The sequence below is a fragment of the Trichoderma virens genome (genome assembly GCF_000170995.1).
Source record: "Trichoderma virens Gv29-8 chromosome Unknown TRIVIscaffold_83, whole genome shotgun sequence".
Lineage (NCBI taxonomy): Eukaryota > Fungi > Ascomycota > Sordariomycetes > Hypocreales > Hypocreaceae > Trichoderma > Trichoderma virens.
Genome location: NW_014013666.1, coordinates 1 through 539,999, shown reverse-complemented (window position 1 = coordinate 539,999; position 539,999 = coordinate 1). Strand labels below are relative to the sequence as shown.

The following is a 539,999-nucleotide window of genomic DNA, read 5'->3' as shown; positions in this document are numbered from 1 at the left end:
CGGCTTCTTGAGATAGACGATGCGTCGCGATGATTGAAACATTTGGAAATGATAACGAAGACTGATACAGCGACCGCTGATAGAAATACACCATTCAGGGTGTTTGCGCGACACGAAGGGATATATGGGGTTCAGTCCCATGACAGATCAGCTGCCGATTAACTCGCCCGACATCGTGACTTCAGCCGTCCGATCTGGCCGCGAAATTTTTGAGGGGTCACTGGCCTTGTTCCAGTTGAGCTGTTTTATGTCCTCCTAGGATTGCTTAGCGGGCGCTGGTACGACCGAAGTTACGTTTTCGCCATGAGCCTGACTTGAATCGCCGTAATAAGTGACGCGTTGTTTGATGCTCTCTGTCTCATGCCTTACCTTGTGCTGTATTTCGCTTGTTGTACACGAGTGTTGCTGTCTTTTTTCTTCCCCCGCTCCCTCGACAGAACTTTCTCCCGCATCAGCTCTATCGAACAGGAGGCTACACGCCGCCAAAGATACCAAGGACGAGGAATAGATGCGACCCAAAGGGGGCCTCAGGTCGACGGCCGCCACGGCGCATATCGCTACCTACCAAGCAGCCACAGCAACACGCAAACACAGGCGAGGGAAAAACTACCACTGTTGTCATCAATATTGACACAAAGGCCAAAGGGGCAGTACATACTCCCAAAAGGACGCCTTAAAGGGAGCCAGGAGTTTACCGACAAGGGTGCTAAGGCAGCCGTCGGCGAAGCACTCATACACTACGGCTATCATACGGCTTGAGCACTTAGGTCACTCTACGATAATCGATGCGGCGATTGTACCTTTGTAGCCATGGTAGAGGAGATCTGCAAGTAGACAGCCGACGCCGAGACAACGGGTGAATTCGCTTAGCTCATGTTGACCATGCTTACTAGGGGCATTGAAGAGCTCAAATTGCTGCTTGCCGCCGCAAACCCAAGACTACATGTAGTCTGTGAATCCATTTAGAGAGAAGTACCGCCGGCTAACAGCACCTCATAGCTACTGAACCGTCCAAGATCCAAGCCTCTCAAGCCGACTTGTCCTTGTTGGTTACAAATACGAACATGGCCTTAATTTTTCGATAGCGGCAGAGCGACATGTCACAATACACCCGAGTTTGGAGAATAATGACTCGTTTAACCAATGTCATAGGCTGATAAAGGCCAGCCTGTTCGTTCGAATCAGCTAGATTGATGGAAGTTACCTAAATGGATTGGGTCATCCAGTTCGCAGGAGCATCTAATTAAATCGTGTTCAGCTGGTTTGTGCAAAGTCATTTCATTGATCGTGTTCGATCGCAGTCCACCAGTTACTATGAGCTCAGCTAAATTGATTACGCAAAACACAACTACCTAGGCCAAGGTGACCATATCCACTGGCCGTCAGCCAGATTGATCAAGGTCAATGGTTACGGCTGTCGTGAATCTGGTGGTAATGGTACACCAGCGCCGTCGGAAAGTCGAGTGTGGCTGACGCTCAAGAGTGTGTGTGGTCGCTTGATCAACGTCTACTCAGAGCACGATTGCACCTTGAGCTTTCTATATCAAACTTCTAATTTTCAACTTGATATTTCCAAAGAAGATCTAGAGGACAGATGGGGGCCCAGAATTATAGAGCCAGCAGCCTTCTTCCATGCTCTCCATATCGCAGCACATACGCCTTCATCCCCATTACGGATATCAACAGCCTGCAGTTTGGTTGGCCGAGCTACATCATTGAGGATACAGTGATGTTGCTACCCCTGCAGATAGTACATGGCAGTCTGTACACTGCTTCTCTGGTTTTCCCAGCCGCCCCTCCATCCAAGCTGTTTCCTCTAGCAGAAACCTTGTGCGTTCAACTGCAGTCATCGCACGCGTTTTTCAACATGTGTTCTTCCTCTTTCCAGTTGGATCCCTGATCGTGACGGGTAATCTCATAATAAGTTTGCCCTTTGATAATAAGTACTTTGTTCTGCCTAATATCTCCTCTCGCCACATTATATCTCTTTCTCGGCGCAGTTTGTAGTGATATTTCCTCGTATGCCTTCGCCGCCTCGCTAGTTGGGCCTGCCGTGCCGCTGATGATATGGTGTTGCTGATGCTGTTGGACCAGACAAATGACGAGGTGGGGGTTGATTCCATCCACCTCTTCCACCACGAGAACTAAATGAAGAGCTTCTGGCTAGTGGAACATAGCCTCGAGGTCCTGATTGTGGGTTTGTTGGACTCGTGGTATCTGGTCTGTGTGGTGCAGTACTTGGTGTCTGGGGATTTTTCTGAGTTTGCGGAGCTGGCACCGTTGTGGCTGAGGATACTGGAGTAGCGGCAGGACCAATAGGCGGTGCTCGTAATGCTACAGGGCTTCGTGGTGGTGATTTAGATGGAGCGGATGTATTCGTTGTCTTGGGTCGCTGTGTGTCTTTTACAGCAATAGATGGTATTGCGGCAGCGACGTGGAGAGGAGAACCATCTAATGTGAGAAGTGAGCGAGTCTTTGCAGATTGTAATTATAATTAGGAATCCGCCCTCCCTAAAGCAGGTCGAGATAGTATTGTGGATGATGGCCCAAGTTCTTGCAGTGGCGAATGTCCACTTAAAGGGTTGAAATCTGTCGTCTCGTCAGTTTGGTGATCGAGAGCGTGGCCTGGATGGTGCGCCCCGTGTAGCGAGGAGTCTTTTTTACCAATCTAGGGGTTCTGTCTCTGATGTTGGGGATCTGACAATGCCATGGTGGCGACGCGACGAAATGACTTTGGTTAGGAGAATGAAGTTCCTTCTCTGCAAATGTCAGAGGTATTGGCATTTTTTTTGGCTGTATCATACGCCTCGTCTCCAATGGTGCAGCACATGTGTGCGGAAATGTTGGGATTCGACAGACAAAAGCAACACCACTGACTGGAAAGAGACCAGGCTCTTCGCGAATAGAAAGAACAGCTGCTGACACTCAAGCGAGATGCAGCAGAAAGCCCACCTAGAGAGAGAAGAAAGGGAAATGGAACAGCTGCAGATACTCAAGCGAGAATTGCAGCAGAAATCCCGCCAAGAGAGAGAGGAAAGGGAAATGGAACAGCCGCAGATAATAGACGAGAAATATAGGCTAAGAGAGAAGGAAAAGAAGCGCAAGGAAGAAGAGCAATCAAAACACAAGAAGCGGGCCCGGCACGATGTTTGTGTCAGCCATGACCGTGATGGGATGGCCAAATCTGCTGTAATCTTCGTCTTGTCTTTCGCGCTTGCAATGACGAAGCACCGTCAGCGTTATGATTTCCAAGCTTTGTATAGCTCTTGACTTGTTTTCCGCGCTTTATAATTCCTCTGAATGCGAATAGTAAGGTACTGGCGCCAGGAGAACAGCCTTATCTGATGCGTTGAATGCTCTGGCGTGTGGCTCGATGATTTCGTTGAACACGACGTGAAACTAACAGATGGATCCCCCAAGCCGCCTAGCTACTCAGCTACTAGTTAGCAGTCCCTCCTCTCCTAATCTATATGGAGCTGGTGCAGCTTGTCCATCAATTTCTCCCATATTCTCCTGCTTCCCTGTCCAATGCACGAATTCATAGGTCTGTCGGTATGGCCTCAGGCCAAATGATGAGTCCTCTAGTCATGTATTCCCGTTCAAGGTCTGGATCGAGATCGTAATTCATGGTTTCTCTTTGATCCTACCGGTGGGTTTCCGATATACCAGTAGCGCTTGGATGCGTGGGATTTTCAGTTATGCAAGCTGGAGCGTTGCTGGCACTTCGGTCTGATCTGGGCTTGAATGTCCAGTGATTACGGTGATGCCTTCGTGAATTTTCTCTTGCTTCGAGAAGGAATAAGTCTCTGATTTGACAGGGTCAATTCATGTTAAAGAAAGGACTGATTCTTGTTATAATCTGAGCTTGACTAGTCTTTGCATGCGGACCGAGTCATCGCCATGGCTTGTCGGAAACGAGCAACCACCAGTGGGTATGTGGTTGGGATGTAGCAATCAAGAGCTTCCGTAGTGATACTACTGCGGCCAAAGAGGACAGACGAGAGCAAAGTGTAATTGCGTGATGTATGCCAGTTTGTTGGCATAAACAAAAGCGCCGTGCCGCTCATTCTGGACATCATTTTCAGCATGGACGTAGATGGATCCAGTAGAACTGGTGAAAAGTTCCTCCTGGCCTTGGCTCGGGCTGTCATGACTGTCAGTCGCCCAGTTGCTGTAAGGAAGCCTAGTTCTCAGATCGAACCGTATCGTGGAAGGCGATCCCAGCTTCGTGATTTAGTGAGTCGCCCTCGCCTATCTGTGCCCGAAGCTGGACGACTCCCTCGAAGCTCTTCCACCCGCATCTTCAGCACACTCATGGTGTATTCGTTCGTTGGTATGGGGCTTGCGGGGCTCGTCGTGGGACTGGGTTCCTGTCTCAGAAGAGCTTGGAGCGGCGAGAACGAAGAAGGCGTCGGGGATGGCGGGTATCCAGTCGGTCACGGACATGATGAAATAGTAGTAAAGTATGCGCATAGTTATGTCGTAACTAATACGCGCAAGTGAGCGGCATCTCTACTATGCTAGCTGGCCCATAGTAGGGTGGCTCTCGGGTCTGCGCATGTCGTGAATGCGTACTGCCATAGAATATTCACCTTGGGCCTCTGGAGACCCACCGTACAGAGGGCCAAAGGCGAGCGTTCTTCCACGTTCCTGTCCGTCCCATGGGTAAGCAACCTAGAGAATGAAGTCAAGTCGTATGTTGGCCTCGGCTCTCTGAAGTAGATTGCCCTTTTCTAGTATTGATAATCCAGTAGACGTAGTAGATGGACATTGGATGCGAGTCATCAGTTAGGGATTTCTAGTCATTGAGAAATCTGTCTCTAAATAGAAACGGCAGATGTTGGGGATAACTTCACGAGGAGCTGCATTTTTCATCACTGTAAGGTTCCCCACGGCTTTATTGATTGGTACTCGACAGAAAAACCCTCTCGTTCAAATGTTCCAGGTGATGTATTAGTTCGTCTAGAGCTGACAAGTAGGCTAATGTTCGTTTGTTTTTGGTGAAGGTATCGAGGTGCTGGGATTGGCCCAGCTGTTTACGTTCTTGCGATTGTTCCGGCGCTTTGACCAGCGCAAGAGGACGAGCGCGGCTTCTAAGAGAATGAGGCTTTTGAAAGAGTAATTACTGTCAGACTTTGAATACGTAGAACACCAAGATCAGCAACTTCACATAATATTGGAGAAATTATTCAGACTTCGTAAGGCTTACAGAGCCATTAGAAAGCGCTGCTGGGGCTTAGGCCGCACTGCCTGAGCAGGACGGATGCGTAATCCAGCTCGCCAAGAGGTTGTCTTGGTGCAATTACGAAATCAAGTATTGTGATCAGTAAGCACAGATGTTACCGAGCGCGATACATGTATTGTCTCTAATTGTCTACTTGTATGGTATATTAAACTGTTCCTTCTGCAACTTTTACCAACTCGTCAACAAATCCTTTCGCTTTCTATCATACACCACAACGTCAAACACATAAATCGGCCGTCTCATCAACTGCATCATTATGGCAGCCAACAATGTAAATTCAGTGTCTTTGACCAAGATCGAACAGTACCGAGCGCTATACGACACATATCTTCAGCACTGCAACTCACACAATTTTGAAGCAATGGAATCATTTTATACGTCGCCTCTTAACGTCAATGATGAGCCTTGGGATCCAAAGACAGTTACAGCGCAATTCAAGCCGCTGGTGACTGCATTTCCCGACTGGCACTGGGAGGTAAAGCATCTCACCATTGAAGGTGATTACCTTGCTTTGCATTTCAAGATTACAGGCACACATCAAGGCAGCTTCCAGGGAATTGAAGCGACAGACCGTCAGATTACGACGTCGCAATTTACGTTGTATCATGTGGTGGACGGGAACAAATTCAGTGATGTGTGGGATCTTGTCGATATAGAGTCTGTGGTGAAGCAGATCTCATAACGTACATACAGGTACCAAGGGTAGGATAGATGAATGGAGGTGTTATCATGAAACTACTGCTACACTAAAAGGCCCAGTGTTGGAACATAATGTAACCGGCATAATGGATACTATGTATGTTCCCAAATAAGCACCGACGGATGATGCCGAGCTGAAGTAGCCGTTACAGGGCAGATGCATGAGATAAGATGCTGATGCCGGATTCTCAGACAAACTCCAGCAGAAAGCTGACACAGTGCCTCTCGCACCGTGACGTGACATCCCCACGTGGACTTGGCAACACAAGCCCCATTAGTCAAAGCAGGTCTTGGCCTTCAAAAAGTCCCTTCAAGGGAGGCAGGTAAGAAAAAAGCGTCGAACCTGCAATCCTCGGTGAACGAAACGACGCGGTGGGTGAGTGTTGAGCGCATATAAGAAACCAAGAGTCCGCTGTCCAGCGACTTTATTGATACTGTAGCTTCAACCTCTTCTGCCGCTGATTGATCGCGACTCTCCGGCTAGGCTTCACTAGGCCGCTGCTATACGAAGAATCCAGGCGGTGGGGCTTATCGAGAGGTGGAAAGACGCCATGAGGGCCTCAGTCGTGCTGTCGGCTCTCGTGGGCTGTGCGCTGGCCGACGATGTGCTCTACAGCAGGCGGCTGCTCAAGCGAGGCATTGACGATGAAGGGCACTATAATATGTGTAAGGCTTTACCACAAATCTGGAACTACTGCTCTGGCTGACTCGTACATGCGCTAAACAGCCTTCTTCCACGTCAACGACGTCCACGCTCATCTTGACCAGTACGTCAAGGCCGGCACAGACTGCGTCGATCCCGCAAAGGGCTGCTTCGGCGGCTATGCCCGCATCAAGACAAAGGTCACCGAGCTGCGCGCCCAGTATCCGGACCATCTGTGGTTGAACGCCGGCGATGAGTTCCAGGGCACTCTCTTCTACTCCTTCTACGGTGGAGAGAAGATTGCCGAGACGATGAACGACCTCCAGTTCAACGCCATGACGCTGGGCAACCATGAGTGGGATGGCGGCGACGAGAAGCTGGGCGCCTTTTTGAAGAACTTGACGTTTCCCGTTGTGTCGTGCAATGTCAAAAGCGAGTATGCGGATCTCAAGTCGACAATCAAGAATTATCACATCTTTGAGGAGCATGGGCTTGCCGTTATCGGAGCGACGACGCCGACGACACCCACGATTTCCCACGTTGGCGAGCTAACCACCTTTCTCGATCCGGTGGATGAGGTCCAAAAGGCCATCTGGGAGATTCGCAACACAACCGATATCAAGCGCATCGTGGCCTTGACGCACATTGGCTACGACGTTGACCAGCAGCTCGCCGCTGGTACCGAGGGCCTGTCTCTCATCATTGGTGGCCACAGTCACACGCTGCTTGGAGACATGGACGGCGCTCAGGGCAAGTACCCCACGATTGTGAACGATCTGGCCGGAAATGAGGTCTTTATCGTGACGTCGTATCGCTGGGGCGAGTATCTAGGCTCCATCGATGTGACGTTTGACGATGACGGCAAAGCGCTTGCGTATCACGGCGCTCCAATCCATATGGATAACACGACCAAACTGGAGCCTGACCTCCAGGCCAAGATCACCGCGTGGAGAGGTCCATTCGAAGACTTTGCAAACGAAGTCGTCGGCACAACGGAGAATACTCTCGACCAGACTGCGTGCCAGAGCGGCGACTGTCTCCTCGGCCAGGTCATGGCTGATGCCGCATTCGAGTACCTTTACAACCTTACCACGGACACTCCTGAAGACCAGAGACCGAGCTTTGCCTTGATCAACGCAGGCGGCGTTCGGGCAACCATCGACGCCGGTAACATCACGAGAGGCCAAGTCATCACGTCGTTCCCCTTTGGCAATGCCGTGACCAAGTTGACCTACTCGGGCGAGGACCTGCTCAAGATCCTCGAGGGATGCGTATCGCGCGTAAATCAATTCAACAACCAGAAACTGTCATCATGGTTCCAAATCTCGCACAACCTCAACGTCAGGTATAACCCGTCAAATCCTGCCGGATTCATGCTCGTGGATGCAAGGATTTCAGGAGAGAGAATCGACCCGGAGAAGGAGTACGTGATGGTCACTGTGGATTTCGTTGCTGGGGGCGGAGACAATATCCTGCCTAAGAGGAGTGATTTCGTCGTCCTTGACACGCTGGATGAGGTGCTGGTGGATTACATCCAAGCGAAGACGCCGTTGAAGAATGCGTTAGAGAAGAGGGCTGTAAAGGTTGGAAAATGCACCGGCAAGGTACAAAAGGTCTTTTCAGCTTAAACAGGGGGTATATTACAGAAATTATAAAATAGAATTTGAGATTTTATACCTGTCCTTGGTAGCTAGTACTGAGGAGTTAATTCTGGATACCTATGTACGCAAGGTTTAATCTTACAATATGCTTGCTGTGAGACAGTAATATCTAACATTCCGCCTTCTTATTGCGGTCTCAGCCAACTTGCATGAAGGCATTTCTTACTCGCCGGGGAATAATCCCAAAAGTTGTCGAGAGGATTCGCAGCGCTTCATTTAAGCGGTCTCGCCCCTGCAATCTTAAACTTGGGCGAATTCTACTAGGTAACAGTACGTCGATATCTTCACTCTCTCAGAAGCCGAGTGCTCACTGGAAGCTCAATGGATGGCCTCATCGACTGCGACATCGATCCGACCGAAGAGCACACCCACGGCGCATGGCCATCTCACTAGAATGAGTAGACCTTGAGCGCGCCAGATCATGCACAGTCAACCGAAGAATATTTGGGCACAGAATCTAAAAAAAAAAAAAAAAAAAAAAAAAAAAAAAAAAAAAAAAAAAAAAAAAACCCGAAAGCAAACGCGACGAACACTTCTGAGATTGGGAGACAGATTACACTCGGACGGCATAATGTCTAACAACAACCAAAAATAGCCATTGATGTACATGAAAACATTTCTCTGGCGGCGGAATAATTAGAAAATATCACCGTCTCTGAAACTGAACACGTGGTAGATGAGATTAATTACGAAGAAGACAATGTTACGGCAACACAAGAGTCACTCTGTGACCAGACGGCAATTGGAGCACCAGCCTCTTCCATGTTAATAGACGCAAGTTACCATACAATCAGCCAAACAAATAAATCCGTTTGACACGAAATGCCGCATGCCGGCAGCGCATCGTGTCTGCCTTATCTCCTGCCCGTTTGCCCAAGTGTTTCAGGATTTCAGTAGAGCTGAAAGAGCCACGGTCTCGTTCAAACGTTCAAACGCCCAGTTTCATAGGTACTCAATAACAAAGTTCCAATTTTCACTAATATACCTAAGCAAGCATGCAAAGGTAGCTTTGCGAAGTAATATCTGCCAGGTGCGGCTCTCTGGCGTACCCCAACCAGGTGAGCCTTGCGCCATTTCCCTTTCCTCTCTCTCTTGGCGGGCTTTTGGCTGTATTTCTCACTTAAGTATCTGCGAGTATTAATTTTCTCTCGCGAAAGCTTGGCCTCTTTCTATCTCTTCCGCTCACCAGATAAGCTCTCTTCTCTTTATCATTCGTCATCCTCTGAGCCATAGTTCTTCCATCTGACCAAATATTCAACCATAGGTGATGAGCTTTTCGATCTCCTAATGCCCACTTCCCTCACGAGATGGTGCGCGGACACTTCATCGTGTATGCACAATCTAGCGCCTGGGCAGTGCGATGCTGAACGCCAGCGAGCCAATCTTCTCTGGCACCTCGAATATGCCTGCGTGAACGTCTGCGAGGCAGCTCACCCGCAGCATATAACCGTCGTGTATTTTGAAGCATACAATCCATTTACATGGTTGTCGCACTCGTGTTTTGCTGTCATTGCCGCCCTCTCAGTCATATATACCGAATGTGTCTTCATAAAGTTGACTAGGGAATCTGGGCGTATTAAACTGCCTATCCGACTTCAAGACGTCCAACAGTCCGGATGGTTCAAAGTCCGAGGTCTTTCGGGTGGAATTTGATTCGACGGAGTGCTAAATGAATTGTTCAGATGGAATTGCAAGCTGGTCTGACTGATTAATTCACCCTGTTAATATTTTATGAGAGATGATCTTTACAGTATCTTGCATTCCATTACTTCTCCTATCTGAGATAAATAATGCACCCTGCACATCACGCAGCAGATCTCTTCATACACTGTAGCAATTTTTCATCGCAAAAAATCTCAATTCATTTCCTTCCAAAATCTCCCCATCCGCCTGATTTCATTCTTCCTGTTGGATAGACACCGCTTGGTATTTCTATAGATGTGTTAGCCCAAGCTGTGATTGGAATGGTTGGCGTAGCGTACCTGAATAACGAAATCTTTGAACTCCTTGGTTCCGGACTTGTTATACCAGAATAGACATATAGCATAGTGGTAGCCATCTACATCCATACCGTTTGCATTGTTTGACGCCTCTGGTCCATTATAGGGTACACCATATGGATTTTTGTCCTTGTGGTACCATATTGCATACTTGGCAAGAAATCTTCGTTGCACTCTTATGGACTCTTCCCAGAATGATTCGGGTGACTCGCGATATTTCTTGAAAGCTTGGTAACTCTCCTTGAGGCGTCTTGAATATCCGGATGTTCGTTTTGACTGAAAATCCTTCCAGCGGTTTGACCATCCGAACAAATTAGCGAAATGATCGTGAATATCGCCTACCTGCTGGCGATCATAGGATTCTATATCATGGCTCAATAGGTAATCAGCTTCCTTGCTATACAGCAGTCTTTTGAACTTGTTGTTCCTTAGAGCAAAGCCTTTTGCGCGGTTAGTATCTGCTCCCTTCTTCAAGGCTGGAAATCCTGCTGCGCGCTGAATTTCGCGTGCCTTCTTCAAGGCTGGAAATCCTGCTGCGCGCTGAGTCTCGCGTCCCCTCTTCAAGGCTAGAAATCCTCCTGCGCGCTGGTTTTCTAGAATTTTTTTCAATTCCAGAAAGCCGCGCGCGCGCTGAATTTCACGCCCCTTTTTCAAATTTGGAAACCCATTTTTGCGATTAACTTCAAGACCTTTCTTCACTCCAGGATAGCCTTTTGCGCGATTGATTGCCCAAGCTTTCTGTAAGCTTGGATAGCCATTTTTGCGCTGAGTTTCGCGACCTTGCTTCAAATTTGGGAACCCCAATTTGCGTTGGAGTTGTTGACCTTTATTGTTCTTCAAGCAACGATAACCATCCTTGCGCATGATTTCTCGAGCTTTCTTCAAATTTGGATACCCATTGTTACGATTGGTTTCAAGACCCTTCTTCAAGGCTAGATAGCCATTTTTGCGCTGGGTTTCTCGACCCTTCTTCAAGGCTGGATAGCCATTTTTGCGCTGGATTTCCCGAGATTTCTTCAAATTTGGATAGCCATTTTTGCGATGAATTTCCCGCCATTCCTTCAAGTGTGCATAACCATCTGCCTCCAATGTATCTCTGGCTCTCTTCAGGGCTGGGTAGCCATCTTCACGCGAGGTAAATAAAGTATCGCGGGATGCTTTCATGAAATGGTGTGTGTTCTTTATCGGGATGCGGGCCATCGACGCTGCAACGTTCCAAATATAATCCGAGTGTATTCCACTTTGTATTGAAGCGCCTTGTGCAAAGTGAGAGCCGTGGTACGTGTAAAAGATCAAGTGTTCGATTCGTAAAGTCATCTTATTGTATGCAATATACATTGATGCGCGTCCCTGGAAAATCGTAAGGTGAAGACCAAGATCGACCATTTTGAGTTTGAGCGTTGGGTCGTTGTTGAATTTATATATGTATGCCTTAAACGCATGCTTCCCGATCAGAATGATGATAGGAGCGGCCGTCATTATCTTATAGCTGAAGTCAACGCAGCGGCGGAAAATCTTCGACCAATCCGATCCAAAATCCTTTTCCTAAGAGGGTTTTCTGGCCGTATTGCGAAATGGGATCATATCCGATGTGGATATATTCATTGAACGTCCCACTTTCTTGACTTGATGGAGAAGGCTCTGGTTGCTCGAGTCCACTACGTGCCCGAAGGAAATGTTTGTTTTCTTGGTATTGTTGGTTGGGTAATGCCACTGGATGTGCATAACTGCGCCGAAGGGTCCCGATGGCTTTGCCATGGTGTTGTAGGGGTATGACCCTCCAAGAATTTCTCGTAGTTCTTTCAGGTATTCCTGCCAATGCTCATCCATCTTGAGACAATGAGTGTGCCAAATGGATCGGCCTACATCATTTTGGAACGCAGTGGGGTCGATTAACGAGGTCGGGTAAGTCCGTGTGCGAATCCTGTTATTTAAGGTATCAGTAAAGAGTCAATAGACGTGATAAAGGGAACTTACTCCTCGACAAACTGAATGATTTCTGCTTTCGTTTCGGATGTAGCGCGAGAAACGAGTAGGAAGATCTTGATCCAATCAACATTCTCGCTGTCAATGATATCCTCGGGTAAGCCCATAGATGTCAAGCGTGACCTCCAAGCTTTATCCCTGCTCGTGCTTTTATTGTCGTCTTGGATGCCACTCTCAGGGGATGGAGAAAGAAAGGTGTCGCTGTCATCTTGGATGCCACTCTCAGGGGATGGAGAAAGAAAGGTGTCGCTGTCATCTTGCATATCACTCTCAGGGGAAGGAGAGGGAAAGGTGTCGCTGTCATCTTGCATATCACTCTCAAGGAATAGAGAGGGAAAGGTATCGCTGTCGTCTTGCATCTCATCTTCAGGGGATGGAGAGAAAACGATGACACTGCCATCTTGGACGCTATTCTCAATTGGCGGAGAGAGAACAATGCCGCTATCGTCTTGCATCTCATCTTCAGGGGATGGAGAGAAAACGATGACACCGCCATCTTGGACGCTATTCTCAATTGGCGGAGAGAGAACAATGCCGCTGTCGTCTTGCATATCATCTTCAGGAAGGCTGGGATTGAGTCGCTTGCTTCGCCGACGCTTTGGAGGCGGAGAGGTAGTAATGCCGCCGTCATCGTGGACATCATCTTCAGGAGGGCTGGGATTGAGCCGCTGGCTTTGCCGACGCTTTGGAGCCATCTTCTTGATCAGTGACGAAGCGCGATATTTGTCAATTGATCAATTGATCACATTGAAGTCTCCCCATGATAGATTGCCGTAGACTCCCTCGCATTGAGAAAAATTTTCCTACCCCTCGCCTCCAGGAGGAAGGCACGATCGCGGACGGCCGGTCATGACGTATCTGTCAACGAGTTCATGGTACCTGCCAATAGCTGAGAGAACAGTTAGCAATGTTGTACTCGTTACTTTGTGGGTTTGACTTGCCTTTCCATGAGCATCAAATCGTCGCTGGCGCTTGCCGAAGGTGTTCAAAATGATAGCAAGAGCAAGGTGTAATGGCGTGTGTGCCAAGTTTGTTGGCATGAATGGTGGGTGGGCTGAAAGGGTAGGTGGACCAGAGATAGATGAACGAGTGTATTTTATTGAGCAAATCACTCGACGGCTAAAGGTGATCTTAGTTGGCTGGCTGTATTTGACTTGCGTCAGGTTCCCAAGCATTGGCCATGATGTCTTGGATAAGGTGCGTCCTTCCTTTTGAGAAATGAGACTCGCTCAAAAGTAAGGCCACGGATTCGTTAGGGCAAAAGCGCTTCACGATGAAAAGATTCAGGAATATTTTAGGCTGCTACACTAGGTTGCTGCCAGGTCCCCAAGTCCATATGGACAAGCTAGACCTTTGTTGAGATGGTTGGAAATCGCGTAAGAGGGAAAATAGAATAAAAGAGATGAATTCTGGAGAACTGCGGGTGTGACTCATACAATAACCCTCAAACAAAAGAGCATAGTGTCCTTATCGCGGAAAGAAAAGAAAGATGACGCAAATAACAAACAGAAATATCAAGTCCTTATGAGCTGACTCTCAGGTCATCACTCGCCATATCGCCCATTGGCTGCAAGATATAGTCCTCGGTGACCATTGATTGATGTGGCCCCTCTTCGTCCTTTGATTGCTAAGCAAACCCTTATAAAACCAACAAACAAACTAGAAAAAAAAAAGGAAAAAGAGAAAAAAAGAAAGAAAAGACCTCATCCATTCGTCTGTTAACTCGCCATTTTGTCAAGGCATCTACCAGGCAGAATCAATTCTTTCATTTTCCTTGCGTTGATTCTCTGGGTCTGGGTAGCCGCCGGTCATTCCTGGTATGTCTGCGTGTGAATCCCAACTTCCAGCGGGCGCGTAATCGAATGATTCGTCATCCACGACACTGTTGTATCCCGAGGGTCCAGCAATTGAGGTCGGTTCGTGATTGTCAGAGTCCAATTCAATCTGAGGAATAGAGTCATCATCAAAATTAATATCCATCTTCATGTGGTAGCCGTAAAATTGTTGTGCGAGTTTGCGAGCCTCTTGCACGTGATAGTTGGACGTTGACTCTTTTTTAGCTTGCGCCCGTCGATTCTTGACCTTTTTGACAGACTGTCCCTTCTCTGCCTTGCCGCTTGAGAAGATCGGTCGAAACATATCATCAATTGCAGGTACGTTGACAAAGGTAGCTTTCCTGAATGGCTGAGCCCTGTTGCAGTTGCGCCCTGCATGGTCTTGTCGACAGAAACTACAGACGAGTACGTTGTTGCAATCTTCTTTGCGATGCCCAGGTAGCAAGCAGTGAGAACAAACAATCTTCCAGCCGGAGACTCTGACGACGCTGTCCCGTGTTTTGAGGTAATTAAACAACTCCGAGATACCCGAACTTTTCGTTGAAAACATAGCTTCTTGGCCGACGAGGATGGTCATTCCTTGGGCCCGAGTCGTCATTACAGCAAGCCGCTTATGATCATTGAGGAACCCAACGCCATCTGATCGAGCCAAATCGCAAATGACTACCTCTGCCTGATGGCTGGGTGAATCATCTATCGTACGAACAGACACAAGATCGCGTGGGATCTCTGCGGGCGACAGTTGCGAAAGCTTCTCTTCCAGCAAGATTTTCTGCTGTTTGTATCCGGTGATGACGAGAATTTTGCCCCATGCGTAGGTAGAGGGGTCCGCGTTCGGATTCTGCATGAATGACTGCACAGAGTACACGGGGGCGGACGCTGCTAGACGCGAGACCAAGGCCATGATGAAGTTCGCGTTTGTGGGGTTGGTAAAGGAATGTCCAACCTTCTCTTCTGTGCCCTCTTGTACATCGATCAAAATCATGTTCGATCCAGGAACCGCTTTCTGGCCGTAGCTCCTACCGCATTCATCCGTTATCCACTGATGTATCTGCTCGGAGTATGCATCGCGACGGTAAACGGTCTTCATATCAGACATGTATAAATATCCTCGCGCCCACTCATGGACGTCGCCATGTGCTCGATGATTTGCCGATAACACAAAGTCAATCAGGCCGGCTCCCTCTACCCGCTGTAGGAGGCTATGCTTGCGCTGCTCTTTGAAGAGTACCTTGTATGTCCTATCTTGCTCTGCAACAGCCATAGGGCCAAATTGCTTCGTGTCTCCAATGTGAATCGTCGGCGTATCAGGATGTCGAGCTGTTGCTACAAATGTCATGGCTTCCGTCATTCGACCAACCTCATCAACGACGAAAAATGACGGGGTAACTGGCTCGATATGGTTGAACATGGTCATCAAAGCAACCGGAGTACCAGCAACGACGTCGGCGTCGGCAATAAACTTGTCCATCAGTCTCCGGGCCTCGGCCGCGTAGTCTTTCTTGTTGACGCGGAACGCTGTTGGATCTTCCTGCCGAGTTCTCCAGCACTCTATCATGATGTGATATTCCTTCGGAGAGGCTTCTACTTTGGCACGAAGTTGCGAAGACCATGAGTGGGGATCGGCTGCTGGATTTCCTTCTTGAAACTGGCTCATTCTGGACAAATTGATCAATCTGAACAGCCGTTTGTGCGCTCCGGGTGTCTCCTCCGTAATAGGAATACACTCTGGTGCCTCGGGCTTGGCCGTCATGAATGATCGAAGCTCGAGCGCGTATGAGTGGACTCGGATAATTTTCTTATTCGGCATCGCTAGCTTCAAACGTTCCACAGCGTCATTGATCTGCGTATTCTGGGGCGCTGTCCAGACCACCATGGATGGGGGTTTTTGCGCTGGGGCTGCATCAAGCTGCTTCAATGGCTTTGCGAAGTCGGAGCCAATAATGGGTTCATCATCATCACCAGAGCCCCATTCTGCCTCATCGGCTTCGGTCGCAACAGCTTTGCCTTTGTCCTGCTCAGTAGGCGCATCTTCATCTTCATCATCTTCGGCATCTTCAGCATCTTCAGCATCTTCGGCATCTTCAGCATCTTCGGCATCTTCGGCATCTTCGGCATCTTCGGCATCTTCAGTCACTGGGACGACAACATCACTGAGGATTGCCTCCACAACAGTTGCAGCGAATGTTGACTTTCCAGAGCCCGGTCCGCCAGCGATAAAAACCTTGCCTGCTTTAGTTTGCGAAAGTGCCTGGGCTGCTGACTTGTGTTGACCTCGGAATCTGCCAGAGTCAATGAACTTCGCGATGCCAGGGAACATCTTGGTCAGATCGAGAGTAGTGGGAGTGAGTGATTTCTCAAAGGCACAAATGTATCTCCAATATTGCGAGGCTGACGTGTTCTCTCCGAGATTGTTCATAGTATTAACCGCCCAGCACTCTGCTTTATTAGACTTGTCGTCAACCTCGTATTCAATGTATAAGCTGTAACTCTTCATCTTGTGCACATTTTGAAAGTATACATTCAGATTTGTCGGAAACGCCCTCTTTGGAAGATCAAGCTTAAACGGCGGCTGGGTAAATCCGTGTGGCCAATTTGTCTGCAGCGGGACGCGAACGTGAAACAAGGCGACGTCGGCCACAACTCCTTCGGGGAGGTTGACACGATAGCCAGTAAAAGGTTCACCTCGCTTGGTGTTCGTCGGAGCTCTGCACAAAACTTTCTGGCTTCTGAGCCATGCAATAATGCGGTCACGATGGGCAAGTTCATCTTCTCCTTCCTTGTTGCGAAGTTGCAGTGCGTACTTTCGAGCGTCCCAGAAGCGCTTCAGATCCTTGTCGGCATCAGGCATGGCGGCGGCAGCCTCCTTGGAAAAATCTTCAATGTACGACAATATTTTTGGGATCGCGACCTCGAGGTACTTTTCGTAGTTGACCTTTTCAACCACTTCATACTGTCTGCCGATGGCTTCATCTGAGGAATTTTCATTGCCAAGCAGCTTTTGTAACTTCTGCTCGGCTGCACGGAGGACGTTGCGTGCTTTGCTCTCTGCTTCATCCAAAGCATTCTGCAAAGCTGTAGCAAGGGTTTCGACCTGTGCGTTCGTAAGCGCCTTCTGTGGGCGATCGTGTTTACGCAGAGGAACGTTGGCAAAGATGCGCACTTTGGACTGGACTTCTGGAAGTAGTTCGCGTTTCATATCCTTATCCAATGGTATAGCAACCATACAAACTGTCGGAACTCCTGTGGCTTCAATACCGTACACTGCCACGTCTGTTGGCGAAGACTTCTAATCTGAGCCTGGCAAGGGTAAAAAGTCACCAGAGAACATGACATCAGCGCATTCTATCGCAAGCTCTGTTTGCCACCTCGCTTCATCTGCTGCTCCGGCGATGAGTGCCACCGTGCGTTCGTCGTATGACACAAAGGCGTTCGTTGCGTCATCTTGGGTGTTCTCGCGGTCAATGTTCTCCAGCGTGATATTGCCGTAGTCCAAGTCATTGATATCTCCTCTGCGCACATCCTGGGCAAGAGGTCGGAACGGATTGCGTCGGAGATCCTTGGACACAAAGAACTCCCATCGGGTGCGCCAGTTTGTTGTTTCTGGGAACACTATCCACCATGACGAGGCAGCGTCGCCGTCAATTCCATCTAGAACTTTCTTGACTCGACGCGCAATGTCCTGCAGGGGCTCAGGTTGCTTCTCGAGATTCTTCCAAAACATGTCTGGGTAGAACAGATTGAACTGCGACTTCTTGACCGTGAGATCAGCACGAATGAAATTCGGGGAGATCGCTGAAATGAACGCGCTCAAATGTGCATCTGCTTCGACGCCATCAAATTTAGCGTTGTACTCTTTGCCGCGATGGATTGCAAACTCGACTCCTTCAAGATCTTGGATTCCCTCGGAGAAGAGTTGCTCAACAATGTCTTGAGTCTTCGACGAAATCACCTCCAACTGCAAAGGGTCGTCCAAGGATGACATTCTAATGTTGCAAGATGCAATCGTCACGGCCAGTTCTCCATTCTGTAATCGAAAGCGAATGTTCAGCACTGACTCTGTGTTCGGACCCCAACGAGGCTTAACGTCCACCAAGAGACCAGGAGCCACGCTGCCACCGACGCGTTTGAGCCGCTCGTCGTGAAATCCAAACAGACGTTCTCCATCAACATAGAAGAGGACACTTTGACGGCCGTAATTCAACGTGGAGACACTGCGTGTAGTGACTGCTGACTCTTTTTCGTCTTCTTCACCCTGACTGAAAGTATTTTCTTCATTGTCTACTGTCGACGAGCTCTCCACCTGATTATCAGCGGGTGTAGTTTGCTCAGCGGGGAAGGTATCGCCGTGAGTCTGCTCAGTGGGTGAAGTCTGCTCAGTGGGTGAAGTCTGCTCAGTGGGTGAAGTCTGCTCAGTGGGAGTGGTCTGCTCAGCGGGTGCATCTTGCTCAGCGGGAGTGAAGGCATCGCCGTGAGTCTGTTCAGAGGGTGCATCTTGCTCAGCGGGAGTGGTTTGCTCAGCGGGTGCATCTTGCTCAGCGGGAGTGGTTTGCTCAGCGGGAGTGGTCTGCTCAGCGGGTGCATCTTGCTCAGCGGGTGCATCTTGCTCAGCGGGAGTGAAGGCATCGCCGTGAGTCTGTTCAGAGAGTGCATCTTGCTCAGCGGGAGTGGTTTGCTCAGCGGGTGCATCTTGCTCAGCGGGAGTGGTTTGCTCAGCGGGTGCATCTTGCTCAGCGGGAGTGGTTTGCTCAGCGGGAGTGGTCTGCTCAGCGGGAGTGGTCTGCTCAGCGGGAGTGGTCTGCTCAGCGGGTGTAGTTTGCTCGGCGGGTGCAGCTTGCTCAGAGGCTATGAAGCTATCATCTTGAGCCTGTGCAGCGGTTGAGCCACTGTCTCTCTCAATTTCTTCGGTGACCGGCTCGATCGAAAATGCTTCCAGAGCTGGCTCTGGCGAGTCTTGGTAAGGTGTGTCCACAGTATCAGAAGAAATGGCAATGTCGGTTGCTTCATCTTCTCTAACAGTGATTGTCTGGTCCACTTTGACGTCACTTGACGGCTGGAGGTGATCCCAGTTGGCTGGCTCGTCCCAGTTGACGGTTTGGTGGTTGTCCCACGCACCAGCCATGACGTCTCTGGTAAGATGCGTCCTGATTCAGAAGGCGGTTCGTCAAGCGTAGAGATTATCGCGAAAGAGGAATAGGCGTTGCCAAGAGGGTCGGAGGTTAAGACAAAAGCGGTTGGTGATATGTGAGGAAATGGAAGGTGGTGCGGTGAGAAAAAGTAAACAACAAGGTTTGTGCGGCGGGGGAATTTATTTGTGTGTGCAAAGTGGGGCAAATCACTTTTGAGAAATGAAACTCGCTCAAAAAGTGGGTATTGCGGGTCGTTAGGGCAAAAAGCGCTTCACGAAAATGAGAAATTCAGGAGTATTTTAGGCGGCTGTGTAGGCAGCTGCCGGGTCCCCAAGTCGATAAAGACAAGCTAGACCGTGATTGACGACTGGACTTGCGTGCCAAGGGAGTTCAGGGCTTCGCAAAGTGTTCGAAATTGTCTGGTAAATTGGTGCAAGCTGACTCTTGAGAAATAAGGCTCGCTCAAAGAGTAACTGTTGCAAATTCGATAGAACGAATGAAAAGAAGATTCAGGAATATTTTAGGCGGCTGTGTAGGCAGCTGCCGGGTCCCCAAGTCGATAAAGACAAGCTAGACCGTGATTGACGACTGGACTTGCGTGCCAAGGGAGTTCAGGGCTTCGCAAAGTGTTCGAAATTGTCTGGTAAATTGGTGCAAGCTGACTCTTGAGAAATAAGGCTCGCTCAAAGAGTAACTGTTGCAAATTCGATAGAACGAATGAAAAGAAGATTCAGGAATATTTTAGGCGGCTGTGTAGGCAGCTGCCAGGTCCCCAAGTCGATAAAGACAAGCTAGACCTTGATTGACGACTGGACTTGCGTGCCAAGGGAATTCGGGGCTCGCAAAGTGTTCGGCATATTGTGCTGATAAAAAATGGTGCAAAATGACTCTTGAGAAATGAAACTCGCTCAAAAAGTGATTATTGCGGGTTCGTTAGGGCAAAAAGCGCTTCACGAGGGAAAAAGGATTCAGGAATATTTTAGGCGGCTGAGTAGGCAGCTGTCAGGTCCCCAAGTCCAGATGGACAAGCCAGACCTTTGGTTGATGATCTTGAACTTGAGTACAAGGAGTGATCGTGGCTCGTATGTTGTGCCATGGTATTGAACTTCGTATTCGCCTTTGTCATGCTTTGCTCGTTTGTCGATAGTTCTCCCAACGATGCGTTCTTCCCCGTCGGTCCCCAAGGCTACTGGTGGTCTGAGTGGTGCTCTGCTGTATCGCTTGTTTGTGGCGGAAGCTGCATTCGGTATCCCAATAGCTAACGACCCCAAAGGAAATGAGATGTCTAATACAGCGGTATAACAATTCGCTCTGCCTTTGCTCCCTTTGGCGAGTTTAACGCAGACGAGATCTCGTTTCTCCATGTCACAGCGGCAAGCATGTTTCGGATCGCGCTATTGCTTCTTTTGGCCGCTGAAAGATGGGCATCCCACGCGTTCTGGTACGTGCCATGACAGTAGCAGGGCGGAGGCATGATGACCTCTTCCGCGACAGTAGAACAAGCAAGTGCGAGGCTTTTCATCCAGTAGCTCAGATGGTGAGTAAGATGTCGTGCAGTGGAGCGCTGAGTTCGTCAAATAGCTTGATTAACAGCCATGATCGTACGAAGTACTTGGCGCCCATCAGAATGCGTAGACTGTGGATAACTATATTGTTTGTTTTGCAACGTTATCCTGAAAGAGTTGACTGGCTAGTTTGCCTAAGTTGCGAGCGGAACATCATTGGCGATGCCTTTATGAGTGATGGTTGGGCCTTCATCATAAGGAACGATGTGTGCCATCGCTGTGAGGTGAAGTTGGCTGTAGATACTGTTGGCATCTTTCGGGGTCCCCTCTTTGGAGCCGAGCTTCGAACTTACGGTCACCGTAAGCCTTACTGTACTCCTATTTCACAAAGGAAGTCACAACGAAGCGGTCAAAGGCAAGGCCTTTGAAGTAGCTGGTTGAGCTGCTGGCCTTGGCCGTGGTGGCAGCAGTAGCAATAGCAGCAGTAGTACCCGTGTCGGTGTGCTTAGACCCCCATATAGTAGTGATAGAGGAAAGCTTGAGAGACCTGCAGTGGCTCTTCTCAATGGCGGCGGCCAGGCCGGCCGCAGCTAGCAGAGAGACAACCGTGGACAACATCTTGGAAGAGCTTTTCGTTTTCCTTGGATTCTGGTGAAGATGAGCCTTGCTGGAGAGGGTGGGTGGAAGAAGAGAAGGCAAGCGACCGGATTTAAAGCAACAGCACGCCTTGTTCCAAACCCAGACAGTGATCGGCTAGCCAGCTGGGGTCTGGCTGCTGCGATGTCACTCGATGTGGGATACTTATGTTACTACGCACTCCGTATAGTAGGCAGAGATGCAGAGGCTTGTCGGGATACTGGCTCATCTTCAGGCTTGGCGAAACGCTCGTAAGTTGAGTGGTCTGATCTCAAGAGAGTGTTCTGCGTCTCACTCGTGCTCTCATGATGATAACTCCACGTGTTTTAGCTACGCAGCCTGGTGCTCTGTCGGTCGCTCCTCATCATTTCGCAAGGGGCGGCGTGCGTCATCGTTCAAACCCTTCTTCCAGCTCGGTGGAGCATAGCGGTAATTTATCCCTTCCTTAGGATTGCCGCGAGTAAATGAGGCGATATTTTTCCTTCGCCTTGCCTAACCACAGCGCTGAAAGGGATCTGCAATAGCCATCTAATCTGTGGTCAGGTTAGTATGTGCAGGATTGGGTATTTGCAGGATCCTTACGTGAGTTACCGTTTCTATTTCAGTGGAACGGTAATCCGTTCTCCATTGGATAGTGCCTTTGAGTGAACCCATCGATAGGGCTGAAGCTGATGGAGCCGCCTAAAGTCTCATGCATGTCTGCACGGAACCGGGAAACGCTAGCCTCGCACAGTTTGGTTTTTGCCATCTCTCAGGCTACTTTGGCGTCTTCTCGGACTTGTTGCGGATACTTGTTGGATTTGTCGACGTGAATACTTTTCTTTATTTTGTGCTTCGCAGGATTGTTCTTCGTCGCTATCCCCAAGAGGAGGAGAGGCGCATTGGTAGCGTAAATTTTGCTCTGAGATAGGGCTTTGGGAGAGTGTGAAGAAATCCAGAGTGTGGAAAAAAAAATCCACTAGGCGTTCATAGGGCTCCATAAAATCTGCTCCACAAAATTCCAATAGCATCCAATCTCGCCTAGCCCACATTCAACCAAATGTGTCTGTCTTGATGTTTTCTCAACGGATATTTCCAATATGCTTAGGGACAAGAAAGCAAAATGTCGAGCGAACCTGCCAAGTCCCAGCTTGGAGACGTAGTGCCGTAGGGTTTTCAGACGAGCTTGTGTAAAATGACACTAAGCAAGTGGCAGTATAATGAATGCAGCCCGAGTTATCAGAATTGTGAGCCATGGATCCAACTCCTTGACATGGTATTGTCAACGGAGTAAGCCGTGAGAAGATAAGAGTATCAGAGTATCATCGACTTCAAGCAAAAGAATGAAGGGTATTGCCGCACGAATGCTTAGGTGCAAATTGGAAGAGTGCGAAGCTTTGTGCTCAGCTGTGCATTTCCGCGATGGGAGAGAACGAACGCGAAGCAAAAACTCCGGTTCAAGTGAGCCGCAGCGAAGTAGAGTACCTGAGGTAACTTTGGTCATGAAGCAGACACGCAATATAACAGCAGTAATTGCTTCGCCGCTACTTCCTCCATCAAACTCCGGACAGTACGCGACGCTGTTGCTGATGTTTGAAGCGTCGAAGTAGGTGTTGATTTCCTTAATCTCTTGCTCAGCAGCGTACAAGTGCGTGGTAAGCTCCGGAAATCAATGGTAATTCCTGAACATCGACGCTTGCATCAGTAGCCAAGGATAAAGTTACTATTCGCGCATGCCAGTATCTCTGTTTGATATCTATTGGCTGTCACCATGGTGGCAAATGTTATGCGCGTCTGTTGACGGACTTTGGTATGGTGGCCACAGGAGGAGATTATTGGTTGGGAGCAGCACAGATACCAAAGAATCATTGTTGGCATGCTCTTGGGGCCAGTAGGTGTCTAGGGCCATTCGCTATGCAGATTTGTGTGGGCATAGGTGTACCGGGCTCGGCATTGACTTATATTCAGGGGTCGGAGTTGTAATGCCTGACACTCGATGCAATGGAGGCTTTGTTCAAAGCTTCAGTCGGAATGTCCATATTTTCTTGAAGTTTCTAAGGGAGAGTGTCCGCTGATGTAGCTGAGATATGCCTCGAAGAAATCAAGGCGGGTTTCAATATATCCATGGTAAATGGAAGAAGAGATGGTGTCAACCAGTGCTTCGTCACATACGATGGGGTTCAGTGTCTCGTTCTGAAATCAGAAGATAAATTTCCACACACTGCAGCCAGCTGGTGGTCTTGTTCTTCGCGTTCGTGTCAGGGAGTATACTTGGGGGGGTTCTGTTGGAGCGATGCGCGGCAAGCAGGAATGACTGATATTTCGTCTCGAGCCTATATATCAGCGTTAGCAATAGGTTCGTGTAGCGTGAGAAAATACTGGTGAGTAGACAGGTTCAATTTGCGGAATATCACTGACTGCTTCTCTCTTACCATTTCAAAGAAAATACCTTGACATTCCTCAGGGCCATTAGGTTCTTGTTGGGTAGGTTGTTATAGATGCATAGTGATAATCTGTGGCAGCAGGTTGTGACGGCTGAGTCAGAATGTGATCTCTGAAGAACATGCATTCTATAATCTCCTTGCTACACATGACGACAGCATCAACAGCTTGCAATTAGATGGCTCGCAACTTGTCAGCGGAGGAGTCGACAACAGGCTAGAGATTTACAGCCTCGAGAGACCTCAATGTGTGAACTGATTTATGGAAGCGGGACTGTTTGGATGGTTGTCTTCGAGGAGGGAAGGAAGGTAGATCCAAAGTTGACCAGTTTGTGCAAATATGATTAATGCTCTCCATCGACGAGGCATTCCTAGTTTGCTGTTGCGAAACTGATCTGCCAGGCTACTGAGGTAGAAGATTGCTCGCAAGTCCGCAATAGCCATCGTTCTGACACTAGTCGCATGCCCTTCAGCCAGTCACCCAAGTTTATAACTGCTTTTAATAGAGGAGACCACCTCGTGTTGAGCGGTTCAACCGCCGTTGGCCCGATTAACAGTGGCCCTTTCCAAGTCAAATCTCAGTAAGCGTCCACAGGGCTGGGATGAGTGGAGCAGCGATTGTCTTTAAAGAAATGTGAAGGGCTTCGGGTGTGCATTCACAGCCTGTGCTGAATATTTCTTTGAGGAGAGCGCATAACTCTGTTTGATTGCGAAGACGAGATTGAACTCGTGCCAGCGGTCTTGACGGCAACGACGGTGGGGCCGCGGAATGCACGAAAGGTTCAACGAGATTACCGTGCTGAACTGAAGCTAGGTCATCCAGCATGCTCATGACGGCCTACTTCATGACTGTCTTTCCCCCCGGCTCGTTGGCCGCGGCCTTACCAATCGTTGGCGTAAGTCGGGAGAGGTCCATACGTGGGCCTTGACAGAGGAGTTTCTCGGCAGCAAGTGATGTGATGCCGGCCCTGCCATGAACTTGGCAGCGCTCGATCCTCAAGCACTACTCTGTCTTCTCCTCTTGCGACTGAGCGGCATCTGAGACTATTCCAGGCTCATATTAAGCACGAGTTGGCATCCCGCAGTGGGATATGTCCGTAGTCTTGGTAATATCGGGCTGCTGGTTGACGTGCTTTCCAGCATGATGTTTCCCCGTCAGTAGTAATCAGTCATTCCATTTGACCGATGTACGCTGTCATAGGAATCTTGGCATCAACTGCTCAATGAAAGCGGCGTCCATGATTTCTGGAAATGTAGTATTTAGCCGGCTGAATCTGTGCTTTGTTTTCTTTGCCTTTTGCGAGTTTGAACTGAAGAATCGTTATCATAGCTCTTTGAGTCTCTTTAGACACCGTTGCTATGTCCCATGGATGAGAGGCTTGAACATCTTTGCCACATCACGTCTTTCCCTTAGGTGAGAGCGCCGTGATTCCAGCAGCAACGCCATCTGTGGTTTTGACAATTATCGCGGTCGCGAGGTAGATCTTGCTCGGCGGAGTTAGGTTCAGCCAAAAAGCAGCTTGAAGCACAGATCAAGCGGCGTCGATCACGCCGTCGTGGAAGGCCAACCGCCAAGAAATTTGGTGTCCGATTTCATTTGCCTTCGTATTAGATCTAATCAGGGCAGTATCTTCAGCGTAGAGAGCCTATATGTGTGCAGCCTCCTGAGGTGGCTGATGTCTCTGAGACCCTCCTATCAGGCCAGCTCTGTAACCTTGCAACTCGAGAAACTTGGAACAATGATCTGTGGACTTTTTTTGTGTCTTGACTAATGGCGGGAAGACGGAGAGAAGCAGGCCATTCTCACTTGGGGTGTCGGATGACGGTGTCTTTGACTTGCTCAACACTGCGCGCTCATTAGCGTGGCCTTATTGTTGAAATACTCCCCATCGTTCTCATGGACAATAGGCCTTGCTTGATCTCTCATGTAGAATCAACCGCTTCTCGGGTAAGTGCGAACTCCTGTAGCACTGATTTTGCAACCGCCATCTGGCTTTTCCATAATGCAGCGTGGGTAATCATCTTGTCGTGTACCAATAGTGCAAAGATAAGCCCTCTTTGGAGCGCTGCAGCGATGCCATCCTCTACAATTGCCGGCATTTGGTGGCTTGTAGGAGGCCTGTGGCTTGTATGGCAGGGCTGTGATTGGGAGGTTGCGAATATTCTCATGATGATTATCAGTTCCATCAGAGGTTCTAAGAAGCCGCGAGCCCACAGTGTCTGATAAATGCATTTTTTTCAGCTGGGGAATGTGTCTTCTGAGTAGTCTTCTGTCGACGCAAGCGCTTGCTAGAGTTGCGCTGGTGTTTGAAGAGGTAATTCGTGTGAGGTGTTGTTAGAGAAGAGCTCTACATTCAGCTTCGCGAGAAAAGATGTTGGCGAGAAAATTGAGGTGTGCCCCAGAGGACCCGTAGGAACACACGGTTGAAGACTGCGCTCAAGGTGAGAGTCGGATGTCGTCGTCTGTGATAGAGATGCCGATCAGGCTGCTCAGCCCTGAGAGGTGACGTTTTGCTCACGCATTTCTCACGCATTCAGAGCGGCGACTATTTAGGCGTAACAAATTCGAAAGTTGGCGAAGATGGTGGGGCTGAAAGGCGGTTATTAGCTTTGCAACATTTTCTCAACAAATATCAAGTAGTACTCACGCGAAACCTGCCATATAAGGGATCAATGAAGAACAGGAGGAATGAGAGGGGCATACAACGTGAGCTCTGCTCCCACTTCATCATCGAAAGCCTGACTACGTAGCCAGAAAAATCATTGAACTATTAGATAACGAGCAAAAACAACGAAAAAAAGGACCACCCTGGGTGGAGGAAATGTTCCAAAGGTGGGTCACATTGGGCACACGTGATACGTACGGCCGCTTTGTCATACCTCTAGTTACACACTGGGTGTTCAAATGATCACAGCAAGGTTGTCAAGCACCTACAAGTAAGTGCAAAGCAGCTGGAGGTTTTTAAGTTGGGGTGGAAACGGCCAGCTTCTAAACGCCGAAGTCATTTAGGGCCTAATGTTCATGCCGCGATTTTGGTCAGTGAGCTGCATTCAAGCGTAACAAGCCAACATCAGCAATTACCCCATGAGGTAACATACCTACCTATGTGCCATACGTACTATTACAGCGCTCCAGCTGGTTGACCCATTCCTAAACCGGTACTCGTAACGAAGTACGGAGTTAGCTCGATGCCATCAAGCGGGCATTGTTGAACTAGTACCTGGTAGTGGTAGATCTGATCCACCAGCGAATCGAGCCTTGTATGTATTCGGAATAAATCGTGTGACATTGACAGCTTTTTCCTTCAGTACTTGTACTAGTACAAAGGTACCTACTTTACCGCTCAGATGGCCTAATGCCGGATGTAAAGTCCAATATTACCTTATTCGACGATCAAACAGACACGCCAATGAATATTGGATGATGGTTTCATCATCATAGAAACCAACTCTACCAACCTTGCCAAGGCTGGGCTGTCGCATCGTCGTCGAGCCTTTAGTACTCGTCCAAACCGTCAGAACGACCCATATTGGATACAGTATATACACGTAGATGTCTCTTTTTTTCACAGGGCAGATGTGGACATGATCGCGATAAGCCATCCGTCAAAATTGTGGGACCCCCGATGACGCGCGATCTTCAATCTTATCTCCAGGATCGCAAAAATGTGCAACCACTTGGTAAATGAGTGAAATTTTGTATCGTTTCCTTCACCTATCAGAAATTTGAACACGGCAGTTTATAGAATGTGCCGATCGTAGGCAGTCGAGACTAAGGCAAGATAATGTAATGACGCCAAGGTGACGACTGCAAGCCTTCCCACCCTTGCCACCTCGGCACTACAGTAGGGCAAGTAGGGGTACTCGTTGTCTGCTGTCAAAATGGTTCCTGGAAGGACATCAAGCACGGGCATCCATCTTCAACACAAGATCAAAAAGTTGCGGAGAGAAAGGGACGGCGATTTCGATATCTTCCTTGTGTTAAGTAGTGTCATATAAGGAAATGCTCTCGAAACTGGATATTGGGAAGCTGTGCACGCAGGGTAGATTTGTCTAGCCCATGCGAAAAGCAGCCCTCTAGGTTAGGTAAATGGCTGAAGTGACCTGATGGAATCGCCGGCTTGCATTAGGTAGTAATATTCACGATCCTGCGCCTGATTTCCCTGTTATGTGAATGAACAACAAACATTTAGAAGCAATATAGATTTTTTTTCTTCATTTTTTCGACAATAAAGCAGCCGCCACAATCTCTAATGCATCAACCATACAGCGATATCTGCATTCACCGAGACCCGGCATGAATGTTTCCCAATCACCTGTGCATTATAATCTTCTTTCTTTGTCATAATGTCACCGCCATCAGCCTTCGCACATGTCACTCCGAGAAGCAGGTCTATTGGGCGCTAGAAGTACCAAGAGAGTTTCTCGCTCAGACCATGTTCGAACGTACTAGGTACTAAGGTAGCTAGTGACGAAACTACCTAGGTATCTAATCTATAGGTTAGGTAACATACCTAGTAGTGACGAATATAGTGTACCTAGGTAGGGACAAAAGCCGTACGACCATTTTGACATAGTCGCGTCACGCTCATTTCTCGGCCTTCTACGATTCCTTCAAATAACGTCAGAAAATAGAACCTTTGATACCTTTATATCCGGAAATCGTCAAAGAAACATGAATCTACTAAGACAGCTATCGAAGCAACGTTTGCGATGCTAACTTCTGAGAAGCCTGCGCGTTGTCAGGCGCTAGTTTTCTACTCGACCTTCCTCCGCACCAAACTCGAATTCTCCATCCGTCCCAGCGACTCTATGCTCCGCAAAAACACCGCGTCTGCAACCCCGAACCCAGGAGAATTCCAGCACGTCGATACCCTCACTCTTTCAGAAGCCGCACTCGTCCTCAATGCGCTGGTCAAGTCTATACCCATCTTGCCGGGAACGGCCTTGACAGCTTTCGAGAGGGATTAGCGACGCTTCGTTAAGGGGTCTCCCTCCCGCCACAGCCTCGAACACGGACCTCGTGCCCAGCTGCGGCCCCTTCTGGGTCAAGTTTCTGGCAGACAAGCAGCTCGGCGTCCGCCAGATCCGCCAGTTTGCAAATGCGCAATCTCCAACAACCGCAAGACGGGCATCATGGTCACCTAAATGCCGCTATCTAGCGACAGCGTCGAGAACGTCGCCAAGATTGAGTGCTTCCTCGAGGACGATCTGCTCGCCAAAACTATCCACCACGAGCTCGTGGCACGGCACGTGCTTCTCTCTCGTGATGTATTGGCAAACGCAGTTGCTCGCTTAGTAGGCACCTCCTAGAGCGGGCCATAACTTGATGGCCCAGCTGTTGCGCTATACAATACAGTTCCAAGGCTGCTACTACTGTAGCTGCCACAACGCCGGAAAGCCGCTGCTGCCAATTTCTGGCTGGCTATGTAGGTAGATTGTAGACCTGCTTTCCCCATACCTAGGTAGGTAGGTAGTTAGATGATAGATTAGAGGTTTTCTGCCTGGTATTTTCCCATTCCCCACCGAGAGATAATCTAGTGGATTATGAATACTTCCCGCGCTCTGTTGACACCATGAGGCATGCGTATAAGATTCCAGCGCCAAGGCTGTATCCAAACAATGAAAGTTTTGGCCCAATTGAAAATACTTTTAGAGATAGAATATAGGTCCTGGGGAGATGCTAGCGCAGAGCTTGGTTGAGCGAAGACGGCGGTATGCATATTGCATTGGCATTGCGAGGTGCAAGTGCTCAAAACGCGCTGAGAGTTATTATGCAAATCAGCATGAGGAGCAACTGGGATCAGTGACAACTATTGACGATGTTGAGAAGAGAACCATGGTTCGTATTGGAATCTCCATGTTTCCATCTAAGTTACAAAAGTTTGCGAACGCCGAGGAAAGAAATGCACCAAGTTCAAGAGGCGGTAATTTATTCCAGCTTTGGTCCATAAATACTACCGTCACTGTACAATGAAGCCGGGGAAATAGATGAGGGCGCAAAGGCCCTCCGACATTGTGAAAGTGGATGCACCTAGCCGAACTAATTGGATACGTTAATCGTCATCAGATCGCCATAGATGTGGTGAAGGCCCAGCCCACGCCGAGAGAATGTGCGGCCAAGCGAGATTGGAAGATGCGACGGGACGACGTGGCTCAGAACCAAACCCAACTGCAAAGAGTTAAGAACGCCCTCGGAGAATTGCAAGTGGGGTCATATAACGGTAGAAGGTAGACCCAGACGTACTGAGAGAACCGCTACAGCGACGGAGACCGCGAGGAGGGAAAGCCCTGGAACGACCGCAGAGAACGGAGGACCTGGGGGCCTGGATGGGAGCTTCGTAACACGGACCACGTCGACCGTAGCGCGCTTATTTAGCGAATGTAGGAGGACGACTGCGACCACCAGAGAGGGCTGGACGGCGACCGTCTTGGAAGATATGTCACGAAGGATGCCAGCTCTACGCTACCTTAGGTACATCCATATTTACCAGCGTAAGAACAATATTAGAGTGTGAATTGAATTTTTTTTTATTTCTAGATATAATCGTTTAACAGACCACTGCAAGGATAGATGCGCTTCTTCTGTCCAACTCATTCCCAACCACAGAATGGCTTGTGGTGATACACTTCTCTCCCAACAAAACCACCCAATGGTGAGTGCATCATATTTGGCTACATAAGGCCCTTTGGGATGCCCCGACCACATATGCTCATGGCTTGTTAAGACCAAGACCTTGAATTTGTACTGATACAGGTTGTCGTATTGCTCAAGTATATTGTCCGTCATGGTCGTCTGACAACTTTTCTTCGAACAAGACCACCGGATCTGAAGGTCTTCTGTTGGCCGTCTTCATTATGAGGGACTTCGCGGCGATGATACGGGAGATATCGCCGCCGTTTGCTTGTATGATTGGGGTCCCGGTCAAGATACGTGGTTTTTCACCTAGAGCGCATGGATTAGTGCAAAGTTTCAAGCACGATGATCTGGCCACATTCTTACCTCTTCCTATATTGATTTGCACCATGATATTCTCACCAGAGGCAGGATCGATAATTGATCATGCATCGTTACTTTAGCCTGTACGCATCGATATGTTGATATTAATCTCGAGTGTGTGACCGATCTGGATCTTCTTCCACGTGATGTTAATTGACATGGCTGACGTTGTGATTCTTCTCAGAAACCAGGCTGCCCTTCTTGCATCGTATAGGGAACCAATTTTTGCAAGCCGTCTGAGGGATGGAACAAGTTCATCATCCATGATATAGCGACAGCTCGTGGCACTCGATTTCAGAAAGCTCTCTATCGAGAGGCTGATGGTCATCTCGTGCAGCTTGTCATTGGTCAAATTGGTCTGCGGGCCTTATTTCTCAAGAGTGATCCGTTTCCAAGTCCCTGACCCGACTTTAGTTGGTGGAAGATGAATTCATGGTGAAGGATGCTCTTCCGCAACAGAAGTTGTGTCACCAAAAGAAGAGGAGTTGAAACGCCGAAGAATGGGAGAAGGCAATGTAGGGCAGAATTGGCGAGTTTATTCTGAAGAGGAAGAGCCCGTTTGCTCTCCGTTTGTTTTGTATCCACTTCGATATTTCTTGCGTGTTGCACCGGGCCATTGCAAGTTATGCAAATCTTGCAGTCACACTTCTCACATGTTCTAGTTTCTCTGTGAATGAGTGGTGGGAGGATAAACGCTGAGCAGTTGGGTAGATAACAGTAGGTTCGGTTCTTTGTGTTGGAAAACTGCTTCGGTGGCTTCGTCCTCTGGGCATTCGTCTTCGTGAGATGGGCCTTGCAAATTATGCAAGTCTTGCGCTCGCACTTCTCACATGTTCCAGCATCTCCGTGGATGAGCGAGGGGGATAAACGCTGAGAAGTCGGGCAGATAACCGTAGGTTCGGTTCTTTGTGTTGTACTCTGGCGTCTTTGTTTCATACTTGCTGATTTGTTCGGTAGAGAGAATATCTTGACAAAGGCTGAGGGGAATGGTCTGGCCACAACATCGAGGAGGAAAAGTATATTCGTTGAACATGGCTAATTCAAAAAATTCCTCAAAGCATCCGTGGCAGTAAATATGAGAGCATAGTCCCATCAGAGCCTGAATGAGAAGAGTTTCTTCCATGCGGGCAACACAGTTTCGTTCGTTGGTTTCACTTGGTTCGTCGACGATTATGGCTTGCTGGTTTCACTGCTTTCTGTTTCTAGATTGTATTCATTGAGTTGGCTGACTTCATTGTCCTGGTTCATATCCTTCTCTTTACTGGTGTGAGCGGCTTCTTCCGCAGGATTGGCTTCGGTAGCTACTGTTAATTCGTTGATTTGCTTTTCTTGTTTGGATGAAGATTCGGCCGCGGCTCGAGACTTGTAATCGTATGCTAGGCCGATACAAACTGCTCGCACACGTTGCGATATAAGTATAGCTTTGCCAGGTTGCGTAGCTCGCGCTGGTAGATCATTGCTGCTGCTTTACGGTCGGGAGGCGTGTCACCCAGACGATTCTTTCCTTTGATGAGCAACTCGACATCTTGGATCTGCAAATTGACGATCAGCTGCCGCGTTTATTGGTCGGTCCTGTCATCCATCTTTGCAGGTTTGGATAGGTTGTGGGAGAGAGAAGAACGGAAAGGTGCGAGGCGTACCTACGTGAAGGAGGGTATTGTGATTTTCTTGCTAGTGGTCCATGCACAAGCAACTGAGGATGATTCAATGTGCAATTCACTTTTGAGAAATGAGACTCGCTTAGAAAGTGACTGTGGTAGGTTCGATGGCGCGGGTGGGAAAAAGAAGATTCAGGTGTATTTTGGGCTGCTGGGTTGCTGCCAAGTCGAAATAGAAAAGCTAGACCTTAATTAATGATTGAACTTGCGTACCAAAGGTATTCGGGGCTCGCAAAGTGTTCGAAGTTGTCTAGTAAAATTGGTGCAAGATGACTTTTGAGAAATGAGGCTCGCTCAAAAGTAACTGTTGCAGATTGGATATAACGAAAGGGAAGAAGATTCAGATAGTGCTGAGTTGCTGCCAAGTCGAAATTCAGAAGCTAGACCTTAGTTGATGATTAGGTATCTCAACCACTGACTGAAGTCCGAATTCGTCGTGCTGATAGTGAGGCTTGCGGGTTCGCCAGAGCAAAAGGTGCGTGTGTTTCCGGTAGAAGTTGGGCAATTCGTTCCTGAGTAAAGAGGCTCAAGTAGAAAGTAAGTTTTGCGGGGTGGATAGAAAGAAAGAAAAATGGCGAGTCTCTTGGCCCGTCTGATCGTCCATCTTTGTAGAGCTCGATGGGCTATGGGCGAGAGAGGAACGGAGAGGTGAGAGCCGGAGGCGAAGCCATTGTGATTGTCATGTGGGTGGTTCGAGCACAACCAACTGATGATGATTTAATGGGCAATTCACTCTTGAGTAAAGAGGCTCGCTCAAACAGTGAATGTTGCAGTTTCGTTAGGACGAAAGAAAAATGGCGAGTCTCTTGGCCCGTCTGATCGTTCATCTTTGTGAGTTCGATGGGCCGTAGGAGAGAGAGAGACGAACGGAGAGGTGAGATGCATAGGTGAAGGCATCATTAATCCCTTGTGGGTGGTTTATGCGCAAGCAACTGATGATATATTCATCCATCTCCATGCTTCCCATGTGATTACGCCTGGTAGTGATGCGAGGTATTGGTACATGGCGTGCATCGTTCTGTAAGGCAGATTGATTCCATGACAGTTGTTGTTGGTAATGGAAGAAACGGAAGGAAAAAAAAAAAGAAGGTACAAGAAGGAACAGAAGAAGAAAAAGAGTAGTTGGCTAGTACAACGGGTAGCCAGTCTCCCGTTTAATATTGTGTCTGTAGAGTTGTGATTCATATCGGGAGGGAAACCAACAGTGAAAAACTGACAAAGGTTCCGGTGCCCAATGATCAACAGAAGGTGTCGCTAATCAACGAGAGGCGGAGGTAGGGGTCGGTGTGGATTCGTAGAAGCCGAACAGCGTATCATCCGTTCTGGGTTGAGGCGAGTCTCGAGTCAGTCGTGTCAACGAAAGTGCACTGTTCGTCATCCTCATTAAATGGATCCTTACAAATAATTTAAGTGTTGTAATAACACTATCGATGTCTTGTAGTGTCCGTTTGTTGGTTGACGAAGGAGAGCACGTCGTCCAGGGTGCTTTGTACTCTCTGATTTGTTCTGTAGAGAGAAAACTTTGCCATCGCGTTGAATGGGGGAGAGATTCATCGTTTCTTGCCGCATTGAATAACTATACCATATATCTATAGCAGTATCTGTCAGAACATGATTGCGCAGTTTTGATGGATGGAGCGTCTCTCACACAGGCCACGCAGCGTCGTCGTGCATTGGGTTTCATTCAATTCGTTCACCTCATCAGGTGTGATCAAGCCAGCTGGATTGGCTGATTGCATAGTCGTTGCATGGTCAAATGCTAGTACGCTCTGTAAACAAGGTTAAAACCCCTTATGAGAGGATGCGACTGAGTAAAACTTACCCATGCAGAATGTCAACACAATGGCATGATCTGATGATCAAACAGATAGCTCTGAAGGAGCTCCCTTTTTGGGGGGAAGGGGGGCACACCGAATCATACTGGCGATCGTGATCGGGTGTGGATAAACGTCAGGCTTGCCCAAGCTGACATGTAATCCGTGTGTGTTGAAGGCGAGGCGGCGAAAGAGGCTGCCTAAAGAGGCGTTGATGCGCACTGCGACGATCTGATTAGCGATTCCCGTTCTGGAGTTTGTAAGGATGAATCGAGCAGTTGGAGGGGAAATAACCTCCTTGGGCAGCACTTCTGGCGTCGATGAGGCAGTCTCTACATGGTATGAATGGTGAGTGGTAAGAGTGGTAGGATGGAATGGATATTCAAGTTCAAGGGTTCCTTTCGCTGGTGGGATCTGTGCTGATTAAATACAGCACGGTAGGTAGACAAATTACCGTGCTGTATGACATCCATCGTCAAGTGAATTTTTCAGGGCACTTGATTCACTTGGGCGACGGCAAAGTACCAGACATCTGTAGGTAGCCTTGTGCGCTGGCATAATTGGGCGGGGTCGATTAGGTACCTAGGTACATACTATAGGTGCATGCCACATATAGATAGGTACCTCCACTGTAATATTGAACGGGCAGGCCATGATGAGGCTAATACTGGGCGTGCCCGCTATTCACCGCCTTGATGTAGGCACCCTGTGTGCTATAATCCGCAGCCTGTGCCCGCCCCTACATGCATTCACCGGGCGCTGTTATGTACCTAGCCCTACAGCATCTCGTGTGCTACATACTTGTCCACGGTAGAATCCGCAACCTGTGCCCGCTATTCACCGCTGTTATGTACGCGCCTGGCGTGCTACATGCCACAAGACCTACGTGTCCTAAGGCAAAACACAGACCTGTGCTCTGTACGAGCATAGGGAGATGCGAAAGTAGACTCATTTCCGTAGGAAGGTGGCGCTTGTAAAACAGCCGTTAGCCATGTAGCCTTCTTTGTCTCTTTTCTCGCCGTATTCGGGGGTTCTAAGCTGCGCGAGTTCGAACTTCGCCAGATCCTTGTGCGCACTGAGAAGGCGTTTAACGACCTCAACGTTGTCGTTCTGCTTGAAGCGCGCAAAGTGATTAAAAGAGTCCAAAGTTTACGAGGGAACTCCATGGTCAACCATCTATCGAGAAAACTCCCTGTCATAGAGCTCCAGGGACTGTCTTTTTCATATTCCGTCCCGTTTACATTCTTGCTATGATCCGGCGCTTTGCGACCAGCCCGATGAGGACGAGCCTTCAAAGCCTTTAAGCCGATAATGGTCTTGTAAAACATTCGTAGCAGCATTGTGGGAAGATCCAAGGTGAGTATTAGCCCAAAATGAATGCCTCACATTTTCCTCGGGGCCGGGGATCGACCAAGAACATCTCGACCTCTCTCGTGCAGTTAGAGTTGAAGAGCGTGTGGTTCAGCTAATAGGGCGAAACGTACCAATTTTGACACAATCGAGTGCAAATGTATTCCGCAACAACGCATTTGTCAAATCCACTTCCGACTGGCCCCCTTTTGTCCATATAGCAATTCCGCAATCGAAGTTTGGCATCTGCTCGATACGCGTACGCAGCCCTGTTGGCCAATTTAATCCCGCTGTTCTGAATTACATAGGTACCTGTAGATTGCGACCCCGCCCCACCTGTTGTTATGTTCTCATTCATTCCAACTTACCTGTCCATGGTACTTTTGAGCCCAGGTACTTACTCGCTCGTTCTCTGATCCTCAGTTCTGCTAGCATTGCCAAAAACCCGTCTCTGTTTGCCAAAAAGTCACATCGCCAAAGCGACGGCGATTACCATCGGACGACACTCGCGTTCCCCATCGCCTCCTCCACTCTACTGCCCTCGCGGTGTTCACTCAGATCGACGAAACCTACCCGAACATTGCTCCAGTGGCTACGACCTTGGTCGTGATGATGACCACAATGAGGGGCTCACGAATGACGAGAGATGCTCGCGTACCCTCTTTGACAACTGCTATGCTGCGCGGACTGGTGAGCTGAAAGAGTTCTTCGAAATGGGTTTGTGATAATCGCCTCTATTTGAGAAGACATTGAAAAGCACATGAAGAAGAACATCAAAAGCATCGTATTCACTCCAAATTCTGTGGGCACAATCTCTACCCTTGAGGAAGACATGAGACAATTATGGAAGCATTAGCTTGTCTGCACAGCCATGGCATTTGAGGTTTGTCCCACTCGACCCATCCCTTGATGTTAACATGCCCCCTGGCCGCTGACCTATCTACCTCGATATTCCTTTGTTCATCTTCCGTTCGCCTCTATTGCCACTCCCTGATAGTTCTACAATTCTTTATCTCAGCTTGTTGTTTTGCCGCGTACTACTGCAACCGGTGAGCTTTGTCCTCTCCTTTTATTCTCTTCTGAAGCACCAGTTGGCAGGACCGCATATTTTTGCTCACTCCTTTTTACGCCTTGTTAGTTATTCACCACCTACCTCTCGAATCAAGAGCTCTCCTATCCAGTTGGCCACGTTACGTCAGGTCTCGAGGCGTGAGAGGTGTATTTGAAGTCCACCGAGAGATGTTTATGCGGATACGAAGTGCCGGGATACCCGATCTGTCAGAAGGTAGTGTGCTCCATGAAGCTTGTCCAAACAGAGGGAGTTCCTGTTCTGTTGACTATTCAAGCTACCAGCTGTATCATCATCGCTAAATTCTTGAATACACAGGAGCCAAAGTGTAAATCTCACCGCTTGCCGTTGACTAGATCACAGATGACCGCCTTGGTTGCATTCTCGATGGCGAGATCGGGCTTGGTGAGCACACCTAAGGTGCGTGTTCCCTGGGGATCAGCCTCGGCGGCAAGTCGAGGGATCTTTTGGTTGGCAATGTCGCCGTTGCAAGGAACATCTGTATCCTATCCCCGAGAAATCTTCGTTGATTAGGTAGTCTATTGTAAGAAAAGTGTTGGGGGATACAAGGAACATCAGGTATGTGAGACATGAACGTTTTGTAGCTTCTCCTTTTTTGAACTTTGTCTACCTTATTTTCAAAATGATTTTTAAGAGGTTGATCTAAAGTAGGTATATAAAGCTGACGTCGCCTCCGCAGGTGCTCAGGTATGATATAGTCGTCCTTGCATCAATCACCTATTGATTCTCTTCTAGCAAACTGACCAGCTACTGTTCCTCCAGGTATGTTTACCAGGATTCCAAAGCTCACATGTCCTGGTAAGCCATAGCGTCAACAGAAAACGACCATCACGATGACGACGACAATAATAAATAATTCAAGTATTCATATAAACAGCTCCAGATGCAGTCACCGAACAAGTTCTCGACCCGCATCTACCAGTTTGGCCTTATGGTAGCCGATCCATCTGGCTACTCACCGTCGTCAGAAGAAGCACTCCCAAGGTTGAAGAACCCAAACCTGCTGCTAGCGCTTGGCCCGCGAATCCCATTACACGCGAATCGCCGCCTGCTGCGCGAAGTAGGCGCAACGGCTGACTTAAGCAAATACCATGTCATCACTCTGGTCCATATCCAAACGGCTATATGGGATAGCGATGGGTTTACCCCTGCGGTACCCCAAGGAAGAAAGCAAAAGGGAACATGACGCTCGCCACGACCGCGAACATGCCTAACGTGGGACAGGACAATAGCAGCCAAGCAATATACTCCCTCATGAATGCATCTCACGGGCCATGCAACCGCACAAGGCTCCAGAACAGCGAAGAACACCAATAGATGGTGGTAGAACATTTAACAGCTCAAATCCAGACGCAACAAGGCCGTAAGCATCTCAAGCTCTGCGAGCGAGTCTAGTAAAGATAAATAGTTGTTTTCATGTCCAAGAAGATATCGATCCTTGTTTCAAGACGGGTCGCTGGTAACCCTTACGCTAGCGACGTTGCAGATACGCAGTCCTCCGTCGACCGTTCATGTCTGAGACGTTTATGTGAGAGAACGAGGACTCTGGTGTATCACAATACGTCTACATAAAGTGACACTCTCAACGCCCCAAAAGACGAGAGCGAATGCTGGACTTAGAAATACGCCATAAATCCCTCCAATAAGCGACTGAGATCAATCTCTATCTCTGCCGCGGCTGCTGTTGTATAATGGCGCTACACAGACCCATATCTGTTTCCTTAGATTATGTCCAGCTGCAGGATTGCTCTCAGCAACCATTGTTGCAAACTTCTTGAACAATCGACTGCGGATGGATCAAGAGGTAAATGAAGGTAGACTACAAGCGACTTAATCCAAATTATCCGGGACAATGATTGCAATTGTATATCGACGACACTCACATAGGAAAGCCCCGAAACATATTATTTAGGATACACTCCGTAGGTGCAACTGGAAATTTGACCACCACAAACAAGGCTAAGAGCTAACAAGAGACGCCAGCATATGCAGGACCAGCCAAGGAGGTAATCTTGCAGCGCCTTGAATTGCGAAACCGTTATGGTCAGATTGCGGCACAATCTATCGTAATTCCTTGAAACTTGGGTGCATTGTGTGGAGAAGAAAATGGAAAAGGTTTTGGAATACAAGGACAAGATCGAGGGGTCCTTTGGACTTAATAACTAATATAGAGTAGATTACACAGACTATATAATTCTTAGCATTGCTATCATACTCTCTTTCTCAGATTGACATGTTGAATAAGAAATCATCTCTCCCCGTGCGTTTATGATTCTCCTTTGCCTCGTTCCTTTTGCTCCTCTCTCTCACTGGTGCGTGCGCAACCAAACTCGACGCGACAGATGTTATATCATCTCCATAATCTCCTCCTTGGCTCCCCGCTACCGAAAGCGTTCTCGGGGTAAAACTCCCATGTTCTGGAACGCCCTCGGCGTGCAAAGTACCACCATGCTGCGTATTGAACATAGCTCTTCGCGCTGGCGTCCTTAAAGGTTTCGACGCTCGTCTCCTATGATCGTGGGAACTTCCAGCAGGTTGGTTGTGGCGAGAGTCTCTTCTCGTGCTTGTAGCCGGAACATTGCCCCTTTGTTTTAGGAATTTCTGCGGAATGCCAAACATTCCAGCGGCCCTCCTCGGTACATCATCTTCAAATGCCCCGTTGACAGATCCTTCAAAGGTGTAATATCTTTCAGCGGGAGAATCCTCTCGAGTGGAGTTACGGCGGTCTAGGATGATGCTGAAGACTGTAAATGTGAGACAAGCGAGGATGGCGATGGATATGAGGAGACAGACAAAGAAGAGGATTGGCCAGAGGTGATTGGGAAGCATTTTGGAGATTTTTAACAATTACTAGGAGGGAGTTGGGCTTCTTCGTGACATTTGAGAGGGTAGAGATGTGGTGGATAATATATTGTAGAGTTTCATTCATAGTCACTGTTGTGTTCTTGATGATGAACAAATGTTTGCAACATCACAAATACTTTGTTACTTTCGTATACACGTAGACATTGATTCACCTATAATCCTCCAGTTTCAACATAAACTACACCCCAAATCATCTTCAGTATCCTCTTATGTGCCATTACAAGTTCGTTGACATCTCACTCATCAGAGGGGTGAATCACCTACATCGTAAGCCTCAAGTAACACGAGCGAATCAATGATCTTCACGGCCATCAGTCCGCGATATCTTAAAGGTCACAACTGTGTACCACGTTGCTCTATCTTATCCTATAATATAAGTTTCTAAAGATGTCTCTTATACACAGAAATGGCATGGAGATGTTGATTCTCACTGAGCGACTGATAGATGGGACAATGAGGCTGATGGATCAACTGAAATGTACTATAACTAACAGGTCCTTAAGGACGACTGACTAAGAGAGGCTCATAAATGAGATCTATACGTCATACTAACTACTACTCAACTCACCTAGTTGATGGTGCAATCACTGCCACCTTACAGGGAAAAAAACACAAACTTTTCATCGGCCCGATTGCCGTCCCGTCATAACTATCCATGCCTTAAACCAAACCTCATAGAGATTCCCATCTCGCAAATCCATACTAACGAACCCATGACATGGGACAAAATATCGTCGGCTTACTATACTAGTCCTCCATGTCCTCGTCCATGGCATCTGGTACCTTTGCTTCCGCATTGTTGTCATTCGCCTGTGCCTCTGCATCGTCCACCATGTTGCTGACGTGAGAGTAGCCTCTCTTCCGGTGACGTCGATCCTTGTTTTCTTCTAGTAAGCGACGGATGGAACTTAATTCGGTCTGGATGGCTATTTGCCCATCATATAGTTCCTTGTGGACATCGGCGTACGCCCTTGCCTTCCACTTCTCCTCCATTCTTAAAATATAACGGCGGATCATGGCTGTTCCGTCACGAAGCTTGCGATGCACCTCGCTACCCTTGACGTTTTCATTATGTTGCATTTCTTCGAGTTCGTCGATGATCATGAAGATTGGCTCTCTGGCCGACAACTGAGGCTGTCTCTGTACCAGTTGCGGCTCGTCCCATTCGTACGTCTCCAGGTCTTCGGTAGCCTCTTTCACCCACAGCTCGATTTCTGGTTTCCCTGCTTGCCTACTCCATGTTTTCAGCCATTTCTTGTACGTGTTGGGCAATACTATGACTATCTCCCTGCTGAGAACTGCTGCAAACTCATCGTTGACCGCTGATGACCAAATCTCCTTCTGTATCTTGCTGCAATAGGGTGTGATCACTTGCATTGCCTGCGCCCTGGTAATATTCTTACTTGCCGTGATTGCCGTCGGCCATGGTGTAGCTTCCCGGGGCCTGTAGAAAGGCGTCTCGGACGGCTCGCTCTCAAGCATAATACCAGCCTGTTTCTTGGTGCCATCCACCTCAACGGATGTACGCGAGATTGATTGGGTAATAGCCATCTCATTGTAGTCATCAGGGATTCCAGCCTTGTCCTTGTCCGCTATTTGGCTCTTATCTTTGGGCTTCCAGTTCGGCAAAGCGTGCTTGGTCGGCATAATCATGTTTCCACCCTCTTTGAAGTACTTGACTGATGCGTGCGCAAACTCGAAGACCTTGTATTTGATCATTTGCTGTGTAAGAGCATCCGTGCCATCCGTGTCAATCATTCGAAGACACTTGACAACAATCGAGGCCACGACGCTTGTAGCCGGCAAAATATGATACTTGCCCTGTTGCTCGGATGCATCCACGATGCCCTTTATCTTGACATACACATCCTTGTAACCACCCCAGTAACTCCATTTATGTGCTTTGAGGGCACGCGTATCTATGCATTTGGAGACGCACGCTTTGAAACAGTCTGGGTAGTCCGCGGGTTGGAGACGAAGAAGCTGAAACGCGCCGTCGACCAGGGTCTGGCAATATTTTTGTTCTTCATCCGAGTTCAGGTTCATGGTGTCTATAGCGTCAGCACCTTTGTATCCTTTTTGCAAAGTCCTGTACTTCAGCTGTATTCTCTCCAAATCTCTCTCAGTCCATCCCTCGGGAGGGTCCGAAACCTCGACCGTTGAGATATCATAGCGTTTTTTGCCCATGATCGTCTCGCAATACCATTCGTTTTGAGGGATATGACGTGCGTATTGATGCTGTAGAATCGCGTTCGTCAAGGACTATAAAGTCGTGTTGAAGTGCATGAGACGGGGAGAAGGCGAGCAAGAGAATAGAGAGGATGCTCAGACGTTAGTGAATCGGATGCCATTTAATAAAAAAAGAAACGAAAAAAATAAATCAAGAACTGCGCACCTGGCTAATATTCCATGCGTTTGTTGGCAGCCGTCCCGCCCAGACCAGGGGGTTCATCAGCCTTACACCTTTCCCAGGAATCACCATGTCAATCCGTTTGACGCGAACGTCACTTTCAGCATGCAGACATTGACTATCGAGAGTCGTAGACTAGGAGAGCGAGTATAACAATGTTAAGAACCTCAAATTTCGTTTTAACACTCGAGCAGTCTATTCCGTGTTTGAGCCGAAAAGACCTTTTGCGCCTTGTCTGTACATTTCTAACCTTTCCCACCCTTTACGTAAAGTGAATGCAGAGAGGGTGTATGCATAATCTTAGCTTTGTTGTGGGGGGTTTTCCAATAGTTAGATACAATACACTTCTTTTTACATGATGCAGCATTCCGCTTCAATTGTGACTTCATGATCTTGTAGTTGAAGTCGATGCGGTGGCACAAAATGTTTGGCCAAACTAGTCCAACGTCCATTTCTAAGAAGGATTCTTCGACTGGTTGCGGAATAAGATCATATCCGCTGTGTATATGTTGATTGAACATCCGAGTTGCTTAATTTGTAAGCGATGGCTTAGGTTATTTGTTCCCTGTTAGATATTCCACGATGGTGTATAGCGGTGTATACAGTGAGTATACATGCATATACTAGCACCTACCCAAAATGAATGTTGGTTTTCTAAGTTCTCCAGGCTGGGTAGCTAGATGTGCATAACTGGGCCAAAGGGTGCTGATGGCATTGCCATGGCGTTGTAGCAACATGATAATTTAAGAATGCTCGTACCTCTTCCAGGTTCTTGCCGATGGCCATCCATCTTAAGATAATGATTTTGCCAGCTGGATCGGTGTATATCATTTTGGAGCGTGATAGGGTCAATCAACGATGTTGGGTAACTCCGTTTGCGAATCCTTTTGTTATTAGTAAATGCTGATGTGTATTGCCATGGAAACTTGCTCCGTAGATGTCCACTTCTGCCTTGGATGTAGTGCGAGAGACGTATAGAAAGACTTTGATCTAATCGGTGGTCTTGCTGTTAATAATATCCTTGGATGAGCCTATAGATGGTAAGCACGACCTCCAAGCTTTATCCTTACACTTCGCTATTACATGGGGTTAACTCTAGTCTGGGCTGAGGCTTGAGGGAAGGATATGCTAAAACAGCGATGCAACCTTGTATGTCACTATGAGGGGATGGAGGGAAAATAACACTGCCATCATCTCGGACGCTGTCCTTAACTGGCGGAGAGAGAAAAGTGCCGCTGTCATCTTGGCTGTCATTTTCAGAGATAGGATTGAGTAGCCGGCCTCTTTGACGCTTTGGAAACGGAGAGGAAGCAATACGTTTGTCTCCTTCGACCCCGTCTTCCGCAGGGTACCTAGGTATGTACATGTAGGATTGAGTCACTGGCTTCGCCGACGGTTTGGAGCCGCTTCCCGATCAATAACGAAGAATCCCTCGCACTGAGAGAAATATTTCCTACCACTCACCTCCTGGAGGAAATGAAAATAGCGTACGGCTAGCTATGACGTATTTGCCAACGAGTCCATGGCACCTGCAAATACCCAGCAGAACACTTAGCAATAGAGTACTCGTTACTATCTTAGTTTGACTTGCCTTTGCATGAGCATCGAATCATCGCCATTGCTTGTCTGAGTCTCCTTGTGTGGAATTATGGTGCCTCTGGCGATAGGTCTGATCGTGGTATGTACATCGTCTGTGAGCATCTCTTTGTTCACTGTCGCTTTAATGCGCTGGTTTTCACGCTGTTGGTCTGAAGCTATCTGATAGTGCTTGATTCTATGGCGGGATGTTGGGAGAAGTAGTGAGAAGGGTTGAAAATAAGTGAAATAATGCAACAGGCACAACACATAGAAACCGAGTAAATCTAAAGCAATCTTTGACAGCTGTATGGGCATCTCGAGAGTCCATATGCCTACTGTTGCCAGCTGTCTGACAGTTGAGTCCGTTCGAGAAGCCTCACTGGATATCTCAAACCTTCCCTCAGCCTTGCGTGTTCTACCAGGAGTCATCAAGATATTGTTCTTTGGAACATCCTTCACTTCTGCCACCTCAAGCTGCAGCGCATACAACGATGCCGTCCGTTTACTTGCCTCATACCGTCGCACTAACCTTTTCTCACCGTTCTTGTTTTCCATTTCTTGGCATCTCTAATTCTCACTTCATATATACGACTCCGTTGCTCGCGAAGGGATACTCTCTTTCCAGCTCTTCTTGCGTTTTGACCAGTTCTTCTTCCTTTCGCGCCTTGCTTGCTTCCTGCTTGGCCAAGTTTACCCGTTTTTGTTTTCTAGCCTGGGCATCAGACTGACAGATCTTTTGGGCGAGGAGAGTTTCTTTCGTTCTTCTCTTTGTGGCGCTACTGGCGCCATTTCCCCTCTCCTGCGCATGATGCCAGCATAGACATAGGGTGAGGTGAACTAGCAGGAATTACAGTATTTTTTATTGGTCTCAATGTGTCCCACTTGTTCATAAGTGAGTATTGGCTTTTACACTACTCTGATAATAACTATATATACACAGAGATCTCTATACACCTAAATCCTTCAGATTGATCAATATGTGTATCGGAAATCGGGTCCAGCATCCTCCTAAGCTCAAGTCAGTTATTTATTCTGAGATATGAGGAAAACAAACAGCCGAGCTGCTTGTCTCTCCTCAGTTGGCTGAACTTACATCATGATCTTCAAGCAAAATGCCTTCTCTGTCTGCTTTGGTGTTTGCTTTCCAAAAGCCAAAATCGAGGAGAAGAACCAGAATAATAATTAATAGAGAGGATCCTATTGAGGCATAGAGGCCGGGCTTATAACCGGATTGGGCATCTTGCTCACGAAAGACAAGACTTCCCGCAATGCCTCCAATGCCTCCAAACCCAACGAGAGTAGCACTGCAAAACGCTCGCTTCCACTGCCCGCGCACGTTGTTCGCCTGTAGTGACATGGTAGCGGGGATATTGGCGTTGGCACCAGCCGTGACAAGAAAGACGCCGAAATAACGAACACCGGGATGAGGAGCCCAGCCCATAATGGGCAATCCGATGAGGCAGAGTACCATGTTGAAGATGATGATGGGGCCTCTCATTTTTAGCTTATCACCAACCCAGGCGCCAAGAAGCATCACAATACCAGCCAGGGCGTACGGTGGAGCAACAAGACATTGCGATGCCCCAACGGAAAACTTGAGGCTTCGGGTTAAAATCAGGGGGAGGGTGAAAGCCAGCGAATAAGTGATTGTGGTCGAAAATCCGAAAATCCTGTTTCCTTTTTAGCCTCCTGGCTATGACATGTGATGGTGAGAAGACTTACAATGCGTAAACCCAAATTTTCCAGTCAGTACCAGCGCCAAGGAACTTGCGGAGGTTGAACGGAGGTATCTTTGAATCGCCGCGATCGCGCTGAATACGGTGGACGACCCAGTCAAGCTCGCGTTGACCGAGGAAATTCCATGTCAGACGTTTTGAATCGGGAAAGTCGACAAGGAGCCAGTAACCGATGACGGCGAGGGCGCATGTGAGGGTGCCTTCGATGATAAAGATCCAGCGCCAGCCGGTGAGGCCTTCACGACCATTGAGTTGCATGAGCTATTGATGTTATAAGTTTCTATTAATACTCCATGAACACATAACATTAAATGACTTACACCATAGGCAAGGATACCGGCAAAGGCCGAGGCGACGCAGCCCAAGAGATAAAACATGGAATATCGCCTTCCAACCTCGTAACGTGTATACCAGGTCGAAAGAAGGTAGACACAGCTCGGGAAAAATCCCGCTTCGAGGACACCAAGAATTACTCTCATCGCCGCAAGTTGCTCGAAATTCTTGACAAAGCCCATGCCAATCATGACGGCGCCCCAGAGCAGCGTGATGACAGCCAGGTGGGTGCGAGGCCCAATCTTACGGATAAGAACAGTTGAAGGAGGCTGGAAGACAATGTATGTAGTAAAAAAGACGAGATTGGCAATATTCTAATACGTGCTATATGAGCATTTTGTTCTGTGAGATGTGGTGTTGAGGGAAGTCTTACATAGCGGTTGTTGATGAGGACGAGCTCCTTGGACATTCCCGCGATGTTTGCGGAGCCGAGATTTGTCCTGTCCATCAAACTCACTGTATACATGAAGCCTAAAATGACGACAAGTCTTCTATCAATCCTCTTGATAATATTCTTTTGCTCCTCGGGAGTGAAGCCGAAATCCGACTCTTGAAGGGAGATTCCCTGCGCATTGCTCTCAGAGTCACGGGACTTATCAAGCGCCGCTTCCTCGAAGCCGGGCTTCTCTGATTCAGCCATTGTGTCTGATTCCTCGCGCTTTGCGAATAATAGCAAGAGGCAGCGACGTAGTGATGATGAGGGAAACTAATGAGAAAAATAAAAAAGTAGTTGAAAAGGAACTCGTGTTGCCACGCCCGAGAGACACGGAGAGACACACGAAATGGATCGGCAGGGAGAATCACGTACACGTATATATACCTATACGTACGAGTCTATGCGTTGCCAAGATCAACCCCCCCAGCAGCTCGGCGCATATTCCGCATCTCACTGCCCATGGCATTAATAGTATATCCCACGCGGACGAGTCATATCAAGCCTACAGCTGCCAACCCTAGTTCCTCCGAGTCCTGTGCTAGCGGCCATGCTCAGCCCAGCTATCCCATGTGGCGAGCCAACGAAGAGAGCCCGTTTTGCTTCCCCTCACCCTCAGAGACAACAGCTAGGAGTAACTATAGAGCCCGTCCTCGCAAGCCATCCCTCATCCCGGTCCTCGCCAAGAAAAACAAAAAAGAGCCGGGCCTCCTCCCCCAGACTTTTCCAAGTGGGGTCCAGATTCTGGGCCGCTCTGGGCCTACCAGGTATGTACCTAGTAATAGCCTATTTTATGCTTAGACAAGGGTACAACCAGCATCGGGGGAAAGTACACCCATGTTTCCGCTAGCAAAAAGGCGGGCAAATTTGGCTATGATGCAGAGTGAGCAAGAGGTGAGATTTTGTCTTGGTTGAGATATGCATTGCCGGCCGGGTATGGATGACGGGGATTTCGAATAGGGGAGCTACAGGGGTTACGAGGCCCAAGTCTGGCAGCGTGAGACATCAGCACTCGGCAATACTGTAGATACGATATCTCGCATTCAGATAAGTGAGCAGTACCTGAGCATATACGATCCACAGAAGCATAGACTGCAAGATTACGGTAAGCATTATCTCGTTGACAACTGTCTATCAACATACAGTAGCATTATAGTCGTAAACCACGAAACAAAATCTTGTGTGTCACAATAACCTCAACCCGGCCATCATCTCCGTATTTGGAAGTTTGCCCATCCGCGGGGAAGCAAGCTAGACAAGACTCTAAGGACCCTAGCCGCGTAGCTTAAACAGCTAGTCTCGTGCATATCCCAACGTTAGAAAGGCAACAAAAGAGGCGATGCTTTATTTAGGGTCTTGGGCTTCTGTCCAGGTTGGGTCAGATTTGGCGATGCATGCGTGGCGCTTCATGCTGGGGTGCAGGGGAATGGGTAGGATTCCGTGTAGCACCAGGAAGCGAAGGAGTCGGTTGATGGATCGTCGGATGAGAGATGCTATGTAGTACTGGCATCTGCATTTTGCATGTTGCAACACAAAACTGCGCCATCCATCTTGATCCCATCTTGATACTATCACCACATCCATCATCACATCCATCCTATGAGAAACAACAAGAGTCAGTGCACACCCACAATCTCAGACCCCTTCATTCCACACCCGAAAACCAAAACAACATCCCCAGACTCTCTCCGCACTTCTTAAAAACGCCACCTTCTTCTTCCCCTCTTTTCTTCCCCCAATCCAATGAGATGCGAGTAAAGCACTGAAGATGCCGAGGCTCGCCTTCTCCCCCCTGTTCTTCTGTCCGCCCTTTACTAGAGCTAAGCCAACTTCAACAAACAAACTTCAGCTCAAGCAAGACTTACTCCAAACTGTTGCATGAAAATAACTGGAACCCAGCGCCAACATCAGTAAGAGACTTGCTAGAAAATCCCCGATTTGCTGCTCTCTTGCTGATATTCCTTCTCCGCAAGGATCTTGTCCTTCCGGTTAGTCCAAGCTGCGACTATTTATCCTTGGCATTCAGTCACCAGCCCTTCTTAACCAATTCCATCCGCGATTCAGTCAACCTGGCGTTTCGAGGCTTGGTGACGCGGCGACTCATCGCTCGACTTGGTCCTTCCGTCTCCCGTTGTCCCCTCATCCTGGCTTCATCCTCCTCGGGCATCAACAGATTGAGCAACAGACTGTCCAATGATGAATGCTTCATTATCTACTATTGCCACTTAGAAGCGGTACTAAATCCAATAGACTCCAATCAATCGAAGTCAAACAAGCCAAGCCCAGTCAAACCCGATTCCTTCCGTTCACCATGGTATACGATGCCTCGGCAACTCATGGCTCGCCCAAGGAAATGCCCTTTCTCAAAACTCCACACCAACAGAAGACACCCAAAGCTTGCATTGATCTTCTGTATTATTCGCCGGCTTGATTACCACCCCGTTGACTGTCCAAGAAAAGAAAAGACGAAACCCGTGCCAAACTGAAAGCATGCCATGATAACGCTAATGAAAACCTCATACTGTCGAGAAAATACTTAGGAAAAAGTTGAAGGCGGAGATGCTGAATAACCGGGCCACGGTCCATTCGATAACGGCACCATCTCTACACGAAGAAGCCGAATCTTCCAGCAACCGCACCACCAAATCGCTGCACATTACGCCAAACGAGACCAGCAATGCCAACAGCGGAGAAAATCTGCAGAATCTCCAAAGGACTCTTCGTCTGGACCTTGGTTTCAATAAAGTCGACCTTGGATCCAGCCATGGCGGGGAATCGTCCTGTTGTCAGGTACTGTTCCATGAGCGCGTCCTTTTTATACCACTCTGCACGCAGCCAGGCGTCGAATTCGTCTGCGTCGTCGAGAGGTATGTCTGAGAGCTTGAATCGTCGCCAGTAGAAGTTGACAGACTTGGGCGGTCGACCTTGGAGGTAGGTACTAGATAGAGTGAAGATGTTCTCGCCGTATTTGCCTCGTCTACGACATTACCAGTTAGCCATCTTTGGCATATCACGGTTTCCTTGATTGAATCAAACCATCTCAGGAGACTTACCCGACACCCTCATACGCCACTGTGCAGTCGTAGACATATTCCACCGTTCCTCTGAGTTCGTTGAGACAAAAGAAGCTGCCAGTGCTACGCGGGAGCAGCACGTGCTCAGGATCTTTCCACCCCTTCTTTTCTGCCCAACTGGCAGACTTTCGTCGACCGTTTCCGGAAATATTGGTGCCTTCGGGGAACAACAGCAACCACATGGGTATGCGGTATTGCTTCCCGCTGGGATCCGTCCTGGTCTGCTTCAGCTTCCCCAGTCGATAGGCAAGCCGAGGCTGATCCGTTGCCATCTTTCGAGACATGAAGATGAAGCTGTAAAACGTCATGCCCCAGCCAATGATGGGGATGTACTGCAGCGACTGCTTCAGGATAATGAAGATGTGGCCATGTGCCGAAGCTCGGTTGACGTAGCCAACCCACCAGAGGTACAACCAGTCGGTATAAATCTGTTGAGGCTGGTCAGCTCACTCTTGAAACATTTTCGAAGAAAACCAAAAGGTCAAAACCAAGTGTGCTCGTATAAATGAGATTGCAGGTGGGAATGGCGAATTGACAGGTGTCGATGTCACCGCATTCCAAGGCTTCTTACCTGGTGGTTCGCTATCATCACCAAACGCTCAGGAAAGTTGAATTGGACTCCACCACCTTCCATAGGACGGATTTCTCCCGCTACCGACTCATCGCCGCTGATTCGGATCGTTGTCGGGCCCCAAATCTGCGTCATCCAAGTTACGACGATGGCAAACCACCGCTTGGTCATGGACATATAGTCGTAGTATATCTCGCGGTTCACGAAATATAGCCAACACCCAAGTAGTTGCGAAACGACAATACTGCATCTCAGTAAGCATTGATTCTACTCAAGCTCATAACGCGGGCCACAGCGCAAACGTACGTCACACAGCAGGTAAGGAAGTAAACCGCGAGAGCTAGTCCTCGAAGGATCTGCACCGCTCGACCATGGGGTCTCTTGCCCGATGGATGAACATCCTGGGAATTTGCAGAGCCCTTTCCGGGGGCTTCGTTGAGTCCCATGGCAGCTGCGGGAGCGGGAATGTTGATCGCGGACCCCTCGGTATCCTTGTCAACCGCCATAAGCGTAATGTCAGAGAATACTTGTATATATAGACGGTCTGTCCACGGAGTAGCGATGAATCAAGATGCGCAATAAAGCCAAGCCTAGCAGTCTGGCATGAGCCTCAAGGCAGATCAAGGGCACTCCAGAAGAGAGGCGGTGATGTGGCTTCCTGGTGGTGAAGCTCGCCTCGCAGCAGCTATTGGGCCAGGTCAGGCAGGCAGCTCAGCCCGCCAGGCAACGCCTTTCCTGATAGGATATGCCACGGGTGTGGAGAGCCGACAGCCTCGATCGACTTGGCTAGGGCAAACGGCCAGTCAGGGCAGCTGAGCGACTCGGCCTTCAGTCAGGTGCCAGACAGAGCAGCAGGCCAACGGAGAGAGATTCGAGAGCCGTCAGAGCAGCCGTCTGCTGTTCGCTTTTCCGCTTTGAGTCAGTCGAGGTCAGACGGTGTAAGGTGAAGGTTTGGCCAGCTCGACGCAGCACATGATGACGCAGGTGTTGCAGCTGCTTATTCGCTCCCTGCTTCTGCCTAGCTCCAAGCTGTCTGTCATGGTGTTAGCGCTATTGGCCCAACCGCGGCGATTTGTTCAGCCCTGGGACTAGCCAAAGCCAAGTTGCTGGGAGGCTTAGCGGGAGCCTCGGGGTTTTCCAGAGCCCGTGAGTCGCTGGCAGCGCAAGTTGGTGCGACGGTAAAGTGGTCGTCGTGGCAATAAAGTGGCTACAGAATGGAGATGATGTCTGGCATTTGGCTGGAGTTGGCGCATTAGTCATTTGGGCGGTGACTGAAAACGGCGGCGGATGGCCGGACATATGACGGGACTTGTTCCGCAGGTACTGATTCAACAAGTGGCCATACTTTTCTCTACTCAAAAAAGATCATCTCTACACGTACTCTTGTGACGACGATGTTCTCACTATCAAGGCCCTCTGTCATACATGTGCCTCTGCAGCTGTGAGACCTGCTGGGAAGTGACTTGATCACATGCCTCTCTCTGCGCGGGTCATGCAATTCTTCCCAATATCGCAAAGCTCGTATTTGCGGTGGCTCGCCGATGCAGTACCCCGCCTGCTATTTCCGGCAGGCGGTGACAAGGAGCCTTTATGTTCACTGAGATGGAGATGTGCCCGTGAATCGGGTAGCACAAATAAATACGGGCACTTGGAAGGCGGTTGGAGTCACGGTACATGGCAAAATGATGAAACACAGGTTTAATTCTGGAATCAAATGGTCGATAAGCATTGGCTATTCGTAGGAGTGGTCAGCCCACATTCACATGCCACTAAAGTTGGATACATGTAGGTACGTCCACACCAGTGCGGAGCATGAATGCCACCAGAGGACATAGTATGAGAAGTTAATGAGAGTGATGATTGACAGCTGAAAGCTTTTGCGGTAATAGAAACAGACTAGTGATAAAAGATGCCAGTAGTAGCAGAAGAAAGCGACGGGAGAAGAGAACATATGTGTCTAATACATGCAAGTAGAGCTAAGAATTGAGGTTGCTTTGTTTTAGTGAAACCACAAGCTGAGCAACTCCTACCAAAAAGCTGAGCAGCCCAAATAGCGCCGTAAGAAACAGACCGAGGATTGCAACCGTGATTGCATTCCTCTCCGACGTGTGTCTCTCAAACCACGACACAATATTGTTCGACGGCGGCGGGTGCTTCAAAATCGCTTGTAGAACCCTCAACCTCTTTGCCCAGTATATAAACTTGAGAGCACCCAGCCCCTGACGAATCATGCCATCATTCGCAAGGAGATTAGGATCAAAAGTAGAATATATATCGTTATTCGCTCGTGTAAGCTTTTTTGCCAATTTAAGCGACTTGTTGCAATTTGACAGCGGGATGAGTATATAGTAGATCGAATAGAGAGTCTCAAGTAGGAGCTGTGGAGGCAAAGTCCCACTGTATGCACAATTAGCTATTGGCTACATATTCATGACAGGGTGGTCTAACTTGGCAAAACTAGTCTCTGCACTCTCATCTAGGCTTCTATGCTTCGTGAGCCCAATTTGAGCCTTGAGGTACTCTACTTGATGGAACACAGCCAAAGTTTTCATCGTAGGATTGTACACCAGATGTTGAGCCAGGTCGTTGGTGGGAAATATTTGAATCCCTACTCTTCGTTTGAGCTTCCACGCGGTCAAGCTGCGGTTTTTTATCGCAGAGTGCCACAAGCCTAGCGGATCAGTGGGAAAGGCGGTATTGAAAAACTGAATAAAAGTCTGGTCTGGGAGCCATTTAACTGGGAAAACATCGTTCTCCATTCCGTAGGCCATGGGGAAGCCATCTTTTGAAAAAGGGTCGATCATAAATGCCAGCTGAACGGTAGTTTTTACCGCTTTTTCTCTCTCCTTAGGCAAACGATCCGGAAACGCATCTTTCTGAAACTCATCCAATGTTATTTTGTATTGGGATTTTAACCTGGAAACTGCCTGAAGGACATCGGCATGAGATGTCAGCCCCGGTTTATTGATAGAGATCGAAATGTCGCCAATTTGATCAAAATGTGTTATCTCTTGATAAAATCGGCGAAAGGCCACAAACTGAGGCTCGGCGGGCTCGGCTACTTTGCAAAGAGCTTTAACAGCATCGTCGATGGATGTAGCTTGGGAAGAGCTCAGAGTGTCAAGTTTCATATTGATCGCGAATGTCCAAATAACCAAGAATGTAAAAAAAGATACCCTGTAATTCTAATAAGCCTCTCGAGAGTAGCGAAGTCAGATATAGAGATGCAAGTAAGTACAGGAAGGTCCAGGTAGATTTATATATATAAAAAGGAGACATAGATATAGTTCCCTATATTATTCTTTTCATTTTAATTATTATTCCTCTTACGCTTTTGCTTGGCTAGTTGAAGACTCGATCATGTACCCGCTTCGTATGTGACTTATGAGGGGGAGATGAAATATATAACTGGATGTTTAGACCAAATATATACATATCTTGACGATAACTAGATCGAGATGCAACGGCTTGAAGAAGATAAGGCGTTTTGTTGTAGGCCGCGCCCACCGCCAATCCCACCGCCAATCCCACCGCCAATCCCACCGATATTTGATCGCGCACAGCCGCTGAAGGATTCGATGCAACTGCATGTTGGTTGACTGCAAGCATGTAAATGTTGCATCTGCAATCTCATTGGCTCATGGATTCAATATTACCGCGACATGCATAGCTCTTCTGCAACCAAGCCACAAGGACCATATTTGGACCAATCGTTTAGATACAGATCATCCATACTAATGCCAGTCATCACAGAGCCTCGTGAGGAGAACCGTAGTTCTCCACCGCCTCTTTTTTGATTGCCTTTGAAAGTTTGCTTCCCCGCCTTCAGATACATTTAGTAGACGGAGTGTCCGTAGTTAATAATATCAGATATTGCTTAATCTAGCTGTCACTCAATATTGCACATATTACGATAATTCAGGCTGTTTTATCCGAAGATGAACTGGCAAATAAGACCATATTTTCAAAAATTCGATTATATATTCTTCAAATTACATTGGGGCGCCAAATCTGTACCATCTCATACACCGGTGGAAGTGGTGGCTCTGGACTCTTCTGAAAAGAAGAGACCACGAAGTGAAAGCCTCGACCGACCTGCCAAAAGGTTCAAGAGCCGGCCATTCAGAGATGGCTCTAGTTCGCAAGCCACATTGACGTCAGCGCAGCCTTCTATCACGGGATCAACAACATCTGCTGTCAAAGTACAATCGAACGTATCCCCTGAGGGCGTTAACTCAGATGCGGGAATAACGGTTTCGAATTCGACAACGGAAGTCAATTCAATAGGCCAGCAATTGGAGCATCAGTACCGTGATCCCGTGAGAATCCCTGGTGAGGATAAAAATAAAAGTGGCAGTTATGTCTATGCTTTTCCGCATGCAGATGAATGCCTCAGCATAGGTCACCAAATTCGATTCCCAGTTATCATGGATATATTCAAACAAAATCTTCATGAGTACAGACCCATGGCTCTTAAGCACCCAGCTATGACGGAATATAAGTTAAAAATGTGCGGCAGTAGTATTAATAACGCTAAGCCTTCAATCCTGATATATCACCCCGAGACGGATGAGAAGACAGGCCGGGAGATCATACACCTTCTAAGTTGCCCGCGGATTCGGCGGCAATACCGCTCAAATCCATGTTTCGACATCTACTGGTTTAGTGGGCCTGAATTCAGTTATTTTGGACGTCCAATGGATAGTCTCAGCATTCGAATCCAGGATTCGTATATTCCTGGAGCATTGCTATCGGATGATGCTGGTGATAGGATTTGTACCATTACCTGCGGCATCAGATTTCCAAATGTGGATGACACAATTTTTGTTTTAACGACCGCTCATGCTTTTGAAGAGGATGACGAAAACAGTGAGAGAGATACTGAGCATGAGGGGACTGTTGCTGGCACGTCACATGCTCTAAACGAAGATGAAGATGAAGAACGGAATCGGGATATACTCAGGTTTGGAGCTGTAGAGTACGACTTATCTGAACTTAGGAAATATGATAACATGGATAAACAAGACGAATTACCTCAAGTGATCAGACAATACACGGGTCTCCCAGGAAATGCACATGACCAATCCGAAGGCTTTATGGATACTTCTGAAGCCAAAGTTGTTATCAACCCTAATCGGGTCTGGGGCCGATCTCAAGGACCGGAGTGGAACAACGATCCCAATCTGGATTGGGCGTTGATAGAGATTGGGAAGAGCGAACAGTGGGAGGCGGATAAAATCGATCTAGCAATGCACGATGTCCCTGGTCTGGGATATCAAAGCCGAGATGTGCAGGTCGTCACATCTCGGGGCCCGCTCTATGGCACTATTTCCAGCATACCCTCGTTTATCGCCAATTCCAACAATCTTGGCTCCCTGTGCAAGGTTTGGGCCGTTTCTCTTGTAGATTCAAGTATTAATTTCCAACTCACTTACTAATGCCGCTGCTAATCGCATGTGTATAGGTCAAATGTCTGTGGGGGACAGTGGGGCCCTCGTAATAGATTCAATTACGAAGAAGCCATACGGATATGTCATTGGAATCAATTACTTTCAAGAACTATACGTCATTCCATTGGAGCCGGTTTTGGAGCAGATTTCGCAGATGATGCCCGCTTCCAATGGAAACCCGGAAATATTCATGGGGCTCGTCTCATCTCCTGTACCCGGCCCTTTGACCAGAGATCGCAAATATTCCAGGCTTACCAGACGCTTATCCCGATATTGGCCAAGGACACAAGCGCACAACGTAAAGTACGGAAAAGGAAACTCCTCAGTGTCATTGAAGTAACATTGGAACACTGACGAGTTTCTCAGTGCATCGTTTTATGAGACTCCTTGGCTGGAGGATGATTTGTTTGATACCACAAAGTAAGAAGATATTATCGGCTGTTATGCGCATGGAACATTGAGAGTAACACATGATTCCTCAGCAGCACAAACATTTCCGGTGATTGTCCAACTGGCCCCATACCAAACCATCCCAGTGAAGGCACACAGGATTCTTTAATTTCTTTACATTCTTTAGCAACTAGTTATGCTTCACGCCTCGAAAGAACCCAGTCGCCTCCCACACAATTAACAACAACAAGTTATCAACTATTGGATGAATCTATAGATTGGAAGACTCAGAATCTGAATTTTTCCAGTCAGCTTTCTGAAGATGTTCCCTCTTCATACGACACTGCAGAAATCGGCGCCAGCGTGGCAAAGAACAATGCCGATCAAAATCACAAACTACGGACAACAAATCAAGCCCAGCACAGTTAGCCCAAAATGAATGAAATGGCTGAAATCCGTTATCTATCTGATCACATCATTTATACTTTTTACATTATATAGAGGCATATAGAGAAAAATAGAGGAGAGTTCGACGGTGGTATAGAGAAATGGAGTTGATACAAAAGGGGTCATGAAGCAAATATGATGAAGACTGAGGGACTACAAAGGAAAATCACACCATATAAACTTAACTCTTAAAAATTAGACACTACAAAATTACACTGCGAAATTGATAATAAAGAATTCTTTATAATTAAAAACACCATTAGCAACCGAAGCTATTCGCGGACTTTTGGTCGCTAACCCTGCGTGCTCATGTGGGCCAATTCCGATCACTCACGGCTCATCGGCAACCACGCTTCGTATTTATGCTTGCCTTCATAAGGGCAATAAAAAGCAGTCTTCATAGCCATGGATATACAATTGTATTATTTCAACCCTTCTATCACTTTTTTTCCCAGATTCTAACAAAGTGAGCTAACGTAGTGGCACCACATAATTCGGATAATCGGCCGGCAATCAGGCGGGAGTGTCCCCCATTCGAGCTAGAACGTGTATTTATGCACGGATCAACATCTCATTTGCAGGCTCAGAGCGAATGAGCGGTGGGCAATCGGAGTTTTGTTGCCGGGAGGGATAAAAAAGATCCTTTAGCAATCTGTACAGTATGTTAAAAGTCTTATGCCCTCCTCCCTCTTCAGGAAATATTTCTGGAACCGGCAACGCGGGGTTCGATAAGCTGTTGGAACTTTTGCCATCTCACTACACTCTGCTATGTGAAACGTAAACCCAATTATGATATCTACCATTGGTTAAAACATCTGTGTAATATATAAGATTTCCTTTCTAGAAGCAAAATTATGCGGCTTGTTTCTGTCTTTTCAATGAAAGATTGGCAGGGAACAAATTATCAACACAATGGCTGGCCAACAGGACATCATCTCTCCTCTTGGCAACGACAGTCGGCCGCAGCAAGAGATACCTGTTGAAACTTCATTATCAGATGAAAAAATTGAGATAAGCAAGAATGAAAAGCATCACGAGAGCTCTCTGGGAGATTCAGGACCCAAGCATAAAACCAACACAGGCAAGCCTGACATGGGTGCGGAAGTTGAAAGAGCTATCAGCTATGCCGATGATGAAAACGATGACAATTACGACGTCAGGAAAGAAGATCGTTTCGGCGAGGTTACTGTAATCGACAACGCAAAAGATCTTATCACACACGTTCTACATGTGGACGATAATCCAGCTGACTCTCCGTGGACATTTCGCGCGATGCTTATTGGTAAGCTTGGGCAGGTTGTTATGGCCCATACTTCCACTAACACTCTGTCCCTCTCTCAGGTCTCATCCTATGCATCTTCGCATCTGTACTGCAGGAGATTTTCTATTTCAAGCCCCAAGTCATCTATGTGTCGGTTGTCTTTCTTACAGTGATTGCATACATCCTTGCTTTGCCATTCCAACTCATCCCACGCCCGGATGGAGATGGCATTGTAGCTCGAGTATGCCGCTTCCTAAACCCAGCCGATTTCAACTCTAAGGAGCATGCATTCATGGTGATTATGGGTTCAGCGGGCTCAACATCTGCTGTGGCGACACAGATTCTTGCCGCCCAGCGCCTATACTATGGATCGAATCCAAACCAGGGTGCTGCTATTTTTCTCGTTATTTCTTCGCAGTTCCTGGCATATGGCATCGCCGGTCTACTTCGAAGTGTCTTGGTGCAGCCAACCAAGATGCTATGGCCCGTCAACATCCCCGTCAACACGTTACTGGAGACATTGCACCGCGATAAAGCTGAGACACGGAAGCGCCTCCGATCTTTCTATACATTCTTTGGTGGCGCCTTTATTTGGGAAATTATACCATTGTGGATTGCACCCATCTTTCAGGGTATCTCGATTCCTTGTTTAGCCCGGCAAGACAGTTTGGTCTTTACCAACCTGTTTGGAGGCGCGCAGAATAACGAAGGTCTTGGTTTTCTCGGCCTTTGCTTTGATTGGAATTATATCGCCGGGTTGAACTCCCCCCTGTGGTATCCACTGTACACTCTCGTTAACAGCCTGGTGGGATATTTGATATGTATTGTGCTATTCATGGGAGTTTACTATGGTAACGTGTGGCAGTCCATGAACTTCCCATTCCTATCGCAGCTACTCTACGATGGTTCATCCAACGCAACCAACTTTGTCGAGTATAACCTCACGGTTATTCTCAATCCAGACAACACGATCAACAATACCCTTGTTGCCGAACAAGGATACCCTTACCTCTCTGGATCGTACGTGCTCTATCTCATCACTACGAACATTGGTATTACTGCGGCTATTGTTCACATGTTGCTATGGAATTATGACGATATTAAGGAAGGCTGGTCGTTCTTGCGGCCATCCAAGTTGCGAAGGCTTGGAAACGCCTCAACATGGATCAATAACACCGAGAATGAAGAGACTCGACGGCAACTAGCTCTTGCGAACGACGAGGTGGACCCTCATTACAAGTTGATGATGCAAAACGGGTACACCGAGGTGCCCAACTGGTGGTATGGGATCGTTCTTGTACTGTCATTTGTCATCGGTATGATAACCCTGTATTCGATCAAGTCGACCTTACCTTGGTGGGCTTTCATTGTATCGAATCTTTTTGCTGCACTCTTCATCCTATTCTTTGGAGCTCAGATGGGCCTCACTGGTTTCCAGTTCAATCAACAGCCTGTCATCCAGATGTTAGGCGGCTATTTGTTGCCGGGAAAGCCGTTGGCCAACATGTACTTTACTGTATTTGGGTTCAACGGCATCCAACAGGGACAGTGGCTGTTGCGCGATCTCAAGTTGGCTCAACTGGCGCACTTACCGCCAAAAGCGACCTTTACAGCCCAAATGCTGGGTACAATCATCGGAGCCATCATGGACTACGTGATGATGGTCAGTATTGTGGACAACCAGACAGAGACCCTATTGTCGATAGATGGTACCAACATCTGGTCCGGGCAGAACGTGCAGTCGTATAATACTCTGGCCGTGGCATGGACGCTGGCCAAGAATATGTTCTCAGTGGGCAGCCGATACCAATGGGTCACATTATCATACTTGCTCGGATTCGCGGCCCCCATCCCATTCTGGCTGGCTTGGAAACTAACCAAGCACGAGTTCTTCCGCGACGTGAATACATCCATCATTATCTGGTATAGCGGTGTGCTCTGCGTCGGCGTCAACTCGTCACTGCTCATGTTTTTCGGTCTTGGAATATTCGCCCAGTTCTATCTCCGCAGGTTTCATCCCGCTCTTTTCATCAAGTACAACTACCTGATCTCTGCCGCCCTGGACGGTGGTACGCAGGTGATGGTCTTCATCCTCAGTTTTGCAGTCCTAGGTGCAAGTGGGAAACAGTACAACTTCCCGACTTACGCTTTGAATAATGGCGGAACAAACAATAATAAGAATATCGATTACTGCATGTATAATATCGCCGATGGCGCTTAAAGAAGTACACGCAGATGGACAGATATTATTACCGCATATGATGATACCCATTAAATCAACGGAGGAATAAATTCAAATGTTACAAGAACAAATGGATATACTCAGTACCTGTGTCTACTATATACATACATGTATCTAACCTCCAGATTGAATACAGCCATTATCTAGCCTAATAAAATTTCCTTCCATGTGTCTTCGTCATGAGTAAATGCCGTTTTGAATACCTTTCCCAGAGCAACTCTTTTCCAAACACCTTCTTGGGCATGATATTCGATGAGCAAAACAAAATAGACATCCCATTCCGACTCAACCCTCTCTTTGGGAATGTAATACGTCCACTCAGGCATTTCCTCTGTCGTAAATGACTTGGCCTCTGAAATGGCAATGAATCGGCATTGGCGTGGCAGAGGTTCTTTGGCAAGCCATTTCGAGTCAACGACAATGGAGCCACACCGGTCACCTCGCCGGTCCATGATATAGCAGTGACGAAGAGGTCCCTTGATGGAATCGCCTTGTGGGCCCGTTGAAGGCGTAATGCCATTGATAAGTTGTTCTGCTTTCATCTCAGGAGTGACTTCTGCCTCTTTGAGAGCAATGCGCAACTTGTTTGACCAAGTAAAGAATTGCAAAATGGGCAGATCTGGAAATTCCCTGTGGTCTCCGGTCCGACATTTTGATTCAGCCGTCGGGACGTGGAAAGGGTATTCCGGTAACGTAAGCTTGAAGGAATGTTTTGCTGAATTCTTGATGTGGTCTTTAGCCGATGAATTTAGTGGACGGCCGAAAGCGTCAATATCCGGGCTTCGTGATCGTGGACGGATCACCACAATATGCTTATTGTCCCTACCACGGTCTGGGTGGAGGTATTCGGGGCGGCGCTCGTGTGTATCATATCCCGGATACTCTCGTGGACCATGGGGGGTTGGAATCCTATTGAGTAGTGCTCTGTTCGCACGACTTGTCGTTGGCTCCCGGAGTGCCCACATGTCAGGGCGCGAAATATCGCTACCATTCCTGCTACTTCTGCTCCGGCTCCGGTTCCTGCTCCCGCTTCTGCTCCGGCTCCTGCTTCTACTCATACTTCTGCGTCTGAGGATCCTAACTCTGCTTCTTCCGTTGCTGCTCCGGCTCCGGCTGCGGCTCCGGTATGGACTACCGCGTCTGTATCTTTCGTAGACGTTATTGTCATTGTTGTTGTTGTTAATGTCTCTGCCACGGTATCCTCTCCACCTTTCCTCGGTGCTCCGGTCCTCCTTTGCCCAAGTGTGATCCCAAATTCGTTGTGGTGTTCCATAACCGTCTCTAATGTGCCAATCAATCCAAGTGTGGTCTCTGAGCCAGGTACGCACATCTGACACGCATCCCTCAACCATTTGGCGGTTATATGTTACGCCTTTGCTCTTCCAGCCGCACCATGACCAGCTTGGGAACTTCATACTCTTATACTTTTCGTCACTCGAACGAGGTTTCTCAAGTAGAGACGATTTGCCGACGGGTTGCCATAGTAGAGCAAAGTCGAAATGTGAAGTTGGCAATCCAAAGGTGAAAGGCGACCTCAGTGTCCCCTCTATGAGCTTGCACATTCCATTGAACGCTGCAAGGATATCAAATGGCTCATGAAGGTCCCTTTTGGTATACAAGCCGACACAGTTGATATAAAACCACAGAGCTCTCTGTCTTAGCTGCGTCAGTGTCTGCAAGGGTGCTCCGGTGAGATCCAAAGACCATCCCTGGCCGGTTTTGTCGACAAAGATGTCCTCTGACATTCCAGTACTTCTGCACTGGAAATAGACTTGGCCCTTGGTGAATATGAGGCATCTCCTAGAGAGAAGACGCTCTTGAAATGTCCAAGCACGTTGATTCCACTATTCACAGTAAGCAATTGTCATATTTTGGCTGATTCCAAAGTGCTTACCACAGAATCTTCTATGTTGGATTCTGGCGACTGATGCAGCACGAGAAAAACGTCAGAGGCAACCTGTGCAATGTTCTGCTCTACGGAATGGTTCTTGTCAATGGCCATCAAGCCCACTTCAGCACTAGCACCATCAGCGGCGCAAATGGTAAGTGTAGAGTTGCCATAAACTGCAGATTGTCAGAATGTGGCTTTGAGGATGGATGGTGAAGCTGTACTTAGATGCATTGTGCGAGAGTTCAAGTTCCAGGAATGGCTACTGTCCTGAATGATGCAGAGGGAATCAATCCAGATGTACCGTATCCCCAAATCATTGATCAGATTGATGCTCTGCTTCAGCGCAATGGGCAGTTCGTCTATGGTTTGTGCTAAACCACCAGATTTGAGTCGGTCTTGTATATTGCTCAAAGTTGTTCTATGATCTCGGATTTTGCCCCATACATAGCTAACTGTAGCGTAAGGTTGGAACGAAAGGTAATCTTTGTTGTTCGTGTATGGTAGTGGAACCAAGTTCTGGTTCTGGATGTCGATAACTCCAAAAAATGATTGCTTGAGTGTCTCAGCAAAGGGATCCTCAATACCAAGTTTTCCGGTGCAGCGCTTATCATGATTGGTCTCGCATAGCCTAAGGAACTCTCTAATCAGGTTTCTTTTATTGACCACCGGTCCAATACGTCGACCAAGGAATTGTGTTTCCTCATTCAAAAGAAGGGGGTAATCTAAGTTGGATTCATCGTAGGAAGCAGGGGCAGCAAGCACGAGATATGCTTCATAAGCTTTGAGACGGTCGTGGCTCCAGCGAATCCTCAACCGCCGCGTTCGTTTCCTGCTTGAGGGATCGAGGGAATCACGACCATCCAATTCCCATACCAGGCGACAAATTGTGCTACTGTTGATCTTCGAGCGAATCTCTGGAGGGATAGCAGAAGCGATGACTTTGCAAAGCGAGCACTCGGGTGCTCTCGACTCGATTAATTCTAGGGTAGCAACAAATGGACTTCCATTGCTTGGTCGCAGAGACTGCGACGACGAGGGGTTGCAGCTGCTACCGCCGCCAATCTTGAACTTGTCAACACTCAATTCAAGGCTTTGGCATTGCTCGCACAACTGGTAGCTCGTGGCGGGTGATGACAATGTGAGATCTGGCATTATGACGGCCAAGGAAATGAAATGGGAAGAAGTATTATTACGCGATGTGTAAGTGACTGGAGGTGGCTGGCGTTGTTGGGATTATATACATGTTCATGCACCTGTAGGAGGATCTACTACTTGTAAGGTGTGACAGCCCTATGCGACTATGATTCAAATAGGTAGGTAGAGCTTGATCGACAATCCATGTAAAGTCATGCAAGGATCAACTGCCAAGTCTCGTAGTTGAACATTGCCTGGCAAAGACTCAACAACACATGCATATCAACCGCGCTAAATTCATTGCAATAATGCTCTTGTTGTTCTCATCTACTCCGTATGCACGTATTCATTTTGCAACTCGCTTGACAGGCTCAAGCTGATATTCAGCCTAGCATTCAGCCCAGGATGCGGCAGGATTCTCAGCCTCCCTTAGTTTGCATCACGATGAGACCCAGTATTCAGCCTAACTGTGTAAACGACATGCAGCCTGACGTACATCCCAAATCCATCACTAGAGCAAATCCGACGACAGGTGAGAGCGAACATTTGCCTTGTACATGTATTAATAGGCAAGAATTGGGGAAATGCCGTCATACGCTGCAATGTACAGCTACCAAATGGGAGCACTGAAACGGATAGTTGGGTAAATCACGCTATGGCAATACATCTCCTCTAGATGAATAAAATTGTCTTTTGCTAAACAACAGCTCGCTGCAACGCTAAGAAAGGAAATCCATCCACAGCAGCTCCATGATCATGGCAAGCTACCTCAACTCTACTGCAAAAGAGCCCGGCTCACGATCCTAAGATCACCAAAGCTGGCCCTTTCCCTCTTGTTGCCAACATGATACACACCTCTTGATCCCAAGCAATGTCTACATACTTTCGAGCATTCCGAGGACCATGGCGCCAAATTGCTCAAGCTCGGCCAGCTCGGCTGCCGACGATGGCCTCTGACCGACGATGCCTGTCCACCACGCATTCTTCGAGACTCGCACAGTCGCGCAGCGTCGCAGAGCTTCCAGAACGGACGCATCCTCGATATCTCCAAATCTCCAAGCCCGGATCGTCGCTGCTGTCGCTCAACTGGCCGCGGCCACCCCGCAATCTGCTGCTGGTGCAGAAGCTCTACTCTCCCGAGGTGACCGAGTCTGTCGTCCAGTTTGCAAAGCACATCCGAAGCGACTATCCCGAAGTCAACATTGTTATCGAAGCCCGTGTCGCCGTTCCGATCCAACAAGAGCTCGACTTCCCCATCTTCGTCGTCGACAACGGTACCAGCATTGCCGACAAAATCGATGCTATTGCAACTTTCGGCGGCGATGGCACCGTTTTGCGAGCCGCAAGCTTATTCAAGCTCCACGGGTCCGTCCCTCCAATCTTATCCTTCAGCATGGGGACATTGGGATTCCTCGGGGAATGGAATTTTGCAGAGCACAAGAAAGCGTGGAGGGAGATGTACATGAGCGGGAGCGACGTGAGTGCGGGGCGCAATGCTGCCGTCCCGAGAGGAAAGGATGATGGCGTGGATACAACCAGGACCTCTGGTGAAGGCTGGGACCGAGTCAGGGGCAAGAGTATGGGAATGAACAGAGCATCCCGAGTCTTGCTGCGGCATCGGATCAAGGCCGACATCTTCGACAGGGCTGGAAACAACATCAACCATCAAGTCTCCAACACATTGGCGAGCCAGCCAAAGTCGGGGATTGCCAGTCCAACGGAGGTATCGCCACCTCTGCGTGCCATTAACGAAATCTCGGTCCACCGTGGCTCGCACCCTCACCTGGCCATCATTGACATCTACCAAAACGGCCATTTTCTGACAGAAACGACAGCCGACGGCATCCTCATCAGCACGCCAACAGGCTCAACAGCTTATAGTCTAAGCGCTGGAGGACCTATTGTGCATCCATTGGTAAAGTCGTTGCTCATTACCCCCATCAGTCCTTGCAGTCTCAGCTTCCGGTCCCTAGTTCTGCCGCTGGACACAAAGGTGACACTCCGGATGAGCCCCAAGAACAGAGGCCGCGAGCTGGACCTCAGCATCGATGGCAGACGGTGTGCTGGCGTCTTGCCTGGGTCAGAGATCCATGTCGAAGGCGAATTCGTCGGGCGAGCAGGGCCTGGCGAGGAGTGGCATGGCGGAGTTCCGTGCGTGATACGGACAGAGGATGATGATCCATGGGTTGGTGGACTCAATGGACTTCTTAAGTTTAATCACCCCTTTGGCAGAGAACCTCCCAACGAGGACTTTTCTGACTAGTGGTACAGGCCCAGGGCCTCGTGTAAAACTACATTGGATACCGCGAAATCCACGAAATGATACCCTCTTCTGCTGCTCATTGAAGTAGTAGGCCATGATGCAAGATGCTGTATAGGTACATACGATCACCAGTAAATGGTGGAGTGTGAGCAATCGCATCATGCACAAGTGGAACAACCGGGTAACGGATTATCATTGGGCAAATCAATCACTATTTGAAGTCAATTGTAACGTGTAGATGCCGGTTTAAGAGAAAATTCAACTCAGTGAGGGTATCAATTCGATTACAGTATCTTTTATCCATGGAGCTTCTTCATAAATCTCCAGACACCAAATGTCACTCGGCTAGCGCAAAAAGCTGAGGTGATGGTCCAAGTTGACGTCAGCTACCCCATCCATCAGAGGAGCTGACAGCTATCCATGGCCCCCGTCAAGCTGCTATGGGGAGCTCCAGCGGGCTATAGCGGGACTTTTGTCGCTGCCGCAGCGCTCTCACTGGCCACAGTTATAGCGCTGCTGCACTGGAGCTGCACATGACACCCCACACTCGCGGTACCTTGCCTTATCATATCCAAGACGGGACGCATGTGCATCCTGCATCCTGCATCTTGCTTCACCGGCCGGCCTTTGTCTTTTTTCTTCTTCCTTTTTTGTTCTCCCGATTCCAAAGCTGAGCGTCTCGAGAGGCGCTGGCCAAGGGATGACGCATGCGACCCTAATCACTACTATTCTTATCCCCTAAGCTCTTCAACCACAGCTCTGCCATCGTCGAATTCCATTGCCTGCGCCGCTAGGCCTCATCCAGTCGCCGAGCCGCAGCTCCTTGCGCTCGTCTTGCGTCGCCCCATAACTGGAGCGGTACTCGACAGTTTACGTCGTTATCTCTCGATCGCAAAGTCATGATGAAATTCCTCAATCCGTTCAGCTTCAGTCCGGGGCCCGTCACCTTCTGGACAACGGCAGTCTACCTCGCTGTCACCATACCGCTGATTTACGTCCACGAAACGGTGCCGCCTGTTCCATCCGAGCATTCCCTCAAGCAAGGGTTGAATCTGAGCGAAGCGTGGTTCGATCTTCAAACCATCACGAAACAGTACCATCCGTACAACAGTCGGGCAAACGCCGATGTCCGCGAGTACTTGATTAAGCGCTCCCAGAATATCCTGGATCGGAATGGCGTTCCTTACAAAACTGAGACGACCGGGGGAGTGATCTGGGATGACAGGTTTGTCCACTATAGCGACACCTGGGAATCGATTTCTTCAGACGGCTGACAGGTATCACAGGTTCGAACAATCTACTGCTAGAGATACCCTTGACGCGCCGAGAGCCAAGCGAGCACCAGGTGCCACAATCTTCGATGACCGCATTTCGAACGTGACTTGGACCGTCGACTCGCTGTTGCAAAGCACCAAGGGCGGCTCAAAGACGTGGCAAGGCTATTACTTCGAGGGTGACAACTTTTATGTCTATATTCATGGCAAAGAAGACCCCGAGGGCAACTGGTGGGCCTCTCAAGCCGGCGCTGCAAAGTACAGCAAATCCGGCGGTGTTCTCGTCAATTGCCATTTTGACTCGTTAGTCCATATCCTGATCTCCCTGGTCACTTGAGATTATGATGGAACTACCGATATGCTAACATTTTCAGTGTCTCAACCGGATATGGTGCCACTGACGACGGCATGTCGTGCGTAAGCATGCTGCAGATATTGAGCTACTTCACCACCGAGGGACACCAGCCGAAACATGGTGTTGTACTTCTCTTCAACAATGCAGAAGAAGATGGTCTCCTGGGAGCTCGTGCATTTGGCTACAGCCCGCTTCTCAAGTTTTGCCACACATTTGTCAACCTGGAGGGAGCTGGAGCCGGAGGCCGTGCTATGCTTTTCAGAACCACCGATCTTGAAGCTGCCGAGGTCTATTCCAAGAGCCCTCATCCCTTTGGATCCGTCGTTGCGGCAAACGCGTTCGAGAGAGGAGTTATCAAGAGTGGAACGGATTTTGAAGTGTTTGCACCAAACTTTGGCCAGCGAGGTATGGATATTGCCTTTTATCATCCTCGTTCACGCTATCATACCGAAGACGATGATGCGCGTCACACTTCTGTCCGCAGCATTTGGCACATGTTGTCTGCCGCTCTGGCATCGGCAGAGAGATTCTCTGAGATTACTGGAACAGTCTTCAGCGGCGACCGTCCAGACGGTGATAAAAGCTTGGCTCAGACGGGCAAGCCCACCGAGGGTGTCTATTTTGATTGGTATGGCAGTGGATGGTCGGCCTTCCCGCTTAGGGGGTTGTTTGCGTGGTCGCTCACGCTGCTCATTGTGACACCCCTGGTTCTGTCCATTGTTACACTTTTGCTGGTTCGTTCTGATAGGTATTACTTTTGGGCAAAGGACATACAGCTGGAGCACTCTGAGATGCATGATGACCCGATTGCTCTTAGTGGCTGGCGTGGCTTCTTCCGATATCCTTTGGCCCTCATCTTCGCCGCGGGTCTGACAATCGGCGCGGTCTTGCTCGTTGCCAAGGTCAATCCGCTCATCATCTACAGCAGCGGATATGCAGTGTAAGCTTTTCCTCCTTGCCTATATCCTCATCATGATTGTTCTTTTAACTAATAAACTGGTAGCTGGGCTCAACTCCTGTCTCTATTCTACTGCAGCTTCTGGCTCATCATGAGAGGCGCCAACTTTGTCAGGCCAACCGCTCTCCATCGCGGATTTGCCCTAATTTGGCTGTTTATCCTCTCTTGGATTGTTCAAGTAATTGCTGCTCTAGCCGAAGATCGCATACACGTCGGTGGTCTCTATTTTACGGCATTCTTCCACACGGCCATCTTTGTGGCGCTCTTCATTTCGCTGGTTGAGCAATTTGCACTTCCTGGAAAGGAAGAATTCGCCAACCAGTATCAAGACGACGCTGCCCCAGAACATACCAGGATTGCCAGTTCCGAGAACACAATCACGGGCCACGAAGACGATCAAGACGATCAGGGCTATGCGGCAGCAGAGAGTGCTACCGAGACAACACCACTGAGAGCTGGAGAGCAAGGCTATGGATCGAACGACCAACAACCGACATTTGCCAGTACTTACCGCCGGTCAGCTCAGGCATATGGCCAACCTGCTCCCTCGCCTTTGCGCAGCTATCCTCCGTACGAACACGAACAGGCGTGGTCTGGACGACTGCCAACTTGGACTTGGATTATTCAGTTCCTCCTACTCGCTCCTATCCACGTCATCCTTGTGGGAAATCTGGGATTGGTGCAGACTTCTGCGATGGCCATGAACGGTGCCGATGGCGGCAGTCTTTTGCCTCCCATCATGGGAGTCGGAATCATGTCAATTCTCCTTCTGCTCCCTCTGACGCCGTTTATGCACCGCATCTCTCGCCACGTACCGCTATTCCTTTTCGTGGTTTTTGTTGCCACATTCATCTACAACCTTGCTGCTTTCCCCTTTTCGAACAACGCTCGATACAAACTCTACTTCCAAGAGGTCATCGATGTAGATGCTGGAACAAACGTAGCTTCTCTATCGGGCATCTCGGAATATGTTCACGCAGTTGTCGCATCTGTCCCGTCGGCTACCGGCCAAGATATTGAGTGCAAACCCTCGACACGTTCAGGCCTCACTGCTTGCGAATACGATGCGTCATCTCTCCCACCTTATCTTGCGAATGGCACAGAACCGAAAGACTTGATCACCGTGACAAGTTCAAAGTCATTCGACGGCAAGACTGCCAATGTCAATGTAGATGCTTTGGACACCAAGATGTGCATTTTGATGCTTTCTCAGCCGGTATTTGGATTTGAGGTGAAGGGCGCAGCTCCTGCGGATCGCCGATTTGGCACAATCCCGCGTGATGGATTGCGGGTGATTACTCTCTTCAGACGAGAGTGGGAGGGGCCATGGGACATTACGCTACAGCTGACGGACGGCGACCGTGTCTTGGATGAGGATAAATTGGAGGTGACCGTGAAGTGTGCCTACAGCGACATGAACGACGACAAGACAATACCCGTCCTGCGTGAGCTGTATCAATACATGCCCAAGTGGGCAGTCATCAGCAAGACGGCAGTTGGTCTGGTTGAAGTCAGGAAGAAATTTACTGTATCATGATGAAGCGTGGCTTTGGTTTAGCAGCCATCGAACTTGTATCATTATTGTTGGCGACATTGCGGATATCCAAACAGAACTGAATATTATGGATTGATTGCCAGCTGTCCTTTGGCTACATGATTATGTGTACATACTTGAAGCTGAACTCCGCTGGCATCTGCCTTGGGGCGAATTGCAATATGATTCCATTCACATGTCAAGTCCTATCATTCCCCTCACCGCCAGGACCCAGCAATTTCTCTCGTATAAAACCGCACTCATCTGCTTTGGTGAACAGTGGGGAGCCCATGAAAAAATTCACCCAGCCACCGAGAAGAAAGCAATGTAACCCCTTCAGCAGTGGAGATCCGCCGTGATGTTGATGGCATTGCCAATACGAAAAAAATAGAGAAAATCAGGTGGCTTGTTGGCAATCGGAAAGTTTAGAGAAATAAAATCCCATTAATTCTTTTGCTTCATTTCCCCGCCAGTGATGACGAGAATGCGTCCCAGGTCGTGAGTTGGGATGCCGCCGTCAAGAGCTCGCTGTTTATGTATAGATAGCTGCACATTCTTTCCGATATTTGCGGCCAATCTCCAGATTAGACAGAGAATCCGCTACCTTGCCAAATTTGATCGATGAAAAGGCGTTATTGAGTTTGAAGTGCCGATGATGTATCTGGATACTGCCATCTTGGTTCTCTAAAGAAAACATATTGGTATGAATGTGACCAAGGAGCACCGTCTTCCGCCGTGGTTGCTAATGTACAAGTTGTAAATGAGTTTCGCCTTGCATTATTTCTAGCCATGGCCTGTGAGCAAGCAGAGGTTGCAAAAAATCATTCGTCCGCCCATTTTAATAATTATATTATCCTCAATGTTTGCCCTTGTTTCGACAGCGGGGGATCGGCTCTTGTCCCTCAAGGACCGTGAGTCCTTGAGCTCTCGTCGTCATGACTGCCAGACGTTTGTTGACAAAAAAGCCTGACGTTTCAAATCTCACGAGATCACAAATGGCCGCTTCGGCCTAGTGTCTGGGAGAGTCGTCAATTGTTCGGACAGAGACAAGCCCGAATCTTGCGTTCCATTTATTCGGTCATTATCCGGCAAGATCTGTGTATTTCTTTGTTTCTTGATCGGCCAAGGTCGATATTCCCTATGTCGGATTTTCATCACGGCTAGTTCATAGGCTCCCGTCGCCAACTGAACAAGATCGAAAAACAGGATTTCTGCTTGATGACTTGGGGAATTCTCAACTGTGTGTACGAAGAAGATATTGGGTTCTCTTTTGTCGAATGTATTCGTAGTAATGCTTGCGTTGCGGGAGAGAATTCGAGTCTTTCTTTTTATGCGTGAGAGATATGGCCTCGTCCAGCACATAGGTAACTCTGTCCTAAGCTATAGTTCTCTTCCTCTACAGTGCGTTAGGTATAGTACTGGGAGTTTCCACCTGTATACCCGGTTAGTATTAGTGTCTCAGATTGAGAAGTCAATAGAATACTCTGCATACTAACTCTTGAACTAAATGTGCTGTATATAGCAGTTGTATATGGTGTATAAATCCAGGGAGCTGGGCCGTACACACATGATAGACATGTCCGTTTCTCGAAATCTCTTCTGATGAGTCGGTATTTCTAGGTCCATTTAGCTTGTTTTCTCTGTTTTCCAGCGATTCCTCGTTTAGGTTTCAGCTTACCCATGGCCGCCTAGGAGGAAACCGGAAGGTACTTCATGTTCTTCATCACTGTTCTCGTCATCAGGAATGTCAATGTCGATGGCAGCTTTCTCATCTTCATTGACGACAGCAGATCCGATAGTGTCAGCGGTTCTAGGCTCGTAAAAGCTGATGTAACTCAATGGCACCAGTGTTCTGAAGCCAGTTAGAATCTACAGAAAGTTCTGGAGACCCCGGGGCTACTTACGTTTAGATAGGTCGTGAAACGCCCTGCGATGACAGACAGAGAATCGGCGATACTGACGCCACCTCCAAGAACAACCGTACGAGGTTTTCAACACAGTGCTCTGCAGAATTCGGATCAAACTTATCGCTAAGATGAGTTTTCAGAAGCTGTCACTAGAGCCAAAAATAGGTGGCATCTTAGTATACAAGTCTTGGTTATAATTCGAGGTCTAGGGGGGGTGCTACGCACGAAACTGTCTGGTTCGTTGGCGCCTAGCGGTCTTAGGCAAATGTCACAGGAGACTAGTACCTACATTCACGTCTGCGGAACGCATGAAAGACTCAAACAGTTCTCGAGCTTCCCTTTTGTAATCGGCGAGGTTGACTCTGTGGGTTATGGGGTCGTTTGTCTTCATATCCCATGCAGTGTTAGCCAGGTCTCCGTTGGCAGGCCCTGGACTAGCACCTACTATCTTCAAGCTCACCCGAAAGCTGGGGCTGGTAGGGTATTGTTTGGGGTACAGGGCGCATGGAACTAGGGACATTGCTTCGGTAAGTCCTCGTGTCCCATCAAGAGCAAATGATGGCTGAATTGGGTGCGGTCGATCCGAGCGTGATCCATAATAGTCATTATTGCAACTGGGGTATCCGCGACTGCGTCGTTGGTACCAATGAATTCTTCCATGAGGCTTGAAGAGTCTCTTGTTTGTATTCTCTGAAGTTAATGCTGTATGTTGCAGGTTTTCCAGATATATATTCCACGAGCTGAGGGTATCGTTTGGGAGAAGCCATACTAAACTTGATGTGATCAGAATGCTTCCACATCCGAAGTTTTGTTGTGACTGTCATCCTTTGTATGATAGACGGGGATGTGATCCTCCTGGTTCCAAGTGGCGAAACGTTCGGCGGTTTGTAGAGAAGGAAGTTGCCAGGAGGCGGTGATTTGTCATTGTTGGGTACTTATATGAGTCTATGCGGAGGTTCTTAAGCCAATCTAGGCCCTATAGATGTGATTAAATGTCCTCTTTCAGGGTTTGTCTTTTGTTGTAATTGGGCATGTATTATTGATCGGCAATTTGACGGCACATTCCGTGGATGCTCTTTTCAGTCGCCATCTGGTGTCGAGCCTGCTCGTTTGTTAGGGACGGGCAGTTGCATCCGAGGCAAACGAATGTGTGTTCTTGGACTTTGTAGAATTGGTTTCGGTGACTAGTTCAAGGCTATTTCGGTCGAGCTGTCGCACGAGTTTGTTTGCGGCGGTAATTCTGTCTTGATAAAATGGCATTCGTCCGCGATAACCAGATTCCATATGTCATTCTTGATCGTGTTGGTCGGCATTTTGTGGTATGCGGCAATGTGCCTTTTGCCATAGGGACGTCACCATCGTCAAGAGCTGATTCTGCTTGTTCATCATCGATAATGCTGAAATCCTCAACACCCGGTGCGTAAGCGACGGCGTCGCCTTGGGATGAGAACTGTGTCAGCTGCTCTTTCGAGAGCGACCGACTGGCATTATTAGCATCCTCTTCGTAGCGTGAGTGTGCTGTGAAAATAATGCCCCTCGCAGTTCTTTGTTCAGGACATTGCGGTATGTCGATTACTCGTAGTCTTCCATTTGGCACAAGGGTCGGCGATTTATAAATTAACCTAAACACACAAGACACTTATTAGGAAGGACCACGAGAGATAGTAATAGCGACAGTATCCCTGGGAAAGTTTGTACAAACTTACTGTATAAATTGCCATAACTGGCCAGTTCAAGTCCGTTGCGCTGGGTGAAGGGCCTGTTGCTTTGTTCTCTGCTATCGAGACACTTCTTCAGCTGGGCTATGGCTTGATTGGCGGTTCATGTGACTCACATCAACCATTGAAGTGGCCTCGAATTGCTGTTTTGTCTTCGTCATCAGTGACTGTGTTTTCTTTTTGAGGCAGTCGGGTAGATTAGTGTGTAGTCTGTATTTGTCGGGTAAATATAGCAACACAGATTTGGGGGCCTGCATTAAAATGAATTCGGGTCAGATGTTTCGAGTCTGGAGTTACTCGGTAATACTGATGCTGTGACCTACAATCCGTGACGATCCCTCGGGTCCTTTTCTGTAAAAGAGAGTCTGTCAATTCTATTCGCGGGTGCTTCCAATTGTTCTCCACCATCTTCACCATGAACGATTCTAGAGTTGATTTCTGCAATTGTACCCTTCTGGGGGTTGAAACCCCATGGGGGACGAAGTTCTGCCAGCTGAAGATGCCAGATCAACTCGGGGGAGGAGAGATGGATACTTATAACATTTGCCACCTTCATGAACACCCTACAGTGAATTAACAGGCCACTTACCAATCTCCTGACAAGTTAATTCACTCGAGCTTAGGGGGTTACTAACATTAGTAGACGGATAGCTGTCATCGAGGATGGATGCCAACATGAGTCACACCGCAAAGTTTTTGACACATAATACTTTCAGTCTCGGGTAACTGCAGTGTCGCACAAACAGAACTTTTATTACTGGATATATGTATTGCAAGTCCTTTTTGGTGTGGAAGCAAATAGAAATGTTCTATCCACTGAAACCCCATTTGATCTAAATCCCGATTCTCGCTGGTGGAATGTCGTCATTGCAATTTTCCTCTGTGCCGCGACACCTGCCACTCCATCTAGGCTTTACCACTCTTTTCGGTCCATTTCAAATATTCGATTTGGCCTTCGATGACACGGTTGTGCCGCAAAAACACTGATATACGATCAAGAAATTTGTCGGCGAGCTGCATCGCGTCCGTTAGGTCAGGTTCAGGATCCAAACGTTGCGATGGCCGTAGCCCAAGCTCCTCCCTCATCATATCATTGACCAGTCGACTAATCTCATAATTGATCTCTTCAAGGTTCTGGAAAGTATTATGATCTATATCTTGAACCTTGTAGCCAATACTTCGACACACGCTTTGCGGCAACCATGTAAACAAAGGCACATCGTTCCAGGTTCTTTGCTTGAGTAAGCTCTGGATTTTTATCTCATCTCCTTGAGCTAGCTCAAGGCTTGTAGTTAGGACTCGAATGATTTGCTGTATTGAACATTGCTTGAGACGCCTGAGTTCCTTCGCTGCTTCTGCCCAGGCACAGTGCTTCTGGGGATCTTCAAGAAACTCTAGCAAGAATTTGTAAACTGACTTCTTGAGATCGGCATTTCTCAAAGGATCTAGAGCCATGGAGACAGAGCGACAGTCATTGTACGTCATCGATATTTTATTGTCAAAGTCCATGTCTGTTTCCTGGTCGCAGTATTCATCCAAGATTGTGCTGTCGGGAGTCGCCGCTGGGTTCATAGTAAATTGGATTCTACTACATGTTAGATCTAGCAGCTGAAGCTGATGAAGCATTCTCACCTGTTGGTAATTGAAAGCAGCCCCTTTGAACACGGTCTGTGAAGCAATCAGAAAGCAGGCCAAAGAGAAGGCAAACTGAGGATGCTTCTGATGGTAGTGATGAGATGAAGTCTGAAGTAAATGAAGAAGAGACTAGAGAAGAGAGGAAGAAAACGAAAGTAAGAGAGAAGATGCAAAAAGTTGAAGAGGGAGAGGGAGAGGGAGAGGGAAGAGGTTGAATAAATAGGTGTAAGAATGTTGAGCAGTGCAGCTGTCTGGCAGCTGATGCGTTTGCACTCCTTGATGCAGAGGGCTGCTACGCTGCAGCAGCTGAAAGAGGAGGTAGAAAGGAAACTCTAGACACTGCTACAAAAAGAAAAGAAAATAGAAAAAGTAAAAAATAGAGACAAGATAAATAGATCAATTTCTTATGACAGACAAGAGAGTCAATTTTGTAATATCTTGATGCAAGGTAATGTAATATGCATAGGTATTGTTACAAATTGGAGAGCCCCTTCAACGGAAATCTGGTGTCAGCAGCGTCGCGCATACAAATGGTCCAGTCTATATGTGGGAATGAATCGCTCAACATCAGTATTTTGATCAAGAATGTACTTTAATAGTGAGCAATAGTGACTTTGATGGTGATAGCATCTATCAGTAAGACGAGAATACGAGGCTAAGTATGGCGATAGATGCTAGAGCCTCGGCATTGACCCACTCCAGTTAGCAGTCGTCATTCATTCATTCCAATGCCTCAATAGGCGAAGCAAATCTCCTCATCATCATCACCAACTCCAAAACCCCACAATCCACCAGCAGAGCTCATGCGGATATCAAGGTTCCATCACTAATCCCAACAACCGCCAGCTACAATGGCCCCCATCATTTCTCTCCTCGCAAAGCCGCGGCCAAGAGGCGTCCGCCCCTACCAGAGACACGGCCTCATCTACTTCATCTGCGGCAACCCAGGACTTGTCAATTACTATGCCGTCTTCCTAGACTGCTTGCGCGGGATGCTCGATGCAGCAGATGAAGGCTCTGGAGGCACGGCGTTTGACATTTACGGGAGGAATCTCCTCGGCTTCAGCGACGACGACCATGAGCCGTTCAGCAACACCAACGAGCCCTGGGATCTCGACGGCCAGATTGACGGCATGTATCGCGATGTTGCGGCCAGGAGCGTCATTCCCGATAACGCCGGAGCTGAGGGTGAAGACGGACAGGCAGCGCGGCCATACGACTTTGTCATCCTCATGGGCCACTCTGTAGGCGCGTACATCTCAGTAGAAATATTCCATCGGCACATGCAGGATCCATCTCAAGCGCCGCATCTCAATCTTCGGCACGGCTTCTTGTTATTTCCGACCCTCACGCACATTGCCAATTCACCCAGCGGGAGGAGGCTTGGTCTGCTAAGAAGCATCCCTAGCGTGGAAGACAATGCGCACCATCTAGCGAAATTTATCCTCAACTGTATTCCGTTCGCCTGTGTCCTATGGATCATCAAAAACATCATGGGTTTCACACCTCAAACAGCAGAGGTGACGGCCCGGTGGCTCAAGAGTCGAGATGGTGTATGGCAGGCTATTCACCTAGGGCTCTCAGAACTGCGCACCATTTGCGAAGAAAAGTGGGAAGAGGAGCTATGGGAGACGACAATCGAAGACGACGACATCAACAACTACAACTACTACCACGGCAAAGGCAAGACTGCTGCGAATGGAGAGTCTCAAGATGGCGCTGAGACACCACAGCAGCAAATTCCAAAGTTCTTCATCTTTTATGGCAAACACGACCACTGGGTCGCAAACCATCTGCGGGATGCGTTTATCGAGAGGAGGAGTGAAAAGGGACACACAAAGATTCAGATTGACGAGGGAGATATTCCCCATGCGTTTTGCGTCAAGGAGCGTGAGTTTTGTCTTATAACGTGCCTTCAAGAGAGATACTAATTTGGGGTGACTAGATACGAGCTGGGTAATAGCGAAAAAGGTGTATGAGTGGGTAAAAGAGATTGAATAGGGACCATAGACACATATACTAGACGCTGCTGGGTTATGGAGGATGATACAAGGGCGTTGCGCAGCTCTTTATCAGCCCAGATTCTTATAAATTCACCACGATTGGTCGTCAGGCATAAGTAAGCCTGCATAATACTTACTAGATAAAGCGGAGCATCCTTCAATGCCCAACTACAGCCCAATATTCTTTGTGACAATGTCTTAATCCTATTGAATTCTCCTTCATTGACTCCGACTGTGTAATCATCATAAGCACTCGGACTATGAACCCTTACGCACGATACCGAACCCGGGCGACTCGTATAAGAGCACCCACTACGAATCTCAATGGCTCTAATGTCGGGGACCATGCCCGCATACACCAAGGAGACAAAAACATATTCGTTAAGTATTGGAAAAGTCAAGGCAAGGCTTGAGGCTTTTTCTTCTTCCATAACTCAAGCTAATAATAAGACGTAGCTTCCTCGCGCGGTAATAAGCCTTCCAGCGCGGTTCAAGGTCAATTAGACGAGAAAGAGAAGATTGGTTAGTTTTTCCAGTTTCAAGACAGTCTAAAACTAACCTCAAATAGAATGCCGAAGCTCTCTCAGCTTCCGTGATATCGGCGCCCGTCTGCAGAATATATCCCCGACACATCCAGGTACCTGCGACTGGTTTTTTGAAACATCTGTGTTTCAAAAATGGTATGATCACATCGAACACAATAACAGATTGCTATGGATCAAAGGAAACCCTGGTACTGGTAAATCGACATTGATGAAACATATTTTGGAATACTGCCAAAATGAAAATGACTATGCCATCGTGTCATATTTCTTCAACGCTCGAGGAGCCGAACTCGAAAAGACACCTCTCGGCATGCTGCGCTCGCTACTATTTCAACTCCTCGAGCATGAGCCTTCTCTTTATGATCAGTTTCTCCTAATATTTCGCAAAAAGAATCAAGATAGTCCTCCAGGAGGGTGGGAGTGGGGTGAGCCAGAGCTCATAAGATTCTTCCTCTCAGAAGTACCAAAGTGCCAGTCAAGGCCACTCCTTTTGATTATAGATGCGTTGGACGAGTGCAGCGACGGCGATGTGAAAAAAGTCGCAGAATTTCTTCAGCATTTGAGCACCGATGCCACAAATGCAGGAACTACGCTCAAAATATGTCTATCAAGCCGTCACTACCCCTTCATCCGCTTTAGAAGATACCAAGAACTGGTTTTAGAGAAGGAAAAACAGCATGACGAAGATATTAATAATTACATCTCTTCCAACCTAATTAAAAGAGATGAAGCGATTGAAAAAGCCCTCAGAAACAAATCGTCTGGTATTTTTATGTGGGTTGTGCTCGTCATCACTATGTTGAATAAAGCATATGACGAAGGCAAAATGGAAGCTATGAAGCAAAAGCTAACCGAAACGCCCGCCGAATTGGAAGAGGTGTTTGAGATGCTGCTTAATAGAAACAACCCTGATAAGGATGAGACTATCTTGATTTTGCAGTGGGTCTTGTTCGCCAAACGACTATTGACACCAGAGGAGATATACTTTGGTCTTATAGCCGGCACAAATCGCCAGGCATTAGGCAAATGGGATCCCTTGCAGATAACGCCTGATATCATTCGACGACGCATCATCAGTACTTCTAGAGGGCTTATCGAAATACGCAAAGACAGAAAGGAAACGGTCCAATTTATTCACGAATCCGTCAACGACTTCCTAGTTCGAAACGGCAGGTTACAAAAACTAGACCCGGGGCTTATGCAAGATCCGATTGCGAAGAGCCAAGATCGTCTGAAGAACTGCTGTATGTCATATTTAATGATGGAATCACTGGAGCTATCAAACAATGGAGAAATTGAATCTTTTTTTTCTTCCCTCGAATTCGTGTCCAGGTTTTCTTCCATTGAATCCGCATCCGGTGTTTCTTCCTTCGATTCCCCATCTAAGGTTTCTTCCCTGGAATTCGCACCAAGGGGTTATTCCCTCGAATACACATCGGGGTTTCCTTTCCTCAACTACGCATCCACATATGTGTTTGATCATGCAGAAGAGGCGACATTGGTAAGCCAAACCGAACTATTACGGAGTTTAAAAGACGATAGCGTTCTCAAGCGATTAGAACGCCTCCATAGTTACTTCGTGAACTACGGTCGAGATTTCGCACCTCTTAGTCTATTGCACATTCTGGCAGCCCGTGGGCTCTCTACATTGGTAGAGACACTGCTTGACCATGGAATTGACATTAATGCCAATGGTAGACCTCATGGAACAGCGCTTAATGCGGCTATATACTATGGACGCGAAAAAACCGTAAAAACACTACTTACCAGGGGAGCTCATACTCGCGGAAGCCTCACCCGCTGGACCCCTCTAAAGATGGCATTCCATAAACCTAACAGAGAGATACTGGCAATGTTGATTGAAAATGGCGCTAAACTTGGTGTCAGGGAAAGACTCACCGAAGGCAACGTGCTTCACCAGGCAGCTCAGACTGGTGATAAAGATGTCATAGCAACGGTGCTTGAAAAGGGGGCAAAGATTAATGCTCGAGGACCTATGGGCACCGCTCTTTCTGATGCAGCATATCGAGGAGAAATAGAGATTTTAGAGATGTTTCTTGAGAAGGGAGCAGATATTAATGCTCGAGGGATTCGTGGCACTGCGCTTATGGCAGCAGCTGAAAGTGGGCATAAAGAGATTGTGAAGATGCTCCTTGAGAAGGGAGCAAAGATCCATACTCGATCGCCTATGGGCACCGCGCTTATGGCAGCAGCTGAAAGTGGACATAAAGAGATTGTGGAGATGCTTCTTCGAAAAGGAGCAAAGATTAACGCCCGATCCCTTATGGGCACCGCTCTTGTGGCAGCAGCTTCTGGAGGGGAAATAGAGATTGTGGAGATGCTTCTTGAGAAGGGAGCGAAGATTAATGCTCGGGGAATTCGGGGCACCGCACTTGTGGCAGCAGCTTCTGGAAGAAAAATAGAGATTGTGGAGATGCTCCTTGAAAAGGGAGCAAAGATTAATGCTCGAGGAATTTGGGGCACTGCGCTTGCGGCGGCAGCTGATAACGGAAGAATCAAGATTGCGGAGATGCTTCTTGAGAAAGGTGCCAAGATCAATGCCCGAGGATTTCGGGGCAGTCCGCTTCAGAGAGCAGCATTTCGAGGAAACAAAGAGATGGTAGAGATGCTGCTTAATAAAGGAGCAAAAATTAATGTTTGGGGTGGGCTTTATGGTAATGCGCTTCACGCGGCTGCTTATAAAGGAGAAATGGATATTGCAAACCTGCTTCTTGAGAAGGGAGCAAATATTAATGCTCGAGGACTTAAGGGTAACCCGCTTCAGGGAGCAGCAATAAGAGGGAAGAAAGAAATGGTGGAGATGCTCCTCGATAAAGGAGCAAAGGTGAATGCTCGGGGAGGCTTTTACGGCAATGCACTTCAGGGCGCAGTGGCTGTAGGGGACAGAGAAATTGTGAGGATGCTTCTTGACAAGGGAGCAAATATTAACGCTCGACTTATTGGCCCTACAGTTCGAAATTATCCTATACCACCGACTATTGCGGGTATGATGATTCTTGCAAGGCAACCGAGTATCGATGCTCAAGAACGAGAATTTATTAGAGAGGTTCTGCGGATGCTTTCTGAGACGAGATTCAAGGTTAATACCTGGGGCAACATCTATGGAACGGCACTTCAGAAAGCAGTGTATTTAGAACAGTGGGAGATTGTGAAGATACTGCTTGATAAAGGAGCAAAGGCTTAATATTTGGGGGTCTACAATAAACATGAAGACAGTTGAGTCTCTTGACGTTAAAACTAGTTTCTCCATTATTGAAAACCCACTCGACTATTTATTTGCTCAGTTTTCCTAGCCTCAGTCACCGGCGGAGTCATCGTGTCAGCCGCGGGTGGCTACATGTATGAAGGGCGTGCACTTTTGTTATGCCCCGCATTCGACTCCAAGCACATGCCACTCGCAGGATCAAAAGTCTCAAAAAGAAAACTCCAACATCTCAAATCAACTGGTCAAGCTGAGCAAAATGGGAGACCTCCAACCAGAAATCCGTCTTGGGTAAGTCATCCATCCAAGTCTGTTAGAGAGGCAATATTGACTCCATCTCAGCAACTCATCAGGATCGTCGTTGCCTAGCCTCCTCGATGCAACGCTTGACCAACTTGCCGAGGGGCTGAAGAGTCGTCAGTTCACCAGTGTTGAGCTGACCAAAGTATGTGAACGCGATTTCACTTCATCAAAGGGCATATTACTCATCACCACAAGGCATATCTGGCACGCATCGAGCAAGTAAACGAAGCAGTCCACGCCGTCGTCGAAACAAACCCCGACGCGCTCAACATCGCCAAGAGTCTCGATGAAGAGAGAGCTTCCGGCTCAATTCGAGGGTAAAGCCACCCAAATTACCATATCTTGCCAAACTCAGGCTCACAGATGACAGCCCGCTTCATGGAATCCCAGTTCTGATCAAGAACAACATCGCCACCCATGACAAGATGGACACGACAGGTTCGCCCTCCCAACTTCACATCAACATATTCGTAACTATTTCTCACCGTTTATACAGCCGGGTCACAGCTCCTCATCGGCGCAACTGTCCCCCGAGACGCCTTGGTCGCGCAGAAACTTCGTGAAGCCGGAGCCATCATCCTGGGCAAGACCAACATGTCCCAATGGGCCAACTACCGCGCTCGCGACTATAGTATGAACGGCTGGTCATCCCACGGAGGCCAAACACTCGCTGCATATCACATCAACCAATGTCCCTCTGGAAGTTCCAGCGGTAGCGGAGTAGCAGCTGACTTGGGTCTTGCGTGGGCGGCGCTGGGAACTGAGACGGATGGATCGATTGTCTGTCCGGCAGAGAGGAGTGGCATCGTGGGGATCAAGCCTACGGTCGGTCTAACATCCAGAGCTCTCGTCATCCCAATCTCAGAGCACCAAGACTCCGTCGGGCCCATGGCAAGGACAGTCAAGGACGCAGCGTATCTGCTACAGGCCATCGTCGGAAAGGATCCTCACGACAAGTACACGGCTGAAATACCTCACATACCAGATTACGTCGCCGCATGCAAAGACACCCTGTCAGGAGCCCGAATAGGCGTCCCCTGGAAAGCCATCGAGCAAAGCCTAGAAAAGGACGCGCACCTTGATTCAGAAGTCCAAGTCTTTAGAGAGACGCTCGCCATCCTAGAAGCCGCCGGCGCAACCATTGTCGAGGCCAACTACGATTCATCGATAAAGGACATCCGTGATGCCGAAAAGGTGATTATGAGGGCGGACTTCTTCGCCAATGTGGCGTCGTATCTGGCGCAATTGACATCAAACCCAAGTGACATCCACACTCTCGCCGACATACGCGAGCAGACGCAGAAACACCCCCTGGAGACGTATCCTCAGCGTGACACGGGCATCTGGGACGACATCCTGTTTGAGCAGAAGTGGGACAATACCGACCCTCAGTTCCAGCAGGTGTATGAGCGTCTTCAGGAGCTCGGTGGTCCTGGCGGTCTTCCGGGGGTCCTGGAACGGCATAATCTTTCCGCAGTAGTGATGCCCACGAGCATGGCTCCGATGTGGGCTGCCGTGATCGGTGCCCCGGCCATAACGGTGCCGATGGGCCATCACTCGGAGACGGAACCGGTGCACGAGGACGGCGAGTTGGTGGAGACGGGGCCGGGAGTGCCTTTTGGGCTGAGCTTCCTAGGGGCCAAGTGGTCTGAGGAGACCCTGATTGGATTGGCCTTTGGGTTTGAAGAGAGAACCAAGGTGCGAGGCCGTCCGGTGAAGAGAGTGGTTGTGCCGACGGCAGAGATATGACTAGGCATATAAAAGAAGTGATTTATAGAATTCGGACAGTTGTTTACGAGGAAGGCCCCTAGAGGTTCCACGGGAGTTAAGAGGAAATGATCGACATCTTCAGAGTTGTCGTGTCCTTGCAATTGGGACGTTGGCCATCAACACTGCGATATTCTAAACAAATCTGAATCCCACTGTCAATTGCAGATCTCTCAGAAAGTTAGGTGCAGATTAAAGCGTAAAATCACCTTGTGTGGGCAACATAAAATGATGTATCGTTGATTGTGAATCCAGGGGCTATCTAATTTTGAGTTTGACGGGTCGTTCTCAAGCTTATCTTGTAGACGTTGGAACCCATGTTTTTTCAACCAGGAGAATGTGACTCTTAACCAATTGCTTGTACGTCCGAATTCACTTGCTGAATGGCATCGATTGAGGGACAAAGAGAACACTATACAATCGACTTTGTGGGCCGTCGCGACAATCCGATGGGCTACCAACGCAGATACGGAGCCGGGGGAGGATGACGGCGGACTTACGGAGACGAGGCCGGGGGCTTCTTACCGGGATGACCTTGCTTTGCTTTGGGTTTTTGCTCCTGGGCAGACAATCAAGATGCGAATGAGGAGGGCGACGATACCGGCGGCGGAGAGGAGAGGTGAAACAGATGAAGTCATTGTTATCAGCCATATTTCACGAGAAGCTTTGTGGTTTCAAGCTTCATGGCTTGAAGCCTCTTTTCGAGATCCCGCGCAAGCCGAGACGAGCTGCAAGACTTTTAGAGCCAATGGCATGCTCATGAACGACTTTTTTCTCTCGCAAGGCTTGAGATGAAGAGTCATCTTGGAGGTATTGAGCCAGTCCAGATGCAGCTGGGCAAGCAGCATGTCAATCTTGGCTGGTGATGGTTTCTGACGTCACTGTAGCTTGTCGTTTCCTTGTTTTTGCGCCTTTTTCTCTTTTCCATGTGATGACTTGGGAGTTTTGTGAGTGTCATCGTGGAGACGATACTGGGGGAGCATATTCGGACACACACCCTACGCACATGGAGCATCAGCGAGCGTATGTACATACCTCGACCGGCAAATCCGAGACGCCCAGCTATAAAAACACCCCCGCGAACCGCCTCGTTCGCAGAAAGGATACTTGACAGGAGTTCGGCCCCTGCAGACAAGCGTCGTCGATCACCCTCTTGACACTACCATATGCCGTGCCAAGAATCAACCAAGAGCTGCAAAGTCCCACACTCTCGGAAGAATAAAAAGTGAAGGAGAAAATAAAAAAGGATAAAAAAGAAACTGCCTTGCTGCTAGTGAATTCCCCGGTCTGACGTTGGTCTTCCGTGTATTCCTCCCCCCCCCTCCCAAGCTCCAAAGTCCTGTAACGGGCGACTTCTCCGCCGTGATTGGCCGAGGGGCGATATCTTTAGACTGCGCCTCGACGTCATTGTCGACGGGGCGCCCCGAGAGAGGGAGCAGGCATAGTTTGATAGTCAAGATGGTATCCGGAATTGGCAGTGGCTCTATTGGATTGGATTGGCATTGTGCAATCTATTTGATTCTTGTCGCCTCAGCCGATGGTCCGCCTGTGACCTTGTTGCCTTTTTGGCTGCGCCTGGCGTTGCACGGGCGTCGGTTGAGGAACGCAATATATCTCGATGGCGGTGGCTTGTCGCTGGAATGCGCCTCGTGCGACCTGGAACAAGAGCCGTCAGCTCAGTAGAAGGCCGAAAGAACAATGAGCCGCTGGATAATTGCAGCAAGGGCGAAAAGGCGCATGTCACTGCGGCGGCGAATTACTCGTTGCGTGCTAGCATCAGCAGGAAAATACACTTTTCGGCCATTCCCCAAGCCAAGTCAAGTCCAAGTCCAAGGCCAAGTCCAAGGCCAAGTCCAAGTTTGAAGTCAAGGTTGGAGTCGCTTCCTGTCACATTGGCCGCCGTCAAGTGACTTATGCATTTATGCCCGCTAATGCAACAATGCACAAATCCCGCACAAGCCGCGTCATAAGGGCCCCACCCCTCCACAAGCCCGGCAAGGTACGAGCGACGTACCGCCTTGTACCTCGTATAACGACTTTGCAGCGAAATGTGCACGCAGCACAGCGCAAAAAACGAAAATTCAGCGCTACCCGGCTTCTCTACAGCGATCCCTGGCAGACGCACGCAAAAAGCGCCAAATTGCGGCCTCGAAGCGCGCGAATTGGACGAAAATCCAGTTCTCTCGCCATGATGAGAACAAACATTCCCCAGCTTTTTTTTTTTTTCCTATTAGGTACCTATTGTATAGTACCCTTCCCGCTCCTCTACTAAATCCTATTTTAAGCAAAGAAACTCAACTAGCCCCTCCGCCGATACGAAGGAATGCCACCCTCCTCGCAGCCACAGCTTCTGTTTTGGCGCCACTAAGTCTGTGATGGCTGTTTGGAGTGTGCAGAGTACGTTATGCAAGTGCGTATAAACGCCCGTCTGTGTGTGTGCACCCTTTAATGCGCCTCCGCCATGGCCTCTGTTTTTTTTTTTTTCTTGTCCTTTGCTGCTGGGGATGGATGACTGCATGACCTCCCCCGGATTTTCTGCGTGATATGGGTGACGAGATCGTCACACAGCGCTCTGTGTACTGTAAATGCCCGGATTGGGTAATTCGCGAGGTAACCACCAAAGGAAGAGCGTGCAAGCACCATGTAAGACGGGTGGGATGATTCACTCCGTCTCTTTTTCCATCCATACTGGCTTCATATTACGTGGACCCCAACAGCTGTACTGTACGAGTACTATACTCTGCCAGCTTGTTTACGTGCCCCAACCCAACCTGTGCCTCAGAATGTCGTCTTAGCGCCCTGCAACGATGCAGCTCCAGCACGGTCATGATCCATCGTCATCTGCAAAAGGTGGTGCTGCCAACCACCGACCTGCAGCCAGCCAGCAAGCCATTATTCCCATTTGTCTCATCTTGCGTGTCGTGCTCCTCTCTCACTTCCCTCTGTCTCTTCCCTCTCTCCCACTCTCTCTCTCTCTTTGCTCACCTTCTCCCCTTCTACCTCATGATTACCTACTTTATTAGGTACATACCAACGCACCGGAATACACGTCCATCTAGCTCAACAACATGGTGCCACGTCAAAAGCCTAATTCCAACTCTTTTTCCCTCCCAGCCGTACTCTATACCTACCACTCACCAGCTTCCGCATACAAGTACATCCTCGGAAAAACAAGCTGTATTCGTCCACCCCCAAAAACCTCATCCATTGGTCACGCAAAATGGCATCCCAGCCTTCTTCTCCTCCCTCTTCCCGCTCTCTCTCTCTGCCCATGTCACTTTTTTTTTTTTTTTTCCTTTCCTTTCCTGTTGCAGCAAGCCGTCTCTTGTTCACTCCCAAGTCTTTTCTCCACCTTCCCAACTCCTCCCATCCCCACAAAAAAAAAAAAGAACCAACCTCGCCTCCATCTAAAAAAGACAGGGAACAGGAAAAAAAAAAAAACCAAAACAAATATGTAAAAGCAACTCCACCAAGAAAAACAGCAAGGAAGAGGGAAAAAAAAACAAGCACAAAAAAAACGTAAAACGCCAAACGTGCCATGTACCATGTATACGCCCCTCAGCCATGAGGGCCAGCCAGCGGAGCCACCGGAACCCGCACAAGCTCCTGCTGTAACGTATACTTCCGTCGGTTTGTGCAATGTACTGCTGAACTGGGAAAAAAAAGCACCGCGGTTGGTAGCTCGGAGGTACATAGTACTCGGACTCCGTAGCTTCACCTGAACGGCAGCATGGAGGTATCCTCACTGGTACGCTTAAGACTGACCAGGGCCATTTTCTCTTAGTCAACAGAGCAAGACATGGCCGCAGAACTTGGCCTGCAGGTTGCTCGCGGAAGCTCGGATACAGCGGGTCTCAGCAGCTGTTGCTTCCTTCAAGTACAAGCAGAAGTAGAGGTACCGGGGTTGAGTACTTCTTGGTACAGCCTGAGGGTGTCTCGGTGACGGCCCGCGCTGTGGTAGGTACGAGTAAGCAGCTCAGCTCAGCTCCAATACTGCTGCTGTCAAAATCAAAGCCATCCATCGTACAGAAGGCATTGATTTCTATTACATTTCAAACACTTGGTAAATGACCAAATAGTACGTAAAACATCACTCTGGAAATCACAATACAAAATGCGTGCAAGTTGGTTTATAATCGTAAAAAAAGGTCGTCCGAAGACATTAGCATTAAAGCCAGTAAATCTGGTATATTTTGTGTATTACACCTCCCTCGAAAGGGCGCATGATCCAAAGCCAACAAAAGTCGTCTGGGGTCCAGCTCGTAGTTCATCACACCGTTATTCCTTTCCACCTCACCAGGTCGTTCCCGAAATCCGATATCCTCCAAACATCGCTACGTCTCCATTCTCGTCGTTGATTGTCAAACCCCTTACAGGGCAAAGGCGCAGAGAGCGGCGACCAGGGCAAGGCCGGGCAGGATGGTAGAGCTGCCGCTGGTAGGGGCGGTGGGAGCACCGGTGGTGGTCTTGTTGCCAGCGGGAGGGGGGACAACGCCAGTGCCGGTGCCAACAGGGCCAGCGGGAGTGGTCTGGGCGGGAGCAGAGCTGACGGGAGTAGAGCTGGGGGGAGCGCTGGCGACGGAGGAGCTCTGGGCAGCGGAGGTCTGAGCAGCAGAAGTCTGGGCAGCAGAGGTCTCCTTGGCAGAGGTGGTCTCCTTGGCGGGAGTGGTGTTGGCGGCAGAAGAGCCAGAGCCAGAGCCAGAGTTGGCGGCGCAGAGAGCCTGAGTGGCGGGCAGGACCTTGTCTATAGCACAATGGTTAGATCAAATCATTTCCTTTTCATCTCTCTCGGACCAGATTCAACATACTGATGGCAACGTCAGTGCCGCACTTCTGGATAACACAGCTGGTAGCCTGGGCCTGGACAACGTCGAAGTCCTTGCAGATGCAGACGTAGTCGGAGGTAGAGCACTTGGTGTTGGCAGTGACGGCGGCGTCGAGGCAGGGCAGAGCGCACGAGGGGATATCGGCGCGAGTCTGAGCCTGGGCCAGAGCGGCGAGGGCAAGGGCAACGAAAGAGTACTTCATCTTGTCGGTATTAAAGGGTTTGGGGGGTATTAGTTGTTTTTTTGTAAGTTTTTGGGTTTAGTGTTCAGGCAACGAATGTAGCTGGACTGTAAAGCGAGCGAGTGGATGGAGAAGAAGAAGAAGAAAAGAGAAAAAGGCTTCGGAGATGGAGGGAAGCCTCTTTATGTACGTTGTGGACGAGCATCCGTCTTTCTTCGTCTCCCGTCAACCTTGCTGAGCTTCCCTTCCCTTGCCTTAGCCTGCGTACAACCCGTCTGTGGCTCCTGGTCTCAGCTGGGGCCGCACGCCCCTCCCCTTCGATCGTCGGGCCGGGGGTGCAAAATGAAGGAGAAGGCTAGCACGGCCTAGCAGGGCCGAAAGGCGACAAGGCCCTCAAGGTTTAGCTTCTTAGCACTGCTCGTCCATGGGGACTTGGGGGAGTTGAGATGGAGTCAGTCGTGGAGTCGGGTTGGCAAGTACCGCATGGCCCAAGTACCCCGAGCAGTGACCGCGGCCCAAGTACCTGCCGTCGCCGTGGCGGTGCGCTGGCCCGCGTGGCTCGACGCAGCATCTACACGCCGCACAAGTACCGCATGCGCCGGCCTGGACAAAACATACACGCCCGTTGGCGTGTGCGCACTGCGGAGCGCGACTTTCTTCTCTGGGCAGCAGTGGCTGGTGGAGTCGGCGCTGTGCCACGGGCTGGTGCTGTTACAGGGGCTGCCAAGTGCCAGTGACTCGGTCGTTGGCCACTGCTGCTAGCGGCGTGTGGTCACTGCAACCTCTGCGCTACAGCGAGCAGGCAGACGTGTTAGTGAGGACTGGAGCGTGGCAATCCAACTTGCCAACCTCGTCCGGAAACAGGGGGGGCTGGCTGGGATTGGCTTGGGCCTAACCTCATCTGCTACACACGGCCGAGCCGGGCAACCCAGCGATCGACGGGCCTTGGCTTTGTATGGGGATGACTGCAGCAGGTTGCTCAGACAAGTGCTGCAACGGCGAGTATCAGGTACTGCGGGATGTGGTGAGTGCTGCCGGTCGATGCCAGGTTACTGCTACAGTGCTGTGCTATGCTTGTACATGTCTCATGCGAGTCCTGCTGCTGGTTGTTGTGCCGACTTTACGAACACTCCGCGGTTGGTGCAGGTGAGGTTACATGTCCACGCAAAACATGTGAATTCTCACATCGAGCCGCTGCCGCGGGTTGGCCAAGCAAAGAGTCTCTCCTCTCCAGTCCAGTCCAGCTAAATAAACGAGCAACGGGGATGCCGCACGATGACCCGACGGACCCCAGCAGAGCAGCCCAGCGCTCCCCATTGGCCTCGCGCCGGAAATTGCCAGTTGAGCAAATCGACAGAGGCCCAGCCTGGCCAGATCCAATTGTTCTTCTTCGTCTGGCCGCATCACTGCCATTGGCCCAGCCCCCAAAGCAATCCGCACCCTGCTGGCCTGCCTCCTCGACTTTTGCAGTCCGAGATCTGGGGTTTTCATGTGCAAATGTGGTTGGCCAGCTGCAACTGCGGCCGGTTTTGCCTCCGCATCGCGGGTGGTGTGTGTGAGTGGGCGGTCATATACAAGTACATGTAGTCACATCACTGTTGTAAAGCGCACGTAACCTTGCATTCGCGCTGTGGCTGGGGTTGCGACTCTATTTCGCGGCTATGTCATTGATGGCATCACATTGAACAGGTACTATTTTGTGACAATTGACCGCCGAGAGGCCAGTGCTGCTGCTGCTATTCTATTTGCTTTGCTGTACTGGCAAGACAATACACATCAAGAATCGCAACAGAGAATCAGCTACCAAGTACGGAGTACTGCTATGACCATCCATCTTCGGTCTAGGTCCGGCCGAACCGTTGGCCACAACCTGCTGCCAACAGGTGCTGCGGCGCTGTAATTCCTCCTTCCAAGGCGCCCCCTTCAGTGGCCTCAGCGCCCTCGACCGCCCTGTGGCAAACCGCTACAGCGACAGCCAGGCCTGTAACCCCCCCAGGCGGCCCACCAGCCATGTACAGGGCATGTACCTTATGCGCAGAATGCGGATCTCAACCCTCTTGGCCGATCCAAATCATTCATCTTTCCGTCAGCATCATGTCACCACAACGTCCGGAGATATGCTCGGCGGCGTCATCAGGCTACCAGCACAATACCTGCGCCGGGCTATGCCTGGTTGAGTCACCCCAGCCTGCGCTTTGCTCGATTCTGCAGGCACACACACTCGTCTTCAGCCTGTTTTCCTCGAATGGCGCGGGCTACGAACTGGCGGAGACAACTGATGCGCCCTCCTGGCTTGCCTGGGAATCAACTGCAGCGATCGTCGGACCTCATCTGCCCATTCCAAGCACAAGCACAAGCACAAGCCCGACTTTCCGCCAAGGTTCGAGAAGCTACTGTAGCTCAGGCAGAGGGAGCCAAGCAGCCTTCGAAACGAGGCGAACAATAGGCTCAACGGCTTGGAATGGGGTGGCGGCTCCACCAGACGGCGTGTTTGGCTCAGACACGACGGAAATGGGCAAAGGGGATTGGGGGACTTGTGTCGAGGAGTCTACATAGTATGACAAAAGGAAACCAAGTGAGAGGCAAAACCCTGATGCAGGAACAGGACTCGAAAGCGCGCATGAGCTGAGACCATCAGCAATAGTCTGCTAGCCCTGTTACTACTACCGCTACTCTCTACTACTCTCTACCCAGACCGTCGACAGTCCCGAAAGTTGGCCAAGCTCGCCGCCATTCCTCTTCCAAACCCACAGGCCGACCTCAACTGTCGCTTCGCCAAAAGCTCCTCTGGACAAGTCCCCGGCCAATCCTGGTCCTGGTTGCGACGACCTCGCTAAGTCGAGCAGAGCGAATCGGGCTCGAAAAGTCCGGGGAACGGGGAGGCAAAGGAGGGTCAGTGAGCGCTTGGGAGACAGGGCCTGAATCGCTCTTCCATCCATCGCTCTTCGACGCAATTTCCCCCGCAGCTTCACCCCCTGACGCCAGTTGCTTATCCCAGGCGCCTGATCCGATGGGATCTCCATATGGCCCACGGCCCATCGGCTAGTTTGCTCTAGCCCTGGCTTTTTGCAACTGGGCTGGCAGCCAATCTCCAACATGTCAATAATATGCGGGCCAGCATGCAGCGCCAACCAAGTTTTTTTGTCCTTCTCGTTGCTTCTGCTCGTCTCTCCCCTGGTCCGCCATGCTTCGCTCTCACACTCACACTTTGCACACACTCCCCCTCTCGCTCCGCTAGCCATGTTGGTACATACAGCTTCACCTTCTCGAGCGCGCCGTGCCGAGGCCAATAGCGGTGCGCATGTAAATCCTTTCACCATGTGATTTTGGGGGCAGAGCAGGAGTCGCTTTACAAAGCATGGCAACATGGCATTCTTCGTCGACTTTCCGATAATAGGGGCGGCACGACGCCACCAATCTCTACGCCGTTTGACGGTAGGCTCCAAGGGATGAGTCGGACACCGATCGCAATCTGATCAAAATTATGCTCTCCTACCGCGTGCATACAGACCCAGAACGAGAGATGATTTCATGCGGGCCCTGTCCAGCGAGTCCACTGCTACGAGTACATACAAGTAGTACTCGGTACATTCAGGTAGTCAGATCTCGTGGTACAGTACGGAGGACTTCCGTCGACGAGAATTGGCTCTCCTCCTTCTTAGACCTGCCACGGAGGAAAGCCCCAGTCTGGCATGAGGCCATGACACAGGGCCCAGTGGGTAGTAGTCGTCGTGACTTGCTTGAATCCTTGCTATGCCATGCCATCCATCGAATTGGCGAGTGCCGCAGATCAGAGAAAACAGCCGATGAGTGCTTGTTCTTGTCACTTTTTGCTTCAGAGATGCCGCCGTGCCCAACGCCCCTCTGTCTTGCCGAGATGCTACTCCGTTTAATGCCTCCCTGTCCGAACGAGTCTCAGTGTTGGCAAAGTCAGGCCACTCGCGTGCGGCCGGAGTCGGATAATACTCCGAATCAGCCAACTGACTCTTGACTCTAGATCCAGAGATGCATTCTTGGAAGCTGCAGGGTTGGTTTTTGTGGGCAAATCCACGGCGCGGCATCATTTCCGGAGCTTGTCCAAGCACTGAGCGATGGTATTACTCGTACGGAGTACGGTAGGTGGTATTGCTCGCTCTCACCAACAGCAATCTTACTGGGTACGAGAAGCAAAAGTGCTTCGCGCTACGACTACATGTTGGCTGGCGGCTTGAGCTTGCCCTCGTTTGGACCCGTTCTTGCAGGATCTGCATCATGAGCCATGAGGCACAAGATGCGATGCTACTCCCGCCATGGCAAATGCTCTTCACGTTGCTATTATTACTGCTAGCTCAAGGACATGATCGTCGAAATGCACTGCCGGCAACCATTACAGAGAACCATTTGACTCTCGGAGATTGAACATGCTTTACTTGATGCAGCCCGCTACTGTCACGGTTTCAATTGGACGCTACAAAAATTGGCCCGAGAAGCTATATCCTTGCCAGGCTGGTGGACACGGCACGGCCCCAATGCTCCTTGTGGACGAAAATTCAGTGTGGAGTGCACTAATTGTGCTGAGCCTCGTTTATAGTCTGTACGACTTGCACAAAGGCCGACATTACCATGTATTACATACAGTGGTCTACCTTGCAGGGGGATGGCTTCTGAGACGACCGTTCATCGTTGGTGTTGATGAAAGTAGATGGGATCGGAACCTTGAGCTGCATGGCTCAAACTCTATTATATTCTCTCCCTCTCTTTCTCTATGTTTTGAGGTGTCTAAGCTGACTGTCAGGAAACAAGGGAACTTAGATTCAGATCGTGTCCCTGTGCCGTTATTTCCCGCGGTTGTCCGTGCGAAGTCAGTCGACAAGCGGCATACGAGCAACAGCAATGGCTTTCAAGGTCGAAGCGCCCGGACGGGCACCATATGCAGGACGGCAGCGAAAATACGAGTCAAAACTCATCCTTCCAAGCAGACTACGCCCTTTCTGAGACGAGGGCAAATGAAGAGTACGAGTTGAACTTTTGCCTTGCCGAGGAACGTCTATTCGCGCGTGGAATCCATGCATTTTGCATGCGCGCCATGAGCATCTGTATCGCCCTTTCCCTCCCTTGAATCAGGGTCTTCACAGGGACTAAGCCCGGCGATGAACTGGCTGCGACTATAGTCACAATGTTCCCCCCCTTACAGATGAATGGCGCTGGTGAGCTGGTCGATCCCGTTTTCCCCTGGACGGACGACGCGGCTCGTCTTGCTCGACTCCATCATACTGCAGGTGGCGGGCAAGCCACAGCTGAGATATTACCATGGACGGCCGCCACCACAGTTTCCCTTGGTCATCTGCACCGAGTATTTGCTGCGACAACCGACCCTATTGGCAGGCTGTGTTGTCTCGAGAGCCGAGACAGTTGGTGTGCGTATGCCTCCCAAAGATGCCCTAACGCTTCAGCTGTCTCACCGATGGCTTCCATGACACGTCAAGGTGGTACAATCGGAGCGGAAGTGTCACTTTATCACCTTATTCCTCCGAGGCAGCGGCATGCTGTCTCAGTATGCGAAACACCTGGACCCATATGTAGCGTCTCTGACTCGACTCCCTTGATGTCTCGAACCAGGTCTTGGACGAACTCACGAGGATGAACCGGCACGCATTATTGGTCTGCGAGTGTTCATCTAATGTACGAGGTACTGTATCGGTAGCTATACGATGAGCCCTGGCGATGGCCCGAGGATTCTGTTTGCCCTTTTTTTTTCTCAGCTGTACATACGTAAATACGTAAGCACCATTGCTGCAGCGCTGAAACGCTATAGCCACACGCCCTTGGTGAATCCAAGGGTCTGGATTGGGATTGGGGGACGCAGTGCTATTTTTGTGGTGGCGAATGCGAGAAGGGGCTGGGACATGCGTCTGAGACATGGCATGGAGGATTTTAGTAGCGTTGGGAAAGGTGAGTGGCACGGGATAGGGATATGCAGAGCACAGAGTATATTTGTGCGATTGGTTAGTGGTGCGTGATGTGTGTTTGACGTTGGGACTGCCACGTAAGAGGTATATATGCATGTGCTTCGTATATGTAAGAGGTGTTGTCTTTATTCAGGATTCGTTGGGGGCTTTATGGTGAGTTACCTGGTGGCTGGGAATGATAAGATGGTGAGCCAATGGTGGTGATGGCTGGAGATGCGGCTAAGTGTGTTGTGCATTGGTCTGATGTATCGTTTGTAACTGATACTCGTGGGCTTGTACTCATCGTAGATTGGGCCTTTGATCTGGAGTAATACGTAGATGGCTGTTTCAGCTTGTCTTTATATCTGCGGGTGGTGTGTTGTATGGGACTTCATCTTGTCACATATAACATCGAGACCTAACTCAACAAACCTTTTCTAGATGACGGCTTGATCCAGAGTTGCAGTGGTTATATCTATTATTAGTATGAAAGAGTCAATAAAGCTGCAATAGCTAGTTTCAAGGTATTGTGTCCAAGTCTTCGTCTTACTCCCTAAGGTCTGTCAAGCCTCGACTCGCTGTTTGGCAAGTGGAACTGTTAGGTGATCAATAGATGCGTCGACAAGGTGTTGTCTGGAGTTTGTGGAATGTACGCGTTGGTATGCCTGAGAAGCTGTGACTGTTTGGAAGGCCTTGTTGCGCCAAAGGATCTCAAGGGTAGGTAGGTAGCGGTTTTGATCAACATGGCAAAGTCATAAGATTATGATATCGAATGTTGGGAGAATTAGAGTCAGATTGTTTCCCTGCTTTGCTTCTTCTGTAACCTCTTGAGTTGCTGGTATTGGGACGATAAGACAGATTTCCCACTAGATTCAAGGAAGTGAGTTTAATACGGAATAAACGAGTTGAGAACCCTAGAATGGAAAGCCAACATGCTCAAAAGTCCTTGGATATATCTAAATACAGTCCGAAGCTGAAGTCAGAATTTTGCACTGATATAACATATTGGCTACTATTTCTTATTTGTAGAGCATTCTCTTTCCGGTGGTATATAGGGTAGAAGTTGTGAGGAGAATTTGCTCTATGCAGTCTTGGCGTGCCTGGTCGCAGATTTTTGACCGCGCATTCATTTCATGCAGCTTTACGCTGACAGGTACCATGTTTCAGCAATTCTATTCAATTTCATCTACTAGATCTATCTATATCTGAATATGCAGGATCCATCTATCTTTACTGGATATATCCGCATCTGCGAATTGTACTAGTAGTAGTGATGAGACTACAGAGTATGTACGACTAGGATCCTTCGGCTCCTTCGGACTGTACTATTCTCCACGGTTTATATCGCTCATTTGCCCTCGTCATATGAATAATGCCACAGTGCGATGAATCTTGCAAAATATATACACAGCGCATGTTGAATTAAGCGACAAGATTGATTGCTTGCATTCCCCGATCGCTGCATCGTTTCGACCGATTCCCTATTTGCGATGCTACTAGACTTGATGCAGGCGATGGCGCAAGCATGACTCAGGCTTAGGACATCTAATCTGGTCGCTTATCGGATTGAAATGTGCAAGAGGATTCGCTTCCGCATCGTTCAGCTCTTACTTGGTAAATGTCCAATAAGCGGCAGGATCGTCATAAAGGCTGCCCTCCAGGGTCGCATTTAGGTGGATTTGAAGCAGCGCTGGCCCAATCCGCGGCCAGATCGGTGACAACAATCGCGGTTTAATATAGAGGAAATCGCGATGTAATACAAATCTGGCAAAGGTATCCGTATATTGTTGTTGGGTCAAGGAATAGCACAGAGGATGCCGAGCTAGGGCTTTCTTTTCCTAATGGGTTTCTCATCACCGGCGGTGTACGGATTAGATGCATAAGTCCGCAGTAAGTTGGTCGCAAAAGATCGTATATATAGGGTCTTGCATGCACAACCAGTCCACAACCAGTCCACAACCAGTCCAATCCCAGTCCGATCCGAGGCCCAGGAATGAGATCGAGATTACATTAAGCGCTATATAACAGTAAACATGTTAAAAAATCCGCATCTGTGTAACCACATCAGGTGCGGAGTCACAGCAGCGCCACGCCACAGTATGGATCACGGCGGGAATTCCCCCTCTTCACCGCAAGGGCTGTTCTGGAAGTGAGACATCTGCTTGCTGAGTGCCTTTTTTGTGCTCTCTTGACGAAGCCATGGCTCAACAATTGGAGCTGGAACACCTTGGCGATGCCCTCTTCCCTGCTGTGCCATCGTCGTGGCAGCTCACGGTGGGTCTGTCCATGATTGCCGGCGTTGTTTCCCACCATCTTGTGTTTCGGCCGGTGGAAATCGACAGCTACTTGTGGCGACTATTGTTCATCTACCTCTTCACGCTAGCTACTATTTTTGGAGGCTACATTCGAATCGGAGAGTACCGAGTTGTGGCGGCCTTGCTGCAGACCGTCCTAGTTGCAACTGCATACAATGTTGGAGTTTTGACTAGTATCTTTGTGTATAGAGCATTCTTTCATCCTCTGCGGGAGTTTCCCGGGCCCTTCTGGGCAAGGATCTCTCGGTTTTATGCCATGGGAAAGATGATTCAGAGCCGAAAGGGTTACGAAGATATACAAAAGCTCCATCAAAAGTACGGAGACATTGTGCGAGTCGGTGGGTGACACGACATACCTGTGGTGAAACAAAGTGCCTATACTAAACAACAAATGAAATCAAAGGGCCGCGCGAATTGTCCATTAACCGTCCCTCTGCCATCCGCTCTCTTTACGGAGCCCACTCGCAAACATCGAGACCGCCATGGTATTCGCAGACGTCGAGACACCCATCCAAGTCCTCGTTGATCAACACGCGGGACTCAGCAGCACACAAACTACGGAAGAAGATTTGGGAAAAGGCCCTTGGGTCATCTCGAGGTACGAAGGCGGACAACTCATTTCCTTCTGAATATCTTACAAGCCGTTTGATGAATATGCTGACAGATTTTGAAAAGCATTGGATGTATATGAGTCGCGAGTGCAGGCAAAAGTAGACCTTTTACTGTCCAAAATCGAAGAGGCAAATGGCAACCCAATCGATATGACAAAGTACTTTATGTACTTTAGCTTTGATGTCATGGCAGATGTTGGTAAGTGACCAAAAGAGCAATCCGAGCATTGTGGTCCATGTCTTTCAGTAAACTAAGAGATTTCTCGCAGGGTTTTCCAAAAACTTTAACATGCTCGAGTCGACAAGTATTCACCCAGCTATCAAAGGCGTTCATGACACCATGTGGTTCATCGGGCTCTTGACCACCATACCGTGGATGCTGTACATGGTCGGCTCGACACCGGGTTTGAATAGTCTCAGTCGATTCTCTATCTGGTGCCATGAGCAGCTCAACGAGAAGCGAAAGGTGAGTCCCTACCTTCGTCCCTACTAGACTTTGTGCCGTGATAACCAGCTGATTGTATGTTTAGATCCTGGCTAGTGAGAAGGAAAAGGAACCGCAGGATGTCATGTCGTGGCTGCTAAACGCCATGGACAAGGGGGACCCCGCGGCACCTCCTTCGGAACGTGCCGTTCAAGAAGATTCTCGTCTTCTGATTATAGCTGGAAGGTATGTACTGGTGATCTTCTTATCACCCACATAGGATTGAAACATGCTGATTTTATCTCTCAATAGCGATACGACGGCTGGAGTATTGGCAAATGCGTGAGTCTCCTCTAAAATTCCTCGGAGTCCGTGACCTTCCATCGCGACTAACATTTGGATTTTGCAAGGTTCCATCTCTTGTTAACGAACCCCCATACCTACGAGCATCTTCAAGCCGAACTTCAGAAACAGTTCCCAGGAGGAATCAGCGACTGGACATATGAAAAGGCAAAGGCAATTCCTTATCTCGACTGGATCGTCTACGAGACGCTGCGATTGAGGCCCACAGCCGCAGCAGGAATGCCCCGAGCCCTGCCCTCACAAGGCCTCATGATTGACGGCGAATTCATCCCCGGCGGAACAATCGCCTCGATTCCCCCCTATACGTTACAGCGAGATGCGCGATATTGGGCAGAGCCGCTTGCTTTTCGGCCGGAGAGGTGGGAGGACTGTTCGATGGATAGCGTTCCCTGGATTGCGTTTAATCGGGGGACATGGTCGTGTCCTGGGAAGGGTCTTGTGATGATGGAGCTGAGGATGGTGCTTAGCCGTGTACTTTTGCAGTATGATGTTACTCTGCCTCCGGGGATGGGTGGAGATACGTTTGAGAGGGATACTATTGATAATGTTTCGATGGTGGTGCCTGCATTGTATCTTACATTTACTCCTAGGTAAAAATGTGATTGATTGGCCTTCCAAGTGGGCTTATGAGGATATGGAGAAGCAGAGATAACTTTGCAGTGTAGAAGCTACATGTAGTTGATTTGTCCTACAAGTCCCTCGAGAATTGTGATTATACTGCTGTTATTTGTTTACAGTCATTGATAGAGGAGAAAATTGCATCAACGCGCTTTTTGCAGTTAGTTAGCAAAATGAATAGAACCTCTATTGCATTAACATCTATCTAACAGTTAGCTTTCATATATGCAGTCGAATAACGCCAGAGCGTTATCATTTATCTCCAATTATTTTACCATTTCATTATTGATGGGCCGAGCTAGATGGTATTCTAGTGCCTGTATATGTTCTTCTATGAAGCACTTTTATATAGACACTAGGAAGCATTAAATAACTCAGCCTTCTGCGGATAAACCTAGAGCTACTACATAGATGTGTATACCTTAGGACCAATATCCATACTAATAGCCGGGTAACAATTCGTCAAAATTGACCATACGAAGGCCAGTGGACTGATAAGAATTGTTGGCTATCCGCATCCAGTAGTTGCCTATTAGCACCCCCTTCAAGAAGAACCCTGATTAAACCATGTTGTTTTGATGCAACCGCGTAAGATAGTGGTGTTCGTCCATATACGTCAACCCTGTTGATGTTGGCACCTCTCTGAAGAAGGGATCGGATGTAAGGTCCATAATCCATATTACTTCGCTTAGGAGATCCTCTGGTGATAGACTTATGGAGAGCATGGTCAACTGCAGGGGGGAATGGTTTACCACCATAATCAAACCCTGCAACGATAAGAGAGCCTCTATGACGAAGGAGTTCCAAAATACCACTCTCCCCTCCTAGAACCGCATAGAAGAGTGACGTCCAGCCATGAATATCAGCTGCTTCGATATCAGCACCGTGATCTAGGAGAAATTCAGTAGCTTTGAAATACCCACGCTCGGTGGCATATGACAGCTGCGTCCGTCCATTTGTATCCATCGCTTCGATAGGAGCTCCTCGATCCAATAATAATTGAACAACCTCTGAGTGTCCCCTCTCTACAGCTAGTAAAAGTGGCGTGCAGCCATTTTCATCTCTTGAATCAATAATCATGGTGCCTCGATCTAGAAGAATCTGAACCAGGTCTAGGTGTCCCCCTTTCATGACCATGATTTGCAGTTGTGCGGCGTCGTAGTCATCTTTTGCCCCAGTGATAGCCCCCCCACATAAAAGAGCTCGAATAAAGGCCATATTTTTATTAAACACAGCGTAATGAAGTGGTGTATGATTTCGATTGGATATTGCCTCAACATTGGCTCCATGACCTAACAAAAGCTTGGTAGTAGTCAGATCTCGATTCTTCACAGCTATTAGAAGTGGTGTATCTCCTATTTTAGAAGTTGTCTCAGTATTGGCTCCGCGATCTAACAAAAGCTTGATAGTATCCTGATCTCGATTTCTCACGACCATTAGAAGTGGTGTATCTCCTGTGTCAGAAGTTGTCTCAATATTGGCTCCGCGATCTAACAAAAGCTTGATAGTATCCCGATCTCGATTTCTCACGGCCATTAGAAGTGGTGTATCTCCTGTTTTAGAAGTTGTCTCAATATTGGCTGCGTGATCCAACAGCAGCCGCACAGCTTCTAGATTTTTGTATCTCACAGCAGTTGAAAGAGGTGCGTCGAAGTTGCCCTCTGGTTCAACGTTGGCACCGTGCTTGAAAAGCAGCTGGATCATATTCAAATTCCTTTTTTCCACAGCTACTGAAAGTGGTGTCCTATCATGTTCTCTTGCCTCAATATGGATGCCTGAGTCAAGGAATAATTGAACAGCTTGCACATCCCCCTTTTTCAAGGCTGAGAAAAATAGGGTCGTGGCCATCTTATTTTCGGATATGGGAGTCGCTCCGTTTTCGAGTAATAATTTGACGATGGCCTCTCGTCTGTAGGACATGGCATAGAACAACGGTGTACCACCAATATCATCCGTTAAATTGACTTGAGCTCCAGCCTTAAGAAGTGCCTTGACAACAGCCACGTTTCTGTTCCAAATAGCGTACACTAGCGGTGTACGGCCTGACTCATCCATAGAGTTGATTTCAACGTTATTTCCAAATAACAGTCCAGTGATCTTTCTATACCACCTGCGGTGGCCTCGGGCTAACAATCTGACAACAGCATCAAAGCCATTTCCCGCAGCCCATGAGAGTGCCGAGCGCCCATACGTTAGATCTCGAGCTCTGAGTTCAATATTATCAGTCATTGTTGATATTATCATCTGCACTGCCTCATACAGTCCAAAATAAGATACTATCATGAGGGTTGTGAGTTGCTCAGGGAAAGGTGTAGATGTTTTCTCCCAAAATGTCCTGAGCCAAGCGTCGCAATTTGGACCGGTATCGCATATCCTCAATATCGACTGCATCATTGATTTTCTAACTTCGATTTGAGATGCTCGGATATGTGTGGCCCAATAGTTAGCAGAATAGTCCCAAAGAATACGAGTCTCATCATACCTAGAGAGCTCGGACAAAGGCTTGTTATCCTGATGCTCCAAGATAAGGTAGCAAACGCAAATTTTTGCCAATACATTGTGAGACTCCTGCGGCATCAAACGGTGTTTCCATTGTAGATCCTGAGTAATGGAATTGGTTGATTGCGACTCGGCATTGCGAACTAGGAATTCTCTTGCGGTTTGGTGGAGAAGATAAACCTTGGAGTTGATAATGGTTACAAAGAGTCCACAACTATCTCTTATATTCTCACGCAAACGGTTTTCCGCTTGAATATCGATTTCATCGTAAGACTGGTGGTAGCTCTGGATCGCCAATGCAAAACCTAGTTCTGCCAATGTCAGGGCTCGTTCAGCTGCCATGACAATGTGCAAAATCTTCTCGGACTTTTTAAAATCAGAGCTTCTAGATAAAATCCTGTTGTACGCTTCATCGACCGTCCTTGGAATATGAGTAGTAGCTCGGAGTATTCCTGTCCTATCAATGTTTATATCACTCTCAACCAGATCGAGAATGAGGTAAACCCAAAGATATGTCCTATTAGGCACCCGTAAAAGCTCTTGTAATAACGTTCGTCGCTCTTTTTGTCCAAGTTGTAATCGCTCGGCAATATCTTGTACCCTGGCCTTAATATATGTATCAATCTCTGCGGAGATCTTTTTCAATTCTTCTTCACTCTCCCCGCTTAGATGTATTATAGGCAGATTGGGGATTTGTAGAGGTTGGAAACCTTGCCGAATTTTGCCAAATGGCCGGCTTGTAACGAGAAACTTCAAGTTCAAGGTTAAGCGGCTGTCAGCACCATATAACTTGCATAGTTCTTTGGCAAGTCGAGATCGTCCATGATCCTCGCATTCGTCAATCGCGTCTAGAACGCAAATTATCTCTCCGGCACGCACATCTTGGGCGGTGGAAAGAAGGATGTGCCACAGTTCACTGAATGAAGCCAGGAACCGCTCCCCTCCAGCTTCAAATTGATTCGTAATGGACTCCGAGAGCAAAGCAGGATTCTGCTGGAACAGCTGATACAAGATACAGCAAAGAGCACTGACAATGCTTTTCTGGTCCTCAAAATCGTCCTTGAAGAAAAAATAGCACACCGTCCTCGATGTCTCGCTTAAAAGGATATGGTCGACGAGATATTTGACCAGAACTGACTTGCCACATCCTGGGTCAGCAGATACCCAAAGTAGTCTTGAAAAAGTGCTCTTCTTCCAGTCTAGAAACAGCTGGTGCTGCGTAAACCATTCGCAAGTTCCAGCTACCCGATCTGGGTTTCGTTCCTTGCGATCTCGATAAGGCGAGGTATAGAGTCTTTTCATTATCTCCAACTGTCTCGTGTCAAGTTGTGTTGTGTTTTGATACCCAGGGGGGCCATTTCCTAAATTCTGAGGGAAAATCGAGGGCATTGGCAGCGCTGTAACAGAAATATTAGAACGGGAGTATATCAGATTCGACCCAAGAATAGTACTTACTAGTATCCCAATGTTTCAAGAAGGCTTTTGCAGTTGCTGCTGCTGTAGCCGCTGCATAAGATTGCCATATTTTATTCTTATGGCTATCCGCATAGTCACAAACACCTTTGATGACAAGAGCGGCAGGAAATGTCTCCCACACTCCTGCACCCTCCATTTCGAATGCGATCACTTTATCGCGAGCAACAAGTTTATCTCGATCTTTTCCAGATCTCATGACGGTATCTCCGGTAGCCACAAGCCCAAAATGGATAGCAGGTGGAGATTCATTTGATGTTTGTGCCAACCTTGAGCGAGGTCTTAGGTCCAGCTCTGTACATCCAAGCTCCTCACAACTTGCTTCGATGGCTGAAGAACATAAATCATCTTCATCGAGGTTGGCACATATCGCACATTCTGCCGGCGGACGGTGCCTGTGGAGATACTTCGGCTTGAATAACTGGTCGTTCATTGGCCCCGGATATGGTATCGTAAGATCAGGTTGCTGACGCAATAGTCGAAGATTATCCAACATTTGTTTCTGCAACTGAGATTGGCCTTGAGTAGTTTTCAACTTGGCCAGAATCGCGCAAACTTCAGGTCTAGGCCTTGGCAGGTTATCTCTAGGCGTATCCTTTCGCGCAAATGTATTAGGCAATCGCCTCCCGAGATCGTATTGAACCAGCCCTTCACTGATGACGACGTCGCCAAGGAGGAGTTCAGATGGCCCAAAAGGTGCGCCACCACAGATGCCGACGACCAGAGCCAGTTGGATCCCAGGAAAACTAGTACGAAGATGTGCAGCGGCGGTTGCAGCAGCAACCTTTCCCATGTTTGGCATGTGTACCAGAACAACATTGTGAGACCCAAGCGCACCCATAGAGTAGGCGTTTGTGTCTGATTGTTCTTTACCATATTTTTCACCGTCATATCTGGCATCAAATAATGCGCTGACGAAGCTTGCCTCTAGCGGCAGGGCGCATATAAGTGCGATATTGAATTCAAGTCGACTTCTCGGCGGTGTGCGATTGTTTGACATTGGTCTCGCCCACATGTAATTGAAGAATCTTGATCCACAATGCTGATAGAGTGTTGATATTTGTGATGAAAAGTAGCAGTCTATTGTGGAGCGCGTCTAGATAATTGGGTTTGAGTTGGGTATCAAGGAGATTTCGGGGAAGAGGCTCTCAAGATAGCACAGCCTTTCTGCCTTGTGCTCTCTTCCAATCAGGCATAGGTGGGGGCTACAGGAAGCAACAGGTAACATTATGTCCAACCATGAAGTCATCACGATATGATAGGTTGCACGAACTCCTTCAATGCCCACTTTTCCGATGCAGCCTCAATCAATTTGCTTATATACGTATTCATAAGCCGGCCTGCGAGGCAGGAGAGGGCGAGGTAGAAACGATGTCTGCTCTTAGTTATCCTTGTTGTTCAGTGGGTAGTAACTTGGCACGATATCATCAATTATTAGGAGCTATAAGGGTAAGAACTAGAACAATTCTGGGCTATTGGAGAACTCTCTATATTTCCATCTAATGAATCAGTCTTCAAGCGTTTTTGTAAATTTCTATAGCTTCAGCGCAGATAGCTGCCGCGTGCTTTGACAGTTTCTCGTAGTCTACTTTGTGTTTCTTATTAATCATTCCAGCCTTTAACTCAGCAATAATGTTGTCACGAAGCTTCTTCTCAATCTGCCGCATTGAAATGATTGCTTTACATTTCACCTCTTATCAGCATCCGACGCAAGGTTGAACAGCGCAACAAGACACTGAAACACTAACCATTAGGCAAACTGTTCAGACCAATATCCGTCCTAGCAGCTAAATCGTTCAACTTGGTTATCACGTCAGAAAGCGTCTTCTCTAGCTCTTTCGCGCCGTCGCCAAGCTTGGAGCGGTTGCCGGTGAGAGTAGAAAAGAAAGAGCTCCGCGCTCGCGAAATCTCGAAGAGAATGGATCTGCTCTCATTGAAGTCGGCCTTGATCTGCGCGAGAATGTCCACGGCACCAATGGACTCTGTAGATCCGCTCACATGAATTGGAGAAAACTTGCTCCGTGCAGGCATTGAAAGTAGCAATGGAGGAATATTGGCCGAATGCGCAAAGGTTGTAAAATTGGAGGATACACGTATTTGGTCAACTGTAAAATTGAATACTAAGACTAAATGCTGCCTGCTTCATAGTTGAAGTACTGGCTACAGGTACTTAACGCTGGATTTGAATGGTTGTACACGATTATTCGGCTTAGCCGCTGACATTGTGTGATGGATTGTGATTGGGCTCAAGTCGGGCACCCTTGCATACAGGTCGCATAGCCTCGTTTCAAATGTGGCTGAGCCTGGCAATTGACTATGCATTGCCGCTTGATCGGATGGTGTTGTGGACTTGGTATAAATAGTCCAAAAGAGTGAAGATTAGCCTATTCGTCATTCCGTAGTTGATAACAAGTTTTAAATACCATTTCTTCATTTGTATGTCTGTTTCTGTAATCATTTCTAGAAGTATTGCTGAGTCTATTTTAACATATTCGCACAAATGGAAATGGCGACTCTTAAAACTGACGGGATGATTACCGGCGATATGAAGTTTGAGCAGCGGCTGTTCCAGTATACGTTTAGTACAGGAGCCGAAGAGCCTCACTTTATCATGTTTAGAGGTCTACAAAGACTCAACATTATCCGGTTACAAATTGAACTCGCGCAAATAAAGAGGATTGCCTCAGAAACTAAGCAGTTGCCAAGAGACAAAAGTGAAGAACTAACTAAGCTTCTTCACGACTATAGTAAGAGAATATGCAGCCGCACTTTGTATCAGTAATCGAACAAAGACTAAAATATACGGTAGCCAACGTTATTCGTGACTATGAACATCTCAACAAACTAATCCCCGTCACCGGATCTCAGGCCCGAAACCAGCGGCTCGACATCGAGCAAGCTTTTGCCGAAGTCGGAAACCTATCCGAAGACCCAGGAACTTACCGTCGACTGCCGGACACGTCAATGCTAGCCAGCGACCCACTCCGCGATATCCTCAGGGCTGTTCTGCCAAAGTCTCTAACGTACACCAAGCGAGAGATACAGCGGCGGACACCAGAGTTTCTGGAGGGCCAACCGCCTACGGAGGTTTCTGCCTTTGTAGACAAGTTGGCACGGTTTATTGTTGCGATTATTGGTGGTGCGGCGCTTGTGGTGCCGATGCTGATTATGAGATTGCCGGAGGTAACATTAACAAAGAGCTTGGTTACGGTGTCGGTGGCGGTGTTGCTCTTTGCTTTGGTGCTGTCGAGTTTGTTGAGGGCGAATAACATGGAGACGATGGTGTCTACGGCTACGTATGCGGCGGTTTTGGTAGTCTTCGTGGGAACAACTTCATAACTATGATTAGATTTATATAGTATCTGTATAGTATACCTGTTTGTTTTGTTTAAGTAGTTGATGACTCGATAGTATTAGTATCAAGTGTAGTAACCAGCTAGAAGGCAGTTAGAAGTTTTCTTGCCTCTTCCACACCAACCATCTCCACCACCAACACTCTTAGTTCCCGCCAAAGTGCCACAAACCAAGTTTCTTCGCCATCTGCTAAATATAATTACTCCGATGAATCCCCTTTAATTCTCCATTTCCCAGATGAACATGCCCAATAACCTCTGCACTATGCTTATTACGCAGAGCCCCCACTAAGCCTACCCTGGATCAATCCCCATTTTTCGGCCCAGAAACAAACAGACGTCATCTGCTAGCGATTCATGCAAAGTGGGCAGGTGGGGAAGGAGGGGTTCACTCAGAGGGGTCACGGATGGACTTGCCTGCGCAGGGCCAAAAGCCTCAGTGCGGCAAGAGTTGCCATTCTTTGGCAAATGGCCTCACCGTTGCTTCTGTTTTTGTTTGTATTCGCTGCGTATGATAATTGGTGATTCCATGACTAGTAATGGCAGGCAGCTTTAATAATTTCTGGATGGCGAATTTGATGAATCTGCATTAATAATGAATGCCAATTGGGTGGGGATATTGTTTATATGGTTATGTAGAGCTGCAAGTTGACAGAATATAAATATCCCCTGCTGCTTTGCATCTTTCCGAGCTTCAATTCCATCTATACCCATCTACTGCTCTCAACTTATATCTAACCTCTTCTTAACAACACCACAACCAAAACAATGGCCAGCAAGACCTTCAACGTCGGCGTCGTAGGCTATGGGTAAGTCACACAATCCCAATTGTTCAACCAAACAAACAACAATAACAAGCTAACAATCATCCTCTCCAGCCTCTCCGCCAAAGTCTTCCACATCCCCTTCATCACCACAACCCCCGGCCTCAAGCTGCACGCCATCGTCCAGCGCTCCCCCAAGCCCTCCGACTCTGCTCCCGCCGACTACCCCGACCTCAAACACTACACCTCTTCTGACGACCTGATTGCCGACGCCGACGTCGATGTCATCGTCGTCACCACCCCTCCCGACAACCACTTCGACCTCACCAAGAAGGCCCTCGAGTCCGGCAAGCACGTCCTGACCGAGAAGCCCTTCGTGCCCACCTCCGCCGAGGCCCAGAAGCTCGCCGACATCGCAAAGGCCGCCGGCAAGCTCATCTGCGTCTACCAGAACCGCCGCTGGGACGCCGACTTCCTGCTGGCCAAGCACCTGATCCAGACGGGCGCCCTGGGCCGCGTCGTCGAGTTCAACACCCACTTCGACCGCTACCGCGCCGACGCCCCGACAAACTGGAAGGGCCAGCTCGGCATCTCCAAGGGCGGCAGCGCCCTGTTTGACCTCGGCACCCACCTCATCGACCAGGCCTACGTGCTCTTCGGCCTGCCCCAGTCCGTCCACGGCCGCCTCCTCAACCAGCGCGAGGGCCGCCCCGAGTTCGAGACCCCCGACGCCGTCGCCGCCCGCCTGACGTACCCCAACGGCCTGCTGGTCAACGTCAACATCAGCGCCCTCAGCGCAGAGGTCGACCAGCTGCGCTACTGGATCCGCGGCACAAAGGGCAGCTTCCGCAAGTTCCACCTCGACCCCCAGGAGGACTACCTGCGTGCCGGCGGAAAGCCCACCGACGCCGCCTACGGCATCGAGAGCACCGACCGGAGCTCCCTGACTGCCGTCGACGAGGCCACCGGCAAGTCCAGCCAGGTGCCCGTGCCCGAGCTCGCCCCCGAGACGTACCGCACCTTCTTCAGCGAGTTTGCCAAGGCCCTGCAGAGCGGCAATGCTGAGGACATTCCCGTCAAGGCTGAGCAGGCCAGGGATGTGCTGAGGATCATTGAGGGCGTTTTGGAGAGCGCAAAGACTGGAAAGGACGTTGTTCTCGCTTAAGCGGGAGGCTAGGTGCAAAAAAAGGAGAGTTTTGAGTGCATAAGTTGTATAGAAGATTTTTTGTATATACCAGCTGTACATAAGAGCAGCAAAATGTCAATGAAGTTTACGTCAAAAGGTGTCTGAACGTCTCTCTCTATCCAGTATGTCAAGTGTGATTGTCATACTGAAATATGGCTTCAAGTTCGTTAGCTAAAGCTGGGCTCTATGGGGGGGGAAAGTCACCATTGGTAAAGCACAGCAGAGGAATATTCAATTCGTCATTAAATATGAAAACGCTAACCACAAAAGTAATATTGAGATCCCAAAGGAAGATGAAAAAGTCGTCAAGAGAAAAAAATAGTCATGATTCTATGCACGCTGTTGTCGCTATAGCGAGCTATGTCCTGGTACTACCCATCCAACCAATAAAGAAAACAAAAAATTATCCTTAAATGTAGAGCCCAGCTTTACATGAGCAACACAGCACACACCACCGCCGCTATCGCCGTCATCACCGTCGCACTACCGGCCGATCTTGTGCCCATGCTCTCAATCTTGATGGGTGTGCCGAAAAAGGCCGGGTTGTAATCGCCCGGTGCCTGCTCCGCGAGCGTGCCATTCCAGCAGTACTGCTGGAAGCACTTGTTGCAGGCATCTGGCACGGGGGTTCTTGTGCGCTCGAAGCTGCGGGAGAGCATGGCGCAGCCGACACACACAGGCCAGTTGGAGTCGCGTGTCGAGTTGCCCTGGGTGACGACGTCCCAGCCGTTGGTGACGATGGCGTTGCGCTCGTCCAGCTCAGTTGTCATTTGGAAGGTGGAAATGTTGGACTGGAACTGGTAGGGGAAGTTGGGCAGGTAGACGATCAAGGGGGACTCGCTCGTCACGTTGGTTGAGTTGCAACCGAAGAAGACGGGCTTGGTGTTGAGGCCGAGATTGAGGAAGGTGTTCTTGCCGGGGACGTAGGGGAATCCAGTACCGTTGGAAATCTTGTCAATGGCACGCTCATACGTGGCAATGGGAGAGGCACCATCGGGCCAGCCATTGTCGGTATCGGCCGACGAGTCGACGGAGAAAACAACGTCGACCTTGCGCTCCTGGAGGAGGTGAGGGTGGTAGGGGATGTTCTGCAGATCCTCACCACCGTCAACCAGCGTCAGTCGGTTATTGCCAGCACCGGGGTTCCGCTCCGGGTTCCAGCCCTTAAAGGGGTTGGGCGTCCAGTCTGCAATGTCGTTGTTGTCGTTACCAAGCACGGTCAGGATGCCGGCCAGGATCTTGACGACGAAATCAGGGACTCCCTTGGGCACATAGCGGCTCTTGTCATCCTTGAGATACAGCACAATCTGGTTGAAGAGGGTGCTGGAAGTGCCCATGATGTAGCCGGCGTTGTCGAAGCCAACCATGCAGCTCTCGTTCTTGGGCAGCGAGCCATTGCTGAACTTGGAGCCGACGTACTTGAGCGGCACGTAGCCATTAAGGGTCGGGTCAGATGAGCCCAGCTCCCAGGGGTTGATGTCGAAAACGGTAGAGTTGTTGGAGATGATGACCTGGCCTGGTGCGCGGCCATCTGCAACAAGGAACGGGAGAGGAGCTTGTGCGTTTTTGAAGTCAGGGTCGTCGGCAATAGAAGAGAATGTGAAGCCGGGACCGCCATAGGTAGCATCGACCAACTGATAAGACAGCATGCGGCCCCAGTAATCGGTGATGGAGCGGTCATAGCCGGCATCGTCCTTGGCATCAACGTCGTCGAAGATTTCATTGTAATAGCTTACCAAGCTATACTGATCGGGACCTAGAATCTCATGTCAAATTCCGTCACTCAATGCTGCTGCGGGATGTTTTAGACGCGAATCGAACCTACCTTCGAGAATTGAGTTTTGTGTCTGCCAGAGAGTGTCTGAGCTGAGAGCAGCCTGGATGGTGGTGAAGTTGTTGGTGTAGATGCTGCCAACCAACCAGCCACCTCCAGACAGACCAGAGAGGTAGGTTGCACTCTGTAGCAGACCACCCATGGCGCCCGTGGCGTTACTACCCGGTGACCGAGAATCCCAGGCGGCAATGGCTCCGGCTCCGTTCAACATGGCACGGTAGCCGCCTCCAGAAACAGCCAGGCCGATGTTGGGCAACGCTGTGCTGTCCTTCTCGACATTGGACAGGTACCTATCACTGTTGAAGCCGGGGATGGAGACTCTCTTTAGAAAGTCGCGGATGGGCGCAATAGTCGCATTGCGTCTCCGGGGTAGCCATTCCTTCTCCTGGGGGCTCAGCTGGGAGCCAAGGCGAATCGTGGGACGATCGCTAGGGCAATCTACTGGCGAAGGGGCATAGCCCTTGGGTGACTGATCGGTAGCTCGGCCCTCGAGAGACCGGGGGAACTCTTGGAAATCGCGATAGCGAATGTCATTGGGAGGCACTGAGAGAAGAGTGTATGTTAGTTTCGTTTCTTGTATAGCTCATTTGCGATTTGTTCATTTCGGTCGTCCTGTGACCAGGGAGGATGAAATAACAAGACAGCAAGTATCTATTGGTCCAATCTCTAGCAATGAACGCCCATTACGGCGGAGATGCTCACGCAGAGCCCATAAAGGCGTTCTCTTGCTTTTCCCTCCCAAATTCAATGGCATTGTGATGGTGGTTCTAACTGGATCCGTACCTGCAGAAGCCCCGGCCGGCGCCAGGACAGACGCCGCAGCGAGCAGAACCGCCAAACGGCTCATGGTAAAAGTTGAGTGTGGTATTTGAGAAAGCCAAGACGCGATCTAGCTGAAGTTTAAATAGAAATAGAGGAGTAATAGGCTGAGAATATCCCAAAAGAAAAGAGGACGGAGAAGAGCAAGCGGGTTGCTCGGCGAAGAGGGAATGTGAGCAAACAGACAAAGAAGAATAATTACTATGGCCAAGATGAAAATCAGCCCAGACCGTCAAGTGGCATGAACGCCGAGAACAAAGCAACACCCGATGACGGATCAAAGAGGGACCCGCGGAGATTTATTGCTTCTGTGAATCGACCAAGTTCGAAAAGGGTATTATTAGTACTTTCTTACCAGCCCTTTCAACGAACCCGATGCGGTGGCTTAGTCGATGTTCGTGGCCCTCCACAGCATACTAGTCGCCCTCCGCTAGATCATCTCACTTTTGGCAGCACCCTCCGTGCATCGTGCGGATCCGAATAAAGTATCCAAGTAGATCCACGCCAGGGTCCATCGCGCTGCGTCAGGCCAAGAAGCGGTAGGTTCGCGTGGCCGTCTTCGCACTGCCTGCTTGGTGGCTAGCAGCACCATCAGGCCAAGTACTCCATGGAGACTGTGTCCGAATATGGGCGTCAAAGAGTCCGAATGGCGCTTGTTTCCTCTCCGGCGCCATCATGTCATTGTCCGTCTTTGTCCAGCTCCCATGTCCAACAAAAGCTTTGGCAGGGGAAATTAGGTTCCGGGCGGCCGCCGCCAATGGCACGCATGTGAAATTTGAGTCGCCTCCAGCCGCCAATGGAACCGCCATACCAAGGGCATGCCAAGGGACCAGCCGCTTCACAACGTTCTTGGCGCCTTTACACTGTGACGCTGTGACAAAACTGAGACCCGTGAGGGAGATGGCATGTGGTCCCGTCGAAGGAGCGAGGCGGTGCCGGGGGAGCAGAAGGGCGAGGCAGCATTCGCCGGGCCGCTGAGTCTGAGCTAAAACATCATTGTGCGTTTCCTTGCCTCCTTTTGCCCATCTTGGATAATTCCTCACAGTAGCAACAGCAACAGCGTCCGGCGCCTTGCCCGAAATGATGGGGCTTGCTTCAAGGCTGCTTATTCGAGGCCTTGCGCAGTAGATTTTAACTATCTGACCAGTGGTTTAGCGTCCAGCTCCGGTGCTCCTTGGTTCGTGCCTGAACTTTGTTGTTGTGCGAGGACAGGTACGGGAGCTTGGTGATTTCATCGCGTCCGGCAGCCAACCGCACGGCACTCTGAAGCCACGCTGTGTGGCTATCTGCATCAAGGAGAAACAAAAGCCACTGTTGGACAGCACCTAACGCAACGACGCTGCACTGTGCTGGGGGCGCACCGATCCACGGGTCAGCAGCAGACAGAAAGCCCAGCATGAAACCCTGTGAGCAGATTGGCGTTTCACCCCATCGGCCCGTGCCCATTGCCTGAAAGGGCATCAAAATCCCTGCAGGGCACCGCACAGGCGTGTGGAATCTCGTGGGCTGAGGGTGCCCACTTTGGCCCCAGAAGCTATCGCGCGTTTGCTGCCCAAGAGGGTCGCCGATTCGAGGGTCCGACATGGGCAATTCGAGATTTCGAGATTTGGGGGTTCTGACAAGTCGAGACAGTCGGAAATCGATGTCATGACATGTACATGTCCGGCTTGCACAGATTTGAAGCAGAGATGTGTCAGTACGAGATGCTGCGAGGCAGAAAAGGCTGGGGGAGCAGAGACGCTCTACCGCCCTCGGCATATCTGTTTCTCCCTCCCTGAAACCTCTCGACCTTCCACTTTGTGCCTCCCAACACAACACACGAGACAATTTCTCTTTCAAGTCAAAGCGCCTTTGTTTTCCTCTCCAATCCTCTGCTCTCCTTCCGTCAGCCAAGAAGATCCCACCAACGGCATGCCCACCCGAGGCTGAGCTAGCAAATAAGAAATAAGGACAACCACACCGCCCAACCAAGGCTCAGGCTCGGCTGACCACATGGCTGTGCTTCTTCCCAAGCTTTTGCGCTACTGTATTGTGCTGCTAGGCGCTCCGTCCATACGAGTAGCAGCAGTACGCGGGGGACAGTGAGTTTGCTTCCTGTTGATATCATCACGGCTCCGATCTGCTCTGCTCTGCTCTGCTCCTTGCTCTGCTCTTCTTCCAAACCCCAGCGGATGTCCCGGGACCGCAGCTTCAGCTCGACCAAAAAAGCGATGGATCGTCATTGTCCGCGGCCACCGTCAGAACCACAAAGACCGCTCCTCCATCGCGGATCCCGCCATCGAGGTTCTACTAATACTGAGTCGCAGCGCTAACAAGCCCCCCCAAGCTAATGCCAGTCGGCCTGGCGCCCTGCCGAGCTTGCCGAGCCCAGCCCAGCCAAGCCCTGTCCCTTGTCGCTGACCAACCAGAAGCTCGACGTCAAACGGTCTCGGAATGTTGCTGTAGCCCTAGGTCGGGCATATCGGAGTGTTGCCGAAGCGGCGGCGATGCCCTTGGCTTTACTGGAAGAAGAACAAAAGGATTGCAGCATTGCGTAATAAAGAGTGATTGTCAGTGCTAATTCGTTGATCTTGATGTTGTTGGAAAGACAGGAGTCGAGTCCATGCAAAGGTACCACACGCAACGAAACCGGAGGTTGTACGAAGAAATGACCAGCCACCCGTAGATGCGGATTGCCTCTGTCTAATTTCCCGTCGTTGGTAGGGGATGTAGTTGTTTGAGGCCTCCAAGGATATTAGAACAACGTAGCTTGACTGTGTTACATTCAGCATTTGGCTCCCGAGTGGCTTTGGAACAGGCCAGCAGAATACCTGTGATCACTCGTGGTCGATTCGTCCGCTGAGATTAGGGGGAGAAAAGGCTGTGCTCCTCCCCAACTCGTTAGACGAAATGCTACGTGACAGGCACTACTCCGTAAAGACTCTCGTAGTACTCCGTATAGGTTAGCAGTATGTTCCCCTTTAAGGAGAAGAAGAAGAGGAGAGGAGCACGATTCCATCAGTCTCATCAGGGGCATGTTGAAGTACCTAAGAAGTGGTTGCTCAGCTCCCCAACTTGGCTATCCAGTAGCTACAGAATTAAGTGCCATAGCGAGATGCAGAGGAAGCACTTTAATGTGCCTTGGTCTAGTGCCTATTGCTATCACTGCATCCTCGCGAAATATACCTTAATTGGTTTCAAGACCGTAGACAAAGACTAATCTACACTCCCCTGTTAAACACTGGCATTCACTATTCTCAGATATCGTGCCTTCTACACTGTTGAACAGCTCCAAACAACGCGGGCATACCCACCCATAGTCCAGTTCTGGCTGGCGATGACAACTGAATCCATATTGTTCTCCACGAAACTTTCCCCCAGATGTGATGGCCACTCTGCTCGAATCTCCTCATCTTTCTCTTGCTAACATCTTCTTCCAGTGATAGTATATCCGAATCAGCGTGAATTACCTCTTCCATCATATATCGTCTCGAACGGCATTCTCGACATACCTGTGCGACAACTGTATATCGCCACTATCCAGCCCCCCTCTCTTATTTGACCATCTCAGACGTCTCGATTTTCTTGTGTCCTCGCTTCATGGTCGTCCAGTAGGCAGTGAACGGGGATGCTTGTGGCAGAGATCTTGATTTATGACGCTAGATGCTCCTCTCCTCGACCGCTATTCAATACAATGAGTATACTGCTCTGGACTGTTTAGAAAGCGTGGAGCTAGTTCAATGATACGGCTAGCGTACATATAATTCAAATCGTAGAGATGCGAGAAGATGTTTTGTTTCAGGCATTGGAGTAGGAACTATTCCTATTAATTTCCCTGAAAGAAAGTTTTCTCCAAGCATGAAGCAACGAAGTGGGCGTAACAGCGTGTCCCAAGCTATACACGTTCCTTTTCAAGGCCACGTCAGTCTAGAATGTGCTCATATATCATCGCATCATGTACATTTCTACCCATGATACAAGTCATTCATTACTCTGGGCGTCAATACAATACGAAAAGTCTCAACGGGCCCTATCAATACTAAAACAGGACATTATTCCATACAGCTACACTTGATACATTTATAGAGTAAAGTTGCAGAAAACAAAGATAAAGAGCCTGTGCGATTAGTCTGCTTCCCCAAACGGACAAACATGCAAAGAGGCCTACTACGAAGCCATAACAGCCTAGAGGTGAGGTGATGTAAAAAATCCCATGATTCGGACCAAGAGCAATTGGGCTGTCTTTCTTTCTTTCTTTCTTTCTTTGAGCCCCGAATTGAACACTATCCGTCGAATAAATCCTGTGAGTACGGTCTCATGTTACTTTGATCCCTATTACAGTCTGTTGAGTATATTTGAGTAAAGGCAGTTGGCCCAAGTTACGTGGCCAATGATTACGCGCCAGGGGGCGGAGGCGGCGGGGGCTGATCGCTCGGGGGTGGAGGAGGAGCATCTCCAGAAGGAGGAGGAGGAGGCGGTGCGGAGCCTGCGTACTGCTGGATGAGAGCATTGAGGGGACCCAGACCTGGAGGAGCAGATAGACCGGCAGCACCAGCTTGAGGGAGGCCAGGAGGAGCGCCCATACCAGGTGCAGCGCCATAGCCACCATACGCAGCGTAGTTGGGATACCCACCCATTCCAGGAGCCTGGTGTTGAGGTGCCTGGTGAGCCTGTTGGTGCCACGGGGCTGCTCCTCCAGACGAAGAGCCATAGTTCTGTCCATAGTAGTTGTTTTCGCCGCCATGGCCGTTGCCGTTGCTGTTCTCGTGGCCGCGATTGCGATCGCGAGCCCAAGGAGCCGCAGAGCTTCCTCCATTGCCCCCATCGTTAGAGTCTTGGTTGCGGGATCTCCATGGTGCAGGTCCACCGGTAGGTCCTCGCTGCCATGGCTTCGCATCGCTGTTCCCGTTGTAGTTGCTGTTGCTACTTGGGCCAGCCTCAATCTGCGCCGGGGCAGCTCCGGAGCCGCCGCCAAGTTCTTGCATGAGTTGCTGCAAAGGGGCGTTAATACGAGATGACAATATGGGGATGAGGAATGACTACGTACCTCCATTTCACGATCAACGGCATCACCACCCCCGATCCTACCTGCAGGTCGGCCACCCGCGTCGTTGCGCCAATTGGCACCCCTCTGGCGATCCGGACAATCTCTAGCCATATGGCCTGCATTGCCACAAACTCGGCAGATGATGCTGGCGGTGTAGTTCTGTCGCTCAGGACAATCATATTTGCGATGTCCAATCTTACCACAGTTCTGACAGGCTTGGTTCTCGTCGTCTCGAAGAGTTCCGTTGAGCGCTGCAAGTTCTCGAAGCTGGTTACGCTTGAGCTCGTTTTGGCCTTCGGGAATCGAAGCCGCCTGCAAAGGTATCAGTATCGACAAGTATCAACAAGATGAATGCAAGGGGATTACCAGGGGGGACTTACGGTTTCAATGACGTTGTGGATCAGCTGCTTCGCCTTGTTGACCTTTTCTTCGGTATCTGCCATGATCAAACAGTGAAGATCTTCCTCCTGGTTACTGGAGTGAGCTGCGTCAGAACGACCCTTGCCCTCTTTCACGGAGCCCTTGCCACGAATGGCAATCTTGGCTCCAGAGTCATTCTCCATCTTCTTTAGTGTATTACCACGAGGTCCGATAAGTAAACCAACTTTGGGGGAGAGCTATGTGTTAGTAACTGGACTTGATAAAAAAGAAACATCGGAAGACTTTAGGATTAGACAGGCACAATCAATCGACGGAAGAAACCAGAACCCCTTACAACGCCGCATATCGGCATAGTAACGAGGGTCTGATCATAGTCCAAGTTGAAGGAAAGAAAGGGGGAGTTAGTGGTTAGGGTTAAAGGGTTAGCAATCATACTGAAGTTAATCTCCGGGTAGTCGTTAACAGGCACGTAGACTTTCTCCTGGGTCTTTGTTGGCCTGCGGTAATCCTGGGGCGGGTGGTAGTTAGGAATGGTCTTCATGGCCTTTTCGACCAGCTTGTGGCGTTCGTCCTCGAGGCGCTTTCGATAACGATATTCTCGGGTGTTGATACGTCGACCATGGTTGTCGTACTGGGGGGGCGGTGATGGGGATCTGCGGTGTAACAGCGTTAGTGTCTGTCCGTCTGCTGGCAACGAGGCCATGATGAGCGGGGGCACATACCGGTCACCATCTGCGGGGACGACGTCGTCGATGCGAAGCTTCTGGCTGATTTCCTCAATACGAAGATGCAGAGTGTAGGCTTCGAGCTGCTCGCTCGTCATGGACGAGAGAATGGCGGTCGGGAGCCCCATAAGACCGGCAGCCTTGTTCTCGGACGCGTCGCCCCATCGATTGCGCTTCTTGCGACGACGAGGGCCATCGGCTTCGCTTCGTGGTTCAGGATCGCGGCCCCGTTTGAGATCGCGTTCTTCGATGCCATTCTCTTCCTCTTCGCCGCCGAAGCGTCGCGATTTCCCAAGCGGGATGTTGTTGGAGCCCGTGATGCCTTGACTTCTCCAGGACATGTTGGCGGCTGATGCGGGGGTTGTTCTGCGACAAAGAAGCGCAAAGATGAACGCGTGGAGTGGCTTTGGCCTGATGAAGTGGTAGCTGTGGCCAAATTGCGCTGCATCGCCTCTGAAGTTTCGAGCTTTCCTTTGATATCGGAAAAGGGTTTCTCCGGAGTGCGCAATCTCGCCGCTGGTGCTTCTAGAACGACTTGGGAGAGGTACAGAGGTACCTTGCCAATGTACTCCGTACTTGGCGCTACGAACGAGGCCCCTAATTTGAACCGCTAGAATACCTCTGGTTCCATAGAGGCGGAGCCCGAGAAACAGGTAGCTGGTACTCCGATTTAGGCGATCGGAACTCGTTGCTGTTGCTTGTGATGCGTACCAGGTACTAGGAACTCGCTACGCACCCAAGATGCCCTACTGTACATTTCGTGTCCAGAGTGGCGACAGCCTTCTTTTTGCCTGCAACATGGAGACGGATGGAATGGAAAGGGGACAGTCTGCCTGTTTATTGGCAAGAGTCTTCCGGCTTGGCTCCCACTAACACGAGGCTACATACTCTTGCGAAAAACTAAACACCATGACGTGCGCTTCGAGATAGACTTTGCCGGCTCTCCGGAGCACCTCATGGAGACTTACCTGGTGCTAATTTGGTGTTGATTACATTCACGTGCTGTGGAATCTTCAAGTCCAGGAGCCTCAGTGAAGCATCTTCTCATTTTGACGGCGAGACGGATGTCATCTTTACTGACCGGCGAACTAAAGTAGTCTGAACAGGTAGTCGCTGATGGAACCTTTCGGTGTGGGACGCTCTACTGCTTACTGAACCTGTGTGAAGATCCAAGGCATGGACCGGTAAAGCGGACTTCCGAAATGCGCAAATTTCCGTCTCTTCCCCATCGACCAGCTTGGACATCTGGTCAATAGGTACTCGTAGCTTACGGGTACTATTACTTGTGTAAACGAGATAAAACCACAGAGCAAACCTCTCCCACACGCGGTCTAATTATCATCGCCGAGCTCGATTAGCTGCTCCCAACAGGTACCTACACGTTGGCTGTGGATCGCTTACAGCGCCACTGACTCGGCGTTCGATACTCACTCCCGATTTCCGTCATTTAAATCTCAAAGACTAAAACGGCGGCTTCTGCAAGGAATCATCGAGATTGGAAAGGCGTGCAGCCTGTTTCGTCCACCTGCAGGAGCTTTGCCTAGCCTCCCGGTAAAATAGTCGCGAAGCTCATGTTGGCGACTAGACAAGCGGCTGTCTGAGTCAAGGCAACAAACGGACTGCCAGAATCGTATGTTAAATTGTGGCCTTTCCGGCACTACCAAGGCGGACAGGGCCTCTCTGCGATCAAGTGCTTTGCTAGCTCGCGAGTTGATGGCATCTCCAAGTCGGCAGTCCCAGATGTGGCGTGTCAGCAGCGTTGAAGCAAGCCGTCGGCCAAACCCACGCCGTTGACGCAGTGAATCCTTGCAGGACGAATGGGGATACTGCAACTAGCTCGGATGGCCTGTGGCGCCATCTAAATCCGTGCGGTAAGTGATTTTGTCTGAGATCCTTCCGCTGCTGACCCCTCTCGAGCTTCGGGTGAATACATGCAAAGGAGCCGTCGCGTCGCCAAGTCCTCGTATTGGATGGCTGTTGGGAAGGATGGATGACATCTTGCGGGATCCCGAGTTTCAAGGTTGAGTCGAGACTTGGCTTTGCCCCAGCCGAAAGCCGGCATCGAAACGATGCTACGGCACGGTAATGTAGTATCCCCGCGTTGATGAATGAACCTGGACCTGCGATTCTGATGCGTGGCTTGCAGAGACCGAGCCCACTAATGCATCGACGGTAGTAGTCCTGGTGTGCAGAGGCCTCTTTTTGCTCTTTTTGGGGGCCTTGAAATAACCGTGCCGGTACTCCAGATCCCTGTACTTGTACGGCGGCATGCCATCGGAGGCGGACGATATGAGCAGCAGCACTGATTGGCCCCCGAACCTGGTGACTGACACCTTTGCGCACCCATTTGCCTGTCCTCATGCTTATGTGCTAGCATGACCCGGCATAACCCTGCTCGGCCGTAGTCTAAAGCTTGGGGTCCACAAGAGCTCGACTATGTAGTATCAGTTACTGTATATCTATCTGGACCATCTCCAGCAGGGTTCGGAGAACCAGTTGGGGGACAGACCGATTGCCTCCATCCCGAAACCTGCGGCGCCCGTGACAACCGTAGCCAAACTGCAGAGCTGCTGGTCGTGGCTGGATATTCTGACCCGAGTAAGCGAGGCGATCCCGCTAGACACCACCTTGAATCCAACAGAGACAAGACCAAAGATTATCCGAGATCATCGATCGGGTTTGTTCACCGGCGATCTAGAGAGAGGCGACTTGATGAGGGGCCAACCTACAGCGGGGGAAGCAATTGAGCATTCATGTCCACGTTGCCTCGACAAGATCACCAACCAGGACATCTTCCTGCGACAACGTTTGGAAACTGACACTCGACTTTGGAATTTGTGCTTGGTGGCGCAGGAGCCGACTGGTGTTTGTTATACACCTACACCATTTGACTAGTGGCTGGGAAACGCACAGTCTGCCGAGTGCTCCCCTGAACTTGCATACACAAGCCCGGATCATCAGAGCGCATTTACACTGTTGTTGCGGCATCTAAAAGGAGACTCATTCAAGTTCCTGTCGGAGGTGCCGGATCTGTCTGCCCCAACAACAAGCGACGAGTTGCGCCTACTTCTTATTGTAGTGGCCACGCACCCCAAGATCGTTTAGCGAAAATCGAGGTGGAACGGGCCGAGCCTCTTCGGCGCGAGACATAAATTACTTACCGTGGATTCTCATTTACTGGGCGGCTTCGTCAACTGGACCGGAAGGCGACAAGATGGTGGGAGTCCCTGGAAGATCCAAGGGCTGCGTCACTTGTCGGCGGCGAAAGAAGGGTGTAAGTCAACTGGTTGATCTATTTCCGTGAACATCCACAACCATGACCATCGCCCTCAAGGAGAGAGAGTCCGCGCATATTATATGGTCGTGTTTGATTTCGTGAGTAGGCTAGATTCTTGTTGCTGACCTCTTCAACAGTGCGATAAAAACGTCCCGTCGTGCCATCAATGTATACGGTCCGGCTTGAGATGTGAAGGTTATGGGCGAGACCTCGTCTGGGTCAACACCACGCCAGATGGAGATGAAAGCAAGGTTAAGCCGCAGCCATCTCTAGGAAAAGCCTCATCTGGCCAACAGAGACCATGGAGTGTGATTTATACCACCAAGTCTAACAAAGGCAACGACAACAACAACAACAATAACAACAGCACCGCTGTTGCCCTCCACGATTCGCTCGCTCGCTCGGCCAGAGAGGAGCTCTTTTTCGGCATACTCATCGCCACATCCCTTCCTTATGGCCACCTGCTGTCCCCCAAGGCTTCAGCCATCTCGACCAACGGGTGGGTAGCAGCGGTTGACGAATATTACAACAGAGAACCGGCTATTAGATATGCAGCTCTGGCAATGAGTGCAGGGTTCATGGGTGTTCAGGATCGGAATAACCAAGTCACCCAACATAGCCAACTCACACTTCAGGGTCTCGAGGCTTACAACCGTGCTATCCGCGAAATGGTCCGAGGATTGAAAGACCCGAAGCGATCTAAAAACGATGGCGTCCTTGTGGCTGCGAGGATATTACAATCTTACGAGGTATGGATTCTACGCGAAGCGATAGCATCATGGAAACTGACCACACTATCTACAGTTATTTTTCGGAAGTGCACCCGACTGGCGTGCCCATATTGAAGGCCAACTGTCTCTCTTTTTGGCTAGAGGACCGGAATCCTTCATGTCTGGACAAGCGCATCAGCTGTACGTGGATGGACGAGTTCTCGTGGTATGGCCTCAAACCTCTTCTCTCTTCTAGTAGGAGCCGCAATTAACCTTGTAGTAGGTCATGTTAGCAATTGGAAGGCGAGCCAAATCACCACTTCACTCACCCGAATGGCGCACCGTTCCATGGCGTATTATACCCAAGTCGATCAAAGACAAGTTGATGGACATCATGGAAGACATCCCTTTCATGCTGGTCAGCTACGACAACCTTCGCGCGTGCCAGGATCCTGATCGTGCCGACGAGCTCCGCCAGATTGCCATGTTGAACTGTGAACATATTTCAAACAGCCTGGACATATGGGAGGAGGAAATGGGGCCTATTCTTCACCAGTTTGATTATACGCTTGCCGGCTCTCCTCTCCCCGAGCCCAAGGACGACACGGAGATTTCGCTCGTCTATCTTTCAAGCTTGTACTGGGGTGCTCGTCTGATGCTGTATAGCACCCTTGGGATGATGAACATGGCCTATGCAGCGGCATCAGTGAGCCCTAGCGCTGACTCTGTCCCGTCTCTCAGCGCCTCTCCCGCTTCGACTGCTCCCGTGTCGACACCAGCCACCTCTCCAGAAGATGCAGCTACGACACCAGGCTTTTGCGAAGAACTCCCTCGGGTAAGGATGGTCAACCCAGGAATCTTTGCTCGCAAAATTGCACACGCAGTCCCTCTGTTGTATGGGCCTACTGCCGGTGCCATGCAGGGCGCTTCAGGTCTCCTCCCCATGGCCCTTGCGCTGCGTTTCTTTGCAACGACCGAGCCGCCCGGACAAAGGAGCGTAGAGTCTCAAATGATTTACAATCTATATGCTAAGCCGTTCGTGGGCAGCTTTGTTGGACGCTTCCTCCAAGATCTCCAGGGACCGCAGCTTTCCGAGAAGGCGAAGCGTGATAGTGAGGTCAAGGCACAGCGGAATATCTTCTGGTATGCGGTATTGGGCAGTGAGAATATTGTGCGTAATGAAGCTTCATGAGGGGTAAAAAACAAACACGTTGTCGTTGTGGAAGGGCGCGTTGGGTTCGCCAAGATGCTGCTAGGAATGCGGGTGTTGTGATGCGCTGCAGAATGTGCGCTACACAACGTGGACTTTGGGTTGAGATTCAGTGTCTACCATAGGATGCTTTCATCCTGGGAGTAATATGTAGTATTTTTTCTCAGATTGCGGTTATGCCAGACGCACTGGGCGATGGGCAACGAATCACTGACACTGGCTGGCCAGGTCACGGAATGCCGCTTGGACGGTCCGCCTTTGTCCAACTGCCCTTTTTTTTTTGTAGATAGTTTAGTCTAGAACAATCCAGTGGCTTTGCCAAATATTTGTTATTAGCTGCTGAATGTATGCCAAGAATAAGCGACTTGGTTTGACTCACAGATGTACTAGATCTATATATTTGTATGCATGTCCGCAGCGATTATTGGAGCTCAGAAGTCTCAACACCAACAACACCACGTGCTCTTTCAAAAACAAAACGATCAGAGTTGACGCTCTTTGTAAACACAAAATTCCATCACCACTTGAATCCTTTCGATCCGCAACACATCAAAATGCATGTGTGCGTGTGCATCTGCGGCTGCCCTCGGGTGGTTGAATTTGGCGACAATGACAGGTGCCGATTCTGCGAAGAATATCACAACTAAGGCTCCTTGGAGTGAATAATATCATTTACCCCTCTTTGGAAGACGAGAGCTCCAGTCACCTTTACCGTCTGCCTTGCAGAGTTGCTGGGGAGGATCCATTGCATGATGGGAGGCAGGAAAGCAGGAAGGACTGGCGTACGGGGATTAGCGAAAATGGATATGAGTGCTTTTCTTATTGATACAGCTTTGGTAATTTAATATTGCAATTGGTTGAAGTGGTTGCCCTTTTGATACGTGAGCCTGTATAGGTACGTTGCTTGACCAACACTTACCATTCATTCTCTTATAGGTATGACCAACATATATACAGTGATCATTCTTCTCTTGTAAGAACGTCTAATCATAGTAAGCTGCTATATATAAATTAAGTCAAATATATTTACTCAGTAGATACAGGACTTGAATACGTCCATGAACCCTCTAGCAAGGGCTGATACTCGCCGCACTGCCTGCATCCTTAGGAATCACACCCTCGTTAACTGCGGATTGATAACACCATCTCCATTCGTTGAATCCCGAAATCCAGTTGCATTTCCACGTCCAAAAGACCCAGCCGGCAGATTTCTCAAAGGTCTGTACCTGGGCGGCCCAGAACTGCTGGTACCAGCCGGCTTGGTCGGAGCGGTCGCGGATGCCGAGCTCGGAATTATCCTGAACGGAATCGGCGACAGAGATGGACCACTCGCCGATAATAGCGTTGGCTGAGCGCTGTCCATTGCAGGCGGCGTTGATATAGCCGTCCTTCGTGGTGGCGACGCTGGTGTCCCATTTGAGGTAGCGATGATCGTCGAAGGCGGCGAAGTCGGTGCTGGGGAGGGCGCTGGTGGGGTCTCCAGAGCCCCAAGAGGCGTCCTGTTTGTCATGTCAGTTTGTTGATGTATTATAGAAGAGTTGATAGACGATTGGAAAGTTGGTGTCAATGAGAAGAGAGACGAACCATGAATTGGATGTGTAGGCGCTTGTCGTCAGAGACTCCCAGGCGGTTCTCGGTGTCTCGGATACGGTTCCAAGCAAGTGGATAGTAGGTGTTAACCATGTCGGCCGCCTGACTGGGGAAGTCGCCAGAGTGAACAGGTTCGTTGATGACTTGAAGCATACCGACAGAACCGTAGGTTGCGTTGGTATGGATGCGCTCCGTCATCCACTCCAGGAAGTCGGCTGCTCGCTCGTAGTTGTCTTGGGTGTAGAAGCCTGGCTGGGAGACTCCCTGACGGCAACCCTTGTTAGCTAGCGAGGACAGGTCACTCTATCAAGGCTGGGACTTTCACTTACATGGCCGGTATATTGCTGGTTTGGGAACTGCGCTCCAGGACCACCATGAAGATCCATAATGACATAGATGCCGGCGTCGTTGCACCATCCTACAAGGCGGTCCAGATATTGGATGCCTCCACGGGGAAAGAACTCGCCCTCCTGAACCAGATCTTCGCGAATCCAGAATCCCACAGGAATTCGGACCGTGTTAAGACCCAGACTCTTGATTTCGCTGATGTCGTCCTGCGTAATCCAGGTGTCCCAGTGCTTCTGAAAAGCGGCGTCAGCAGCGTTCTGGCCGAGTTTTTGAACACAAGACCACTCGTCGTTGAGCCCGCCACAGCCCATGCTGGCAAATTCATCAGAGGCCATCCATGGTTCGATGATGAACTGGGAGCCTAGATTGACACCACGGAATTTGTCGCTGCCGGGAAGCCACCTCATAACATTTTTTGTGTCTCGGCTGAAGACTGTGTTTAATATTATGTGAGCTGGTGTTTGGCGGGTCTGTTTGAGAGTTTACTGACCCTTTGCATTGGACTGGGGAGTCCAAGCATTGGCAGAAGCCAAAAGCATTGATAAGGCAATTGCGGACAGCATATTGATGAAGAGCAGTTGTAGCAAGTGTCTTAAAGAGATAAGAGACGATCTGAAGAGCCCTCAAATCCGTATAACTCCTACATGTTCTTATACTACTCGCAAGACAACCAACAAGTTGCCAAGATGTTTCCTTGAATGCCGATCATCAATCGGCGATCTTCTTCAAAGGGGCTCTAGTCAATATAGAAACCCCATCAACAGCTTTCCCATATACAGTGATGCTGGAAAGGCCCGAAGCGGCCGCGGGTGTTGGCTTGAACTGTCGATCGCATTGTATATTTGACACAACGAGCAATCATGTTATGGACCATGCATATGCGTTATGTTCCCTCTATTGACAGTATGTATCAACGTGTTGCGAAATCACATAATTGTATTAAGCCTTTGTTGAAGCCAATCTGTCCCTCAAAAGCATACAATCCGTTTTAAACTGTCACGCAACCGCTTTCTGTTTGCCCATTTGGCATCGTTCTTAGACAAGCAAGTCATTCGGACCGAATGCCGATCTTTAAAAACAAGCTTCTCTTTATGGTAACGCCAAGAAACTGACCCCATGCTGACGGCCCCTGAGTTCCATGTTGATCATTGACACGTTTCCGCAGCACGTTTGCCTTGTCTTTTAAGCTCCTAAAAAGACGGCACTTGTCATTCCCATATTACGTCCTGACGGAGAAACATGTCGACTGGGTGTCGGCTTTAACCACCTAGTTTAGCATGTAGATGATGGACGTTGGGTTTATACAAGGGCGATGGTTCTCCACTTCCTAAGTCCTTATTGACATGAACATGTCAGATACAGATGAGGGTGGGCCAATAGGTGTCTTCATCGGACGAGTGCAAAGACTGGGGGTTCCAGTTTTCTTTATACGAAGCGCCAGTATGTGTGAATAGCACCATGCTGAATCATTGTTTCGTCTCTATCAAGTTAAGTTTCTTAATCAAGTCTCTTAAGGCTTTGCTGGTGTAAGATATGAGTTGTTTCACTGAGAATATTAACATTAAATTCTTCACCAAACCCCCATTTTAACCTCTTACATCTGACCGTTCTTTCTGTTCAAATACGAAGTGGATGTATCCAAACTTCGAGTTACGAGGTGATTAGTTTTGTTAATCCATGCACCTGAAAACACAACTACCGAATCTAGAACTGCTGCCTACGTTGGCATTAGTCTCATCCCGTACTTTATTCGCAGTTGTCAGCTTACTACCACGAAGTCCGGCACTCAATGGAATATAAGTATGCCATTTTTCTCATCGAAACAACATGTACATCGTTACCGCTTTGGAGACAGCATTGACTAAAACAATCCAATTTTGTTACCAGAGAATACGCCAAACAATGTCTCTAAAAAGTTACGTCCTCTGGCTGGGAGCTTCCGCTGCGGTCATGGCCCAGCATCCCTTATCTCCCAACGGCCGAAAGGCTGGATCAGCTGGCGATACTGCATTGGCTTATTGGAGAGATCATTTGAGTTGGTGGCATGATTGGACACCAGCTCCTTCAAGCAGCAAGGGCGCAGGACTTGTTCCCGTCTCTATGCTTTGGGGTGGTGGCAACAACGGGAAACTCGACGCCCAGAGACTGCAACAGTTTCAACAGTTAAAAACCACGCCTGCCTATGTTATGGGCTTCAATGAACCAGATTGCTCTGGAGCCGACATTTCTGCAAACATCGATGTCAACAGAGGCGTCAGCTTGTGGAACAGCTTGATCGCTCCTATGGGCCAGAAGGGAGCTCTTCTCGGCAGCCCGGCCATGTGTCGCCAGAAGGATGAGTCGTGGCTCAAACAGTTTAATCAACAACCACTTGCAAGGAGCTGGGACTTTACTTCCATCCACATCTTTAAGCCGGACATGGCAGGCGTGCAAGCCGACATCGACTACTACTGGAACACGTATAAGAAGCCACTCTGGGTGACGGAATTTGCATGCGTCTTCGACCAAAACAACTTTACGCCTTGCACGGATCAGAACCAGATCAACCAATGGATCAGCGACATTGTGGATTTGTTTGAAGCCAACGAACATGTACTTGCGTATGCATACACTGATGGTCTCGGCTTGGGATCTGCCTGGCCTCCCGTGAAGAGCGATGGATCTCTCTCTCAGTCAGGCCAAGCGTATTTGAATGCTATCAGCAGGTATTACTAAACAGCTGGACATGGATCGGGAATTGAAAAGAAGAATGAGAGGTTGCGATCGTATTTAGGCCGAGGTGTACATGTGAATGAGATTCAGATTATAGGCTTATATCCCCTCATCATGCTCAATCATTCGATACAGGTACCTAATCACATGTAAGTTCTACAGTATCTGTCCCACTAACAACTAATTTAGGCAGATACTGCCGCCAGAAGACATCTGCCTAAAGCTGGAAGCTTCACAGCATTTTTAACACCACCCGAGGCTGTTGGTAGGTACATGTAGTGGGGTAGGTCGTGAACAAATGAGTACATATGTGGTTTTTCTCAGCAATTTTAGACCCTCTGGTGGCCTTTAGCTGCATGGAAAATGTCATGGAGAACGTAACCAAGAGGCAGCGAATAGTAACACATGGCGTGGACAAAATAATACATGCATATACGAAGTGGCATCGCTGAGGAGAGAGATTTACATATATGTTGTTGCAAAGCAGCATAATAAATTTCAAGGCATTTGTCAGACATTAGTATCGTGGCCATAGATTGAGGAAAAATTGTCATTGAGATCTTGTACTTTATTTAGGCCTGGAGCATTTCAGAGTAAAAATTATTTCACCATATACAAGTATGTATGCATTTAAGGTAGTTCTCTGTCCGAGAGATGCGATGTTACATGTATATACTTAGGCTGATGTGTATATCTGAAAAAAGTTTGGTCATAACTCCATTTCCCACACATATCAATTGCGCAACTTAGCATACATGTCTATCGCTGACGTATTGCCTCATATATTTACAGCATTTTTAATCCTCCCAGGGCTTGCTAGTAGTGTGGTTAAACGACTCAGCGAATAGGAGCACAGATTGTAAACACGGTGCTTTACGGAGTATATGAAGTGGTATTGTTCAGAAAAGATGTATCATATACGCTGCTGAATCCTTGCTGCATGGCACATATACTCCGAGATATGCCTTTGACATAAGGGGCTGGAATGTATCGTGGTATTGATAGAAAGAGAGAATCGTAACTGCAAGGGGGATTACTCTAATCTTTCAACTAGGGAAGAAGTATGGAATTCCATCTAAATTTTCTGTAGTATATAATCTATCTGGAATGTAGATCATGAACAAGTCAATTCTATCGACTTCGGGGCAAGTGGCCATCTAGCCTATTGATCCTTGTCAGTCCCTTGTCTCCATCAAGTAAAAGTGAGGTTGCAAGCTCATCGAACCAAATATAGTGAAGAATTGACAATCAACGAAGCTGTCCAGAGACGACACCCACACCCTTAAATTTGCAATGCCACAATCTTTCCACCCTCAGTATATGTGCCATTGACGGGGCTGAACGTGGCGCCACTAGTGACAACATAAAGAACATTCTTATCCCGAATTGTTCTGCCAAAGGCGGCTGAGGTATCTCCGGCAATAAGACTCGAGTTGAGATTTCCTGCAATAACTTTGTTTTCTCCGTCTAGCTTCACCTCGGTGAGCACGTTGAGTGGGTTGCCAGCGATATATGCTGCTTGAGGTGTGACCGCAAAGTCATCACCGAAGACTCCTGCAACGATTGTCTTGTAGCTTCCGGTGGCGTATCCAGACTTGCTGACAGGCACGCGTCCAAAGATAGGGTTGAACGAGTTTGTGTAGTAAACGTAATGGTTAAGATATCGGATCCCGTTGAGGCCGATGGGTAGCGGAGCCCCTGGGGTAGGCTTAAATGCTTCATTGTCAAGCACCAGTTTGTACACCTTTGTTTGCGTGTTTACAGAATAGATCACTCCTCCAGTTGAATCTGCAGTAAGAATAGTATTGGGCGTAGACTCCAGGGTCGTCATGCCATTCAGGAACTGAGCTTCAGGAATATCGGTAACCTTTGAGACTTTAGCCTGGTCGTTGTGGAAAGCTACCTGCCAGACTGCCCATGATCCTGGAGCGGGGCCGGTTTCAGCTGTAAAGTTGCCTGCATTGAGCGTAAAAACGTCTGGAGACACTTCTGTTATACCCAGAAGGCTAAGATATTCCGAAAAGCGATGAATCAGCTTTGCACTCTTTGGGTTGAATGGATTGACTTCATATAGCTCCGGTCTGTCAGTCAGGGTGACGAGGAGGTTTCCATTAGATCGGACAGCAATGTTTTCGACCGATGTTCCATTACTGAACTGATAGACGAGGCGATGGCCCTTAACTGTTGACCAAGGGCTTCCGTTTCTAGGGTTGATGACGGCACCAGTAACAACTGAAGCAATCAAGGTCGAAAATGTAAGAACGAAGCTAGCGTACATCTTGGCGGTGTTGATTAAAGTGCGAATGATAGAATGGAATATGGAAACAAGGCACAAATGCAATTGTTTCTAACATGACAATATATATATATGTTTGTAGCTACAAGCAGCTCTACGAAGTCCGGCACGGATTTCGGGCTCGAGGTGGGCAAATGCTTTCAAATCCTTGTGCCTGTGCCGCGCGCAATATTGCTCTAACAGGTTGCAATGTGCCCCTCAATCCTACATGTTGACGACATACTGGACCTGCATCGTCTGATTGAAGTCAGAGTAATAACTGAGCCAAGGAAATTGATGATTTCTAAGCATTCTTTGTTGCGTGATAGTAATCAATTGAGATGAATTGGATCAATGAACGCGTTATAGTCGCTATACGAGTTGGCCCGACTCGGACCTCGGACAACCATGTTTTGCAGGTCTAAGCTGATGAAGGTTGGCTTGCATACGTAAATACCTAGGAACAGAATAGGCCAGTCTTTAAATAGACTATTCACAGCTCTGGGGTTGGCGTTTCATCGAGCTGAGATGGCGCTAGATGACATGCTGCATTGAGCGTCGCCGTTATGCCGTTATGTCATCCCAGACCACAATGATTTTTGACATGTGGTTATTATTTAGCATATAACGTTAAGTTATGCTTGGATATCCGGCACTGGATGCACTATAACATCTTTTTGATCACAAACTGCCTCGAGGCTTGAAGGACAATATTTGCTTAGTTGCAGGAATGACAGTCTTCACAAGCTCATCGCTGTCGTCGCTCCAAGGGCCTATACGAGAACACTGGATGAAAATGCTGGGTGGGATACGCCCGTATGGCTCAGACGAGTGCCGAATGATTAATAATCTTGCGGAAGTAGCTGAGCATCATGTCCATAAAGCCGATGTCAAATCTAATGTCAGATCGATCTCCAAGGTCAGCTTACATATCACCTCTGCATTTGCTCCGTTAACTCCGACGACACAAAGCCATATTTACTATGTTTCAATTGTTAATACATTTCTGGACAATTTCTCATCTCACATCCACCTGGTCCAGCTCATCGTAAATCTCCTTCTTCACAGCCTCATCCGCCCAACACATGTCGACCGCATTCCTCGCCAGCTGCACCATCTCTTGCTTCGTCAACTCTCCATAGTGATACGCCTTTTCCATGTTGCCGTCGATCCACACATCATGCATGTACACAGGATCATCGCTGTTGATGCAGAACTTTACGCCTCCGTCCAGAAGCTGTCGCAGTTTTGGGAAGAGGACCTCGGTTGCGGTGCGTCGGTGATAGGCATGTGGACAGAGAGTCAGGCCAACGTTTCTGTTGACTAACCCTTCCACCAGCTCATCTCGATCAAGTGCATCAAGCCCGTGGTCGATCCTTTCTATCTGCACATCGAAAATGGCCTGGCGAATGTGTTCGTGCGTATCCTTTTGTCCAAAGTCACAGTGCGTCGTGATGTGAAGCCCATCTGCTTGAGCTCGCTCAAATGCCTTCTTGAACAACATCGGCGGCCGTTCATAGGCGTTGCTGGCAAGACCAACTGCATGGAATAGACCATGTCCAGATCTAGCCCACGGCAAGGCTGTTTCATATGCGGCCTCCCCGTCTTCGACGGGCTCATCCCGCAAGAAACAGAAGATCCAGTTGGATCTCACGCCATATTTAGATGCGCCTTCACGCTGTGCTCGTAGATAGCCGTTTAGCACGTGCTCTGCAGGGATACCACGGCGTGTATGCGCTTGAATGTCAAAAAAGGGTTCGACGTAGCGAACATTCATCTGACGACATCGCGCCAAATAGTCCATGGCAAGTTCATAAAAGTCATCCTCTTTGAGCAGAACCTCACAGCCCGCAAAATAGGCCTCTAGAAATGTCGGTACATCTTTGCGGCCGCCGAGTTCCGGACGGTGATTATAGGTAACGTTGTACGACTCCAGGAGTTCTTCGTAGGTGTGATATTCCTGGGATTTAAAGCGTAGCGGAATCTTGTTTCGCTGAGCAAGTTTCCATCTCAGCGCTGGCTGAAGCGTGCCTTCGATGTGTATGTGAAGCTCGACCTTGGGAAGAGAGGCAATGAAGGAAGAGATTGTAAGCCCGTTCATGGCGAATTGTCTCAGACCAATGCCTTGTTATCGCACATGAGTAGGGGACAAGAGAAGTCCATACGGAAAACTGCCGCTGAGTCTATGGGCGATGCTTATCGTCTTCATCGGCCAACTTTTTCGGCGTCTCGTCTTAAACTATCCCTGGAGCAGTCAAGCTGTGGATATCATGGTCGTGTCTCGATAATTACCATTAGTGTTGAGAGATGTTCATTGGATATCTCTACTATGATAAATCAGAGCTCCACATGGGCAGTAAGCCGGCTGAAGCTACTCTGGAAATCGCAATCCGACGGCGCAAGCTTCTCGTTCGTACCGCCACCTTTTTATCTGTCGGGCAAGAATTTCAGCCAAAGCTAAGAGATTCTCAGAGCATCACCTCTCTCAGTTTCATTCCCCGATCATTCGAGTTTCTAGCACGAGACCAGAGACACGAGAAGTGGGTGCGTCTAGGCTTTTAACCGGGTATAGTTCCCCCTCACCTCGGCGAATGGCCGATCTCGGGAGACAAAACTCGTGCATACCGTATCTCGTGCTATCTCATCGTCGCATTCCAAGATAAGCGTGAGGGGAAACGCGGTGTAATAGGAGGAGGGCATCTGCCAGAGATCGACAGGCTGCATATACATATATACACGTATATTACACGCATTCGATGAGCGGCCAATATGATTGCCCATCTCGCGAAACCGAGCCGTTACTGGGCAGTCCCATTGAAGTTGACGGCGAGATGAGTTCCCCAGCACAGGAAGCGTCTCGCATGGAGACGGGCCCTGATGCCGCCGTTGCGCGTCGCGTGGTGAAGAAGATTGATCGAGTCATCATCCCCCTGCTGTTTGTTACTTATATGTTCAACTTTATGGACAAAGTCATTTTGTCGAGCGCCGCTGTGTTTGGGTTGCGCGATGATACGGTAAGAGATCAATGCCATGATATCCACCGCAACTAGAGTAAACATCATAACTAACCTCATGTTTGCCATCGCAGCACCTTATAGGACAACAGTACAGCTGGGTTAGCAGCATCTTCTATTTTGGCTATCTCATCTGGGAGTATCCCACCACTCTCCTCATCGCCCGGCTCCCTACCGCCAAGTATCTCACCTTCAACACTCTCGTATGGGGTGCAGTTGTTGCTCTGACAGCAGCATGCACCAACTTTGGTGGCCTTATGGCCGTGCGGTTTCTGCTGGGCATGGCAGAGGCCACAATCACCCCGGCCTTTATGTTCCTGACGTCGACATGGTATACTCGAGATGAGATGCCGACACGCGTGGGCATTTGGTTTGCTGGCAACTCCATTGGAGGCATCATATCCAGCCTGATTGCCTTCGGCCTGGGGCATGTCAAGGATGATGTGCATCCGTGGCGGTGGATGTACATCACCCTCGGCGTCGCGACGTTTCTCTGGAGCATCCCCATGTTCTTCCTTCTCCCAGACAGCATCTCCAAGGCGAAGTTCCTGACGCCTGAGGAGCGCCAGATTGCAGCTGATCGCACGGTCATTGCCGGCACGGGAACTACCGAAAACACACACTGGAAATGGGACCAGATGGTCGAGTGTCTCATCGACCCAAAGACTTGGCTTATCTTTCTCATCGAGCTCGTCGGCCAGATGCCCAACAGCGGCACCCAGAGCTTCTCGAACATCATCATCGCCTCCTTCAACTTCACCTCGTTGCAGTCCACTCTCATCAACATCCCTTACTCGGTGATATCAGCAAGTGTTATTGCGGGCACTGGATGGCTTGCTGGCCGCTATCGTACCCTAAACTGTCTGCTCATCGTCGCTGTCCTCATCCCCTGTGTTGTCGGTTCCGCTGTTATCTATCGCCGCGACAGCGTGCCTCATGGTGTACAGCTATTTGCCTACTTTCTCCTTTCTCCTGGCCCCGCGGCAATGCCCCTAACGATGGCGCTTGTCCAGTCCAACTACCGTGGTGTCACCAAGAAGATGACTGTTACGGCTATGCTATTCCTAGCGTATTGTGCCGGCAACATTTCTGGGCCTCAATTCTTCCGCGCAGCTGAAGCACCAACATATCAGACTGCTTTCAAGACTATCATGATTTGCTACTGCATTGTTATTGCCTTGGCTGTGACCTTAAGGTTCTACCTGCAATGGGTAAATACGAAGCGTACGAGGGAAGAGGGCTTTGTTGGAAATGCCGGTGCGGCTGGCGCAGTGGCCGATGGCAAAGTGTCTGATGTATTGGACGGCAAAGATATTGCCCAGGCGGTCACAGAGATTCAACTGAGGCCGGAGGATTACGAAGATGTGACGGACTGGAAGACAGTCGGTTTTAGGTATCGTCTATAGCTCTCGCCTCAGTATTACGCTGCCATTCCGCGAAATATACGGTCGATGTATTTGCTATTTATCAACAGACTAGAAGGCCTGTAGGTATCTCGTGAAAATGGTTTCCATGTAAATTGATATATCTATTGTTGTTCTAGCTCTTATTTGAGTTTCAGTTCATTGATCTTCTATTCGGTTTTCGATGGCTCAGGCTCCGAACTGTAGTCGATAAGAGGTTCACCGCCAGCAACAATATTATGAAAATGGCCTAGTGTCACTGTTGCCACTTCTTTGCTCTTATCAAGAAAGTTATTCTCGTCCGGTGCAATAACATTGTTATAATAAGGGTCGTTGAAGGCATTGAAAAAATGTTCCAAGCTAGGGATCTCCCAAATCACAGCACCATCAAAGTCCATAACGGCGAGGGGGAGCGGCGTTGCCGTTAAGGGTTGACGCAGGGCACTAGGAGTGTGAATCTATGCAATGTCAGATAGACTATCTGACGGGATATTCTTTTTGTAGAAAGAAATCTCACCTGTGTATATCCGATGATGCCATGCTTTTTGGACCAGTACGCAATCTTGGGCGCATGGACATTCCTCCAGTGGTCATAGAACTGTTCTTCTGTAAGATCAGGCCTACGCCTAATGAAGCAAATTTTATATAACGTGGAACTCATATTGATTGAGTTTTGAAGCCCTAGAATATTGCGATTATGGATCTTGAATTTGGGAGGCTGTTTGAATTTGCCATGATTCATCTGGTATGTTGCTCGATGCTATAACCATATATACATACGTACATGTATGCTTCTACATGATCAAGGCTCATGAAGCGTTTCATCGACCGAGCTTCGGCCGAACATTCAATGTATTAGAAATGGAATTTGAAGCCATCACAGTCAAAGCAGATCCCTTGAGCCGTCAATGGATGAATGCGTGCCTGTTACTAATTAGGTGCTAGTTGCGAGATGAGATACCCCATAGTGGGATGCGATCCTTATTCCGCCGAGCTCGGCCGAATCTCAGTACTAAGAGAATACGGCACAACAGGACTTTGAGTATTATAAGCAGCTAAGAGATAGAGAAGGAAATGATGTATTTGGCATATACGGGACACGTCTAATTGGCCGGTGTATTAATTTGTGGCAAGTATGAGCGAAATCACAAAAGTTATCGTCATTGGAGTATGCTTCCTCGTATCTGCACGCTGCAAACCATTAAAGCACATCTCGTGTGCATTCTAACTGGGCTCTTTGCAGGCTGGAGGGAGCTTAAACCCTGTTGTTATCACGTCGTTGCAATCGCACGGGTTTGTTGTCTCTGTTCTGATTCGCACTGCTTCAACTGCCGAGCCTCCACCCGGTACCAACGTCTTTCGCACCGACTATTCCAGAGCTTCCCTCGTATCGGCGTTCAAAGGCCAAGATGCAGTTGTCAACACCATCACGATGCCGGACTTCGAGGAACAAAAGAACATCATTGACGCTGCCGTCGACGCAGGGGTCAAGCGATTCATCCCGGCCGAGTTCGGGATTGACACATCAAAAGAGAAAACGGTCGAGATCATGACCTTCCTCCGCGTAAAACCGCAGATAATACACTATCTCCGCTCCATTGAGGACAGGATTACTTGGACGGCTATAATTACGGGGCCCTTCTTTGACTGGTAAATTCTTCCGTTGTCCTCCTTCTGTTTCGGATGGGTCAACATCCGTCCGTGCATATGGAAAAATATTAATGCTAGGCTAATGCAACCGTGTTCGAATAGGAGTCTCGGCAATGGGTTCTTCTCTTTTAATCTTCCAGCCCGTGTAGCGTACATCCATCAACCCGGATATCGCAGTCACCGCTTCAGCTGGTCGAATTTGTCCACGGTTGGCGAGGCAGTGGCCCGCGTCCTGCTGGCCCAAAGTTCGCCCATGGTTGTTAATCAATACGTGCGAGTCAGATCTTTCAATGCTAGCCAGGACGAGATCCTGGAATCGCTTATTTCGGTTTCTGCGCGCATAGAAGCGGCAAGGGGCTCGGAGACTGTTGAGTGGAAGCAGATTAGCGTCGATCTAGAGGAAAAAGTTGTCGAAGCACGGAATAAGCTGGCCCAGGGCGACACAAGCGGCTTGGGATACATACTCAGCAAAGCAATCTACAATACGGGAGGCAACTTTGACGAGGAGGGTGCGGTCATGAACGAGAAGCTGCGCATGAAGCCGGACGAAAGCATGGATGATGCCATTGAACGAGAGTTGATCAAGCTTTTCACCTAGTCCACTCCTGACACTCGGTGTCCACATACATGATCAGATTGCCATGGTTGGAGTGGGCCATTCACATTTACAGTATATGTACGGAGTATGGATCTTATACATATTACTCCTAGTCAAGCGTAGCGTATGCGCACATGCTTGTAAGGAGTAGTAAACTTCAAATACCACCCAATTTCAACGCAGGACCAAGTCTTGTTCTGTGCAAAGTACTTGCGCAACATGCGTCCGGTTCCAATTACTGAACCACTTATCAAGCAATGGGTTAGTTTTCCGTAGGCTCATCCTTGCTGACATGCGCCCTAACTGCATACGCTTAGCAACATGATTACTCGACTCCAATTTGCTAGTTATTTATAATACAGTGAACGCATCAGTTGAGCTCGGCTTTCGCCACCTGAATAAGATGGGCGTGGATCGGCGACCGCACGACCAAACTGCGAGCGTCCGAATTCCCGATAATACGGATATCCCGCCTTTCTAGGCCTTATCCGCGGGGAACTCGACTCAACTCTCAGGGTTGTGTAAACGTGTATCTGGCTGTTTTACGCTTACCCCCTTCCCATGGCAGCCAATCATGACTGATGGATGAGACGCCGGGCCGAACTCCGTTTGCAAATCATATACGGAGTACCGGTAGGTTTATCTGCAGGGGTACCACGCTCCATTCTAGGCAGTAGCAGCTGGCCCTTTTCCGACATGATGGTTCTCTCGCGGGGTGCTAGTACTAATAGTATAGGTATGGGGGTCCTGCTTCCTAATTCCTACTTCGTACTTGTAGCGAGTAATATTATTAGTATATCAACCGCCCAGATCGTTGTTTGCACTGCATATATGTTTAGTTTCTGGATCTAGCCATTCACTTATAGTGGTGGGGGCGTGATCGCTGGAGAGTCCTTAGTCTCGCATGGAAACTCCTAGCCTAGTAGGCTCGTCTGTTGGGGGCTTCCTTTATATACTAGGCCTTAGCCTATTTTCAACTGCTGAGCTTTACGTGATAACTAATATATTATAGCGTTTCAAAGCCCGACTAAGTGAAAGCGTGGAGAGGTTCAACTTGCCGGTGTCGATCGACTCACCAACAGCTGTCCCCTATCAACCCATCTACAGACGGCACTCAACAATGATTCGATCAACTAGGCAACAAAATTCAGCTGATGGCATGTCGCCGCTCCAGCTCCGAAAGGTCCGTAAAGGGACTCGCAGCTGCTGGGAATGTACGTCCTGAAATATCAATGCCGGTCCTGCTCTCGCAGTCTTGCAACTTTGTCCGATTTCTAATCGAAAAGGTACTGTTCAGGTAAACGCCGCAAAATCAGATGCACATTCCCTCCTGGGAATACGACCACCTGTATATGGTGCATGTCACATGGCTCCATGTGTGTCAGTCAACGTTACCAAGATGAGACGAGCGATGCATCACGCACCCAGAGCATGGATGCAAGGATGACGCGTATCGAGAGTTTACTGGAGCAAGTTCTTGAGAAATTGGATACTGGAAGCCAACAGAGTCATACCGAAGACTCACCGGGACGTCCAATAACTGTCGACGATGGCATTGGAAACGATGTCGTCAACACTGCTTCCAACATTTCGGCACCTTCGTCAAGCTCCGCGGTAGTTTCTGTCTTCCGGAGTGCATTTGTAGGAACAAGCCTTAATATTCATTCGACTGTGCTAACACGGAAATTTCATACTAATCGGTCTTTCTGGCTTTAGTTTATGTCAGAGATTGGTGGAAAGGAAGCATGTTCGACGGCTGCTTCAACCCTGTCATCGGATACTAGCCTATCCACTGTACAACACGACACAGGAATGTGGCCGAAGCTGAAGAGAGTCTCCCGCCTGCTGTTGGAGATGATGCCGTCTCGTACTGCCATTGAAATTCTTGATAGCCAAAGCTCGCCTTGGATCTGCCAACTTCTTCGCCCTCTTCCGTCTCTCAAGCAATCAAACAAATTTTCGCTACTCAAAACGATGCCACTCGAATCGCCATCCCTTAGCCACCCCACGATTATAGCGAGAGCCTTGATGTGCATTGTTATATGCCTACAACAGCTGCCCATGCATGTCGACATCACGCAGCTCCGGTTACCGTCTCCACGAAGTGAATACATGCAATCTATTACTTCGATTATAATCTCTCTAGTTACTTCAGATGATGAAATTATTGCCACGCCTGAGGGTCTTGAATGCCTTTTGCTTCTTTCCATCTACTTTGTTAACTCGGGTAGGCCTCGACGAGCATGGCTTAACAATCGAAGGGCGCTGGCAGTCGCACAGTTAATGGACCTCCACAGGGCACATCGCGAGGATGTTGACGACAACAGTAGCAGCGTAGAAGCCAACATCGCGGAAGTGTGGCCTCATATAATTCACTTCGACCGACATCTCTCTCAGGTTCTAGGATTTCCATGCGGAGTAGTGGACCAATATGGACCCCTTTTCCCGAGCAATTTCAAGCTTATGCAGCATTTGGATGAACACAAGCAAGATGCCCTCTATCTTTCACAGCTTGATCGCATAGCCGGGCTTCTAATCGAGAGAGAACAGCGATCTCCGAGCCTAGCAATGGCTATGACGCAGTCCATTGACAATGCGCTTGTGAATCTGGCCACGTCCATGCCACAATCATGGTGGCATCCCTTTGACAGGCTTTCAGGGACGCAGGCAGAAGCAATGGACATGCTCTACGCTCGATATAACATTCAATTATGGCATCACCAACTCGAAATGTCCAATCATTTGCCGTTTATGCTGGATGCAGCGGAGGAACGACAGAGCGAATACAGCCGCATTGCGTGCCTCAAAGCCGCGAGACAGCTTATCAAAGTATATCTACCGCTACGAACAACGTTTGGCATGTTCTCGTGCTGCATGACGAATTTCCAGGCATTTACGGCCGCCGTGATTCTCATATTCAACATGTTTCTTCGGACGCCGGCTGTCGAGATGGAGGCCTTATCTGGTCGGAGAGAGAGTGACTGGGATTTGATCGCCAATGTTATCGAAGTTCTAGATGCAGCGGTTGAACAGTTTGAGGACAGAGTCGCTCTACAGGCGCGCGACGTTTTGAAGCTCCTCCGAGCCATCGAAAAGGACCCAAAGACGCTGCAGGGCGACAAGTTCCACTTCACAATACCTTACTTTGGAACCATTTCCATTGCGCGTAAGAACCATGTTGGGGACCAGGGCGACAATCAACCGGCGACCGACGTGTCTGAGAGCACCGGCCAATTAGCGCCTTCGGGGACGGAGTTATACCTGGACTACTCTCCGACCTTCATGACAACGATTGACTTTATGGGGCCGAGCACAGCTGCCGATGTTGATGAGCTGATGCAGCAGTGGTTGGTTGAAGATATGTAATGGTGTCATTCCGCGGTAGGCAAGGGTTCAACTCAATGTGCCATGGGCAACTCTTCGATTAATAGGGTTCAAAATCTGGAGAGTACCATGTGCATTGTTCAACCCCTGAGCGCTATTCTCTTTTTCTCTCTCTCTTTGCTTTCATCTTATGTTAGTCTCCATTATCGTTAGCGGGCGCATTGGGTTTGGGGATGCAGCCAATGAATATCATGTCAAAAGCAAAGGGCGCTGTATCTAATACCATAGGCAAAGTTGTGGAGAGCAAGGAGATATCTAGGAAGAGGGAGACTAGGGTGGTTTGTATTTTTTTTCTTTTTTCAAATAAACACTTAAATTTGCTGCACAAATGATTTTTAGCTAATATAGCATCGGGCCTTTTTAGACTGCAGTATGACGCCAAAGACTGCTTATAGGCATTTGTTTCATAGCTCTGAGAATCGAGCCGGAATTCGGGCAAGCGTAGCTATATCGACCCAGTCTCCCCAGGAATTCTCTAACGAATCCCGCCCGTGATTTCGGTATCTGCTTGAAAAATGACGGCAGTTGGCTTGTAGAAATGCTGCCTATCTTGGAATCTTTCGCCGAGCACCTGCATATATAGGTGTCGCCATCCATGCGAACGCCAATGCTGACTAGCCGTCGCACGCATGATATTTCACATGGGACTATACGTGTGCATAGAGAGGGGGTTTAGTCTATTCTTTTGGTGTCGATTCAAAGAGGGGGAACGGGGGAAGTTCTTCGGCGGTCGACTTGAAAATGACTTTGACTTGAAAATGCATGAGTTTACTACGGCCTCTATTTTAAAGGGCGTCTCACTGTTATCATCTCACGACGTTGCAAAACCCACCAAATAGGCATTAACAAGTCATCATTGACATTGGTGTTGACATATTAACTATCCTATGTGCGAGTACTAGTAAGCACTGTGGCCAAAAGAGTCTTGTTTGGCTCCCGGCGTTAAGTCGTGATGCAAAGCGGGCTGGCATACTTAGCGTTTGAATCCCTTTTGGATTTCCGATGCCGAGATGATCCTTCCATGCTTAGTAGAAAGCTATCCCGAGTTTTCCTTCGCCAAGTCAGTGAGAAAGGCAAAGAAACCCAACTATGACGAATGATGACTTCCCGCTGATCTGAGGCGTAGCGTCGGAATTCCCATTATCCCGAGACTAAATTCAACATTAATGGGATATTACGATGGGATTGAACGTCGCATAAGGCGACCCAATTCAAAGAGGCTGTAGATAAATAGATGCAGAGTGCCATCATATTACTGATCATATCATCCTTACCAGAGATGTTGCAGCAAACAAGATGATCAGCCAGTGCCTAGGGTGTGACGGCATTCAAAGGGATGGCGTGTGCCTAACAAAAAAAACGTGCTGATTCGGTCGCTTATCCAATCTTTCCTGCCGGGGGATTTCTATGTAATCAGGTGGTTATATACAGTAACTATAAGTCAGCGGGAAATTGGGTTGCTTTTCTCGTTTTCGCTCTTCCAAAGCCGCGTGCTGTTGCTGTCAAATAGGCACTTGAGTATGTACATAGGTAGTTTGTCTATAAATTACATGTATACCGAAGCATTTGAAAGCATGGCCAGCCCAGCAGCGATTACGACATTAACTACATTCGAGATGGCATACGATCCATCAACCAACACACGAGCTGACAATGATTTACGGAATATGTACTAATTGTATCCTGAGGAGCTTTTCTGGCATGGATCTCTCCCGGGACGCTTAACTGCGATATCCAGGGCCAGGAACGGGGCTCTCGGGGCGACTCTAACTTCCCGCGTCGCCAAGCTCGCCTACTTCGTGTTTCTCTAGCTTTCAAACAACCAGGCTTGAGCATGCTTATGCATCTGTTAAGAAGCTAAGTGACGCCGGTCGGATGATTTCAGAGCAACAACAAGGTCCGTAAATGAGCAAAGCTTGCGAACTTGTTCTGGCAGCCATGTACAACTAAGCCCATCTAATAACATACTGCCTAAATAGGTAGTTGTACACTCCGCACATCGTGCATTTTTGACACACACTACTGGACGTTCAAGTTAACGTTGTACTCCGTACTCCGTAGTATAATCATATTTACAAGCCCTACCTGTCTCCGCTCAGATGGAATGCTTGCAGACGCATCACTAATAATTGCTGTCTCGAAACGGAAGTAACCGCGTAGCTGCATATTAGACTCAGCCACCACCGCTTATGCCGCCTTGCAACGGCCCATTCCGACTTTACCTTCTTAATTTTATTCTTATAGCTTTCATCTTTATATTCACCTTCATCTTCACTTCTGTTCTACTCTTTTCCTGTTTCCCTGTCCGCGAAGGGAGCAAAGAATACTCACATGTATGGAATTATTAGCGCGAGCCTGCATCTGGCCACCTACCCAACCAAGCTGGTTGGCGCCATCTCCGTCTCAAACGCCCCTATCCGAGAGTTTTTCCGTCTCAACTGTTTCAAGTCGCATGATCTGGCTTACGCGTGGGAAAACGCCGCAGAATGGCAGAAAAGCCGCGGATCAACGGGCACGCCTCATACTCTCAATGGCGAGCGAGATTGAAGCAAACAAAGAGCCAGCATTGCCCAAATCACCCATCCTTTGCCCTACCAAAACCCAGGTTTGGTATTTATACACTTTTGGATCATCCAACATCTATTCGTGGCCCCATGTAGTCACGAGCCCGAGTACGGAGCCGAACCATTCAACCCTCAGCCTCAGTCTTTGCCCCGTGTCAGCAGGCCAAAGACCACTCAAGGGGTAATTCCACGGATTATCACGGCTAGCGCTCGCAGCACTATGTCTGTTACCGGACTGACATTCGGCCAAGCCACCAAATGGCGCCGCTTTTGCCCCTGTGTCATGAAATTAGCATGGGGCTAGCTCTTAGTAGGTCCCTAACAATAGATGCTTAAAGTGGACTTCCGGCTGCCGATCGGCGTCAAACACGGTGGGGAGAGAGAGACGGACGTCTAATCTCCGTCCAATCGATCTGGTTCATCTTTGATGACTAGGACCGCTGGGCGAATGTCACGGTAAGGTAAGGCCGCTGTACCCCCGTTCATCACGGAGGCTGGCCCTCATGGGCGACAGCTGTCAAGTTGGCTGTCAGAGATCGGCGGAGAAGTCCTACCACGATCCGCATATATGCCTTTTGCTCGTCCCATCTAGGCAGGACGTGATGAGCAAACCGGTCTAGAAATGGCGACTAGGACGTCTAATAGTGCCATCGGCCCGATGGGCATGAACCACTGGGCTGAGTATAATGAGTAGGGATCGAGCGGTAAGACGAGCGAGGCTCAATGTTCTTTATATAGATGGTGATATTTTCCTAGTGAGCATCTTTGACGGTTTGGTCACGCGGTCAAGGTGGTCGTAGCCAGCCACCAAGGTCTTGATTGCTCCTTTATTACGGGCAGCGTCTCGCTACCCATTCATTTTCGTATTATTCTTTCTGATACTCTCGTTTCCCTCAGTCATTTCCTCGCCATGTTGAAGTCACTGGCCTTTGTGGCCGCCCTTCTGGGTGCCGTCACGGCCTCGCCAACAATGGCCCGCCACGGAGATCGATCACTCGAGCCACGAGCGAGCACATCCTTCTGGTATGCTGCCATGGACCACACTGGCCAGTACAGGGGCTATGCTCCTCACACGACGAGCCCCAGCTCGTACAACGTCTTTGTTGCTGTAAATGCCGGCGATGGGGGTTCTCTTCAGCGTGCCATCGACTCGGCCTCCAGCGGCAACCGACAGAACGAATGGCTGGCATCTCAGCCTCGAGTTGTGTATATCCCTCCCGGAACTTATACGCTGCAGAGCACCCTCAACATGCGAACCGACACCATCCTCTTTGGTGATGCCACCAACCCTCCCATCATCAAGGCTGCGGCTGGCTTCAGCGGCAACTACCTTATCAATGGCCAGGATCCCTCCACGGGCGTCTCTGGCGAGCTTTCGTTTGCAGTTGGACTGAAGAACCTCATCCTGGACACCACGGCCGTTAGCGGAACCTCTAGCATCTCTGCCCTCTACTGGGGTGTTGCCCAGGCTGCCCAGCTGCAGAACGTCAAGATTGTTCTTGCGCCATCCAGCGGTGGCAAGGGCCACACTGGTATCCAGCTTGGTCGTGGATCTACTCTTGGACTTGCCGATGTGCGAATCGAGAATGGCCAGAACGGTATCTGGCACAACGGCCACCAGCAGGCTCTCTACAAGAGCATCTACTTCTACAAGAACACCATTGGTATGCTGATTAGCGGTGGTAACACCATCACCCTGCTGAACCCGACCTTTGACACTGTCGGCACTGGTGTTTCCAACACCGGTGGCAGCCCCTTCATCGGTATTGTCGATGCCAAGTCGATCAACTCCGGCGTCACCTTCTCGACCACTGTCTACCCCTCGATTGTCATCGATAACCTGACCAAAGACACGACCTCCGATGTCGTCGTTCTCCGCGGCTCAACGGCTGTTGGTTCCTCGAGCCACGTCGTCAACTACAGCTACGGAAACACCGTGGGCCGCAACCCCATCTACGGCGCTGTTACCGGAACCACTGCCCGTCCCAGCACCATTGCCCCCGGCGGCCGCATTCCCGCCATTCCCGCGCCCAACTATGCCCAAAACCCGGTCACGGACTTCATCAACGTCAAGGACCCTAGCCAGAACGGCGGGCAAACGGTCAAGGGCGATGGCAGCACAGATGACTCGGCTGCTCTTAACAAGGTGCTCCAGTTTGCTGCTGCCAACAACAAGATTGCCTATTTCCCCTTCGGAGACTACCGCGTCCTGTCCACCCTTCTGGTTCCCGTCGGCTCTCGCCTTGTTGGTGAGGCTTGGGCGACCATCTCCGGTGGCGGCAGCTTCTTCAAGGACGCCTCCAACCCCAAGCCCGTTGTCAAGATCGGCAACGCTGGCGATGTTGGCGTTGCCCAGCTGCAGGATTTCCGCTTCACCGTCTCTGACGTCCTTCCCGGCGCCATCATCGTGCAGTTCAACGCTGCTGGTGGCAAGGCTGGCGATGTTGCGCTGTTCAACTCGCTCATCACCGTTGGTGGAACTCGCGGTGCCGATGCCCTGACCAACGCTTGCACCAAGGCCAACGCCGAGTGCCAGGCTGCTTTCCTCGGCCTGCACTTCACCGAGAACTCGTCGGCCTACGTCGAGAACACCTGGAACTGGGTTGCCGACCACATCACCGAGGGCTTCAGCGGCGGCTCCAACATTGCTGCCAAGGGCGGTGCCCTGGTCGAGTCTAAAAAGGGAACCTGGTTGCATGGTCTCGGCAGCGAGCATTGGTGGCTGTACCAGCTCAACCTTCGCTCTGCCAGCAACGTGGTTGTCTCTCTCTTGCAGAGCGAGACCAACTACGACCAGGGTGACAACACTCAGCAGGTTCCCCCTGCGCCATGGAAGGTCGATGTCGCCGGCTGGGGTGATCCCGACTTCTCTTGGTGTGACAGCAGTGCTCGTTGCCACATGGGTCTGGCCAACTATGTCCAGGGCGGCTCCAATATTTACTACTTTGGCTCTGCTTCTTGGGCTTTCTTCAGCGGCCCCGGATATCAGGGTTGCGCTTCTGGCGGTTACCAGTGCCAAGGTAAATTGATACATGTTCCTGCTGGAAGTGACCATAGAGGATACGTTGCTAACATTTTTGATAGATTACATGCACGTTGTCAAGACTACCCCCACTAACCTCCAGATGTACGGCATGTGCTCCAAGGACACCAAGGTCGCTATCCGATTGGGCACTGGTGTCGACATCAACGCCCAGGACGGCTTCACTGGAGGCTGGAGCCCTGGTGGTGATGTTGGCCGCTACACAACCTAGATGTTGATATAAGGAAGTACTATCTTCCAACCAAGGAGCCATAGTGTATATATGTTGGGGTTGTATTGCATATAGTTATAAATTTGTCAATATACTAGGGTTAACCCATATATTTCCCCTTCCAAGTTCCAATCTGTGCCGCTGGAATCATGCTTGCATTTGTTTCCAGGCGCGTCTCGTTGCTAATTTTATCTTGACACTCCACACATAAGCTTGGGGCAGTTTATTATGAGCGCACTATAAGCACAGCCATCTTGATTCCAATGATAGAGGGGCAAGACATGCTAATGCATCCACTCCACCGTTCTTCCCTTTGAGTAAGGTGTCCGAAGCTGAATCAATTGTTTAGATAATACAGACCATTAGGGATATTAGTGGGAAAAGTTGACGGTGTATAAATATACGACATCCATGCGTTGCTGTGTAATAAATCGGAGGGTTCCATTGCTCGCTTACTACGCTCACTCAGCATAGCAATAGAGTCCTAGAAGCCATGGTAACAGCTTCAGCTTCGTCCCTCGATGACATCACGAATGATGATCTACGCGATTGGGTGGAACTCATAGGGCAGATACAAATCACGGCTGATGCAAGCATCAAGAAAGAAGAGGCAGGAGGTGTAGTGTTTGATCAACGGGTTTTCGATGAATACCCTTTCATCAAGGCGCCCGCGTCACCAGAAACCATCCACCAGCATGAAGTGACGCTCCAAACGTCGCTGCCCGACGATTACAAGAAGTTCCTCCAGGTTACGAATGGTACAGGATGGACTGGCATCGGCTGGATCCCGTCTCTGTGTGGCGTTGAGCAGTTGCGATGGGAGCAAGCGGACGCTGTAGGGTTTGAATCGCTGCGCTTGGAGACTTTCCCGCCCAGTGTGACATCTCTCGAAGAGACGATATCTTTGACGACTGATGAGTTTGAAGAGGCTCCTCCGCTGGAGCGAGTACTGAGGATCAGCGATGAGGATGAGGATACCATTGTCTTCTTGCTGGAGCCCGAATATGTACGAAAGACATGGGCGTGGTTGGCAGGAAAGAGAGGTATCGAAACGAAAGATGCGCCAGGCCAGTGGCTGTAAGTTCTTGACAACTGTCTCAAAGGCATTCATTTGGCCTATGTCTCTAATTGTTTAACTGACCACCTCCAGCTTATTCGTATTTGTGCCTTGGATGGCAAGCACCAAAGTGCATCCCACTTTTGAAGGATACATGAGAGCCAAGGTCAAAACCATCAAAGCATAAATGAAGCACATTTCAAATACTTCCCCAACAAAACAGCTTGCGCGACAACCAACTGGTAAAACCATCGCTCGTATCAAAAGACCTCTTTCGTTGCTACACTTGTCTAGCTGTGAACAGCTAGCGCCGAGTTGTTGAACTAGCAAATGATACAATCTCATGAGTCTGAACACATCTCATGACTGCAAACTGCTGACAGATGCGCCTTAAGTTTGGCATGTGAATTTGTCAGCCGATGCATTCCGGCAGTTGATGCCAGATAGGTGGTTTCTCATGAAGCACTTGTAAAATATGTATATTTCCTTGGAATGTTCTCAATTTTTATTTTATTTTCTTTTCGCAGGAAGCTAAAGTAGTGCAGCACTTGAGTCTCACATTAACAGCATCTTGACACAATGGAGCGAATGTCTGGAATAATTGAGCGGGGTCTTCCCAACGCCGTTGTCTACGATCTCACAAAGCCGAACCAAGTCACAGTCACGCTTCCATCAAGATCAACCTGGTCAAGCGGTCTTCACTGGCACGAAACTCACACAGAGTATCTCAAGGTCATCAAAGGCAGCATCAAAGTCCGCCTAGGAGACACAGAGCAAGTCGTAACCGCGAGTAAAACGAACCAGCCCGAAATCAAGGTTGAGCGATACGCCTGGCACGAATGGCAGCGAGCGCAACTTGAGGGAGAGGAAGTTGTGGTTATCGAGAGAACAGACCCAGAGGACGGCGACAAGGCCTTGTTTTTCTGGAATCTTAATGGAATCATCCTGAATGCGGGCAGGATTATCAGCACAAATGTGCCGGGGTTTTCCTTCTTCCCTGCCACGATAAAGGATCTTATCATCGACTTTTGGATCACATTCAACCTCTTTATTGTGTTTTATTCTTTGGACAACTTCCCCGTCATTTTGAGCACGACGAGATTTTGGAATGGGAAAGGATCGCGCGCAAAGGCGGGTCTGTCGGCAGATTGGTTTGTATCTCACTTATTGTTGTCACTTGCTTCTTGGGCAGGTCGGATATTTGGACTGCGGGCTGTAAGGCCAGAGTATACACCTGCTCAGCATTACCAGCGTTGGAAATCGCATCATTATCTCGAGAAGTCGAAATAGTCTTGGTGATTGACGTGTGTTCGGGTTGGTAATGCGAGCCTTCAAGTGAAGTACGCGGATTTATATGGAGCTGCCAGACGGGATGAGCGCTGTACTGGGCAGTAGAGCTAATATTCTCTAACATGCTTATTTATAAAAGATTTATCGGTACGGAGTACATAGGTAGTTTTATTTAATACCATCAAGTTTGTGTCTCGATTTGATGCCCCTTTTGTGCCGCTGGAATGCGTAATCATTGGTCTCATGCTCGATTTAAGCTTACCATTGTGCCTGTTGATCAGTTGAAACTGAATGGATGTCTCGTCTCGTACCTGTGTATCTATGAAACACGAGCAGCACAAATGAAGCACGCTCCTACATTGATTTCTCCGCTAATCATTCTCGTCCCATTACAATGTGTGCTCAGCATCTTGTTCTGGGTACTTATGTTTTCAATAGATGGGAGAGTGACATTATTCCCTTCAATTTTTTTTTTTTTTTTTTTTTCAGATTATTAATTGACCGGGAAATTGATCTTTTCCGTCTCGAGTTTTCCGTTCAGATAAACGATCTCGCCCATCGTCTATGGACACTCATGACACAACATGCAAGCACACGAGTATGCACCACATCAGAATTATGGAGCATCTATCGATGTTGCACTCGAGAAAGCTATCCCTGTTCCACTCATCACACCAGTCGGATGCAATTCTTGCCTCCATGCATCCTTCCTCTTGATCCAGTGCAACATGATGACAATTAAAAATACCGGACCTCCACATTCCCGACATTATCTCCAGTTGGAGCGCTTCATTTTCAACCTAACTGTACGGGGGAACTAGTAGTTTCCGCGATGGGGCTCATTTGCATGAGTTTCAAAAATCCCTTGCCCAGGCAGTATCGCGATTGGTGACGCGACGATCGTGGGGAAACCTCTGCCGTGCCGGAGAGTCCCGGCTGAAGCGGCATTTCATGGTTTGGGGGTCATGCCATGATGTTCAAACCAATGAAGTCATTCGCATCTCCTACAGGTAGCTTGCGATGACCATCCCAAATCGCTACAACGGGTGATCGACACGACTATGACTGCATTCGATGTTTTACAGAACGCGAGCTGTACAACAATGGCCGAGCTTTGTTCCGGACCCCTCATTGATGTCTCACTCAAGGCAAGCATGGTTGAGCATTTAGGCATAAAAGTTGCAAGGAATGACGGCAAGAAGGGAGGATTGCGCCTATCATTCGGTGGCCTTTTGAAGACACCTCTCAAGGATTGAGCTTGAGCTCGGCTGACAGACTCTGAAACTTCTACAGTTCAATTACCATCCGAGAGTGCTAAGAGAGATATCCTGCTTTCACAAATAAGAGGAAGCCTCGCATCTCAATCATGAGGTCTCTCCTTGCCGCGCTTGGCATCTTTTCCAGCGCGGTGGTTGCGACTACCGAAACCACTGGCAAAGCGTCCATTCGCGATCTTGGCCTACAGAAATGGACTGTGACGAATGAATACGGTAATATCACCGTGCCGGGCAAGTTTCCTTCACAGGCTCATTTAGATCTCCATGCGGCTGGTGTGATTGGTGAGTTAAGACAATGCGAGACAAGTACTGACTTCGGGCTATACTGATTGGAAAACCATAGATGAGCCGTGAGATCTCCTTCTTGGTGGCAATAGTGCGGTTGATTGAAGAGACGAGGCTGATGTGATGATAATAGATACAATGGCCTAAATGATTTTGATCTACGGTGGATTGCAGCTCAGAACTGGACGTATTCTAGCAAGCCTATTAGCGGATTGTAAGTCTTTACCCCTGTGTTGATGGACGATGAATGAACCAGAACAGTCATGATAACATCGACTCTAGGAGTAAACAGTCGAACACGGCCACGTGGCTAGTGTTTGACGGTCTGGATACATATGCAACTGTCAAATTCTGTGACCACATTGTTGGAACGCCAGATAACCAGTTCAGGCAATGGTTCTACGATGTCTCTTCTGCTCTTGCTAGCTGCAAGAGCGATCCTGTTCTCAGCATCAACTTTGGAAGCGTGCCTCGCATTATCAATGCCATCAACGCAAGCGATGAAGTCCAGCGTAAGCCGCATATCTTTACACTTGAGATAACTTTGCTAACCATGAGACTAGATTGGCCAGCTTCGGTGGTTTATCCATTCGAGTATCCAAACCGTCAATGGGTCCGCAAGGAACAAAATGACTTTGGTTGGGATTGGGGCCCAGCCTTCTCTCCAGTAGGACCTTGGCAACCTGGACGTATTGTCCAGCTTAGCAAAGGCGGCGAGTTGTACTCTCTCAACACCGACATTGACATCTTTCGCAAGGGTCAGTTTAACAATTTTGCTCCCGACCAGACTGCTCCATGGGTAGTAAACGCGAGCCTTGATTTTTTGGGAACTCTGCCAAAGCACGCTTCCATGTCGGTGGTTATTACCGATGCCAATGACAGCCGCTCAGTATTGTACTCCGGCAAACTGGAGGGAGTGACACAGTCTGACATGACAGTCTCTGGCTCTGTGACAATAGATGCCAATAAGCCCAAGTTGTGGTGGCCTCGGGACATGGGTAACCAGCAGCTATACAACATAACAGTCTCTGTGAGCAGCGCAGGGTCCAAGACACCGATTCTTGTGTCCCAGCGGCGCGTTGGCTTCCGCACTATCTTGTTTAGCTCGGGAAATATTACAGATGCACAAATTGCCAGTGGCATCACTCCTGGAAACAACTGGCATTTTGAGATCAACGGCCACGAGTTTTACGCCAAGGGTGCCAATTTGATCCCTCCCGATGCCTTTTGGCCACGAGTCACCTCGGATAGAATGAACCGTCTATTCGACTCAGTTGAGTCGCAGAATTTCAACATGTTGCGCGTATGGTCCTCAGGTACATACCTGCCAGATTGGATCTACGATATTGCTGATGAACGCGGCGTATTACTCTGGAGCGAGTTCCAATTTAGCGATACCTTGTATCCTGACAGCCCGGATTTCAAGGAAAATGTTGTTGGCGAGATCACCTATAATGTCCGTCGGTTAAATCACCATGCCTCTTTGGCATGCTGGATGGGCGGTAATGAGTTTGAGAACTTGATGTTGCCGATAGCTCAGGGCGCCGATCCAGAAACTTACCCATATGTCCTCGGACAGTATGAAAATCTCTTCATTACTACGCTATTCAATGTCTTGGCTGCCAATAGTCATTCCATATCGTACAGCCCTTGCAGTGCAAACAATGGTTGGCTAGAGATTGATCTTGATCTTCCCGTACCTATTGTTGAGCGGTACTACAATACTACCAGCGGGCACATCTACGGCGACACTGACTTTTACAACTACGACACCTCTGTTTCCTTTGATACCTCCGCATATCCTGTTGGTCGCTTCGCCAACGAATTTGGCTTTATCAGCATGCCCAGCATTCAGACATGGCAGCAAGCCGTTGATCCTGAAGACCTCTCCTTCAACTCGACAACGGTCATTCTAAGAAATCATCACTACCCGGCCGGCGGACTGACCAGGAATATTCACAATAGCACTTTGGGCCAAGTTGAAATGACGCTGGCTGTTGAGCGGTACTATCCTACACCCGACAAGACCGATCCAGTGGCCAATTTTAGCTCATGGTGCCATGCTACTCAACTGTTCCAGGCAGACATGTATAAATCCGAGATTCAGTTCTACAGGCGTGGCAGCGGCTTGCCAGAGAGACAACTTGGCTCTCTCTATTGGCAGCTCAACGACATCTGGCAAGCCCCAACCTGGGCAGGCCTTGAGTACGACGGACGGTGGAAGGTGTTACCATATGTCTCTCGCAGGACTTATGAGCATGTTATTGCATCGGCTTTCTGGAACTACACTGCTAATGAGTTGGAGATCTGGGTAACTTCTGATCTCTGGGAGTCTGTTTCTGGTCAAGTCTCGTTGACTTGGGTTGATTTGAAGGGCAACCCGATTGCAAACAACGCGGGCATGCCGAAATCGTCGACATTCCATGTAGGTGCCATCAACACAACACAGATCATCTCAACCAACGTAAAGTCAGATCTCAAGATTCCAGATACTAGTGATGCTGTCTTGATTATCGAACTTACAGCTCACGGCAAGCTCCCCAATGCAGCCAGCGGGAAGACAACTGCCTTTACTCATCACAATCACTTCCTCCCCGTGTGGCCCAATCAAGCCAAGGTGTCAGATCCCAAGCTAAAGTTATCGTATAACAAATCTACAAAGAAATTCACGGTGGAAGCTACGGCTGGCGTATCTCTGTATACCTGGCTGACGCACCCAGCTGGTGTTCTGGGCTTTTTTGACGACAATGCATTTGTTTTGAGACCAGGCGAGAAGAAGGAGGTTGGATTTACACTTCAGCAAGACACCACTGGTGGGAAGTGGACTGAGCAGGTTACGGTGGAGAGCTTATGGGACTTGACCACACCATAGTCTTAACAGTCGGCATAAAGTACAGGATTAGCAGAATAGATGGCTATCATTACGTACAAATCTGGGCAAATGAGTGATTGATGTTGACGATTTAGACAAAAATTAGATGGGCTATTATAGTAACTTTGCTCTATTCAACCTCTTCAAGTATTTATCGTCCAAATGCTTTCCTTGAAGCGTACACGGTCTCAGAATCGCCCGACTGCGATTTAAACGTAATAGTTTCATCCTCGTTGATAATAATCTCAGTTACTTTACCAGCGTCTTCTTCTCTCAAAATGTGCTGCTTAAATCCACTAGTTTCTTCCGACGCATATAATGTATCAGTCGTCGATCTCGCAACAGCCACCGTCGCCATGGTAACTGGAATAGCTAACACAGGACCACCTGTGAACAATGCAATCGGAGCCAAAAGCGTTCCAGCTTTGATGAGGGCTTCGGGCGAGACGCTCTTCTCAACGGCATCAAACGCGCCGCGGAAGTTTTGCGGATTGCTATAGTAGAGCGTCTTCATGTCCTGGCTGTACCAGGAGATGAACCACCAGTCACGGCCGGTGGTGAAGAATCCAGTGTTGTACTCGACTTGGAGGGACTCATCGGAGGAGTCGCCGGCGGGAATGGCGGCCCATTCTTTGCGGTGCTTGTAGACGTCGCTGTATTTGTGGACGAGGGAGACGCTAACCATGGGCTTAGAGGTGTTGTTGCGGATGGAGACCGAGGCGGTGCGTTTGGTGGTCTCCATGATTCTGGTGATGATGAGATGAGATGGATGACTTTCTTTATGAGCGTTGCTTGCTTTGTGATTGGGAAGCAAACAAACAAGAAGCAGTTGGCTTAATTTATAGTCATCATCAAGGCCATCATCCAGGTAGTAATAATCTAGCCGCCGTCCATGACTGCATGTCTCAGTTGGTCAAGCAATCACAATGTGATATCACAAAGCCACACCTGAAGGTCTCACCATAGTGATTGAGAGATCCCCATAGAAGTCCCGTGCTTGGAAGATATTTCCAATGAGCCCTTCCTGGTGGAGACATGAGAGCGCATTTCTCTACGTAAACAATGGTTTATACCCATGCGTTTGAGGAGGCTCTGAGACAACAGCTGAAAACTAACAAGAAAGCTCCACTAACTTAGCTTCATCTGATTAGCAAGATGCCGGGACGGCTGATTAGACCCGGGATCTAATTTTGTAACTAGTAAAAATGATTGGTAGCCAATTGTCGCTCTATAAATGCCGAAGTCACGGATCTCGACCACGTTCTGTCTTGGCGGTGATCCAGTTTCTCGGCCTGGACTAGCGCAATACGGCGCATGCATTTTGGGTGAAGCGTAGACAATGGCTGTCAGCGTTGACAGTCCTTTCGTGAATATAAAGGCCATGTCTCGGCTTGAACGGCATTTTCTCCAAGGCGGGAGACATGCCACTGAACATGGTCATTGTTTCTCTGTCATGTTTATATAGTTCAGAGCACCGACATGCACGGGGTATATCATCACGCAAATGAGTGTTCATGTTAATGGAAGAAATGTACGCTGCTCCGTATAGCTTTTGAGTCATGTGCTAACCTGTAGTCCATTTGTTAGAGGCCTCGAGGGCCTTGTTCACCTTTGTTCCCTTTGATAGTAAATTATTAGAAAGGTACTCTCAAATAGATCATTGTGATTGGCTCTAAGAACACCAAAGAATAGAAACTCTGCTTTCATGCGCATCACGTTCAACTACATCATAGTGAACGCCTTGTCTGTTCCTTCCAGCCCCGTGATGCCATCAAGTTAAAAACCCGCGATGTCGGCCGTAGATAGATCATCAACAAATTGCACATCGATCTCTCAGCCCTCGTTATTGTCGACTCAACTGCAACACATCTCACTTCTTCTTTCCTGCCTACCATGACTCTGCTTCAGCCCGCTTCTTGTCCTCGAGGCGACTCTATCAGCTCTGACACATCTTTACATTCTGCAACCTCTTTTCAACCTGACGCCTCTACTCATTCTGTCACTTCTTCTGAAGCCGTTAGTTCTGCCGGGTTAACTACATCTCCCGCCGTCTCCAGCCCTACGACTCATAATCGACGTGCTTCTACCAGCTCTATCGACTCTGGTGTTTCGATCGACTCTGACGTTTCTATCGACTCTGTTGTTTCCACCGACTCGGGAGTTTCCATTAGCTCTGACGCCGCATTTCGTTTTAATACTTCTACTAGCGCCTCAAACACTGACACTAGCTCTTCCACTCCCTCTGGCAATTCTGCGAGCCATATACTACCGTATCAACATGACGGATCTACCGAACCGACCAACTCTACCAGTTCTGTTAATTCTACCAATTCCGGCATTTCTGCCAGCCCAGACACCACGGATGAAGAATCAGCAGATCAACAGAGCCAAAGTTAAACAGGTCACTCAAATGGGGGACATGCAGGAACTATCGAATAGGGCTGGAAATGATCACAGGCGTAATGATCCGCCAGCTCAAGAAAAGATACGCCCGAATAATGGAAACTCGCTTTGATGTTAACATGAGGCAGGCGGTAGTTTCTGACATATAGTGTTTGCCACAGCAACAAGTATCTCTCCTATGTTATTTTCGATGACTCTTTTAGAGAATGGTCAATGGAGGGTATCTTTCCTGCTATTTAGGGTACATAATACTGAGAGAGTAGATTGTTGAATTAATACATTGATTGATACAGCTCCTGAGCCATTTCATCAACATGTGGTCTATCCTTCCCTTTGAACTGTAAAAACGATTCGATATCCATGATTGTGAGTACATGTTGGCAAAAGTTAAAGGAGTTAGACGGGACCAATGGATCAAGCAAACCCCCGGCCGTGTGGTCAACTACTGCTACCATACCCGAGAACTTGTTTATCTTGATTCGTTTAGCCATTTGCAAATTCTCCATTCAGGTATGATCGGCGTTGCTAACAAGTGATTTTCTGTTAAACGCCACGCAGAACGCCTCGCCCTACCTTTCCATAGGTAAGTAGTGTCCGTAAAACGGGTACAATTAGCAGCAAAACGTCAGCGTGTCCAGCGGTTAAATGCGATGATTGGGTCTTGTAAATCCTACACGCAAGCGACACTAGTATTAGCCGCAACTAATTTTTAGCGACTTTAGTGATGGATGGAGCTGACGAAGGTGCATACGAACATCACGGCTTCGGCTTCGGCCCCGGCTCGAGGAGTTTGAGTATTGTGAACATGGAGTATAAACAAGTATTTATTCCTTGTGAAGTTCTACCCTTGGAACCAGTTTTGAACCAGATATCTTCTTCAAGCATTAAAAATCGCATAATTTTGGTTGTTAGGCAGAAATTCTAATCATTTACCAAATCGCGACATATCCCCATCCACCGTTTCAAAGCGACCTGCACACAAACAGTCAAGACGTAATCCCTAAAACAGTTACAAGTTTAAAAAACATTCCGCCATGCTCGTCAGACCAAACACTTCGACAATTTTCAGTCAACTGGATGAACTGATTCGATCTGGAAATGGAGGCAATACGAGTACAGCCTCCGTTTTGGCTAAACTTGGGACACCTTGCGCTTCAGTCGCCATTATGGAGGATGGCGTCATATCATCTCATTGCTTTTCAACTGGACAAGAGAATACGGAGACCGTTTTTCAGGCCTGTAGCATATCGAAGCCAACATTTGCAGTTGCGTTGCTGAAGCTCGTTGACGAGGGCAAGCTTGAACTCGACAGCCGCATTGGTGATTTACTACCACAAGATGTTTTGGATATCTTGACGAAAGACACCTCTGCTGCTCTGAGCTCTGCGGTCAAAAGTATCACCATTGCTCAACTTCTAAGCCATACCTCTGGCCTCTCTCAAGGCGGTTTCCCTGGCTATTCTGTCTTGGATAACGCACGAATTCCAACACTGCGCGAGGTATTAACAGGAGCGAATCCTGCCAATACTCTGGACGTGCACTTGCAAGGGTTTCCTGGGCAGTCTTATTCTTACTCAGGCGGTGGTTTTGCAGTCCTCCAAATTATCTTTGAGACCATCACAAATAAGGATTTTGCCTCTGCAATGCAGGATATTCTACTAGGACCTTTAAGAATGACGAGATCCTTCTACCATCAGTTGCCGACTCAAGAAAAGAACGCAGCCAAATGCCACTGGAATGGCTACACTCCTTGTGAAGATGCTCAGAGAGTCAATCCTGAACAAGCTGCCGCCAGTTTATGGACTACACCAAGTGACCTCTTGAAGCTCGTCAGGGCTGTGCAACAGTCTCTCCAACGCTCCGACAACACTGGCTTCCTTCGGCAAGAAACAGCCAAGACTATGCTAACAGTTGTGGAACAAGATGTTGCTCTTTCATGGTTTATACCTGGAGACTTGAAGAGTGTCTTTAGCCACGGCGGTAGTAATTGGCCAGGCTTCAGAACTTATGTTGCTGGATATGCAGATCTTCCGGGGGCAGGCAAAGTAAAGATACCAGAAAACTGTGGCATCTCCATCATGACAAATGCCTTTGAGGGAGACATTGTGGTATGGAAACTACTCCAAGCCATTGCGTATCTTAAAAAATGGCCAGAGATCCCTTTGCCACTAGGATATACAAGAGTCCTGCCATTCAGAGCCCCCAAAGAGGAAATTGGCACTCAGTGGAAGCGTTGGTTGGGTAATTGGACATGTGGTAAAAAGAGTTGGAGCATTGAAGCCGATGAAAATGGGCACCCGGCTATTCGATATGACCAATTGCCCCCTTCTCCACTGGTACAAGCAGCAATGTCGGATACTATCAGAGATGGCAAAACCCAGGCTACCAATATGATGGTAGATGGACTGGATGTTCTGATATACTTCTGTGAAGACGACACAATCGAGATAGTAAAAGGGAGAGGCCAGAAAACTACTAAGCTGGTGGGGGCATGATTTTGACTACTTTACGTAGAAAACCGTTTTAGGAGCACATTTCTTTATATCGATTTAATTTATATGGTTGTTATGGTTGAATTCTGCGACAATGTCTTTGCATGACAAGAAGGGATCCATTTAATGGCTTGAGACTGATAATATTAATAAACCAACGCTTGAGTGACATTTTTCGTTTCTTTATGAACCCTTCGCCTCACGGAGAGCAAATGCTAGATGCGTGCAACGAATCAGACATTACTTGAAAGCCAATTTACCAATCCCAAATTCCGTCATTTGCAACACCCATCACGAGAATAGCAATCAGTCTTGAATCAGGCTCTTCATTATTTACAGCCAGGGCTAACTCAGCCTTGAAGCATATGAGGCCAGATTAGACACTTCACCCACAATGGCGGCATCTCGCGTGCTATCTTTTGGCATCTGGCCGAGCTCATAGAAATGCCACATGGTCACGACAGCGCCATGAATAAAAGAACGTAGTTGATCATGGCACCAACTCCTCAAGAATCTTCACAGATCATTGGGCCAACGTTGACTTTCCGATTCAACTTCTTGAATCCTTTTTGAGCCAAGCCTGAGAAGACAACCTTGCAGCCAATTACAATGATCGAAGTAATTCCTGACAAAATCTTGAACGGCAAACTTTTCACTGAGTACATGGGCACAAGGAAATCACCCGCGGCAGTGAGGCCAGCGCAAACGATTCCTAGAACTGCAGAGGGAGTGCCAATGGTGCTGTTGCCACTTTGGTCCTCGGCCTCCAAAGCAGACATAAGATTTCCAACCAGGCCCAAGATGCCGGCGCTCATATGACAGGCCGCAAAGATAGGCATCTTTGCGGAATCCGGCAAAGGGATTAGGCCCTTGTGCTCAGACGCTGAAGGTGACGGCTTGGAAGAAGACGAAAGCAACCCCCTTATGCTCCGTTGGCCAAAAAGCTGAGCCATGTCGTCCCAACTTCCGGCAGAGATAATGGACTTGACGGAGCTATCATTTCCAGGGAAGGGGGCATGGCCTTGGACAATCTTATAGACGACGGTGGATGCTGAGGCGCCAATCCAAGTAACCAGATCGAGGAATGAGAGAGATCAGGGACGCCGATGAAATTGAGAATGCCCGAAATAATAGGGATGTGAATTTTGCAGTCGAGGATGCCAATAGCAGACTGAGCCAGATCATGCAGGACATTAAGAACTGTGTCCACCACTACCTCTATGCTGGACAAGACACCGTCGACAAGTATTGCCATGAGCTTTTTTAGGATCTCTACAACACCCAATTTGGAAAACTGATTCGTGAGATCTTGTAGCTATGTGGAAATGGCGCCGAGAACATGCGCCTTGTTAGACAGCGCAGACACCAAGTCATTGGATAAGCTTCTCAACACCCTCTAACGCTGGAGAGATTCCTGAAATTATCAACTGTCCTGAATGATCTCTATACTTGTCGGTCAATAGTCTCGAGCTAGGCGTGTGGTTTTGAGAGGTATTCGTGATATTACCTGAAGCAGGCTTATTTCCTGCATCACCGAGTGCTGGAGACCAGTAATGTTGGTGATCAAGTCCTGATGCTTGGAGAAGAATGGGTCTTTATACGTAAAGACTTTGGCACTGGGGAAGACGAAGCTGTTTGGCTGGTAGATCTTTAATTCGCGCATCTCATCAAGCAAGAGGCCATCTATCATCTGCTGGAGGGCAATAAAGACCCACTTTCCTCCTTTTTCGTATCGTCGCTATCCATGTCACCCTCGGGGTCCCGGGGGTCAGATCTGTCGATGGGTGTGCTGCTTGTTTTAACGAACTGCAGCTCTCCGTTTTGACTGGTAGACAAAGATCATATTTCAGTCAAATAGTTGTCGTACGGTTTACATGGCGTCTAATCCGATTTATCGTTTGGGAAGCCTGCATTGATCCAACTCCTTTGCGCAACCTCGACTGTTTGATCTTCGAAATAGAAGTCATAGGAATAGCCGGTGTCAATAACTAGATGTGTATCATGATAAAACTTGCCATCGATATACACTTTCATCCCGGGTATATTTCTTCCCATGGCTTAGGTGGTTCAACTGGAAGGACTCCATTTTGGATATGGAGCACATATACGCCAATGGCTTCACTTATGCATTGTTACATATGATTTCGATGAATTTGCCTTTTATTCACACTCATCCTGACCTATGAGACAAGAAGACAAAATGTTAATATATCATGACTTATATATCACTGTTAGGTAGTTGAACCTTGGAATAGATTGTCTTTAAATAGGCCGAGCAATCAATTTGCTACTCTCTTCAGGTAACTTTTGACAAATTCAATGTAGTCTGTTTCCAGAGAACCCCGAATAAAATGCCCTCCATAGAGTTAATTGTATTGTTGCATCATCTATCAACCTCATAGAAAGCCTCATAACCGTTTGGTGCATAGTCATTTCACTTATAGGTGGATGGTCGCACAGTAAGTGCCACCAGTTTGAATACATGTTTTTCCCCCTCTTTTTTCTTCCATTTCTTCTTTTGACTTCCATTAAGTGGCTACAGCAAATTGGATTTAACCTTACGTCCGTGGTATATGAAAAACCCTATTGAGATCCCACTGTGAAATTACCATGTGCACCTGTATTATGAGGCTGCCGGCTGTTGGCGGCCGCCCGCATTTCCAACGCAAGCCTCAGTTCAAATTTACGTGGCACCACTGTTTGTTTACATTGTTTGTTTACATAAGAAAAAGAAGTAAATTGCCGTTCTGTTGGTCCTCTATATGTAGCCCGTGCTGCGCCGCACTGATATTTTCCCTCGCTCCCTTCACGAATAGCGCGCCTGGTGAGACAACACGCACACTCTCTGTACTCTTCTGAATCGAGAAACTCGTTGGCACTGGCGCTGTCTAAATTAACATCTTTTGTTCGGCATCAATCCTATCCGCGGAACTCGATTCCATCTGCCGATTCCAACTTTATTTCCTGACATCCATCCCTTCTACCTAAGCATGGCACCCGCTCGCAGGCCGCAACGCACATCGCAGCGCAAACCGAATAAGTCCAAGAGTTCAGTTAGAGAATCCACAAAGCGACAGGCTTCAGCCCAGCCTGATGATTCGCGCGTGGAAACAGATGTCCTTCTGGCTATTCAGCCTATCCACCTGAGCAATATTGTTCATAGGCACAAAAACCATGAGTACCGGAAATACAGGCTGCGAGATGGAGTGGAGCGGCTGTGGCTGTATGAGACACAGGGATCGCGAGAAGATAAGGGCCGCAGTGCCATAACGTGAGTACATACATGTATTGAGGCTGGCATCAATGTTTGTACTCAATGCTGACTTTCCATCAGTCACATTGCTACCATTCCTTCAATTGTCCGCCACACACCAGGCACCGTGCCGGAAGATCCTTTTGGTATCGGAAATGCTGAATTTAATGCTGGCCAAAAGCAATCCAAGTACGGATACTCAATACTTGAGCTTTACGAGCTTATTCGGCCCATTACACTTGAAGAGATGAAGCAGACGTGGAGAATGGGCGCGCCAATGGGATGGTGCTACTTGAAAGAGGGAATGTGGAATGATAGATGGGGAGACGAGGAGGGAAGATCAGACCGAGTCAAAAGAATTTTTTAATGATTGATGTATTTTCCTATCAGCCCGTCATTAAGTGCTGAGGCTGTGAGAAACCGCATGCATGTTATTACATATCACCAGTTAGAACCGTCTAAGACTGCTCGTAGATATTCAACGGAGAAGGAAGCCCGAAATAAGTTCTTTGGCTCAGTGATCCATCTCTCAACCTCGTCCCAGATGCGTTTTAGTCCTTGAGTTCCATGTTTCGATCTGAGCCGAGCATAGCTCAGTAGGCCATCTGTACCCAAGGCTTCCATAGTCTCATAACCGCCGTTGCATACATATAGGCTCTTTGAGAGCTTAGCTCCGCTCCAATCGACAACAAGGGGCGCGTAATGAATGTGTGGCGTGCGGCCTACACCCTGTCCTGTCAAAGCGGACCATTCCGCGAGAGGGCGATAGAGGAAGGCTTCCTGATAAGTCCCCGCATAATCAGCACCGGTAATTCGAATATGATGGGCATCTTTGTCAAGAAGATGAAGCATGGAACGTATGAGATTTCGAGTTGGCGCATTAGCTTCTAGACGAGCTATTTCCGAAGGCTGAGATAGAGAGATGCTATGCTCTCCATGATACGGACAATAAAACGTGATGGAATTGTGAGTATACTGATTTAATATTCCATGCTTCTCAGTTAGACTGCAGCCTGGGACTGGGCAAGCAGCGCGAAGTGCTATCGTGTTATACTTCGGTGACAACTGCGATGCCAGACGAGCTCGATGGTTCACCACATAGGCAAGAAGTTTCGGAAGTTCTGGATGAGAAAAGAGATCGGACTGATATGTAGGCCGAAAGGAGATGCCAGACCATTTCGACATTTGATCAAGCACTTCTTCGTAGTCGATCATATAAGCCGCCAGTACGGCTGGATCATCTCTATACGCCCGCTGATACTGTATGCCTCCTATCTCGCGAGTTTCATGGCTAATTGGTGCTGTATCAACGATTGCGATTTCAACCGCTACAGATATTGCTGAACCATGAGCTGAAATCTCGTCATGGATGGCTTTTGCCAACAAGAAAGCATAGCTAAATACAATCAGCGTCCCTGCGTGAGGCGAATTATTAGGCTGGAAGCCGGCGTGTATAATGATAGGACGGGTGAGGCCTGGGCTAGATCTGTGAATACAGGTACTCTGTGCAGGACAGCGTTCATGTAGAAGGTCGCCTTCTATGTTGATATTCTCCGGCGATCTAATAACTGTTTTATGATGTCCAGCGATGGGACTGCAATTGTATACTTGACATGGAGGCGCATTCTTTATGCACACCACATCAGGTGTTGCTATAGTGTGTATACCTGTGTTTGAGGATAATGAGCGCCACCATGCTCCAGAAAAACTTCATCGTTCATGAGTGATAGAATTGTAGGGCTAATAAGCCCTTCCTTGAAGGCGTAGGCACCACCTCCAAGTGGGTTATGCACTTGGCCATCATGAAAACCTGCATAAAGGGGTCGATGGGGAGATAAAACAAGCAGGAAGTCTTGGATAGCTGAGAAAATGGCTGTTTCGTGGCTGCCACCTTCATTACTTGAGCCGCCGGTTAAGGTGAGAGTATCAATAATACTAATCAATCTTGAAGCAGCATCTATACGCTGACTTTCATCACTCAAATGGCAAGACATGATGAAATGAGAAGAGAAACTTGGCGAATAGTTCAATCAGCCCCATATGCTATACTTCGTATTTATGACACCTTATGTTACCAGAGCACACCGACCTCCTCCGCAACCCCTCTTTACAATTTAATGGTGTTACCATGTAGTAATACTTGGGATGTGCCACCATGAATAGAATGTATGGCTCAGAGACGGCTTATCCACTGCGAAACGTCTCACGACATAATGGTGTAATGTGAGATGAACACAAGTGAAGACCAGCTGACCTTGTTGAGCACCGAGAGCAGGCAGCGACCTAACATGCGTGAGAATCGGGAATGATGAAGTAAGAGGTTAAATAACTCCCATCTAATATCAAACTAGCATAATATGAGATATGGTAAAGACTCTATTTTTCTCGCTCCGTCTTGTAGTAATTGGGATGCGAAGAACTTCTATATGCAGTTTGTTGGGACCCACCACCACTCTCTGGAAACACAGAGCTATGATACAATTTCCCTTGCCCCTGTACAGGTAGTTTGCCCCGTGAACCTTGATAACAATAGAGTAACAATTTTCTCAAGTTGCTTAGGCATTTACATCAAATGGAACCAGGCATGACTACATGTACATTGAAGTACCTATTCCACTTGCTGCTAACCCATCCTCTAACCCGGCCCTTCTGGCAGACCTGGCTCGGTGCTCCAGAGAAGTTCAAGACCAGGGTATGATGGATGAGGTGATTGCTGGATAGTTATGGCCTCGCCTCCTGCAAAGCGAATGCTCCATGCGTTCATTGGGAACTGCCCACTTGAAAAAAGCCAGCTGAAGAGTGCGTAAGAAGCAGGCTGCAGGTTCAGCTTCCGGCTTGCAGAGAAGTTAATTACAGGAAAACGATCCGACGAATAGAAGCTGAAGCTCTATTTACATGTAACCTGTCCCACAAGATGACTACCATCCACGGCTACCCAAGAGAGAATGGCACGATGATGCGATAGCAAATCTTATTTCTGACGACAGCAGCCCAAACGGTGACGGCAGTATTCGTATTACTCTATGTGACCGTCCAGTAGATTTCGGTCGGTTGCTATTCGCTTGTGGAATCCCATTGATGGAAGGGTGATAATAACTCCATATAGATGATGAGAATATGATCAGTTTATTTAACATTTTGCAATGAGATACTTGTGTTGATGGAACAGAAATGGAAAGGTGACAACGCTCTTGTTTAGAATCTCTCATCCTAGGTCACGATATTCTCTAGCAAGCTGATATGCCTATGAACGATGAGCTTTTAGAGTTACCAATCTTGATTAAAGCGGGCCAGCCATCTAATATGTTATAGATCATCTCATTAGCCTCTTCTGAAGCTATAGCTAAGATGATACGAGGCTTCGCAATCTCGCGCTAGCATACGCTAATCTCCATGCTCACAACCATCTGCAATTCCTAGTAAGCAGTAAGCAGTTAAAAGAAGTTGCATAAGCAAGTTACATCCCCTAGACGATTATTCCACTCACACATAGCCGCTCTCTTATTACCTTTCTTTCACCTTTCGACAATACCATACAGCTACGGCGATAACATCAAAAGAGTATCATCTCATACACGAGTCAATAACCAGATACGATTCCCACTTTTGCCCGCTGTCATTCCACAAGGCTTGCCGAAAAGAGTAAACAGTGAAACAGGAGGCGCACCTAGGCTCTCTTTCGCTCCACAACGCATCGATCCAATAACAGAGCTCAATAGTCTACAACACTACTAACGATGAAGGAGCTCTGGAGATAAAACCCAACCCCAGAATCCTGTTTGCTTGCATTTCCGGAACGGCTTCACCCATATCATAGGCCGGAACTCTAAATGATAGATGGCACTGCGATTGCATTGCCGAACAACCCGCCCGAGACGACCAGTAGAATGCTCAAACACTTTGTGAGATAAGCAGGCAGTGCACTGTAACAATAGAGCAAAAGTTAATAAATTCCAAATCGACAAACACATTCATATGGCATAAGGCAAACATATCGCCACGGGCCGATGAGTTGTCTCTCTTAGCATGAGACTTATTAGTTCAATGTTTGTTCAGCGTTCAAACATCTCCACTTTGCTTGCCTCTGCAATTTCTATATCTCCACCGAGTCTCGATTGTACATACACCATGTTTACTTCTAACCACATCTGTAGAGATTCCACAATAGGAAAGCGAGCGCCTTCGCAATCGAGGATATGAAGGTCTGCACGATGACATCTGAAACAGCAGAGCAGGGGAACTAGGCCGATAACGAGAAGTGCTGACCTCTCTTTAGTATCCTGTAACCGGTAACGTATCAGACGACCAAAATAACGCCCGGAGAACGAGAGACAGAGAAGGCACTCGTAGTTACGCCATCAGCCTTGTTCAGCTGATAGCTTGTGAGACGTATCTGCCTTAAACTTAGTTTTGAATAGACAAACACAATATGCATCAGACTAAACCTCATTGTTGCCCTCCATCTGTATGACTTTTTCAAGCAACTAAAAACCCGCAGCCACTAGCAGTTCCAAGGCAACAGCAAATGCCTCCCACCATGCAGGCCACTCTATCCTAGGATCCGTCTTACCATAGGAAGCTGCTAAATTTGGACACAAATGCAGTAACTCGTCAGTAGCCCACATAGTCTCGCCTTGGCCACCAAAATAGTGCTCGCGGTGGAGCAGCGCGGTCCGGAAATAGTCTCGAGGCATTCCAAAATAACATTGACGACTGGACGAAATGTTCAAAATCCGAATTGCTTACTCCGAATCTCTGTCCATTCATCAACTCTCAAACACTGATTCGTTATCTGTTGAGACTACAAAGAAGGTGACTGTGATGCAGATTACCCATTGTTTCCAGTTTCAACAATCACCATCAAATATCGGTTAATTCTACATATGCAGGGGGCGCACTGCCCTAGCCGTGTAACCAGCCAGGGTCGATACTGCGTGCCGTGTCTTGGTAGCTATTCCACGTGGAGTTGCTGCTGGCCGTTTCGAGTGCTGTAGCATTCATCATTGCAGAATTTTCCACTTATACTGGCAGGGATTGGAGCAGTCTGATGCCACGCTACACCAACGCGTGAGCAGGAGATACAAGAATCGCGAACGGGCAGACTATATGTATTAAAATGTAAAGGTATCAAGTATGTAATGTGTCCAATATGCACTGCACACAAAATCTAAAGTCGTAGAAATCGTAAAAATAAAACCAACTCCCCTCCAATCGCCCGTATCGACTTTTTTTGCCGCTCGTATTCGCCAATCAAGCTGGCAGTTCCATGGGCTCATCCGGGGTATGCTTCGCCTTTGCCGAGTCGAACTCGGTTGAGCCAGGTGCTTCGTGAATGGGTCTAACATCGTCTGGATCGTGTGGATTTAAACCATGGTGCACCAGAGGAGTTGCCGATGATTTGGGCTCAACTGGAGTGTAGTCCATCTCGTGAATTCCCGTGTCTCGGCTGCCTCTCCGTCTCCGGATGAAAAAGAAGGCAAGGACGCCTATGAGAGCTGCACCACCCAAAGAGCCGCCCACAGCGCCGCCGATGACGCCTCCGTTTGAGGATTTGCTGCCGCTTGATGCTGGAGTTGTCTCGGCTGGGGGCGGTGAAGTGGACGTGGCCGTGGATGTTCCTGTTCCTGTTCCAGTAACCGTGTTTGTGTTAGAAGAGGAAGACGATGTTGACGTCGTCATAGTTGTCGGGGTCGATGATGTTGTTGAGCTTGTGCTGGTAGTCTTTTGAGCTACATTGATAGTTGTGATTGCCGTCGGAGTGCCTGTGAATAACTGTCAGTTATGGCAAGATTCGCCCATCATGATTGAAGGCAAAGCACATGAATAAGCGCATCATATGGTCGCATACCTGGAAAGAAAACAACAGCATTTTGATCGGAGCAGGGATCCTCGGTCTGCAGCAGGTCGATATTTTGTTGGTTGATGCACCAATAGATATCCTGCTTGGTGTTTCCGCATTTCTGCATGCCCTCACCACCAGAGACATTGTCCACATTGGGAGTTCCGCAAAACGACGGGCAAGAAGAGCTCCTAAAGCTCTTGTCGGTGCAGCTTCCACGGACAAACTCGCTGGCACCCGGCTTCTGCAGCTCGTCTCCCGTGGCCTGGCAGATGCCATTGGACAAACAGGCGTAGCCAGTACCGCAGCAGACGGAGTTTTCTGTGCTGTCTGTGCAAGGAACATCGCCAGGAGCAGGAGTGCCGTCAGGATAATAGCAGAGGGCGTTGGCTTGGGCAGCCAAGATGACGAGAAGAGCTAGAGACCGCATTTTTTCTGAAAGAAGGCCGTGTTCCCCCACTGCAAAGATCAACAAGTTGGTTATGAAATAACAATGCTCTTATTGACAGTCTCCAATAGCATGCTGAGCCCAGCCCAGACAATGAAAGGCGAGTGGGAACAAGCAACAACAGCGAACAGACTATGCCCAAAGAGAAGAAGAAAAGGAAGATCAGAAGGGGAAAGAAGGGGAAAGCGAGTAGAAGACGGGAGATGAAGCTACTGCATAATATGGGACAGTCATACGAGTGAGATGCCCCGGAAGAAGGAAGAGGGCCGCGCGCCGGAGAGAAAAGTTCAAGGCTACGAGTACATGTAGTCTAGCAGCAGAAGAGTGGAAGCAGCAGCAGCAGCAACAACAGCACTATGCGATAATAAGCTGATGATCCCCATCTCGTCTACTCCGTATCCTGCTAGTACAAGTAATGCCACTTTCCATATTGCACAGCACTCCTGAGGAGCCCAAGAGCCTCATTGGACTCACCCGACGGCATGGGTTCGTCTTACTATAAGTGGACTTGGCCCAGCAGCTGTTACAAGACAAACACCGGCACGGCCAATTGCAGGTTTGTAGGGGTGTCTGGGGGCCACTGGCCGAGTTGACGGGATTGGATGGTTTTGGAGTTGGTTGCCAGGGATCACGAGCCTTGGTGCGGCCCTTTACCTAACAAAGCGCTTTAACCATAGGGCTCTATTTAAAGCACCGCAACCTCGTGATGGGTTGCTGCCAACATACATGGACATACATGGACAGCTGGCTCAGCCCTCTTGGGAGCTCCGTAGGAACTAGGTACATGTAGGGATGGAGAGTCTGGTACGCGCCAGGACTCGGAGATACGGCTGAAGCTGTGCAGGGGGGATGAAGAGATGGAGCTGCGAGACCCTTGAGGTTGCGGCCAAGATGCGGCACAGGCTGAGTACCTATAAATCCGATTGAAGGTAGACGAGTGTACTAAACGGTACCAGCATTTACATGTATTTATACCTACATGTATGCAGCTCGCGATTAAATGCATCCTCGCGGTTCCGTAAATCCGGCGTCAATCCATCGCCAATCCATCGCGCAGTTGCAGGGTGCAGTAGGAGCCCAACACCCAGTTAGCTCTACATACATAAACATAGGTCATCTAATCAACACCGCCACCCCGGCCCAAACAACATTCTCGAGCAAACAATTCTAATCTGCCTGCATGGGCCTGTAATCGAATGAATTGATGATCAAACACATCAAGGCTGCTAATAAGGGGCACAGAGGGGGGCCACAGCACCTGCAATGATTTGATCCTCCACTACTACTCTACAGCCGTCAGCAGGCAACAGGCTATGTGCCAACCAACCAACCAACTAACTAAACCTCAAGGCTTACAGCGCCCATCCCCTCCAAATTCGCCAGCTGATGTACATGTATACTGACGTCAACGCATGTACTCCGTCAGGGGCCTTTCACCTCCAATTCCGTGCACTTCACACATGCTTTGTCTCGTCGCCTTTACCATCATCTGCCCCTCGCCTTGAATTCCGTCCAAGTTCAAGTCCAAGCCTTCAACTGATCAAATCAATCAACCAACCCTCCTCAGTCAGCTAATCAATTGTCGTCTTCTTCCTCTCATCAAATGTCGTAATAACAACCATCCATCATGATGCCCATCATCCGAGTCAGAGGCTATGCCTGGATCGCCTTCGTCGCCACCCTCCTCCTCGTCTACTTCTGGAGCACCTCCAGCGTCTCCTCCTCATCGCCTCCAGACTGGCGCACGCCCAAATACAACTCCTATTTCTGGAAGACGCTCCCCGTAAACTATCCGCCCAAGTCAATCCGCCCGCTGCCAACCACATCCCCAGTCAAGTACCCCAAGGTCCAGACGTCATTCGCCAAGGAGTCGCCAGAGGCCCGCAAGACTCGCCAAGACCGCCAGCTCGCGGTAAAAGACGTCTTTGCCAAATGCTGGGCCTCATACAAGGAGCACGCATGGACCGCCGACGAGCTGGCGCCCGTCTCCGGAGGCAAGAAGAATCCGTTTGGCGGCTGGGCCGCTACGCTGGTTGATTCCCTCGACACCCTCTGGATCATGGGCATGAAGCCCGAGTTTGACGCCGCCGTCGTCGCCGCCCATGCCATTGACTTTACCAAAACAGCCCTCAAAGAGGTCAACGTCTTTGAAACCAATATTCGCTACCTGGGCGGCTTCCTCTCCGCATACGACCTGAGCGGCGACTCCCGCCTGCTGGACAAGGCCATCGAGGTCGGCGAGATGCTCTACAAGGCATTCGACACGCCCAACCGCATGCCCATCACCAGATGGGACATTCACGCCGCCATGGACGGCAAGAAGCAAGAGGCTTCTCCCGGCGTGCTGGTGGCCGAAATCGGCAGCTTGTCAATGGAGTTTACGCGGTTGTCCATGATCACGCGCGACCCCAAGTGGTTCGACGCCGTCCAGCGCATCATGGACGGCATGGCCGCCCAGCAGAAGTCGACGTCGCTGCCGGGGCTCTGGCCGCTCGTCGTCAGCGCGCAGGGCGAAACCTACGACAAGGGCGACGCATTTACCATGGGCGCCATGGCGGATAGCGTCTACGAGTATCTGCCCAAGATGGCCGCCTTGATGGGGGGCCAGCTGCCCATGTACCAGGAAATGTACGAGAATGCGGCCACGACGGCGACCAAGCACAACCTGTTCCGGCCCATGACGCCAAAGAACGACGATATCCTCATCTCAGGCTCCGTAAAGACGGAAAACGGCGCCATCAATCTTGACCCCCAAGGCCAGCACCTGGTGTGCTTCCTCGGTGGCCTGATGGCGCTCGGAGGCAAGATGTTTAACCGCCCCCAGGACTTATCCGCAGCCACCAAGCTGGTCGACGGCTGCGTCTGGACATACAAGGCTCTCCCCCACGGCATCATGCCCGAAACATTCCACATGCTGCCCTGCCCGTCCCCCGAAGCCTGTCAATGGGACGAGGCCGCCTGGAAAAAGGAAGTCGTCCGCCGCGCCGACGACAAAGAATCCTCCACCGCCGACGACATCATCAAGCGAGACCGCCTCCCCCCGGGCTTCACGTCCATCCCCGACCGCCGCTACATCCTCCGGCCCGAGGCCATCGAAAGCGTCTTCGTGCTCTACCGCGCCACGGGCCGCGCCGACCTCATCGAGTCCGCCTGGGCCATGTTCAACGCAATCAACTCCACGACGAGCACCGCGCTCGCAAACTCCGCCGTCTGGGACATCACCGTGCCGCGCGACCAGCTGCCCGACCGCTCGGACTCGATGGAGTCGTTTTGGCTGGGCGAGACGCTCAAGTACTTTTACCTCATCTTTAGCGAGCCCAGCACGATTAGCTTGGATGAATACGTGTTTAATACGGAGGCGCATCCGTTTAAACGCCTCGTGCGATGAAGTAACCGAACTTTACACTTTTTTGTTGCTTGTTTTCTCTCATACATGTACTTAAAACTGGAGCATATCTATCTATACATAGCTTTGAAAGCTTGGGCATCTTTGGGTATCATTTGACATGAAAAGGGTTTTTTCGGATAAATGGAAAAAAGGAGTGGAAGCATATATCAGAGTTATACAGCAGAGAGAAGGGGGGCTTATCATAGTTCTCGTATTGGTTATACATTACAAAGCTGTGGCATCTTTATATTGACGTTGGATGCAACGCCACCCCCTCGCCATCACGAGCTGGAAAATTGACTAAAGAATATTTTTACTTTTCAACTACAGGTGCATTCGCCAGATCTAAATATACTTTGCATAGATCTCACAGATCGATCGGCATCGAGGCGATCTTAACCCATAGTTCAAACTTCTCCTCTTCTTGGCTCGCTCAGCAACAACCCCCTTGTCACAAACACATGCAAATGGAATTGTAACAGCACGCAAGTGACACATACACATATACATACATCACACAAGTTCACTCGCAAACAAGAACAACAAAGTTAATGATCCATAATTTCTCATTTCATCTACCTATAGTATAAAGTAGAGTAGAGCTCTGCAGCCCGCAGTAGCCATTCAAAGATAATTCAGTTAAACATATCTTCAGAAAAAAAAAAAGACAAAAAAGAAAGCCCCCAAAGTGCCATGATCCAAAAATAAAAAAAAGGGGGGGGGGAGTGTTTAAAAAAACAGACTCCACTTGCCATGTCCAAAACGTGCCACCCAAAAATAAAGCAAGAAAAAGCAATGAAAAGATTTAGACGCCGTGTTCCCCACCCAAACTGATACGTGTGCGCTAAAACCATGCGCAAAGAAACATGAAACCCAATAGTTTTTTGTTCAGTAATCATCATCGTATGTTGATCCGTTTCTCAGGAGTCAAGTCTTCGGACAAAGGGAATGGAAGACAAAAAGGAAAACAAAAGAGCCAGAGAGAAAGTAAGTTGTAAGAACAAGATTAATACAAGGGGCAGGTCTAAGCCGAAGGTCAGGGTAGCGATGGTTGAAGAGTATCCAATGACCCAACTATGTGAGCACTGGATACTACCGCAGAGTGTTGAAATTTAGCTCGCCTGTCATCGCAGTCATGTTGTGGAAATGCTGTGGCTGGCTTGGCATTGCGAAGCTGTCCTGGCGCTGTCCCGGCTGCCGCATATTTATCATGTTGCCCATGTGATGCGCCGGCTGCAGCGGCTGCATGTTCTGTGCTGCCATGCCCATGTGCGACTGGCCCATTGGGTCATGCAAATGGTTGGGCGGCGGCTGATTCATATGCTGGTGTTGATGCTGATGTTGGTGCTGGGCCGGGTGTTGATGTTGTTGGGGTGGAGGAGGGTGGTTTCCAATTGGGCTCATCACCATCTCGGACATTGGCGTAACAGCATAGCCGTTGATGCCATGCGGATACTCCATAGTCGGAGACATCATTGGAGGGGAGCCCACAAAGGAGCTGGGCATCTCTGAAGGCTGGCGCGGAACAGGCGGGGTGTTGCCTGGGTTCGAGGTGCCATGGGAATCAGGAGTACCTCCATTCATCTCCATGACGTACTTCTTTTCGTACTCTTCAACGGAGAACTTGCGGTCATAGTCGGTATCCATCATTTGCATCTGCGAGGTCTGAGCCATGCCGGCGTTGCCGAATCCGTCAAAGATGTCGACTTGGGCCATGGCAATCGTCTCGGGGACGTTCTGGAGCATGGGGTTCACCAGACGAGGAAGAACCTCGCTGACTTTGCTCATAAGGAGTGGCAAGAAGCGGTAGTCACCATTTCTTGAGGCGCTAACAATGTTGATAATCTGAGCAAGGTGCTCATGAGGTCCACTGGCAAAGGGGTCGCGAGAAGCAGGCTGCATGGCCAGATACTCTGTCATTGAGTAAGCGCACTCGATGAGCTTCTCGAGAAGCCCGGAGGTGAGGAGCTCCATGCCCTGGCCAGGGAAGTGTGAGGCCATCTTCAGGAGCAGCTCTCTCGACATGGTGCCGGGGAACTGGAAAGAGATGGAGTCCTCAGCGCCACCAGCAACGACTCCGTTGCTTAGCTGCCACACCATGTTCTTGAGCCACTGCTGGTTCGTGTGAACGTCGTTCCATGAAGGATCCTGGCAGAGAGCCCGCTGAACTGTATCGTTTAGAAGCTTCTGAAGGCTGATGATGGATTGAGATGAGAGATGGCTCCGTGCCTTGTTCCACATGCTGGTAAAGGCGTCATCGAATGGTCTGAAGAGATTCACCAGGAGAATGAAGCCGTTGAGCTGGTGGGCGAGGGGATCAGTGGGATCATCTCCGAGAGTCGGGAGATTGATGGTGGCCTGGAGAGTAAGGGGGCGCTGGCGCTGAATAGCATACGCTCTGGTTTCAGGTTGTCAGTATGAAAAGAAAGGCGCAAAAATCCGAAATATGAGAATAGTACACACCTCTCAATAACGAAAAACAGCCAGTAGATTCTTCGGAGGCGAGCGGCCTCGGCAACATCAAGCTGCATGTAGTATTCCTCCTTGTTCATGCCAACCATCTGGATCATGGTGGTGGCCTCGCGGAGGTAGTACCAGGCCTTTTCGTGCATTTCCTGGCCATAGTAGCACCCAAAGAGGAAGAAGTTGGTGGCCAGAGAGTTGATGGTGATCTGCTCCAGGTACTCGTATCCCTTGCGGACTCTCAGTGTCTCCTCCAAAAGAAGCTGGCATGAGACGATGTTGGCGCCGGGGATCACATCGAGGTTGTAAGGGTCTGAAGAAGGAATCGTCATGCCGGGCTGAAGCATGACAAAGGCACACATGGAGGCCATGAGGCAGTAGGCATCGCGGTTCTGCTCCATGTAGAGGATCTGCTGCTCGACTTGCCTCCGGTCCAGGATAGGGGCCTGTGCGTTCATGTGGTCGAAGAAGAACTGGGAGCATTCCTTGACCAGTTCGCTGGTCAACATACCAGGAGTGGGAGCGAGGTTCGAAGTCGGGGGCGCATTTGGCCCGCCATTGATGCGACCGTGGATCTTAGCCGCCAGGCTGGTCTGGCGTTGTGTCTCTCGCAGCTCACTGATGACCTTTGCGCGCGAGCCCTTGGGGCCCTTCTTCTGGGGGATGGCATTGTAGGTGCAGGACAGCTGGGCGGAGGAGCAGTTGCGGCACGGGTTGATGCCGTCGCACTTTACCTTTCGCCTGTGACAGGCGTCACAGGCTCGTTTGACGGCCTGAGTCATGTTGGCGACAGACGAGGCGAGGCCAGGCGAGGCGATTCCGTGGACAGGAACAGGAACAGGAACGGGTTGGGCGGATGGATGGCGCAATCTGGGGAGCGCTCAGACTTATTTGCGGCCGATTTGGGGCCCCGGGTTGTTCGGTGAGCTATCACCTAGATGATGCTCCCTTGTTTTGCGGGGGAAGAGACAGATTCAACTGGTGCTTTGGTTGGGGTGGCTTCTGGTCTGTCCTTGGGCTGGTTGAGGAAAGGATAGTGCAAGCGCAGGAAATCGAGTATGTAGGCGTATGTAGGTTATTCGGCCCTTTCGAATGCGGGCCAGAAAAAAAACGCGGGGAGAGTCGCTTATTAGGCGGAGTCTGGGGTGCCGATACCAGGGAGTCGGGGAGAGGCGTTTTTGCTGGCTCACGAGAGCAACGACGGACGCAAGCGGCGAGGCGGAGAGTGAGGCCGTGGATACGGCGATGGAGGCGGGATTCTGGAGTTTGAAGGCTCGTCGCTCGAGGATACGGCAAAGAGAGAGGTTTGAAGACGAGGAGGAAAAGAAATGGGCCTGGATAGTCAGCAGAGAGAGAGAATATGGGGGGAGGCGGACCCAAAGTACGTAAAAACAACCTGGCTGGAATGAGGTCCAGAGGGCGAGCCCACCGCAGAGAAGTGCAGGGAAGGGCCCTGGTCGCTGCCAGAGAAATTGGGCTGGGGCCAGGGCTGAGGCGCCAGAGGAAGCAAAAGCCTAAGACGGACTGGCGGCCTTTTGGTCTGGGGGTGATGGTGTGGCCGCCTCTTTGCAGTTGCAGGCTCTTTGCAGGCTCTTTGCAGTTTAGGCGGAGGTGATGGGGACGGACAAGAGACGAGAGACGAGCCAGACGAGATGAGGGCGTTGGCTAGCGCCGCGGGTTGGCACTGTGCGCCCCGAAGCAGCAGTGGCGACTGTTTCGTTTTTTCCAGTGGGTTTTCAGTGGGTTTCGCGGGCCTTAGCCCCGTCGACGAGGGCGCGCCACACACTGTGCTGAGCTGCTGCTGGGAGGGGCCGTTGGGGCGTTGGGGCGCTGTTTGGCTGTTTCTTCAGCGCAGGCATCGGGGAGTTGGCAGAAATTTGCCAGAAGCCGGGCTTGGCTGCTAGTGCCGCGCAGCGGTGGAGCCGAAGCCGTACGGGGCGCTGCCCGCCAAATCCGCGGCGCCGATACAGTGCCGACTGTTGCTTCTGCGCACGCCTCTTAACGGCGTCGGGGCTAAAGCAAAAGCAAAAGACAAGAGTGTGCGAAGCCCTCGGCCACGCCGCGCGGGAATCCGTCGATGCGAAGATGCGAAGGGCAGGTCGCACGTACAGTACAGTAAGTACCGGTACTCGTACGCAGTTCGCCCATCATCTTACAAATAGGCAACTCTTACTGTACTGACTGCTGCTGCGGCCTGCCGCTTCCAGAGCCGTGCGTGTCTGACACGCAAGTCCTCAGCACTTACAATCCAAACAAGTACTGTACATCCATGCTAGCAGCCCCGTACTGTACTGTGCATAGTAAGAGCGCGCTGAGTGGCTTTAGCCCCAGGCATCTGTGGTACGACAAGCACCAGGTACATGCACGGATTTGAGTACAAGCCCATCAGTCAATGCCGCCGTTCCGCGATCACTCGGGTACCGCTACCTCTGCGACTCCCGCGCTGCCTTCACTTTGCCCTGGCAGATGCAGGCAGGGTGAGGGTATCACGAGACACTCAGCTCAAGTCAGGTCCTGCACCGGAACGTGACGTGCCTGGATTGCATTGGATTAACTTTTGCCAGCACGGAGGGGGCGCAGCGAATGGAAGCGCTGGCTTGAGACAATGGAAGAACGGGGGAGTTGGAGTGAGCACATTTACGTCTGTGGCGAGTATTTGGAAGTCTCGTGAGAAGTTTCTGGCTTGCTAGAGGCGTTGTTCGAGGCACTGTGTACTGTACAGTACCTTTTGCCTGTACCGGTACTCGCCCTTGTCGAATCTGATGCTGATGCTTCAACTTGAGATTCCATCAACGCATGCTGGTCAGTTCATCGCACATGGCCAGACTCGTTACAGGGGACCCGACAGCCGATAGCCCCGGCGCAATCCAGCTGCGAAGTCGAGCATCGGTTCGAGGAGGCATGTCACTGCTGGGTTTTATCCATGCGCCACGAGGAATGCTGTCAGCTCCCTTTTTAACCGTCGAGTAATAGTGGTTTGAGCATGCCATGCCAGCCAGCGGGAGGACTCATTCTCATTCATCCATGGAGAATTCAATACTAGCAGCTAATACAAACAAGCGCAAAAAAAACACAGCGAGACACGACTCAATACGACAACAACACGACTCGACACGAACGTGGCATGTCTGTCTTGGGCCGCTGCAAAAATAGGCACAGTTTAGTGATACTTGTAGTACCTGGAGGATAGTACGAGGAGTACAAAGGATACGGTGCACCACCAGCTGCAGGCACAGGTACAACAGGTACAACAGGCACAACAGACTAAGGCACGAAGTGAATTGCTCCTCAACTTAGCCAGCATGTCACTGCGGACGAGCAGCAGCAACAACAGCAGCCCAAACCCAGGTGAAACTAGCAGACCAGCCCACGACGGCCTCTTCTCACCATCCAAACATACGAGCTAGAAACGCCATCACGCAACTGGCTCGTACCCCGGATTTTGGCCAGCGCGCAGAGGGTGTCCAGGTTCCGCCAATCACCTGCAGCGCTAGCCAAGTTGGCTCTGGACTTGAAAATCTCGTCGTTTCTTCATCGCCCGCTTTTTGCCAGCCTGGCAACCTGGCTGTGTCTCACTCGCCTCGCTCGTCTCGTCCTGTTCTTCCTTCTAGCCCTTTTGCCCTGTCCTCCGCCAATCACGTCTCCCACCAGGCGGGCACCGGCTCCAGCCATGAGCGCACCGGGGCAAAACAAAAAAAAAGGCGCTGGTTCGTGTTATACCACTGAACTGCGTGCTGCACCAACGACGCGGAAATAGACCATCTGGGCGGCTGTGAGGGCTCGGCATCCGCGGAATCGTCACTTTCCGGATCTCAGTCTGTCTGTGACGATGCGATTGATTTCATATTGACAGCCGCGATCCGTTAATCTCGGGCGCGGATGGCCTGCTTCACATCTTCCAGCCCAGGCCGGCCACTGTGTCCAGAACCGGACAAGGCCATCGGGGAAGAGAGTTTTGCTGCAACACCAACCTCGGCAATGCCACCAGTGACAAGCCCGCCCCCGATCGATTTAGCAGGCTTCTAATTTGCTTCCATGTCCTGGGGGAAGAGAAGCTCGGATCCGGCGCAGAGATCGTGTCGAGACCGGTCGTCGCCTTTCCCACTCAAGCCAAGAGATGCGCAGTGGCGGTTGATTAACATCAGCTCTCTTCTGCTTGCTTCGTCCAACACAGTTAAGCTGCCCAAGTCTCCTCCCAGCTCTGCCCAACAAGCTTCTCTTCTTCTTCCCCGTACCTCTGCTCTCAAGCTCTTCTGTTTTTTTTTTTTCTTGTCCCTGCTAGCGGTAACTGGTACAAATGCGGAGAAGTCGTTTATCGGACCGAAGAGGCCATTCCTCTGCTTGCAAGGCTGAGAGCCAGAGACAACGTTGCATAAAGGGGCGCTGCACAGAAAGGGGGCCGCACGCACTTTGTTGCACCAACCAGAGCGCCGCTCACTGGACTGGGCCTCTCTGCCTGTACTTGTACCTTGTATGCATGGCGATCCAATGCTCGTGCTATTTTTCTTCAGCGTCATGCACGGATCAATTTACAGGCGCAGATGACAAGTAGCGATACAACCTCGACACACTGTAATGCGTAATGCGTAATGCGTGCTGTAATTGATGCGTAATGCGTATTGTAAGTGCGTAATACTGCAATACGACTCCCCGGGATTCTCACTCTCTGCCTGCCCGTGCTGTCGGCCTCTTTGATGTCTCTGTATAGTATCTGCTGTAAGCATTCCTACGATAATATCCAGTATAATATACCCAGACAATTTGGCATTGCTTCTTCCTCTTCTTCCTCCTCTCCGCTCGTCGTTTTTCTGCATGCCAAACCCGACATCATGCCATCACGTGATGGACTCGACTCTCTCTGCCTCGGCCCTCCATCTTCACCAACACAAAACATTGAATTTTCAACTCCATGTCTCGCCTCGCCTGATTCCGACGCCCAGCAGCCCATCAGTCTCCTGGTCTGTGCCCGCAACTGCGTCATGCCTCACCGACTTGGATTCAGTCCCCGTCACACAAGCACTAAACACTAGCAGCTCGCTCTCCCTGCGCTAACAGGCTAACAGAGGGGGGACTCGGGCCACGTCGTGATCCTATTCTTGTTCCAATTCCTATTCCTTTGCCAGGCTACTGTAGCTGGCAGCACATGGCAGCACATGGCAGCGTGGTAGTCATCTCGTCTCAGGGGCCCGAGATCTGTGGCATCACTGGCACTGGCACGGCAACACCCGCCTGCTGCTTCGTCTGCTGGCTGAGGTTGGCCATCTACGAGGTTAATCTTCCATCTTCCATGCACGCACTTACAGGCGCAAGCAGACGAGGATACGAAAGCTGAACGGCTTATCTCGCTTATGTACCTGAAGGATTGTCATCTCAGATCTTGGCGACATCCGCGGATATACTCGTACGCATCGCGGGCAGTATCAAATACTGTACCAATTTCTCCGTGCTTTGTATCCGAAGGCATATATACATGTGCTGCATGTCCTCTAGGTACGGACAAGTATCGGAGAACTGCATGTGCTAAAACAGCCTGTAGCTCTCGACATGACCGTGTCCGTAGCCCTCGACAAAAAACTAACACGTCCATCCCTTTTCTTCAAGACACTTTCAGATTCATGCAGTCATGCCAATCCCGCAAGAATTTCGCTCCGGCACATCCAAATCCTTCCGTCCAAATCCTTCGCGGCTTTCCTCCTGTCGGCATTCGCAGGGCCGTCTGACTTGGCCTGCACTAGCTTCTACGGAGTATTACTCTCACCCTTTACTGCTCATCGCTGCTTCTTCTTTTTTTTTTTTTCCTTTGTGCGTTGCTCGATTCGGCTTTGGGCACAGGAGAGCAGATTTAGCGCCTCGGGAGACGATGGCTTGCCTGTTTTGACCAGCGACAAGTGCTTACTGGCGCGGCATCGCAGGGCAGGGCATCTTGTTGATCCTCTGGGGCCCTGCAAATAGCATCACGGGATGGAGAGGGGGGGACAGGGACAGGCGGCCAGCCAGCGGATCAAGGACCTTGATGGCAACGTTTCAGATGCCGGCATCGCTTTCGCTCTCTTTCTCTCTCTGTTTCTCTAGTCTTCAAGCTCAAGGCACTGCTTCTGCTGCTCGTACTCGGAAACCGGCTCACTTTCCTATTAATATTTTCTTCGTCCCCCGGATATCTCGGGCTTTGGAATTAAATAGTTGTCGAGTTTAGGATGGGCATCATGTCTAGGACCGCTCGGGTCCGAAAGTAGACCAGACACGACGATCCACTGCGCGACAGACACGTAGAGGGCATGATCCATAGTATCTGTATCCATGCATCAGATCTCCCGTTTGCCGCCTAAAAAAAGAGCCGAAGGAGAGGGAGATCAGACTTTTCAAGGACAAGTCACGTACAACACGCCCGTATCTAATACGAGATCCCAAGTTCAATCTCATCTCGTCCTGGCCAATGCCCACACCTGTTGTTGGCTCTAGCAACAACGCACGAAAACTTTCATGTTCGGAGCGGATCACCCTCCGACAGTTACGGGCCAACGTCCGGCGTAAGTGGGTCGAGTCCGTGCCGGCACTGGAGATGGGCTTCACGGCTTGCTGTGACAAGGTCAAGTGCAGCATCGTGTTGTTGTTTTCTTTCGGTTCATTTCCTTGGCATATTTATCCCATCCAAGTGTTTTGATAAGTGACTGTGTAAAAGCTTCTTGGTAGCTCTGATATGTTCCTGAGGGCATCCCGACTGAAGATGAAGCTGCATATCTGGATTATTACATTTTACGGAGTTCCAGTGCATCCACACAAACAGATCACATTCGTACAAGATTCAAGAGATACGTAGTATCATTTATTCATCGTGTTACTCGTAGTCAACGCATAGCTGCCTTCCAATGACCATGATTCCCATCCAACTTTCCAGGGTAGAGCCTCTCCAGCAACATCCCAACCCAAGGCAGATTCATTCCTTGGATACCTTAGGCTTCTGTACGATTGGCTTTTTCAATACAGCATTTATTCATTCATACTCAGAATTGGTTAACTAGTATGTCAACTGATTTATAGAGTAGTATGACTATCCACAACTTAGCAGCCTTTGATATAACAACTTCCAATAAAATATTCCATGCATAATTATTGGAAAACAACAAATATTTTTCATCTCCCTTGATATTACGATAGTGTAACTTAATAGCCCTAGATCATATTACTGCGTAATGCTCCTGCTAGCCGGTATCCTCGGGCTAAATAGGATTTATTTGGAAATAACCAACTGGCTGCGACATCCGGTTCAAAGAAAGGCTGTTTCCACTCCATCGATCAAATCCTAGGACCGAATCCTAGGCCTAATTCCATCTTCAACATCTGATCCAGTTACTCGCGTTACATTTAACGAGAGTGTCAGGTGCTTCAGCTTTGAGCAAAGCGCGTCTCGCTCAAATGAACGTTCCACAAGTCTATTCCGGCCTGCTCAACCGAAGAATGCCACTGATTGGAGAACACAACCGAGATAGCTTGTGTGCTACCTATTTGTCTTTTCCTGCAAACAATCAGTGTCACTATTTGAGAGAAACACAGCAATGGCTTAGCCCAGATGTTGCCAATATGGACGCAAATGTGGGATGAGGAGATCCTCAGCTCAATGGTGACACAGCAAAAAGCCTCTTCTCATCATGACAAGCGTGTTGTGAGGACCCTTTGTCTGGATCTTTTTTGGAACATCATGTGTTGAGATGATGCTGAATTTCGCTTATGGTGGTGTGTTATGTTCCAGATGGTGGTCATGATGTGAAATAGCTGGTCTCTGAAGCGCAGTGGCTTTTCGCGTTAGGGTCCCGATATAGGATAATTTTGAGACAAATTGAACCCTGGGTTGGGATGTAGGGTTTATTGAATGTCTTAAATTGCAACGGTATGTATGAGGTGGAATCAACGAGGGAGCTGGCGCAGAGTTGCCCTGGACGTGACAAGCTGGTGTGTGTACGCTCAGAGACATTTTTCACGCTTCATACCCATAAAGATGACAAAGTGTCTCTTGGGTGTTTTGATTCAATAACTAGAGTCTGCATTACCTCATATGCTTAACGCCTCGCATTTTCAACACCTTAGCACTAGAGAACCACTCACCTGATGCTCTCTGTGCTTGACAAGTTGGAACTATATGTTGTCACACATTTCGAGTACTACACATCAGAAGGCTTATGATATAAATGGATAAGCATATTGAAAGCCGTGACGGTCCTATGACTCACTGTAGTCGCCCATGTGTTATAGGCAATCATATATACCCAAACCAGTTATATAGAGCTGGCTAAAGTAAGTCACTTGGAGCTTGAGAAGTGGTGACACTGGAAATCTCTCGCATCCTTCATTCACAATCGTAAATTTTTATTCATTCTCGCTTGTAATGTACCAATATGTCTACATGAACTTTAAAAATGTATGGCCATCATAACACTGAGTAATAGTAGAGCAGTAATGAGAGTGTATATGCCAGAGAATACAGATCATGCTCCTAGAACTCATTCAGCTAGACACGTCAAATGAGAAAATAACCCACAAGAAATGTTTGCATTCAACCTCGAACTGACATCTAATAAGTACCAACATCCCCTCGTCAGTCAAAGACTTTCGCGTACAGCCATCCCATCACAATCCCAAACATCATCACAGCATTACACCATGCCATGTCGCAAACAGCACCTCACAAGACCAAAACACGCATTCATCACAACCCAAATCATCCAAATCTGCGCAATCTGTATTCCTCAAATGACACTCTTGCCCGTCCACTGCCACGGCCTTTGCAAAGAAGCGGTGCCAACCCGTCACTCAAACAATGCCAACACTTGTGCCAAATTTTCATGTATAAACTACCATCACACAAACCGCACCGTGACATGGGCACAGGCGATACCACGGGAATACGCAAGCAGAGCCAAAAAAGAAAAGAAAGAGAAGACAAAAGGGGGAAACAGTTTGTGTTTGCAGCAGTGATGTTGTGACGTGCCTTGGACTACTTGAAGCTGGGCATGGCCAGCGTGCAATTGCTCTTGGAGTCTGATCGTCTGGAAGTGCTAAAGCCTCTATGTATGCCCTCTTACTATCTTAATTATTCTCTTTTTATACTGCCATCATTGGATATCAGTCTACAGTAAGCTGTAGAATGGAGACGATTGCAAGAATTCTTCTTGGGCTTGCCCTGGCATGCTTCGCCAACGCCCTCAACCATGATCCTGTGGAACGGTATGGAACACTACGACAGCATATCCGTTAGCTTTAAAAAAAAAAAAAAAAAAAAAAGCGACGACGGGATCATCTCCTACAATATCGTCAAGGATATGGAATGCAAAGGAAAAGAATCTGCCTTCTCGTCAAGGGCTAACATGCTGAACCGTCACTTAGATCAAGCCCAACTCCCCCAACACCACCATGGCGAGGCTCCGCCGTCCTCTCCTACGACTCCTCCTACGAAACTCCCACCCCCTCCATCGACGAATACTCCTCTCCAGACCCCTATTCATTCGAAGAGACGTGGTATCCGCCGTCCAGCATCATCGAGCCATCGACGACGCCTCGTCCCCAGTATTCAGCCATTGTAACTGTTCGAACCACGACATGGGTCATCTCTCGCTCGACGACAATCACGAGTGTAATTCTCGAAACATATTATTCGACTCTAACAGACTTCGAAAGCTCGGATGAGGGGGGAATGGCGACGCAGACGGAGATAGAGCCGGATCCATCCGCCTCGGCTCCGTGTGCGGCCGCGTCTGGCAACCCTTCGGGGTACGGGAACGAATGCTCGTCTTCGTCTTCGTCATCGTCGACTTCACCGTCTGTTGGAGCCATGACGACGATAACATGGTCGCCTGAAGTAACCGCCTATCCTCCGCCGTCAGTCTCAAGCGAAGGTGGCGCAAGCCCAGCCTCGACATCAGCAACATCATCAGCGTCATCAACAACAGCAACAGAAGGAGGGTCCGAAACTCCACCAGTGGTAACAGGAGCAGCAGCATCTCCTCTCCGGAACGCAGACACACGCGCCTTGGGTGCCGTAGCCGCACTGCTTGCCATCCTGGCCTAAGCCTCCCACCCAACCAACATCAAAACACCTCCCAACATCTTTGCCAAGAGGGACCGTGATCCTTCGTCCGTTCGTTCCAATAGCATCAACAGAGCCTTACGCAGGGTGGGCAAGTTTGTCCGCCTGTTCCCCCGCTCAAGCTTATCTCCTTTTGTTCTCATTGGCAAACCTTCTCTCTCGCCTATTCAAAGGGAGGGTGGCCTCGCGTAACGCAACCAATCGATCGTCTTCGGCTTGCATCCGCCTCGACAGAAACCAAGTTTTCTCCCATCGTTTACTAGGCCCCGCTCTGGAGAAAAGAAGGAAAACCCAGGGCAAATAATCTCCGGCACGGCCCTTGCCATGTAAGAAAGCTGGTGGGGAGGATCGCAAACGGCCGATCCGTTCGAATGGCTCTCTCTCATGTACTCGCAGGGTGCCAAAACTCGTGTTTGTATGTGTAAACTTGTTTCTTCGTTTTTTTCATACGGCTGTACTCGAGATGGGGGCGTGTTTTCGACTTTTGTCGCTGGGTGTGCATTTTGGAAGGGCGAGGCTACTATGCAGTCGTCGGAAAGGGGGTGAAGGATGGGGGTGAAGGATTGGGGTGATAATATGAGACGCTGCGTCCAGCAAGGATTGAGACTGCGCTGGATATATGTCAGTGACAGGGAGGAGGCGTGTTTTCTCTACGGCAGTGTCTCTCTCTTCTCTCTCTCTTTTGTTACTTGTCTAGGGAATTATTAATGTGTAATTCTTTCTTAGTAGTTAGCTGAGTCAGGCATTGGTACTGTGTAATTGCGCGTACTGTGTTCTATGACCGCGTCTACAACCAAAACACAGACATGGCGTGTCTCGGCTCTCCGGTAAACGTGAGCTGCTTCGTTTCCTCTATCTGTTGGTGGAGCAATTCAACGTGTCCGGGGGGCGTGAGCATGGACATGGACATGGACCCCTATGCTATGCCAGTCTCTCATCTCCTTCATGCTTGCATACGTTTTGATATCCTCTCTCCACAGGTATGGGGGTGTTTTCTAAGGCTACAGCCGCCTGAAATCGTACACCCGGAGAAGAGACAAGAAGTGCAGGTCGATGTCTACCCCATGTTGGGCATGAATAGTCCTAGGATAGCTCTTCTTCTCTTTGCATTGCAGGCGGTAAATGCAAGCCAAGGTGGCAATGCATGTCTGTCTCGTCAAGGATCCCTCAGTGGGATGAGTCCTGCCTTGCTGGACGCCAAGCAGGCTTCTACAAGTATTACAGCTCTTCTACATGGATTAGGCGTGTCCAAGCAAGTAATTTGCTCCATTGCTCGGCCCATGATCGCGGCGAGTCTCTCCGGCTCGCCTTTGGTTTCCGTGTATTGAATTAGATGACGGAGTCTTACATACCACTCTTGAAGACCAACACGTCAGCCAGCTAATGGTCCCAAATCGCATGAATCTCAAGCAACTCCATCCCAGAGTCGTGCTTCAGTATCGACATCCCCATCCCTAGCAGGCCTCTCCCCCGGAACTCCACGCTCCCCTCTAGTCTTTTTTACCCCTCTCTAGATATCCGCAAAATCAAAAAGATGGTTCAAGGATGAGATTCCGGGACTGGAGCATCATGCAGGAAATTAAATCTGTGGATTCGGGGAACTCCGGGTCCTTTTCCGAGCCCCTGGTCCCCTTGGAGGCGCCCACTCGTCACATCGCCGTACGAGCGCTCGCGGGTTAGGGAGGATTCTGGCCTTTTACTACTCCGTACTTGTAGACATCACCAGCCACCTATCAAGGCGTAGAGTGTGGTCTCGAGAAATCAACTCCCCCCCCCCCCCCCCCACCACCACAGAAATTGCATTCATACCTTTCCCATCCCGAATTGCCAAGAGAGCGCAGACAGACGCGAGCTGTCTAGACCTTTCTCGGCTCCAGAGTCGGCAATTGCTTTTTTGTCGGGACCGAAGCAAGCAAAGTGATGCGAGAGTCGCATTTGGTGCGCCATTCTATCTGCCCAACAACGTAGCATTACATCTCGCTCACCACACAGCAGATGAGGGGGAAACACCCGGCGAGGCGAGAACGAACTATTTCATATATATCCATGTCATCTAATGTGCTAAAGGGTGAATCCGATTCGCAGAGGGCGAACACGCCAAGTGGTATATATAAACACCAAGGCCATGGGAAACCGATCTACGGCCCTTCCAGGATGCAGATATCGGCTCACATTTCCTTGCAAAAGGCCCGAGACAACTATGGGGGGCCATGCAGGCAACTGTCATACATGCCGACATCTATCTTCTCTAGATTCAATGGTAAAGGCAATCGCCCGTGTAATTTCCCTCCCTTCGGTAACAACGCAAGCTGTTGACTCGTGTCTATACATGTCTTGGGCTCCCTCCCCCCTGAAAATGTAGCAAAGCGGGCACCTCGGGCTCAAGTGGTGGTCCGCGAGTCCACGACATAGACAACAACGTGGCAACAGTCTGCTGACTGCCGCTCCGGCTAACTACCAGTCATATACGAGTTAATGCCCTCTTCGAGCCCAATAGAAATCAAGGACCTGTTTTTACCGCAGAAAAGTGATTCGACTGGGCCATCTCCCCGGTGAGATTGTCATGGCAAAAGCGGGAATAAACCACGTCACACGCCAGTCCAACACTTTTTTTGTGATGAGAAGCATCCGGCATGTGACAGTTGACAAGAGGCGTACCACTTTCATCTAAATATGCAAATCTTTCCTGCAAGGAAATCTGTTTAGGGAAGCTACATGGTTTATTGTGCGGCCTTGAACGTTGGGCTGGGTCGGTGATGCGCGAAATGCAGGAATGTAGAATCTAGGGGGGCTCCGGACTTGGATCCTCAATCACCAACATGCCTTGAACCACCAGAAGAATGGGGGCAACGTGCCCGGAATAGCTCCCTATTCGAACAGTTGCCTGTCTTAACCGCCGCAATTCTAGGCTAAAAACTTGTTGGCGGCAGTTGTGGATAGTAACCAGATGCGAGCAACGGCGCGAAATCAACCAACGCTGTGTGGGCCCTGAGGACCCTTTTACGCCTGGCCGTGAGACTTGTTTCACTTTGTGGCGCGGCACTCGAGGTCTAGCTCGGTAGAACACCAGGGTAAAGATGGCGAGCATTTGGTTGAGTCAGAAGCAGACACTTTCAATTTTAGGCTTTGAAGAGAAGCAAGTTGCTGTAAATGTAGCGAGTGAATCAAGGATATGAAATTCAAGTGGTGAAAAAGGATCAGTTGGGATAGCATCATCTCCGCCGCCCCCCTAATAATGTATCAAGTTCCTCCATGCAATTCACAGGCTTTGCGCAATGAACTCCTCGTTATCCGAGACATCGCTATCCTCAATCACAAATGCTGCAGAGCCTGCCGAATATTTTGGCACTTTATAGTCGGGCATGGGAATCAAAGGATAGAGCCTGTCCCGGACGCCATTGTCACCGTAAGCCGCAAACCAAGGTGGCAACATAGAATCCGGGACCGTCCAGCCTAGCTTCGAGTTTCGGAGCCAAAGCCTTACCATGTGGCGGGACGTCTCATCACTGTCCGTGTATGAATCGCGTCGGTGGAGCAATGCCCAGTTGTTGAAAAAGAGCATGTCTCCCGTCTTAAGGTGAAGTCGAAGCTCTGTGCGGTACGCGGCCTTTGATATTCTTTCTAGAGCAGACTGCTGTGAGTCAGTCAGAGATGGGATATTGGTTGGTCCACTAGATGGATGAGGTCCAAATCGATTCGGATCCATGCTAGCCATCAATCTGTCATCGTGAATCGCGAGAGCGGGCGCGAAGTAGTATTTTGCTCCACGCCCCGAACTGTAAGGTAATACTGATTTCAGCCAACGGTCAGTGCCATGCAGTAGGGGGTCAGTGCTCTTACATTTGCACAGGCCAATCTGGAGCTAACAAAGTCTTTGCTGCTGATGGGGCTTCGGAAAGCAGTTCATTGAATGCGGTGCTGACCGAACTCAGATACGTGTATCCCCCCTTTTCCGCGCTGTACCGAACTTGTAGCGCTAGGATATCGCACCCCATATCATTGTGATAGGGCTGTTTGAATTAGTACTGATTAATAGGTTGGATGGAGGGAAATGGATATTTACCAAAGCATGATTGGAATGAATGCCATGGCGCATCTCCACGGGGACTTTCCAAAGTTTTGAATTGGTGATGTGTGCTGGTTTGTTTTACATCAGAGGCCGTGTTCGTCCGAGTCACAAGTGGAGAGATGTAACTTACAGAGGATGTTGCCCTTGCGGTCTTGCAACCCCCTCTTGTCAGCAATATAGCTTGCTATGCCCAGATAAACCGTGGTGCTATCTTCAACTGAGTATTTTGATCCTTCAAGACCTCTGAGAACGAAGAAGCCGCGCTGCTCATGAATAATTCTGGCGCATTGGGCTAGCTGAGCCGCAAGATTCGGGAGGGGGAAGTTGTCACGGTCAACTTGGTCTCCATCGAGGCCAAGAGCTACAGTCGAAGTCAGTTGGGTCTATGTATTAGTTTTGATAAAGGGTAATTTCATAGAGCCTCTTACATTTGAAGCTTTGGAGTGCTGCATCAACTTCCTCGACATCCTCTCTGCGAAGGTGCCAGGTGTATGTCTCTTCATTCTTGAAATCAGCCCCTGACCAGGCTAGAGGGCCATTGATAACCGCCGGAAGTTTCGACATCACGTCCTTTGGTATAGCAGTGGCTGCGTCAAGGATGCTCATAGGTCCAGGCGTGCTTGGGGAAATCATTCTTATTGCTGAGGATGTTGTGCTGCAGGCTATGTGATACAACCTGTGGCTCTGGGCTGTCTTATATGCAAAAAGAGAACAGAAAAGTTCCGAGAGTGGTACGATGTTGAAGGCAGGCCAGACGGCGAGCTCGAGGTTTGTCACCCGGTGCAGAAAGACGGCGGACAGCGTATCGGCGTCAGGACAATGCGATGCTTTGATGTTTCCGAGAAAGTGGAGGTGGGCTGTGGGCCACCAGTGTCCGTAACGTATATCGTCGTTTTTGCACCATGACGGATGATCTGTTCGCGCACGACACGACGCACGTCGCTTATCAGGCTTTGAAAGAGCGTATGGGAATCAACCATGTAGATGCAGAGTGCCCAAGGGGGCTGCACGAAGCAAGTGCATTCTGCCTGCTGAGCTGGTGGTGAAAATCTGGCAACGAGGCCCGTAGTCGCACTGTTCGGCCAAAGGGGGTACTTTGGAACTGCAAGAATGCCCTTTGGGACACGTCACGGCAGCAGGCAGCAGAAATATGGTCCAGAAGGGGCTATTGGCAGTCCGTTCGAGAGAAGTAGAAAGAGGAGCCGCTGGGTCGTCGCGCTGCGTTTGAGGTGGGAGAAAAGAGCCTCTCAAACCACACCAAGTTCCCGCGATAGCAACCCAATTACGACACGCCTCTGGACGTCCGACCAGCCATGAGTGGGTAAAGGCTCGACGGGCATTATACAACACATATGGCCGTAGTACCTTTGCTTAGGCATGACGACGGACCAAGGATACTCCGTAGCAGACCAAAGACGGGCGAAATGAGAGCGATCTGATTGGGTAAAGGCAAACTAGAACTCGCTGATGTCGTCTCCCACCAGCAGAGGATGTCCCGTTTTTTTGCTTTTGGTCGGGCGGCCGTCAAAGGGGAGTTTGGCAGAGGAGAGAGGAGAGAACTATCTGGACCCATTTCAAAAGGGAACTAAGTTTCCTCCCGGTTATGATCAAACTCCCGGCTACTAGCACTAATATAAGACGTAAGCTACTGTGACGATGCAAACAAGTAGGGACAAAAAAAAAAAAAACCTGCCTTGAGCGTGACTCGCTTAGCCTCAGCCCTCACTGCCCTCACTGCCCTCACTGCCCTCAATGACTTGGGCTAATGAACGGGGGGAGGATGCAAAGGAAGCAAAGAATCGAGCCATACTGAATCGGTTTGAGCGGTGGAGCTGTCCGATCAACCCCGTCCGCGCGTAGCCTTTGATTGGGATGAGAAAGACTTCCTCACATCCCGGACTATCCACGCGCGCTGTCGGGCTAGTACTGATGCTGGTGAGTTTGACGTTACAAGTACTGAGAGTGTGGATGTGGAGGAAGATGGGGGTGCCATACTGACAGCGTCACTGTTATGGTGCGGAGCCAGATGATCACACATGAGGCGGCACCACTCTTCCCACAAGAGTAGCACTTGGCACAAGTAACAGAACGGAACCCCAGCGGTCTCTCTGGGCACCACCACTCCTCCCTCTGTTTCCGTGCCTCTTTGTATCTTGGCCGTCATGTTGAGCAAGTTGGGAGTCGCAGTTCATCTTGGTCGGGGCGAAGTGCCGCAATTCTAGACTTGAACTGCGAGTCCTTGTCCCCTGTATGTCAATGAGCCGTTTGGTGATATCCTTGTCACGCACACAGCGAAGATCCATACACAGCCCACAAAAATATATATCTCGCCCCATCACCATCCCTTCTCTCTCAGGCAACACAGGTAGGAGCAGTTCTGTAGATGTGCTGTTGACTTGGATTATACACATATATGAGGGCCCATGTGAAATTCGCAGGGCCAGAGGGTGCGAGAGCAGACAGTTTTTTCAATGAGACAGTTGGCTCAGTTGTTCAGGATCCAGCAATCCAGCAATTGGCATATGCTGCGGCTCATGGCTTAACTGTAGTAGATGAAAGCAAACATCTCTCGGGCGAAGAAAAAAAGAAAAGGGAGATATCCTTTTGTCAACCCCCCCCCTTTTCTCTCGCTCTTCTTCTAGTTTTGCTGCTGGACAGACGTACGACATTCACTACGGACGACATTTGTAGCACGTGCAGTGAAGCATGTTGGTAGAGATAGTTGCCCTACTAGTAGCAGCATGTCATGCTTCACCGGGGCGTCATAGTTGACAGCCGCGAGGCATGGGTTGCGCTCGACATACCGTAGCTGTATAGGTACAGGCGGGAGGAGAGCTGAAACCGAGAGTTGAAAAATAATATCCGACATGTCGTTCTAGTTTTCAGCTTTCAAAGCCCCCCAACTTGTAGCGGGCGTAGCGCAAAATACAAGTGATACGAGTACACACTTTTACGTATCTTGGTTTCCTCCCCCCCTGCCGGCTCCAGCCACCCAGAGCTGCATCTGGCGACAGGGACGGGGTTCTGAACGTCAACCGGTGAGGCCTGTCACATCGAGCATTAGCAAGGCTCTGGTCTCGGGCGGGAACGCTAGGGGCTGTGATTGGGTCTGTGGATGTGACGAGAGGGCAAGTGGATAACAAAGTTGAGCTTGCAGCAGCCACCATTGGAAGACGAGCGACTAGGCCAAGGTGTTTTCTGCATGATGGCGCCATTAAGACCGTCTGGAACAGCCAGCCGGGGTGGGCTCTATCACATCTGAGGAATGATAGCCGTGAAAAAGAGGGAGATGCTTGGACGAGGTACTGGTCCAGTACAGTAGCTAGCTGCAGCGAGCGAGTGTGTGCCGCATGGCTGGGTGGTTCCAAGGCTGTCGGTGAGAACGAGAGCCTATAATGTAGTGTAGGATGGATGGATGGGTGGTTGGGTGGGTAGATGGGTGGATGGTCAGAGCCGCGTTTCGTTTGTCGGTACGGCGAGAGGGGCACGCACTTGGCAGTACAGCACTCGTAAGCTGCGGGCTTTGCTGGTTGTTTGTGACTGATCCAATCGCGATGATGAGGTGCTTGCAGGAGAAATTAGATTACGGAGTCGAGAGAGAGACAATGACTGAAGCTATTCTGAGCTACTCTGGATTCCCATATGGAGAGAGGCGTGTGCTCCTGCCCTCGATGCCGCTCTGGGCCGGGCCGGCATTCGTTCCGATATGCTGGCCACCAAGTGCCTGCGTGCATGTCACGACCTTGTGCGGAACCTTGTCAGGCCCTGGTCAATCCTCAATCCTCCACCAACCCGCCAAAGCCCAGAATGGGGAAGACTGCAGCAAAACCCGAGGGGAACTGCAACCACAGCCGGGCTAGCAGCCTCAGTCGGGCCCCCTTGCGTCTGAGGCCTTTTTGGATCGGCAGCGGACCGGCGGTTTGTGGGCACAGCAGCTATGAATCCCGGCCGCTCCTCGAGAGCTGGGAGCAAGTTGACAAGCAAAGCAACGCCAGAGGGCTCAGCTCGGCCGACTAGCTACGATGGCGATACGCTATTTGTAATGTCGTGGCAGGGGATGCCGGGTCTCTGGCGTCTCTGATGCCGCAGCCTGGGTCCCGATACGTTGGACGGCCGGCCATCACGGGCATCGACCGTCATTGCCGTACTCACTTGTACAAGTACGGCGGACCCCCTGCGGTTCACAGCTCCTGGTCATCCCGGTTTCCCACCCTTCTGCTGCTGCTGCTGCTGCTGCTTGGGCTCGACTCAACTGAAAGACTGGACTGGTTCTCCTCCTTGCGCCTCGAGTCTGCTTGCAGGCTCCTTCGTCACTCTCACCCCCGTGGGCACAGCCGTCCCACTGCCCGCTCGTTCGCTTCTGCCCATCGGAAGCGCTCCTGGGGCTCCTCGAGTGGAATCTCATTGTCTCTCCTCTCGTCCAGCGTCTTCTTGAGTGGTCTCGAGCCTCGACGTGTGTAACACACCCTCCTGCGTTACATGTGCAAGCACAGCGTTGCATGTACGAGTACGCTGCCGCAGCCATGGACGCAGCTGTTGTGAGCTTACGCTCTCCTGATATTTCCGCACTGGTAAGTGACGTCTTATTTCCCCCTCTCCGGGCCTACAGCCGCGGGTGGCACACGATGTGAGTGTATCTTACGGGGCCAGCTGCATGGAGTTGCTGAGTCGTTGCTCGCGTTGCTCGCGTTGCTGCCTCCTGTCTTTGTTTTTCTCAATGCTCGTTTATTCTTGCCTCACACACACCCTACCAGCACCCCCGGCTGTATGTATCATCTGTCGACTCGTACGGAGTACTCCGTGCAGTTTATGGCGAATAGGATGAACAGCGCCTCATCTCGTCTCATCACCGCTGCAGATGCCCAGCCCCTCTTCCTGCCGTGCCAGGGTTGGATGTTCAACCGGACAATGCCAGGCCAGACATAGAGACAGCCTGACGAGACTTGATTTTTGACCGTTTCTCTCACAGGCTCCATCCAGAACAAAGCGAAAGTGGGAGGGCGACGGCGATGTTGCGTCTGGTAGAACCACCTCAGCTGCCCGGTCCCGAGCCCGTACCAATGGCTATGAGACAAGAAGAAGTGTTCAGCGGGCATGTTCAGCTCGCACAGAAGTGGCCTATGCGCTGTCTTCGTCTGCTTCTGCAGCCACCGAAACAAAGCCTGTTCTGGTGGCGGCAAACCCCAGGCGAGTACCGGTACCTGAGGAGTCTGTAACCATCCCGCAAACACAACCCCCGACCTATCCAGATCCTCAGCTGCATAGTACAGACAGTCCATCAGGCCACTATTCTGTCGCCCAAGATTGCTGTGCCGGGACTATCTTTTGCCATGACAACGACGCCACGCTGATCGCTTATACTGAAGCTCCGGCATACTACACTCATTACTCCACCATGCAGCCGGAGTCTGCGACTCCCAGCCCACATTTCCAACAAAGCCATTGGCCTGTCCAAGGTCAACCTGGCGATGGCCACAGCCAGTCTCATATTCCTCAAGTACCATTGCGTCCGCGTCCCCAGTCTGTGCCACTGCCGTTGATTCAAGCCAATGGTTCAGTGTATCCGGCGCACCCAGTCTCACCTCACCACGATACCGGTGCCAACCTCGCGGGTTTCCCACCTGGCCATGCGTTTCAGCCACCAGCCTTTGGCCTGACTGTCCAATATAATATCCAGCAGCAATTTTATCCTCCTTCTCATCACTTTCAGCAATTTTCACCGCACCAAGGAACTGAACAACGTCCCACCCCGACGCCACAAGTATATATTTACAACAACGCGTCAATCCCGCCGCACGTCTCGGCAGATACCAGACAAGTTAGCCATTCTAGCATTGGCGTGTCTAGAGGACGCCATATTCCCGAGACACATCAGCAGGCGCGTGTAACTCATTACCTCGCCCAGCAGCCTACGATGAACGAACCCATTTACACTGGGTCTGAAGCGGCGGCAAGCGGAGTTGTTCATGCCCAAGATGACGGCTCGTACGAGCAGCACACGCTTATGGGCGGCAGCGCTGATTGGCAACGGCCAGTGGGTTATGTTACCGCCGAAGCTCCTGGAACCGTTGTTGAAATTGATGACGCCATGTCTGATGCTTCGGGAATTTCTGATACCATAGAGATCCACTGTGATGTACATGACGACAGTGAGGCACAGGATGACTCGGCAGGAACAGGCGACGAACGCCAGGAGCCGGAGCCATCTTCTTCTGTGAAAGAAGAGGATGCTGCAGTCTCCTCGGGTAGAAGGTCGAAGCGAAGTCAACTAAGCCATTCTAGACGAAAGAAAACTGCAGCGACGAGAAGGCACAAGGCTTGTACACGATGCCGGATACAAAAGATGCGGGTGAGTTCTAACCTGCCTGCCTGCCAATTGATGTGCTGGCCGACTAACTCTATGATGCGATAGTGTGCGACAGACCCGACTGATCCAACGGGAGCCTGTGTAGGATGCAAGAGCTTTTCCAAGACGTCGAAGAAGACCATTCACCGAATGCCATGTTATCGTGGAAAGATTACGGATGCAATCCTGTTTCGCAAAGGAGGGCTTGAGCTTACTAAGCGCTGGAAAGACGCAGAGATGAAGGATGTGGGAGACCGAGTCAATCCCAAGGAAGTTCGCACCATCTCCATCACTCTGGGCATATGCAAAGAGGCTATCGAGGTCAAGGTAGTCGCATTCAAGCCCCAAGAGGGGGACGTGACTGCCAGATTCTGGATGGATGGTGAGCAGGGAGTGAAAAAGAAGAAGGAACTGGCAACTTATTGCCTGTCCAGCATTTACGACACAGCGGCCGACTTTGAGGGCTACATCAAGAGGAACGCACTCCAAGTCATGTGGAATGAGAGGGCAGGTGGGAATGACGGGCCTAAAGGCATTCTCGAGGAGACGTACGCTCATGTGCTTGGTCGATTCCAAGATCTTCGGGTATGTCTTTGCCTTGATACTTGGGGATAAGATTGCTAACAGGCCGAGATAGAGAAAACCTGAACTTGTTGGCAAGGAGGAGAGAGAACTCAATGTGTTGGGGAATTTGGTTATCTTGTGGTTCGCTATGCGTAAGTAAAAACGATGATGTCTTTTCCATTCCCTACTTCCTACTTGTCTAGTTCCCCAATCTCTCCTCTTTTTTGGAACTAGCGAGACGGAACTAACAATATTTGTAGGCCATTCGACTGGGTCTTCATGGATCCAGGGCAAGGAAACGTTGGGAATGAAACCCGAGACAAGAGACGATACTTACCCGCTCTTTAAAAGAGTTTCGGTGCCACGCATGATCCTTGCGCAGTTTGACAGCATCAACTACACCCGAATCCTCAGCAAGTATGGAAAGTTTGTCCTCGGCGAGCTCGAGTCTCTCATGTCGCGAAATCAGCCAGAGTTCTTCTTTTTGGTTTACGCTTGCCTGTTTATCCTGCTACGAGAGGCGAGCTGGACGAGCGCAGACCGCTACCGTCACGCGCGAAACAATTACGGCCAGAGTGTAAGTGATTTGCAACATACAAACAGCCCACCACAGGCTACTTTTGGTTGTTTATGCGGGATTCTAATAAATGATTTCCTCGCCTCTAGGTTCGCTATTCAATCCCCCAATTTGTAGAAAGCCTACATAACAGCTGCAATAATCTCCTTCAGCACTGGCACTACTATAATGCCAAGCAGTGGCCTAAGCCCAGCGCCGCGGCCGACAGGTTCAACACTCAACTGGCCCAGGTGGAGGCGGTGGATTATAATATCATGATGAAGGCACTTACAGATCCTGCAGTGCAGGGACAGCTGGATGTCTGGAGGCGTTACAAGGCAGACAATGGCTATGGTGAGTGTCGACGCCATTCTGAATCAGTAGACTGGACAGTGCTGACCCAATTGCCCTCAGTGAATCAACCCGCTCCAAACAATGTTGGAGGGAGGCCCTATGAGGGGCGCCAGGTTTTCTACGACTGGGATCACCCTTTGTATTGGGTTGCACAGCTATTTGAGGAAAATTGGCAGCCGCACGCCACGTACCAGGCGGAACAGATTGATCTAATGAACTTGCCAACTATGCCATGAAGCGTGCTGACGCAAAAGATTTGGGATTGCATCGCATCGTGGATGCAATGATTGGGTATTTTTACGAGGGTTTCAGGGATTGGGTTTGGATTATTTACGGATCATCGCTCGTTTTGGGTCACTCATTTGAATGAAGTGATAATACTCTCTTTCTATACGGGTTAATTAATAGTTGTGGGATTCTACTATGTTGGGTATGCAGGCTGGATATGATGGTTAGGTAGTCTCAGATTGAACAAGATGGAACAAGATCAGGTTGAAGCAAGTTGACGAGAATGATTTGCCCTGCAAACTTCTAACGTACTCATGAACAACCACATGCAACTAAACTACAATAAACAGCCACGGCTCAATCACACACGTGCGTCACAATGGCTCATCACATATCAACTTACACCCAAACTTACACCCCATTGTAACGAGGCATTCGCATTGGCCATTGTGCACCCACGAATCCCTGCATGCAAGTCAGCACAGCCCAGGCTGATACATTATAAGCGAATCCTCCAAGTAGCAGTACCTGATCCTTTTGCCAGATGTCAACACAAGGCAGACCAAGTATCGGTACATTGCAGTTACACGTGTGCCGACTTAGGCGTTTTGCCGCCACAAATGCAACCTGCCCAACCAAGAGGCCCTGCTGTTACTAAGACATTAGCCTATCTTAGTAGTAGTGTAGGGTACAGGTAAATAGGTAGTATTAGGTAGTGAATATAAAAGATTTTAGTACTCCGTAGGTGGTTGTTGGTTGGGGACCCAACAACAAAACGAACCCCTATTTTTTCTTTTTATATATATGACATGTTATTGCTCTTTTCCGCTTTCATCGTCGTAGACACGTCAAGTTAATCTCCTTTTAGTATAGCCAAAGGGGGCCCGGGGAAAGCGTCGTTCCCACCTTTTGCCGCTCCGTTAGCTAGTAGTCTATATACGGCTCGTCCCGTGCGCGTTTTGATCGTGCATTAGCAGGTGAAACTACTGGGAAATAAGGGAGGACCTAAGTACGATAGCCACCAAACGGAAAACGGAAATGGGAAGAGGTGAGGGAAAAAACTAATATGGATATGAGTGAATTTTTACTTTTATTTTCTTCTTCCTTTTTTTTTTTCTTTTGAAATGAAAAACTCCAAGTAGGGTGTATATTAGATAAAGTTGAATGTACGACAGACAGCATTGGATGTGGTACTACCAAATGTGCCTGATGTAAGAGAACACATAAGCTGGCTTTAGTAGTGCAAAGCTAGAATATGGATGGACAAGATGGACGCCGGCGCAACGGAATCCCGAGTAAAAGTGGCGGATCAGTTGCCCAGACAGCAGCCTCGGCAATCAAGGTTTGCATGTGTTGACGCGGGTTTGTTGACGCTGCGCGTCTCAGCGTCGCACGAGCTGGCAATGGTGGAATCGATAAGCCTATGCGATACTTACACGCGTCTATAAGGCCTTTCACAAGAGAGAAATAGCAGAGAGTAGACAATGAACACTGAAAAAGTCTAGATTATACCAGTGACCAAGGGGAGCGGCTGGTTGTCCAATCTTCTCAAGTGCATGTTGACCTGTACTAAAATGTAAATTTGTAAACGAGTGTCTGAAAAACAAAAGCAAAAGCCCCAAATAGGAATCGAGATGGTAAAGACAAAGATTGACTCCAAAGGCAGAAATTGCCCCCCAAAAAGCAGCACGAAAAGCAAAAGAGGTGAACAAGACACCCAAACTCCAGTCCGACCAGTCTGCCAAACTCCTCGCTGAAACCCCCCTCGCTAAAACCCCTTCACCATGGCTCAAAACTCCTCCCATAATCCCATGCAGTTGCTCATCTGGGCTCGCCATAGACACCGATGAGAGTCACTAACGTGTCGCGGTAGTCTTGTTGACCACGAGAACCGGCCGCAACCTCATCTTTGCGATAAATTTCACCATAAAAGGCGCATTCGCATTCGCCTCCTCCAACCCTGCATTGGCCCAGTCGTCCTCGGGCCACTCCTCGTCGACGGAAATGACTTCTCTAAGGCTGCTTCCATAGCCACGGGAACGAAAGAGGTTGAGCCTGCCCATAGCAGATTGACTCCATAAACTTGAGCGGTGATTACTTTCAATCTCGTCTTCTGAAACGGTCCGTAGATAAACCTTCAAGCCATCCTTGAGATCTGAATACTCTTTCTCCATCTTCCACGTTTCATATGCTGTGGGCATGGTGGACAAGATTGAACTTTCGCTTGTCGCGGTTCTCGTATGGTCTCTAGCTTGGATGGCTTCGTTGAACTGGTTTATCTGAAGATGCTTGCGTGGTACCAGTAAGGCATTCATCGTGGCGGAGTCGAGTTGCTGCTCCGATTCAGATTGCTGCTCCGAACCAGATTGCTGTTCCGAACCAGATTGCTGTTCCGATTCAGATTGCTGCTCCGAGTCAGATTGCTGCTCCAATTCGAGTAGCTGATCCAAGTCGAGTAGCTGATCCAAATCGAATAGCTGCTCAGAGTCGGCTTGCTGCTCAGAGTCGGATAGCTGCTCAGAGTCTGATAGCTGCTCAGAGTCGAGTTGCTGCTCAACGCCATTCAGTTAATCAACACGCGATAGCCGCCCACTATTCAGATCGCTTACCCCTTCGCCATTAGGGCTCTCCTCTAATGGTACTGTGATGTCCATGTACTCCCCCAACGGTACTGTGTTGTTCACTTGCTCCCCCAACGACATTGTGCCACCCATTTGTGGAGCGGGTCTCATGCCTACCAGAAATCTCCGGGTCTCAGGCGGTCCAAACTCCTGAATCTCTTCACGATTCAACTTGTACTGATAGAGTTGGTATTCTAATTTGTGGATGTGAAGGGCTCTTTGTAGCCTGCTCTGAGTGGCCGTAGCGTGTTGCCAGCGGGGAGGTCGTTCCAGTGGCTGTCTCCGTGGAAAGGGTGTCACTGTTGGTACTTCTTCCATTGGGGTGTCCACCATCTGCTCTTCTGTCGTCTGTGCCTGTCCCAAAGAAACTTGATACATCTGCTGCCCTGGCGTGAGTGGTTGCAGAAACGTCGATCTCATCATTGCCTCTGTTGTTTGTTCCTCAGTCATTTGTTCTTCTGGAATTGGTATCTCCATGAATGTTTGCCCAAATGGCAATTCGCCCATCTGCGACTCTTCCACAAAGGCTTCTGTCGTCTGTGTCTCTTCCAAAGGGACTTGATTCATCTGTCCCTCTGACATGAGGAAGTCCATCAAGGCATCTGCCATCATCACCTCAGTCATTGGCTCCCCGAACGTCATCGGTTCTTCTGGCATTGGTGTCTCTGGGTACGTTTCCTCAAATAGAAATCCTGCCATCAGTATATCTTCCGCCGGTAGATCTTCCATAGTAATCTCTGGTATCCGATTCGCCTCCATATTTTCGTCTGCCGTATTGGACGGTCTTCCGTTGTACATAGCAAGATGTTATAAAAGTACGGATCGTTGATGATTCGGAGGCAAGCACATAGATTCGAGTCCAAGATGCAGAAGCAAAATTAAAAGCCCAAATCTCTGGGCGAAACAGAGGATTTATAGTCTGGAGAATTGGCTCTCGACAACAACGAAATAGGCTTTTCGGAAGACTCCTTATCCCTAAACCCCATCGTCCAAAGGCGCAAATGCGAAGTCTAGCTGCAAGCCATGTCTCATCAGCCAACTTTCTCGGCGAAAAGTACAAGGATGCCGGAGAGAGATTGCGACTAACTCGGAGGTTATTCAGAGGTGGCTGCAAGAGAAAAAGAAAAGAGAGAGCAGATACCAAACCAAAACAAAGAGACCAACGTAGGTGGAAGAGAAGGTTTGAAGGAGAGCGCAAAATCAAGAATCAGCCTCCCCCCGAGCGGTGCCTGCCAGTTGAAGAGGCTCCAGACCGCCTCCCAGCTGCTCGACATTTTCGCGGTGCCATTTCCGAGTGCTGCCTTGGTTCGGTCATGTGCATATAACAGAGAGGAGATGAAAAGAAACAGAGAGAAAAAGGCGAAGAGAATAATAGAGGAGTCTATACAAGAGCCCGTTTGTAGTCTATACCGCCCGGCAGGAAATCTGCAGCAGCACGTGCTCTTCTCTCTTGGCTTGACATCATATGAAATGGAGTTATTGTGTAGTACCTGTATATGTATATCTCTACTGATACATCTATCTATATTGTATATTTTATATTGTATATTGTATATTGGAGTCGCATTTGACGGAGCATTGGCAGTGGCAATGGCTATTCAATCGTCATCTTGCTGCTGCATTCACCACCCCCCTATAGCACAATTCACAAAACACGCGAGAGAAGCAAGCACTCATCAAAACTCTGGACAAAGTCTTCTCCCACACGCCTCAAATTCACACCCCCAACACAGAGACAGAGATGCCAAAGTATAACAAGGTCGCTGAATCTCAAGAGAAGAAAAAAGTAAATACACACAGTAACAACTACTCGTAACGTCTTTCTATATATACTCCAAGCATGGTATCCATCGCATGAATCACAATCACATCACGCCACAAACCATCATCCAAATAAAGACATACGTTCTATACCCCCTCGCAGTCAACAACTCGACGCCACCGCATCTTCCGCCAAACGGGCCAACCACGCCTCGCCTCTCGGCCGAGCATCTAACTCCGATCGTCCTTCCTCAAGAACATTTCCAAGACGATCCGCTCCCTATCCTTCTTCGCCTTGTCCTTGTCATCGCTCGTTCGGAACAGCAATGGGCTCACAATCTCGGCGTATCTCCTCTCCCTCATCCTCCTCTTCCTAGTAGCTTCCGTCTCTCCAGGGCGGAAACTTAGTCGTCGAGTCAATGCGCCGAGCGCAGGCGATGGCTGTGTGGCGGAAGTCAGCTCGCCAACGACGCGGGATAGTGTGGCTGTCAAGAAGACAAATGCAATGTTATGGCTTGGAGACATTGATAGTGAATCGAGGATGTGATTCTTCACATCCGGCCACGACGCTACCGGCAGTGAACCTAGGTTTGGCAGTTCGATCGAAAGCTTGGCCCAAAGATGCGGTGGAACGAGTCCATCCATGAGGGATGCAAGGAATAGGAGCAAAATGGAAGAGTAAATCTCCAACTTCTGCGTTGACAGCAGTTCCACTGGTAGAGCATCCGCCAGGGGCGAATTTGTGTCCAGTGCAGAGATAAGTGCTGCCTTTAGTTCGTCTTGTTTGGCGACCTCCACAGTCCATGTCGAGGAGTCAAATGGCCAGCCGGGATCCCGTGGCACAGTCAAGTCCTCTAACATCGCCTCGTCGGCTATACATCGCTCGGCCACGGTCTGGATCGCCTCTGTAAGTTTAAAAAGCTCTCGTGGCGCAGAGCAGTGCACATCCCAGTCGTATGTGATGGTCCCTTGGATGTTCTTCTCCTTGACAAACTTTCGGATCCCGTATTCCGGCACTCGAATCAGCTCGTCAATCGACCGGCCGAAGCAGCTCGGGAGCCAGGTCCCGTGTACGGGAACAAAATGGTCCTTGCCACCCTCGACGCGCAATACCAAAACATCGTCCAACTTGCAACTGGCATCGTTCAGCGCGCGGACATGTGGAATCTCAGAGACGCGCGCCTCGACAATGGCCAGTATCGTCTCGCCGGGTTCGAGCGTCACCGATGACCCCAGCTGGCTCTTACTGCCGTCATCGTCAGGCCGGTGGAATGACGTCTTTAACCACTTTGAAGAGCCCAAATCGTCCTCGCTTGTCTGCGTCTCGTGAAGAAACTCAAAGCTAGCAGCAGCACTACTAGTGTTGGCAATGGTTATCGAGCATGAGTGTGTCTCGAAGAAGCCGACTTCGCCAAAGTCAACGACGCCATCCGTCTGGCCGTGGCCACCTTCCACGATGAGGGTGACGCCTGGTCGGCCCTCATTCTCAGCTCGATCCAGCTCAAAAGCAATTTCCGAATGGATTTGAGCCTTCTTTTCCGGGTCAACAGCGTCATAGCGTAGAGTGAATACGGAAATGACTGGCTTGTGGTCTGAAGACGTGATTCGCTGATGTGAGGTGTAAAAATCGAGAGAGATTTGATCTTGATCGCCATCGTCTGCTTCCGCACCAGTGTCATTTATATCATACTCTTCATACTCATCGTATGCCTCACTGGATGCTGCCTTTGGCGGTTGTTCCTCCCCATCGGTGTCGGGGTCATAGCTGAAGAGCACATCGTCATCTTCCTCAATCCCTCTCGCTCTCATCTCTTCATCCTTTAACTTGGCCTCTTTCAATTCCTCCACTTTCTTCTCATACGCCTCCCTGTCCTTGCGTGTCCTGTAGAGGACCCGATCGCACCAGCTAGGCGCCCTCTGCTTCTCGCTTGTATCAAATAAGCCAAACGTACCGACATCGTACTTGAAAGTTGGTAGGAATGAAATGGACCCTTCTCTCCAGCCGTCGTGGAACAGTTTCTGTTGCTTAATTACTCGTCTCAGTTGGTCATGCGGTAGAAGCGAGTCGATAGTTGCCTGTAGAGAAGCCGGATCCTGGCTGGGGTCCTCCGGAAAATCGTCTGGGTCTGGCAGAGAGCTTTCCGAGTCAAAGCTCTGGTCAAAGCTATGGTCTCTGGAATGCATTGATGACATTGTGGTTGTATCGTCGTCGCTTTCTGACGACCTCATGACTATGATGCCATCGTCGCCTTCTATAGGTGGAGGCTTATCGTTGCTCAAATCGTACTCTCCCCGAGCATGCAACGTCAGGAGCCTTCTAATGTCATCTCCCGGTAGCCCATCGAGGCGGAAATTCATGTCTCCAAACCAAAATGCAAAATCTTCGTCTCCAATCCTGTCCCCTTCATCGTCAGACACGCCTCCAATCACGATTGGGTCAAACTGGGTTTTCGACACAATCTGCCCTACATCCCAGCACCGCCTGTTCAGAGAAGCCGAATCTGCGCCGCTAGCGAGATGGCAATTGACAAAGAGGAGCTTTGTAGTTTCGCCCAGCACAAGACGAGTAGCCACGGCACCCTTGTTTCCAAAATATCCGAGCAGTCCTGTCCCAACCTGTTGCGTGGAAACATTGCTTATTGTGGGGGCAATCGCGGGAGAGGCGTAAACCAGGAGCAACAGTCCCGTCATTTGCTCTGAGACGACAAGCTGATACCCTTGGGGTATTGCTGCTTCCAGGGCTGCGGTCCACTTCTCCATGGGCCCGTTATCGACGTAAAGCCGGTTCATGTACTCTCTCGTCTGGTTGAGGTCCACCACTTCTTGCAGTCCCAGCACGTAGAGATCATACCCGCCGTTCTTCCCCGCTCGTCTCGGTTCGGGAGCTTCATTGCCCGACTCAGTCGAACGTCGTGGAGGAGCATCGGAGATGTCGAGGGCCGAGAGGCTTCTGCCAACTTCCGCATCTTCGGTGAACCAGCCGGCAAGGTCTTTGTCGGTCCCCGTGCACGCCGCCACGTTCCAAGTCCCCACCTTGACTCGGATCTCAGCTGGGCGGAGGTATTCGGAGCGGCGAGACAGGACAGCCCTGGCCAGCGACTGAGGGACGCCGATTTCGACCGGATCAGAGGCGATGGACTGGCTTGTCGGGTCTCTGATTGACTCGGCCATTGTGTAGTATGACGAAGACGAAGGCGAAAGAGAAGAAGAAGATCGTTGAATGCGGCGTCGCTACCTCTCAAGCTCGTGGATCTTCTTGCCACAGCCTGGCTGCTAGATCATGATGCGGCGATTGCGATTGCGATTGCGACTGCGACTGCGATTGCGACTGTGACACAGACGGGCGTAAGGCGGCCGCATATATATAGAGGTAGGTGTGTGTGTAGGTAGTTCTTTGTAAGGCTGCGACAATTGGTGGATGTGATACAAAGAAAAGGCTGAAAGAGGAGCAGCAGCTCCAATGGAATGGTGGCAATAGAGAATTGTTAGATGGACAAAGAAATGCAGCAATGAGCAAGGCACATGTAGAGATGGAATATGGGTACGACGAGCTTCCCCGTACTCAGGCTATTAGAGCTCGCGTCAATGCCGGGAATACGCTGCTCAGGTCCCTATCGATAAGCTCCAGCAATATCGAGCGCTATTGAGGCACTACAGCTATCCGCCCCTCTTAGCTCTCGGGCTAGCTCTCAGCTTCGGCCTGGATATCAAACCTCGGACTGTCATCCAACAGATTGCGACAAGACTCTACGCATCCTCGCCATCATCATCGCTGTCGCCGTATCCTTTGCACATATTATCGGCAGTTACCGTACTCGGCTGCTGACGGAACCTTCTTCTCGCCTCATCCTTTCCCCAGCACAGCCTCAACTCCATCATACGACGCTACATCTTCATCCTCTCCCTCTACCCTTGATCGAGGCCTCGTGTGTTGTTATTGCAGCTGCTACTGCTACAGCTACAGCTTGTCACTGCATAGATAGCAAACCTCTTCTAACTCCCCCCAAAACGCCTCAGCCATGAGCCGCGCAACGCCCCGAAAGTCGCGGCACAACCGCCATCCTTCAAACCGCATCCCCGCCATCTCCGACTACGAATCCGATGCCGCAGTCATGACCTCCGCCTACGAGCCCCCGCCGCCGCGAACAAACACCGAGCTCAACCTCTCCGTCCTGCAGCGCTACCTGCCATCCATCAGCAGGATCCTCAGCATCGCCGCCAACGCCGTCGTCTACACCTTCGACAGCACCGCCCAGAGCTGGGAAAAGTCCGGCATAGAAGGCACCATGTTTGTCTGTGCGCAGACGCCGCTCCCCGAAGACGCCCACCATCGGCCTCGAGCATGCGTCTTTGTGCTGAGCCGCCGTGGTCTGGATAATGTGGTTGTCGATCTGGCGAGAGTCGGTCATGTGGAGCTCATGGGTGAGCTCGTCATTCTCAAAGTTGAAGGCGACTGGGAAGCAGACGAGAAGGTGCTTGGTGTATGGATCCACAACGATGAAGAGGGTACAAGGGCAACCAATGGAGCCATCATTGAGGAGAGCTGGAAGATTGCGCGAGCTGCTGGGACGGTGTCAAACGAGGGCCCAGAAGCTGGGCCAGCGATGCAGGCAATAGGACGGCCGCTGACGCTGAACGAGCTGTTTGGAAGACAGAAGGAGGTTACGGGAAGCTGAATGAAGCGATTGTACGGTGCTACAGCTTCAACTTGACACAAACTTGGTCGTTACAATGGTGAGGGGGGTTGAATAGCGTCCGAATATCGAATTCGCTGCGAAGAAGGGAGATTGGCAGGACCTGACTACAAGGCTCATTTGATTCGAAGGGACTGCAGCTCAAAGATGTCGTCAGAACAATTCTGCCCAAGTCCCTGCGTTGTACATGTTGGGAAAGGAATTATAATCTCATTACCCGGAACATATTGCCATACCACAGGCACACTTCCGGAGCGCAAGTGCCAGTCTATCCATAGACTCGTCCTGAGCAACCAATATCTAGATACATTAAACAAACAACCCATACGCCGATAGCTTTGTAATTTGCAACTCCTCGCTTCCTAGTCGCCTCTTCTCTGATCCTTGTTTTAAAACATATTGGTACATACCCACTTACACCGTTCCGCTGATACTCAGCTCCCGAATCTCCTGCAGCACTTGCTCCACTCTTGCATCCAGGTGACCTTCTGCGTACAAATCTCGAGTATCTGCATCCAGGTATTGCTGCACCTGTGCCATGCGCGAGTAGGCTTCTGCGCAGAATCGCAGCTGAATCTTGACCAGAGCCTCAAAGCTGGGATCCAGGTAGGGGACACGCAAGTCAATCAGCTGCGGCAACTCGGTGGTGAGCTGCTCGTTCAGCTGCTCGTACACAGCCTTGGACATTTCCAACTCCTTCTCCGTCCGTGGCAGCTTTGTGGCATCCTTATCGGGCTTCTCGACCAGCTTCTTCACCTTGGCGCGGAGAGCATCGTAGTCGAGAAGTTTGTGGGAGCGCTTCTTGATACATTCGTTGACGTCGGGGAAGTAGGCGCAGAATCGGGCAATTGGGTCGAGCACCGTCATTCGGTAGGGGCCGTCGAGGGCTTTGATGGTTTCGGCGTCGAGGTCTTCAACGGCCTGCTTGTAGCTTCTGCTAACGCCATCCTTGGCGCCCGAGTCACCGTAAAACGCATCTATCGTCTCGGCGATTCTCATCTGTGAAGCTGTCATGGCTGGTTTACTCGACATGTTAGTCTGGCATTCGGAACGTTCGGCCAGGCGTCTGCCTACCTCTCAGAGAGTCAAGGTAGCCCTTTGATTCCTTCTGCAGCCGTAGCGAAGCTGTCTCCATCGTTCTGAACCGCCTACAGTTGGGTCAGCACGTGCCATCCCTCGCCAGCAGCTTGGTTCCCCCTTATCTCACCTCTCTTCGACCTCGTAATCGCGATCGTTTGTCTTTTCCACATGCCCTACACCACAAGATCAGAACGGCGCCCAATACGGACGGCGACCAGCGCTGCTCACCCGTCTTCATCATCACCTGCGTCGTCGCGCGGTTCACATTCTTCTTGAATCCTAGAATCCCGTCAGCCCCTCTCCCTCTCTCAGCGGGGCATCCGCAAGCTCCCTACCCGCCCACGACATCTTGATTGACTTGTTCTCTGGTAAAGAAGACTGGTATTGATTTGCTCTATCGCGGGTATCGAGGATGGCGGGTGTTTTCTTTGCTGGTTAGTGCTTGTTCGATCGGTTGCGACGGATGACGAAAGTCAGGAGTTTTGAAATGCAGAGGCTGAGTTAAGAGCTGGACAAGTGACGACTGAGCTCGGGCCCAGCCACGATGCTCCGCCCAATCGGCTCATCGACGTCAGCGATGGGCAGCTCAGCCACACCTGGAAAATCCATCTTCCGCCACCTCTGCAGCTTGCAAGCCTTGCAGAGAGCGTCTCACGTGAGAATCTGCCAACTTTCTTTGCTTGCTTGTCCATCCAGTCCAGATCCGGTTCATGATTCGCAAGCCAGAGCGGAATCGGCGGGGATTCTCTGAGTTTTTACTCGATGCGGAAAGCATGTTCAACCCGCGATTCCTCATCATCAGCCTCGGGAATCCACTGCCAAAGTACGAGAGCCTACATTCGGCCGGCCATTTCGTCCTCAATGGCCTCACAAAGACGCTTCACTTGCCTGCCTTTCGCGAGGTGACGCTGGGCAGGCAGTCTTGCTTAGTATCTCAGGGTCCGAAATACATTCTTGTGCAGTCCCCGACCTATATGAACGTCTCTGGGCCCTTTGTGGCGAGTGCATGGCAGGAAACCGTTCGGAAATACGGCGCCGAATCACTCAGCCTGGTGATTGTTCACGATGAGCTGGAAAAGGACTTTGGGGTGGTCAAGCTACTTCCATGGGACCGCAGCCCTCGAGGCCACAACGGCGTCAAAAGCGTGAGAGGTTCAGTGTCACAGAAAAAGTATCCAGAATCGCCATTTGCTCGAATCGCCGTTGGCATCGGCCGTCCTGAGGAACGAGATGCCGCTACGGTGAGCCGCTATGTGCTCAATAAAATCTCTCGCGAACACCGAACGGCTTTGGAGGAAGAGACTCCCTGGGACGTTGCAAAGTGCCTCATGGCTCTGGAAGACCAGTGGAGGATGGACGTCCAGGGCGGTTTGGGAGGAACCACGGAGCCATGATACAGCCATTTATTCTCCTTGATCCCCTCCGCATAGATTCCACGTCATTTCAATGGGTACTATTGAGTACCGTCTGAAAGCAGGCCGTTGCGATTAGAGGATGCGGGCGTCCGCTAGGAACCGGGCGGCCACTCATTACCGGCTTGAATTCGATGTCATTTCACAGTAGAGGAACGATTCATAAGATAGATACACCTCCGAAATGGGATCTTGACAGGGATGGGGCACAAATCGCCAAAGGCAGTGCCCTGCCTTTAATTTGCCTTGTCCCACAGCAACTCCAGCAAGTGCGGGAGAGAGTCAAATCTTATTGAGATCTGCCTCACGTTGCACTGCAGCTTAGAAGGACAACACAGCGGAGGCCATATTTTCATAAGACATGCCGCCTCGAGCGATACAATCTTACATCAACAACTGGGAGGCGATTAATAAGGCGTGTCACTGAACGAACCCGCATGAGCCGTGTGTTGTGAGAATGTGCCCGATCGGAGACTCAGTTCAAGGCCTTACACGGCCTGCCAGTCCAAACTTTTGCGAATCTGCCATGTTTTTTTTTTCCTTCTGAATCACCGGCATCGGACTCGATCGTATGCGCTGCTCAGTCGAAAGTCCGAGACTGTCCATACTGTGGATGTTTGATGCGCATGTGAAAGTGAGATTTACTCGAATCATGTCATTCAAACGTCTTATTCATCAACCGTAGCTGCCACCAGCCGTCTGCCTTTCATGGTCGATGTCTCAGACGCCGCCTCTTATCCACGTTCGCCTTTCCCGGAAAGTACGGGGAGCTGGAGATATCCGGGGGAGACGTGGAGGGCATCAAAGCTGAATAAAGCCATCAGGCACAACCTCACGACGCTAAGGCCAGCCCCCCACAAGCGTCGCTTCAAAAGATAAGGAATGCGGCCCAATCAGCGGCGCCGGGGCATGGCTTCTTGGGCATTATCTCGCCAGGGTGCCATGCGTCTAAACGAGGGTCTACACCAGACAAGGGATAGGTTCCGTCGCCCCAAGGATGAGAGGCTTGGAGACAGATGCCACTGATAAGAGCCATGTGGTGTGTAAAGCCTCGGCGGATAAGCACAAATGGCTTCGCGTAAAGCCTTGAGATTGCCTGCTCTGCTACTACGGAGACAAACAATACGCATTCGCTATCGGACAGGGTTGGGCAGACACGCAGGGTCCAAGTCGTTGCTTGGTGTGCCGCTCCAGATCCGGTGCATAATATGGAGTACATACTTACGATGCTACTGTATTCTGCACCCTCCCTTTAGGATCTGGCAAAGGGATACTCGGGTGGGGCGATGTTCTTGACGGAATCAAGACAGAGCTGAAGAAGCTGTGAAATGATGCCACATGGCGCTGCAGGTGGCGCATCTGCAATGCCACGGCAGATTTCTCAAGGGAGAGGGCATTCCAAATACCATGTTGAGGCTGGTGCGACGGCCCCAGAGGGAGGGGATATCTGAGAGATAACAAGGAGACGCACCGCCTTGCTGGAGACTCATACTCGTTTATGAGAAGCCGTTCAACAGAATGATTCAGTCAGCAGCAAAAAAGGGTGTTTCTTCACAGAATGTCATTGTTCACTTTTCTTTCACCGCGGAATCGTTGATTACAGAAAAGCAAATGAATAATGGCTCCTGTCATCAGCTAGCTTTCCTTTACCACGGCTCGGCCATGCTCTTGATATGCACGAGATAAGCCTCCCAGATAAGCATCGACCCAACATGGCACCGCTGGCCTGGAGAGCCTGTGGGAGTCGCATTACTTATCTCTGTGGCTTCATCCCTGGGCACTAAGTGGTGTCCACACCAATGAAGTTGCCATCCATTTCGAGGGCGATAAGCTCATCCAAGAGGCGCATCTGTAGCCCGATTTCACATCGTACCTGTTCGGATATGCGACACTATTGGGGCTAGTGGTTGGCAGCACTTTATGCTACAGCACTGGGCGTGGGATGAGGCAGTTCTCACATGCCCCATTGGCACTATTCATCCAGTGATATAACTTTAATCAATCCGAGCTGAAAAACTATGCGGAATAAGTCGGGGGGGTCTAGGAGGTTTGTGCGGAACTGATGGATTGAGTGCCCTGACTTGATCGGCCTGCCTGTAAGACTCGGAGGTGATATATATCATACCATCTCCCTATCTCACCTCATACCCTGTCCCCTGCCGAATCATTCCCTCTCCCTCCTCTCTCTGTGGTCTGGTGGTTTTTACTTGATATACTCTTCTGGGTTATCATCGATTCGAGTAGCGTGGCTACACAACGAAAACACCAAGGAACGAAGCGATAGTAGACGACTCTTGGGAACATAAGAAGGAGGCCGAAACAGAATCATCATGTCAGCGGTGGTTCCCTACAATGGCACCACGGGGACAGCGGACGATGGTCACTCGACCGGAGTCAGCAACCTCAACATCTTTTACGATGTACGTCCATCTTGTTTGATGACTTGTTGATTCCATGAAGAGGAGCAAGAATAGGAGGGCAACCGAACCAGTCACTAACACACTCTGCCATCTCCAGGCCGGCCAAATGGCATGGATCCTCGTCAGCTCCGCGCTCGTGCTGCTAATGATTCCCGGCGTGGGCTTCTTCTACAGCGGTCTCGCCCGTCGCAAGTCGGCCCTCTCACTCATCCTCCTGTCCATGGTCTCGGTGGGCGTCATCAGCTTCCAGTGGTTCTTCTGGGGCTACTCACTCACCTTTTCACGAACCGGAAATGCTTTCTTCGGCGACCTGACTCAGTTTGGCTTGATGAAGACTCTGGCTCAGCCCAACGGCTCGACTAACATTCCCGATATTCTGTTCTGTCTCTATCAGGGCATGTTTGCTGCCATTACGTGAGTCTCATCTCATTCTCCTCGCTTCACTCAGCGCTCCCTGCGGAGAAAGCAACTCATGAACTGAAAACAAACTAACATGATCCGTCTCATAACAGTCCCGCTCTCGCCATCGGTGCCGTCGCCGATCGTGGCCGCATGCTCCCCGCCATCGTCTTCATGTTCATCTGGTCAACGGTCGTCTACGACCCCATTGCCTACTGGACCTGGAACGCCAATGGCTGGCTCTTCAAGCTCCCCGCCTACGACTTCGCCGGAGGTGGCCCCGTCCACATCTCCTCGGGCACCTGCGCCCTCGCCTACAGCATCATGCTGGGCAAGCGCACCGGATACAACAAGAACAACGGCCTCCCCTACCGCCCCCACAGCGTCACCAACGTCGTCCTCGGAACTGTCTTCCTCTGGGTCGGCTGGTTCGGCTTCAACGGTGGCTCGGCTCTTGGCATGAACATCCGCGCTGTCATGGCCTGCTTCGTCACCAACTTGGCTGCGTCGGTCGGTGGTGTCACTTGGGTCCTGCTCGACTACCGTCTGGAGAAGAAATGGAGCACCATTGGCTTCTGCTCCGGTGCTATTGCTGGTCTTGTTGCCATTACCCCGGCTTCCGGTTTCGTTACTCCCTGGGGTGGCTTCATCATCGGTGTCGTGGGCGCCATTTGCTGCAACTTTGCCACCAAGCTTAAGTTCCTCATTGGCGTTGACGATGCCCTCGACATTTTCGCCGTCCACGGCATCGGCGGTATGGCCGGCAACATCATGACTGGTATCTTCGGAACGTAAGTCTCATCATCATCTCAACCCCTCTCACCATTGTTAAACAAAAAAAAACCTCTCTAACATGTGAATTTCTCCAGCTCCTCCATCGCCGACCTCGACGGCTCTTCCTACCCCCCCATCGGCTGGATCCAGCACCACTGGGTCCAGCTCGGCTACCAGCTCGCCGGCATCTGCGCCGCCTTCGGCTGGTCCTTTGTCCTCTCGTGCATCATCCTCTTCGTCATGAACCTCATCCCGGGCCTGTCCCTGCGCGTCAACGCCGAGGACGAAGAGGTCGGCATCGACGACTGCCAGCTCGGCGAGTTCGCGTACGACTACGTCGAGCTGACCAGGCACGTCACCGACGGCGTGGCGCTCTCCACGCCCGCCGTCTTGAGCAGCAGCAGTTCTACGGCGGAGAAGCATTCCGCTGAGAAGACGCCTGTTGAGACTGTTTAAATTGGGAGAGAATTGAGTTTTGAGGAGTGGTATTGTGTAAAGGCGGCTAATAAGTATTTAAATGAAGTATATAATGTCTTGATTTTTAACGCAAAAGGGTTGGGATGGGGAAGCATGTTTATTGATACCATTTGTTAGAGCATTCTAGTATAGTATTGACACAATACTACATATAACATATACAGCTACATTTAATGACATCTCCTTTGCCGTCAGCAACCATCATGAAAACATCATCAATAACAACCTCCCATCTCTTCCCATCAACTCACCTACAACACACAAATCACACAACAACAAACTCAAAACTCCAAATACGAAAAATAATACTTCAAATCAATTAATGCAACCCTACTATATCAAACCCGTCTAATAAAACCCTTCCATCGCTTCCTAGCCCAGACGTTCCCAACGAACCTGTATTCACAGCTTCATACCATGCATAGAGAGCCCCCCCCCCCCCCCCCCCCCCTTTAAAGTTCCCTTCATTCCCTTCCGAACAAAGAGAGACAAAAAGCAGGAGCGAGTTAAACAATGATGACAGCGTTTCTCATTCCTGATACTCTTCACAGCTTTTTTTTTTGTGTTGCCGCAAACTAATCGCACAATCTCCCTCTCATGCGGCAAAAGCCGAGTTCAGTATCAGTGTCAACCAACCATCCCAGAATAACAATAGCCCTTAATAAAGAAAAATTCCACCCAGTTGTTCCCCCTCCTCAGAACGTATAGTGCGGGTTGCTTCCACCAGAGTGATGATGCAGCTTGCTAGTCTTGCAACACCACTGCATCAGCTGCTGACAGAAAACATCCGTCCTCGTCCTGTGCAGTTCATGCTCCCATCTAGAAGCGTCTCGTAGCTTTGATAAATAAAATCCGAATCATGACCAGTTTTGTACCACGTAACCTTTGCCGTGCACGCCAAACATGTAAACTCCGTGGCTGCGCTATAAATATAGAACCCTATTCCCATGCGTCGCGAAAACAGGGGTGCCGTGAATAGATATGCTTTCAATCCCGGGGAGGATGGAGTGATGAAAACGGTCTTGGTATTAGAAGCCCTTTTCTTCACACCATTCCATCTCCCATCTATCCGATATGCCTGTTAACCAATGACTCTCAAGGCATTGCATATTGCAAGCCTGTACAGACAATATTTCAAAATCTTTAGCTGGCGTCACCTTGCTGCTGCTGCGGTTGCTGCTGCTGCTGCTGCTGCTGCTGGTCCGGCGTCGTGCTCGGCGGCTGATGCATAGTCACCGTGCTGGCACCCGTAGAGGGTCCCGCCGTTGCCGAGTTTCCCTGCCGAGAGACGGAGGGCTGTGATAAGCCGGCGATGCTAGCATGGAAGCTCTGAGCATTCGAAAGCGTGTTGGAGCTGTTCAAGGGAACGACAAAGTTTGGGAATGACCTGGTTCTAATAGTACCTGTGGCTTCGTCAAAGAGCTCTGCTGCTGCAGCCGCCCCGTACTGCTGGGTGAGCATGTTGGTGAGAAAGTTAGACGACGAGTTGATGGTCGGCGGCTCGAGCGGAGGAGGTATGGGAGGCACCTGATCGGCACCACCAGGGGCTTGCTGAGGCTGCAGGTGGAAGGGCAGATTCTGGGCCTGCACATCTACAACCATTTCGCTTGCGTCCAACCCCTCAAAGTCATTATCTTCGTAGGCCATGTCGTCATCAAAACCCTCGCCTTCGGTGGGCGGAATCGCGGGTAATCCGCTGGGTCGGTGTGGAACTGTTCTCATACGACCGGCATGTCGTTGAAAGAAGCCATCTCGGAGATCTGCAAATTGTGGTGCAGTGTTCAAGTATTCGCGGAACTTGGACACCATGTTTCCAGAAAAGACGCAGAAGACGTCCCGCTGATGTTGCGTAAACTCTGTTGTTTTGTCAGTACGTGATGATTAGTCGTATGGGCGTGATATGGGGGAGAGGCAGAACAGAGAAGTAAGCGAGGGGAAAAGAAGGACAAAACTAACCAGGTGGTGCTGTTCTGCAAAAGGGCTGGAATTCGTCTCGTTGAAATGCTGCCACGCCAGTCAAGCTAAGATGGGTGAGACGGGGGCACGAGTTAAGTAGCCTCATGATGCTCTATACTTCACGTTTAGTTCTTGCTCGCACACTCTCCGGGAGAGGGAACCCATACCTTGAGAGTCAGATTGACGCAGTAGCTGAGGTGGACTCGCTCCAAGCTGGGGGCAAAATACTCGCCGCCCAAAAACATGCCATTGGCATCTCTCCTAACCCGCGGACGATATGCAGCCTCGGCAAGCGCAAAGACGGACTCATCCGTAATACTACTACATTTAACCAGGCCAATGCGCTTGAGCTTGGGCAGCCCGGCAAGGCACCTGACGGACGCATCAGTGAGAAGCGTGCAGCATCCCAGGTCAATGTAGCGGATGCGGTTGCAGCTTCGCACCAGGCGACTAACACCCTCGTCGGTGATCTGGCTGCAGTGGCCGAGGTGCACATAGTGGAGGTTCTTGCCGAGCTTGGCAATGGAGTGGATGGCGGCATCCGTGATGTTGCGGCATTTGGACAAAAGCAGGTTTCGCAGGCGAGGCGCAGCATCGATAATCTTGCCAACGGCTGCGTCGGTGAGACGGCTGCAAGAGGTCAAGTCGAGGATCCGTAGGTGCTCGTAGACCTGGGTCGGCGGCAGGGAGAGGAAGGCGTCGTCGTCAATCAGCTCGCAGTTGGCCAATCTGAGCTCGCGGAGACTGTTTCCCTTGGACAGAAGAGATGTGATGGGGCCATTTCCGATCTGGACGCACTGATGGAGATCAATCTCCAGGATATTTGGGCAGTGCTCGGCAAAGGCAAGCACGGCGTTATCGCGCAGTTGGACGCATTCGTTTAGTTTCAGCTGCAAGAGAGGGGACAAGTTAGACATGTGCTCTATATATATAAACAAGGTGGGGAGGGCATCAAGATCAAGAATTGTGCCAAGCTCAGAAAATTTGCAGAATCACTCACTCTCTTGATATATCTGCAGTTTTGGGCCAGGGTAAGCATGCTTTCGTTGGAGATGTTCTCGCAGCCCGAGATGTTGAGGCCCTGCAGACGCTTGCAGTGCGTTGCAATGGCGTTGATGGACCGCTCGGTGATGTGCTTGTCATTGGAAATGTCCAGAGCCAGCAGAGACGAGCTGTTCTCGACGAGGGCAATCAGGCCAGTGTCGCTCAGACCTCGACAGTTGGTCAGCGTCAGGCGCTCCACCCTGGAGCAGACGGCGAGGGGCATGACGCTGCCATCGTTGACCTTGTCGGCCAAGGCAGCGAGGTTGAGGCGCTTGATGAAGTCGCGATAGTGGAAATACGGGTGCTCCAGACCAAGCGTCTGACAAATGCTGTGGTGATTCTTCCAGTTGGAGCATGCGGGCCGATGCCACAGCAGGTCAACGGCGTTTCTAGCCCATCGCTTGGACACGAGCATGCAGTGGTACAGGTCCGAGGTCGAGCTCAGCTTGGAGAAGACGCCGATGAGGATCTCGTTGGGCAGCCGGTTGACGGGCGGCCAGCACGAGTCGTCGACTTGCATGTCTTGGAAGTTTGGGACGCCGAGGGAGGACTGAGAGTCGTTGGCACCGAGGAAGAAGTCGGACTCTTCGTTGTCGGCTGGGGCGGGCGAGTTTGTCGATGAAGAGGACCGAGAGTCCTCTCGCCCAGAGCTTCCAGCACCAGACGTTATTGTAGCCATGGTGTTGGTTTTTGTAGGGGCAGAGCGGGCGGACAGCCGCTACCTGTCGGGCTCAAGGATAGGACAGCTGCAAGGGGGGAGCCCTTCTCGTAGTCGTGCTGGTGACGGCGTTACTGGGCACTCGGGGCTATCGATCGGCCGTCGATTCGGGCGGTTCTCGATGAGAAGCAAAAAACGAAAAGAAAACGAGAAACTGAAGAAAAAGGGCTGCCGTGATGAGAGTCCAAGAGGCAGAGGGCAGACGGTGAAAAGAGGGACGCCTTCTAAAGGGGGGGAGCAGAGGCTGTCCTGTCCCGTCAAGCCCAGGCTTCAGGCCTTGCGGGCTGCGTCTGGTTTGGCACCAGAGACACGACCAGGCACACCGACTGCGTGTGTATGTCTCAGCGGGCGTGCCGAAAAGCTCAGCAGTCGAAGCTGGATGACGTCGGTTTGGTTTTCAGCTCAGGGCCGAGAGCGTCGCGGGACGCTGGCGATGGCAGGCGGTGAAGGGGCCGCTACGAAGCAGAGGCTGAGGCTGAAGCAGAAGAGAAGAAGAGAGAAGCAGACGGACGGCAAGGGCCTGGAATGAAAGGGGCTGCAGGAGTGCGTGGTTGCTGGCCAAGATGGTTGGTCTGCCGTAGGTTGAGGCTGGCGATGGCCTGGTCAGCAGAGAAGACGGCAGAAACCCAAGGCGGAGACCAGCCAGGACGGACGGTCCGCGTGGGGGCTATGAGCACCTGAGATCGGGGGGGCCAAGGGCGCTGTAGCGCTGTAGCGGTGCCGCTAGCGGGCAGAGGCGCTGAGTGCTACAAGCGCTGTGCTATGGATGCTGCGCTGTGCCGTGCTGTGCTGTGCTGTGCCGAACCGTGCAGTAGTGGTAGCCCGTCCACTGCTATTACTAAGTCGGGTCGGTGCCTTAGTATGGTGGCCGTAAGCTCCAGCGCCTGTGCCTGTAAGATTCCAGGTCGAGTAGAGCGTGTGCAGCTCGCAGTCACCAGCGCATTGAGGCGTAATTAGTGAGCTGCAGAGCTGCAAGACGACGGGCGTCAAATGATTGACGGATGAGACACCGAAGCCCCTCGAGTACAAGTGCAAAGTACAAGTAGCTTCGATGCTTCAAGGGTCGTCGTCACATTTGAATCAATCAATCACAACTCCCCCTCACTTCCATTTCCCCCCTCCCTTTCACTTTCGTTCCTCTCAGCTCAGCCCGCAAATCAAAACTACATGTACACTCCTCATGGGAGGATCAAATCCATATTAAATTAAATTGAACTTCCCCCGAAAAAAAGAAACGAAAAGCAACCACAAAATCTGGTTTGCCCGCCAAGCAAAAATACATGTACCCTCCTCCAATCCCCCAGTCCCCCGGCGACTTTTTCCATTTTCCTTCCTTTTCCTCCTCGACTCCCAACAACACACCCAAAATGTCACCCCAAGGTACCGATACCTTTCCCAAGCACAGTCGCATCAATCACCCGCTCCAATGTCACTGCTAGCGGCCGTCCCCGCGCTTGCACCATGTACCCGCTACCTGCCTGCCCAGCTACCCGCCGCCGCAACTCGCTGTCACTGGTTCGCCGTTGCCGCGCATGCACGTGATGCCCGATTTGTGACAGCCGTGCAGCTGATCCATGGCCTGGGACTGGACAAAAGAGGGACATGCACAACACACATGATGGGCTCTCCATCAAGGCGTTCCGCCTGCCCATCGCGATTTGCATAGGTACGCGGCAAAGGGGAGCATCGAGAGAAGAGGGGTTTTTTCTTTTATTCTTCTATTTTTACTTTTTACTTTTTTTTTCCAGCGGGTAAATCGGGGGCGTGGCTGTTACAGTGAAAATCTACTTACGGTTGCGGTTGTGCCAACACACCAATACTTCAGTTGGTACAAAGGGAGGTACCTCATCACATGCTTCAGTCGCTGCCCAAAGCCCAAGTCGAGTCCCCCTTACATCGACGCCTTATCGGTACTCGGTGATGAAAGCAGCCTTCATTCGTGGATTTGATTCCATGTCCATGTCCATGTCCATTGTCCGCATAATGCATAATGCATACTAGTATTTATTACTTGATGCTATTGCTACTGCAAGTTGCTGCTAAAAAAAGAATCATCATAGGTCCATGTCTTGTCTTGCATCATCTCTGTACAGGTATCAAGACGTCTAGCTTCATCGTTCACCTCTGCTTCTCCAAAAACACCACCTTGCTGTCGTAATCCCCGTTGAACTGGTACTGCAGCCCAATGTTCATCAGCGTCGCCCCCGAAAACGTCTGGTTGCCGTCAATCTTGTACTTGGCAGCCGCATCCAGTCCCTGCAGCCGCAGCACCGGCCAGGCGTTGTTGATGTTGGCCTTGATCTGGAAATAGAACAAGACCGCCTGGCTGCCGTCCTCGGAGATGAAGAGCGCCGCCGGCCAGTTGGACTCCTCTGGCAGACTCAGGCGCCACATGTCACCCTTGACCACAATCGGGTTCACCTTTTCTGCCAGCGCAATGATGTCGGGGATCTGCGCCTTGTCGTCGTCCGGCATCTTAGCCGGGTTGAGCTCGAAGCCAAACGACCCTCCCATCATGGCAACGTGTGCGCGGAAGGTGATTGATGTGGTGCGTTGAGTCTGGCCGTTGGGCACGGCGGAGACGTGAGCTCCCATGGCCGAGGGCGGATACACCAGCGACGTGCCAAACTGGATCCTGATGCGCTCGACGGCGTCCGTGTCGTCAGACGTCCAGATGTGTGGGAAATACTGCAGCACACCGGGATCAAAACGACCTCCGCCAGATGCGCATCCTTCCCACCGCACGTCGGGGAACCGCGTCGACAGCGTCTCAAAGACACGGTACAGGCCCAGCATGTAAGCGTAGTCGAGCCCGGGGTAAGGGGCCTCGTGGATGCCGCGGTTGTTGTCCCACTTGACGTAGGAAATGCTGGCGTTGCCGAGAATGTTGGACAGCGACTCAATGATAAAGTTTTGCACCTCGGGAAGAGCCACGTTGAGCACCAGCTGGTTTCTCGTCAAGGTGCGAGGGTACGACCCGGCGTGAATCACCCAGTCGGGATGTTGATGATACAGAGTCGAGTTGGGGTTGACCATTTCTGGCTCAAACCACAGGCCAAACTGCAGGTGATCGGAGGAATTAGCAACCTTAAGCTTTGTCACATTGTCGATGAATTCTGGCAATCCCTGGGGAAACCTCGTAGGGTTGGCCACCCAGTCTCCCAGGCCGGCGTTGTCAGTTATGCGAGGATACTTGACTCCAAACCAGCCATCGTCTAGGACGAATAGCTTGACGCCGAGATCTGCAGACTCCTGAGCCAGATGTAGAATGGTGGTATCATTGTAATCGAAGCCAAGGCCCTCCCAGCTGTTGAGTAAGACGGGGTGCATTTGAGTCGCAAACTTGCTTTTGATGAGATGCTTGCGGTAGAGACTGTGGAACTTTCTTGACATTCCACCAACTCCCGTATTTGAGAAGACTGCAACAGCTTCAGGGGTGGTAAACGTCTCGCCTGGTCCAAGTGGCCAAGATAGCTGATAGGGGTTGACACCAAGAGCGGCACGCGTAAGGCCCTGAGAAGCCTTCTCAACCTCGACAGAGAAGGATCCCGTGTAAACGAGAGAGAAGCCCCAAGCCTCTCCCTGCGATTCAGTCGTCGTAGGCGTGATGAGAGAGAAGAATGGGTTGTGTAGATGGGAGGAATAGCCAGTTGTGCTCCCAAATCTATACATGAGCAGACATCATGTTAGTTAAAACGGGGATGCTGTTAACAAGAGCATTGAGAATACAGTCTTACCCCTGAGTGCCGTAGTCAACCTTACGACGCACCCGCATTCCCTCGCGAGCCCAGTCTCCTTTCAGTTCCAGCATATCTAATTCTTCGTACGGCAGGTCGACGCTCAAACTGGCAAGCTTCTCGATGGTAATGTTGCCCTTGCCCCTGTTGGTAATGTTGACGCTGCGTACAACAGCATCGTACTTGGGGAAGATGGAGTACGTCAAGTCTGCTGCCACGGAGCTGTAGTTGTCATACATGTGCACAACCAGCGTCGACACATCACCCGCATCACCAAACGTCGACGGCAGGCCGTGCAGTGCGGGCTTGCCCTTGACAATGTTGTGTGACTGATATTTGAACTCGCTGACTGTGTAGCCCGCCGATTGCTTGATGTGCACCGCAGGAGTGCGAAAGTCGCCGCGGCCTAGATCTGGAAACTCGCGGCGCTGCCGGCCGATGAGGTCGACCCAGCCTTGGATGGGGCCAATGATGGGAGGGAAGATGCCATCCTCAGTAGCAGGGCCACCAAAGTGGTCGCCAATGAGGTCGCTGGAGTCATCATCGACGTGGAAGCGGTAAGAGACGTTGTCTCCGTTGAGAGCAAACGATTTACCAGAGACGGAGATGGCTATCCACCCATGTCAGTCATTCGCAAATCAAGTCAGGTAAAAGGTAGGTGTACGTACGACTTGTTGCGCCAACTGAGGCCACCAATCCCGCAGTCACTGCGAGAACGGCCGCCAACCGGCTTGGAGAGGGAGAGCCAAGCATCGTAAAGTCCAACCAAATCCCAGAGCTCGAGGCCAACTATGCTGGAACAAGGTCACCACCTTGGATCCGGGACGGGATGAGAGAGGATAGACAGGGCCATCTTATACTCGTCCCGTTGTCGTGAGACCCATTGACTGAGATCCGACCCAGTCCCCCGGTGACTGATCAGCAACACTCCTTCCATTGGGGTCAGTCAATGGCACCATGGATCTGCTTCGTGTCTCCCGCTCTTTCTTCTCGTGTTGGTTCTTGTCGTACTGGTTCGGTTCATCCGCACAGGCAGGCAGCCAGCGGAGTGCCGGCAACAGGGTTCCACCACATGCATCGACCCTCATCCAAGCTTCTTCAAATGCCTACTTTCATGCTTGTCTCTCCACAAGCCAACCAACGGCGGCGGCTCCCTTTTTGCGCACCAATACCGTCGTCTCCAGCTTCTCCGGAACCCGCAAGATCCATCCCTTGCATATGAGGTCATTGGAGCGGCCGAGAAGATGCGGGGATTGGTGTTGAACAGAGCCCCAGAACTGCATTGTGCTTCTCCATAAATGAGGGCCGATGTGACTCTATCTGGGTGTTGATCGACAGTTGTGCCATTGCTAATGCTGGAAGATTATATGGGAGAAGCCGAATAAATACCCGACGGGAAGGTGTGATGAAGATCAGTTGGTATTTTGAATTTTGTTTATGGAATTGAAATAAGGAAAGATTTGCGAGAATGGAGTTGTAGTTTGTTCAAGGTTCGCGAGGTTGGTGAGATGCAGTTGCAGGGATTACATGTCCATAAAGCCGGTGCTTCGTGCGATTAGTACCCGAGGCCCAAATTGCAAGGCATCTGGACATTTATTGTGACAATAATAAAAATGAGGGGGGGGGGGATGATATTGTCAGGGAATTTCTGTCAAAACTGCCCTTTTTTTAACTCAAATAACTATATGTGACGATGTACATGTCGGCAGACTGACGGACTCCCAAGGTCGGCTTGTCGCTCTCCATGATCGTGTAGTTGAGGGAAGCTATTGGGTTGAAATGATATAAATTGTGCGCTCTGTAGAACAATGCATCATCTTCTATAAGGTCCAATTTTATAACAATCCGATTCTTATGTCGTTGCATTATCAATCTACCTATCATCGAGACCGCGTACCTTGACCTTCATGCAAACAAGATGCAATGCGACACAAGATTGGAGGTTCGCGGTGATGACCTACGCTGTTTGCAGTAGTGATCTACTCAAATAGAGTTGTTTGTAATCTCATTGGCTATTAAACATCTTGATTAGACAATATCGAAATCAGCTCATCCATAAATCAAGATGCCCATGCTTGACCCATGAAGATCTAATCCAAGAAATGAACACTACGATGGAATGAGAAGCAACCGGGAGCACCGGCCCCATGATGTCACGAATCACTGCTTCCCATATACAAGAAGTAGCAATCATTCACATGTGAAAATTGCTAACCGCTTTGTCCTTCCAATCCAATCCTCCAATTCTTACCATCTGAAGACCTCAGCTGAGGCTACCGCCACTCAACGTCAATTATCTATCACTTTTCACAGTACTTGTAAGATGTATTTGGTTCGAGTACCAATCAAGTATGCGCAACGTATCGACTGTCACTAAAAATCAGCCTATCAAAGATATATATTCTGTTTGGAATGCAACAAAAAACCTTCCCCGCTTTCAGCCATCCTGCAGCTGTAAAAGTATAACCAAGTGATCAAGTATAACCATAAATAGCAGAAAGATCCTGAGCAATTTTTAGGAGCATTTTCTATTGCTTTTCATCAGATACCCTGATGAGTGACGAATTCAGAGACTGGGACCGTTGTGAGGATACTGACAGTTCCACAGAAGACTTCGCAACGCCTTCAACCATGTCTGGGGACGACGACACCAAAGATCAAAAGGGTGAAGAACCCTGCAAGAAGCCTGCCGAAGATAAAGCCAAAAAAGAAACCCCTGAGGAGCCTGCCAAAAATAAAGATAGCAAAGCAACCCCCGAGGACACAACCAAAGAAAAAGATAAGAAAGAAACCTCTGGGGACACAACCAAAGAAAAAGACAAGAAAGAAACCTCTGGGGACACAACCAAAGAAAAAGACAAGAAAGAAACCTCCGAGGATCATGCCAAAGAAAAAGACAAAAAAGAGACTCCCAAGGACCCCGCCAAAGATAAAGGCAAGGACGAAATCTCCAATGATTGTGCTGAAAAAGAAAAGAATGAAACATCTCAGTACAATCCTACCATTCACACAGAATGTTGTCCTGTTTCGGGAAGCTCATATATAATTCGAACCACAAAAAAGCCACATCGCATCCTCGGTTTAAAAAACGGACAGACAGAAGTCTTAGAGAAACCCATCCCTGGCGGCGGGAACTTGTGGCATTGTCACGACAAGAACAACTGGTACGGCTTTTGCAATTCAGTCTCTGGTACATACCTTAGTCACAATGAAGGAGGCAAAGTTCTAGCCACGAAGAATAGCCTTGAGATTGACGAATGCTTTGTTCCAAGGAGGGAAAAGGGTGGTGGGTATATCTTACTAACTTGCCATGAAAAAGAGCTTTTGCAAGTGGCTATCTCGGACGACGGGAAATCTTTGGTTGAGAAGAAGGAAGGGGGAGAGGCTTGGGAATTCATTGACGCTGAGTACCTTGAAGAGCCTACCTATCTTAACATTCCCGGCAGGCCAAGAGAGCAGTTACGATGAGAAATAGTGGTATGTAGCATTAAAGAGAATGTACCTCAAAAGAACAAACATATGCAAAGAATATCACAATGCAATCTTGAAAGCAAAGTAAGAAGTAAAGAGAATGCGGCCGCGAGATAGTCGTTACTCTGCGGGTATATGTATTGTATGTGTGTATATAAATGATGGTCAATATGTCATGATATGTCATCAGCATGCCTTGTAGAAAGAAAGAAAGAAAAAAACGCCACTCTATATATGCATTTTCGACGTATAACAGGCATCAGGGGTATCTAGCTCTCAGGTTTTCCAGGTAGTTTCGGTATTGTTGCATAAGAGTCTGGATGCTGGAGTCAACAAACTTGGACAGCTCGTCGGGGCTTCTGCCCCTCTCGACTCGCTCCAAATCCACCACCACGACTCTACTCCCAACAACGTGGAAGTTGTCAAGCTTCACGTCGTCTTGTACAAAGCCTCTCGACGCAAGCGCGGTGAGGGACTCGTACAGAAGCTTGCGAATAAGGGTATATGCTTCCTCTGCCGTCTCGGTCGTGTAGGGGATGCACACTCCGCCAACATCTGCCATGAGGTGGCTTCGCACCCCGGCAAATTGCACGACTCCGAAATGCCGCGGGATGACGGTTCCTTGGAGCGATTGCAGGCTGCGGTACGAGGCCAGCTCGTTGTCAAATTCTTCCTCCCAGTCGGGTTTCTGGGACTTGAGGACGATGGCCGACGGGAGGTACCACTCGGGAAACCATCTTCGCATGTAGGCTTGCGCAAATTTGGGGAATAGATAGAGAATGGTTTTGATGACTTGGTCGAAGAGGGTCGGCTGGATTTTTAAGCGGCGGACATTTGGATGGTAGTTGTCGGCTGCTTGGCCAATGGCTGTGATGTGGCGAGTACGAAATCGAAAATGCTGTTGACGAAGAGAACAAGAAAGGAAGAAGTTAGCCAGGTAGTTCCAGCGGGTATATATAGAGAGGAGGGGAAGAGGAAGAGGAACAGAACTCACGACTGTTTCTATCGGCGCATTCCAGGGGATTTTTCTGCTGATATGAAGGCCGGGGAGCAAAGTGGACATTGCAAAATGAACGATTGACAGCTGCGGAGAAAGAAAGCAACAAGAAAGAAAAGGAACGGATGCCCAGCGACCGAGCGATGGCCCAGGGAGAAGATCAGACGGGGGAAAGATCTCTGCCTTGCAAAGGTTGAAGGAGCGGCACAGAGATCAAGGCTGGAGTTGCAGGCCAGAGGGGGGGGATGAAGAAAGTGAGAGAAAGTGAGTGCATTGGAAATGGTGCTATGGCCTGCATCTTGGGATAATTTTGGCGGAGGCAATTGGCGGTAGAGCCGCTGGCCAATCAGCGGGCAAAGATGACCTAGCCAATTAAGTGTCCGCGTTATCGATAAGAGATGCGGCCCGGGCCGTCAAAACCAGCAACAACTGGAATGAATAGTGTAGAAATTTTGCTTGGAGGCGGTTGGATATGATGTTGTTTGTGTCGTCAAAGGAATTGAAAGGATTTTGTTTCTTTCTTTTCGGGTGGTGGTGCAAAGGGAAGGGATGCTCGTTATAAGTGTAAAGCATGCATGCATCAAGGCTGGTATATGATTAGCTATTGGTATAACTCAAAATGCGACACGCGCAAAGGAGTGGATTAACGAAGAGCATAGAAATGAGAGTGATTTTTATTATTACCAATACTACCTATCGAGTAGGTCTATGATAGGCACTATGTTTCTGAGCTGAAATAAGCACTTGGATTGACAGAGTTTATCTGACCAAAGGCTGATCCCAAACTACCTAGTAATTTACCTACAGAAGAGAACAGCCCAGCCAGCGTAACCAGTTGGATCGCCATGCTACTAAATGACCTAGATGAAACGGTACCCTTTGGACATTTAATGTCTTATATATGTCGTTTTCACTGTGGCTGATATTAGTGCCATAATATTTGAGTTGCTTTGCTCTGGAGAGAGAGTAGTCTATGTACTTCAGCTATGTAGAAGGAGAGTATCTTTCAGTCAGTTTGTGCATTGCACTCATCTTCTCACCCATTGCCATTACCAAAACAAATCCTTGCTTTCTCCAAAATCATTCAACCCATTTTACTCCCTCATCTAGATACAAAACTCCCATCCAAGTGGAAAAAGTACCAAAATGTCAGATTCGTAATCGCGCTCTAGGGTAGCCTCGGACGTGACTGTGACCCGAAGGATGTCACATCACGTGGGGCAACGCTTGTTTCTTCTCAACACCAGCATCATGCCACTTGCAGCCCATCTCCGAGGAGCTGTACGGCCTCATTCGCTGCAGTCTCGATGAGTTGAATTGGTTGGATCCCCCTCAATCAATCGACATCGCAACCCAATCCCGCCATGCTCCGTCCAACGACCATCCGGCCGGTGCTCCGGTCCTCGCCCAGGTGCCAGCAGTGCCTCCGCCGAAGCCTCTTCTCCGGCAAAGGCTCCTCGCGGGTCTCCCAGGACTTGGATCTCAACAAGCTCAATTCGCAGCGTCGCGACTACGAGCGCCATCGAACCGTCTTCCTCGCTGCCGGTGCCACTGCCGGTATCATATCGTTTGTCTATACTGCGTGGAAGCTGAAAAAGGCCCTTGCGGAACAGAAAGACAAGCAAAAGGAAAAGATGGCAGTGAAATGCGACGCCCCGCCGATTCCCACAGAAACCTTCAAGACCGAGGCTGGAGAGAAGAGGAAAATTGTGGTGCACGACGAAGATGGAAGAGTCATTGTTCCCACAGGCAATAGCGTTGTCCCTGCGTTTCCCAGGACAATCGACGTCAAGCTGCCATCTACCAAGGAGGAAAACTCGATTGCGGCGAGCATCTCGGACAAGCACGGAAGCGAATACACCCTTGTGGGCTTGGGCGTGCGCACGGTGACGTTTATCGGCATCCAGGTCTACATGGTGGGATTCTACGTGGCCACGCAGGACATTGCGAAGCTGCAGCAGTACCTGATCAAGAAGATCAATCCGAGCGCTACGACACTGATACCCGCTGAAAAGGATGCCTTGCGCAAGGCCCTGAAGGATGTGGTCGAGGGCGAGGAGACATGGGACACTCTTCTGAGGGAATCCGACTGCCGCAGCGTAATGCGCATTATCCCAGTACGCGATACCGATTTCCATCACCTTCGTGACGGATTCGTCCGGTCCATTGCGGCGCGATCCCAGCGTAACAAGGCATACAACGATGAGTCTTTTGGTGTCGCCATGAAGGATTTCAAGGCGCTCTTCAACCGAGGATCGGTGCCCAAGAAGCAGGAGCTGCTGCTGTGCCGAGACGAAAAGGGCGTGCTGTCTGTCATGTTCAACTCGAGCCGAGGCAAGGATCTCAAGAGTGAGGTGCTGGGCACGGTCGAGGACGAGAGGCTCTCACGGCTGCTCTGGCTCAACTATCTTGCCGGTAGCAAGGTCGCCTCGGAGCCGGCGCGGGAGAGCATCATCGAGGGCGTCATGGAGTTTGTGGAGAGGCCGGTGGGAACCGTTGCGACGCAAGTCGTATAGTATAGACAGTCGGTAATTGCCAATACCGCCATTGTAAAAGCATTTATATCTTGTATAACATTAAGCGGCGAAAGACAAATGTCCGCCGCATCCTGATCTAGCAAAAGAAAACAACTCAACAATGCCACATCTATTATGGAAGGATTTTTATTTTATTCTTGATTCTTGAATTTCTTGAAAATGGTAACAATTGGCAGCTCTATTCTAGTCTAGAAAACATCGCGGAACCGTCGCGCCAAACCATGGTCATGCGCATCTTCATGCCGCAGGGCCCGCGCGTCTATTATAACTCCTGCCGTCCTTTCTATTCATCCCCCAAAAAGCAAGCGCAAACAGCCCATCAGCCAAAGTCGTTCTTGTTTTTATTTTCGCCTCATCTTCTTGCCTCTTTTTATAGGAAGTTCGCATCGCCATAAAGAAACTTGCCGGAGCGCTTACGCAAATGCGCCGGCCTCCTCGAGTCGGCCCTTGAGCACGCCGCTCCTGGCGAGCTCCTGCAGGTCAGAGTTTCCGCCGACGTGCTGCTTGCCGAAGAAGATGTTGGGGACGGAGCGCTGGCCGCTGATTTCGAGGAGGGCGTCCTGGAGGTCGTCGCCGTCGTCTGTGAAGCCCGTTGTTAGCATGGCGTTGTTTGGAGAAAGAGAGTGGAAAAGAGTAGAAGAGACTTACGTCGGTTGTCAAGCTCGACGACTTCGTACTGGACCTTGAGGCGGTTCAGGGTCTGCTTGGCAGCACTGGAGTAGGGGCACCAGGTCTTGGAGAAGATCACTATAGATCCGATCGGTTAGGCTCGCAACTCTAAAGTTGAGCAGGTTTTGTCAGACAAACTCACCAACGCTGTTCTGGTCAATGATTCTCTGGACTTCCTTGACTTTGGCCATTCTGGCTTCGGGACTCAGCTTGGCTGCAGATGTGAAGAAGGATCGGATAAAGTTCATGGATGTGGAGAGTTGGAATGCTGGACTAAAATCGGGGGAGGTCTGTTGTGTCTATATACACGATGTAATGCAGTGAGATGGATTGATTATGCGGGCACTTTGTGAGATTTACTAGAACCGGGCAAAATGACGAAGCGCCATAAGCAGCCACTGTATCAGTCAGCCGAATGTCGTATCAAGTACTCCGTACAGTAGTATTTGTCAAAATACTAATCAAGAATCGGCTAGACAAGCCTGTTTCCAAAGCAACTCGTTGCCAGGGCGGGCGTGTGATTGGAGGAGGGCGTGATGGATCCCCCTTTTTTTTCTCTACTTTTCGGAGTACTCGATGCAGTTACCCAGATAGGATATTGCCAGCTGTGGCAATTGGTGGGCTTCCAGATTACATTAGTTTCATGTTTTTTCCCCCCTGCACCCTGATCCAAACCTCGGTCCAATTCGGTCGACCTGTCATAGGACAACAGCGGCATGATGCCATCATCGATTACTTCAACTGAAATCAATTCAATATTCCATATCGTTTTGTTTCATAGTCACTGCATCTCCTGGATGCTGACCAAAGACCATCCGCCAGTCCTCGATAGCATCAACAGTATTCACCAGACATTAAACCGCTGCCAAATTCGTAAACCATGATTACTCATATAAGAGATCCTGATATTTGTCATTGCTTCATCAAAAAATTCAAACCATCATCTCCCCTACTCGAAAATCTTCTTCCACACCCACAAGCTCGTGTGATCCGTAAACTGCTTGAAACCTTCAATTCCCCATTCCCTCCCCAACCCGCTCTCTTTGGTTCCTCCAAACGGAACATTCGGGGCCACGTCAAAATGCGAGTTGACCCAGACGCTGCCGGCACTAAGTTTCCTCGCCATCTTCTCGGCACGCGACAGGTCTTTGCTCCAGACCGATGCGCCGAGGCCGAGATTCAGCGAGTTTGCTCGGTCAATGACTTCGTCGTCTGAAGACCACTTGAGGAGCGGCACAATGGGGCCAAACGGCTCCTCGACGACGATGCGGGAGTCGTCGGGAGGGTTGTCGACGATGGCGGGCTCGGCGAAGTAGCCTGTGGTTGATTCGAGGACTTTTCCGTCGAGAGCTACCTGGTATCCCGACTTCTTGACGTCTTGGTACATGTCCTTGACCAAGTCATATCTTCAAAACGGAAAAAAAGGTGAGCAGTTGGAAATTTTGAATGGGGGAAAGTATTTGCAGACTGCATGTGGGCACTTACTGCATCTTGTTCTGGATAGGTCCAACCAAAACACCCGGCTCAAATCCGCCTCCCGTCTTAATGTTCTCCTTCGTAAACTCGACCATTGCGTCTCTGAACTTGTCGTATATGCCTTCGTGCACATAGATTCGCTTCGCCAACATGCAGATCTGTCCCGAGTTGATAAACGACATGGTGGCAATCTTGGGCAGGCATTTAGGGATATCGACATCTTCGCACACAATGAGGGCATCGTTGCCGCCGAGCTCAAGAACGCATCGCTTCAGCGTCTTGGAGCAGCTTGCGGCAACAAGCTTGCCGGTGCGAACAGAGCCGGTGAATGTGATGAGCTTAATGTCAGGATGCTCCGTCATCCAAGGGCCGAGGGAATCGTCGCCGCTAAGAGCTTGGAAGACGCCCGGCGGGAAGATGGACATGGCGATTTCACATAGCTTCAGGTCCGTGTACGGAGTGTACGGCGACGGCTTCATGATGATGGTGTTTCCAGTCATCAGCGCAGGTCCGACTTTGCCCAGGCCGAGGAGAGCCGGCCAGTTCCAGGGCACGATGGCGCCGCACACGCCCAGCGGACGGTGCGTGCTGTAGACTGTGCGCTCGTCGTTTTCGTCCAGGATCTCGTCCTTGAGCTCCATGGTGGCAAATGTCCGGAGCCATTGTATCGTCAAGTTAAATTCGTTCTTGGAGACGATGGCGGGCTTTCCCGACTCCATCGTGTCCAGCTTCTCGAGCTCTTCACGGTTCTCCTCTATGGCGTCTGCATACTCGAGCATAAGCTTTGCTCTCTCTTCAAAGGTTGTCTGTGACCAAGTTTTGAAGGCATCGCTGGCGTGCTTGACCGCAGCATCGAGATCCTCTCTGGTTGCAAGAGGGGCGGGGAACAATGGCTGTTCGGTAGCAGGGTCTATTGAGTGTCGTGTCTTTGCTGTTGGCACAAATTTGCCATTGATAATGTTGCCTTTGTATGACTACATGTATGGGAGTTGTCAACCAGTTAGCTGGTGAGGCTTTAGATGCGAGATATATTGTTCCACACAGACCTTGATGTCAATTACTGGTCTTGAGATGACTGCCATCTTGGAGAGTGTTGGGCAAAATAGCCAATTGCAAGATAGGTAAGTGATGGCTGAAGCACTCAAGTCTTGCTCAACAGTCACGATACGAGCTGTTTATATAGCCATTCTCTTGGCGGAATGCTACCGAATACCCCCAACTTAACAATAATGGACCCTTTGCCTGCCTGAGGTCCGCTTGCGCGCGAATCTTGTCCTACTCCTCCCTTCCTATCCAATCATCCCTGTCTGCAGGTAGCATCACCTAGTGCAAGTTGCTAGCACCACATCTATTTCGTGCTATAAGTTCTAGTACAGTGCTTGTTTTCAGCCCCAGCACTACTTTTAGTGGAAATCGTAAAGATGGATCAAGCCGATATCTCGTCGAGCCTCAGCCTTTGCATCCTGACGGAAGTAAACGTTCTGGAGCATCTGCGCGGCCCGCTATGGCGTATAATCCTTCATGCTTGACAAGTTTCATCTAGAGTCGGATATGACCCCCAACCATGCATTCTCTGCTGGGTGTATGCAGGCACACGCAGTATCGCTTCGTACAACCCATGAAAGTACAGGTATCTGATCGACACAGTGTCCAACAATCGGCTACCGTCTCATTGCCGACATGATTGTCCGTCGAAGCAGCTACTGGTATATCCCTAGCAGGTACTACTGGAATTATCAGTGAGCCTACGAGCCAATCAGGACCATATAGAGACAAGCGCAGCACTGAATCAAGGGTCACGGAGACAATCGACGGCAGATGTAGCGGCATCTCCCGCAAAAGAACTGGAATTATGCGCACGGGAGGCTTGTCAAGACTTTGGGGGCAACAGGCTAGTTGCCAGCTATTTCGCGGGGAACCTGGGCGTTTTGTCTCTTTTGAGTCTAGATGCCACCGTTAGATAGGCGATGCAACCGAGTTTGATTTGATGACAGGAACCCGACACAAGACAAAGGGCTTAGTCCATGCTATTGGCGGTCCGCCATCAGTGTCGGATGTGATTTTCGGCTGCTGGAGATTGTTGCTCTGGTTGACAAATCCGAGGCCCGCGGCGATAAGCAGTGCTCATGTACTCGTATGTATGTGTCCGTCGATGGCTGAAGCAAGATGCCATTTGAAGTCGGAAGAGCATCTGGGAGGAATCGGACACGGTACAACTTGGCCACATGCACCTATATTTAGTATCACGAGCGCAGCCACTGGGATGGGGTTTGGATGGATGAATGCATTTTCCGTCCCTCAGTCTACATGTATTATTCAGACAGTAGTAGAGGCTTCAAACTGCACAATGAAGAGATTAATGATGGGACTTGGACCAAGTACGTCCACTCATGGCTGTTTCTTGGGCAATGCAAGCACTTTTGTGTCATCAGTTTGATGTCTTGCATCGAGGACGCTTGACGCATCGCCTTCCATGCTTTTGATTCTCCAGCCAATACCACCGTAAAAGAGCATCAGCAGGACTGAACATGTCAGCAACGGGTGATTAGTGGTCTGAACATGCTCACATCCAGTCTGTCTGTCGGCCATTCGCCACAGATTCGATTCTTCAACACTGATCCATTCCAATTTCCTAAATGGATGGATGCCAATATCAAAGAGATACCTAAAATTGTAACACCGGGCAGACTTCATTCAGATCCACGGAAAATGTCAAATGGAGAGTTACAGCGCTCATAGCGCCTCCAGTTAATTTGAGCCCACTAAACGGCCGCTACAGAGGGTCCCCCCAAGGCCCCGCCAGTTCCCCAGTCGCCGCTAAAGCGAAAACCTGGCAAGCCTGCAAAGAAAAACTTGACACATTGTCACCAATCCCAGAGAGCCTCAATCCCCATAATTCTCGTCCATCCTTCTGCAGCCCATCCATCTCGTCCGCATCGCTGGCTCGACACAACAGCCTGGCCTTGTCCGAATCCAGCCGCATCACCAGCCACCTCGCGAAGCCCGTTGCTGCGCTGTGCTGCTCGAATACAGCCAACCAAACCACGCTCACTCACCGCGAACAGCCAACAGCCAGCAGCCAGCAGCCAGCAATCAATCAGCTGAGCCTCGCTCGTTTCCGTCGCCACAGCCATCCAGAGAAGAGAACCGCCCGGCTCGCGCTCCTTCGGCCGCCTCCGTGATCGTCGTTTCCTGTGGGCAATTTCTTTGTTTCTCCATCGATCCAACACGCTAAGCCTCGCCCGAGACAATTCGCCAGCCCCAGTCCAAGCGGTTTTTGCTCAGCCTTGCTGGTCACCCCCCACGACCCCGCGATCTTTTTCCGCAGAACAAAGATTGAACCGCCAAGGAGAGAGAGAATCTCGGACAGGCAGCCGACCCCGTCTTCTTTTTCCTCCTTCTCCCTTCTCCTCTTCTCCTGGTAAGGTGTCCTCAGCCAGGGCCACCTTGATACCCAAGACGCCAAGGTGGATTCCAACCAGCCCATCGTGGCATCGTCCGGTGCCCTACAACAGATCATCACGACCTACCTCAACGGGACCCTCACCAATCTCTCGGCCGCCTTCCAAGAGTCGAGCGAGTACATCTCGGGGACCCTGGGCGTCCCGCCCACGTTTGTCTACAGCGGTCTCGCTGCCCTTGTGGCCCTACCCATCACCATGTCGCGATACGGATGGTCGCTCAGCCGCGAGCAGAGCTTCGGCGCCATGTCGGGCGGTGTTCCAGATGTCACAAACGAAGACTTTAGCTACATCACCGCCCAGGACTTGGACGATCCTCGAGTCGAATATACCGACACCCGCTTCTATCCTCCTCGGCCGCGCTCCCGAGGACCTTCGGAGCCTGAAGACGACATTTTGCTGATCAAGCACAGGGGCGTGACTTATCCAGCTCACTTTCCTGCTTACTCGATCGGTGATGGCAAGCTGTATGTCAAGGACGTGCGGGATCGCATTGGCCTCCTGATGGATCTGTCGTCGCACACAACACGCCGAATCAAACTGCTCTACAAGGGCAAGCAGCTCAAGGAGTCCATGTACCCCGTCCGAGAATATGGAGTCAAGAACAAGAGCGAACTCATGGCTGTCATCCCCGACGCCGAGGACGACAACGGCGGCCGATCGGATGACGACATGATTATTGTGGATGAGCCCTCGCGAAACGATAGCAAGTCCTCCAAGTCCAAGAGCAAGAAGAAGAAGAGCAAGAGAAAGGACAAGAACGAGGCCAGTTCTCCAACCAGCCCCATCGACAGCGGCTCAAACGGCGATGCGGCAAACGCAGTCTCGCCCACGGCCATCAGCGCCGCGATGAAGAAGCTGGACGACATCTCCGACGACTTCCATTCCAACTGGCTGCCGCTGTGCCGGGCCTATATCGAGTCGCCCCCCAAGGATGCCAAGAAGCGAGACGAGGAGCACAGGAAGCTGTCCGAATCCGTCATGCAGCAAATCATTTTGAAGCTAGATGGCGTTGAGACCGAGGGCGTTGATGAGATTCGCCAGAGACGAAAGGACCTTGTCCGACGAGTCCAGGAGGTTCTGAAGCAGCTGGATACTGCCAAAGCATCATAATTGAGCGCACTGCACATTGTTTTTCCTTTTTTTTTTTTCAACTTGTTGCTTTTAATGGGGGTTCCTTTTCTTTCATCTTACTTGGGACGACTCTTGTCATTGACGCTGCATATCACTCCCCTCCTTGCACGTTTCTCTTAAACACACACTTATAAAAAATATTGGGCATTGAGACTTACGGGGTTTATATGGTTTTACAAAAGAAGAGACGGGTGGCAGAAGGAGGGCTGAGTTGGCAATGGCGAAGCAGAAGCAGCTTGATCCATGAGCGATATAGACCTTTTTTCGCATTTGCGCACTTACTACAATACTACTAGAAAAGAGATACAACTCCCATCGCATGGCATGGAACGGAGCTGGGAGATGGCCGTTGGGATGGCACAACACCTACACAGAGTAGAAGGGTGTTTTTGATAGATAGATTGATGATGCGTGGCGATATACAACGTTGCTGTCTGTTAATACGAGCTGAAAGCCAAGTACCGTGTTTTTGAATATCTGAGTCTGAATATCCCTGACCTACTATCTAGGTAGTTCTCTTGGTCCACTGTCTTAGGGCAAAGCAGGCCCAGCACTCACCTCACTTATACCATCTCGCGATCTTCACATGGTGCACCAAGATTACACCCAGTTTCCAGTTTTATTGCCCAAATGGTACGTACCTTATTGTCGTTCATCATTCTGCTCTCTCCCACCTATTAAATCACGTGCATCCTCCGTCGCCCACCTATGACATTATCGCTGACCAAAAAATCAAGACAGAAAAAAAGCGCCCGCCGATAAGCCCGGCAGATTGTCGGCCCAGAGTCTAGGTCTCGCAGCCCTAAGCACCACCAACCTGTGAGCCCTTCTTCGCCTGCCCCGGAACCCACCCTTGCCCAATCAGGCTAGCCCTGCTGTTCCAAAGGCACAACCAGCCCCAAGCGGCACTGCGATTTTCTCGCCGTTCCAATCTGTATCGCGACCACTTCATCAACAACCAGGGACGACTACCCACAGCAGCACAGCAGCAAATTCTCCTGAGGTCGGAGGATTTGTGTGTCTTCGTCGTCTTTCTTCTTCAACTTTTTCTTTCCACCCCCCCGAAAGAACCGGTACGATGTCGTCGTTCGAGTCGGTTGTGAGTATTCACCACAGAATCACACATGCACATGTCTTTCGCCTGGATCCGAATGTTTGTGGAGTGCCAGACAAGGGAGTCGAGAAGAGAGGCGATGGATAGAGGGAGAGCACATGGACGCCAGCGCATATGGCAAAAGCAGTTGAGGCGAGCTTGGGATTGAGTGCTGGGATATGGACAATGTTGCTGTTTCTGTTATATGCGCTGGCGGCAATCGATGCTACTGCTGCTCTTGAGCCTCTTCTCTTCTTTCGCTGGCACACATCCGACACAGAACATTGGTGATGGGGGGGAGACACGGGCTGGGAACACATTGTGCACGATGGATGCTAACCGTGGCCCTTTTCTAGGTTGTCATTGACGGCAAGGGCCACCTTCTTGGTCGTCTCGCCTCCATTGTCGCCAAGCAGCTCCTCAACGGTCAGAAGATCGTTGTCGTCCGCTGCGAGGCCCTCAACATCTCTGGCGAGTTCTTCCGCGCTAAGCGTACGTCATATCCATTGCCATCCGCCGATCTGTCGCGAGCCATCTCTTGCCGAGCTTGAGACAGCAATCGCCACAGTTTAACGAACAAGTGAGAATTGAGAATACTGACACTTGGAACAGTCAAGTACCATGCCTACCTGCGCAAGATGACCCGATACAACCCCACTCGCGGTGGTGAGTTTACGCGATTCCAACGCCTCCTGATTGTCGTGATCTAGGGATATTAACGACGGCTTTCTCCAGGTCCCTTCCACTTCCGCGCTCCCTCCAGAATCTTCTACAAGGCCGTCCGTGGTATGATCCCTCACAAGACCGCCCGCGGTGCCGCCGCTCTGGAGCGCCTCAAGGTCTTCGAGGGTGTCCCTCCCCCCTACGATAAGAAGAAGAAGATGGTCGTTCCCCAGGCTCTCCGTGTCCTGAGACTGCAGCCCGGTCGCAAGTACTGCACCGTTGGCCGTCTGAGCCACGAGGTCGGCTGGAAGTACCAGGATGTTGTTGCCCGGTATGTCATTGCCACACTCGTCTCTTTTTTTTTTCTCCAGATAGCGGAAATGGAAAATGCTAACATTCAATGACAGATTGGAGGAGAGGCGGAAGGCCAAGGGCGCTGCCTACTACGAGCGCAAGAAGGTTGCTGCACGACAACTGACCGACGCGAAGAAGAACGCCTCTGTCAAGGAGGAGACGGCGAAGGCCCTTGCGGCTTATGGCTACTAAGCTGGCCATTCCTCGGCTCCCCGCGGGGGGGCCTTGGTACTTCGCATTGTCTTTTTCTCGTGCGTTTCATTAGATTGGCGCGGCGGTTCACAAAGGAATTATACTTGATTTGCTGAGTGATGGCGAGGGCGGCGGCTTTTTTGGGGGGCGGATGGAAACTCGTTTCTCCAATTATTTCCTTCATGAAAATTCTCTTTGTCAATCGGAACCCAGAATCCATCCCACAGAAAAAATAAAGCACAAGGAAACCCCAACAATCAGCACGAAAGAAAACAAAAGTCTTGGTATCGAATTTTCTTCTTCGTGAGGGTGACAGCGGATGGACTAGCTGCGGACGTTGTAATGTGGTTCTTTTGCGTTTCTGGTCTGTTGCACACAATTGGGATTGGACGGTCGGGAATGCGTTTGGGGAAGGGATGTCTCTTATTTCTGGCCTCGCAATGGCTTCACACTGCTCAAGGACGCTATTCCCGGCTTATTGCAGAGCAAAAGTGAGTCGGCGACAGGAATTGGGGGACGTGGGAGAGGATGGGCAAGTGATGATCATACCCTTCCTCTGAGCAAAAGAGGTGTCTAGCATTGCACAAATACTAGGAGTAGACGGAATGATAAATGCTTTGAACAATTAATGATTTATATAATGTGATTTCTGGCTCCATTTCCCACTTTAGCGTTGTTGTGTGTTTGTGTGTATTTTGTTGATGATGCTGTGCTCTTTTCGAGTTTCCATTTGATACCATACCTGTTGCTAGTTGCATCTTTCGTACATCACATGTATATTTCCATTGTCTACGAGTATGTATTTCAGCCAAGTTGTATTCGTGTAAATATATCTATTCGCCAACTGTGCATTCACAATTCTTGTCCTCCACCACTCCATTCCCTCCCCAGTAATCACCCCACGCCGAGACTGATCCATATGTACATGTACTAACCTTACAGTAGGGTACACTTCATTTGGACGTGTTCTTCCTCGTGTTCCGTCAAACTCTAAAAGCTCGTGGAATTCCGGTTTTGGCAATTCGGTTTAGGGTAAGTAGCTGTAAAGTTCATGGCTACATGATTAGCGCCCGCCCCCCACAGTCATGTGTTGATAAGATAAGCACCTTTTTGGCACAGCGAGAGGTGTCCTCACTGACATTGACATGGGCTTGGACATCTGTGTTAGTGAAGCAACTTGTCTCTCTCTCTCTCTCTCTTTCTTCTCTCTTTGACGCAAGCACCATTTCGCCTCTAATTGGCGCAAGTTGTTCACAGATTTGAATTCTAGTATCTCGCGATACAGTCAATCACTACGCATTACAGATAATCCGAGCATTGTACAACAGGAAGAAGCGGCATCGCATCGAAACCATCTCGAACCATCTTCCACAGCCAAACAGTCGCAACCATGTCGGACCTCGACCACTTCAGCATGCTCCCCATCCACATGGACCCCCAGTCCAAGGCCATCCTCCCCTCCGGCAGCAGACCGTCCCGCGCCCTCGCCGCCGAGCTGGAGAAGCTCAACACGCTGCACCGCGCCATCCTCAACATCGAGGTGCCGCCAGGCGCAATCCCGCTCGTGCCCCCGCCTCCCATCCCCGTCAACCCGAAGCGCACCGCAAACGTCTCCAAGCTGCGCGACAACGGAAACACGGAGTATCGCAAGCAGAAGTACGCCGAGGCGGTCAAGTTTTACTCGCAGGGCATCGAGATGGCGCTGCAGCGGCCGCTGTGGGAGCCCGCGGCGCTCGTCAGGGAGGAGGTGTCCATGCTGTATGCCAACCGCGCGCAGTCGCACATGGCCATGGGTAACTGGCCCGAGGGGGCGGTCGATGCCGAGGCCAGCGTCGAGGCGCGGAGGGTCGGCAATGCCAAGGGCTGGTGGCGTAGGGGCCGGTGCCTGACGGAGATGGGCAGGCTGGACGAGGCGCGCGAGTGGGTGAAGAGGGCGCTGGAGATGGAGGGCGAGGAGGCCGACCTGGTGACGCTGCTCAAGGACATTGAGGAGAGGATTGAGAAGTCGCGGGCGTAGAGTGTCCCGGCTTTGAAGCCTCGGGGCAAGAAGGCGCGGGCGAAGAGGGCGCGCGCTCAACGGGGACGGGGGGCCAAGTAAAATGAAGTGATTTGTTTCTGGGTCATTGTTGAGAAATTGGGTTTGTTGTACAGTACGTTAGATGTGAGGCTTGGAAGCAAGGGATGGGAGTGGATGGCGTTGGGAGCATATTGTATGTAGTACATGATTTGGCACTGCAGTGATTTTAGGTATCCAGTATTTGGAATTTGTTTTACACATTGTTGCTGTTGCTGTTGCTGTTGCTGTTTGTCTGGTTTGTTTGCTGGTAGATGAGTGGTGTTTGGCTTATTGGGCACATGCACCTTCAACCAAGAATAGGTTGTTCTATCCATGAAGCCCTTGTCCTCGACACGAGACCTCACGTTGCCGCTATCGGCCACATATTGAGCAACAACTCCAAAGAAGGAAGAAAAAAAAAAAGTGAGACATGGTCCAACCAAGCGTGCAAAAAGCGCCGACCGAGCGTCCTGTTAGTTCTCCCATGGCGATCCCCGAGTCCAGTCACACAACACGGATCGAGGGAAATCTGTCCATCACATTCCCCCTTGCATTACGGAAACAAACACGTCACATTCTGGGAAACACACGGCAAATTGGCAATCAAAAAAGAGGCACAATGAACCAGTCTTCTTCTAGCGCCATGTTAAAACAAACAAAAACAAAAGCAAAACCCAATAATTTTGACGTTTCTTCCTAGCAGAGAGACCAAAAATGTCGGACGGCAGTTAAAAGAAATCAATATAGTATAGCTCTTCCTCCCAGACTTCCGCAACTGTATATATTGATGGGTTCCCGTTACTCGGTGCGCGCGCCGTCCTTCTCTTTAACTGCTGTTATCCTTTCCGAGAAAAAACAAAAACAAATGTCCCGCTCTTTTCCGCGTAATGTGACCAGGGGAAAAAAAAGGGAGCTATGAGATGAGACCAAAATGGGAAAATTCATGTAGCAATGGGGCGAGTTTATCGTGTGACGCAGGGGGGTATATGTGAAATCAGATTGTCTCATCATCTGAGCGTATCGTGAGTGAATGCCGGTGTTGGACTGGACTCTTTCTTGTCTAATAATTCCGCAAACGTGTAAAAAAAGCGTCCAGCCGAAATGCCCCTTCTCTCCCCGATGATGCAAATTGGAGGCGAGTCGATACAACAGCCAGCGCTGCTGTTTCCGAGTCCGAATCGCAGCCGCGAAAATGATGGACAACTAGAACCTCTCCCTCCTCTGAGACACCGAGGCAGTAGCACAGCACAGCGCCGACAGGTAAAGCATGGACAAGCTAGCCATGTGTTAACTGGCCAGTTGGTTTACTGGGCGGACTTTTCGTTGAAGGTCTTCTCGATGGCAGACGTCGTCTTCCTTCGGGGTCGCATGACGGCATCCTGGCTGCTCATGCGCCTGTCAAGCGCGCGCTCCAGCTTTGCGCCGAGGGCGAGCTTGCTCATCTTCTCGTACTTTTCCTCGGACAGGGTGACGCGCTGCGAGGTGAGGGCCTTGTTCTCCATGCGATCAAGCCCGGTGGCAATCTCGCGGATTTCGGCGTGCTGAGAGTCTGTGGTCTGGACAGACATGGCGACCGAGGGAGCAGCCATGCTGTAGGTGCTGAAGCGGAGAGAAGCGCGAGCCTGCAGATGTTTGGACATATGATTAGTTGGGAGGTCACAAGGGTAAGGGACAGTGGCAAGAGGAGGAAAAGGTGGCATATTGCGAACAGCGGATGCAGTGAAGGGAGGCGCGTTGTGTGTGCCGCAAACGGAAGCTACTTTTGTCCACAAAGCATAGAATGAAGAAGGAAAGCAGGCATTATGGGACGTGGTTAGAGTGAAAGAGACGTCACAAGATATACTTACTGAGGGAGCCATAATTGGGCGGGAGGATTCCATGGAAACAGGCATAGTGGTGGTGTTTGTGTTTGCTGGAGGGCTGATGGCTTTTTAACAAGTTGAGAGCGACCCGCTGGTGGGAGTGAGACGGTTGTTTGCCGCAGGGATTGGTGAATCAACTGGCGGCTACTAGCACGAGGCGGTCCAATCCAGCGAGAAAGTGAAGCTGGGGAGAGAGAGCAAGAACAAGAGGGAGCGAGTAAGTCGAGTGTGATTGGCAAGGGGGCAAGGCGAGATGCTATGCTATGCGATGCTAATGCCTGGGCTGGGCGTTTTGTCGCACGTCTGGTGTCAGGTTTGACCGGGTTTGGCTTGGTTGGGGCCGATCAGGAGCTGGCGATGATTGGAGAGAGGAGGGGAGAAACAAATAATGGAGACGAGAGCTTTTTTTTTCTTGGTTCCTGCTGGCGATGCCGTCGGAGAGTCGACTGGGGGGTGGCAGATTTGAGGTCCGGGTTCAGGGGGGTTTTTGCGGATAGCGACAGATTGCGATTTGCCGTGGATGGGATTTGACGGCTTAAGAGGATGAAACAAACAAGTGGGATTTGTCTACAGTAGTAGTATTTGGAAAAGGCAGAGAGAAAACGAGGCGGCGGGAGGAGAGAGGAAAAAGAGGCGAGGGATGGGGATGGGAGATGATGGGCAAGAAGATGGTGGAGCCGGATGGAGATGCAGTAGTACCAGGTTCGTTAGTAGCACGGAGTAGGAAAGGCACAGCACTATACATGCCGTAGTAGGGCGGCTAGGGGGTGACTTGGACGGCGGGGTACACGAGGGCCAAGTACCGCGCAAACCATGGATGATGCTTGCTGCTACGGGGGTTTAAGATGTGGGAGCCTGGATTATACACGTGTAAAAGTACCTTGATGCTTGTTGTTGTTGTTGTTGATGATGATGATGATGCCATGGGGGCTGTGATTGTCTGTACATAGTATACATGTCATTGCATCATGATGCTGGAGGTCCCTTGCTGTGTACCTAGATAGATACCTAGGCACAAACATGGACAGCTTCCATGGTTCCCTTGATTCAGAGCTACCTTAGTATTGCTATACGAAGCATGGATGGGCATCTACATACATCAATGCCAGCCCTGATGCTGATGGATTGATTGCTGATGCTCCTAGGTAGCTACTGTACATACAGGTATGATAGTACTCGCCCAAGTACTATTATATTGCTGCCCAATGCAACGTCTACAGGTATGTAACCTTGCAAAAACAAACCATGTGCCGTCTGTCCATAAGCTGAATTCATCATATCCGCTAGTACGACTTCTCTCTCCTCTCCCCGTCGCTGCTAACCATAATCTGTCAAAACTCATCCTTCCATGGCCTGATCTTCAGTCTGCAATCGCGCAAAACAAACCACAGATCCAGGCCAAATCGTTTGATCTGCGTCTTCCCATTTGTTCCATGCGCCTCTATTGCATGTATTCAAGTCAACTGGCTTCTGGCGCTCTTCCAGGCCCTGGTTAGCGGGTACATGCCCGCCAGGTCCCCTAAACGAACCCCCCCCCAACGACGCAACGAGAATGCCATGTGCCAGCCGCATGGTCAGACCACCACCTCGATTTCTTTTGTTGCTCTAGAACCAACCTCCTCCACCTTTTGCCACGAATCACTGCCTTGGCCCCTCCAAAGTCTGGTAGATACGAGTACAGTATCTATTTTTTTTTTCTGGATCCATGGCGCAACGATGCTACTACTAATAACATTCTGCTGATGACAGCTACAGCTCCAGCTCCAGCTGCAATACTCGCATACGCACGCAAAACCCATTGCCGCGCATACATTCCCAGCGGTCCGCCCGCCGATATCCCAGCAACCGTCGCATGGCTGCTTCACTTCATGCTCCTTGCAAACGCCCAGCCCAGCCCAGCGCAACACAGCACAGCACAGCAAACAAGAGTCGCAAACTACCTTTTCCCATCCCCCCCGGCCCCGTTTTCCCTGCCCTGTGTCGGGCCTCACTCTTGAGCCGAAGCGCACCGCCGAGCCAATCAGGCCATGGCCGACACGGCCTGACAAACCCCTTCTCACGCAGGGCATTTTTGCATTCCACACCAGCGGCCAAAAGGGAAACGATCCCTGCGCCATTGCACGTGGCTCGCCAGGGGAGCCTTGAAGCTTGGCTCGCGGCCCTGTCGACGCTTTCTCTTGCTTGTTTGCAGCCCGGACATGAGCGTGGCCGTGGCCATGACGATGGTGACATGTCTGGCCCACACAACCACTGCCGGGCAACAGCTGCTGTCGCGTGGGCATCTCTGCTGGCTTGTTTTGTCCCTGCCGTGGTCGAGGAAGCTCTCGTTGAGATCCTCTCGACGCTACTGCTAGCACGCATGAAGCACACCGGCGTCATCACTAGCCAGAACTAGCCGTTTCCAAACCAACCGGCTAGGAAGCTATTAGCTCTTATTCACCACGACGGCCTTGCGACGCGGATTGCTTCTACTTCAGTTGGGCCTGCATCGCGTTTGGGGTTTCTTTTGCTTCTTCTACACCGCGTCTAAAGCAGCTTCTTCATGCTAGAGAGGACAATCTTGCTGGGTTGAAGCTGTGAGACTCGAATCTTGCTATACTGACTTTGTAGTCTGACTGACCACAGCCGCGCGTCTACTGACTCTATTTGCAGGCCCAGTTTTCGTACGCAGCTTACACTCACTTGTGCCACACATTTTGCAGCTAACAAGGAGCATATCCACACTATCCAACCGCTTGTTTCTTCTCACAGTCTCCATATTCTCTTGTAATTCTTCACACATATGCCGGGTGGCAGGTTTTGATGAGCACCGCATCATTTGATGAGACAGTCTCGCCTGCGCTCAAATCATAACATGAACTACTAATTCTTCATTGATATATAAAAGTACACTGGTTACAAATGTTGTGAATCATTAATACAGGCAATACTGTATTTCCCTGGCTCTCTCAGCTCCGAGACTTGGACTTGTGACTCTTCTTGGATGGCTTGGATTTCTTGGAACGATAGTCATATGAACTGCTGGATGACGAAGAGGCAGCTGTGCTCCCAGACTCGGACCCCTTGTCGAGTGATAGTCCTTTCATCATGGCATATGGTGACTCGCATCGATGGGATCTGGATGATGCTGCATACCCATACTTGCGTGATCGTCCCTTGCGAGACTCAACAACCCGCTTTTCTGGGGAAGGACTGCGGCTCGGCCCTATGATACAAACAACAGTTAGTTAGCTCTCATCTACATCAGAGGGAACAAGCGTGGTCAACGTACCGAATCTCTTGCAGTCATCACAACATCCATGGTCACAGGTTCTTTGGTCGTCTTCCGGTTGTAACGAATTCAAGCCATCATGGATGTTGGCCATGGGAGTAGAGCACCAGCCTTGAGTGTTGGGCCCTTGATTGCACTTGCAGCATATCCAGCTGCCACCCTTGTCTACAAACTGACAGTTCTTTAGAGGACATGACAACGGGCTGGACTGGGCTGGCGCAAACGAGACATTGCGGCAAGGCGTTTCAAAGCCCGTTTCCAAGTCAATATGTGCCGAAGGGCAATAATACCAGACGAGTGATGTGTGAGCACACGAGTGATATCGGGGATGTCCGTGACACATCTTGAAGGGATGGCAGTTTGTAGTTGATGAGAAAGGAGCAGGTAAGATGACTGATGAGGATTGTATGATGAAACAGCGAGGCAGATCTGATGCTAGTGTTTACAATCCCTTGCTGAGGCAGAACTGCCTCTTTATATAGAACATCTCGACTGCTTGTCTCCATCGATCAGACTTTCGCCCCATGATCGACGTCTCGGGATCGATAATTTTCCATGGGAAGCGCAAGTGCCAAGTTGCAATCATGTCGGTCCCGGATTCGATCTGACTGTCCTCTCACTCACCTGCTGTGCCATCCTTCATTCATCCTGCCTTGCGAGATTGGAACTATTCATTTCACGACCAATGCAATCTCACCGCTTTGAGTTACGAGCCTCAGAATCTGCGAGTGATGCAGCAAATTTACACTCCACAACCGGTGACACGAACCATGCTGTCATACCAGCGTTCGCAGACATATGCAAGATGAGGGCGTCGAGATCTGGCTCTGAACCCTGGATCCCGGTATTCCGGATCGGCGTGGGCTAATTTTGAGATCCAATGTTTCGGCCGTTGTGGGGAGTTGTGTGTGACATGGCAAAGATGCATGGGCTTGACAATGCACCAAGTGGCGAATTCGTTTGGTTTGCGCATTCGGACAGTCCGATGGTATAAGCTTGCTGATGTTTTTATCAGATGCAAGTAGTTGCAGACTGGATTCGTGTGCGACCCTTCTGACTCGCACATGTGGCATAAGTGAATAAAGAGGGAAACGAAGAACAGCGAGGCTCTGTTTGACTGCTCGGGGCATGTATGCCTCTGTACTACTCTGGAGAGATTGTTCCGGCGTCGTGCGCCTCAGGGAGGAGATTCCCGTCCCGAAGTCCTGGATCTTGGGACACGACACCACCTCTTTCGTTACGGCACCATAAATGAGGGTGTCCAAGTGGATACGATGCTTATGAGCAGAGTTGAACAAGATGGACAAAAACAGAGTTGCGACTATTGCTTTGGACGCCGCGTTGGGGGTTCACAAGTGATGCACACTTCCGAAATATTTGCCCCAGACGCTTCGCATAACATTTTTGACAGGTCGGCAGCCGGCCGATCTTGAAATCTGAGTCTCACTGCATTAGATTATCTAGGCAGCAGGAATTGCTTACGAAAAAAGCAAGGCGTTGCAAATTTCCGGCTGAGCATGGATGTAAAGTGGCTGTGGCTATGAAACAAGCAAATAGCAAAGAACAGCACAGCCCAATATTGGAGTGCTATCCATGCAGAGACTACTGCTTACTTGGATACTAGCAAATATGCTGTGGCGAGTCATTGTGCAAACTACCTATACGAATGCTTCATGACTAATGCAAGATTCGATTCGACTTTACTCGGTAAATCATCAAGGAGAGAATTCGAAAGCCGTATAGGAAGAGAGTTTGCTATTATGTATGGGTAGGCGAGTTAACATTCCTAATTATAGCTTACTATGCCCAAAATTGACAGCTTCAGTTCGCAGCAGACAGAGAGATGTCAGCTTTTGATCTTGATTCCTCCAATATTAATGCTTTATTAATTTGATCTGGATCATGGTCTAGTCTACCCGCATTTCTGGTTCCAAAAAACTATGTCCATCCAAAGACAGAACTTTTTGACAGAATATTCCATCCATACGGACGTCCACCTAGAACCCCTGATCCCCCCTCTTGCAGAACGGACAGCATATATGATCACACGTGGTGTACTCATAATACATCATCCCGCCGCTGCACCGGCCAGTCGTGTTGTGCGTTTTGCCGCACCAGCAGCAGTTCCAGACGCCGTCGAGCCGGTTGAAGTGGCACTCGGAGCGGTGGCAGATGGGGGCCGGCTCGAACTCTGCCGGGGTGGGATAGGAGACGACTTTGAAGGTTTGGTGCTTGCAGGGGATGCGGCCGCTGGTTTGGGATTCGGCGCAGTAGTCCCATTTTTGGGATGAGTGGCAGCAGATGAGGTCGTATATTAGGAGTTGGCACATGTTGGATGGTGGCTCTGAGCGGGAGAAGGGTGAAGGAGTTGGTTGTTTGATGGTGTTTTGGCTATATCGAGGAAATGGTTGAAGTTGCTGATGAGAGGAAATTTGAAGATTGGATCTATAATGACATATGGAAGCAACTTGGCGAAGAAAGTAAGAAGGCAAAAGATGAGAACAATGAGCCTTTGCTTCATGATTCGCAGCTCTCTTCTCCTTCAATTTATAGAAGTTCAATCATGCATCCGCCTCGCCATGACGTTCCCACGAGTTCACCGACGCCGCCTCGCCTAACCCCAAAATATCACATCTCTAATTCTTTTCCCCCAATAATACTACAAGGCCGCGACCCGCTATCCCGTCAAATAATCCAAGATATAGAGGCACCCCTGCTCGTAAATATTGAATATCACTTTCATCTATGTTCTTCTCACCGGTCATTTATTTTTTATTTTTTACTTTTTAATAAATTGTTGGGATACTAGAAAGTGAGGTTTAGCCGAGCCAAGCTGGGAAATGAACAGCCCTTTGGGGGTACGGATACACTAAGAGTTTGACTGCTTTATTTTTGGAGAATTGGTGCTTCACCGTCGCGTGCCGTGGCGAGGACGTAGGTGAATGGGAGGCATTAGGGGCTTTGGGTCTCGCTTAGGAGAGACTGGAGTTGGCATATGAAGAGGCCTATACATCCGATAACCGGATCAAGGAAGGAGAAGGCAAGGGAGAAAAAGTAAAGAGAGAGAGAGAGAGGGAAGGAAAAAAAAGGGGAAAAAAAAAGCATGTGGGCGACCAATGGCCTTACGGAAAAGTACACCGAAAAAAGTCTCAGATTCCGCCTCATGAACGGGGGCATGTGAGATGGGCTGAATATGCTCCCCCGTGATGACATCAAGATTGATGATCAGGGAGATGTGACTGGATGTGCTTCTCACCCCCCCTTTTTGGTTCTCTGCGTCATGTGAGGACTCGATCATTAAGAAAGGCTTTCCGTTTGGCTGCTTGTGTTTTCTGGTGTGGAACATTACACTTATTTTCACTTACATGATCCTCTATTAAAAAGGCTGGGATTGTGGCGTACGGCATTGTGGAGCTGTCAGTTTGGACGAGGGCCGGCAAGGGCCCGGTTCCCGGTTGGTGGATTCATGGAGGGGGAGTATGGATTGCTTTATTGGTGATCGTTTTTGACACGGGCAGACATAGTGAACGGGAGAGTTGAGAATAGTGAGGCGTAGACGTGGATGGATGGGTGGGTATGCTCAGCCGAGGCTTCTTTTCTCTCGGATATGACGAGTACCTGGCTGATTTGATCTGCTTTGTCATGGATGTATCACAAACCATCTGTGCAATGCCATTGGCTCTTGTTGTGGTGTAAATTAGTATAATGACGAACGTGACCAAGAACGGGAAAGCAAAAGATGATCTGAGACAAATCCAATAGACGGGTTGAAAAGGACAAGTGCCCGCCACACCTGAGCACAAACGAACCCCAGTCCATCAACTCTTACTCATACAAAATCCTTTCCAGTAATCTCAAGAAACAAAAGCAGACACCCCCGAAGTTGCAGATCCGCGGCCTGAGACTTTCCCTAAAAATGTTCACAAAGCTGCCTTGGCTAGCCGGCTGACTGGCTGGCCCTTACCCTGTGAAATCATGTGGTACGTCTGGCCGAGACATTGCCGAACCAGGGGTATCGCCCCCGAGGTTTTAGATTCTTCGTGAGCTTTTGCTGCGGTGGTTGCACGCACACCCTGTAAAAGCGCCCCCTTGATTTCCACATGATTTCATTTCTCCTCTTCGTCGTCTGGGACTAAAGTTTGTACAGGCCAGAGAAGGAAGAGAGGATCAAAGACAGGAACAAAAGGATACAATAAAGAAGCAACGAGGTGTTCCCTCTATATATCAGGAGTGCAATTCTCGCAAATGTCATGATAACAAAATGTATCAGGACACCCTTTCTTCCGGTGATGACAAGACCGATAGACATTGCCCCCGCGCTTACACTTGCAACAGACCCATCTCCCATTGAGATCCTGCAGCCGGCACGTCCCCGAGCTGCAGGCCGGCGAGATGAGGCAGTTTCCCCGCGCGCAGGGATTTTCGCCTGTAGCCTCAGGAGATGCAAAGACGGTGGTGGCAGGACAGGGCGAATATTGGTTGGTGGCCGGGTTGATGGCAGCGGCAGGGCAATACGAGTATCGGGGGACAAGGCTGGACGGGTGTGTGCACGGGTGTTGATGGTGGTAGTGTATGAACGAGTACTGGCACATGCTGTGTCCTTTTTGCCTTTATCTGTTTTATTTTTGGCCTCGTCTAGTACGAGTACAACAAAGATCTCAGGTCGGAAAGGAGGGGGGCCGAGACCAACTGAGACAGTTGAGCCCGAAGTTGGCTCGGAATCGAGGTTACACAAGGTGCGGTGGCCGTCTCGGCAGAATGCCTATTTCTACTCCGCAACCCGGATGACCCTTTTAGCAGACGATGATACGGTGACGCGGCCCGAGATGATTGGCGGCCTTGCACGACACAAGGAGATGTGGCTTGCTGAGTCTGTTTTGTGTCTCCGGAAAGTAGTTTGAGGGGGAAGAGGGAGAATATGAGCCGTTCGGCGGCCGAAGAGGCGCTTGCTTTGAGTGTTTGTCAGATGTCTCCGTACGGAGATGCCAAATTGGCACAGACGTTAGAGTTGAATGTTTAGAAGAAGATGACGACGTCGTTGACGACGTCGCTCACGATTTTCTGACTTGTCCTGTCCCTGCTATGCCGAGTATGGGATTTTATCCTGATGTCCTCAGTGGGTTTCTCCCAACGACAAACGCGCCTTGTTGTTTATCCGCAATCGTAAAACTCACCCTCATGAAATATTGAATATTCCACACCGAAATTATTGAAGCGTACGGCAAGATAGCCAAGACCAGAATCTGTATCTCCCACGAAAAGCTGAAACCTGTCTGGAGGTGGCCAAAGAGCACCTTGTGGTATATAGTGACGGTACCCAAGGCTATGGAATCCTGAACCAATATCGAAACTCCGTCTCACTGTTGAACGGTTCAGGTCCAGTGGTAGCAGTGCTGTGCCGAGGACGGTAACAGAAAACTGGGAATTGTGCAGAGCCAAGTTGATACTGCTGAAGCTAATATCAGGCAGGAGGTATAATGAGTGTCCTTGTGTTTGGCTGATATTGACTGAGCTCACGTTGAAGAGAGAAATAGGACCCCATTTATAACTCTCGCCAGCATCCTCGGTATGCCAGTGCCTTTGCTGCTCGATCAACTGTCAACGACTTGCCTTCGGACGTCGCTTACCAGCTGGGACATTTGTCCGTTTCAATAACACCGCAATAATGAAGCCATTGTGGGACTGCTTCCCTCAGAGGCGGGGGAGATTCTTCCATGTGCTTACCGCCGTCCTCATGGAGCCATGTCTCCGAAATGGTTGGTGATGGGAGCAATGCTGACGCAAAAATAGGACCACTTTGCCTCGGCGTAAAAGAGGGAGCACAGAGAATAAGACATATTGCTCTTAAAACAAGGGAAGACATCAACCGTAGCAGTAGCTGATGGAAGAAGGAATGATGGCCTGAGAAGAGCTTTCATGAGCTGGAAACTTGTGTGAGCGTCGTCGAGGGCGTTGCTGAGCGGCGGGATGCCGTGTGGCTTGCTTTGATCCATATCAGACATGTTTAGATATGCCCTGGGATGTTTCGAGCACAAGAGAGTTCCGTCGGAGAGGCAAACATGTGTTTGGGTGAAATATGATAAAAATCTTTCTAGAAGGTCGCTCAAGGCGCTCTGGCGCTCTTTATCAGGGTACAAATGATCGGTGACGCCTGAAGTCTCGTGGGAAGTTGCAGGTGCTACCAAAGTTGTGTGCTCTTGGAGGGGGTAAATTCGACGCCGTCGGACCACATACAAGAGGGACTTGTGAATCATCGTGATACTGTCTGGGTTAATAAGGTTCCATGTGCAATGGATAAAACCACCATAGATATAGAACTCGCATGAATGAATGAGACATTGAGGTTCACTGCTCTATCGATTGCTCCGGTTGTATTGCTGGTTGAATCCAGTGCTCCATGGATTGCTCCATGGGTGCTTCAACGCCTTGTGACAGAGAATTGGAAAAAAGTTGGATAGAGAGGTGAGCCTTCGCAGGAGCATAAACAGCAATAACCTAGTAGGATATCGTGGTTTCCACGTTAGTTAATCCGGGGTCTGATACTTCCGCAGCTCGGTCTCGGAGGAAGCACATGCCACGGGAATGAATTGGTGTAACGCAGGGTGCGGATTGCCTGAGCTGTGTCTAATAACGAGAGCTGGCCCAAGCTCTAATCTTTCGATATAATTTGCCACTCCGAAAGGTGTTCCTTGCTTGTGCGCACAATATTCAGAATTGTTTTCGCCTGAACAAGACGATGGCACTCTGGCGATCTCCATTCACAAACCTTGGTTATGTTTAGAACTTATCACATCATTCAAAGTAAACGCGAAGGGCCAGGAAACAGTCACACAACAACGTTTGGAGCATAAGACAGCACGCGGGTGGCCGATCCAGGACATACCCGTCATACCCATGGTAAAGGCACATTTGTGGCGTCATCTGAGGGTACACGAGAGGACTCGACTCTGTTGGTGAGAGGCTCCATTGATGAAGCCTCGTATTCTCTCATTCTATATCCATTTCCTTCAGAAAATATCCAGAACACGCTGTGAGCTGACCCTGCTGTGGCGAACAATATTCCTTCGGTGGACCCGGAGCTAGCGGTTGTATTCGAGCAGCATCTCCGGTATGATATTGGTGGCTGGAGAAGAGCATAACTGATGCAAGTTCTTCGCCGGGATGCGCTAGTTCGGACCGAATAAGATTATCTGAATCATCCTCAGACGCTGTCAGTAGAACGGTGCCTACCCGAAGGTTCTTTAATTTGGATGTTTTGGGTTCTTGATGTGAAAGCAGAGCAGACATGAACGAGCAAGCTTGCCGAACCCATATTCTGGACCGTAGATGGATAGGGGGGATCTGACACTTTCTGCAGCTATCCGCGGACGGATCCGAGGGGTATGCAACACAAAAGGGGGGCTGTCAAAGTGAATATGTCACAAGCTTTCCGCCCTTGAGACCATCACATTCTCGTAGGATGGATTGCAGCCTCGGTTGTAAGAGGGGGGAGGCGAAGCCATGCCGAGGATGATGAGAAAGGAGATTAAGAAGATGCAATGATATTAAAGCTTTTTGCCCGAGTATCCTTCAACGCCATACATGCCATAAATCCATCATCATACAGTCAAATCACCTCAAAATCTAGAGAAAAAAAAAGATAGAGTTAGCGCCATAGACGGATCTTTGGATTCAAGACGACGTACCTTATCTCGTATGAACCTGCTCTTGTCATGTACCGCACCCACTTGACACTGGAGTAATTGCTCTTCTCAAAGACCTTTAGGTATCGTACCAATAGGCCAGAGCTGGTAAACATGAGCAGGCTAAAGTTCATGCTCAGGGGAGGTCGACTCCATGCTTTCTGGTTTGTCATACTGGTCAGGGCAGCCTCGGCAGTGAGGACGTATTCGCTCTGGCCGGTGAACCTGCCAATCTTCCAGACAATGACGTTCTCGCTGGGCTCGTACTTGGCCTTGCCCTGTGTGCACCGCTCGGTGATCTTGGCGGTGTTGAGGGGGGTCGGGATCTTGATGATGACATTGGTGGCGAAGAGCTTGGATCCGAAGTTGGCCTTGACGCCGATGCTGTACTCGACCTTTGTGCGGCTGACTTCGTTGACGATGGCGTGCACCTTGAAGGGCAGGTTGACATTTTCGGTGGCACGGTAGCGCATGAGCTCGAACTCGCCGTCGGGCGGGACGAAGCTAATGATTCTGTCCGAGTCGAACTTGCCCAGCTTGACGCACTGGTGGAACTGGCAGTCCTCCAGCGTGACGCTTCCCGCCGCTGCCTTGGTGGCCTTGGTGCCCATTTTGTTGCCGCTGGGAAGGCTAAGCAGGCCGTCATTGTCTAGCAGCAGTCGATCGTTGAGCCCAAACTTGCACTCGGGGGTGCCGGAGAGATAGGCGCGCATAACGATTTGGCCCGTGACATCCGCTCGCAGAACTGCGCCGGTGGCAGACATGAGCAGGTTGACGTCCTCGATGACATCGACGAACGCCTCGTTCTTGCGGTACTTGACGTCTGCCTTTCGCCATGACAGCGCGCCGGTGGCCTGCATGGTGATTTTGGACGTGTCTTCGGGTCGCGACTCGGACTTGACGCCTTCGGTGGTGATGTACATCTTGAGCGTGTCGGTCTCGGTGTTTTGGGGATAGCCAAAGTCGATGATTTCTGCAGTGGAAGTTACATTGTTAGTAATTGGAGCAGCTGAGGGCATGGGTAATGTTGGAGCAATTACCATCCAGCAGCTCGTAGACCAGCACAAAGTTGTTCTTGACGGCCTCCTCGTCAAACTTGCCAAAGTACCCCTTTCCCAGCTGAATCAGCCGGTAGAGGAACTCAAAGACCAGCGCGGCATTGGCATTGCTCTTGGTGATGGCCACCAGGTAAATGTTCTCGTGCTTGACATGGCTAAAGGTCGTGCTGCCCAACGTCAAGATGGGCGATCGGACTTGGGCGTTGGAGATGACCTGGATACGGAAGACGTCGGCAAGACGAGGGCGACAGTCGTTGCGAAAGGCGCGGAAGATGAGGTTCTCGCCCTTTTGGTTGAAGATTAGCACGCCGGAGAGCATCGTGGCGTTTGTCGGAGGACAAGGGAAAGGAAAAGGAAAGAAAACGAGGCGCAAAAGGAGAGGCTGTGACTCGAGCAGAGGGCTTGACGTGCTGGAGTTTGTCGAGATGAGGCTGCGATTCGCGGTTCGGCTACCAGCTCGATTGATGAAATCAAGCTGCAGGTGCGGAAGCGTGCTGGAGCCCCGCCGAGGCGCGTGACTATGGCGCCAAGGAGGAGCAGCTACAGGGGGTTTGCTACTGTAGTCTCCTGAAATGATAGCACTGTACCGCTGTAGTCATCTGGTTGTGTAGAACCATACCTACCTAGGTAGTGCTGAAGTAGGTCCATATACATGTATGTTCTGGTTGATCAATAACACCTCCATGTCCAGTCCATGGTCTGCGTTGGAGTTGTGACGACTTAATCTCATAGGTACTATATGATCAACACAAACCTTCAAATTGTATGGATGCAAGTCTACTGGCGGTTATACTGTGAGCCCGGCCTTGTAATTACAGGTAGGATTCGGAGCTTTCTTGTACCTGAACAGCCTAGCGCTTTAATGTACATATGTACTCCGTAGCGAATGCAGAGCAGCTTAGGTAGTACGTAATTTCAGGGCCGATTTGATGCAGGTCGCCTACTGGCAGCTGCATTGCCCGTTACATCGGATACATGTAGGCTATCGTGAACCATTGATGCTATTATGCCTTTGATGAATTGGCAATTGGTCCTCCTTCCAAGTTGTTACAAGGCCTGGCGATGGTAGGCGGCAAGATACCTAGAATTACACTGACAGGACACTAGAATTTACGTGGTGGTAGGCTCTGATATCTCTGATGACAAATGAAAAGGATCTCCCAATTAATATTCGATATAATTGACCACGTGTATTGGTTATTTGCGACAACCACCAGTGCAAGCTACATTGATAGTCGCTTCTTTACCCCTTGTATTTCAATAACAGGTCTTCGTGGCGCAGTTGGCTAGCGCGTCAGTCTCATATTGAATCTAATATGATCCAAACATCAGTTTGGGCCATCTGAAGGTCGTGAGTTCGAGCCTCACCGAGGACAGTTATTTTTTGCCTTTTCACCCATTTTATCGCCCCAAGGTGTTGCATCTTCTTTTTGGCTATTAAACAGCATACGTGTAATTTCTGATCCATCCTTTTGCTCGTGTTTCCACGTGTAACTGAGACACACGGCGTGTTTGCTCCAGACGCTGTTTTGCGCGTGGCTGTGCTGTCGTGAGCTGTGAGACACCGTCATTTAATCTTGGATATCCGATCTCATCCGTCTGCTTCCTACTTCACACACTCTCAATTGCTGAACAGGCTTATCAATCTATCTTTCTCTTGCTTGTGTTTGTTATGTCGCAGCCATTGGAATTCCCGTCTTCATTCGTTACGCCATGGAGAGACCTGCTCCTCTCCCATCAACATGAGCGCTCTAGAGACTCTCCCAACTACCACGACCCTGAAGCCATCGACTCTCTGCTGACGACCACCACGCCAAAGCTGCTCTATGTTGGCACAGGACATTCCATATTCACTCGCGCAATTCTGCCTGCCATTGCATCCGCCAAGCATTCAGTTCATTTCGTCACATGTTACTGGGCCGCCTCTCCCTCTCTCGACGGCATCCGCCAGACCCTCATCCAACTAGCTGAGGCACGCTCAAGGTCAGGAGAGCCACTGCCTACGTTGCATGTAAGCATTGGATTCTCTTCTTGGGGATTGTTCCAGAAACTGTTTCACACGTCTGCGCCGGAGGGATGCATCTATCCGCCGTCAAAATGGGCGAAGCTGGGCTTGCCGAGCGAGAAGACGCTGAGAAAAGGGGGTATTGAGATGACGGTCAAGAGCCTCTTCTTTACACCATTGAGTGTGATGCATCCGAAATATGTTATTATTGATGAAGCTAAAGCGTGGGTTCCGAGCTGCAACGTGAGCTGGGAAAGATGGTTTGAGGGATGCGTCGAGCTGGAGGGCGAAGTTGTGGACAAGCTGTTGACTTTCCACGCTCGAGTCTGGGGCGCGAGAGTTGATAAGGCGAGGTCAGTAAGCAACGATAATATCGAGCTTACAGGGAGACAGAGGACGGCGGCGATTGAGTCCCAGAGCAGGGATATCGATGACGGCGTTGACGAGGACGATGAAACTTCAAGCGCCTCGCCGCTCAACGAGGAGGACAACGACAGCTCAGCGACGCAGTGTATTCATTTCACCGCTGTTGCGCCAACGCCGGCTATCTTTCTCCCATCGCCACATCATCGAAATCCTCGATTCAGATTCTTTCCCTTCTTCTCTCAGTCCAATCCGCCCATGACGCCTCTCAACGCCGCGCTGCTTACTCTGTTTGCAAATGCTCGTCACGATATCCATCTCGTCACACCAAATCTCACATCGTGGCCCGTGATAGAGGCTCTGCTAGAAGCACTTTCTCGCGGAGTAAACGTACAAGTGCGTACCGGCCGCAATATGATGGTCATTGAGCAGCTCATCACCGCTGGGACAACGACATCGTGGTGCATCCGGCGGTTCGTCAAAAAGTACCGGGCTCTGTGTAAGCAATCTCGGGGGAGTGACTTGGAAGCCCAGTCAGCGTCGCCAGGACAGCTGGAGATATTGTACTATAAGCAGCTGAGTGATAGAGCGAGCCTTGAAGACGAACCCGTCTTTAGCCACTTTAAGATGACAATGGTAGACGGCGAGTACTTGGTGCTGGGCTCGGGAAACATGGACAGAGCCAGTTGGTGGACGAGCCAGGAGATTGGCGTGCTGTTTTACATGCCGGGATTTAGGGAAAGGAGGGTGTGGGAGAGTGTGCTTGAGAGAAGAGCGGAGGTGGTGTTCCGCAGTAGAGGCTGATGGTTTGCTACAGTTGGAGTTTTGGGTTGATATAAAGAGATAATGAGTTTTGGGAATACCCTGGTTTTTTATCTTAATAGCAGAGAATCATGTGTCTCCTCTATTTTTATTCTATTATATTCTTCTATTATTCAACAATACGCTTATGCAAAGTTTTGAGCCTTGACTCTCTCAAATACGTTGACAAACTCCATGGCGTCCTGAGCACCGCTCAACTTGAACTTGCCCTGGATGGTATAATCCGGCACACCGCTGATGCCCCTGAACCGCGCAGTTCCAGCAGACATGTCAACCTCCTCACCTCCCTCATCGCTGTCCACAATGGCCTTCTTGAACTCGGCCTCAGTGATACCCGCTCCCGTAGCAACCTCCTTGAGCACATCGTAATCGGTAATGTCCTTTTCATTCTCAAAGTACGCGGCGAAGAGCCCGTCAACCACCTTGAGCTCCGTCTCATCGCCGTGCTTCTTGCCCAGGTGGATTAGGCGGTGCGAGTCTCGCGAGTTGCCGACTCTGCCGCCAAAGCGAAAGTTGATGCCAATGGCTTCGCCCACGCCGCGAAGACGCTCTTGAATCATGGCCGTTCGCTCAGTGCCGAAGCGTTGCACGTAGTAGCCCTGCTTGTCGATGCTCTTGCCAGGGCCCCGAGGAGAATCCGGGTTAAGCTGGAAGGGGGCATATTTGACCGAAAAGGTGTCGGTGGAGGAAGGATAGCGCTGCTGCCAGATTTGCTGGGCTCGCTGGACTTGCTTGCGGCCAACGTAGCACCAGGGGCAGACGGTGTCTGAGACGACGTCGATGCGGAAGTGCGTCATGGTTCGTGTGGCTTTGGACTATCCGTGTAATTGGTTATCAGGGGCTTACTAGAGGCCAAAGTATGTAAGTTTGTTGCAGGGATTTGAGGGTTGTGATTTGTGCTAGTCAAAATCGATGGGACTTGATTCTCTATCCATCGCAGAAACTTGCCATTTATACTAACGCTGCCAATCTCCTGGGCACAACTATCCCCACGGTCTGATTGTTCGACCGATGCTAGTTTTTCCACGGAACAAAGCCAATATTAAGTCCTCAGAGCTTTGGATTTGAAAGCAAACTCCACTGTTTGAGCCGCTGACCTAATCGACACTTTGCCTCGGCGGGTATTTTTCTCCGACGATGTCTGGATAAATTTCCATTGTACGTGTATTTATAATACAAGCGTCAATCCTAGCCCTACATGTTAGTTCAGCCCGGCGCCCGTTAGTGGGCAAGTTATTGCGGTGGTTCTCGTGGGGTGAGTTGTAGATCGGACGATACAGCTGTGTATGTCCTTATGTCTGTTAATATTGAAGCAACCGGTTATAGTACATAGACGTTTCACCGAAACAAATTTGATCAAGGCACAGGCAGTGTGACGCTGTAGAATTCGCGGTAACTACAAGCACAAGCCTGCGATGCCAGTACAGGAACGGCGTATTGGATAGAGACGCGCAGAGACAAAATGCCGATGATACAATTGCTACACCCAAGCCCATCCTGGTCCCCTGCCGAGTCTGCGCCTCGCTGAAGTGGTTAGAGCGACTCTGCTTCCGTCTGCTTTATCGGCATATTCCGTGTAAGTCGTCTCAGACATGTCGCTCCTGGAGGCCACCTGGAGATGAGCAGCGTCAACGGCAACGGATGATACTTTTCTCCTGAGACCGAGGGTGTGAAACTGCTGCATAATTAATAACTGGTGATTGTATAGCCGTCTTCATTTGATCCCTAGAATGACTCGCAGTTTGTTTAGGTAGGTTGTTGCGCCGCTAAGTTGAATTTGACCTATAGCTTTGACCTATCATCGCAAAATCGTAATCGTATTCAAGCCCCAATAGGATTGCCCATCGCTCACGAGTTGTGGGCTAACAACTATGAGAGTGTTGGCTTGCATACGCCATACAACTTTACAGACTCAAGGACCCAATTAGCATTTCCATGCTCACTGGAGAGCAGAGAATTGAAGCGGGCCATAACTTCTCGCATTCGTTTACGTCTGTTATCCACAATAGCGAAAACCCGCCGCAGCATTCCTTCCGGATATCATGACATAATATCTGGAGCTCTTTAAGCATATGAGTAGCCTAACCGGGCAGCAACTATGCAGCCTGTGTGGGATTGTAAGGTTCATGGGTGTATTTAAACGGACAATGGCCGTAACAATAACCGATATGTGTTGATAGATCAGATCAAATATTGCGTAGTTTCGGTAATACGGAGTATGCATTGACATCCTCCTCAAGCTAAAGCCTTCTCCATATGCCGAGCCCTAGCGGACTTTCAGTTGCTAAGCGATTGATAACTTCGAAATGGACCCTTCCTTACAACCTTGGCGCGAGTAATTCCGACAGTCATGCTCCACCCACCATCGACGCTGAGGAGTAATGAAGCTATTTTTTGTACGATTCGTATTGGCAGAGGATGGGCGATCGTCACGAGGAGTCTGTCGTCGGCTTTCACATACCCGCGAGAACTAGGGGGTTGACTAGGGGGTTGCGTTGATGGTTATATCCACTAATATTTGTCTTCGCATCCCGCGTTTTGAGTCGTTGCCTGCCGAGTATAAAAGCATAGCGTTTCCCACCGCAGAATGCGAATGAGAAGCACATAAAAACAGAGTCTTCAATCCAAAGCATTTCGTATATACACTCCGAACAGAAGACACTAAATAAGTGACCATCATGGCAGAAGCTCCTGAAAAGATTGACCCTGCGCCTCTTGGCCAACCCCTTGCCTTCGAGTTCAGTGGCAAGACGGCCAAGAACCGCTTCATGAAGGCTGCCATGTCTGAGCTGCAGTCAAGTTGGGACGACAAGGACTTGACCAAGCGAGGCATCCCACCAAAAGAGCTCGTCAACCTTTACCGGCTATGGGGTGCCGGGGGATACGGAGTCATTCTTCTCGGCAACACCATGATCGAGTATGACCAATTAGAGGGCATCGGAAACCACATCATTCCTTCAGGTGCACCATTTTCCGGCGAGCGGTTTGAGAGATTCAAGGAAATTGCCTCGGCGGCCAAGGCGCACGGCAGCCTCGTTTACACGCAGCTAAGCCATCCAGGCCGACAAGTTCAGGAAATGATTCAGCCACACCCCGTCTCCCCTAGTGATGTGCAGTTGGAGGTTGCTGGTTTCGGAACATTCGCAAAGCCAAGGCCGATGGAAAAGGCGGATTTCGATCATATTATCAACTCCTTTGCTCACGCGGCCGAGTATTGCTACAAGGCTGGCTTTGATGGTGTTGAGCTTCACGCCGCACAGTAAGTCTAAAGACGGAGATATCTTCAATTCAATTTCTCACCTAAAGATTATGCTGGCAATTGGAGAAAAGCGAACAATAGAGTGATACTAAGACATACGGCTTGCAGTGGATATCTCTTGGCTCAATTCCTGGCACCATCAACCAACCTGAGGACAGACGAATACGGCGGCTCACTGGCCAACCGCGCAAGAATCATCTTTGAAATCACAGATGCCATTCGTGCTCGCGTTCCCGACAAATCTTTCAGCATCGGTATCAAGCTCAACAGCGCCGAGTTCCAGAAGGGTGGTTTCACAGTTGAAGACTGCAAAGTCCTTTGCGCGGAGCTCGAGAAGAACAACTTCGACTGGGTTGAGCTTTCGGGTGGCACATATGAGGTTTTGGCGTTTGAGCACAGAAGAGAATCCACCAAGAAGAGAGAAGCTTACTTCATCGAGTTTGCTGAAATGGTCATCCCAAAGCTGAAGAAGACCAAGGCGTACATCACTGGTGGCCTGCGCACGACGGCCGGCATGGTCAAGGCCTTGGATAAGATGCATGGAGTTGGAATTGGCCGTCCAGCTGCTCATGAATACGACCTGCCGCAGAAGATTCTTGACAGCGCTGTAGATGGAGCCATTAAGCAGTTGATTGGCGAGGACAACTTTATGTTGACCAACGTCGCTGCTACGATCCAGTGAGTCGTTTACATTCTATTTGAATATACAGTATACTGACTTGTCATTGCGATGTAGGATGATGATAGCTGCTCTTGGTTATGAACCGCTCGACTTGAGAAGACCGGATCACGACAAGGTCTTACACGTCGCGGTTGAAAAGCACCTGGAGAACAGACAGAAGGGCGAGCTACCAGGCCCACCTTTCATTGAGGGCCTTGATCTTCAGCCTTATGGCACTGCCTACGCAGCAGCCTAATTGACGCCTGAAAGAGCATTGTTTAGATTGGATAGATTAAATAGTGCATTTAGGCAGATTTTTACATTACATCACACAGAGCGTCAATTTAGAAAACCGTCTAGTCTATACATGTCCTCCAATGGTTGCTACACAGAGCATGGGTCATCCCCATATGATACGAAGTTACATGCGCATTGCCATCTTTGCAGCAAAAATTCTAAAGAGTGGCTCAGACATTGCAATCTTAAACTGCATCAGTACGTTGATGCCTCTCTGACGTATTAAAACCATATCTCCGCCGGATGGGTGTGTGATCTGACTTTGATTGGTTCTCTGCTGGTTAGGGCTGGCTAACATGCAAGCAAACGTGGCTGGGCCGCAGTCGAATGGCGATTCAGTTGCACAGGTATTTCTGCCCAAGGCTGAATATTTCATCTTGAACCGTTTGCCGAACTACAGTACGGAGTATATAGTATATATATAGAGGTAGAAATTCTTCTAAGCAACGAACTATGAGTCTTCCAAATATCTTTTTCGAGCTCAGGCTCCATCGTTTACATGCCGACTTTTCTACTTCGTCTCAACGAGCTATTATATGCCCTCATGGAAGAATTCAAATATCCTCCTCTCAATCTGGATAAGCCTGCGATTCGGCTACTCTGCCTGCATCCAGGAAATAGCGGCGTCATATCTTGCCGCCTTATCTTGGCAGAGTTGCATCAGCGAGATACTATGGTTTCTTATGAAGCTCTCTCCTACACCTGGGGCTCCCCCAATCCTACCGCAATCATTTATGTTGATGGTTGCTGTCTGAGGGTTACCTATAATCTCTACCAAGCACTGCTTGACCTTCGCTACCAGGAACAGGAGCGCTTCTTGTGGATTGACGCCGTGTGCATTGACCAAAAAAACAAGAAAGAGAGGGGACATCAAGTTGCACAAATGGGGAACATCTACAAGGAAGCCGATCGTGTGATTTTCCGTTTAGGTCCGGGGTCAAATGTGACAAATGTCTTTATGGAAAGCCTGCAGTGGCTGCAGAGAGAGAGCCTCAAACAAGCTTGTAAAGCCTGGTCACCTCAAGATGGCCGTTGGAAGGATCTTTGGACTTCTTTCCAGACGGTTTGGGAGGAAGTTAATGCTAAACTCGAGGACTTACAACGACAAGGTCTGCAAGAAATTCTGGAGCAACCTTGGTTTCGAAGGGTCTGGATTTTACAAGAGGTGGCATTTGCAAAGGCCGGCATTATATCTTGTGGTACAAAATCTGTGTCGGCCCGCCTTTTCAGTCTTACTCCTCTGCTCTTGAGAGTTACCCCAGACTCTCACTGTCAATCTGTTCTCGACATCATGCCATCTCTCTGGAGGAAATTCACACGGTCGAGCGAGAGCCGAAGCCTTTACAGGCTCCTATTAAATTTTGGGAGAAGTGAAGCTACCGAACCGCGAGATCTCGTTTACGCTTTACGAGGCATGTCTTCTGATTTAGCGGGCAAACTCAACGATGTCCTTTTTCCAGATTACTGGAAGAAAGAAGAAGACCTAATTAATGATGTTATTCGATATATCTACCATATTGATTTGAAAAACTTGACGTGGTGGCCGCGACCATCTTCGATACGAGAGCTATTGAGGGACTTACCCGCGCTCGGAACGAATTTCTGCATGGAAATAGTAAAAAAGTCACTGCCATCCGATATGGAGATGCTTCTCCAAAATCCCGAAATCTTGGTCAGTCAGGAAGTAATCAAGGCTGCAGCACAGTACGACAAAACCGGCGAGGTAGTTGAGGTATTGCTTCGGTGTCGTGGAGGAGAATTCAAAATAGACGAGGAGGTTTTGATATGTGCAGCCACAAACTCAATTGGCGCCAAAAATGTGTTGGAGGCTTTTTGGCGCTACCAAAATCAACTCGTCGTCACTGAACGGATACTCATTGCCGCCGCGGAGAATTTAACATCTGGCGATTCGGCGATGCGCTTTCTTTTACCCCTAAACTGGACCCAAGACTACGACATCACTCCAGTTTTGGAGGCGGTGGCTAGGAATAGATCCGAGTATTTGAAAGCTGAGATAATCAGGATTCTGCTAGGGAAGAAAGACAACAACACCGCTACTATATCAGAACTTCTCGTTGCTGCGGCTGAGATCCAATATTACGGTTCCTACATATTGATGCATTTTGTTCAAAAGCACACTGATTTTGAGATTGCCGAACATGCTATTACAGCTGCCATGAAGAGTTGGCGGGGTGGCGTGGATTGTCTCAAACTACTTCTTCGTTACTGTCCATCTTATATTACAATCACCGAGGGCATAATTCAAGCCGCATGCGATTCCCCCGATCATGGCTTGAATGCAATTAAATTGTTGCTCGGAAACCCGGCTGTGCATTGCCGGCTGTCTCCAGACCAGCGAGCTGCTGCATTGGCTCGGATCAACAACCTGGCTTCAGTCCAACGCCCCAATCCCTGGAAAACTTTGGCACAAAAAATTGTCGATGAATCTTCAGCCTACCGCAGAGAACTAACGCTTGAATTACTTCTTGAAGGAAAAGAAGGTTTATTTGATGAAGACACAGTGTCGCCCATTTTAAAGCGCTATGGAACAAGGGTGGTTGAAGACCTGTTTAAATTGCGGCGCAATCAGGCGATGACCAGTCACACATGTGTGCTTGTTTTTCTAGAAGAAATCAAGGTAGAAGAAGTAGAATGGCGCGATATGGATCGAAAATGTGCGAGCCGAACAAACGCAAGCCGATTTAAATCTGAAGAAGAGGAACGATATTGGGCTCCATGGATACGATCAGATGAAGGTCAGCGTTCAAGGAAGGAGAAGCGACGCATCTGGATGCCACTACTACTGCAAACACTAAGTAGACCTATGATGTATAGCGAGAGGAGCACCTGGAGGCCTTTATTACAAAAATTCTTAGAGCCACCTATGACGGACGAGTCGTTAACAACCTGGAGGTATTTCTTACCACTATTCTTAAAGCAGCCTATAGAGGAGAAAGAGTTAAGCACCTGGAGGCCTTTGTTGCCACAATTCTTAAGGAAGCAGATGACAGATGAGGATCTAAGCATCTGGAGGCCTTTATTACCACGATTCTTAGAGCAGCCTATGACGGACGAGGAACAAAAAATCTGGAAGTCCCTGTTGCCACAACTTTTAAAAAATTATATTGCACGCAAAGAGTTGACGACCTGGATACCTTCGTTCCAACAAATTCTCCAAACTCCGCTAAAAGAAGAAGAGGAGGAGGAGCGCCGCGCCTGGGCACAGTTGTTACAACCAGAATTGGGTCGATATCTATCCAGGGGAGAAAGGCGTATTTGGATGCAACTATGTAAGGCTCTGCGAAGCCATTGGTGCTGAAGAAGATCGGGTTTACTTGAATGATATGTTTACAATTTGGCCACGGTGTTTGAAGAGACAGCCTATTATAGGAGCATCAAGGTTAGAGGTATGAGATACATTGCAATATTGTATATTAGGATTCCTTCAAATCTTGTTCGTCTCAAGATATCTGCGGAAAATGGTCACCAAATTTCCTTCGAAGAGTTGACTGACTGCTGCTCTACAAACAAATACCACCGCAGTCTGCACCACCATTTTCAGGATCACACCCATCCAATGCATCGTAGCAATACAAGCCGTCAGGACAAGCCAATCCTAGAAATCCCCCACAGAAATGAGCATCCTTGGGAACGCATATTCCCGGAATATCACATGCCATGCCGCAGTTCGGCGGCAGCCGAGGATCATCCTGGCACTCGTGTTTTTTATCGCAGTTGTGCGGCCTTGGCGTGAAGCCTCCGCAAGAAGCATACTTGTTCTTGAACTCGCAGTGGCCGGGGCATTTGTTGAGCTCAGGGCAGTACGGGTTGTCGGCGATGCACTTCATGTCGAAGGGGCAGGGGGCAATCTTGAAGCCACAGGGGCGGCCGACTTCGCTTTGCGCCGTGGCGAGGGAGATGGCGAGGGAGAGGAGGACAGATTTGAGAAGCATCGTGAATGTTTGCGAATTGGTGTTTGTAGTAGAGTAGAGTAGAAAGAGTCAGTGGTGTTTATTTGAGTTTGGACTTGTGGAGAAGAAGAGAGCAAAGGTTATTTCACAGTCTTATATCTTAATTCGATAATGCTGTTGTCGGAGCCGATCGTACGCTTCAATGTCCGGAAAGAAACCCACGTCAAGTTGTCCGCGACAAGCCGAGACATCATTCCACGACACCGCCTCAAAAGGGTCACACAGACTCCGTCAGCTCAGCGGAGCTGAATCCTAACACAGCGGCTACACTCTGTCATCGACATCCCCCCGCATGAATAGGCAGCTCGTAAAAGAATCCCAATTGTGAAACATAACGTCCTCCTTGCGTAGCCACGCCGAATGTCTCTGCTGCTTGGGCCTCCTTGCTGTCTGATAGGCAGGGTCATGGACATATCCCAACATGAATGGTTATACAGACTACGTAATATATCTACCGTTGGTTAAGCTTATTTGGTAGAGTGGGAACTATGGTTTAGACCTGCATAGCGTCATGGAATGGGGCTTTTCGGATATCATGCCATTGGAGGGAAGCGATGTTACGAGGATCTTGGCCTGCAGCGGGTGAGGCCTAGTTATGCAAGGGCGTTGGCGCTGTGCTTGCCGTATGCAAGGTGGAGGGGCACTATTGTGTGGATTTGTGAGCTGATCAGAATCTAGATTGTTGAGAGGTATGTTGGTTATGCCGCTTGAAGGCTACGAAGAACCGTTCTCGTTTATATTCGGCTTTTTGAACTCGGCGATTGGCATTATAGGAACGGCGTTTTGCAACTCGACAGAAAGGGAACTGTACGAGAGATAGCACGAGACAGGCGGAACAAGTCTTAGAAGTATAACCCTCTTCTCATTTTCTCTATTATATACTCTATTCTATAATTATAGGACTAAGAATGCCAATTGTGCATCGCAAAGCAAACCACAAGACTTCAGAGTACACGACTTTTCCTCTAGTGGTGCAGCTTCAACAAGCTGTTGACCATGTCCACAATAGTCTCCTGCAGCGGTCTGAACTTGAGGCCCAGCTCAGTAGCAGCCTTGGTGGTGTCAAGTCGGTAGGCAGGGGGGAGAGGTGCGCCAGTGTCACCCTTGGGCGTCAGCTCGCTCTGCTCGGGGAACTTTTCCCTGATGATGTCGCAAATCTGTTGGTAGCTGTAGGCAGAGTTGGCAATCAGGTATCGCTGTCCAGCGGCCTCTGGCTTTTCGAAGGCCAAGACGTGAGCTTCGGCAACTGTAAGATTCATGGTTAGCACTGTGGATGATTTTTAGACGGATGATGGGAAAGCTTACGATCGCGGACATCGGCGAATGCGTGGAAGGAAGTATCAGGAACAGACTTCTCTGAGCCGTCGATGAGTCGGTTGATGTCGCCAGAAGAGGTGTTGAGCGACTTGACATCGGCAACACTGTGAGCAATTGGTCCGTAGACCATGGGAGGGCACAGAGTGGCCACGGTGAAGTTTGGCTTGTTCGCGTCGACATAGTCAAACACAGCTCGCTCAGCGAAGGTCTTTGAGGCGAGATATGCCATGACGGGGTTGCTGTTGGCTTGCTCGACAGTGATGGGGTTCCAGTCGGCCTCCTTGTAAACGTATCCAGGGCGCTGGCCTTGAGTAGGGTCCAGAACAGAGGCAAATGATGAAGTGACGACAATTCTAGAGACGGCAGGGTTGTATTTCTGGGCAGCCTCCAGGATGGAAGTGGTGCCCCTGATAGCAGGCTGCATGAGCTCCTTTTCGAAGTCGGTAGCATTGAGGATAAAAGGCGAGGCAGTGTGGATGATCTATGGGTTGATATTAGCGTATGAATCCTTTGGTGGTAATAATTTGAGTGTCCACTTACACCATCGACTCCCTTGACGGCCTCGTCAAACGCATTGGCAGCAGCCATATCGGGAACAATGGCAACGCTGAGTTGCTCAGCATACTTTGAGTGCGTCTTATGCACTTCCTCCGCAGTCTTTTCTGAGCGCACGGTTCCTCGAACGTTGTAGCCCTTCTTGAGGAAAGCTTTCACAACGTGGGCTGCAATGTAGCCTGAAGCACCGGTGACGAGGACAGTTTGGGCGGCCATTATAATTTATGTGATGTTTTTGTGTTTTTGTTGTAGGAGTTTTGTGATTTAACCTTTGAAGTCTTGGAGGAGTAGGGTGGGTTTTATAATGAAGAGGTGATTGTTTTGTGATGTGTGTCGTTTAGATGTCTTTTGACTTGTGTTGCTTGTGTGGATGAAACATCTTCCTCTGTCGATGATGCTCCCTTTATACCACTCCCAACGCTTCACGATGCCATCGTGCACTCCCATACTAATTCGCAATCTCTTAGTGTTGAAGATTTTTTTGCATCACGATGAAAAATCAGATCTTCCCTAACTGGTGTATCATGTAATCTCGGAGGGTTCATGGCCGTGGCTGATAAATCTGGCCATCTCATCGATGGGGGTCAAATGATGCCATTCAGACTATCCATCTGAGCATTGAAAGAGAAGAATAGGAAAAGAGAGAAGAAAAGAGAGGATTATCAATGATCAGACCATTTGTAAGCCTCCCATGGAGAAGCTCTGATGGTGGTTCCTGAAACAGAGGGCGCTCAGCCGCGGAGATACATCGTTCGTACGAACTCGGCGACGATGCCATCTCAATCAGTATTGGTTTTTGACACCACCGGCAATAAATACGGGGAATAGGAAGTTGTAGGTTGCTAAAAGTGTCGATCAAGCCTCCAAGAGCACAGAAGCGAGGAGAACTTGACTCAGGGCTATGCGAGCCAAGCGATATACGCGAGCGAGGGCCGGGCGAGACCCGTAAGAAGTAAAACGCGCCAACGAATGGACTAGACATCTTCCTTTACTCTACTCTATAGAGCTAATACCATAATTTCGCGATGAGACGAAAGTAAATGAGTTTAGATATTGAGCGGTCCATTTTAGTTACTGTCATACCTTAACACTATAGAAAAGATCGAAACTGGAGAAAACCTCATGATGCCTCTCGAACAAGAGCAACTGAAAATTACTCCAAGTCAGTCATGTAAAACTACGTCATAATCTAGTGTGGCAATGGACTGTTTTACTCAATATGGTCTAGTATACGGCATTGGACTACCGAGATGCATGAGATTGCTACATTCGGAAGACAATACTCGAAAGAGTCAACTTCGAGATGCTATTTCTGAATTAAACTTTTTCTAACAGATGCGCTAGCGATAACTCGCGGGTTATCACCTGACGAGAGCTACAGAATGAAGCTCCCGTTATAATTGCCGTCCCGTCGTAGGTGATCCCCCACAGAGATCTGTGCTTCTACATGGCTTCTTTTCGCATTTGTCATGGGTTGGTAATTGTGTTGATTGAAGCATCTCCGGTTCTCACTTGAACAAGTTCAAGCTGATATGAAGGTCTATGATTATACTCCTATCGTTTGAATCGAATAAATATCCTCCAAAGTGAATTCTCTGCATCCTCATCGACGTTGAACACATCTCATCGGAACAAGCGGGAACATCCCATTGCATCTTCCACATCAACCTATCAACTAAGACACTTATTCAAAATGCCCATTGACGAATATTCTCACTTCTTTTCCAATGGAGATGTCAAGATCCATTACCACCTTTACGGGCAAGGCCCAGCCTTGGTGTTCGTCCACGGCCATCCAGACAACGAAATGACCTTTTCCAAGCAAATCGACGAGTTCTCAAAAGATCACACTGTCATTCTTCCTACCCTTCGAGGATATCCCCCAAGCGATGTACCGCTGGACCCAGATGCCTATGACGGCAATGTTATGGCCGGTGACTTGGTAGCCCTTCTGGATCACTTGAAGATTGAAAAGGCCATCTTTGCTGGAGGAGACGTTGGCGGCATTACTGTACAAAAGCTCGCTTTCCTTCACCCTGAGAGACTCTTGGGGTTGGTTATCTTTAACACACCAATTCTCGGCACCATGATGCACCTCATTCACCACGACAAGGAACAGCAAGAGCTGTCCAAGTATTCACTTAAATACATCAAGCACAACCCCGGCGACGAGTACGACTTGGACCACGTCGTCCACACCATTACAGATCCCGAGTATCGCGCCGAGATCAAAGAGTATCTCAAGAACTCTCCAGAGGGCGGCATGTTCTACTTTTTCCGCAAAAACTTTCCCGCGCCGCCATATGGCCAAAACATCGACACCTCGGGCATGCACTACAAGATGCCCTGCGTCGTTATCTGGGGAATGCAGGAGCCGTATTTCTCGGATAGGATGTTGGATGGATTCTACAAGTGGTTTGATCAGTCGGTCCGCGTGGTGACGCTGCCTCAAGCTGGACATTGGCCTTGGAGAGAAGATGCGACAAAGGTGAACCGGGAGCTGCGGTCGTGGCTGACTGCGTTGGAAAGCGGGCAACTTTAATGGAAGTTTGGGAAGAGGGTGTTGTAAATGAGATGGAATAATTGGGATTCCTCATGAAGAAAATGATTGGTAAGATGGAACATGGAAGCGAACGATGGGATCATTTTGGGAGAAAGCACAATTCTACGAAGACTATACGAGTAAATACTTTGGGCTTATACATATAATTACACTGAATGTCTACAATGCTAATAAACGCTTCTTTTTTATCCCTTATAGTGCAATACCACAGTAATGTACTTGATGGTTTGTGTTTTGCTTAGGTCGCAATTTTGTGATCAAGATATTACTTCATATAAATATTCACGCGAGAGATTGGTGATGAATAAAATCTTGTAAATCAATATGTACCATATGGCTCTAAAATGCTATCCAACACGCTCTGTGCCTTTTCCCATGATATAATCCCTGCTGTGCGCCTAGAGTGCCATGTATGCTTCCCCTTGTATCCCCATCTCTATTTTGCCAACCAAATGCGGCAACTTCTCTTCAGATCTCTTCTAACCCTGAGGTCGATGGTTGATTTCTTTAAGCAGAAGCAGCGGCCTCCTCGATTCGCTTCTGGGCCAATCCTCCAAGCTTCTCGACCGCAGCACCCAGGCTCCTGGGATCGGCGCCCTGGATCATGGCCTTGCCATTGACAGCAACCTGCTGGCCCTCCTTGAAGAACATGAACGTAGGCATGGCGGTGATTCCATACTTTTCAGCGACGGACTGGACGTGATCGACGTTGACCTTTCCAAAGGCGAGATACTTGTCGGCGCTATGCTTGTCGGCGAGAGACTGGTAGACGGGGGCGATGACCTTGCAAGGAGGACACCAGTCGGCGTAGAAGTCGAGGGCGACGTAGGTGTTTGAGGCGAGGAGAGCCTCGAGCTGCTCGGAGGACTCGATGTGGTGGATGTTGTCGGCGCCCATTTTGATGTTGTGTTGTGAGTGTTGTTGAGGTTGTTGTGACGCCCCGAGAGGATTATTCAAAGATTATTGAATAGGTTGATTCTTCAAAGATTGAATGGAGACGACAGAGAGCAAGAAAAGGGACGAGGCGAGTTTAAAAGTAGGTAAGAGTTGGGTTTGTCAGCTGTTACCCGGATGGTGCAACGCTGATGAGGGGGCGCAATTAAATGGTATGGCGGGGTTCAGAATGCGGGCCGCAATTATCCGCAGGATGCCACAAATGGTCTGTGATATTTGGTAGTGATGATTTTGTGTTGTTTGTTTGCTTGGTTACAATTGTTGTTGTTGTGATGTGATGTGTTGTGCTGTTTGTTTGTTTGGATTAACTGAATATGAGAGAAAAAAAAACTAGAAACAGACGAATCGATGCAAATATATAGATGGATGGATTGATGCTGCTGGAGCTAAAAATTGCATCTTGTGATAATAATCATCTTGTAATGCGACCCTCCAATGGATGACAATTCCGTGCGAATACGTGCGAGTATGTGCGAACAGGTGTGGAATACTGGTTGACTGGATTTTACAGCGATGGAATCGGCGTCCCCGTGCCGTAAGCATGTATCTCTGATAGTCTTTTACTATGGGAGAGTACATCAGATCCCTGCAACCACTGTATTACCGCCTGTAAATGCCTCCCGGAAGCCGCTGGAAACATCAGGATTCTTTTTGGCTGATTTGGAATCCACTGGCGACGTCATGTGGCTGGTTTCATGTGGCTGGTGCTGCGTGTGTCGACTACTCCGTACAAGAGGCCCATTGCACAGCCACATCTAATGGCATCTATCCATTATGTCATCAAGCTTTCTCGCAATTAGCTACCGAAATCTTGTGGGATGAAGAAACGAATGACAAGACTCATAACGAGGGAGTGAGCTCACTTAGAGTTTACTTGTATATCACCTGGCATCTGCTGACCAACGCAGAAAACCATGAAAACAAATTGTCATAAATATTGCACATACCGCACACTCGCAAATGCTTAATCTACAACTCCCTATTTCTAATCACATCTTGCCTCGCATTGATTTACCCTGAATCTCACAACACCGAGCGTTACAGCTGCGGAAAGACTCTGCGAACCTGGTTTAGAGCTTAGAGCCTCAACCAACTAGGCTTTTCAACCTTTGCTCAACCAGCAATGACTTGCCGAATCTATCGAACCCTGGTCTTGACCCAGTCTGTTAAGCCAACTGATTCTTCTGACAGCATTACTTTGCGCACACCATTAACATGATACGACTTGATGATTCTTGTTTTCTTTCCCGAGTAGCCAATTGACGTCTGCTCTTCAACACATATGCTTAGAAAGCAGTTCCTCGTGAAGCCATCACTACCGCCAAACTCTCCCGGCTAGCAACACTTTGCGACTCTTCCGAAACACTGCCATCGGATGCTTCTCTCAGTTGCTCCATATCAAACCCCCAGTTGCCCCTTGTCAAAGTCAATGCCGGGCCCTCGGCTCTCGAAACGGGCACCGTGGTGAGTCTCCCGGGCTGTCGCAACCGTCACGGCTGAGAATCGCGGCGTTTTCTTGACACTGTTCGGGTTTCTAATCGTCCCGCTCGATCGCGCACTACTGCACTATTTTGGACAGTAGTGCTCCGTGTCAGTGGCTCTCGACGGACGAGCTTCCCCGCATTGAGGCTGCATGGCGACACCTCGTGGATGGATGGCGACTTTTTTGCTCGATGAAGATAACAGTGCCCTTGTCAAAGTCGTGAGGCGTATATGACGCGTGGGGCACAGCTGAGATGATGCTGAAGATGCGCTTGTTTGGAGCCCGTCATGGGGGCTGCGGCCTGAGTCTGTGTTGGGAGAATACATGTATAAAGAGGCAACCGCTTGCTCCGAGTAAAGTTCTGTTGATCTATAAGCCATACCAAGACAGTTTTCAAGACATTGCAATTCTTTTTCTTCTCATACTTTATTAAAGCAAGCTACCGAAAATGACCGTCGCCAGCGAGTTTGAAGTTGCCAACCAGCAGTATGTTGCTGGCTTCGACAAGGCCGACCTGCCTATGCCTCCTGGGCGGTATGTCCTATCTACATCTAGCATTCACTTTACTTTTCAGCTGTCCATATTTTCGAGGCATCAATTTTCGTAATCTCCATGCATCGCTAACATGAGATTACGCACGCAGAAAAGTCTTTGTTCTGACTTGTATGGATGCTCGTCTGGACCCAGCCAAGTTCCTCGGCCTGGAAGAGGGCCACGCCCACGTCTACCGCAATGCCGGAGGTCGAGCTGCCGAGGCCCTGCGCTCCTTGATTATTTCACAGCAAGCCCTGGGAACCCGGGAAGTCGTCGTTATCCACCACGTATGAATTGCCCTCTTTCCAAGCTTCTCTCGTGATGGACCCCTCCAGCTAACATGTTCAACATAGACCGATTGCGGTATGCTTCTCATCAAGGAGGAAGAATTCCGCGACGCCGTCAAGACGAACACAGGCGAAGATGTCAGCCACGTTTCGTTTTTGCCCATCAAGGATCTGCAGGAGAGCGTCAAGAACGACGTCCAGTTTCTGAGGAAGAATGCCGCGATTTTGGACGTGCCCATTTCGGGCTACATTTTTGATGTCAAGACGGGCAAGATTAACAAGGTTGAGGTTTGAGCGCATGTATGTGTAGATACAAAGGAGGTTGATACCAATGATTTTCACGTTGTTTTTGCATTATTTTCTTGTTGCCTTATTACGGCCATTGGCCAATCCATGCCCTTCGACGACAGAGCCTCGTTTTGACGGCATTTGAGGAGTACATGCATACTCCCATGTACATACATGTACATGTATTGATAAAACGAACACGTGCATGCAACCACGCGTGCACCGCCTAATTGGACGTACATGAAGGCGCAACTCCGCGATTCCTTCAGATCTGCTTGTGAAGTCACCTTCGCTCTCAAACGCCCAGACGCAAGCCAGAACAGACCACAACAAGCCACTCAGCAAAATGTCTTATTATATGTCACATGAATGTACACGTTGCAACAAAGGCTTCAGTTCTGGCAAAGCCAAAATGCAGCACATTTCGGACTCCCCCAACCACCATGTCTGCATCCATTGCCAGACTCTGGTCGACTTTGTCACGGAGCAACAGCTGGACAATCATTTAGAGCAAGTGCACAACTGGTGTTCATCATGCGACCTGGTTTTCGAGTACTGGGACGACCTCGAAGAGCACGATGTGGACGAACACAACAAGTGTTTGGAATGTGGAAATTATTTCTCCTCTCCGTCGAACCTGAAAAACGTTTGTTTCCCCAAGAGACGCAGTGACTCAAACATGGATACACGTATTGATCTCAAATAGCATAAGCTCACCCACGCCGAGAAGAACGTTGAATGCTTCGCGTGCTATCGAAAATTCGTCTCAAAGTCCGCTATGATGCTGCATTTAGAGGTGGGCAACTGCCCATCCGGCGTTGACCGTTCAGACATCGACGATTACGCAAGGCAGTGCAGGCAATGGCCCCAATATATTGATCATGATGACGACTATAAGTGCCCGACTTGCGGAAAGTGGTTTCATCATATGAGCGGTCTTTTGCAACACGTAGAAAGCGACTGCTGTGATGAGGACTTGGAGAGCTGGTGGAGTCCGCTGGCAGTGTTTCTTCGATTCCTACGATCTCACTGGTGTTAGTTGAGCGGCTGTCAACGGCTGCCAACTGCTGTGAATGTACTGAGTTTAGTTGCTAAATTGGCACTGGGAGCTAACATGAACTTACGAAGAGAATGAACCAATATTATTTGGCATTGTGAAGGTACCAAATGTTCCATTGCAATGTACCTACTTATCATTAGTGGCGGAGATTTGAGCAAATGGAGAGAGACGCGAGAAGCAAAACTGCGAAGATTATGAGAAGACTCCTGTTTGATTTCCACTAAATATTAAACTTGGAATCTAAACTTTGTCTTTCAGGTCAGTTGACATACATCTTGCGTGCCTACCCAAGTCATCATACTCTACAGCCATACTTTCTTCATCCGTGATAGCATAAAGGTAGTGCATGCCTCCTCCCAGAGTTTACCGTAGACATGCAGTTCATGCAAGTGCGGTAGGTACCTGTATATATGGCTTTGTGTTCATATTTGTGTCTATATACCGACATTTTGATATTTGCAGGCATCATATTTATCTCTTTACCACTCGTTACATGCACCTAACTGTTCGAGGCTCTACAAATCCACCAGCGTCATATCTCCTTGGTCTGAATAATATACAACTTTGCTTCGAGATGGTCCTCAACAGCACGGGACAAAGTCAGCCACCAAACATGACACAAACACAGCCGTTAAGCCAGGCCAATACTTATTGCGCCCGCTGCCAAAAACAGTTCCTTTCCGAAGCAACACTGGAGCGGCATCTTATGGAGTCGGGTGTGCACTTTGTGTGCAGGCGCTGTTTAGAACTCGGACGTTTTGTCGATTTGCGGTCACCCGATGTGTATGATCGTCATTTATCGGACGCACACAACTTTTGCTTCACCTGCAACAAACTTATGTCTTAGGGGGACGAGCATAACTGCTGTTTTCATTGCAGGGCGTTTTTCCCTGATGAGGGCGCCTTGAAAAAACATAAAGTCAATAAGCACAATAAGTGTTTTGATTGTGGGGAGTGTCTCCCAAGTGCTGAGCGTTTGAACAATGTGCGTTTCATTCCATGATTGTAGTTGCGCGAGCAGCAAACGTTTCGACAGACATGGCTGACTTGATCATATCATGACTTAGCATTGGTGCTCAGAGATTTACGCAGATAAACCTGTCGACTGCTTTGGATGCTCTCAATCATTCACCAAATTCTCCAAGATGATGATACACCTAGAAGTCGGGAGATGTCGATCTGGGGTCCGCAAACGAGTTGTCGAGTACTTTGCAAAGCAATGGACCGGTATAAACTCTGGATTGGGTATCTATCGTACCGCGGACAACAAGTATGCGTGCCCAACTTGCGGAGACAAGGCTTTCCTTGTGAGCGACCTTTTCAAACACGCTGAAAAGGGCATCTGTGCCGAGAGCTTGAACACGCGCGTGGTTTCACTCAACTCATTTCTCGAGTACTTGAAATCCCAGATAAGGTCGTAGCTTTAACTGCTTGATACCTATCGATGTTTAGATTATGCCCAAACAGCGACATACGGCCAAAATTTGGTAGCGAAATTCCATGTAGAAAACAGATCTGTATAATAGCATAACTAATAGCAGCGATCCATTCCGAAACACCGTTTTTACCCGAATCAGGACTTTGACTAACCGCACGTGTACTTTGGCTTTGGCTTTTCTTTTTCTCCAATCAAAGCAATTATCAAGTCCCTTTTGTCTCCCGCTGGCCACTTACCCAAGTGATCCTTCACGGGTCTCCCGCGGAACTTATTAAACGCTTTCTGAAATTTCTCTAGTTTCGTACTGTCGCCCCAGTACAATCGAAGAGCTCGGTATAGATGAGACTCTTGATATTCCTTCGACGCCCTCTGCCACGTCCGCACATCCTCCACGTCCGAAAGCACACTCTCATTCTCGGAAGAGAGGATTGTTGATAGGGCATCTCGAATACCGCCGTTGAGCTTTCTATAAATGTCTCTCATTTCTGTTCCGTGATTCACATGGTAAATCTCGCTCATGGCTTCCAGCTGGAGGACATTGGCACTCGCCAATATGTCGATTATGAGATCGGTGTCGGCACTAGTAGGATGGTGAAGTTCAACGAAGTTTCGGATTATTCTAACATTGTGTTTCAACTCAGAGAATATACCAGGTGATGCATCTTCGGCCCGAGTATCGGAGAGGATAATACTGTAGAGATGGAAGAGATTTTTGTCGACCTTATTTTTGATGAGCTGAAGTAGGTCTTTGCCTGGAGCGCTGTTGAACCTGTTGACGATGGCGCAGATGTCGGCGTTGGAGCGGCAAAGTAGCACATCTTCTATCTTTTCCCGAGCGCTTTCGCTAGAGAGGGCTTTCTCTAGATAATATATATCATGATCGAGTGGGCCCCTAATGAGGGCTAATAAGATGGGTTTAACATCGCCTTCGACAATACTCTCGACATCATCAAATAAGCTTCTCTCGGTTTGAAACTCGTAGTCGATTTTCAGCTGACGAAGAGCTCGCGGATCCCGATATTTGGGATTGGTTAAGACGCTGATAAGGCCACTATTGTCGCGATTACCGCTTCCCAATGCGTCTTGTAGAGTTTTGATGTCATTCGTGACATCGAAATCACACATGGAGTCGTTTGGACTTTCATCATATCCTAGAGAAGCCGATGTTATCTTTGCATAGACTATATATCCTTCTTGGCCCGGCAGTTGTGGCTGCAACTGCCATTGCTGCGGTCAGATTGCATGGGTCAGTACATATACGTGTAGAACCATAAACTGGCGATATTTGGGAGAACATGACCTATCTTACCGGCTCATCACATTGCAGGTCGTCTTGCTGCGAATTTTGTGGTGCATATTGCTCGTTGGGTTGCGTCGTAGCAGTTGATCGGAGATTGTTTCGAAGGTGTATCTTATTATTCCTACGTTCCTGATGTTGGTTTGGCTGAGGGCGAGGAAACTGAGGCGGGCCTGAAGGCGGAGGTGACCCGACGTTGTCGTCGAGGAGATCCTGTCGTGATTGCCGGCCTTGCCGGCCGGTTGAGCGGCCGGCTCTCCGGAAACGAAAACTCATTGCTGAGTGTTGAATGATATTGATTGCTGATGGAGATGTGGTTGCGCTATGCAGTGGAGGAAAAGGGCCTTGTACATGCTATGGTTCTTGCATTACGCTTGACATTGTAGGGCCACATCTGGCCGTTATATATATACCTTAACTGACAAAGAGCAGACAGTGTCAGCCATGGAGTCATCGTTCTGCAGTACAGTCTAAATGATGCCGCGAACTAAGACTGTGACGTGCAGTCTTGGAGATCTGAACAAAGATCTAAACAAAGAGATCAGGCCGTTCCCGTGACGTCCAATAATACCACTGCATTTAGAGATGTGTTATTAAGTGCTAGTCAGCTGATGTTTATCTATATTACATGCATTTATTGCTGGCTTTGTCGAGAGAAATCTGGCGAGCAGAACCAACAAAAGATTCATCTAGGTGCATATTAGGGTGCAAGGATGCTGGCAATCTTGCAGCACCACGGCTTTGACTACGGGAACCAGCTAGTGAAATGAGGCATTCCAGATGATGTGTGGACACACAAACAAAAAGGTTGATTCATCACAGGACCGCCTGTATTATCGCTTGGCTTTAATCACGGTGTTGTGAAAGCGTCAATGTGCGTGTACATGAATGGACAGAGGTACATGCGCTTTGTACATACATGTACCCACAGCCATTTGTGCCACGACAAGAGAATTGGAATTGGCGTGATGGATCATCCACAGCATCCAATCCGAATTAGAACCGCAGTGGCGTTTCCAACCGACCATCTTTGTCATTGATTGACTGAGTAATGCCATCTGTCACAAGGAGGCCGAAACCCTTATCAATCTCTGATTGCTGGGCCGTCCTTTGACTGATGGCTTTTCGGCCGGTCTGGGGCCCGTTTCTGGAGAAACTTGAAACACGCTCTTGTTCTCCTTGTACCCGCATATGGGGGGCACCGCCCCAGTCTGGCGCCAACAGATGGTAAGAAAAATAAGGGTTCAATGGAGGGAAAAAAGTGACAAGAATTCTAGAAGCTGACGACGATTGACTCGTGATGGGGGAGAGCTGTATCTGTGCATGTACATGCGCATTTGGGCGTTGGTTGGTGTGTGTTCCTGCATCGAGACCTGCACAGTTCAATGCTCGAAGTGCATACATACAGACTTCAATGCTTGGTGAAGACACGCAATACTCGCCTGTGAAATATTACTCAAAGATACAATACACACTCTATCCATGACAAGCTTACCGGCCCGGCACGGTTCTGCGGCAGCCTCACAGACTCATACGGGGTTGCAGTCATTTTGCCCGCCACACCTGAAGCACTTGGTATCTGCCCTTTACGCCGGCAGCGAGATTGCGCCGCGCCAGAACACAGGACAGATATGCATGTGCTAGTGCCAGCAGTAGTGAGCATGTACATAGACAAGTAGTAGACTAGGTATTTCGTCTGCAGATCAAGCCGAGATCGCCAAGACGACGAGACGGATTGGCAATTGAGGACGAAAAGGAGAGCCCCAGCAATGCCACGAGGAATGGAGGCAAGCAAGGAAGACAAGAGGGGAAGGTGGAGGAGGAGGGGATGATCGCTGACGATCTGCAATACGAGGGTTTTTGACAGCAGCTGATTCTTTGCATCTCATCTTGTAGTAGTAGTAATAATAGTACAGGTATTAATAGCAATACTAATGGGTTCTTGTCTGTTGGGATAGTACTGTATGGAGTAGGTACATGTATTGTATGATTGGATTGGCTCTGCAAGCATCGAACATGAACAATGAAAAAAGTATGGATAAAATCAATCTCGCCAATCATGTGTCCAGCTTCCATCCAGAGAACCATCGTCCTCGCAATTGCACGCTCTCATTGGTTTCAAAGCCAACCTCACGGACAAATCGAAATCCCTGATTAGAAGCCAGACGTCACGATGCCCGGTTTCATCCATCCACGCCTCGTATTCTTTTTCCGCGACTCGTATCCCGCCTGCAACACAAGCAAACAAGGCAAACGCTGGTTTCAATTTCAATCAATGGCATGGACCACCCATTGCTGGACGCGCAACACTCTGGCCCCCCCCCATTTGGTCCATTCCGTCGCCACCCTCTCCCTCGTGGCTTTTTATAGGTCTGTCTCGCGCTCTTATACTACTATAGTAGCGGCCCAGGTAGGGCAGCCCCAGGCGGCCCAGAAGCCCCAGCAGCCCCAATAGCCCCAACAGCCCCAAGAAGCCCCTGAACAGGCGACGCTCCGGGGCAGCCTCTCCACCGAACCCGGCCAATTGGCAGCGGCGCAAGGGGCGGTGCGACGCCAGAGAACTGGCGACCCCTGGCGAGTTTCGCGCCAAAACGGGCGGCATCACGCCTTCGGGAGGTCACTGCCAAATGCAAAAGTGCTTTTCCCGCCACCTCAACAAAGGTCCAATTTTTTGTTCATCCTTCTCAAAAGGCTTAACATTCTCTCTCCCACCCCCCGACCAGCTTCTGTCGTTTCCCATTGCTCAGCATCTTGTCTGCTGTATTGCTCATCGCTCATCGCTCGTTTTGTGTGCTCTTCAACTGGGCTGGCCCGCTCCAACAGTCTCTCGTTTTTTTTGCGTCGACTTACAGATCCGATCCGTCGAGTTCTAGTTACTCTCAACATCCAATCCATCAATATTCCTCCACATTCAACGCGCTCCGTTTTCGCAACTACTGCAACTAGGACTAGGACTAGGACCAGGACCTAGCAGCTTCGACCATCTACCTTCGGAATAGGTGCTAGCATTTAGCCAGGGGCCGGTCCAATCGATCCCGTTGTGGTTGGCACAAGTCCAGTATAAGCAGCGGATTCAAGCTCACGTGCTGTATTCTTGTCTTTTCATTACCTATTTCACTCATTTCGCCGTTGCTCTCTCTTGTGACTGAGCATTGAACATTGTCACTGCGAATATCCTCATCTTTGGACGCACAGACAAGTTGCCAGATCCGACACCATGAACTTTACGCGCAAAATCGACCGCGCCATGCAGTGGGCTGGCGAGAAGATGGGCGCCGAGGCAAAGGCGACTCACACCGAAGAGTTCAAAGAACTCGAGTCTGAAATGGACATCAGACATGAAGGTTCGTTCTGGCTCGTCCCAAGGCCTCAATTGACTCCCCTAACCAAATCGCAGGCATGGAGCGCCTCCTCAAGTCCATGAACATCTACACCAGGTGGCTGTCGCGCCATTGCGACGCCCTCGAGGACAGAAGCCGCAGCATGCCGCTCGCTCACCTTGGCCGTACCATGTCTGCTCATGCGGCAGAATTGCCGGATACCGAGTACAGTCGCCGTCTCGCATCCATGGGAAATGCCAACGAGCAGCTCGCCGAGCTTCAGACCACATATCTGGACTGTGCCAATGCCACCTGGCAGACGCATGTCGAGCAGAACCTGAGCATGATGAAGGAATATCAGGTAAGCGTTCACACAAGTAACTGGTAATGCCTTGGGGCCAATTGCTCACACTAGCTCTCCAACAGACTGCTCGCAAGAAGCTCGAAAGCCGCCGACTCGCCTACGATGCCACAATGGGCAAGATGCAAAAGGCCAAGAAGGATGACATTCGCCTTGAAGAAGAGCTGCGCGTCAACAAAACCAAGTTTGACGATAGCACCGAAGACGTTTTCCAGCGCATGCAGGACATCAGAGAGGCGGAGCAAGACACGATTAGTGCTCTGACGTCGTTTCTCGATGCCGAACTGGAATATCATGAGCGAGCTGCCAATGAGCTGCGCCGAATTCGAAAGTCCTGGGCAGCGGGCATTTCCGAGCCCAGCTATTCGCCTTCGCAGAGAGGACCGGATCCGGAGCGCATGTACTCCAACATGCCGGTCCGCTCACAGTCCGTCCGACATAGTGTCATCAACGAGGCATACGAGGGCGCTCCCCCACAACCTGTTGCCCGACTCACTCGCACCATGACGACGAGAGAGCCTCCGCCACCTCCGCCTCCCCCAGCGTCAAGCAGACCTCCCATGTTGAGATCGGCAACTTTTGATTCCAGACACCCGCCCGTGATCCGCGCCAGAGCCGCCTCGACTTCGTTTTCCAGAATGCAGACCACCAGCGTTCCCGAGAGCAGAGGAGAAGACATCTTTGACGACAACTCCGTCTACAGCGGGGATAACACCCCCAGCTGGGGAGACGGCAGCGTCAGCCCGGCAACGAGCTATGGCAGTTTCCACGTGAACCAGGTTGCGCCAGAGTCCAAGAAAGCACCGCCTCCTGTTAACCGGGCCAAGAAGCCTCCGCCTCCTCCTATCCCCCGGAAGATGTCCACCCCGGGATATTGAAGCGGGATCAGGACATTAGCGATTTTTTTTTTTTGTTTTATTCTGGGTTTGGTATACGCGGCGTTGTTGTTCTTGCTCTCGAAGCAATCCCTGTAACGAAATGAAATGACGCGAGGGAGAATCTCTTATATTTTCTTTGCTGTATACGGATAGGTTTTATTGGCAGCGTCATTGTTTGGACATGCTCTCAGATGAGCTTGGAAAGTAGGATGAAAAAAAAGTTACCTAGAGTGGGCGGTGATGCATTGCGTTTGGTATATATACATGCATTCATAGCCAGGGAGCGATGCACAGTCCAAGGTGTTTTGTTGAATATGCAGAAATTGACATCAATGGCGTCCGTCTATCGTTGCAATGAAATTGCGTGCTGTCGTGAGATTTTTGTGAAGAGTGGTGGTGCATGAGGCTGAAGCTGAAGCTGAAGCAGATGTCTGGACATACAGTATGAATGAAATTTAGACACGGTATTTCGCACGTGCTGTAGCCTAAGCTTTAGCATCTACTCTGCAGCTTCATGATAGTAAACTTTTTGCGATTTACAATTTACATCCCCGTTTGGATATCGCACGTCCAGATAGGAATTCCTTCTTCTCCATTCTCTTTGATACTCTTGCGCATTCTCTATCTATTCGTCTCATCTCCTACAAAATGGCCACCGAAGACGAGAGATATCGGCAGTCGAGCCAGTTCCGCCTCTGGTCTTTTTCGCCAACCAGCCTGCGAGAGCTTCGCGTCAAGACAAACGACCTCGCCAAGCAGCAGATCTCGCCGCGTTTTGCGCCAGATGCCCAGCCCGAGTTCCTGACGCCCGCCGAGGAGACAATGCTGGTGCAATTCTTCACAACAGAGCTGATCCGCGCCGCCCAGTTCTGCGAGCTCCCGACCGAGATTCGATCCACGGCCGCCGTCTTCTTTCGCAGATTCTACATTACAAACTCAGTCATGACGTATCCGCCCACTGAGCTGTTGAAGACGTCACTGTTTTTCGGGTGCAAGGCAGAAGGATACTACATCAGGCTGGCCAAGCTGGCCGAGATGTTTCCCAACACGACGAGCGAGCAGATCCTGGCGGGCGAGTTCTTGCTCTGCCAGGGCATTCGCTTCGCGTTTGACGTGCGACATCCGTTCAGGGCGTTGGAGGGAGCCGTATTGGAGCTGAGGAAACGTCTACCGGAGGAAGAGGGCAGGGTAGCCAAAGCTCACGCGCTGGCTCGAGACATTCTCAAGTTCAGCCCTCTGCTGACCGACGCCTACTTCCACTACACGCCAAGTCAAATCATGATGGCTGCTCTGCTGATGGTGGACAAGGAATTGGTTGATATGCTGATTCCCGTATCTCCCCCTGGAGACGATGGCCAGCATGAGGCGTCACATGCGGAAATGAGAGAAAAGATTATGAAGACGATTGAGAGCTGTCGCTCCATGCTGGAAAAGGAACCTCCGCAGCGGATGAAGGACCACTGGGAAACGGTACGTGCTGATCTGGTCACCTTTCTTCTATCCGCATTGCATCAAGCTAACAAATAACACAGCCCGACCTCGTCAAGTCCATGAAGCCCCTTCGAAAGAAGCTGCAAAAGTGCAGAGACACCGACAGAGCAGATCTAGTAGCACTCCAGCGAGCGAGACGCGAGCAGGCCACAACAAAGGTCAAGAAGCCGACACCACAGAGCGACGGAGCGGTCTTTGGAGATGCTGTCGAAGCGAGGGACCCGAAACGGAGAAAGTTGGAGGCGGCGAATGATCTGTTTGGCCCGACTCTATGAGCAGCAAGAGACTGGATATCTACGATATGCAATATTTACGACACTGCCAAGAGCGCACATTGCATCAAAACGAGGTTGCTCTCGACAGAAGAAAAGGAAAATGGTGGAGAGCCGCCCAGGGACATAGTCACGCTTGGCAGTGATGGGTAGCATCTCCCCCTACATTGTGATTATGCAGCTCTAATAAGGATGGTGCCCTTGTTAGTGCGCAACGTTCCACTTTGTCGGAGGGTTGAGATGCACCCCAGATGCGTTGTCAACGCTTGAGCTGCACCGCGCAGTGCTGGCAGACTTGACACGGATACTGTATATTGGCGTACTGGTGTACCGCCTATCACTCACGACTTGTTGACTTGTGGCTTGAGTTATCAGATGCGCAACAACCCGCCCGACCTTGCGGACCGTCGATGCAAGCCAACCCGAATCTGGTCTCAGCACCGCAGGGCTGTCTACCATGACGTGTCTTGGTACTGACATCTTGGTATAATATCGTACAAGTATTCAACAAACTCGGTGATTCGGGCCTTTCTTTGGCAAGCTTGAATCTAACCTGAGCTTAATTTCTGGGAGCCTAGGTTACGTCTTGAATCATCACTGCCGTCTGCCCGACCCGTTATACGAGTGATGTGGGTGAGGAAGACGACGGGAGCATTCAAGGTGCAGAGGGTAATATTCCGACACATTCGGAAGATTAATGGCACACACCAGATGCCGTGCTTGTATGAGCGGTATTTCGTTCTTGGCAGGTTTCTCGCTTCATCAGATCATATTGTCGTGACCATATGGAGCGATTCTATACGAGGCGGGCGCTCGGCGGACAAAGCGGCACGGCCTGGATTGCTAATTGTCCGCTTTGTGGATGGAGGAGGATAATATACTTCAAGTAGAGATGCTTACAAAGAGACGGTCAGTTATAGAAACGCTCAATTCAGAGCTTCGGTGCCAGCCGTGATCCTGGGAGGTGGCGTTTGGTTTTGCATTGAGCTATGCGTTTTCACTAGCTGTCTAGCTGCTAATGGTAAGCTTGACCGAGGAATCCGTGGGGAAAAAGGACACTAGACTAGAAGCCAGGGCAAGTGTCGAATAGATTGTTGCGCAAGCAGCTTTGTCCGCCATTTCGCTGACCCTTGGTGATGATGTTTGTGAAGAGAGTATGCTGTAATGTTGTAATCTCGCAGGTTTCCGTACAGTAGGTATGTCAACATGTCAGGTCTTGTAAGTGGCATTGACTCTCGACATGAAGTCTTTCACAACTGTTGACAGGCCCGGCCAAGAATAGATCGTCGTCAGCTAGCATCTCCAAGCTATCACCGAGGTCTCGGACTAGGGGAGTCTCGGCATTCCGCGCCTGGAGAAGGGCGTGTTTCCCTCAGACAAAGTGGATTTGTGGGGAAGGCGCCGAAAAAAGAAGGTGAAGAAGAAGGTGTCTTGATGGGGAACAGGGCTGTGTGTTGCTTTGTATGCTGTTTCGGTGACTGTCGCTTTGAGTGTGCTTTGGACGACGAGCTGCTGTATTTGAATGAGACTTATACGAAGTCTCCATGCTTGATTTGATAGAGTTGCAGGGAGCCCGGAAGGATACGGATAAGTATTGGTGCCTGGGATGGGAAACTTGTTCAAAGGTTGCATTACATTATCGGAACGCTCTAGGGGCAATAAACAATGATTATACTCGTATGCTTGTTGTATGCTTGTTTCGACGCTTAATTCAGCGCTAGACACGGCTAGCTTTAGCTTAGTTAGAGCGAGAGGGCGAGAGTCGTAGCATTGTGTTACGGCTTTGGAGCTTCCGCTCGGCGGATCGCTAGACGGGATTGTCTCATCCGGAACCTGTTTGGGCGCGGCTCTATGGCTCCATTTTTGAAGTTCGACACTGTCGGATGATGCCAGCCGTGTTGGATATCTGGTGGTTGAGCAATGTGCGTGTCATCCTCAGGCATCAGGACACGAACTATGATGAAGCTACGTGGGGAAGAGAGCGGAGGTGGAGATGTTTGAAGCGGGCATGCCCGCCTGTTTCTTTTACTAGTAACTTTCTTGAGTCTTGATCTGGGTCGAGGATGTAACTCTGGGACGAGTAGCGTGGTGTTTTTGGATTACTCTTACTGACCGAGGGAGACAGTAAGGAGAGCCTATCATCCTCGCATATACAAGTCAGCACACCATACCAAATCTCATTTCCAGCATGCCAGAACAAACCCAAAATCAATGCGTACTCTGTACGGAGTAGAAACTGCCCCAAAGATGCCTGTCAGCACCACATGGTGCCATCCAGGCCCTCGAATGGTCTCCGCTTTGGCGCACTCTCTCCACGGCCCAAATAGGCAAGTTGTTTGAAACGGCAGCTCTGAAGACTTCATGGACTCTTGGCAAAGCCGCCCCCGGGGGGTTTGATTCGTGTCTTTCGACCGGCTTTGGGGGTCGCTTATGGGCGTTGTTGAGGATACACGTGATGCCATGAGAGGAGGAGCTTGATTGGTGTTGTCTTACAAGTTGCTACGGCTTCTTTAGGCAAGAGTGGTTTTCCTTGTTTGTGGGAATAACGGAAGTAATTGGTCGAGTTTTAGTGTATTTTTTTTCCTATGATTTGATTTGAGGAAAAAAAGGAAAAGAGACGATGACTACATGTAAACAGTTGACGCGGCAGAGACTCTAAGAATTGGCGGTGTTGAAAGCTTGACGCTTTGCTCCGCCTAATGGCTTCTGGCGATCGTCACGGGCTACCCGGTTACGGTATGGTCAGGCCGGCCTCCAGAGCGGCAACGGGAGCCGGAGCGTTGAGATAGGGCCGATTGACTGCTTGGCCTGTCCTGGTAACTCGTGCTTGTGCCTGGCTGCGGTTCGAGGCCTCATGTCAGGCTCCTCCTGGCACGGCCACAGCTGAGCAGGACTAAGGCTAATGCATCTAAGCTTATTGAGAATGTTAAGCAAGGTGTGATTCTTGTCTTGTTACTGTGGCTTGCCGCCCAAGGGGGGAGGTATCAAGTGATTGAATGGATGAATTGGGAATAATGTGACGGATATTCGTGTTCCATTGAGCGGGTTCCGGCGACGAACTTCCGGAAACCGGTTGAGAGAGAGAGAGAGTCTCAACCCGGGTGAATATAAGGAGACGACGATTCCCGTTGCAATTAGACTTTCTTTCCCAGCTCTCTCCTCAGTGTTTGACAACTCCCTCTCATCAACATGTTGCTGGTCTCCGTTCTCACCACCATTGCGGCCGTTAGCGGCGTCAATGCCGCCTCGTCCTTTTCTTCATCCCAGGACGGCCGCTACCAGTTCACCTCGGTCCAGGCTCCTGTCCTAGGCGCTGGCAACCCCGGTATTCGAGACTGGCAGTTGTTCATCAAGGAGAAGTCCGGTCGCAAGCAAACCGTCAAGGGCTTTGGTGCTGCTGTCACCGATGCTACCGTTGCTGCCTTCAACAAGCTCAATGCCAACTCTCGCACTCAGCTGTTCAACGACCTGATGACCTCTTCGGGTCTCAACTTTAACTTGCTGCGTCACACCGTTGCTAGCTCGGATCTTTCTGCTGATCCCGCTTACACTTATGATGATGCTGGTGGCAAGGTTGACACCGGCATGGTCAACTTCAACCCGGGTGATCGTGGTAAGGCCATGATCAGCATGCTGGCCAACTTCCGTAAACTGCAGCCCAACTTGACTATTCTTGGTTCTCCCTGGTCACCTCCTGGGTGGATGAAGGTCAAGAACTCTCTGATTGGTGGCGGTACTGCCAACAACAAGCTCAACCACGCCTACGAGAACGCCTATGCCCAGTACTTTGTCAAGTACATCCAGGCTTATGAGGCTGGCGGTGCCCACATTGACGCCATCACCCTCCAGAACGAGCCCCTGAACAACAAGGACGACATGCCCACCATGCTTATCCAGCAGGATGAGTCTGGTGCTCTGATCCGCGACAAGGTTGGCCCTGCTCTGCGTGCTGCCGGCCTCAACACCCAGATCTGGGCTTGGGACCACAACCAGGGTGAGTTTGTGATCCATTCATTCCATTTACTCACTGTTTTAAGCCTGACTAACATGTATTAATCTAGACGTCTACTCTTACCCCCAGACTGTTATGAACATGGCTAGCCAGTACGTCCAGGCTGCTGCTTGGCACTGCTATGCCGGTAACTCCCCTGATAACTGGACTCCTCTCACTCAATTCCACAACGAGTTCCCCAACAAGGAACAGTACATGACCGAGTGCTGGACTGCCGTTGGCACCACCGACTGGATCCACAGCTCCAGCTTCGCCCTGTTCCCTCTCCAGAACTGGGCCAACGGTATCATCGCCTGGACCCTTGGTTCCTTCACCGGCGGTGGCCCTGCCCTGTCCGGCGGCGGCAACTGCCACCAGTGCACCGGTCTCGTCACCGTCAGCGCCGATGGTAGCAGCTACAAGAAGGAGATTGACTACTACATGCTCGGTCAGTTCAGTAGGTACATCCCCAAGGGCGCCGTTGTTGTCGACGGCTCTGGCAGCTGGCTGTTCGACCCCAACACCGGAGTCGAGTCTGTTGCCACCATCAACCCCGATGGCACCCGCACGGTCGTCATCCAGAACCGATATGGCGACGATGTCTGGGTCCGCCTTGCCACCGAGTCTGAGAGCCAGACCTGGAACGCTCGTGTTCCCGGTCACTCCGTGACTACCTGGCTGCTGCCCAAGGCTTAAGCGTGGGGAGGGTTGAGAAAATAGCATGTGATGAAATGATTGATGTGAAATGAAGAAGAGATGAGAGTGTGGAAGCACTGTATATATCTAGCTTCGTCTGTATATAGACAACTTGAGTACATGTAACTGCCCAAATGAATACACATATATATATGGTACACCCTGAAAGTCCAAATAGTGCAGGTAACTACCTGATTGAATACTTATATCTTGTAAGCAAACGAAAGGAAGCTGTCGTCTCTATGCGAATGTATCTCTATCTACCTTACATGTAAATACCTGTACCTAGTGTAAGCCACTCGCTACGTCTTGCACGGTGGACATAAATCTGGACGTCTCTTCTGAGCCATGATACATGAACTATGTCTTATTTGTTGTCGAGTATTCTATTTACCTCTAATCACGAACCAGTTCTATCATACATGTATCTAGGCCTTTGGAAAGAACTGATTCTCTGGCCTCGGCAGGCCAAAGTGTTCACGCAGAGTGCTTCCCGTGTAATCCGTCCTGAAGATGCCCCGACGTTGCAGCTCCGGAATCAACTTCTCCACGACATCATCGAGTCCCTGGGGCAAGAAGGGGAAGCAGACGGTGAAACCATCGCAAGCTTCCTCCGTGAGCCACTTCTCCCACTCATCTGCAATGCTCTGTACTGTTCCTACGAAGCCAAAGCCGGAGTATCCTCCGAAACGCTGTGCAAGCTGTCTCACGGTCAACCCTTCTTCTTTTGCGAGCCTCAAGACGCCCTCTCTGCTGGTCTTGCTGGCATTCGTCTCTGGTAAATCGGTGGGCAGAGGGCCATCTGGATCAAACTGCGAAGCGTCTGTTCCAAGACTAATCGACAAGCTCGCAATGGAGCTCTCGTAGTTGACGAGGCTGTCGAGCTTGAGCCGCTTCTCCTTGGCCTCCTGGATGGTGTCGCCAACAATCACCAGAGCTGCTGGGAGGATGTTGATGTGCTCCTTCTTCCTGCCAGCGGCAACAGCTCGTCCCTTGATGTCGGCGTACAGCGCCTTGGCACTGTCGATGTTTCCTGGAGAACAAAAGACTACTTCGGCTGTTTCTCCGGCCAGCTGTCGTCCTGGATCTGATTGTCCGGCCTGCACAATGACGGGCCAGCCCTGGACGGGTCGGGCAATATTCAAGGGACCCTTGACCTTGAGCTCGTCTCCCACGTGGTTGAGCGTGTGAATTTTCTCAGGGTCCAGGAAGATGCCAGTCTCCTGGTTCCGGATAAAGGCATCATCTGCAAAACTATCCCACAATCCCGTCACGACATCGTAAAACTCTCGGGCACGCTTATACCGATCTGAGTGATCCATGTGCTCGTCCCGGCCAAAGTTCTTTGCGCTATCCGGGTTTCCCGTGGTCACAATGTTCCAAGCTGCACGACCACCGCTGAGATGGTCCAGCGAAGCAAAGCGGCGGGCAATGTGATAGGGCTCATCGTAAGTTGTAGAAGCAGTAGCGGCCAGGCCAATCTTCTCTGTTACCTGGGACAGAGCCGAGAGTAGTGTGAAGGGCTCGAATGATGTGACAGTCTGACTGCGTCTGAGGGCTTCTATAGGCATGTTGAGGACAGCCAGGTGGTCGGCCATGAAGAAGGCATCGAACTTGGCAGCCTCGAGCTTTTGGATAAAGGACTTGAGATGAGCTAGATTGAAGTTAGCATCGGCGTATGATCCAGGGTAACGCCAGGCGCCAGTATGAAGACTGACGGGCCGCATAAACGCGGTAAGATGGAGTTGTCTAGGATTCGACATTGTGAGTTACTGAGCTATGGGCAGATTTTACGGTTGATCGCTACTATCCCAAGATTTTTTTTTTTTCTACCTCTCTACTGGAGATTACGGCTATATATGAGGGACATATGATTACTATCGATGATCCGATAGGATTTGTGTGTAAGCAGGTGAGTGTGCTTGGCGCTTGGAATCACGACATCGACGAGATGCGGGGGTGCGGATCAACCGGTTTATCAGCGACTTCTGGCTTTGGCAGAAGCAATCACGTCGTATTCTTGAGTAGATAAATGCGAGTGGCCTGTCATGAGAAAGGCAACAAAATACTTCACGTTCCTCTGCTGTTACGGATGTGAAAGAGGTAAGCAGACCCGTTGGACCCAGCTTGACGTCGATATCTTGCATCGCACGAGAAGACGATGGAGGTTAAAGTTGATCAGGCCTCGATGAATGAATAGTTGATCATATCTGAGCTTCGTAAATGAATGAAACCATATCCATGAAAGAATTGCATGTGCTAGCATCTTCACGGTAAAGTGTCACCCTATCAGGGTCAAAATTGGCCTCGTGGAGTGTGGAGTTATACGGAGATATTTTGGATTGCTAAGCAGGTTACGATTACAACGAACAGCACGGGTTTGAAGATCTGGACTCTTATAGGCTTGCATCAAGTAAGCAAAAGGTATCCCACATATGCGGGCATACTCTGTATCTGCATCTGTATGGTTTGCATGTGATGGATTATATATCCGGGAGGCAGTGTAAGCAGGACTTGGCTCCTCTTTGCAGATAGCTTCGGGAGGATCCGAGTAGGAGCGGCAAAATTGCTCTCTCAACGCCGATATGCTCGGGATTTGACATTTAGCGCCTAGTAAGCAGCTTGATTTTGAGCGAAGGATTCCTGCGAATTTCCTGATCAAGTAATAATGTCTTGGCCATGGTCACGATCGGAACAGTTTCGTAATAGCATTTTCATCTTTTTATAGCAAAGCTGCGATTATTACAGAAACGCATCTCCTATGAAGCTCCTATAGGAAAACTCAAATCTCTTGCAAGCAGTTTTAAGTGTTGACCGGTGCATGAGGCGGGTATCTGCTGCCAGCAGTCTCAAAGCCCGTGACAAGATTGGTGAGAGTGTCCAATTCCTCTTTGGTTAACTCAACCACCTTTGCGTTCTCTTCCACACGTGCGACTGTCGAGGACCCAGGAATTGGGACCACAAGAGGTAGCTCCGGGTCGTTGGTCAGGCTCCTCACCCAGTTGATGGCTACCTGCGCAGGAGTACACGACTTTTGGCTGGCGAATTGCTCCACTTGTTGGACCAGCTTGAGGTTGTGCTCGAGCTGCTCCTGCTGGAAGCGCGGGAATGAGGAGACTGATCCAAGCTTCTTGACGTCTTCCAAGCTTTTGTATTCGCCAGAGAGCAGCTGTAAGACGTTGTCAGCCTCGAACCTGCGTATGAAGAGCCCTCATCTGAGTGATGCTACTTACACCCTTTCCAATCGGCGAATACGCAATGATGGGAATATCATGCTTCTTACAAGCAGCGGCAATTCCGTTGTTAAGAACATCTGGCGAAAACATACTGATCTCGACTTCGGCGCCAGCAATCTTGGCTACCGCGGCGGCTTCATTAATGGTATCGACTCCACACTCGGAGAGCGCGATGGCACCAATCTTGCCGGTGTCGATGTACTCCTTCTGAATGACTCCAAAAGTAACAGATAGAGGATACGCCGGGTCTCGCCTGGCACAGTTGAAGGCGTCCACTTTCTTGGTGCCTCCGAGCTGCTCCAGAATATTGTCGAGCGACCGGCGGATACCTTCGGGTGATCCGTCAGGCTTGAAGAGCTTCATATCAATGCCGCCCTTCATCACTAATACAACTTTTTCAGCGTCTTCGGGATACTTTGTGAAGTAGGCCTTGATGATCGTCATGGAGTTGTACTCGGGAGTTCCATAGAACTCGCCGCCATTCCACATGGTGAGGCCATTGTCGACGGCAGCCTTCATGACGGCGATCGCATCTTCCAAAGCAGGAGGGTCTTTGCGCCATGTCAGGCCTTGAATTTCTGGTCAGCTACTGGAGAATATGATGGTAGCGGCCATTTGATCCATATACCTACCCATGAGGCCAAATCCAATAGGACCTATTTCCTTGCCGAGATACTGAACCATGGTGATGGATTTTGGGTTGATTCGATGGAAGTTAATTGCTATTGTTGTTGTTGTGAGTTCCGAACCGCAGTGAATCCAAAGCGAATTTGCAACGGAATCTCTGTGACTCTTATATCTTTGATTGGCCGCCTGTCTGCTGTTATTATACTTCTCTCTCCTAATTGTCTCTTATCGGAGACGACTTCCGGAGTTTACCTTATACCGGTACGCTAGCTAACCCCGAGGTCCGTGAGATTACTCAATGAAGCTTCGAGAGATGGCTAGGCAAGGAGGAGTTTTGCTAGTATACGATGTTTTGGCAGCTCCTTTTGCTACGAAATCTGCTATCGCCTCGTTAACCCCGCCCGCATTTTCCCCACCATCCACGGCATGTTCATCAACATAGGCTACGACAATCATGTACTTGGGTGTACTTTTCAGGCCGTCGACTCGGAGCTGGAATGCAAAACTCCGTTACAGGGCCATGGAATGTTTCAGATGGCGGGCTTTGTTGGCTGATTTGCTCGGTATTTGCCTCCAAATCCTTGATTATTCGATGCAGTCCGGAACGCTAACCTCATTAAGATTTTGATTAATTTCACCAATTCCGGCTTGACAATGCCGTTTGATGGATACAGACACTTAGGTACAGAAAAGACATCAAGGACGTGGTATTACTCTGTTCACTCTTGTGTATCGAAATACCATTTATAGAATACGGATTGTATCACGTATGCATACATGTTCAGGCAGACCAACTGGCCAGTCAGGCGAGAAAGCGGCTTGCTCGTGGAGTTAAGATCCACTCCCCTTTCACGTATTTTTTCGAGGACGCTCCTCCGTTTGTCTACACAATGAATAGCCTTTCCCACGTCTTTCAATCTTCAAAGAGGGATATTTTTGGCGACAGACATTGGCAAAGATAGATGGATGAGCGCCAGAAGAGGTGAGATGAAAATCTCCTTTGTAACGCTATCTACACGCATTAACCGCCGGTGCCTTGATTGGAGGAGTGAAGAGCTTACAAATTATGGTTCACCAAGAATCTTTGGTTTCGTGGTAAAAACTTCAATACAAATTGACACTTTTAATCGCTGTCGCACATAGCCTTGCAGGATACGCATGACCCACGGATAAACACTGATTGATCAGACAAGTTGCGCCTCGTTGCCTATGAAGCATGGTGTACCATTTAAAACTGTGTAACAAATTCACTTGATCTGACAAAGACTGTGATCATCACGTTTCATTGATCTGTAGGTTTGGTGATACCTGCTCCGCAACCCCCCACTAGAAGAGTACCTGAAACTTCGCCATTTCCTCATCACACGTGGGTTTGAGATGGTGTATCGTACGGAGTGGGGCTCACGGCGATTCGAAAAGCTATAGTATTAAAACACTCAAGCGCACGATACGGAGATGCAATTGTCTGTGTGGCTGTGGCTCTCATGACCATAGAGATACTTCAAATCAGACCGAATAACTTTCCTCGAAACACAAATGTAATATTGCAGTGTGTAGCATTGATACCTCTCACATTGTTATGCCGATGTTAGATGTAACAACACACTATCACCCTCATTGAGCTGCGCAGAGACTTGATCGCCAATAACACCCAAGCTCTTATTGTTCCAGATATCCTGCACGTTGAACTGCCCGGAGATTCCCAAGTCTTGCCACGTTGCGGTTACCGTCTGAACTCCTCTGGTTTGCGTTCCGAATCCGCCTTGGCCATTATCGGGACCGAGATTCACGAGAATAACGACGGCTTCGCCAGAGGGAGATGGGCCTGCAATCCAAGCCTGGAATTGTGTCGCATCTTGGCCTCCTGAGCCGGGATTGCGAGGTTGCATCGGGTACTGAGCCGTAAAAGCAGCGACTTGCAGTGCTTGGGAATTTGTAAGAAGGTTTGTTCCAAGATCATCCAGCGTGGTCATGTCATTGCCGATGATGAGGTTGGCACCAGCTCCAATCCAGTGAGTCATGACAGTAGTACGCTGCCCATCGCTAAGTCCGGAGATGCTCTCCGGGTTACCCACGACCAAGTTATCCATATCTGGGTAGATATTCAACTCGTCAAAGAACTGTAGACCGGCGACAATCCACTGGCGGTAGTTGTCAATCGCGCGCTGTACAGTACCCCAGCTTACCAAAGTACTTGATCCAGAGTTGTTGAGATCCTGGTCAGTTCGCATAGAATCGGCGTTGCTGTTCCAGATGTCAAAGTACTTTTGAGTGCGGTCCAGCTTCCAAGAGATATCCAAGCGCATCTGCCTGCCGCTGTTCTTGATGGCATTATGCCAGGCAATAACTGAACCGCTCTGGTCTGCAGGCAGGCTCTGGCCGTTATCGGGAGATCCTGGCGTGACAAAATCGAGCTTGACAAAGTCAACTCCCCTTTGTGATATAATTAGTGGCCGTTCGTGTTCATGACGTCTTCTTTATGTCGGGGCGAACATACCACGAGGCAAACTGGTCAACAACAGAGTTGTGCCACTCTTGTGTCTCCGGTCTCGTATAGTCGAAGATGCAGCGAAGCAAGCCTTCATTTCCCGTGCAAACTTCGCCTATGGTGGTTTCGGTTCCGAGGATAGTCTTATTCACGTCACTGAGGAAGGCACCTGGAACAACATAAACACCCATATCCAAACCTAGCGCATGAAGAGAGCTGGCGAGTGAAGGGATATCGAAAAGAGTGTCATCATATATCAGTCGACCGTTGTCATCGCCGTGATCACCCACTGACCAGCCAGAGTCCAAGCTACAGGTTTCGTAGTGGCCTTTGAAAGAACCCGACGCCAGCACGCTGCATTGAGTCAAAACATGTGCTTGATCAAACTGGAAGCCAGGGGCCGTGTTGGGATTTGCCTGCAGAGCGAAGGTGTTCCAGCCTCTTGCTGGGCTCCGGAAACCGTTGGGTGTTTGGGCATAGCTAATGACTTTGAGGGGCGTTGAAGCGGAAGCGGTTGGAGCCGCTGTGACACCGGCGATGCCGATTCCAAGACAAAGGAGCTCAAGACGAGGCATGGTTGATCAGATGAGGGAAGAACGACGGGAAAACCACGAGCATTGTGACAGTGCTGGAAGCGAATATATATGTTTACATCTACGGCCGTATACGCCCTCCCTGATGTTCTTCCGTGGGGCTTGTGGTTAGGGAAAATTGTTCCGGCACATTGCCAAGGCGTTCATCTCCTCCTGGCGATCATATGAGATGCTACACAGGTCGAATTTCTTGCTGGTCAATGGCCAGCTGTATGCTTGTGCGGTCCACGCAATGTTGCCCAGCTTTTATAAGCACTGTTACAACACGAATTCAGGCCTCCTCCCCGCAAACAACCCCCGAGAGTGTTCCCGGTCCAATCTAAATAGACGGATCGACATAGTTCTTCCAGTTGCGGCAATACCAATATCCTGGCAACGGGGCGGCTCTTCACCTCGTGGGCGTCTTGTCAATGGCGCTTTGCGCATCTCAGCCTAGCTCTGAATACGGCCCATGTCAATGCGGAGAACTCTATGTTGCAGAAACGGAGAAATGTGATGATACAAAGAGAATTCCATCGTATAGTCTGATGCATGGATTTCTCTTTTCAGTCACTGCTTCATCAAGATGACGCCATTGCTGGGGCATTTTCTCTTTTGGCTCGTATCTTGGCGCAAGAGTTATATCAGCTGCCTGTAACGCTATAGCGGGATCCCCCCCCATTGTTGATTGCTTTTCACAACTAACACTGAGGACACGAAAACTGGCACCCTGGCCAGATGACTTCTATTCTCTCTTTCCGGGTGGATTATCTTGCCAAAAGGGTGCGTATTCACCCGACTACTTACATACACGCACACAAAAAGACAATTTATGCCGCAATATGAACGACTGCGCCACGTCCTCGTAGTTATCTATGTTTTGCTTTCTTCGCTTTATTTGCATTTGATCTGGCGGCAAATATTTGACGCTTGTCATAGTACGACCACCAATGATCAGATTGAGATGGGATCATGACTGACAAATGGGAGAAATTTGACGTTAAGTGGTTGAGATATTTCGAACATACCCGGGAATTACAGGACCATGGAATTTGATGATCTACGCCTGGCAGATTGTGTCGTTGGATAAATATTTACCTTACCGCAACGCAAGCCAGGTGCCAGAATCACGTCGTTTCAGACGCAGTTGTCTAGATAGATGTCAACCTTGGACTGGCACGAACCTTGTAGAAACTTTAGCCCCAATGTGAATTGCGAGAATCAGAAATTTTCCCTTTCCAATATTTTCCCACTTTACACGCTCAATAATTCGCCAAATTTCTCACCCAGACGTCTCAAGATACAACCCGTTTTGAGGACCACGGGAGAATCGCCTATTGAGACACCACGCTGTCTATACGTGCAGGTACCCTCACCACGTTGTGGCATGGATTCTGGCTTCATCTTAGAGGTGCTCAGCCATTACCCAGTAGGTGGTAGCTTCGCGGCAATGCGCAGCCTCCATACCGCGTATGACAATAAACAACCATGGCAGAAAAGCCACTGTCGCGCGAATTGCGGCTCGCAGAGCTGAATCTTGCCAAAGCCGACATGTACTTCTCCGACGGTATGGCATGTATAAAGGCAAACGCTTGGCCAGTCATTTTCATCTTATATGCGATGTATATGTATTTAAGCCAAATCATATATTGCCAAAGTTCCTCTAAAAGGGTTGGCAACTACGATAACGGACACCTCTCGGGTGTTTTCCCGCGCGTTAATTTGACCTTGGCCTTACAATACGGATACACATAGTGGCCGCAAGTACGGTACCAAATATTCCAAGCTACCTATGGATTATGCCTAGTATTTCTCACGAAGGAAGTCAAACTATTTCGAAACGTGCCTGCACAAGCCAGATGTTCGAGGCAAACGACTTCAACGGTTCGCGCTCCGCCGCAAAGCATCCTTGGCTTTGCGGGTACGACCACGCTGAACACGAACCTATTGTGCCTACAACAAAACCCTGGAGAAGTGGTACGCTCTTCGCCATGACGAATCTTACAACGATGAGCATTGCACTAACCTTGACATAGATACATTTTTAGACATCGTTAATATTTGAACATATTCATATGAACAATCTGGCCTCGCGTTTTGACATGGATACAAATAAATGTAGCAGGTCATGATACCGTGAGAATAAGACAACCTGCGGGTAAGGCACAAGTAGAATGCATGAGTTAGATTCTCTTGATAGACGCAGTCAGGTCTCAACAAGTGAAGGGCAAAAAAAGGCAACTAGCTCCTCTTATAGTAATTCAGAGGTTCTCAATGATCTACAGTTAAAGCCGGGATTTTACTTTCCGGGAGATAATATTTATGTTGATCATGCATACACCGGATGCTGAGCGGACCCAAGCGGCTTACACATTGGTAAGCGGAGGTTTCTTCGAGGTGATCGGGTGCTTTGACTTGCAGTAGCTGGATCTCGCACAATTTTAGTTTGATGGCCAATGTAACCGGGAAACTACATTCTCGGCCAAGGGCCGAATAAGGATCAACAACCGATTCAGGAGGGCCCGAGGAGACGTAGAAATGAGTCGAGTTATCACACCAAGAAGGAAACGAAGACCAGATATTTCCGCCATATCCTTGGCGTCTTATTTCCGTCTGAAATTAGACCTCCATCTTTGTGATCGGCTGAGAGACTCTCCTTTCAATTGCATGAAAACAGTGTTACATTTGCGCGGGCCTTGCATGAAGAGCGAGTTTATTAGCGAGTTTATAGCGAGCTGACCTCCTCAGTGGCTTAGCAACTTTTGCCTTGTGTGTTTACGAGTCTTGGATAACCTGTCAAGTATTTATGTAATTCCGATGGCGATATTTCCATAACCAACCGCTTCCAAGCGCACATACATCTGGGCTTGTCATGCCATCCAAACGATCGGGCACCTTCAAAGTCCGAGAGCTTGTCTGCACCACCGCAGCTGACATTGGTTCCACGTGCGAGAATCCGAGGTAAAAAGTTTACCAATAGTGTTCATGAATCTCTCTTTTAGATCTTAGCCGGCCATAATGTTTATCATGCTATCACTTGATGCTGTTTTAAACGAATGGCTAATGTACATATCTTGGCACGATGGGATGATTTTCGATTTCTAGTCCACTCAAACCGGTCAATAAGGGAACACCCGACATTCCGAGGTAGATATCGGACATCGGAGACGGTCAACTATATTTCTCCGTGAGCTCAGCTGCTGAATGCCATTCAAACCGGCTATACTTCCATTTCTCGGTATTATCAATCTACTTTCAAGAGTATTGGATGCAACCACAAGCCTGTAAAGCCTTGTGATTGCCGTAGTTCTCGGGTGTGAAAGGGTTCTTACGCGATGATTAACATATGATGACTGATGCGATGTGATACAGATCCAAGCGTGGTTACCTTGTGAATGGAGGTGACTGGGATTGTGTGTACCCCATCGGATGTACGGGGTATTGACTATTGGCTTAGAACGGCCTTTCGAAACGAGTATGCCCTTTGTGGCGGCAACATCTGTGGAGCGAGAGAAGCGATAGTTACATGAAATTCTATAGCCACTTCGTATCATATGAGCTAGACAGTATATATATAAACTCGTGAATAGGTCTTTCAAAATTAGGGATTGCAACTCACAGACTTTGCTCATATCAGAATTGATCTATATCATTACGCCCCTCAAATCACTTTCGTGGAGTTATTCTTCAGTGTTAAATATGATTAGCAAAACGGCAAGGTTCTACCAAGCATTAAGAAACAAATCTGTACTAACATACAGAATCACCAGGTTATTTATCACGAAACGCCAGTCTTGGTAGTTGGTGGCGGTCCTGCTGGTTTAATTCTGGCCCTCCAACTCGCGCGTTATGGGATTCACTGCATGCTGGTTGAGCGCAACTTGGATACCACAAAATGGCCTAAAATGGATCTCACAAATTGTCGTAGCATGGAACTATTTAGCCGACTTGGAATATCTGAGGGCTTGCGAGAAATTGGTGAGCATTTTAATTTATAAATCTATACTATTGCAAATCCTTACTCCGAACCTAGGTGTCCCGCCACAGTACTCCTTTGATGTTCTTGTTAGTACTGGGTTTTCAGACGGCGGAGAAGAAATATCTAGATGGGTGAGTCATACTGAAGGATTGTTGTCATTTAATAGATGAGATCTGGGCTAATTTTGGCCAATTGTATAGAAGCTCGACTCTGTCAATGCTTGGTGGCAACGTATTAATACGCAAAATGATGGCTCCCTTCCTCGAGAACCCTACCAGCGCTGTTCTCAAGCTGTCCTAGAGGCATGGCTCAAGCCCCGACTTCAAGCTGAGAAACTCATTGATGGCCATTTTGGCCTCAAGTTTGAATCTCTGATAGAGACCGAGGATGGAGTGGAATCTAAACTCACTGATGTAGTCACTGGCGAGCAACACATTGTTCAGAGCAAGTATGTTGTGGGCTGCGATGGAGCTGGTAGTCGTGTCCGGAGAACAGTTGGAATTAATCTTCTCGGTGGGCCTGTGTAAGTTATAAAAGTCACCATCTCTCATCCCCTTGTTCACATTACTGATGTCTTCTACAAATGCACTCAGACCTGGCGCTGTGCTTTTAATTCACTTCAAATCACGAGACCTCGCAAGTTTGCACAAGCAAGGGCAATTTTGGCATATTGGATTCATATCTGGTTCTTTCATCATTGCTCAAGATGAGGTCGACACTTGGACGCTGCACACCATGATTCCAATCGATGCCGATTGGCAGAAAATCGATCCAGAAGAAACTGTCTATAATGCGCTCGGAGGTCCATCAGGGCCATACCCGATTAAAATAGACGAAATTCTTGTTAAAAGCAGCTGGCGGCCCAATATATGCGTCGCAGAAAACTACATGACTCCAGGCGGACGCGTCCTACTCGCAGGCGATTCGGCTCATCAGAACATACCCACGGGAGGCTACGGAATGAACACAGCTGTTGGTGATAGCTTCGATCTCGGCTGGAAACTTGCAGCCACTTTGAGACAATATGGTGGTAAAGATCTCTTGAAATCGTATGAGCTGGAGCGGCTACCCGTTGCGGTGCGGAATATTAACCACTCAGGCACTCTTTGGCAACGATGGGCCAACATCTGGAGCCGTGTTGCCGAAGCAAGGGCGGGAAATCTTCTATCAAAACCCGGAGAGGGAAAAGCCATCAAAGCCGAGATAGCAGAGTCCTTTGTAGCCAACGATGGCGAGAATCAGGACCATGGCATCGAGTTGGGTTACCGTTACAACGAATCCCCGATTATCGTCCCAGACGCTGATGCTGCAGAGCCTGAATGGAATTTCCGTCACTACGTCCCGTCAACTTGGCCAGGAGCTCGAGCACCACACGTCTTCCTTTTGGACGGAGAGACAAGCATCTTTGACTTGTTTGGGGAGGACTACACGATTGTCGACTTTTCCGAAGACGGTAAATGGGCAGATTCTTTTACAAAGGCTGCGAAACGCCTTGGGATTCCCATTAAGGGCGTTCATTTACCGCAAGAAAAGCATGTGCAGAAAATTTGGGAGCGGAATGCGGTTCTCGTCCGACCTGATGACCATGTCGCATGGAGGTTGCCCCTAGTTGAGGAGACATTTGATGGAGATGTAGAAAAAATCTTGAAGATTGCGGTTGGACAGGTGTCAAATACGGAAGCTGGTATTGAGAACAAGGAGCGAGTATTGGCTGAAGTTCGGTGGAAGGGGTTCGCGAGTACAATTGGAAATGTCGACCAAGACAAGGTGGCAATGAAGGCTGCGTTTCAGAGTTGAGAAGGTGGGAATGGCTCTGAAGCGACATTAATGTATTAACTAGAAGTAGGATACTACATGTACCTAGTAAGATGCTCGAAGGTATACGGTGTCACAGGTAGCTCAATGAAAGGCAATACCAATGGTAGAGGCACATAAAGAGTTGCGGGTGAGGGCTGAAGACCAATAGAGCCCACTTGCGCAAAGACCCTGAACTACAGAGTTCAAATACAAAGGATCCATTGGTTTCGAACCATAGAAATAGAATTTGATGATTCAAACAATGCAAAAATGATTAATCTATCGAGTTATGAAAGCCAGCGAAGATGCTCGAAAATTGATTCAGATGCTATACTATACTACATTCATGTAACATTTCGTTCGTAACATATTATTCTGTTGATGCGAGATTATTGCGACGCGGAGAAAGTTGGAGTAAATGAGTCATTCGGTAAGTATTTTACCATACTAGAGGTAGCATTTCAGCTGCGATAAACATCAAGCATGAGTTGCAACTCTCCCTCATACTTCCTCGAAAACTTGTAAAACCCTACCTGTTCTTCGGTATTTCACAATGTCTGTCGACTCCAACTTCGCCACCATCGTCACCCCGTCTCAACTTACCACTTCATTCAAGCATCTCTTTTCTAGCATTTCCTCAACAGATCCAACGATTCTCGTACACTCATCCCTTCGGTCCGTCGGCTTCATTCCTGGATTTGCTCCCTCATTCATCCAGTCTCTTCTCTCTGCCCTTGGTCCCTCTGGCACCATAGTTGTCCCAACTCACACAGGCGACAACTCGGATCCAGCCGCATGGCAGGCTCCCCCAGTACCTGAATCATGGTGGCAACCAATTAGAGACTCTATACCAGCTTTCGACCCAGCTACTACTATCACTAGAGTCGTGGGTATAGTTCCTGAGACGCTGCGAACATGGCCCGGTGCCCTGCGTTCAGCCCATCCACAGACATCCTTTGCGGCATTGGGTCCGCAAGCAAAGCACATAACAGAGGGGCATGCATCAGATTGTCGCTTGGGTGAATCAAGTCCACTAGCCAAACTTGAAGCTGTGGATGCCTGGGTATTGCTTCTAGGGGTTGGGTGGGACAAATGCACAGCTTTCCATCTCGCCGAATATCGATTCCAGAGTCCTCGCTTGGAGGACAACTCGTTTGCCATAAACATAGACGATCAGCGACAGTGGATCACGGTGAAAGACGTGGCTATTACTGATGAAGACTTTGAGCGACTCGGGGCTGATTTCGAGAGAGATTGCAAGGTCGTCCGCGGAACTGTTGGGGCCGCTGAATGCCGGTTATTTCCTTTGCGAGAGGCGGTTGCGTATGCGACATCGTGGATGAATAAGAACAGAGCCAAGACCGAGTGACCCTGTTCCTCACTTTGATGGTGCAGGTGTGCTGGGTTGTTCATACAGTCACGGGGGTTTAGTGGTGGGATCTGGGGAAGAAATGGTGATATTATTTCATTGAATGATAAATGCCTTGATCCTCCATGAGCTAGGCTAGCCGGCTTCGTATCTAATACTGAACCAAATAACTAATGCGTGCCTATCCACGGGGCGAAGCGTCTTGAGAAAATGCACAGCTTTATGTGATCAATGTCCAACTCTGTGCATATACCTCGCCTACTTCCCCCCCCCTCTTGAAGTATCCTTCTTCAAACATTCCCCGTTCTTTGTAACGCCATGCCAAGTCGTAAAGTATCACTGCCACCAACGCCGTTAAACTCCGAGATGTATTGTGATCGACGCCCAGAAAAGGGTCGTATTATTGACCCAGCTTTTCCCAACTCTCAACCAACCCGGCTCCCCTTTAACCAGACTGGAACAGGGTATCTTCGTCACGCAGGTACTCGCCGCAGTCAGCTTGTCGGAAGCAAACAACTCCAGTAGGATCGAGTCTTCTGCTCTCCGCAGTGCTGCGAGCGCTAACTCCGAATCCCAGAGGAACATCGTCCATGGTGTAGACAACCAAGCCCTGGTGCTCCGGGCAGTCCTCTGAGTAACGGCCAACATGAGCCTTTACAACGTTTCCACCGTAGAGGAAGGGCATGACTCCGTTGGGGCGGATCCAGAGCTTGTGTCGTGCGTGCTCGGCGAGAATAGGGAGGGCCGTGATGTGAATTCGGAATTTGCCAGACTTTGTGAATTTGCCTACTCGTGAAATTCTACATTAGCATCTGCCGGGGCGCAGATTGTAGGGAGACCGGTGCATACCCAAGCAAGTTCCTAGAGAGAGGAGGTTGTCACGAGCAATTGAAGTCGCCAGATTGGCCATGGAGAGGCGGACAAGGTAGACTCGGTTCTGCGACAGACGGAAAACGTTTCGATCGCCATCCTCTTGAGGCGCGATGATGTTCTTGAGCGATGCGCCGGTGTACTCTGCGAGCTTTTTGAAGACGGCCTGCGTCTCTTCTTCGGTGAGAGGGCGCATCGTATTTTTCTGTTCTTTTTCTTTTCTTTTCTTCTTTGGTGTGTGGGAGAAAAGTACGGGCGATTCGACAAATGTGAGTGCTGGTCAAAGATTTGATGATGGGATCCAGGAACAAAATATTTGGGTCCAGAAGTTTTTCAGGGCGATAAGAAATTTCCGATAAGAGCTGGTAAGCGCAGCAATTGGTTGCGGGGCCCTGAGAACGTTAAGTCAGCAGGTACTTTTTTGCCGTTTTTACGCGCCAGGGGAACCTCAGCACTAACTACAAAGATTAGCGCTCTGCTCTAGGAGGCAATTCTGCGTTTGTCTTCCTTGGACATGGGCACAGCATCATATGTAAACTAATTCATACACTGCACAAGATGATTTGAGACGCTGATCTCTTATTTTAGTCACTACCTATATTATCTTAAATCTCATTCAGTCTAATTGTAAAGTTGCTCTTCTCAAGCACACGATAATCATGATATCTTGACAGTCCTAAGTACAGTATACATGTATCTAGTATCCGCAACGACTTCTACTTAAATCATCAATGCTGAGAGGCAAAAGCTGCCGCATGTAGATCCATGTCGGCAACATATCCATTGGTGCGTGTCGGTTCCCATCCAAGTAGTTGTTTGGCCCGCGATGAAGATCCGCGCAGAGTCGTGCTCATGGCTTCAGCAAACAAATTGTCGCCAGACCCAACCAGCTTGTATTCCCCCTTGTACCCCCAGGCAGAGGCCATGGCCTTGAAGATCTCAGACATGCTCTCCTGGCTAGTGAGCAGATCAAATACCGGGTAGACAGAGCCGCTATTGATCAAAGACAGATTCTCAATCGCCTTTTGGAAGCCGGTAGATACATCGTCAACATGAATTAGAGCCGGCCTAGCGTCGGCTTGCAGAGGAATGTTCACAGGCTCCGAGGAGCTACTTCGAGCTGCTTGAAGGAGCGGAAGGACAAACGGAGTCCAAATAGTATTTTCATAGCCATAGATCAATGCAGGTCTCAGAACAGCAACATCCAAGACGTCGGAAGAAGCCAGAATAGAGTTCTCAAGGCCGACTCTCCACGCGACAAGAGCTCTTGGAGGAGTGACACCATTGGGGCCGGCAATGTTGAGATCGTTCACTGCCTGGTTGCTGGATCCATGGACCCAAGTGCCTGAACAATATATGAAGCCAAGCTTAGGACCCCTGATGCCGGCGGCGGCATAGCTGTTCAGTCGCTCTTGGCCAATCTCCTTTGCATGGCTGAGGAACTTGGCCGACTCTTGATTGGCGCCGGCGACATCAACGATAACGTCAATGTGGTAATCGCGAACGGCTTTGATATAGGGCGCGGGCTCATTTACTGGATCAGCGCAGATGATGGGCGTGATTTCTGCGAGAGCCAATGTTTTGGCCTTGGCCTCGGATCGAGCAATGCCGAATACATTGTGCTGGCCGCTTCGAACCAGAGTCTCGGCTAGTCGCTTACCGATGTAACCAGTAGCGCCAAGAAGAAGGACTTTGGTCATTGTGGTTGTAAGTTACTTTTATAGGTTTATAAGTGAGGTGAAGGCTATTATCGATGACCCTATTTTTGGTTGTGAGCTGATGTTTTTTGCTTTTGCTTGCTTGTTGAGATGTGGGTGGTTGAAACCATTTTAGAGAGGTGGAATCAACGACGATATATATATTCATGTCTGCGCATATATCTCTATTTTATGATGACATTTGTGAACTCGCCTCTCTATGGCCGCAGTTTGGCGCTTTTCGGAGACAAGACTTCATGAGGCCGAAGCAATGCATTCCCAGATTGCCCAATTCAGTAACCGTCTGTCCGCTTTCTCCGGAACCACCCATCGATTAAGTAGGAAGTGGTGAGAGAGGCTCCGGAGACTCGCGTTGCCGTTCTCGGATTAGCTGGTCCGTCTTCGCCGAGATTCCGAAGAGACACACACAGAACGGATATTGGCTGCAGAACTCGCTCATTAATTCCGCTATATGAGCTGGTCGACAGCTCGAAGGCCGTACTCGTACAAAACCGAGCAAGAATCGACACTGCTTTTGCGCATCCCAAGTCTCCAGGCTGAAGCTGGAGCTGGACTGGAGCTGGAGCTACCCTGCATCCAGTCAAAGAGAGTTTTGCCACTCATGACAGCTTTCATGATGCGGTTTACAACTCAATTATGACATGTCATGATAGGGCGCTTGGTCGATCTGAAGTTGGGTTGACAAATTAATTCTCCAAGCCGTGGAGTATAGAGTGTTAGGTATGTATCATTGCAGACCGTCTTCAGCTGCTTTTGACGAGACTCGGGTGCTTATTCTTTATGCTGTCAGCTTTTGGCTATGCCTCGGCGTGCCCTCTGAGACCCTTGCTCATTGATTGACCTGTATATAAGACGCAATGTGTGATTGAGGTTGGTTACAGCCAAACGACAACAATTGACGAGAAACTCGAGAAAGAACCAGACAATGAAGCATTGCGCGCAGAGAATTGCACGTGACCACAAAGGTGAAATTTCTGAGTCATGGCCTAGAATTCCGGTCGCTTGGCTGGTCTGTTAGGGAAGCTCTGTTTTGGCCCAATGACGTCTCTTGAGTCGCCAGCAAGGGCGTGAGCAAATGCGCCCTCTGACAACTCTGCGATCTAGATCATTGAGGACTCTGAAGAAATAAAAGGTATTTAAACTGCTTCTTTATCAATATTATTTTTCATTTCTCTCTGACTTTCTGCAATCAGTCTTCTCTTGCGTTCGAAACGCCATCTCAAGTCGGCAGCAATTGAAGAACATCTCCACTTTCACTGCTCAACACCACCATGTCTCTCTCTGATCGAGCCACAAGCTCTGAAAAGGCTGGCCAAGAACTGGTGATATGGAAAGTTTTGCTGGACTTGTGGGACCAAGAAACCAATCCCTCTGGAATTGTCAGTCTGGGCGTCGCTGAAAACAGGCTGATGCATGACACTCTCTCAAAGCACATCCATGACAATTTGACGCTGTCCAACCATGCATTTACTTATGGCGATGGTGCGTCAGGGTCGAACCATATAAAGAAGGCCATGTCTAGTTTTCTCAATAAGCACCTCAAGCCTATCACGCCTATTGCTCCCGCTCACATCTCCATCACCAATGGCTGCAGCTCGGTGATTGAGCATCTTTCGTGGGCATTTGCCAACCCCGGTGAAGCATTCTTGCTGGGGCAACCATACTACGGGACATTTATTGAGGATTTGACGGCACGAACTGGCGCAAAAGTTGTCCCAGTTCCCTTTCACGGCGTTGATCCTTTGACTGAGAACGCAGTCGCCAAGTACGAAGAGGCGCTGAAAGAAGCAGAGGCCAAAGGGACAAAAGTGGCTGGATTAGTTCTTTGCAACCCCCACAACCCCCTTGGGCGCTGCTACAGTCGAGATGCTATCGTTGGGCTTTTGAAACTCTGCGAAAAGTACCAGATCCATTTCATCAGCGATGAGATTTATGCCTTGTCTGTTTGGGACAACACAGTTGATACCGACATTGCGCTTGAGCCGTTTACCTCTTGCCTCAGCATCGATACCGCTGGTATTATCGATCCATCTCGGGTCCATGTCATTTGGGGCATGTCAAAGGATTTCGGAGCCAACGGCATTAGAGTGGGCGCCCTCATATCGCAGGCTAACCCGTCGTTGCACGCTGCACTGATTCCCGTTAACCTCTATAGCTCAGCATCATCCATCTCGGATCATGTTACAGCTAACATCCTTGAGGACGATGCTTGGGTGGAGGATTACATCACTGAGAACAGGAGAAGGCTGGCTCAGCAGTATAGAACAGTTACCTTGTGGGCTAAGGAGAACAACATCACCTATCGACCCGGTGTGAACGCCGCTTTCTTCCTGTGGGTGGACTTGGGAAGTGTTTATAAATCACTACATCCCAACGCTGAGACGGGCGATTTGAACAAGACAATAGCCACAGCACTGCTTAAGCACAAGATATTCCTGGCGTCTGGGACAGCGTTTGGCTCAGAGGAACCCGGCTGGTTCCGAATTGTATTTTCACACCCTGAAGACTATCTGCAAGAGGGCCTAAAGAGAGTGCTCACTGCGTTGGCCCAGCTGTGATTGGTATCAGTGATGGAGATAGGCTTAACGAGACTTGCAAGCGGCGGAAGAATTTTTATGAATAGAATAGTGTATGCAATTTCTTTTATCTACGGAATCACCGATCTCGGCATCGTGAACTACCTAGCTAATAAGGCAGTACGATGTAGGATTCGAATTCTGACTTTTGATTATGCTACAGGAAGAGTAATTGTGCCCCATTGTCGGCCGACTCTGGTCATTTTAGTCTGAGCTTGGTAACATTTGGTATCCTTTCTCTTATGAATGCAGGTAATGATACAGACCAGGCTGTTTCGGTATAGCGGATTTGCAAGCGACCTGTTAACTTCAATGTGAGGGGAAAGTGGGGATGTCATATCAAAACCCCGTAACACGCGCCCTCTCTGAGCTCTCAGATGTGGGAAAGAGAGACAAGGGTGTTTGTTAGTTAAGGTGTGGCTTACGGCAGATGAAGACTTGTAGTAGGAGGCTGCGTATATGGCGATACTGACTGATTCTTAGCTTCGCTCTTGGGTTGCAGGGAGCATCCTACGGACGTCAAACAGGTGATGTATATAGGCAGTCTAGCTGGCGACTTGAGCTTTTAAGAAGAAGAGTTTGGCAATCCCCTCGATGCATTTTTGTTAGCAATTGGATTGTAACCCTGTCTAAGCGGGCATTATCTGCCCTAGCTCAGACAGGAAGGCCAAGATAAGAATGCATACGGATGATCCAGACGTCATGATCCGCAACTCCTCTCGACTCGCAGCCTCCATGGACTATAGCCTTCATGGGCCTTTACTTCTCCTCCTTTTGAAGTGCTAGAGATTGCATTTTCTAATCTCGCTAGCATCCTTGCTTCAATTCCCCCACAAAGTCAGCATTCTTTGAGCGCCGTTTCTCGGTGCCCTTGCCAGAATTGATAGGCAACTTTAGTAACGCCTCCACTACTATCCCAAGTGAATCGGTGAGTCGGCCAACAGCGACTCGGCATGGAATCTAAAGGATGCGGAGTGTCGTACTGGAGGGGAGAAAGAAAGGAGGGGGTGAGACGTATCAAAGTATATAAGCTGGCTTGATGGTCTCTTTTGAGAGATTAGAGAGAGTATTATTTGAGAAGTCGAATCTCCAGGTCCTAGAAAAACACGAACTTTAACGCAAAATGACCCAACTCCGTCTAAGATCGGTAGTTAAGCCGCTCACCCTCCTTCTGTCTGTATTACCGTATGGGAAAGCGTCTCCAACACCTCCATGCAGTGCACCGCCCGGTGTTCACATTCCTAAACAAGGAGCTGTAGCTTCTCAAAGCACTGTTTGCAGTGATATCGGCATTCAGCTACTCAAAGATGGAGGAAATGCCGTCGACGCCCTAGTGGGCACGGTCTTTTGCGTCGGCGTCATTGGAATGTATCACAGTGGCATTGGTGGTGGTGGCTTCTTGTTGCTGAGGACGAGTGATGGTACATACGAGTTTGTCGATATGCGTGAGACAGCTCCGGCTGCTGCGTTTCAAGACATGTACAAAGATAACGAGGACCTGAGCATTTACGGCGGCCTTGCAAGGTATGCTCGCAACAAAGCACTGAGTTATCGTAACATGATAGGAATCACCGGCTGACAATTTTGTAGCGGTGTTCCTGGTGAGCTTCGAGGCACCGAATATGTCCACAATAAGTATGGCGCACTGCCATGGGCCCATGTCATCAAGCCTTCAATCGATGTTGCTAGAAATGGGTTCAAGGTGACGGAAGACTTGATCAATACCTTTAAGCAGACAACACCCAACAACTTCCTCACGGAAGATCCAGCATGGGCCATTGACTTTGCTCCCAAGGGACGCCTTGTCAGGCTGGGCGAGACCATGACTCGGAAACGATATGCTGATACACTAGAGGCGATTGCCAACCACGGCGCTGATGCATTTTACACTGGTCCTATCGCTAATGCTACTATCCGCGCTTTAAAAGCAGCTGGAGGAATCATGACTCTGGAAGATCTGAAGAACTACACCGTTGCCATCAGAGAACCCTTACATATCAATTATCGTGGTTACAAGCTCACAAGCACAAGTGCCCCGTCAAGTGGTGCCGTGGCACTCAGCGCTCTCAATACCGTCAGTGGATATTCGGGATTTAACGATCCTGCTCAAGTGAATTTGACCACACATCGACTAGATGAAGCTATTCGGTTCGCATACGGCCAGCGCACCGAACTTGGAGATCCGTCTTTTGTTGACGGCATTGACAAGTACACAAAAGAAATGATTGCCCCCGCAACTGGAGCCGAGATTCGCTCCAAGATCTCAGACTTCAAGGCGCAAAATCTCTCCTACTATGACCCCAAGGGCTTGGAATCCCTTGAAACTCCTGGCACATCTCACATTGTTGCTGCAGATGCCAGTGGAATGGCTGTTTCCATGACCACAACAATCAACTTGCTCTTTGGATCCACACTGATTATTCCGGAGACTGGTGTCATCATGAACAACGAAATGAACGACTTTAGTATTCCAGGAGTTAGCAACAGTTTTGGTTACATTCCCAGCCCGGCAAACTACATTCGACCTGGCAAGCGCCCATTATCTTCTATTTCCCCTATTATTGCGGAGACAGCAGAAAAAAAGTTGTATTTCGCGCTCGGCGCCGCCGGCGGCAGCCGAATTATCACCGCCAACATCCAGAACACGATTCACGTTCTTGACTTCAATATGACTACTTCTGAAGCATTGGCTCAACCAAGACTCCATGATCAACTAGTACCATTGATGACGACCTTTGAGTATACATATGATAACCGAACGGTAGCGTTCATGAAATCACTTGGTCACAATGTCACTTGGGTTGCACCGGGACAAAGCGCCGCGCAAGCCGTAAGAATGCTGCCGAATGGAACTTTTGAGGCAGCTGGAGAACCTAGACAGAAAACATCTGGTGGTTTTGCCATTTAAATGCAAAGCAATAAACCATGTATAATCGCTAGGTTGGTTGAGCGGTGCATCATGCTCTAATTCTCTAGTAGAGAGGGGGCCCTGGCGGAACCACAGTTAGCTCTCTGAATACGTAATAGAATATATTTTATATAAACATTTTATTAAGAAAGATTTACGATTGCCGATTATTTCTTTGTTGGGAATGATTCCTACAAGCCTTTTCAACAAAAACTCCTTGTGGACTCTTCGATTAAACACTCATAGACTCACTACATTCGAGATCTCTCAGGAAAATATTTCATGTTATACTGCATATAGCGAAAGAATCCACGGCAAAGCGCGTATAATTAATATACATGTGCCCCTCATGGTGGCTCCTTTCCCTTATGGTGCTGGGCTATGCAGTGGGTGATAAGTTTTGCGGTATTGGCGAAGTGTCTGTAGACGTCCCTGGCCCCATATTAGCTATCCATCACTTCGGTGACCTTATTTTGAGTGTATTCTAGTGTCGTTGGCAATGAGATGTGGAGAAAACACCTTGTGTTTATCTAGTTCCCATGTATCTGTTACAGTCGCTGCTTTTCTTCCACCATTGACACTTTTCCCCAGTATGGCTACTGTCGCTCCTCTCCTCTGCTATGGTTACTATCGCTACTCTGATCTATTACTGAGCTGCCACTATCTTCTTCTTCTGGTATCTGTATTAAGTGGCCTGAGTATATGCAAAAAGCTAAATTGTCCACAGAGACAAATGCATCTGGTGTTAAATGGCAAAGAAGTTCAGTACCTTTTTTAGATACGACAAGACGTTTTATACTAAAATAAAAGCTGACAATATCTATTTAGGCTTTGTAAACATTTACTGGCGGTCAAAAACATGGAACAATGCGTTGTAGCATAATAACCTGGCTTTCAAAGATGCCTCCAGCATGCCGACTTCACTCTCTACTAGGTATTTAGCACTACACCAATCGGAGAGCTTTCAATGGTTGAACGACTATCTTGTCTTTTGCGCAAGCTTCGCAGTGACTTGTTCCATCAACATAAAAAAGGTGGAATTCGTATCTGAACATACTTATCAGCGTTCTCTAGTCCAGTGGTCTTTAGTCTATCTCATTTATCGGATAATGTAAGGAACGAATCTGGCAAAGTTGTCGACGATAATAAGCACAGCGTCAGAATCGCCTGTAGTTATAGGATGTTTCGATAAATGCTTCGGCTTTAGGAGTCGCTTCTGGGGACGGGATAGAAATCGTGTCATCTTCGTATTGAGAACTGTGTAGCAACAGTTCCGAATCTGTCATTTGAAGTTGGCGCGGCTTCATCGGCGCTCGCCTCTCAAATCTATGCCAGTGAAATTGGCGTGATAGAACAAGTAAGAGGACCCAAGATGGAAAAGAATTATAGCACTTTTTCGCTTTCGTTTTTGTAGTTCCAAGTAATATGCCACGAGATAAAGTTTTTTTTATTTGTTGGCCGATGTGAAAGATGTGCGGTCTGTTGACAGCTGTTACGCACTCAAAGGAATATAGCTTCACCACATTTTCAATTACCCTACTATGAAAGAATTTCTAAACCTTTCGATCCAAAATGTCTTTCTCCCACTCCGTGAGTAAGCCCATAATTGAAACTGAATTGGACCAGCTTGGCGATGGCCTCGGAGCCTCCTTGAGACCCTGGGCGATGCAATCTTCTACACGCTTCACCTGATGTCCGAAAGCATCCATCTGGGCTGGAACAATGATCTCCTCCGTAGCACCACCATAGGTCTTAATCTCGATAATGTTGTCGCCTGCCAGTGGCAGCCAGGGATTTGTCCTAAATCGCAGAACACCCTTGTCGCCTTGAATAGAAAAGGAAAAGTCGTTACCAAAGCTATCGGTTGACTGGACTGTAGCCAAGACGCCATTGCCGAACCGGACATTGAGGGAAGCGTCACGGGCATGCAGACTGCCCTCGTTGGACAAATTGCCCATACCAGTAACCTGTCTCTTTTCAAACGCCTCAGGTCCAAACGCAGTCTCCATGATGAAGTGCACAAGGGAAACTGGGTAGCATCCCAGGTTGTAAATGGTACCCATACCCAAAGGATTGGCCTTCTTCCAGATGTTGGCGGCGTAGTAACCCGACATGCCCTTGATTGAGCCGAGAACACCGGACTGAACAATGGAGGCAACCTTCTCCATCAGAGGGTGACTGAGGTACATGAGTCCCTCAAGAAAGAAAACGTTCGCCTCCTTCACAGCTGCAATCATCGCATGGGAGTCCTCCATGGTTGTTGCGAGAGACTTCTCCGAGAGAATGGCCTTACCCCTCTTGGCGGCAGCAATCACCGCGGAAGAGTGCATATGGCTAGGCAAGCCGACATAGACGACATCGACCTCGGCATCGTCAATCAGAGCTTCCAGGTCCTGATATTTGGCGGCGATGTTGTACTTTGCGGCAAAAGCCTCGAGACGGGCTTCATTGCGTCCGAAGACGGCAGTTATGCGTGAACCGGGGCTAGCGAGAATCGACTTGACCACCGTGTCGGAGATGAAGCTAGTACCAAGAATTCCCCAGCGCAACATTTTGAGCTTCGTATTATTCCTGATTCTTTTTATTAGGTACAAAGAGGTGAGTTGGGGAGAGGAGAGATCAAATGATGTGGAAAGAATATACAATTTTTAACGGTCAGGAATAGCGAGCCGCCCATTGATGCCAATTTTCAAGCTTAAAAGCGGACGCTAATGATGGAGATTTTCGCGGAGCACGGCGGCCGCCGCATTCGCCGATGAGAGCCGATAGACCATTGCGGAGTCTTGGGGCCAAAATGCTCGTTATAAGAGATACAGGTGAAACAAGAATACTATTGGCGCCCAGCAATCGACTCCATTTGTGATGGATTGTGTGGGTGGGGATTAAGAGAGTCATTTCACAAAGTCTGTGGGGGATGATTCGCCGCGCTTGGATAGAAAGAAACATATACTAGATGTTTGCCTTTTATCCAGTGTAAAAGACTTGCGACCTAAAACTACAGATTGATGTGGTAGAAGTATGCTTAAATCGGCAAAAACTAGTAGACATGAAGAGAAAGAAATAGCGTTGATCAATAATTGAATGGATACATGGGAGTTAATATGAATGAGCGATCAGAAAACAAATCACCTTCAAGTCTGCATACCAAGTCCTTAACTACAGGAGACAGCTCTACTGTTTTTTCTTGAGCTCTCCATTGGATTGTTCCCACTTCCTTGCCAGCATAATCAGCTTCATTCCCGCTGCTGCGCTCGCCCCATCTTCCAACTGCTTTGTCCAGAAGCTTTCATTACCAGCGATCAGCAGCGATTTCCTGCGCTCCCGCTCTCTCACTCCAATATGCTCTCCATCACGCCTGTGTTCCTCAATCTCGTCTAGAATAGACAGTCTTCTTGCATACTGCTCGCTTCTCTCTCTGCGCAGCTCCTCAGAGCCAAAACGCTGAAAAATGACGCGAGCTACTGCCGTTAAAGCGAGAAGGATATGCTCGCTGATGAAGATGGTCAACGGCAAAGTCGACCAGCCCCCACTCAACACTCCATCAGTGCTAAACAAATGAACAATCGCAGCGGAAGAAATACTTCCCAGCCATACGAGAATTTCCAGAGAGACGATCCAAGGCCCAATGCCTTCTGCCCGGTATGGCGCAGGCCGCTGGTGCTCGATGCAAATCTTGGCGAAATCGGACCGAAGTTCGACCCAATTGTTGATGAGAAAGCCCAGAGGAATAAGCGGCCATGCAGATGAAAATAGAGCCAGATACCCAAACTGAAGAACCAGTTCTGCAATGTCATCCTGGACATTATAGTGGTCTAGCGTGGCCTCATTGCGGCGCTGCGCCAAGAATTCGGCCTCGTCCGCATCGTCGGTAACCATGGAGATTAGAACCGTGTCCTTTGTATAAGCGCGGCGATACTCTCGATACCAACCGCTCATCTTGTGCTTGATCAAGGGCAAGATATTCTCCTCAAAAAAACTTGACAGCTGTCCTGTAACAGTAAGCGCAATGACTTCGTGGCGCAGACGGTCAGAGTCCAGCCGGAAGGGCATTTCGGTAAGACGGTTGCCAATGCTGGGCGCGAATTGGACAATGTGGCCTTCGAGCCAGGGAAATATTTGATCGCCAAAGGGAACATAGACGAAGGCTGTTAGCAGGATGGGTAAGTAGTTTGTAATGATGCTAAGCACGAAAATCTTTTGCGTGAGAGACATTTCGTGATTATCTGCTGTTCTGTGGTTCTCGAAGTTTGTTAACCACTTGGCCACTGTTTCAAGATAGGAACTGATGTAGGGAATCAGCACTGCCAGCAACACGGTGGGCAGATAGTCCTGCGATCTCGTGTTAGTCAAGTGCCTTTTCTGTTTTGGAGAAGTTGTCTCACAAGATATAAATTACTTGGCCCATCATATGAATCAGATATCAGAATCTCGACTGCAAAGACGGCACTAATCATCAGGCCAAGCGCTACAGTTGCAATGGCCATGAATGGCAACTGGAGAAGCTGTCGTGAAATCTGCTTCCACTTTGGGCTATAGTGAATAGTGCGGCCGTATTGGTCCACAATGACTTGCTCATATTTGTATTGCGGCCGGTTGTTTTTCGTTTTATTTACACCCCGAACTCGCCAACGAATACTCAGGTCGACTTCTCGTACCTTCCAGTACTCTAGAAATACGGTGCACCAGATAACAGTTAGAATTGTATAGACGATGGAGTATTTGGGTAGCCATAGCCAGGAGACTAGGCCCGTGACGGCTGGGAAGATGAGAAAAGCCGAATATGACTGGCCAAATGCAAAGTAGAATGCAACCTGTGACATGGCGACATATAATTAGCCAACATGTTCTAGAAATTGTTTCATCTGCTGTAATAGAGTTACATACTTTTGAACCGAAAAGGTCCCGAATCTTGTCGAGGTCGTCGATGCTGAGGAGCAGCTTCTTGCTAAGACTCCGTAGCAGTGCCTGGTTGACTTTATCATTGTGCATAGGAAAAATAGCCTTCACATTCTTCCATTGACCGATGCCTGGGGTGATGCCCGCTCCTCCCATGGACTGTGGCCAGTTGACCAAATGGTCCATGGATAAGATGTCTTCAGCCTCATACCATGCAGGCACGATGGTATACTTATTTCCCGGCGGCCGCGTTTGAGTGATGCCATAGAGCCAATCTCTCACTCTGCCTCACGCCGTATTAGACGCCTTCCCTTAACGAAACAATGCCTTATAAAAAAGGTTTTTAAAAGAAAGGAAGCTCAAAGATAATACACGAGTAAAGACGCACCTCAATTTGTAAACTCTGTTTCCGAGAAGCGCACTTGGCGCCTTAACAAACAGTAGAATTGTTTGTTCATATCCCGGTCTTACTTCCACGTGGAGACCAGTAGCCTCTAGGTTCTGGAGCAGGGCAGTGAATTCCTTTGTGGCTGTCTCGTAGTCTAATGTCACAGTTAATTGCTGCCCGTTTTTAGATGACGGATCTCATGGTTTGAGAAATACCTATGTCACTAAAGTCATAAACTACAACATATTTGTCGTTATACGTCACAGAAGCAGCCCGTGACGGCGACGGAGGTGGTGAAGGTGACCGGCGAAGCTCCGGATCCTTAACCGGAGGTACTTCCAAATGAAGAGGCATCTCAGAAGGGCGGTGCAGGCATCTGCCAATTGTCGGTCTATTCCTCTACCTGCGTGAGATGGAGGGGCCTCGGACCACTCTCGGCGATAGCTCTGGTGCACCTGTTATTGAAGGCAAGACGATGTCCGAAAATCTGTCCGTGGACGCGATGGTGGGAGGGGCCGAAGCTCCGGGGGGTTGGGATAAAGCCGAAGGCTATTCGAGAGGGCGGTAGAAGGACAATAGGAGCCCTAGTTTGAGCAGTGCGAGGCGACGTTTCTCTCCAGGAAAACTAACCGACGGACAAAGCAGTCACACTAGAGATAGAAACAAACACAAAGGACACAAAGAGAGAAGAAGCTCCCATCCCAAAGATGCAAAGAGCTTTGGCCGCGGGACATGTGTACAGTGGGTAAGGCAGCAAGGAATCAGCCATAATCTAGATAATTCATTGGCTGCACAGCTTGGCTCTCGGCTCTAGGTGCCGGTGCTGAAGGACTGATTCACGCTTAGCTTAGGGGTAAAGTAACAGGGGAAATAAATAAGTGACAGCCTGTCTTATAGCTAGCTACTCCACACGTTACCAAAGTATGCCACAACGAGTGAGATCGTCAGCACAGGAGAGGTCTGTTTTGTGCATCTTGGATATTTCGGATTGGAAACTACGGTGATAGTCAAAATGAGCGATATGATTAAGCATGCGTAGCTGGCCAGAGCGTTGACTCTTTTGCTGGAAGCTATCAAGATGACACCGACATACTCGTAAGAGAACATGTACTCTGCTAAATTCGGCACCTATGGAGCACACAAGCCACATCATGATCCCCCCGCTACGTCAAAGCTGTGTAATGTGGATGCTCACCATATTACGTGGCCGCTATAGCTTGTAGAAAGATCAGCTGGGCTCCTGTCCTGCCGACTCTTTATTCATTACTTTGGTGTGGACGCTGTAGTGAAGCACATGAGATATCGCGACCGAGGCTGGATGAATGGTCCTTTCAGCTAGACAGCCCAGAGCCAATCGTTAGAATCATTGGCAGTGCGCAGTGTGTGTCAGATTAGCGTGTGATGCATATGAAGGCGGGGTAGCTGTTCATTTTTTTCAGTCATTTGCATGATTTTTATTGAGTTATTCAACAGTTCGCTAATCACATAGGCCCCTCAACCGGCCGTTCATCTCACCGTTACTCCGAATTGTTTTCAAAGGGGATGGCATCAGCACACCTCAGTCTCGCTCAGGACTTGAAGAATTGGCATGAGACAATCTCAAAGGAATCTCATTAACCATATTTATACTATGCTACTCACAAACTAATACATACAAAACTAAGGCACCTGATTGTTCTTCCCTCCCCTCTACTTGTGAAGCAAGACCTTGCCGTTCACATCAACAATTTTAACAGACTCCTTGTGGTTATGCAGCGCCACCTTATTCACCAAGCCGTTATTATCCCATGAAAAGTCCACCGATCCACCGCCTCTAATACGCATGCCTTGAACAGAACCGCCCTTCCATGCCGATGGGATAGCCGGGCCCAAGATGACCGTGTGGATGGCATTGGACGCAGATGGCACTGGAAGATCGGTGATCAACATGGCCAACACAGCGGCGCTGTATCCGAAATTGGCGTCGATCTGGAACGGCGCTGCCAGCTCGTACGGCCAACTACCAGAGGTGTATACGGAAAAGCCGTTGTTCGCGTAGTTCATATCGATGGCATATTTCAAGTAGGTGTATCTGCAGCGAAATACAAGTAAGAATGTTGAATCGAAGCGGAAGAGCAACGATAAAAGGGGTGGCAACTTACGCAATATCGGTATTGTTGAGCTGGGCCCAGCATGCGACTCGCCAGACCTTCTCCCAGCCAGTATTCGAATCAGCTGTGCCGTTGCCTCTGGCCGTCAGACTGACATTGACGGCATCGGTGACGGTCTTGTTCCACATGTGCGTGCCGATGCTGTAGCCAGGATACCAGCCCACGAGGTGAGAAAGGTGGCGATGCTCATCGTTGGGCTGATCCCACCCGATCTTCCATTCTGCTTGGTCTTAGCAACAGATTGTGATAAAGTTGTATCGCTATTGGGGATATGCATACCTTGGATTTGACCGAACCAGCCAATAATGATACCCGGAGACAGCTTTGACTGGGTCTCCTTTACGGTCTCGAGGAAGGTGGTGTTGGTATCACCGGAATCTTCCCAACTGTCGATGATATGGTCAAACACTTCCCAAACGAGCTGCTGGTAGTGTGTGCAGCCAAACGTCTAATCAAGTTAGTAAAATGGCATGGACTGTCCAGGTTATCATTATTCATACCGTCCAACCATGCTCAGGCGAGTTGCAAGGAGCGGCAACGAGGGTTCCATCGTTCGAATAGAGATCAGGTACCATCTCATGGATCCAGTATTCGGCAACCGACTTCATAAGCGGATACCCAACAGTCTTCCACCAGTGCGTGTCGCGGCCGTAGTCATATCGGTTCCAAACGTTTTGCACTATCAAAGGGTAAGCGAATAGTAAATAAACATCACCTGGGTGTACTCACTAAGCCAGGCGGCGGATGCTGGGTAGTTGGACCACACAGCAGAGTTCATTTGCCTTCAGAGCGGTCAGTAAGTTCATCAATAGGTATGGTCAGAATTTGGTTTATTGGAGCCTTACCCCGTAAACCCAAATGTGTTCAGGTTGCTGAATCCTACAAATCCAGGAGCATCATATAGCAATTCTGCTGTCTCTGTTCCACGCGGCACCCACGTATCGATGATAAAATCCCACAAAGGCCCCTGGATATCACCGAGACCGGTTTGTTCAGTGTGCCAGTGATTCCTATGGCATTTTGGTTAATTAACGTCGGTCTACGGACGAGTTCAACTTACATCTGCACATTGACGTCAACGTGATAATCTGAACTCCAAGCTGGGAATTGATTTTCTGTCCAGATGCCCTGCAAATTGGGTGGTAAAGATCCATCCCTGCATGAACCAATGAAAAGGTATCTGCCGTAATCAAAGAGTAGGTTCTCCACGAATGGATCACCAACGTTATAGTCGTAGTTCTCCATTAGTGTCGCTGTGGGCACAGAAACTGAGTGCTCAGAATCTGGCAGATTCAGTGTGAACTGGCTGAACAACGTGTTGTGATCCTTGACATGGGCGTTGTACATGCTGCTGAAGCTTTTCTTCTCAACGGCCTGAATGGTGGAGACCACAGCCGGTGCCGGATCGACGCCCTTGAAGGAGTAGTTACTGGCCTTGGTTCCCTTCTTTTGGTCATAATTTGTTCCGGCTGCGTATACCACCGTTACAGAGGCGGTTTTGCCATCTGAAGGAACAAGGAGTTCGTGGGACGATGTGCATGTAGCTTTCCTAGGCCGATTAAGCACTTGGGCACGAGCGTCAAATATCATGCCAATGTCCTGTTGAGTCTGTCCTCTCAGGCGAACTCCATTGGCGTCGCATGAAGAGTTGGACGATGGGCTACTTCGTTGGTTGTCCTGCAATCCAATGGTCACGGCTGGCAGCGGTTTGTTGGACTGGACGTTGTAAGCGCAAACTTGGTCAGGAAAGGTGCAGAAAGTAGTTCTACATGGTTTGTCAGTTTCTATAACAATTGCTTCTTGACAAAAAGATGCTGCGGCTTCGGGCTCGGGTAGTACTGTGTCGAGAAATGCTTACATGGTAAACTTGGCACCGTTCGATGTAAAGGCGGTTTGATGAATACCAGTTTCGAGATCCAGAGCGCGATTGTAAGAGCTGTATCTGCTAACTCCCGCAATCTTGACAGTGAGATTTCCCAGAGTCTCGTAGTTGCCATAATGGTAGTATGTTGGGTCGCCATACAAGGCACTAATATCTATTTAGGAGGTAAATCCGTCAGTGAATAATGACACCAACAATTCGTTCAATAGCCACAAACCATTGTTGATTTGAGTGTTCCAAATCGTCTCCCTAATCCCTGGAAGGGCAGTGTAGACTGGAGCTGGCGGGTTGCCACCAATGTAATCCTGCGTCGAAGTCAGTCGGGATATACGAGTCAAAGGTGATGGAAGAAACAAATGTTGAATCGCTTACGGGGCTTTCAAATGGCCCTCCAGACCAAAGACTATGTTCGTTTAGAACCACGATGTCCTCTCCAACTAATCCAAGGGGCATTGCTAAATTTGTTCAGTATCAGTCGTCTTGTCTTCTAGCGAAAGTCCTTGATCACCAACCTCCAAGCTTTCCATTCCCCAATGGATACGCAGTCATAATAATGTTGGCTGGATCCGCTGGTTCGGTGGCCCATAGCTTCCTTGCTGATGCCCGTTGGGCGCAAGTAGCGAGAGCAATGAGCCCGGTGAGCAACATTGTCGGCCAATGTTACTTTGCATGCAAAGGTGTTGAGATTGAAGCAACTATTGGGTCGTAGAATAACTCGTTGGGTCATCTCGCCTTCTTAAATAGTTGTGAATGAGTAACCCCATCATCATCGTCAATCGCTGTGATCCATAACAATTCCAAGATAATGCGGGGTTGGAAGCCTAAACGTCTACCAGCGATCCCCATAGTAGAATAGTTTACTAGATGAACACGATGACACTGGAGAAGTTGAACTCTTCATCTGTCGTATCGTGGAGGGGAATTAACCGTCCCGTAGGGTGATGTCTTATTAGACCCGACGGGTACGAGTGATGGAAACACCATGCCATTCATGGCATCGATTGTACGGCTTTAGGAGTCTTGCAAACCATATGCTAATTGAAATGCAGAAAGTAGGTCAGGTTGCACTGATCTCGGCGCGCCGGTCATCGACAGGGGTTGATCGTGGAGAAATGCTACTTACCGACGGCAGTAGTGCTAGTCTCGGACTGTTGGTAGAATTACGGAGTAGTTAGACTCTGTTTATGAGAAACGGAGAAACCGTCATATTGCGGATAATAAATTTGGCTTCAGGTTCGTAATTGAACGGGAGAGCTGTTAGCTGAGTACCATGGCAAGTCCATTAGGAGAACCCGTTTCTTTTGGTGGCTACTCCATTGTGATAACTACAGTCGCATTGCCTCCCTACATATATATTCGTAGCAGTTGTTTTGTAGCATTTAAGTAACTCCAGTGTGACTTTAGTGGCATATGACCGTAATTGTGCGAAACGATTCGTTTCGAAGATTCATTACAATGCAGTAACCTTTTCTGGATAAAGGGCATGCAATGCTGACCAAGCGTGAACATCTCTTTTCATAGACAGTACTCTAAACAAAAGATCGTCTTCAACGCTATCGGATACAGCAATTACGCCTAATTATTGTTTCTCCAAATTGCAAGAGATGCGAAGCGGGATACGGTGCGGATACGGTGCGGATAAATATTTATTTACTCTTGCATTCTCTTTTTCATGGCCTTCAATCATCCGATAGATGATTTTGCCCATAAGAATTATTATTTTCACAGTTGAACAGCGAAACTGCTCAACTCCCGTCGGTTAGGGTTGGAATACCTATCCAGTTTTAGCGACACAGTGAATAACCTGTGAAGCGGTATCTTGGCACACACCGCTTTGCCGGTAAACAAAATTAGCTTTACGATGCTTCTGCTGTGTAATAGAAAAGGGGGATGTGAAAGGGTCAGTCTATCATGTAACAAAGAACTGCCTTATAATGGCTAACTATTTAGAGACTGTATCTAAAATGATAGAGCAATTGCAATTGGATTTTTTTAGGTAAGGTATACCGCTAAGATACTCTGATACGGAAGAATATTGTTTTTAAGACCAGTGTAAATTATATAATTATATATGCATATTGGCATAGTATTTTAGTATTCTTAACAATGGATTACAGTCAGTGATTAGGTATGGATGCATGTTTAATAAAATATACGGGCTGTGAACTACGCTATAAAAACCTCCATAATGCTACCTACACCTTATAAAAGGCGCTGTAAAAAGCGTCTAGCTGCAAAAAGCGCTATAAAGAGTGCTGCAAAAAGTGCCTCGGCTGTAAAAAGCTCTCCAGCGCTGTAAAATTATAGCCCGTCTATAGTTATGATAGGATGGAAGGGCTATTTAGCGCTCCAACTTGGCTATCCAGTAACTCAGCGATTAAAAAAGTTCTGAATACCATTTAAGATCTTTATTACTCGGTTCCTGCAAAATTTACTATTTTCGCTACTTTCTGCTGCTATCGCTACTTTCAGCTACTATTGCTACTCTCTGCTACTATCGCTACTCTCTGCTACTACCCTGGCTGCTTTAGATTTAAGAATGGGCTGCTGAATAGCGAACGTGGGGTGCTGAATATTCACTCCCATAATTATATATGGAGTACTTAAGTTTACATATGTTTTTAATGTAGATTGATGTGCTATAGATATTTTACTTAAATAGGGTAGATACATTCGTTCTATCATTTTGAATACGGTATATCCAAATAGTTGGCCCTTATAATAGGAGAAGAGTTTCAATCTGTACCTCGGATTCAATCAACTCGGAGACTCCCGGCCTCTACAAGAACAGCCGACATCGGCTGATACAGTTCTTACATACTTTACTAAGAACGCTAGACTTTTATAAGCGCTAGTCTTTGTCAACCAAGAACAGGCATATGATTTGTCGAGCAAACTCCGGCTGTCGGTGGATCTTATCAATCAGATAAGGAATCAGTTGATCATGGGTCGGAGCGAATTAATATGTTCCGTAGGGAGCGCAGCGGTGTCGAATCAGCTGATGTTTGGAAATTTCGGCTCGTGATCTACGAACTAAAATATCGCAGCCTCACGACCAGTTTGGAGACACATTTCAGATTACAACAGTATCGCCGACTGGCACCGATATGCCGCATCGAAAGCCACGCGATGAGACTATTCGCACAAGCAACCTTATATCTATCACTGCTTCCTCATATCTCCAAGGCTCAACCTGCCGATCCGAAGAACTCCCCTGAATTGTGTGTGAAGAGCTGTGAAAATTCTCTTAAGTCGGTGAGGTATAGCGATGTCGATCCAGCTGCATCAGCTCTTCGACGGGCGTGTCAAAGCCGCCTCGCTTTATCATCCAAGTATCTCTGCCTTGATCTGAACTGTGGAGCGGAGACGCGCAACTGGGCGCTGCAACATCACAATGCTACCTGTTATGACGCGTTTGGGAGCCCTCTTCCCGCGTTCAAAACGGACTACACCGAGGAGGAAATGACTGGATTAAGGAAAGTCGGTAAGGATGATTCGTTTGACGCAGGAAACGAATCGAGCGAGGCTGTTATCCCGTCACTTGAGTGGTTCAGTGCTTGGTTCGATACCTTGGTATATAAACCTTCCCTTTCAGTACTCGTGCTTTAAATTGATGTTAACTCTTTTAGGACGCTGTTGAATATGCTAGTAGACATCATTATCTCTATGGGTAATTATTATTACAACTTGATACCAATGAAATCCGGCTGACACCATCCTAGCATTAGTGTGATGATCTTCTGGGGTGCGGTGGTATTTATTGGCGTGGCGTATAAGATCTATCTAGCCATCTCTCAGTTACTCCTCAGCCGGTCCAGCTTTGACTCTGTCGGTATATGGACAGAAACTGGATCATGGTTCAAGCGCAATGTCGCAATTCCCGCGACATTTGGATACAGATGTGCCCAAAATGTTTGGTGGGCCACCATTCCGCCACGCATCCAGACACTAACGATCGCACTGTTCCTTTTAATGAACATTGTATTCAATATACACGGTTATAGAATTATCGATGAAAATCTCTAGTATGCTGATTCCCCCTCATCAACGTCTCTACGCGTCCATACTGACCGGTGCATGTTAGCTTTTCCACACCGCCTAGACAAGTGCTGCGTTACGTGTCAGACCGTACAGGAATAATATCATTTGCTAATTTCCCTCTCATTTGGCTATTCGGAATGAGAAATAATGTAGCCATGTGGCTTACTGGCTGGGACTTTGGAACGTACAACAACTTCCACCGATGGTGCGCCCGAATCTCGACCCTTGAAGCCGTTGTTCATTCCGTTCTTTATACTATTCTTATCTTTATGAGTAAGTCCTTGAGATATTCATGAGCCAATGAGAAAAAAAATCCACTATGGATTATCGCGTTACTAACATCACCCTACCTAGATGGGGGCTGGAATTATTATTCATCATGGTTCACCATGTGGTTTTGGAACGCTGGTCAAATGGTATGAAGCGCCAGCTGCTCATGTTTGGAGGATGACTCACTGAATCTATAAACAGGCGACTATTTTCATGTGCTCACTGCTAATACTTTCTGTCTACTGGATACGGCGTCGTTTTTACGAGGCATTCCTCGTCATACATATCGGGCTGTCCATTCTTATCCTCCTAACAATGCTTGGGTAAGGCTACCATCTTCATTATCAGAAAATGTTCTCATTAAATCTAACACAATCACAGACACGTTTCAGTATTTAATGGAGAATATGACGCCTTGTTTTGGATACCTGCATTTATTTGGGTCTTTGATCGACTAATGAGACTACTGCGAATCATCATCTACAACCCCGGGCATTGGTCAACTACTGCATTGGGAAGCTACAGCGATTCAGCCAACATCATACGTTTAACTATCCCTATCGATAATGCGCTCTACAAGATTCGATCGGGTAGTTACTTCTACTTGACTGTCTTGAATGACACGCGTTTTTGGGAAAGCCATCCGTTTACTGTTGCATCGACGTCGGGGGAGCTTCCACAAAAGGCAGAATTCTGGGATGGAGAAGAAGAGCCACTTTTGACTTCAACGACGATTACTACAGAGATTGAACTGGAGTGCATAACCACCTTACCAAAGAAACGATACATGACATTCCTCATCAGGCCATACGATGGCTTCACCAAACGCCTTAGAGATATGTTGGTTGACGAACAATCGATTCCGAAGCCTCTTAGGGTTCTTGTTGACGGACCCTACGGCCACACGCAACGATTGCATCAGTACCGACAAGTCGTCTTCATCGCTGGTGGATCTGGAGTTGTCGTTGCCCTCTCGTACTTGAGCTCTCTATGCGATGAGATGAAGGCGCTCACCACAATAGAGTTACACTGGGCTGTCCGAGAACCTGCATTTGTACGAGATGTTTTATCCAATGAGGCCAAAAGGGCTCTTGACACGGGCAAATTAACCCTGCATCTCTATGTGTCCTCACAGACGAATGACTTCGCTGCGGAAGACCTACCAAGCCAGATTGAGCAACATGTTGGCCGGCCGAATATTCATTCAGTCGTCATGTCGGCAGCGCATAGTGCTCAAGGCAGTGAATTGGCCGTCGTCGCATGTGGACCTGCTAGAATGGCAGATGACTCACGGCTGGCAGTGGTTGATGCATTAAGAAATGGAAATCATCATATAGATTATTATGAGGAGAGTTTTACATGGTAGATAATATTATAGAATGGATTATAGAATGGATAATTATCGCAAGCTTGGACGGAATGTTGCTGCGCAAATGCTTGGCGAGCTTTACATGGCGGCAAAACTCATCCAACTTCCATATTTCAGAATAAGTACTGGAACGCAAGATGGGTGGATCGTTAGAATTCGGTTCATAGTTATATTAACAGACCATTGCAAGTTTAAATGAACTTTCAAAATGATTACTTTACAAATAAATTAACATACAAAGGCCTCTGTAACCGTGACCCATTTCCACGGACCGAATTGCCACGGAGAGAGTTGCTTGTATAGAACTGCTCAGTCAAATAATGCGTAAATAAGAAACCCCGCTATTTCATATTAGAGAACCAATCATATTCTCATTCTTTTCTCTAAACGGTGTTTCCGGAAGGAGTTGCCTCCAACCGGACATTTCACAGATCAGTATCGCCGAAACTATCAACATGTTCACTAATCCGTCCATACGTTGAAATGTGCGGTGCGGCAGTGTTGCGATGAGCGACAACCAAAAGTTGTGAATAATAATCTTTGAGTGAATCAGTGAACGTATGATGTGGCCCGTACAGCCATTGACGCAGAATCCGGACTTTCTTGCCAGTTCAAGGACGATTGTCATCCGGGATTTGCGAGAAATAAGTGGGAAATGATGATATCGAGTTATATAAGGCTTTTGCACTCCATAGAGTCAATAAAAGCGTCGAATATAAAAGCATCATCTATTCTTGTTGCTGGACCCGCGATTAAACCGCATCTTCTTCACGCACATCTAGCATTGTCAGTATACAACCTCAACGACTTAATCGCACTTCAAAATGTCTGAGAGCCTGGTTTTTATTACCGGAGCCACTGGATACATTGGAACTCACCTTATTGGTGATGTCCTTAAAGCCGGCCACCGTGTTCGCGTGGCTGTGAGAAGCCAGGAGAAGTTCCAATCGATCAAGGAGTTGTATCCTTCCGCTGCGGACAAGATAGGATTTGCTGTTGTGCCGGATATGTCACAACCATCAGCTTACCAAGACGCCCTTAAGGACGTCAACTATGTTTTCCACCTTGCTGGAGCAATGGTTGACAAAGGAACAGAGCTTGAAAGAGACTTTGTCGATCCTGCGGTCAATGGAAGTTTGTCAATTCTTGAGTCTGCCAAGAGGGAACCCAGCATTCGAAAAGTTTCCATTGTCTCGTCCTTTTTGTCTCTAATGCCTATGGATGGTGTTATGCAGAATCCTTTCCATATCAAGGGTATGTTTCTCCGAGATCCAGATTGTGAATTGCCAAAGAAGCTGACTTCATGGTAGCAAATACTGGCAAAAAATTCCCTGTCGACTTCAAAATTGCTTTCCCTGAAGGCTTACCTGGCCAACTTCTCAAGTATCAAACAGGCAAAATTGTTGGCCACCAAGCTTATCGCGACTGGATTAAGAAGGAGAACCCCAAGTTTACCGTTGTCAGCGTTCATCCCTCACAGGTCTTTGGACCTAGCCTGGTCCAAAAGTCAGCGAGTGAGCTCAGTGGAGTGAATTTCCTTATGTGGATGACTCTCCAATCGGACGGGCCTCCGATGACGCCTTACCTGATGGTCGATGTTCGCGATGTTTCACTGGCTCTGGCACGAATTATTGATGCTGACGTTCCTTCTGGAACAGAGCTGCCGATTACTGGTCCTCTTTACACTTGGAAGCAGTATGCGAGCTTTATCAAGTCAAAGTATCGTACTTTGGCTATCAAATTTGCTCCTCAGGAGGAACCAACAATGATTATGGATAGGGATATTACGGATAAATATCTCAAGGTGGATTGGACTCCAATGGAGGATACCATCAGTGCATTTGTTGATCAACAGATTGCACTATCGTGAAAGGAGGGGGGGTGTCTTTAGGATTGACGGTCATAATATTGTACATTAATAGTAACAACTTCATGGTAGATCTATTACATGTTGAATATAGCGGATGACGGTGAATTATCACGTTAACCTCTCTCGTACGGTACAGGATGCATAGTAAGAGATTCTGGGAGCGACTAACGCACTAAAGGAAAAGATAATACTGAGGGTTGCAGTATAAATGATGAATTTCTATGCTAAAACAAGTAACTACTTTCGCTATTTGTCTATACGGTGATTTGTCTAATTTTTCTTCTCATCGTCATGGACCAATTTTACCTCAGCTGTTGGCTCGCCGAAAATCCCCGTTTTTAATGCAGAGGGATATTTTTCGGTTGAGTAGCCGACGGAACGCATCCACTGCTCAATGGTCTTGATGCGGTTGGGATGAATCCTGTCCAAGCGAGCATAATCCTTGGTCCAAAGACCTTTGTTGCCGCCGCTCTCCTGCCAGATTGTGAACCAAGGGACAAACATGCCAGCCATTGTCTTGAGAGTGGGGTCTTCATAACCAGGAGATCCAGCAAGACCAATCTTGGTATCTGGCCACGTCTTGGCCACCTCGGAGAGCGGCAGAGGCTCGAACCGAGCAGGCTCTCCAGTCACAGCGGTAAAGGCTGCGGCAATGGTATTGCCGTCTACGTGGTCAATACCAACGCTGAGCAAGTCTGCTACGAATTCCTTGGGGTGCTCAAACATGTAGCGAGTAAACCAAGCAAAGTCGGTCAATCCCACCATTGCCATGGCACCGTCAGCCTCGATGGGCATGCGGAAGACATAGACCCCATCGTCACCCTTGGAGGGAGACCATGTAGCCAGATGGGACTCGGGATAGGGACCGCTTTCTATGGCGCTCCAGATCATCTTGTCAGTTGGCTGAGCCTTGAGGAAATCTGGAATGGCGGGAAATGTTAGTAGTTCTCCTTGGAATGTTCAAATGATGGGTTTCTTACCGACAACCTTTGCCTTGCCATCGGCGAAAGGGACACGATACTTGGGGTTGAACCCAGACTTTTTGGACACAAACGGCAGAGAGCTGTAGATGAAGTGCTTGACACCAGACCAGTAGGCAATCTCATACATGCGAATGCCCCAGAAGATTTCAGCCTTCTCGCCGACGGCGAAACCATTGGTATTGACGAAAACAGCGTCAACTCCCTCAAAGGCGGAAACGAGAGTGTCTTCGTCATAACAGTCTCCTTCAACCACCGTTATGCGAGGGGTAGCCGCAAGAGACACACTTTCCTCCGACTTGGCATTTCGAGACAAAATCTTGACCGAAAAGGACTCGTTTTTGGCGAGCTCGCGGGCCACGGCAGAGTTCTGAGCACCTGCTCCGCCCAAGATGAGGATGACTTTGGCCATGGTGAATTATCTTGATGTTGTATTTGTTGTGAGATGTGTGTTAAACCAAGTGACTGATTGATTGAATGAATTGCTTTGGAATGATGGAATAATTCAAAAGAGAGACTTGATCCACTCCTTATATATTCTGTTGTATTGCATATTCTCTCGATCTCCTTAACCCTGTTCACTAATCATGTGTCCTATATGGCTTCTCATGAGGTCAGAAGTCCGACAGGCAGACCATGTTGCCAGCGCAATGATGTTCTGTAACCGTGATTACTGATATCAAAATAGTTTGAGCAAAGCAGATACTGAATTTGTAAGGCCAGCCCAAAGGCGAGCGATGCAATTGGACGCCTCTAGGCTGCCTGTCATCCTGCTTGGGGAATAGTGAAGCCCGCGGACTTTGTAAGTTTTCGGCGGCAAGGAGATGATGCCACATGCATGTAATTACCAAGAATCGGATTCATCCAGCTGGCGAATCAAAAGACGGAATATGCTCTTGGTCAGAAATGTAACGCAACAAGACGCATGCAGCATTGAATCATCACCTATGTAGCGCTTCAGATATGTAAGCAAAATCTCTATTATAGGACTTTGAAGCTTTAGCCGTCAGAAACGCGTCGCTGGCTGTGATGGGTAACCGATTAGATTACAAATGTGGGGTTCTAGAATGAACTTCAGAGTAGAGCTACCTATTGGCCACGATAGAGACCGCGAATATGCAGGTATCTCTACTTACACTATCGGAGGCGCCCCAATTTAAAACCAGGGTACGTACTACCATTTCTGGAAAAGCCTCATTTAGTCATCTTACTAATGCGCAGAGCGGAGACTCCTCGCATTGATGGCCAATCAACTGAAGTTTGCGGCTTTCCTTGGGTCAGAAACCGGTCCTCGCCTCGGAGATTTTTGGCGCCTCTCCCATCATTAGTCGGAGGCTTTATATAAGAGCTGCTTCGCCATCAGATATGCGTAGCGAGAATTACGATTCATCCGTCTCTGCCGCTCTTATGATGGCGTGTGTATACATATCTTGGTCACTCAATTTCTTGGATTTCAACGCTGAAATCAAGCATTTTCTTGAAAATCTCTACGCCTTCACAGATGACGGATCGAGCAACTGAGCCAATCCCAATGTTCAATATTGTTAATATGTCAAGCCAACTGACTCACATCAACTAGATATTCATAGATTTTGCTTCTCTTGTAAAGGCCTACTACGTTGGCCGATGGTAGCAGGACAACTATAGAACGACATCGAAGATCATAGGACACTGCATCACCTAACCGAGCACCTTGGAGAATTTTCCTTATATGAGGCTTCAAATGGTGTAACCAAGAGTAAACCGAAAGTGTGATATGATCATCACATACAAAGCTATAATGATTAATATTGCAAATGAGAGGGAATTATTGATACAAGCAAAAAACTCGTGTCAAGCTGACCACCTTTACCTCTGCACTTGCGTCGGATCAACATATGGACAATGTAGAATAAAGGATCCATTTGCTGATTAAACTATACCTGATTGGAGGCGAATAGTTGCTACAAGAGATGAGATAAATAAATGTACTATCAAGATCTCGTTCGCAAATGATCACACCTTAGTCAACACACAGGTAGGGACAGACTCAGAGTGGCTCCAACGAGCCTCCTCCCCCATATCCCACGTCTGCAAGTAGGTCGTCGATCTTCATCAGAATTCCGGTCATCCGAAGACGCCTTCAAGAAATCAGTTGTCGGTATAGATATCCGAACCCGTTGGAATCTAGCCTTGGAATCCCTGCATAGTCAAGTGGGCACGACGCTGTAGGCCGAGTGGAGAGCAATACGAATCAGCTGATCAGATAACTAAGATCAGAATACTACTCACATGAGACGCCGCACCTTTTTCAAGCCTGCATACCAAATAAACGCAATGTAGGTAAGTTGAATGCATTAATACACTATAAGTAGATGTACCTTTCCATGAGCAAGAGGCTCCAGGGTACGGAGCAATCCCCATATTACAGTAGTGGATGCTTGAACGGAGAGACAACAAGAGGATGTAGTAACCAGTCTTGCTCCATCACCAAAGACATCGAACAACTAGCATAATATTAAGGATCAAAACAATTTACGCTTGCAGTTACTGAGTAAGAGCAAAGAAAGTGACCACTTGTCTCAAGTCTGCGGCACTCTTCTTTCCTCAGGCCCACGGCAGCCTTGTCCCAGCCCTTAGTTGACAGCTCACGAGAGATGTGTCCTTCCGACACACATGCCCTTTGCTCTGAACAAACACGAGTCCCATTTCCATCAACTATTACAGATCTCATTGTACTACAGGTGCTCGGTTGCACCAATGCCTGGTGGGTAATACTGCCAGAGAGTGAAGATGTAGGTATTGACGATTAAACGCTTTGAGAGCATCAAAACCCCACCGGTTCCATCCTTGTAACGCATGCGCTGCAGGTACAGCACATCTCCGCAGGCTATCAAGCTAGGCTGTCCTTTCCACCTGTGATGGCAATAAAAAAGGCTTAGCTCAGGAGCGGTAACAGATGTGGTATTTTTACCCTTGAAGGCTGATGAGCGCTAAGCGGAAGGATCTCATTTATGCCCGTCGAAAATGATATGTCGTGTAATAGGTGAAGCATCTCACGCAAGTTTTGATAGTTCAGGCTGTATAGTGCCGCTTGGTCACGGGATGATTAAATCACAAACGCTCAGGTCTTTATCTATTTATTTATCTATCTATTTATTTATCCAACTTGTGTAAATATATCGCCTTAGTCATTTGAGAAGTATGTATCGTGATTTGTGTAGAGATATAGATGTGAGATAGCTGAATCTCATCGGTACTTACCTACATATTTCGAGTAGTATAGGGTAGGTAAAGTAAACTTTCGATGAAGCGGTCAGTCAATACCTAGGTACTGGCCGATCTCTTCAACGGCATAATAAACAGCCGATTATCGAAATGTGACACTGATATTATTCTGTTACTTCTCGTAGGGGTTTCTCTATTTTTTTTTATTTTTATTTTTTTTTTTTTTTTGTAATTATTCTTTTGCCCATCGCGCTGGCTTTGGGAGATTGCGGCAATCTGACGACACGAGCTAATTGAAAAATGTTTTACTAGGGCCATCATGATTCGTGTTTTACAAGCTCATCGTATCAAGTTGTGTCAGCACACAACTAGACCGTCGAACGTAGATCTAGACGCAATAATCTGGCCAGGCGATGCGGTGGCAAATCAGTATGTGAGGCATGCAATTGAAGATTTGCGGCCATGTGCGCAATAAAGTGAAGAGATAGCCTTTCGGCTACCACCACAAATTGCAGATCCACAACTTCGTTATGAGACACGTGCAAGAGGGGAGCACTGCGATAAGCTTACATGAACAAAATGCATGGTCACTAGTAGGAATGGTTACAATACATGGAGTGGGTCGATCATTGGCTTGAGCGTCAAGAGCGTATCCGTCTAGTGATGGTGGCTAATTGAGTTGGATGCCTCTTTTTCTTGCAACTTTTTTTTTCTTTGTCCCCAATTCTTTTTTGCCTCTTACTCTCAGCTATGAGTTGCCAAGCCAGCACATCAACCGAAGTCAGGTCAGGGACACCGAGGCAGCGGGCGAATGAGGCGTGAAATGTGTAAAATTTGGAACTGGCCGTCTTGGCCACAGCCACTATGGAGCAATGAATCGAGCTTGGCTGCGCCGTTGATCGCTTTCCGGACACCGAAGCGCCGCACGTGTGCCAGGGTGGTGAGGAAATCTGGCCATGACTGGCCATGACTGGCCATGAGTCTGAGATGTACATAGTATTGGATGGGAGCAGATGTTATGCCGAGCCTAATTTGACGGCATGGGCGGGCTTGAATCGTCTGCTGAAAGTCCATGTCTTCTTGGCACCACCATTGTCACCCCGTGGGAAGTGACACACCCCTGTACGGGCCCCCAAAGAGCTAGCGTTGGATTTGATGCCAAGCTTAAGTGATAACTCTATCCACAGTGAATGCAAGTGGTCAACCTTATTGCGGTTTAACTTGGGTCGTTGCCAGTCTTGGCAAGGCCGCAGACGAAGGCTTGTTCCTTCGAGCCCGAGGCACGTGCTCTGTCGTGATCGAGGGACTGCGCTGGTTTTGGGATAGCCTGCCTGGTTTTGACCCTGGTTGGTGTTTCGTGGCCTCCTTCTTTCCGAAGAGCAGGTAGAGAGGCAGATAGAGACAGGCAGGCTGAGAGAAAGACAAAGAGTCTCGACCATCGCTGGAATCCGGCAGCATAATGGTTGTTCATCTGTTTGTCCGCTCCCCGGCCGTATTATTTGCATTTTCAGGGCGTTCACGCGACACTCGGTCCAGCTTTGAGAAAATGGCGGGCTACTGGCCGGTTCGGGAATCTCTTGGCCGCAGCAGCATCCTCAGCCAGTGGATCCATCTCGACGAAACAAAGTCTGGGGGCCGTATCGATCTACCGCTGAGAGCCGTCGACGAACCCACGTGTATTTTCCTGGAGACGTGATAGGGAGACGGGCCGCGCGAGGCTTATGCTGCCACCAACGACGTCGTGCCTGATGCTGTCTGCGTAAGAGCTTGGAACTTTGCAAGGTTCCACGACACTTTCCATCAGACGGCTGTTGCTTCAGGCCTAGGCGATTTCCGTTGCCACACGTTGATCTATTCTTTGCCCAAAAGTGTGCATTGACAACTTCGGTGTCCCAAGGGGGAAAGGACAACCATGTTCTACTCCATCCTGCCCTTTTCCTTCCTTCTTGTCGTGCGTGGGACTCACAATACGATGGGTAGAGTGGCTATGGAGCATGCGGATAACGATGGAACCTGGGCCGAGGAGAATATGCACCGTGGTTGGAAGCAGGGGACCTGGTGTTGGTGCTGGACTGGTTACAACGTAGTACACGTACGAGTAGACCTGGGAATATAATATTTAAGAAGCGTCCTGTGCGACTGCCCTTGGGATTCTGTTCCGGCTGTCTCTTTACCATCCCCATTCCAATCTTTGCAGGATCACCCTTCCTACAGCTTGGGGTTGCTGAAACGCACATCCGTCAAAATGGTGCTCCATCAATATGACTACATCTTTGCCATTGGCACTTTGTTTGCCATGCTGGATGCTTACAACAACGGCGCCAGTAAGTTTCTGTCTACGACTTCAATCAATCGCAAAGATGGCTAACGCATCTGCTCTCCTTACAGACGATGTTGCCAACTCTTGGGCCACCAGTGTCTCATCAAGGTCCATCTCCTACCGACAGGCCATGATCTTCGGTACCGTCTTCGAAATGCTCGGTGCCATCACTGTCGGTGCTCGAACGGCCGATACCATCAAGAACGGCATCATCCCCAACTCTGCCTTCCAGGGCAACGCTGGTGTCCAGATGCTCGCCTTTACCTGTGCCCTCGCCGCCGCTTCCTCTTGGGTCATGTGGTGCACTCGTCACTCCGCTCACGTCTCATCCACCTACTCTCTCATCTCTGCTGTCGCTGGTGTTGGTGTTGCCACTGTCGGTGCTTCCAAGGTTCAATGGGGATGGAATGATGGCAAGGGTCTTGGTGCCATCTTCGCTGGTCTGGGCATGGCTCCCGCCATCTCTGGTGGCTTCGCTGCTGCCATCTTCCTCCTGATCCGCTTCGTCGTTCACGTCAGGAAGAACCCTGCCCCCTGGGCCGTCTACTCTTCTCCCTTCTTCTTCCTGGTTGCCGCCACTATTTGCACTCTGTCCATTGTCTACAAGGGCTCTCCCAGTCTGGGTCTCGGCAAGAAGCCTGCGTGGTACATTGCCGCTGTCACCATGGGCACTGGCGGTGGTGTTGCTCTTCTGTCTGTCATCTTCTTTGTTCCCTTCGCTCGCGCCAAGATCCTGAAGAAGGACTACACCGTCAAGTGGTGGATGTTCATCCTCGGCCCTCTTCTGTGGAACCGTCCTGCTCCCGCTGATGCTGAGACTGCTGCCGTCCCCGACTACGCCGTCGTCCAGCACGACAAAGAGGAGGAACACTCTTCCGGCAACTCTGTTGATGAGTCCCTCGACGGTGAGGGTGTCAAGAAATCCGATGTTGACGCAACAACTACCCCTACCGATGCCGAGAAGAACCTCTCCGTTGTTGAAGCCAACAAGCCCACCTACGCTGAGCTCCAGGCTGAGAGCCAGAGACGCCTCAACGCAAGATTGTGTAAGTGTTCTATTCTTTTTCAGTGCCTTACCTCCATTTCATGATGTTGTCTCTACTGAAGGGGAGAAACTTAAACCTTGGAAGATGCGCCTGAGATGAAAGCGTACTAACTCAGAACTAGACAAGAAGCGCGGACCTATCGGATGGGCCATGCGCACTCTCCGTGATAACCCCATGGGCCCTGGTGAAATCTATGAATGGAAGAACATTAAGATCCTTGCTATTCGCATCCCCGCCATGATCACCGCCGGTCTTATGTATGGTCTCTACTACGATATCCACGCTGCCCAGACCGGTACTGAGGGTACCCCCGATGGTGAGCGTATGAAGCGTGTCTACGCCGCCGCCGAGAAGTTCCCCAACGAAGTCGAGCACACCTACTCTTTCATCCAAGTCTTGACTGCCTGCACTGCCTCTTTCGCTCACGGCGCCAACGATATCGGTAACTCTGTCGGTCCCTGGGCTGTCATCTACACTGCTTGGAGCACTGAAAGCGCCGCCGCCGCCAAGGCCCCCGTCAAGGTTTGGCAGTTGGCTGTTCTGTCTGCCATGATCTCCATCGGTCTCTGCACCTACGGTTACAACATCATGAAGGGTGAGCTTCAATTCTAAACTCTATGTCCTATTTTAATTTTGATTACTAACTCCATGTATAGTCATGGGTAACAAGATCACCTACCACTCTCCTTCTCGTGGATGCTCCATGGAGATGGGTGCTGCCATCACCGTTCTCGTCTTCTCTCAGTACTCTCTGCCCGTCTCCACCTCCATGTGCATCACTGGTGCTACTGTTGGTGTTGGTCTCTGCAACGGAACCCTCAAGGCTGTCAACTTCCAGCGAGTTGGACTTCTGTTGTTCTCCTGGATCATGACCATCCCCATCGCCGGTACCCTCGGTGGTGTCCTGATGGGTATTATCCTCAACGCTCCCCACTTCCTCACTGCTTCTGCTTAAGCAGCTAATCTGAGCATACGAAAAAAATCTCCGGAGATGTGGTTGAGGTTGTTGATAGAATTGCATTTACTACAAAATGATTGATATCCTGCATACATATTTATGGCTGCTCTGTACTTAGTTTAATTTCAGCGATGAAGGAGACAATACCTACTTTCAAAAAAAATAGTCGGCGCGTCTCGCGTTACGAAGAAATATCATATTGATGATGATGATGAACTATTACTTGCTTGGAAGTGATGAATGCAGTGCCAAATATCAAGAAATGTATACCAATTTTTTTTTTTAAACAATATGACTTATTGTCATGAGCTGTTGAGACATTCCAGAGTATGTGTATCAAAATTCGTCCTGAGGATACAGATGCAAGCATGTTACCAATGCCTCAGGCGTGGTGGCGCCGTTAGTCGGCCTAGGACATGAATACCTTGGACAGGTACCTTAGCTATAGTAGAAGCAGGTACCTTGATAGTAGAATATCAAATTTAGTGACGGTTGCATATTAAATACGTGCATCCGCTCTTGTACCGCTCAAGATAAGATACAAGAAGAAGAGCATAGCAGAAATCAGAGGCGGCCGGAGACAATAATCTGATAGAGAGACAATAGATACATCGCTCCGTTGACCTTCCCAATCCCCCCTGGTCATTCGCTGGACCTGAGGTTTTCGTTGGAGGTGATTCTCGTACACAACTACCATGCGGCAGTCAGTAATCACTTGGCCCCTTTATCCTTATAATTAGACCATTAAAACATGAACCTTGGAGTCATGTAATGTCAAAGTACTCTCTGCAGTGCGCCCACTTTCACCAACTCAAAAGGTGTCAGAAAAAGCTCATTTCACCATCCTAATCTTGCCAATTATATGGTAGCTACCTCGCGATGCGTTGGTGGGTAATGAATGGATATTTGGAACTCTTAAGTCCACTACTATGGATGCATGCAATTTCTCTATTCGCCGCTGCCTATGAATTATAAAAAAGATACCGGGAATTGTAACTCTGGGTTGTTGACACGCTGAATAGCTGCTTTGGGGTACGTGCAGCTGCCCACGCGACAATACAAGCGAGCGCTTGTTAACTAATATGCTTTCTCATCATTAGCAGATCAGGAGTTTTGAATTGATTCCATAGTCTCGGTGGAAACCATCTAATAATTGCTCCAATCAAATTCCGATTTCACGAGGCTGAATGTATAGTGCTGCCCGTGTCGATTACAAATCCGAAAATAACGCCATGGTCGGAATTACACAAACTGAGACGTTGCTAAACACAGCGACTTCAAGTTTATTATTGAACGCCAGCTGTACATCTCCGGCTTCTAATATACTTGAGTAATAAATGACAAATAAAATTAAGCAGATTGGGATGCATAGGCATGATGATGTATGAGTATGAGTTGAAAGATATAATAGTCAAGTTTCACTGCGCATCAAATATAGTTCATTGTCTTTCAGAATCTCCAACCTCTTTCAACTCTTTGAACCCATTCTTCTAGCAAAGAAATATTATACAGTATGGCGAATGAGGCGTTATGGTTAACTGGGGTTGGCGAACAGCCAAATCTTGGACCGGCAGACATGTATGAGCCTGGTGAAGGTGAAATGTTGATAAAGGTTCGTTTGATCTACGACATCTTTCACCAAATAGACCTACACAAGTATACTAATTCAAATGAAAAGGTTAAAGCTATAGCGACTCAACCAGGAGAATGGAAAATGCAAGAGGGCCTCATTCCTATTCGGCTTAAATATCCAACTGTTATTGGTCGTAGGTGTCTATCTGAACCTCCACTATTGTGTCGTTCCTAACAAGGATAATAGTTTCTGCCTCTGGCATTGTTGAAAAGATTGGCCCTGGCGTGACTCGTTTCCAGCCAGGAGACCACATTTTGACCAATACCACCGGGGTTCTTCGAAATGACTCTCGCTTTGGCGCCTATCAGAGATATTGCCTTGTACCTGAGCGACTGGTTTCAAAGGTAAGCGTTTCTTTATATACCAAGGCTGCAACAGTTTCTCATTGCCATGACATATAGATAAGCGATGTACCATTTGATGAAGCAGCCAATATTGCTACATCCTACACGGCAATGAGTGCTCTAGTCCTCCATCTTGGTTTGAACAGGCCACAGATACCTAGTGCACCTGCCACTGGCGAAAGGATTCTCATCTGGGGCGTATCATCATCACTTGGCGTCTTCGCAACTCAACTGGCCAGACAAGCTGGGTACGAAGTTGTCGGCATCGCGTCTGGTCGCCACGAACAGCTTGCAGCACGATTTGGTGTTACACATTTCGTGGACCGCACTTCGGAAGATATTGTCTCCGCGGCGTCCGCACTGGGCCCATTCAAGGCTGTTTTGGCTGCTGCAGATTCTGCAGAGGATCAAGTCAAAATTGGAGCCATATTGGCAGCTCTAGGCGGTGGCTCATTTTTATCCACAATGGGCGTTCGAGCTGGAGTGAAACTGCCGGCGAATGTAACCGGGCACTTTGCCCAGTATATCGATGATTACCTGGATGAGAAAAATAGCGAGTTTACAGAGTGGTTCTGGTGGAACTATTTAGAGAATGCTTTAGCCAAGAAGCAGCTCACGTCACTCCCTCTCACTACTCTAGGGGGACTTGACAAAGCAGAGGAGGCGTGGAGGATCCTGAAGCATGGGGAAAATCACGGCACAAGACTGGTTATCGTGCCAGAACAAGAGGCATGAGCTCATTTCCTCCTGTGCCATACATGGCGTAGTAGGAAAAAAAAAGGCCCCAATATTTGGATGGAACAGTATCTGAGAGGGCATAGACTTATTAGTGAAGGATACTAGTATATGATACTTCGGAATATCATTCAGCATTACGCTGGCCTAGTTGTGGTTTTGCGACTTGATCATTCCATTGGCTAGAAGTACTACGCCCTCCAGACATGTGGGTCTATTTACTCAAGATAATAACTAGCCTCTGTCAAAACTTTTCATCCAGCTGCTCCTTGACGTTGCATTGACTTACTCGCAGCAAGGCATCAACAACATCACGTCCCTTCCTCTTGCATTAGTTCCACAGAATGACAATACCCACTCATAATAATAGTTATGTCATCATCGACAGGAACGGTATTGTCGAAAACAGGCACTTGGTCCATGCTGCCGTTGTGGATTCTACCGGGCAGCTTCTGCTTTCCCTTGGCAACCCCTCGCGTATAACCTTGATTCGCTCGGCAGCCAAGCCCGCTCAAGCGTTGGCAGTTGTGGAAACTGGCGCCCTTGAACAGTTTGGCTTTGATGAAGTTGATTTGGCACTTATGTGTGCGTCCCATAGCAGCGAAGAACGGCATGTTGCACGGGCTCAACAAATGCTCGAAAAATCACAACACACTGAAGACCAGCTGCGGTGTGGTGGCCATCCTTCAATCAACTCAACCATCAACCGAGAATGGATAAAGCGTGGTTTTGAGCCGACCGGGATTTATAATAACTGCTCTGGAAAACACGCGGGTATGCTAGCCGGAGCTAAAGCCATTGCCTCCTCCTCAGAAGATTATCATCTTCTGACACATCCGATTCAAACCAGAGTCAAGCGGGTGGTAGAGGAATTGGCTGGCTTGAATGAACAAGATGTTCTGTGGGGCCTTGACGGTTGTAATATGCCAGCTCCTGCACTTCCCCTCTTTCATCTCGCCAAGGTTTATGCTTCGTTTGCTCAAGCATCAGATGCATTGGCAAGTGGCGATTCAACCACCCCAAGAGTGCGGCATATGGGGCGGATATTTAATGCAATGTCTCGTGTGCCCGAGATGGTTGGTGGCGAGGGCCGATTTGACACTCTCCTTATGCGTGCTTTTAGTGGCGCTATCATCGGAAAGGTCGGTGCGGATGGTTGTTATGGGGTCGGATTGCGTGAGTCCGAGCGGACCAAGAGCCTTGGGGCAGTTGGTGCAATTGGCATCGCGGTGAAGGTTGAAGATGGTAATTTAGATATACTTTATGCTGCTGTGGCCGAAATCTTAGAGCAGCTGAAAATTTCTGGTCGGGAAAACATACAAAGCCTGGAGACTTATCATCACCCTAAAATCCATAACAGCATGGGCATCGTTACAGGGACAACGAGTTTCGAGTTCAATTTTCAGTCAACAAGAGGGATGCTGGTCTTGTAAGAATAGTTTGAAAGCACATATGTAGGCAACAATTTAATTTTATTGTCTCCATCTTGAGATACAACTCACAGATCCCAAGACAGGAGATTCACATTTCGAATTCTTGCTCACATCGCTAGGTGTGTTTGGACAGCAAGGAACTCCTGAGTCATTGCTTGCGCTATAAAGAATATACGAGCTATTATGTTGCCGGTGGGTAATCCGGAACTTGTGAGTGCCATTAACAGTTTGGAAAGACAGATCGGGAGATTTGTCATTCGCAACTCATGGATATAGTGGTCTTCTTATCAGCCTATGGCTTTGACACGAAGGGAATGTCCTTTTTAACATCTAGTTAGTTGTGACTACTTTTAAAAGAATGCGATGAGAGCGTCGACAAAAGTCACTAGGTGTTATCGCCGATATTTTTTCGCCCGAGATAAAAAGTGCTAGGTAAATAATAACCCATTGTAGCCATATTATTGGACAACTGTTCGGAGATAAACCTGCGCTTATCCACCGCTTCACCTCGGGAGGGTTTATTCTTCTTGACGATTCGATTAGCCGAATTATCCCTAGCAACCGAACTACCCCGGAACGCTACTCTCTGAAGTACCGATCCCTCGGCATATACGGATTCCGTATTCTGTGACCCACGACGTGACGAAGTATAAGTTAGTAATAATGGCTGAAATTGAACTAAGAATGCGCGCGTGAAATATAAAAGTTTTCTTTGAGATTCTCGATGTCTAGTCCGAACAGCACGATCTTAAACATGCAATCTTATAGCGGCACTTGCAATTGTGGCTCTGTCACCGTCACGCTTAATGCAGCCCCCTCTGTAACTTGGGCATGCCATTGGTAAGTGGTTAATTGATGAATACCATGAGGCATGCTGATATGATGAGTCTGTTAGCTTGAACTGCCGTCGCGCAGGTGGACGTATGTTCAAGCTTACACTAAACTTTATACCACTTCTCTGAAAATGGAACAGCTTTCTCGATCAATTATTTACTCGAGGATAAAGAGTTCATAGTTAATGATCCCAAGAACTCAGCCAAACAATACCTCGATTCCAACACTAAATCGCAAGCTTTAGTAACGGTGTGTCCCAGAAGCATCAATATCACGATGGCTAATGCTAACCTAATTATTCGTTACCCAGCGCACATTTTGTCAAACATGTGGAAGGTCTGCTAAGCCCCTTCCCTGACCATGATACCATTAATGAGACAACACAGGCTCACATACTCTTTCACAGTCCTCTGTTTAGCCAGCCCTCACGTATGCCAGGTAAATATTTCGTTAAAGCATCGCTATTTGACGAGATACACTCGACCAGGACGGATGTTTTCCTCGAACGACAGATTCATTGGGAGTAAAATGCTGGTATAAGCCTTGGATAAGCTATTTGATATGTCTGAGCTCCTACCATACTGTACATGTGTGAGGAAATACAACTCGGATATTATTGATAATCTCCTAATCTTCTCTAAATGGGGCATTAGGTCAGATCTGATTGGCTTTAGGAAATGAAACCGAATCTTTAAGATAAGACTATTATAAATGTCTTACCCTTAAATATATAGTGACTATTCAGCACCCCACGTTCGCATTAAGCATCCCATTCTGAAATTTAAGACAGCCTAAGTAATAACTGTAGCAGATACTATAGGAATATATAAATAGTAGCAGAGAGTAGCAGAGAGTAGCAGAGAGTAGCAGAGAGTAGCAGAGAGTAGCAGAAAATAATGATATTAGCAGATACTCCAGGAACTGTATATATACTTAAGTAATAATAATAAATGATCTTCAATATATGTTATTATGGTGTTTAGAACTCTTCTTAGTTGCTGGGGTGCTGGATAGCCAGCTTGGGGTGCTGAATGGCCCTTTCCTTCAATATAAGTAAAAATCTACACTTATCCCTTAAGGCTGCTCTCAAAAATGCGATGGTGTGTAGTAATAAAAGTATTAGACATTTAGTGATGCTATCGATCTGCTATATAAACGACATCCTAACTCTCTAGCTTGTGTAGGAACGAGTTCTTTGACCGGCCCCGGAAGTATTTACCACAGTACCAGAATAAAATACTGAAACTGCAAAAGAACGTGATCAAGGCCATGAGTGTCATGAGCGGTGTAAGATACCCAATCTCGAGTGTCCAGGGCGTGATGAACTTGCCAAAACCATAACCCCACAAATTCTTATTGCTGTGTTGATAGTTAGCTATGAGTTCATGGGTACGAGATGAGAAGTAATACTCACATGGTAATTGCAACAAAAATGGCGCCTGTGACTGGCTTATAGCTGTCAATAGCGTAAGTTGATGCAATACTCGGCAGACTTGTCACTTGCATTCCGAGTAAAGTGTAGCCGATAATGACAATTACTTTCCACGACCACAGCTGACTGTAGCCCACACCAACCACAACAAGTCCGACGATCATGATTAAAGTGTAAGGCAACATTGCAATCAACCGCATTTCCGGCTCTCGGATACCCCTGTTGCGCCTGGTGAAGTAATTTGCAACCCAGTCTGATAATGGACCTGATGTTAGCAACCCAATCATGCTACCCGCAAATATGGCAAAATTGGTAAAGCCCACTGCCTGTGTCGAAAAGTTGTAAGGCGGTGCTCCGAAAAACTGCTGTTGAGTCAAATTTGCCACCAGGAAACCGGATGCCGAGAAGGAAACTACAAAGGCAGCGAATTCAACGATTGGAAAGGCATGGAGATACCATGGAAGCCACAATTCTTGCAAAATACTCCCCTGATATGCTCCCCAGAGACTGAACTGCTTTAGAGATGGATGTCCGCGTGATAGCCATTGATCTTGAGGCTGTTGCCCGGAGGCATCCTCCGAGTGATCAACAATGGACCCACCCTTAATTTCGGGTTCATCAACGGGAGAAATGGGTTCTGACACAGTCTCTTCTGTTTTCCGCGCAAAACGCGTTTCGGGAAGTAGCGCAATGTTGAGAATCAGAGTGAAGATAAGGAGTCCAGAATTCATCCACCAGAATGACCTCCATCCGAACCGCTCGGCCATGCTGCCAGCAATGATGGGACCAATCTGAAGGAACGCATTAGCGGAAGCAAGTTGTACCTTTTCATGGTTACCCACTGAGAGAGACCCAAAGTAAATTGCAAAATATAATGTCTGGTATTTGCCGCGATCGTGAAGGAAAATAATGTCGGCAATTATTTGTGGCATTAAACTCTCGCAAGGACCGGCGCCGAAACCATTAAGACTTGATAGAGTTAGTTTTGGCTCTATCGTTGAGTTGGTAGATATAGTAGGAATAATAATAAGGGTATCTCTTACGCAGATGCTCCAAGAAAGGACTTGTAGCTTGTTGATCGAACTCTCCAGATCGAAGAAACTGTGCATATCAAAGTGCTGAAGATGAGGGCTGGCCGTCGACCGAAACATGTTGAAATTGGGATCCATATCAAATTGCTAAAACCGAGAACAAGGATTGCTACGGCTAAGGTCTGTACTTAGCACCAAGAATTTCGTAATTAGTATGACCCATGATTGATACTTACCTGTCGTTTGAACGGCGTCTGCTAGGCTAATGTTCCATTCTTCCATGTATAAGCCTATTTAAAGCAACATTAGATTCTAGAGAAACTACATGTGATCGCCCCTTTTGGGAGTCAAACCGAATAGAGGTGCGTTTGCGAGAGGGCCAAGATTTTGACTTATGGAGACAAAGCTGGCGCAAATGATCGTAATGAGCTTCCACGTGTAAGTCCAGTTCAAGGGATCAAGAGGATCATTAGAAGGCTGAGGAACAAGGACACGCGCCCCTTCGCTACCATTTCCGGACTTGATAAAGTGATGTGACCCGACATCCACCATCACCTCTGTCCCAGGGTATATCGTGATATCGAGCTCATTCTCGATGTCCTGGAGAGTGCGCCTTTGCGACAGCTGGTTCATGATGGCGACCTCAAGTGATAATTAAAACCTATGGTGAGAAAACAAAAAGTTGGGCGTCGCATCAAAAGAGACTGCAAGGGACCGGACCCTTTCCTTATATAATTAAAACGGAGACATATAGTAATAACGCACGTCTTTTGCTAGAAAGTGCCATGGTCCAATAGTGAGCTAGCCAATGGAAGTAAGAATACTCCGTAGCAAATTATGATTATCAACTTCGTAGATTTGCAAGTACTATTGGTCCAATCAGACATCCGGGACACTGGTAGGGGGGTTGCATCTATCCATGGATAACGGCACAGCGGCATGGCTATCTGAGGTAGGACGCCATCTCCCACCTACTTCCCCGAAATTACTACTCGTCAATCGGCAACAAGGCATCATATCTTAGCTCCATAAGGAACGTTTCGAACTTGCTCCGCAGATAGTCCAGATAGTCCCATGCACCATCGGTTACGCGTCACTTCAGGCCCGTTCTTGATCCGCCCCCAGACTTTCTAATAATTAGCGCGGATTGTTGCTGGTCTCTTTGCTTGATGGAGTCTTCATGTCTACGGTCGCTGTGTGACAAATCTTGTTGTAAGGCCTTCTCCCCGCATTATAGGATCCATCTGCCGGAATTTCTGCCGCCACTAAATAATGACATTCTTCGTTAGCAAATTCCGGGGTGTCAACATCTTTATTGGCTACTGATAAAATAATGTTTGACTAACTGGGCGAACAAAGAGCGTAGTAAGTGAGTCAAACAATGAATGACCAAGCGTCGGTTAACGGGTCGCATTGTCATATTTTAATAACATGTTACCCAGTCGGTTGTGAGTAGTCCTCTGGTGCAGCAACTATAACCTTGCGACAGCGCAACCTAACCCCAGGCCCACCCGAAAGATCTACAGATACATACGTATGGTAAATTTGGAAAGCCAGTTAAATTGAAGCGAGCAGTGTATGGCCCATATCTCTCTGCAGGATAGCGAGGATGGTAGCCTGACATCGGGTCGGCAACGGGGCATTTTTAAAACGGAACAGAATCCCCCAGTCTAATTCGTATATGCTTTATGCTACCTCTTCGGGTTCTTGGAGATTTACGAAGCTCTTCTAAGTTTTCTATATGATTCAAGTTGAGACTCATTGGCTGTTCACATATCTCATCTTGGATGAACACTACTATTTCGGGTGTCGGAATATCTTGCCCATCGGATGCGGGTTAATGATGCGGGGCAGACCTGGGCCATCGGAATGGTATCCGATGGCTCTGAGCCAGATTCCGAAGCATTTAGATGCCCAAGTACAGGCTATATCGTTTCATATTGAAGCTCGGGTATCCAAATTTCCAAGTTAGGATTTGGTTTACGATGGATAGTATCAAAAGAAATGAATGCTGAGCTACGAGACGGGTTGCGACGGCTGAGTTTGGCTTTCGGGTCGGGCCAGTAAACGGCGATGACACGGGAGGGAGACACAAGAGGTGGTGTTATTGATGCCGATCAACCTTTATTAATAGCCTCGACTTTCCCTGTTCACAAATCATTTCTCACCATCATAACAAAGTTTAATTAATATCCTCACCTCAAAGTAAACACAATGGGCGCTATTCCAGAAAGCAACGTGGATGTTCTCATTGTTGGAGCTGGGCCTGCGGGCCTGATGATGGCGACATGGATGGCCAAATGCGGCATCAACGCGCGCATAATCGACAAAAGAGGAACAAAAATCTTCAACGGACAGGCAGATGGCCTCCAATGCCGCACTCTTGAGATTCTTGATTCGCTAGGATTTGGGCATAGGGCATGGCGCGAAGCAAACCATATGCTCGAGATCTGTCTTTGGAACCCGGATGAGAATGGAGTTATCAGACGAAGTGATCGCATTCCAGACACGATACCTGGCATCAGTCGCTTCCAGCAAGTTGTCTTACACCAAGGCCGGATCGAGAGGTTTTTCCTCGATGCAATCGCAGAGGCAAGCGACATTCGCGTTGAGCGAGGGGTGATGCCGTCCAGTCTCAAAATCGACGAATCTGTGGTAGAAGACGACGCCGCCTATCCTATTACTGTGACTTTGAGGCATCTTACGGAGGAAGAAGCCACCCCGAAGCAATCTTCAACATCCGCCAATGGCCAAGGTGTACAAGACGGAATTTTTCGCAGTAACCTTGCCAAAGACGACACTCAGGATCTGCTTGATACATCAAAAATTAATGCAAAGGCAAATAGCGAGGAAGTAGTTCACGCAAAGTACATGGTTGGTGCTGATGGTGCACACTCGTGGACGCGCAACCAGATTGGCCTCAAACTTGAGGGTGATTCGACCGACTATATCTGGGGAGTTTTGGACATTGTACCAATTACGGACTTTCCGGATATCAGAATGAGATGCGCAATTCATTCCGCGAACTGCGGGAGCATTATGGTTATACCAAGAGAAAATAAGCTTGTTCGGCTTTATATCCAGCTAACCACCACCGAAAAGACTGGAGACAACTCGAGTAGAGCAGATCGATCTAAGATCAATCCTCAGGTGATTCTAGAATCTGCGCAAAAGATTCTGGCACCTTACAAGATTACCTACCGTAAGCTTGATTGGTGGACCGCATATCAAATTGGTCAGCGGGTTGGAACATCGTTTTCCGTGCATGAACGCGTCTTTTTGGCCGGTGATGCAGTGCACACTCACAGGTATGATTGATGAAACAAGCATTGTAGCTAGACGAAAGCTCAACGAACTGACAACCCACTCACAGCCCCAAAGCAGGACAGGGAATGAATGTTAGCATGCAAGACAGTATGTGGCTCAGAGGGGGAAATGGGAGACACCGGCTGGAGAATGAAGTACTGACATCACCTACCTAGGTTTCAATCTCGGTTGGAAGATTGCCAGCGTTGTCAAAGGTCACGCCCACCGATCAATTTTAAAAACATACCAGTCAGAAAGACGTCGCATTGCGCAAGATCTCATCGCGTTCGACCACAAGTTCTCCAGACTCTTTTCCGGTCGGCCTGCCAAAGATGTCATGGATGCGGAGGGTATCAGTATGGAGGAGTTCAAAGCGGCATTTGAGAAGGGCAACATGTTTGCTAGTGGTACTGGTAGGTAATCTCCATTGCTTTGATGCTCGGAGCTGTGCTAACCTGCTCCCTATTATAGCTGTAAACTATGGTGCGAGCACTATTGTTGCAAAAGAAGGCAGTAGCACGGAGCAAGGTGATGGTACAGATGTATCTGTCGCGAATGCAAAGCATCAGGTCATTTCTGACCAGTCTCTGTGCAGCGGGATAACAGTGGGAATGCGTATTCCAAGTCACAAAGTTCTCAACCAAGCCGATGCCCGGCCCTGGCATCTCCATGAAGTGCTTCCTAGCAATGGGCGCTGGCGAGTAGTGGTTTTTCCTGGAAATACCAACGATAACCGTCAGCGGGACAAACTTTGGAAGCTTTCGGAGGCTTTCAGTGCCCGCAATTCTTTCTTGAGCCTCTACAATCCTAAGGGAGCCAGATACGACGAAGTATTTGAAGTTCTTCTTATCCACAATGCTCCACGTACGAGCGTCAATGTCCTCGACTTCCCTGAAGTGTTCCGCCCCTATGACGAAGTTGATGGCTGGGACTACAACAAAATATTTGTGGATGATGTTTCTTACCACGAAGGGTTTGGAAACATTTATGGGGCCTTGAATATCTCACAGAGTGGATGCATTGTGATAATTCGACCGGACCAGTACGTGTCGTACGTTGGGCCAATGGAGGAGCCAGCCGCAGTCAATAGCTTTTTTGCAGGGTTTATGAAGGAACAAAATGCATCGGATGAGGGATAGGCGAATGGTTCAGGTTCTGAAAACCCCTAATGATTGTAATGTGCTTGATGAATACATGTAGCTGGTATATATGCTGCTTAGTTACAATTAGTCTATAGTTAGTATCGTCAAATTACAAACCGAATGGAAGACTTGTACAATTCAGCAATGCGTAATGCTTACATCAAGTATTGATAGGCCTTTCTGCAAAACAAACCCGAAATAATCTCTATTGGTGTCAATTTCGTATCGTAAGTCTATCATTAATAATACAGGCTCGAGGAATCTATTGCCATAAAGAAGGAGAGCAACAATCGCCGATAGCCGCTATAGACTCTAAAGTGAATGGCTTGATTTCGGCCACTCCGTCTGTCAGTCTTCTGCTTCATGACAGGATTCGCAATATACTCACCCAACTTAGTGTCAAATTGGATACCCGCGTTGGATTGCCGTGAGGCCCCCCGCGTTATTTCCCCGCAGTGGCTTCCCCCGCGTCTCCTCTCGCTCACTCCTCAAACCAATAACAGAATCGTGTTACCGGCTAAGGGCTCGGCTGTGAGACCCGGTATCCGATGCTCGGACACCTGTGTGTACTCGTCGCCCTTGGCGTACTCCTAATTCGGTGGCTTGTGGCCTTGTCAGCTTAGTGTAAGCCCCTCTGTGGCCAACAGCCCAAGCAGTTGGTAATTGCTGTGTGATCATTACCCGCGCGGTATCCCAGCGGAAGAAAATGCCGGGTTGAGCCTCCTATTTTTCATGGTTCTGTATCGTCACCAGGCGAGAAATTAGACAATCGCGTGGGTCATTGCCTAAGAGTAAGCTCTTTCTATGTAACATTCATCTTCTAAATAATAATAGTTCTGTCAGCGAGGGAGATACAGATGTAATCTTGGATTACGCGCCAAACCGGGTATCTTTCCGACCCTTCCACCTGCAGCTTGATTTGGCGTCGGTAATCGACCGTCGCTTATCACCCATTGTCGGCTTCATCACTGTACATACCCGACAGGTCCTTCATATACACGCGACGTTATGCCCACGAAAAAGGTCAAAGATGGTGACCGGAGGCGATGTGCTAGAGCATGCACAAACTGCAAGCGGCGCAAAGAGCGCTGTGATGGACGACAACCATGCCGACGCTGTGTAGAGAGGGGAGTGCTCTCAGAGTGTAGCCTTTGTCTTCCACGCCAATCTCCTTTCATGGCTTCAACGCTGCCAAGTCCCCTGTCTGAGTTATCGGATCCGCGATGTACAACTATAGAAACTAGGAGCAGTGCACCGCCAGACTATAGCAATGTGCAGCCCCACGGGCTTCAGCATGAGATGGCACTGCGGTTCCCTCATCTTTCAAGATTGATTAAAGATGATAGAGGCACCTTCATGTTCATCGGCGACTCTGCCAACCATAGCTTTCTCCAGAATATCCGGCGCATTGTTCGCGAGCGTGTAGGGGATTGCATCTTTGTTGACGATCCACTGCGCCATTATATGGTTGAGGCCTGTCCAAGCAAAGGTCACAATTCGATTCTCCATCATGGGACGGAGCCACCCCCCAAGCCGACTGTGGACGAGGCGAGATCGTTTGTATACTGGTATCGGCAAGCTACGCACTCCATTCTCCAACTTTTTGACGAAAACAAGATATGCGACGACATCCTAGACTGGCTACGTCTACCTCAAGAGCCCCTTGATGCTATCAGTGCCACATATTCATTGATACTGGCCATTGGCGCCCAGGCGTGTCCAGAGGGCTATGACGAGAGAGCCGAGAGACATTTTAATTATGGAAGATATGTGACGTTGGCTACTCTAATGGATGATCCTAGCATTGCCACTACCCAATGCCATGTTCTCATAGCCATGTATCTTCTGGCCCAATCACGCAGGAACGCCGCCTTCATGTACTTGGGTATAGCCGTACGAGGAGCTTATGCACTGGGACTTCACAGAGAGGATGTTTCTGCATTATACGATTCAACCGAGTACATGACGAGAGAACGTCTATGGAAAGGTATCAGGACTCTGGATCTGTTTATGAGTGCATCACTGGGTAGACCTCCAGCCACCCTGGAAACTCGCGATACTGCATCGAAGGAGCACTATTCGGCCATGAATGACTTATCCTACATATTCGAGAACATATTAACTGAAGTGTATGCAAAACGGATGATCACAACAGAATGTCTGAAGAAAATTAGCGAGCTTCATCGTGGGTGGGCGACCAGATTCGGCGGAGGCTTGGGAGTGGACAACATACCACCCATTGAAGAGGTACAAACAGAGGCAGGACCTGGGCCAAATATCGGCCTAATTCATTTGAAAGAGGCATATTATTGGACTATCATGTTATTGTCCCGACCATTTTTAATCGACTATATTTCTTCATCGCCACCAGAGGAGAGGAATTCACCATCCGACTCAACACAACCCACACCTGCCTCATCTCCCTCACGCAACATTCTCGCTCAAGCATGCGTCGACTCAGCCGTTCGCACTATCGATCTTTTTCAGCCGCTATTGACCAACAAGTTAACACCGAAGAGGCTGCCGTTTGTCGTGAATTCAGCGTTTGCGGCATCGCTGATCATTGGGGTTGCTCTCTTCAGCGACCTGGATGGATCCATGCCGTTAAGAAGGAAACGATTGGGAGATGGTTGTAAGGTGTTGGAAAAATTCAGCACACATGACCCTGTGACGAAACGCTATCTTGGGATTGTGGAAAAATTGATTGGTGCCTGTGATACGTTCCTGGAACTACAGCAACAGAAAAGGATGGAGTACAATAATGATCTAATCGGAAGGCTCTTTGGCCGCTTAGATGGAGAGGCGTCCATAAAAGAAGCAAGGGACACCAACGCAAACTCTGGAGATGTGGCCCAGTGGCAGAGAATCTGGGAATCAGATCCTGTGACACTCAATCAACCAGATCCACTGACAAGGGGAAGCAGCACCATGGTCAATAGCAACGCGGAAAATGAGGATATGGGACAATTGGGATATGAAGTTGTTCAGAGTAAAAGCGCGATGATGCAAGAAGATGGCTGTGACAATTCGTCACTTCAAAGTCAGAGCATGGTCAACGATATCGGAAACTTCTTATCCCCAAGAACGCTTTGGTTTGATGCGTATGACAATGGCACGCTTTTCCCTACAGTTGGAGTTAATATGTTGGAATTTGCATGTCTAGAAGGAGATCATCAAAACGTGTAGTGCTGGCAAAGAATACAATCAAGTATTGTCGTCATACTAATATTTTGTATTGGATGAACGACATAACTATGCTTGGCCATATCTTGAATCTATGGGGAAAAAAACTTTCGTCTATTCTATTGAGCTAATGTCTTCGATTGTAATTGCTATTACAACTTGCTAGCACGCAATGCCATTGCATTCTCTAACAGACTGTCTGATCTTGAAGTCTCCGGCGGTTCTTCTGCGGTTGCAGTATCTTTCTCAGAGCTCTTAACCACTTGTGCGAAGGCCTTTTCTACATCATGTTCAGATAGCCATTGAAGATCTGGTCGGCTTTTCATTCTGGCTCGAAGAGCCTCATCTTCTTCCTCGGGTGTTGCATATGATGGCGCTTTACGACTTATCAAGCCGTGGACGATGCTCAGCAGGCGAGCTGTATGAGGTCTTCTTGTTTGATCATATAAGCTGAAAGCTCGGCGAATGTTTTCTTGAGAAAATGGAAGATTTGATGAATGGGATGAAAAGATGTGCTTGAAAGCCAATCCAAGTGCGAGGGAATCGTCAAGAGCTAGCGAACCACCCGCGGCGAATGAACCTCCATGAGTGTGAGCCGCATCACCCACGAGTGTAACGCGTGAAAATGGTATCCAGGAGGGAAGCGCATCGCCCGCGTAGTTGGGATAAAGACGAGCATGTGGCGTCAGCTCAGTCAGAGCTTTAATGACGGGGTGCCAATCCTGTTGAAGGCGTTAGCTTTCCACAACACAAACTGTGCGACTTCTTCCAAACTCGAACCTTGTATTTCTCTCTCAAAAATTGGACATTACCGGCTTGGTCCCACGTAATAGACTTTTCCAATTCTTCGGCACTTCGCCCATCATCGTAAGCACCGACGACGGTGTATAAACCCTTGCCTTGCAAAGAGTTAGTCATCACCTCTATTAGATGAAAAGAGTTGAGTCAATATGATTACCAAGCCTTGAAGAAAAGAATGTATCTTTGGTTCCCCACTGGTTGATAGTCAGCGAAATTTTCCATAGTCAATAGGGAAATATCATAGCCCACCCAATGAGCAGCGTCAGCCGGCAAATCAGGCACCTTGCCCTCGACCAGAGCTACGTCAAACGTAGATCTCATGAATACTTTCCCGCTGAACCTTAATTTGTAATCAGGATAGAACGACGCTCTAACATTCTGTTGGAATCATCGGCATAAAGAAACGAATACACATGATTAAATTAGAGCTCACAGATCGGATTCCATCCGCTCCTATCAAAATGTCACCGTGGGCATTGGTGCCGTCGTCGAAAAAAAGAACGACGCCGTCATCATTAGCTTCAGCGCGAGTTATCTTCTTATTCAGATGAATCCATTCCTTTGGTACGTGCTCCAGCAGGGCAGCATGAATATGTCCTCTGTGGAATCGTGTCGTTTGATGGCGTCGATCAGAGACATTGGCGAATGTATCAACTGATACCACTTCATTTGTTTTCCAATGCCTTTAATAATCACATGATTAGAGAACCTTGCCAAAATTATACAGCTACGTGAAAAAAAATTATACCTATAGATGTGTGGTATCCCGCTCGGGCCGCGGAAACCAATTTCGTCACTCAGAGCAGAATCTACTCCCAGCTTTTCGAGTGTTCGTAAACCCTGCAATTTGCCGGTTAGCAGTTGGCAACGTATGAAAGACTCATCAAACTTGGTAAGCCTTTTTTGCAGATCTTACATTGGGGCTGAGTGCAATACTAGCTCCGATCTCTCGGAGCTCCGGGGCCTGCTCATACAGCTGAATATCTAGATCTGCTATGCCAGAGATTCGTGTAAGTGAGATTGCAGTTGCCAAGCCTGCAATTCCCGCGCCAGCAATGATAACTCGAAGTGGCTTTGAGCTGCCAGCCATCCTTGCAGATGTGCGTTGTCTTTTCTGAACGGTGAAGATTCCTGATTGGCGGTGTCACAGTCAGCGAGGTGCAAACTGCAACATTCTTTTATATCCGCTTGAAAGTTCGCCGAATCTAAACTCCCATGGCGCTAGTTGATGGGAATTTCTAATCTTGGGATTAAGAAACGTTCAGATAGGTTGGATTTTGAAGTGAACTATGGGTGTAATGGCAGAAAGATATGTAAGAATTTAACCGGATGCGGGCTGATATGCTGATACTGAGACATATGATAGGCCTATAAAAAAGCACGTCAACTCCACGACCATGACGCAAGATCACTACGCCGGATAACTCAAAACCGGGAATATTCACCCAACATCGGCTTCATTCCCGCGGAAATCTCTCTTATTTTGTCTCTTACTTGATAACAAAGACTTATAAATTTGCTCCCTAGCACATTGGCTCCGCACGTTCTGCACTATTGCCTATCTATGCTCATTGAGGAAACGTAACAAGATGGTATTTACCGATGACGATTAATAGAAGATTAATGGCGCCATATTGAATATTTGTAGAGCTTCATATTTGGATAAATGAGCAGACATAGAACAAAATATGTATCATGGAGAAGACTGATACAGATCGTCCTTTATTTTTGATCAATAATTCGTCAGGCCATGTCGACAAAGATTGCGTACGAGGAAACGACACACTCGCAACCAGATTCCCAAGAGGAGAATGATTCTGCGAGGACCACACTCAGATTATCCGACCGCTCGGCCGACGAGAGCTACAAACTCTTCTCTAAGGTGCAGGTATCTGACCCGACACCAGAAGAAGCTCGAAGAATCCGCAACAAATGTCTCTGGAGAATCCTTCCTTTCCTATGTATCGGATATCATCTGATGTATGTGGATAAGCAGACAGTACGTTGGATGCCTTTAGTCATCGCTCGGTGAATTCAGGTTTTGTGTTGCTGCTGTTAACCAGTAGTCTGTTGTTTTGAGTATAGCTCGGGAGCTCAGCAATCCTTGGGATCCTGGAAGATGCAAAATTGAATTCAAACCAATACAACTGGCTTTCCTCTATATTTTACTTCGGTTACATGGTAGCCGAGTGGCCGCAAAACTGGGCATTACAACGATTTCCCGTTGGGAAATGGCTAGCCGGCAATCTGATCGTTTGGTGCGTATTTTTAGATTAACGTTATTAAACACCCATAGTCATTGGTGTTGACCCGATTGGCTAATTATCTGCGGTATTCACAGGGGTGGTATAACGCTACTACACATTCCGTGCAACATTTTCGCGTCTCTGTTTGTTGTCCGATTCCTCCTCGGGCTAAGCGAAGCCTGTATTGTACCCGCATTTCTTCTTTCCATGTCTATGTTCTTCACATATCAGGAGCAAGCTGTAATGATGTCAGTCATGTGGTCAATTGGCAACTCAAGTCCCATTACTTCTGGTTTCCTATCATACGGTGTTCTGTGGATTAAGACAGGGTCATTTCACCCTTGGAAATGGTTGATGGGCATGTACATTTCTCGTCTCGACGAAAAATGTTCCAGCCGCTAATCTGTCCTTCATAGTCATCACCGGTGTAATCACCATCATATTCGGTGGTTTAGTATACTTGTTTTATCCTGACAGCCCACTGCACGCCAATTTTTTGACCTACGAGGAACGAGCGCAAGCAATCTTGAGGATAAAAGACAACAATTCTGGCATCGAGCAGAAGCAGTTCAAGAAACATCAGTATGAGAAATACAATCTTGCATTAAAACTTCACGATATCTAATATTGATGCTACAGATTTGTTGAAGCCATGAAAGATCCGAAAACATGGTTGTTTGCCCTACATGCTTGGTCTCAAGAGATGGGCAATGGAATTAACAATCAGACTTCGTTAATCATCAATTCATTTGGCTTCACAGTTTTCCAAACTACATTGCTTAGTACTGTGAGCGGAGTCATAGCGTTCTTTACGCTCTCCGCAGCCGCAATTGCGCTGCACAAGACCCGAGTAAGTCCTTGACATTAATTTCCTGCCTACCCATCTTAATCAGATCTCCAGAACTCTCGAGCATGGATATCCCTCATTGCATATGTCCCTGCTGTTATATCTAGTATATTATTATTAGGTATTTTCCGAGGCTTCTTCTATTAATGGTCTATGTGCATCTAACTCTCATGATAAATAGCTCTCCCCTGGTCTAATCGGTGGGGCCTCATCGTGGGTGTTTGGCTACGATACACCACGGGTGTGCCGTACGCTATTGTAATGATATGGGCAGCTAATGCCTCTGCTGGGCACACCAAAAAGACGACAGTTATTGCTCTCTACCATATCGGATATGGACTGGGAAATATTATTTCCCCCCAACTTTTTGAGCCTCGATGGAAGCCTCGATACAAGCCAACATGGATCATTTTGTTGATTGTAAGTAGGAATGTCAATTTCTTTAATTTAGAGTGGCTAACAAGCCGTAGGTCGCTGCTATCCTCCCTTCCATTATCATCATTATCCTTCGAATTTATCTAAGCCGCGAGAATAAGCGGCGCGATAAACTCGAGGCGGATAATATTGTAACCAGCAATGGCCTTGTGGAAACGACAAACGCCGATGGAACTAAAGAGGTCCGTGTAGTGGACACTAATCAGCTTGACTTGACTGACAGAGAAAATCTGAAATTGTGAGTGAATAATTAACCGCCCTTCGTATTTTGGCCATATTAGAAGCTAACTTGATTTAGTCGATATGTGTTATAAAACGCAATAAGGTTCACTTAGTTGCTCCATACTCATCAGAAGTATATGTTGATAATAATTTATATATTAGACCTTTTGGACTATTAAGTAGATGTTTTTTGGAGAATGCCAATAGAGTGCTCTGCCAATTCCGCTCGTTTTATACACAATAGATCGCCACACCAACGCAGTACTCGTTGTCATAAAAGACGATATGATTAGCTACCATTAAAATAGTAGAAGTCATACAACACTACCCAACTGAATAATGATCTCACATTCATATAAGCTTCAGCACTCCGATACCTTGAGATGGAACAATGGCACTACAATTTGCATTTAAATGGTAGTGATCAAGCCCCTTGTATTTCACAGAAGAATGGTTATGTCTCTTAATTCATAAGTTGAATGGGTGTAAATACACAATATAGTCCTGGTCGATGTCCGTCCTTCCTTACATGCTGTTTCATTTTGTAAAGTTCTCCACTGCCCTCACAATAAACTCGGCAGTTTCCTTTGGCTTACTGAGCATCGGCGAGTGGCTCGTATGGATCTGCTCGACAACAACATCACCTCCCTGTTTCTTGGCACCCTCGGCAATGCCCAACTGAACCTCTGTTGGGAAAGTTCTATCGTCAGTCGTGATCAAGTATCGAGTTGGCACATCTTTCCAGCCTGAATAGACTTGATCCCCGCTGTCTGTAAGGGACTTTAATGAATGATTCAGCAGTCGGCTAACCCAGTAGTTGCCTTCTTCTTCTGGGAGGTCATGGTAGAACAACTCTCTCGTATCAACAATAAGCCTGGCATATCCCTTTTCGGTATCCGCCTTCCAAAACGGGGGCGGATTACCGCCAATTCCTTCAAGGAAACCAACGCCCGTAACACAATAGCCGGTCGCCATCATGGCGATGCCGATGACACATCCAGGTCGCTCGATTGTAGCTTCGGTCAGGCCTTTGATAGCACTCGGGCCCACCATCCCACCATATGAGTGAACCACGACCACAACATCTCGGCCTTGGATAACTTCGGCGAAAATGGCCTTTCTAACCTCTTCAATATCATCGGATATACCCTTCGTCGGATCAGACAAAGTTGAAGGATGAGTGGTACAAATTGTTTTATAGTCCTGAGGCTCCAACTCAGCAGTAACTTTGTTCCATGTATCAGCGCTGTGCCAGGCCCCAGGCACAAAAACAAGAGTAGGCCTGGTAGTCATGGTTGGTGCCAAAAGTCGAAATCAATGTAGTATTTTCTGTTTCCAAGTTTCTGTTTTCAAAGTTGAGCATGGGAAACAAATACTGTTCAATGATCCAGTGGACTTCTGAGTCTTTCTACAAGCACCGTGACTCGCTCTTTATAACATAGTCTAGTGCCGAGTAATACTCGTCTAAGTTTAAAGTCCGAATTTTTTTCGTATTGGTGATGACTTTCAACATACCACCTCCTAAACTGGATCCAATCTGATAAATTTGTCACGGCTTTACTTGATCCATATTTTAAGATATTCCCGAGGAGATAATACCGCATTGCTGTTAGTATAAATGGAAATATTCAAGGCGTACACTCGCGTTATCGCCGATTGATTCGCTTCATTTTAGAATTGCTCATGAAATGCATAGCATACAAGACGTAGCATTTGAAACCACGATATAATTTCATTCGAAGCCAACAAAATCTCGACAGAGCATCAGCACTTCGTATAGAAATGTAACTATCATCCAGAGTCGCAATAATTTCCTGATCAACGCAGTCATACGGCTTCAGAATGACAAGCGAGGTAGATGAGATGTTATACCGTAAGCAGTTCTTAAATCAGGGATCCTATTTTATGGACTATCGGAATCCTGAGCACTCCGGAGCGAGCGCATCATAGCTGCTTTTAGTATGTAGCTTGTCGCATTTTGAGTTTTTGAGTTCGCACTTCGGACCTCATACTTGGCCGTAGCGTCGGCTGGGCTTTGAGTCATGTAAGTCAGCCAGCCAGTGAAAATCTTTCATCACATATCAGGATGCGCCTGAATAGGAAATCAAGCATGTCTTCTTTGCCTATTTTTTCCGAGCTATCTATCAATGGGGTCCTGATAAACACTGCCGTATTAAGGACCCGATGACTGATTTTTTTTTTTTTTTTTTTTTTTTGACTGTTGATTCTACATGTTGGTCTTGCTAGTGAAACCGCCCTCATCATCGTTATGTTAATTGCTTCAAGGATGACGTAGACTTTTGATATTTCACTCCTTTGACTGTTTCATCAATACGATGAGTGCATAGGCTTCTTTTCGTCTTCCTGCCATTCTATACCATTTCTGATGTTTGCCTGTCTCATTTTGTATTACAAACATTCTCGTAATTGTGTGCGTATTCCAGCGCTTTCTATCCATATAATCATTCTATGCATGTTTGTTGCTGTAATTTGTATAATTAGTAGTTATTTGTTCCATTTGCACTGTTGATCCGTGTTGCTGCACAACATGGTTACCCACCTTATGTATAAAGATTACTGCTGGAGCATGGCAGCATCTGAACAGAAAATTAGAACCTTACCAAGTCCCAATTCTACGCCATAACACCAAAAGTGATAAAATTATTCAATTTTAAAGAAAACCAATTTAATTTTCCCATGCTCATTGAGACCTTTTTATCCCCTTTTGATGAGATTAGCTTATTTGTTGGGATAAGTCTTGAAAGGCACTTTTTTTTTTAAATAGAACGGATAAACATACGATACACACAAGAGGGAATAACAATATTAATGATGATAATGAAATAGAGTCACCTGATTTTGCGTAAAATTACTGCAAGCTTGACGTGCGACGTATTAGAGTTAACAAAGGGCTTATTTTTTTCTTAAAAAAAAGAAAACTCTTTATGTGGTCACCTATCGAGATCTAGGGTATATATTCTCCGACGACTCAATCCCCGTGAGCACTTCGGCTGACGAACACTACAAGATGGGTGAAAAATACCGGAAGCACAAGTGCTATGCCACACAGTCGTAATCACATGGAGCGGACGAATTAATACTTAGCACCCATGAATCGCACGAAGATTATCGTATACTTTTCATGGCAGATGCACGGCGACTGAGTTGTATGAAGTTCGTTGACTTCTCCTCAATAGAAAATACGAGACTCTGCCTCAAGCTAAGATAAGCAAGAACCGATATTCATTGCTTCTTTTATCCAAATTGAAGCGCATGCTGTACTCGTATGTCTCCTTGTAATAGTGGAAACGGCCATTTTAGTGTCCATTAGGAGGAAGACCTGAGACGTCCAATGGAGAGGCTATGCTTTTATTAACTCTAGATAGAGCACAGCCTTTACTTCATTCATTTTCACGCGCCAAACAGTATGTCACTAGGTCTTACCATCGCTTTGGCACTATTTTACTGCGCGAGCTCAAAAATGCGCTGTAGCCATCTCATTACAAGTGCCTTTCAGATAGTTTAGACTTTTGCACTTCTAAGCCATTTGAACCATTGTGTGTTGGAACTCTGATCAAATAGATAGCTGCGTTAATTGCATAGATATATACTTGAATACTTGCCATTCGTGTATCGTAATATTGGGTCTATGCACACATCAACCAACTGCCTTAAACGGATCAATGCTCATGAAGCTTTCACCCTTTGGGCCACCTGGAGAACCACATCATTCGTTGTAGGCCTATTTCTCAAGCACGTTCAGCCTATTGAAGTTTGTGGGGTGATTTCAATCCATTGGCAATTGGCGCGCCGAGGTATACGCCGAGCAATCGTCCGCGGCGTCTCTCCACAACTTCAACATTTCCCCAGATTCCGTTCAAGGCATATTGATGATTTTTGCGGAGAAACTCCACATCACATCAAACCCCGGAAACGACTTGAGACCCGTGACGAAATATGCTGGACTCAGATACTCTATACATCCATCGGGTTAGGAAATTGACTATTGAAGAGGTAATTAACCCTCGGATAAAAACCAGTGTTTAAGGACAGCTGACGACAGAACAACTCTAAGATCTAGACTCCGGAAATTTCACCGCAAGACCGGCAAGTTCTGCCGAGCTGCCGAACGTGAATCTCGAATATCGGCAGAAGCTAGCTCAAAGAGCGAAAATGAATGCATATAAATAGGCCCTTGGCGCCGCCATGATGGCAAGAAGGCTTCTTTTGAGTAGCAGAAAAGCAACAGCTCAAAGTGTTCAGTCTTCATCTTAGCACAATGGCGCCGCCGACTGCTGCAGTTCTCGTCTCCCTCGCAGGGATATTCCTGCTCCGCCCCGTCGCTGCGCAAACTCAGTGCGGCGGCAATCTCTATACTCCTGGAACTCTCAACTTCACTACGGAGTGCTATAATGCATTTATGGACTGTGCTGCCCGCTTTGAAGCCAATGCAAGCCTGGTCGACTGCAACGATGGCAATGGAAATTTGTTCATGCAACAACAAGCCAACTTGGGAGCTTCGCCAGGAAGTCAAAACAACGACGCCGTCATTGCCTTCCAAGATATTCGCGATCTCTGCCTCCTCAGCGGTTCTACAACTGCAACCTGGGGCTACAGCGACAACCAGTGGTACTGGGCAGCTGCTGAGGATGCGTGCTACACCAACGATCCCACTAGAACGGACGTCGTCAAAACTCACCCAGCACCATACTGCATCCAGAATCGCGATTCAGGACTCCCTGAATGTTATCCACAGCCAGATGCCACTCCTGGCGGCCCTCTGAAGGTTCTTAAGACCGCCAAGACGCGAAATGGATTCAAGTCCTCTGCTCGAGGTTGGAATACCTACGGTGTTCAGGCTTTACAGAACGGTTCCCAAGTCGTTCCATCCTTCGCTGGACAATCCGGTCTGTACTATACCCAAAAGTTTGTTGAGACTCAGTGTGGTGTGCTTGCGCGACCCGAGTTTAAGGCTGCTGGCTATGATCTCTGCAGTCTTGATTCTGGCTGGCAAGCTTTTAGCGAAGTTGATGAGCACGGCCGTATCATCTACAACACCACGCGCTTTAACCTCCCCCAACTTGCTTCTTGGTTGCACAGCAGAGACCTGAAGCTGGGAGTCTACATCACACCCGGTGTTCCCTGTGTCGCGCACAACCAGACCATTGTTGGTACCAAGATTAAAGTTGGTGATATCCTGAACGGCAACAACGATCAGATCAACTGCGACTTTGACTTCAGCAAGGATGGTGTTCAACAGTGGCATGATTCGGTTGTCGCGCAGTGGGCTTCTTGGGGCGTGGATATGCTTAAGCTGGACTTTGTGACTCCCGGCAGCCCCTCAAACGGTGCCAATCTCGCGTGTGACAGCTCAGCTGCTGTAAAGGCCTACCAGAAGGCCATTGAGAAGTCGGGTAGGAAGATTCGACTTGATATTTCATGGAAGCTTTGCCGCAATGAGACCTGGTTGCCTGTTTGGAGCGACCTTGCTGAATCGATGAGAACTGACCAAGACTTGGATAATTATGGCACCAACACATTGATGGCTTGGCAGGTCGGCCAGCGTGCGATTGAGAACTACCGCCAGTACATCGGTCTACAGGCGCAGCGCAATGTCCCCATTACGATTTACCCTGATATGGATGCTCTATTCACTGTCAACCCAGAGCACCTTGCTGGCGTCAACGACTCTATTAGAACTACTGTGCAGAACCACTGGCTTGGAGCTGCGGCCAACTTAGTTATTGGTGGTGACATGCAGCAGATTGACGCACTGGGTCTTAAGCTGACCACCAGCAAGCAATCTATTGCTGCCGCAGACTTCTTTGCACAGTATCCCATGCAACCCCGCAACCCTGGAACTGGAAGCAACGCTGCCAAGCAGCTGCAGGCATGGATTGGCGGCCCTTCAAACAACCACGAGGCTTACGTTCTTCTCGTCAATTATGGACCGGACCTAGGAAACGGAGGCTTTGGAACGAAGCTGTACGGCTCACAGAAGGTGACCGTGTCGTTGAAGGATCTTGGTATCTCAGGCTCAACATGGACCTTTACTGACATTTGGACGGGCAAGTCGACTAGAGTTACCGGATCTTACTCTGTTTCTCTCACGGAGGGTGCTTCACAACTGCTACGCGTGACAAAGAGTCACTAGAATGAATGGGTAGATAAATAGTTCTACCAATTAGTTTTTAAAGAATACATATGCTGAAATAGAATACTATTAAAAAAAAGAAGGCTGATGAGTATTTTATTGCTTCGAAAATACTGAGGCGTAATGCCGCGCTTTTCTTAGGAAGTTTAGATAAGCCTATGGAATGCTGTGATCTGTGCTTTCAATGTGCAACAAGATGTGTCGCTTTAATTACGCAGTCAATACAAGATACCAGAAAGGTACTTCGAGTAGTAGATAGGTAGCAATATCCATAGAATTGCGGTTGGAATATGCTAGATATGCAAGAACATCTAGAGCACATATCTAAACATTGGCCCATAATTCTCTACCGCCACAGCCTGGATGGTTTCTTCGCCTCGCTCCTGCCCCTCGGCGAGCCTCGCCTTCTGTTCCTCAACAGTCCCGTATTTTTCATCCAACTTCTTATTTTCCCAAGCCAGCAGGATCCGCAAACCAATCACCAGTAGCGTGGTAAAGAACATAAAAGCCGCGCAAACCGACTGACCCTTTACATAGAAGGGACCTTCCTTTGAGGGATATAGTCGGGTGCCCAACAAAGGGCCACATTGTCCGATGACGTTAAGGAGGACAATTCCAGCTCCTCGGCGAGTATCGCTTCCTTGGTTATCTAACAAGATGAGCGGGTTAGATGTGCGTATACTATGATATCTTATATGACACTTACTCAGTACCCAAGGCAGAATATTGGCAATAGAAGGGAAAATTCCTCCCGCTGCCATGAAAACACCAAAATAGCGGGCTCCAACAGACTTGGCAGATGCTAGGATAACATAGCCCACACCGCCGATGATGGTTAGAATAATGAGCATGAAAGCACGTTGCTGAGTTCGATCTGCAATGTAAGGCGTGATCAGAGTAATGAGAAAAGATAGGAAGAATGGAGGGGCGGTCAAGCCTTGAGCTGTTACATTAGAAAATCCCATCTCTGAAAGAATCGTGGGCAGAAAAACTGGGAGGGAAGCGAAGCTGACATTGCAGCTGAAATACATGAGCTGTAAGAACTGTCAGCATCAGTCTCGATGGAATGAAAATGTATCCTCTTACGCCTGTGAACCAAGCTTTGATGTCGGTTAGGCCTCTCCAAAAATCCACCCAGTCAACGTTGCCAACTCTAGTGGAGGAACCTGCTTGGCGGACACTTCTTGCAATGGCTACTCTTCTCTCGTCTTCATCGAAGAACTTGGCCTTTTCGGGAGAGTCTGGGAGATAGAAATAGGCAACAGCCGCCATAACAATCGTAGGCAATCCTTCCACGAGAAACAATACTCTCCACTTCGCAATGGATGGATGACCTGATGTGATACCATATGCAAGGGCTCCTGCAAACGTGTTCGCTAGCGGAGCAGCAGACAAAAAGACTCCACAACGGAACCCTACTTCGTGCCGGAGATAGAAAAAAGAGAGTAGGAATGGAATTCCAGGTCCGTAGCCCGCTTCGGCGGCTCCCATGAGGAATCTAAGGGCCATTTCGGCTCCCCAAGAATGGGTGACTGCTTGGAGCGTTGATACCAGTCCCCTGTAATGCTTTCTGTTAGTTCTCAGAACTTAAACGTGTTTGGGTAAGGGCCATACCAGATGAAGACGACGATTGTTGCCCAGATGTGTGGTGGCACGACCTTCCACATAATACCGAGGAACTCAAATACGATGTAAGGAATATAAAATATTGTGAGCAGCCAATCGTAACGATCTCCAATAAGATTGAGATCATTGCTCATGCCGGCAATACGCGCATTCCTGCAATTGGTTTTTATGTTAGGAAATAGCGTCGCAGTTCTTGCGACAGGATGCATACATACCCAACATTTGACCGATCAAGGAAAGCAAGAAGGTCTACAAAATCATTAGTTGCAGGTTGTGGAACAGGCATGATTCAACGTACATAGAGCCATAACTAACGGGACGAGATTCATATCCGTTTTTCTGACGACTCGCTTCTCCAGTTCAGCATCGATAGAGGGCTGCTGCACGACGGCATTTTCGTTCTGAACAGGCACAGGCTCCTTTTCAATATTCGCTGTTTGCATGGCCAAATCCATGTTTGGCTGCTGGGCCGCCGTTGTCTTCGACTGGAAATACTGCATTGCCTCTTGTTTCCGAACAGTGTTGAATGGGACAACGCGTCGCCAAGAGCTTCACGGAACCCCAGATTTATGGGAAATATTCTTTTGCGGGGTTACGTCTAGGACATGACTAGGGGACCACATTGACTTTCTTGTCTTGAACTGGTGACTCCATTCTAACTCCGGGATGTGAGTGCCGATCCCTGCGACCTACAGCCGGTGATGCCCATTATAGAGGCTTCAGCAGTTAAAGCCGGCACTTGAGTTCCGAGGAGGAGCATTTCCGCACCCGGCCACCTATGACGACAGCGTTCCGCTTTCGTTTTCCTGCGTCACGCCAACAAATAGTATCCGCAAAATCTATATTATGTATGGAGTACCTAGGCTAAAGACAGAGAGGGGTCATGATCTTTTGCCCAGTTTCTTCCGCATGCTGGGGTATAATAATGGACGGTTATATCGCCATAAGTGATACAGAGTCTGTAACATGGCTAGGCACATAGCTCATGTTGCTCAACGCACCAACAGAGCGACTAATGTAAGAATTACGGCACGCATACTTTTTTGAACCCCATGTTATCCCCATTTCGCGCCACAAATAGGTCGACCGTCCAACATGACAATGCTTTGGTGCTCTATATATGTTTATTGATCTTGCCGAGCCCACCCATCATGGATGTACTTCGCAAATGCATGTGCTTATTAAACCGATATATGAAAGAATCTTGAATGAAGATAGAGTTCTCATATGCTCTCTCTTGGAGATTTTTTTTTCTCAAAAATTAAAAACAGGACTGTCACCAGTCCAGCTCGCTCCAGATCCCCAACTGTCTGTTTAACAATAAAGCATGCATGGGGGGGATGAAATTGTTCGCTCATGGGCTTGTGAAAAGAATTGGGTCAGCAGAGTGGGCCTGAATTTTTCGTTGACCGGAAAATTCAGGTGCAATATGATTTAAATATCACATCTTCTTGTAACGGCACTTTTAGAATATGGTACTTAAATTAATTCGGCCTACGCTATTTGTGTTAGAGATTACGACCACTACGGCTTCAACCTTACTGTTTCCCCCACCTTTTCAACTGCAACTAAAACTGTGAAAGGACGCGAAGTAAAAGGTTAGCACCTCCCATCGAGGCTGCTAGGTAAACCCGACATGGAAAGTTGAAGACTATAACACTTTTCGCCAAAAATCCCGAAGAAATAATAACCTAGCTTTATACACAACACAGCAGCTAACTTCTACGTTGAGATAGAACTGGAAAGCTCACCACGAACGGCACCATTCCATGTGATACTACAATGCGCTAGGTAAACAGGCGTAGATGGTGAAAGAAGAAAAGTCAAAATATAAGCTTAAATACAACAAGAAGGGAAAAAAAAAAAAATCCAGGTTCTTCTTAAAACTCCTCTCCACAAAACGGAAAACTTAAGGTGCTACCCGGCTTTTATTTTCTCGTCTCGGAGATGGCTCCTATTCCATAGCCGTTGTGGAATGTTCAAGGCCAGATATTACTCTATCAATGAGCGATGCTTAAGGCTAGTCAAGTATCCTCAAATGATGACTCTTCTGCCCCCAATTGTTTGTTACACACCTGGCCTCTATCGTGGCCACATCACCTATGTTAACAAGTGTTCACAGCCGTACGCACAGTGCCTGTAAGCCACGTAATAGCCGTATCCGTGCCTTCGCACTTCGTATTCTTGTCAACTGATTTATTGAGTCGACAGTGGCTGCGCCTCTCTAAAAGCGGAAATTATCTTCTAAAATGGGACTTCTTTCCACCGGCAGACCCCACCCCCTACTCCGTAAGCCTTTCAAAGTCGCGAATTTAAACAAGTAATCACGCACGAGACATCCGGCAGTCTTGTCGTGTCAATCTCAAATCTTACAAACTATCCACCCTCTTCCCTCTCCCACATTGTTCCTTCAATGATTCACTGACAAGCGCGTCTTTACAATGTCTGCCTCAGCACATACACAGCCGCTGCAATGGCCTCTGTATCACGACAATGACGTCCATTTTGTTTATGAAGCGCCCTGGTGGTCGCGTGTCGTTTTGCTGGTTGATTTAGCCATCCTCCTGCCTCTCTTCATTATTGTGCGTGCTTGTACTGCCCTGAGTTAATTTGGCACTCGATCATCTCTTGCCCTGCATCGCCCACTTTTTCTGATCGCAGCTAATTGATGTTTATCGGTATAATAGTTTAACTACACTTTGCCTCGCGTTTATCCGGTGTTTGCTATTGTGCAAGACAAGAAACGAGGAGTGCACGACCCCATTGGTCTCGGCAATGTTGCCGACGAGCGAGGACATGGCTCCAACTCTATCGACAATCCTAATCGGATAAATTCATCCTCTCCCACAGCCATTTATCGCCTCTTGGTGGATACCGATGGCTTTTTGGCCAACTTCCGGGGATTTTCTTGCGCTCTACTCCAGGGTGTCGTTACTGCATACCCAGTTGTCATTGCCGCCCGTTACGTGCCCTGGCCATTTAGTTGGCTGGCGAGACTTCTCCCTGCGCTTGCGATGGTTCAATTCAGCACCCTTTGGCTACATCTCATCATCTCCAAGCCAAGCCACCGATCATTTTGGAGGCGCGTTCCTTCATTTGGGCGCACCTTCCATGCAACATGGAGAGCTGTCGTCGTTCACTGGGCCTCTGTTGAGATAACGAGGTGGCTGCCCTACTGGATAGCCTCCTCCATGGGAGTTGACTGGCCTTGTTTCAACCTTCTCATGCCTGACAATACTTACAAATTTAGAATTGACATGGCGACGGGAGACATGGCCTTGTACTCCAAATGCGCCCTCGTCATACTCGTAACCATTATCGGATCCATATGTTTTGTTGTTCCTAGTCAAGTCGTTTTAATGCGAATCCAAGCGTCTCTTCTTCCTATCGAAGATGATGCCATCATTCCATTTGACAGGTCTTTTGATGGCAAGGTAGTGCCGTCAGTTGTGGGCGGTCGAGGTTACGCCACGATGTCCGACGCGTTTTATACTTTTACATGGGCGAGTTGGAAAAACTTGGCTATTCTTTCCATAAAGATTATCCTTTTGTCTTTGTCTTTGATTGGGTTTGTTGCTTTCTTCTTGATTGCTCAATGGTCTATCATTGTTAAAAGAACCGTGGAGCCTAACCAGTTCAACTACTGAGCTGCATGAGATCATGGCTTTCCACTATTGGGCTTTTGTTTTCTTTCGTCTCTTATCGGTACACGGTGCAATTATGTAACGAATGATTTAGTTGGAATAAGATCAAGAAAACTTCAATTCACAATTCTTCGCTAAACTAACCAAACGCAACAAAGTTCAGAGAATGTATACCGGTATTCGACTGTCGTATGCATCACGCTTGCTTACTTGAATGTCCTTTTTATGAAAGTCGTGTAGTTGAAGCCAGTGAAGCATTCGGAATATGAGAGTACACCATATCTCGTTAATATCGCGCTTCATTGTAGCTTCAGAATCCACCATGTCGTTTGCAATGGTCACCTGTGTGTTTGTTTTCTGGCTGTATTGTGACCGCTGCTTATGCACAGTTTCTATGACATTATGCCGTACGGATGTACAGTACAGCCGTGCTAGAAGATGATGTTTTTCGTCAACAGTTGCCGAATCAAATTCGTTTATAATATTGGAATCCTGATTCTCATCCTCAAGCCCGTCGCCCGGTTTCTCATTTAGCATCCCCAGAACTTCCTGAATGTGGACACGAACGACTTGGTAAATCATCACCATGTCAACCTCTTTCAAGTAGTGATCACAGAGCTCTATACCCCCACGTAAGTGCGCAATCTTGTTGGCTGCTGTTGTGCCGCTGATATCAGTATGAAGTGATCCATTGGGCGGCTTTTCAATTTGTTCTGTACTCTCGTCACACCAATCTAATAGCTGTGAAATCTGGTCATTCTCCTCCATATTTGTAGTCTCTGTTTGAGTCTCCCTCAATATAGCAACAATGTTACTTGTAAGAGTGGGAAGAGAGAATGTGTTGGGCTCCCAGAAATAAACTGTGGGATTCGGAAGCATTCGAAAAGCAGTATCCTCGATGTGAAGTATTTGGCCGACCATGCCTAGTATTTCGAAAGGAACTGTAATTTTGTTAGTCTGTATACGGATTTCTTGTACTACGAGACCACTCTAGAGATCTTGCAGTGTTTTGGACAGAGTGGTAGGTATTTGAACATGACGTACCAGGGTAAAGATGGGCATGGCGGGCCTCCTCAGGGTTTTTTCTAAAGTAGCCAATCGTGTTGTTATCACAGCCGAACTCTGCGAGAGTATCAGCAATCTCTGCAAAGCTGCCAAGTTGCAAAGTTACATGAGTCCCATGGCCATCGACATTGATGAGCATTTCCCGATGGAGAATTGTCGGCGCCAAACCAAAGCACAATTGCTTTATGTCGTGATTTGGAATTATACGATTTTGTCCAAACACCGTTGGCCCTTGTTTTTGAAAGGTGAAGGATATACCCAAATTGTCGATGTAAGAGCCGTACAGGACAAAGCCATTACCTTGAGCTCGATAACGATCGTTGTCTAAATCGAAATTCTTCCAGTGAATGCCAAGCATGGCAGCAATCTCTATCAGATGCGATATAGTTGTTGTAGCATAAGGTTTACTGAGACCTTGGGGAATGCTATCCCAGACTCGTTTCTTTCTCTGCATGCAGACAACCAATGAGTGAGGGGGTGAGGGATCGCAAGGAGGCTGATACCCTAGCGATTCTTTCTGCCAAGAACGGGACTCTTTCTCCATTTGATAGATAGCCATCAACATGTGACACCAGGTTGCGTTTTCGTTGTCCGCTGTACGGACAGCTTGTTGCTTATTTTTCTTTTGCTGCTCATTAAACTCTTCAGTGCTTGGCGTGTACTTGAGATTTGCGTGGCTGCCGTCCAGGCGTATAATTTTCCTATCCTCTTGACGAAAATCTTCATCATTCCCGAGTGGCCCTCTCGTATTTTCGGGCCTCGCGACAAATAGCACGGGTGTTTCAAAATGTACCTCGATGCGGAACTCGGACCAAAGCATCTGGCGTCTGGAGAAGCGCGACCATTTTCCTATTACAGCTTCACTGCAAGAAGAATATCCCGTGGCCGATGCAAAATACTGTTGGAGAGCCTGTAGGATGGCTATAACAAAAGCTAGAATAGAGATGATCAGAGCCACAACGGCAAGAATCAGCTCAGTATTATCCGTAGAAGACATGGTTTAATGTGAGCGCCTGCTGAAGATTCCTTCTTGTCGCGTGGCTCCAGCTCTTTGCTCCTTCTCTTTGCTCCTTGCCTCAGCATAAAACCAGAAGACGGTTTGGATGAGAACTGGCCAAGGAGGACGAAGTCTGTGAATCAAGTCACCGATAAATCGCTTGGCAGGCACAATGAGCTCTAGCCGCCAGGCTCTCTCAGCCTTAGCCTCCAAATTTCACAGACTGTCACGACCAATCGCTGCTGCAGCCGTACCCACCGGACACGTCAATTTTGATAATGTTGTCACCCCGCCTTCTCTTGCAATCCCTGCCAAGAACTGCTCGGCGGCAAATATGCCGATGATCAAGGTTGCAATGATCTGGAGGGGGAATAAGTTGAACTCTTTACAGTGTTGCAATTCCTGTTGTCACGGGCATGTGGCCATTTACCTAGCACGAACTTGAACAATCTCATGGACAAAGGACGCTGGTTTTGGCCTTGCAGCTCTATGTTGTAGATCCAAACTAAGAGGAATAATCTTTCCGTATGAAAGTTATCTTCACCGACTCCGATTACCATCATCCTTTCTCGCTGTGCCTCAGTTGATGCCAATCGAAGATCCTTCATGTATCCCGCAAGCCTTTTGCCTATTCCATCCATCATTTGCGCCACAATAATGAGGCAGATAACATTCAGCACGTTTCATCCCATTTGAAGCATGTTCAAACTACGAGAGTGTGAAATTAGGCCAGTCGTTAAGTCAATTAGGAGGCGCTAGCTATGCAGGCATTACTGCAATGCTACCAAATGGTTTTCATTTTTGGTTAGTTCGGTTAAAATGAATGAAGCTGAGTGAGGCCGGTGCCACCCCCCGTAGGTGACTCTGAGCTATGGCAACCGCCAAAGATGGAAGCAAACGGGTAGCCGAAGACACATAATTCATTGGTTGGTTGACGAGGAAGTGAACCAGAGACCAAGGCATTTCACCAGGCTAAGTGATTGGTTAGCGAAATGTGATAGAGCGCGAGTTCGTGACCAACGCGAGAGTGTTAGTGAAGGTGTGACATGCAACTTTGTATGACGACATGAAGAAAGAAGGATGACAGCATCGAGACACAAATATTGATGGAGTGGAAGAAGTGGGATAGCCCATTTACATCGTTTTAAATCGATGTATATTGAATGTCTAGCAATGAATAACGAGCTAAGCTACGTGTGTTACGATCCTATTATTGCTCAGCGACCTCATTGTCTGTCAGCCTCCAGTGCGACATTTTTGGAGTTCCTTGCTCCTATTAGAGCATCAAGATATTTTGATGTGACATCTTCCATTGTAGATCCACCAATGGTCTTTCCAATGATTTGACCGATGAGCTCGGCTTGTGTGATTATTCCCAGACGAACGGCATCGTGCATGAGATCGAAGAGGTCATGCTGACTGACCCCTCTGCGAATCCTCGCTTATAATCTGTTCATTAAATGTTCCCATAATATCGCAGGATTTGAACAACACTTACGTTTCATTATAGAATCTCTACCTTTGCGAATTTTGATGACGTACTTTTTTAAAGTGGTTGCGTCGTATTCCGTTTTGACCCCCACCTCATGACCGAGGCTTGTAATTGTGTAGTCAAGGCCTCCTTTGACTGTCTGAAAGTCGAAATACTTTTTTAATACTGTACCTTGAGAAGTGAGTCTTCGCGAACTTTGACCAATCAACAACGTAAACGATGCCACGTACCTTTCCTTTCACCTTCTGCTGCTTTGACCTCTTTTTCATTCATGAGCTGTAGGCCGAGACCCTCTCCGGTCACACCTGCACTTTCCATTAACTTTTGGATAATCTCGTCATCCTCTGTGATGATCGTTAGCCGAGTTATGTATTTCTTGGGAACGCAATATGTCATCAGCCGGATCTGACTTACTGTAGATAATAATGCCCTTCTCGAAGCGAGATTCTCCTGAGTAACATATAAGGAAAAAGACATCGACATAGCCGATGAGTCGAATCTTCCCATTCCACCGCGAGCCATTTATCAACACATCCCACGGGTGGATATCACTGCCAAGAAAGAAGGCTTTGTTAAAATACATGTTGGTATGAATCCGAAAGGGATACTCACTAATTGCACTCGACACTTTTTTGGGTCACCGACCTATCAAAGGTCATCAAAACCCTATGATAAGATGCCATGGATAAAGCTTCGCAAAAAGTTGCGGATAGTAGCGTTATGGAATTTTCTTAAAGAACAAACCGCAGATTCCTACGGGATTGTATTTGGAGAGTTGTGAATTTTTTAAGAAGCTGAGAGTTGAGTAGAGATTCCCGTAAAAAGAGTAATGCCGGTGATTCGGCCGTTCCTATTCTGAATCACACACCAGAAGCGATATTGTTGGCTAGCTTGGGCACCATCGTTCAGTTGATCCATCCAACCGACCCACCAGTTGGCTGTCATCGATGCATGTACGAGCATTTCCGGGCTCTACAAGAGCTATTTCCGAATAAAGATAGCATACCGATGCAAGCTATTTGAGCTTCTGTAATGGCGCCAATGAAATTGCAGCTACAAGGCATCTTTGGCTGTGGGAGCCCAAAAGACCCAGTAAATTACAACCAGCTGAAATGTAGCGCACAAGACCAACGTGGCGGACAGCAATAGGCTACAGCTTTGCTGCTCTTCAAACAAGGGGCTGCTTTATCATCAGTGTAGAGAGGTTAATTGCGGCTAATCAAATCAGAGTCTTGGCGCATCATCTGCAAGCTCTTTCACCACGCCCAATTGACGGGACATCCTCCTAACATAGAGTTGCATGTACCCAAGAGCTCTGAGAAGTACTATAATTACCGTCGGCCCATGCTGAAATTTCTCTAGGAATAAAAACAGAAACAGATCATCAATTTATTTCCTGGATATTTGCACACTAAGAGCTGCTAGTCATCCAACTTTACCATGACGACCACGATGACCAGTATATCGGATAAAATTGCAAGGGTAGCTGACCTGAGCAACTACACAGATATTACACCTGAAAAAATTAAGAAGATTTTTGACGATATTGGCAGCAGCCCAGAGAAGCTTCGCGCAGCCTTGAACCTGTGGTTTGTCCCTGATTTCAAGCCAACTTTTACACACTCGAAGGACAATGCTCTCAGCACGCTACAAGACATTGAATTTCTGGAGTCACCAGATACGGAGCGACCTCAACGGCCATTACGTATGATAGACATTGAGACGGGCAACATAGTCGATGCGTGGAATATTTCACATCTTGACTCATACTGCATCCTATCTCATCGTTGGAAGGGAGATGAGATCACTCTGGCTCATATTATGCGTGCCAGAGAGAAGCACATGGAGCGCATAAGAGCCGGATCTGGGGAAGTTAGAGCAGCTATCCCCAATATCGAGACTCCAATGGGTCGGAGCGATGACATCCATTTGGTTCTTGAGCAGTGTAAGCGTGATATACTCGACCAAGAGCAAATAATTGAGACCATATTGAAGCAACAATCAGAGAACTTGAGTGTGGAAGAACTTGTTAGGAGAAAGGTGGAAGCCAACGAAATGAAATGGAAGATGAACTCGGCTCGTCAGGCACGAGATTCCAAAAAGTCATTGGTCGATCTGAGTAAGATCGAGAAGAAGATGTTTGACACAATAATCCACCGCGCTGGAAAAATTATCGACAGCAATACAGAAGATTTACAAAACGCAGATATTGCAGAAGGGATTGCCAGTGGTGCCTCTGCTATGGTACAGCAAGATACCTCAGAATATACTACCACATCCACAGTTGTTACCAAGGCAGAGGAAGCATACGCTCAAGCAGAGAAAGAACTCGAAGATTTGCTTAAAATGCAAGACAGTGTTGGGGAATACACTCAAATCTTTCAAAAGAGCAACCGTCTCGGTGATGAAGTGGACGAATTGATTCGTCGCCTACAAAGGTGGAAGTCAGCTATCAAGTTGGATAGCTCGATAAAAGAAGCCCGAAGAATATTCCAAACAAACCACTTTCAGAGCCATGGGGCACGGTATATCTGGTCTGACACATGCTGCATCGACAAGAAGAATTACGGAGAATTATCCCAGTCCTTGTCGCTAATGGGAGACTGGTATTCAAATGCCGAGTTTTGCCTTGTTCATTTGGATACAAATTGGCGAGAAGCCGACGCCATTGCTGATTGGCTTAAATTTGGACGGGATGTGAAGAATAATGAAGTCATGCCGAATACCGCTACGACCTCGAATATTCGAAGTTTCCCAGAGATAAAATCCACAATCGAATGGGCAAGTCGGGCTTGGACACTTCAGGAATTAGTCATGAGCAAAATGACTTTTTTTGTCAACTCAGAATGGAAGCCTCTTAGTCGACCCATTGAAAATCTTGGCGATATTTATCCTCTGATTCCATTCATTGAACTTCATACTCGGGGAATAACATCGAACATCTACGCAAACGCGCCAGAAGACCCCAATCACACAAAGCTTTCTCGTTGGAAAATGGAAGATTTTAACACCCTCATTCCATATTTACGGGAAACCGACATTGAACTTGTTAATAAGAGCAAATGCAGCGGCCCTTGGGACACAGTTTACCAGATCGAAGTAAAGCAGGTCAGAGAGTCGATACAGCTCATTGCTATTCTCAATGCTCTAGGGTTTCGCTTCCCAGCCAATATGTCAGTGGAGACTGCTACATCGGAGATATCGCGCGCTGTCTACCTCGCCGCCTCGGATTTAGATGGAAGCAAGCGATATGGATTAGACGAAAATGGAATACATCTTTTGGCAAAGCTCAAAGCAAACCACCTACCTAAGCCATCTATAGAAGCAAGTTCTATTGGCATAGATGGAACTGAAGAAGTCATCAAATTTCTCTTGCTCTGTCTTGTGGCGAAAGTGGGAGGTCTCATTGTCTCTGATAGACGCTTTATTGCCGAGTTTGGTGGTGTCGGACCACTCAAAACGTGGAAAAGCGGAATCGCTCGCAGTGGATTTCCTGCCCAGCTAGTCCTACAGCTGTCGTGCAGTAGAGTCGCCACTGTTCCAGTTGACCATGTCTATTCTCTCATGGGTATTCTCGGCGTGCGATTTCCATCATTCCATGCTGAAGGTTACGCAAAAGCTCTTGCCCGCCTTCTGGACGAGGTTATCACCACCCATAATGATGTTTCTGTGTTCAATTGGGCAGGAGCAGAGATGGGAAGCCCTGTTCGTGGCCGTTCCATGTATCCCGCGTCCCACAAGGCATACGGGACTGATGAAGATCGCGGTCGACGATACAATATGATGATCTCTGCAAAGGTGAGACAGGACCGGAAACAAACTATGGTAACTTATCACGGTATTATCCAAATGCTCCGCGATGCAATCGACTGTGTGAAAGACAAAAAACGCGAGAGTATACCCTTGCATTGGGTCCGGGAAGTAACGTCATTCATAAGCAACTCTACCTTCGAGAATCTCCAGCCGCAGCTAGGGAATATTGGCAAAATTCTTCTCTACATCAAAAAAAACTGCGCGCAGCTTAAGAAGTCGGCCTCCGACCATAGTGCTCCGCCTGATGACTGGAAGGATGCCAAAGGCGCTGACAAAAAGTCTTCGTGGTCGCTCGATTTAACCCCGTCACTTCCAAATCTGAAGTCCTCCTCTGGGAAGGTCACCTCAAATCTCCCAGGATTTGGGCTAGGCAAAAATATCAAATCATCATTAGGCAGACTCTCTTCAAATCATTCGGAGAAAGCTTCAGCGCAGGAAGCAACATCCAAACCTCTCACTGCGCCGTCAGCGCCGGCGGAGCCTGAGTGGAAACGGCTTGATTCAGGTGTGACTGAGTATCTGAAGGCTATTTATGATGCCGACAAGTCTCAAGATGAAAAGGAATCTATTTTACCACAGAAAGTAAAAGAGATCACCTTTAAAGTCGTTGAACCTGAAGGAGTGCTGGGCCAAGCTGGAGACGGCGAAGAAAGGATAACGGCAGAAAACCTAACGTGTCCAAATCCGATTATAGTAAACAGCTCCGGAATTGAAGGTATATTCGACATACAACGAATTGTTGTGACAATGATTGACAGAGAGAAACTGGTGCGACAAGTGGCAAAGGCAGCAAGTCCGAAACAAAAAATCTCTGGATGGTGCACCATCAGCACCGGATTTGCGAATGTAGCTGTGCATTTTGCATGTGAGCAGCGGATTCTGCGAACGCAGCTAGATGTGGAAAAGGCGACTGAAGACAAGATCATAAAAGAAGATACCAGAGCCAAAAAGCTTCATGGAAGCATTGAACTTCAAAGTATGGACAAAGTTGTAGAAGATGGAATGAACTTGGTGGCAAAAACTACTATTGGTGAAAGTAGCCGAGACAGCCAGGCAGAGGAACAGAACACGACGGACTACATACGCGCCACCAAGGAGGAAAAAACAGTAGTCAGGATGCTTGACTATATTCAAGAGCCACAGCTGCAGCTTGTTGCTGGAGAGTGGGTACTGGCACGATTCTCTGGAGTTCCTGGTGCAAAATGGTTTCTCTGTTTCCTCGAATTAGGCTCTACGCACCAATTCTATGGCCAACGCATAGCCGCTACCGAAATCGATTTTACCAATTCTGCAGTAGAACCGGGACTCATGAGTGCTTGGCAGATATATATGGACCGAAAGAAGAGGAAAATGTGCAAGATCTTGGAGACATACATCAAGAGCTCTGAGAATGCCAAGCAAAGTGAAGAGAAACTGTCCAAAGCTGCAAATCTGGCAAATGACAGCTATGGAAAGATCACCGATGCGGGACTTCAGAGACTTGAGACAGCCAAGAGCTTTTCTTCTATGTCACCTCTCACGATGAGGTTCCCATTCTCGACAAGCAATGAGGCAGTTAACGATTCAAAAGGTAGCGGATCTGACGCCGAGGCTGAAGAAGACAATTTCTTAGACGACCTCCTCGAGCATGCAAAAGAGGCGGCAATATCACTTGGCCATTACACTGTTTTGGCAGCTTATGAGAAGTTCTTTGAGATGCAAGCTCAGCATATGGACAAGTATCTTGCAGTTTCAGTCCTTAAGAAGACTCCGAAGATCCTCCAGAGTGCTGTCGAGAATCTTGATGAGAACAAAGGATTCCTTCCAGCCATGTTCCATTCTGGAAAGAGAGTACACATGTTTTGAAGGCCTTAGATTATGATGCAAAAACCTTCTTGGTGGGCTCAGTTGTTTGGTCAGATGCGATATCTGCGAGGTCAGTTACTTGCCAAGTTGTAACATATCGGCCAAAGTAGAAATTACAGCCACGGATGTACTCAACCTTTCTCTAGGTTGATTATCTGATAATATATGGCGCATGTTCTGATCTCTCTGTTTCCAACACTTTGAAAATCCTTGGGGTAGTATCTTCGTCCAAAAGGCTTAAATAACGGCCTAAACATTAATTAACACTTGTCTGCCAATATGGTAGCAACGCTTCTTTACCAGCAGCAAGCCATCGTGCTTGTAGAAGATTCAAGAAATCTCGTAGCGACTTCAGAATTTGTGCATTTGTTTCGAAATTGGTTTGATCTCGCATACTATTCGTCAAAATGCTTGCAGCTTTGTACATTAAGAAGTGGACAAATGGTGGGATCCTGCCTAGCGCGTTGTCGTCGAAAGCATTCAGCGGTCGAATAATGTTGCAGATGTCTTCAATAATATTTTTCAACGGAAGGGTGGCTGAAATCCAATGGTCTTTCATATTATAATTGAATGACCGTTCTCTGTTGCATTTATCATATATTAGGAGAAGACCACTGCCAAGCTGTAAGCATTTCTGACTTCAAAAGTTGAGGTAAAACTCACGTATCGCAAATGAGAAGACCACTGGTGTATATTGCTGATTCATTTGGCACCTCTCCAAGTATTACCGTTCGCAATGAAAGCAATGTATTCACCAAAAGAGCTCCCTCCTCAAGATTAAACGAGATTCGCGGCGTCGGCTCATAGATGGTTATATGAACTTTATCTAGAAGACTTGTTGCCTCGTATAATCGTAAGAACTGTCGCTGAGAAGAGAAAGGAGTAGACACGGCGAATGGAAGCTCCGAATAAGGTAAATCGACCTCGTTTGTATGAATGCGTCTTGTCACCGGAGGATATTCACCGCTTTCAATGGCAATATACCTAGCATGTGCTATTAGAAAGACATTTTTCACTGTGTTGATAAATGGTATCAAGATATATAGTATATCACTCCTTGTAACTCACCTATCCAAAATCTTAACTGCCGCCCATGTCATGCAGCTCTCTACCTTTTCTTCGTCTGTATAGGGATTATACGAGGCCGTTTCTAAGCCGCCAGCCTTCTTTAGCATCTCTGCTGCTCTAGCTGCCGCACTTATAGATATGTAAGCCGCAGGATACAAGCCATGCGCGACTTCGAACACTGTAACGAATAGCCTGGATTGTACAATCTCCGTTGAGTTGGCGCCAATCCCCTCGATTAATGCGATCCATCTCTTGGCAGAAAGATAGAGATCTTTCAATACAGAAATATTGGTATCCGCCAATGATTTGGAGTCCGGAATGGTGCAAAGCAACATAATGGTCAAGCATAGCAAGGTGAAATCGATACTCGCATCATTCCAGGTGTCAGGGAGTTGGTCGCCGACGCGAGACTCTGCAATGATAGGAAACCAGGGGTGTATGGTGCGAGAATATGCAGACACGATGTCTTTTGGCTCGATGTCTGATATTTTTTCAATGATTGCAGTCTTAATTCGTTGCGGAGAGAAAAGTTCATCCGGAGAGCTTGTCGGATTAGTGCCAGGAGATCGAACAGATCCTGAACATGACAGGGTTATTGTTTCATACTGGCAGTCTTCTTGCCTGCTAGAAAGATCATGTGATAGTCAATAGACGAGATCCAAGTAAATATTTAAAATTGATAGCGTAATACTAACCGCCTACAAAGAAGACACTTTGGGAGTGCTCTGTCACATTTCCTCTTAGACCGGCGGCACCGTAGACACGCCTTCCTGGCATTGGTGGGTTTTTGCCGCTTGTCCATTGATCTCATCTGTGAATTTCTTAGAGGGACTGAGATTGATAACCCGACGTCCCCATTCTTCGGTTTGGCGTTCAGCGGATATCAAGAGTCCAGAACGCAATCAGCGGAAACATGCGGACGCGAAAGGATATATAAGGTCGTATTAGTCATGCGAATTGCGGATGATTGCCGACTTGTGGGGATGGTTGCGGACAATTACCGCAAGGAGCGTCGGACTTGTACGAGTAGCTAAAGGTGTCAGCGGATGGGTGGCAGGGTTCATCAAGCCTCGTCTCTTGTAATTGCGATTCTCCATTGACAGAACATGATTCTAAAAAATGTAGCAAGCCAAATATATAAAGCCCAATTGAACCCCAAACGTTCGACACTTTCTACTCAGCTCAACTTCTTATTACACGATACCACCTCAGGTTTTCCAAACAGGCTACGACAAATTTGCCATCCACCATGGCGGCGATTCGAAATGTCGCGGTTGCTGGTGTGAGTAACGAATGGCCCTTGGTTCAATATATCTTGGAAGTTAATTTATATACAGGCTTCCGGTAACCTTGGATCACATGTCTTGAAGGCGCTTCTTCAAGCTAACTTTAACGTTACCGTTCTGACTCGTTCTCAGAAGCCTGGGAGTTACGATGCCAAAATCACGGTAGCAGAGGTAGATTTTACCTCTACGAACTCTTTGACATCGGCTCTTCAAAATCAAGATGCTGTTGTATCGACCGTTGGGATAGCAGGGTTGGAAGGGCAAAAGATTTTAATCGATGCAGCCATAGCCGCCGGCGTTCAAAGATTTATTCCTTCAGACTTTGGAGTATGCACCACTAGCCCCAAGGTTTTGGGGTTTCCATTTTATTCTACATTGGCAACTGTTCGGCAGTATCTCGCAGACAAGGCAGCTACAAGCACTTTGTCCTACACTGTGGTCGCACCTGGAAGCTTCTTGGAGTACTTACTGATGGCACCATCCGTTGTCGATTTTAAAAACCATTCAGTTGCTTTAATTGATGACGGCAATAATAGGTTCAGCACTACAACTTTAGCCAACGTTGGGACTGCGATTGCTGGTATATTCAACAATCCAGAAAAGACTAGAAATCGTGTTGTCTATGTTTCAGAGGCAATTCTGACACAGAGACAAGTACTTGACATTGCCAAAGAAATCAAGTCAAAGATAACATGGACCATTAGCAATATCAAGTCATCAGACGTCCTGAGAGAAGGTCTTGATGCAGTCGCCTCTGGGGATAATAGCTTGCAAGCTGTAGGGAAGATATTGCTTGGCACTGCCTTTGGAGGTGAAGAATATGGTTCTGCGTACGACAGCAACGACAACATACTTGTTGGCATTGAAGCCATCTCCCAGCAGAAGCTAAAGGATTTAATCGCCGAGCGCTTCAACTAATACGATTCGACGAGTGATGACACTGGGATAGGTATATACAATGCATATGCTCTCATAGTTTACTAGGAGAAATAGAGAGTATGATATAGCAATGGATTGTACATGTCCATTATGCTCGTGGTGTCAATTAAAGGAGAATTCCTGGGTATTTGATCTAAGAAATACACGCAGTGTAAGCTCCATCCGGCCATAGTAGATATTAGCGGGCTATTTTTCACACCTCATGCTATTCCAGCTTCGTCCCTATACTTCCGAGTACGGAGCTGGAGGATGTGGAGACAGCTCGGCGAAAAAACACCGGGCCCACTCAGCTCGGCGTTCATGAGCATCTATCACTCCCAGACATTGCTTGAATTTGGATTCTTTTCATCGGATTTCTTGCCGATGGCTAGCCTTTTGTGTGTTTGCCTATTGTAAGGTACTACGCAGAACATATTATCAGCTGCCCTGCCCACTTACAACCAATCTTCTATCTCCACATATGGCGACTACTAAAGCATGTGTCCGCTGTCACAGTAAAAAGATTCGGGTAGGGAAAAGAAAACTGAAAGCTGGGGGGAAACAGTGGAAGGAAGAGGACATCTCAACTTACAGATGGGTAGTGCTCTGGTTATCCAAGCTGCCACACTTGCGCCAAGGTAGGGGCGAACTGTGAGCCCTATACAAGGCATAGAAAAGGGGATGGCCTGGTGTATGTGAAATAGCTCCCAGTTTCCAGCTCACCAACAGAGAATCTGAAGATTAACTGATCCAGTGAACTCAAATACTACCGACAGAGAACTCTTTGGCTTGAAGACGAAGTTTCCAGAAACTTTCACATCCAATGTAAACATGTGCCGACCGGGACCCCTCTGCAACCTGTCCTTGAAGGGTTGGTTCTTAGCAATGAGCAAGATCTTCCGGGACAATCAGACCCAGGTCTTTCTCCTTCGAACACGCGCCACAACACACGAAATTCTTCGGGCCCAACCGATCATGCTGCGGATATTGGTATGCTAGCTCTAAATGCAACTGGAGAGATGAGATACCTCGGTCCTTCCAGCGGTGCTTTTTTCGCTGCTTATACTAGTGCACTTATACGGTCGTGTATCTCAACATCAAGCTTGCCGAATACAACATTTAGCACTCAGCACGCAAATCCTGGTCATAAGACGGATGCCGTCTCAGTCAATAGCCTCGTTCAAATCTCTTCTAACGATGTCAGCCTTTTTTTAGAGTCGTACAAGATGTGGATACTGCCTCTATACCCGATTCTTAACTGTGATGATCTAGATTTGCTAGTCTCGGGGTATAATGAAGGATCTGAAGCTGACAACCTAGACCTTGGCTGTCAACCCGAAAGAGCTACTGAAATGATGCTTTTTTATTTGGTGATGGCTCTTGGGGCTATCAATGCTGCAAATACCCTCAAACAAATGCGCAGGCAAACTGAACCAGAGAGAATGTCAGACATGCCAACTCCTCGGCCATCGCCAATGTCACTCTGTATGAGAGCCTTGAATTTGATGGACATTAGTTTTCAAAAGTTACATCCAAGTATAGGATTCATACAAGCCATCGTCTTGATTTCAATCTACAGCTCTTATGGACCTATTGGCTCGAGTCAGTGGCAGCTGGCTGGCCTTGCGATGAGGGTATGTATGATATCCTGCCATAAATTTTTTTAACCTCTGTCGCGCTCCTTATTTTCATACTTGGAGCCGTATATTTCCAACATTTGAATAATTTTGGTTGGAAACTCTGTATCGCTAATGTGTACACCTAGATGGCTGTCGAAACGGGCTTACATTGTACACCCAGAACAAATAACCAGCCAGATGCCGTGAAAGATAAAAGCAATCGCCTTTTCTGGACTATCTACGGCGTGGAAATCAGCCTCGCCTATAACCTTGGACGGCCCCCATCGATCAGTGAAGAACATATTCTTGCCGAACTACCAAAGCCTTCGAACGAAAACCTTCTTAGCCTACATCACATCAGACATCGGCAGATTCAAAGCAGGGTCGTGGCTCAAATCTATAGCCTTAATAGCCGAAATCGAAACATGTCGGCTGAACAAACGCAAAGACTAATCTCAAATGCGCAAAAAGAACTTGATGAGTGGCGAGCTAGCATTCCACTCAATCCTCATTCGGAAGGACTGCATCCGTATCCATATAGGTAGGAATGAATGATCTTTCCATAGGCTTTCTTGACTAATCTCTTCAAAGCTACTGGGACCGTCTTTACCATGGCACGACTTTTGTCCTACATAGACCAAGTCCACTTTGTCCAAACCCTCCTGCCCAATCCCTAGAACGATGCATTAGATCAGCTGGAAGCTATATCGACAGCATACTACAAGTACTTCGAGCCAGCAACGTACCGCTTTCATGGATGCTCGTCCAAGGAGTTTTGTTTGCAGGATTGACAATGTTGGTAACTGCCAGAACGGGGCTTCTACGGCTTTTGTCTCATATCGAGGCGCCATTTCTGCTTGTCGATCTCCACTCCTGGACCAGAAATTGTTCTATCTGCCTCGCTATAATGAACGAAAGACTACAGGAAGATTTGCTATCGAAATTAGATTCCCAGTTTGATTTACTCGCAAATGATACGTTGAGAACCATATCTGCCAATATGACACACCAGACGACAACCGCTACTTCTCTCAGCTCAGCGTTTTCGACAAATACTAATGCCTCAGGGAATACCTTGAGAGCAGATGAGATTTTCACAACCGATACATCATATATCAGCATGAATTTGGAAGGAGACTTGGACTATTTGGACATTTTCAGAGAGTTCATGGGCCAAGATTCTACGCAAACTTTTTGGGATATGTTTCCTCATGGGCTCAGTATTGATTCTTCATTAAGTCAGTCAGCAACACAAGAGGGGTTACCGTCCATTAATTCTATAGAATCGCTCACAACTGAGCGTTACAAGTAGAAGTTGATATCTTAAGAACATTTCTAATCATCTAATAGTCTAATTAGATGTGATACCTATTCAACTATCGATTTATACCGCTGCGCGGAGCTTTCCTACAGCATTCTGTATCGCCAAAATCGCTTCATCGAGTAACGGCAAGGCTAAAGCGATACTAGAATCGGAAGCCAAATTCAGAGTTTCATATCCACGCTCATATCTTTCAGCATGACTTTGAAAGTATAGATAACTTGTGGCCATTCGCAGGCGATATCGGCCACCCACCAGTCCAGAATCTTCTTCACCAAAAACGGAGCCTGGGAGAGCCGCAATGCCGCACTCTTCAATAAGCCAGCATGATAGCTGTTGGCTGGTCTTAATTCCGAGAGCCTCGAGCTCTTGTGTATAAGGGTGGAAAGATGGATACACATAGAATGCACCTTTTGGTTCCGCAACTGCGAGACCGCACTCATATAAGGCATGGTACAAGGCCAACGTGCATCGCTTGTGCAATGCGACAACCTGGCTACGATACAAGTCCATTTCTGGGCTGGTATCAAATGCGACAGCCGCAGCTTCTTGTGCGGGAGCGGAGGCGGCAGACCAACATTCAGACGCATAGGCTAGTATTGCCGATTGAACTGTTTTTCCAAACGCGTTTTTAGGGAAAATCGCATAGCCTATTCTCCAACCCCCGGCAGAATAAGTCTATGATTTTGTTACTCATGCACCATCTTTGCCAATCTCTTCCCAGGAAGGAATTTACCTTTGAAAGCCCTCCAGTTAGGATCTTCCTGTTATCATTGAATTTGGACCCCGAGCAAGGGGTAGCGCTATATTCCTTGGAGAAGCTTATATCCGAGTATATTTCATCACTGATGAGAGTGATATTATGGCGCTGGCAAAAGTTTGTGATGGTATCGATATTATGATGGTTAAATGCCTGACCAGTTGGATTGGATGGACTATTAATAAGCATAACTTGAGGATTTCCGCCTTCACTGACTCCCCTTTGGAAAGCCATTTCAAGTGAAGACTCTGTGCAAACTGTTAGCTAGATGGCCCTCACAAAAGCAAACCATGAGGAACAGCTTCAAACCTGTGATAGTATGGCGATCCACTTCATCCGTCTCCACCCAAAAAACCCGCTTGCTGGCGTGAAGAATTTGTGGTTCGTAACTAACCCACGATGGTCGCGGCAATAGCACATCTCCTTGGAGAATATCCAACAGCGCAAACAGCAATGGCTTAGATCCCGGAGCTACAATAACTTGGTGTGGAGAAATGGTATAATTGAGACGGCGAGATTGAAAATTGGCAATAGACTATGTTTTTAGTCAACCTTGCAAACGAAGTGCTTTGCCATGGCCACTATACACACCTCTCTTAATTTCATCAGTCCCGCCACAGGGAGGTAGCTAGTGATATCACTGGCTTGCCTGTGAGCTGCAACGACATTTGGCTGAATTGGAAACGTGGCTTCTCCAAATCCCAAATGAACAACTTTATGCCCATTAGCTACCCGTCGTTGAATAAGCTCATTGATTTCCAGGGTGGCAGAAAGACGTAGTTGGCTTGCCAGAGCAGTCAAGATGTTAGAATCGGCGTTGGAACAGGCCATTTTGGCTACGCGGTTTGTTTGTCTACAAACATGTAAAACGACAGAACTTGGAACGAGGAATCGAATGTAAATATATCAAAAGTGTCTGAAAGTGCCTTCGTTATATACACAAGTCTATGCTCTTACTGTTTACGTCGGTTCGGCTTTATAACGCCGAGAGTTAGTTGCGATTGTGGAGATGCTGGTGTGGCGGCGCCGACCGAAATTCCTTCTGCCGTGCAGATCGATTCCCATGAGCACCCTATTAATGGCCAGCCAATCATTTATTATTAATTTAATATCGCGACTTAGTGAAGGCTTACAACTATCTAAGGCTGTACATTTTAGCACTCCTACCCCAATTTTATTTTCATTTGGAGCCTCATTGCCCGCATCCCTAGTATGATAAACTTACATAGAACAGCAAGGACCACGGCGTTTCGTAAAGCTCTTTTTAAGTTTAACACATCAGACATGTACTTAGCTATTATATAAAGAGAGCAACTTTTAATTGGGTAGAGTGAGAGCTAATCCGCCATTGAAGGGTGAAGAACATGTGGGTGGCGTATCCTCCGTCATAACAATAACCAAGAACAGGAGAAATTGGAAACCACACGTTCAAAAATAACCAAACCCTTGGTATTAATGTGCTTTTCAGGACTATTTGAAGTTCTCGTCGAATATTTTGCCTGCATAAGGTGTTGATCACAACTATTATTTACACGGAGCAGACAAGGGGAGACAAGTGAGAGGAGCCTGAATATATGATATGTACTGAGACAAAATGGACTAATAACTAATGCAAAATAATGTACTGTTGAGAAGAGGGGTAAGTAGCAAGGGATTGAAATTGGTAAGATGTGCTGGGGAGATATTTTTCTTCCAATGTCATTAGGAATTGAGTAAAGGTTTGGCTACGTGGATATACGTGGGGTTAAAATATCTTGGCTTTTGACTAAAATCCCACTAATTGTTTTTGGCCAAGTCAAAAATACGAGCGAAATCAGACTACATGTGCGATGCGTCAAGCCAAGTCTTGGCCTTGGACATGTAGAGGGGAAATGGTTACAGACTGTACCAAATATGACAGAATATTGCAAAATATCTCGTTATTAGCCAACCGGTTAATGGGTCATGCGATTCTTGGTCTAATTTGTCGCAGAGATGTGATTGACTAAGAGCTTGGATGCTCCACCATAGAGACAAACAAAAGAAGATGGCGGGCGTCCAAAATGTGCTCAAGGCGAAGAGAGGACTTCTACCCTAGAGAAACCAAAATAGAACATGGACGATTCGTGATATCTGGTGTCTCGTAGAAGTTAGTTCGCATCACTATACGGCGCATACTGGGCACCGCGCCGGTGGTATTCATTCGCCGACACTTAACTGCGTAGAATTCAGCTGATGTGCCTTAGAAATACCAAAATGGTGCACTCCCTAAGAACGTTTCTTGTTGAAAACGCTCTGCAAGTCGATATGGGCATTAATTGCTTTGCGAATTCCCAAAGGTGAGTGATTTACCTGACTTCCGGTGTTGCCCAAATACTGTGCTTGTACGCCTGACGGAGGCAATAGCCCACCTATCGTCCCCCTCGAAGATCGTATTTGCTAATACCAAGTAACTTTCGAGGAAGAGAGTTGGTAAACATGGTGGTACAGCTTGCTGGACTCGGCTAAATGATTATACAGTGTAACAGCTACCCCTCGTATTGTGGGAATCATAATACGATGAATATTTTCGCCTCGCTCGCTTCAAGTTGATAAAGGTAAGCGGCAGGGGTGACACGCCAAGAAATTGCATGATAAGCCAAGATATTGGAAATGGAGACATCGCTACAACTACGCGTGAGTGCTGCAGTATTTCCCCGAGGGAAGCATCGCCATTCGATATCGCAGATTCGAGCGCATTCGATCTTGATTCTCCTTTGTTAGACATCACATGCAAGAGTATAACTAATAAAAACAAAGATTATCAACTTGGACAAGCTACCAAGGGTAATCGGGAAAGATGCCAAGGCTACGGAGACAGTATGGGTCGCCGATCCCGTATGTGCTGCTTGGGTGAAGATTGGCGGAGAGAGTTTATGCCAGGCGTATTCCATTGTATCACCTCAATGGACTGCTCGTAGTCCCGCGGCAAATATTCACCAGTTTGCATTTCAATCTTCTTACTCTAACTATTGCAGCTCAATTTGTATAAACATGGAAGCTGAATGCCAACGTCGATATTCCTTCTTGACCGGCGTCGTTAAGTACAACGCATCATTAGCTTGCATTCTTCCCTCACTGACCTATCACGCAAGTTATAAATAGGGAGCCATTTGATGGAAGTGCACTTATGTAGCGTAATCTTCCGAGCCTGAGCTTAATTGATGAATGATCCGATTCTTACTCCGTAGCAATGCTCATGATGTTGGTGTAACCTCCCAGGATTCTGACCAGGATTTTTGCTAGGATTTCCTGTGTTATCTTGCACCACAATCCACAACGACCGATAAGGTGCTTCACACCAATATGCACGGTACCTAAATCAATGGAATGTAAATTGCCGGATCCTACGGGCATGTAGCCATGGTTAGGACCGTGATGCTCATCCTGGGAATCTGGCACATGGTTGACTTTGCCATAATCGTACGCTAAAGGATGGGACTTTTTGATGGAGGATGATTGAACACCAAAAGTCCTCCGCGGCCCGATAAGACCAATAGACAATAAAGATCAATCTTAGCGTCCGTTGATGTGATTACTTCCGTCAGATGAAAGCCAAAAGCTTGTCAAGCAGTCTAGTCAGTTGCATCGCAACTTTCGTATTCTACTGGGCGTGGCAAGGTGGCATGGATGACCCCCAAACCAGTGTGGCAATTGCGGAGAGATGTAACCCAAGTTAGATATGCTGCATTGCTAGCTTGGGCTGGTCAGCCTCCTCATGTACAAAGACAAGATCCAGAGTGTCACCGGGAAACCTAAAATGAAAACAAAGATCGGTTATCCGCTGTAATGCATCTGTTTTATCGTTAAGAGTGGTCAAGGAACAATTCAACCAACGACTATAAAGTGCTATTCATGTTCAATAATCAACGCCTGGTGCTGCCATGTCCCTATCTATACGAGTCAGCTTGACATGTGAGATATATTGAAACTCAAAGGGCCCTTACACGAATGCAATATTCATCCCGCAAACGCCGCCTTAGCGGCTCACCTGATTGTCCAACGAAAAGGTCCCGGGAAACACTACTAGATTGGTTCTCTTCTCCTCTGCTCAACGGAACACCGGAATCAGATGATGCGCGAATATGTCTGCCGTTGGATGTCTTGAATTTCCTGAGTGCGCAATTTACACGGAGAGGCTCGATCACTTCCGAAGTCTGTGGTCACATTGCGTTATCTAAGCGTCCTAGAACGTGGTCCAACAGACTTACATAACCTTATCTACGAAACTAGCCCCGGGACCTTTCAAGCATCTAACACGATTGCTAGCCAGATCCGGAAAGTCCGTACCCTTTTGGTAATTGTCTTCAAAAGTACCAACCTAAACATTGGTAGTGCTGCTTGGGTATCATTCTAGAGCACTTAGCCTATTGATGGCATAAATTCTCACCCGTATTACACCACCGGACTAGACCCCATAGCACTCCGAAAACATGGTATCATTGTTGTATGGTACTTTGATATCACATATCGTGATTGACATGGCGAGAAACGGAAAGTCATATAGAGCCGGGTGCTGCCAAAGCCTTGAGACTGGTCTGGTGCGGCGCTTTGTCTTGACCTCTCAGGTGATTGCTATTCCAAGCTTTGTGCCATCATGACGGCCTCAGTAGCAGACGACACCGTTGTTGTGGAGGGCAGGACCCCTACCCACGGAATCAGCGATGAGAAAGTCCCTGCTGGCGAGGTATACTCTGAGAAGAAGGGTGCCTTGGATACCGAGATCAGCATTGCTCCTCCGTTGGACAACGACGAATATGACGAGAAGGACAATGCTAGTGATGATGTTATCATCGTCACGGGTGCTGACGCCGCGGCTCACCTGCTGCCACTACGGGATGATGGCGAGCCATCATTGACGTTTCGAAGCATGTTCCTGGCTACATGTCTGTCTGCTTTCCAAGCTGTTATGAGCCAAATTTACCAGGTTCGTGCTGTTTAACAAGTATTCTCTGCACGTCAAACACCAGCTGACCTTAATCAAGTTTAAACCAACCGCGGCAACAATCTCGGGAACCTTCATCGTCCTCATCGCTTACTTCATCGGCAATGCCTGGGCTGCATTCCTCCCTCGTGGTGACAAACTGCGGGCTCGATGGGCAGCCAAGGGTGGCCAGGGAAAACCTCCCCTATGGATTACCATCGCTGCCTTCATCAACCCTGGACCCTGGAATCTTAAGGAGCACGCAGTATGTGCAATTACAGCTACCTCTGCTTCCAACGCTTCTGCCAGTATCACCGTCTTCACTGCCCAGGACCTGTTCTACAACTTGCCTTTGAGCGCCTCCACCGTCGTCTTGAGTACCATCTCAATTGGACTCTTTGGCTATGGTATCTGCGGTGTGTTGCGTCCTATTGCCGTGTGGCACGTTGAAGCAGTCTACTGGAGTACTCTTCCTACGGTTAAGACCCTCCAGGGACTCCACTGGCAAAACCTCAAAGGTTCCAAGCCTCTCCGATTCTTTTGGTACAGCTTTGCGGGCATGTTCGTTTACGAGTTCTTCCCTGCCTATATTTTCCCGTTCCTGAACTCTATCTCTATCCCGTGCTTGGCCGCCATGCACGCTACAGGTTCAAAGGCAGCTGTTCTCACCAATTTGTTCGGTGGTGCTACAAACAACGAAGGACTGGGACTCTTCAGCTTCTCGTTTGATTGGCAATACGTAAGTCAATAGTTCCGCAGAGAGCAACCATAGGACATTGAGCTGACGCCGCTTAGATCACCTCTTTCAATACCTCTCTTCCTCTCACACTGCAGGCCCATGCTGCTGCCGGATTCATTGTTTGCTACGCCGTGATGCTCGCCATCTACTATACTAATTCTTGGAGCGCCAAATCTCAGCCATTCATGTCAACGCAACTTCGATCTGAGAATGGTACCAAGTACCCTGTTTCAAAGGTGTTTGTCGGTGGTGTGCTTGATGAGAGTGCTTTGCAGACGTATGGTATTCCTAAACTCACAGGAAGCTTCGCATATGCCATGTTCATGGCCAACGCTGCTGTACGTATTCCCCTCCCATGGTGCTTTATTGTATCATTAGCCCGCATCTTATTGGAATCTTCGACTAAAACTTGCATAGATTGGTGCCCTGGTTGCTCATTGTTTCCTGTTCTGGGGTGGAGATGTCAAGAAGGCATACCAAAGTGCGAAAAGCGGACGATATGACGATAGACATCACGCACACATGGCTGAGCACTACAAGGAGGCACCCTGGTGGTGGTACATTGCTGTGTTAGTTTTTAGCTTTATTCTCGGCCTTGTTGTTGTTATCAAGGAGAACATTACCCTTCCTGCTTGGGCGTACGTCGTCGCCCTTCTTCTCGGCATCTTCATCGCCCCATTGGTAAATATTCCAACCAGGTCCTTTCGGATTATACGTTTTTTTTCTAACCTTAATGACAGAGCACAATTCTCTACTCTCGTTATGGCAACGGTATTGCCACCAACAACTTGTCCAAGATGTTGGCTGGTTTGATGCTTCCTGGTCGCCCTGTCGGCAACATGTACTTTGCAGCCTGGTCTCACAACGTTATTTCCAATTGCGTCAGCCTGTGCAATGACCTAAAGATGGGCGAATATCGTATGTCACAATCCCTCGGCAGTATTGAATCAATGGAAGTCACTGACTCTCTGTAGTAAAAATCCCACCCCGCGTCATGTTTCTCACGCAAATCTACGGTACTATCCTAGGAGGCTTTGTCAACTACGGTGTCATGATCTCCATCGTCAACGGCAATCGCGAACTTCTTATTGATAGCAATGGCAATGCTTCCTGGAGCGGCGCAACTATTCAATCATATAACACCAACGCCACATCTTGGGCCCTGGCAAAGTATCTCTACAAGACTGGCGCTGAGTACGAGATGGTGCCCATTGGATTGGCTATCGGTGCTGGAGCGGTTGTTCTCCACCGTATCTTCGTTTACGTGAGTATATCTTTTGTCATGCTACCCTCCACATTGTTTTGTAAGACGCTAATCACAATTCTTTTTGATAGTTCGTTCCCAAGATTCGAAACTTCGATGTTAACGACATTAACTTGCCCCAATTTATCCAATACGCCGGCTATATCCCATATAACCAGTCTCAAACCTGCGTTATTTGGAGTCAGCTTGTTGCTGGGTTCTTCACCCAGTTCTATCTCCGAAACTACCGCCCTCGCATCTTCAAGGATTATTCGTACTTGGTCACTGGTGCCTTTGATGGTGCCAGTCTCACAGTGCTGTTTATCCTTTCCTTTGCGGTCTTTGGGGCTGGTGGCCCTGCTAAGCCTTTCCCTCAGTGGTGGGGCAACAATATCAACGGCAACTATGACTTCTGCCCTATACCCGAGTAGAGCACAGAAGCTGTGGATGTAATTTTCAACATTTATAATGAATCTGCTATCGTGGCCTCAAAGGTTGGAAAGTTTTATCTCTATGTCTTGAGCTATCTCTTGACTACTTCTCAGGAAGGACGTGGCTTAAGGATAAAACACCTACACTAGATACGCATTTCAGACTACAATCTGTGCTATCCGCCTATAAATTTTTGAAGATCGAATGGCGGTCAAATTTACGAGTAATTAACGAAGAAAATCTATACCCCTAATTCTCATCGGCTTCTTTTCTTAGAAAGGAATTTCGTCGTCTTTGTGTCCAGCAGCTCTATCTTGGAGTACTAATACAGAAACCTCGTCCAAGGCGTAGGTGCACGTAGTTATTTCTAGCTCTGACACTATAGTGAGAATTGAAACGGCACTAAACCTCGACTAATGCGTCGTCGGTCTTAAAGTCACACTTGAAATATACGCAAAATGACATCTTAACTTTCTGGATCCACTGGTTTTCACTCCGCTGTCGATAAGCCAATATTTATGTTGAACTCCACACGACGACAAAGATTCCTCCACAGCGCATCACGCCATAGTTGCTACCATTCAATAGTCGCCTTTAGCAGTTCAAACAGGAGTAAAAATGCGATCATGAGATAAACAATAAATACGAGTAAATGAGTGACATCTTCGGTCTTCCGTGTACATACCGAATTAGAATGTCTCTAATTTGCCGAGGCGTTCTGGAACACCAGCGCCGTAGCTAAAGAATTTTGGATGCTGAATATGTCATTGATTGTTTGAAGCGCATTATTTCTCTCAAATTCCGATTCATAATCGCTAATAATACAACTCAAATGACTCGTAGGAGACCATCGGCACCCCCTTCAATGCTCACAGAAGTTCCAGCCTGCTCTATAAAGCTGCTCTTCTGTACTGTCCTGTTTCATTGACCTCTCGTCCATTAGATCAAGCCGGATGCTTTTGGCTTCATCCAAGCCAAAGGGAAATCCCGTTGTATCGCCAAGAATGAGTTGTGTCAGCTCGTTAGGCAGTCGTGTGGCAAGGGCCTTTTCAATGCCAGTTTCCTGAGCCCACCAGTGACGCTGTTGCGGTGGCACATTGGCTGTTGAAAGGATAGGGATCGCGGGATCAACAAGGAAAAGAGCGAGTATTTTGCGATGGCCTGGTCGCGTCGGATCCTTGAGACGGAATGGAGAGACACGATGTTGAAGGAGATTTGGAAAGAAAACGGCACGTGTATCGGCTTCTCCAGTGGAGGGACTATTTGTAGTCAAAACCCCCCCAACATACTGTAAAGTATCACGGTCAGTGTTAGGGATTGCAAATGTTCGTTCAATCGGAACATGTTGACTTTGTTCATAATTGAGATTCACGACCAATTCTTCGCGATCAGCTGGTGTACGGAAGTCCAGATGGCAGTCAGTAATATTTTCCGAGTCGTAGTAAAAAAGCGCAGTTGCGCATATGCGCTCATTCAACATTCCCTCGGTATGCCATGATCCGCCCTCGAATTCAGTCGGGTCATTGTCGACGTATATACTATGATAATCGGAGAGGTTCAGAGACAAAGATCGACCCTTGCTCGATGAGCCGTCAGAGTCGGAGAGAGAATCCTCCGAAGAACATGGCTTATAAGACGATCCGTCCAAATCTGGATCATTCTCATTATTATCAGCAGGAAAAGTATACCAGTCGACAAGTTCTTTAGATGCTTCGAATTTAAATTCGGGGTCCTCGGGAGTGAGATGAACGTTGGCAAGCTTGACGATTACTTGAATCCGAGATGCGCCCTTGAAGAAACCGCTCGACTTGACATCCGACGCTTTTAGCCGAAAGTAGTCGTCGCTGGTAGAAACTGGTTCTGGTAAATTTAACTTGTGAGTCTCCACTAGCCACGCCATATCACGCTTGAACCGCTCAGAGTTACGATACTCTTCAGTGTAGGGTTCCATTTCATCCCGCTGCGGCTCGCCCTCGTCAATTGGACGGTTCCACGGCTGGCATCCATAAATTCGATCGCATATTTCGCTAGTTGAACATTCCGATTGAGCTTCTTTCGTCTTCAGCCGTTGACTATCAAACTCTGTTGGCCATCGGTAAATGATGTCCCAAGCTGGCAGAGATTTCTCGATAAACCGTTCGATGATGGGGTATAGATTCGCGTGTTCCACTGGATGTAGGTTGTTTATGTAGCTGTCGATCTTTGCAGACGTGCCATCTAGCACAACGTCACATGGAAGCCATTGATACTTATATGAGAGAGAAGGAACGGGGTTCTCCAAGGGGCTTGACCAATCGCTTCCAGGGCCGGCTATCTCAATTGGCTTTGGTGCTGGGAAAACTGTGCCGACACCGCAGTGGCTTAATGCATTCTCAAGATTGATTCGCTTGTCGAGTAATACGGGAGTGCGACCGTATACGAATGGCCACAGAGATGGATGGACAAGGTCAAGCACTTTATGGGTACTACCCGGATGCCAATCTTTTTCTTCATCCGGAACATTTTCGAGCACCATAGTTGCTGCGCGGAGGGCATTTCTCAAGCATTCGGGGATGAGGCTGTCAGATTTGATGACACAGGATGAATAGTCGAAAATGGTAATGAGCCCCGTCTTCTTGACCAAATCCGCTTTATGGCGCAGCTCATCGATGCACTAACATTTGCCTGTCAGTCAGGTGGCTTCCCATGATAATGAGATACACACTTACTGCATCTGCCATGGCAGGCGTGAAATCCGCATACTTGCGGTATTCTTCCCAATCCATTTGTAAAGCCTCTTGCTTCCACTTGTTGGCAATGTCGGGATTGAATACTTTTTCCCACCACTGGGGTTTGTTTGTCACCTCTTCTATGAATTTTAGCATGCACACTTCTCGTATGAGAAGCGTTGCGGCTTTCCAGTCGTAGCTATGAACGCCAATTAGGACGGGGAAGCGCTCCTCCTCGGGTGGCATATGTCCCAATGGGAGTCCAAAGCCAGGAACCTTGAGATATGCCAACGCCTACAGTCATTAATGCGGCCTCCAAGTCAGTAATAGATGGTGAGTAGAAAAAGCAGCACAATGCTAGAACATTGGATAAGGGCACCTTATTGCGTTCTTCAACCGCCTTGGCGGCATCGTCAATCGCCTCATTGATAAGCGGGCCAAGAATAAGGCCGAGCGACGCTTCGGAGACACCTGCGATCTGTTGAGACGTCTGAAACCATCTTTGAGCGTCCCACATATGAGGTTTGCAATCTTTTGACTGAACCCAATCTTTGAAAGCCTTGATCTGTTGATCCGTTGGCACAAATTCAGGAGTATCCATGATTGCAACTGATCGGGATGTGTTTCTGGAGGGCTCTTGGACCGTGCGGCTGCCTGGAAAATATCGTAAGTAGTGAAGAGGTTTAAGGGCGTGAAGACTAGCCGCTTCTGCCTAGTTAAAGCCCCTAAGTGAAGGGTAAATACATATCCCAACTCGTCATTTATGCTCGCAATGTCTAAGTGGACTGTTGAATTGAGCAGGTCCCCCCTCTTTTCCTTTTCCTTTCCTTTCTTTTTTTCTTTCCTTCCCCCCCCCCCCCATGTCTGCCTGTATTTCGTCCTTTAGCGATCTTAGCCTCCCATGTACCACTGCATTGTAATTTCTTGGGGTTGCCCCATCATTACTCCGTGTGTGTCGAATGGAGCGCATTCACAAAGTTAGCCCACTTGTAAATTACCCCGCAATTGGTACGGAGTAGAGCTCAAAAACTCCAGATCCTCAATGTACAGAACAAAAGGGCTTCGATGTCCTCGATACCACAGAGAGTTTTAATCCATGCACCAGGACGTAGAGTTTGCAGGCAGCAAATGAGAAAACTACATAGATTCTCACTGTAGAATGGTAATGCTGGCAGGTATTGTGGAAGAATTAACACATTTTTAGTAATGGATCAGTCGATGTGAAGAACCATCTGCCCTGAGAGAGTTTATTACCTTTGAACAGATGATTCCACCCCTTAAAAAAAACTATGGTAATTATCCGTATAAAAATAAATAAAGCTAAGTTGAATTGCTTTGATATCTAAGAGAAAATGCTTTTATTCCTTTTTTTTTTTTTTCTTTCTTTCTTTCTTTCTTTCTCTCTTTTTTTTGCCCCCCTCAGCTTTCTCTCTCATCTTCAGCAAGTTGGTCATCTGTTCACCGCTGTTGCAAAGGCGTTATCTAGCCTTCTTGTTGCAGGCATGGATGACACCAGGGTGCTGAGTTTGTAGGCAAGCATCGGATAATCGGCTCAGATACCAAGTAGGTGATGGTGAGACAATTCCCGTTAACTCGTAATTGAATAAACATCTAACGATCGACAAGGGAACGTTGATTTGGGATTCACGATTGTAACCATACCCCTCCTTCTCCGCTTTAAGCTACGGTCCTTCGATTTTGAATCTCACACCTGCACAAAGTGTGAAGCTGGCAGCTAGTGGACGTACTGAAAGCGACATATATTTCAAGCAACGCATTCCTTAAAGTATTGTCAATCTCATCCGCTGGCCCCCACTGTTTCGAATTGGCTGGGCTTGGTATGAACTGGTAATCCAAACCGAAATAAAGCCATGCATGTCTTTAATATCATTCTAATTGTAGGTCTGCTATCTCCTCCAATAGGAACAATTACTACTTCAGCGACCACTGCCTCGAGGACGGATCTAACTCCTGGCATAAAAGTCCTCGTGAAGCGACGACTACCAAGACATGAGAATTCTTTCATGTTCCCTTTGTCTACAAATAATGGATCGGATTCGGAGAGTTACACCGTTATGACAACCCACGATGACAAGATCTACATACATGGAACATCACTTAGCTCTATTGTATATGAGTAAGGCCGGATTATCCCTATCATGGGATGCCCTAATTGATCAATCAAGTATTTTGGCGCATCTAATTACGACAATAGACTTCATTTCTATCTCTAAGATATTGTTCATGTCGATATTTGCTGGCACGCTAGCAGCCAATTGAAAGATGCACCAGCTAATCTGCCCAGGCTGTCATCTCCATTGAATGGGTCGAGTATTGTCCCTTATCGTTTTCATCTGAACACCGGTGCGTATAATTCCACAAATAAACCTCAATATTCATAACTTAGTCGACAACGATAACGCATAATTTAGTCACTAATTCGCATGCGGCTCCCGTTTGGGCTTGGGAAGATTGGGAATTGCAATTAGACTGGGTGGCTCTTCGGGGCATGAACCTGGCTCCAGCCTGGATTGGAATCGAGAATTTCTTCATAAAAGTCTTCCAAGAAGTCGGCATCACGGATGATGACATTTTGGACTTCTTAGCCGGCCCTGCATTCCTTGCCTGGAACCACTTTGGGAACTTACAGGGATCGTGGTCTTGTGCCCTACCATTTGAATGGGTCGACAACCAGTTCGCTCTTCAGAGAAGGATTATTGAACATATAGTCGAATTAGGCATAACACCTATTTTGCCAGAATTCCCTGACTTTATTCCTCGGGAAGCGTCTCGTGTGCTACCTGATGTTCAAGTACTCCATAGCATCCAGTGGGTCAACTTCCCCGAAAACTATACCGAAGATACGCTACTTGATCCCGTCGATCCTCTACTTGCGCAAATGCAGTTAAGCTTTATCACAAAGCAACAGGACATACGGAAACATCACCCATTTTTACACACTTGACCAATTTGATGAAATGACACCGCCCTCAGGAGAGCTCAACTATCTCAGAAATGCGAGCTCAAACACTTGGAAAGCACTCAAATCGGCAGATCCTGAAGCCATTTGGGTTTTCCAGGCGTGGCTATTCGCGCAAAACACAACTTTCTGGACCAATGACCGTATTGAAGTGTACCCTGGTGGTATCACTATTGACAGTGACATGCTCATCTTGGACATTTGGTTAGAGTCGATGTCGCAGTGGCAGTGTGCTCAATCATATTATAGCAAGCCTTGGATCTGGTGCGAACTACAAAACTACGGGGCCACCATAAATATGTACGGCCAGATCCAGAATCTCACCAAGAGCCCTATCCTGGCACTCCAAGAGTCACAATCGCTAGTTGGGTTGGGCTTATCTATGGAGGCCCAACAGAGTAATGAAATCGTTTTTGATCTTCTACTTTCTCAAGCCTGGAATTGCACTCCTATTGACACGAACATCTATTTCAAGAGTTGGGCAGCTGCACGATATTTGAGTAGCAAACGGCCTGCAAGTATTTACACTGCATGGGAGGCAGTCCGTGCCACAGTTTATGATAACACCAATCTTAATATGATGTCATCTGTGCCCAAGTCGCGCTCTTCAGAGATTAAAGTGGCAGTCGTAGGGGACCAATGTAATTGTTAGCCTAGCTTCCCGCCAGGAATAATGAAGGGGATAGAGAGGGTTGTAAAAACGTCGGCTCGCAAGGGAGACATTGCATTTCTTGCATTTCTTGCGGCAAGCAGTCGTGTGTTGTTTTTTTTAAAGAAAAAAAAAAGAGTCTCTAAACTGCAGTAAGATTGCAAGAACCGAAGCTTCATATACGGACGAAATTTATGAAAAATGAATTTGCACAAAGTAAAGTCATTGCCTTCATATTTATGGCAGCTTCTTTCGGCATCTAAGACGTCAGCGGACCCATAGCGCGCATACTTTACTATTTTCCCGAGGGTAAATTGCGATGTATTTACCAAATTTCAAACGAGGCCGTGGAGTTTAAAATTAGTAGTCCCAGTAAATCCTCAGTTTGTTGTGATTAGATACTCGCTCGCTGCTGTTCACTCGGGAGTAGTTGAAGATAAGAGAGATCTATAAAATGCTTATCAGACTGCGAACAAAAAGAGGAAATAAATACCAAAAAAAATGTTTGGATTTTCTTGGAGAGGCTAGACGTGTGTATTGACACCTGTTGGGCTCTATGCGTAATATCTCCTCTATCCAATTCAACAAAGTCAGGCATTTAATAGTGTTCGCATTACAAGAGTCAAGTGAGACATGGTCCTATCAAACGTATATCACATTAGAACACCCGGGCCACACTGTATTGATTGGGCGCATCCTAGCGGTTCTCCATTCAGATGCTGTGAAGCAAAGTCTATAGAACAGGTTACTTATATCCGCAAAGAGTCCCCCTTCCAAAGAAAATCATGCCATACCTGGATCTATCAGAGATTGCAGAACCTGATTTAAGTTATAAGTAGAAATTAGGAGGGTCTATCTGTACTTCACTAATATTGTGTGATAAACCTTGCATAACTGTAGGACTCTGAGTGAACGATATATATGATCCGATGAATCTGGAACACCGAAGCGTGCGATAGGAATATGTTCATCTCTATTTTCCCTTCTCACAAAAAATCCATAAAATCTCTAAGAGTAGGCAGCGTTTTGATCGCCCGTGGTTGTTGGATTTGGCCAACCACGAAATATCAGATACATTTAAATCGCTACATTGCTATCTGGACTGACCCCATACGCTTAGTTATAATGATAGGGTGGTTAGTCTATTTCAAACCTATTTTAGTATCAGATTTCAGTATTAGCATTAAGCGGGTTTGAATTAGATATTTTTTGAAATTGAACTCTTTGACATCCATTCGCTAGTATCTGCTGGCGATTGCTCGTTGCAATCGACGTCCAAATGATGCCTACAAGGAGGAAACATGTTTGTTCTGTCGAAGTCTTATGTAACGTTGCCTTTTCCTAATGACTATGGCTTGGTAGTGGCGTGGACCAAATTGAGCGCTAAGTACTCCGTCATAGGATTAACTATTCACCATAGCAGAAATTGGCAGAAATTGTTAGAAGTTGTAAAAGTCATTGCATGCGAGGTCGGAACTTCTAGTGGACCCATCTTAAGCCTACTTATAGCGTACTCCACATTCTATGTTGAGAACACGGGAGCACAAAAGACGTATGTTCTAGCTCAGTCACCAGAGCTCTGACTACTTGAGTTGTATTCAAACATCATTTTTCTAATAAATAACACCAAAAACAGGACTCACGATGGCCGAGAGCATTCAGAATGGCGTTTTTCGACGCAATAACACAGTGCCTCCAGCGGATAACGGAGTCATGTCCCTGTTCTCTCTAACGGGCAGGACGGCGATTATATCAGGTGCGGGGGGAGGAATTGGCCTGGCTGCGGCCAAAGCCTTCGCTGAAGCAGGTGCCAATGTGGCCATTTGGTACAACACAAATAGCGAGGCTATTGAGAAGGCCGCCAGCATTGAGAGAGCCTTTAATGTCAAATGTAACGAAGCCATGTTGCATAGACGCGAGCTTCGCCTTTGCGTTATTAATACCAAGCATTCTTAACTGACCCTAGTGTTGAATAGGCAGAGCATATAAAGTTGACGTCACATCTTGCGATGAAGTGGAAGCGGCAGTAGACGCAATTGTAAAAGAGTTTGGCGGACGTCTCGATATCTTTGTCGCGAATTCAGGCACCTCCTGGGGAGATGAGGCATTCATCGATGCGGATATTAGCAGATACCATGATCTCATGAAAATCAATGCTGATGGCGTCGTTTATTGCGCACGCGCTGCTGGCAAGCACTTTCGTCGCCAAAAAATGGAGGGTACAACAACAGATGGATCAAAATTGACCAATTTCTCAAGTGGCAGCTTCATTGCAACTGCAAGCATGTCTGGGCATATTGTTAATATTCCTCGGCGCCAGGCGGCATACAATGCCTCTAAAGCGCATATTATTCATTTTTGTGAGTGTTTATCATGTGTTATTCTAGTTCTGAAATTCTTGGTATTCTAATATCCGTATTATCCTCAGGCAAATCTCTTGCAATTGAGTGGCTTAGATTCGCTCGTGTCAACAGCGTCTCTCCTGGATATGTAACTACTGGCTTGTCAGGGGCAGTAGCAGAGGAGACCATGAACTCGATCAGGGATAAAATCCCGATGGGGTAAGTAAAACTAATGTATTACTATACGAGAACTGGGGACTCTGGGCTGACTATTTTAGCCGTTTTGGCGAGACAGTTGAGATGCAAGGCATCTATCTATACTTGGCTTCTGATGCCTCCTCTTACGCAACCGGAGCCGATTTTATCGTTGATGGTGGTTATACTGCTCCGTAGTCCTCATATACACTACATAAAGAACCATTCCACAGCATTCATAATATACTACCGCATTGGCGGTTCTATCATCTACGAGGCGGTAGTCATGTAGGCAATCTGATCAGAGCATTTTTTGTTGATTGTCGACTTTACAAGAAATTCTGACCTATTTTACGCGCCTTGTTTTATTAGGTTACGATTTTTTTTTTTTTAATAAAATAGTCATCCTGGCCTAATGCTTGGATGTTATTTGCCAGCGGTTTGCTTCTGAGTTATTGGATAGATCCTCCTTCAGACAAAGAAATGTATACGACTACCCGGTACGTTCATTGATCTTCAGTAATGTTCATGGATAAAACTTGCCATGGCATCTACTAGCTAATATATGGCTTATGCGATGGATGGCATTACCTTTCAGCACTATGCGTAGCTAAATTCATTGTGTCGTTATGCTATCCACACATAGGTTCACCATTTGCTTCAAACAAAATACGGATTCTAGTGTTTTTCATTTGTAATAGCTGAACAGGCCATAAAGTTAGAATTTGTTCATATACGAGCTGCGTCAGGCGGCAAAAGATCTTTAGGCTCACGCCATATTGCACATAAAATTTTATGGTCTTATAACGCTGGATTGCGGCCATAGCGGATATTTGTAACTGGTTTTAATCTGCTTAATGCCTCTAATTGTATTTTGGTTCCCTTTCTCAATAGTACAACCCGAAGTGTACCAGTTATTGTATATGAGTCATCAGCCAGACCGGCCGAGGGCATGCTCAGACGGCGGTGCAAGCATGATCTCAATGCTTAAAGAAGAATAGAACAGATATAGGGGACAAAGAAATTAATAAAATACGCTACGGAGATGTTACGGAGATGTACTCGGGAAATTATTTATGCATGGTAATCCTGCACAAATGACTAAATCCGGTGTGGTTGGGCTACTTGGGTAATTCGGACATCCGAAATTCTCAAAGGGCGCGGATGATTTCCGCCCGAAGAAATGGGCGCTTCGTTGAGTCACCTCTATCTATATCTTCCATAAAATCGCCATGTTCGCAGGTGCTTAGTTGCCAATGCTCAGGAGAACAACCAATTCAATGGATTGCAAGGTGTATACTTCTGAATATTCCAAGGAGGTTCATCAAGAACCGCGTAGCGCCGAGGAAAAGCGCAATGACGCACAGTCCTTCCCAGATGGGGGCTTGCAAGCATGGCTTGTTGTTTTGGGCGCATTTTTTGGTCTGTTCATCAGCTTTGGGTGGACAAACTGTACGTTGAATGCCGTCATTCCTCCTTACCGCACGGCTAACCGCTCTCGAAGGTGTTGGCGTATTCCAAGAATACTACGAAACCCACCAGCTGGCATTACTGTCACCAAGTACAGTGTCTTGGATTCCATCGTTGTCTATGTTCACAATATTCATTGCAGTATGTCAATATGCAATCAAGTCTCCATTGTTATCATCCATCAGCTCTGATGCTTATATGTTCATAGGGACCTTTTGTCGGACAGTTGTTTGACCATTTCGGTCCTAGAGTTCTCATGCTACTTGGCAGTGCTATCCATATTTTTGGACTAATGATGGCATCCATTTCATCCAAATACTACCAGTTCATTCTGTCTCAATCCATATGCAGTCCGATTGGCGCAGCCATGGTTCTATATCCTTCTTTCAGCTGTATCACAACTTGGTTTCTGAAGAAGCGTGCTCTAGCAATGGGGATTGCTGCCAGTGGATCTAGTATGGGTGGAGTCGTGATGCCTATTATGGTAAATCGGCTTATACCAGTAATTGGGTTTGGTTGGACGATGCGAACATGCGCATTTCTAATGCTGGGCCTGCTCATTATAACTAATTTGACTGTTCGGTCACGCCTACGTCCTCAGCCGAAAAATTTCGGGATTGCATCTTTCTTTACAACATTCAAAGATCCTCCATTTCTATTGTTAACTTTGGCTGGATTCTTCTACTCTATGGGCATGTTTATACCCATAACCTTTTTGGTGACATATGGTAGAAATGTGGGAATGTCGCCATCGCTTGCGGGGTATCTAGTTTCTATGTTCAATGGAGCAAGGTAAGTGATCCTATCCTATCTCCGTAAACAGGCGTACATTAGTGATGCTTCGAGCATACTGACGTTGCGTTGGCAATTTATAGCGGCATTGGACGTATCCTCCCTGGATACGTAGCTGACAAAGTGGGAAACTTTAATGTATCGCTTTTTGCCGCATGCCTCTCTACAGTTTTAGTCTTTGGAGTTTGGCTACCTGGGCATTCCCATTCGACTGCCATAGTCTTCGCGTCTCTATTTGGGCTGAGCACTGGAACCTATACAGCGATGAGTCCTGCACTAGTGGCCCAAATATCCGACATACGTGAAATCGGTCTAAGGTCAGGGGCGATGTACGCATTCATGTCTATAGCAGCTCTTACCGGCAGCCCAATCGGAGGGGCACTAATTACGGCGTCGGGAGGAAGTTACTGGAAATTGCAGGTTTTCACCGGAGTAATGCTTGCCGTGGGAAGCGCCTTTTATGGAGCTTCAAAGCTCTACCTGGCAAAAGGCAAAGTATGGACGAAGGTGTAGTGGATGGACACTCATCGGAGAATACACTTTTCATCAAGCCCTTTGGTTCTGGTACTCATCAAAAAGTTATGTGAGTTTAGTCTATGATTAAAACCTGTCGAGGACGTTGATGAATTTGGAATGGACATGGTAGTGGACGCGGAAGCCAATCCTAGCAGAGTGCTGCCTGAGACTAAATTGAGGAAGGGGAGAATTCGTGAGGAGATTTGAGATGATGAGACAAATTGATGTTTGCCTTCATCTTTCTTGATAGAACGAACATGAATGCCCTAGTTGAGGTATAGATAGGCATGAAATACATCTTATAATGTGACTGTATGTAAACTTATTAGCAATCAATTCCGCACTGTGTGGGTGAGTTATTCGGTACTGGGAAATTCCGTTTCTGGTAGTTACTGTGTTGGGTAAACCTTCAACCCCTTGTTTAACACTGGTTTGCTTTCAATGCGCTACTACCTCATCCCACTCGAGGTGCCCATTGTCTTGACACAACTGAGTAATTCAGAAGCTGAATAATTAAGAGTTTTCGGCAAGTAGCTCCTGAAGTTCAACAGTATGAGGGATTTTCCATTTTACCTCTTGAAATTGAAGATGCTTAGCACATATGGTATGATGCAACGTTAGAGTAGCAACCGAAATTCGTATTACCAACTTTGAAGATTGGCGTATGAAAGGCAGATATAAAAGCGGAATAGGCCGTACTATGGCTAGAGATATTAAGAAGTAGGTCATACAATTCATTTATAAGACCACTCAACCTGTTCTACAATTATATACACAACCTAACTTGGTCAAAGATAATTTCACCCGCCCACATAGTCTATCATGGAGCAATACATTGATACCATAGTTGTTGGGGCAGGTTTCAGTGGAATATATCAGCTATGTAAGCTCCGCGAACTTGGTCTCTCAGTAAAGGCTGTTGAGGCTGCTCCTGAAATTGGAGGTACATGGTACTGGAACAGATATCCTGGTGCAACAAGCGATACGCATAGCGAAGTCTTTCGCTATAGTTGAGATAAGGAGGATTTACTCACTTATCCTTGGAATACTCGATATCTTTCTCGAGGCGAAATAAAAGACTACTTGAAGCATGTAGTCCAACGCCATGATCTGGAGAAGTATATCCAATTGAACACCCGGATGGAGTCGGCGCAATATCTTCATCACAGCTGGCAAATACACCTGTCTACTGGTGAAACTTTTCGGGCGAGGCATCTCATCACAGCGCTCGGGGCTCTGTCAAAGACATATTTTCCGCAGATACCTGGCCTTGGTACCTTTTCCGGTGAAAAGGATCATACCGCGTAAGCAAATCTCCCGTTTCTCTTCTATATAATAGATCGATCGGCATTTTAACTATCACTAATCGTGATGATTCATTCCAGAAACTGGCCAGAAACCCATAATTTCTCAACGAAACGAGTGGGTGTCATTGGGAATGGCTCCACAGGTGTCTAGCTCATCATAACGCTTGCTGACGAGGCCAAACAACTGCTTTCATTCCAAAGACATCTACAACACATAGTTCCAAACGGTGATGGCCCGGTTTCAGCAGAAGATCGAAAACAGATCAATGAAAACTATGATCAAATATGGCCCAACGTCAAGACAAATCTCTCAGGACATGCGATTACAGAATCGTCAATCCCGACAATGAGCGTGACCACTGAGGAGCGTGAGCGCGTATTTGAACAAGTCTGGCAGACAGGCAACGGGATTAACTTCTTGTTTGGGACTTTTGGGGATATCGCAACAAGTGACGAAGCGAACAAAGAAGCGGCGGACTTTATACGCAGAAATATCAAACAGGTTGTCAAGGATCCCATCAAGGTCCGTAATTTAACTCCGCTCGGTGCATTCAACCGCCGCCCAGTGACAGTCAACGGCTACTACGAGACTTTCAACCGAGATAATGTCGACGTCGTAAACGTGCTTAATACGCCTATGGAAATCACCCCAACTGGTGTTAAGCTCTCGGACGGTACAGTGTACGACTTGGACGCCATTGTTTTTGCCACGGACTCTGCCGCTGTCGATGGCATGTACCATGATATCTCGATAATTGGGGAAAATGGCCAGCCCCTGCAAAATCACTGGGTCGATGGCGCAAAGGCATATCTAGCCACTGCAATGAGCGGTTTTCCAAATATGTGTGGTTAACGGACTTCAAGGCCCGTTAACCAACATGCCGCCTCTCATTGAGACCCAGGTCGATTTTATCACAAGTCTCATTGCCACTGCAGAAGCACCCAAGGAACGAATGCCAATCGAGGCTCAAAACGCGGATACGCAGCCATGGCCAATCGTCGAAGTTACACACTAACGAGATGGGCAAAATGATCGTCTTTGCTAAAGGAGGATGATGGCTCATCGGAGCTAACGTCGACGGAAAGAAGCAGGTGTTTCTATATTATATGGGAGGGGTGGGCAATTATAACAAGGCAGTGCAAGCCGAAGTTGATGGTGGGTATCCCAGTTTTAAACGATTCTACTAATAATATAGCAAGCAGGGGCCAATACATGGCGGGAAACTACAACACGTACATAGTAAATTACCAAAACGTCGTCAATTTGGACAATTTTAATATATATTGCAAATTTTCCTTTCAATTTTCCCGTGTTGTTACCTCCAACCATGTTCAATATTTGAAACCAACTTCAATAAGTGCCAGTGATGGATGAATTGATCAATTAATCTTATCCCTAGAGTGTGAAAACTTGAATCTGCCTGTTGAATAGTATCGTAGGTTGCTGCCCACTGATCATTGGACCAAGAACAATCGCTGACATGGTCCTGCCCAAAGCTCGGGGTGGAGATCCGGCTATATGGTCTCTAGGACCTTTCTTAGGTCTAGTTCTAAGTCTTATTACTGGAGGTGTTCTTGGGCAACGAGAAGAGTGGCGATGGAAGTTTTGGTTATGTTTCATCCTGGTAGGTATAGTGATTTCTTACGCGATTCTTTTGAGACGCCGGCGCCGTTCTCTTTGTCAAGTTCTTCATCTCCGACGAAAGTTATGCACCAGTTATTTTGCGCCGCAAATCACTTCGATTGTTAAAAGTTAGGCATCTAATTAATAGAACCATTGAGTTCCAACCTTCGATACTCGAGTTATGTAAGAAAGCCGTTCGTCAATCTCTCAAGCTATTTATTCGATCGTTCATTGTCGCTATTCTCTCCCTTTATATAGGCGTTACGTTTGGATATTTTTACCTTTTATTCACCACTTTTGCAAATGAGTTTGAATCGCTTTACGACTTCTCTCAACAATCTGCTGGGTTTTGCTGTTGAGTCTTTGGGGGGTGGGCGCCATCTTGGGTGTAGCACTATACGGTTACTTCGCAAACTCGATGGCTGCCAAATTATTGGAAAAGAGAAGCTTGACACCTGATTTATGTCTACTTACAGCCATGTTTGGATGTCTCTTCCTATCAGTTGGACTGTTTTGGTATGGATGGACAATGAGGGGAAGTAGTCATTGGATAGCCCCATCATTCGGACCAGCTTCTTTTGCTTTGGGCTTGCTTTTTCATTCGTGAGTTCTTCGCGTACGACTAGCAACTTCTATGCTGACTGGTTAACAGTAATCACCGTAGTATTTGACGGAAGCGCTTACCTTATAGACTTTATACCATTTATGCATCATCAACTAATGCTATCAATATTACACTTCGCTCTCTCATGGGCGTTTTTTTGCCTTTGGCGGGGTCCCAGGAGTATGAAGTTTCGGGATTAGGGTAGGGGAGGGAACTCCATTTTTGCATTCATTGCACTCGCGTTCTCAACATCGCCGTTCTACTTCTAGCGATTCGGCGAGGAAATCACGAAGAAAACGGATCCTGAACTAAATTCATGAAGTATTTGCCGCCCATACTTGATCTACAATACTGGGTAATTTTATAGAAATTGGGCAATGTTATGCCAGAACTAATTTCGCCGAAAGAGGGAATAAAATGTAAAAGAGAATGGAGTTTGCCAATAGGTTGTCCACTGCAAACGTTATCAAGGGTTCTTGCAGTTGGAGATGAAAAAAAATATGTTGTAAACCCATTCTTCTCAATGATGGTACTAGTTTAAATGGTAAGGATTCCGTAAAGACATTTTACACCAGATGTAAGGATTGTATAATATTAAGTGTCTTTGTTATTTACTTTAATAATACGGCTCGATTTATTAGATATCAATACATTCATAATTAAACCTAGCGCATGTTTATTGAAACCCTCGAAGGTAACGACGCCATTTGTTTCCGATGTTGTAGCCTTGATATCCATCTCTTCATAAATGTATGTGCCATCAACCCAATGGGCTACGGGCTGATCAATGTGGATTTGTTGATTATTTGATTCTATAGGGGATCGAAAATCTGCAGTGACATCCAAGTGTGACCACAAGCGGCTGAACCCATGTATGTTTTCGTGAAATAACGTTTCTTCACTCTCAGAGCCGGTATAGTTGATTGGGGGACGCGCATAGTCAATAGGGGCAGGTGGTACTGTATTCAAAAGCATTGTGCCGTCGATTGGCGTGTATTGTGGACCGTCTAGAGAAAACATGTCGTACGGTGGCATCGGTGACCGGTCGTGAATCTGATTTATCGCGTCTGGATGGGTAGTCGAGAAGATGAACGGGGACATGCTGTTGCGACTGAAGAGCCGAGAAAGAGACTTATAACTACAGTACTAGATAAGTTATGCTGGATAAGTGTGCATAAAGTCAAATGTAGATACATACCGATTGCGAATATCTTGCAGAGATCTGTCGGTAAGCTCATGCATTTGTATCGTTTTCCAATTGCTTCCGTATACGCGAAAAGCATACAGTAACCGCTGGTCTTCATCATCTGACCACTTATGACGCTTAATATTGGGGTTCAAATAGTTCTGCCATCTCGCTGCGCACTCTAGAAAAATGTATGGTTATTGATTGCTTATTTTGGTTTGTTCTTCAATGTAAGGGATTCATACGATCTGCAGAACGCGTTTTCAGATACTTTGACACTTCAACCCATCTGCTTTTATTCTTAGTACGTTCGATAGGTGGCCCCGATCGTGGTAACCACTTACTTGGAACCAAATTGCTGAACAGCATCGCACAGCTGTTTGTCTTCACTTGAGCTCCATTCGCCTTTCTTTATACACCCGTTAAGTCTCAACCAGCGTTTTCGGCAGTCTTTGTTCGATCGACCGATAATAATCGCCGCAATGGAGCTCCAGTCTCGCGGCTGTCCTATCAGTTCTAAAGAAACAGTAGGATAAGTACACCGTTAACTTAACCTGTTCTCATACAACCCAACTTACCCTGTGCCCTTACTTTGTGAATCAAGATTTCGTCTTCGGCATTTGTCCAGCGCCCGCATTTACGTCGGGGAGCTGTCATACTCATGGCAATAGGAATTTTTATGGAACTGGCGGCCAAATGATACGATTCACATTTGTTATATTGTAACTCTAAACCATCTCATGTGACTTTGCACACCTACCTTGTTCACCAGACTAAATATCCCCATTCCTCGCTTCTTGTTGCCTCCCGGACTCCGAGTCTGCAATATGGCCGGGTCATCGACTGTTGGCAATGACTATTTGGGCAGGGAGAGCGCACCAACCATAAGAGATCAATGAATTAGCACAGAGTAGATGGGGCAGTTTCCCCGGTATTAGACCCACAGAGCACATCCATACCGGCACATTCAAGCCTCCGGGCATTGTAGGGTCTGGGTACGGGATAACGTATTTGCCCGGAAAATCCAGGCAACTGTACTGTACTCCGTAATAGTAATAACGATTTGGGGAAGTAACGCATACAGGCGATATGAAGCTGGACTATACTACGCTGATTTAATAATATGGGCAAGCTTATAGTGCTTATCACCTATAACCCTGTTATTGCAACGTGACAGTTACGCTGCTCCATTTCGGCATTCATCATCGGGATCTGTTGCTAAAAATATATACCTGGTATATATGCATGTTGGCTTTGCATGGCTACATCTCTATGTCGCTTTGCAATTGTTGTGCAATGAAGACCCCCAGAGGTGGTAACCAAGGAGATGGGCATATTCACATTAGACCGTTGGAGGATCATGATGCGGTTAAATGATGATGGATAGGATCTCTTGGTCATCAACATACTGGAATGCCGAAATATAGCTCTACTATATCTATGATTCCATCAAGCCCTATACATACAATGTGAATCAGACATGGGGCCGAGGATATCTGCAGGCGAATCTGAGGTCAGCCAGTGCCTGGACTAGCGCTGACATTGCACGTCGAGCCCGTCCCAGGCCTCCTCATGAAAAGCTGAAATCTTATACTCCCCTTGGGTTCTTGATCGGGGCAATACTGAATCCGTACTGAGGTATTATTTAACCTCCATTATGTAAATTTCTTCCACTCAAAACAGTCCAATGGCTTGCATAAGTCGAAATGTCGGCATCAGTAGGTTCTTGTTATCACTGAATCAGTTTAGTCCTCGGGGTTTTCCTTCGGGCCGTTTTTAGCTGCCACAGCTACGAGTAGTTTCAACTGTGATGATTCTCTCAATTTTCCGATTTTGTCAAGAATGTACAAGTTGCCGACACTGCACGCTCCGATTGGGGATATGGGCAAGATAAATTTCTTCCGAAGGAAACCTGAATTCCATCTAAAGAGTCTTATTCTCGGTATGTTTACGATTTCTGTTCTGGGGCGTAATAGTCGGTTCACCGCCTAGCTGTCTTAGCATTGAAGCCACCCCTACTTAGCCAATAGAGGAAGTTCCTACATGCCTACTTAGGAAATGGATAACTTTACACTTCATAAAGTTGGGTTGCTGTCATATACTCGTAATCCATTTATCAACAGAGTTGGCTCAACACTCACTAAAAATCACGTACCAACAAATACCAGGGCACTATGCATGTCACTATTACAGGTAATGAGGCGCGGGAGCGAGCGGGCTGACATCCCTAACAACCTCGTGGAGACGGATGACATGGAATATGGCAATCTCTTAGTAAAGGTATCTCCAATTCTATCTCTCAAAAAGTACCAATCTAAACAACTTTCAAATAAAATAATATATATGAACAAGAGCCCCTGCTCAGGTAATACATGCCGTTTATGAGCTAATTTCAATTATTTCAATACAACCTCCGTCAGACCACCCTACTCACTTTGGCACCGTAGGTAGGGTGATCCTCCAGACCGCGTTAGGTAGGCACAATGAGGAGGGTGTGTCAGACGTATGTGTACATCAGCCTGAAGTAGGGATAGAGGTACGCTGGGGTAGACGGTTTTTCAAGAAATTCATTTCGAACGCCCTCATAGGCTGTGTATAAAGATTCTTCAACAAGCTTCTTCCACTCTTGCCTCTGAAAAGTAGGTTATCACCACCACCAACCGTAGGCGCGTGAGTCGTGACGAAGTCAGGGATACAATGGACTGTGCTGCCGGCTGTCTTGACAGCTCAATCACGGAGGTTGAGGCGCGATCTTTCGTCTCAATCTAGAATTGAGTGGTCTCATACGGGACCTTCCAGCGCTTAGTGCTCTCCAGATGGAGTTTACGCTCCAAATATATTAAGCGTCTCAAGTTCGGCCTAAGGCCTAGCCGCCTACACAAACTCAAGATGCAAAGCTGTTAAGTCTAGTGCCCAGCATAGAACGCACAAATAAGTCGCCGACATCATGCCCAGTATTTCCACTGCATCTCTAGCATATCTGGCAGTAATGAGGGCCAGCGAATTTACAGCTTGGTTGTGGATTCAGTTGATTGGATATGTGGGCTGACATGGTGTGTTCAAGATCCTAGTTCGAACAGGTAGGCGGCCATGTTAACATCAACACCCCTGAACGCGAAAGACAAACTAGGGTCATCGATCGTCAGATTAGGAGGCAAGCCCTTGTTCAACATAGGATTGATAATTTCGCTACATTGCGCAAAGAGTAGCCTGCCCATCATCTGCGTCGCAAGCATTGCCTTCATTGCAGAAGTAATGTAAGCAGCTGGAAATTGCCTCCGTGATGAATTGCGTTCCCAGGGATGTCGATCAAGTGGTTATCAGTTGTAGACATGAGCTCAGTTTCCACTTGCTGTTGGGCAAGGAGAAGATCTTGCAACTGTGGGCCAATCCATTGAGACGATGTTCGCAAATCATATCGATCTTGAGCTAGGCCAATGTTCTTAATATGATTGCCAATGGCAAGCTGCGAGTCATCTAGCCAATTGAAGACATTCTGAGCAAGTTCTCGTTGACTAGGATGGGGTCGAATCTAAGCAATAAAAGGATAGTAATTATGATTAGTACGTAGCAGGGCCTCAGAGCTCATTGTAGTGAGAACTTGGGAGAGGAGGGCAAGCTGCCGAACATCGTGAATGACGATACCAGCCGCTGCCATGTTGACACAGGTACCATTGAGCAAACTTTGCCCTTCTTTTGGCCCAAAGGTAAACGGCCGGATGCCAACAAGTGCAAGACCTTCATCAGCAGGCATGATACGGTATTGTCTAGTCTTTTCGCCATTAACAAAGATGTTTGGATTGCCTTACAAAGCACCGGCGATATACGCTAATGATGTAAGGTCCCCCGACACAGAGATACTGCCCCAAAGAGGGATAACGGGAGTGAAATCTTGTTTCACAAGCTCTGCCATCGCCTGGTTTGCTTCAAGTGTTAATGCAGAATGCCCTCGCAGGAGGGATATGCATCGGACCAGGATGGAGGCGCGAACAAGCTAGTTTGGTAGTGAGTATTTAGGGTCATTGGTCTATCCTTATCACCAAATCTGAATACCATGAGGGAGTGTTTTGCAAAGAAAACATTGCGAATTATGAAGAGGATTGTTGAGATGATTAGACGTTTTACGTAGACAGAAGATCCTGAGTACCATTTTCGCACTAGAACCGTAAGTTCCTATTCCCCTGGTTTTGTCTCATCCTCCTCATAGTAATGATTATTCATCAAATAAGGCGCGATATTATTAGGTGCCGGAGAAAGTACAATGAAGCTTGGAAACGTTATGAGAAAGAAGTCCCGTACATTTTTATACTGGTGAGATTCACTACCTTCAATACCAAAATATGGGAAATCACTGACGATATCAAAGTATGTTATATAATACGAAAGAACGGATTGTTCAGTGGGCTGTTCCAATGTATGTTTTAGAGTAGGCAGTCTGCAGACTGCCTACATTTACTCCCTTCACTTGAGACTTCGACTATTAATAACTTCTCTTGCTCTAGCAAGTAGATTAATAACACATTATATTTCCCCGTTAGCATAAACTCTAAATGCCTTTCCAATTATTTGGCGTTTGTAGCTCAAGTAGAATTATTGCATCACGGTCCGTCTGGTTATTGACAGTATGTTAACTAACCTCCAATTGCTTTGCAAACAGCTAGGTGTGAAATGACACCATGTTCATGAGCTCGACGATAATGTTAACATTGGCAGAAATATTACCTCTTTTCTCAAGAAATATGTGCTTTCAATTTGCTAAGATAATTCCCTTCTCAAGGATCTTTAAAGAAAATAACTTGCACCGTTATATCATCTCTCATATATCGGCTGGTAGGAGTGGTCACAGTCATGGCTCCGCAAAATAGCCCCCTTCGTCTCCCACCAAGCGCGTTCTTAACCAAACATACAGCCGCATTATCCAAGTCTTCTATAGCGAAGAATTCAGGAGTGGCTTTATAACTCGGGAATCCCTCATCATCTATCGCATATGAGGTGAATTTGGTGTCCTCCACACTCTCTGGTTTCCCCTTGCGACGGGCTGCCAGCCATCGGGACACACAAGTCACCGCGTCATCGTTGGACATCACATCCCATAAACCATCAGAGGCAAGAATCACAAAGTCCGACGACTCCACTTTCTTGGTAGTTACCTCTGGTGCAGCAGTCATATAGGGGGGTGTTTTGGATTTGGGACGCGGGGCACTGCCGTAAAAATTGGATTGCAGATGTTTGATGAACTCGTTCGTCCATTTCCATCGATGATCACCAAATCCTCTTGTGATGGCAATTCCCATAAGTCTTCCAGTCTCAGGACTAAGAATGTCACCGCCTTCACCAGGGTGCTCAGCATTTAGCCTCTTTACCTCTTCCTCATTAAATCCGGTCTGGTCCTTGCTCAGTGCATGGGCCGCAAATGTGTGACTATCAATAGACCAAGATCCTAAAACAGCGCGCGAGTCTCCAGTCACAGCTGTTCGCAGGGTCGATGATTTGGGCTCATAAATGGTAAGCAGGGCGCACGACCCTGCGAAAGCAGGAGCTAGAGCGGCAATGGCTTCGGCAGATCCTGGTTCACAGTCTCCCTTAGCACCCTTCTGGGCATCCGCCATTATGCGATCATCAAGATTTGTAAAAGCTTTTCTGATAGCGGCATCGACAACATCCCTCGAGCTGGTATGTACTACCTTCCCCAGAGATGACGAGACGTACGGAATTAGTGCATCTTTCAGGACTTTTGATGTCGCCCAACCGCTGTATATGAGTGTCAGCATGATCTCTCCGTTCCATGGCAATAGTACTCACGCATGACCATCAAAAATGCCAGCATATAACGTCTTCTCACCCTGTATTCCACCACCAACCCCAATAGACCATTCGTCTTCCACTGGGTCGTTGCTGGCGACACGGACGACATCAACACGGCCCCTTTGCCCATCTGCGCTATCAAACTTAAATGATTGAGCTTGTTCTCGCAGCTTTGCGTTTGCAGATCTGAGATCCAACACTTTCACAGGAGATACGACTGGAATTTCCACTTCCGAAGTGACGGCCTTGACGATTGGGACGTCAGGGATTTTGACGTTAGCTGGTTTCTGACTCAGCCAGTAGGCTCCCCCTCCAGTTGCAATAACTGCGCCTATCCCCCAAATAGCAAAGGCCTCTGGCGCAGACTTTGAAGCCTTTTGCGCTTTAGTAGTGGACTGCCATCGTAGATATGTTTTTTGATGTCTGGTCATCCATTGCCTATGAGGGTGTGTTTTTACGGTTATTCGAAGCCCGGAAAACCGAATCATGGTATCCACGATATTTTCTGTTGAGAAAGCCGCCTGTTGAATGATATTAGAATTGGAAAGTTGCAGAAAACGAGGCAACACCTAACTCGAGAATGTCTAAAGCCCAACAGGATAGAGGGTTTTGCCAGGACAACAACTGAGCACTCGATGGATAATTCGCACCTAGCAAAACTATTTCAATCCGTTTTCGTCAGCAGATGTTTTTCTATCCTCCTAGTAGGGACGATGTGTTAAGATGGTACATAAGAATATCTAACCACAGAGTAATTACAGGCTGTGAATAACCCGCTGTTAAGCAGTGTAATGAAATTTCCACGCCTTCAGGGGAAAAGGCTCCAAAAGTATGTAGAATTGCACGACTTCACGACGGGCTAATAGTGGAAACGTTCACGTTAGTAATTGATACGATAAATTAAGTCAATAAACTCATCAATTGCTAGTTCAATGCCTACAAGCAACATTCGGGACCGTGGGCGTGGAGAGTTGGTGTATGACAATAATGCTGGGGATAACGCGGAGTAATTGAGGGGAAGCCGTGAAGCACGAGAACACGTTTTGATTCAACATTAATGAGAAAATAAGCTAGCTATGAGGGGTTAGAAGAGTAGCATCCAACCTCCACCACCGCAGAAACTGCCTTTGAGGGAATAGTCCTCGGGCTCACCGATGGCTGGCTCCTCTCTGTAAGCAAGCATACAAGAGTCCCATACGGTCAGCGTTAGAGAGCTTAGAAACTCTCAAATAATAAACCTGTTCCTGACGTAATTATCGCCAAGATGTAATTCTTTATGGATCATGGCTTTTGTGGGCGTATCATTTGTGTTAGCAAGAGGGAGATTGAGCAGGCAAACTTCCACATGTGCCGTAAATTGTTAGGCGTTTATAAGCAATAATATATCGATACTAAGATCGCGTTATCCAAAAGGCGCCAAAATCTCTGCCCATCTCACTGTGAACGCACTGATCCCCCGTCGTCTGCGATGCAGAAGTCAAAGTGCAACGTAATAAAGTCACTGCTTATCATCCACCTTTCTGCCTTGCGAAAGATACTACGCAAGCATTTCCATACCTTATTCTTAATGTTCCATCAATCCGAAAACACTACCGGAATTTATTATCTGGATGGAAGAATAAATTTCCCTGCTTTTTGTATTTTTATGAGATACATGATGAGCGAGTGAAGCAGACAAGTCTGGATGCTCAGCAACTTCTCCATCCGTTCGCTGATACCTGATGCGACTTGGCCTAGACAGCCGCCGAGACAAGACTTGTAAGTACCTTCCTTCAAAGTTACCAAGTGGGAAAATCAGGATAGGGTACCTTTGGCATGTGAATGTCATGTTAGCAATGGCTCCTTATGAGGACCATCCAAGGTCGCTGCTGATATATCCAAGGCAGTGTACCGGAAAGAGACTCCAGAAGAACGACTTTGCTGGAGTCCAGCATAATTCTTGCCGGACGAGCCAAATTTGACGGCTGGCTCATCTATCAATAAGTACAAGCTTTGATGATGAGCTGAAGCTGCCGAGCATATGCTGACGTTCTTTTAAGCATGCTTAGCATCGTTTGGAAGTGATTTCATGGCAGGATCCTTTTAAATTTGCTGTAATTCTCCCATCCTCAATCGTTTACGTCAGGGGAGAGTAACCTGACTCTCCTGGTTTGGTTTGGGGAGTGTTGTATATTCTCCATTCGCTTTCGCTTCTTAGTATCTTCGACTGATCGTGTATGTGCCAGAACAGATTCCCATATGGTATCTGCAAGCAGTTCGGCGGCACTTGGTCGGTCGCGCGGTTCCCAAGCTAACATTTGTCGTAACAGGGCTGCAAACGGCTCATTTATGAAGCCCTTTTTGGTTTGGCTATCCAAAGTTTTTTGCAGGGCTTGGTAAGACACTGGTGTTATCTTGATACTGCCTGGTGGTCTTACGAAAGCAAAAAGCCAAGAAGCAGCAAGCGCCCATACATCAGCTTTGGCTTTATCCACGGGGTCCCGATTTGCCCAAATCTCTGGAGCAACACAGACGCTCGGGTTAGGCTTGTCCGGCTGCCTCATACAAAGGGAAATAACGGCTTTTCTAGGCAGATTGCGATCTATCATCGCCGTCGATTCGATACCAGGCAGTATAAGCAACGATTCGGGTAGAATATTCCCATGCACGACGTCATGTCGATGCAACTCAGCTAGTCCTGTTAAAGTTTGATAGAAATAAAGAAGACGAGTGTGGGTGTCTATCTTCACCCACGGCATATTGAGAAAGTGGTGTTCGGCCAGAGGCATAGAATAGAACAAATGCCTACAGCGATGAGGCGTTTTTGGGTCGCTGAAAAAGCATGGTGGTGACATCTTGTGCTCACACCAGGTGTCAATGACGCCGAGAACGCCCTTATCCGATTTGCCGTTAAACTGACAGGCAAACTGGAGCTGATGTAGCATGTGCTGCCGTGATCTAGCCTTTACTTGCAGCTTTTTAACAGCAACTGGTTGTCCCGTGTGAATATTTACACCAGATGTTATGGAAGTGCTTGGAATCTTCTGGTGCAGCCATACGTTCCAAGACGTCTCAGAATGCGGCGTGGGTATAAAATTGAGCAACTGGGAAGGCCGGATACCATTGTAGCGGCAACTAAGATTATCGTCGAGATGAGCTCTGAGTTTGCCCAAGTCTTCGTCTTTAACAATGAATTCAAGTGCAAAGCGGTATTGGCCAAAGCGCAGAAAATTCCGTTGTCGCCGCAGGACGCATGTATTCCTCTTCCCCAGCATGTCCAGTATCAAATCATGATCGTCCACATCGCCTTGCTCGTAGATAATAGGTCGACTGGAATGCGTCTTAAGCAACAGAACACCAGATTGCGGATGGAAGTGAATACTGGCGTGTATGTCCTTGATGAATCGCCGAACAGCCGCGGAGCTCGGCGTCCTGCCCGGTGGACACAAAAGAATATCTGGTTCACAACAGCACAATCCCTTCTCAATCAATGCCGGAGATGGACCAGCGCCAATACGCCATCTGAATCGTCCAGAGCCAAGACTGTCGCATGACAAGGGTATTGATAACTGATAACCGATGGTATTTTCGTCGCTCTTGAGCGTTGGGGGCGATGATTTGCACTGAATGGTCTCCAAAAGGTGAATTGCCGCCTCATTATCAGCAGAGAAGACTGCAAATTCGATATCGTTGGCTATGCCGATTGGGATATCATCGGAAACCGCCGTCGGGTGTGTCATGAGAATAGCTGGACAGGAGAATGCCTGGGACGGTACGCCGGGTGGCTGAGAGAGGCCTCGGTTCGCTGAAGGAGAGATTTGACAAGCATTAAGCAGAGAGAAAAAGATAACCAACGAACAGATCCGAATAATGCGCTCTTGCCAGTGGATTTAGCTCCAGTTGGGTGCGAATTTCCAGCTCCGGGTCGCGCAGAAGATGACGCTGATATCGCGAGATCACGTGATGTGGTCGTGGAGTTGCATCGTCAGCCTCTCAATCAAACGCTCGGCCTCCTCAATACACCAACGAATGCTCAAATCTATCGCCGGACAACTCACGACAGTCGCCATCTCCCTTCTGCGCCATATCTTTGGTGCCTACTAGCCGACCGATATCATGTCCAAACGAAAATTCAGCAGCGATCCGCCTTTACCGCGCAAAAAGGCCAAAGTAGCCCAGCACCACGTCTCGCTGGAATTCGAAGCATGCGATACTCTTACAATACCATCACCGCCATCATCCCAAACGACACCTACGCGGCTCGAAAAACGCAAGAGGACGGACCATTCACATATTGATTCTCGTGACGAGCCAAGTGCAAAGCGGGCCAGGACGAGCCAGAGTCCAAGCGACACAACAAGCTGTCCACGCAGTTTCTCCCCAGAGCCATGGCCGAGCATCGGATACGTGCCGGAAGAAGAAAAGGAACCGAATCCTTTGGTGGAGGAGTTCTACAGATCCTGTATAGAGACGGAGGTGGCATGCAGCTGCCAACCACAGACGATATGCCGGAATCCTCTACCAAGTCCAGTACCTTCGGAGAGCGACGCAAGCGAAAATGAAGCGATTGAGCAAACGATCGTTCATGCCGCCCATCAAACGCGGCATTCTGCATCAGAACCCCAACAGATGCTATACCTCAAGCCGCAGAAATCGCTGTCGCCCAAAGTCAGTTCCTCTAGAAGGAGAAATCGAAGTTCTCGTCAGCGAATCGAAAGACGCATCCCAGTGTCATCTTACCAAGAACAGCCTCGGCAGCAGCGACGCAAGAAGAAAAATATCTATCACGATCGGCCACGAGATGAAAACCCTTCACCGCTTGTTAAAAGATTTCTGCAGTCAAAGCGATCCTCCCGACGAGACTCCCAGTGCGAGTTATGGTATTTAAGCAACAATGGCATTGCATGCGCAGTTACAAGCACCCGGCGGTGAATATTGCGTGGGGATCCAATATCCGAGCATCAGTTGACCGAAGGGCATATCCGTTAACCTGGCAGGGCTAGGGGCAGCGGGCAGTTCATCGGTATAACCAACTGCTAGCACCGTGATAGTTGGCAGCATCATTCTTTGGCATGGTCGTTAATCTGACAGGGTCGGAGGCAGCGACGAAGTCGAGGAGAAATGCAGTCCATCATAATGCGGCTAGTTCCGTAGGCATGGTCGTTATCCTGGCAGGGCCGGGTGCAGCGGCGAAGTCTTGGATGGCTTGTGAACTTGGATCCTCAGATTGGCAATATAGACAAGGAGTATAGGCGTTATTTTCTTTATGATACCCCACGGCAGTTTCTGGTTTTTTGATAGACTCACTTGGGAAGTTGATAAACCCGCAATCAAGTGTCGACAGGTGGATGGCATTGTAATATATGTTGATTGATGCTATGCTATCATCCATTACTACTTCACTACAAAATCTATATCAATTTTGTAACGTTAAATATTCCTTGCTGAATGGGTAGTCAATAAGTCCCTCAGGAGCTCCCACTTTGTAAAATGAACTGCGATCATACGGGTTTAGCTCAAGACCTCTCTGGATACGGAATGGCAGATCAGGGTTCGAAACATATCGTCTCCCGAATGCAACAACAATGTCCGTGTTAGGGTGCTTCTTGACCAGTTCTAACGCCGTCTCAGGAAGATAGCCTCCTGTTGCGATGATGGCTTTGTCCCAGAGTGCCCACGCCCAGTCAAGCTTCTCTGTGCCATCAGTGTAATCGATTCCCGAAACCCGGGATTCAATGAGATTTAGGTAGCCAATTCCAACGACATTGATCCGTTTAATGAGATCGGTGAACTGTGGGATGGGGGTTTCCATCCGCATGCCCTGAAAATCAGACCATGGACTTAGTTTGATTCCCACACGTTCCGCGCCAATAGCATCAGAGACGGCCTGGACGATCTCTACAACAAGGCGATTCCTATTCTCGATGCTGCCCCCATAATCGTCGGTCCGCTGGTTGCTTACGTCCTGGATGAACTGGTCAAGTAGGTAACCATTAGCAGCGTAGATTTCAACGCCATCGAATCCGGCCCGCATAGCATTTTTGGCAGCTTGAACATAGTCCTGGACCGTGCTTTTTATCTCACCAATGGTCATTTCTTCTGGCATTGCACCTCCCTCGCATGGAATGGCACTAGGAGCTTTGATCGTAAATCCGTCTTCTTCAGCAGCTGAAAGCTGAGCTGCTCTTCCGAATGCCATAAGCTGAAGATACATAAAGCCGCCCTTTTTGTGAACTGCGTCGACGATAGGTTTCCAGCCTTGTACGTGCTCTTCGCCCCAGATAGCTGAAGTGTATGACATGCCGCCATGATGCTTAGCAATGGAAGCAGACTCAGCGATGCTAAGACCGCCAGGCATAGAAGTGCGCTGGAGGTAGTACTCCTTCATCAGGTCTGTAGCAACATGATTTTTGTCGGCGCGCAGTCGTGTAAGAGCAGATAATACAACGCGGTGGCCAAGCTCTACCTCGCCCAGCTTGAGAGGCATAAATAGAAGAGAGTCTTTAAACGACATTTGTTCCAAAGTATATATGAAAAAGACCAAGTGCGAAATGCCGAGATCAAAAGGAACTTTCGACTGCGGGATCTAAGTAGTGAAGCTGGTTGGTGGTTGTCAAGCCGATAATGGTGTTCCAACGATTTCTAATGACAAGCGGGGTGTTTATAAAATCGACACGATTGTTTTCTGATGTTATTGAGATTTGAAAAGTGAAAATGAGAGATGCCGCCAGGGTATATATACACTTTAGTTCCAACACCAGCATAGCAATAGCGTTTGTTTCTATGAACCGGCCAGAAATTGGGTCGGCATAAACGGAGTCGATTACATGCCCGTGGCACTATTAGCAGAATAGAAGATAACAAGAGGCTTTTTTGACCAAGTTAGTAATAAAGCTGTTTAAACATAGGTAGGATTCCTTTCGCGAGGTTAGTATTTGGAAACTTTTCAGTGTTTTGGATTTATAGAGGTAGATTCCGATAAGTGTCGGCTACATCATTAGGGAAGTCTTCCCCAAAAGGGAAAAAAAGTTATCGCACTGAAGTCCCATATTAGGCTAGCTTCCACATTTACAAAGCAGCTGGGCACTTGCAGTAGCAAAATGGCCCTTGCTACATTGTATAGTGGCAACTTTATTTTTCTGCGATTCTGCCTATGACGTTTCGCAAATTCGAGGCTCTACCGATTGCAAATCAACACAGAAATAGACGTCTCCCATGGAGTTTAATAAGCATCAAGTAATCGCTAAATGTTAAGCTATAAATCCAGCTATAATCATGCCCAATGTTAGATCTCAATTTGCCTTGACAACGCTATGTGATAGCTTCTGTTATCTTCGACGACAGAGGCGTCTCGATTCCGAGAGCACAGAAGCAGGTAGCAGTGAATCAGCAATTATGAAGAAAAGGAACTACTGGTAATTCTATGGCGATATTGGATGCCTGTGAACTGGAAAGATAATAAGTTTTAAGAGCAAATAAATTCTCACCAAGGCTGACAAAAATTAATAGACGGTGAATTGAAGATGCGGTGTGTACGTGCGTGCGTGCTTCCACAACAGCAATTGAAGAGTTGCGTAGTATTATACAGTTATTGTAATTAAAAAGGGAGCATTTCTATACGTGCTACAATAAGCATATACCACCTAGCTAGTACTAAATACCTATAGTTACAGCCTCTAGTTGATATATTTTAGGCGTTGTTCTGCCATTCCTGCAGCATTCAGATACGTATCTACCTAAATAAGGTTTCCAATAATGAAGTACTGGAGTTGGGGTACATGATTAATCATACGACAATGGCACTTTGGTTTCATTCTCTTAGCTTTTTTTTACCTACAGGTAGTCTCCTCTCCCTGGATACTAACACACTTGGAGGCGATTGTCTTTCATCCCTGCGCTATACATCCGGGCTACTTTATTTTAGCCAGAGATCAGTCTGCTGCAATGGTCGCCGAGCTCTATAATCTTTGTATCGCCACTCTTAAAATACGGAGTAATTTTCCCTTCGCTTCCATATTGGATTATCATTAGCCAAGACTCAATCCAGATATCCAAGGTCGGAGATACCGGATCTCAGCCGTCTGCTGCACGAGGCAGAGACCACTCACCGTCTTCATGTCAACCTTTGTATCGGCCTTAAGCCATAAATCCGGCAACTTTTGCGTATATAGACGTATATAGATTGTGTGATGCAACAGGCTTGAGAAATTAATTGCAACTGGTCCATTTGCCATTTCTTCAAGGCAGTGTATTTTGCTACTCATCTTCTCTCATGTCTTTCATATCACAAAGTTGGCCTACTCAGAATCATCCCTAAGCGATGACTGTTTTCTTGATAACAGGAGCTAGCTCAGGCTTAGGCCTTGCCTTGAGTCTTGCGGCTCTGCACCGTGGTCACCGGGTCATAGGAACAACTCGTGATTCAGTTAAAGCCCGTACAACCAACCCTGATTTCGAAGGTTTAGGAGGTGTCTGGCTTTCAATGGACGTTTCCAGCCCTTCTTGTGAAAGCTGTGTGCGCCATATCGCTGAGAAAGAGAACGTTGATGTTCTTATCAACTCAGCTGGGTATGCGCTTCTGGGCCCAGTGGAGCAGATTAGGTTTGCAGCGCCCTTTCATCTCATCATAGTCTCAAGGAAATCAATCATATTAATCTCTCATCAGTGACACGGAAGCCCACGCACAGATGGAAACAAATTTTCATGGGACGTTGCGGACCGTTCGAGGCGTTCTTCCAACATTCCGCTCTCGCAGATCTGGCACAATTGTCAATATTACCAGCGGTGCAGGTTTCATTGGCCTTGCGAGTCGAGGTCTGTATTGCAGTAGTAAGTTTGCCGTTGAAGGTCTTTCAGAGGCACTTGCGAACGAGCTCGCCCCATATTCCATACGCATAATCATCGCCGAGCCAGGTGCATACAGAACTAAATTTCTGGATACCTTGACATTTCCTGAAGCTGGTATTGGGGAATACTCAGAAACACCGGCTGGAAAGATGATTGAAATGACAAAGGATATGAAAAATCGCAAACTGGGAAACGTCGACAAAGCTGCAAATGTGCTTCTTGATGTGATCATCGGCTCTGGCTTGGCGGCTGATGAAACGATCAAGAAGTGTTTGAGAGTACCTCTGGGACAAGACTGCTGGCCTTTGGCGAAAAAGAAGGCAGAGGCGTGGGTGAAAGAGTTGGATACAATAGAGGACATATCAATGAGTGTTGGAGTTGAAGATTAAGAGAGGCTTAGTTAGGTACGATGCTATAATATCAGAATAGGATGACACTTGCAAAATACATGCCGTAAAGTGTTATATGTTATGTATAACCCTCCTTTGAGCCTATTGTATGAGTCTACCACCCTATGAAAATAATACATGATCCAAAAGTTGTCAGAATTTGCACTCGGGATAAGAATAGAATTTCCACCATCTTCACACACACTAGGTCATCTCGTATCCCTAGCTAATATGGGGCCATGAATAGTCCACCTACTCATGCCTATTGAACATATATGACAAGATACAGATGCACTGTAATTTGATGTCCTTAAACTAAAAGAATGGTACGACGATAAGGTATACATCCTGAGAAGTACAATCAACGATTTCACATCTACCAACATATATTTCCGGGTTTATATACAGTCAATGACACCACGTCATGCTGGTCTCCTTTGGGATTTTTTTGTACCTTCTTGTTTTTCGATCTGTTTTGGTATTAGTTATACATCGCGCAACAACACTCTGGCTCTTACACGTACAGTTCTTCTATTTCTTGCCGTTCTGTCTGCATAACGAACTTCCGGGAGTATTGCCGATATTTCAAGGATTTGGCTAGCTCTTGGCTAATTTCCCATGTTTTGTATGGATCTTTAGTTTGCATGGGGCCACTGTAATCCGTACCGAAGGCAAATAGAGGCCACTGGAGAAGCGGAGAAGATGGTTGGTATTTTTTATTTCGGGTATAGCTTGACATGAAACACTCTATGAATCCGTGAAGTTGCTTTTCGACAGCAACATCAAGAGGAGTTTTCCCACGTGTATCTTCATAGAGCAAAACGTGAGGCGCCTTTTGAACAACAGGGTGAACTAGGTTTTCCATGGAAGAATTTATAACCTACGCAAAGATTTTCCCGAGGAAGTCAGACAGGATTTACTCAATGTTTAGAGAAAGGAAGAAAACGTACGGTGTGGAGGGGAGTATAACCCCCACCATCTAGCATCCCCAGCACTGACAAATTGGATAGTTCGAGCAAAGTTGTGAGCACTGCGTTTGGTGGAGACCGAAGGGAAATGCCCCGGGCGATAGGTGTTTGACCACCAGGACTTTCGTCACAACGTTGCTCCAGCAACTGATGCAACACTACTCCATTCATTGACCGGAGGAAGGACGCCAACTTTTCAGGCTCGGCAATATAACTTTGTCCTGGACTAACCAGAAGGAGATGAAGCATATTGCGACCGAATGTATCAGTGGCAAAGGGGCTAGCACCCGCTTCAAGAAGAATGTGAAGAGCCTCAATTCTTTGATGAATTGCCGCGGTCAAAAGGGGTGTCCACCCATCTATAGATTGGACCTCAAGAAGCTCTGGGCGAGCTGATAATAAAAACTTGACAAGCTCTATGCTTCGAGAAATGACAGCACAGTGTAAGACAAGGTTACCTAATATGCGTTCATTAACAGCCATGCAATATTGAGCTTGCAGAGCAGGGCACACTTACGTCGATTGTCTATCCATTTCTCTACAGTGGTTATAAATTCTTCTCGAGATTGCTCGGGGCCAGTTTTGCGGGTTGTAAAATCGTGGTTCTTTGCGAAGTGCCTATATGCTGCCATTGCCCTTTCTTTGTCGAGGAAGAAACGCACCATATCCAGGTTGCCTGACCAGGCTGCTTGGAGCAAAGGCGACAATTGGTGGAGTCTATCAAGTTGACTTTTACCTCTGAACTTACCTTGACTCACTACATGCTTAAATGGTGCACCAGTTGCTTTGATATACTCTTCGAAGGCATCAGGCCAGTCACCATGTTTCACCAGAGCCCATGCATGATGGATGTGGCGATCAATATCGCTTTGCTCAAGCGAAAACGAAGATTCCACATCGATTGCGAATCGTAGCATCTGCATATCTTTTTGTTTTTCTGCAGCGAAGCAGATATTGCTGTCAAAGACAATCTTCTTGGCAGTTAAGGTAGACTTGACTTGTGCTGAGACAGCTTTGATCCTTGAAACTGAGTAGTGATCATCGGCCAACCCGATGCATAGATCATTTTCCTCATTATCTGCGAAGTCTACGTGCTGGACAGTAGCGATATGAATGACGGTGCGGGCTATATCGTAGTTTTTGGATTCCACAGCCGCGAAGAATGGGCCCCTGGAATATCCTGATACCGCTGATACTGAAATGGGGGGGAATTTTGCATCTGTACCCCATTCTCCCAGAGTTAGTGCTTTAAGCAACGGTGCATTTCCCTCTCTACATGCTGAGAGACTAAACAAATAAGATCTGTCAATATACATTCTGGAATAAAAGGTGGCAGCGAGGGAGCTTACAGCGCTTGATGACCATCCTCTAGCGTTTCTAGCTTTCTGGGGTCAATTTCCTTAGAGGCCGGCGGTGTCTGAACCTCCATCTCCAAAGAACTAGGAGCATGTAATTGAACTCTCTTGTGAGGTCGGATAGAAACCGGTGTTGGTGGGTCTTGTAAGTTCAGTCCATCAGATGTCTCAGCTCCCGTGGAGATCAATTTTGCTTCCACTTCTTCATATTCCTTAATAAGCTGGGCTACCGCGTTTTCCTTTGCAGTGATCTGCTTGGCTTCCTCAGGCGTTCCTCTGATATCGTAACTAGCGCTTTCTTCCTTTTTGTTCCAATTGCGCAACTCTACGAGTTTCGCCTTAACGATATCCAATACAGTGCGACAATCACGATGATGAAGCATGTAGCGAGCTTGATGATCTGTCAGCCTAGAGTTAGGATCTGCTCCACGATCTAATAAATCGATCATCAGTCGCGGCATTTCGTTCATAGCAGCTATCAAGATTGGCTGCCAGAAATCGCCCTCGGCAGCCTCCTGAGGCGTTTTGCCAAACGGAGTAAAGCCAGCAACAATGTCCAAAGAAGAGTTGAATTTTAGTTGCGGAGGCGCTCCGTACGAGAGAAGCTTGAAGGCAGCATTCTCCAGCCCATGTTGAATGGCACTAGTCAAAATATTGTGGCAACTCATAGGCCCAGACCAGACTGTGTTGGAAATTGCAACCATGAAATTTTGGTTATCAAGCTCAGCGAATATATCCAGTGCATCTTCATCTCGCTTAAGAGCTAGGAAAAGGAGCGACTCCGATATCGTGTTTGAGGATGGGTCAAGCAAACTTGCACCATGCTGAAGCAACATTTTTAGCAGGGGGCGACAAACGTCCCGCGGATGCTGGAGGGCTGCTTCAAGAACATGAGCAGTTCGCGTGCCCCGTTGGGCGTCTTGCCGACCCGAAATGATGTTGGCATTCGCCTGATAGGTGGTCAGCAACACCTCTGCAACTTCCACATGTGCTGTTTATCATATAAGCCAGAATTCAAAGATATGAAAGCATTATTGAAGCCTACCCAGAGCAACGGCAATATAGAGGGGCGACATCTGGTACTTTTGTGTCAGAGAATCAACATGGACTCTGCGGTTACCTTTATCGCTTTTATCGCTAGCTTTTGTCTGTGCCATAGATTTATCTTCGCCCTGAATGGCTCGTTGCTTTGTTGCAACGGATTCCATTACAGTGCGCAAAATATCAACTTCTCCCCTCTTAGCAGCTAGATGTACTATCGCTTCGCCTTGCTCGGTCCAACTGTCCAAGTTTGCGCCATAATCAATCAGGTATTGGCAAATATCTACTGTTGCTGCAATAACAGCTATGTGTAGCGCAGTTCGGCCGGTTGAATCTCGAGCATCGATATCTACTTGCTTCGTAGATAGGGCCTGTTTAAGACCGACAAGATCCGCTCGAACAACGATGTCAAAAATGCTGGATCTATCAGCTTCCGAATCCTTGTCAGCCATTTTTGCTTCAACAAATTGATAGCAAAGAGTTGGCCAGAGAGAAATGAACTCGATTACTTTGACCAGTGGGAAAATGCAGGAGATTGGTTCAAATTCAGTGTCTTATTGGAACGCCGTAGGTGCCTTATTTAGCACTTCATTAGCGCAAGGACACGTAACCCGGAATAAGCGCGGACCGATGAGTTTTAATGCTGAAATAGTGAACAAATGTATGGCGCTATGGAACTAAGATTCACGCTTGTAGTGCTCTCTCTTCTTCAACCCCATCACATCAGCTGATGGCTAGTGTATGAAGCTGAATGAATATGTGAGCCCGCAGTAGAATCATTTCATTTGATCCGTTTCATAGGTCATAATATCGATCAACCCAAAAATACACCGCTAGGATGCTTCAAGGCATTCCTAGGTTGCTGACAACAACAAACTTTGGCTGATCACATCATGAGGATTGCATATCCTTCAACCCCGCTTACAGTTTAGCAAGATCCTGTTTATTCTTTACTCTGTATCCAGGTCATCCTTACTCCGTATAAAGTATTACTCGATTTGAAACAACATCTTTTGTCATAATTCAGCTCATTTTAATCCATATACCTCTCTTCTCGTAAATTCCACTATATAACAGTCTAATCAAGCCGTTGGCCGAGGGGAGATTGCCTTTTTTGGAGCATGGAATCGATTGAATATGGGCTGCTGCAGGGAGGCCGATAAATTACCGACCACCCACAACTTATGACTCAGCTGCCTTCCGTCGAGATCACAAAAAGCAGATGTTTCCAACGCTATCATCTATGCTTGGTAATTGACAGAATCAAACGCCACATAAAATTGCTTTCTGTAGTTGTTTGCAATGGCATTCAAAACATTCCAGGACCCGCTGCCCCAGCAGTCGGCTTATTCCAACTCGCAAATAACTGCATGGCTTCAACATATTCGCCTACCCTCGTCATACAAACAATACACATACAATCCAGCAGCCTTTCCAAAAACAGAAGAATCTTTGAAAGCTCTGTTTCGCGCCCAGATTACGACTTTTCCTTATGAAAATCTTTCTGTTCATTATTCCTCCACCCATCTGGTCGATATCCAGCCTGATGCGCTATATACCAAAATGATGGGGCCCATCAGCAATGGCAGAGGTGGTTATTGCATGGAACTTAGTATATTTTTCCATCATATGCTAAGAGGACTTGGATTCCATGTATATATGACTGGCGTACGCAATCGTACGCGAACAAATGGAGTGCCGCAAGGGGAGACTCAAGGCTGGTAAGTGTGCTCCTGCATAGTTTCTGTTACGATATGTTATTTTTCTAAATCAACGAATGATTTGAAAAGGACTCATATCAACAACATCATCCACCTCCCGGACGGATCTAAGTTTACTGCGGATGTAGCCTTTGGTGGTGATGGGCCAACTTTGCCCCTTCGCATGGATGAGAAAGCCACGATACACAGTAATCTAGGCAGTCAAGACGTCCGCCTTATTCATGATGTACTTCCAAAACAACGACTATTGGATCCCAAGGTATGGATATACCAATACCGCAACGGCGCAGATAAACCGTGGAATTCATTTTACAGCTTTTTGGAAGTCGAATTCTTTCAAGAGGATTTTGAAGTGCAAAATTGGTGGGCAAGTGCGAAGACGTTACATCGATGGACAGTATTGGCGGTAAGATTTTTGCGAGAGGGGGAACCTGTCAAGTATCCGCACCAAGACTGGAAAGCTGATTGTGGGGAGGAAATTAACATCGTTGGCAAGGTGATGCTGGTCAATAATCTGGTCAAACTGAATATGGGTAATAAAACAACGGTAATCTTGCAATTTGATTCGGAAAAACAGAGATTGAGCGCGCTGCGGGAGTTTTTTAATATTCGACTGACAGAAGAAGAGATTCGATCAATAAATGGATGGGATATGGCGCTGACCGATTCCAACTAGATTATGCGGATAAAAGGACAGCAGTCTGAAAGTATGTTGTAAGATTCGAAGTTGGCCTCTCGCAATTTGTGACGCTACCTATTATACAGCCAGTTTACCACATAACTCCAGTAGATGTTTTCGGCCTGCTAGACACAGATGCATTGTTTATTGTGCAGTTGCACTAGATCAGCAATGTCTAATATCACCCAACCAGCATGATACAGAAGGAGCCGCTTGGTACTGTAGCTACCTAGTATGTAACCTCCGATGTATCTCTGGTACCGATGCAGATCAACTTACCTAGGGACCTTTATTGCCTTATTACTTTCGTCATGTCAGATTCAATCTCCAAAGCCACTGGACCCGAAACGGGTCAAAAACAGCTCGTAGCGCCGGGTCCGCATCATTTAGCAAGGTGGTGTAAGTAAGGTTAACAATTGACCACTCCAAACACCAAAAAAAAGATTAAAAAAAAATTCCACGCATTGAAAGCATACAAGCGCTACAGCCCCTACTGCTACACTTGGTTTCCATCTTGACCAGTTTGATCCGCACTGTACAACGAGATGCATCGTGTCTGATTTTACGGACGACCGATTTTCATTGTTGCGTATCTTAGCTCCATTGTAAGCGGTCTCCTTGTGCTCATTGACTAGGCTGTTGCCGGCATCCTCGGCAGCGCGATCCCCTGTTTCTGTCAAAGGCTTCAACGGCAGGACTGCGCTGATGTATCCTTAGCATTGTAGAAGCAGAGTGTTAATAGCATTGCCAGAAGGAATTGAGTTTCTGGATATATGGAGGCGATTCGTGGTTTGGGTAGGTACCTATGTAGCGATCGACTCGATAATAAAACAACTTGCCCTTGATGACTGCCCGCAGTAGGCATAAAGGAATGGCGGTGGTGTCGAATCTCGCATTGTATGTAGTCAGGCAGGGTTAGGTTCAATACCCTGCAGGTGGAGGCGACAGTTTGCTGCGCAATTCGAAGAATACAATTCTGATTCTGAGACGCAAAGCAGACATCCTACAGGATCACTTGCCGCCTTATCCGAGGTGCCGATATTCCGAGGTAGAATATGCTACTATAATACGACTTCGCCAAAGGAGGGGCTGGCTACTGGAACACTTAACAGGTACGAGAACTCGTAAAATAAGCAAGACCTACTAGTGTTTGCGATGAGCTAAATGAAGGTTCGGGAAGGGCAGTAAGAAAGACCAAGACAAGGTGCAAATGAATGACTGGGCAAAATTAAAATAAATATCATCATACTTACATTCTGATTTATCATCTTTCTTAATCTCAATTCAGTACATATGGTTGGGCTGTTACTTTGTCTTCTCCGACCTACGAACAAGACAGATAGGCAAAACACTGACTCTAAACCAGGCACGCCCAAGTCAGCTTTGCCGCTGTGGCTTGAACTCAATCTCTATCTACAACCGTGCCTTATTTATAGATCATTTAATACAGCTCGGTATGGGCTATATTATAATAATCCAAATTTCTGCCACCGCATTTCGCATCTCAGACTTCCCCCAGAACCAGAATTGTATTTACAGAGCGTAGTTGGTTAATCTTAATATGCTTGCTCCCAATTTGTCTCAGGCATATAGACTGACTCCGATCATGAATGTCTGGTTGGAAATTGCACTAGAAATTTTTATACGTTAAATGCTAAGCAGAAATCCAATAATTCTGGACCAGAGCAATGCGAGAACAATGTTGGTACCACCTATATTTTTAGATATATCGACAAAGACACCCAAATCACATCAAATGGGACAAACCGCTAAGTACCAACAAGGGTTGAAGCATAGCTTAGGTAGGAATAGGCCCGTTGCTAGTTAGGCACCTTCGCAAATCAGTAAACACCGTTCATTTGTCGACACGAGACACCATTTTGGCTAAATAGACAACAATCCGGCGTGCGCCACGCGTTGGTTCGGTCTGGTCCTATTAGCATTCGCCCATGATGACGCAGGTTCGGCCTGGTAGAGATGACGCGGTTACAAATGCTACACTACCCCATGCGCTGCTATTAACTCGTACATTCTATTGGACTGGCTTTGTAGTGGTGACGCGCCCAACATATCCGTAATGGAGGCTACTGAATATAAATATCATTCGCCCCCCCGTGCTGTTAGATGATTTACGTATTCTCGGGTTCTACCAAATTTCACCTCGTTTGCAAGACTTCAGCTGTTGTATTTGGGTACACCATTGTAAACCTTATCTACCGTGCCAATCTCTCTCTCCGTGGTCAATTCTGCGTTCCATCCGTTCTTAGCATTGCGCAAACCACAATGGTCGTAAATCCAGAGCAAAATTAAACCCCATATAATGATCTGTTTACCATCGATCTCCTACCAGCACCACAGTACTTTCATCATATTGGTGATAACCCGGCCTCTCGTCTGATCTCAAGACTTCAAGTTAAATCCTCGCCTTCATTCTTTGGGGCCATTGCCATCGGTCGTTCTGATTCGATCTGAAGGTTGTGGGAATTAATCTTCTAGATACTTCACAGCTCACCACAGCCCATTCCGAGGCAAGGCAATTTAGGCGACCCATTGCTGCTCACGCTGCGGCACAATCTTAGCCTATTTGTTCACCATGGGCATCTACAGTATCTCGTTATCGTTTTTGCTGTTTGCTTGCGTCGTTCTAAGCGATGATCTCCCGTCGATTCAAATTAAAGTACGTCTGCAAGTTTACCATTTCCCCAAGCCATGGTAACGCTAAATAGCGGCCAGCTTTGTCCGAAGTTTGGGATTTTTATCTAATACCTCATGTCACTCTCGTAGGGCTCAAAGTTCTTTTATGCCAACGGGACTCAATTTTTCTTGAAAGGGATTGCGTACCAACAGGATTCCTCTGCGAACGGAGCGATCGCGACCAACACAAAATTCGTTGACCCGCTGGCAGATGAAGCAAACTGCAAGCGTGATATTCCGCTACTCAGTGAGCTTGGGACTAACGTCATCCGCACTTATGCAATCGATCCGACTGCAGATCACTCTGCTTGCATGTCACTGCTCAACGATGCGGGCATATACGTTATTTCTGACCTCAGCAACCCACAGCAGTCCATAGATCGCGGAAACCCGCAGTGGAACGTGGATCTTTTCACCCATTTCCAGCAGGTTGTAGACAGTTTCGCTAATTACTCCAATGTGATTGGCTTCTTTGTTGGCAACGAGGTCACCAATAATGCTAGCACGACGTCAGCTTCTGCATATGTGAAAGCCGCTGTGCGAGATGTGAAGCAGTATATCAAAGACAAAAAATACCGCGCCATGGGTGTAGGCTACGCCGCCGATGACGATCAAGACATCAGAAACCAGATAGCCGCCTACTTTAACTGCGGGCCAACCGAGGAAAGTGTCGACTTTTTCGGGTATAATGTCTACGAATGGTGTGGCGAGAAGACATTTGAAACATCCGGCTATAATCGAATTCTTGATTTCTTTCAAAACTACTCCGTACCGGTATTTTTTGCCGAATATGGTTGCAATCTCCCCAACGGTGCCGCGGGCCGCATATTTCAAGAAACAGGTGCGCTTTACGCGCACAACATGACAGCCGTTCTCAGTGGCGGCATTGTCTATGAATATTTTGAGGAAACCAATGACTACGGTACGCAACACTGCATATTTGTATACCCCGTGTTTTTTATGGGCACCCTAGTGAGCTGAGACTGATTGAAAATATATCTCATAGGCCTTGTCAAGATAAGCGGTAGCTCCGCCACGAAACTTGAAGACTTTACCGCGCTTCAACAACAAATCCAGGCAGTTAACATTCAAGGAGTCGAAATGGCAAATTATAACCCATCCAATCAGCCCGCTTCTTGTCCAACGGTCAATTCGACATGGGAGTCTAGCGACAAACTCCCGCCCACCCCCGATTCTGATGCTTGTAGCTGCATGGTCAAGGCTTCCGAGTGCGTTGTTTCCAGCAGCACGGACTCTAGCAACTACGGAAGCTTATTTGACTATGTCTGTGGGTCAGATCAGTCCTTGTGCAGCGGCATCAATGGTGACACCTCAACGGGTGTTTATGGTCCATACAGCATGTGCAGCGATCAGGACAAGTTAACATATGTCCTGAACCAGTACTACCAAAAGCAGAAAAAAGTCAGCACCGCATGTGACTTTAATAGTAGTGCTGAGACACAAACTGCGTCTGGAAGCCTGGACAAGTGTAGCCAACTGGCTACTTCTGGCAATGCCACAGATTCAGGTAATGCTACAGGTTCTGGCAGCGATGATGAAGATAATGGCAGTGCAGATTCTCTAATCCCTGGCAATTGGCCACTTGGCGCAGTAATGTTAATTACAATTCTTGTAAGCACAGGCGTCGTGGGCCTATAATTAAATATTCACGGTTAATTACAGCTCATAGAATTAAGAAACCGTCTCTAAGAGGCATTTCCTTTGATGCCTTACCTTCTTGTCAAGCACCGTGTACAAGAATTGTTTTATCAGAAAACATGAGTTTATCAGCGCATAAGAATCATTGTATTTTATACTATGCTCGTGGATTTAGCTACAGGGTCACGTATCCAGCTGTACTCGCTACCTACTGGGAAAGACCGTGGCGCGATGCCCGACAATCTCCATCTGGTGATGTCAATCATCATCAGGTTGTAAAGTAACACCACGGCAAACTGAAACTTGTTATCGCAGCCATCGATGCTGAGGGCGTAACACGATAGGCATTTGTTAATTGTAATAAGGCTACTGCAACATATTAACTTACAAGTTGGGAGCTTTTGTTTATGGTGGTTTTCCAACATTTAATCACATTGTACCAGAGCGCTTCGCATCATCTAGTGAATCAGGGCATCGGCGATTACATCGACCTCCGCTGTGGTCTAGACCAACTGCTATGCTACTTTGACGCGGGGTTTGACTATTAATAACCGACGACCAATTTGACGTCACCGCTATCGGCATTTTTTGAGCTTTCGCAGAGTAATAAGACGCCGCTCACGCTTGCGTGGATTTCTATACCTCTTTTCATCTGTATCAGCGTAACTGCAGCTAGGACACAGCAGCAATTATTACGCGTCTACATAGATACTGAGAATACATCAAGGCAGCTCGGTCATAAGAAACTTGTGCCCATACCTTTACCATAATACCCCGCATCACTCCGATTGCAGCATTGTTGTTTCAACACAGTCATCATGCCTGTTTATCATGTTGGTATGTTGCACCCTGGAATAAACGCGGACCAGGAGCCTCTCTAGTAACATATTCAGTTCTCTTTAAACTGAAGCCAGATGTAACCGCTCAGCAAGTTGACAATTGGCGAGAAATGGTTCTTGCCATGCATGGCCAGGTTCCAGGTGCGACATCCCTATTTCAGCTCTAACCCAGGTTATTGATAATTATCATTAGGCCTGCTCAAGATTTCTTTTGGAGAGCCACTGCCAATTACAGCTTCACGAGCACAAGGGTTCAATATAGGAATTGTTGCAATTCTTGATAAAGCCGATACCATTCCGATATATGCAACTCATTCAGCTCATCAACCGTATGAACTCATCTTCCAAGATAGGAGAACGGCGCTGACTTAGCTCTTCAGGGTAATGAAAATGAGACAGGAACTTTGCACTGATTCGTTAGCTTATGACATGGAATTCGAGAGCTAGAAGACCGACAAAGTTGATGGCCTGAGATGAGAACTCTGAGGATGTGTGAGCGAATATTTACCTCCAGCGTATTAGTTCCCCTTGCATTCACATTAGACTCAATCCTATGCTCTAACCACCCAATCCCTTTGCAACGGTTTACCTACACTATTTCCAGTTCCTGATATTTATCCATGTATTTTCATCCATGAAATTGTACGTATCTTCATGAAAGACTTCTACTCGTCAGTTTTATCTTCACTATTCGTTAAAGGCATCGTTCATGATAAATCATACATCGAAAAAAGCCATTGACAAGCCATACCTACACATTTTCACTAGTGAGTGTGCGTGTGCTTGCCGAAATATATCACATGGGAATGATCGGAAAGTGGCCGCATAGGTAATTATTTGACAGCCCTACTTGCCTGTCAAGGTTCTACGCCCCACTGCAGTCCGTCACTATAAGCAACCCTACTCCCACATTAGTCTAGAAAGTTGACCGCATAGACCCGACCAATGATGACCTACTCAATGGTTGATACAGTACGGCAAAATGGCCATGATAAGGTTGAGGATATTTAATATTACTAATGAACCTATTATGGAATCGATCTTGCGAGTCTTCCAAATAAAGCAGATGGAACATATATTTACATACTCAAACTGTTCTATCAGAATGAGTCGTGAAGATAAACTAAACTAAGCTTTTAAATCTCGATTTTGTATGTGCCACAGCGTCTCTAAACAGCAAATGTGAGTAGTTGTTATGTACCTTGTGTAAGAACTTAGACTCCTTTGGTTTACTTGATGTCGGATCGCAGACCAAGCACTCTAGACTAAGACGAAATTTAATCTCCCCTCTTTGAATGTCTTCACTTGTGTCCAACCGCTTGACAGAAAATCGATGGCAACCAGCGAAACCCCCCTGGCTGTCACCAAAGACAATATCAGCCCTACTTCCTGTCGGTTTGCTGGTGCAGCTATCTGACAGTTCAATGTCGGCAACTTGGAATGTTCCCCACAGAATACTGGATGTAGGAGGGAGCTGAGAGTCGGATAGTTGCTCAGTACTCCAGATGATTCTCTGATCCGCTGTTGGAGCCAGTTCTGGTAGATATTAGATATACCAAGTCTTTAATTAATTATAACCTTGCATGCTACTCACTGTCATAAGACACTTTCGATAAACTAAACAGAGAAAGGGCTATACTTTCTGGTTGAAAGATTGGCCCTGAAAAAAAACCAGTCACGAATGCAGACAACAGAGCCTTCTCTGACGGCACATTTTCTCTCGAGCGCATTGATAAGATAATAGAGTGAGAATCTCCCTTGCTAGCATGGCTTCGTGGATTTACAAGGCTTCGAACAGTTTTCGAGTCCTTCAATGACTCCGATACGTTCAGACTTGATTGAATGTCCCTTGGATTTGTTTGGCTGAGACGATCGCGTACTCTCCAGCCATATGTCCCACCGACGCTAGCGAGAACTAGGGCCGTTCCTAAGGCGATCTTTTTCGGCGTAAGAGTCTCCGTTATCCTTCGGATAGGACTAAACATATTGGAAAATAACAGTTGTTTTTGTTCTGGCAAGGACAGGATTTTTTTCGCTCCTGAATGCTTAAATACTGACAAAGGCTGCGGAGTTGAAGTTGACCGAAACTCCGTGGAGCGGTCCGACATATCCCGTGTATCGAAAATAGCTCACGCTCCCTTCTTCTGGCAGTCCAATCGAAGAGATTCGATTTATCAAGAAAATCTAGCTATTTTCATAATATTATTCAAGACGGTAATGTGCGCGTCACAGAGTTGTAGGCAACATTTTGTGTAAATTATGCGACTGAATATAGCGTTGTGCTGTAGATATAAAACAGACTATAACACAAACAGTGCCTCTTTACCGAGTAAGCCATGCAAATGTATGTGACATGTGACATGAAATTCTCATACCTAACCGTGCTATTGAGTAACGAGTCCAAGATATCTAGAAAGTAGCTTGTGAGTACAGAATTTGTTTTTTAGATTTGCAGAAGTGGCTTAAAATGTATTATTAGTCTATGTGTAATAATATGCATGCATATAGGGTATTCTCCACGCAAGATGCCACCCAAGCCAAATTTTCCTAGATCGCTTCTAACTTCGAACTACTCTCCAAACGATGTACAGTTACATCGCCTACTGAGGGTCTTAAAAAATGTCATAACCTCGATTCCGTTATTTTATCTATGCGATCCGGTATTCGATATCTGAGAGATTTAAGTGGCATACATGGATTGATTTAATATGTTTTTATATAGATAAACTGGTATAGAGTATACTACACTAGCTATAGGTCGTATTTGCAAAAGTACTGATCTATCATTCTCTGCTCTGTTCACAGCAGAGATTGGCGCTCCAATTCAAAAAATTGAAAATATACTTCCAGCTGCAGATAAGTGTCCGTGATTTGTTTTAGCTTATATAACGATAACTCTTTTATTTGTAATCGGAGTGCAGCTGATTATTTGATTTTAGTAAGATATTGCGCGTACGCTAAATTGTTAGAATTGGTTGCATTGCCTATATGTATAGGTACTGTCTCAGTAAGTAAGCATGGTAAGATATGCTCCGTACCAGGCGAACATGTACTAAGGCAGGCCAAATCTTATAGTGCTCAGCTTTTCCCCTCTCTCGGATCTCCCAGATTCACAACACCACTAAATATTTGACGTGCTAAGTCATTAACTAAGACAAACGCAAATGTCTGCAGCCAAGCCAATTCTGATTTCAGGCGGTGGCCTCTCATCACTGCTATTGGCTCAATCCCTGCGACGATCTAATATACCCTTCAAGATCTTCGAGCGCGATGCGTCATTTACATTTCGAGCCCAAGGATACCGACTCAGGTTATCTACAGAAGGTCTTGAGGCTATCGAATCGGTCCTCGATTCCCAGACATTCCAACGATTCTGGGATAAGTGTGGAAAGACGGGTGGCAACGGATTTACTGCAATGGATGCCATAACCGGAGAAGAAACTGAACATACTGCTCCTGAAGCTTTGTCCTCACGAGGTGGAAAAATTGTTGGCATCGCTCGGGGAGACATGCGGAAGGTATTTGCCGAGGGCTGCGAAGAACACATTGAATGGGCCAAAAACGTAATAGGCTACGAATTAACTGACAGCGGGGTTGTTGCCATATTTTCTGATGGATCTAAGTCAATCGAAGGCTCCATGCTCGTGGGGGGCGAGGGTATCTACTCTAAAGTTGCGAAGCAGGTCTCGGGTGGGAGACTCAAAGTCTATGACACAGGCGCTAGGGGAATCCATGGACAGGCCCCCACGAGTGCGTTCAAGGGTCTGGGCGAAGGTGTCTTTACAGTACGAGATAAAACCCGACCGGACGGTGCAGTTTTCATAATCACGAATGTTCGCCCTGATCAAATGGACGATCCCAGCGTTGAATTCGGATGGACAATGGGAGGCCAGCCAGGTGTAATCCAGGTCCCTAACGATGATTATAGCATTGTGGGCAAACAGGCTGCCGACATCGCCAAGTCGCTTGTAAAGAACTGGCATCCGCGCTTCAAGCCTCTATTTGATGAGATGATCGAGTCTGAAGCGGCATTTTGGAAGATTACATGCTCAACTCCATCAGGCGTGCCAGAATGGCCAAATGAGCCTCGCGTGACAGTCATAGGGGATGCCGTACACTCAATGACACCTGCTGGAGGTATTGGGGCCAATACTGCAGTTCAAGATTCTGCGCTGCTGGGAAAATTATTGCGAGAGGCTGGAGGCTATAAACCTGGCGTTACAGCTGCCTATGAACAAGAGATGAGAATTTATGCTAGCAAAGCTGTTCATCAGAGCTATACGACAGCAGTCAGCTCCTTTGGAGTCAAAATTGACGAAGCAACTAGTGCTACAGTCTAGATGCAATGTATTCGGTTATAATCGTACAACTTTTTTGTACGGGCTACACTTGCTACACAGCTTTCTATTTTTGTGCGACCCTTCACCATAGGCTCACCATAGGAGACGATACAACGCGGTGCATATTGCATCATTTTAATTGGAATCTGTAACACCTGGCGCCTGCATGATGACTTGAGAAGGAACTGCCTGAGTGGCCTCATAGCCTGCAAAATTGCCACCGGTAATGCGTATCCTCGATACATGGCTTGAACGCCGTAGCCCAGTAGACTTGAACTGCAATGTTTAAGGCAGGTGCGGGCAATATCACATTAAATAACTGGGTTTCAGAATACTACCAGACCGTTGGAATCCATGATGGAGCAGCAGGATCGGGGTTGTATCTCATAGCAGCTGGGGAAGATTGTAGACAACCGAATGGAAATAGAATTCCCCCCCCCCCCCCCCCCCCCTTCTCAGGAGTTTTGAGCGCCAATCAAGCTTTCTCTTTATGACTATGAAGAATGTCAAGGTCATTGTTTGTTGTCTTTTGGGCTTCTGCTTCTGGTGCTAGCTCTACGCTCAAGCAGTCTCAATGGGAAATGACTACATATCAGAGCAACAACTCCTTGTAAATTGTCCCACATTCTCAATAGAAAGTCTACAGAATAAGCATTGTATTCACAGAGGGCCCAAGGTGTGTAGGTGTCTCGATGGAAAGTGAATTATACTCTCCCTTGGAATTTAAGTCATACTGCGCCCGTTCTCATGGTCGAAGGCTTTTAACCGGCCAAGTCTTCACAATGTTTGAAAGAATAATTATGTATTAGTATTATATGTATCCACTTATGACAAATGTTTCATTTACTCTTTGCAGCCAATAATAGGGGCTCGCTTGCGGTTGAAATTGCGCCTGTATACATAAATCCTCATGGTTTGGTGTTTCTTGACTTTTCTTTCGCTGTATTATTGTACTCTTTGACGCATTAAAGACATGGCAGATATTGCTGACCGCACCACTTTAGAGACTATGAGCGTCTCTGAGAACCCAAACTTTCTCGAAAGAGGACAGAGTGGTTTGTCTGCAAACAGAGAAAATTTTCAAAATCACCAAGAAGGTCAAAATCAGGAGCTGTCCATTTCTAATGAGCAATGGGATTGGGAAACAGATTCAGATAATCCATACAATTGGCCTGCCAGTAGAAAAGCATGGCAGATTGCCATCGTTTCCACTATGGCATTCACAGCTGTTCCCCAATCTAGAGAGGAGAGTAGGATATCTAATATTCTAACCAGATCATTTGGCACCTCGGTAATGACTGCGGCTCCGGAGCAACTCATTGAAGAATTCGGTTTCTTTGCCATGGCTCTTTTGCCAGTTCCGTGGAAATTTTTCAAATTTGGAAAGGCTATCAGGTTAAGAAGTCGATATGAAGCCTCCAAGTTCTAAACTGATCCTCAATATATCGCAAAATTCACAGTGACTTTAAGCCCCAGTTGGAAAGCCAGCCTTGGTAAGAGATGTGGAATGAAAGGTGGAACAGGTGGGGGCCTGACTTGAGGAGGCTATTTAGTGTGATTTTAGGAGCGAAACAAATCGCTTCCATTATTTGGTCCCTAGCATACCGTTGTTTTGATGAGATACGAAAGACTTATTATTGATGTAGTTGGACACATATGGTGGTGCTGACTACCCGTAATTTCGTAAAATCATACATTATGTATCATCTCTTCGCGTGAAATAAAAAAACAAAGGAAAAGGGGAAAAAAGAGAAAATAATCTGACTTGGCTGAGTCAGATGCAAATCCGGCACCATCCATAGTCGAAGGCGGTGACGCAGGTGTTGGAATATGACGCAAAAGATCAGGCAATACTAGACGTCCCCCCCAACTAAGGAAGAATCAAGGCTCTTATTTTTCATGCAGTATAGATCACAAAAATCTAAAGCTTAGTAAACTTTTGCCTTTGGATCTAAATAATTCTAATAAGATGTGCAAAAGTTGGGTTAAGGACAAAGCCTTATCTCCCTACACATTTGTATTGGCACATTTCATTGGTTTGCCCCGCCGTGCCACAGTTCAGCCTGACGAAGTACATAAACATGAATCAATACGATACTCCATAATTTAGATCGCTCTAGTGCTATCATCAGCACCATGCCGGTGATGACGAAAACTATATTGAGCTGCAGTTTCCGTTCAGGTCGCCCATGAAACAATGCAGTATGCCATCTTACAAATGCCCAGAGAAGTCGGCATTTTTTTTTTCCCTCTCTTCGTTCTGTTAAGATTCATGTTCGTTAAAAATTCCCGTAATCTCTTGACTCGCTGCGTTAGGACACATGGCTCGTAAAACAACAGGATCAAAAAATATTAATTCTACAATGCTCCCGAATGTATCTGACCACCAACACAACGCGTTATTTCGGCGCCGAAGAGGAGCACTGGCAAGTGAGCAAGCTGAAAAACAGACTTGAGAAAGGCGGTTAGAATATACATGGATCGCGTACAATATGGTCATAAAATACATGTAGCCAACATAAGAGCTCACGCACTTCAACAAAAAGGCAAAGGTTTTATACTAAAGCAAGGAAGAGCAAACTTTAAAGAGGTTCTATCATGTGACAAAATGAATAGAGAGAGCATCTACTAATATATAATAAGCTTTGTATACCAAGATTTATCACGGATACTGTGGCATTTTCTTGTCCCAACTTATGCATAGAATTTACGGGTTAAGCTCTTCCATCCATATTTGAACATTTTGCACACATATTCGCCAGAGACATATGATACAATCATTATAGCTATGGCTCAAAATCATATCATGAGAAATAAAGTGGCAGTCTGTGGACTGGGTGAGTATTGAAGTCTGCTTCAGCTGGATTGTTGCGTGGCCTTTCTCGAATATAGAGACACCTATCATCACTGCGTTACTAACCTGACACACGGAAAGGAATTGCAGGAATCTCGGCCGTGAAGAACTTGACTGAAGTTGGGTTCGACGTAACTGGATTCGAGGCTTCTGATGCCATTGGGGGCCTCTGGCACTATAGCGAAGATCAAAGGACAAGCTGCTTATCTAGTGAGCGGTGTTATCCCCCAATGATCACTTTTATCTCACAATAAGTTTATTCGATAGATACAAGAGCGTTAGTTCGGAGAAGTACGGTAAGTGAGCTGGCAGTCGTGAAGAAAAGCATGTGGCTAAGTATACAGTTCGGGTTTTCTGACTTTCCCTATGCTGGTGGTACGTCAGTTGAGAATTTCCGTTGTATATGTGACTCAACAAACGTTAGCACTCACATAAAGCTCCTAGGCGCGTCTGATGTTCCACTTTATCCAACAGAAATCCAAGCATTTCTGGAATCGTATGCTCAGCATTTCGATATTGTACCTCGGCTTCGCCTCAATACAAAAGTGATAGCCGTCAGCCGGATTGGGGACAAGTGGCGCTTGCTTCTTACCAATTCAGGAGGTAGAAATGAAGAACAGATGTTCGACAGACTGATCATATGCACTGGACTGTTTCAAACCCCCAAGGAGCCTCGTGTTGAAGGGCTAGACCAATTCAAGGGCAACATACTAAATACCCATACTTACAAAAGGTAAGCGGCTAGCATTACGCAGTGTGATAGCCATGTTGCACAATGTCTAATTGGAAGCCTCCTAGCCCAAAGAATCTCGACGGGAAGCGGGTATTAATTGTTGGTCTTGGTGCAACGGCAACAGACATTGCCAGAGGTCTTGTAGGCAGGGCAAATCACGTTTTCATATCTCACCGAAATGGATGCCTGATGGTAAAAAGACTTCCCCGCCTAATAGAAGCAGCTGCTGATATGATATAAAGTTGCCCTATGGCAAAGCAAATGACATATGCTTTCCCTCTCTGCGCAAGCAGCGGGAAAACGCGAAAAGGCCAGCCTTTGAACAAGGTCGAATTCTTCATAAAGCATTTATCGACATGCAAGATGAAGCATTTAACCTGAAGCCAGAGTGGGGTCTTGCTAACGCCCCTGCCATGCCTCACAAACTGCCAATCATTGGGGACGAGTTTTATGACCTTCTCGCCTCCGAAGCTGTCACCTTGGTTTCTGGGATAAAGAGAGTCCTTGAGTCCCATGTAGAGCTGACAGACGGAAACAAACTAGAAGTTGATGTCATCATATTTGCAATTGGCTACAATAAGTCGTATTCACTGCTGGGTCCTTACGATCCTTCCAGACATATGCCGCAAGCATGGAAAGATGCTCGAGGATCTATAGGACGACCTCTTCCAAGGCTTTTCCAAGGAATATTTTCGTTGGATTTCCCAGACTCTCTTGCTTACTTGGAGAATGTGGGTTGCACCCTTTCCGCTTCGATTAACGGGGATCTGGCATCAATGGCATTGGCCCAAGTGTGGCTTGGAAACTCAAAATTGCCTCCCGCTAGTGAGATGGCGGACAACGCAGACAAACAGAACCAGATGGCAATATCTCTGGCCCAGGACGGCGAGATTTATGATCCAGCCACTGTGAATCCAACAGAGTGGAATATGTGGGCCGACAGGGCGGCAGGTCTGGGAATACAGGACAGGCTTGGTAATGGATGGAAATCATGGTGGCTATGGTTGACAGACTATCATCTGTACGGGGCACTTTTGGACGGGAAATTTGTGCCACAGGTCTACAGACTGTTCGATGAAGGAAAGCGGAAACCATGGAAAGGCGCTCGAAATTCGTTGTTTAAGGCTAATGGAATGAACTGATACCTTGCATAATTAGACATCTACTAGTAGCATTCTCTTCTATGATAATTTAACCTAGATAGTCTTGAATTGGGTCTTGATGAAATTGAATTGGCCAAACTTGGTAGGGTATAATAGATTACAAAGGGTCTCTAATGTCGAGTGTGATATTTCGAAGTAAAAATATGCTGTAGCAGATAGTGGATACACATAGGGTCCCAATATAGCTATGGAATTGCCCCCGATGATAACGGGGCCACTGTTGGAGATACCACTGCAATGCCGTGGACTGAATAGAATTTGTGTTTCGCGTTCAGAAGGGAAGTGCATAAGCTCTATTATATTTAAGCTCTATTCACCTTTTACCCATTGCATGCGTTTTGTTGGTAGTCAGAGTAGAATTCTAGTAAAATTGCCTTCATAGCCCTAGCATTACAACTAGTTGAGTTGCAGTGGACTATGCATACACAGATATAAGTGTTTTATTCAATATTTTCCCACATAAAAGAGATGCTATACTTATGATAGCGTAAAATATATCTTCAGCGTAGTGCGAACTTCAGGTACTAAGAGAAGAAGATGAGTGTTTTAGTTACCCCAACTGGGCGGTGGTGATGTTTGCTCGGAAGTTCCGATACTCGGCCCTGTGTTCATGTTAGATACTTCGGTAATTAGTTATACTCTCAGACCCGAAATTCCGATTTTACAGTCCGAGACACCACTATAAAGGTGTCGCATGAGAATACTGCGCCTTAACCAGCAATTAAACTTTCTCTGCTATTAAGCAACTATGGCCTTTATACGAAGCTACTTCCCTGCTAAACCATTACTCCTAGAAAAAGATGTGGCTGATTTGAGAGATAAAGTGAGATTAATACTGCAGTATTCGTTTATATGACTGCTGATTGCTGACACATTTCAATAAAAGGTTTTTATCATTACCGGAGGTACGGGAGGTATAGGTCTTGAATTAGCCAAGATCTTATATCACGCCAATGCAACCCGAATTTATCTTCTTTCTCGATCTTCGCAGTCTGGTGATGCAGCAATCGCGCTGGTCAAGACATCGGAGCCTCCTCCTGGAATGAAACCACGTTCTGCCGGACAAGAAGACACCATTCGCTTCATTGCGCTCGATCTCGGAGATTTCTCCAGCATCAAGGCAGCAGCAGAATCATTCCTAAAGGTTGAGTCACGCCTTGATATCATATGGCATAATGCAGCCGTTATGCTTGCCCCAGAGGGCAGCGTTAGCAAGCAGGGTCACGAGTTAACCTTTGCAACTAATGTTTTCGGCCCCTTTTTATTACAGCGCTTTCTGACTCCAATCATGCTCAAAACAACCCTAAATCCTGGTACAGCGAAAAATTCTGTTCGAGTTTGTTGGGCCGGGTCTGGCGAAAGCGTACCACCACCAGGAGAAGATGGTATTTTGTGGGATGATTGGAAGCTAAGCTCTACTGAATTTGGCGGCTTCAAAGGTCGTACCAGTAGATACATGCAAAGCAAGGCTGCAAACGCAATACTCGCAGCCGAGATGGCGAAGCTCCATCCGGACATCATCAGCTGCGCATTTAACCCGGGAGCTATCAAGACGGATATCGCCCGTCACGCACCGTGGTTCCTGCAAGTCTTCCACAATTTTATGTCTCACCCAGTACGATTCGGTGCCCTGACGGAGCTTTATGCTGGATTTTCAGATGAAGTTGCCATGAGAAATGGATGTTTCATCGTTCCTTTTGGTCGTGTCGGTACAACTTCTCCAAATGTCGAGGCTGGAATCGCGGAGAGGGATTCTGGCAAGAGGCTTTGGGATCTGTGTGAGCAAATTGTCCGAGATTATTACTAATTAACTATGTAGTAATATTCTAGGTAGCCTCTTTAGACAGTCAAGCTATAGGCCGAAACCAACAGCATAGATGGCCAATTCGCGCGAGATTAGATGGGAAGATTATTTTAATTTTTAAATACCAATAACACCTACTATTTACTTTCACATGTTCAAATGTACCAGCACAACCCGTGCCTAGCGGACTTGCATACAATCAAATTCTTATTGTGGGTCTTGTACCAAGTGCTCAGCCACCGGGTTTAGTTGCAGTAGTGCTACAACTCGGAATTTCGGTGGATGCATATCGTTCCGAGATTCCGATCTGATCCTCTTGACCGTTACTAACTCTTCCCCTAGACGACGTCTGGCAGTAGGCAGATAGAATCGTGCAACTAAAGCGGCGCAAATGAGTTTTGGCAGCAGCCGTATCATATCTCGGACTCTGGGCTTTTCAACACGTGCCAATGGAGAAGACTGCGGGTTCACGGCTTACTCGCGGCGGAGTAGACATTGAGCCAAGACGGAGGACAGGCCATCTTCGTCGGTCCTGCGAGACATGTCGAAGTTCAAAGGTCCGCTGCGTTCCTATGGTAGAGAATGCTAATGCATCTCCATTGTGCGAAAGGTGATCCCAAAACCGATATTGTGCTTAATATTTAGCGGCGAGCAAATCATTAACAATTGATTTAGATGTAGCATCAATGGGACAGCATGCATCTTCGAGCGCGCCATTGCTCGACCTCGACGAACCAAATCGGCACCGTGTGTCCTTTCCTTATTGCTCAGTTTGGTAAATTGACTTACACACGGTAGTAAATCGAGAAGAAGAGCAGTTGAGGAGAAGCTTGATGGCCTAGTTACCCTCATATCGTCAATATCTGAAAAGGCAAACCCGAGAGAAGTTCAGTATCCTACGAGTATAGATTCAGCTACGACTCTAGCGCAAAGCAGTGCACAAGAATATACACAACTATGGCCAAGCATTCACCAGGATGTAATTGCCAAGGGTTTCCTAGCCACAGATGAAGCAAAGAAGTTTCTAATCGATTTCGCTGCTGCTTCAGCTGAATTCCCGCTTGTACTGCTTCCTTTTCAAGCTAGCTTAGACCAATTGCGGTTGGAGCGACCCTGTCTTCTCCTTGCAATTCTTACCACTTGTGCGCAAGATCACCTTCAAACAAGATTAGAGATGGAGTTCCGCAAGATGCTAGCGGAGAAAGTAATTATCAATGGTGAGAAGAATCTAGATCTGTTACAAGGATTGCTGGTATTCATCACTTGGTATTACTCATCATACCTTTCATTTGAGAGGTACATACTGATGCTTACCTAACAGGAATCACCTCTATTTCAACTCTGCTAGGGAACAGATATACCAATTGTCTCAAATGGCGACCACAATGGCAGTAGAACTTAAGCTCAGCCCCCCAGACGACTCCTTGAAGGATATTCTAATTCAACGACAAGGGATCTTTGACAATAACGAACTCTATCATTCTATTACCGAGAAGATGCGAACATTTGTGGCCTGCTATTACGTTGATTCATGGTAAGTATCCGAAGAATGCTTCTTAAATTACTGAGCTGACATCCCATTATAAGCATTTCTTTGGCAATGAGAAAACCTACTCGATTCAAATACTGTGGTAATATCGCAGATTGTTGTATATTGCTACCCTTTATCTCGCCTACTGTACCCAATGAAGTTTTATCGTGCTTTGTGCAGCTGCAAGGACTTGCTGAAGAAGTCGATCAGCTTTTTCGGTATAATAACGTTCAGCTATTGGAAGTCGTTGATCATATGCAGATACAAGTGATGATGGATAGTTTCATGGGAAAACTTGATCAACTGCTTAAAAATTTTCCACCCGAAACAAAAGCAAACAGTAGGTGTCTATCAATTTGTTCTCTTCCTGGAACCTGTCAAATTCTCACTGCCATAGGCTTGATTCAAAGAAAATGCCGTTACATTCAGATATACATACAAGAGATTGGCCTTCATTCTCCGTCACAGCATAAGAATACTGGTGACTTCATCACTGAAATCTGCTGCAACTGGTGTTCGTCATTACCACGACTTCATATCGCTACTTCTTGCGTGCAAGCGGCGCAGAAATATATTGAGGAGTATGTGTTCTTACCTCCGCAACGCCTTCGCTATACTGTTCTGTTTCAAGAGGCAGAACTTCTTTATGCCATTCTTGTACTGGCTGCAGCGACACTTGGGAGCATTACTATAGGAGAGCCTAGCCAATTGCGAGAACTTGCAGACATTTCTTCTTACCTTACTGCTCTCCGCGATAAAATGGTGGCCATGGGAACAATGACAGATAATGAGCAAGATAGACGTGACTACTTCTGGAAAATGATGCAATTCTTCAAATATTGCTTGAATTGGAATTCTCAATACTCCGGCGACCAGGCTCATTGTCTTGGTGCATGCTCCGCAAGTGGAGATGACGACATGTCGTTTGTAAGAATCTTGGAGAATGTACCCACAGAGGAAGTAACGCAAGAGAATACGACGTTTAATATTCTGGATATGAGTTGGATAGTGGGCTTTTCGGAATTGTAATATTATCAAATATTTAGACTTAGTTACTGTTTAAACGAATGCAACAGCAGCGACGTTACTCAATAAACTAACATCGCAAGGAAACATGCTATCTCATCATGCTTTTAGATCGCCAGTCTATGTCCTGTGAGCCCAAATCATATCATTTCATCTAGTAATGTTCTATTTATTACCCCACCTACATAATTGTTGCCATGCTAGTTGTTATTCTTGGCATTTAATACCTGCGATGTAGCATTCTGCCATTGATTATCATCACTCCATCACGCTGCGGTGCTGCTCTTATTGAAAATCTAGGGTTATGTTTATTTTTTTTGTTCAGAGACTAGAATATATGTTTAACTTAAGTTAGTGATTGTTGTAAGATTCCCCATAACATACAGATTTATGGACTTCTGTTCTTTAAATCTTGAAAGTCACAGTAAGACTGTTCCCAGATATAATTAGGCAGTCATGACTCAAGACCTGGCAACCGTTGGGCTCCGTCAACACATCTCAACAGTCCAATGTTGTATCACACCAGCACTAACAAAATCAGCGTATTGCAAAGTACATTTGGTAGAACTTCATGCTGGGTTTGATACCCGGCGGGGCTTCAGACTTCAGTTACGAGCTCCTCGGCCTTCGCCTTACAAAGAAGTCCGTCCGCGTTGCTCCTTGTACAAAGCCCCGCTGAGGCCACCGCACCAAGCAAAATGGGTAGTTGCATTCCTCCATTCCATTACTTGTACTATACAAAGCAAAGAGTCCCTTGCTTATAATATGCGCTCTCTCACAGTTTTACTTCTGCTAGCTTCCGCGAATCGCCTGGGTTATGTAGCCAGCGATGCCACGTTAATTACGGATTCAGACTTGAGTAGGATATGTGTAAGCCAAATATTGTTTTAAACGCGTGTGTCTCGATTAACATCCAGGAAGTGCAATGAATTACACAAAGAACTACCGTCTCTCGTTCACTACCCATCATCGTCGGAATATGAATCTCGGAATGCCCAACATTACTCCAGGCAACAACAGGAACTCCATCCTGCATGTATACTCAGAACAAAGAGCGCAGATGACGTCTCTCGTATTCTGTAGGTCTCAAAATCGCTACAATGTCCATTTGCTGTTGCATCCGGAGGGCACATGTGCTGGAAAGGCACATCAAACATTGATGGCGGTTCCCTTATTGATCTGAGGGCGTTGAATAAAATTAATATCGTCCAAGGCCACTGGATAAATGTTTATGCTGCCATGGAACCATATAATATTTCCACAGCTGGAGGCCGAATCAGTGGAGTTGGTGTCGGTGGGTTCCTTTTGGGCGGTAAGTTGTTGTAACCCCCGAGCATCTTGCTATACTACTAATATTCATTGTTAGGCGGCATCGCTTTTGCATCCGTTGACAAGGGGTTTGGCGCAAACAGTGTGATCAACTACGAGGTTGTCCTCTCTAATGACACAATTGTCAACGCAAATGAGGAAGAGAATGAAGACCTATTCAGGGCGATGAAACTACCCTCTACAAACTATGGGATTGTTACTCGATTTGACATGCGTACCTATCAATCTTCTGAGATATGGGCAGCCGTGAATATATATCCCTTCACGCCAACTCTTGCATCTGAAATCTACGCACAATCTGAAAAGTGGGGGCACAAAAATACTAGGAAAGCCAACATGGTATCCATTGGTATGATGCGAAACAAGGGCATGAGTGCAGCCTTGACGGTTCAAGTCAATGAAAATGGTATCGCCCAAGATCTCCTCACATTGATTGTGCCTATAATGCATTTGGAGACCGTAGGAAGCGCTTATAGAGTGGTGCGTGAGGTAGTTGACACTGCAATCACAGCCACGACGCGAACAAGATGGCACACAATTACGACGAAGATTGACACGGAATATTTCATAGATATATTCGAGAAGTGCGAAGATATTATGAAGCGTCATGATAACCGCGAAAATATCCTCTGGAGCATAGCAGTTCAACATTTTCAGAAGAGTTTTATTAATGCAACAAAAGAAAGTCCGATCTTCAATGCCTTAGGGTAAGGGAAAGACGACTTAGTGATTACTAGTTGCTCATAGTCCAAATTTCCCCCCTTTGACTCAATAGTTTAGATATCCACATTCGAATGGAGTGGGAAACCCCTGATGATGACGCTGCGTTAGAGGAAGCAGCTTATGAACTTGGTACATTGGCCGAAGCTGAGGCTCGTAAACGAGGCATACTGAATGATTTTATATACCTGAACTATGCGGATGGGAAACAGCGTGTATATGAACGCTCTATCACGCCTGATGACATGAATAAGAGGATAGAGGTGAAGAAGGCATATGACCCGGCAGGAATGTTTGATATACTTTGGCGGGGTGGCTATAAACTGCCAGTAGGAAGCTATAACAAGATTCGGGCTGATGAGGAGAATAGCGCACACGATGAGCTCTAGGGGCGACTAAGCGCTACTAATAACTCATTAGTAAGTACCATTAGGTATATTTCGATTCAAACAAGCTTTGTCTTCTTAATTCGTCTATTCGGCATCCTAGGTGAAGTAAATTGAAGCTGAGACAAGATTGGGCTCAGTGTGCTGAGATCATTATCAATACCCATTCCGCCAGATACATACCATAAACACACCTCTGAATGCCGTGATAACATGCTACTAAAGAAATTGGTTGAGAAAGTGGATTTTTCATTTCATTCTATCTTTATGAGAAAAACTCAACCATTCGTCACAGCTGTACAAGCTATATTAGCTGGACTGCAGCCAGGGTGCCTCAACTGTCCAGAATATAATGCGAACATGCAGCTCATTGACAGCAAAATCAACAAACTCGTCTTTCGTGAACGGCATTCCAGTACTCTTGTTTATCTCTTCCAAATCTGGTTCCTGAACAGCCACCACAGTAATAGGTACCTTATCATGATACATCGGGATGTATACATAAGAATTTGCTTCCTGTCCCGGTTTATTTGGAATTAAATCAGGCCCACCAACGCCCACGCCATGCTTCGCGTAAAAGTCGAAGGAATCTGTGAACCGGTTGTTGGTGTTGTTCCACCCGTCAGGCCAGAAGTTGACATATTGTACGGTATAGCTCTTCTTGAAGGCTTTGGCTGCGTAGCCTGCATTTTCTAATTCGCCCAGGAAGTAACCTTCATCGGTGTAGTTATTTGTATTCTCATTAACGGAGATGGATGTTTCCGGTAAATTGATGCCGGTAATCTTGCCATCAAATTCTCCTGCTATTGCGCTGAGGAGGGCGTGATAACGATGACGCACTCGTGGATTCCATTGCTGCGCAACCCAGCCGCTGATTGTAAAATTGGTGTCGCATGCGGTTCCATCGCAAGCTGGAGCGCTTCCATTGTTATAATATGGTGTATTCAGGTACTTGGGAACTGGGTCGACGCTAGCGTTGAAACTCCTGTCTTGAAGCTGAATCCAGAACTTTTTGCCCTTCGCAAGTACCTTTTCATAATCCTCTCTAAGGCTGGAGAAATCATAATCACCCTCCGCCGGCTCAAGGGACTTCCAGCTATACAGAGATTGAATGCCAACAATATCTGATCTATCCAAGAGACTTAGAGAGATCTCATCAATATCGCTGCTATATAGCCAATGTTCTAGAGTCGAGGAAGTGTTGTGCTTCGGTGATGGAGCAGCGAAAGCTTGCGCAGCTAAAGCTTGCGCAGCTATGGCCGCAGAGGCCAAGTAATAAAATTGCATTTCAGGAAAGAGTTGAGAGGATGGAATCCTATTCGAGTGTCTGGATGTATCAAGTTTGGTTTGAGAGGCCGGTAGAGATAATAAAAGTGAAATGTTGGACAGCCCTTGCCTCTTATATCACAAATAGAAAGGTTTATGACTTCACTTCAGTTTTCTTAATATTATCAAGTGTTCGTAATTGCATTTTCGAGGTTGCTAAATACGAAGCTGTCTTTCGGCGAGCCCTTTAATAGCGCTTACTCGAGTGGGTTCCAGTGCTCCAAAGTCTTGAAGCGACTCGCGCAAACACGAGAATAACGCCGGAGATGCTACAATGCCGGAGATGCTACAATGCCGGAGATGCTATAATGCCGGAGATGCTATCATGCCTTGAGTGGTGCTTGAATAAAGATACCACATTTGGTTGACTATATAGCGCTCAAGGTTGCTAATACGAGTTTCAGAGTCTTTCGCAGCTCTTTAGCGCCAATTATCTTGGTTTTGCATGAGTCAAGGTACCAAAATGAGCTGAGGATATAGTATTTTTTTCAGGCTAATACGAGGTTCCAGTTTTAGGCCCTTAACCCCCCCCCTTTTTTTTTAGCACAATGGATCGATGATACGAGTAGAGCTTAGCTCGGAGATAAAATACGTAATCATAGTTATAGAGTATAAACTGAAGCGCGCACTTAAAATCTGAGAACTAGATAGCGCTGAATTTATGTTATGCTACATGTAGGTTTGTCAAAGGAAAGTACTGAAGCAACTTACCTAGCCGCTTTAATTGGATATTTACTATGTACTAATATGGATTGTTTTAATTAGCTGTGAGGTCACTATATGCTATAGGCCTGAACATGCTGACACGACATACCCATCTTTCTCATCTGGGGCAAATCAAAGCACACATAGATTCCTTAATTATAAAAGACAAAGTTGAGGGGGCTATTCCTCTATAATGAACGATGTCTACCTTTTATCGTGTTTTGAATTTGACTATCAAGGTACAGTTTTCTGGCCAATATACTAACAAGACTGTCGTGCCATCATGGAAAGCCACTTTGTGAGACCAGCAAGAATTGAAAGAGCTTGCAGGTGAAACATAGTAAAAATGGTTTAAGGCACGCCTCTTTCTGATTGACTGGAAGAGTTAGCCAAGTCAATTAGACATCAGCATAATTAGCTGACAAATATATATATTATCATATGTTGCTTTCCGCAATAAGTATAAAAAGCCCAATATACGCCCGACACCAGCGGGACATTTTCAATTAATACTGTAAACTTTAGTGAAACTGAGGAACAAATATCAGAATCATCACTGAGATGCAAGTATGACTACTGGTTTCGAAGCAGGCAGGCATTAAGGCCATATTTTTGGTCACAAAGAAAAAGGGCATGACAGATGAAGACTTTGAGTGACGTTATACCAAAATCCATATCCCTATAGTTGCAGAGATTCTCACTCGAGACAACGTTCTTCAATATTCTGTTGTAAAAAACTTTGAGATTCCGGTGGCTGAAGAAACTAGATCATTAAATGGGCATTAGCAATTCATAACTCACAAAAATAATGAAAATACTCGGACTCTTTTTCACAACACTAACGCGAGTATTGACTGCGATGCTGTGGTTACTACAATTTTTCCTGATATGGACGCCTTAGAAGCAACCTTTTCATATCCAGAATTACCTGCAAAATTACAACCTGATGAGAAGAATTTCACAGAAGATCGTCGCATGGCTATCAGAAAAGATTATTACGGGGTCCGCAGTGGGCAAAAGATGAACTAAAAATGGGCTGACGGAAGTAAGATCTCGGACTACGTCATCTCCTGGTAATACATTTGCATAGTCACTAGTGGAGATGGAGCAGATTATTTGTCTGGCAAGCAAGTAGCAATAATATAACTGACAATCTCAGCAAAATCCAAGTTCATAAAGGAAGGACTATGGTATAGCAAGAGAATTTGCCTCGTGCCTTGTCTAGTACAATTGAGGGCATAAGCAAATGCAACCCTGTAGGTTAAGGGACAAAGCAATATGGAATTTAGACAGGTAATGAAGTGTTGATTTCAATGCTACATAAAATATCTCAACGACATTTAACTTGTGATACTTCATGACAGCATTGGTATGGCAGATATAACAGGGGCTTGCGGACGAATAGGAACACATGCCGAGCGGTAGGGTATGGACGTATTCCTAATACCCTTGCTGCAATCTGCGGACGGAAATATATGAGAAAAGAGGACATATGGAAATCAGTAGTATAATCTGCGGAGCGGAAATACAAAATCTCAATCCGCCGAACGGAAATACGATGGATAATCCCGTGTGGAAGTTAGGGATTAAGGTGCGTAATAATTATAATGCGCTCATATTGATGCTGGCTGTCCATAATGAACCTATGCAAACATGTCAAGATCGCTGCGAACAAACAATCCACCTCCCTTAAATAGCAAACAGTAACCGCAAATCAAGACTCCCACTTGTGATATTAAAGCAAGCAACAATCAATTATTATAAGCCACTTCTTCCAACCTGCACTCTTAGGGAACTTGCTTTGAGCCACATCGGCTGCAGAATTTATCCCCGATTTGACAACTGAAGCCACATTGGGAACAATACCGAACGCTCGACTCTAGAGCTGGTGACGCAGAGCCAATGCCTTGCGCACTCTTTGGCCTATCCTGTGATAGGGACTCTGATGAGTATGCTGGAGGTTGCGGAGATGGAGCGCGCATAATCTGCTCCGGCTGTAGGCCAGGCATCATGTTTGTACCCACTGTGTAGGACTGTCCTGGCGATTGAATTGGTATCGGTTGTTGGTTATTGTAAAATTGCTGTGGAGGCGGTTGCACCATCATCACAGCAGGGCTCTGTTGCGGAGCTGGGTTCTCCAAAGCTGCTTTCTTCATCGCTTCGTCGACGGCGCGTTGTGTTCTTTGTTCCATTTCTACCTCTCGGAGCCTCCGTACCTCGACCTCACGTTGTATGTCCATCTCACGTTGAGATTCCGCAACTGCCTGTCTCTGTACTTCGTGCCTAGCGGCTGCCCTAGATGCGCCAACAAGTACGGCAGCGCCGAGAACTGGTCTCCGTCGACGATTGAACATTATGGTGACTGTAGATTTGGGAAATGCACTAGGGATGAAAATAAGATACGGTGGGATGATGCGGGCAGTAACCAAGGTGTGCATCGTATTTTATAATTCGGATACCAGAGACAGGACAGCCCCTCAACGCCTCCAGCTAACATGTGGCTGTCATCGGTGATAGCCTTTTATGCTTAGAGTTCAAGCCACCCAGACCATTAAAAACATCTAATAGGTGCTTCACTTCAGCTGGGCGAGCCAGTGACACCTCACTGCGCCATCTACCCCCAAGTGGTAAGGGCAAGTATGTTTGGTGTAACTATAATTGCTAAACATGCTCAGCTTCTCCACAAGCAAAGCCATATTCTTTCAAGTCAGCTCATCATTAAATACATAGCCATTGGGTTTCGTTCCAGTACTTCTCCCTTGCTGCTCCTTTGGACCCCACTATTATCGCTTTGTTCAGTATCCCCCTCCTCGAATAGCACGGAGGCCTTCCTGTTGTCCACGGTATTTTGTGCCATCTGCAACGTTGTACCTATTAGGTAGACGTGTTATCGGATAAGTTCAAGCCGGTTCTGAGTGTCTCTGAGGCTTCTTCAGGTTGGCCATGAAGGTTGGTGCACTCGATATATTTTTCTCGGCTATAAACCACCATGCTACGTGCCTTCCAAGGGTCTCAATCTAGCAGGCACAGTAACTCATCGATTGTGAAACAGCTTTGATGTGAATACTACTACCTATGATTTAGAATAACTAATCAAGGGTTTGAATATTATTCAAATGACTGCTGGTCAGGGCGAGATGTTCGCCATTTCCAGAAGCATTATTACCGATAATAGTAGCTTGGGAGCCTCTACAACCAATTGGTTACTCAAAGGATGAAGTTGAACGCATTTTAGAGTAAAATTATTACTCGTGGTCGACGGGCGCCCATATATTAACTATTGACACCATTTCCTATCTTCTAGGAAATTATTCATAGGATCACCCACAGTGGTGGTATTGATTTGTATATCCCTGGATGAGATTATCTGAGGGAGGTATTGCTTATGAAAACCCTTTTGTTCTATGACAATGATAAAGCGAAATTTTGTGTAAGCATGCTTACGATAAAATAGTTTGGATGTCGGATATGGATTAATATGACAGCTACCTACTTCTAAATTGTGTTCATATTTTAACGATTAAGCATGCAGTTCGATGTTATTAACTACAACATTCAGTCTTCCTTATATTATAAATAATGTATATATGCTCTTGAAATGTACATTTAGTTAAATTGTTAATATATCTACGAAACCTAGATAGTAAATTCGCTACCTTATAACATTGTACACACCAAAACCATCAGACACGCATGAGAGTTCTATTCTGTGCTTGCCACAGTGGTACTATTACCAGCCAATTGAACAATGCTGCTTCTTGGGGGCGGCCGGTAATACCACCCCCAACAATCGCTAATACCCTATTGACGTAGCCATAGATAGGATGCCTAAATTTGTTCCTGCTCTAATATGTTGCCTCCTTTTAGAAGTTGTCAACTAGCTGTTTCCCTCGATATAGTTGTCGTAGGATCGGAGGTAATACTGATTCTAATTGATAACGGTTATTAGTATGCTAATCTACATGGCAATGGCGTTGTCAGAAACCGATTGGTCCAAGACACAGCTGCATTATGTTCCCTGCAACTAGTAGCCCGGTGAATTCGGTAAATTCGGTGAATTCCCTACTGCGGTGGAATAGCAAAACCTTTGAACCTAAGGACGGCTGATACATATATAAACGCCTACCTATACAATCATTCTTTGCCTCAACAATAGTCACCCAAGAGTAGCAAGCAGCGGCGTTCACAGCAAACATACACTTCAAATCACAATACAAGTAACCATGACATCACCTTTCTTCATCCCTGTGGAGCTCTCACACACAGCTCTCCTTCTTTCAGATGTGCAGACACAAATTCTGAAGCGTTTTCCTACCGAAATCCAAAAGGATTATCTTGACAAGATCAAAATTCTTCTCGGCTTCTTCAGAGCCGAGATTTCTAAGTGTCGTTCCAATCAGGATACCACAATCAGAAGTGCGCCTTACGATGGTGTGCCTCTCATTGTCCATCACACTTTACCCTTCAACCTCAACTCAAATGCGTTTGTGTCGCCTTACAATAAACTCGGCAAATGGGTGAAACAACTCGAAGATGCAGGTTATTTTGCAAACGCGCCATCCGACCCTCATCATCCATACTACGGTATTCCAGATGATATTGTACCATCAGGTGGTTGGGGTGGTAAAGATGAAATCGTCTTGGGGAAGTTGCAACCAAGCTGCTTTGGATCATCTGATCTGCAGTCGTATTTACGTGCACGTGGTATTCGCCATGTTGTGTTGGTAGGCCTGACAACTATGGGAAGCATCCTGGGGTCAGCACGAGCAGGCGCGGACTTGGATTTTCACATTATCTGTGTGGAAGAAGGCATCATTGACGACGACCCAGAGGTTCACAATTTCTTAATGTCGAAGGTGCTCCCGAAGTTTGTTGATGTAGTTCACCTCAAAGACATATTGAGGCTACAGGTATGAAAATGTTATAAACCCATGGCGTTAACACTCGAAGCAAAGGTCGTGTATAGGTAGTTAGACAAATTTAATTACGAATTCATATATATTTAGTTCGACGCAAAATATCCTCTTCTATACTAGACGTGTCTATGTATCAAATCATTTAAGCAACTTGTATAAATCTTTCTTCGGGGATGCGGGTCCCAGTAAGTCTGGATGTTGGAGTTATCTCCTCCAAGCTAAGAAGAAATGTAAAGAAATGGAGCTAATTTGACAACTTTGTGCTAACGTAAGGATGCATTGGTCTGGATATGGGCTGTGGTCAAATAAAGAAGTGTTTCAAAGTGGTCGAATGAGACAGTCTCAAAATTGGGACCCAGTCGGAGTTTACGGAGTGATTTGACGAGTCTCAGTAGCCTTGTTTCTTGTGCAATATATGTGTGAAAACCTGTGCAGCGATCGATTAATGTCATTCTCGTATGTTTCTTTTTTTAACCCTAGCTGTAGGCTAATTTTGTATACGGCCATGTCTATGACTCAATACTCACTTCTATCAATTTTCTGGTGCATACGAAGGCAGTGAGTGGGTGTAATGGTTTTTTGGGGCGTAGGTCTGAGGAGATCCGCTGCGACACTTGTGGATATGGTGCCTGGTCCACAATAGCGCTTCGCGCATGAACACTATCAAAATACACTAGGTCGTTGATGATCGTTACTATTCATGACCATTAGAGTTTGGGGATACATTAGAAAACTCAAAATATCTAATGAATGGCGAATTTGCTCTCGCGATCAGGACCAATCTGGCCCAATGTGGTTCACTACTCATTCTTGGAGTGACATTCGCCCTTCTATATCCCAATGCAATACACTAAAGTCTTATTTCTACCTCTTGATATCAACTTAGATGCTCCTAGAGAATGTTATAAAGCAGCTGTATCACTCAACTGCGCTGCATGAAGATATCTTGCGGTAGATACTGTCTTACGCAGCAATCACAATAGATGTTGAAACAAAGCTAAAGGTCGGAAGTTGTGAAATCGAGAAGCTGGCGAGGGACACCACGATTGAGAATACAGCAACAAATTGGTTGACTTTGAAGTGTCTCATACAAGCCTACGCTTAGAATGGCGTTACCCTCATTGTCTAAATTGGGCCCCATCATACCACTTTACGCTCGAATTACTATTACTCGACATTGTTAAGAATGAGTATTTGCTGATAGAGCAATGCATAGGCTGTGAGGAATTTATCCTACTCGCCCTTCACAAGATCGTGATGATTTTATGCACCATGCTGTGACAGAAATTTTGGTTGGTGAAGCAATAGTCATGGAATAGCAGTGAAATACCAGATTGCGCTGTTTTTATTTTATTTTTTATTTTTTTGTTTTTTAAGCACGGGGGGCCCCTTGGAAACGGAAACCCTCGAGGGACAGAACAGCGTATGTGTACGTCTTTATTGTATCTAATGGGGCCTACTCAAATTACCTAAGCTTGGACAATACGAATCTGGAAAGCTTTCATGCATTTATTAACATTGTTAGAGGCCAAGGTGCTCATATCGCCGTGCTGCTTGGCATTCTCGCAAGCAGAGTTGATGAGCAAGAAGCACGTCAGTTCCCAAGGATTGCAGACTTGCCGACAGAAATAAACGAGATCAACTCTGGCCAAATTAAAACCCTCGGAATTATGGAGGACTACGTAAGGATGAGAGAGCAAACAAGGATAGTGCGGCTAGACATAAGTGTGCTTGGTCATTAGTGCTTGCGGTCCTTGGCAATTGTTTTGACAGCATTATCTCTAGTTATACGAAAATGCCATTGGTCAGTCTATCTTCGGAGTAATGTTACTCCAGGTAGGCAGCTATAATTAATCAGCTGGACACATGGGGTACCTACATGTATGTAATTTCGGTGCGCCTACTGGAGCAGAGGGGACATCATCCACTAAAACACCAAAAACCTTCTGGAACCTTTTACGCACTTTTTAACTCTATCTGATCGTACTAGGGGACGCAAAAATAGTATGATACAATTTATCCATTTCTTTCTCGCTCCTTTGAGTTAAATCGATACATGGCTACCAGTATTCAGGTGGTTAGTACAGCAGCAAATGTCTGCTCCAGGTGTCGGCTCCATAAGCAGAGATGCGATCGGGCTCTGCCTAGATGCTCCCGATGTGCTTCGTGAGCTTCCTTATGCGCGATTATTCGTTATACAGCACACTAATCTAACTTGGGTCCCGATAGAAAGCTACGGCACTGCGACTATACTCTCTTTTCAAGCAGCGCCCATGGCCTAATGCAAGATGTGCGCGGAATCGAGCCATTGGTTATCTGCGAACCCCGTGGCTTTTTTGATCTTTCTTCTCGTGGCGAGAATGAATTTTTGCGATTGATATCCAATTGTGCAAGAATTACTGATACAACTTTCCACTATTTTTCACAGCTGACGAGCGATATTCTACAAGAAAGTAAAACAGAAATATCTGGCCTTATTGACAGATTTTCATCCTCTATCCACCGCTGGTTCCCCGTTATTGACATTGAACGGCTGCGTAAAGATGCGCGAACCCTTCGAGATCCGCGCGAGGGAGATACAGCGACGCCGTTGCTTATTCTAGCATTACTACTGTTTGACTTCCTCCAGCCCTGCGATCTTAATGCTTCTTTAGGACCGAAAAAGCTATATACTGCTTCAAAGAAGTTAATGACAGCTCTACTTTCTTTGCGTGAGAAGTCGAACTCGCGCCTAATTGAAGTTCAGGCTCTTCTTGGATTATATGAATGTAGCCGAGGAATGGTATACCAAGCACAGCTTACACTCAATTCCATCTTTACTATGGTGACATTATCAGAGTCTTATACACATGAGACAGAGATTCCATTGCAGACTAAAGTGTCGCTTCTCATCTTGGATCGGTGCGGCCTCCTTCTTCAACGATTCAAAGACCATGTTTCTCACCTGCCATAGAATAATAATGCTATCGAGTGCAGATAACTCTATCCCATCACTCTGTATCCCGAATAGTCCCTTTGTCAAGGCTATTGAGTATTATATTCGACGCCATTTTGTTGCAGAGTCTGCATCCATTGGGGCCTCTCCTTCCCAGCAGCTCTATACTATGACCCAAGTTGTGCTGGCATCTGGGCGAGTTCTGCATCACGTTTACTGCTCAAATCAAGGATATGACGTTGATGAGAGCTATACGTCTGTGGAAAATTGCATGCAAACATTGGTGGTAGCGCTAATGACAGCGAAGGACAGTCATTCCATGTATTTGTGTGACATTATTTCTCTTGCTCTTTGTTCCCTCATCGTACTTCGACACAGTCACGCAAAACAAGCCACAATTATGCCCGGCTCATTGGATGATCTGACACTGCAAACTTCCTGTCAAATGATATGGGACACTGCTAAAATTTCTTTCTGTGCCATAAAAAACGTCGATTCATCTCAGGTTTCATTTATTGGGATATTCTGTCAACTGCGGGCTGTTTATACCGCTATTAATACCCCTAACAATTACGTTCCTCATGATGAAATCGAGGATATGCTCTTCACGATGAATAACTTTTTCCAAAGATGGACTCTAGGAGGCAAGTTGGTCTCACGGAAATGCACTTGCATTTTAGCTAAATTCGGTTTTACAGGAAGTCTTTTGAGAAGTGTTCAAACTGTCATTTCTACAAAACATAATGCGACAGCCGTGCGTTCTTAACTCAATAGAGGACACATCTCACCGCTATATGGTGCAAATCATAGATCCAGAGTATCAAACATCAATTCTCCTCTGCAAAAGACAAGACCTTGTCGATTGCTTTATGGGAATTCTTATTATCCAACTGGGTATACTGTAGTACAAACAGTCGCCACGAATGAATATTCTAGGGTCTCGACATCGGACGCGATGACCGCGTTTCAAATTCTACCACTCGTCCAGAAGAAATACAAAACCGTGACTTGAGGTCTGTTTCCAATGTTAATATATATCAAATATTCAAGATCACGTTCAAAATATGTAGACATACACAGATTTTCTTTCAAATCAAACAGAGTTTTTGTATTTTTATATACACCGCGCCTTGCGATGGGACAGTGGGACACGTAAATTATCTTGGCAGGTGCCTATTTAAAAACAGATTTGGAAAACGTAGACATCTGTGCATTACATGGGCCTTAGTGTACGTGATGAGCAAAAGCTGAGAAAAACGAGGGGAGGGAATGGAGAAAAGGAAAGAAAAAGATCGCATTCAAAAAAAAAAACCAAACCTGAACAGAACTACGACTTTTTCTACTCTCCTTATTTGCAAGTAATTATAACAACCGTCTCCAACCGTTCCGAGGCATAAGCTCACTGACATATCGCTACGTAATGCGCGCTAAGTATGCAGCCGCCGGTACCCTGTCATATTGTTGGTGCGGATTACAATAAACTTGCCAAATCAAACTTGTCCAGAATACTCCGTAATGTTGAGAAGATTATTCAACATTTGCTCCGAGAAAAGCTAATGCAGCGGCCGATACATGAAGAGAATTTAAAATAGCGTAGCAATGAGCAATATAGCGGGTACATATTATCAGGACAGTAGAGAAAACTATAAATCAGTGCAAGAGCCTGGCTGAACACAAGGGGCTTGTCAAAGTCAATGAGCTACAAGTATAACAAATTTTCATCACGATGGACGATCAAACTAACACTGGAGATGCGACGATAGAACCATTCACTCTCCACATCCCACAAGGAGAGATTGATGATTTGAAACAGCGCATTGCCAGAACAAGATGGGCAGATAAAGAAGTAACTGATGGGTCATTTCAGGGTACATCTCTGGATAAGGCTCGGGAGGTGGCGAGATACTGGAAAGACGAATACGACTGGCGGCGATTTGAACAAGAAGTCAACCAATACCCTCAGTTTACAACAAAGATTGACAATTTGAACATACACTTTTTCCATGTCCGCTCAAATGAGTCCAATGCAAAAGCAATTCTCCTCACGCATGGCTGGCCAGGATCATTTGTCGAGTTTCTGAAATGCATCCCTCTGCTAGTCGATCCTGTTTCAAATGGCGGTCGCCCTGACGACGCTTTCCACGTCATTATCCCCAGCTTACCTGGCTGGGGCTTTACAGAGCCCCCAAAAGAAACTGGTTGGAATATGGAGCATACAGCCAAGGCTCTCATTACCTTAATGGAACAACGGCTCTGTTATGAGAAGTGGTTTGCTCAAGGTGGCGACTACGGGGCCGCGATAACGACATTGATGGCACAAATGCGACCCATGGGCCTTGTTGCCATTCACTTGAATCTTCTGTTAACCATTCCAAAGACCCTTGAGAATCCAACCGACGAGGAGAGCAGAGCATTGGAAGCATTCCATATTACGCAAAATGAGATGTGCGGATGGAAATGGATTTCGAGCACAAGGCCACAGACAATTGCGTACCTTCTCTCTGACTCAGCAATTGGTCAAGCAATGTGGATCTATGACAAGTACCAAGACTGGACTGACAACGCTGGTGATCCAGAAGACGCACTTACACTGGATGAAATGTTGGATAACATTAGTGTCCATTGGTTTTCACGGAGTGCTGGTTCCATATCAAGAATATTTTGGGAGGATCGACATTTCAATTTTGACTTTGAGCCTGTTGAAATGCCTGTTGCTGTGCTTGTCTTTGAAAAGGATATATTCAAGCACCCCAAAAAATGGGCCGAGCAGGGTTACACAAATATGATTCACTTTCACAAAGTCAACAAAGGAAAACACTTTGGAGCTTTTGAGAGGCCGGAAATATTAGTAAAAGATATTCGTCTAGGTTTTGCTAATAGGTAGACTGAAAATATTGCTTTATCAATATACATTATGGCAGCACTTAGCCACCAAGAAATACCCTATACTTAAACCTTGCTAAACTGGAAGAGCGGGCTGCTGCTGGCTTTGGAAGCTTTGACACCAGAGCTGCTAGCCTCTGGCATCTAGTGGAGGACGGGTTAATAAGCCCGCCTGCTCACCTCAATCTTATACACAGCGCGGATGTTCCCCAGGCTCACTGTCTTACTGACGCTCATGAACTTCTTCATCCCCCGCACTCTTACTAGTATAGAGCTCTAAGGAGGCGGGGCTCTGCACACAGTATCAGAACTACACGTTATATACGGAGAACCCCGTAGTACTCGTATCTATTATGTAGTTTAGGCCTACTAACTTAGCAGGAGTACGTACCGCGCTGGCACTAAACCCCCACCCTGAGCTTCAAAAACCTCCGAGCTTTCGAGCAGAAATATTTGCCGAACTACTGCCAGACGCCAAAGCATGCCCCATACTAGCATGGTGATGGCTTTGGCATCTCTGCTCTGATCGTCCCCTTCAATCCATCGCCGCTCTAGTTGCTGTCTGGTCGAGCTGCACTATCTATACTTGCAGTCGGTGCCTACTCGCGAAAACTTTCACAATGGGCGATGCCGAGCCTGAAGGAAGCGGTGACGGCTTGCCTAGGAAGAGAATTTTGGCGGCGTGTGAAGCTTGTCGGGATAACAAGATTCGATGCCGGCCCAGTGAGAAGCCTGGCGTCTGCCGCAAGTATATACCCTCTGCGAGTCATTATCGCTCTCTGACAACCCCGCCCTCCATATTGGAGATATGACACTGACAAGCTTCGGCCTAGATGCCTGGCCTCTAAACGGGAATGTATTGTGAGGACGAAGCCTAGGGTTCGGCGGATGGTGTGAGTATGGTTTTATTGTAGTGTTCTTTTCTTGAATCTCATCGGCGTTCACAACGAAGCTGACCAATTTCCAGCATAGAGCAAAATTTGGTTCCCGAGGCAATTCCGCAGCCTGCTACTGGGCCATCAAAGAGTTTTAGTATTGACTTTGCAATACCATTGAAGGTAGAGGTGGAAGATAGTTTCCAATCTCTTCGAGACGCTCACGCCAACTTCTTTGACAGCCTCGTCTTTCCTGGCGACGGATCTGGTCTGTCCGAACACAACACCAGCATGCATAGCGTATACTCTACTCCGACATCTACTACAGATGCTGAACCTATTCCGGACCTCCACGCCAAACCATCCTTTAATCTTGCCTCTGCCGAGTCCCTTTTGACGTCATTTCACACTATGTTGTGTCACTTCCCTTGCATTGTATTAAGCCCGGATATCTCGGTCTCCTTACTTGCGTCAACACAGCCCTTTGTTCTACTGGCCATCCTTGCTGCAGCGTCTGGGTCGCGAATTATACAGAGTAATAGTCTATATGACGAAGAATTTAGGAAAATCTTGGGGTTGAAGTTCGTTGCCTGTGGGGAGAGAACGGTGGAAATACTCCAAGGAATCCTTATCTACTGCGCCTGGTACGCATATTATGACGGTTTCGTTCTGAAACCAGAATGCTGATATGAGAAATGTTGACGCGATGACATCAGGTATCCCTTTCATCTACGGCCACGGAGTAAACAACCATTTCGCTATATTCGCATGGCAGCTGAGATTATTCACGAACTGGAATTAGACCAAGAGACACGGGTTGATCTGCAATATACCGACGCACGACTAACGTCCCAGCAACTTCATAGTATCCGCGCATACTTGGGCTATTTCTATCTTGCTTCTACGTGAGTTATCAACCTGGTATTTCTGGTAGATCCTTATCTTTCTTCTAATATATCCTCAGAATTCCCGCAGAATGGCAGAGCCGCGGCAACAAACCACCAGTCTTTACTAATTGGACAGAAAGTTGCTGCAAGATCCTTGAACGCAGCAACGTTGACAACGACATTGTGCTTGCATCTCTTGTTCGACTATCCAGTACGGCTACAGAGGCACTTCGCGCCATCAATGATGATAATAGCCACACCCATCAGCAGAGCCGACTGGTATTATTAGGCCTCGAAGCACAGCTTCGGGATATAGAGTCACTCATACCACCGCACATTGCTTCAACGCGTATGTTTTGACATATCCGCCCCAATTTAAATACCTCACATGCCTCATTCCCATGGAACTGATACTCTAAAAGCCGTGGTCTATATGCAGAATTTATTTGTTCATCTGTCCATGCAGGATGGCGCTCTTCTAAGGTTGCCGCGTCTTTCTCCACACTTGATCAAAGGACGGCCACCACTACCCCCTGAAGCGTCTCAATTATATGCCAGCGTAGATACGATACAGAAGTTGCTCAACTATATTCTGAGTCTTGATGAAGCAACTATGGCCAGATTCTCCACGGCTGACTGGTGCAGATTCATCTCCGGTATAATTCTTGCTATTCGGTTGTCACTCGCGATACCCGAATGCCCCGATTTCGATACATCCTGGGTGCGCTCCCATCTGCGGTTCGATGAGATTTTGGAAAGAATTTGTAAAGAGACGGATCCCACAACAAGTGCGGGAAAAAAGATCGATGTCCTCTCCGCAATGCGAACAGTCATGAGAATTGTCAAAGACAAGTATACCCAACGACTTTTCATCCTGGAACATGGACATGGAATGACAGCTCCAAAATTGAGCCTCGGATGCCCCATGCTCGATGGGAGCATGGATAAGCAGTTTCAACTCTGGCAGTCGGTAGTAGACGCGGAAATACCTACCACAGCGCTGCCTGGTGGGGACATAGCAACTGCATTTAGTGCTGACGACGACATGATACTTCAGGATCTCTGGGCGACGACGGCAGGGTGGGCAAATGGGGATGCGTTACCAGAGTGGTAGAGTTCGGTTTATTTTTTAGGGTATCCATGGTTGCCAGCACATCACCACAGCCATCGGAATACTATTGGGGTCAAGTGTATGCCTCAACGTTTGTTCTAGGATGTGTATCAGCTTTGAGCATTACTTTTGCGCTGGCGTTGATATGGTTTCCAAGTCGGCGTGCATTACACCTTGACAAAAGTCATGCCGATGGAACGGCTTCTGTATATATATTTCTGCTGGTATTGGTTCCTCATACATTTCTCCCCTTAATTTAATCTCAGATGTCCTCTTTTCCAGAGTATTTCTAAAATTGATTAGTATGACCATGTGCCGTACTATTTTCATAATTCTCTCGAAGTCCAGCTACTGGACCAAGCCACTCATAAATGCATTTGCTTGCCAAGATCCAACCCCGCTTTTCGCTGGTGGGGATGGTTCGAGAGCCGATGAAAGTCGGATAAACGGATGGATGTGATGCCGTTGATGCAACCTGTCACAAGAGGACGTCCAATTTTGGTTAAACGCTTATTATCTACGTTCTCAAAACAAAAGACGCTTGCCGACGGAACGGCCAGCCGTTCTGCCTTTAGGAAACAACATATTCGCATGTTTTCATATTTGCCTCTCATATTCTTAATATTGCATCATAATATCATACAGTGTTTTAATATTCTCAATAGTATGAAGTTCCATTTGCCCGTTTGCAGAAATTCCATGTCAATTGACGTAAAAAGACTTAGTCTCGCTACAGCTCTACGATGAAATGCCGAAAACTCTTGGATAAAAGACGTTACATGCGAATTTGCAAAACAACACAAAAAACCCATTGAATAATGTCATATGCATAAAAAAAAAGGTATAGTGTTTAAGCTGCTTCCGCATAATGACAAAACTCAGTTCCATGGTCAAACCCGAAATTGATCGGATATGAGTAGGAATGCGACAACCGACAACAGTTTCCTATGAGGGGGGAGGAGCGCAAATATATATACCGCCTGAAGAATCACCTCCATTTTGAACATTTCACCATACACAACCATCCACACATCTCTTCTACTCTCAAGTTTCAGCTACGCACAGTTAAAAATGGCTCGTATTCAATTTGGCATTCTTTCTTTCGACTATCAAGTCGTTGACGTGGCCTGTCCAACCGACCTTCTCGGCAGTCTCACTAAAGAGTTCTTGGAAGGCATGCAAACCCTTGGTCCTATTGATCAAAGCATCATTGATCGAGCACCCCAATTCGACTTTCATCATATTGGCATCACTCGTGATCCTGTAACCCTTACAAGCTCAATGAGCATTGTGCCCACTACCACTGTTGATGAGTGTCCTGAGCTGGACATTTTGTTAGTCGGTGGGCCGAACCCACTCACTTTCAAACTGCACCCAAAATTTGCCGAGTTCATCCGTCGCCATGTTGCTGCAGGGAAATTGTTGTTTACCAACTGCACCGGCGCTTCTGTGGTTGCAGAGACAGGTGTCCTTGATGGAAAGAATGCAACAGTTAATAACGTCGAATTTGAACATGCAAAAAAGATATATCCTAATGTTAAATGGACGAGAGAGAAGAAGTGGGTTGTTGATGGAAATATCTGGACAGGATCTGGCGCGATCGCGGGTATGGATATGTTTGCACACTGGATAAAGGAGAATTACGGCCAAGATATTCTTATCCAGGCAGCCATGCTACTTGATTACGAGCCAAGAGATATCAATGGCGTACTGAATGTCATTCCAAAACGATACGACGAAAAGGGACAGCAGATTTCTACTCACGTTTACTCTTATCATTAGAGGTGTATTGGATAGGTTGGATAGATACTGATATAGGTATACTTAAACACATGTGCAGAGTGCGCATAGTATTCGTGTTTCAAATCTACACTACTTGGCAGTTGGCTGTACAATCACATTATGAAACAAGGCATAATGAATAAACAATCTATGCTCATTAATTCTCGCTTCTTATAAGGACTCCCAGCAACTTCCTACTTTCATGGAAAGGCTACGTTTTTTATAGTCCCGCATGGGGATTCAGTCTATGACTAACAATTGCATTCCATCCGACATATCTCATGCAACTTTGGACATCATCTGGTAATTAAAAAAAAAACAGCTGATTATGTCTTATGACACCATATTCAGGCTTAGCAAGTACGCTTGTGGGATAACAGACATCAGGATTATAATGGGCTAATGTGCATTGCCATCTGTCGCTAGTCGAGACTGGAGTATTCACTGCCACCTGATCTTAGAGAAAGAAAATAAAGTAAAGTCTAACTAGCCGGTTGCAGTTGATGGCAGTTTGGTGACCTCACGCTTATAAAATGGGCGTCCTTCAATGCCGATTAACAGCACCAAGTTAGCCACCCAGAAAATCTATGATTCCACTATTCTAAGCCATGGCTGCCCTCCTTCGTGGTACGACATTTGGGGCAATAGTTTTTTGGACAACCAAACGCAATTATCTCAAGTATCCCGAAGAGCTACCATCGTTTAATTGTCCGAACTTATATATAAACGCTGGTCCGGCAGACACAACAGTGTAATCTAATATTGGTGCCAACAGTCATTTTGAAGGACACCTCAGAAATAATGAATGGAGTCCTCCAGTCGCGCCACCATCTACAGATACCTGCTCATAATTGCCAAGGGAAGGCGATCATGATGACCAAACTCTCTCCAAAATTGTTTCGACACCTCAGATGTCACGAATTGGATCAGTTAGACAGCCTACAACAAACATATACTGCAGTAATAGTCCAGGCTAACGTAATGTCGCAGCATTCTATAATTTACCCAAAGAAGAATAATAATGTCACTTTGGTTGACTGGTATTCAACAAACGATAGAGAATACCCACAAAGTGGTCAAAAAGAATTCTTTGTGGTCATTCAAATATCTCTACACCCTCTCTATCTACATCGGATCTGCCATCATAACACCTTCTCAGCCTTTTATTAAAGCTCAATTCGGCGTAAAACCAGAAGTCGCATCAATGGGACTCTCTCTCTATGTTCTTAGCTATAGCATCAAACCTCTAGGGTTTTCGCCCCTCTCCAAGATTCCGGCCATCAGACGTAATACACCGTATATTATTACATTCAGCATCACCATAGCGATTTCAGCCAGAACTGCGATCATCACCAACTTTCCGGCCCTAATAGTCTTACTCTTTCTACAAAGACTTTTCGACTCTCCATATTTGGCGACTGGAGGCGCATCTTTTAGCGATATATACAACCTCGTAAAGCTACCATACGCGCTTACAGGCTGGGCTACGTTTACAACTGCTGGCCCAGCTATTAGGCCGATTTTATCTAGCTTCTCAGTTCCAGCCACAAATTAGCATTAGTCACTGTGAGAAATTATCTGGCCTACTAGCCCTATCTTTGTTTTTATATTCTTTTTCCTGCCAGAGACATCTATGCCAACTATTCTACTACAATGCACCCAGCGTCTCCGCAGGCTCACCATAGAGAATAATTTACAGTCTCAATCAAAAATCAACCGAACTAAGCTTGCAGTTAATGAAGTCGTCGTACATAGTCTCTAAAGATCTCTGCATATTAATATGTTTAATCCATCCACGCTTTTCACTAGTTCATACACTGTTATTATATACGGAACTGTTCTTTCTTCGAAGTTTTCCTTTTATATATGCAACAGGCCTCCCTACCCATACCTCCCCAGCAGACGGTTATGGGATACACGCTAGTCAAGTTGGTCTAATATTCCTATCCATCAGTGTAGATGTCTCTATCTCTATTAGTTACTACGTTACATATCTCAAGTTCGTCTTCGAGCGCGAGATTCAGAATTAAGGTCTTAGTAAGCCTAAGCGACGCCTTATCTATAGCCTTGCTGCGAGCTTCGTATTTCCAATCAGTCTTATTATTTTTGGTTAGACCAGACATTCCAGTCCGAAGATCCCTTGGATCGTTCGTACTATATGTATTATTATATTTGTGATTAGCATCTTCATCATATTTCAAGTTATTTCATTTATATTGCAATTAGCTATCCGATATACAGCGCTAGCTTATTCGCGGCAAATGGTTTTATTCAAAGTAGTATACGATGTGGCGCTATTCATTTTTCACGGCTATTATTCATAGCATTTAGGCGTTGGTAAAAGAATAAGTTTGCTAGCAGAGTTAAGCTATGGAGGTGTGATTGGAATATTCGTGCTCTACTTCTATGGAGCAACCTTAAGACGAAGGAGCAAGTTTGTTGCAACACGAGGGGGATATGCAACTACGTGTTTATTCAAGGACGATAGAATGCCTCATATGACCTTGAAAGAGTCGGAGATATCGTTGACAAGTTCATTATTTACGTCGCTTATGGAATACTTTAACTAAACATTGTAGCCTGTCCTACTCTCCATCCACCCCTCCTTTTCTTCTTCCACTTAATGGCAATATCCCAATCATAAAGACCCCCACCCGCCCCTCCCCTTCTTTTCCTTCTTCTTCTTCTCTCTTCTTCTTCTCTGTGTGTGTATTAGGTGGTGGGGAATTATGTGTAACTTACTCTAACTAGCTTCTTATTCGTAAACTCACCGAAACCAATATCTGACAGCTCCTTTCCAAAACCAGAGTTTTTAATGCCTCCAAATGGCAAGTCTGGACTTGAGTACGCAGGACTATCAATAAAGACCATACCCGCCTCAATCTGTGCTGCTACCTTCTTCGCGTGGAGAGGGTCAGCTCCAATGATGCTCGCACCCAGGCCATAATCTGTGCTATTGGCCAGTTTAATGGCTTGTTCTTCTGTATCAATGCCATATATAGCAGCAATTGGACCAAAGGTCTCCTGTTGTGCAATAGGGTTTTCAGGGGCGATGTTTGTAAGAATCGTTGGCTCGAGGTAAAATCCTGGATGCTCGCTGCGTTTCCCGCCGAGAATGACATTAGCCCCAGCTGCCTTAGCCGATTCAATTTGGGACAACAACCCAAGAAGTCCACGTTCGGAGAAGATAGCACCCAGGTTAGTCTTTGGATTCAAAGGATCACCCGGCTTCAAATCTGCCAGGGCGTCCTTCATACCGTTGAGAACCTCCTGTTCGCGATCTTTCCCAATAACAATTATTCGCTTTGATGCTGCACATCCCTGGCCAGTATTGAACATACGACCAGCTACAGCTTGTTTGATCGCATCAGCAATGGGAGCATCAGGGAGGATGATCAATGGGTCTGATCCCCCCAACTCTAGAACAATCTTTTTTAGATGACGGCCGGCATTCTCCGCGACCGCAGCGCCGGCTCGCTCACTCCCTGTCAAAGTGATGCCTCGAATGCGAAAATCCTCTACCAAGTTATGAAGTTGAGGGACAGTGGCAAAAACGTTTGTGTACACTCCATCTGGGACGCCAGCGTCGCGGAATAATGCGATCAAAACATTCCCGGCCATTATATGTGGCGCGGCAACTCGAGCTAATTGGAGTAGAGGAAAGTTCCAAGGTTCAATGGCAAGGATGACTCCTAGCGGCTCAGTCCATACCTCACAGCCCGGGTTGGAGGTGACTGTTGTGGGCTGCAAGAATCTTTCTGCATTGACAGCAAAATATTCGAACGTGTGGATGCAAAATTTGACCTCAAATCGGGATTCAGCAATGAGCTTTCCAACCTCCAGTGTTATGAGCTGCGCAAGTTCTTCCCTACGCTCTTGGACAGTTTTGCCACACCATGCATCAATCTAGCTCGCTCAGTAACTGCAGTTGAGCGCCAATGATTGGTAAAGCAATTATGCGCCACTGAGAGAGCAGAACGTATTTCCTCGTCTGTTGTCTCGGAAAACGTCATCAGATGCTTCCCAGTTGCTGGGCTAAAACTCTGATACTCGCTTTGTGAAGTCATTGGAGAGTTATACATAAATGAACTATGAAGTATTGAAGAAAACATATTAGCGTTCCGCCTCATTGAATAACAGCAAGACTCAAATAGTATACCTTTAAAATAGATCCTTTTTAAATATATAGCTGTTTTCATTGAACATCGAACTCATCTCCAGCCATGAAATGCCATATATATATCTATAATTTGGGTGTCTATGAGATATAGTCTTTTCACAGATATGCATGTGCATCATTATCAAGCGTGATTTAACCCGCTTACCAAACCATTAGCAACCTTTTCACAAGTATACGAAGTTGCTGCCAAGCTCCATGGACATACGAAGTACTTTAACTCCGTATGCCTTGATCCCAGCAAGTTCTGGATCGAGACTGGGGGGATATGATTGCTCCTCGGCTTCATTCCGTCTGCCAAAAATATTCCGGATTTCTACAAATTTTGACCTCGGAAGTAACGGCATTTTGAATTTTGAGCCCAATGTGTTGGCTGTAGGCTTTTTCACATTGCGCGATCTACAGAAATGCAGCAACGTAGGCTCATATGGAGTCGAAAAAAGAGGGAAGAGAACTCTAGCAGAAAAGCAAATTAAGCTGAAACCACTATAAAAAAAACGGTCCAGCCACTCTTGAACGGAAGAATGGTTGTTCTGAAGAATCTACTCTCTGATCAATACTTACTAACCCTTTCATGATGTCGAAAGAGATTATCCTAATTACTGGAGCCAATACCGGGATTGGCTGGGAGACCGCAAGCGTTGCTCCAACCTACGAAGCCATACCACATACTACTAGGGAACCGGCCCATATCTAGAGCAACTGACGCTTCTCTACTCCGTACATGAAAAAAAAGGCTTACGGGTCATACTTCCACTGCAGAGCACTTTAGTGTGTTTGTTAGACCCCTGTGTGTACTGTACTAGCCCACATTCCGCTCTGAACTTCTTACAACCCGCTCATGGTCCGCTCAAGCCCGCTCGACTCTTATACTATGAACAATTGCAGGCTAAATATCACTCATATATAAAGTAGACATGCTGAATAACAATTATGGTGTAGATCACACGGAGTTAAATAACCTCGCGACCATATAAGTCCGCCCTTATATCATTCTGGGGGTTATAAACACGATTTGTAATTATTCGTTGCTCTAGCACGCAACTTATAAACCATACCTGTCTATAGTGAACAATAAAATTATCAACTCGCGCTTATTTGTGCTTTAACCCTACATAGAGTTGCGGTTCTATACCATCAAGTTATACGTAGACTTACCTAACAATCTACAATCACATCGGTTCCAGAAGATTGGCAAAGGCTGTGATAATCCGGTAATTGTTAACTCCTCTATACCTATTGACTGATATGGTTTGCTTGGTACTGACAGCCGCTTCCCTGAGGCTTCTTCGACTGCTTAATACCAATTCTCTCAACAAGACGTGTCTACACATGTGTCAGCTGAGCTCGTTATAGGTATAAATTCCTCCATAACTCGATAGCTACAAGCATTTATACCTAGCACATTAACTTATTATTTTCCGGGAAAATCGATGCCAATGCTTGTTCCGCAGACACCGCAAAACTTGTGATCTCGCATTTGGAATGTTACCTGATAGTATTCAAATCTTCCCAGCTGCTAAGGAACTGGACATCTTCTCTCAACCCATATTTCAATAGATAGCCACTCTTGACACAAATGGAGCAGTTAAATTCCGTTACTGGATGTTGGTCTGAAGACAGCGGAGTTATAGGCTCATGAAGTACTTTAAATGAAGTTGCCCCGCAGTAGGAGTTGCAAGTATACCAGATGCGTTCTTGACTCAACTGGCCGTGAGAATTCATACTGTTTATATCCAATGATGTTGTTTTCCTTGGCTACGATTGCCTAAAAGTCATCAGAATTAGGCTTTTGTCTTCCCCCAAGAGCACATTCCTTGTTTTTTAACCTAGGTGTTAATGCTGTAGTGTGGCTGGAAGATTTACCAAACTCATATCATATTAATGGTACCTAGTAGTTAAATTGGTCCGCCAACTTGGTAATTCCGTTTCATTGTTGTTAGCTGTTCGACCAGTCCAGCCTAGTACCAGCAATTCTTTATCCACAGAATGCTTCCCTTCACATATGGGATTAGAGCTGTTTCAAAAATGTTCCTTGAGCATTCGTGAATTTTGTGAGGCATTGTTTCATTTTTCTAAACACATTGCGCCACAATTAAATATTTTTTTAAATGCTCTCGAAGTTGCAATTCACGGATTGTAAGTATGGTTTCACACACGCAGGATTAGAATGGTTGGACGCGCAAGTATGTCAGGCAATTACAAAAATATGCATTATAGAATAGTGCATTTGAGAAGAAGGATAATATCGATGTTCTATCTTGGAGAATATTTGGTAAGCCACATTCCATGTAAATAATTTGATAAATCGGATTTCGTTGTTTAGCTCTGTGCTTGTCTTCGGTATTCTTGGTTCGACGGTACACTACGGGGTGCCATTGGAATACTTCTCCGTGCTACTCAAATCTTGAGTTCGATGTATTGGGGCGGAACTAATGGCCGTAGTGTATTAAGCAATTCTGTAGTCCCATAGCGAACTTCGCTGGTACGTGACTCAACGTCGACCAGACCCCCCTCATTTTGAGCATCATTGGCTTTGATGAGAAGTTCAGCAAGGCTTGGACTCATGACACTTTCAAACGCCCCCTTCCGCTGATGGCGCGGCACAACCTCTGCATTAATTATCCGGCCTAGTAGCTGACTCAGAACCGTCGCCATATCTGCGTGGTCCCTCGGCGTGGACAATTTCCACCGCTTTCTCGCTTGCTGGCTGCAGCAAGATGTCAGCGGCAATCACTCCGAGATCTGGAGCCGAAATTGTCGGAAACCTCATATCGAGAGGGTCATGGAAACTCGGTAGAGTGCCTGACTCAATGGCTGTCGGGATAGCACGTCCCCATCCTTGCATATACTCTGCTGATCGTAAGAACACCTTGTGACAATTAAGTTTGCTCAACCGCTCTTCGAATGTTCGGCACAGCGTGGGCATCCCAATATCATGAGTGATGTGAGCACCATAGTCGGAAATTGCCAGTATGCGCTTCGGACACGCCCCCTCAAGTGCATTGGCAAGGCTTTCAATTCCTCTCCGCATCTCTTCTTCAGGGCCCCTGACTTCTGGGGACGGTGGAAGGATGATTTGAACCGTGTCAGCATCGCCAATCGCCTTAACAAGAGCCTTAGAATCCAGCAGATTAGCTATAACAATCTCGCAGCCAATTTCACGCAGCCGATCCGCCTTTGACACATCACGTAGAATAGCTTTGACCAGCATGCCAGCGTCACGCAACGTTGATGATGTGGCAAAGCCAACTTTTCCGGCCGCACCAACAATGGCGAACATTTTGGAGGCCACTGTTACGCTCCCCAATGGGAAAAAAAAAAAACAGAGAGGAAAAAGAAGCGTAGAGAGATATGGAGAATGCAGAGGTCTATGCAGATCTTTCTACTAAAAAATGTCCATCAGAAGAATTCAGGCTGCTATCTAGTGGAGGATAACATGAAGAGAGCAGGAGCTAAATTGTAGTCTTTTTACAATCTCAAACCCTTACGCCTACACAGCCTTATCATTTGGTATTTATATCCTATAGAACATCAGCAACCACAAACATCATGCTGCAAGCCTCGGCTTTCTGTGCAGTTGTTTAAAACCGATGAATGGAATCAGGTATCGGCATTTTGGTGACCGGCGGGCAAGTGGCGTTGATAGAACGGATCTAAATCCGGCGGACACCACCCAGGAGAAGCTTTCTCCTCGGAGCTACCGTAATAGTGCTGGGTCCAAAAGCTGCAGACGCAAGGTTTCCAAGGTTTCTTTACTTGAAGTATTACTCTTATTCAAATCTCAAAAGAACTTTTATTACTTCAAATGGTATTTTTCCTTGTAACAGGACTTCATTGAATGGGCTAGCTCTTTGTAGAGGCGAGATAATGTGTCGGTCATCAAAACAAGGGATCTTTTGGCATTGTGGCTGGTCTGCCACATTAACGACCGGATTGCGTGGGAATACCCACTATTATGTATCAACTCAAGAGAAATATCTAAGATTGGATCAAAATGGGGACTGTAGACTATGTATATGTATTAATTAAAGCACAGAAGGAAAACATTTTCCTTCGAGCAATAGACCGAGATTAACGGAACAATTTATAATCTTCATCTCAAAATAATATCCCGGACCGTCGAGAAACCAGCTAGAATATACGGATCGGAAAACTAATGGCTGTCTCCTCTTATAGCACCGCGGCACTCTACAACATGGCGTCCCGCTGAAACCCGGAACAATACATTTTTTTTTAAAAAAAAAACATAGTATTAGCATATGGTTGGCAAATGTGTTTCAACGTACCAAAGCTATTTTGGGGTTCTTCATAATGCAACTTTTTTTAATATTACTGCATAGTCAAGAACCAGGTCGAATGCATAGTCTTTTTCTACTATTTGTGTGGAGTATATTCATTGAAAAAGATATACATAGCATTGGCTAATAATGGAATTGGCGTTGAATTTTTTATATTGACCGAACATCTGTCCTCGGAATAGAGGGAGGTTTGATTCTCGGGGAAAAACGCAAGTATTGTTCTGTTAGCACGGAAAAGAATGTGTTTGTTGAATTCTCATGGTAAGGCTGATATAAACCTGTAAGAATTGTTATATCAATATGTGATTCTCTAACTATTTAAGTGAGTGTTATGAAGTAAATACATATAACTAGCTATTTGGAAAGTGTGAAAAAAAAACGAGTGACTAGGCAATTCCTAGCAAATGATAAGGGAAATAAACAACCTCAGCTAGCAAGCTTTCGTGAGTGTAATATTGAACGCTGCATTCTTAATGAGAGTTACTTCATTCTTCGGTCCATAAGTGAACAGGAAATCTCCTAGACTGAGAAAATTATAGGCTGCTCGATCCAGTTGGGTCCACGACTGACAGCTACCATTTTTGAACACCAACTTTGCATCTTCTGCAGATTTTTCTTTCGCAGTTCTGGTGTCATAGACTGCTCGCCATGACATTTGTTTGAAAACATCCTTTGTTTGGCCCACGAGATTTGTCGGATACAATCGAGCATCAACGTAAGAATCTTCAGGAAGCGACCCATCATCCATGGAAAGAGCATCGAGGCTATACAGACTCGAGTGATGGAGGACATCGAAGCTCCTAACAACAAATTTCTCAATCTTAATAGCATCTTCGGAGTTAATGCTTAAGATGAGGCTGGAGTTCGTTGTCTTATCTATGTATGTGCCAATGAGAGCCTCAGGTATAGTCGCTACTTCACTCCGCCCTGCCTCGTCAATTGCAGGAAGTAATCCTTCGATGACGGCGCTGAATATTTCAGCGGTTGTGTCTGGACTTACCTCAGCACCAGCTGCGAAAAGGACAACAGATATATCGTAATCTGGAACTAATCCAAGCAAAGCATGATATAGACCCAGGTCGCCACTTTTGGTATACAAATCAACAATACGGCCGTCGGCTGTGATCTGGTCGCTGCGAAGAATTTCCCAAGGTGCACCAACCGAATATCCCCAGGAAGAAGTATGACTACGCGGTTTCATCCATTCGCGAGTGCGTCGCGAGCTAAGAAAGCGATTCGTGAGGATACCATCAGTGAAAGCGATTAGATCGGAAGTGGTGGAAAACATTCCACCAGCACTAGATATATGTTATTATCTCTGATATTTATTGGAAGCCAATACATGATTGGAAAGTCTTGTTATTCACCTTTCGAAGACACCCAAGGTCGCATTCCATGTTGTTTCTCCAACAGGGACGAAGCCGTTTTCTGGAAAGGAGTCCACGAATCCATTGAATGAGGAACTGTTCATGCCCATAACGTCAAATATGTCATGTTGAATGGCATTGATGTAGGTGTCATTAATTGCAGCATCGATGACCATTCCGAGAATGGCAAAGCCAACATTGGAATATGAAGGAGTTGTGTAGGGAAGGTATATAGGATCCCTCTGCTTCAATTCGTTGATAAGGTCTTGTTTTGTGCATGGAACAGTACCTGGGAGTCCAGAGCAATTTGGCCCGGTCCCGTCAGGAATTGCTGGTAAACCAATTTCCTGCCATAGGCTTACGGGAAAGATGCCCAAATCCATGGCCGCTTTGTTCAGATTAACAATACAACTCACATGTTGGAAAAAGAAAGGAGCTCTTACTATCTGTAGGAAGACCGGAAAGGTGCGTCATCAATGAGTCGACAGTAATATCATCCCAAGGAATTGACTCGACAGACCCAGCTACAATTGCATCCTTGATTTCGGGAATATACTTGAGCACAAGATCATCCATATGAATGGAGCTAATTTGCAGAGCTGCTAGCGCAGGGAACAATTTTGACAAGCTCCCAACCCTGAAGATGGTATTCTCATTGATGGCCGCTGTACCAATTCCTGATAGGACTTGCGGTGTGAAGTGGTAACTGAAAAGTGGTACATCTTCATGGATCGATTTGACGACTAGCGATATGCCACTGGAATTTAGTTGCGAACTGAATTTCGAATCGATAGTTGCCGTTAGTTTCTTAGTGGCTGATATAACCGCTGGGTTGTTGCTTGGTGCTTGTGCTGGTGGAAGCACAATACCAAGAGGGGGATATGTTTGCGCTGCGGCAGATATGAGAAAAGGATACACAGCTGTAGCTGCCAAAACGACGAGGAAATTTTTCATATCGAATGTTTATGGTCAAGATAAGGCGGGGATACTGTGATAATTGTGAAGATCTATGATGGTAATATAAGCCTGGGTTTGAGGCGTGGCCTATGATTTATATATCCATATTGACTGTACTGATCAATCCTGAGTTCCAAATACGGAGTCATTCATTGTCCATGCTTGAACCTTCGGAACGCTGCAGGACGCGTTGGTGGTTCGTAATACTCCTGAAGAGGAATCAGCGCTAACTACAGTGAGCCGACTGAGCCTCCAAGGCCAGTCAAATTCACTGACGTGACTAGTGTGGCTGGGCGTTGGCAAACATGGATACACAGCCCGCTTGCAGGCAAATACCTAGCTGTGGTAGAATCCTACGCTAGCCATGGAGTCCATGCATAATGTCAACATTGACTACAATAGTGAACAGAATAGCGGCAAGAAATTCACTGGAAGAAAATGAAGTATAAAATTAGACAGCAGACAAATATGTTTCAATAATAGTTCTCAGGGTTATGTTACTTGGTCATGCCAGGCTTGCCTTTGTTTCTTGCCAAAACTTTTGTCCCAATCCTTCGAGTAAATGACAAGAAAAATTTGCACCCTCAACAAAACTTTACATATGTGACCGTCTTTAGTCTTTGCTAAATTTCAACCTAGGGAAAAAATTGATTGTTGCTAGTCAAACTATTAGTATTTCAGCTAATAATCCCCCAAACAACAGAATTTCCCTACCTATACTTAGCAGCTGCAGAACGGTGCAAGAGCGCCAGCAGGCCATGCACAGCATGACGAGGGACAGGTAGCAGCAATCAGCCACTGAGCGCCATTGCAAACCACGATACTACGAAAGTCGTCACTACAGTCGTACCCAGAGCCGCTGCATGGTTGTCCCGGACTGTGTGTTGCGAATGTAGCAGTCGCTAGGTAGCAGAGAAGTGTGATCCCAGAAAGCTGCATATTAGAGAGACTGACAAGACAACTGCTTGTAAAACTTGTTTTGGAAACTCAACAATATTGGAAGTAGTGTATGTTACTTTTGAAACGTTGATTGTGAAAAGAAAAAAATTCAGAAAGATTAGCGATTGCTGGGTTTTTATAGTGGTTTGATATAACATCACATTCTGCGAAAATACTACTGTGAATACATTAGCGGCATAATCAATTTGCTCGAACGTCGTATTGAATCCATAGGCGCAAATCCTTGCATCATAAATGATCCTTCGTGTCTAAGAAATCCACCTGCTCCTTATGCAAAGTACCAGTCGCGAATCCTATATAAATCCTCAAAATATTCCATTATGGCTATTGCTCACTGGTTGGCGACTATACCATCGATGAAATTCTGGTCTTGTCCGCAAATCGTCTATATTGGTGGGATTATTCAGTTGCCTCAATCGAATAGAGAACAAAGAATAAACTCATCATTATCTACTTAATCCCGTATTTGTACAAATAAGTGGTGTCATGGGGAGAAATATTTTGTGGGATGCTGTCACATTGAAATCCTACGATTATGCACTGTGACGAAAAATCAGCACCGAGGATCCGAAATATGTGGCGGTTGCTCGGGTACTTTGCCATCCGTTATATAGGTATCACTTTAGCCTAATTAATAACAATAATTGATCAAGAGATATATGAGGGGTATTGTGAAACTTTAGTAATAATGGTAATTACACCAGAATCAAATACTAGGACCAAATTGCAGAATTCTACCAGCACTCATTTTCAGCCCAATTCCTATTTCAATGCTCACGTTCTACTTTTCAAAACCAATACAATATAAGCAAGCAATCGGTAACCAGCAATGATACCGATCATAATGCCTATCCATGTACCCTCTTGGCCCGTCTTGATGCTGAATTGGCGCAAGATGTCGGTCCCACGAATCTTCCCGATGGAGTTCAAGTCGCTTGGATAATTGCATTGATATTTACCTTTGGATATCTCATCACATTGATAGTCACGGTGTCCGAACTCATTAACCATCATGCCTTGGAAGACATATGCTTGGTAGTCAATGTAGTGAAAAACATACTTCCAAAATGGATTCAGTATGTTCATAGGGACTAGGAAACCGTTTACACACATCCAAAGTCCATTAGCAAAGGCTGTTGTCGCCAATGCAACCACAAATATGTCAAAGATTGAAGACATTAATACAACCAAAGACTCGGCTGCAACAAGATCAAGGAAAAGCCAGAGGATCCATGCAAAGAATGCAGATCCATCGGGACGGAAATTGGAGAGCCAGTATGTGACGACGGAGAATAGAAAAGTAATCGCAAAGAGAAATGGAAGACCAATGATAAAGTTGGCCACCGTAAAGGAAAGGGGGCTGACTAGCCCATTCGCACGTTCCTGTCGGAAAGTGCCCAAATCTTCAAGAAAAGCTGGGACATAGGCGACAGCCATGAATGACATGAAGGCACCACCGAAGAAAATGGCGTTAATGAGAGGCTGTATGTATGATTGCTCTGTTTTAAAGCGCAGGAAGACGGTGCCCATAAGAATGGCTAACCCAAGATACATGGCGATGCGAATACCGTAGGCCAGCACATCTCTGTAAGACTTGATCCACGAGCGGTGAATAAGTATTCCAGGGGTTTTCCATGATTCCGAGGGTTGAATCTTGACATCTGAATATAATGATGTTCCTTCTATGGACGTTTGAATGGCAACGTCAAGGTCCTTGCAATCGGAAGACGTTTTCCAAGCCTGACAGACATGATCTGTTCGACGATGAATGTCACCATTCTTATCAAGATCAGTGTTGATAAGATCGAGGAAAAAATCTGCTGAGTTGGTCTCAGGTGGGATTGTGTAGCCAATCTTGGCGAAATATGCGGTCGCTTCCGATACTGGGCCAAAGTAGCAAGTTCGTCCGCCAGACAGCAGATATAATTTATCAAACTGTTGAAATGTTGCAGAAGATGGCTGGTGAATCGATGCTATTGTAATAAGCTGTGGGATCACCCGATGTTAGAAAATGCACATAATTGTTGATTGCGACGCAATGCTTACATTGTTCTTAACCCCGATGTCTTTGATATAGGCGCACACTTCGAGGCTGAGGGCGGAATCTAGTCCACTTGTTGGTTCGTCTAAAAAAATGATTCTTGGGTTTGTCACTAGCCGACTAGCAATACCAAGCCGCTTCTTTTGACCGCCACTAAGACCTTTTTTAATCGGTGTGCCAACGATAGTATGTGCTTGAGTCTGTAGGCCAAAGGCGGCTATAAGATCATCGACGCGTTTGAAAGCCTCTTTCTTGCTTATTGTACTAGAAATCCAATTTGTTAAAATGTCATAATCAACATTAAATAGACCAAGATTTGGGGTTCACGAACCTTGGAAGGGATAGTCGTGCAGCAAACACCATAGTTTCCTTAATTGTAAGGCTGCCAATAAGGGCATCCTCCTGCTCAACATAGGTAGATAGATGACGAATCTGCTGAAGAGATATCTTGTGACCATTGACTAAAATATTTCCAGTAGTGACTGCATTTGTAGCTGCTGCCTTGTGTGCGAGCGCATTCAAGAGAGTAGTCTTACCGGAGCCGCTAGGCCCCAGAATGGCGAGCATCTCCCCAGCATTGACAATTCCTGTTGCATCGGAGAGAATAGTCAGAGGCGCTTTTGTTTTCCGATCTTTCACAACCACTTGAAGGTTGGTCCAGGCGAAGGAGTTTATAGTGTCGTTGATAAGATGTGCATTTCCCACATAATTCATCTCGGCGTCGGCAACTGCTGCTGTCGTTCCCATTATGTCATCTACCGTCATGCTGGTATTTGGTTTTGGTAATTTCACTGGCACGACGGCCTGGACGTCAGCTGGACTTAGCATGCTTCAATATGCTTAAGGGCCCGGTTGTATGATCGATAGCGAGAACCGAACCGACCGCGCAGCCGAATCTGTGAAGCGGAACTCTCCTGCGTAGAAAGACAGATAAAAGAGATGGAAATTGTGTGCCGCAACGCAGCTTGTTTATCTGGGAGCATGGCCATTTTTGTACAGGTAAATAAATGTGCTCAACAAAGATAGGCAGTCTGAACGCCGATTGGATTTGCGGGTATTGCGTCGCCGATGCAGTGGAACAGCTCAAAATGGAGAAGTTACACGAAGGATCACAGGTGGGTGCTCAAATATAAATTTAGGCCTCAACAACCTCCACGGGGTCGAATATGATTCGACAACGGTCACCGAGTCTTGGCGAGGCTTTGTCTGCCTTGCTGATGCGATATTACGGTGCCCACCTACAAATCCACGAGCGTAATCGGCGACCAAAAAATTGATTCTACCATTTGTAGCAGTCAAACCGATGGTGCACCATTTTCTGAATCTCGATGATGTGGTCTATGTTCATCTTGAGCTGGCGAAGGTTCTACTCTATCTTGTGTATCATCTTTTTCGTGGAACACCAAGAAATTTATTCCAGGGGCTCATATTTTGAACCAACCTCTAGCTGTTGTAACTCTACCGCCATCTAATAGAATTGAGCGTCTTTAGTCAGCCTATCTAGAATTGACCCATTTCAACAGCGCATGCCTAGCCACCTATTGTCCAAGCCAGAAATTCCTGTATTTTGCATAGGTAGGTATATAAAGAGCATCAAGATTAAATCTCTGAACCGTGAGAATATGTGTTTGCCTATCGTTCACAATTTAAGGCAAATGAGCCTTACAACAATGTTCTAAACGTAAATATAGGTTCGGATTTCCACTTGCTGGTATGTCACGACTCAAACTTCATGGTTTTGGCAATTGACCTCCTAGGTAGACATCCTCCCATGTCGACTGCAGACAACCTGGCCGATTAGAGCAGTCATGCACTACTGATACAACTCACGACGATCAAAGTCATCTGTAGTCGGCATAATCAAACTGATTGACTGGGGATATAAAAATTATGTTTCTGCGATTATTAGAGAACTTTAGATAGCTAGTTGTAAGCTCACCACTTACCACCTAATACAGTAATGTTAGAACTCATAAAGACCTCCAGATACTAATTGCCCACTAGCGATATTGGCCTGTGTCGCTTGCTCAAACTAGATGAAGACACTAACAGTTTATATGCTACAGTGGGGTGACAAAAGTGTCGATGCACCCTATAATTACCCGTAAAACACAGTATTTTATATTACTAAAAAAGCCTATATATAAATAATTTAAAAATATAAAGATTTTATATAATATATTTTAATACTAACATTTTAATATATTAGTGTTATCTTTTTATAATAAATTTCATTTATTTTATTATTTAGCTTTAAATTTATATAGTGTATCTGTTTTAATTTATAAAGGGCTTATAGTTAGAGTTATAGTGGATATACAGTGAGGATATCACTGTAAATATCCTTATTATAATTTTAATAAGATATTTAACAGCACTACGTAAAAAATAAAACTGTTTAAACATAAATAAATAAAATTTACTTAATAGTTATTTTATATTATTATTTTTATTTAATTTTTTTTAAATATGTTGTGAGATATAAACGAGTGTTACGTATAGATTTTGTTAGGTAAACAGTGGTGCACTGTGGAGCGCATCGACACTTTTGTCGACCTACTGTAAGTTGGGCTAGTGGCTCGTTGGACAACCCACCCCCCCCCCCCCCCCCGGGGTCCGGGAGACACGTTTTCGCCCGTTTTCTGCTCCGTACTCACTTCAATAATCCATTAATAATACTAAGGTGTATCTCGCGATTTCTCTAAAAGGAATCCAACACTAACCATTAGATAAGAATACGGGGAATAGGAGTACTGAACTAAAATTCTTGGAGTGGCTGCTTGAAAAGGAAAATGAATTAAAATTACCAGTATGGTGCATTCCATCTGAAACAATTTCCACATTCTCATCTCGGAATATTTTTTACTCTTCACCCACGATATTTTCTTTTCCTCGACCGAAACCACTAGCAATGACTGTTCGGTGGCAGGGTCATTCTTGTCAATTAAGCATGAGATGCCGAGTAGAGGGACCCTTAGCCTTAGTTCTCACTAACAGAGTAGCAAGTGAGAGCGCTGATACAACAGCTTATAGGGCGATGTGGATGCTGGGCGTTAGTGGGAACTTGAGGATGTTGAGGATTAGTGTTTGTAGACTTTTGCCCCTTTTCCTTCTGAGATTCTCCTTCTTAGAGGATCCGACTCTAGAACATGCCATCGACAGCAGAACCGAAGTGTGGCACTGTATAGAGCCGCACTTCCCGTTGACGCCAGGCTTGTATCTCGCGCGCCGGTCGAATATACTCCTCTTTGCTCAATATGGTGAAAGAGAAAATGTCGGATGTGGTGGAGGATGAGAGGTTAACGAACAGAACCAATAACGCATGTATGCTACGCATGCGCTCTACCTTTACCGCATCGTAAAAGGCCTAGGCTCTAGAGAGAAATAGGCTTCTTATTATATGCATCACGGCCACGTAAATATCAGTATTCATAAAAGCATTAATTGCAATCGCCGGTTGGGTTGCGCGACATACCCCAACGTTGGATGTAAAGAAATCACGTTAAGGACCGAGTCGACTGTATCCCATGGGCCAGTGTGTAGCCATGAGAATATTCACTACGGCACGAGCTCCGGAAGGATGACTTGTTTGCCGGTACTCCTAATGTAAACATTTCGATAACTTCTTGACAAGCCTGGATTATTGGAAGAGCTGCGTGCAATAAGTCTGTTGGCTAAAACTTCGAGCATAGTAAATTTTGAGCGGTGTAGTACCAAAAGAGATCAAGCGAAGTTAGGTTTGCTAATAAGATGAGAGAAGAAACTTTGCATTTTGAGGCATCTGATCATTTGACTGGTAGAGTGGGCCAAATTTACTACAGCAGTTTAAGTGTCAAAAGTCGAAATCGCCAGCTGGCTTGTGAGAAGACACACGGAGTGCATCGAGACAGGGCCAATCCGGAAAGAGGGGCTCTCCCATTTTCATGAACGACATGCGAGTTGAGCACTAGCAGACACCATGGTCCACTTGGGGCCATGGGATATTCTCGTTATCGTAACCAAGAAGCAGGACAATAGCATCCAATTGGTTCCAGCGGCTTGGACTGCGAGACCCAATGTATTTTATCACTCACAAAGTGACTATTCTGAATTTCCACACCTTCATTGTAAGATTGGAGAAGATCTCCGGACCGGTCTTGCAAGTTTCTAACTATACACTGCCTGTCTTGCAGAGTGCGGCTCGCAAGATAGGTAGCGCCAACCTCGTCGGAAGTTTTTATGTCCTGGACATTATCTATTCGAGCCGCATTGTCCCACAAATCGGGCCAAGGAGCTGGATCCGGCCAAAGATATAATTGCTTCAGTGATGTAAAGAAATAAAGCAATGCTCTCATATCTGTACTATCAGCGAGATCAACGCCAACACTTCCCTCAGCGCCACTTTCTGGTAAGTCTCGCGACTGACTTTTACGCTCGCGGCCCAGGAGAGAGAAAATTGCGATGTTCTGGAAGCGAGAAATCATTTCTTTAAATATTGCAAACAATCCGTTACTGCAGGGAAACTGTTTCATCACAGCTTCCTTTTGGAGCTGCCAATAATGTTCAGTAGTTAACCCTTCCAACACTTGGTGACCCAAGCTAAGATCTGGTACCGCATAGATGACCAGAATATCAGTCTCTGGGCGGCAACGGACCAGCCGACTTTTGATGCCTTGGTGCCATGGACCTTGATACACTCTGATGACCTTGGAGTACAGCTCAAGGACTATCATGCGAGACTCACGGCAGGCAAGGCTAAGACTGGCCATTTCAGAAGCGGAGTTTAAGTCCTCGGGGCTGGAAACCAGGTCCGTGGACGCGAAATAACCATCGGCCATGCAATTGGATGGCCAGTTTCCCAGGCTATTGCCGTATCGGAATCTCGGACAGCTGCCGTGGAGGCCACAAAATATCCCTGTAGTGGCAAAACAGGAGTGCAGGGTTACCTATAGCTGGGCATGAATCTCCACGTGAATGGTTCGCTCAACGGTCGCCTGACGGAGAGCGGCGCGCCATATTTCGAGCCTTGATTCGGTGGGAAGGTCCCTGAAGCGAGGGAATTGCGAGCTTCGAATTGAGTCAGAGTTTGAATGCCCACCTGGAGGCATCATTATTCATCGCTTAGCCCGGAAAGAATAGTAGAGAAATTGGTTAGGCCACTATGAAGATTTAGAGCATCATGTATAAATGAGCATACAAATGGAGTAATACATGCATGTTTACTCTGTAGACTATTACCCTCTAAGATAGGAATGACCCTTATCGTTCACGTGACTATTGATCTGGTACATGCACTGCCAGCAATTGTATCTTCAAATAGGTGGTAGGGGTAAAGCATTTTCTCAAATATATTTATCTATACACAATAAATCATGGCGTTAATCTTTGGGTAATATACCACTTGCAGATAGATCTTAGTTGAAACAATGTATACGAAGTACAATCAATCCAGGTCGACTTGCGGTTAGATTGTCTTGACGATGATGCATAGGTACATAGACACCTTAGTCGGTACAGTCTCACTAAGCCACAGCGCGCTGGTGTCCCTACATAAGTAGGTACCTAGGTACGGAGTACATGTACCTAGATGTAGTAGGTGGTCCCCGGCGGGTTTTGAACCTTTTAATTTGCCGAGGTCCGCGCCAATTGCACCTCAAGCCGCAACCTCCGCTCTTTTACTTTATAAACAAGGGGAAATCTGGAGTTTGAACCCCAGACTTCCTATCACCCCGCATATAATATGGAACGAAGCTATAGTTCTACGGCAGATTTCGGTCCTATTTTATCAAGGGCGCGTCGAAGCAATATTTTATATTGCCTCTAATAAAAGGGAAGTAAACTAATCACAAGAGAAGATAACGAAGATATATCCCTTACGAAATAAATCACGACGTACTATCTGTGCAAAGTTCCTCTTTGTTTTCATATATTTATCGAGATAGATAAGATGCTCTCGAGATTTACTAGATGCCTCAGCTAATTATACACATAAAATATGAAATTTTCAGCCGCCATAACTGCGGAGCTACTCAACAGGTTTGCTGAACTTAGTCAACAAAGCGCATTCTATGATAATTAGTAAAAAAATTGAGCTTGTCATGACCTGAGTCACGATGATATATAGGGTACCGCGCTGCGTACAAGGGTTGTGCGGGGAAGATTCAAAAGCCTGCCTTAATGGCATTAATGCTAGACTGCCGCAGTTCGGAGATACTCGCAATGACATGGGGCTGGTCTGGACTGGCGCTGGAGTCCGAGATTCCGCGATGGCATGACCTTGTGCTTTGCTCTCCTGCCGTCCGTTAGGCTGGCGCCAAAGCCTGCCACGCTCAAAAGGGAAAAGACCGTATATATCGTGAGACCAAAGAAAAATGTAGAGGCTGGTCTGGGAAAGAGCATTGTGACTAGAGCCCGGCCTGGTTTGGGCGCTTCTCCGGTCCCTTTCCCACAGCGCTCCGCACACGCTCTATGCTTGTGTGTTCTAGATAGATGACTAGGCTTCATGTCGGTGTAACCATAAACCATCGCCGAAACCCACAGCTTACCCCGGACTTTCTGCCACAGAAGATGCACAGAAAGAACGCTTCACTAGTATGGATAGCTGGCATCAACTCGGGCCTATTCTTTATTGGGGCTTATATTTGCCCATCTACGAGCAAGGTTACCGGATAACGTGCCGAGCCGTTACTACCATAATTCAATTGTGAGAAGATCACGATGGCTTTCTCGGACGTTCGCTACCTTTCGCTCATCGACAGTTTCCTCGCGGTAAGCCAAAAGGCCCGTTTCTTTATCCTCAAACCTCTTTATGCGTAATTTTGGTATCTCCACTTGCCGTGTTCCAGTATTCTATTTCAAAAATGATTTAAAGAGATGGAGCTTCCTGCGATATCTCTCCTATCGACCTAGTACTTCAACCTTCAATGCGAAGCTTCGCAGATAGCTTCCGTCATCATGGGCTTCATACGCTCCGCCGTGCTTGCGGTCCTTGCGCTTGCTGCAACATGTCAGGGGGTCAATACTCCTGGAGCTAAGGCTGAATCCACTGTGGAAAAGCGTGCTTCGACGTATTGGTATGAAAACATTGCCCATCAAGGTGTTGCACCATTCGCACCCAGTGGCTACACTGTATATCGCAATGTAAAGGACTTCGGCGCAAAGGGTACTTTGACCTCCCTCATTCTATCTACAATTGCTAACAAAAGAATATTCAAGGCGATGGTGTTACCGATGACACGGCAGCAATTAACAATGCCATTTTATCGGGAGGTCGATGTGGTCGACTCTGCACATCCAGCACATTGACTCCGGCAATAGTATACTTTCCCGCAGGAACATACTTGATATCGACTCCCATCATTGATCAATACTTAACCAACATCGTTGGAGATCCGACCAACCTTCCCACCATAAAAGCGACCGCAGGTTTTAATGGTATTGCCCTCATCGATGGTGATACCTATTATGGCGACAACAATCCGAACGACCCCAACTGGATTTCTACCAATGTCTTCTACCGACAAGTGCGCAACTTTAAGCTTGATATGACGTCTATCCCGGCTTCTGCACCCAGGATTTATGGTATCCATTGGCCGACGGCCCAAGCGACAAGCTTGCAGAACATTCAGGTCACGATGAGTACAGCGTCTGGAAATCAACAAGTCGGTCTTTTCGTCGAGAATGGTACGTCCTGTAGAACTATCGTGACACTCTTCCGCCCGCTTCTCGCTAATAGCTCCATAGGTTCCGCTGGATTCCTCACTGACATGACCTTCAACGGTGGCCTGATTGGTGCAAGCGTGGGCAATCAACAGTACACAATGCGCAACTTGGTATTCAATAACTGCGGGACAGCCATTGTCAGTGGTTTCACGTGGGAGTGGGTTTACCAGGGTATTAGCATCAACAACTGCCAACTGGGAATTGACATAACGGCCGCTGAGTCCATTACGTTGATTGACAGTTCTATCACTGGGACGCCAGTCGGAATCAAAACCAGCTTCAGCGCCAACCAGTCGCCCCCTACGGCCAACAGTCTCATCGTTGAGAACCTTTCTCTCAACAATGTTCCAGTGGCCATCCAATCGGCGAGTGGTGCTACCCTTCTGGCTGGAGGAACGACGACAATCGCTGCGTGGGGTCAGGGACACCAGTATGTTCCCGGTGGGCCGACGACATTTCAAGGCAGCATCACGCCAAATTCCCGTCCCGCGTCGCTTTTGAGCGGATCCAAATATTACACGCGCTCAAAGCCTCAATATGAAACTTTGCCTGTTTCTTCATTCAGGAGCGTCCGATCTGCCGGTGCCACTGGTGAGCATAGTTACCCGTAGCCTGTGAAAGTTTGAGTTTTACCTGACGCATGGAATCTAGGCAATGCGGTCACGGATGACACCGCCGCTCTCCAAAACGTCATCAACAGTGCAACTGCTGCGGGCCAAGTAGTGTATTTCGATGCTGGTATCTATCGTATCACCAAAACGCTGAGTATCCCTCCTGGCGCGAAGCTGGTAGGAGAGGAATATCCCATTATCATGTCGTCTGGAAGTTTCTTTAATGACCAAAACAATCCGAAACCTGTGGTTCAAGTTGGTACACCCGGCCAATCTGGGCAGGTGGAGTGGTCAGATATGATTGTGGCTACGCAAGGCACACAAGCTGGAGCTGTTCTCATCGAGTGGAACTTGAATACTTCTGGAACCCCAAGTGGTATGTGGGATGTCCACACGAGAATTGGTGGCTTCAAGGGATCAAACCTCCAAGTTGCGCAATGCCCTGTGACTGCGAGTAGTTCGGCTGTGAACACGGCTTGTATTGGTGCTTACATGTCCATGCATGTAACCGCTGGCGCAAGCAACCTTTACATGGAGAATGTGAGTCGACCAGTACCCAGATTTCATCATAAGCTAATGTATAAAGAACTGGTTCTGGACCGCGGACCACGATATTGACGACTCAAGCAACACCCAAATCACGATATTCAATGGCAGAGGCTTGTACATTGAGAGTACTGCAGGAACATTCTGGCTGTATGTTCTTCCTTCCATCCGACGTTCCTTCAAATTTATTCTCTCCTATTTTGAGTGACTTACTGACACCCGATAACAGTGTCGGAACGGCTGTTGAGCACCATACTCTGTACCAGTATCAATTTGCCAACACACAAAACATATATGCGGGAGTGATTCAGACAGAGACACCGTAAGTATAATACTTGCTCTCACATGATAATCACTGCTAAAAAAAGAAACTCTGCACAGTTACTACCAACCAAATCCCAATGCTCCGACACCTTTCGCTGTCAATACTGCTCTAAATGACCCTGACTTTGCCACCTCGTGCGCCGGTAAATCTGGCCGATGCGCCGACGCTTGGGGTCTGAGGATCCTTAGCTCCAAGAACGTCCTCATCTACGCCGCCGGCTTATATTCTTTCTTTGAGAATAACGATGGAAATTCAGGTAAGCTATTTTTTGCTACTTTTCCATTAGTAAGCTAACAGTTGAAAGGTTGTGACGCAGCTCTGGGCCCCGAAAATTGCCAAAACAACATCGTCGATCTCGAAGGCACACTCAGCAACATTGGCATTTACAACTTGGGAACTGTGGGCGTTGTCAACCAAGTCGTGGAGAATGGAAATGTGCTGGCGATTGCTTCCGCCAATGTCAATGCTTTCGCTGATATCGTGGCTCTTTTCCGGCTTGCTTCGGGGAGCGGAGGCGTGACTCCTCCTCCTCCTTCTTCTTCAACAACAAAATCCACAACAGGCCCTACAACAATGTCTACCATAACTACCAGCTCATCGCCACCGAAGCAAACTGGATGGAATTTCCTAGGATGTTACTCCGATAACGTTAACGGCCGAACTCTGGGCAACCAGGTGCAAGTCCCAGGAGGTGCATCTGCCATGTCGATAGATGCGTGCGAAGCAGCTTGCAAATCTGCTGGATATACTATTGCAGGCGTTGAATACTCGGGAGAATGCTGTAAGTGTCACAAGATAGCGATACTCCAATATATCTAACGATACCTAGGGTGCGACAACAAAGTCCAAAATGGAGGTGGTCCTGCCCCTGACGGAAATGCTCAATGTACTATGACTTGCAGCGGTGCTCCGCAGCAAACCTGTGGAGGACCGAACCGCCTCGATGTCTACAGCTTGGCAACCTCGACTGGGAGCGCCCCACCGCCAGTGGCCACCGGCTGGAATTTCAGAGGATGCTATACAGACAGCGTCGACGCTCGAGCTTTGATTGCCGAGTCTGTTCCCGGCGGCCCAACGTCAATGACTGTTGAGGCATGTCAAACTGTATGCAAAGGCTTGGGATACGTTCTTGCCGGCCTTGAGTTTGCTGATGAATGCTGTAAGTCCAACTCCAGCTCGTAACCTTTTGGCCTCGCCTCTAATGATTTTCAGACTGTGGCAACAGCCTCGCGAATGGTGCTACCATTGCTCCGGACGGAAATGCTCAATGCAACATGAATTGCGCCGGTAACGCTGCTGAAACTTGTGGCGGTTCTAACAGATTAGATATTTACAGCTATGGCCAGGCCAATGGCACTCAGCCACTTTAAATCTATCCCAACACAATAGACGGAAATATTAGTGCCAAAAAAGGCTCTCGCTATCCTTATATATCTTACTACACACTACTATTTCCTTGAAGCCAGCCCATAAATAACCAATTTCTTATATGCCAAGTAGTAGTATAAAGTTCCTCAACCAAACCTATTGTGACAATTTGTTGTGATAACAAAATTCTAAGCTACCCTAGTAACTGAATATTGCCATGCCGTTAAAGTTCGCTGCAGCCCCGAGTGAACTTGTGTTATATAACTCAACAATTTTGGGAAGTTGTTGGTCGCCCTTTTTATTACTGTCCTGCAGGTCGATGACTGAGACAGCAGAGTTTCCCCTACGGGTATAAAGAAAATTACCCAAAAAGGCGAAATCAAAGGAACCACCTGCCTCAGCCAGAAACGGGACAACATATTTGATATCTCCACTCCTAGCATCCAGTGCGGTGATATTAGAAACTCCACCATCGCCGAGGAACACAACATCGTATTCAGGCACATATTTGATCCAGCAGGTGGCCTTTTGGCCAATAACCTCAATAGTACGGCTCACGCTGACTTTAAAGTCAGATGAAATGTCCAGTAATGCAGCGCCAAAGCTTGTATCTGCAATTGCCGCGCGTCTGTCCGAGATAAAGGTTAAAGCAAAATCAGCATGCAACTGTGGTGGTCGTGATATAACGGGCTTGTCGCTAGGCACTCCGTTAATTAATGGAAAGGCATAAATGTAGCCTGGAGTTGTGTTGTTATTACTGCCATCCCCTTTGACTGTGATAAAGATGGCAGTCTGAGAGGGGTTGAAGACGATGTCAGAGACAGTCCCAGGGGCTCCTGGTGGCGGCGTCGGCTCGTTAACCTGTAACGGCTTCAACTTACCCAAAGGCTCGAGACTACCAGTTTTCGAAATAGAATAACATTGTAAACCGGGAATAGCACCGCTATTCACCACGCAAGCAAGTCTATGTCTAGCTGAGAGTGCCACTGTGTTGGGATACTCGCCCCCAGTCGATATAGGCTTCCCTGTTAATACAGGCCGCGCGGGATCATGTTCGGGAATTTGGAATAGAGATACTGTATTGGAACCAGAGTTTAATGTAAGTAACCATGGGCCATCTACCACAAGAGCATCTTGAGAATGCAATCCAGCTGATATCGGTGGTCAGTGTATCGGTTCTTTTTCACCACATAATACTATTGATATCAGCTTCAATTATACTACTCACCAGAGATAAGTTCGCCATTTGAACCTTGAATGCCGAAGCCCTTGCCGCCGGTAGCCGTGTGGTGCGGTTGGGACAACTTGCCATCTCGGCCAATGCTAATTGAGACAACAGATGAACCTTCCGGGTTATCTTCGAGAAAATATAGCTCAGCCCCATCCGGGTATTGAGGCCTGGGAACAGCACTTGAGAGACGCATGTTAAGCGCAAGAAGGTAAAGAGATATAGTGAAACCCTTCATTGTGAATCTTTGTGTAAAAGATAATAACTTGTTGAGAGAGAGCTGGCAAGAGTGGATAGTTAAATTTGAAAAAGAATGGGCTCCTGAAAATAAAAACAATAGAGCTAGTTATTTTCGATCAAGGATCTATACTAGACCTCAGCTGTGACTGTCTTTATATCTATTTTCACAGGTGCTGAATTTTGCATGCTCGATATACTTGCCTGTCAATAGCAGGGGATTTCATAGTGACAAATCATGCCCTGAGTTTGGAATCCTTTAATGCACAGCATGCAACCTACGGCACTTTGTAGCCGGACTAGTGCTTACAAGAAGGGAATTCTGATCTCACAGCAATTCGTGCATCTCAGGCAGTAGCAGAGCTCATTGATTCTAACAGCATCCAGCCATTGTCAATTGTCATTCTTAATAAGCGGGAAAAGCCGCCATTGTGGAGGATGTTAGAAATTCCCTCAGCCCAAAAAGAGGTCGTAGTACGGATACTCCAAAAAATATATCCCACATTGAGGAGGATATGTTTCCTAAATGGTCCGCCAGCACAGGAGCATCTGGTTCACATGTGTACCCATTGAGAGCGAATGCAACCTCGACAAATGCATGGCCAGCATATCCGATATCACAAATGCAAACCTCAAAGATCTCTTCAGTGAGTTACTTAGAAAATGCGCAATTTCACTCAAAAGTATCAAGACTACCCGGGTATTCTTTTTCCGTAGTTCAGGCTTCAAGGACTCTAATAACAAAAAAGATATACGGAGGCGAAAAAACCGGGCTTCATTTTGGCCACTGTGCATCGTGCGCCAAAACGGGGATTTTTATTCAAGACATCACCACGGCGCGTTCTTTATTCACAAGGTGTTGATACGCAATATTCTTCTAAAACTATAGACAATCCAGACTCAGAACTCAATAGCTGTTTCAATTGTGTATTGAGCGGCAAATAAATAAAACAAGTAAACATATATGTGTCTAACTAACTAACCGTTTCCTTAGATCCCCATTGATAAGATAGAGGTTATCACGATCCTGAATGAGATGAAAAAGAACCCTAGCAGCGTCTCTTCCTATTACTTCACTGGATTGTGTACATTTGCTTCTCAAATTGAGCTTTGTAATCGTGATTTGGTACCACGGCTAGTAAGTTCTCCCGTGTATACTCCCGTCATTATTGTGGGTGATGCAATGCGAGCAGCGCATGTCGGTCTAGCAACAGGTATGCATCTCGCAAAAGTCGACTAGGATGAACCAGCAGGAACGCAAACATAATGAACCACATGGGCGCTGCATCGAACAAGTATATGAACAACTCATGTGATATGATGAACCCATCTTCGCCTTGCCCATACTCGATGGCCCGTACGAGACTTCTTATCAAAACTAGGCTTGCAGCCAGAAGTATGGTTCGAAAGTGGTTCTTCCAATGGACACCTGCATCTGCAGCAAATATCTTGGCCTCCGCGCAACTTATTTCCCGACTGGTATACCAAGTCATATAGCAGAATAATAAGAGGGCAGCCAGTTGGACAAGTAAGCCCCCGAAAATGACCTTGCGACTTAGCTCAATAACGCGCGTGTCCCCGGAGGCAGGCATAACCGTACCAGCAAGCTGGCTCAACAAGCATACCAGATCAATGAGGATGTATATTTTCGTCATCCATCTGGGGCTTATTAAAGATTGGCTATTCGCTTGTAGGGCATTGATAACTTTCCCCAGACTGATGTAAATTGTGGCCGTTAGAAGCGGAGCGGCTACGAGGATCAGCAGGTTTTGCTGAATCCAAGGACCAAGTCGTGCTGGGTGATGGTAGGATAGAGCTCGACCGTAATAGCCAAAAGTCTCACCTATTGCAACGGCTTCGTGAGATTTGGTTTCCTTTTCGATACATTTTGTGATGGCTTACTCATTCCCCCAATAATAAAGGGTATAAACATCCAAGCTTTGAATCTCACAATATATACCAAATGTGCCAAAGATGCCAGGCCAAATAAAGCCATGAATAGGTATCCAGCTATTTGATTCGGCCGATAGTCGTAAAACACAATGACCATTGTGCCATTTAAAACTGGGCCGAATGGCCCATCGCCCATCTCGTTCTCATCAAGATTGTCCATTTTGGAAGAGTGGATTAAGGAGAGGGAGAATGTGAGGCAGACAGAGAACGATTTGATGGTCAAGAGAAATAGAAGGCCGTATGGTATCTGTAGTTCTAATACTGCGTATCACCTTATGGTATTTATAGAAGATCCTTTTAATTAAAAGACTGTTCATTTTTGTCTTTCACTTGTAACAAAACTAAGAATACTATGAATGTTGTATCATGCGGATATTTTTCGTATGCAAATACGAAAAATGCAACCAATACCCATCGAATACTTTTAATGATCCGTTTTGGTCCGTTGAGTTTCGACCCACATGACGCGTGGGCTTCTCCACATTTGCACTTTTCCATGCCTCAGAATACATATACGTACTTTGCAAGCTCGTTGCCCTCTGCATCATTTAAAAAAAAAAAAAAAAAATTATTAAAAAAGCCAATTGTTATCGCCACCTACTATAATACATGGGCTTTGGTCCGAAGGACTGCAGCTTTGAAGCACGTTATAACTGGCGCGCGTGGAGTATTATGAGATCCCATTGCAGCAATCACACTTCTTTCATCCACCGAGGTAAATATGGCCAAACATAGCAGACGACCACACAAAAAGTCTAGGGCTGGGTGTATCAACTGTAAAAGGCGCAAAATCAAGGTAAGGCTATGTAAGTAACCGTTGGAAGGTGGCCTATAGACACTCAAAACAATCGCTGACCGGCTGTTCCTAGTGCGATGAGACGAAGCCAAGATGCTCTTCCTGTTTAAGCTTTGGCATAGTGTGTTCCTGGCCAACCTTGGATCAACAATCGCCGAAAGCGCCAAAAAGAGCAATTGTATATGCTGATGAGTTGTTACCACGCGCAGCGTCATGCCGAAGACGTAGAGGTCGGCCTAGAAACGATTGGAGAATACTGCCATCAGATGCGTGGAACGAGTCCAACGCAAATTCTGCAGTGGCAACTTTGAATATGACTGATACAGGGACCCACGCGGATGGTCTCAACTTGGAAGATACTGAGCTACTTTTGCATTTTGTTCAGTCAACAGCACAGTCACTCTCTGGTGGCTTGTCGCCCGATGACAGAATTACTAAGTTTTGGACCACAAATGCTCCTCTTATTGGACTATCGTATCCATTTGTGCTTCATCTTATATATGCCCTCACTGCATATCATATTGCGGTGCAGTGTTCTGATGAAGAGCGAAAGCTGCACTACAAGACTTTGGCATCTAAGCATTTAGCTCGTGGCACAGCGGGTTTGGCAAGTACAACCAGTCACCTGGACGACAATAACTGCGGCGCTGCCTATCTTGGAGCAACACTTATGTGCTATTGCAATTTTGCAGCAGGGCCAGGTGGGCCAGAAGACTTAATGATCTGCTATTTGGGAAATAAGCAAAATATTCGGTGGATAAATTTGGTCAGTGGTCTTCGTCTTATCCGCGAAGCCTTTACGCCGAGTGCACTTTTCGCAGGGCTGATGTCACCGTTGAGTCCTTTGCCAGGTAGTCCAGCAAAAAAGGCTCCCCAGATGCCTCTTTGCAAAAAGCTCGGCCAGGCTCAATTACAATGGCACTCGGCGTTGGCAGACTTGAAGCGCTTTGTAATCCTACAGGAGGGAACGTATGCCAAACTCTGTCTTCACCCCATTGCTGAACTTGTTAAGTTGTTTGAAGGTATATACGGTGACGAGAGCGGTAACTGCGGAGTCTCGCAAGATTACCAGTACGTGTTAGGCTGGTTGTATCGACTGTATGGAGAGTACATACAGGCAATTCGGTCCGAGGATTCGGCCGCACTGGCAATTCTGACTTATTTTGCAGTTCTGCTTAAGACGGTAGAGGAATGGTGGTTGAAGGGATGGGCGGAACATGTTTGCATCGCTATCAGAGATATTGTGAATGGCAACCTTGGACCACTTATAGATTGGCCGATAAATCATGTTTTTGTAAGTCATGAGTTGGAACCAAAATATAGCTGGCATCGTAAAAGACATGGGCAGTATACCAATACACTAAGAAACTACAAATTCCATATCAAGGCTTATTGTTAGTATATAGTATGCAGCAGTTTAACGAATACTTTTGCAACCTAGTCCCTCGTAACGCCAATTCTTTTTAAACAACTGGTTCCGTTATAATACTGACTACAATGATGATTGTTGGCCTAATCTTTTGCCCTGTTGACTTAGCGGTATGACGGATCGTTATACGGTAATTGTAATTGTAGTTGGTGACCTAGGGAGTTTGATTCTGGCCTGCTGTTCGGTTGTAAGCTGAATTATATTAGGCTTTCTTGTAAATCACTCCCCTTCTGACCCGCAATTGGCTCTCAAACGCGAATTGGCTCCGAAATCAATATAACCCTTCTTTACAGACATTTACAGACAGCAGCTCTGGTCGAAAAAGAACAAAGCCATAATTTTGGAATCTAGTACAGAAAATACGAAATTCCAAGGCAGAAATAAATTTATGTGGCCGCAAAGGCTGATTGCCTTCCATCCTCTTTGTCTATATAATCTACGATTTATCTGCTTATCTTATAAGCAACTAGATCGTGTCTATGATAAACAACGCAGATCGAAGGTATTCATCTCCGCTAAAATACGCATACATGAAAATATGATAGAGTGTGTTCAGAGCTACGAAACCTTGCCACACTTAGCTGTGATAGACTACGGACATATGTTAAATAAGGTGTAGTAAGGTGATGCACACTTAATGGCATGGAAGTCGATGCCACCGCCACCGGCTCTAATCCCGAGGATAAGGACAAGCAGAGCTGCTGAAACTTGGGAAAAGAACTAGCTGTTGCTTGTGACCACCCTACAGGCTCCTGCAATCGGTCTATGCTCAAGACGTAACGATAGACTACTGTCCAAATTGACTCAAAAACCACATTTCCTAGAAATATATTAACGGGAGTTATTATTTCTTGCCTGGCTGGAGGAAGTCTCGCAGAAATGTTATAGAAAATATTAACTCTGGTAGAGGAGCAGCTTTACTTTTGACTCACAACTGCCTTGGTCGTACCCCACTGTACTGATTAAGCCAGGCTTCGCTCCAGGATCCACGCTGCTAATGTAGCTGCATTGCTGTCTAAAACTACTGATGATGTGTGTGGTAAATCTCGCACTAGAACTGTGGGCCGTAGCATTGGTTGGGTCGTATCGACAGGGGTTTAGTGGTAGTAATGTCGCAGGCGGGAGGAAGTTGGGTGGTAGGTGCCGTCTATGGATCTCTAGGAATTCTTTTTAATAGGCACCTACATCCTGCCACCTCCCTTACCTTGCAAAATATCCTCTTTTATCCATCCCTTCGCTAACTTTTCTCCGTCTACATATACGTTTAAGATATTCTTTCCATTACTGCTATTTACCACCTTTTGTTATCATGGGTTTCACCGACCTCCTTGCCGACACTGGCCTTGCCGGTGAGCCATCGCAAAAGCTGTATACACCTGCCACGAAACTACTCTGCTGACAATATTGTAGTGCTCAATAACTGGCTATTGACTCGCTCCTATGTCACTGGGTATAGTTGACTCCCTTTAACGAAATATTCTCAATACCTACTTATATCATTTGATACAACAATTACGCCCACGGCGCTTTCAACTGTTTTAAGACAAAATCGCAGTAGACTTGCTTTGTCTAAAAATACGTTCTGTGCCAGTGCCCTCTTTGTCCCTCCCAATCACAATATATCACCTACTACTGACCTTATTTTCGCTAAATTCTGATCCCTTCAAATAGCTACGCTCCTACCCAGGCCGACGTCGCTTGTTTCAAGGCCCTTCAGGGTTCCCCCGATTCTGCCAAATACCCTCACGCTGCTCGATGGTACAAGCACATTGCCACCTTCGAGGACGAGTTTTCCACCCTTAGCGGAGATACTACCAAGCCCTATACTGCCTATGGCCCTGACTTCGCTGAAGTCACCTTGAACGCCACTAAGGTCCCCGCCGCCGAAGAGAATGATGATGATGTCGACCTGTTCGGCAGTGACGATGAGGAAGAGGACGCTGAGGCCGTCCGTATCCGTGAGGAGCGTTTGGCAGAGTACCGTAAAAAGAAGGAGGGCAAGGCAAAACCCGCTGCCAAATCTGTTGTTACTCTGGACGTGAAGCCCTGGGGTAAGTTGAAATATTGTTCTGTCTTAAGCTCCAGCTTGCCTATCCTGAATGCGTGATGGTTTAAGTTGAAGGCTATTAATGATAAACGAGCTAACTGGAGTTGAAGATGACGAGACAGACATGATTGCCCTCGAGGCGGCTGTTCGTGGCATCGAAAAGGATGGCCTGGTCTGGGGTCAATCTAAGCTGGTCGCTATTGGTTTCGGTATCAAGAAGCTGCAAATCAATCTGGTTGTTGAGGACGACAAAGTCTCTACTGATGAGCTTCAGGAAGAGATTCAGGAGTTTGAGGATTACGTTCAGTCTACCGATGTTGTTGCTATGCAGAAGCTGTAAGCAGGGTTGAGGGGGGTAAATAATACCGATATACGAATCTTCATGGAATGATGAAAAGTGCAAGTAGCTGTTGCTAAAAGATTACTTGGAGATTGCTTCGACGCAAATAAATGTGCAGGATGACAAAGTGATTAGTCGTAGACAAGAGCAACTGTAGGATAAGTCTCGTTCATATATTTTTTTATGTGTGATGATGGGCTCATCTCGATGCACAAAGGGCAGCTTTGAGCGTTGGCGATGGAGAGACTTAACGACACCGCCAGGGTAAGCAATCCATCTTAGCGTCCTATCCGGTTTATGATTCTATATCCTTCCATTAACATGTGGTACTTTATTTCCCCTATCTGTGAACATAAGGCAGCGGATGCCTATTTCTACCTTTATCAATCGCATTCATAACTTAGATCGCACCAAGTAGGCAGGTCTTTATTATTTCTTCTAATTGGAGTCTATCATATATCCGTGTAGCAAGGTATCATAGTGCCAGTATGATCTAATTGGTTCATTGAGTTCTAGACTATCAAGCCCGGCCATCATTCAATAGACGCAGTTTGCTATACTACAACCCCGAAGAACAGATTACACAGAGTATCAATAATTTGTTTACCCTCAGCATCGTGACTCAGAGTCACATCGCTCGGGTGTTGACACGCAACGTAGTAATAGCGGCTCATTAGGCTAGCTGTTTCTGTATTAAACACAAACATAAGAGGATTGCCAGTACTACACTGTAATAATAGACGTGATATGTCTTTTTGTCCATTGCAGGCCCATCAGATGTGGAAATTCTGTAGGCGAGGATACAGGATAAGAACAGCTGCAGAACACACATGGGTGCAATCTTTATATCTTTATCCATTACTTTATATCCAATATAGCACAGGCATGTCCCAAAGGTGAGAACGAAAAGGGAGGTTCCTGTTCGAAGAGCATTTATGCCTCGGTCAGAAAGCAACATAGGAAGAGTTTTCCTTTTGCTTTTTCGGTCACCCTCAAGATCGTGAAATTCTTGAATGTGAATGGTTGCCATGAACCAGACAAAAATGCTACAGTCGATAGCAAAGCTGATGTTCCAAGCTTCCACATTTCTTGCCAGAACCGAGTTTAAGAGCCGCCCGAGGATGCAGTATGAAAAGGAGGCGAAGTAGTTGCGCATAAACCAACTAAACCACTTGGGCCATACATAACATACTGTAATCAAAACCTCCCAGTGCAAAAGATGCAGCATGGGCCAGACGCCAAAGAGACGATAGAGAGCGACAGGCCCCAACGTCCACGCCAACACCCAGCGTGTCTTAGCTTGTTTGATGGTGATGAGACCAGCGGGAATAGGACGATGTGGCTTGTTTATATAGTCTTCATCTGGAGACGAAGTTTGGTTGGCGATATCAAAGACATAGTTGCAAAGAATCCATAGAATGGCCGTCTCTGTGAGCAATGGGATTGTTTTTGCCAGCGATAAGGGTGTTTGGACGACTCTGGATAGCAGCCCACCCATGAAAATGAAAAGAAAACCAATTGCATTCGATTTTAATAGTCGAACGGTTACATCCAGTTCGCGGAGTACCGCAGAGGGTGTTCCCACAAACGAATCAGATCGTAATTTCTTTTCTTCATTCATATTGAATGGCTTCGGAAGATAGAAAACAGATATATGATTCTAGTTGCCAAGTAGGCATAAAATAAAGTGCTGAATGATGCTGTTTGAATGCCTTAGTCTGGATTCTCAAGCATTGTTGTCAATTTTATATTTCTGTGTTGTTATGCTTATTCACTTTGAACCATGACAGCTTCGTTTCTTGCAATGTATTCCTCTTGAACCGTATCGTATTTGTCTGATCCTACGCGCCTTCCAAATACAACTGAGTTCCACTAGATGTTACTAGATGTTGGCCCTCTATCGTACACAGTGGTTTTGTGGTGTAATATCTGCTTACTATGGACCTTGACAGCCTCGCTTCGGCCTTCGTATCCATCTTGAACTGTATGTCAAGTCAGCTATCTTTGGGCCAAGACATCTTTGTTCCTTGCCTCGTGTCCTGCTTGAACATTGCCTTGTTCCTTTGATCCTGCGCTCCTTCTAAATGCAACTGAGTCCCACTGGATGTTACTTGATGTTAGTCCTCCATTCTGCATAAATATCGAGTAATTCCTGAATAGCAGCCAAGAGGCGGTACACCGTAAGCTAACAAAGAGTTATAAATCATGTAGACTTGTTGATTATTCATAGAATGGATGAACCTCTGACGCAAGCTGGACCCATTATGCCCTGCCTGCAATTACTATACCCCTGAAAGGGAGGGATCGCCAATGCTGAAGACATCCATTCAGGAAAGATCTACACAACGTCAATCGGTGAATTCTACAATATTGATAAGTTTGAGCCATTTACATCATACGCTTGCAATAGAATGATCTATATTTACAATGTAGTTGATAGTGATAGTGTCAGGAGCCAAGGCACAAAGACAAGAGTGATGAAGATCAAAAGTTGGAACAAAGCGAACTCGCACAGATGCCGCGGCTACGTGGCAATATGGATTGTATTTATCTCTGATTTCGTTCAACAAAGAGAGAAAGCTCTTGTTTTATAGCGTTCCCTTAAGCCAAAATACCTAGTTCAATTTTTATTGCTTCTTTGTCGCAAGAAAGCATCCAGATCTCTGACAGGTAGCCTCAACGCATGAATATGCATATATTCTTACACTTAGAAAACGCTCTTAAATAACTCTCCATGTGACATATTATGATGCACTCTACTCCTGAATTTATTCACGAGTGAGGTTTAGAGTTTGCTTTTTTACGGGGACTTTATAATATCTTACGGAGTACATGGCGTGATAATTTTTGCAACCTTCTCCACTACATATGTAAGTGCTCCTACGATGCAACAGACTGTTGGTTCCAAGCAAACAACCAACGAAAGCCCACAAATCAAGGCTGTGCCATGTCAACAGAAAATTCTTTCATAACAATCCCACCCTTTATATGCATGTGTGTGGGGCACGGGTTTCGTTCCGCAGTCCCTGCCATGTAATTTATAATCGCATTGCGGGAAGGATGTCAAAGGATGTATATCCGGATGTATTATTAATTAGACAAGATAGCAGTTGATAATTTTGTTATATGGCGAACAGAAACAAGACAAATGGGAACCTCTGATCGAGTTCACCTTTGATATACTTCTTGAGTATACCAGCCATTGTGACCAAGCCTCGATAGAATTCAATACTTTCGTCTTCTATTCTCTCTTGTATTTACTAACACACTAGCTATGCGATCTAATGTCATTAAGCCTAAGAAACCCGAGTCAGCCCATTTTATAGGTGACCAAGCCATACTCGTATCCGTCCCCCCACCATGAAAGATACGGATATTGCTGTCGGATATCTGCTACAGGGGAAGCGTGATTGGTTCACGGCTGCAGTTCATCCTTCACCAAGCCTGCCGAAAGACATTGCAAGGACCTTGTCTCGGAATACGACTCTAAAAATGCCAATACGCGTTCTGTTGGCTCTGTACCCTTGTTATGGTGCACGGCTTGGTATGAATGGAAGAACCTTTGTCAAATATCCCTGGGACTCTAATATGCAGGATGGGTAATATTTGTAACGATAAAGCGGGAAGTGGTTCCTGTCTCCAGAAAGGTAAGGGAAAAGCGGGAGGTAAGTGGGGAGAGATGGGGCCGTGAGTCACATTCAACCAACAGTCTGACCCTCCGCTTGGCATGTTTAGAAAGCCTGCCGACATACTGAGAGGAGATGTGATAAGCATTGCCGGACAATCCAGCGTCATTCAACTTTGCTTTGTTGTAATAGCGTATAGAGCAACCTATAATAATTTACCGGCACATCATTGGCAGACAAACTCGACCGGTGGGCGGCTCAATTAATAAGAACCGCATGACAGTGTATCATTCTATTGAAGAGTATCTTTTCGAACCACTGGGTGGTCTATAAACCACTGATCTCTGATAAGATCCTCAGAAAACATACAACTGACGTCTAAACTATTGAAACAACATAAAGCACAAGATCAAGGAATAATGTTGGCAAACATTTTGTTTTCCTCGAGCAGTTTATCTGATGCTCTTTGTGACCCTAATGTGGCTGTTGGAGTGTTTTTTTTTTTCATTATTTACACTATTCTGAAAGCTTCTTACCGGCTCTGGTTTCATCCATTAGCCGGTTTCCCCGGGCCTAAGTTTGCAGCTGTGACAACTGGCTACGAGTTTTACTATAGTGTCATCAAAGATGGCATGTTCCTTTGGAAGCTCATAGAGTTGCACGAACAATATGGCAAGTGCAAGGTTCTTGCCCTATCCTCCTGCCCATCGATTACTGATAAAATGTATTAGGCCCAGTTGTCCGCATCACCCCAAATGAGCTTCACTTTAGCGACCCCGAATTCCATAGCGAGATTTACTCCGGTCACAAGAACCCAAAAGACAAATATGCGCCATTCTACCACTTCACTGGTGCTACACAGTCTGCATTTGAGACACACGACCACAAGCTGCATAACTCCCGCCGCCAGCCGCTGATGAGCGCTTTTTCCAAACGATCAATTGTGGCTATCGAGCCACTGATTTTAGAAAAAGTCAATATGCTCTCACAGAGATTCGAAACAGCTTATCTGAATAAAACCGTTATCAAGCTGGACTCTGCCTTCTCAGCTCTAACAGCAGATATCACTTCACAGTACGCATACGGTCGGTGCTTCGGCTACCTGGAAGACAAAGATTTCAAGAATGACATTCGAGAGAGCTTACTTGCGAGTCTTACTTTGTTTCACATTGTCAGATTCTTCCCCATCGTTATGAAGGGAGCAAAAGTCTTGCCGTTTCGAGTGGTTCAGTCTCTAAATCCCATGTTAAGTAAGGTGCTAGGCCTTCGGAAACTAATCAACGCTATTACAATTGAAGAACTTCATACAATGAAGCAAGGAAAGACCAGCGATGCAATGTTAATACAAGTACTCAATAACCCAAGCATCCCAGAATCGGAGAGAAGTCTGGAGAGGCTCAATGATGAGGGCTTTGTTTTCATGAATGCAGGAACTACAACAGGAAAGACACTGGCTTTCATTATGTTTCATTTACTTAAAGACAACGGAGCTTACTACAGTGTACTCCAACAGGAACTTATAAAGACCTTTCCAGAGGGTATGGAACGTTTAACATGGAAAGACCTGGAAACCCTGCCATACCTGGTAAGTCCGTTGAATTAGCCCGTACTTTCCGATCTAATACTTGGTAGAGGGGCGTCATCTATGAAGGTCTTCGCTTGTCCATTGGACCATTGACTAGACTCCCCCGGGTTGCCCCTACTGAACCACTTATTTACCAGGGCCGTGCTATCCCACCAGGTGTACGTACCCTTTCTCAAACGATGACTCTGTGGAAGGGGTGAAACTATGATTAACAACCATTAGACTGGAATAAGCGAGTGTAATTACTTTCTTCATATGGACCCTGTTCTTTTCCCAAACCCTGCAAAGTACCTTCCACAGCGTTGGATTACTGCTGAAGAGAATGGAGAGCGTCTGCAAAAGTATATTGTTACGTTCGGCAAAGGAACAAGGCACTGTCTAGGCATGAAGTACGTATTTACAGCATCCAAGGCCTGCTCAATTACTTCTGCTTTCGTTGGGTCCCTACTAATATGTTCCCGTGCTTTTATAACTTTAGTTTGGCATATGCAGAAATGTTCATGACAGTTGCTGTCATAGTTAGACGATTCTGTCTAGAACTACATGAGACGACAGAAGCGGATGTAGAAGTTATTAAGGATAGGATTTTCGGATACCCTCGAAATCCATCTCAAGGCGTCCGTGTTTTAACGACAAAGCTTACTTAGCAATGTAAAAACCAACACATTAGTTTAGCATTACCTACAACTTAACTTTTGAAAAGCCCTAAAAGATTACACTATTCACAACTTGAAAACTACGATTAACTAAATTTTAAATATAAATATATAGTCATTATGTTTTCCCCCCAACAAAAAAAAAATACTCCAAGTTTATATAGAGATCTACAGGAGACCTATGCCGCCATCAAGATTTCGGTTCGTCCCTGCGTCATGCGACCCTTAATTAAACTACCGTAGCCGCCTGCTGTTTAACAAAGTCACAACACCGGAGCTCGCGAAAGAATTAAACCGTGGAAGCAGCGATCATGAGATGTCTCACTCATGGTTGAAAGCCTTCATGCCCCGACAGTATAACATATAAGCATATAGGGAGATCTTCAAGCGGTCGTGTCAATTTTAACACTAGAGCTGTTGGGAACAGGGTAGCTGCAGCTAAGGGTTAAAATTGACACGCGGCGTGGCTTGAAGCGCAAAGCCGGGAGATCTTGTCATCACGCACGAATATGGGGCTCAGCTTGCTTATGATGCCGCCAAATGGAGATGAATAAGAATGTAAGAACCAATTCCGGGGTCCCCAAACCTGCGCCTCTTTTTGACATTGTTCAGCTTGGTGAAAGGTAACAGGGCGGGGCAGGATTTATTTGTTAATACACCTTTCACGATAAAACCTCCCGCCACATTGGCAGGTGGTCTTGGTCAGAATTCAATCCATGCATCCTTTCTTCAGTCGTTAGATGAAGACTTCAAGGAGTATTATAATTTGTCCTTTGCACATAAACCGCCTGGGTACACGGCCAAAATTGCAGATATTTGTGCGGCGCCAAAACGGTACAGCCAGCATTGGTGCCGTGCATTGGAACCCTTTATCAATGACATCAAGATACCTTCCGATGACGGGCACCACATTATGGCTTGAGAGTACAGCTCAGATGCACAAACGTCTCCGTTTGGCCTTGGGCTATATCCCGTGTATACCAACTTCCATGTAAGTAGTTTTACTTGCCGATCGCTCTTTGGAAAGCTTTTCTTACTGTATTCAAAGGAGGTGGCTACACCCTTGGGCATTTGACCGTCGATACTGTTGAAATGAAAAAAGGGAATTATTTTTCAGAAGGCTATTGAGGTTTATATTCCAACAGATACAGAGCTGTGTATACTGATTCGCAATCGAGTTGGCATCCTGGTCATTGATGTAGACTACCGTCTGCGGTAGGTATAATGCTGTACATAAACTCAAGCTAAATATGCCAAGTCTCGGGTATAGAGAATGTTTCCTTACAAGGCTACGATGACGCCTGGTCTGTGATTAAATGGGTACGTATATAATACCTCTTACAGATAAAACATGTTACTAACGCTTTGTAGATGTACAGCCACAATCTTGAATTGAACACGCTATCAGGCTCTATATCCATCGGAGGCATCTCGGCCGGCGGCCACACAAGCGAAGTATGCCATCAGCTTGTGCGAGACACACGTCTTCTGCTTAAGCTTGGTATGTGTATACTTGCGCTATTTATTGCTACACTATACTGACCAGTGTATAAGCTATTCATGTGATATCAGCGATAACGTTGCATCTTGATTTGAATAAGGCCGTAGACTCAACGTACCCTTCGTTTGTGAAGAACGAGTTTTCCCTATGTTTAGATTGGCAATGCATGAAATTTTTCATAGATAATATTGTGCCTAAGTATGACGCTCAACAAAGAGGTATAGAAAACCATCTTCGCTTTTTTGCGAGCCCTATTGATGGCGACCTTCGGGGTGTCTGCAAGACCTTTGTTGCAACCGCTAAATTCGATTTGGTGTGGGACAAGAGCTAGGCGTATGCGCAAAAACTATGGGAAGCGGGTGTTGCCGTTACTGTTAGGCGGTATACTGGTATTCTGCACTGATTACGTATCTTACAAATATTCGCAAAGCGCAGATGTATCCGGGCAATGTTTGCCCTGTGTTGAAAGAGGCACAGTGCGCGTGATAGATTCTTGGGCTGTAATACAAGGCATAATGCAAATTATAACGTAAGTTCATTTGATAAATAATTTAATTTATAGTCTCAATATATACTGGTGGATGAACCTCTACAACTAGGCAGGGAAATAACTGGACATTTACTTCAACGCAATGTATTAGCTAAACTAGCTCAGTAGTACCAACTGGGTAATAATTATCCAAAAATTTACGGCAAGGAAGTAATAATAACCTTATTATAACGAACTGTGCATATAAAGGTTGATAAAGATATATATTCCCGAGGGATAAATTGTAGTTTAGGGTTGCATTGGCGGATAATTTACGCGGTTCAGGCAATATCTTTTACTGTACAACCTGTAAATAGTAGTAAGATGTAGATATAATCTACGTGTTTTGACTATTAACTCGTTATCTAACCAAGAAAAGTACATGAAATGCAGTGCTCACTTGGTGTTCACTCATAGTACGAGTAAACACTTTCTGAATCCACTGTTTTACTCTTTGTTTCCGGTAGCTGGTATAAATACCTCTATCATAAAAAAGAAGTCTGGTTACATCCTAGCTAAGAAGTTAGGGTATAAACTCTATAAACTGTCTGAAGTAATCAATGTTTTCATGTGCTAGCTTAACGAGCGGCTGTGAGCACGCGAGTGCCAATCCTTTCTAGCCGCTGTAACCTTCTCCGCAAAATTGATGCTGTATATCGGGACAAGACCTTCCATTGTTCTACTTCTGGGGTAAATTATTTAGCCGCGATAGTATATTGTCTTCGCTTTTAAATTGACGGGTAATGTGGCACTCTAAGAGGAAACTGGATTTCTGCAGTAGGGAGCCAGTTGGATGGGCTGTGTACGGTACCTAAGGGCAGCCATCGCGCATAAATACAGACATGATAATCTTGCATTGGATATATGTCGAATAATTATTTCGGGCGTACAAAGAAACAGGATTTACTCCGTACTACTTACAAACATGACCCAGAAGCTCACTAGCCTCCTTGTCACCGCATTGACGGTGGCCACCGGCGTTATCGGACACGGACATGTCAACAACATAGTCATCAACGGGGCATACTATCAAGGCTACGATCCAACACTGTTTCCATATGAACCAAACCCGCCCATTGTAGTGGGCTGGACGGCTAGTGATACTGACAACGGTAAATGCCTCTCATCCTGATCTGTAAACTCTTCCCAGTCCGTTATATTTATACTACTCGGCAGGCTTCGTCGCGCCCGATGCATATCAATCACCCGACATCATCTGCCATAGGAATGCCACCAATGCTCGAGGACACGCGTCTGTCATGGCCGGATCCTCTGTACTCATCCAGTGGGTACCGATTCCGTGGCCACACCCAGGCCCCGTCCTCGACTACTTGGCCAACTGCAATGGTGATTGCGAGACTGTAGATAAGACAACGCTTGAATTTTTCAAGATTGATGGTATTGGTCTCATCAGTGGCGGAAATCCGGGCAGATGGGCCTCAGACGTGCTGATCGGCAACAATGGTACCTGGGTTGTGCAGATCCCCGCGGATCTCGAGACAGGCAACTACGTGCTACGCCACGAACTCATTGCCTTACACAGCGCAGGGTCAGTAGACGGCGCCCAGAACTACCCTCAGTGCTTCAATCTCGCCGTCACAGGCACCGGATCCCTGCAGCCAACCGGCGTCCTAGGAACCAAACTTTACCAAGAGTCGGACCCTGGCATTCTCTTCAACATTTACACCAGCCCACTGACGTATACAATTCCTGGCCCTACCGTTGTATCAGGCCTCCCTTCAAGCGTCACACAGAGGAGCTCCACCGCGACGGCCACCAGCATCGCAACAGTTCCCGGCAGTGTCAGCACTGGAGGGACGAGCAGTAAAACTACAACGGTGCCGAGATCGACGTCATCGGCCACAACCAGACGCAGCTCTTCCTCCGCTATCACAACCTCGGCGCCCGCTGGCCCCAGCCAGACTTTATATGGCCAGTGCGGTGGCAGCGGATACTCTGGCCCGACCATCTGCGCCTCGCCAGCCGTTTGCTCTACCTTGAATCCCTACTATGCCCAGTGTCTTACCAGATAATCATAACGGCCGGTACATTTATGCGGATCTTTGAAACATCCATATACACACGCTGGCTGGTGAGCCAAACCCCTCAGTTATCTAGCAAAAGGAGGAACGGTCTTTTACCCTGCTGGATTTTGGCATTGTAGACTCCTCGAATTACTGGAGAAGTCTATATTTATAGTGATATTCTTATACTAGCAACAAGCCTTTATGGTGGGCACTCCCAAAAAATTGTCGGACCATCCGACAGGGTAGATCATTGGATTATCGAGATGATCCAGTGATCCACGACAGGATTTTGAAGAAAGTTAATGATCCAGCTCGGCCAACTCAGTTATACCTCTGCTTTATACCACTCATTCAGATAGTTTAGATAGCCATTGCTAACATAGCAATTAGATTGGAATTACGATTTTTTCTTACTAGTTACATGATAGTATTAATTGTCCGAAGCCTCTAACCTGTCCGCCAATATAAACTAAAGGACCCTAGACAAGGTTTTACCCTCGGAAATCCATTTTGATATAATTGCAGCTATATACAGGTTAAGTTTAAAATCAAGATGAGAGCTTGAATAATGCTGTATATTAGCTATATTAGGCAAAAACATTTCACATTTTGTATTTTAGCCGCAAATATGTATGAGGTTAAGTGCCAATCTATATAGGCAAAGCGGTTTAATACTACTATACTTGGGTTGTAAATTTTACAAAGTGCTGCTTGAACAAAATCGTAAGCAAGTCTGGAGCAAATCAAGAACACTAGGCACAACAGAAAGGCATTGCAATATAAATAAGTCTTGCCCTATGCTCTAAGTCCTCTTAAGACACGCTTTTAAGAGATTCAGGTCATATTCAATTGACAATAACTAAATCAATAGCACCTTAACTAGTCCTTTTATGCAACCATGGTCCGCCGGACTGCTCTACTGGCCCTTGTGGCCCTCTCATCCATCTCTATGGCGCAAATCTCAGACAATTTTGAGGGAGGCTGGGACCAGACCACGTGGCCCACCTACGCACCAAGTTGCAACCAGGGAGGGACCGTCAGTCTCGACACAACAGTTGCCCATAGTGGCAGCAACTCTATGAAGGTCGTTGGTGGCCCTAATGGCTTTTGCGGACACATCTTCTTTGGCACCACCAAGGTGCCATCCGGCGATGTGTATGTTAGAGTTTGGCTGTAAGTATTTCACCGAGGACATAATCCCATGCATACTGAGTGGGCATTTCTAGTCAGCTTAAAACTGCTCTCAACAACGACCATGTCACATTCATTATTATGCCAGACAACGCACAAGGTGGTGATGACCTCCGCATTGGTGGCCAAAGCCAAGTCCTCGACTACAACCGCGAATCCGACGATGCTACACTTCCGGACCTATCTCCACAAGGCATTGCCTCCTCGGTCAATCTGCCCACCGGCTCGTTTCAGTGCTTCGAATACTACCTGGGCACTGACGGAACGATGCAGACCTGGCTGAATGGCAATCTCATCTCGGGCATGACCGCGGGGCCGAATGCCGACAATGCGAACGACGCCGGCTGGACTAGAAAATCTTATGTTCCTGACATCACTGGTGTCTACTTTGGCTGGGAGGCCTACAGCGGAGATATCAACACTGTTTGGTTCGACGACATCGCGATTGAGACGAGCCGCATAGGATGTGGCGGCCCCGCAGCATCTGGGAGTACTACTGTGCATAGCACCGCCTCGGGGCCAACGACTTCCAAACCAACCACCACTACAAAACCAACCACCACCATTCCGCCATCAACTTCAAAGACGACAAGCTCTACAAGTGCTACTCAGACGTAAGTTTTCTTTCAAGATAGGAAGTGAAATAGCATACTAATGCCCTCTAATAGTAAATACGGCCAGTGCGGAGGCCAAGGTTGGACTGGACCGACTGCATGTCCTCCTGGTTCAACATGCACATACCTGAATGCATATTACTCTCAATGCTTGTAGAGCAAGAAACTAAGGAAAGACATTTAAAGTGCATTGTTCTTACTTAGCTAGCAGTTAGCAGCACAGTAAAATCGTCATAGCATTTGTTTCATAACGTTTACGCGTACTGCCTAGTATGTAGAAGAGCGTCGGCACTGGGGGCGGAACTATACCTTTTGCTGACCTAACTACATGTATGTACCCAAGGTTTCCATACACGTAGCACCACTTCTCGGCTACCTAGTATTGCATTGTGATAACGCCAGCAGTACCGCTTTAACTTAAAGCTAAACGAAGAGAACGGGAAGATACCAATAAGACCATAGATGGGCAGCTTCGACCAAGCGCAGTTTTCTACATGTACCTTGCTGTATACGAAGCCTACCCCTGCATCCCAACGCCTACTAAAGCGAATTTTGAGAGCCATCAATGTAGGGCTCGGATGAATAGCCAGCTACTATGATACTATGTGTTCCAATATCCCTGATACAAGCTGCACCGCTCTGTTCCAGTTGGATCGTTGCATACACTTGCAGCAGTCAGAATAAGCGCCCAACATATTTACCATGGCCAGAGATGCCACAATAAAACACCACTAGGGCCGAGAGCTTTGTGTCCCGTGTTAATAGTACGAGTACAAAATAGGCAATTACAAAGTGATAGCGCAGGTACCGCTCGACGTAATTGGTCATTCGGCGGACCATTTACCTCCGTGTTGCCGAGGGTTGCCAATATAGGCAGTTAGTAAATGCCTGGCGCCGCGATTTGGTGTAAAGGCCAGGGAACTCGCAGATACAAATCATTTTAAAAAAACGGATTTATTCGGAAGCGACATAGCCTAAACGTGACTCAAAGCTCCTACGTTACAATATCACAATCGAGCAGCAGATTGTAACCCAGCGAGACCGTCTACCACCCAAATCTACCGCCCCTGAACTGTACCTGATAACGGATGCGACCATATCTGCGAGCATTATGCCTCGGAGCTTTTTTTCTCTCCAGCACACCAATCAGCAAGCTGTTATTGTACCTGTGGAATTTTATGGTGCACATTTCTGAATTTGTGGCTGGGTCTCATTCCCCTCGCCCTCTCTCCCGCCATCCTCTGGCCCGCATCACTTGACCACATAAGTCGTCTGGTATGCAACATACTGGCACATGATTATGATAGCGTTTAGTATAAACTAGCTTTTGATTCCTGCTTGCCGGGAGCCTTTACCATAGCTATCGCCGTCTTCCCCAGATACAACGTTGTGCTGATATCGTTGGTTGCTGTTTTGAAACGTGGTACTTTGCTGTCCTGCCTATCCTTGTGAAGTAAAGCTTGGAGCAGTTACGGCTCCTCAATACCACCACGCAGTCTTTGGACTATTATTCTATGGGCTGATTATATATAAGTCTCATGGAAGTAGCAATCTATAGCTTGACATCGATAAGCAATTCCATCTTTGGGGCACGATCAACAAGTTATTTGCTGCTCTACAAATTGCATAGGTCAATTCTGTCAAAATGGTTCGGTCACTGGCTTATGTAGGAGCCTTGCTGGCCGCGCTGCCCTCGGCACGAGCTGGTTTCAACGCTAGCTCGACGCAAAATATTGCCGTGTACTGGGGTGAGCTGGATCGATTCTTTCTAGACTTGAACTTCCAATTAATACATTGCGTCTAGGTCAAAACTCGGCAAATCAAGCAAACTCTCAGCAACGCCTGTCTACCTACTGTGCTAGTAAGTCCAACATCGACTCTGATCAATTTACGACAGCTAACGATTACTTCTAGACGCCGAGATAGATGTGGGTAAAACCAAAGACTTGGATCTCACTCAGTAGCCTAGCTAACCTATCACAGATCATCCCGATTGGGTTCATGAATGGCATCAGCCCAGTTATTACCAACTTTGCCAATGCAGGTAACAACTGCACGGCCTTCCCTGACAACGCCAACGCACTTGATTGCCCCCAAATTGAGTAAGTAGTGCCCAAACTCGTAATAATTCTTCCAATGTTCGATGCTTAGATCTTCGTTAGGGAGGACATCATTACATGCCAAAAAACATATGGCAAGACAATCTTGATTTCACTGGGAGGCGGATCTTATTCACAGGGCGGCTTCTCGTCCGCTAGTGCTGCCACATCCGCGGCCCAGACTGTTTGGAACATGTTTGGCCCTGTCAATCCAAACAGCACCGTAGACCGCCCATTCGGCTCCGCGGTGGTGGATGGCGTCGACTTTGATTTTGAGTCTGGTGTCAATAACTTGGCCACTTTTGCCACTGAGTTACGGAGTTTGATGGATGCTTCTGCATCTTCTGCGAACAGGAAGTTCTACTTGTCTGCTGCGCCACAATGCGTCTATCCCGATTACGCTGACAACCCGGCTCTAAATGGTGTGGTTTCCTTTGACTTCATCATGATCCAGTATTACAACAACGGATGCGGGGTCAGCAGCTATGTCCCAGGAGCAACGATCCAGTGGAACTACAACTTTGACGTCTGGGACAACTGGGCACACACTGTCAGCAAGAACCCAAACGTGAAGATTCTACTCGGTATCGCTGCCAACACCGGTGCTGCCAGTGGATACGTGTCCGGAACTCAACTTTCTGCAGTCATCTCATTCACCAAGCAATACTCAAGCTTCGCGGGTATCATGATGTGGGATATGTCCCAGTTGTACGAAAATTCCGGTTTCCTGGACCAGGTTGTCAGTGATCTCGCCGCCCCTGGTTCAAGCCCTCCGGCTACTACTTCTACTGGCGGTTCCAAACCTACATCTACAAGTGGCGGTTCTACCGGCCCAACTGGCGGTGGCGGCGGTACTGTGCCGCAATGGGGCCAGTGTGGAGGTGAAGGGTACACCGGTCCTACCCAATGTCAATCGCCTTACAAGTGCGTTGTTAGCAGCACCTGGTGGGCATCCTGCCAGTAATGCCGAAAGTAACGCCAAAGAAGAAGAAGAAGAAGAAGAAACTCTGGCGTAAAATAACGGAGATGTGCTATGAGCTCATAGGGTTGACTCCCTAGACTATTGATGTATATATCTTGCACTTCTATTGTCTATACTTGAACTTGTATATATATAGCACAACATATATTTGTAACGTCTTCCTGAGGATTCAACACCAAGAGAAACAAAAGGTTTAAACTGCTAATCTTACTGACCCCTACATTCAAAGTTCTAGAGCTGACGCTACACCATTATGCTATTTACAGATATATATAGTCTCTAGGGTAAGCTAAACTAGATAAGTTAGCAGCTCACCGGATAATAAACTCAAATTGACAAGGTATTAGTGTTTATTTATGTTTGCGGTGTATGCGAAGAAAGAAAATTATTATGGAATCAATAGCATTAGGTGCTACCTAGTGCCTGTAGTAAAACTGTACCCTATACAGCACAGTCATCTCCAATGATGGAGATTTTATGGTGGTTGACCCTAGGTCGCGTCGGATCTGGTCCCAGTAGTTCCGCGGTAAGGATTAGCCTGACGAACTAGCGCCATAGTCTCACTCTCCATCCACCTAACAGTAATCTAATGTTTGCCCCCATTCATTTGGTGAGCATCGTCCTCGAAACGTCAAACTGCACATATGTCCATGTATCATCAACGGTGCTTCTGCCTAAGCTGTTGAATTGGTAAGCCCGCTACTACTTCCCGTTGTTACGCACTAGCATCCAGCACTTAAGAAAACGTCGAATCAACTGCCAAACCCATTGCTCGCTGCTAGATGTCCCGGACAAAACTCCCTGGTACGTGAGCGCTGGGGCCTGGGGGGTTCCCGGCTTCGAGCTCTTTTTGACCATGCCCATCCTGAACATGCAACTTAGTACTGACTCGACCTCGTGAAATCAGGCCCGGCCTGTGCGACTTGCCGTGCAAAATCGCGGCGATGCGACCGCGCCAGGCCTGCATGCGGTCGTTGCGTGTCTAAGAACTTGGAATGCGGCGGCTACCCCGAGAAATACCGCTTCTGTGGGCTCGCCAGCCGGGGCAAATGGAAAAACCGACAAGCACCGATTGTGGGCGATACCCCCAAGACATCGCATGTAAAGGCAAAGGGACGTTCCCAACGGGCGGGGGACAACATCCCCATTTCCCTTGAGACGGATGACATGGAGTCCGATAAGGCTGAGCTCGGCCTGGACCGTCATGGCCCGGAGCTAATAGTATGCACTGAGCATCCTTCAACACTTTCATCCCACCATCAATCCACCAACGAGCTATTGCGGTCTCGATGGCTACCCGTGGAGCGGCATTCGCCTCAAGTCTCCATCCCAGGGACTCGGCTTAGCAACAGTCCAATATCTGTTGGCATGGCATCTGTTTCTGCTTCAAGCAGCGTTTCAACTATCGACCATACTGCCTTGGAGGCGCTGCTCACCCAGCACACTCATGAATTTCTACTGACTAAGGCGCTACCGGAAAGTACCGGAACAGCCAGAGACGATGCCTTGGTCCGGGACCAAATAAATATATTGCTTAGCCACTGTGAGCTCTGCCTTTAGTTCGAGTCAAGAATCTCCCTGCATGCTAATCATTACTGTTGAAGACGACTCTGTTATCTGTCCACATCAGATACAGCAGTTCCCTAACGACGCGACGAATCCTTACCGAGCATTCATTCTGCCTCTAGCCTACGAACAATTTGGGCTGTTGTACGCCGTTTTGGGTCTTGCCGCCAACCACCTTGGTCATCTCAACTCCGACAAGTATCTTCTTGACACTGTTGCCGTCGAATACAGGTCAAGGGCTCTTAAAGCCCTGTCAGACGCCATTAGTAAGGGAATCTTGGGCAAGCTGGGCCCGAGCGAGAGAGACTCCATCTTTGCGATGATTCAGATGCTACTCTTGCATGACGTGGGTTCAATGAGCTAATTCCACTGTCTTGGTGTACTCTGCTTACAGAATGGGTCGCAGATAAGCGAGTCAGGTATATCGGAACATGGTATTCATATCTCTGGTGCCGTATCTATTTGTTGTCGAGCAATAGCAGAGCACGGATTGTCGAAACAAAACGACTCACGGTCCATATTCTTCCTTGGAAATCTCGTTTGGTTGGCTCCATCTCTTACTCTCTTGTGGCTAACCAGTGCTAACGCTGACAGGCTTGATATCATCCGCGCCTTTGCTCATCCAGAGCGATTGTGCTTCCCCACCGATGTCCGAGAATTCATCATTGAACTCAGTGACAACAAATTGGAGATGGTCAATGGGTGTCCGAGGGAAATAATGCTTCTGATGGGCGAGGCCCTAGATCGAGCCAAGGCGTACGCCGAATGGAAGATCGGTCATATGGAATATTCTCAAGCCATACGGGCTATCATCCGGAAACTCTACTCCTGGAACAGTTCGCGAGTTGCTTATCCAACCAACGATCCTCTTTGGTTAAATGTGGCCGAAACCTTCCGACATGCCTGTATCCTACGGTCTCTGCGCCTGCTAGATGACACACAGCCAGCTGAGGACCCAGAGATCCAAGAGTCGGTCACAGCCATCTTAGATGCAGCTTCGGCAATACCAGGTGATAATGCTCTTATCGAGCTGTTGATAATGCCCCTGTTCATGGCTGGGGCAGACTCCTTAAGCCCCCATTCACGCCACTACGTCTTATTGCGCTTTGTTGAGATAAAGGCTCGTGGGGAGATGTCCATTCAATCTCCACGAGACCTTCTCCATCGTGTGTGGGAAGCGCGTTCCAAGAGGCCGAAACACGACCGGACAAACGTCCCCTGGATGATATATGTAAGTCTACAGTCCTGCGCATGCTCTAGATGGTTATTGACAGCAGAAAAAAAAGACGAAGAACCCAGCTTGTGAGCGACTTCATGACTATTTAATTCTGTGAAATTAGAACGAAATGAGTGTTCGAAACGTACGCCTGGCGGCAGCGTCAATTCATTATTTCACGCTGCACCTATACAAAGACATCTAAATGAATCCTCTGCGGAAAGTAGACGTATCCTTCATTCATGTTGTACCTAGAAACTCAAAGAATGTATATAAACAGACTCTACCTACTCCTTATACTACCCTAATTATTCTACAAATCCAGGGCGGCTTCATTTGGATGCGAAATTGGTTTCAATGGGACGGATAACCCTGGCCGGATTTCCCGCTACAAAATGATACGGTGGCACGTCCTGTTGATTGTCAGAGACAACATACCCAAGGCGTAAACGTCGGGAGCTACGGAAACTTGCCTTGGTTACAACCGACCCGGCCCCAACAGTGCTGCCTTTGCCAACTCTGACTCCAGCCAGAACGAGCACACTCCCACCGATCCAAACGTCATCTTCAATATGGATTTCTTTGCCAGCCTCGGGACCTTTGATTCCGTTCCGGAGAGTTGGGTCGAGTGGGTGAATGGCGCCGTAGAGGCACACGTTGGGGCCGAACAAGACATTGTTTCCGATCGTAATCAAGCAGGTATCAAGAACAACGAGGTTGAAATTGAGAAAAGTCCCAGTGCCAACCTTAAAGTTGATCCCGTGGTCAACTGAGATAGGCCGATCGACGTGAGGGTCCGTATCATAAAAGAGCGCTTCATCTTCCTTGGGATCGCTTCTGGCAGGTGGCATCGACCGAGTGTCTCCGACGATGCTGGATGGTGCTAGTTGAGCCGAGTGATACAAAACATGTGTGACGAGGTTCCGAAGCCTTTAGGCGGGAGGCGAGTCAAACACACCTTCTCCAAAGCTCGACTTGGCGGCGTCTTGGTTCATGGGCTGCTGCGTTGAACGCTTCGCAAGCCTTTTTGCATCGTGTTCTGTTGGCTTGGAGGTCTTCATCCCCAGCCCAGTAGAGCTCACCTCGCACCATTTTCTGCCATTCTTTAGATTGGGCCATTGACGGAATGGTGGTAATACCAAGAGCAGAAGAAGCTGCGAAGATGAAAAAGAAAGGATTGGATTATTAAACAGGCTGGTACTATGTTGGTGATGAGGTAGAAAGATCACAAATGCTGGCGGGCCAGTCTGGTGAGCTATCTCGGCATTCACTCATTGGCAAAAAGGGATTGGATCCGAATGCCTTATTGGACAGGAAGAACATCGCTGCAGATGACAATCTGCCGGCTAGGTTGCTAGCGGCGGAAGTGAGAGTGGTGGAATGTATTACCTGATTTGGCAGTTAACTCAGCGCGATGGCATTGGTAGATTCAGAAATCCTATCCACACAACGTAGAGTTCACAACGCGGTCTCTTAGCCTTCTTGCACCGGTAATTTGCATGAAATTTACTCGCACAAGCGCAGCTATTTGCCGTATATGTGCTAGACCTAGTTCTCTACAGATGCAGCCTTCCACATGTCAACACAATGCCACGTCGCCCATTTCCATGGCTACCCCTCAAGCATGTCGACCATGACGCCACCAATCGAGGTGAGTACCCTGCAGAACTCAAGCCTGTTGTCCCAATAAATTATTAGTCTTGCATTTAGCTTGCATCCCGTACCGTGTAACGGCAACTTTGCCACTTCCCTCGTTCAACACCAATGATACCTTGAGAGATGGGAGGGAGGTGGCGGAGAGTACCAGCTCCTGCATAACAGTAACATTAGTTGTCTTGTTTGACGGCCATTGCCTATTCGGATATTCAGTTACTTACTTTTCGCGTATCAAGTTTGACCTTGTCGCGAATGGCATTGTGCAACCCATCCCTGGGAGTAATATTACAATGGGCAACGGCCGACGTATTACCAGCCCCATGTGCCAGGGCCGTCTTTTGTGACTGAGCACTACAATAATCTTTCCACGGACTTCTCCTGGCCTGAGAGGTAAGGTATAGCCCTCATTATCGAGGAGAACGAGGTTTCTCACACCAACTTCGCGGATAAAAGACTGATGTCTCGGGCCGCTAACAGTCTGCTCACCAGGAATGCGAGGATCCTCGAAGCATTACAGCTGTATCAAGACAGCCAGAAGCTGCTTCACTCATTGATCAATTCTGTATTGAGTAAAATACTTGCCTCTCACCGCTATCAGAACAACTTCCTGCATTCGCAACCTTGGTGGGCTAGGCATCTCAAGATCCAGCCCTGCATTGAGTGCGTCGGTAACAGAATTTATACCGCCCCGGTCGCTCACAATGAAGCCATTCCGCCCGCAGTCGCCGCGGTGTACTCGCTGAAATAGTTAGTAGATGGAGTCGGCACGTTCGCTGTTTAGCAAATTATAAGATATCACGATGGTCGAAAGGCTGGCTTCTTTGACCGCAATTCGAATGGTCGAAGGTAAATTTCCCGCAGCACTCGCCTACCCACGCGTTGTAAGTCAACCGCTGGGTTTCCTGCTCGTTAGCCACAAAGCGCTGAATGGTAGCAGATACGCCCTGTAAGTAGAGCTCCATTGATCTATTGAGGTGCCGACTTGCCCGGGAGAAAAGGGTCCTCACAATAGGACTCAAAGTTACGATCACCAAGAGGATAGTGGTGAATACATACAGTCGGTCCTAACAGGCGCCTTGCACACCTTTATCGTGTCTCTTTTGCAAGCATCGCACCAGTTTTCTTTACAGAATTGGTGTCAAAAGTCGCTGCAAGATGGATGGCTGCAGGAAAACAAGCCGCCGTGGTGGACCCGACGAACGAGGCACCGCGCGCGCCGTTCGGACCATCGGAAACCTTGACAGCAGGGAAAGAATCGTAACTGTCTGTCATTCACTTCCTCCAGCCAAAAGTGAAATCTGCATGGATTAACTCATGGTTCCAGAATCTCCCCTGGCAGAAATTACACGCTGTGATGGAGTGACGATAGGCAACTGTGAACAACATGTGGAATAGAAGCAAGAGCTAAAGGACAATACCTTCTCAGTGAGTGATAGACTCGCCACAATATGATCTATGTCAACAGGATAAGTAGCCATAGCCAACAGTACTATCTTGGCTTCTCAAGCGAACAGATTTGGCACGGATCCACAACCCTGCCTGCTGCTGTCGGCAAGCTGGAATCAGATATTATTAGAGATGCTATAACAACCTCCCAAGGGAGGAGTTAGTAACTAGATTACATGTGGCGTCTCCAATGTGGAGCCATTACCTAGATATGGACGGTGCACTAGGGAATGATAGACATTCTGTGCTGAGCCATATACCAGTTTAGGGAGTCAATAGCTATGGCGCCGGCCCGTTGCTTCCTCTGGACAGCATGTAATCTCTCAAGATTTCTTTCAGATGCGGAGAAACAACTTTGCGGAAAGGCTGGTCGACAAATAGAAAAATAGACACAGGCCTCAGAGCCGCTCGTACATCGCTCGTACAATTTACATGGTGTCAAACTGCTAGTTAATCATATGGATATACTTACACTCGCGAGTCGCGAGTCATAGTTACCAATATGACTTCCATTCGCTTCTTCCTCTGCCCTCCGCCCCTTCCTTTTATTTTATCCACGCCGTTGATCCACGTTATTGCAAACCAGCAGCCCATTTTTATCTTTATAAGCTTGTCACATAGCATTTAACAAACGAGTGTGTTTGCATCCGTTCCATCAAATGGTTTAAATACAGCACTCTACCAACGTCAAAACTATCTACATAAATTAATCACGCTCTCAATTCAGACTGCTAGCATGCTCACAACTCCCGCAAATTCAACGATCGAGCTGGAACAAACGTCCAAGCGAGTTAAACCTGCTCTCTTTAAGCACGATATGACTGAATCCCAACGCACGATGCGCTTAAATGCATCCTCCGGCTCACCATCTCTTCTTGACGAGAATGGGAATAGCGAGCCGTGTGCTACCTCTGCTCCTGCTGTAACCGAACGTTGGAACGAATCGCGGACGAATGCATTTCGACTTGTTGCGTCGTTTTTCTGTTTTATGGTCATGGGAGCAAATGACTGCTTATGGTGGAAGTCGTCTTTCAAAATTTCTGAATGCCCTGTGCTAAGTGTGTAGCCACTCATTCCATACGTAAGTTTTACATGCGTCATCCCAGGAAAACCATCATACTGATATACAGTAGCTCGAGAAATATTACAACCTCACGTATATTATCATATCACTCGTCTTCCTCTCTCCATTTCTTGGCTATGTTTCGTCTGCCTTATTAAATAATTATCTCCACCACAAACTTGGCCAACGTGTCATCGCCATTATTTGTGGCAGCTGCCACACCGCGGCATACATCATTATCGCACTACATCCGCCATATATTGTGCTCGTGCTTGCCTTTATCCTGGCCGGGTTCGGCAACGGCGTAGCAGACGCCGCATGGAATGCCTGGGTTGGCAACCTCTATAACTCGAGTGAGTTGTTAGGGTTCCTGCATGCATTTTATGGTGTTGGAGGGGTAGCGAGTCCGTTGATTGTTACGGCGCTTATTACAAAGGCCAATTTGGAGTGGTACGCGTTTTACTACATTATGGTATGTAGCGATATTAGAGTGATACCGCCGACAAGTTAACTAATGTTTCCGAATCATGCATAGATTGGCCTAGCTAGCACTGAAACAATCGCACTAGCATCTGCATTCCGGTCCTCCTCTGGAGCAGAATACCGGCGTATCTACAAGACTAACGAGCTGGAGAAGGAAGTGTCTCTCACTGAAGCACTTTTCCGCATGCCGTTTGCTCGTGTATCATGGGTTGCTGCTTTCTACCTCTAATGCTATGTTGGTGTAGAAGTTGCTCTAGGCGGTTGGATCGTCGTTTTCATGCTGCGCGTTCGCCACGGTGAACCCTTTGCTAGTGGTATGTCGGCCGTTAGTTTCTGGCTCGGCATTACCGTTGGTCGTGCAGTGCTTGGCTTTGCTACACCTCGAATCGGTGTCAAGTTAGCTACTGCCGTGAGTCACTTGCCTACGCTGTGGTAAACAAACCACTTACTAACTTTTGTAGCTATATATCGGTGCTGCTGGCTCTCTGGAACTCATTTTCTGGCTTGTGCCACAATTCTACATTTCTGCAGTTGCAGTCTCCTTCCAGGGCTTCTTCATGGGGCCCTTATTTCCCAATGCAATTTTGGTGGCAGGCAAACTTCTACCTCGCCAGCATCATGTGGTAGTAATTGGTTTTGCTGCGGCGTTTGGAGGCTGTGGCGCAGCTGTTTTGCCCTTTTTGACAGGGATTCTGGCAGAGGCGCAGGGTCCAAAAGTTTTGCAGCCGATAGTGCTTGCGCTGTTGGCAATTACGTTAGGAATTTGGTTTTGTTTCCCCAGTACAAGCAAGATGAAGGAATAAATGGACTGGAAAGAGATAGGGCCTTAATTTTTTTTTTTTTTTTTTTTGTGGGGGGGGGGGGGGGAGGATCGACTGATACAAATATAATAGCATAAACAAGGTTTGTAAATTGTACAACACCCGAAGCCAAAATCCTCAATTAATCTCATCACTGACTTCATAAGAACTCGGATTCAGCCTCTGACATGTTATCCAATGGCAATGGTAGCAAGAACTTTCTATAATTTGGGACGCCACGAGCTAGTTTAAGACCATTTTGCTTAACTAATAAATAGGGCGGAGGGGCAGGTTAGAAGATGATAGTGCAGGACCCAGTGTCAATCACGCCAGGAGTTGGTTGCGTAGCAAAGGGATTTCCGGGAAGTAAATAGCATTCAAACCTTCATTTATTGGTTTGTTAGCTGGACTATCGGGCCTACACAGCATAACGGAAATACAAAGCACAAGAAAAGTCGGTCACCAGAGCAGTTAGCCCCATGGGTGTTAAGCGTATAACCAATGGCGTGCACCTGCATGTTTTTTCTCTTGAAGGGGAATTGCAATAGCTTGGCGACTGTTAGGTAGTATGTAGCGACTAATAGGTAAAGCCCCTAGTAAGCTGGATTTTTGATAGGGTAATGTAAGAGGTATTTATTCCCGCTGGTAGAATAATAGGCCTAGGATAGGAAGAATTATAAGAGCTCCTTAAACAGTTGCCAAAATCGGCTGCTACTACTTTCAAGGTTAGCCTCTTTCTTCCGTTGTAACTACCTTTGCTTATAGGCAACGCCCTTGTAAGTTGTAATACTACCCTGGATAAAGTAGTGATGCCTGTATGGGCTAGATAGATTACACTATCTTGCCGAATTCTGGATGATAATCGAAGACCTCCGTATTAACATCGGCGTCCAGGTAAGTTTTAAGTTTTCTAAAAGCTAAAATATAACTGTAGTAAGTCAACGTAAGAGTCTTAGAGCCTGCCGAACGTCCTTAAATTCAAGATATATATCCTGCGGCACAGTCATAAAATATTCAGTAACTAAGTAGTTAGACTCTCTTTATTGAATTGTAAGTAAGCTGATGTTTCGATATATCCAAGGTACGCTTGTTTAGACAAGACGTCCAGCTTCCGAATAGATATAGTTTTCGAGTCAGCAGGCCACATGTACTGTATTGCAAAGCTTGTATATAAACTCCCCGCAGTGAACTAATGCGATACAAATAGGCAGTTGCTCGGCGTATTGAGTTGTGCGTACCACCTTACCTATTTGTAAATAACTCAATGAAAGCTCTTCCGACAATACACTTACCAAAATAATGCTTGAGGCATAATGTATACGACACTTTATTTTGACACACTTGATGTTTTATGTCTATTGCAGAGTGGATCGCTGTCAGATGTGCCACCCCTGTTCTCAAATTAAATGCCAACTAAACCAGGGGGGACCGGTTGTAAATACGGATTAAGCCAGATAGAGTGGCACCTTCGGCGTCGGCCGAATGGATTTTGCCTTAATCTGTCAAGCAAGTTTAGGAAAGTCATTGATTGGAAGTGTCTAGACTTTTTGTCACCAATTGCACCTGCCATGTTGGTTGGTATTGGCTGATTGAATGAGTATGCAAAGAAACTAAACTCGCACCAGCAAGGCATTAATCTCTCGATCCTTTAGGTATAAGAGGTTATGATGCCAACGCTAAATTGAAAAGTTTATCGTCACGCTCATTCACCGGATATTCATTCTACATAGAGTAGACGCCTTTGAATACCATCAATTTCACATCACAATGAAGGCCTTTTCATATTTGGCTGCATTACTGCCAGCTGTAGCTGCGCAAACTCTCTGCGATCAATATTCAACCATCTCGGCCAACGGTTTCACTATCAGTAACAATCTCTGGGGCGAGTCATCTGGAACTGGATTCGGTTGTATCACGAAGGAGTGGATCACTGATGCCACAGCGTGGCACGCTGATTGGCAATGGTCCGGCAATCCTAGCAACGTCAAATCATATCCAAACGTGCAAAGAAATATAGGAGCAAAGCAGCTAGTCAGCACTATCAACAGCATGCCCACCGGCGCTGTATGGAATTACACTGGAAACAACCTGCGCGCTGATGTTGCCTACGACTTGTTCACTGCTTACGACCCCAATCACCCGACTTACTATGGAGACTTTGAGCTTATGATCTGGTAAGATGAATGGAGAGCTGGTTTTATTTCCGCAGCTAATATGATTAAACAGGCTTGGTAGATATGGTGACATCTACCCTATTGGTTCATCCCAGGGTAATGTCAATATCAACGGCCAAGATTGGCAGCTGTACTATGGATGGAACGGCCAGATGCAGGTCTACAGCTTTGTTGCTTACAACCCTATCCAAAACTGGAACGGAGATATCAAACAATTCTACAGTTGGTTAGCTTCAAACAGAGGATACCCTATTGGCAGCCAGTATCTTCTTAGTAAGTCGATTACTTACCTTGGTGAAATAAACGGAATATTAATCTGTAATAGGTTACCAGTTCGGAACTGAGCCATTCTCTGGCGATGGTAATACGTTCTGGGTTTACTACTGGCGAGGAGATATTAATTAATGCTAGGAGTCTTTATCTGAAGAGAAAAGTAGCAGGCTAGAGTGGTTGTTGAACAGATATAGCAGGGATGCAACGCATTCATTGTACATATGATAATCGTTACAGAATAAGTGTCCATATATATAAGCACCAATTGATGCTCTTCTGAAGTATGTCTTTGCACTATGGTTATTTACATTCTTTCTCTATAATTCCTACTCCCAGGTTGTTTGTTTATAAATTTTAATACTATTACTATAAATATATTCCCTCAAATTATGAAGCACTGCTCTTTAGATTTAATAAGCAATCCTAGTTTTAATCGGCAGCTGTAGTAGTAAAGTATTACCCAAACGTATCCTAGCCCAATCGCCGATGAGTTAGTCACTAAAAGTGGAACCAACGGATAGTTGCAAGTTGCAGCATTTAGAATATGCCTCATATTCTTACTATATAATACAATTACTGTTCGCAATATTTCTCATTTAAAGGCAAACCCTCGATTAACCTGGTCGCTTTGAATTGTCTCTTCCAATTTTGCAATATTTCGCATTACTCCCCCTAGCTATTAATTCTTCCGCCGATAACAGCTCTCTCATAATGCCAACTCCCGCCACAGACATAGCCAACCTCTACAACATCCTCGGCAGTAATGAGCTCTCACGCCTTGACACCCATCCTGTAGAGCTTCTCGTGACCCTCCGCACAATCAGCGAAGCCATTCCCCCAGCACCTCAGCGGATTGCTGACGTTGGCGGTGGTCCCGGAAAATATGCATTTGCCCTTGCGGATCAAGGACATTTAGTCGATCTTGTCGACCTTAGTCCTGGGCTAATCCAACTCGCTCAAGCCGAACAAGATAAGCGTAAAGCTACTGGAAAGGAAAATCTTCTTCAAAGCCTTTCAGTTGGAAACGCGCTAGACCCGACTATTCTGCACCATGGTACCTACGACGCTGTCCTGCTTTTGGGACCCCTGTATCACTTGGTAGACAAGTCAGAGCGAGTAAATGCTGTCGCCAATGCTGTGCGGCTGGCGAAGCCTAATGGCGTACTTTTTGTAGCTTTTGTAAGCATTGCAGCGCATCTCAGAGATATTGCAATAAGAGAGCCAGGCAGACTTATTGCAGACAAGGAATTCTATGCCAAATATGTATGTCTTATTTCATTACTACTATTAAGTTTGCTCTGCTGACCTCTATTCACCTGCCGTAGCTTCAAGACGGCCGATACGAGAAATTTAAACCTGGAGTTGGGAACGCCCACAGTTTTCACACGCAAGTGGGCGATGTCAAATCTTTTTTTGCCGACAACTTCGCCGATACGCTGGAGCTCATAGAATTGAGATCTCAAGAAGGTATCCTGGGTGGTAGTCTTGATGCTACATTATCCAAGTCTCAGCCGCAGGTTCTTCAAGCCTGGGCTGATTTAATGTACGAGAAGTACTCTACTGGAGAGGAGTATCTAGGGTGTGCAGATCATCTAATTGCCGTTTTGAAAAAGAGAAGCTTGTAGTGGAACTAATTAAAGGATACCCTCTAAATCCTACTAACCCACTAGACTACCTTTTAGGAAGTAAGCTTACACAAGCCAACTGCCGACCTTTGTCGGCCTAAAGATAGCGACTGTTATATAAGATTCAACCATCACATTTATTATAAAGCTTAGGTAGCCGGCTATTAACACCAGTTACTTATATTACGTCCCATGACCCTGGATAAAGAGTGTTCAGAGCCCAAGTCTCAATGCCCAGCTCCCGTGCTCCAATATTGGTTGATAATATTTCCCATGGCACCCTTTTATATTCTCAGTAAGCCTTCTTCCATTAGAAAGAAATATACTTACTGTCTTACCCAGCAATCTAGCCCATTTCTGCCTATATCGATGAGATACGCGCTAAACCAGTAAGGGAGTCCAATGTCTGTATTACAATTCGAGTACAATACAGGTTTCCTACTCAGACATTTCAGTTGCCAAAGCACATTATGTTGCTAACTTGCCTTGCACCCTTGTTCACGGTCCCCGGTAGCACGAACTTCCTGCCACTAGTGTTTATATTCTCATTCCTTGTACTTTGCCGATTGGTTAAATTCATGGCGTTTCGGAGATTGAACAACCGGCAGTAGCCAGACATGTGTCAAACCAGTAGAACTCGCTAACCCTTGCAGTATGCTAGCCATACTCTGCACTTCCTCTTAAACGCCGAAAATTTCTATAACCATTCTTTTGAGTATAAATTCCAGGACTTGGAGTTCTATAACTGAAACTCCCAGGTCAACTGACAATGATGCCATAATCCCAAGTGTTTTCAGCGCTATGTCAACTCTTTTTGGTTTACCCTAGGAATATTTTCACTTCTTAAATACTACAACTTCTACCATTAGAGACTAGAGGACGTACCTGAATCATCCCTCTCTGATGATTCTGACGAGTCAACGCAAAGATATTATGCTTTATTTACAAGGCGACAATCTCAACTCGCTAATTCAACGATTTACTTCAAGGTTGGCCGTAACATCGTGGTATGAAACCAAAGACTTCAGGCATGATATCTATTATTATATGACCAGTGGAATCTTTCTAGCAGAAAAAAATGGTTACGTACAGTGAGGGCATATTCGAGTCTTACCTTTGTTCATTGTATAAAATTAATTCCGGCCATCAGCAAGAAGCCTCCAGCTTGCATATTTCCTTCGAGCTATGCGGAAAGGAAAACAATTCTCAATACCTTATGGAGATGGCAACTATCCTGCGCGTTAAATTCGCGAAATGGCGGAGATGTGATCGATGCCATGGATATTGACTTTGTATGGGGCACTAAATACATACGTCGCATGTACTAGAGAATTAAAGATCTAGGATTCTATGCGGGCGGTGTCGCGACAAGCATGTTAGGGTTTCTTTCCCTATAAGTCCAACCTTCTTATTGTTCGAACCCCCAGCTGATTGTGTTTGAAAGCACTGTGACGAATTCAATCCCTGCCAGCGTCTGGATGATGCTGTGCATGTTACTCAATCAAGACCTGCATGAATGTGTTGAGCTGGGAATATTCGTGTTGGTAGTTCTTTTGGAGGCACCTCACAGTCAACTTTGGAGTTACCGAACGGGTTGAATTATCTCTCCCAGCATACCTGTCATGTCAACCAACTGGCTGTGTGCCATTGGCGCCAAGTTTTGGAACGCCGACAGGCTCATGCCCGATAATACTACCGAGTATCCACTAGAAAAGCTCTAGGCTAAGAGATTCACAGAAATCCACGGCAATGCGTCAGTGGTCCAATGCGCAAAGACCGGTTGCGGGGTGAGGGAACCCCTCTGACAGGGGTTTCGGTTTGCAAAGGCATTGGTTCCCTTTTGGAGGCGGAGCATAATAGAGGTGGCCTGGAGGTGACCTGGAGAGGCGCGCTTGGAAAGCATGGAGGTGATGCTTATTTCGGCGGTAGTTGTGCTCAGGGAGCTCCACGACCCTGCAATTGCCGCTCATACTAGGTCACGGCACTGAACTCTTCCCTTTCCACCTCATGCATTCGAACCGAAGCGCCGGTGGCACTGGTGCCTCCACCCGGCTGGCTCCCCTCCAATCACTTCCTGTCTGAACCCTCTCAGCTCCCCACACTGAGCAGCGCTACCACTGCCACCGCCACTCTTTGATGTCCAGCTAGCAATAGTCTGCGGTAGATCCCGTGGCGCGCAACCATTAGATCTGCCGTCACTCTCTACCCTCCCGTTAGCAGCTTTAGCGCGCTCAGCCCTCCTGCATCCGATAGTGGATCTCACTGTTTACGGTCACAGCTGCAGCAGCTACAGCAGCTGAAATTCCATACTATCGGTCTCTCAGCTCTCTTGTTGCACCTCTGGGAGGAGGGGATTGCTCAGTTTGAACACATCATTGCAGCTAAGCGGGATGAGAGCCTTCGGTTGGGCGAAGACAGCAAATGGTGGCACTGGCTGCCAATCACTGTCCAAGTCACCGAGTTGAACATATGAGATGTATATATATATACGCTTATTATGTCCGTCCGTATGGTTACCGTAGGAAATCCTGTTGTTTCACAACTCCTCTAGCTCTCCCACTAAACATCATGCAGGCTCTCAGAGGCCGCCGCTGCTGTCAATGAATGACCTTTCAGCGAGGACCTGAATTCTGCCGTCGTGTTGAATAAAACAAGCACAACAATCACCACTACCATCATCACTCTGAAGTCCGTGAATCAGAGCCATTTGCTGCAGCACCCATATAGTTAGCCACTGGAAGAAGGTGCGTGAGACTACAGGTGTTGGAGGATCTGGGCGTTCTACTGTTACTAACTCTTCACTGAAGGGCTCAATCTCTGCTCCGTCCGGACAGACATATATAAACAAACTTTAACAAAGTACATTCGCCGTGGAGGGCGTGAGAACCACTGCCTTGACACAGCATCGATAACACACGCCACACCCAGTCGTGTGTTTCGAGCAGATATGAGTTGGCCACGTCTAGATGCAGAGCCAGCGCTATGGCCATGTTACGCACGTCTTGCCTTGGTGTTGGTGGCATTGGCGTATCTGGTCGCTGGGGCTGCCGCCTCATGTGCCGGTCGGTCGGACGATTGTCCTTCCAACCCGATTCCCCTAAGGCGCTTCAATCCGGCCAACTACCACGTTGAGACCTGCAACTTGAAGTGGACGCAAGGATGCACCATCTTGGACAAGTACGACAACCTGCAGCAGAAACCACCTCCCTTTTCCCTGTGCGATGCAAAGCACAGACCTTCGGGGCTGCTGGCTACCGACGCTTACACGCTGGCGTTGCAGCAGAACGACTTTGCCCCGGGCTCACCCAACGTCACGCTGCACGGACTGTGGCCTGGCTCCCAAGGTGGGCACGGAGAAAAGAATCAGCCCTATGGCTGTCAGCATGGCGAAGAATTCGACGAGTCGTACCTCACGACCTTTGGAACCCTTTTGAAACACTTTTGGCCAACCGACTCGAAGTTCAACAACACCATGAATTGTTTCATCCTGTCTGAGTGGATGAAGCACGGCACGTGCGCTGTCATACCTGGTGCTGATGGACGTGCGTTTCGCCTGCCACAGGAGGCATACTACCGCACAGCTTTCGTGCTGGCCAATGAGTATAACGCCAACTCGGCTCTGCAGGAACGGTTGCAGGATATGGAACCGCTCGTCAGTGCCAGCTGCGTGCAATGTGCATATCTCGCCACAATCGGCTGGACGGACAACACGGTGAATAGCGTCCCGAGGATGCCCGGCGATTGTGTCGATCAATGCTTCGCATGCGGTGACTCCTGGACCACCTGCCCTCCCGCCAATCTCGACAGCACTGTCTTGCTTGACCCCACCAACGCACCCACGCCACACCACAACTACAGCATTCCTCTCGTCGGGTTTGGAATGCCAGCCCTGTCAAGTGACATAATCTCGCCATGGCAAGGCACATGGCGTTCGTTTGGAGCTGAACAGCACGGGTCTGGAAAGTTTGAATTCGCTCAGACTTTCACGGAGGACACCCTGACAGTCACCACCGACAGCCCTTACCCACAAACGTGCGCGTATGAGCTTCGATCCCACCGAGAAATTGCCTTGAAGAACTGTGGTGCAAATCATCACTTGGAAGAGTGCCTGGTGCAGCGACTGCCAGACATCGGTGGCCTCGAGGTGGCCTTCCTAGCTTGTAACCACACCGGTGCCCCGGCACCTGTCGACTTCTACGCTGCAATGGACACTCCTAACTGTGGCAACTTCCTCATGTTTCGCTGCAAGCCATCATTCCCGGGCTGTGCCTTCTCTCCCGATGTCACTCCTGCCGCCGCTCCACTGCAGCACTCGCCAGCGGGCAGCAAGGCGTATAAGCCCAGCTCTCTGAGCCCCTATCAACCGGGCATCGCCGGAGTACCACCGTCGCTTCTGGGCTCATGGCGCTCGCTCCAAGTATCCGACCACTATCAAGAGGGTCTGGCTCGATGGAACTTCACTGCTGACGGCCAGGCCTCGCTGGAATGGCCGAATTACCCAAGTCGCGGAGTGCAGCGCTACGCAGTCACCCATTCAGAAGGTGGCCGCAATAAAATATTCCTCGCCAGCACCAGTGGCAGCATCACCGCCTGCCGCTTCCAAATTCAATACAATCCGGTATACTCCTACGCTGTGCTTGGTTGCGGTGCGACAAATCGATTGGCGCCAGATGACTTGGCGGAAAGCTTCCTGCGGCCGCACACGCAATGGGCCATGGGTCGATGCAACCCATGCAGCTCTCACTGTAGCTACTCCTGTGGCCCTGAGAACGACTACTGCGGAGCCGGATCATGCAGCCCTGCCAGCTCGGAGCCATCCACTCACCCCTCAGAGCCACGCGATGTAATAACAAGCCTGCCCATACTAAGCCACAATTGGTGCACGCCTGCCGACTCCAGCTGCTGGCCCACCAAGGCAGCGATCCAAGAGCTGGAGCAAGAGTTAGATCCCGATGAAGCACGGCTCGGTCTCAAATGGTCCACCTACCCCAACCCACAGCCGGCACCGGTGCCGGCCGGATCCACCAAGGACCAACCCTTTTACAGCCTGGGAGATAATAAGCCAAAGGGGTTCAAAGCCTTGTATTATTACGAGGATTTGGACGAGATGAAGCGCCCATGCTTCAAGCCAACGAGCAACTCCACAGAATGGAACAACGTGTCAGACATGTGCAAGGCGGCTCTCCACCAGAATGAGTACCGAGATTGGAATCCGTTCATTGTGGTGTTCCCTCTCAACGAGCGACATATTGCTAGCGCCTTGCGCTTCGCCGCCCGTCACCGGTTGTGCATCTCCACTGCCGGTTCAGGTCACGAGTACAACAGCCGCAACTCCTGCCCGACCGGCGGAATCCTCATTCGCACCATTCTGCTCAAAGACAAAGCTTTCATCCCCAGCTGGGAGGAGGACCCAGTCCTTGCTCCGAGCGGTGCATTCAAGTTTGGTGCAGGCGCAGTCTTCGCCGAGATGCACAACTTCTCCGCGCAGTACAACCGCGTCATCGCGTCGGGCTGGTGCTCCACTGTCGGCATGGTCGGCTTTCATCTCGGGGGCGGCCACGGCCCCTTTGCCCCCACCATGGGACTCGGTGTGGACAACGTGCTGGAGATCGAAGTCCTGCAGATCGGTCAGGGCGCGGACGGTCAACCGGTGATCCACAAGAAGGTGGCCAGCCGACAGCACAACCCTAAGCTTTTCTGGGCCATGCGCGGCGGCGGTGGAGGTGTGTGGGGTGTGATTCTCTCCATGACCATTCGGGCACACGCCGTCCCTGGCGGTGGCCTCAGTCACGTCTATATGACTCAAAGCGGCACCTTCTGTCCCGGTTCGAGTCCGTTTGGCTATGAGTGGCTGAGGGCCATGTGGAGTCGATTCTCCGTTTGGACGCTGATGCTGAACAGCAAGGTCAGCACGCAGCCAGGATTCTTCATTAACACCTCCAAGTATAAGACGGGTGGTCTATGCGCAGTCACATGGGAATTCAAGTTTGAATATTTCTACGCGGGGGGCCAAACAGAGCCAGATTACCGTCTATTCCGCGACCGTCTCCAGGAGGTGCTGGAGGTAACGAAAGTAGAGGAGCAGAACTTCAAATCGGCCTTTGATTACGTGCTCACTATGCCGCCCAACAAATTTCTGCTCGCCGTCGGTAACCCCCTCCCTGATCCACACCCGCCTTCTGACAATGCTACCGGCTCCCAAAACTCGGTCTTTGTCTCGCGACAAGCCATGGAAACGAAATTCGCCCCCACGATGATGGAGGTGCTAGATATTTGCGTCGCATCCTTGAAGAATCCTGACCGAACTTCGCCGGATCCAGCAGGGTATCGCTGTGGCTTTCACTACCTCTACACTTCGTTGACTGGCAATCTGGGGAGCCCACAGCCAGACGGTACGGCTATCTCACCTGGCTTTCGCTCAGCTGTGATGTTGTGGAATGCGCGTACCTTGACCACCCAACAATCGAAGGACACTTTGTATAGAATTGGCCCGAACAGCTACTTCTCTGAGAGTTCCTATGTCATGCATAACTGGACATCTCGCTATTGGGACCAGGCATCGTATGAACAGCTGCTGGCCATTAAGAAAGCACACGACCCGGGCGACCATTTCTGGTGCCATCACTGCATCGGTGACAACCCAGACGATGCCTACGGAGACCCGCTCAGTGCTGCAGCCGGTTTGGTCTAAATTACTTATAGCATCCGCTGTGTGTTTTTGTATTTAGTTAACTGGTATAGTCTGTATTACAATCACCAATTACATATGAATATGAATTATACTACTCCTAGTGCTATCCCTTGTAATATGTATGTAGCCTTCGGATTCTACTCGTCTATATATACCTAGATAGATATAATCCTTATTACTCCCCAGTTACCTTCGGCGCCCAATACATCCAAAAGGGAGTACTTGATCTATATATTAGGGCAACCGAATACCAGATCTTAGCCTGACAAGCATCAAAGGGTTCAGTCAGTGCCCGGAGGGTCCAAGGGGAAGCGGTCAAGGAATTAAAGATACAGAGTCCAGTTTAAAGGTCAGACACAACAGCTGACACGGAGCTGGCGGTATAGACACCAGCACGTGGATATGAGATGCTGAGAGAAGTTAGGACAGACATAGCGGACAATATAGCTGCAATTGGCTTACCCCGGTTAAAGCCACTTCAGATAACCTCGGGATGTCGCTGGAGGGGATACAGAGAAGATGATGATTTCGCATCACTTAGATATTGCAGTGCCCAGAGATTTGTTCAATTATTCATTGACTTTGTAGATGTTTACATAGCCTATGCTTTTACTATTAACAAGGTGTGTAAGTAAAGTAAAGCGTCCTGATCCCTATTCCTAGTATAGGGTAAGGGTTCTCAAGCCAAAATACTACAGTATTTGGATTTATTCCGCAAAGCCATCTGGTACCTAACAGAATATCTGCTAAAGTATTCCTTGTTCCACCATATCTTCATAGTCTTCAGGGCCAAACTCGTCAAGAATCAAGTCCTCAGCAGCAACAGGTTTATCTATATCCTCTTCATCATCGAATTCATCGCTAGCCAAGCGAATACCATCTACCATAGGCCCGTCGCCCATTAACCGCAGCAACGTCTGCTTAAACAACCCCGTCGTGATTTTCCTCAGTTCAACAGCGAAAATATTGCTCTTTCCCACCTTGGCTTTGAAAATAGTCACCGTCTGCTGATTCGAGGCCAGTGTACCCTGTAAGTCACCAACCCCGTTGGGAATGCCAGCAGTCAGAGCGATCTGCCCGATTGGCAATTCGGCCTTCCCCTCATGTATGCGAGACTGTGCCCCGTCTAGGGATAGCTCGACGTCCTCGCAGACCATAATCCCAACGACCAGACACACAGGCCACGAACTAAAGAAGGAAACCCAACCCGGGGCAGTCTTCTTAACGTCTACATCCTCTTTCAGCTTGGCCCAGAACTGGTCAAGTTGTTGGATGCGTTTGTAGCGGATAAACTTGCCAGCCAGGTGAACGCTCTCCGCCTTATTGCCGCTGACTGAGTATCCGCCACTCGACCAGGTGGGCCCTCTACATTGAGTCCAGCACTGCACACATTGGGCGAAAAGGATTGTCGAAAGAAACGCACGGTGATGGTATCTGTATGTAGACAGAGGAAAGCAGAGAAAAAAACTAAATGTGGCAATTTGTGTTTCATGCTGCCTCTTTAGCAACTTGCTGGGTATTGCTATTCGTGCCACCTAAAGTCGCTATCGATGCCGCTCCACCCGGATTTGGGCAAGTAGGAAACTACATGTAGCCAAACCGACAACAGAAGTGCGAGTTCACTGCAAATGTGCCTCCATTTATAGTCGGACATCAAGCAAACGTCCTCAGTTGATACTTTTCTTTTCTTTTGGGAGCTGCTCTCCAAATACGTCGTCCTGATCGCGCGTGCCTCCGCCACAATCTATTCCACAAGTTTGATCTGGTTAGATACGTCTTCCTTTTGCATTGACATTTCGGTCGGTGTCATGGAACGGGAAGAACAAGCGAAAAGAGAAGTTTCAGCCTTGCTGCCTGCGACTTACGTATGCTTCGACGGCCCCTCCCGCGGAACCTTAAGTTTTGGCACCTGGCTATTTACCAATTGGTGATTATTTAGGCAGCCATAACTGCCGAGTAACCACTCTCAATGGGAGAGCCCTTCAATGTTTTCTGTTACATCAAGCCGCCCCGAAAACGTTGGCTCCTCAGAGTTTGCAGTGAGACAACGAATCGCCGCCAGCCTGGTTACTACTCCATGTCGCTTTGTGAGTGCGCCTCACCATACCCTTGCAGTAGCTTACACCAGCCACCGCCTCGAAGTAGGCGCAGCATCCGATATAAAGGGGAGACGTGGAGTCCTCGTCTTCCATTCGCGTATCTGTTTGCTATGTTCACAATTGGACTCATAATCTCTTAAAATGTCTTGCTTCCCGTATCCCCAACATACGGATGTAGAATCAATTCGAGTACCTCTGATAGCACAAACCCAATACTCAATAACAGGACAACCCAATTTCCTGGACTTGTTCAAGAGGGTGCTCGATGCAAAAACGCAAAAGATCAACGCTGCTGAATCTGATGCGCAGGAGAGCGCTAGATTGTCTCTGAGCCACTCGATGGCTTCAGGCATTCAGTCATGGCTGTTCTTCGGTATAGCATCTGAAGCGCTAGGTCGAAACATCAGACATGAGGAATTCGCAAGCGCTGACCCTGGTGGACCTCATCTTTACATTGATCTTCGCATGCCAGAATGGTACTGGCGGGAGCTTAAAGCTCGATGGGATGAACTGAATGACAGCCTCACTGCTGCTGAGTTCGAAGCCAAGAGGGCTCAACTGAAAAAAATCTACAAGAGCGCACAGAATCTCGTCATCTTAATGGACTTTCTAGCAGATGGTCTGGGCGACGATAAGCTTACAGAAATCCTCCTCTCAATGCACATGCTGTTATATCTTGTGGCATTTGTCCTCGATTCTAATACGCTCAAGGTCACCCAGACGACCATTAGCTCAGCATCAACAAAGTTACTCAAGCGCAGAATGCTCAAGAATGGGTGGTGCGAAAAGAGGTTGAACTTTCTGGCTGCATCTCCAATGTCTTACCCATCATTTTACTTCCTATCGTCTCTCAAGCCACCTCGCATCAATGCAGAAGATCACTCGAGCTGCAGTAGCCAGAGATGTCTTGTTACTAGTAGGTTGTCTGGGCCTCTCCATCGCACTGGCGAATGTCTTTGTGAAGATGTCTTCGTTCCGGTCGACAGGGTGAACACCATCGTGGCTGCCGGAGGGATTCCTTTGGTCAGGATTACACGGTCACCGCTTAACAAGATTGAGCTCGAGGTGGTTCCATATACGCCATCCTCCAGATTTATCGCAATATCTCACGTCTGGGCTGATCAACAATTCGGATCTGCTCAGAACTGCTTACCCAAATGTCAAGTCGGATACCTTGAAGAAGTGCTCTCGAATTTGCCCACCTCCATGGATCATTGGGGATTGCGTGAATGGGTTGCAAATTGGCAGTCTTCTCGGCCAGGCGAGATCGCACCGCCGAGTTCCGTATACGAATACTTCTGGTTGGACAGCTTTTGTATACCTCAAGCTGTCGAACACACCGACCTTCGAAGCAAAGCTATCGGGTCAATGAACCCCATTTATGCTGCGGCATCCCACACAATCGTCTTTGATAAGGGGCTGCAGGCCGTGGACGCTGGTCGACGCCCGGCTTCCCTTGCGCATGGTGGGCGTCCGACCTACTACAGTCCTCAAGACGAAAACTTGCTGGATGTTGTGGCATGTATATATGCTTCAAATTGGATGGGCAGAGCGTGGACTTTGCAGGAGGGTATCCTGTCAGGACATATTGTTTTCACACTCCACGGATCGTTGGCGTACCTCAAGTTGCTATGGCCGCATTACGATGACGGCTTTGGTGGCTTCTGGGAACACCTCGTGAACAGAATCCCGGAGGACATAAGGCGATCAGCTCGCGATTTGCTTCCGCGTAGGAGAAAATCCAAGACCACGGTCAGCAGGCGACTGCAAGACGAGTCTGAGCCATTCCGTGAGCTAGTGCGGCATGAACTCTTGACATATATGAAGAAGTCTTTGAATGTCGAAGAGTACAAGGATTACGCGCGAACTTCGGTTAGTTGTCTGTTCGATTCTTAAGAGAAGTAGTGCTTTTTGACTAATACCCGGCAGACTGACCGAGCAGCAAGATTTGTCAAAGCTCACTCTCTCCTCCAATCTAGAACGACAACCCAGGCCGAAGACGTTCCACTGATTTTGATGAATATGTCATGCATGAATGCGAATGCTATATCACAAAGTAAAACCATTGATGCAAGGATGAAGCAACTATTCTACGGCCTCGAATCACTTCCGACCGAACTTCTCTTTTCTGATTGCGCCAGACTTGGCACATGCACCATGGATGCTTGGATACCACAGGAGATAACTCCCGAGAAATTTGAGGGCAAGCACACTCTCAAACTTGGCTCATCGGGTTTCACCTTTGAGACTAGAAAAGGCGCTCAAGCTCTCAAATTCTATCAGCTGCCACCGCATCGATCGGATCGCTTCCTGCTCCTGCTACCGGATCAGAAGGACGCAAAAGGCCTCAGATACAACGTTGAAGCACTGCGGAGATCGAAGGACAGGCAGCCTTCCGCACCCACAAGTGAATGGTATATTGTAGTCGACAATAAACCACCTGAACGAGGAGCACGATTCGTCGCCCATCGCACTGTGGGCAACAAGTACTTCCTCCACTTCGACTGCCCTCTACGTCTAACCGAGATCGATGATGACTCGAAAAGTCCTAGCGATGCTCAACAGGACCGAAAGCACGAATATGTTGCAGCCAGTCTGGACGGGGAATTCATCATTGAGCGCAGTTACGAGCCACAAGACTTGGCCATTTCGCGTCCCCAAAATCCAGAACAATATTCGGACAGGCTAATAGTCATCGGTCACATCATTTGTAGCACAATCAATCTGGGACAGCGCTACTTGATCAGAGCGATATGGGGCGACGAGAACTCCATGAGCACGCTCTTCTACATTTTTTACGGCTTGTACATTTTCAAGCAACGCGAATGGGTGGAAAAGGCCCTGAATGCCTTCGTACACCGAGCATGGATGGCAACATACCAGGCGGATTGGGACCCTAATGGACCATGGAAGTGGTTTTGGAAGCTGTCGAACTGGGAGCCACCGATCCGTTTCAGCACTTTGACTAAATGGTTATGCTCCTTTGGTTTCTTTCTTCATTTCGAAACCAATGGTTGGTCAGGAGTGGCGGTTGTCACGCTGTATTGGCTGCCCCTGTTTCCGAGTCAGGAACTGGTGATTATGTATGTCATCGCAATGTTCACCAAGATTGTTCTTTCGTTATAAGAACTGCTTTAGCTGAGTGTGCCTTTTCTGGGCTATCTTTTTTTTTTTTTGGCAACCACACAGGTTCTATTAAGATATCATCTACCTTCGGTAATGGCACTTCGCTGGCTGCCCTTACATGAACCACGGCGGTGCGAATTTTTAGCGGTGCTCAACTGGTGTAGGGAGAATTCCTACCAGAAATACGAGGGTACCCATATTGAGGAAATTGTGTAACTATTGAGTGAAAGTTGAAGTTGCCTTGTATTATTGCTAGGCTTGACTGAACTGTATGTATGTACCGTACTCTACATGGGATCCTCTACCATAAGAACTCAATTTTTTATCTAATTGTACTAAAATTTCACATAAGTAAGAGGATTACACTACAAGAGGTAAACCTTTTATAAGGTTCGCGTCACACAAACTACTAATCAATATAATCTCCCAATGCATAGATAGCAAGTCAACCTGCCATATAAGTGCAACCCAGATTATCAGTACTTACCGAACTCTTAACTACCGTACTACACTATAGTGAGTGGAATATAGCGCTGTTTTCACTTTCAGCCCCCTGGACACACACGTTGAAGTATCCTTCATAGGCAATCAGTTCATCACTTGCTCCGTTCGTCCAGATCGTGCTCATTGTCGCTAACAGAGCTACCAGTCAACCGCAAGTGGAGCAACTTGCGGCTGCAAGTGAATTAATGTTTTCTCAGGACAGCGCTGCCATTAATTAGCTTGGCTATCATGGTATGCCATGGGCGGCCAAACGATCTTGCAGGCGTTGATCTGCAGTCCCATGATACATATCACCGACACTTCTATTCTTATCCTTGCGCCGACTATGGCTGTGACCCCGTGTATACAGCTGATTATTCCGGTTGTGGGGGTTTTGTGCCACGTCATGTAATCAGATATCAAATCGGTGGGCCATAAGAAAGATAGTCAGTTCGATCCTAAACATCCATCAGGAACACGCTATGCAGGTCTGGGTTGCACGGGTGTGGATCGGAAGATTGGAATTCACATTCTGCAGACATTCGGTTGCACCATTGCTGAAGAGGGGGAAGCTGCCTCGCGCCGTGGAGGTATTGGCCCTGCTGATATTAGCAATAAGCAGGCAAATGGAGGGAAGGTCCAAGGGGAGGGGGTGTGTTTTACAATTGCGTCCGCAAAATTTCCATTAAAGTGAGAATATCCTTATGTTCTATATTTCTCCGTTTTATCATAGAGTTCCTTCATTGAGGCGGCTGTCTTCCAATTTCTCGATTGAATAGACCAAGTTTCATTTTACGCATTTCCTTGCATATAACTACGGTGAGGTCGGTCTATTTCACAATCCTGTTGATTGTTCAGGCAGCCAGAGCAGAGACGTGCCATTCGTGACGAGCTCTGCGTTATAAGCGGCATTATACCCGCTAATAACGGAGGACCGAGAGGTCTGACAGCACCTTTTCATCATCATCATAAAGCTACCATTTTGGCCGCTTCCCCTTGCTGTGTTCTGATACATTTGTAACGTAGCTGTCCGTAGTACAGTTGCGTGAGGATTGTGAAGTTCGCCAGCAACATTGGCTTTAAGTAATGGTGCTAACGAGTTCGAGAATTTATAATGCTCGCTCAATTGGATATGTAGTGTGGGGTAATTTCTTGTGCTATGACACTTTGAAGTCCTATGCAGATGACTATTGCATTTGTAGATTGCAGTGTATCTGATGATAGTGGAATAGTTCAGAGCTTCACATCTAGCCAATACACGTTATGCATACACATAAACGCAATCTTCAATATCGTAAGGCATAGTTGTCATTCACTACGTGGCCCCGTTCAAATGGATGCGTGGAAATTGTGTCTATATCCATAGCATGATTATATTGACAGCGGTAACGTTTCAAATCGCCGCAAGGATGGATTTGGCTAGCATATGTTATCTATCTAGTCGCTTCTGGATGCGAGTCTCGACATACGCTACCACAATGGCTATCGGGAATTGTAATAAGCTGATGCAGCAGCATTCTGTGGAGACTTTGACCAACTTAAAACGAGAAATTCCCTAGCGATTTGCCCACTACATAGGATCCCCGAAAATTCCGGTCTTAAGAACGGGAGGACGCTTCTGCGTAGAATAACCGTTAGCCCGCATCCACTGCTCGATGCTTCGTATCCGGTTGGAGTGAATTCTGTCCAGGCGGTTGTAGTCTTTCGTCCATATACCTGTGTTACCGCCGCTCTCCTGCCATATGGTGTACCAGGGTACCAGCTGGCCTGCCATGGTCATCAGCGTTGGGTCATCAAACCCCGGTGACCCAGCCATGCCAATTTTAGTCCCAGGCCACGTTTTAACCACTTCTGACAGGCTTGAGGGCTCGAAGCGTGCTGGCTCTCCAGTGACAGCTGTAAAAGCCGATGCTACCATGTCGCCACTTATGTGTGCAATAGCAATGCTAAGCAAACCGCCCTCAAACTCCAGTGGGTGCTCAAGAATATACCGAGCAAACCAGGCGAGATCCGCTAAAGCCACAAAAGGAACAGCACCCTCGGACCCGATTGGCATTCTAAAAACGTACGTTCCATCTGCATCCTTGGTAGGCGCCCAAGCAGCGAGGAAAGCTTCGGGGTATGGTCCGGTTTCCAGGATGCTCCACTTCATCTTGTCAGTGGGCTGGCCTTTTAAATATTCTATGCATTTAATAAGAACAGGCACCTAAAGATTCTGGTAGCCACTTTTATACTCACCACAGACTTTTCCCTTAGCATCAACGAAGGGGACTCGATGCGTCGGGTCATAGCCGGACCTCTTAGACACATACGGCAATGAGCTATACACGAAATGGGCGACTCCAGACCAATACGCAATTTCGTAAATCCGGATGCCCCAGTAAAGTTCAGCCTTCTCGCCGATGGCGAAGCCATTAGTATTGACGAAGCAGGCGTGTACCCCTCGAAATGCTGAAACAAGAACCGCTTCATCGTAGCAATTCCCTTCAAGCAGTTCAACAAAACGCAATGCAGACAAGGCCACACACTCTTCCGATTTTATATCGCGGGACATGACTTTGATCAAAAAGCTGCCGCTTTTCGCAAGCTCCCGCACAACTGCCGAGTTCTGAGCTCCGGCACCACCAAGCACGAGGACTACTTTCTGATTGGACATTTTGTTTTGGGAGAGAACGAAGTAGAGCGCTGCAGAAGGAGCATTTCTTCGACGTACAACGGCTTAATATACTTAGTTATAGATGTGGAATATGGACCTAGTAAGAGCTTGTACTTCGTGCTTTATACGATTATTAAATGGCCGAGCAGGAGGGATGCGCCCCCCGGCCGCCATCGGACAACAGTTGCAAATTTCGCCTCATTAGAGCAGTAGCATTGGGGACTACTCAATATCTACGCTAAAGCTTGTGGATATCATAGTAGTAATAGAAATGGAAATGGGACAACTTTCGGGCCTCTTAATAAAGGTCCCGATGCAGTGGGGCAGCCTAGGCGTGGAGATTCAAGCTTACCACAGAGCCGCGAGGCCTGCCTATGTTTATTAATAACGTGTCTAAAGTGTCCAAACTGCGTTTGCTCCACGTAATTAATAAACACTCCATTTATTCCTATGTGAAATAGACATGAATTGTAAATCGAGTGAAAGAAGCGCCTTGCGAAAGTTGAATTTCTAAACAAGCCGAATAACTTGAGCTTACCCACTACTCTATCTGTAAGCCGTGATACTTGCCGCGTGACAAATCCAACGTCAAGCTTTACCTGTGTGTGATGTTTCTGTGGAGGGTTAAGTATGAAAGTAGTATAACTGTCGTGAAGCTAGTATAACTTATAAATACGCCTTGTCATTGCTCAATGCTTGGCCAGATTACATCCCATTCTTTTTGGGAGAATCTCATCAGAATCTAAAACAAGTTAGACTTACTGTTTGCTTAAGATGGAGTCCCTAGAAGCGCGCAATCTCTTCTCCGTTAACGGGCTGGTGGCAGTCATTACAGGGGGTGGGAGTGGTAAGTGTCAACGCTTTTGGGTTTTCATGGGTTTGCCAAGCGCCCGGCCAAGTTATAAATTTAGATCTTTCGCTCACTGAACAGATAACAGGCCTCGGAAGAACTTTGGCCCTAGCACTCGACGCTAATGGTGCGTCCAAGGTGTTTGTTATCGGTCGCAGAGAAAGTAAACTTCAAGAGACAGCTTCACTGGGCCTGAAGGGTTCTATCATTCCCGTCGTGGGGGATGTGACATCGAAAGAATCGTTGAAAGCTGCAGTCGAGAAGGTTGCGGCTCAGACAACTCATATCGACCTTCTCGTAGTAAACAGCGGGATCATGGGACCCTCTGGTGCTCCTCCCCCTAAATCAGATGGCAGCCCTGCTACTGTGGCGGAGCTCCAGGAGTTTCTTTGGACCCCTTCGCTCGAAGAATTTTCTCAGGTCACGGACACAAATTTCACAGGAGCCTTTTATACCTCCGTTGCATTTCTCTCCTTGCTCGACGCGGCAAATGCCAAACACTTACCTCCAGTAAGCGGGATTCTCTCGCCCCCTCGGCCCCGGATAATCATCATGAGTTCCAATGCCGCCTTTATTCGCCAAGTCAGCGTTGCCGGTTATGCGTATGGCGGGTCTAAGGCGGCGGCAACATTGCTCACCAAGATGCTCTCGACTACGCTACTTGGACATCACATTCGTGTTAACGGCATTTATCCAGGCCCTTACCACTCCGAGATGACTAATTTCATCTATGAGGCCTCTGGTATTGGTGGTAAAGGTATCTCGGAGGGCTCCTTTCCGAAGGAATTTATTCCGCTCACGAGGTCCGGCGCTCCTGAAGATATCGCTGGAATTATACTATGGATGGCGGGCGCCGCGGGTGGTTATCTGAATGGTAGCATCATTGTTACCGATGGAGGAAGGCTCTCGGCTATGCCGTCTTCATATTGATCACTTTCCTAAGGACAATACGCAACGGAAACCGCCGTTTGTTATATAATATAATATATATATATATATATATATATATAAGTGTCCCGTCGGCGGTGCGATATTAGATCGCTTTAGATCGCTACAAATATTAGCTAGAGTTCTATATGCTTACCTCTCCAGAGACATTTTAAAGCAGGCCTTTGCCATTGTAATTGTTTTATTTTATTGTAGAAATACTGGTGTGATGATGGCTTTGCGTGTTCTGTATATATTTCTTCTTGTGGGTGCTGCTTTCCAGTCGGCGACATCTTTCTCTAATCCGTTGATACCTAAGCAGTAAGTGTTCTTAGTATAATTCACGGTCGTTACATCCGCCCATTAAACAGCACTGACTGATCGCTGTGTCGTTCAGCGTGCCATGAGAGATGATTTACAGATTAGCGCAAACTACCACCATCACGCCACGAGAGAAAGATCTAACCCTCAGCCACTCTATGATGGGCTCCGATCAGCATCATATTATAAATAGATCTAGGTTCAGCCTTAATGAGTATGAGCCTATGTAATGAATCCAAAGACTCTTCCAGAGAGAGGCTTAGCAGAGGATGAAGAGCTTGACAGTTCAGTCCCTTACGCCCACCGTGGCCGCCAGAATTCCTACAACCAAGGTATAGGCTTCTATACTTGTTTGGGTGGTATATACTCTGTGTAGACGCAACTATCTATACATTTAACTACCAGTTTAAGGACGCCTGTGCAGGAAGGACGCAGAAGATATAAAATTTAGGCGTCCTCGATATCGGGATTGCGGGGTCTACGTGGAGGGCCAGGCGTAGGCGACGGGGATGGATATGGCAGCAAATTGTTTCCATCAGGAGTCCGGCAACGGTTAGATAACTTAGTATCTTCCAAACTTGCGTCGACTTGTATAGCATCATGACTGCATATAGACAATGGGGAGGCAGCATAAGCAGACAAGAAACAAGTGTCACTCTGCGGAACAGGTTCAGCCGCGAGATACAGGTCAACATTGTCAGGCACTTCAACTTCTAACACCGCAGCGTAATGTGCGGATGGCGTCGATACGGGAGTTTCAAGGGTTACTGCTTCGGGCGGGAGTCGACCGGATCTTTCGTATCGATAGAGTTCGACATTGGTCAATGTTCCAAACGCAATCGACGAGCTAGAATCGAATTGGATACTGATTTAAGCAGTTCGTGGGACCAGGCGCCTTGGTAACGTCTGTGGATTAGCAAAGGTTTTACTTCACTAATTCTTCAAAGTCGTCTGACGCAATGGTATGGGTAGGTGTAAGAGAGTTTAAGTTGTGGGTTGGGTTGCAGAGGGAGGATGTGTGTATATATATATTCTCTCCCCTGCCTGGGTCCAAGATTGGCTCAAGTGGGTAGCAGCGCCTCTCCCGCCCTCCGCACCCCGTTCCCCCTTGTATACGCCTCGAACTCTCATAAATGTGAGGTTTGAAGATGTGATCTGTACAATAATCAATTGACACTCGTCTGGTCTCATTTCGTTTTCTAAGAGTTTTCCTTTATTTCATGTGTACGGGAGCCTGAGCCCGTCGTCGTGGGTGAAATGGGGGACCAGATGACTGCTCCATAGAACGAAGTGAGGGGTGTTCAATAGTTTGTGTCAGGGCCGCCCTCAGACGTGGTGTCGACTCAACCAAAGGTTACTGTGCTCCCCTGTTAGTGCTGTGGGGTGAGCTAACTGTATTTACGTCAACCTGTCAAGTGGGATGTGGTTGTGTAATACTGATGGAGGCTGCTCTGCTATAGAAGGGTCCAAACTTCCCTGCTCCGCTGAAACAAACCCTGACTATTATTGTTTCTGGCGGTTAGTAAATGGTACTTAAATCTATATATAAGATTTTATAGTATTAGTAGAATATTAAGTAGCTGGTATTTATATAAAGGTAGTAGCTAATAGTTACTTTATATTTAAGTTAAGAATAAAAGTATTATAAATTAATAATAAAGTAAACCTTTAATTACTAATATAATTTAACTTTACATAAAGGTAGGAAATTATATATTTTAGGATAATGTAATGTTTTAATTTTTATTTTTAATATGACGTAAAGGCTTTTAAAATAATAAACTTAAATTATAAGTTTATATTAGTAAAAAAAATAAAAATAGTTTTAAATAATTATAATTATAAATATATAAAAATAAAATAAAAAATATAATTTATATTTAGTTTTAATATTTTATTAATAATTATTTAAATAATTTAAATAAATATAATAAAATAAATTTATATATTAAATTAGTATTTTTAAATTGTTTATAAATGATAATAAACTATATAATAATAAATTATAATAGTAATTTATTAAAAATCTTATATAAAATAGTTTATTATAATTCATTAATTAATTTATATTTTATTTTAATATATGTTTTTTTTTATTTAAAAAAGTAAATTACAATATAACAGTTCTTTTTAATATTTATATTTTTAATATAAATTATATAAAATAATTATTAATTTAAACCTTTTTAAAAAGAAAATTTATATTTTTAAATTTTTATATTAAAATTATTATAACTTAACTTTTTATAAAACCAGGAAGGTATATACCTTAGAATAAGTCCTAAATTAATTAATTAATTAAAAAGGGATCATTTATATATAATACCTTTAATAAATTACTACTACAATTTATTATAATTTAAAAACACTATAATTTGTATATAATTTTAAAAAAATAATTAAATATATAAATTTTATTTATTATTTTTATTTAAATAGTTTAAATAGTTAATTATTAATAAAATATTAAAACTAAATATAAATTATACTTTTTATTTTATTTTTATATATTTATAATTATAACTATTTAAAAACTACTTTTTATGTTTTTTATTAATATAAATTTATAACTTAAGCTTATTATTTTAAAAACCTTTACTTTATATTAAAAATAAAATTAAAATATTATATATTAATACTTTTTATTTAAAAAAATACTAACTATCTTTTAAATAAAAAAAAACTATAATATTTAAATTTTTATTTAATAATATTAATATTTTAATAATTAATTTTAAATTATTTATTTAAAATTAAAAAGGAAATATTATTATAAATAACCTTTTTAACTTTATAAAATTAAAAAAAAAAAAAAAATTCTATATTTATTTAAAATATATATTAATTTAATAAAATTTTAATAAATAAAATTAATAAAAAAAAAACTATAATAAATAAAAAAAATATTAAAATCTATATTAAATAATAATTATTATTTATATATAATAAAAATATTAAAGAATTTAAAAAATATTTAATTTAATTTAAAGTTTATTTTTAAAATTTTAAAAATACTTTTAATATTTTTTAAAAAAAATTTACTTTATTATATTTTAATTTAAAAAATAAATATTATAATAATTTAAACTTATTTTAAATAATTATTTAAAAAAAGATATTAAAGTAATTAATAATAAAATTTAAAAAATCTTTAATAATTATAAAAAATATATAAAAAAACTTAAAAAAGCTTTTAAAAATATTAAAAAAATCTATATAGTTAAAAACTATTTTATTAATATATGTTAAAAAAAGAAATATTTTTATTAAAGTTAATTAAAAAAAAACAGTTTTTATTAAATAATTTTATAATAAATTTAAATTTAAATTTTAAAAAAAAATATATAATTCTTTTTAAATTAAATATAACTTTATATTATTTATAAATAAATATATTAAAGTTAATAATTTACTTTATAAATTAAAAATAAATATTTTTAAAAAAATATATAAAAATAATAAATATTAAATAAACTAAAATAAAAGAAATTAAAAAGGGGGGATAGTATAATTAATTATAGCTATTAAAAGTCTTTAATAGATCGTAGGTTTGAATTCTACCTGCCTTATATAATTTTACTTAGTAAAAGATTAATAACTATAGTTATAACAAAGGGTTTTAATTTAAATTATTAGCTGTTTTATAAAATAACTTTTAAATTATATAAATTAACGTTTTTTTACTATAGTTATAGTTAAAATAGCTTTATATAACCTTAGAGAACCTTAAGTTTTTTTAATTAGCTTTATAATTTAGCTTAGTTAAATACTTAATAAAACCTTAAAAAGAATTAAAATTATATTATTAAAA

The 539,999-nt window shown here is 47.6% G+C and overlaps 190 protein-coding genes across 190 annotated transcripts; 98 read left to right on the top strand and 92 right to left on the bottom strand.

Annotated features, from left to right (window-relative positions):
- Positions 1-2,170: 2,170 nt before the first annotated feature.
- TRIVIDRAFT_139516 (uncharacterized protein) lies at positions 2,171-2,413 on the bottom strand (the record flags this gene model as incomplete). The annotated part of the gene is made up of 1 exon (XM_014098273.1): positions 2,171-2,413. A coding segment is annotated over one exon (243 nt), but the record flags the coding sequence as incomplete, so codon positions are not given.
- Positions 2,414-3,975: 1,562 nt separating this feature from the next.
- TRIVIDRAFT_224773 (uncharacterized protein) lies at positions 3,976-4,446 on the bottom strand (the record flags this gene model as incomplete). Its single annotated transcript, XM_014098272.1, has 2 exons — positions 3,976-4,144; positions 4,313-4,446. The coding sequence occupies 2 exons, from the start codon at positions 4,444-4,446 to the stop codon at positions 3,976-3,978; spliced, it is 303 nt and encodes a 100-aa protein (XP_013953747.1).
- Positions 4,447-5,501: 1,055 nt separating this feature from the next.
- On the top strand, positions 5,502-5,927 carry TRIVIDRAFT_224772 (uncharacterized protein; the record flags this gene model as incomplete). The annotated part of the gene is made up of 1 exon (XM_014098271.1): positions 5,502-5,927. The coding sequence occupies one exon, from the start codon at positions 5,502-5,504 to the stop codon at positions 5,925-5,927; it is 426 nt and encodes a 141-aa protein (XP_013953746.1).
- A 380-nt stretch (positions 5,928-6,307) lies between these two features.
- Positions 6,308-8,657, top strand: TRIVIDRAFT_213606 (uncharacterized protein; the record flags this gene model as incomplete). Its single annotated transcript, XM_014098270.1, has 3 exons — positions 6,308-6,610; positions 6,672-8,170; positions 8,520-8,657. The coding sequence occupies 3 exons, from the start codon at positions 6,496-6,498 to the stop codon at positions 8,655-8,657; spliced, it is 1,752 nt and encodes a 583-aa protein (XP_013953745.1).
- Positions 8,658-10,144: 1,487 nt separating this feature from the next.
- TRIVIDRAFT_67955 (uncharacterized protein) lies at positions 10,145-12,929 on the bottom strand (the record flags this gene model as incomplete). Its single annotated transcript, XM_014098269.1, has 4 exons — positions 10,145-10,180; positions 10,231-11,793; positions 11,866-12,172; positions 12,226-12,929. 4 exons carry the CDS (start codon positions 12,927-12,929, stop codon positions 10,145-10,147), a joined length of 2,610 nt encoding a protein of 869 aa, XP_013953744.1.
- Positions 12,930-15,216: 2,287 nt separating this feature from the next.
- TRIVIDRAFT_11649 (uncharacterized protein) lies at positions 15,217-17,346 on the bottom strand (the record flags this gene model as incomplete). The annotated part of the gene is made up of 2 exons (XM_014098085.1): positions 15,217-15,990; positions 16,069-17,346. Coding segments are annotated over 2 exons (2,052 nt in total), but the record flags the coding sequence as incomplete, so codon positions are not given.
- Positions 17,347-18,501: 1,155 nt separating this feature from the next.
- Positions 18,502-19,191, bottom strand: TRIVIDRAFT_156171 (uncharacterized protein; the record flags this gene model as incomplete). Its single annotated transcript, XM_014098268.1, has 1 exon — positions 18,502-19,191. A coding segment is annotated over one exon (690 nt), but the record flags the coding sequence as incomplete, so codon positions are not given.
- Positions 19,192-20,897: 1,706 nt separating this feature from the next.
- TRIVIDRAFT_224768 (uncharacterized protein) lies at positions 20,898-21,321 on the bottom strand (the record flags this gene model as incomplete). Its single annotated transcript, XM_014098267.1, has 2 exons — positions 20,898-21,044; positions 21,103-21,321. 2 exons carry the CDS (start codon positions 21,319-21,321, stop codon positions 20,898-20,900), a joined length of 366 nt encoding a protein of 121 aa, XP_013953742.1.
- A 7,151-nt stretch (positions 21,322-28,472) lies between these two features.
- On the top strand, positions 28,473-29,072 carry TRIVIDRAFT_224767 (uncharacterized protein; the record flags this gene model as incomplete). The annotated part of the gene is made up of 3 exons (XM_014098266.1): positions 28,473-28,678; positions 28,746-28,853; positions 28,922-29,072. The coding sequence occupies 3 exons, from the start codon at positions 28,473-28,475 to the stop codon at positions 29,070-29,072; spliced, it is 465 nt and encodes a 154-aa protein (XP_013953741.1).
- A 4,895-nt stretch (positions 29,073-33,967) lies between these two features.
- TRIVIDRAFT_203656 (uncharacterized protein) lies at positions 33,968-34,885 on the bottom strand (the record flags this gene model as incomplete). The annotated part of the gene is made up of 5 exons (XM_014098265.1): positions 33,968-33,993; positions 34,066-34,176; positions 34,240-34,269; positions 34,339-34,645; positions 34,826-34,885. 5 exons carry the CDS (start codon positions 34,883-34,885, stop codon positions 33,968-33,970), a joined length of 534 nt encoding a protein of 177 aa, XP_013953740.1.
- A 2,128-nt stretch (positions 34,886-37,013) lies between these two features.
- TRIVIDRAFT_203655 (uncharacterized protein) lies at positions 37,014-37,857 on the top strand (the record flags this gene model as incomplete). The annotated part of the gene is made up of 5 exons (XM_014098264.1): positions 37,014-37,070; positions 37,185-37,229; positions 37,323-37,358; positions 37,434-37,469; positions 37,549-37,857. The coding sequence occupies 5 exons, from the start codon at positions 37,014-37,016 to the stop codon at positions 37,855-37,857; spliced, it is 483 nt and encodes a 160-aa protein (XP_013953739.1).
- A 991-nt stretch (positions 37,858-38,848) lies between these two features.
- On the bottom strand, positions 38,849-39,500 carry TRIVIDRAFT_67951 (uncharacterized protein; the record flags this gene model as incomplete). Its single annotated transcript, XM_014098263.1, has 2 exons — positions 38,849-38,857; positions 38,982-39,500. The coding sequence occupies 2 exons, from the start codon at positions 39,498-39,500 to the stop codon at positions 38,849-38,851; spliced, it is 528 nt and encodes a 175-aa protein (XP_013953738.1).
- Positions 39,501-40,283: 783 nt separating this feature from the next.
- TRIVIDRAFT_67950 (uncharacterized protein) lies at positions 40,284-42,777 on the bottom strand (the record flags this gene model as incomplete). Its single annotated transcript, XM_014098262.1, has 3 exons — positions 40,284-41,798; positions 41,932-42,081; positions 42,706-42,777. The coding sequence occupies 3 exons, from the start codon at positions 42,775-42,777 to the stop codon at positions 40,284-40,286; spliced, it is 1,737 nt and encodes a 578-aa protein (XP_013953737.1).
- A 1,719-nt stretch (positions 42,778-44,496) lies between these two features.
- TRIVIDRAFT_58266 (uncharacterized protein) lies at positions 44,497-46,233 on the bottom strand (the record flags this gene model as incomplete). Its single annotated transcript, XM_014098261.1, has 5 exons — positions 44,497-44,532; positions 44,618-45,194; positions 45,247-45,521; positions 45,581-45,907; positions 45,967-46,233. 5 exons carry the CDS (start codon positions 46,231-46,233, stop codon positions 44,497-44,499), a joined length of 1,482 nt encoding a protein of 493 aa, XP_013953736.1.
- Positions 46,234-48,216: 1,983 nt separating this feature from the next.
- On the bottom strand, positions 48,217-50,117 carry TRIVIDRAFT_80938 (uncharacterized protein; the record flags this gene model as incomplete). Its single annotated transcript, XM_014098260.1, has 4 exons — positions 48,217-49,003; positions 49,080-49,528; positions 49,672-49,915; positions 49,978-50,117. The coding sequence occupies 4 exons, from the start codon at positions 50,115-50,117 to the stop codon at positions 48,631-48,633; spliced, it is 1,206 nt and encodes a 401-aa protein (XP_013953735.1).
- Positions 50,118-51,647: 1,530 nt separating this feature from the next.
- TRIVIDRAFT_156525 (uncharacterized protein) lies at positions 51,648-52,802 on the bottom strand (the record flags this gene model as incomplete). Its single annotated transcript, XM_014098259.1, has 2 exons — positions 51,648-52,068; positions 52,120-52,802. The coding sequence occupies 2 exons, from the start codon at positions 52,800-52,802 to the stop codon at positions 51,648-51,650; spliced, it is 1,104 nt and encodes a 367-aa protein (XP_013953734.1).
- Positions 52,803-53,609: 807 nt separating this feature from the next.
- On the top strand, positions 53,610-55,545 carry TRIVIDRAFT_224761 (uncharacterized protein; the record flags this gene model as incomplete). The annotated part of the gene is made up of 3 exons (XM_014098258.1): positions 53,610-55,083; positions 55,136-55,424; positions 55,488-55,545. 3 exons carry the CDS (start codon positions 53,610-53,612, stop codon positions 55,543-55,545), a joined length of 1,821 nt encoding a protein of 606 aa, XP_013953733.1.
- A 1,505-nt stretch (positions 55,546-57,050) lies between these two features.
- On the top strand, positions 57,051-59,440 carry TRIVIDRAFT_46230 (uncharacterized protein; the record flags this gene model as incomplete). The annotated part of the gene is made up of 2 exons (XM_014098257.1): positions 57,051-57,240; positions 57,300-59,440. 2 exons carry the CDS (start codon positions 57,051-57,053, stop codon positions 59,438-59,440), a joined length of 2,331 nt encoding a protein of 776 aa, XP_013953732.1.
- Positions 58,857-62,504, bottom strand: TRIVIDRAFT_181669 (uncharacterized protein; the record flags this gene model as incomplete). Its single annotated transcript, XM_014098256.1, has 5 exons — positions 58,857-60,293; positions 60,450-61,305; positions 61,356-61,525; positions 61,574-62,148; positions 62,323-62,504. The coding sequence occupies 5 exons, from the start codon at positions 62,502-62,504 to the stop codon at positions 59,605-59,607; spliced, it is 2,472 nt and encodes an 823-aa protein (XP_013953731.1).
- A 426-nt stretch (positions 62,505-62,930) lies between these two features.
- On the top strand, positions 62,931-64,749 carry TRIVIDRAFT_213602 (uncharacterized protein; the record flags this gene model as incomplete). Its single annotated transcript, XM_014098255.1, has 2 exons — positions 62,931-63,018; positions 63,512-64,749. The coding sequence occupies 2 exons, from the start codon at positions 62,931-62,933 to the stop codon at positions 64,747-64,749; spliced, it is 1,326 nt and encodes a 441-aa protein (XP_013953730.1).
- Positions 64,750-65,651: 902 nt separating this feature from the next.
- TRIVIDRAFT_46164 (uncharacterized protein) lies at positions 65,652-68,873 on the top strand (the record flags this gene model as incomplete). Its single annotated transcript, XM_014098254.1, has 4 exons — positions 65,652-65,974; positions 66,027-66,326; positions 66,398-67,318; positions 67,382-68,873. 4 exons carry the CDS (start codon positions 65,652-65,654, stop codon positions 68,871-68,873), a joined length of 3,036 nt encoding a protein of 1,011 aa, XP_013953729.1.
- A 1,403-nt stretch (positions 68,874-70,276) lies between these two features.
- On the bottom strand, positions 70,277-71,297 carry TRIVIDRAFT_224756 (uncharacterized protein; the record flags this gene model as incomplete). Its single annotated transcript, XM_014098253.1, has 6 exons — positions 70,277-70,302; positions 70,367-70,373; positions 70,438-70,486; positions 70,549-70,722; positions 70,832-70,920; positions 71,067-71,297. 6 exons carry the CDS (start codon positions 71,295-71,297, stop codon positions 70,277-70,279), a joined length of 576 nt encoding a protein of 191 aa, XP_013953728.1.
- A 675-nt stretch (positions 71,298-71,972) lies between these two features.
- Positions 71,973-74,067, bottom strand: TRIVIDRAFT_67941 (uncharacterized protein; the record flags this gene model as incomplete). The annotated part of the gene is made up of 6 exons (XM_014098252.1): positions 71,973-72,399; positions 72,484-72,500; positions 72,612-72,705; positions 72,819-73,058; positions 73,240-73,252; positions 73,413-74,067. The coding sequence occupies 6 exons, from the start codon at positions 74,065-74,067 to the stop codon at positions 71,973-71,975; spliced, it is 1,446 nt and encodes a 481-aa protein (XP_013953727.1).
- A 983-nt stretch (positions 74,068-75,050) lies between these two features.
- Positions 75,051-76,131, top strand: TRIVIDRAFT_119068 (uncharacterized protein; the record flags this gene model as incomplete). The annotated part of the gene is made up of 3 exons (XM_014098251.2): positions 75,051-75,290; positions 75,333-76,029; positions 76,076-76,131. Coding segments are annotated over 3 exons (993 nt in total), but the record flags the coding sequence as incomplete, so codon positions are not given.
- Positions 76,132-76,697: 566 nt separating this feature from the next.
- Positions 76,698-79,619, top strand: TRIVIDRAFT_133015 (uncharacterized protein; the record flags this gene model as incomplete). The annotated part of the gene is made up of 4 exons (XM_014098250.1): positions 76,698-77,044; positions 77,159-78,204; positions 78,604-78,818; positions 79,104-79,619. Coding segments are annotated over 4 exons (2,124 nt in total), but the record flags the coding sequence as incomplete, so codon positions are not given.
- A 541-nt stretch (positions 79,620-80,160) lies between these two features.
- Positions 80,161-81,998, top strand: TRIVIDRAFT_213601 (uncharacterized protein; the record flags this gene model as incomplete). Its single annotated transcript, XM_014098249.1, has 5 exons — positions 80,161-80,192; positions 80,244-80,346; positions 80,400-80,521; positions 80,575-80,642; positions 80,701-81,998. 5 exons carry the CDS (start codon positions 80,161-80,163, stop codon positions 81,951-81,953), a joined length of 1,578 nt encoding a protein of 525 aa, XP_013953724.1.
- Positions 81,999-86,087: 4,089 nt separating this feature from the next.
- TRIVIDRAFT_92810 (uncharacterized protein) lies at positions 86,088-87,071 on the bottom strand (the record flags this gene model as incomplete). Its single annotated transcript, XM_014098418.1, has 3 exons — positions 86,088-86,448; positions 86,491-86,715; positions 86,780-87,071. 3 exons carry the CDS (start codon positions 86,997-86,999, stop codon positions 86,342-86,344), a joined length of 552 nt encoding a protein of 183 aa, XP_013953893.1.
- A 2,297-nt stretch (positions 87,072-89,368) lies between these two features.
- Positions 89,369-90,220, bottom strand: TRIVIDRAFT_67936 (uncharacterized protein; the record flags this gene model as incomplete). The annotated part of the gene is made up of 2 exons (XM_014098248.1): positions 89,369-89,603; positions 89,730-90,220. 2 exons carry the CDS (start codon positions 90,218-90,220, stop codon positions 89,369-89,371), a joined length of 726 nt encoding a protein of 241 aa, XP_013953723.1.
- A 4,971-nt stretch (positions 90,221-95,191) lies between these two features.
- On the top strand, positions 95,192-97,212 carry TRIVIDRAFT_46635 (uncharacterized protein; the record flags this gene model as incomplete). Its single annotated transcript, XM_014098247.1, has 7 exons — positions 95,192-95,558; positions 95,624-95,818; positions 95,896-96,030; positions 96,101-96,297; positions 96,362-96,501; positions 96,568-96,597; positions 96,666-97,212. The coding sequence occupies 7 exons, from the start codon at positions 95,192-95,194 to the stop codon at positions 97,210-97,212; spliced, it is 1,611 nt and encodes a 536-aa protein (XP_013953722.1).
- A 939-nt stretch (positions 97,213-98,151) lies between these two features.
- On the bottom strand, positions 98,152-101,076 carry TRIVIDRAFT_132672 (uncharacterized protein; the record flags this gene model as incomplete). The annotated part of the gene is made up of 1 exon (XM_014098246.1): positions 98,152-101,076. A coding segment is annotated over one exon (2,925 nt), but the record flags the coding sequence as incomplete, so codon positions are not given.
- Positions 101,077-101,146: 70 nt separating this feature from the next.
- Positions 101,147-102,208, bottom strand: TRIVIDRAFT_46543 (uncharacterized protein; the record flags this gene model as incomplete). Its single annotated transcript, XM_014098245.1, has 1 exon — positions 101,147-102,208. One exon carries the CDS (start codon positions 102,206-102,208, stop codon positions 101,147-101,149), a length of 1,062 nt encoding a protein of 353 aa, XP_013953720.1.
- Positions 102,209-102,722: 514 nt separating this feature from the next.
- On the bottom strand, positions 102,723-103,239 carry TRIVIDRAFT_224749 (uncharacterized protein; the record flags this gene model as incomplete). The annotated part of the gene is made up of 2 exons (XM_014098244.1): positions 102,723-102,886; positions 102,957-103,239. The coding sequence occupies 2 exons, from the start codon at positions 103,237-103,239 to the stop codon at positions 102,723-102,725; spliced, it is 447 nt and encodes a 148-aa protein (XP_013953719.1).
- A 514-nt stretch (positions 103,240-103,753) lies between these two features.
- On the top strand, positions 103,754-104,547 carry TRIVIDRAFT_193440 (uncharacterized protein; the record flags this gene model as incomplete). Its single annotated transcript, XM_014098243.1, has 2 exons — positions 103,754-103,955; positions 104,018-104,547. 2 exons carry the CDS (start codon positions 103,754-103,756, stop codon positions 104,545-104,547), a joined length of 732 nt encoding a protein of 243 aa, XP_013953718.1.
- A 723-nt stretch (positions 104,548-105,270) lies between these two features.
- On the top strand, positions 105,271-106,611 carry TRIVIDRAFT_80933 (uncharacterized protein; the record flags this gene model as incomplete). Its single annotated transcript, XM_014098242.1, has 2 exons — positions 105,271-105,370; positions 105,440-106,611. The coding sequence occupies 2 exons, from the start codon at positions 105,330-105,332 to the stop codon at positions 106,488-106,490; spliced, it is 1,092 nt and encodes a 363-aa protein (XP_013953717.1).
- A 121-nt stretch (positions 106,612-106,732) lies between these two features.
- On the bottom strand, positions 106,733-109,407 carry TRIVIDRAFT_89587 (uncharacterized protein; the record flags this gene model as incomplete). Its single annotated transcript, XM_014098241.1, has 3 exons — positions 106,733-108,267; positions 108,337-108,888; positions 109,129-109,407. The coding sequence occupies 3 exons, from the start codon at positions 109,190-109,192 to the stop codon at positions 106,940-106,942; spliced, it is 1,944 nt and encodes a 647-aa protein (XP_013953716.1).
- A 281-nt stretch (positions 109,408-109,688) lies between these two features.
- Positions 109,689-110,748, bottom strand: TRIVIDRAFT_203634 (uncharacterized protein; the record flags this gene model as incomplete). Its single annotated transcript, XM_014098240.1, has 2 exons — positions 109,689-110,265; positions 110,309-110,748. 2 exons carry the CDS (start codon positions 110,746-110,748, stop codon positions 109,689-109,691), a joined length of 1,017 nt encoding a protein of 338 aa, XP_013953715.1.
- A 2,434-nt stretch (positions 110,749-113,182) lies between these two features.
- TRIVIDRAFT_209878 (uncharacterized protein) lies at positions 113,183-116,541 on the bottom strand (the record flags this gene model as incomplete). Its single annotated transcript, XM_014098239.1, has 8 exons — positions 113,183-114,134; positions 114,191-114,502; positions 114,571-114,807; positions 114,906-115,224; positions 115,294-115,830; positions 116,033-116,129; positions 116,265-116,298; positions 116,449-116,541. 8 exons carry the CDS (start codon positions 116,539-116,541, stop codon positions 113,538-113,540), a joined length of 2,226 nt encoding a protein of 741 aa, XP_013953714.1.
- A 1,969-nt stretch (positions 116,542-118,510) lies between these two features.
- On the top strand, positions 118,511-120,475 carry TRIVIDRAFT_67928 (uncharacterized protein; the record flags this gene model as incomplete). The annotated part of the gene is made up of 4 exons (XM_014098238.1): positions 118,511-118,570; positions 118,711-119,322; positions 119,378-119,509; positions 119,567-120,475. 4 exons carry the CDS (start codon positions 118,511-118,513, stop codon positions 120,473-120,475), a joined length of 1,713 nt encoding a protein of 570 aa, XP_013953713.1.
- Positions 120,476-121,560: 1,085 nt separating this feature from the next.
- Positions 121,561-122,994, bottom strand: TRIVIDRAFT_58257 (glycoside hydrolase family 5 protein; the record flags this gene model as incomplete). The annotated part of the gene is made up of 4 exons (XM_014098416.1): positions 121,561-121,992; positions 122,078-122,347; positions 122,413-122,864; positions 122,922-122,994. 4 exons carry the CDS (start codon positions 122,992-122,994, stop codon positions 121,561-121,563), a joined length of 1,227 nt encoding a protein of 408 aa, XP_013953891.1.
- A 1,387-nt stretch (positions 122,995-124,381) lies between these two features.
- Positions 124,382-125,146, top strand: TRIVIDRAFT_58256 (uncharacterized protein; the record flags this gene model as incomplete). The annotated part of the gene is made up of 1 exon (XM_014098237.1): positions 124,382-125,146. The coding sequence occupies one exon, from the start codon at positions 124,382-124,384 to the stop codon at positions 125,144-125,146; it is 765 nt and encodes a 254-aa protein (XP_013953712.1).
- Positions 125,147-126,206: 1,060 nt separating this feature from the next.
- TRIVIDRAFT_216513 (uncharacterized protein) lies at positions 126,207-127,448 on the bottom strand (the record flags this gene model as incomplete). The annotated part of the gene is made up of 1 exon (XM_014098236.1): positions 126,207-127,448. One exon carries the CDS (start codon positions 127,419-127,421, stop codon positions 126,426-126,428), a length of 996 nt encoding a protein of 331 aa, XP_013953711.1.
- Positions 127,449-128,436: 988 nt separating this feature from the next.
- On the bottom strand, positions 128,437-129,519 carry TRIVIDRAFT_58255 (uncharacterized protein; the record flags this gene model as incomplete). Its single annotated transcript, XM_014098235.1, has 1 exon — positions 128,437-129,519. The coding sequence occupies one exon, from the start codon at positions 129,517-129,519 to the stop codon at positions 128,437-128,439; it is 1,083 nt and encodes a 360-aa protein (XP_013953710.1).
- A 760-nt stretch (positions 129,520-130,279) lies between these two features.
- TRIVIDRAFT_46411 (uncharacterized protein) lies at positions 130,280-131,838 on the top strand (the record flags this gene model as incomplete). The annotated part of the gene is made up of 2 exons (XM_014098234.1): positions 130,280-130,432; positions 130,507-131,838. 2 exons carry the CDS (start codon positions 130,280-130,282, stop codon positions 131,836-131,838), a joined length of 1,485 nt encoding a protein of 494 aa, XP_013953709.1.
- A 272-nt stretch (positions 131,839-132,110) lies between these two features.
- Positions 132,111-132,484, bottom strand: TRIVIDRAFT_121245 (uncharacterized protein; the record flags this gene model as incomplete). The annotated part of the gene is made up of 2 exons (XM_014098233.1): positions 132,111-132,293; positions 132,353-132,484. Coding segments are annotated over 2 exons (315 nt in total), but the record flags the coding sequence as incomplete, so codon positions are not given.
- Positions 132,485-132,970: 486 nt separating this feature from the next.
- On the top strand, positions 132,971-134,083 carry TRIVIDRAFT_203625 (uncharacterized protein; the record flags this gene model as incomplete). Its single annotated transcript, XM_014098232.1, has 3 exons — positions 132,971-133,003; positions 133,079-133,485; positions 133,588-134,083. The coding sequence occupies 3 exons, from the start codon at positions 132,971-132,973 to the stop codon at positions 134,081-134,083; spliced, it is 936 nt and encodes a 311-aa protein (XP_013953707.1).
- Positions 134,084-134,302: 219 nt separating this feature from the next.
- Positions 134,303-137,449, top strand: TRIVIDRAFT_203624 (uncharacterized protein; the record flags this gene model as incomplete). The annotated part of the gene is made up of 4 exons (XM_014098231.1): positions 134,303-134,344; positions 135,096-135,297; positions 135,381-135,697; positions 135,800-137,449. 4 exons carry the CDS (start codon positions 134,303-134,305, stop codon positions 137,447-137,449), a joined length of 2,211 nt encoding a protein of 736 aa, XP_013953706.1.
- Positions 137,450-139,522: 2,073 nt separating this feature from the next.
- TRIVIDRAFT_216512 (uncharacterized protein) lies at positions 139,523-140,034 on the top strand (the record flags this gene model as incomplete). The annotated part of the gene is made up of 1 exon (XM_014098230.1): positions 139,523-140,034. A coding segment is annotated over one exon (231 nt), but the record flags the coding sequence as incomplete, so codon positions are not given.
- Positions 140,035-140,941: 907 nt separating this feature from the next.
- Positions 140,942-143,285, top strand: BGN1 (glycoside hydrolase family 55 protein; the record flags this gene model as incomplete). The annotated part of the gene is made up of 2 exons (XM_014098229.1): positions 140,942-143,051; positions 143,116-143,285. 2 exons carry the CDS (start codon positions 140,942-140,944, stop codon positions 143,283-143,285), a joined length of 2,280 nt encoding a protein of 759 aa, XP_013953704.1.
- Positions 143,286-143,778: 493 nt separating this feature from the next.
- TRIVIDRAFT_67918 (uncharacterized protein) lies at positions 143,779-144,529 on the top strand (the record flags this gene model as incomplete). Its single annotated transcript, XM_014098228.1, has 2 exons — positions 143,779-144,362; positions 144,436-144,529. The coding sequence occupies 2 exons, from the start codon at positions 143,779-143,781 to the stop codon at positions 144,527-144,529; spliced, it is 678 nt and encodes a 225-aa protein (XP_013953703.1).
- Positions 144,530-144,930: 401 nt separating this feature from the next.
- TRIVIDRAFT_46596 (uncharacterized protein) lies at positions 144,931-145,632 on the top strand (the record flags this gene model as incomplete). Its single annotated transcript, XM_014098227.1, has 1 exon — positions 144,931-145,632. One exon carries the CDS (start codon positions 144,931-144,933, stop codon positions 145,630-145,632), a length of 702 nt encoding a protein of 233 aa, XP_013953702.1.
- A 466-nt stretch (positions 145,633-146,098) lies between these two features.
- On the bottom strand, positions 146,099-150,857 carry TRIVIDRAFT_216511 (uncharacterized protein; the record flags this gene model as incomplete). The annotated part of the gene is made up of 2 exons (XM_014098225.1): positions 146,099-146,118; positions 150,127-150,857. The coding sequence occupies one exon, from the start codon at positions 150,806-150,808 to the stop codon at positions 150,218-150,220; it is 591 nt and encodes a 196-aa protein (XP_013953700.1).
- TRIVIDRAFT_181642 (glycoside hydrolase family 2 protein) lies at positions 146,999-150,121 on the top strand (the record flags this gene model as incomplete). The annotated part of the gene is made up of 4 exons (XM_014098226.1): positions 146,999-147,195; positions 147,328-147,408; positions 147,480-147,706; positions 147,758-150,121. The coding sequence occupies 4 exons, from the start codon at positions 146,999-147,001 to the stop codon at positions 150,064-150,066; spliced, it is 2,814 nt and encodes a 937-aa protein (XP_013953701.1).
- A 1,102-nt stretch (positions 150,858-151,959) lies between the features above and the next one.
- Positions 151,960-152,463, top strand: TRIVIDRAFT_224729 (uncharacterized protein; the record flags this gene model as incomplete). Its single annotated transcript, XM_014098224.1, has 1 exon — positions 151,960-152,463. The coding sequence occupies one exon, from the start codon at positions 151,960-151,962 to the stop codon at positions 152,461-152,463; it is 504 nt and encodes a 167-aa protein (XP_013953699.1).
- Positions 152,464-153,503: 1,040 nt separating this feature from the next.
- TRIVIDRAFT_203618 (uncharacterized protein) lies at positions 153,504-154,964 on the top strand (the record flags this gene model as incomplete). The annotated part of the gene is made up of 1 exon (XM_014098223.1): positions 153,504-154,964. One exon carries the CDS (start codon positions 153,504-153,506, stop codon positions 154,962-154,964), a length of 1,461 nt encoding a protein of 486 aa, XP_013953698.1.
- A 503-nt stretch (positions 154,965-155,467) lies between these two features.
- Positions 155,468-155,800, bottom strand: TRIVIDRAFT_224727 (uncharacterized protein; the record flags this gene model as incomplete). Its single annotated transcript, XM_014098222.1, has 1 exon — positions 155,468-155,800. The coding sequence occupies one exon, from the start codon at positions 155,798-155,800 to the stop codon at positions 155,468-155,470; it is 333 nt and encodes a 110-aa protein (XP_013953697.1).
- Positions 155,801-155,883: 83 nt separating this feature from the next.
- On the bottom strand, positions 155,884-156,624 carry TRIVIDRAFT_224726 (uncharacterized protein; the record flags this gene model as incomplete). The annotated part of the gene is made up of 3 exons (XM_014098221.1): positions 155,884-156,276; positions 156,363-156,404; positions 156,469-156,624. 3 exons carry the CDS (start codon positions 156,622-156,624, stop codon positions 155,884-155,886), a joined length of 591 nt encoding a protein of 196 aa, XP_013953696.1.
- Positions 156,625-157,951: 1,327 nt separating this feature from the next.
- On the top strand, positions 157,952-158,581 carry TRIVIDRAFT_67913 (uncharacterized protein; the record flags this gene model as incomplete). The annotated part of the gene is made up of 2 exons (XM_014098220.1): positions 157,952-158,232; positions 158,296-158,581. 2 exons carry the CDS (start codon positions 157,952-157,954, stop codon positions 158,579-158,581), a joined length of 567 nt encoding a protein of 188 aa, XP_013953695.1.
- A 74-nt stretch (positions 158,582-158,655) lies between these two features.
- On the bottom strand, positions 158,656-160,208 carry TRIVIDRAFT_156397 (uncharacterized protein; the record flags this gene model as incomplete). The annotated part of the gene is made up of 3 exons (XM_014098219.1): positions 158,656-158,869; positions 158,963-159,717; positions 159,924-160,208. 3 exons carry the CDS (start codon positions 160,206-160,208, stop codon positions 158,656-158,658), a joined length of 1,254 nt encoding a protein of 417 aa, XP_013953694.1.
- A 3,256-nt stretch (positions 160,209-163,464) lies between these two features.
- On the bottom strand, positions 163,465-164,483 carry TRIVIDRAFT_58249 (uncharacterized protein; the record flags this gene model as incomplete). The annotated part of the gene is made up of 2 exons (XM_014098218.1): positions 163,465-163,976; positions 164,063-164,483. The coding sequence occupies 2 exons, from the start codon at positions 164,481-164,483 to the stop codon at positions 163,465-163,467; spliced, it is 933 nt and encodes a 310-aa protein (XP_013953693.1).
- Positions 164,484-165,227: 744 nt separating this feature from the next.
- TRIVIDRAFT_193426 (glycoside hydrolase family 47 protein) lies at positions 165,228-167,889 on the top strand (the record flags this gene model as incomplete). The annotated part of the gene is made up of 2 exons (XM_014098217.1): positions 165,228-165,270; positions 166,238-167,889. 2 exons carry the CDS (start codon positions 165,228-165,230, stop codon positions 167,887-167,889), a joined length of 1,695 nt encoding a protein of 564 aa, XP_013953692.1.
- Positions 167,890-169,557: 1,668 nt separating this feature from the next.
- Positions 169,558-171,134, bottom strand: TRIVIDRAFT_156582 (uncharacterized protein; the record flags this gene model as incomplete). Its single annotated transcript, XM_014098216.1, has 2 exons — positions 169,558-170,285; positions 170,351-171,134. Coding segments are annotated over 2 exons (1,512 nt in total), but the record flags the coding sequence as incomplete, so codon positions are not given.
- An 8,357-nt stretch (positions 171,135-179,491) lies between these two features.
- On the top strand, positions 179,492-180,412 carry TRIVIDRAFT_203612 (uncharacterized protein; the record flags this gene model as incomplete). Its single annotated transcript, XM_014098215.1, has 2 exons — positions 179,492-179,571; positions 179,731-180,412. 2 exons carry the CDS (start codon positions 179,492-179,494, stop codon positions 180,410-180,412), a joined length of 762 nt encoding a protein of 253 aa, XP_013953690.1.
- A 3,139-nt stretch (positions 180,413-183,551) lies between these two features.
- Positions 183,552-185,302, bottom strand: TRIVIDRAFT_171879 (uncharacterized protein; the record flags this gene model as incomplete). The annotated part of the gene is made up of 5 exons (XM_014098214.1): positions 183,552-184,206; positions 184,271-184,440; positions 184,494-184,567; positions 184,630-184,860; positions 184,928-185,302. 5 exons carry the CDS (start codon positions 185,130-185,132, stop codon positions 183,690-183,692), a joined length of 1,197 nt encoding a protein of 398 aa, XP_013953689.1.
- A 3,637-nt stretch (positions 185,303-188,939) lies between these two features.
- Positions 188,940-192,852, top strand: TRIVIDRAFT_231328 (uncharacterized protein; the record flags this gene model as incomplete). The annotated part of the gene is made up of 7 exons (XM_014098213.1): positions 188,940-189,070; positions 189,469-190,848; positions 190,912-191,430; positions 191,483-191,561; positions 191,670-191,986; positions 192,076-192,319; positions 192,380-192,852. 7 exons carry the CDS (start codon positions 188,999-189,001, stop codon positions 192,553-192,555), a joined length of 2,787 nt encoding a protein of 928 aa, XP_013953688.1.
- A 943-nt stretch (positions 192,853-193,795) lies between these two features.
- TRIVIDRAFT_203609 (uncharacterized protein) lies at positions 193,796-195,966 on the bottom strand (the record flags this gene model as incomplete). Its single annotated transcript, XM_014098212.1, has 5 exons — positions 193,796-193,944; positions 193,984-193,989; positions 194,060-194,116; positions 194,409-195,096; positions 195,157-195,966. 5 exons carry the CDS (start codon positions 195,964-195,966, stop codon positions 193,796-193,798), a joined length of 1,710 nt encoding a protein of 569 aa, XP_013953687.1.
- A 971-nt stretch (positions 195,967-196,937) lies between these two features.
- TRIVIDRAFT_181633 (uncharacterized protein) lies at positions 196,938-200,100 on the bottom strand (the record flags this gene model as incomplete). The annotated part of the gene is made up of 1 exon (XM_014098211.1): positions 196,938-200,100. The coding sequence occupies one exon, from the start codon at positions 200,098-200,100 to the stop codon at positions 197,161-197,163; it is 2,940 nt and encodes a 979-aa protein (XP_013953686.1).
- Positions 200,101-200,755: 655 nt separating this feature from the next.
- Positions 200,756-201,927, top strand: TRIVIDRAFT_216506 (uncharacterized protein; the record flags this gene model as incomplete). Its single annotated transcript, XM_014098210.1, has 1 exon — positions 200,756-201,927. The coding sequence occupies one exon, from the start codon at positions 200,949-200,951 to the stop codon at positions 201,603-201,605; it is 657 nt and encodes a 218-aa protein (XP_013953685.1).
- Positions 200,756-203,162, bottom strand: TRIVIDRAFT_111671 (uncharacterized protein; the record flags this gene model as incomplete). Its single annotated transcript, XM_014098209.1, has 5 exons — positions 200,756-202,639; positions 202,698-202,771; positions 202,831-202,876; positions 202,932-202,982; positions 203,039-203,162. 5 exons carry the CDS (start codon positions 203,049-203,051, stop codon positions 202,038-202,040), a joined length of 786 nt encoding a protein of 261 aa, XP_013953684.1.
- Positions 203,163-203,409: 247 nt separating this feature from the next.
- On the top strand, positions 203,410-204,111 carry TRIVIDRAFT_92800 (uncharacterized protein; the record flags this gene model as incomplete). The annotated part of the gene is made up of 1 exon (XM_014098208.1): positions 203,410-204,111. The coding sequence occupies one exon, from the start codon at positions 203,477-203,479 to the stop codon at positions 204,095-204,097; it is 621 nt and encodes a 206-aa protein (XP_013953683.1).
- A 2,334-nt stretch (positions 204,112-206,445) lies between these two features.
- On the top strand, positions 206,446-208,164 carry TRIVIDRAFT_67900 (uncharacterized protein; the record flags this gene model as incomplete). Its single annotated transcript, XM_014098207.1, has 4 exons — positions 206,446-206,535; positions 206,633-206,949; positions 207,048-207,725; positions 207,804-208,164. The coding sequence occupies 4 exons, from the start codon at positions 206,446-206,448 to the stop codon at positions 208,162-208,164; spliced, it is 1,446 nt and encodes a 481-aa protein (XP_013953682.1).
- Positions 208,165-209,769: 1,605 nt separating this feature from the next.
- Positions 209,770-211,828, bottom strand: TRIVIDRAFT_124477 (uncharacterized protein; the record flags this gene model as incomplete). Its single annotated transcript, XM_014098206.1, has 4 exons — positions 209,770-210,041; positions 210,142-210,253; positions 210,309-211,031; positions 211,142-211,828. Coding segments are annotated over 4 exons (1,794 nt in total), but the record flags the coding sequence as incomplete, so codon positions are not given.
- Positions 211,829-214,021: 2,193 nt separating this feature from the next.
- Positions 214,022-216,393, bottom strand: TRIVIDRAFT_46577 (glycoside hydrolase family 36 protein; the record flags this gene model as incomplete). The annotated part of the gene is made up of 3 exons (XM_014098205.1): positions 214,022-215,567; positions 215,641-216,250; positions 216,309-216,393. The coding sequence occupies 3 exons, from the start codon at positions 216,391-216,393 to the stop codon at positions 214,022-214,024; spliced, it is 2,241 nt and encodes a 746-aa protein (XP_013953680.1).
- Positions 216,394-218,646: 2,253 nt separating this feature from the next.
- On the top strand, positions 218,647-219,039 carry TRIVIDRAFT_121509 (uncharacterized protein; the record flags this gene model as incomplete). The annotated part of the gene is made up of 1 exon (XM_014098204.1): positions 218,647-219,039. A coding segment is annotated over one exon (393 nt), but the record flags the coding sequence as incomplete, so codon positions are not given.
- Positions 219,040-219,204: 165 nt separating this feature from the next.
- On the bottom strand, positions 219,205-220,364 carry TRIVIDRAFT_111670 (uncharacterized protein; the record flags this gene model as incomplete). Its single annotated transcript, XM_014098203.1, has 2 exons — positions 219,205-220,009; positions 220,106-220,364. The coding sequence occupies 2 exons, from the start codon at positions 220,172-220,174 to the stop codon at positions 219,371-219,373; spliced, it is 708 nt and encodes a 235-aa protein (XP_013953678.1).
- Positions 220,365-221,413: 1,049 nt separating this feature from the next.
- TRIVIDRAFT_216503 (uncharacterized protein) lies at positions 221,414-222,765 on the top strand (the record flags this gene model as incomplete). The annotated part of the gene is made up of 1 exon (XM_014098202.1): positions 221,414-222,765. One exon carries the CDS (start codon positions 221,473-221,475, stop codon positions 222,622-222,624), a length of 1,152 nt encoding a protein of 383 aa, XP_013953677.1.
- Positions 222,766-222,797: 32 nt separating this feature from the next.
- On the bottom strand, positions 222,798-223,558 carry TRIVIDRAFT_80922 (uncharacterized protein; the record flags this gene model as incomplete). Its single annotated transcript, XM_014098201.1, has 3 exons — positions 222,798-223,225; positions 223,294-223,392; positions 223,457-223,558. 3 exons carry the CDS (start codon positions 223,503-223,505, stop codon positions 223,059-223,061), a joined length of 315 nt encoding a protein of 104 aa, XP_013953676.1.
- Positions 223,559-224,263: 705 nt separating this feature from the next.
- On the bottom strand, positions 224,264-225,872 carry TRIVIDRAFT_67893 (uncharacterized protein; the record flags this gene model as incomplete). Its single annotated transcript, XM_014098200.1, has 3 exons — positions 224,264-224,720; positions 224,800-225,764; positions 225,837-225,872. 3 exons carry the CDS (start codon positions 225,870-225,872, stop codon positions 224,264-224,266), a joined length of 1,458 nt encoding a protein of 485 aa, XP_013953675.1.
- A 2,577-nt stretch (positions 225,873-228,449) lies between these two features.
- TRIVIDRAFT_46351 (uncharacterized protein) lies at positions 228,450-229,364 on the top strand (the record flags this gene model as incomplete). The annotated part of the gene is made up of 1 exon (XM_014098199.1): positions 228,450-229,364. The coding sequence occupies one exon, from the start codon at positions 228,450-228,452 to the stop codon at positions 229,362-229,364; it is 915 nt and encodes a 304-aa protein (XP_013953674.1).
- A 967-nt stretch (positions 229,365-230,331) lies between these two features.
- On the top strand, positions 230,332-232,332 carry TRIVIDRAFT_111666 (uncharacterized protein; the record flags this gene model as incomplete). The annotated part of the gene is made up of 5 exons (XM_014098198.1): positions 230,332-230,484; positions 230,835-230,970; positions 231,091-231,144; positions 231,214-231,472; positions 231,549-232,332. The coding sequence occupies 5 exons, from the start codon at positions 230,464-230,466 to the stop codon at positions 231,685-231,687; spliced, it is 609 nt and encodes a 202-aa protein (XP_013953673.1).
- A 569-nt stretch (positions 232,333-232,901) lies between these two features.
- On the top strand, positions 232,902-233,704 carry TRIVIDRAFT_181612 (uncharacterized protein; the record flags this gene model as incomplete). The annotated part of the gene is made up of 1 exon (XM_014098197.1): positions 232,902-233,704. One exon carries the CDS (start codon positions 233,078-233,080, stop codon positions 233,702-233,704), a length of 627 nt encoding a protein of 208 aa, XP_013953672.1.
- Positions 233,705-235,101: 1,397 nt separating this feature from the next.
- On the bottom strand, positions 235,102-235,635 carry TRIVIDRAFT_139468 (uncharacterized protein; the record flags this gene model as incomplete). The annotated part of the gene is made up of 2 exons (XM_014098196.1): positions 235,102-235,365; positions 235,591-235,635. Coding segments are annotated over 2 exons (309 nt in total), but the record flags the coding sequence as incomplete, so codon positions are not given.
- Positions 235,636-238,880: 3,245 nt separating this feature from the next.
- TRIVIDRAFT_26963 (uncharacterized protein) lies at positions 238,881-239,219 on the bottom strand (the record flags this gene model as incomplete). Its single annotated transcript, XM_014098195.1, has 1 exon — positions 238,881-239,219. A coding segment is annotated over one exon (339 nt), but the record flags the coding sequence as incomplete, so codon positions are not given.
- A 1,654-nt stretch (positions 239,220-240,873) lies between these two features.
- Positions 240,874-241,206, bottom strand: TRIVIDRAFT_46659 (uncharacterized protein; the record flags this gene model as incomplete). The annotated part of the gene is made up of 1 exon (XM_014098194.1): positions 240,874-241,206. The coding sequence occupies one exon, from the start codon at positions 241,204-241,206 to the stop codon at positions 240,874-240,876; it is 333 nt and encodes a 110-aa protein (XP_013953669.1).
- A 1,887-nt stretch (positions 241,207-243,093) lies between these two features.
- TRIVIDRAFT_46100 (uncharacterized protein) lies at positions 243,094-243,468 on the bottom strand (the record flags this gene model as incomplete). The annotated part of the gene is made up of 1 exon (XM_014098193.1): positions 243,094-243,468. One exon carries the CDS (start codon positions 243,466-243,468, stop codon positions 243,094-243,096), a length of 375 nt encoding a protein of 124 aa, XP_013953668.1.
- Positions 243,469-246,492: 3,024 nt separating this feature from the next.
- Positions 246,493-247,935, bottom strand: TRIVIDRAFT_203591 (uncharacterized protein; the record flags this gene model as incomplete). Its single annotated transcript, XM_014098192.1, has 3 exons — positions 246,493-246,499; positions 246,562-247,531; positions 247,599-247,935. 3 exons carry the CDS (start codon positions 247,933-247,935, stop codon positions 246,493-246,495), a joined length of 1,314 nt encoding a protein of 437 aa, XP_013953667.1.
- Positions 247,936-249,288: 1,353 nt separating this feature from the next.
- Positions 249,289-250,515, top strand: TRIVIDRAFT_117087 (uncharacterized protein; the record flags this gene model as incomplete). Its single annotated transcript, XM_014098191.1, has 2 exons — positions 249,289-249,960; positions 250,033-250,515. Coding segments are annotated over 2 exons (1,155 nt in total), but the record flags the coding sequence as incomplete, so codon positions are not given.
- A 416-nt stretch (positions 250,516-250,931) lies between these two features.
- Positions 250,932-251,603, bottom strand: TRIVIDRAFT_46703 (uncharacterized protein; the record flags this gene model as incomplete). Its single annotated transcript, XM_014098190.1, has 1 exon — positions 250,932-251,603. One exon carries the CDS (start codon positions 251,601-251,603, stop codon positions 250,932-250,934), a length of 672 nt encoding a protein of 223 aa, XP_013953665.1.
- A 1,881-nt stretch (positions 251,604-253,484) lies between these two features.
- TRIVIDRAFT_58225 (uncharacterized protein) lies at positions 253,485-254,982 on the top strand (the record flags this gene model as incomplete). Its single annotated transcript, XM_014098189.1, has 3 exons — positions 253,485-254,065; positions 254,174-254,743; positions 254,802-254,982. The coding sequence occupies 3 exons, from the start codon at positions 253,485-253,487 to the stop codon at positions 254,980-254,982; spliced, it is 1,332 nt and encodes a 443-aa protein (XP_013953664.1).
- A 585-nt stretch (positions 254,983-255,567) lies between these two features.
- TRIVIDRAFT_2382 (uncharacterized protein) lies at positions 255,568-256,725 on the top strand (the record flags this gene model as incomplete). The annotated part of the gene is made up of 1 exon (XM_014098080.1): positions 255,568-256,725. A coding segment is annotated over one exon (1,158 nt), but the record flags the coding sequence as incomplete, so codon positions are not given.
- A 1,701-nt stretch (positions 256,726-258,426) lies between these two features.
- On the bottom strand, positions 258,427-258,990 carry TRIVIDRAFT_92793 (uncharacterized protein; the record flags this gene model as incomplete). Its single annotated transcript, XM_014098188.1, has 1 exon — positions 258,427-258,990. One exon carries the CDS (start codon positions 258,974-258,976, stop codon positions 258,545-258,547), a length of 432 nt encoding a protein of 143 aa, XP_013953663.1.
- A 969-nt stretch (positions 258,991-259,959) lies between these two features.
- On the bottom strand, positions 259,960-261,082 carry TRIVIDRAFT_46744 (uncharacterized protein; the record flags this gene model as incomplete). The annotated part of the gene is made up of 3 exons (XM_014098187.1): positions 259,960-260,240; positions 260,300-260,792; positions 260,852-261,082. The coding sequence occupies 3 exons, from the start codon at positions 261,080-261,082 to the stop codon at positions 259,960-259,962; spliced, it is 1,005 nt and encodes a 334-aa protein (XP_013953662.1).
- Positions 261,083-262,559: 1,477 nt separating this feature from the next.
- On the top strand, positions 262,560-263,408 carry TRIVIDRAFT_67880 (uncharacterized protein; the record flags this gene model as incomplete). The annotated part of the gene is made up of 1 exon (XM_014098186.1): positions 262,560-263,408. One exon carries the CDS (start codon positions 262,560-262,562, stop codon positions 263,406-263,408), a length of 849 nt encoding a protein of 282 aa, XP_013953661.1.
- Positions 263,409-263,727: 319 nt separating this feature from the next.
- On the bottom strand, positions 263,728-264,684 carry TRIVIDRAFT_76900 (uncharacterized protein; the record flags this gene model as incomplete). Its single annotated transcript, XM_014098185.1, has 1 exon — positions 263,728-264,684. The coding sequence occupies one exon, from the start codon at positions 264,324-264,326 to the stop codon at positions 263,937-263,939; it is 390 nt and encodes a 129-aa protein (XP_013953660.1).
- A 1,630-nt stretch (positions 264,685-266,314) lies between these two features.
- Positions 266,315-266,981, top strand: TRIVIDRAFT_58221 (uncharacterized protein; the record flags this gene model as incomplete). Its single annotated transcript, XM_014098184.1, has 3 exons — positions 266,315-266,400; positions 266,510-266,687; positions 266,754-266,981. 3 exons carry the CDS (start codon positions 266,315-266,317, stop codon positions 266,979-266,981), a joined length of 492 nt encoding a protein of 163 aa, XP_013953659.1.
- Positions 266,982-267,333: 352 nt separating this feature from the next.
- TRIVIDRAFT_156461 (uncharacterized protein) lies at positions 267,334-268,014 on the top strand (the record flags this gene model as incomplete). The annotated part of the gene is made up of 2 exons (XM_014098183.1): positions 267,334-267,621; positions 267,682-268,014. The coding sequence occupies 2 exons, from the start codon at positions 267,334-267,336 to the stop codon at positions 268,012-268,014; spliced, it is 621 nt and encodes a 206-aa protein (XP_013953658.1).
- Positions 268,015-269,620: 1,606 nt separating this feature from the next.
- On the bottom strand, positions 269,621-271,046 carry TRIVIDRAFT_224689 (uncharacterized protein; the record flags this gene model as incomplete). The annotated part of the gene is made up of 2 exons (XM_014098182.1): positions 269,621-270,700; positions 270,783-271,046. 2 exons carry the CDS (start codon positions 271,044-271,046, stop codon positions 269,621-269,623), a joined length of 1,344 nt encoding a protein of 447 aa, XP_013953657.1.
- Positions 271,047-271,766: 720 nt separating this feature from the next.
- Positions 271,767-272,319, bottom strand: TRIVIDRAFT_67875 (uncharacterized protein; the record flags this gene model as incomplete). The annotated part of the gene is made up of 3 exons (XM_014098181.1): positions 271,767-272,081; positions 272,177-272,212; positions 272,266-272,319. The coding sequence occupies 3 exons, from the start codon at positions 272,317-272,319 to the stop codon at positions 271,767-271,769; spliced, it is 405 nt and encodes a 134-aa protein (XP_013953656.1).
- Positions 272,320-273,927: 1,608 nt separating this feature from the next.
- TRIVIDRAFT_76898 (uncharacterized protein) lies at positions 273,928-274,798 on the top strand (the record flags this gene model as incomplete). Its single annotated transcript, XM_014098180.1, has 3 exons — positions 273,928-274,114; positions 274,168-274,451; positions 274,517-274,798. Coding segments are annotated over 3 exons (693 nt in total), but the record flags the coding sequence as incomplete, so codon positions are not given.
- A 45-nt stretch (positions 274,799-274,843) lies between these two features.
- Positions 274,844-275,558, top strand: TRIVIDRAFT_216497 (uncharacterized protein; the record flags this gene model as incomplete). The annotated part of the gene is made up of 1 exon (XM_014098179.1): positions 274,844-275,558. The coding sequence occupies one exon, from the start codon at positions 274,850-274,852 to the stop codon at positions 275,327-275,329; it is 480 nt and encodes a 159-aa protein (XP_013953654.1).
- Positions 275,559-275,977: 419 nt separating this feature from the next.
- On the top strand, positions 275,978-277,095 carry TRIVIDRAFT_67873 (uncharacterized protein; the record flags this gene model as incomplete). Its single annotated transcript, XM_014098178.1, has 2 exons — positions 275,978-276,799; positions 276,862-277,095. 2 exons carry the CDS (start codon positions 275,978-275,980, stop codon positions 277,093-277,095), a joined length of 1,056 nt encoding a protein of 351 aa, XP_013953653.1.
- Positions 277,096-280,281: 3,186 nt separating this feature from the next.
- On the top strand, positions 280,282-281,936 carry TRIVIDRAFT_76895 (glycoside hydrolase family 30 protein; the record flags this gene model as incomplete). The annotated part of the gene is made up of 2 exons (XM_014098177.1): positions 280,282-281,086; positions 281,154-281,936. The coding sequence occupies 2 exons, from the start codon at positions 280,282-280,284 to the stop codon at positions 281,777-281,779; spliced, it is 1,431 nt and encodes a 476-aa protein (XP_013953652.1).
- A 271-nt stretch (positions 281,937-282,207) lies between these two features.
- On the bottom strand, positions 282,208-283,542 carry TRIVIDRAFT_67871 (uncharacterized protein; the record flags this gene model as incomplete). The annotated part of the gene is made up of 1 exon (XM_014098176.1): positions 282,208-283,542. One exon carries the CDS (start codon positions 283,540-283,542, stop codon positions 282,208-282,210), a length of 1,335 nt encoding a protein of 444 aa, XP_013953651.1.
- Positions 283,543-284,483: 941 nt separating this feature from the next.
- TRIVIDRAFT_171840 (uncharacterized protein) lies at positions 284,484-285,699 on the bottom strand (the record flags this gene model as incomplete). Its single annotated transcript, XM_014098175.1, has 3 exons — positions 284,484-284,948; positions 285,013-285,584; positions 285,648-285,699. 3 exons carry the CDS (start codon positions 285,697-285,699, stop codon positions 284,583-284,585), a joined length of 990 nt encoding a protein of 329 aa, XP_013953650.1.
- A 1,532-nt stretch (positions 285,700-287,231) lies between these two features.
- TRIVIDRAFT_124849 (glycoside hydrolase family 27 protein) lies at positions 287,232-288,627 on the bottom strand (the record flags this gene model as incomplete). The annotated part of the gene is made up of 2 exons (XM_014098174.1): positions 287,232-288,075; positions 288,140-288,627. Coding segments are annotated over 2 exons (1,332 nt in total), but the record flags the coding sequence as incomplete, so codon positions are not given.
- Positions 288,628-292,938: 4,311 nt separating this feature from the next.
- On the top strand, positions 292,939-294,472 carry TRIVIDRAFT_135159 (uncharacterized protein; the record flags this gene model as incomplete). The annotated part of the gene is made up of 2 exons (XM_014098173.1): positions 292,939-293,204; positions 293,275-294,472. Coding segments are annotated over 2 exons (1,464 nt in total), but the record flags the coding sequence as incomplete, so codon positions are not given.
- A 387-nt stretch (positions 294,473-294,859) lies between these two features.
- On the top strand, positions 294,860-295,847 carry TRIVIDRAFT_193387 (uncharacterized protein; the record flags this gene model as incomplete). Its single annotated transcript, XM_014098172.1, has 2 exons — positions 294,860-294,908; positions 295,123-295,847. The coding sequence occupies 2 exons, from the start codon at positions 294,860-294,862 to the stop codon at positions 295,845-295,847; spliced, it is 774 nt and encodes a 257-aa protein (XP_013953647.1).
- A 445-nt stretch (positions 295,848-296,292) lies between these two features.
- Positions 296,293-296,913, bottom strand: TRIVIDRAFT_67866 (uncharacterized protein; the record flags this gene model as incomplete). The annotated part of the gene is made up of 2 exons (XM_014098171.1): positions 296,293-296,633; positions 296,697-296,913. 2 exons carry the CDS (start codon positions 296,911-296,913, stop codon positions 296,293-296,295), a joined length of 558 nt encoding a protein of 185 aa, XP_013953646.1.
- A 532-nt stretch (positions 296,914-297,445) lies between these two features.
- On the bottom strand, positions 297,446-298,417 carry TRIVIDRAFT_46102 (uncharacterized protein; the record flags this gene model as incomplete). Its single annotated transcript, XM_014098170.1, has 1 exon — positions 297,446-298,417. The coding sequence occupies one exon, from the start codon at positions 298,415-298,417 to the stop codon at positions 297,446-297,448; it is 972 nt and encodes a 323-aa protein (XP_013953645.1).
- Positions 298,418-299,706: 1,289 nt separating this feature from the next.
- TRIVIDRAFT_46648 (uncharacterized protein) lies at positions 299,707-300,993 on the top strand (the record flags this gene model as incomplete). The annotated part of the gene is made up of 1 exon (XM_014098169.1): positions 299,707-300,993. One exon carries the CDS (start codon positions 299,707-299,709, stop codon positions 300,991-300,993), a length of 1,287 nt encoding a protein of 428 aa, XP_013953644.1.
- Positions 300,994-302,134: 1,141 nt separating this feature from the next.
- TRIVIDRAFT_213573 (uncharacterized protein) lies at positions 302,135-304,056 on the top strand (the record flags this gene model as incomplete). The annotated part of the gene is made up of 3 exons (XM_014098168.1): positions 302,135-302,196; positions 302,230-302,535; positions 302,602-304,056. The coding sequence occupies 3 exons, from the start codon at positions 302,135-302,137 to the stop codon at positions 303,917-303,919; spliced, it is 1,686 nt and encodes a 561-aa protein (XP_013953643.1).
- A 1,416-nt stretch (positions 304,057-305,472) lies between these two features.
- TRIVIDRAFT_67862 (uncharacterized protein) lies at positions 305,473-306,471 on the bottom strand (the record flags this gene model as incomplete). The annotated part of the gene is made up of 1 exon (XM_014098167.1): positions 305,473-306,471. The coding sequence occupies one exon, from the start codon at positions 306,469-306,471 to the stop codon at positions 305,473-305,475; it is 999 nt and encodes a 332-aa protein (XP_013953642.1).
- Positions 306,472-307,090: 619 nt separating this feature from the next.
- TRIVIDRAFT_58209 (uncharacterized protein) lies at positions 307,091-309,557 on the bottom strand (the record flags this gene model as incomplete). Its single annotated transcript, XM_014098166.1, has 5 exons — positions 307,091-308,248; positions 308,302-308,730; positions 308,804-309,098; positions 309,204-309,357; positions 309,419-309,557. 5 exons carry the CDS (start codon positions 309,555-309,557, stop codon positions 307,091-307,093), a joined length of 2,175 nt encoding a protein of 724 aa, XP_013953641.1.
- Positions 309,558-310,892: 1,335 nt separating this feature from the next.
- TRIVIDRAFT_67860 (glycoside hydrolase family 95 protein) lies at positions 310,893-313,883 on the bottom strand (the record flags this gene model as incomplete). The annotated part of the gene is made up of 11 exons (XM_014098165.1): positions 310,893-311,274; positions 311,345-311,573; positions 311,633-311,801; positions 311,854-312,032; positions 312,083-312,135; positions 312,199-312,363; positions 312,414-313,118; positions 313,212-313,389; positions 313,453-313,540; positions 313,608-313,690; positions 313,748-313,883. 11 exons carry the CDS (start codon positions 313,881-313,883, stop codon positions 310,893-310,895), a joined length of 2,367 nt encoding a protein of 788 aa, XP_013953640.1.
- A 2,568-nt stretch (positions 313,884-316,451) lies between these two features.
- On the top strand, positions 316,452-318,912 carry TRIVIDRAFT_123829 (uncharacterized protein; the record flags this gene model as incomplete). Its single annotated transcript, XM_014098164.2, has 7 exons — positions 316,452-316,808; positions 316,865-316,905; positions 316,958-317,260; positions 317,320-317,549; positions 317,631-317,692; positions 317,748-317,869; positions 317,928-318,912. Coding segments are annotated over 7 exons (2,100 nt in total), but the record flags the coding sequence as incomplete, so codon positions are not given.
- An 827-nt stretch (positions 318,913-319,739) lies between these two features.
- Positions 319,740-320,785, top strand: TRIVIDRAFT_156331 (uncharacterized protein; the record flags this gene model as incomplete). The annotated part of the gene is made up of 2 exons (XM_014098163.1): positions 319,740-320,169; positions 320,226-320,785. 2 exons carry the CDS (start codon positions 319,740-319,742, stop codon positions 320,783-320,785), a joined length of 990 nt encoding a protein of 329 aa, XP_013953638.1.
- A 199-nt stretch (positions 320,786-320,984) lies between these two features.
- On the bottom strand, positions 320,985-322,177 carry TRIVIDRAFT_80916 (uncharacterized protein; the record flags this gene model as incomplete). Its single annotated transcript, XM_014098162.1, has 2 exons — positions 320,985-321,705; positions 321,766-322,177. The coding sequence occupies 2 exons, from the start codon at positions 322,175-322,177 to the stop codon at positions 321,056-321,058; spliced, it is 1,062 nt and encodes a 353-aa protein (XP_013953637.1).
- A 4,992-nt stretch (positions 322,178-327,169) lies between these two features.
- TRIVIDRAFT_80915 (uncharacterized protein) lies at positions 327,170-329,510 on the top strand (the record flags this gene model as incomplete). Its single annotated transcript, XM_014098161.1, has 4 exons — positions 327,170-327,296; positions 327,361-328,338; positions 328,460-328,933; positions 328,995-329,510. The coding sequence occupies 4 exons, from the start codon at positions 327,218-327,220 to the stop codon at positions 329,291-329,293; spliced, it is 1,830 nt and encodes a 609-aa protein (XP_013953636.1).
- A 1,299-nt stretch (positions 329,511-330,809) lies between these two features.
- On the top strand, positions 330,810-332,008 carry TRIVIDRAFT_156682 (uncharacterized protein; the record flags this gene model as incomplete). Its single annotated transcript, XM_014098160.1, has 4 exons — positions 330,810-330,908; positions 330,975-331,062; positions 331,116-331,279; positions 331,331-332,008. The coding sequence occupies 4 exons, from the start codon at positions 330,810-330,812 to the stop codon at positions 332,006-332,008; spliced, it is 1,029 nt and encodes a 342-aa protein (XP_013953635.1).
- A 344-nt stretch (positions 332,009-332,352) lies between these two features.
- On the top strand, positions 332,353-333,441 carry TRIVIDRAFT_58203 (uncharacterized protein; the record flags this gene model as incomplete). Its single annotated transcript, XM_014098159.1, has 1 exon — positions 332,353-333,441. The coding sequence occupies one exon, from the start codon at positions 332,353-332,355 to the stop codon at positions 333,439-333,441; it is 1,089 nt and encodes a 362-aa protein (XP_013953634.1).
- Positions 333,442-335,438: 1,997 nt separating this feature from the next.
- TRIVIDRAFT_46530 (uncharacterized protein) lies at positions 335,439-337,371 on the bottom strand (the record flags this gene model as incomplete). The annotated part of the gene is made up of 6 exons (XM_014098158.1): positions 335,439-335,634; positions 335,690-336,498; positions 336,550-336,676; positions 336,751-336,913; positions 336,975-337,028; positions 337,092-337,371. 6 exons carry the CDS (start codon positions 337,369-337,371, stop codon positions 335,439-335,441), a joined length of 1,629 nt encoding a protein of 542 aa, XP_013953633.1.
- Positions 337,372-338,952: 1,581 nt separating this feature from the next.
- Positions 338,953-341,183, top strand: TRIVIDRAFT_46354 (uncharacterized protein; the record flags this gene model as incomplete). The annotated part of the gene is made up of 4 exons (XM_014098157.1): positions 338,953-340,046; positions 340,112-340,152; positions 340,221-340,457; positions 340,516-341,183. The coding sequence occupies 4 exons, from the start codon at positions 338,953-338,955 to the stop codon at positions 341,181-341,183; spliced, it is 2,040 nt and encodes a 679-aa protein (XP_013953632.1).
- Positions 341,184-342,194: 1,011 nt separating this feature from the next.
- Positions 342,195-343,973, top strand: TRIVIDRAFT_125006 (uncharacterized protein; the record flags this gene model as incomplete). Its single annotated transcript, XM_014098156.1, has 2 exons — positions 342,195-342,381; positions 342,424-343,973. Coding segments are annotated over 2 exons (1,737 nt in total), but the record flags the coding sequence as incomplete, so codon positions are not given.
- Positions 343,974-344,521: 548 nt separating this feature from the next.
- TRIVIDRAFT_46664 (uncharacterized protein) lies at positions 344,522-346,260 on the bottom strand (the record flags this gene model as incomplete). Its single annotated transcript, XM_014098155.1, has 7 exons — positions 344,522-345,091; positions 345,150-345,268; positions 345,328-345,364; positions 345,420-345,548; positions 345,604-345,853; positions 345,919-346,010; positions 346,087-346,260. The coding sequence occupies 7 exons, from the start codon at positions 346,258-346,260 to the stop codon at positions 344,522-344,524; spliced, it is 1,371 nt and encodes a 456-aa protein (XP_013953630.1).
- Positions 346,261-346,920: 660 nt separating this feature from the next.
- On the top strand, positions 346,921-348,940 carry TRIVIDRAFT_193371 (uncharacterized protein; the record flags this gene model as incomplete). The annotated part of the gene is made up of 9 exons (XM_014098154.1): positions 346,921-346,937; positions 347,007-347,169; positions 347,256-347,428; positions 347,512-347,774; positions 347,833-347,998; positions 348,056-348,266; positions 348,318-348,384; positions 348,445-348,683; positions 348,734-348,940. 9 exons carry the CDS (start codon positions 346,921-346,923, stop codon positions 348,938-348,940), a joined length of 1,506 nt encoding a protein of 501 aa, XP_013953629.1.
- Positions 348,941-349,457: 517 nt separating this feature from the next.
- Positions 349,458-350,213, bottom strand: TRIVIDRAFT_46141 (uncharacterized protein; the record flags this gene model as incomplete). Its single annotated transcript, XM_014098153.1, has 1 exon — positions 349,458-350,213. The coding sequence occupies one exon, from the start codon at positions 350,211-350,213 to the stop codon at positions 349,458-349,460; it is 756 nt and encodes a 251-aa protein (XP_013953628.1).
- Positions 350,214-353,199: 2,986 nt separating this feature from the next.
- Positions 353,200-355,074, top strand: TRIVIDRAFT_46494 (glycoside hydrolase family 27 protein; the record flags this gene model as incomplete). The annotated part of the gene is made up of 1 exon (XM_014098152.1): positions 353,200-355,074. The coding sequence occupies one exon, from the start codon at positions 353,200-353,202 to the stop codon at positions 355,072-355,074; it is 1,875 nt and encodes a 624-aa protein (XP_013953627.1).
- A 311-nt stretch (positions 355,075-355,385) lies between these two features.
- On the bottom strand, positions 355,386-357,143 carry TRIVIDRAFT_46167 (uncharacterized protein; the record flags this gene model as incomplete). The annotated part of the gene is made up of 6 exons (XM_014098151.1): positions 355,386-355,723; positions 355,781-356,108; positions 356,161-356,632; positions 356,689-356,853; positions 356,916-356,949; positions 356,999-357,143. The coding sequence occupies 6 exons, from the start codon at positions 357,141-357,143 to the stop codon at positions 355,386-355,388; spliced, it is 1,482 nt and encodes a 493-aa protein (XP_013953626.1).
- Positions 357,144-359,141: 1,998 nt separating this feature from the next.
- TRIVIDRAFT_46657 (uncharacterized protein) lies at positions 359,142-360,347 on the top strand (the record flags this gene model as incomplete). The annotated part of the gene is made up of 3 exons (XM_014098150.1): positions 359,142-359,282; positions 359,388-359,910; positions 359,971-360,347. 3 exons carry the CDS (start codon positions 359,142-359,144, stop codon positions 360,345-360,347), a joined length of 1,041 nt encoding a protein of 346 aa, XP_013953625.1.
- A 156-nt stretch (positions 360,348-360,503) lies between these two features.
- Positions 360,504-362,406, bottom strand: TRIVIDRAFT_46668 (uncharacterized protein; the record flags this gene model as incomplete). The annotated part of the gene is made up of 2 exons (XM_014098149.1): positions 360,504-361,285; positions 361,389-362,406. The coding sequence occupies 2 exons, from the start codon at positions 362,404-362,406 to the stop codon at positions 360,504-360,506; spliced, it is 1,800 nt and encodes a 599-aa protein (XP_013953624.1).
- A 1,226-nt stretch (positions 362,407-363,632) lies between these two features.
- TRIVIDRAFT_156612 (uncharacterized protein) lies at positions 363,633-364,581 on the bottom strand (the record flags this gene model as incomplete). Its single annotated transcript, XM_014098148.1, has 4 exons — positions 363,633-363,847; positions 363,905-364,063; positions 364,313-364,449; positions 364,511-364,581. 4 exons carry the CDS (start codon positions 364,579-364,581, stop codon positions 363,633-363,635), a joined length of 582 nt encoding a protein of 193 aa, XP_013953623.1.
- Positions 364,582-365,338: 757 nt separating this feature from the next.
- TRIVIDRAFT_132265 (uncharacterized protein) lies at positions 365,339-369,556 on the top strand (the record flags this gene model as incomplete). The annotated part of the gene is made up of 2 exons (XM_014098147.2): positions 365,339-366,125; positions 366,198-369,556. 2 exons carry the CDS (start codon positions 365,339-365,341, stop codon positions 369,554-369,556), a joined length of 4,146 nt encoding a protein of 1,381 aa, XP_013953622.1.
- Positions 369,557-369,707: 151 nt separating this feature from the next.
- TRIVIDRAFT_46127 (uncharacterized protein) lies at positions 369,708-371,444 on the bottom strand (the record flags this gene model as incomplete). Its single annotated transcript, XM_014098146.1, has 5 exons — positions 369,708-369,805; positions 369,857-370,170; positions 370,220-370,540; positions 370,625-371,248; positions 371,320-371,444. Coding segments are annotated over 5 exons (1,482 nt in total), but the record flags the coding sequence as incomplete, so codon positions are not given.
- A 429-nt stretch (positions 371,445-371,873) lies between these two features.
- On the top strand, positions 371,874-372,828 carry TRIVIDRAFT_46658 (uncharacterized protein; the record flags this gene model as incomplete). The annotated part of the gene is made up of 2 exons (XM_014098145.1): positions 371,874-371,906; positions 371,962-372,828. 2 exons carry the CDS (start codon positions 371,874-371,876, stop codon positions 372,826-372,828), a joined length of 900 nt encoding a protein of 299 aa, XP_013953620.1.
- Positions 372,829-376,399: 3,571 nt separating this feature from the next.
- On the bottom strand, positions 376,400-377,359 carry TRIVIDRAFT_156249 (uncharacterized protein; the record flags this gene model as incomplete). The annotated part of the gene is given in 3 exon segments (XM_014098144.1): positions 376,400-376,776; positions 376,838-377,063; positions 377,081-377,359. The coding sequence occupies 3 exon segments, from the start codon at positions 377,357-377,359 to the stop codon at positions 376,400-376,402; spliced, it is 882 nt and encodes a 293-aa protein (XP_013953619.1).
- Positions 377,360-381,143: 3,784 nt separating this feature from the next.
- Positions 381,144-383,883, top strand: TRIVIDRAFT_58191 (uncharacterized protein; the record flags this gene model as incomplete). Its single annotated transcript, XM_014098143.1, has 7 exons — positions 381,144-381,473; positions 381,532-382,209; positions 382,266-382,547; positions 382,627-382,890; positions 382,950-383,127; positions 383,184-383,473; positions 383,545-383,883. The coding sequence occupies 7 exons, from the start codon at positions 381,144-381,146 to the stop codon at positions 383,881-383,883; spliced, it is 2,361 nt and encodes a 786-aa protein (XP_013953618.1).
- Positions 383,884-384,653: 770 nt separating this feature from the next.
- On the bottom strand, positions 384,654-387,182 carry TRIVIDRAFT_89541 (uncharacterized protein; the record flags this gene model as incomplete). The annotated part of the gene is made up of 4 exons (XM_014098142.1): positions 384,654-385,388; positions 385,581-386,537; positions 386,593-386,886; positions 386,972-387,182. 4 exons carry the CDS (start codon positions 387,107-387,109, stop codon positions 384,747-384,749), a joined length of 2,031 nt encoding a protein of 676 aa, XP_013953617.1.
- Positions 387,183-389,570: 2,388 nt separating this feature from the next.
- TRIVIDRAFT_224650 (uncharacterized protein) lies at positions 389,571-390,224 on the top strand (the record flags this gene model as incomplete). Its single annotated transcript, XM_014098141.1, has 1 exon — positions 389,571-390,224. The coding sequence occupies one exon, from the start codon at positions 389,571-389,573 to the stop codon at positions 390,222-390,224; it is 654 nt and encodes a 217-aa protein (XP_013953616.1).
- Positions 390,225-391,865: 1,641 nt separating this feature from the next.
- TRIVIDRAFT_46655 (uncharacterized protein) lies at positions 391,866-392,956 on the top strand (the record flags this gene model as incomplete). Its single annotated transcript, XM_014098140.1, has 4 exons — positions 391,866-392,112; positions 392,198-392,587; positions 392,650-392,782; positions 392,842-392,956. The coding sequence occupies 4 exons, from the start codon at positions 391,866-391,868 to the stop codon at positions 392,954-392,956; spliced, it is 885 nt and encodes a 294-aa protein (XP_013953615.1).
- An 899-nt stretch (positions 392,957-393,855) lies between these two features.
- TRIVIDRAFT_58189 (uncharacterized protein) lies at positions 393,856-395,533 on the top strand (the record flags this gene model as incomplete). The annotated part of the gene is made up of 5 exons (XM_014098139.1): positions 393,856-393,873; positions 394,075-394,210; positions 394,263-394,369; positions 394,437-395,020; positions 395,104-395,533. The coding sequence occupies 5 exons, from the start codon at positions 393,856-393,858 to the stop codon at positions 395,531-395,533; spliced, it is 1,275 nt and encodes a 424-aa protein (XP_013953614.1).
- An 825-nt stretch (positions 395,534-396,358) lies between these two features.
- Positions 396,359-397,859, top strand: TRIVIDRAFT_193358 (uncharacterized protein; the record flags this gene model as incomplete). The annotated part of the gene is made up of 5 exons (XM_014098138.1): positions 396,359-396,506; positions 396,552-396,840; positions 396,922-396,958; positions 396,995-397,673; positions 397,708-397,859. 5 exons carry the CDS (start codon positions 396,359-396,361, stop codon positions 397,857-397,859), a joined length of 1,305 nt encoding a protein of 434 aa, XP_013953613.1.
- A 1,526-nt stretch (positions 397,860-399,385) lies between these two features.
- Positions 399,386-400,920, bottom strand: TRIVIDRAFT_67833 (uncharacterized protein; the record flags this gene model as incomplete). The annotated part of the gene is made up of 6 exons (XM_014098137.1): positions 399,386-399,414; positions 399,737-400,209; positions 400,270-400,438; positions 400,503-400,546; positions 400,602-400,773; positions 400,836-400,920. The coding sequence occupies 6 exons, from the start codon at positions 400,918-400,920 to the stop codon at positions 399,386-399,388; spliced, it is 972 nt and encodes a 323-aa protein (XP_013953612.1).
- A 2,578-nt stretch (positions 400,921-403,498) lies between these two features.
- On the bottom strand, positions 403,499-404,011 carry TRIVIDRAFT_67832 (uncharacterized protein; the record flags this gene model as incomplete). Its single annotated transcript, XM_014098136.1, has 2 exons — positions 403,499-403,789; positions 403,859-404,011. 2 exons carry the CDS (start codon positions 404,009-404,011, stop codon positions 403,499-403,501), a joined length of 444 nt encoding a protein of 147 aa, XP_013953611.1.
- A 975-nt stretch (positions 404,012-404,986) lies between these two features.
- TRIVIDRAFT_181584 (uncharacterized protein) lies at positions 404,987-406,028 on the bottom strand (the record flags this gene model as incomplete). Its single annotated transcript, XM_014098135.1, has 1 exon — positions 404,987-406,028. The coding sequence occupies one exon, from the start codon at positions 406,026-406,028 to the stop codon at positions 405,030-405,032; it is 999 nt and encodes a 332-aa protein (XP_013953610.1).
- Positions 406,029-406,059: 31 nt separating this feature from the next.
- TRIVIDRAFT_209853 (uncharacterized protein) lies at positions 406,060-407,058 on the bottom strand (the record flags this gene model as incomplete). Its single annotated transcript, XM_014098134.1, has 4 exons — positions 406,060-406,583; positions 406,637-406,721; positions 406,793-406,921; positions 407,003-407,058. A coding segment is annotated over one exon (489 nt), but the record flags the coding sequence as incomplete, so codon positions are not given.
- A 1,112-nt stretch (positions 407,059-408,170) lies between these two features.
- TRIVIDRAFT_67830 (uncharacterized protein) lies at positions 408,171-410,127 on the bottom strand (the record flags this gene model as incomplete). Its single annotated transcript, XM_014098133.1, has 2 exons — positions 408,171-409,846; positions 410,100-410,127. The coding sequence occupies 2 exons, from the start codon at positions 410,125-410,127 to the stop codon at positions 408,171-408,173; spliced, it is 1,704 nt and encodes a 567-aa protein (XP_013953608.1).
- Positions 410,128-410,145: 18 nt separating this feature from the next.
- Positions 410,146-411,469, top strand: TRIVIDRAFT_216494 (uncharacterized protein; the record flags this gene model as incomplete). Its single annotated transcript, XM_014098132.1, has 1 exon — positions 410,146-411,469. The coding sequence occupies one exon, from the start codon at positions 410,158-410,160 to the stop codon at positions 410,971-410,973; it is 816 nt and encodes a 271-aa protein (XP_013953607.1).
- On the bottom strand, positions 411,458-412,555 carry TRIVIDRAFT_46335 (uncharacterized protein; the record flags this gene model as incomplete). Its single annotated transcript, XM_014098131.1, has 1 exon — positions 411,458-412,555. The coding sequence occupies one exon, from the start codon at positions 412,553-412,555 to the stop codon at positions 411,458-411,460; it is 1,098 nt and encodes a 365-aa protein (XP_013953606.1).
- Positions 412,556-414,361: 1,806 nt separating this feature from the next.
- TRIVIDRAFT_46158 (uncharacterized protein) lies at positions 414,362-415,277 on the top strand (the record flags this gene model as incomplete). The annotated part of the gene is made up of 2 exons (XM_014098130.1): positions 414,362-414,642; positions 414,707-415,277. The coding sequence occupies 2 exons, from the start codon at positions 414,362-414,364 to the stop codon at positions 415,275-415,277; spliced, it is 852 nt and encodes a 283-aa protein (XP_013953605.1).
- Positions 415,278-415,791: 514 nt separating this feature from the next.
- TRIVIDRAFT_67827 (ankyrin repeat protein) lies at positions 415,792-419,093 on the bottom strand (the record flags this gene model as incomplete). The annotated part of the gene is made up of 6 exons (XM_014098129.1): positions 415,792-416,157; positions 416,228-416,703; positions 416,763-416,930; positions 416,994-417,532; positions 417,595-418,591; positions 418,646-419,093. 6 exons carry the CDS (start codon positions 419,091-419,093, stop codon positions 415,792-415,794), a joined length of 2,994 nt encoding a protein of 997 aa, XP_013953604.1.
- Positions 419,094-419,943: 850 nt separating this feature from the next.
- Positions 419,944-421,038, top strand: TRIVIDRAFT_193352 (uncharacterized protein; the record flags this gene model as incomplete). Its single annotated transcript, XM_014098128.1, has 3 exons — positions 419,944-419,946; positions 419,983-420,362; positions 420,432-421,038. The coding sequence occupies 3 exons, from the start codon at positions 419,944-419,946 to the stop codon at positions 421,036-421,038; spliced, it is 990 nt and encodes a 329-aa protein (XP_013953603.1).
- A 2,596-nt stretch (positions 421,039-423,634) lies between these two features.
- On the top strand, positions 423,635-425,439 carry TRIVIDRAFT_76879 (glycoside hydrolase family 72 protein; the record flags this gene model as incomplete). The annotated part of the gene is made up of 3 exons (XM_014098127.1): positions 423,635-423,718; positions 423,826-424,657; positions 424,742-425,439. 3 exons carry the CDS (start codon positions 423,635-423,637, stop codon positions 425,392-425,394), a joined length of 1,569 nt encoding a protein of 522 aa, XP_013953602.1.
- A 631-nt stretch (positions 425,440-426,070) lies between these two features.
- TRIVIDRAFT_213565 (uncharacterized protein) lies at positions 426,071-426,940 on the top strand (the record flags this gene model as incomplete). Its single annotated transcript, XM_014098126.1, has 4 exons — positions 426,071-426,231; positions 426,288-426,374; positions 426,427-426,562; positions 426,614-426,940. The coding sequence occupies 4 exons, from the start codon at positions 426,213-426,215 to the stop codon at positions 426,678-426,680; spliced, it is 309 nt and encodes a 102-aa protein (XP_013953601.1).
- Positions 426,941-427,356: 416 nt separating this feature from the next.
- Positions 427,357-428,218, bottom strand: TRIVIDRAFT_46245 (uncharacterized protein; the record flags this gene model as incomplete). Its single annotated transcript, XM_014098125.1, has 2 exons — positions 427,357-427,707; positions 427,841-428,218. The coding sequence occupies 2 exons, from the start codon at positions 428,216-428,218 to the stop codon at positions 427,357-427,359; spliced, it is 729 nt and encodes a 242-aa protein (XP_013953600.1).
- A 1,152-nt stretch (positions 428,219-429,370) lies between these two features.
- On the top strand, positions 429,371-430,620 carry TRIVIDRAFT_83203 (uncharacterized protein; the record flags this gene model as incomplete). The annotated part of the gene is made up of 1 exon (XM_014098124.1): positions 429,371-430,620. One exon carries the CDS (start codon positions 429,398-429,400, stop codon positions 430,571-430,573), a length of 1,176 nt encoding a protein of 391 aa, XP_013953599.1.
- Positions 430,621-431,546: 926 nt separating this feature from the next.
- TRIVIDRAFT_224640 (uncharacterized protein) lies at positions 431,547-432,002 on the top strand (the record flags this gene model as incomplete). The annotated part of the gene is made up of 1 exon (XM_014098123.1): positions 431,547-432,002. The coding sequence occupies one exon, from the start codon at positions 431,547-431,549 to the stop codon at positions 432,000-432,002; it is 456 nt and encodes a 151-aa protein (XP_013953598.1).
- Positions 432,003-433,507: 1,505 nt separating this feature from the next.
- TRIVIDRAFT_46228 (uncharacterized protein) lies at positions 433,508-435,302 on the top strand (the record flags this gene model as incomplete). The annotated part of the gene is made up of 5 exons (XM_014098122.1): positions 433,508-433,644; positions 433,753-433,799; positions 433,872-434,160; positions 434,226-434,352; positions 434,403-435,302. Coding segments are annotated over 5 exons (1,500 nt in total), but the record flags the coding sequence as incomplete, so codon positions are not given.
- Positions 435,303-436,071: 769 nt separating this feature from the next.
- Positions 436,072-437,130, top strand: TRIVIDRAFT_46185 (uncharacterized protein; the record flags this gene model as incomplete). Its single annotated transcript, XM_014098121.1, has 2 exons — positions 436,072-436,146; positions 436,210-437,130. The coding sequence occupies 2 exons, from the start codon at positions 436,072-436,074 to the stop codon at positions 437,128-437,130; spliced, it is 996 nt and encodes a 331-aa protein (XP_013953596.1).
- Positions 437,131-440,923: 3,793 nt separating this feature from the next.
- On the top strand, positions 440,924-442,122 carry TRIVIDRAFT_224637 (uncharacterized protein; the record flags this gene model as incomplete). Its single annotated transcript, XM_014098120.1, has 3 exons — positions 440,924-440,996; positions 441,051-441,720; positions 441,789-442,122. The coding sequence occupies 3 exons, from the start codon at positions 440,924-440,926 to the stop codon at positions 442,120-442,122; spliced, it is 1,077 nt and encodes a 358-aa protein (XP_013953595.1).
- A 318-nt stretch (positions 442,123-442,440) lies between these two features.
- Positions 442,441-443,316, bottom strand: TRIVIDRAFT_25447 (uncharacterized protein; the record flags this gene model as incomplete). The annotated part of the gene is made up of 1 exon (XM_014098119.1): positions 442,441-443,316. A coding segment is annotated over one exon (876 nt), but the record flags the coding sequence as incomplete, so codon positions are not given.
- A 2,621-nt stretch (positions 443,317-445,937) lies between these two features.
- On the bottom strand, positions 445,938-446,504 carry TRIVIDRAFT_224635 (uncharacterized protein; the record flags this gene model as incomplete). The annotated part of the gene is made up of 1 exon (XM_014098118.1): positions 445,938-446,504. The coding sequence occupies one exon, from the start codon at positions 446,502-446,504 to the stop codon at positions 445,938-445,940; it is 567 nt and encodes a 188-aa protein (XP_013953593.1).
- A 1,869-nt stretch (positions 446,505-448,373) lies between these two features.
- TRIVIDRAFT_156388 (uncharacterized protein) lies at positions 448,374-449,066 on the top strand (the record flags this gene model as incomplete). Its single annotated transcript, XM_014098117.1, has 1 exon — positions 448,374-449,066. One exon carries the CDS (start codon positions 448,374-448,376, stop codon positions 449,064-449,066), a length of 693 nt encoding a protein of 230 aa, XP_013953592.1.
- Positions 449,067-451,122: 2,056 nt separating this feature from the next.
- On the top strand, positions 451,123-452,767 carry TRIVIDRAFT_156442 (uncharacterized protein; the record flags this gene model as incomplete). Its single annotated transcript, XM_014098116.1, has 3 exons — positions 451,123-451,232; positions 451,296-451,967; positions 452,077-452,767. 3 exons carry the CDS (start codon positions 451,123-451,125, stop codon positions 452,765-452,767), a joined length of 1,473 nt encoding a protein of 490 aa, XP_013953591.1.
- A 960-nt stretch (positions 452,768-453,727) lies between these two features.
- On the top strand, positions 453,728-454,885 carry TRIVIDRAFT_58181 (uncharacterized protein; the record flags this gene model as incomplete). Its single annotated transcript, XM_014098115.1, has 1 exon — positions 453,728-454,885. One exon carries the CDS (start codon positions 453,728-453,730, stop codon positions 454,883-454,885), a length of 1,158 nt encoding a protein of 385 aa, XP_013953590.1.
- A 619-nt stretch (positions 454,886-455,504) lies between these two features.
- TRIVIDRAFT_46724 (uncharacterized protein) lies at positions 455,505-457,760 on the top strand (the record flags this gene model as incomplete). The annotated part of the gene is made up of 5 exons (XM_014098114.1): positions 455,505-455,632; positions 455,852-456,403; positions 456,476-456,664; positions 456,724-456,995; positions 457,069-457,760. 5 exons carry the CDS (start codon positions 455,505-455,507, stop codon positions 457,758-457,760), a joined length of 1,833 nt encoding a protein of 610 aa, XP_013953589.1.
- A 1,068-nt stretch (positions 457,761-458,828) lies between these two features.
- On the top strand, positions 458,829-459,539 carry TRIVIDRAFT_46295 (uncharacterized protein; the record flags this gene model as incomplete). The annotated part of the gene is made up of 1 exon (XM_014098113.1): positions 458,829-459,539. One exon carries the CDS (start codon positions 458,829-458,831, stop codon positions 459,537-459,539), a length of 711 nt encoding a protein of 236 aa, XP_013953588.1.
- A 2,727-nt stretch (positions 459,540-462,266) lies between these two features.
- On the bottom strand, positions 462,267-463,606 carry TRIVIDRAFT_193343 (uncharacterized protein; the record flags this gene model as incomplete). Its single annotated transcript, XM_014098112.1, has 2 exons — positions 462,267-463,402; positions 463,435-463,606. The coding sequence occupies 2 exons, from the start codon at positions 463,604-463,606 to the stop codon at positions 462,267-462,269; spliced, it is 1,308 nt and encodes a 435-aa protein (XP_013953587.1).
- Positions 463,607-466,116: 2,510 nt separating this feature from the next.
- Positions 466,117-466,999, bottom strand: TRIVIDRAFT_193342 (uncharacterized protein; the record flags this gene model as incomplete). Its single annotated transcript, XM_014098111.1, has 2 exons — positions 466,117-466,328; positions 466,366-466,999. The coding sequence occupies 2 exons, from the start codon at positions 466,997-466,999 to the stop codon at positions 466,117-466,119; spliced, it is 846 nt and encodes a 281-aa protein (XP_013953586.1).
- Positions 467,000-468,447: 1,448 nt separating this feature from the next.
- On the bottom strand, positions 468,448-470,338 carry TRIVIDRAFT_46594 (uncharacterized protein; the record flags this gene model as incomplete). The annotated part of the gene is made up of 3 exons (XM_014098110.1): positions 468,448-469,315; positions 469,385-469,772; positions 469,828-470,338. The coding sequence occupies 3 exons, from the start codon at positions 470,336-470,338 to the stop codon at positions 468,448-468,450; spliced, it is 1,767 nt and encodes a 588-aa protein (XP_013953585.1).
- Positions 470,339-470,767: 429 nt separating this feature from the next.
- TRIVIDRAFT_181575 (uncharacterized protein) lies at positions 470,768-471,355 on the bottom strand (the record flags this gene model as incomplete). Its single annotated transcript, XM_014098109.1, has 2 exons — positions 470,768-470,998; positions 471,056-471,355. The coding sequence occupies one exon, from the start codon at positions 471,278-471,280 to the stop codon at positions 471,062-471,064; it is 219 nt and encodes a 72-aa protein (XP_013953584.1).
- Positions 471,356-472,075: 720 nt separating this feature from the next.
- On the bottom strand, positions 472,076-474,056 carry TRIVIDRAFT_213562 (uncharacterized protein; the record flags this gene model as incomplete). Its single annotated transcript, XM_014098108.1, has 3 exons — positions 472,076-473,287; positions 473,348-473,606; positions 473,674-474,056. The coding sequence occupies 3 exons, from the start codon at positions 474,054-474,056 to the stop codon at positions 472,076-472,078; spliced, it is 1,854 nt and encodes a 617-aa protein (XP_013953583.1).
- A 6,219-nt stretch (positions 474,057-480,275) lies between these two features.
- Positions 480,276-483,895, top strand: TRIVIDRAFT_46692 (glycoside hydrolase family 55 protein; the record flags this gene model as incomplete). Its single annotated transcript, XM_014098107.1, has 10 exons — positions 480,276-480,483; positions 480,537-481,004; positions 481,065-481,634; positions 481,695-482,194; positions 482,241-482,350; positions 482,430-482,522; positions 482,582-482,781; positions 482,830-483,306; positions 483,355-483,684; positions 483,738-483,895. The coding sequence occupies 10 exons, from the start codon at positions 480,276-480,278 to the stop codon at positions 483,893-483,895; spliced, it is 3,114 nt and encodes a 1,037-aa protein (XP_013953582.1).
- Positions 483,896-484,091: 196 nt separating this feature from the next.
- TRIVIDRAFT_46209 (uncharacterized protein) lies at positions 484,092-485,359 on the bottom strand (the record flags this gene model as incomplete). The annotated part of the gene is made up of 2 exons (XM_014098106.1): positions 484,092-485,044; positions 485,122-485,359. 2 exons carry the CDS (start codon positions 485,357-485,359, stop codon positions 484,092-484,094), a joined length of 1,191 nt encoding a protein of 396 aa, XP_013953581.1.
- Positions 485,360-486,578: 1,219 nt separating this feature from the next.
- On the bottom strand, positions 486,579-487,447 carry TRIVIDRAFT_24959 (uncharacterized protein; the record flags this gene model as incomplete). The annotated part of the gene is made up of 2 exons (XM_014098105.1): positions 486,579-487,201; positions 487,261-487,447. Coding segments are annotated over 2 exons (810 nt in total), but the record flags the coding sequence as incomplete, so codon positions are not given.
- A 567-nt stretch (positions 487,448-488,014) lies between these two features.
- Positions 488,015-489,506, top strand: TRIVIDRAFT_156269 (uncharacterized protein; the record flags this gene model as incomplete). Its single annotated transcript, XM_014098104.1, has 2 exons — positions 488,015-488,107; positions 488,181-489,506. Coding segments are annotated over 2 exons (1,419 nt in total), but the record flags the coding sequence as incomplete, so codon positions are not given.
- Positions 489,507-490,752: 1,246 nt separating this feature from the next.
- On the top strand, positions 490,753-492,027 carry TRIVIDRAFT_111661 (uncharacterized protein; the record flags this gene model as incomplete). The annotated part of the gene is made up of 4 exons (XM_014098103.1): positions 490,753-490,885; positions 490,947-490,986; positions 491,208-491,587; positions 491,694-492,027. 4 exons carry the CDS (start codon positions 490,846-490,848, stop codon positions 491,921-491,923), a joined length of 690 nt encoding a protein of 229 aa, XP_013953578.1.
- Positions 492,028-492,226: 199 nt separating this feature from the next.
- On the bottom strand, positions 492,227-493,471 carry TRIVIDRAFT_213560 (uncharacterized protein; the record flags this gene model as incomplete). Its single annotated transcript, XM_014098102.1, has 1 exon — positions 492,227-493,471. The coding sequence occupies one exon, from the start codon at positions 493,419-493,421 to the stop codon at positions 492,597-492,599; it is 825 nt and encodes a 274-aa protein (XP_013953577.1).
- A 2,497-nt stretch (positions 493,472-495,968) lies between these two features.
- TRIVIDRAFT_193333 (uncharacterized protein) lies at positions 495,969-497,781 on the top strand (the record flags this gene model as incomplete). The annotated part of the gene is made up of 5 exons (XM_014098101.1): positions 495,969-496,221; positions 496,281-497,134; positions 497,182-497,292; positions 497,357-497,523; positions 497,613-497,781. 5 exons carry the CDS (start codon positions 495,969-495,971, stop codon positions 497,779-497,781), a joined length of 1,554 nt encoding a protein of 517 aa, XP_013953576.1.
- Positions 497,782-500,710: 2,929 nt separating this feature from the next.
- Positions 500,711-502,260, top strand: TRIVIDRAFT_76869 (glycoside hydrolase family 61 protein; the record flags this gene model as incomplete). The annotated part of the gene is made up of 2 exons (XM_014098100.1): positions 500,711-500,932; positions 500,997-502,260. 2 exons carry the CDS (start codon positions 500,746-500,748, stop codon positions 501,851-501,853), a joined length of 1,044 nt encoding a protein of 347 aa, XP_013953575.1.
- A 485-nt stretch (positions 502,261-502,745) lies between these two features.
- TRIVIDRAFT_46583 (carbohydrate-binding module family 1 protein) lies at positions 502,746-503,809 on the top strand (the record flags this gene model as incomplete). Its single annotated transcript, XM_014098099.1, has 3 exons — positions 502,746-503,020; positions 503,074-503,652; positions 503,707-503,809. The coding sequence occupies 3 exons, from the start codon at positions 502,746-502,748 to the stop codon at positions 503,807-503,809; spliced, it is 957 nt and encodes a 318-aa protein (XP_013953574.1).
- Positions 503,810-505,246: 1,437 nt separating this feature from the next.
- On the top strand, positions 505,247-506,715 carry CHT1.1 (glycoside hydrolase family 18 protein; the record flags this gene model as incomplete). The annotated part of the gene is made up of 5 exons (XM_014098098.1): positions 505,247-505,400; positions 505,457-505,513; positions 505,567-505,580; positions 505,636-505,754; positions 505,815-506,715. The coding sequence occupies 5 exons, from the start codon at positions 505,298-505,300 to the stop codon at positions 506,713-506,715; spliced, it is 1,194 nt and encodes a 397-aa protein (XP_013953573.1).
- A 924-nt stretch (positions 506,716-507,639) lies between these two features.
- On the top strand, positions 507,640-509,536 carry TRIVIDRAFT_125946 (uncharacterized protein; the record flags this gene model as incomplete). The annotated part of the gene is made up of 5 exons (XM_014098097.1): positions 507,640-507,850; positions 507,956-508,032; positions 508,159-508,276; positions 508,338-508,645; positions 508,706-509,536. Coding segments are annotated over 5 exons (1,545 nt in total), but the record flags the coding sequence as incomplete, so codon positions are not given.
- A 311-nt stretch (positions 509,537-509,847) lies between these two features.
- Positions 509,848-510,607, bottom strand: TRIVIDRAFT_193328 (uncharacterized protein; the record flags this gene model as incomplete). The annotated part of the gene is made up of 3 exons (XM_014098096.1): positions 509,848-509,928; positions 509,989-510,388; positions 510,474-510,607. The coding sequence occupies 3 exons, from the start codon at positions 510,605-510,607 to the stop codon at positions 509,848-509,850; spliced, it is 615 nt and encodes a 204-aa protein (XP_013953571.1).
- Positions 510,608-513,455: 2,848 nt separating this feature from the next.
- Positions 513,456-514,966, top strand: TRIVIDRAFT_193327 (uncharacterized protein; the record flags this gene model as incomplete). The annotated part of the gene is made up of 5 exons (XM_014098095.1): positions 513,456-513,608; positions 513,751-514,152; positions 514,216-514,360; positions 514,409-514,572; positions 514,625-514,966. The coding sequence occupies 5 exons, from the start codon at positions 513,456-513,458 to the stop codon at positions 514,964-514,966; spliced, it is 1,206 nt and encodes a 401-aa protein (XP_013953570.1).
- A 1,764-nt stretch (positions 514,967-516,730) lies between these two features.
- Positions 516,731-517,562, top strand: TRIVIDRAFT_224618 (glycoside hydrolase family 12 protein; the record flags this gene model as incomplete). The annotated part of the gene is made up of 4 exons (XM_014098094.1): positions 516,731-517,137; positions 517,190-517,410; positions 517,463-517,498; positions 517,549-517,562. 4 exons carry the CDS (start codon positions 516,731-516,733, stop codon positions 517,560-517,562), a joined length of 678 nt encoding a protein of 225 aa, XP_013953569.1.
- A 559-nt stretch (positions 517,563-518,121) lies between these two features.
- Positions 518,122-519,035, top strand: TRIVIDRAFT_203507 (uncharacterized protein; the record flags this gene model as incomplete). The annotated part of the gene is made up of 2 exons (XM_014098093.1): positions 518,122-518,673; positions 518,736-519,035. The coding sequence occupies 2 exons, from the start codon at positions 518,122-518,124 to the stop codon at positions 519,033-519,035; spliced, it is 852 nt and encodes a 283-aa protein (XP_013953568.1).
- Positions 519,036-521,982: 2,947 nt separating this feature from the next.
- On the top strand, positions 521,983-525,726 carry TRIVIDRAFT_46447 (uncharacterized protein; the record flags this gene model as incomplete). Its single annotated transcript, XM_014098092.1, has 1 exon — positions 521,983-525,726. One exon carries the CDS (start codon positions 521,983-521,985, stop codon positions 525,724-525,726), a length of 3,744 nt encoding a protein of 1,247 aa, XP_013953567.1.
- Positions 525,727-526,472: 746 nt separating this feature from the next.
- Positions 526,473-527,218, bottom strand: TRIVIDRAFT_203505 (uncharacterized protein; the record flags this gene model as incomplete). The annotated part of the gene is made up of 2 exons (XM_014098091.1): positions 526,473-527,108; positions 527,150-527,218. 2 exons carry the CDS (start codon positions 527,216-527,218, stop codon positions 526,473-526,475), a joined length of 705 nt encoding a protein of 234 aa, XP_013953566.1.
- Positions 527,219-527,966: 748 nt separating this feature from the next.
- TRIVIDRAFT_67796 (uncharacterized protein) lies at positions 527,967-530,951 on the top strand (the record flags this gene model as incomplete). Its single annotated transcript, XM_014098090.1, has 2 exons — positions 527,967-529,697; positions 529,755-530,951. 2 exons carry the CDS (start codon positions 527,967-527,969, stop codon positions 530,949-530,951), a joined length of 2,928 nt encoding a protein of 975 aa, XP_013953565.1.
- Positions 530,952-533,004: 2,053 nt separating this feature from the next.
- Positions 533,005-534,105, bottom strand: TRIVIDRAFT_156420 (uncharacterized protein; the record flags this gene model as incomplete). The annotated part of the gene is made up of 2 exons (XM_014098089.1): positions 533,005-533,615; positions 533,661-534,105. Coding segments are annotated over 2 exons (1,056 nt in total), but the record flags the coding sequence as incomplete, so codon positions are not given.
- A 759-nt stretch (positions 534,106-534,864) lies between these two features.
- TRIVIDRAFT_46269 (uncharacterized protein) lies at positions 534,865-535,870 on the top strand (the record flags this gene model as incomplete). Its single annotated transcript, XM_014098088.1, has 2 exons — positions 534,865-534,937; positions 535,029-535,870. 2 exons carry the CDS (start codon positions 534,865-534,867, stop codon positions 535,868-535,870), a joined length of 915 nt encoding a protein of 304 aa, XP_013953563.1.
- Positions 535,871-539,999: the final 4,129 nt, after the last annotated feature.